Here is a 576716-nt window from a genome sequence, read left to right as displayed (position 1 = left end):
GTCCTTTGAATAGTCCTTCCATTCCTTTTCCATTTTGAATTTCACTTTTGACTGAATTTCCGTTTCTCAGCCTGGTTTTGGATTTGAGGTTTTTTTGATTCAGTCCATTGAAAAGTAATTCAGTGAATTCAGGAGGTTGAACTAGCCTCTTCAGTGACTCATCTTCAAACTACCCTCAAATGTTTGCTGTGGGATGTTATTCTGAGTCATTGTTTTGCCTTCCTACTTGCTTACCAATAGTTATCCTGATTTAACTCTTAATGAAAAATGACATTCTCCCTAGAGGAGAGAAGTCTGATGGGAAATGAGTCAGGCTGGAAAACTTTAGTTATAGATATACTTTTATTCAATTAAATCAACCTATAGTCACTCAATCCAAGATTTTTTTGTTTGCTTTTTGACTTCTAGCTCTTTTTTAATGACCTCGTTATTTAAGAAAACCACGTTTAAAATAGGATCATCTCTTTTTCAGTTCAGTGACTATGGTGGAGAAATCTGTAGGCTATCACACCTATTATTTATACCTACGGCAGAAAAGCCTAACATTTGTTTTGAACTATCAGAACCTGGAGTTTCTCATAACAAAATATTCTTGGCGGTATTGATACTTCTAATGTTACTCATATTCATATCCAATCCTGGGAGTCTACAAAAGTGCTATCCAGATCAGTCCCTTTTACGTCGACCTCCTAAGTGGTTTTGAATGAGAAAAAGGATCTTTTCTATTTCCTAAAATGTATCAAATCCTTACTGTCTAATATCGGCTTAGGGCTATCTTTTATATATACATATATGTACAATTTAGGAACACTGCCTGTCCTTCAATAATGGTGATCTAGATGAGGAAGTCATTTCACTTAAACTTCAGAGCTGCTTTCTTTCGATATAATTGAGTAAAACTTTTTAAGTGTGAGCTGCATAAAACAGAAAAGAAAATTAGTATTTCTTGCATTATTATCTGTTGCTTTTTTGAGCAGATACAGAGCTTTGACTAATTGCACTGTGTACTGAGTACACTTCTGTCTGCTAAGCTCTTTCCCTCACTTATTGAAGTCTTGCTTGTCAGATAAACTAGCATCAAAGCATTCTCTTACGAGAAATTAGGAGATTAAAGCTCTGAATTGAGCCACCACGTACTTTAATGGAATAAGTTCTCAATGAACAGAAAGCTAAATGTAGCTGCTTGATTATATGTCTCTATGTTGTATCTGTGCCGTTGCTTATTTGGAGGTAGTTAGTAGTACAAAAAATGTCTTTGCATATCTCAAGTGTCCTTACAGTTTGTTTCTCAAGTATCTTCACAACTTTCTATGGGTTTACCTCTTCATTTCTGCTGTGACCTACAAATTTATTCAGAGTTGAATTTACACCAAAGGAAGCCCTGATGAAGAAAGAGAAGCAGCAGCAGACATGCACAGAAGGCGGGCTACAATGTGTTTGCTACTTTACAGATGATTTGGCAAAAAAAATCTTAGAAATCTTGAGAGTCACAGCTTAAAGTATAACTTGATTATTTCCCAGAAACTGGAAACAGTCCTTTGAAAACAATTAAAAAACAATTGCCATAATCAACCTGCACAATGGTTGCAGTTTGAGTTGCATTTTTGAGTCCTTTTACATATGAACAAATACATTCTTGTGGGGATAGATTTGACTACCTTCCCCTTGCTTTCCATGGAGCCCATCATTTTGCCAGTCTCTGAGGCACGCTGACAGACCATATATATTTTATATCATTCCTCCAGAATCACCTAGGATGCAGTCAAATCAAACTGATGCCTTCAAAACCAAGCATTGTTTACTCAAAGGTACGCAGCTTCAAAGACAGAAACTTGGGTCTTCCCACCTAAGTTGAAATCCTTCCTTGATTAGAGAAATCTATTTAGTCTAGTTTACTCCATTTTTGGATTGTGAGAGGCAGATTCAACTTCTGATTTGTTAACAGTGTCTCTGAAATCACAGGACAGAGGCTGATATAAGTGCAAGTCCATGAGTTCCCATTGTAAACACAAAGCATCTAGTGGCATTTGTGGCATCGTTTTGAGCTTTGACAGTCCAGAAGGACTCCTTTAGGTGATGCATGAAGGACAGCCTCAGGTGAGTGCTTCAGATATCCAAGAGAGTCTCAGAGGGCACTAGACACCTCAGTTTAGTTGACTGAATTGAGCACCCTATACCTTGTCGGATTATGTCACTGCTGGAGTTCATCAGAGTGTTTCTTTCTGGCCTACATTTGAAAACATCTGTTTTCTGTGTTAGACATCTGTGTTTATAGCATGTCAGTACTGTAAGTGGAACACAACAACAATGTAATTTTTGCGCATTGAGAACTTTTGAAGAGTTAGGTCATTTAAAACAGATACCTTTTTTTTAATGCTGGATGACACTATTGATTGATCTCAGCTTCAGGTACAGCCTCTATTTTAAGCCTTAGAAACATTGAAAACTAAAGTACCATATTATTTATTGTTTAATATGAATCATGGTCTTGAAAAAAACCAGAGACTCTCACATCTGCTCTTCAGAAAATGGAGGACATGACAAAAAAAAAAAAAAGGTGAAAAATGATCCAAAGCCTCACTTAGTAATTTTTATAGTATCCCATTTGTAAGATGGTTCTCTCAAACAAGCATAGCAGGTAGAAACATCTAAGTTTAAGAGATACTGTGGGCCTAAATCTTCAGCTGTTGCTTATGTGAATTACCTCAGCAGAACTTTGAGTCCTCCACAACAATTTTAAAGGATTAATGTCATTTTAAACCATAGATATTTTTTAACAACTTCTCAGTTCTCACTGAGGAGTTGCTGAGATTTTCTTTTACAAAGTGCCATGCTTTTCTTAAGATGAATAAGGAATAACTCTCAGGGAGTTGGAGTGATGACAATTACTGTTGTATGATCAATTTTCAGATAACTCCATCAGACTGCTTCTGTGTATCACTTCATATACCACAGCTCAGAGACAAACAAGCTTTATTTGTAATAGGTTGTCAAGGCTTTTTCCCTTTTTTCATGCAGCGAGAGAATAAAATCACGATGACACAACTGAGAAATATGGATAAACCAAACCAGTAAATTCTTTAAAATATAGGTACATAACCATGTGCAAAACATGCCTTGGAGTTGGTACTGCCTGAAATTATACAAATACAAAACCCATTTTCAAACGAAATTTGATTTAGAATTTTAACATATTTATGTTCAGGAGAATATAGTATTTTGTTCCCACGTATTTTTTACCTAATTACAGTACTTGATCCTTTTATCAACTAGTTTAGCCTGACAAATGATTAAACAAGATTTTAAGTGCCTTATCTCAATTTTGCTTCTCACCAAGAGCAATTTCTAAAAAGGATAACTTTTGGATTTGCAATCAACATGCTGATCCATCACTATCTCTGTTTCAGTTCCACAAATATTTCCTTTTCCTTTAGTTCTGGTTATGTGCAGTGAGCAACAAGCTGTTATCCAGCAACTTGACTATTTGGATGTCTTTCTCTTTCACTACTTGTTGGTGATAGGAATGATGACATTTGTTGGCAAGTTCAAAGGTGGACGGGCATTTCCTGTTAAAGCATTGTAGTAAATAGAGCTGTAGTATACGAATTTTCTGAACTTAAAGTTTGTTAGAAAATAAGAAAAGTAGAAATCTTGCCATTTTATAAAATCACAAGAACTGATGATTGTGTTACTTAGAGATACATCCCCAAAGTAGCAAAAGGTACAACTTAATTTGCAGCTGAGATTTGGCTGCTTCTGAGCTCCTAGTATCTCAGTCTAAAATAAGTGGACAAAAAGCAATACTCAGAAAAAGCACAGCTGTTTCAGATAACAGGTTTCCATAACCACCAATGCTTTACTTCTGAGTTCACTGACTTCAAAGTTTAGAATGCTCAAATAGGAAGGCCTCTGTTGTCTGCACTCCTTCTTTACCAATATCAAGATCAGTGTCTTTTTTAATGTCTCGTAGTTTTCAAATAGTTGTTCCCGCACAATATCTCCTTTGCAGACGATGGATTTCACTTCTCCCCCTTGCTGGGAAAGCAGGAAATTTCTTTCTTCATGACAACTCTGTCCTTAATAGTTTACAACTACACAGGAGAGAGAAAAGGACACGGAAATGAAAGGATTACTCATAGGCAGCCAGAAAGTGTATTTAAGCTCAATGTAAAAGACCCTGGAACTGCACCCAGATGTCTTAATTCCAAGTCCATTTCCTTGACCAAAAGACCGCATTAATCTTCTGACTCATGTTAGCATATCAATTCCAGGAGACCTTTAAGAGGCTGGATGTCCACTACTGCCTAACTACTGTGTGATTTTACAGCCAGGTGAACCTGAAGTCACCTGAGCTCTTTTGAAGCACAAACATTGTAGGCATATTTCTTAAGCTTGCATTAAAATTTGGAAGATTTGAGAGAAATCATGAAAGAAACCCTAATGGTATATAAAACCAGTGTCTTTATTTCCTTGGATTAATGAACAAATAGTTCAAATTAATTTTAACTCTGTAATAATTAATTAAGCTTGCAAATATGAATGAAGGAATACTACTTAATTTCTTAGCAGTTGGATAATTTTGCATGCCTATGCTAGAATATAATTTTCAGATCTTTTCCCACCCGTTTTAATGTAAATAGGACTTTTAGGTGGCAACAGTGGTGAATGTAACTGTCCATTTGAGTTTCACACCATTCCACTGAGAATGTTTCTAATATTTATTCTTCCAAGTGTGCTGTTTAGCTACACTGTGGATTTGTATTTTCATGCCAGTAACAGGAAGCCTTTTCACCTCATTTTAAAAAGAGCTCTTAATTTTCATTGCTGCCAAAGAAATCAACTGACAGGTGGTTAAAGATAAAACCTAATTTCTGGAACTTAATCCTGACAACATGAGGGCTATCTATTATTTCTTAAAATGCTTGAATTGAGGAGCTTTCCACCCTAATGGGAATTTGCTTTGAGTGTTGCATTTCAAAATCTAAGGATAGTGTTAAATTATACCCCTTCATTTGACAGACTTCCTTGATCTTGTTAAATAGCACATTATGTCTTCTCTTTGGCAAACACTTTCTGCTTCACATAATGTAATCAACCTCTACTGTCATGCAAAAGTATCAAAGTATTTTGAACATTTAAAAAGTGGATCAACATGTGTTTCATAAAGTTCCTAACTGCAGAAATTTCAGCATGCAACAGAGGTGCAAATAGCAGCCATCTAAAACTCAGAGGTGTTGGGGTTTAATTCTTCATCATCTACGTTGCACAAACTTGATGTTTACATACATGAAGATTTATTAGTGGCCTCCATAGCTGATGTCATAGACTGACTCTAATGGCTGAAGTTACTTCCTAGGAAAAACAAGAAAACAACTGAGGAGAGAGAGTGGGAGGAAAAAAGTTAAACAGAAAGCTCCTCAATGGCAGTCAGGGAAAGGAAAAGACAGATTACAGAGCTGCAGATAGAAGGCCCTTAGTAGTACCAAAGGCTAAAGGACCTAGGACACTGCAACACACTAGTGTGCTCCAAGGTATAAACAACAAGCTGCCACATTTTATTCACCATATTTATTTATGCACAGCTTTCTCAAAAACCTAAAAATGTTCTTGAGATTCACCTTTGCTCACAATATAAGAATTGCTGACCACCTACCCAGGAACACTGTGGCAATAACCGGTGACATGGAGTACTAGGAAGAAGAGTGACTACGTAATTTCCAGGACACTCTTTAGGAGTTGTTCACTTTCATTCCTGGAAGAGTTTTATAAGGAGTAAGGGAAAGGTGAAATCTGAGGTTAAGATGGCTTTGACAGAGCACAGAGCTGGCAGCTGGTTGTAGGTTGTGTTCCCAGAACTATCCTTATTGCATACTGTATAACAGGTTACTGTAGAGGAAAAATAAAGGTGTTTATGACATAGAGAAGGTAGGTTCCTTGGTTATCCAAGGTTTTACTTCACAGAAATAAGGGAACCTGAACTGTGTTAGGACCCTGTAGGCTCAAGTGGAAGTGCTGCCAAGATAGCCATACTGAAGGGCTGGAGAGACCTTTGAAGGAAGATGCTTGCTTAAAGACAGGTTAGAATGCAGATTATTTTTAAGCCATTTTTTGACTCTGTAAGTCATGAGATGTTGCTTGGAGAGCAAAACCACATAGCCAAAGCAGAAAGAAGTTGAAGCACTAGCTGCATGTCTACAACAATAAAGTTACCACAGGTGGGCTGTGTTCGACCAACGAGCAGTTATTGTCCTGACTAAGCAGAGTATTTAGGTAAAAGCTCAATTTTGTATGAAAAACAAACATATATACATTTTGTATGTAAAAGCATTCACACTGAAATTGAAAGAGTAGAGTGAATTTTCTGTTTGAAGCAAAAAAAAGCACTTAAGAGCTACACTGGATCTGGGCCTGTATAAGCATTTTGATCAGATAGAGCCAGATTGGACAGAAATGTCCTCCTACAAAGACAAGATAATAAAACCTGGGGGGAAAAAGATAGCATTTAAATAGCTTTTTCCTGATTCACCACGTACACAATAATTACAGGGAAAGTCAGCTGCATTAGACTCGCCTAAATCTGTTAACAGTTCACAAGAGGAAACCATAGCATCTGGAGAGGCAGAAATTATACACTTTAAGTAAAATAGAAACAGATAGGAACCAGCAATGAAAACGAAAAGAATGCAAACTCTCTCCTGAGATACTCAGAAGAGTGTGTGTATGAGGTATATGTATGGACATGTGTATGTGAAGCTGCTGCATTTTTACTTTCTTCTGTATGTCTTATCTGTAACTTGTATGTCTGACTTGCCAGAAGCTCATCCTAAACAGCATCTAAACCGACCGGCAGGTGAGCCCAATCGGCTCAGAGTATCAGTCACTGTGATAAGATCCTCACCAGGGATTGCTGCAGCTCCCCTCTGGTCTGCATAGTGCTGTTGCCTTTCCCTGGAAAGCAAAGCACAGGGCAGACTGGTGTAAGTGCGAGGGTACAGCTAAGCAATGTACTGCAGATTCAGAGCCAGAAGCAGGCTTGCATCCCGCATTTTAGAGATGCACAAACAGCAAGGAGAAGATATTAAGCAGAAGAAAAGGATTATTTACAAATAATTATTCTCAAATCTCCAGGGCATAATTTTCAGAGACTCTCTGCTTTGTACTAGCAGTGGTCCCAGGGAATTTGTTGGAATTTTACTTCTGATTTCAGTGAAAGCAAAGTTAGGCTAAAGCTGATTTCTCATAAAATCTGCTCATTGCTATGTCCATGGGTACCTTGACTACATTACTCCCATTTTCAGACGTGCTGCATACTCTGTGTTTCCCTACTTTGCATTGTGGTTAAGGCAGTTACTGCTTTTTCTGGTGACATTTCTCAGGATTTTCACTAATATTTTAACTGCAACGTTCAGTTCCAAAGGCAGGGAATTTTTGTTTTGTTTGAATATGGAAGTCTGACTCTTTCCCATGCCTGAAAGTTTATTATTGATAGGGAAATTTACTATAGCATAATTGTATATTTCATTTCTAATCTAATGTATTTTATTAAGGACTTTTTTCACATTTATAACTCATTGTAAGCAAGAGAACTAAGCAACAAGAAAACAAGAATATTATGAGAGTTCTGTGATCTTCAGAGAGATTATTATTTTTCTTCTCCAACCGTTTGCTGCTTACGTAAGACTATGCAGTGTTTAGGACATGGGGTACATGACCTATCTCCTAGTATGAATTGGTACAGTATCATTAAAAACTGTGTCTTCTAATACTATGCAGTGTTGTTGCCACACTACATTGCCCAAGAAGCCTCCACATACCTGCCCCCATATAAAACTATTTCTAAATGGAAGAATAATTAGCATCACACTAATCTGTTCAGGTCTGTAATTAATCTGACCACGTTAATAATCTTCTCTTTATGTTGTGTATATTAATTACAAATCTTATCATAATGTAAATATATTCAATTTTAGAAAAGTTACCTTTGTTTCATATATGCAGTTTAGGTGGTGATTTATTGCACTTATTTATTCTTGGGGTCTCAATCAATATTTTATTATCTGAAAGGAGGGAAGAGTGCTAGAAGACCATAAGCGATGTCATTCGTGTAGGTATATCTCTGAATATTTCTTCAGTGAGAGAACTGTTGTCAAAGTAGAAAACAGAGATTCCTTCCAGACAAGGAAGTATGCAGAATATATTTGTTGACTGAAGAGTAACCAACTGAAGTGTATCACTTTGTTTAAAAATGGAAGGCAAAATTCTGGTTATCCTAACGAAGAATGTGGCCCTAGAAAAGGGCAGTGGATAGTGCTTAAAATACATAGGACAGCAATAAGAAACTATATGTCTCTAACAATTTATAGCAAGGAATATTAAAACATTCTGTTTAAACTTTAACAGTGCATTTATTAACATTTTTTTTAAAACTGCTCGACAGATTCCCTGATACCAAGGAGTCTTTGGAAGCCCTCAGCACTGTACAAAAGCAGATTAAGCTAAATGTACTGTCTATGAATGCTTCATCTGTGTCTATGTATGTAGAGACAAAAGTAACTACCCAGCCTTACCGTGAAGAATAAAACATGCTGGGTTGCAGCAAGGATCCCAGTTACATAACAAATTGTCTAAAATAGTGCAGAACTGTGGATGCTTATGAGAGAGTATAAAACTGTTTTTTTCTGAAATCCTCTTCCAGATTCAGCAGATTAATGCCTTCTTGAGCTAGAGGTATTTGCATAGTCTCAAATTAAACAGTCGCTAATGAATATAACTTTCATTAATTTGTCTACCCATTTTTAACATATTTCCCGTTTTCTGCTCCTCAATGTTCTTTCACAATCTAATATACATTGTGTAAAAAACTTATTCCCTTCTGGTTTGTTCTAAACCTGTTTTCCTGGTACTTTCATACACTGACAAATTCTTAGATAATGTATACTCTATGTATATTAACATATATAGTCAATTAATAACATTGTGCATTTCACTTTAACAAACTTTTATCATTTTGATTTTTGCTTCAGGTTTTTTAGTTAAATGAGGGAATTTTCTCTTTGAGGATGCAAGGAACAGATTACTTCTTTCTCGTTCACAACGAACATAGTTCTGTTTATTAAATGTCATTGGTTTGACACAGGGGATAGAATTTAGTTTCTCTAGCTCTTTAGGATCCAAATTAGTTCCAAATCTTTATGATCTGTCATTTGATAGAACCATTGCAGAGGTTTCCTCATAAAAAGCGGGAACGATTGCCCAAGCTACATACATTTTTGATCATTTTCAGTCAATTAACCAGCCAGGTGAATGAAGTTTAATTTCATCTTCATTTTTCCAATAACAAAAATCCAGTTTCTTGTTAGATGGTCTATCTTCCCAGTTTTGAATTTCTACAAAACTTCTTGGATAGATTTCTATATTTAACATACATAACCTAACATAATTTGATGATTTGATTTAGTTCCTTATTTTGAATTTAGGGTGGCATCATTTGTAAGCTAATAATAATCAGGTCAATGTTGAACACTGATGCTTGTAGAAGTTATCTTCTATTGATATTTTCATTACTGCTTACAACGCTCACTTCCTCTGAAACTATTAATTATTTTATGTCACATTATGTTGCATGAAACTGAAATACATGCTACAGCTATTCACACACTATAAAACTCTCATATAGCTGCAATCATTGGGGCTTTTGAGGGTAAAACATGCTCCTAAAAATCAACATAGTATTTAAAAGAAATGTATACAGGTACATATTATGTTCCCTGTAGCCATGTCCATGAAAGTATTCAAAACACAGAGCTGAGTTTACATCATTTCTATGAATTTCACATCTATCAGTACTCTGTTAGACTTCCCTAAACTCTCTCAGGGCTAACTGAACAGACACTTGAGGCATCTATGAACATGTCTTCATTTTCTGAGCTCTCATTCAGTCACACCAACAATGAATTACCACATGAAAAGCAAATAAAAAATTATCTTCTTATATTGAAAATTATAACTCTTTCCACCTGAACTGTCAGCTTGGCGCTACTGTTTGAATTGTTATGAAATGATGCCCTGCTTATGGAGTAGGCAGTTGCTGCTGATTCTGTGTGATGACTTTCAGACAACATACTCTGAGCCTTTCCGTAATTTAAGACTGAAAGAAGCACAGTAGTCTATAATTCCTGTGTGCCTGACGGTGATCATTATGTTCAGAAAGGTTTTAATGATACAGCTAACTACGTCACTATTTTGCTTCAAGAGTGCTTTCTTTTACATAAGCTGTCCTTAAAGATTAGAGTATGAACTTTTATTTGTAACAAGGGATCATGGTGAAACTGCCAAGTAAAGAAGCTGAGCTCAAGAGATTTGTTACATTCATTGGAACTTTAAAAAAACAAATAAATGCTGTCAAATTTGTATTGAAGAAAGTTATGTGTCTAATGCTCAGAAAAGTAAGAAAACAAGTTCAAGTTTATTTTATTTTCCTTATGCCAAAGCAGCAATACATTTGAAGATACGATTGTTATTTGATTTGGAGTAACTAAATGCAATGCTTTTAAAAGAGAAAGATTGGAAAGTGTGCCAAAGATACACACAGATGATATTGTTCATTTAAAAAGCACCAGAAAATGTATGCTCAACAGTACAGTTCCAAAGTCTGATTTTTATTAAATAGTTGAAATAATGATAAAAAACTCAGATGAGTACTGTACATTTAGGAGCATAGTAAACAGCTTCAGTCTTCCCATTTCTGAAACTAAATGGGAGTTTTGCCTCCACCTCAGTGGAGGCTTAAAAGAAAACATTTTCTTTTAATGAAAGGAAAAACTTTCTGGAATCATACTTGCTGTAATCACACCGAAGAATTAAGTAGCGATTGAAATCTCTGGTGTTATGTAATAACACATTTCCTCCCACTCCTGAAATCCACATTGAAATTGCAAAACTGGCTCAGGCTACGTTAACTGTGCTTCCTGTATCTCGTGATACAGTTTTGACTGTAGGTGGACTTAAGGTAGTATACAAGGCAGACTTATATACTTTTTGTCCCAGAACCCTCTATGCTGAAGTGTAAGAATAAAGAGTATTCCTTGAAAGGATAGCTTGATGTTATTTTATTTGTTTATTCTTCATTATTCCAGGTGTATGGATCCATTCATTACTTACTGAACCCATTTTGAACATAGAATTGTTCATTCTTTCATAAGCTTTTCTAAATGCTTACCAGTGCATCCAGTGCATTTTTAAAAGATGCTAATGAATTTATCTACACAGTCCTTCTGTGAGGTAACTCCATTTCACACATGGGGAATTATCATAAATAGCTTAAGGCCAAAATTATCCAACATATCCATTCTTCAGGGTACTAATTTGAAACACACAGAGGTAAGTTTTTCAGAATACTGAGTACTTTGATACCATTTGTATGCACTTTACATGTGTACACTGAAAGCAGAGCTCCTTGTTCTTTTCTGCAAAACGAAGCTAAGGTGTGTTCTTCGAGCTATCAAAAAACATGTACTAACAATCTGGTTTAAATGAACTGCCCAGCTTCTCACAAAGGCACCCAGTGGCAGAAGCAAGGACATCTTCCATTCCTCTAGGACATCTCTCTCTTCTCTCTCTCTCTTTTTTTTTTTTTTTTTTTTTTCTTCTTGTTCTCTAAGCTTCTGAATGGGTGCAACAGAGACACTCAGACCACTAACCCCATTATTATTCTTGCCCTACTACTGCTCTGGCCATTAGTTCCTTACTTCTTTTTTGTTCTTCATACTTAATAAGATCAGGATCTTGTGGAAAGGGGTGACCACGCTTAAGAACATGTAATTATGTATTGTATAATAAGTACTTCTGGAATAATTTGTTTGACACACATTCTGTGAGCATGTAGTTTTATGCTTATATATGGGGAGCAAACATTTCTGGAGCTGCCTCTATTCTCAGACTCTCCTTTTTGCCTCCATCTTCTCCAGTCCTTTTGGAATGGTGGAGGAGACCACCATGCTCCTGTGAGTGCTCTCTTCTTGTTCCTCTCCATAGGCGTACCTGAACCCACCTCCTTTTCAGGCTCTTACCTTCCTGGCCCCATTGCTCCTGCATCTCTTCAACCTCTTTTTCCTCATGCTGCTTCTTAGCTCTTCCTTCTGCTGTTCCTCCTGCAATCTCCACACCATACCAGCACCTTTTCCTACTTCCTGTCCTCTGTCAAAATCCTTCCATTGTGTAGCTGTCCAAATCTTCTCCCTTTTCCCTGGCTGACTAAGCTCTTGGCATTCAGCACACCCTGCTCTCCTAAGGGTGATAGCTCTGACCTCAGCATCCTGCTGATCCATGGCACTCCTAAAGCACTTCTGGGAAAAAGAGTATTGATAATTCTCAGGAAGGCGTACTGCAGCCTGGTCAGGTCTTTTTAGTCTGGTCTCTTGTTTTCATACACCTCCTTGACTCCAGCCACCTGTGACCATGTCCTCCTCTTCCCCTCTTGATCACCATCCCTCACACTCTGTATTTGTAAGTGCCAGTTTAACTGGTACAGCCTTCCAGGAATAAATGCACATAGCACATCTCATGGAGGAAGGGGGAGGAGGAGGTGGAGGAGGAGGTGGCATCAGGCACTTAACAAAAGGGAAGAGCATCAAATGCTATCCCTTCAGGGAACCTGGCCATCTTTATCCTTACACATGTTCACCAGCAACTGTCTCTTGCCTTTCAACTTAGTGACTTGACAGGGCTGTCATATCACACTAGCTTCAGCTCTCAACAACTCCTCCCACTTCCCTGGAGCAAACAAATACACTTGGGTTTCCAGCAGTGGTCAGCAGCGGCCTCTGTGAAGCCAAGCAGCCCTGCTTTCCTGCAAACTTTCTGGAATCAGATGCTTCTCACATTCCCACTGTTGCTACCATTTACTGTGTCAACAGCCCAGATATACACTATATTCCCAGTCCAAGATAGTACACACAAAGTAGCTGAGAGTGGATGGGTCACAGCAAGCAGAGGAGAACATTAGTTGCCATCTGCATATTGTAATTTGTTAATGGTTTATCAGTTGGCCAAGTTTGTGAGAACATTAACAAAAATAATAAATTTATTATACTTAATAAAATAAGAAAGCATGACATCTTTCAAAAGAAAAAAAAAATCTCTGCTTTAGGAGTGTTATTAATATAAGGAATCAAAATATTTTCCGTAATCTCTTCCTGGGCAAAGGCTAAAGTATTTTAACTGATATTTCCTCAGCAATTTCTGTCTTTAGTAGGCATAGCATGGAAAATTCCAATCTGAGCGGTATGTTAAGTTTGACAAGATTAAAAGTAATTACAGACTGAGTCTTTTAATGGGAACTAGTAGGCATCCTTAAGTACAGGCTTTACTGCTTACACCACCTGTAACAAGCAATTTTATTGTATAAGCATAAAAAGCAAATCTGTTGCTGATTTGTATCACTAGAACACTTTGAACTTTTCTATTTTTCTAATACATCATGCACGCATATGATTCTATGTAAACCTATTTAAAAACTCTTTAAAGCAACATTTCTTTACTTTAGTATTAGAAACATTTTTTTAATTATGAACTGAATGTTCTTTAATAACAAATGGGGGGAAAAAAACCCAAGAGGAACATGTTCTGTTACTTTATTTGCATGCTTTTTAAAATAAGATCTATTCTTTTGAAATCACGCAAACAGAAACAGATAACTTGATAGTAAGCACTAATAGAGGTATTTCCCACTAATAGTATTTTTAGCTGCACAATGGTTAGAGACATACTATTCAATTATTACAGGATGCAGAGCCACCTCTCATGATGAGAAGAATGTAGGTGAAGTCAGTTTGCTCTCTGCTTTGCACAAGTTTTCTTGCTGTGAAAGGAAGCCATAATCCTACAGGATCAGTATATTGGTTTCAAAAGATGTTGACTACTTCAAGGACAAGGTGAGGATGGCTTTGGTCTAATTACCTGTATGTACATGATAATGTATGAGTACAAGGTTGCAAAATTCTCCCAAATTATAAATTCACATCCTAGCAGGAGTGGCTGAGTGTATCTTTCCCTGAGTTGCCTTGAAGACCTGAGAGGTTGGAATGCATCTTTCTAAGCACTGTGGCCAGGATTCAAAACCATCTCAAACTTCCTCAAATCACTTCCAAAAGAACATGAGATGCTTTCAAGGGAAAGGTTGGCTTGGAGTCACCAGTTTGCTGGCAGATGCTTATCAGCACATGGCTCTCACCACACAGCCACCCCTTATAAATGGTTTGATTTACACTGCTCTTCAACTTCTATTTTCATTTACAAGGTGTAGAAGTTTGATTTGTTTGTATTTGCGATAAATGCATCAGGCATCCACTCATATGAATTCATGTAGTCTGAGTGCAGTCAATCCTTCTTAGATAGTACCTCATTTGGACCAGTACCTATCACAACATGTGGAGGCATAGATTTAACTTTTCAGTTTCACGTGGAATTAATCTTTTCTGTTATTGTGACAAATATGGCTTTTTAATTGAAAATTTCAGTCTCTCTGGCCTTTCATGTTTCACATTTCATAGCTAGAGCTTGTTGGTAGACTTACTAAAACAAGAAGACAGTCTGGAAGAAAAATAGTCAAGGCAGTTTTTCATTTCAGTGAACTGTGAGTTTCACTTCCATGTTCTTGCAGACATGGATTTTTTTTTCTAATTTTTTTGTTAAGGATCTACAGAAGGCACAGTAATTATAGTCTTCAGCTACAAAGTATGTTATTGCAAATATCATGCAAATAATTTTTAAAACTATACTTCACTAAAATTACCCTTTTGCATCTTGGATAATCCTATATTTTTATTTAAAAATTTCATCCATTTAAAGAACTATGAAGCAACTGAACTCTGATCAAATTCTATGATAAGATCCTGTGATAAGAGTAGACTGTGGAACAAAATATAAGTATTTGGTCAGAATGCAAAATTTGACCCAGCCTCTATCTTGTCTCCAGCTCTAGTCACTAACGGACACTTAGGGAAAGAAAAAAAAAGGAAACGCTTACAGAGATTTCTGCTTTGAGGAGCTTCCTGGTCCAAAGAAAGATATGCTGATAGACAAAGGTTTAGAAATGGGGCCAAGGGAATAAGTAGATTCATGATGAATGTATTCACCCATCTCATGTCATGTGGTACATCCAGGCACTGAGCCTGTGCTCATCTCTGCACATTGACAGCTTCAAATATCACCTTTCCTTCCTCAAGATACACAAAAGTAAAAACATCCCAGGAATCAATTTGACATTGATTTGACAATACAAAAACAGAAAGAGAAAGAAAAATTGCGAGGTGATGATATCAAAACCTGCTTGCCAGGCTAATTCCTAGTGTAGCTAGATCTACACTAACAAAATGGGCTATGACGTAGGCACAGGCATTTTTCCAACATCATCTATACTATTTAGTTGTTTATATGCTCCCTGGCACAGCTCTGGACTGTAGCAACCACAAGTAGTTTGAGAAATGGCCCAGCCAAGTCCATGGGACAGCATAGGTCAAGGAGTTGCCCTGTGAAGCAGTGTGGATAAGGCTGCTCTCTCTTCCTCTTCTGTTTATTTGCTTAAGGGCTTTAAGAGTTTTCTTTTTTTTTTTTTTTTTTTTTTCCTTGAGGAGAAGAGCTGTCTTATGCCACCTGCTTCATCTACTTCACTGCACAGGCAGATGCAGGCTGTCAGGCTGGTGTGCTCATGAGGTTTGTGCCTGGCTTTCTCATTGGGGCAAAACAAGAAATGAGGAATCTCCAGGGGCATGGAAGGCGGTGGAGGCCATCAGGCAACCCAACCGCTGGGTACCTCTGGGGTGGGGGCTGCAGCATAGACACAGCCAGCCATCCCCCACCACTGGCAGCCACCTTCAGCTGGAAAAAATGAGACAGGAAGGCTGGGGAAAAGGAAGAGCACAGACTGATGGTGGTAGAAACTGAAGTCTCCGGTTTCAGGGTCAGATAATCCATGTATCTGTACAATATAACTCGACCTACATTTGGCACAGCAGTTCATTAAGCCATCCTTGCTAATGTCACAGACTTCACTCTCTGAAGTGATGTTGCCATGACCACTTCCCTTGATAATTTATTCCACGGTCCAGTTGCTTCTGCTGTTTTTCAAAATGGAACTGTAAATTAGAGAGTGTTAATACACAAAGGCTTGTGCGTGCTTATTCTGGATGGGAAATTTCTAATGGGAGTGGTGTGGCTTTTATGTTTGAGTCAGAGTAAAGGTTCCTACAGTGAAACATGAATTAATTTTTGATAGCTAAGAGCATTTTAGTGAATTCATTTCTGTATGATATATTTAATTATGCATTTTCTTTCTTTGTAAATGACTGACAAGTACATTTGTGGTTATTATCCAGAGCCGTCAGTTGGTTTTATCAATATATTTTTTTTATTTTGAAACAAGAAAATTGGGAGACCTATCTGTGATTTAATAACAGTGTCTGCCTCATTTTAGACATCTCTGGGGACAGCTGCTTCCATGAGATTACTGTTCAATGATATATATTTAAATAGCTTATAGATAATGAAAATCAGCTGGAGAATTAAGTTATAGTGAACTGTGCAACTATGCAGAAAATGTGTGTATGTGTGCGCGTATGCACATGCATGCATATGGTTGCAAATTTTACCTTTTTAATATCTGTCCTCCTCACACACCAGGATTAATCTGGTTGTAAGTAAATAAATATGTAAACTCCATGCTTGAGTTTTGTCCTAGTTCACTAGAATCCTACAATTGAGAGTTACTATTGTGTTCAGACAGATAGACTTTGAAAGACATGGTGGGGAAAACATCCCAAATGCTAATGTCTTTTAGCATTTTGGTGAGGCTGGAAAGAAGAATGACTCTCCTGAGTCACTGAGTCCAGCACCTTGCTCTCAGAGACAGCAAGGCTATATGACCTTTCATAAAACAGTAACAATTTTTGGGGTCATTACTTCCCTTTTAGATGTGTTCCAAAACTGAGTTATTTTCATTTTCTTTTTCTAGTTTCTGGAACAATTTGTTCTTGATTAATTTGTTGCCATTTTTATTTTGTACGAGTCCTGGCTCCTAGCGCAAAGATTTTCTTCTCTATCCCACTGGTTTTGTCCTTATATGTTTTATGCAACGATGATCTCTCCTTTCAACCTGCATTTGATAAAGCAAAGAACTTAAGCTTCTTTTAGTCTCTGTATAGAAAACATTTCATTCTTCTTATCAGCTTAGGAATCTTCTTGTATTCCTATGCAACTCTAAGATCTTTCTTGAACAGAATTATACATAGAATCGAGACCTTGTGAGGGTATAAATCGTCTTGTAATCAGCTAGTACTTCTCTGTTGTATTTCTGCTTAGATCCAGTTAAGTTCCTGACATAAAAAAAATTCTAGTTTTTATTTTCTCAAAATAGGATCTTGCATGCTGTCTTGTTCAATTTCAGCTAAGAAATAAAGAATATGGCTCAAAAAGCATTGAGAACTTTGACTCTCACTGAGATTTACAGTTAAGCAAGACTGTACACACCTGGAATGAATTAGGAACCAATACGTTCATTTTGGGGGGGGGGTGTAAAAATTACATGAGTGTTAATTGCTTGACTGATTTAGCTTTCAATTTCGATTTATGACGAGTTTATGATGGTGAAAACATCCACCTTTGTCTGTTACCTGACAACAGCTGCATGATGAGCAATCTGTCTGTAAACAATCTCTCTTAGTCCATTTACTGTCCTTGTTCCAAACATATCCCTATGAAAGAAGCCCTAGGTAATAAAGAGTACTTATGTTTCATGTTTGTCCCTAAACAAAATGACACAAACATCTGGGAATAGATACAATATGCAGTGCTATTCCAAAGAAATATGTTATTGACACTCCACCTGTTTTCTAATACAAACAATTCTTTCTTCAGAAAGAAACATTTAACCTCGGTACATTTAAGGTTCAAAGGGCAAATCTAAGATTTAACCGTGATGAGCAAAGGGAAAGAGCTGTGCTGCAGTTAATTATATTCTTCCCGACAGCAGCGATCACAGATACAGAACTTGTTGGGAAAATGGAAAGTATGAGTTTCTGCTAAGTCTCAAATAGTAATTCTGCCCTAAGGAGAAATCAGAAGTAAAGTTGCTTTAATTTTTATGTACTTGGTACTCCAATACAAACCATGAAATAAAATCTTACACTGAAGTGTTTCTTTATAGAGCTTTCTTCATCTTGCTACAGTGCTGTTTTTTCTTTTTATAATTGTCATATTATTTCCTCATCACAACTGGAAAAAAAAATCTAATAAAGTGTATTATGCCATATCATTTATTGTCCCCATTGTTACTCATGGTAAGAGTTTTCTACTTAGTCTTAGTTCAAATTTAAAGAGTGGATGGCAAAGAAAGCAGAGTGCTTCAGTTACAGGAATAGGGTCCACGACTTGCATGAGACTACACAACATTGAAGGAAGACCCCCATAGCTTACTACATTAAAGAGAAAGTGAAAAATAGGTGAAGTCTGAAACACCACCGCAGCCTTTGGAAGCAGTTGCTGCACAAAATTTCCTGAAATAATGGCACAAAATTGTATGCTGGAGCTAGGCCTCAGAGAAGCAGAGACCAGTGCAATCTAGTAATCTTTCCAGGCATGGATATACAGAAAGACTCTTCCAAGTTTTCCATTGGGAAACTGATTACATCTTTATTAAAGTCAAAGCAAAATCTCCCACCTCAACTGTAAAGAATGGCAGCAATTTGGGGACAACTTGTGAATTGTTAGATGTTTTCCCATGTAAAAACCTAACTTTATGCTTTATAACTTATTGGTAAAATTTGATGTGATGTAGTTTTTCTAAGAAAATTAATAGGGACTACCTAGAGTAACGGTTAAATGTGTCATTATTAAAATTATTCTGAATTTCCCTCATTTTGCACAACAATAGAGAGTTCTTTCTATCTGAAAGGAATATTTACAACTTTAAGGCTTTTCATCTTTCCATCCTGCCAGATTTTCTATCAGGGGACATCAGCTGAAATTCTCCTAGGAGCCCCTACTTGTCAATGTGAAAAAAACCCAACAGAATGCAATCACACACATCTAATCAAGAAACAGAAATTATTTACATAAACAGTCAAACACAGAAAAGCTCAATTTTCAGATATTTCTAGGGAAGTGGACTAGAGATCCCAGGAATAATCCTCCTCTTCTCCCACCCATTCCCCATGTCATCATCATCTCAAAAAAGCCCCAAACACCTAAGAAAATTTCATATGCATTTGAGAAAATTTTTATAGTCACACCTAAATTGTTTAAGAGGAGTATGCTGGAGTTTCTCATTCATCACACTGGTGAGGCCTTTTTGCAAAAGAAAACAAATTCATCTTATTCTATTTAAAAGCTAGTTTCAAGACAAAGACACCAGAGGAAAATTAATGTTTTTTCACTTTGCAAAAAGGATTGACTAAATAACAAAGATATCTGATAAGACTATTTCATTCAGCTAAGTTAAGATAATTTTAAATGTCCCTTTGAGGGAAAGACCTATATATTTAGATAGAGACTACATGTTTAGATAAAGCTATGCTCTTCACTGAAGTGAATCTAAGATAAAAAATGCATCTTTGGCATTTTTCTGGTTCTTAATCTTCTCATAACAGTGAAACATTTGATAAAGATCCACATTAGTTGCAGAAAAAAGGGCCCTATGAAATGTAGAAAATACAGTCATTAATCAACATTTCTTGATAGTACTGGAAAAGTTGATTTGTTCCTAACATTTCCCTTGAATAAACATTTTCAGCTCTTCACAAAGTTAAATTTCCTGATTTCTGAGTTACCTGTGGCCCTAGTCTTGCTTGTACTCCAAGAAGTCGTCTGCTTGTCTCCTTTTGGCCATAGGGATTTCAAAGTGATGCTGCCACTGCTGCTGCCTGGTAGCCACTGGCTCCCCACAGAACCTCACAGGTGCACCCAAAACTTCTGTTTATCCTATATATACAGAGTATGTTGACCCACTGGTAAGCATTGGGCTCGCAGGCCCCGAATCTCACCTCTGTCATCCCACAAGATGTTTACAACAGGAAAAAAGGTGCTATTCTGGAGAGAATGATAGACTCATGTTTGAGTCGAAAGCTGCATCAAATATTTTCTGGCTTATCCATGGTTAACACCTGAAGAGATGGCAGATGCACCCACAGCAGCAGTGATCTCTATATTCACAAATGCAATAGGCAGTATCAGGCTTTGGGACAAGCGATGAGCAGAGACTACGAAGATACGTAGGGCTGCAGCCTTTTTTTAATGACCATCATGACACTACATGTTGCACAGTGAACAGATGTATTAGAGAAGTACATGGGGCATGAGCAAGCTGAAAGGGCTGTGGGATACATACTCAGCCAAGGAAATCTTCAAATGTTGTGGGATGGGGATGCTGCTGTCTTCTTTAGGAGACTGTTGGCTTTGAGCAATGTGGATATAAAACCCTCTGTCCTACTTGGCCTTGGGATTAGTGTCTCATGGGTTCCTTCCTTCTCCAAAGTGGAAGTGTCCATTTTTACCTCACTTTCTATGCTTCCTCTAAAATCTCTTACTTTGCTTTGGCTCTAATAGTGGTTTGGGGCTGGCAAGTTACTAGGAACCCTGTACGCTTAAAATTTCCATCAGAACGGTCAACCATAACTAAGTTTTCAGCATACAGTACAGCAAAGTGCATGCTCTTTTTACCCTTTTCTGGGATTCTGGCATTTTTCTGATCCTCCCATTTCTACTGCACATTCAGTTTCTACATGTTCAGTCTAAACTGAAGCCACCAAAAGCAAAGATATGTCAGAGGAGCTCAGAGAAGAAGGTCTTATCCTAGTGACCTAAAACAGTACATTCCTTAGTTGTACAGAAGCTGTTGAAAAGACAGTGATTTTATCCCCACATAAGCTTTTTTTAACAAGTTACAGTATTATTTCTGTAATAAGTTGAAGAATCTGAGATACATTAGGTTTGCGTGTGTTTCTCAGGGTCACAAAAAATCTGCCAAACTGGAAATTCCACCTACATTTTCTGAGTCATATCTCAGTGCTTAACAACAAGGTCCTCTTCTCTTGCATCTCGTGGAGATACACTGATGTAGCATCAGTTCGAAATCACAATGAAGGTTGGATTTTTTCTTTTTTTTCTGTTTTACCATTCATTTCTACAGTATACATGGCATTATTTAAGAATAACAGGAGGCACTGACTGGCACCAGTTTATTGGATTTTCCTCCAGAAAGCAACAGAGTAGGTCAACAAGCAGTGACATACTAGAGGACACCAAAAGCACTTCTGCCAGTACAAATCATTCACCCTCTTCTACTTCGCTTCTCATGAATGTCAGTGCAGTAGTTGCTTCCATCCACACTGACATCTGACTTATACAACATTGTTATTCTGCAGAGATTCTTGTAGAAATACACATAAGAAGCACTTGATTGAAACAGTTAAAATATGTGTTTCAGGGAACAGTATGAATTGTTGAAAGTATTTTTATCTCTTCTAAGTTCATGGTGCTTTTCATTGTTTCTTTACAGAAGTATTTCTAAAACACCTTGAAGCAGAAATCTTGTATACTAGTGATGTAATAACCCTTGTAGATGTTGAACTGCAAAACAAGTAAGTTTTAATACTTGTTCAGATAGCTTTGATTTACAGCTCTGGAGGAAGGCCACAGAATTCTGCTGATTTCTACCAGCTGAAAATCATGTCACTGGTCTCAGAGAGAAAGTAGAAATGTTCAAAAGCAAAACTATCCTTCTGGAAATGGATATTTTAACAATGTGTTTCATAGCCACCATTCACATTGAAAAAGCTTGCTTTCGTTCTAAATGAATACAGATGCCACAGTAAAAGCAAACATCAGCAATAGTCAATATGCCATGTAAGAATTCTATGGTTCAAGGTTAAAACAGCATAGTTTTCTTTAGGGATCTTTCAGTCATTACAGTAAAACACTATGAATCAGGTTTTCTAAGAAAAGAACTGGGAAAGGAGCATTACAAATTCAGGGTGGCAAATTTGCTACTGAAACATATTTCTTTTCAGGATGTGGCTGTTCATCTGGTTGTAACAATACCTAATCATTTCTTACAATCTAGTCATAAGTATACACTTATGTATTGCGATTAATTCTTCAATTTTTTATTACTTGTGTTCTGGATGTCTTCTGAGGCTCTGGTTCCAGTAACATTACCACACTGCTTTGTTCTGAGAGCATAGCACACTGCTAGGGAGTCAGATATGGCATTCTCACAAGAAAAAACATCTGTATTTGACAAACATATTTTGTTTATGCGTTCTTTTGCTTTTATATTTTATAGTACCATTGCACTTTTTACAGTTTTTGAGCTACACATATATTTTCTACACCTGTGATAACAAGATTTTTCAGGTCTAACATTTATAGGTGCCTTTATGTTTGCCATGTAGTGCAAAGTCAGTTAAATGTCTGTCATGCTTGACATTCCACCTAAAATTCTTAACACATATTATGTGTTTCAGATAGCTTCATGAAACATAGAGTTGAGAATTATTAGATATTAGAAGAGAAGCCAATAATCTACAATCTCTAACAATTTCCTTTATAAATGTTCCTCTTCATTCCAGTATCAGCATGCACGTTTTTTTAGACTAACCAATAGTAACTAGTTAGTAACTAACTTGTAGTTATTACAACTTATAAAATGTACTTACATACAGATTTGTCTCAGTCAAATTATCAGTTATGAGTGACACAAAGCAGCCAGTTCCTTTTTCTCACTTGCAATCCTCAGAATTCCTGGATTTTTTCTCAAAAAGACTAAACATTTCAGAGTCAGTGTGACTGGGTCCACAAGCAGCATCAGCACGTACTATGAGAACTACAGACTGCAGCTACACCTTCTGAACCAGGGAAATGGGAAACTGAAAGATGTACAAAGGAACTTAAGCCCCATTAGTGGGAAACTTCATATATATATATATTTATATATATAAAGTGCCTATCATCATATTGATAAACATTCTTTGGAACCACTCTGACAGCAGAGGTAAGAACAAGAGTCAGCCTGTCGGTACCTCAGCACTTCTGTTTCCAACCAATTTAAAAAAAAAAAAAAAAAAGCCACAAGACTGTTGCCAGCCTGCCTGGCTGGTGTTTTTCAAGAATAGGACTTAATGATTCATTAACTGAAAGAAAACTTAAGTAATGTCTTTCCTTCCTATATGTATATAAATTTCCACAGAAAATTTCCATTGTAAAATAACTACTAAATTTTATTATTTTAGATTACTAAAGAAACTTCCTCAAATGTGAGCATTTTGTCCCCATATCTTCTAATTTCATTAGCAATTTAATTAAATGGACATAGCTTTCCAGCAGGTTTAATAAGGTATAGTTTGAACCAAAATCCATTTAAGATGTTTACTAACCAGTAACATGTAACACTGACATTGCATCAGGACTTATGTGATGAACTTGCCTTTGACATCCCCACTTATGAAAGGACACTTCTGAACTGCAGACCTTCAAACCTGCCACAAAGAGAAAGTGGGAAAGAGAGTTTAGGTCCTCTGTGCCTTACAGAGAGATATTGTTTAGTTGAGATCTCTTAAATGGCATGTGAAATCTTCACCTGTAATTTTTGAAATTCACGCAGAGAAATATATAAACAAAACAACAGGGGTTTGGAAAAGCAATGATTAGGTAATCTTAGTCATGGGGAAAAATAAGACTGATGAAGTGATGGCCATGCAAAAGCACTAAGTACAGAGCTTAGCAGAACTGTGATAAAGGCGAGTTGCCGAATTTGTGAGGATAACAAATTTAGTGTCCAAGCCGAAAATTAGAAGAGATGCAAACAGTAATGTGTCACGATATTTTCCAGCCTTGGAGTACTGTATTGGGGAAGGTACATGTTGCTCAGCAGCTTTCTGTTTTGGAGCACAGCCCTGCTGTTCAGGTGAATCTCGCAGCTCCTCGAGCACCATCAGGGATTAGAGGCTCACTGGTCTCATCGGATATGGCAATTTGCATTCAGACCTTGCTAGGAAATTTGGTATTGAAAATGGTTCTGCTGTAATGTTAATCCTGCAAAGTGAAGCACTCAGAAGTTGAGGAATATTAACAGTAAGAGTACATTTATTGTCCTAACATTGAGTCATTGTCTCCATGATGATACACTTTGATATTTTTTAATTAGGCAATATGCATTATGATTTCTGCTGGAGTTCTGCCTTAGGTTATCGTATTAAATAGTATCCCAACATATGTGTTTTGAATGGCTGACAGCCACCACTTGCAGTAGTCAATCTAGAACTTATAGTTCACAGTTTCTACTATTTCTGTGCTGCAATCAGCAATTTTATTTCTTAGGAGTAAAGTAATACCAACTGATACTATTAGACCTAATAATTCTCCACAGGTTAAGTATATAAATCAGCAGGAAAACATTGTCTCTTGGAAATACTTCATATTGGTTAATTCCCTGTAGATTTTTACAGACACTCTATTCCATTATCAAAATTAATTGTGTGATTCACTGAGTGCTCGGTTCCAAGAAAATGTTACATCTTCTGTGTATCTGAACAGCTTTGCACTTTAAATATCCCACAACACTTTATGCACGCTGTACATACTCTGTAGGTTAAGTGCTTTCTTCCTTGGTTTGGAGTGCTATAACTTCCAGTTACTTGTCACCCACAATATTTATCAGAGGGAAAAAAATGTCACATTGATTAATTAGTCAATTAAAGAATTTAACATATTTGTTATGTCAGGCATTAATGCCTGTACATCCCTCGTTCTCTCTCAGATTTTTCTTTTTTGAATAAATACTTCAAAAAAATGTTCTGCTGTTGTTAGTGGGAGAGCCGTTATTTTGTTACGACATTGTTTCACCATGTCTACCATTTGAATTAATGGGTATACTTTTAAACTACGGATGCCAGAATATTAACGTTTCTAAGAGGAAATTTAAGACAGTCAGGTGCAAGTAAAATATTTCTTAAAACTCAGTCTGAAAGATTGAGCGGGACCATAAAATGAGAAGAAGGTAACTGTCTTAAATAAGAAAGTGGCAGACACAGCCATGAATATGTCTTCTCAGATAATTTGTAATAATGGTGAATGGAGATGAATGTAAAACAAGTGCCATGATAAGTTATTCTTATTTTCTCCTTATACATAAATGACAAGGTTTATAAACTATGAAAACATAGAGCAGTGTATTAGACTGGAAGCACAACAGCTTCCAGAATACTATAGAGACATACAACAAAAAAACCCTCGTTGTTAATAAATAAACATTAGTTTGAGTACTGACAGCTGCAAAGTAATTAGCTTTTGCAAGGACACTTGCAATGTCTTGGGGATGAGCCTACAAATGGCAGAGCCCTCTGTCCTTTATCAAGTATTTTAGTTTTGCACATGCATTGGGGTTTAATTAAAATTATCTTGAAGTTGTGACAGCTCATAAGAAAAAGAAAAGAAGTAAAGATAACACAGTGCAAATGTACAATGCACAAGGACCTCAGGTTCCAGAACTGAAACATTACTGTAAAACCTACTTTTGGTTTGCTGGACATCATTTGAACACCGTAATGACAGCACACAAATGCAATGAAAAAGAGCTCCCGTTTTTCAAGTTGGGAAGAAACTGTAACCTGCATTTTGCAAAATTTCAATATTTCAGTATTCAGTGTATGAAGAAACAGAGATTGAAAGACTATTTTCTGAAAGAGTTTGCATGCAGCTGACAGCCCCATGCATTTAAAACCAATTGAAAATAATAATATATGAAAAATATTTTAAAGAGTTTAACTGGTATTTTAACACATGAGTTATGACTGAGCGAACACTGCAGTTCTGGCACTCCTGCTGGGCTGAATGCAGACCAGAGAAGGACCATACTGTGCCTACCATCAGCCTGCTATTATTTCTTCAACAAAACCTTCATTCCCTACTGCTGCTAAATACTTACTTCCAAACAAGCATAAAAGGAGCAGGGGGAAAGCCCATTCTTCCCATGAAATTTAAGGCAAAAGCCACTAATGATTGTATTGCTGGCTCAGCCCTCAGATGCATGTATCGCACATATTATGTAGCCAATCTTCTGAATAAAGCAAAAGAGAAAAATTTGCCATTTTATATCCCTTCCCAGCTTTGACGGTGATGACTTGAACAAGTAATTTTTGTACATCCATTTCTCTGTTTATAAAATGGAGATAATGAGGCTTCATTTGTGAAGGACTCAGAGTTATCATTGAAAACCTCTGTCTAAAACTAGGTCTTCTTATTAACTACGTAAGTGGCCGTCAGATGTTCCAGAGGACAATAAATCCCTTTACAGTGTATCTGTTATTGTGCAATGCTTGTGAATAGGGGGGAAAAAAAAAAAAAAAAAAAAAAAGACATTTCATGATTCAAAGGAGTTCTGAGCAAATTCTTGTAAGCTCAGTCTTCTGTCTCAGCTGCGAATGGACTTGGTCTGTCTGTGTGAAAACACTCCACCGCTTGCCTTACATTTCTGTCATACTTGCCATGGCAGAAGAGGGGATGTTGAAGGCATGTCTCTCACCCGGGCAACGCTTGCTAGTTAATTCTCAGCCTCCGCCAGCGATACAAGAGCTGTGGCTGTTTTGCGTGGCTGCATACCTCTGCCAGGCAGATTTGCTGCTTGGAGGGACCGATGACTTGCGTTTGCTTGGAGGGACTAATCAGCTTCGGCTGCTAATTCCTAGTGACTTTAATGAGAGCATGAACATAGGCAATCCTTATCTAAGCAACATTGGCTGGGCTAGCAGAAGAGAAGATTTAGCTACTAGTCATGAAATTATGTCTTCTCTTTAATTTTGTAAGGCAATTTTTTTATGGGTTTGAAGTATTTTTGAAGTATTAACAAAAGACTAGCGTCTTAAAAAGGATTTTTTTCTCTAATTCTGAGGAAGAATAATGTGAAATAAGCTGTGGGAAAAAAAGATATGCAAATTCACAACAAATAGAATATTATATAAATTAAAATAATCTTTTGTCTTATTTTAAAATTTGTATAGATTTTTTTTTTTTTTTTTTTTGCCTATATCTGAATTATATCAGTAAAACTAGTAACACCAGCACTTTTTAAGATCTGAAGCTAACAGCTGCTTTACTTTCTGGGTAACCTTGTATATACATATGCCAGAACTTCTGGTTGGACTTGATGATCTTAAAGGTCTTTTCCAACCAAAATGATTCTATGATTCTATAAGTGGCTATGCAGTGAACTTAACATTGTAGGAGTTGCTTTCATGTTTATATTTCCTGATTTCTAACAATTACCAGTGTAGAATCTTACAGTGGCATCAATAGAAAGATATTGGTTTTGTTGAGGCCCCTTGCAGCTCAATACTTCTATAAATCCAATATCTTGTAATCAGACTTCTGGATCAGCAAAAGCCATTGCTTTCCAAGTATCCACTCTCAGAACGATTTCTTAAAGTACTATTGAACGCATTTCTCTGTGTGTTTGTAAGAGACTTCATAAGAAACTCTCTGTGCCACCACACAGAACAACCTTGTCTTCCTCATCTTTATTTCATAAGAAGTCAGAGACACTGAAAAAAACTTTATTTCTTATTGTCAGAAATTGGAACATGTCTAAGCAAATAGTGTTAATAATTTACTCCATTTTCTTTCCAGATGTTTTTCCAATACACTATTTAACTGTAACAGCAAGGATAGGACTAGTTTTGGCTATCTGTTGCAAGATGGAATGAGGAAAGGAACTGCTGGGTTTCCTGTTGAAGTTCCTGCCCCTGCTAAAAAGAGAAAACCATAGGGGTGCCTGCACCTTGGTTTCTAAAATCATCAAAGTTTATTTAGGCACTAAAAAAATAAACTTCATATATCTCAATGCCTATATTAGTAGGCAACGCAGTACAATGGGAAAAGGTCTGTAAACAGAAGTGACTAAAGCTAAGATTATGCCCACTCCCACCATAGCATTGTGCAGGGGTTATTTCAGTTTAAATTCAGTCCGGATTGAGTGATTCAACCTATTCTTTGGGTTAAGTGTTTCAGCTACTCATGTGATTGGACTCTTTTTTGTAAGGAAAAAATGTTAAGTACATGGTGGAAGATCTTGTGGTGGTACAACCTGCAGGTTGGTTTGGAGCATAATGTCTCCATTAGCACTGAAGCACTTAGAGAGCAGAGCTTCAAATTTAGTTTTCTCTGAAAGAAATCTGTTTCACAAATACCAAAACTGCTCTCAGCAGTGAAACAACACATAGTAAATGGAGACAAGCAGAGGAGTAGCTTCAAAACTATATTTCTGCTCTGAACAAAGTCAATGAAGTAGGCGCAACCATTAGCGCTCTCCAGACCAATTACAGCAAAGAGTTCATTTGGTACAGTGCTTCTGCTATCCCACACAAGTGCAAAGTACACTGCAATTTCCTACCTATACCACTGAAGTTACATCTTTCCTTCAATTTCTTCTGCTTTTAAAACCTTATTGAATTACACATGTTTTACTGAATGTTGTGAATGGTAAAATAAAGGTATTGGTTGCATTTAGATCTCTAGTTTCTGTTAGTTACATCCGTTTAAGGTTTATTAGCATCCAGCTACACTTGATGATATCCACAGTTGTAACTGAAAAAAAAATTGTCTTGGTTTGAAAAGACAGGTGTCTGTGGAGGAAGGCAGGAGCCTCCCTTGAAATGGAGAGTGCAATCCCCTTCCCTCCAAACTATTATAATTTTGAAATTAACGGGCCTTCAGGCAAAGATATGGGGAATAGGAATAACAGTTCTTTACTAATATATATATATATATATAACACAAGGCAGGGAAAAACAAACAACCCACTGGTTTACACTGACAAGAGTCAGGAATACAACCTGACACCCTGTTAGGGTGGCAGTAGCAGTCCGAGAAGATGCTGGCTGCAGTCCTCCTGAAGTGATGGGTGTATTTCTGTGGAAGCAGCAATCGGGTAAAAGAGTCTGGTCTTCCTCCGAAGGTCCAGTGGTCGGCAGGTAGCTCTTGTCCTCTGGAACTCCAGTGGGGGGAAAAGCTCCTCTGGGAATCCAGTGGAAGAAAGGCTGCTAGGGTGTTCCAAAATCTCCGTTTCTATTTGGCATGGACTGCTTGGCTCCTTCCCCCCCCTCCCCGGGCGGAGCATCTCACAATGGGATGGGGAGTCGTGAGGCAGTTCCTTGATGGGCCATTAACAGGAGATAGCCCAGGAGCGAGTTACCGATGGGTCAGGCGATAAGGCATTGTTGTGCCCAGTAACAGGAGATAGTCCAGAGGGGGGAGGCAGGGAGCACCGCCCCACCTGGTCTCAACAGCTCCTGAAGATGGTAATAGAATATATTTTTTTCCTTTTGGCACATTTTACACTGTAACCCAGGACAAAAATATAAACAAATACATTATTAGGAGAAGCATAGAGATATTGCATGCCTTTTAGAGATGGGACTTCCAAGAGTGACAGAGCACACAAATGATAAAAGATATCAGTGTGCTTTCTAGGACTGTATGACCAGTGCTCTTTTCATTTATTGTAGCATAAATCAGCCTCATGAGCTCAACACTCTAAACCAGATGGAAATGAGAAAATCATCTCATCTTCCACATGCAGAAGTTTTAAGGGAATGCAGAGATATCTCTGGACCAGTTGACACAGAAAGATATAAGTGTCTAGTTCTGTCTTAAGTGCCCAACTGGATCTGAGGCATCTGCTCCTGTGGGTAACGTGTGCTCTCTGCAAGTGAAAGCTGGAGGCTAGGAAGGATACTCTTCAGTGTCAAAAACATCACTAGACCCTGCATTTAGCTCTTAGATTTTATAAAATACTTACCCCTTATAAAAGAAATGCTATTTTTAAGCTTCTTGTGTGACCTTTGGTGTAACTTGGCCATTGGAAGTGGGAAGCAGAAATCCTCAAGGATCAGCAGCAAACAGGCTGCCGCCATAGGTTCAGGAGCCACAATTTGGGAACTCGTGTGTGAAAGAATATATTTTGCTGTAACTGATGTCCTTGTTTGTTAGTGCATAGAAAGGTTGCTCATTCCTTATTATTGAGGTATATAATACATTAATAGGGCACATTTGTTGTATTTATTGGCTACATTAACTTTCAGCATTGTGCCAGGAAGTTAGTTGTCTTAAGGGAAAAATATTTGTCCTTACAGATGGTTGGTAGAAATGCAATCAATTACCTAAGGAATTAGGAGTGAATGATTTGAAGAATACTTTTTGTAGGGTATGCAATAGATAAGTTTGTCCCTTGTCAGTGCACTGGGAATTTCTGGAAGTAAATACCTTTTACCTGTGAAATAGTTTAATCAGACTTTTCCTACACATGAACTGACCTTACCTTTTAAGGGTGAATGGGTAGAATACAAAGGTGTTTGTCAGAGAAATTTTAGCAGAAACTCAGGAGAAAGTATTAATCTATTCTTTGTCTCATATTAAAAAATACTTTATTGTTCTGAAGCTACTCTGTGAACACAAATGAATAAGCAACTCCAAACGGTAATTCCTGAAGGAGATGTGTGGAGATAATCCTAAATAAATATTTGCAGATTCTCATGACTAATTAATAAATTGTTGATTTACACTGTCACACATTGTTCAAATCCTGGCAGCAGTTTACAGAATCTTTGAATTAATTTTGGCTTTCATTTGTGTGCTGGTTTTGGCTGGGATAGAATTAATATTCTTCACAGTAGCTGGTATGGGGCTGTGTTTTGGATTTGTGTGGAAATGTGTTGATAGCACAGGGGTTTAAGTTACCACTGAGCAGTGCTTACACGGAAGCCAAGGCCTTTTCTGCCTCTCACGCCAGCGAGCAGGTTGGGGGTGCATGAGAAGTTGGGAGGCGACACAGCTGGGACAGCTGACTCCAACTGACCAAAGGGTATCCCACACCATATGACATCACGCTCAGCATATAAAGCTGGGGGAAGAAGAAGGAAGCGGGGACATTCAGAGTGATGGCATTTGACTTCCCAAGTAACCGTTATGCGTGATGGAGCCCTGCTGTCCTGGAGATGGCTGAACAACCTGCCTGCCGATGGGAAGTGGTGAGTGAATTCCTTGGTTTGCTTTGCTTGTGTGTGCAGCTCTTGCTTTACTTATTAAACTGTCTTTATCTCAACTCATGAGTTTTCTAACTTTTACCCTTCTGATTGTCTCGCACATCCCACCGAGGGGGGGAGTGAGTGAGCAGCTGTGTAGGGCGTAGTTGCCAGCTGGGGTTAAACCATGACAATATGAATGCCTGAATCTTGGTGAGGCTGTCAGATGTTGTCTCCCAACTGATTGGTAGGCAGCGTGTCTTTTAACAGCCAGGCAAAATATCAATTTTCTACATTTTCAACTTTTCAGGCACCCTCAGGAGAAGAGCACAGCTTGTAGAAATTGTGCTGCAATGAGATTTATTGCCAACCAGCACTAACTTACTCAATATAAGTGGGAATAATTGGTCTCTAAAGCGTATGAATATTACATAGAAGATTACCTATTCTGAAAGAACTTTGTGGTCTTTAAGTGCTGGATCAAGCAGCCAAATTTTAAGAAGCACATAATTTCTGTTCCTGTCTATATAACACTTACTTTAGATCCTCTGTGATTATGGAAACGAGATTTCATCTGCAAGCTCTCATTCTATTCGTCACAGCTTCCCTCCTTCACTGAATGCATAGTTACACAAGTATTACTTTTCATAAACATCAGTCTGTTCTTGGTCAAATGCCCTTTTCACTAACAGATTGTCTATGTCCAGAACAGAAATCATAGCTACTTGGTTTTTAAGGGTTTCTGTTTCCACAATATATGAAATAGCAAATGTTAAGGCAAGTATTTTAGGATCATGTCTGTGAAGAATGTGGAATTATTACATCTACTTGCACACCTGGAATTGAAGTATACAGATAATGCCCAAATTTCCAAATAATAGCTGATTATGGATGCTAATTGCAGAAGCCCAAGGCATTATTTTTTTTCAGAGGATTTGGCAGCATGCGATACTTTCCTAGGTTCAAAATAGAGCTCCCACTAATTGCATTTGTTCTCCTGAGAGCATCTGCAAAACAGGTTGGGAGTATCTCCACCTGTTGTATAGAAATTGAGGAAGATGGGAGTTGCTTGCAACTGCAGTAATGTTCACTTTGCCTGTGGAGAGACTTACTCCTATTTCCCCCCAACCCCCAACTCCTTTTTCATCTTTCATTTCTGCTTTCTTGAATTCAGCATCTTCCTTACTTGTTTACATGTAAGAATACTTTACTTTTCTTCTATACTGCCTTACCTGACAGAGGAGATCAGGCTTTCAGTTCTGGTGTTTTGTAGCATAATGCCTCCCAGAGCACAGAAGAAAAATTTGAGGAAAGCTCAAACTCAGTATCTATGCTTCTGGGAAGTCTGGACTTAGGAGAAGTGGAACCGTTAGGCAGCTTGACTGTGAGCAATGCTGAGATTTTTTTTAGGAACTCAAGAATCAACCAAATCTAGGATCTTTTGCAGAAGGACAGTAAAAGCATCTTCTTAAGGCGAGACTTATAAGTTTTGCTGTGCTGAGGTTCAAGTTTGAAAACCAGAAACCCTTCATTTTCAGAGTTATATCCTGATGGAATTAATTTTCTAGAACTTAGAAAAAGTGCAACACTGTGAATGCTTCAGGAAAATAAACCAAATATTAATTTGTGTGGGACAGGAGGGACACTGCTTTGTACCATGTCACAACTGAAGTTGTTATAAACAGCTATCGTCTGCCCTGTGTCTTCTTTAAAATAATCTTGAATTTTCCTTCTTTTGTTTTTTTTCCCCAACCATCTCTTTTCATAGAGTCATAGAATCATCAGGTTGGAAAAGACCTCTAAGATCATCAAGTCCAACTGTCAGCCCAACACCACCCTGCCCACTAAACCGTGTCCCGAAGTGCCTCATCTACACGTTTTTTTTTTTAACACCTCCAGGGATGGTGACTCCACCACTTCCCTGGGCAGCCTGTTCCAAAGTTTGACCACTTTTTCAGCAAAGAAATTTTTCCTAATATCCAATCTAAACCTCCCCTGGCACAACTTGAAGCTATTTCCTCTTGTCCTATCGCTCGTTACTTGGGAGAAGAGACAGATATCCAGTTCACTACAACCTCCTTTCAGGTAGTTGTAGAGAGCGATAAGGTCTGCCCTCAGCCTCCTCTTCTCCAGACTAACCAACCCCAGTTCCCTCAGCTGCTCCTCATAAGACCTGTTCTCCAGACCCTTCACCAGCTTCGTTGCCCTTCTCTGGACTCAGTTCAGCACCTCAATGTCCTTCTTGTAGTGAGGGGCCCAAAACTGCACACAGTGCTCGAGGTGGTTTATTCCTATTAATTTTGCTTTATTCCTAGCTGTTAGCGTCTATTCTAATCATAAATTTACTTCATGATGAAATGTGTCCTGTGTTCAGAAAATGTTTTGGGATGTGAAGATCAGGTAGGTTTTTTTGATATACCTATCTTGTTCCTTTTTAATAAACCAAATTTAACACAAAATACACATTATAGCTCATTTGCTTTAAATATTATTAAATATTATCAGTCTAATCTAACAAACTGGCATAGACACTTAAGATTAAGATAAAGGATTTGCATTAACTGTCCTTGCTGAGGTGAAGAATTCCATAGTGCTAGTATTTCAGGAGTTTGTACCCAGTCTTAACTTTGATCCACTAAATCTCACTTGTTTTGCCAGATGTCCTAAATGGAATCATACATACTACTTGTGAAGACCTGCAAGGTACTTGTATGTAACCAAAATTATTTGACTTAGAGGAGGGTAACTTAACATTGAAGTGGTATAAATATAAGTGAAAGTCCTCAAAAAACTCATCTGCGTGAGCATAAGTCATAGTTGCAGCTCTTAAATAGCTGTTGTTATCAGAGAATTGGAATTTTGAAATAAAAACCATAATGCTTGATGTGCCTTATATATCTTGAACATTTGCTTTATTAAAATGTATCATAAAATAAGAATAATTCATGGTTTATAACACAGTGAGCATCAGAAGCTACATTAAAGTTTTTCGTATTTCTTGCACAGTTTAACCATGTGGGCCATTTTGTGTTATTTGCAGCTTTTGTGTGAGCTGACTGAGTAGGGGCAGAGTGGAAATGGAGATTGGTGAGGAGTAGGCAGGAGAACTGCTTCTCCACAAAAGGATGAGGTCGCATCTATGGGGCGACCGTTCATCCGGTGATGAACCTGTGAGCCAGCCTTTTCCAGAAATCCTTCTGGGACAACATCACCTTCTTGACACGGTGGAAGTTGGATGCTAGCCCTGATTTTCCTCAGGGGTTTCTAACAGAAGTAGCTTTCATATGACATTTGATTTCATTACAGAACCAAAGTTGCTGCGCATAAACCAGTACAGCCTAATAGCCCATTTTCAGCTGCAAAGGGAAGAGGCTCTAAGCCTCTCTTTGATCTTTCTTTTCTTTTTCGCTAGCTTGCTTCTCCATCTCTAGAAAAATGTAGCTATCACCTGCCATGTTTCTTACTACAACAGAAAGAAAAACGGAGTAGGTTCCTTTTCTTCTCTAACAATGCCTCCATAATGACATTTATAAAAGATAAATTTGAAATGAAACACCCCAGCTATTAATAAAGATCTAAATACGTTGCCACATGCAGAACTGTATTGTATAGTATCATTTTTACACTAAATTTGTCTTCAGAAAAGTACTCTTTAATGTTCATATATTTCACAAATACCTTACCCGTAGTAATGATTTCAGCTATTACAGTATAGTGGACACATTGCTTATTATCATGGGAACAAAACATCTTTTGTTCAAAGAAAGTGTATTTTTGTGAAATATTTCGTTGAGGCACACGCTATCTAACATCTTTTTAAATATCAAGTATTGGGAATGAAGCAGCAGTCCAAATTAAAACAAAATGAAACACAAAAAAGATAAACCCAAGCCCCCAAATCCTCAAAATGATGATTTTTCCCTTTAAAGAATATCACAAACCTTACAGCTCATTGAAGGTTAGAAAACCTTCTCTGGATCGCTAATGCCAGAGACAAGAGACAGTAGCTCTTACGTAAGTTTGTCAAGTTAATTGTAAATTGTAATAGCTTTTTGAAATGAGAATACTTCAGTTTGTGGCACTCATCTTATATTCATACAAACTGTATTTGGAGTATAAATATTTAAAACTGGGACTCTACCATTTGGATCCTCTATGGGCAGTGCCAATATCTTCTGTGAGATGATTTATAAGTAGATGAGAGGGACGTACAACAGTGTATTCCCACTTTTGATATCTGGAGGTCAGAGTATGCAACATGTCTTTAAAAAAAACCCAAAGGGATTTCTAATTTTCAAGTTCACCAGATATTTGGATTACAAAAGAAACCTGGAATAAAGATAGTCTAAAGCTGTAAGGGGGACAGGCCAAAGGGGAGGTGTAGCAGTGCTCTGTCAACAAACAGGCAGATCTCAGCCTCCAAGGACATGCTGCTTTGGAAAAACCTAAGTAGAACCTCAAGGTATGGCTTAAGAGGTAGAATTACATGTGTTTCCCAGTGAGGTCTCTAGGCTGGAGACACAGTACACTCTCTCAGTATCCGTATGTCCTTCTATGTATTTTGAATTATTTTCATTTGAGGATCTTAAAATGTGGGCATATTTAGTTACTCCGCGCTATAGTAAAACTTCCGTAAGGTCCTTCTTGTTATTGTGGGCAAATGCCGATATGGCAATTAGTTTAGTTATTTAAATGGGAAATGGTAGCATCCTTCAAAAAGGCAATGGATAAATTCAGAGAATCTAAACATAATTTATTTTGAGTTGTTCTTGTTGATTTTTAATCTTTCCATATAATAATAATAATAATAAAGTTTAAAAAGTTTATTCCCTTTCAGGAGGTCTGGTTTCTTTCCACATAACGTGCCATTACAGATATAGAATTTAAAGGGTGCTGCAGTTTTAATCTTTCCATGTATTAAAAATATAATATTCCTTCCAGGAGGTCTGGACACTTTACTCTTAACATGCCACTGCAGATATGGAATTCAGAGGGGATTGCATTTGCACCTGGTCTGAAGGACCTCCACTTTTCTGATAACATCAAGAAAAGCAAAACTCCTTCTGTATTACTTAGTTATGAGGTATGGGGTCTTTTCTAATATCGAGTGTTTCATTTGGAACACAAAAAGCAATTAAAAGCAGATAGAGATAATTTTTGTCTACATATGTTCTTCTGCCATATTAATAGTTTTGAATCAGAAGTGCCCCATACAACCACAAAACTTCAAACACAAGCTCAGAGAAAGCTTGGAGTCTAAAAGCCTGTGATTTAAGACATGCTTAGTATGACAGACTGCAGCATTCAGCTTCAAGGTAAGTGAATGTGAGTGTTCTGTGTGCTAAAACTGCTTTTCTATGCATGGTTAAAATAATTCTTCATTGCCTATTTTCCATCCACCAGAACTACCAGTTGTAGAAGTATTACCCAACTAAGATTTGCAACACCTCTATGAAGATCCATGACGTTACAGATTAAAGTTTACCTAGAGAAATAGTCTGGTTTCCTCAATTTTTGGACTGGCTCCTGCCTCCTCTGTGCTTAGAAAAATTTTCATCCATCCTCGAACTGAAAAAAAAGGTCAGATCAGAAAATAGAAGAATTGTAGTGAAAGGAAGAAAAGCACCTGCCTCATAATTTGAATTACTTGTTGCAAGAGAATAAAGCTTAATCTGTATCTAGTGCATTTTTAAACACAAAAGTATGCTGAGTCAAATCCAATTATGGCATGACCAATTATTCAGTATTATTAGGTTTTATTAGTCCTGATTATACACTGAATGAAACATCTGTAGCCTAAACAGTAAAATTTACTTGAACAATTCTATTGTTTAAAGAATGTACAACTGTATACAATATAATCAGCTACTTGTAAAGCTTGCAGGAAAAATAGTCAGTGACAATCTTTTCACATTTAACCAACTCCACAGCCTCTTCCCTTTTATATTCAGCATTATTCCTAAAAAGATTGAAAATTGTTCAGTGACTTTTACAATATTTTTTCCAAAGCATCAGAAAATTCTGTATAAATCTGTTACCTCTGCTGGTCAGTTCGGTATGGTTCAATATGTAAACAGAGTGAAGAGCAATCCACACAGCTGAGTGAACCTGGGATAGTCCACTGCCTGTTAAATTTCTTTACAACAGCCCCTATGGTGCTGTTTTGGATTTGTTACTCAAACAGGGTTGATAACACACCAATGTTTTGGCTATTGCTGAACAGCAATAGTGCAGCATCAAAGCCTTTTCTTTTTCCGACTTTGTCGCTGCCCCAGTAAGTAGGCTGAAGGGTGGACAAGAGATTGGAATGGGGGACAGCCAGGACACTTGGCCCAAACTACCAAAGAGATATTCCAATAGCATATAACGTCATAACTCAGCAACAAAAACTGGGGTAGAAGAAGGGGGATTTTGTCTTCCAAGGTGGGTACTGTGCAGAGACTGACTGGGCATCAGTCTGCCCCTGGGAGATGGTGAGTGATTTCCTTTGCTTTGCTTGGGTACTCTTTCCTTTTCTTCACCTATTAAACCACCTTTATCTTGACTAGAGAGTTTTCATACTTTTGGCTTCCTATTCTCTCCCATTCCACTGGGGGAGATGGAGTGAATGAGCAGGTGGGGCGGGGGGGTGTGGGGGGGTGTGCTTGGCTGGCAGCCAGGGTCAACCCGCCACAGCCTAATATGCATTTAGTAAGCCCAAATTTTCTTTACACCTGATCAGAAAGTTCTGTAGCCACAGAGTAGGTTTTTTTTTTTTTTTAACCTACAAAAAAGCTTAAAGTAGGACAAATGCAAAAAAAAAAAAAAAAAGGGAAATCTGAAAGTTAAATAGATTCTTATATTTTAATCAAGATTGTTGTGTTCATCTGTTGGATAAATGAAGGAAAAAGTGAGAGAAACCTACCTAGTGAGCTAGAAGGAGGAAGAAATTGCCAATGTTAGGTCGGAAAATGAATAGATCTGATGGCAGATTAATTAGCTAGTGTGCAAAAATGAGCAGTTGAGTAGTTGCTAAATTAATTGGGTAAACAGAGCAGCTGTAATACCTCTCAGAAGGCATAAGCATCTACACTTTAAAAGTGTTAAGATACAGAACTTCAGTAAATCTCAATACTTGCCCCAATATGCCAAGATCCTTGAAAAGCAACCTTTTCAAAGTAAAAGAAAATGTTTGAGGAATATCTAGAAATAATGGGTTACTTTGTGACAACCTTCTGAAGGAACTTTTGAGTCCAGGCACAGTCCCCATTATATGAACTGACTGCCAGAGCTCTCCCTGGCTCATCCCAGGTCACCAAAGGACCATCCCACTGCAAACACTTGAAAAGGGAACTGGTCAGGAGTAATGTTCCTCCCCAAAACATGTTTACTTCTACTTTATTCAGGAGACAGAACTGTTCATCCAACCAAAATAAATATTTTCCCTTCACTGGAGTTTAATTATACCCGGTATCATCTCTTAGATTTTTTAGACACAACTGGTTTAATCGATGTCTTTCTCAACAAAGGTCATCTCTCCCCATTCTTTCTCCACCCCAATGGGCCTCCTTCCACATCAGGTGTCTCCCTCCATCGAATTTTATATTCTATGTTAAAATTTTCACTTTTTTTTTTTTTTTAATGTTTTACAGTCATGAATCAAATACAGTGGAAAATGATCTTCTTTTCATTTAGATAATAACTGATAATTATTCTATATGTTTCACATACACAGTGCAAAAATCATGGTTAGTAATCTAGTGGTGTAGCTGTTAAAACTATTTTCACAAAGATGTTAGTTTTATGAAGATAACTTCACTATAGAAAGGAGATGGCTGGAGTTCCTTCTCATCAGATCATCTTGCAGTTAGGAATGGAGAAATATTTCCTATTAGCTAGCAGTATTGCTATATCTTACAAAATCTTGCATTTTTTTTATCAAAAGCACAAATATAAACCAGACATTCCAGGATGAGCAAATCCTGTTAATACTACTTCTCCTTTCCCCATAATCCCCTTGCTTCACACTCTATATTCTTGAAGAAGACTGCTTTTAAATCTGGCAGAAAAAGTAATTTCAATGCCATTTTTAGATAAGACTGGTGCAAAAAGAAGTTGCCCCCCACCAGAAGAGGAGAATATATATTGCAAAAGCATCTTTAATAGAAGAAATCTGTTCTGACTTTTTCAAGTACCATCCCAGTGACTAGAAAAAGTTTAGTAATTAAGGCTTACTATGCAAACTCTCTGTTACCTTTAGGAAAGCTGCTGTTACAGCAAAAGTTATAGCTAAGGTATTTTTTTCTTTGGTCTCTATATGGCCTGTACTACCTACTAAGACCAGATCCTTAGTGTACATTGCTTATTTGTTCTGAGAAGTCATACACATTTGCATCTGCTGGGGATCTCAGTTTATTTAATTAAAAAAAAATAATGCAAGCTCATAATATCAATATTAACAAAATCCCGAATTTAAAAAAACACATCGGCTCAGAACTCTGTAAATTGCAACGTAAAGCTATCTTACTAGATGAGGGTTTAAACAACTCAGTCAAGGATAGCTGTTTTTAAACACTTAGGGTCATATATTTCTGCAGAATTTTAGTGCCAACACTGTTATCTTTTGTGGTTTTTTCAAAACAGAAGGAGTGGCAATGTTAATTTGCTGTGCTAAAAAAATAATGTTTTCATCTTTATGAAAGGACAATATGAGTGCCACCATTTGGTAAACAATTTTCCACAGATGCCAGCAGTCCAAAATAAAGCACCCTGTCGATCAGGGGACAGGATTTCTTGCGTAGCGCTGTCAAAGCTAGGAGAACAAGTTCCCAGGGGAACTGAGACTCCCCTGTCTGAGATGCAACAGACTTACTATTTATTTTCTAGGGAAAAATGAAGGCTTCACACACAGGGAAGACTAATGGATTATCTTTTTCACACGGATAGAGTAAGCAGCATCAGACATTTTTATGACATACCTTATTTTTATGAAAACAATATTTAAAAAATCCCTCCCTGCATGTCTCCAGGATGCAACAACACTTCCAAAAGCATAAATTTTAATTAAGATATATAGTTAAAAAGTATTGCAATTTCTGTGTAATGACAGATGAAAAGACTGTGATAAAATTAAAAGATTCTTGCCCCTTCAGTTCTTCCTCCAGGACTTTTGGAAAAAAATTAATGAGAAAGTTTGGGTTTCTTCTAAGAGTTAGGAGATACATATAATTTTAGGAGGCTATTTTTAGATTCTGAGGGTACAATAGCCCAAATTTAAATATCAGTAATAAATTAGCTTTGAAGTACTACAGCAATGTTTTTTGTCTTGTACACTTTCTTTGGAGTATCTAACTCTAATAAAAATTTTAGAATCATTGATTATCTGGAAAAAGGAAGATGAAACACTGACAAACATTAAAGGCCAAGGGAAAAAAATCAGAAATAGGGATTTCTAAGCTCAGTTCTGTTCTTATTAATGTCAGACCTTTTCACGCTGACTTCAAAATACTGTGGAACAACCTCCTTACCAACAAAAGGAATTGAGATTAAAGATTAGATAAAGGATGGTTATTTGAAAGAGAATTGAGATCATTATAACACAAGACTGTGATACAATTTAGAATACTTAAACTTTCAATAAATGAGGAAGATTTGAAGCTTCCAGCAACAAAGAAGGTTATTAAAACTTTTCCAAAGATACGCAATATTAGAAGCATATGTATCCAAGACTCCTACTCAGCTTTGTGTTTTTCACAGAGCAGTGGTTAGCTGAATACCAAAACCAATACAAAATTGCTGCATGATTTTTTTGGGGTTTCTGCTACCTGGACATGGAGCCAGACATTTTTTCTATTACAACAGAGGTTCAAAATTATGCTTTTTTCTTAACCATAAATTTTGAAAATATTTATATGCAGTTTCTTAATTCCTGACTGAACTGGTTAACAAAGAATTTTGATTTAGCTTGGGTAATTTCCTCTACAGCATTTTCAATACTATTTCATCTTTTTATTCAAGTTTTCAATCCATTTCAGCAACTTCTTTACCTGCCCTCTGAGGAAGGTTTTAACAAATTTGTGAGCCAAAGCTCTGTAGTTCTGGGGCTTGACTTAGGTAATGAAACACATTACTCTGTTTTCTTAACATTATTTGATCTTCAGATGAACTTTTACCTTAGAATTTATTTATTTTCTCCCCAAAATATATTTTCTAACAGAGAAATGAAACTGCAACAACAGAATAGTCATCCAAACACTGGATATTTGAGAGAAGTCTTCTACCTGTACCGACTCCTTCTGTCTTCATTGTAATTAATAATAATTTCTATGAAAAGAAGCACAGCTTACATGCCAATGAATATATTCTAAACCATACATAATGCTCTTATAATAATGAGTGGGGAAAACCAATTGTCAAGACTTTAAACAAAAAATAAGCAGAATTGCTTAATTATGGTATCAATCACTCAGAAGCCTAAAAAACATTATTTCCACCTTACATAAAAATTGAGGCTAAACAAAATTGCCCAAACAGCAGACCAGTCCCTAGGCTCTCTCTACACTCATTGGCAATAGTTTGGCTCCAGGAGAAAGCTGTTCAAAGCACAGATGTGATTCAGGCAGTCTGTATTACTAGGGAGTCTAGAGAGACAAGAATTTCATGTCATGGATTAATTTTGATAGTGTGATCGTGTTTGGATATCCTCTCCCAGAGAATTTAAGACATAAAATCCTTTCTTGCTCCTGCGGAAGAAAACAAGAGTTTTTCTGTGACACTGTTGGGAAATAGCAGTGTTTAAAACAGTTGTTAATCCTGATGAGCGACCAAGAGATGAGTGTATTTTACATTGATAAATATATCCTCTAACTATTTTTTTTTATTTCTGAAATGAAGTTCATAGCATGGAGTCTGCAGTCATTCCAGATTTTCAGTCCTTATAATCAATCCAAGCTTCCACCAGAAAGTGTAAAATCTGTTACTTCACGTGTTTTTTGAAAGACTGGCCTCAACACTTTAGATTTTCTCTCTTTTCACCTTCTTGGCATACTGCAGAAAGAATAGATAGACTACCCTGAAGTATTCCTTGTTGTGCACCCTTTCATTAATATCGTTGCAACTGCATATCAATGCAACTGCGTTGATATGAAAACTGCAACAAAATGTAAATTGGCAAAGAGGAGCTCATGCCGCGCTATAAGTTCTTCCCCTGCTGAAGTCATTGGGTGAGTGATGTTGTCTTGTGTTTGAAGGACCAAATAGTTTGTGTTCTGGGCTTTTAGTACATTTCTAGTGATCTATGCCAACAATATAGATTGCATACCTCAACTGTCTGAATTAAAATGAGAAACTAATGCCTTTATATATGATACCTTCTGGATTATTTCTTAGCTTTAAAAATAGCTAGCAACTAAAAATAATGTGGAGAAGAAATAATAATTTTAAAGTACATAAAAGTATTCAACACATTGGAAAACATAATGGGAGATTTATTATTTTTGATTGCCAGTACTATCAATCATTGCCCCTTCAGAAAATTCATATAATCTGCAATTCTTGTATTTTTTATTAATATCAAATTTACATGAGGTTCCCTGGGAGACTGGAAAGCTACTCTGCAAAGGCAATATAAGATATTGAAATTCTTATTCTACCTCAAGCTGACAAGAAAACTCTATTTAGTCTTTATTAACTTATTCCACCACAATTTCAACTATTGTAAAGAATTCTGCAGCTTCTGTTCACTGCTTACTGTTACCAATAAGTGGAATGTTTAGATGCAACTTTAGCAGAATGATGTAACACGCTGAAGGACTCTTTTGCATGATACTTGGAAGAATACAGTTATGATAAGTCTTTATTTTAATACAATTTTTGTGCATCTTAGAGTGAAAACACACATAGATTGAACTTGTATGGAGGCCAGTACTGTTTATCACACCTTACTTGGCAGAATATTAATTTAAACTTGAGCTGACGAATCTTTAGCATGGAAGGACTAGACTTTCTATGCAATATCCGGTTGCCAAGAAACAGGAGTGAAAATAACATAGAGTTTAGATGATGACTAATCTCAGAAAGGTTTCTGGTCCCTACAAAAAAAATCACAATAAGGCAGAATTCTGTCCTATGCCTCCTTGAGTCATCCGAGCAGAATGTGGAGCATGGCCATTTATCTGTAAAGAGGGATAAAGGAGTTGACTGACTTTGTTGGGTTGTAGGGAAGCGAAGAGTAACTAGGTCACTCCCTTCTTCAATACTCTGTATGAAGTGATGCACTAGAAAAGGAAGGATGTTGCTTCTCTAATGCCTGGGAATATGAGGGAAGTTTCTGTAGTCACTCGTACCTTGTCTCCTAACTGGATACAATCTTTTTGTCCACAAACTTGCTGATTTTTTCAATGAGTTTATAGTAAGGATGAGCCACTGAATACCTATGGCTTATTCAATATCACCTGAAGGCTCTGGACAAATATGTAATTTATTTTCTTTGTATGTTAGATTTAGAAATTTGTCTCAAATTGTTTAACTTGAAAATTTACTTTAATATACACTTACTTTGTTATATAAAAGTTATTAATTTATTTCAATAATTCAAGTAAATAAGGCTGGGTAACAGGCTCAGTAGTGAGGGCCAAGTCAATTTTTTTTTCAAGTTTTGTTTAGTTTTGCTCATTAATTACGAGAAGGAAAGGGGGAAGAACTTGAAAGCAGAATGATGTAATCATAATGAACAGGTGAAACAACAAAACAAATCTTTTCCACGGTGTTTTCAGTAATAAGCAATGATTATAATATGTTCTCTGCTGTGGTATTCACATTCTAAGAAACTAGGTTGTTTGACTAAACCTGGGGAGGAACAGTGCAGCTTAGAGAACTACTCAGAAAAGATGTATTCATAGCTGACTGAAGCAGTTCAAGAGGTAACTGCCTGTGCCTTCATTTTATTTCCTCTTATTTCTCATGATTTTGATGTGGTTTGTTTGTCTAGAAATTTGATCTACAATTCTCAAAGATAATTATGATGTAATTTTCAACGCAATTTTTCTGGATGTTTAATGCAGTCAGTGATTCTCAAAAAAGATGAAAAGTTACTGAGCCTGTGTACTACATGATTTAAGCTACGTACTCTTAGCACAATAAAGAAGTATGATTGTCTTTAATACTGTCAATGATACATATGTGTGTGTATGTGTAATAATTGCTTGTAAATTCGTCTGACACATTATCCCTTAAATGTCACTCTGTCCGTGTGCACTGTTCTACTTTGTTCTGTAGTTTCATGGTATGTGAGAGAAGCAAATGTACTTAGTCCTTTAGAGTAAGCAGGTATTATTCCTTTCCCGAACACTAGGTTCTGATTTCAGGACTGATCTTTGTTCTACTGTGTTTCACAAATGTGCTGCTGAGAAGGGTTTTCAATTACATTGAAGAATCAAAACAAAGACCTGAGGGGTAATGTGATTGCAGTTTAAATCACTGAGGCTTGTCCCTTCACATTCTGTTTTTACTAACTACTTCTTTCAGTCATGAAGAAAGATGTGAGCAAAGCCTTTAGCCTATTTCTGAAACAGTCTCTGATTTTACATGTCTTACGGAAAAAAGTTGTTTTAACTTTGCATCTGGATTTGAATGTAAGGCACATAAGCCAATTTCCAACCTGTAAATGCCTGGAAGAGGTTAGTTTGTCCGGATTGAATCATCTCAGCTTTAAGGTTGTCCATGAGAAGGCAAATTCTGACTTTCTCCCACAAGGCTTCTCCTCAGGACACATTCCCAGCTACTCCTGATGATGCTGATTATTTTCTGCCTTTTTAGCACTTACATATGTGCCATTTTTCCTAAGATTCGTTTTCTTGAAATGAAGAAATGAGTTTGATACTCAAATGAGTGCATCTATATCCTCTCATATGGTGTCTCGTGTCTGTACTGATAAGCAGTTTTTCCTGATCCATACCAGAGGATAGTTAGCTGGTCCTAAAACTGTTCCCCCAAGAGCGTTTGGGTAAGGACCAATATTGTATACACTGTGTTGCTGTGTTTTCTGGCTGAAAGCAAAGCAGGAGTTCTGCCACTATACACATGTAAAACTCAGTGGCTGAGGAGCCAAGACACATTTTCTTAAAAGCGTGCAGACATTTGTCAAATCAGGTATTATTTCCATTTGCCGGCCTACTTTTTTAGGTAATAAAAGATCACAGCATAGAAAATGGAATATCTGGAAGGTTGTAAGTGTTCTTTCCACTTTTTTCACTCACAGACATGTTTTGAAGGCGTTTTAGTGGTGTCTTTTAAAGGTATTGAAGACATTACTTGCAAAAAAAGCAAAAGGCTCTTTTTGAGATTCTCCCAGAAGAGATCATCAGTACTTCTACAGGACATTTTTTTTTATACATATATTCTGTAATTTTTTGAAGAGAGAGCTGTAACGACAGATCTCAATCATAGATTCTGAAATACTTATCTGCCTACTGGCTTGTAGGCAGACTTGAAAGCTAAAATGAGCACCACACGTTGCTTCCTTTCATACCATGAAGAATCCAGTCCCTGTACCAGTTCTACAACTTTTGCAGAAGATTGTCTATGGAATTGGGCAGATAATTGCTTGCTACTTTATTTTTTATGAACCAAATGAGAAAACTGATGTAATCTCCCTCACATAGTATTTCCATTTATTTAATTTACTTTTATTTTCTGTTGTTTCTCTTTCTAAACACATAAGGAGCAGACTGTGCAAACAATGACGGTAGAATCTTTCTGTTTATTAATAAACAGAATATTTTGGAGATAAATTGGAATCAGGGAACAGTATCTGGAAGTAACTGATTGAGTGTTACAAGAAACATTCTCATGAAGTATCTTGTGGTCTTGCAGGTAAAATAGCTCAGGAAAAGAGAGAGGCTACACACAGCTTTCTTTTATAGTGATTACGAACAAGAAATGTCTTCTTCCTGGCTCTTTCAAGAATTTTCTGCAACTTGACAGGAGAGTGGAGAAGGATCTGAAAAAAATTACCCTCAGTTCTCTGTCACTTGTTTTGCCTGTTTTCAGTGAAGCAGCCAGCAAAACTGTCTTTGTTAGGATCTTGTTTGTACAGAAAACGGGGCCTGGCTTTCACTGTATATGTTCAGTTTTCTGTGAGGATTTACCCAGTGCTTTCTGAGAGTGGGATGCATGAAATTTCTCTCTTTGCTATGACTGCAGGAAGAGAAAAAGCAGAGATCCTGTCCCTGAAGTGTGGTTCAGATACACAAGAGATAAAGTTTAGCAACTTTTAGATTGAAACTGTCAAAGATGATTGGTGAAACTAAAGAATATTATTTATATATATAATAATATTACCTGTGTCTATCTTCAAATCCTGTGAAACATCATGTTTATATGGACCCAAAGGTTGCTCCAGGTGGAGGCAAGTAACAGTAATGAATGGACCCAAAGCTTGGAAGTGTCCACAGCTGCCATGGAGACAACGGAGTGCTCACTGTGAAAAAGTCTTGCATGAAAGAGAACTTCACTTTGTTGTGGTTCTTTGTATTCTTTTATTTGATGGAATTTTGTGGCATATTCATTAAACTTTTTATATTGTACAAAAAAAAAAAATGCTAATCAAATATTACATTTTATTTCAAAACAATCACATTCTTATACTGAAAATAATGTCACGATTTAGACTTCTTTATTAGTAGTTTGTTTATAATTTCTTTAAATAATTTATTTTTGGTCAGTGTGCCATTGTTTTCAGGAAGTTGCCGCCTTCTTTCCCTCCATCCATTTCAGACATTCACATTTCAGTATAGAGATGCCCTTTCTCTTAAGGAACTACACAGTGACATTAAGGAGGGATTAATTTCATTTAGCTAAAGAAGTGAACTAAGTCAGAATTTATGTTTGAGTTATTTTTCTGCATTTCCTAGAAGTGCCTGTAGTCAATAAGAGCTTCTAGATCACTAACAACTGCTGGTACCAATACAGGCTGGGAGAAGACATGCTAGAGAGCAACCCTGTGGAAAAAGGCTTAGGGTACTAGTGGATGAAAAGCTGCACATGACCCACCAATGCGCAATTGCAGCCCAGAAGACCAATTGCATCCTAGCCTGCATCAAAAGAAGTGTGGCCAGCAGATCAAGAGAGGTGATTCTGCCCCTCTACTCTGCCCTGGTGAGACCTCACCTGGAGTGCTGTGTCCAACTCTGGAGCCTCCAACACAAGAAGGATGTGGAACTGTTGGACCGTGTCCAGAGGAGGGCCACGAAAATGATCAGAAAGCTGGAGAACCTCTCCTATGAAGACAGGCTGAGAGAGTTGGGGCTGTTCAGTCTGGAGAAGAGAAGGTTCCAGGGGGACCTTATAGGAACCTTCCAATACCTGCAAGGTGCCTATAAGAAGGCAGGGGAAGAACTGTTCACAAAGGTTGGTAGTGACTGGATGAGGGGTGATGGTTTTAAGTTAGAAGAGGGTAGATTTAGGTTGGACATAGCAAAAAGTTCTTTAATATGAGGGTGGTGGATCGGTGGAACAAGTTGCCCAGAGAGGTGGTGGAAGCCCATCCCTGGAGACATTCAAGGTTAGAGATGTCCCTGCTTATTGTAGGGGGATTGGACTAGAGGACCTTTAGAGGTCCCTTTCAACTCAATACATTTTATGATACTATTTATCACACCTGCTTTAGATATCGTATAAGTCACACTTTTCAAGTGTCTTTTTTTTTTTTCTTTTCCCTGAATAACTCAACTGCAGTTAAATAAGAAGAATAAATAGGAGGAATCCCTCCATTTACCACCTGAAACACTAGGATTAATTTGGTTTGGTATTATTTTTCCTTTACTTACAAAGTATCTGTCCATCATGTCTCCGTTTTTTCTCTTTATCTTGTTCTTCTTTTCTGGAATGAGCCCTAATTTAAATAATAAGTAAATTTTAATTTCTGATTGTTTTTAGGCAAAACAGTTGTACTGAACTGACCATTTTCTCATTCCTTATTCTTGTAAGAAATATCTTATTTCTCTTGCAAATTAAAAATCCTCAACCAAATGTAATGAGTAATCCAAGTAAGCATTTAAGCACACAAGTAACATATGTACTTTGGAAAGTTATTAGCATCAAAAAGTGGCCTGTGTTTAATGTTTTGCCATAGTTTGGGACCTAGAAGAAAATATTGCTAGATGCAAAATGTCAGTAAAGAATGTAATTGTGTGTTCACTTAAAGAGATATTTAAATACATCTCCTTATTTTTAAAGGTGATTTTTAGTAGAGATGGACTTAAAAATCTATGTGCTTTGCAAAAGTAATCAGATATGACCCGGGAAATATAACAAGAAAAAACATTATGGAAGATGCTAGCTTTCCTAGTTTTAGAAAAACTACATCCTAGTTTTAGGCTGGCATGTTTTCAACAGCATACATTTCATACCCTAAATGATTTGACAATTTGAAAATATTTATTTTAAAAAAATCTCTGTGTGGAAAGAATAAGAAGTGGGAGATACATTTCTATTTGTTCAAGCAAATACCTGTGTTGGAAGGAATTAAATGAATTTTCTGCTTGTAAATGATGAATCTTTATAATGAAATTGCCAAATTGGAAGATGCACGTTGCCAAAACTGACCAAAAGTTAATACTCATGCACTCCTTCCATGGAAAATTAACGCAAATTTACTCATTATAAAATGAGTCCTAACAGAATCCCTTGGAAGTCATAGCTATTTTTACAGTCTTGGGCCTCATCACTATGTGCATTAAAACAATTTTGCAGCACTTAAATTCTATAAATGAATATTTATATTCACTTTATGGCTTATGTATGTGTAGAAAATGATAGGTAGGGCATAAAGAATTACAACCTTTATTGAAAGAGATTTTAATCAGATAAAATCAGAAATTAAAGATTTTTTCATTTTACTTTAGAAAAGAGACCTCTGTGTTTTTATTGTGAGGTAGTTTTCATATTGATAAGATCTTTCCATTACTTTCCGTGTAAGATCGAAGAGAAGACACGTTACTTTGAAAAATAAAACCAGAATATATGCCAAAATGTTTTTCAAAGTGGCAGAGTCTTATTATTGTGCATTGAGGACAGAAGGATAACTTCAGAGTCTGAATTTTATAGCTTTATAGAAATAAAAAGAACCTTTAAAAGAAGTACCACAGGCCATTGTTTGTGGAATTCCTGTCATTATTTAAACATCTACAATAGTCTACACAAGTTCTACTTCTTTTTTTTTTTTCTCTGAAGGCTTGGTACCATATTTGTTACTAGTTCTTTGTTGAAAAGCATGGAGAGATCAGTTTTGCGTGTGTTTGCAATCTGCAGGTTGTGGGGATGGGTGAGGTGCCGATTAGCAATGTTTTACTGTATAGCTATAAATCAGCGCTGGAAGAAGTAGCAAGGCAAGGACATCAAACTAATTTGCAAAAGACAGTAACAATGCAGTTAGGCTAAACTGAATTAAGTTTAGGGTCAGGAATTATGGAGCAGAATAATGCAAACCAAGCTACTAGACCATTCTGCTTCATTTAGTCTCTGATGATAATGAGGTATCACTGAATGATAAATAGATTATACATGGAAATTTGAGCCTGGAAGAAAAGCTCTCATTCTTTTTATAGCAATGAGAGAGACACTCAACATTTTCATGACTCAAATATTTATTTTCACAGAAGACTTTCAGTAGCCCTTTCAATCTCAAATTAAAGGTAAAAATAGTACTTTTTTTTTAAATTTACTGTCACAATGAATTGTTTTCCAGTGCAATAGTTGCTGAAAATAATTTTCCTGCACTCATTCTTACCGTTCCATAGTTATTTCCTGAGTCTTAAAAAATCTATTTTAAATTTAGCCTCGTGAAGAATCATTTCAGTGCAATCACTGGATGTTGTTGAATATCATTTTCCCTCAGTCAGTCTAATTTGTGACCCTTCATAGCTATTTCTCAGTCCTTTCCAATAAATCCAGCCCCCTGGAACTTTTTGTTCCAGTACTAGTCATCCAAAAAGTATTAGAAACATGTCAACCTCAAGAAATTTGCATTGGGAAATACATATATCGTAGGGAAATATACTTCTGACGTACACGTTTTACATAGGTTTCAAAAGCTAAGTGGTAATGCAAGTGTCACGAAAAAAGAAGCAATTGTTACTATATTTTTCAGTTTGTGTTGAGGTCTTTATCTTCCTTCTTACTCCTACACTGATCTATAGTTATACAGCAAAACATCGCTAATCAGGACTTCACTCATCCCTGTACAATGCAGATTGCAAACACATGGAGAAATGATCTCTTCGTGCTTTTCATCAAAGATTTAGCAATGCATAAAGATTTTGTTATTTGGTGCAGGCAAAAAAATACTGAAAATATTTGTATGCAAATTCTGTTCATGAGGGGTTTATTGTTTCTTAATAGATAGTTGGTTTTAAATTTTAATTCCTCTACACAAATAGACAGCCTCCTAGGTGTACCATCCTACAGACAAAGCTGGTAGTTGTGCACACAGTTAAACTAGTTATCATTTCTAACATCCCCTAGGGCTTCAAGTCTCACACTTTCTACAGTCATTATATCTAACAACAATCATAACAACTTTAACAATTCCCTCAGCATATTGTCCCCCACAGGGGACCTATGTTAGGGTTAAAATAGTGTTCTCCATTAATTTTCTGGTGAGAATTATCCATGCTGAACGGTATAAACCACCATGATAGAATATCACAAAGCCTTCCAGCAGAATTTTAATAGCATTTTATTTTGGGAAAAAGAAAGTCTAGGAATCAAGGTAACACCTTTAAACACCTAAAAAACCTCTTGTAAAACTTATCAAATCAAGATCAATAATGAAAAAAAAAATGTTTGAACTAAGGCTACTGGAAACACTTGTTTTGTATTTTATAGTAGCTAGTCATGGGATAAAATATGAGAAAAAGTCAGGCACCTGAGGACAAAACCCAGGATTCATTCATCAAAGGGATGGCCAAATCATGGAATCAAAAAATTGTATTTTCTCTTGAATTATGAGATTTTCCATTACTTTTTTTCCCAGAGGCCCAGTATCAGAGATTCAGGCATTTTCCATATAGCAAGGCTTACACTCGAGGCATTCCCCAGAAAGGTGAAAAAAGCCATTTAAAAGCAAAAAAAAAAAAAAAAAAAAAAAATTCAAATATAACATGTATGCTAAATGGGCCATACATAGGTCAAATGAGGAGGACAAAACCAGATACTGAATAGCTACTTATTTAGCAAATGATGCAAACAACCATCCAAATCAAAATGATGTGGCCTAGTAAAGACTGAGTCATCCCATGTCTGTGCAAAAGAAGAATTAGTTCATGGTAGGAATTAATAACTTAGCATTTTTTTAGTATCTGCATGCTTATCTTTTCCATCTAAACATACTTTTAAAATAGAGGCCTTTATGTAATATTTATGCAGGGAAAAAATGCATAAGTACAGGTATGATCCAACCTCCTAAAAGGTATCCCTTGACTGGGAACTTTTGACCTCACCTGGTGTGTATATTTGAATTATTCCAGCTAACTTGTGCCAGTCTGTCCGCCCTTTACCAGAAGCCCTGACTTCTGCAGGCTGGTGGCCGAGAAGAGACGAGTGGGGCAGGCACCGGGGGCGAAGATGGGCACCCACTGCCGCTATGGTGGTCCCATCCCCCTGTGAGGGTTCAGTGTGGGACCTGGGAACACCCTCTGTTTAAGAGGCAGCCAGATGTTGTGGGAGAGATCCAAATCTCATCCCAACTGTTGATTGCAGCAGTGCAGCCGTGGTTTGGGAGTGTTTCAGCTTCCTCTCCACCCTGCTGAGCATCTGCCAACTTCCCCATCCGTGCTGAACAACCTAAATGGGAGTTTGGGCACCCTTATGTTCCTGCCAGTACCTGTGCACCAGAGACCTAAATTTAGGACAAACTGAATTTCACCCTACTTGCCAGATGCTATAGGCATTTTTCAAAGGCTCAAGTTAAGCACAGCTCCTCCAAAAATGATTTCTCTTGGAGCGAATGGGGACCAAGTTGTTTACTTTTGTTTTCCAGTTGCTCTTTTGTGCCATGGCCTGTACTTAATCCTCTGTGACGTGTGGCCCAGTTTATTGACTACTAATGAGATGGATACACGGTTGAGGATGTAACTGTGATACCTGAATTTCCAGACTGGAGGCTTAAAAGTAGAAACTGTGCCTCGTTTCACTGTCCCTCCTTGCTCCCCTGCAGCAATTCATTTCTACGTTTACACTTACTGGGAAGCGCAGTTATGAAAGTCTTCTCCCTTTAGTGCAGCAGTGCCAGAGTGTAGAATGGTGGCTGCATTGTTAATATTTATTTATATGCACATATGCACACAAACAAATTTTTATTATATTCAGTATTAAGTGGCTGGAGATTAAAGGATAGGAGGTCTGTGACCATTATTCCCATAACTATTACACAGATCAACTGAAATAAATTCTTTCTGTGCACTGTGATTGAGATAAAACTCCGATATGGCATTCCCCTAACCCTACTTGTTACCATGCATCTGCAGGAATTATTACTATCACTACTTACTTTTAAGAATCTGAACATAAATATTCATCAAAATCGAATAATTTTTTTTTTTTTAGATTACGTGGTTTTTGGCAATGAAGGCACTGGGAGTTATTAGTTTTGACATGTTTACTTTGCTCTGAGGCTAAATGTAAAATATAACACATTTACCTGTTTTACGTGTAAGTATTTATTTTGTAATGTTGAGAGAATGGGTTACAACTGTAAAACATAAGTCACAGCAGGAATATGAATTAAATTATACTTATATTGAATTTCATAGTAGTAAAGCCAACAAAAGATAATGGCTTTTTGCAAGGTTTTGGTCGACAATGCTGAAGAAGGCTGCACAATAAAATTTGTTGTTGTAATTATTATAGGGGCCAAGTTACAACGTGGCGTCTCTAGTGGTCACAGCTTGGGACTTACAATTCCCTCTGCACCATGTTAGCAACATTAAATCCTGCATTGGCAATGGTATGTAGACCTTTGTGTTTTTATTACAGCAATGCTTATGAGCCTTTGACCAAGATAAGAAAGGCTAGTTACACTTGGGAACTGTTTAGATAGAAAAAGAAGGAATAATTCTTGCCCCAAAGATGTTCCAATCTTCTCTCCCAGTTCAGAAGGAAGATAGTTTATGTGACTTTCACTACAGCAAGTATTAGCTATCTGAAATAAAGCACTAAAAAGGATAATTAGTACTAATGAAAGTCAATACTAATGCAGTGAAAGGAAATGAGAACCATGCAGGATTGCACGTGTCTTTAAGACAAAGAACTGTTTATAAACATTACAAGAAGGGTAGATAGGAGTCACCCCTTGGTGTCCCGGTGGTGTCTGCTCTGAGTGACTTGAATGTTTCTGAAACACATTAAATTTACTTTGTTTTAAATATGCAACTGTAAAATTGTAAAGTTAGCCCTTTATTCTGTCCTCTACTACATAATGCTTCTTTATTTTAGATTGCTGCAACCACTTAAACGCTGACTGAATAACTGCAGATTTTTCTCAAACTGTTGTCTTCGCATTGTCTCATTAATGACCATTATGCCAACTTGCAGTGTGTCTTTCATGGAATCTGACAGCAGAAATACAGCAACCTGAATTTTTACACTGGAAAAGGTGTTACACCTTGTACATCAGAAAAACACACAAGGATATTGGAAAGTCCTCCTTTCTAAATTTGGTTTCTTGTTAAGGAGTCAGTGGCCGACACATAGTGAAGCCACTACACATACTCAGTCACTCATTAATGTATTCTTCGTCGCTAAGTAAAGGGCCACTGACTTATTCTTTCTGTTCTTAGGGTGTTTTAATAGAGATAAGGTTGGACAATATAACAACTTGAATAAGAGCTGAGAAGAATCTAAACGTTTAAATAGTTAAAGAATTATCAAATCAGTATTTAGAAAGATCAAACAAAATCAGCAATGGTGTTTTTTAGCATAGGTCAGAAGCCTTTTGGGTGGCGAATCTGTTTACATGTTAATTTCTGAAATAAACTTAGAAATTAACCGTCTTTCTTTTTCAGTGAGGCCTGCTTTAACAGCTAGGATTTCACCCCTTGGCTTCACTGCTTGGCTGCACAAGTCCTTGTGCCAGCACAAAGGAGGTGAGAGCACAGTGGCAGAAACAGGCTGTCAGGAGGGCAGAAATGCTTCTTGCAAGTTAATGCTGACTCCAGTGTACGTGGAAATACAGCTTAGAGGAAAGGCTTTGCCCGTCCTCTGCTATTTGCTTAAATTCTGCGGAAGGCTCAAGGACAACCAGGAGCAGTGGCATCCCCTAGACATGCCTCTGGGTGACAAAAGCCTGCGTTGGTCCCGCCACAAGCCGCTTGGCACCTGCTGGCACTGCACATGTCTGCACCTTCAGCCTCTGCTAAAGCAGTTACTCCCCAGAAATCTTTTGCATGAATGTAATATAAATCTTCTAAGTTTAGGTGTTGGTTTGGCAGGTTTGTTTGTTTTGTGGTTGGGGGTTGAGTTTTTTGCTTTGGTTTTACAAGCTGTTTCTGTTTTTATGAAAGGTTACCTTTGCATTTGAAAACAGGTGCTGAACAAGATCTTTTCTGGAAAACATATATATGGACAAGGATTTAAAAAATATGAAATGACATGTCTGTGTATTACTGAAAATGAAGTTATTTAAAAAATTTACAAAACCTATTAACTATAGTATTCTACTACTTTTTCAGACCTTGGAAAGCTTTAGTGACAACTGAATTTAAGTTATTCCACTGTCATAGGAAGGTAAGAATTGCTGGGTGATCTTTGTGAAGATTGTGTTTCAGGAAGGAGCAAATATATTTTGGAGTGATAATAAAAGCGTAGTTCTTTCCAGGGACATGTATCCACTGTTACAATTACTTTAAGCAAAAAATACTGTCAACTGTGTGGAAGCTGACTACTAATATTTCAAACTAAAATTTGTTTTAAAAATATGATTGATGTTTTAAGCCAATGGTACCTTAGGTTTTAAAATGGTACTGCATTCCTTTCTTAATTAAGCAGGTTTACTGGGTTGGTAAGAGAAGCTGATCTAACACTTAGGCTAGCACTTCATGATTAATGGTGCTTCTGTGACTTTCAGAAGTTTTGCAATATACTTGACACAGTAATCATATAGGTAGCTGGAACATTGTAAATTATGTGCTTAGTAATTTATGGGACAACATAAGTAAGAATTGCTTTTGTGAATACAAATCTTCATGGAATAAAATTTGTTTTCCTATTGGGTAGTAGTTCTACAAGAATATAAAATACATTTTGCAGTGCTACATCTAGTGTAATTCTAGTATAAAGTATTTAATAATTTCAAATTTTAGTTTTGTTAAAATGGATAGTTAGAGATAAAGCTGCACCCTGTCATCGGCGGCTGTTCGGAGAGTACAGGATTCAGATCCCTGGTCTGACTGATACAGAATCCTGGCAATGCCAGGTGCCTGACTACTGCTCTGGGCACATCTCCACCATAAACCAGTGTGAAGTAATGACACACCAACCGAGCTGGCACATCCACACGGTGTAATGGAACACCTGGCAAAGGTACTAACTCCAGAGTGAAAACCAGGCAGCCCTCTGCCTTGCTCAGCTGAAGCAGCAGTGAGACACACAGCTAGAAATTTTCAGGCAGTGCTGTAGCCTGTAGGCATACATTCTTACCCCCATTTGATTTGACAAGTATTGTTTTTTTCTTAATAAGTGGATCATCAAAATAATTCAATGAATCTGTGTTTTAAATTGTTTCAGAAGAGTCGCAGATAGCTGTACTCAATAGAACTGACTATAGAGGTAAAACCAAGTAAAGCTAAGACTAATGTCAGCTTCTGCCCTACACTTCCTTTGAACTATTCTGCACCATCTTATCAAATAGTAATGCAAGTAAAAATGATTAATGCAGGAAAGGCACTCAGGCTGCTGAGTTTGGATTTTACTCATTATTAATGTTTTTGGAGGTCCTAGTAATAGAAGAATGTGCTGGTTTTGGCTGGGGTAGAGTTAATTTTCTTCACAGTAGTTGATATAGGGCTAAGTTTTGGATTTGTGCTGGAAACAGTGTGAATAACACAAGGATGATTTCATTATTGCTGAACAGTGCTCACACAGAGTCAAGGCCTTTTCTGCTCCTCACACACACCACCAGCGAGCAGGCTGGGAGTGTATTAGGAGTTGGGAGGGGACACAGCTGGGACAGCTGACCCCAACTGACCAAAGGGTATTCCACACCATATGATGTCGTGCTCAGCATGTAAAGCTGGGGGAGAAGAAGGAAGCAGGGAGACGTTCAGAGTGATGGCGTTTGTCTTCCCAAGTAACCGTTATGCGTGATGGAGCCCTGCTGTCCTAGAGATGGCTGAAGACCTGCCTGCCGATGGGAAATGGTGAATGAATTCCTTGTTTTGATTTGCTTGTGTGCATGATTTTTTCTTTACTTATTAAACTGTCTTTATCTTAACACACGAGTTTTCTCACTTTTACCCTTCCAATTCTCTCCCCCATCCCATCAGGGGGGAATGAGGAAGCGGCTGTGTGGGGCTTAGTTGCCAGCCAGGGTTAAACCATGCCAGTCATCTGGAGATGCAGGGAAGGGTTGGATCAGCACCATATAAGCACTTTTGGTTGGTTGGTTAATCATTCTTTAGAAAAAAAGACAAATTAGAAACAATGAAGACTGTGCCTATGCTTTCAAGAAGACACACACACAGAGTTTGTCTCCTGGAGAAAGATTTTTTTAAAGGGAAGGGGATCCCAAAGGAGATGCATGACCTAATGACTCAGCAGAGAAAGATGGTGAGGAAAAAAACTCACCTTTCTTATATGAACAAGCTGCTCACACGATACTGGATTTGTTTTTGTACTAGAAGAAGCTATGTCATAGTATACAAACTTTGCCTTGGAGGGACCCTACTGACAGTTTACCAGGCAGCTTATTAATATATGGTATATCAGAGTGCTGTTGCAAATGTCTTTTGCACAGCCATTAAGTACAGAGAATGTTATCATGTTTCTGCACTAAAGCTACTGCTGAAGCAAAAGGGCAAAAAAGCTGAATTCTTTCTCTGCTCCATACTAGGCATCCCTGGCATCTTTAGTTCCTTTCAATACATTAAAAAGTTTCATGATAACTTTGTGAATCAAATGCTGTCCCCAGCTGGTTTTGCTCTCCAAGTGTTGTGCCTCCCTGGCAACTCCATGTAAGGAAAGTCTTTGCAGCCTCAAGATTTTGTGGCCTTGGTTTGGACCTTTTTTATGGCCATTTTCTGCTCCACCACCTCTGTGATCTCTAACATCAGCACAGTTAGAGAGGGGAAGATCACTCCCCCATTCCTACCCCTGCTTTCCTGCTCCCCTTCTGTGTCACAGCAGTCGGTGGCACTTTATCATGCTGATCTGTCCCTTCCCTGCATCTCCAGGAGACGATGACAAAACCTTCCAGTGCTCTTAAATTCTGTTTGGGAAAGTGCTATAATTTGCCCCAGACTGGAACCTCAAGGGGGTGATGTAACACAAATATAATTTTAAGTTATACTGTGTATATCTTAAGCCCTTGGTCTTAGCCCTCGTCTCTAAGATGAATTCCATCATTTCTGCACTGCTCACTCAGCTTTTCTTCAGTTCAGTGGTTTGTACATTGGTTCACATGAAGAAATGAACATTTTTACTGCTCAGTTTGATTTTAACCAATGAACTGAGCAGTGAAGAGAAATTACCCATATGCTCTCTGAAAGGTAGGATGCATACACAGTAGACAACTGCCTGTCCAAACTAGATTTCTACCTACATGGCCTTTTTAAAACAAAAATTATCTAAAGTGTTCGTTAATTTTTATGGAAGTTTAGTAATTATTAGTTATATTTATTATTTGGATCACTTTTATTTTAAATAGCTGGTACTATTCTATACCAGTCTGCAGGAATAAATAGCAATTTTTTTTTCCCAAGAAAATACATATCACATTTTAAAATGGTGGTCTCCTTTCACATAAATTAGTTGTAAATACCATATTTTTCAAATAAATGAAAAGATTACACGTTGAACTTGATTTTCTGTTATCATCTGAGACATAAGATGGACTTATTTCTATTCATGAATTAGGAATCCTACTTCAAAATACATAAAGGTTTACCCAAACATTTCTGCCCTCTGTTTTCCACATTTTTTTCAGTTTGTGCGTGAACATTCACTAGTAGATTAGCTACAATAGCACTCAACAAAGGAGCCTAAAGAGAAGAAGACTAAAGAACATTATTCCAGAAGCAAACCAAGTATAATACCAGTTAAAATAGTTAGGCTGTGTATTGAAGTTCTGCAGGCATCTTAATGCATTTCTCTGTCTGTTAGAAAGCTGGTGTGAAAGGCAGCAGTGGCCAGTTTCCTTCTCTGCTCGTTCCATAGGACAGAAATGTGCAAGAAAACTACCACTATGACTTGAAAAGTAATTACTGAAGATAATGTAGCTTACATCTTTGCATGTAAAAAAACTGATTTACCAGCAAATTATAATAAAATGAGATCAGTTCTTTGACTAGAAAAAAACAAAGATTGGTGGGGAGAGCATCAAAATCTGTGGAGGAGTTAAGACTGATTTTTCACTCAGTATGCAAAATATGAAAATTAAAAAAAAAAAGCCATTTATGTAAGATCAATTTATATAAGCACAGTGAGTCACCAATACTTGCACAAATCGGATAGTTTTCTTATATCTTAGTTTCCCCCTGTAATTTATCCTGAAATTAATTAATTAGGATAAAACTTGTTTTGAGCATGTGGATAAAAAAAACCCCACAAACAAATATACAAAACCCTCACACCCCCCCAAACCATAACTTTCCTAAAACTCTACAATGTTTACCATCAGTAATTCAATGAAGATTTTACAATCCTCATTTCCTTACATCCACTGGTATAATGAATCCCACTCACTATAAAAAGGGAAAGGCAGTGCAAAAGCATCAAACCTTAATGCAAACAAACCTCAGAGACCTAGAATTCAAATCCAAGAATATGAATTATCATTTCACTTTGCCATGGCACTCAAAATTATTACAATTACTATTCTTAATTGGAATAATAAAGACATTAATGAGAGTAGAATGGTATTAAATAGACTCTTTGCATACTTTGTTGGCATCAGATTCAAAGTTAAATGTCAAGTGATTGTTTCTTTGTAATCAAAACATTTTATGTATCAAGTAATAACATAAAAGCATAGCTTAAATACTAAAAGTTACAATATTTATGTAAAAGCCAATTTTAAAAGCAAAATATTTGAATAACATTGAAAGCAGTAATCAGCTACGAACTTGGCTTTGGTATTTATCACAAATTTCTTTCCTGATTATTTAAACATATTGTTTATTTTTTTTGGTAGTTACTAAATTCAATTTTCAGACTATTGTATTTGATGCCTGTGGTTTGTAATGTTGTTTCTTCCAATAATCTGAACTGATTCAGTATAGCATTATGGTGTGTCTTTCATTGTAGAATTATTATTTAAAGAAAGATTCTTGAAATTATTCGAAATTGCATTTAAAATATTTATGATGTGGACACAACTCTTTTCAGGCTTTCTATGTAATCATGCCCTTGTTTGAGTTTGCTGCTAGCTCCCTGCATCTGCCACACATGTTGAGAAGAAAACACTCAGTTTTGAAACTGTCTGCTTATCTAAGAGGATGAAGTAATTAAAAGACAACACAATATACTTGCTACACTATAAAATGGAAGAAAAGCTTGTTTACATTTCTGAGAGTACACCATTTACCCATTTTTGGAATTTTCAATTTTCTGTCCTAAACCAGGAGGTGTTTCAAAAGAAGGAACACTTCTGAAAGAATTTTGTTTGTGTATTTTTATTATTCAGTGTAAACAATAAGAAAATAGATAATACTAGTCTTGCTCAAATATTAAGAGCATGTCATAAAGATGGAGCCAAATTCCTATAGAGGAATTTACATAAATAATCATAAAACATACATGGCACATGTAAGATCAATTGAAGTACAAGATAAGCTTTTTTTCATTATTTTTAAAGGCCTTTCTTTCGTCAAAAACCCTAAGCTTCCTCAGCAGGATGAGACATTTCCCAGCCTGTTTTGCTATTGCTGGATAAGATGTAGGCCCAAGACTGCTGTATGTGTGGGATATTCAGCCACATTGGAGGCAAAGGGCGTTCTACCAATGATTTTTCACTAAAACCCAAAATGTTACTGCTTTTGCAGTCTGTACATTGTACGGGTTAATGTAGCACAAGGGGCTGACAGCAACTGTTGCCAGTTTCATACTCAAGATTCACAGGATGGCAACCAGACCACTGATTGCAAGGGTGCTAGAATTTCCTACCAAATATTTCTTCTGGAAAAGCCTTCTTTTTTGTATATCAGAGGATTAATAATTAAAAGTGGTAAGTGGAAAACTAATTTCAGTGTTCAGAAGAAAGTGAAATTACAGAAAAGGATGGTTAAAAGAGCCTCTACCTTGCCATTAGAGCTGGAAATACATTCCAAATAGTTTCAACAGTAATTTAAATTATGCTTTAGGGAAAGGACACTTTAAAAACCTGCAAAAATCTTGTTACACTTTTCTGACATTAAGAAGAAAATAGGCTTAACAAAAGCACAAAAATAATGAAACAAAAAATAATGAAAACATTGATTGTCTTTTGTGTCTGAAAGTTATTAGTGGGAGCAGGGGAATGCAGCCTGCCAGTTACCCTCTGCTTGAGCACAGCCACCCGACAGCCAGTGTCATTTCCCACCCCACGATACCACTCTTGTCGCATTCCGGAGCCCCTGTGCAGCAAAGCAAAGGAAAAACTCTCTATTAAACACACCAAGCACATACAGGGCTTAGCCAGGACTAATATAATTTGCAGTAGGAAATATGAACTCTCCATTGCTTTTGTGTCTTCAATTAACCTTTGTTGATTCTTTGCCTATCCTAGGTCATATGGAAAAAACCTAAAGAATCCCCATACCTGCATCTATCTGTCAGAAATATTGAAATATAATCTAGGAAAAAAAAAGAAAACTGGGGGTGGGGGTGGTGTCAACACTCTTTCCCTTCAGTTAATTTAAATTAAACTTCTCAATAATAATATATTAACAATACCTGCTTTTAATTGACATAATTGACATATTTATTTTATTAACATAAACAGCTTATAAGACATTATTTCTAGTTTCGCAGGAATATATATTGCCCTCGAGTAAAAAGGATTGAAAACTGCAAATGATCAACAGCATCTCCACCTACCTCTTCCTTCCAACATTACTGTTAAGATTAGTATAAAATATTTAGAGAAAATAGATTAGGGAGAATCATATTAGAGAAACTCTTTTGTCCTCCATAGAAGTCACTATTGTCAATAGGGATATTTTAATGGGAAATTTCTGATGAAAGTTTGCTATGGGGAGAATGTCGTACAATGGTTACTTCCTTCAAAGGCTCCTGAAACCTGTAGCTTCCATATTTCACAACATCAGAAGTAGAAGTGCTTTCCCATATTTATTTAATAATTAATCTTTTTACAGAACAGCAAGTCTTTGACATTTAAAAATAATTATTCTATTTTTTTCTTTGAATAGTTGTGAACATATTGTTATGTTCAACGAATTCTGACTTGAAACACTTTGCTCCCACTTGTTGAATCAACTGAAATCTACCTCAATTCTGATGCCTGAGCTCTACTTTTCCAAGAGGTTGCCATACTGGAGCTTGTAGGCTTAAGCAGGTCTGCCCTTGTGTGCTGCAGCAATCTACACAACACAGTGTATGACAAAATCTGGGCATTTCTTAAAAAGAAGCACAGAAACTAGGGCTTCCAAATGTGACATTGGTAGCACGTGCAAACATTAATGTCTACCTGATTAAATTTAAGTGAATATATATCAAAACAATAAATGCTTCATTCCCCTTGGAAAAGTAGACTGAAAATATACAAAATGTTTCTCCAAAATAAAAAGATGTAAGGTATAAGACAGTAGCAAGAATAAAAGCCTTTTCATCAATGGAGAAAATAAATCAACAGATGTTGCTTATTATTGCTGAATCACAATGGATTGTTGATTAGGGTTCTGTTTTCCCTCTCACATTTTTATTTCTTCACATTTTATATCAGTATTCTGCAAGAATGTGACCCCTGCTTAGCTCTGGGAAAGCTGTTACATAGGATTAAAGGTTTGGTATGTCCTTTGGCACAGCCCCTAGCAAAATGTGGTGTGAAAGCTGTACCATCTTAAAAGTAGTTTCACACTCACAAAATTCAATTCCTCTTGCTTCCTTATTGTGTCAGGATCACGACTTCTACTGTCATTAATTATGATGCGTTCCTCAGGTCATCTCTGCCATCCAATACTCTGGGGACACGGAAGATTGACACCATCTATTCCTCACCCTCCCTTTTCTACTACCTACATATTTTGCTTAAAAATGAGTGACTATGCAACATGCAGCTACCATGGCACAGTAAGATACTTGCAGAGGGCCATACAAGATATCTTACTTTTCTTTTTCTGCTTGCATAGGCTTATTGTCTGAACTGCAATATAGACTCTGGAATAATTTTAAAGTCCCATCTAATATTCTTGACTCTCAGCTCTTCTAAAAGAGGCCCTGAAACTCTTGGGGGATTTGCACAACGGTCAGATGTTCTCTGTCCAGAATCTGTGGTTTGAGGATAATGAATATTCACGACTAGCCTTCCTTGCACTTTAGTGAAACAACAGAGAATTAAACTGGCAAGGTTTCCAATTTCTGATGCGCCAAGAGGGCATGATATTTGTCCATATAGTGGCAGTACCAATTTAAAAAAGAAAGAAAATGCGTAAGGATTGAGGTGCTGATCTTTTGGTCACTTGCAATGAAGCCATCCTCTGAATTTGCTGAATGGTTGTCTTCCCACACCCAAGGAGCTAGCATTTCATAACTGTTTTAAAGCCTGATACAGTTATTTCAGGTTATCAAAGTTGTTTCTGAAAAAAAAAAAAAAAAAGACGAAGATGCATTTTCAAGGTTAGAACCTGTCAGCTTTGACAGTCTATGGTTAAAACATAGAGCAACAGGAGAAAATGAATTTCCAACTTTTAGAATGATGGTTGAGACACAGAGCAGAAACAAGCAAGTCTGCATAGAGGCTGATAAGCTTCCTAAATCCTGCAGGGTTTCTTGTTCATCACTATCTTTTTAAAAGGTTCATTTAAGCAAGTAATTTAGGGTTGTGAGCTTTTTTTTTTTTACTCTCTAGATATGCAGTCTGATGAGTTTAAACAGTAGCACAGCACTTCATGTCTTTAGCCACACCAGCTTAATCCCCTCAACTCATAAACACACAAAATTCACCCATTATTGTCTGCTTTTAAAAAAAATATATATTCAGAAAGAGTGACAGGATTCTGTTCTTGTTAACGTCTCTTCATCTTCTCATTGACCCTTACGCTAGTCTTATCTTTCTCCTGACTAAGTCATCTAGGTTGGGAAACATTTTCTTTGTTAATTTGCTCTGTATAGTACTTAGCACACAGGAGCTTTGTTGCTAAATCTGGAATTGACTCTGTGTAAGACTGTACTTACACAGTCCTTGCTAAGTCACATGACCTTGATGGCAGTATCACAAGGCAGGCTGGAGGCTAAACTTGCTGCCTACCCATCTGGCCCTTGGGACTATATGCAGACCACTCTAATATTTTGGGAAGGGAAACAGTGGGTACAGATAGTGCCTACAGTGTCCTCCAAGGCATATTTATCTGCTGCATGACCACACCTGGACTCTGTGCAGCCTCTAGTTACCAGATTTATCTTGTCACTAATAATGTCACGCAGACAAGAGACATCGGAGTTTTCCCTGCAGGAGCCAAGTGCCCTGAGGACATCTGCAGGAAAAGCAACGAATATCTAAGTGACATGAATGCAGGCTGAATTCAGGAGGTTTTTAAGTACTGTAGAGATGCCTCTCAATAGTTGCCAAAAATAGTGGCTCCTAAGGGTGCATTGTCATGTGCAGTGTCAACATTGCTATTGCTCACAAGTCAGATTCCTCTCTTGGATGCTGAACAATCACCACTGCCTAGGCCAATTCGAATGCTGTGGAATTGGGTCAAACCTGGACTGATACATTCCCACAGGAGTGGATGATGACACTTATTATCAGCAATGAAATGAATGAATGAGATTAAGTGAGCACACCCAATATTAGGTGTCTAGGGCACCAGATATCAGAGAAAGATTGTTTTTGCTACATTACATACATTCAGATAGGAGGATGGAGTCCTCATGGACTGTAAGCATGGGTACTTCCTACTTCTTTGTACTTAACATTGCTGAAGTGGCCTTCTCCTGGCATCTCAATCCCTCCTTCCCTCCCTCCCGAAGACTATGCAGTCAGAAGAGTTGTCAGAGATTTTGGTCGTATGATAGAGTAAATGGCATCATATGGCACAGAAGTTCTAGATGTAACTGTCCGGTATCTCTAGAAATCTTCCCTCTTTAATCATAGTAAAAGGTGGAAGTGAGGCAGACAAGGCTATTTGTGCATTTTCTTAGGAGCTGAAGGAAACTCCAAACTCTCAAGCTTACAACAAAGCACACTACTTACAGACAGTGTCTAAACTAACGGTCACCTAGGAAAACTGTAGTGTTAACTAGAAGTTACAACTACCAGTGCTTATTGGTATCTTTTCAAAGTCACATCATATAAAAGTGAATTTGAATCTTACTCCAAGATCATTACCAGTTTATCATAATATGTGGTGGTTTATTAGCAAATAGCTGATCTTCCTGCTACTTTGTATGCTCTGAATTGGGCTTTACTTAGCCAAGTATAGGACTAATTAACTGCCTTATTGTGTGAGCACAATGTAGTTTTTTAGTACTTTTCTAACTATCCTACTAACTGCTTTTTCTAGACCTGGTCTGTACAGAAAGGACAATACATGGTGATGAAATACTGCCTTGGTATTTTTTATGGTGAGATAATATTTAAACTTTAATCAATCATTTTGTCATATATGAAAGAGTAACATCAAGACAAGCCTTTGTTCCTCAAACATTTGAAAATTTTCTGATAGCTCATCTCATGGAAGATCTATCACCTGTCAAACAAAGAGCCATTCTTGATTTAGTAGTGAGGCAGCATTAAGTTTATATACAGAATAAGGCCATGGGCTGAGTATTACTGGTCCAGGCTCTATACAACTATAATCCAAACCTCTGGCAAAATTACTTATACAGGCTGAAGAAAAAGGTGCAAATATTTTCCATTCCAGCTGGGAAAACTATCAACACATGACAACAAATGTGAAATCTTAGAAACTGTCATCCTGAAAAGTCATTGCCTAATGCCATGTTCACTTTTGATGCAGCAAAAATGCATCCCTTTGATCCGCTGTGTAAACATTGTTATCGTAGACTGTTTATTTTAAGTAGTTTATTCTTTGTCAGAAAATACATTTCAGGGGATGCTCATGATCCTTTAGAGGATGTCAAAGCTGTAAGAAAATCTAGGTTGCTAAAATCATATTGCCTTTGAATGCCTACATTAGAAAAGTCCCCACGTGCTATGCCCAGTCCAGTCCATTGTACCAGACTTTTTAAATGTGCTGGGACAAGAAGTGGGAGAGAACAGCGGTCCTAGGGAGGATCTGAGCCACAAGAGCTGCTGTCTTCTGCTGTTGCTCTAGCCCCATAACATGCCGCTTTCCCATCATGACTCTGAGAGCCTGTAGAAGAGGCCCTATTTCACCATAATTAACTACATTTACAAAGTTCTACAAGCATTCTCGAAACAGAGTCCCTGTACTCAGGAAAATTATTATCAGTTCTGGAGTGCAAAGTATTTTGCCTTTGGGTAAAGGGTAAATGGCCATGCATGAACACGAGACTTGAATCAAGTTTTTGATGCTATCAGTCAGAAGATGCTACTGACTTGAAAAAAGCAATCTGGCAGGAAAAGACAGGAGGCATATGGAGCTTAGCCTCTCTGTGTCATGCATAAATCCCAGGGATTAGTGAGAGAGCTAGTCCTTTTTCCCAAAAACATTGGTGTATATATATATATACACACAACAACACCTGTGAATACACGCTACTAATCTGTGTTTCAAATGGGAGTGTTGTTTTAGATAAATAATATTTACATGTATGAAGACAATAAATATTTGTTATATTTTATGCATAAAGTTTCTATTGCCATTTTGTTAGAAACCTCAGGAAATGTTTTTCAATACTGTCCTTTTTCCCTTTTACAAGATGAGCCACCACTGCCAAGTGGAATTACTTGCAGGGACATGCAGTTTGTTTTAAAAATATAATATGTTTAGATTCAGATTTTCCATGAGAAGACCAAACTGTCCTTCATGTAAAACACATTTACTTAGAATAAATCAAAGATCTGTGAATATGATCAAACGGGAACTTGACCACTCCGAATAAAAATGTTTGTAATCTACAGAAGCTAAAAGTAATCAATGAAAAAAAAAAAAAAGCAAATTGACTTACCCAAAATCTATAAAAATATTTTAAATATTCTAAAAAATGACACATGCACAAGAGCTGAAAGAAACCAGAACTCATATTTATTGCCAAATTATATGAAAGCGCACAGACATTCAATTATCAGCTATAAAATCCTATCCTGCTAAGCCTGGGAATGATTCTATAGTACTGACAAGGTTTGTAGGTCCTGACCACTATAGCTATGACTGAATGCAACAGGATTCAGAAGTACTTAGTTACTCGGAAAAATATTTCAAATTTTGTTTACAGAAGAAAAAGTAGTATTTAATTCAACAACAATAGATGAAAATTGCATTTGTATTTTTATCATCAACTGTATTATGCAGGAGATTCTTGGCAAGTCATGAACTCACGTATGCTGCATAATCTCATTAAGTAATTAGTCTTAAAATTCATTTCACTATATCTTTAATTTTGTTCTCATGTGAAACTGAGACAAATCATTTTTCTATGTAAAACCTACATACATAAGGCACAGAATAATAATGCCTTTGGAAGCCAGAAGACAATATATAAAAATTGAACAACATCCACAAGATACCTGCATCTTATAGGACATAGTTGTCTCAAGCAGATATGTCTTTTTTAGATGACAGCTTCTCCAGAACAATCTGATTGAGCTGTTGGCCCAGAGCTTGGATAGATAAGCCTAACTGTCATTCAGACAGTGTTTCATCCCCACTGAGATGCTACACAGCTTCCCAAACTTTCAGTTCCTTCTTTCCTGTGTTCCAAATGTGAGACCAGCAGGTGAAAGAGGCTCCAATTCAGTGGAGGTGGCAAGTCACTGAGAGTCACCCCCTCTCTCTGCGTCCCCATCTTCAGCCCTTATCACAAAGGCTCTTTGAATCAGCTTCATAGCTAATGTACAAAGGAAACAATTGTATTTGCAAAAGTCACCATGCTGTCTCAAGAAAGTTAGTAGTAGACAGGCTACAGTTTTAGGCAGATTTCCTGTTGTCGGTGGGCACAGATTGACATTTTTTATACCTCCTGTAAACACTCACTCCTAGGACTTGTATGCATTCCTGCAAAAGATCAGTACAGGTGGCTCTATCTGTTACTTTAATGCTGTGCTCTTTTCAGGAATTTAAAACATGAATTTTCTGACTTGGTAGTGTCAGAGGGTACTAATGGGAAGGTGATGAGACAGGGATGCTTCCTCAGTGTCTGCTCTCATGATGCATGAGCCCATCAGCTCTTGGCAGGCATGCTCACACGCTGCCGGTGGCACATTCACTGCCTTTGCTGTGATCTTTGCTGGAGCTCCTGCAGACACCCTTATGGCTTGGGCTGCTGTCGTATGCTAGTCCTTTGTGTAGCTGTTGGATGATAGGGTGAAGAAATGTTCAGCTAGCTGTATTTAGCAGTGTCAGGTCTGACAAGCCTTTGGTTTTGGCCCACTACCTGGTTAGCCTTGTATCCCTTTGGCTTCCTCCATGTGTCATGTGGTGATTCAACCCTGTCCTTTTTTTGGCTGTTTTTCTCCACAAATGTGTTCCAACACAGGCTTTCTAGAAAACTATTTTACAGAATGTTGAATTTAAGTACTTTCAATTATTTTGGGGAATACAAAAATGTTACTGGAGAAAATGGAAAACAGTATTTAACAGAAAAATTCATTACAGCAGAGAGAATGAAAAGTAGTGGCTATTCCTGACAAACGCATGTATGGTTAATTATTCAAAGCAATGTATCTGAGGTAAGCAGATGAACAAACTGAGCTTACCTAGCATCATAATTTTAGAAGCACCAAATACTACTTCAGAAGTACATAAATAACACTTCACATTACCCAGAAAGCTTAATATCTTGCCATTTTTTGATTAATATAAAACTGCTGCATTTATTAATCATGAGGTCTGAGCAAGCTCTGCATCAAATTCAAGTAGCTAAAAGCCAAAAGCCATCATAAGACAAATTAGCATGAGTAAATTATGAGTACTACATAGTGAAAGTTTGAAGGAAAAAACCTCACTGTTTAACAGCAAGACGTTTCCCAGATAGTCCAGAATGACCTTACAATACATCTGAACCTAGTAAATAACCTGCCATATGGTTTTAGGTTAAATAATAAATCTCTGGAATCCGTCTGTCAGATTCTCACCCTGTGACACACTTCCCCAGATACTATCTTGGACCCTAGAAAATTTAGGCTAACAAAATTTTCATGGAAATTTTTCTTTCTGACTAATTCTTTCTATTAAAAAAGGCTTAATCAGAAAATTCCTGTTCATTTCTACTTGCAGTAACATATATAAAAATTCAGAATTCAAAGGCAAAAGGAATATGGAGAATAGTACTATGAGAGAAATGCCACTTCTTCTGTGTATTTTTCTTGGGAAATCTATTTTCTTCTGAGAGAAGACAGAATTATTCTGACATGCTGAAGTTTTAAAGTCCAGTTCAATATAATCATATATATATGCATGTGTATACATAAAATTAAAACCTTTTAAATTTATTTTCTTCTCTCAAGTTTGCTTCAAATTGTCATTCTTTCTGTCTGAGAATGTGTGTTGCATAAAGGTCTCAAAACATTATATTGGCAGCAACTTCTTTTTTATTATTTTATTTATTTAGGGATTGTATAGCTATGTATGTGCCCCTGAGATTGAAGGCAATAGCTGGAGTTCACAAGAAATTTTAAAGTCAAAATAATTAGAAGTAGTGCAAGAAGATAGAAAATGAGAAAGGATTTGCTGTTTACATGCAAACAATCATTCTACACTATAAAATTAACTACATATTAATCAACTATTGTGGGAGTACCTTGGCTGTGGGATTTTATTCTGTGTCCTATTATAAAGATTAAATACTGGTAGTATAAAAAGTAGACATTCTATTTTTTCTTTCAAGTCCAACTCATCAAACATTACTAGATGTAGTATTGTCTTAAGCTACAGAGAGAAGGTAATTTGTCCCTGTGGTGAAATGACAGCATTTAGGTTTAGGCTGAAGCAGAATAAAACCAGCAGTTTAGAATGGCAGAGAATAAAAGAGAAACAATGAAGAAACAAGCGATTATACCTAAGAACTTATTTCCTAGAGAGGGGAGAAAGCAGTAATAAAATACCACCTTCCAGGTAGCTTAAAATCACCAGAGGAATGTGGACAGGAAGAAAAAACCAAAACAAGACAGCAAAAGCTGTTTTTACCATTCTGTGCTTCAAAATAAATGACTCATTTTATGATAAGTTTCTTTAATATTTCTGTTTGCTTCACAACATGCAGCTGTTTAATGAGTGATAACTTCCATAATGTTCCTTTCTGCAATATAGTCATCAGCCTGCAACAAAATGCTATGGAAAAGAAAAATAGAGTCACAGAAAGATGAAAAACATACATATTTTGTGAAGGAAGAATAGTAAAAAAATAATCAACGAAGATGTTCACATATAGAAGATATCAGCATGTGTCATGGTGTCCTTTTTATTTCTTCTTTTTTTTTTTTATTACTTCATCTAAATTAGGATTAAACCAAAGGCTAAAAAGCAAATAGACAAACTTAAAATTATCTCACAATCTCTATGAACTGCTGTGATTGTTAAATTCTTGAAATCCATTAGCAAAAAAATGCCAAGTCAGGTTCTCACATATGTAGCCTGGCATGTTTCCATTCACTTTTTGTCTTTGTTCTGGGAACAAAGTGAACAATAATCTACGATGAATCCTCAGGAGATGAGTTGAGTGAGCTTTCATAGTAAATTGCATAATTATTTCATTTCTTCCCATCAAACCCATATATACTTATGTGTATTCTAGTGTTATGAAAGTGCACACAGCTGTTGCAACTAGTTGGAAGGAATTCAGATATCTAAGCAAAGTGCACCTTCCCTTTGTGTGAATTTTCTCTTTTTGCTTGTAGCAGACAAAAGCGTATCTTCAATAAACGTGAATGTGAGTGAATAGCTGAATTTTCTTCCTTTTATTCTGCTCATTCTTCCAGAAATTTTTTCTTTAAGATAAAAAGCTACATGCAAACTCATATTTTGTTAAAATAAAAGACAATTTGGGCAATACATGAGTGGGTAGATTGTAATGTGCAGATAATAAGTATCAAAAAGCAGATAGGGTGGGTATTATTGCTTCTTTTTTCTTTTCCCGGGATAGGATTTATTAAACTTACATTTTCATCTTAAAATGTTCTATTCTGCCAGGGAAAGTCTTTCTAAAAAAATTAGTTTATATGACTACATGGCTATATTTTTTTGTAATTAACCAATCCATCAATTATATTTCAAGCTTCTCAAATTTATTAACAATATTTAACTGTTTGAATAATGCAAAATTTTCTTTCATAAGAAAACATACAAACAGATGGAGGGAAGGATTTAAGAATTATTATTGACCAAAGTCTAGGCTTTTGACTTTTCTGCATTATTCACCTATGATTTTTCATCTCTAATAACAAAGATGCAACATTATTGTGGAGACCAAATATCTTTGCAATTAATCTGCTTTCCTCAGAAATTTAGACTTCATCCATTTTACCCACTGAAGAATGAAACTGAGAAGTGAAGATAGTGCAGTCTGGATCAAAGAAATAATGGGGGAAAAATATTCTGTCTTTCCTGAGGTATCCCTTGAAGTGTGCATGCTCATTGTAAAGCAAGATAAATCAGGAAAAAAAGAGAAAGTAAAAATCTCGCCTCAGGCAGCCTTATGATTTATATAGGTTTTATATACAGCTATATTTTGTTCTGCTCAATGAATGATAAAAAGAGTACAAAGCACTTGGCATTTCAGTTGGTTGTTCTTTGTGTGGTTGTTCCCCACCATTCCCCACTCAAGGGAAAGGAGCAAAGGTTGGACTTCTGGAGGTATAACTCAGGATAAGAGACACTGAAAGGTAATCTGAAGAGAAATTTGAATAGAATTATTCTAAAGAGTGCTCAATACTACTTTTTCTATAAGCAATTCTGGCACAAAGGTGAGGAAGAAATTTTTCTCATTGTACTCAGAGATGTCATGGCCTCTTTGATCATTGTTATGCCAATGCTCAGAAATTGTAAGAAAAATTTAAAACTGACAGCTACACAGTTTAACATACAGTCTTTATTTGACTGGTGGGATTTGAGTATATGAAACCAGACCTTTTTCTTTGAGGATATACGGTCTGATGAGATAAAAAGGAGAACTTTTAAAACATAGAAACCAGGGTGCTGTCATATTCTCTCAGTCCTTGCATTTAGGATGTTAAGAAAAATACCAATTTAGTAAAGCTTGTTATAAAATATAGGCAGCAGGGAAGGACAACACAAGTGATGGAGTCTCATGGTCTGTACTTCAGTGGGTTCACAGTTGTGCCTGTAGCTACACTTGTTTCATTAGTACAGCAGATAGAGCTGGAAAAAGATCTCTAACCTTATCTTTAGATAAGGTTATCTGAAGACCTTAGCTTGCTTGTGCATACCTCCATGTTTTTTTCAAGCTAAAATTATCAAGTTGGAAATATCACGCTAAAATTTAACTTTAGTTCCTGCTATTTATTTTACAGCTAGCTAATGAGGCATTTTGCCCCATCAGCTTTCATCCAGCTCCTTCAAAAAGGGGTGTCTTGGCAAATCTATGTAAAAGGAACAACATGAGATAGGACACACTCTGTTCAGAGAAAAGCTGCAACAGTATAATAACTGGTGTAACTGCTTCTGTTTGGATACCAGTGGAAACTACTATTTATTCTACTTCTAACTAGATAAAAAGACACAGGAAGTCTTTTCCCTTCATGTTTTCTTTTTGACTGCTGAATCTCCCAGTCTTGAAAGCTAGTAGTCCTGCAGGGTTGGATCCAATAAGAACCTTTGCCTACAAGCCTGTTTTCCAGCAACTGAGAACAGTTTGGAGGAAAAAGGGACATAATCCAAGCCAGGAGCATCCTGAAAAGGAGTTGAGTTTATCAGATTTATCCCAATCAAAGTAAGCTTCACAGTGAGCTCCTTATATCCTGGTGGTTACTATTATTCAAAACAAAAAGATACACAGGTACTACTAAAATTCAGAATAATAGCACGAAGGAAAAAAACATCCCTCTGTATCAACACTTAACTTGTAACACTAACAATCGGTAAGGTCACCTTAGAAACTCAGACAGGTAGAAAATGAGCAATAAACTCATTTGTGATAAAACTAAGACACAAAATTATAGACAGAAAGATGACAACAAGTCTGTAATGCTACGTCAAGTCCACTTGCCCCAGCAGTAATACTAGCCATTTTCTGCCAGGACCTGTACAAGGGTTAATCCATCCCCAAAGCTTTTCCAGCTTCACTTGTTGTTGAGCATGTGTCTTCTAAGTGGATCAGCAGGGTTAAGTAGCACAGAATGAGACAGAAGAAAGTATTACTGACAGGCTGGGTTGGTTTTTTTTAAGGATAAATTTATATGAGGTGAGATGTTCTTGAAAAGCAATAGGCTCTTTCTAAAGAAAATAAAAAGAATAATTTATCCATGCACCTTCTTAAGAGAGAACTGGAGAACTGTCCATCATGAGGAACAGGGCAGAACAGAACAGGGTGGAATAGAACAGAAATTGTTGGACAGTTCTCCTGCACTAAGAACCTGAGAAAGGACTACATCAGCAAATTAGCTTGCTTCTTCTCTGATGTTTGAGGGTTGAAATATGTTTAGAGAAATGGAAAGGCTCATACACTGTCTTCTTCAAGCTGTAACTAGGAAGAATAAGAGTCAAGAAATACTGAAAAAAATTTGGTCGCTGACTAGCTTAGAAAAGGGAAGTGTAAAGCTTAATAGTGGTTTGGGCTGATGAAAAGAAAGTAAAGGTAGAATATATATCCTCAGATGATATTTATCTATCTATTCATCCAACCAACCATCCATTCATCCATATATATATGCACCTGCATATATATATAAAATAATGTATGTATATACACACACATACATATATTTGCTACGTGTCCTCAGTTGAAAGAACAAGCTGTTGAGAAGAGGGTCTGTTTGTTGAGGAGGACCTTTTCAGACACTACATTTGTCTTAAATTCCTGTGATGTCCCAACTTTGAACTGAAAATCCCTTCACCTAGTACTACAGAAACATGAGAGGTTCACAGTATTATGACAACTAATTTACACAACTCAGATTTCTGAAAAAAAAAATCATTCTTTAATGCCTATATCTATATGGAAGGAAAGATAAAACAAGGACTGGAAGGTAAGCATGTCCAGGCTTTTGTCCTTGTGAGTTGATTTGTAAAGCCATCTTAAGTTATACCAAGAGTTTCTTATTGTGTGGATGTCCCAGATATTCACACTGTCAGATCACAATGACTTTGACCTACCTAACTTGTAACAAGTGTGCTTGATATATTCAGGTGTCTCCCAGTTTGCAGACCCATGCCTGTGACAGCTCTTTTGTTTTCCTTTAAAAAATGTTGCTACCTCTAAATTGAAATATCAACCACATATATTCGTAGAGCAGCCAGTTTTATGGATGATGAAATAGAGGCAGTTAACGTCTTTATAAGCTAACAAACTAATAAAAGCTTAAACTGACCTTGATTAAAAGATCAGAGTGGCATCAGCATCTAATTATGATGTTAATACTCACATAATTATTTAAAAAAAAAAAAAACAACACCAAACAAAGTCTGGATGCTGCTGAGATAGTGGATGAACCTAGCTTTAAAAAGACCCAAAGGCACAGAAGGTGAACCAGGAGCAGACACAGATTTCCTGGTCTGATCTACTTGTGACTGCTGTGACTGGTGCCAAGAGGCTTGACACACTGGAGATGCTAACAAAGCCCCACAATAAGTACATTCAGAGGCCAAAGATCACTGTTGTGGGTACACAATACCTGCATACCTTGGTGGTGTCATGAAAGACTCTCTAGCGTAAAAAATATCAAGGTGCAGATGAAAAGTTAGTTAAAGGCAGGACAGCTGTATTGGGATCCATTAACAGCAAAGCTTTTATGATCATTACAGGTGTAGTAGAATGTGACAGATCATCCAAGCAAAGCATGCTAAACTGGTGAATCGTGCTTGATTGCAATATGAGCAGCTGTCATGAGTGAGACAGACTGAGCAATGGCCTATGGTGGAACCAGACACTGGGGTTTATTTAAGAACTCAAAAGATTAGAGATTTTACTCTACTTTCTTATTTGACACACTCATTTTCTTCACCTACAGTGACAGGTTCACTGCTTCTCATCAGGTAGATCACTGTTGGTCTGGGAAGGCTGGGCAGAAAGTTGTTTTGGTTTCTGCTGTGCCACTACTCAGTTCCCACTCCTGGGTGTTACAGAACCAAGGTTCCTGAGTATCATCCAGCATTTATCTCCACCCATCTCCCTGATCTCCAGCCTTCTGGAGTCAGGAAGTCTCCTAAGTTCCAGAATCTTCTCTCCAGACAGGACTTTCTTTCCAGACTCCCTCCTTATTTCTGAAACATCTTCTTCCTTCCATGAATATTTCTTTTTTGGTCTTCTTTTCAGCACCCAGATTTCCCTGTTTTCCAGATCTCAATAGTCTGTGTGCAGAACCACAATAGCCAATCAGTATCCTAACTGGTGTTCCTTGCTTGTGTCTCTATATATTGGAGGATTCAGGACATTCCATTTTAGTTGTAGTGTTATCAAAATTTACAACCAGCCCACTCAAAAGTTCAATTTTGGACAATCACCACCCTTCCCCAATTATCTGCCACCTGTTAACACTCACAGTTTAAGATATTTTTTACCTATGACAGCAGATGCAGATGTCATGAGGTCTTTCTTCCCAGTGGAAGCTCGGACATCTGTCTCAGCAGGTCCTTCTAGAGATCTACAGTCCTCCTGTTATTCACTGATGGAGCCCAGATGACCTGTTCATCTTTTCAGGTGTGTTGAATTCATGTGTGCAATTCAGTCTTAGATTAAGACTAAAAATAGAAATCCAGCATGAGCTAGATGTGGCGTTACAGCTGAAGGGGATCAATATGGGTATTTGATACAGTAAATGGAGTATAAAGAAGCATTGAGCTGGCCAGCTATCAGACACCTATTTTGGGTGAGCTGAATTGCTCTCAACAAATACATGCGTTGCCTTAGTTTTTCTAACTGTCTCACTCAGAGCTGCTGGTGAGTGACTTAAAGCTTTTTTATCCATAGCACCACTGTCATGCTTCCTTACTCATACCCTCCAGACTGTTTAGGAGGTAATGATCACAGACATTCATCGTCAGTTCTCACTAATGGAAACTGAATTCTAATTCCTGCTCTAGTCTTAGCATTTCTGTGTATCCCAAGACCTTATCCTCACGACTCTTGCTTTGCTTAAATGTGTTCCTTTCCCTTTCTCAGTTCTTTGCAGCACTTATTCTCACATAGTAAAGGTTGTTTCTCCTAAACTGAACTCTGACACAAAACATTTGTCAAATTGGTATAAGATATGGGCTTTTCACAGTCCAGTCAAAGGAAAGGAGGATGCACAAGATGAATATGCCATCTATCTTGTCACACTTGGAAACTCTGTAACACAGAGCCTCCAAATAACTCCATCTGTGGTGGCTAAATTAGGTGGGAATTGGATATAATAAACGATGTGTGTAGGAAAGCTCAGAAATTCACGATCTCAGAGGCAATGTACTTTTACCGTATTCTTGGATAACAATTACAGAAATCCCCCCAAATAAGTACAGCTATACAGCATAGATCATGAAAGGCCAGTTGTGGTTCTGCCAGTGGTATTGCCCTGATAAGTATCACAGAATCTGTACTACTATGTGCAAAATTGCTGAGGTTTTATTCAAGAAACCCATTCTACCTGTATTGCTTCTGTGCTCCGGGTCTCACCTTGAATTACTAAAAGCAGCTGCACTACCTGTATCATGAGTGTTCAATATCCTACTCATCAGTCTGCAAGTATAAAACCCTATCTCCTTTCTATATCCAAAAGCTGACTATTCAAATCTCTGCTCTAAGACTTTTCCTCTCAACCAAAGTTATCTCCATTTCTTGTCTCTGATTTTTCCTTTCCATCCCTACCAGAAATTTGAACTGTCCTTCAAAGTTGTGTCTCGTGTCATCCATATCCAGATCTGTTCTCATTTCTCAATCTGTTCTTTACATGCTTGCCCTGTATTTTCTTGTAACCCAAACATCATTTATTTGGATCAATTATACAGCATATGTTTTTCAAAAGCCTACCTTATGGACATCACTGCAGTAGGTAAGAGAAGTCAATGCAAGGTATATTCTGGTAGTGTCTGCCACGGAGGCACCCACACAACAAACAGAACAGTCACTCAGAACACCCCTACAGACCTGAGCAAACCACAACTGCAGATGCCAGGCAGAGGCACTCACAAAACAGACAGAGCAACCACTCCAAAACTGGGGATTTATTCCAACTAAAGTTAAATAATACTCTTATAGACAAAAATAAGGATCAGATGTCAGTTTGGAATATATTACTACACAGCTGTCTTAAAAATTCCTAAATGATTCAAACAGGCCTCCTAGGAAAACAGTCCAAAATGTGCACTCATTCACTCACAAAAGAGGGAAAATGTCTCACTCAACAGTATGGTACCCAGAAGTTATGATCACTCACCCAAAAGGGCAAGGGCTCAGTCAAGGATATATCCAGCAGAAATCACTCATCCAAGATGGGGGGGTGAGGGCACTCAACCCAGGGAAGTTTCCTCAGGCAGCATCCCAACCCAAGGGGCAAGTCCCCAGCTGCAGACCCACTGCTCTGAAGAGGATCAACTCCAATCAGCCCTCCAGTGGGACCCCATTTATACCCAAGTTGAGTCTCGCCTGTGGTCATTTCTAGTTAAGTTGGCACCTGCAGGAGTCGGGTGTTTTGTCTCCTGAAAGAGCTGCTCATTATCAGGTCTTTCGTGAGACCTGGTCATTTTCAGGTCCAGGTGGGGGTGGGTGCACCTGCCACAGTGTCTAACGAATAATTTCCTTCTAACAAAATCGACTAAATAATACTACGAGTAAGTGTCAGTTTTGTACCTGATCATTTGGCAGCATCATAGTTGGGATGTTCAATGACATACCTAGATGCAGAACTTTAACATTACAAAGTTAGTCATCTTCAGAATTGAGTAGCAGTGTATTTATGACTTTTCTCTGTATTATAGAAATATTTTTTCTGGGTTTGACTGTGGTGAGAATAATCATTGGTACAGTGTGACAATTTCAAAAAGGATAATAGAATCACACCCTTGAGAAATATAATTAAACTCTGTATTTTTCAGCGGCTGCATCTTTTTGTATATACATAAAGATTATTTACTTACCAAATCAATTGTATTCAAAGGTACATTGTTATCCTTTTCACATGCTCCTGAGTTAATCACTGTTGGATGTATTCTGAAACCTTCATTCAGGCTGACATCCTTAAACTTCAGTGAGATGTCTTTTAAACGAAATCCATACTAAATGACAAAAGCAGACCTTGTTTGTACATATAACAAAGGTCTATTCTAGGCTGTTCTTTAGTTCTATTATTGTCAATACATGCTGGTAGGCATACGCAGAATATGTTTGTAAATGAAGTTGTCTTACAAGTGTCTAATTCTGTAACTATATTTAAAACCACCAGTGTTTCTTCATGCATATATTTAACATTCACTTACTTTATTCATAAATCTCAGTTCTACATACCATAAGACATTTTTTGTCCAGTAAGCTCCCATTTGACATGCAAAAGCTGCATGGTAAGTTGCATGTGAGTGATTTCATATTACAATGGTTTAAGTAGTATTACTTGCTTCATGTACCAGATGTACATTTAATTTGGCTGGTAAACACAGAAGAGGTAAAATCAAATGTGACCAGTATCCAACAGTTCAGTGTACAATGTACAGTGAAAATCTGTCCCTTCAGAGGTTGTTCCCTCTAGAGGTCTGTCCCTCCAGAGACCTAGCTTGGAACTTAAGCACATGTTGCCTAAATATTTAGTGCTGCTTATTTGTGTAAATAAGCAAAGGTACAGCCAAATTTACAGTAGTTAGGGTATGCACAATGTTTCTTATAATACAAAGTTCTTCTGCATCTTGTAGCACGTTCATTGGGAAAGACAGTTCTTAAGATCTGCTAATTAACACAGAGGACCCTGTATCATTACCTCTTGTTCCTGTTCTTGTCTCTATTAATGACACACTTTGTAACCTTAGGGAATCTGTCTCTGTATCTTCTTTCTGTTTTACCTGTCTGTGAAACTACAGAAATACGTTCAATACCTGACTTGTGGTACCACCAGAACATTCATATCCTTCTGAATCCCTGTCTCTAATTACGCAGAGTGCAAAGAACTTCCTAAATAACGTGAAAATAACATAAATTATTGCAGTGAAATGCAATGGTAATGAATGCTTTTTTTTAATGATTGAGTCATCAGACAATGTACTCACCTGGTTAATCTTCTTCTTGGCGCTCACCTGGAAAAGAAATACTAGCTTCCTCACATTGGTTCAGCAAAATATGATTATTTTTTTCTTTTGCTATTTAAGATGCCCTCTGCTCCTATTGATTCATGGGCAATATCTCCAGATACACAGATATATATATATAAACACAAATATATGTTTAAAGCTGAGCCTCATTTGACCAAAGCATGCGAAATGCCTTTTCCTGCCCATGCTCTCAGCTTGTTTTCTGCACAATATTCTAGTAACTACCAAGGATCTGACAGTTGTACCAAAAAGGAGGAAATATTCCTTCTAATAGCATATAAATTATGGATATGTGTGTCAATCACGGTGTATGTTTGCCTTCTGTGTTCATGGGCAATAGCACCAGGCTTAGGCATTCTTTGGGTTTGCCATCCAGTGTCTCATGCATCAGCTGGGAGTGTGCTAGCAGAACTGCTGTGGGATGGTGCAGATTGTCATGAGACAGCAGCACAACAGCAAGTATCTTCTGTACTCCCAGAAATATACCTGCTCTCCTCTTCCCTCCCAAAAGACTGCAGCAGATTTCTTAAATGCGCATAAGAATTTGAAAAGCTATCTTAAACACATGGAAGTAGCATTTTATAGCAGAGGCAGGAATGGGGAATAGGCATCCTATTCCTGGGCTATTTTCTTAATTATTCTACTCTCTTGGGCAACTAGCTGAAGGTACAAATTTGATATATCTGTTCTGAATACTCAAACAGCTCATTACAGGTACAGGTACTTGCTACTGAAATGGATTGGATCCTAGCTGGAGGTGCAAACTACAGTTATGTTTCTTTTTTTCCCATTGCAAACTTTGCAGGTGCAAGTATTTTCTTCCAAAAGAAATTAGATTACATTCTATTTCAATGTGCTTGCAAGCTATGCAAATATTTAAGACTATATTGCCAACCACATTTTTAATAGACCTTTAGATTCCCTCTTTTCATAACAGTGAAATTACCATATCAATGACCAACTCTCCATTATTTTCTTAATGACCTGGATTCTTAATTATATTATTTTTAAAGCCTTATTAACCAAATTTCTCTCCCTTTCCACACTGAGCTATCTAAACTGGATTTTTTTTTTTAATATTAAAATTCTTCAGAATGTTAACCTATAATTTAAACCAGTATTTTCAAGATATTTATAGGGGAGCCTAAGGGGAAGAGAGCAAGTTTTTGTATTTAAACATGTGATAAACACCTTCCTGGTTTTACTGCCGTGTTCTGAAGACTAGCATCCAGAAAGATGGAAAAGATGGAAAAGAAGGAGAGAAAAGTGAAAAAAATGTAGTTTAAAGTCACTTTATCAGAATTAACTTTCAAAAAGCTCAATTATATGTACACAAGTGATGTGTACATATAATGATGTTTCAACGTAAAATTAAGGGTTAAAATATCTAGATGCAGTAAAGATATTCTTCTATTTAAAACAATATAAATAAACTTCCAGAAGCATCAAGCAAAATATTTATACAGTATGATTTTCAGAGAAAGGGAAAATGCCAATGTATTATTCAGGTTGATTAGCAGAGATACAATCAATCTGGCAAATCAGTAGGAGACCTAAGAAAAATTCTGTTCTATTTATAGCAAGGGCTCCAGAGCAAGCTCTGCTCTTTTATATGAAGCAGCAAAATTATAACTGCAGAACAAGCACTTTGTGGATCTATGGCACTTGGCAGGAGATGGAAACTGGTTCAAGGCCAAAGAAATTACACCAAAGGTGCTGCTGTTGGGAGAAAAAAGAAGAAGCAAAAGGTGATGATATAGAAAAACTGTAAAAGCATGGGTAGCTTCTGAAATCTAATTTTACCCAAAGCATAGAGAAGGAATTTCTGATGGAAATGAGGTTAAAATGGACAGGCATAGGACAGGTTTTGGGGCAAAGTGACAGACAACCAAACAGGCATACAGTGTATTTCCAGCAGCAAGCAAACAAAATACTCCTGGGCAAGGTGGCACAATATTTTCCATCAGCAATGAATTGCTGGTATTGTGCATAGAGATGAGGGATGATGATCTATAAAATTCTCTTTTCCAGGTGCTGTTTTGCCTGTAATATCATGCTAATGAAAAGGGTGGCTGTTGGCTAAGCTCAAAGCAAGTCTGAAACTGTAGAGGTCACAGCCTGTATGCATACGGAAAAGGTTATTCCTGATCCCGCTAGACCTTGGAGTTTAAAAGTGGGGCAGAAATAGCACAAAATAGCTAAATGAACAGGCTACCACCTCAAGTTCTGATGTTCTGATATTAAATTTTTTTGAGTGCAGCGAAAGCCACACAGATCTGTCCTCCATCCTTCCCAAATGGGGTTAACAGATTTATTAGTCGAAGTTGGGAACTTAGAAATGCAGCTCAGATATAAGTACACATATTGTTGTTGCAACTGCCCTCTTTGCAGTGAGTCCCAAATACAGAGTGCACAAATTAAAATTGCAAGGGGAAAAGATGCTCTGTTAGCATATCCAATCCAACATTGTGGAACAGAAAAGGTATCAATGCATTAGGTGGTATGAGTATTTAAGAAAGCAACTGTCAGACAACTGTTATTGTAGTGAGGGTTTCTGTGACAGACCAAAAACGTTGCTGATGAGACTCAGGCTAAAAAAAAGTTTTCACTTTTGACGAGAAAATTTTCTTTTACAACTAGTCACAGCTTCTTTTCTAGATTCCTTTCTTGTTTCCTAAGAAACACGTCAAATTCTTAGGAACATGATTTCGTGTATGTGTTCCCTAAGAAGCAAAATAGAATCCTAAATTCCAGTGGACTAAAACCAGAAATAGTTAATTTTTGTCTTCCAGCCCAGAAAAGCATACGGATGATCATATGATGTCTGCTCTCATCAGCCAGCTGAAATATGCACAGAATTTTGCAAACCTAGCTCTCTCAAGCTGTTTCAACTTATCTCATTTTATTTTATGCTATCCTTAGATGGGAAATTTGCATGGTTGTGGCACTAGAAACAAGCAGTACTACAGCTCCGCTAGGAAATTCTAATCCTGACAAATCAGTTTCTATTACTTATATTTTTAATGAAAGTTTAATCAGTCAAATAAAAAAAATGTGGAGACAAATTTACATTGTAATAACATCAGAAAGGTAAATTACTTTCTGCATCAAAATTAAATTAGAAAGTAGATCCCTGACTTGCTCCCACCCAGCAGTAACCTTAACTCCCCAGGTCACAATTTAAAACTCTGGATCAGAATTTTACTGGTTTTAGCTAAGCCTCAAAAGGGAGCCAACGTGTTTTACTCCTCAGGCTTCAAGAAGGAATTGAAAGTCTCAAGCATGTATAACCCCTTTAAAACTACATAGTGCTCTGCCTTAATGGCAGAAAATTTCCCTTTTTTTTTTTTTTTTTTTTTTTTAATCAGTGTTTTTATTTCTTGTCTATTTGAACAGAAGGGAAGTAAGTTTCCTGACCTAAGATATTTACTGCTCTCCCAATGCATGCGAACATTACTAGTATATAAATGACATGGGTGCATGTTAGGTGATTCTGACTGCCAGCTGAGCTCGCGCTATGCAGCTTAGACATGTATTAGTCTGGTACAATCTTGAAACACAATGGAACAAAGTCTGCATGCAAGAAATGAATTTCTGACAGGATTTGTAGCTCTGGTTCAAAAATACCCCTTAGGGTGTGAGTTTCATTTAAAGATCACTTTGAAGTATTGACTTAATAGAACTAAATACATGTCTAAATATATGAATTTGCTTTAAAGGCTTGCTGAATTTATGTCTTCAATGCATAAAAGACTTGAACATCTGGGAAGAAGTTATAAATTGCAAGTGTGTAGTGTGCAAGGAGTGATAAAAGATACTGTGAAGAAGACATGAAGTTGTTTGTGCACTAGTGCAATAAAAAAGCTTACATGATCAATAAGAGGCATAATTTTGCAAGTCATAGATAGCAAATTCTGAATTTGATACGGCACTGCGTGAAGAACCATGTCGCAAATTCAAAGAGAATGATGTAGTCAGCTAACCTGATGATCATGCCACTTGTTTTATGTTAACTGTGATTCATCTCCGTGTCATCTAATGAGATAGAGAACATAAAGCAGGCTCCACCATCGTTGTCCATCCTAGGACGATCTTTGTCAGTCTTCTACACCAAATTGTGTGTTCCTCTGTGTACAATGCATGTCTGTCTGGGAGATTTTCTTGATTTATTTTTAAGAAATGCCTAGATATTTCTAGCTTCCAGAAAAATTTAGAGGAAAAAGTATTTAATATTTTGATGAAAATGGATGCATTTTTAAATGTCCTGCATTAATTACATACTTCTTTCAGCTGTATCTATATTTTTGCATATCTTCAGCTTTTATTGTGTTAGAGTAATTGCACTGGATTTAAGTTCATAGGTTCTTTTTTTTTTTTTTTATGTTATAGATTTTCAATGATCAACTGAAACTGCTTCTTTGGCAATTCAGACATTATTTTTCTTTGGTTATTTTCAAAATCCACGTTACCAGTGAAGAAAAAGAATGGTCTGGTGCCCTGTATCCTTTTGCCTGTTATCGTAATACCTGAGCTGAGTTTGTTTTTTGTAATTAATTATTGGCTCTGCCTGTGCCATTCTGGAAGAAAAAGATTCTCTGCTGGCATGTTTTCCGGTCACTTTTTAAAAGAACGACTTCATGTAATTTCCTCTTAAAGATTTCTTTTTAAAGATTTCTTCTCAAAGATTTCTTTTTACATTTCACTTCTTCAAAGAACACTTTTGTTTAGAAAATCTGTATCTAGAAAATGGTTGTTAAATCAGGCGTTGTCTGTGTTGCATAAATCTCTGCTTTTAATCATCTTGAAATCAAGGGCAATGCAGGCAGATGTAACAGAATAATTTCTCACTGACATGATTTTCTGTTACTATAGACTTGTGCAGTATGACCTTAATCTTAATGTGAAACCTTTTCAAAGCTAATTATTTCTGTTGGTAGACCTTAAACTTCAAGATGTTCCTGAGTGAATTGTTGTATGGAATGCCAAATACTTCGTTAAAATCCAAAAGTTGCATATTAAAGGGGTTTCAGTGGCTTTTTTTTTAATCTGTTGGCCTTTTCGATATCTATGCTTATATGGAAAATCTGGTGACTATGTGACCTTTTAGGTCAAAATCCCAGCTTATTATCTTTAACCAGTTGCCTTCTTTTTACTGGTTAATGTGGTGCTATGGTAAACTGATTATCCCTGAAAGAAATAAAATATCTCACTAACTATTGGAGTAATTTAAATAACTCTTCTTTGATACTTAGTCCATAATGACATTTTTTTTAGAGCTTTTATGAGTCTCATATTTCATTAAAAATATTAAATATTTTAGTGGTGAGTTCATCACCACAAATTCCCCACTGGCTTAGATTTACAAACAGATATCCTTGACTTCAGTGTGTTTCTGCAGGTATCTTTTCTTTGTGGTATGAGAAACTGTTCTATGTAACTGTGAATGTTTAATTTCCATCACAACTTAATAGTTTCTTTGATGTTAATCTGCAAATAGCTCTTGGAAACATTTTATTATACTCTTTCTTCTTTTTATCATCACTGTAGTGAAGTTTTTTTCTTTGTTTATTCTTCACAGACACTATTGGTGTGAACCTGCTACTTAAAAATGGGAATTGATGCAGTATTTCACTATCATTCTTTCAGCATTTTGTTCAGATACTTTGCCATTCTTATCCATGTATTTAATTTTGTTTTCTTCCTAAATCTCCTTTGCATTTTTTCCATTTTGTTTTTTTCTTTTCATATAATTCTGTTTCTTCACCCACACAGTGCACTTTGTCTGATAATCAGCTACTCTTATTGCAGAATCTGTTATATAAATGTGCCAAAAAGATTGTGTCGGTTTAATATTGATCTTTTATGTTGAAACCAGCTTTAATGTGTTCCTCAATTAGACTCAAAATTGTTACTGTAAGTTTGTATATACTAGCTTTTTGCTATCAATTTTCTTGATTTTTCTGGTAGATTTTTTTTGTGATTGATCTTCAGTTTAACCACATACCATTTATGATAATTCAGATTTCAGGTCTTCTGTACCGTAGGGAATGAATGTATATGTCCTTCATAGCTAGACATAAACAGTCTTTTCTTCTTTTTCTAAGGTATTTTGAGGATTTCCAAATTATTTGAGACATCTTTATGTAGGAATACTGGTCTATTAGTTGTGTCCTGATAAGAAACAGAAACTATTGTTTCTTTCACTACTGTGCTGGGAGAGAAAAGGCCACTGAAATTATGCGTTCCTAAGCATATGCCAAAAAGCAAAATACCATTATCTATGGTTCGTAAGTAATTATTGTTTGATTGTAGTAGTCTTTTAGTTTGCACAGGTACATTACTGGAAGTCTTTGGATCTTTTGACTGTTGTTTGATTCATAGCCTATGGTTATGTCTACACTGCTAAGAGCAACATGGGGTTGAGAGACTCCTGTTGGCTTTAAGCAAGGAAGACAGTGGAAGTAGCAGAAGGGTCAGCACTTGCTCTGTCAACTTGCTTAAAAACAGAGCAGAACTGCCAGTGCAGACGTATGACTTTTCAGTAGCTGAAACGGCATGATATTTCTGTATCAGACTACAGCGCACAATAAACACAGCCTTTACCCTGTTTTAGAAGTTTTCTTCTGAGTTCTAATACTGTTTTTCAATCATTATTATATTATTTATTCATTGTTATTTTCATTTGGGTTTAGGGAGTCTTCAAATGTTGATGTTCCTTTATTCCAAGGGCTTCAAAGTTGCATGCATCCAGTATCTTTCTTTCACAGCTTGTCACTATCACAGAAATGCATCTGCACAGACACTTATTCTTTCCCCCCACCCTCTTCCTTTCTACCTACCAGAAATTCAAGCTCTGGTAGGGTCCCCAAGTCTTAATTTCATGAAGTAGTTGGGGACCACAGAAACAGAAAGGCTAAAGAGAACAAGATTTTTTTATTATCTTTAATCTTTCCCTTTTCTCCTCAAAAAGCTCTTTGTGGCTGACAAACAGTGTTTATGATATAAATGACCAAAAAGTTGCCAAGGTAACAGCTAAAGTAGCCTGCACAGAAGCAAAGAACCCAGCAAAAAATCTTTAAATTAGGAAATAACTGAGAGTGCTTTCTGGTAATGCTATAGCCATTCAAGATGCTCACATTTTACTCTTGAAAGGGACTGAATCATACCACTGCTCCATAAAACTGTGATTCTGATCAGGTAATTGACTGAGTGAAGCGCGGTAGAGGCAATGTACATTTCCAGTGAAATTTATAAGCATAAAGAAAGAAGGACTATAGGTATTTTTTTACTTTAAAAAATTATGACTCTTTCATCAGTTTGTTTTGCCTAACTTAAATAATCTTTGAACAGTTAGGCAATTAGAAGTAGATAATTTGAGAAGGTATTCCTCACATGGAATGTCATACATTCAGTGTTTTAAAAACTCATTATTCTGGGAGATTTAAACCTAATAATTTTGAAAAGGCTGTTAGTGCAACAGGAAATATTATGATCATTTATTCAAGACACAATGCCTTGTTATTGCTTATTTTAGTGTTTCATTTAGGAGCTGTTGTCATAGATCAGACATTTACTGTATTGGAAGGAGCATCACCATGGGAGCTAGAGGATCCCAAGCTTCTACTCTCTTTCTGCCTGTTGGTTTCAGCAGTGTGTACTTATATAGCACCTACTTAAATCATAGTAATAATATGAAGATCTATTTTGCAGCAGAAACTGAAGTTGAAGGTCATTTATTGTTAAAGTGTGCTTGAATAAGCGCTTCTCTTAGATGGTCTGTTCTGTGCAGCCTGTAAGATTTTTTTTCACCTCATTCATCTAACCTTCTGTTTCCTTCCTAACAAGCATAGCCAGGGTTTCATTTCTTTTCAGTGCCTGCTTCCCCTCTTGGCTGACAACTGTAGCTATAGCAATCTCCTCTTTCCACCTTTAAAGTCCAAATCTCTCGCCTTCACCTCTGGCACTGACTGGGAACATGGATGAGTGTTGCATTGGTCGGTATCTACCAGGACAATAACTCAGACATGATGTGAACATACAAATAGGTAATTGTCTGCAATGTATCATCATCTCTTGATAGACCTGTGGACAGCAGGATGACCATGAGCCAGCAATGTGCCCTCATGGCCAAGAAGGCCAATGGTATCCTGGGTTGTATTAGAAGGTGTGTGGTCAGTAGGTCAAGAGAGGTTCTCCTCCGTCTCCAATCTGCCCTGGTGAGGCCGCATCTGGAATATTGTGTCCAGTTCTGGGCCCCTCTGTTCAAGAAGGAGAGGGAACTGCTTGAAAGAGTCCAGCGCAGAGCCACAGAGATGACCATCTTATGATGAAAGGCTGAGGGAGCTGGGTCTTTTTGGCTTGGAGAAGAGGAGACTGAGGGGTGACCTCATTAATGTTTATAAATACGTAAAAGGCGAGTGTCAGGAGGATGGAGCTGGGCTCTTCTTGGTGATGGCCAACAACAGGACAAGGGGCAATGGGTGCAAGCTGGAGCACAGGAGGTTCTACATTAACATAAGGAAAAACTGTTTCACTGTGAGGGTGGCAGAGCACTGGAACAGGCTGCCCAGAGAAATTGTGGAGTCTCCTTCTCTGGAGACATTCAAGACTTGCCTGGACATGTTCCTGTGTGATCTGCTCTAGGCGGTCCTGCTCTGCAGGGGGGTTGGACTAGATGATCTTTCAAGGCCCCTTCCAACCCCGAACATTCTGTGATTCTGTGATTCTGTGATTCTGTCACCTGACAACAGGGAAACACTTTGGGAAACACTTCGGGATAGTAGACCTCTAACCTCTTCCCCTTTAGTAAACCCCAGTGTCAATTCAGTCACTTGAGAACTCATACCAAAATTTGACAGAAACAGCCAAATGTAAATAAATCCCAGTTATTCTTAACTTTTAGCTTGATAATACTTATATGCAAGACAACATAATAATTGTACATTAGCATTTGATAAAATACCAGAATTGTTCCCATTTTGTGACTCTTGGATGTCTAAATATAGCTTGTTTTACCTGGGGCAGGAAAGAGGCTTTGTTAGCCAAAGGAATGACTGAAATCAAACATATATGTGTATCCTTAAAACAATGCCAGAGTGGGCAGCAGTAAAAACTGCTGGATGAGAATGTCTTTTAATGGTATGTTTTCTCCCTTTGTACAAATGTGGCAACTGTTTCTCCTAATCTGACTACTCTTCTTTTAATGAAGTGACTAAAACTGTGTATTAAGTCTTACCTTATAGCAGCAAGCATAGCAATTTATGACCATGAAGGTTTGAGGGATCATAACATGTATTTGGTATTGTTGGAGAATACCAAACACCTCAGCCTAAATATTTGCTAGAAACAAATCAGGTCCACTCTTTCACAGTACTTTCTTTGCTTATCAAAGACATATATTTTCCTCCCAACTGCTGCTTCCTGCTATAAACTATTTAAGTTCCTGTTCAATCATTTGCATTCAGTAGAACTGATTTTGATTTAAGTACATATTCAGTTAAAACTTGTAATTAGTATAACAGAGACCAAAAACACTGATCTGAAAGAGATTAAAAGAAATTAGTGAAATGAGAACCTGCAGAGTTCAGTGAGATATGGATGACAACCCAACAGCACGATTTCTTAAGAAAGACCAGAAAAGGTGCAAGTGACATCATCTCAAGCTTGTTTAGCCCTTCTGAATCTGAGCATATTTCATGCATCTCGCATGGCTCGGGAAGAAATCGGTAACAGCTGGCAGTTAAAACGAATTTAAACTGGTAAAGTAACATTAGAGTTGAGATAGATAGTTTATTATTTCTGCCTGAGACCTATTTCCATCATATAATCCCTCCCTTTTTATGCTGGATATCACTGGTACAGTTTCTGCCTGGTGGGGGTGGTTTGCAAACATGGGACTGAAAGAAAGAAGTTACAAACCTAACTGAGAAGTCCTTGAATGTGGACAATAGAAAACCTTATAAGTCACATTCCCACTTGCTTAAAATCTAGCAAGTGGAAAGCATAAAGGCATGTGTCAAAATCAAGGATCTGATTTCAGGACAGACATAAAAAGCTGAATATGTGAAAATATGCTGTCAATTTAAGGAAGTGATGGAAAGATTGGCACAAGTTTGTTGCATGTTAAATCCCACAGCCCCTTTTTGCACTACAGCAAGTGATATTAGGCAACTGTAGAACTGACATAAAAGCTTCAGGGTTCAATCTATCATTCAACATTTTTGTTTGAAACAGAATTGTTCTTTTTTTTTTTCTTAGCTGTGAAAAGCATTGGAAAAGGATCTTTGTGCAGGTTCCTTTTCATCAGTTCCAGACATGAAATGAATGAAACTGCCATTCCTGGTCTTTCATTTGAAAAAGTATCTGGGTGGCTACCTGCTCTATAAGTTTTGCCATAAGATTCAGGTAAAAAACCCCCATGTTCAGTTCTCTTTCACTGAAAGAAAAATGAACTAGTGTGCAGTCTGTCGAGTATTAATGGCTTAATTAACATTTACCTAGTTGCCTTTCCTTGTAAACATTTCCCAGGCACAGTAATAAATTTAAGTACAATTTATTTTTTAAGAAAAATAAGTTGCAATGTTGAATAATAATTACGGAGGAAGTATTTGGAGATATGTTGAGCAGAAAATGAGGGAAGTTCACCTAAATATAGATTAGCATCATAGCTGTCAGAAGCTGAGGCTAATATGACGACAGTATGATATAGGAAGTGTACAGAATAGTGTACTAGCAACAGAAGCTACTCAGCAGTACTAAAGACTTGGTTCACAGCTGCCTTTAAACTTCAAGGCCCAGCTTAACCCACTCCACTAACAATCTGCCCGTCACACTGAAGTTTCCTCAGGTGCAGAAAAGACTCTCCATCACATCTCCAGTAAGATCAGACTCTCTGTACGTGTAATGTAGAATCCTCTGCATCTAGGAAAAATTTTGTATGATGATCCCAGGTGTTCCAAGAAGCTAAGCTGATCATGACCTGTATTTCTACTCATACTTCCCCTTGATTCCTCATCTTTGAGGTCACCTTTTCCACTGTGGTTTATTATTTTGAAGCAAGTCATTGGTCAACATGAAGGAGTCAGTAAAGATCATTGATCCAAGAAAAGAAGATGTGCCAATATCCTCATGTTGTATAAACTTAATTTCATTATCAGAAGTAGAACTTCCAAAAAACTCTCATGTCAAGGTTCCTGCAAAATTAAATTTCAATAGAACAATAGAAATGTGGGCACAATCTCAGCAGTTTATATTATATTATTTGTTTATTTTTAATAATGGACTGCATTCATTACCTAGAAAAAGGGATCCTGATTTAATATTTTGAGGGATGTGAGCTTTGCTGCTAGAATTGTTGCTTCCCTACTGTGAAATTTTTATAGCAATTTATTCTGCTTCAGAATAAAAACAAGGTCATAAACTGCAGTTTCACTGCAACAAATTTGTTAAATGAAACTAATAGAAAAGAAGTACAATTAGCTAAAAGCTTTAAATCAAATTTCAGAACTTGGCAGGCTTCCCATTACCTAAAACCAAGTGCTGAACCGAGAAGAATTCATTACAAAATTTGACAAGGACCTCAGGATGATTGCTAGCACATGGCCGATAAATGATTTGGTATCAATCCCATAGTCTCACAAAGGAAAAGAAGTATACTTACTGCAAATCACTGAAATTAAAATATAAGACACCGCTTTTCTGTAGCTGTGATGCTTTATACTCAAATGTTGTAATAACTCACTGCTTGAGCAACCTCATGGGAATGGAGTGGCAACTGCTGCTGGTATTAATCCCTACTTTCTTTTGCAGGGTCTCCATCTGTAAAGGGTGGCTACGCATAGCTTTTATTATATATATATTTGTGTATGTGTGTGTGTATACACACAAGTATACAGATATATGTGTGGTTTTAATTAAAAAAATATTAAAAGTTGATTAAAGTGTTCTAGTCTAATTAAAACAAATGAAACTGACATTTCCAAAGATGCAAGAGCTAAGGATGGAGAGATTTCTCCAAGTCTCCAGTGAAATAAGTTAATGTGGCATCTAGCATGGACTAGGCTTTTTTGATGGTAGTGTTTACATGTGAGCTGTGGTTAATCCTGTCGAGTATCAGAACATCCAAGTTGTAAGAGCAGAGGAGCAGCATGAGGGCAAACCATCAGCTGACGGCTGTGAGTGCTGCTAGTGCATAGAGCAACTGGTGCTCAGGGCAGGTTGTGAGTGCTCGAGCTGGCAACAGCCTGTGGTTGGGCACTGAGTGAAGCTCTGTTAGTGATGCAGAACTGAGTATTTACTACCTCAGCCTACTGCGGACGGTGTCTGGTGTCGCTCGTGACAGCTGAAGAAAAATGGAGGAGCCCAGGAGAGGTGCAAAAAAACACAGAAGGGAAGGGAAACCAGATGCAAGAAGAGTTGAAGAGTAAAATTTTTTTTAAATTGAAAGTTGATTTGGAGGAAGAGGTGATTGTGTAGTAACATGGAAATGAATGATGAAAGCCTTGAATTCGTTACATGTCATAGTGAGTCAAAGAGGGAACCTGGGATGAATGCGGTGTGGTGAGGGGGGTCAGGTCATCCCAGCAGAGGATCCAACAGGCATGTCCCCTATTCAGAGAGTAACTAGCATGTGGTCCCTTGACTAGTGGTGGTGATAGTGAGAAAAACTCGTGTTTGGAGGGAGATAGATGGGAGATTAGAAATGGAACAGAAAGGGAAAAGAACTGAGGAGCAGGCTGATTTTCCACAATAAGACAAATGTACCTGAGCTATTGGTAAATATGTAGCAAACAGGAGATGGATGTCCTTCCTACCAGCCATATCAATAAACATGATACACAGGTGAGGTGGTTGGAGTGATAAAAGACAAAGCAAGGAAAGAAGTTGGAAAGGCAGCTGGAGATATAATGCTTCATTAATTTAAATTGAACATGTCTGAGAATGCAAGATCACCAGGAAAGACTGTGAGGAAAGAAGGAAATGAAAATAAAACTTAAACAGTAATGGATGTCAGAGTCCTGACTGCACTGATCGGCTCTGCAACCTTGCCTGATCCCCACCCCTTGAAGGTCTGGCTGCTTGTGCTCAGTCAGCTTTGCTATACTGCAGTCATGGACTAGGCTGCAGGAAAAAGAGGTTTGGGGGAGCTGTGCCTGGGGATCTTCCCCCATGTGTTTGGGAACTGCATGCAAGTAGACCCTGGTTTTAGATCCCTGCCTGTCAGGGGCAACCAGAAGGGGCTGCTCTGTACTGGACGGCAAGCTGGGTGCCAAGGGTGCCAGCAGGGCAGTGCCCTCAACGTGACTTGTGCCAGCTCTTCCCAGCAGTCTGCTCTGCTCCTACATGGCTGTGCAACCTCCCAGCTGCCCTCCCACACAGGCAGCCACACAGCCTCTCACAGAAATGTTAGTGTCATCTTCAGTGTCCCTGACCTTAGGGCTAAGACTGAAAAGGATCCAGAAAATGCAGCATTTTCATGTGCAAAAGTGAGGCATATTTCATATGCAAAGACACTTAAATGAGACGCTTTAAATGAAATTAAAATGAAATTAAATCTTTTTTTTTTTTTTTTGGCTTCAATTTCAGCTTTGTTGAAGAAATACCAAATTTTCAGTTTTGAAAACATGGTTGTTTAGCATGTTGTCACGCAGGTAATCAAACATATAACAGTGCCATTCAGACTGGAACTCACAAAAGGGAACCAGAGCAGCAGCATTTGCTTCTGTTCCAATGCCAGCAAACTAAGGAGTAAGTTGACAGAACTAGAATGAAATCTACTTCTAAATTGAGTCAATGTTTCACTAGCTTTTTAAAATGCTTGGTGGGACATTGCAATGCTAAAAAAACAAAATACACAAGAAAGGTAGAATAAATTTCACTGACCATAAAGGAGGCTTTCATATTAAGACTTTAAATCAAGTTAATGAACCCAACACCTCAGTGAGTTGAAGGGTGCTTATAGGTCTCAGCCCTAGGGCTCAGCTTTCTGTCATCCAGGGCCTGGTCTGGTACAACATGGCTCAGGTTTGGCTCTGTTCTACTCAGAAACTCTTGTGAAGGTTAAAGAAAGTACGTGAGCTAAACCATCCAAGATAAAAAGGTGAAAACACAGAGGGTGTTGGAAAACAGAGGCTCCGAAGACAGCAACAAGACTGTGGAGGTGTAGCCCAAGGACCAGGGATCAACTGTGGATAACGCTTTCCTTCTGATTGACGATAGTCTGACCAGGAAAGGCTCTACTGCTACTTCAGTGAAGTTGGGGTGAGCATATTAATGCTTAGCGTAGTAGTTTGCTAGTCTTTGTTTCCTTATTGTATGCAATAGGTAATAAACGATTCCTTACTCTTAATTTGCATATATACCGCTTCTTTCTATCTGGGATAAAAGTCCAATGAAAGTAACCCAGAAAGGTTACATATGAACTTGTGTTTCAGTCCTAACAGTAAGAATATAGTATTGCATCTATATCATCTGTGGCTCAACTGGGAGAGTAACATTGACTGGGGTACGATGAAAGAGATACAGGAGCAGGAAACACAACTGTAACAAGATATTTTAATTACTCTCAGACTAGACAAATGTCATATATGGATGTGAAGCAGAGAATTTTTACATACCAGCAGTGGCTCCTGCAAGAAATAGAGAAGCAGCTGACTAGGGAGCCTGCAGTAGGAAATGCAGCCCTGGACTGGGTTGTGATTAATGCACAGGTTCTGTTTCAAAGAGCTCCAGGCAAAGAGCAGCTCTCTAGCACTGGTCATGTGGATCTGGGAATTGGAAACACCTACAATCATAATAAAGGCCAACAGTCCACTAAATTGGAGGGCTGAGATTCAAAAAAAGGAAACTGGTAAAAATAAGTAAAATTGTTAAAAAGAAAGTTGCCAAAAGGAGCAGTTCAAACAGTTAAATCCTTACAAACAGAAGAAAATGCCTTACTATAAATACAGCAGCAGTACATACCCCTATTAAGGTCTTGAATAAGGAGAGAGGAATCTGATGGCATACCCAAATGAGGAAAAATTTACAAAAAAAAACCCATCAACTTGTAAATTTTGTTAAAGTAGATATAAAAATACAATAAGAACAGGTGAGGAATGAATAGTAAAAGAATCAAAATTAATATTAAATCCTTCTTCAAACCCAGCAGGAGAATAAAATCTTCCAGAGAGTCTGTAGGGCAAACCGGTGATCAGGATGTATAAAAGGAAGGCACAAGGAGGACAAAGCCATTAGGGGGAATCCGAATGGAAAAGTACTGAGCAGCATTCACTGCTGAAGAAAGTGGGAAGGTTCCTGTGAAGCCCTTTCCTTTGCAAGGAAGGGCTCAATAAACACGTTTGCAATTTAAGTGGCTCATGATAAGGCTGTGAAAACTAATAGCACAAGGAACACTACGAAATCTTCAGATCATGCAATATTAACCTAAAAATTTTAAGACCTCTCAAGGAGGAAAGCTAAATTACTAATAGTGTGTTTGGTAAATGAGAGGTGGTGTATAACTCTTAATTGAAACATTTCTTCATACATGAGGAATGAAGGATGGCAAATCAGATGCCATTTTTTAACACCTTTGGGGAAAAGTCACACTATATTCCTTCAGTTCTCCTTCTGCTTTTCTCAGTCTTGGCAAATTAATTTTTAATTTTTCCTCTACATCCTTTCCCAACTACGTCATAATAACGATATACAGTATACAGAATACAAAACTAGTAATGAACAGTATTCTTGTAGGATATTAATTCAAAAATGGTTTTCAATAAACTGTGTCCATTATGATCTTTAATTCAGTTATTGACAAAAGAATTTCCAAGCTCAAAACCAGAAGGTTAAAATACTGTACAACATTCACAGAGTTTAGATATAGAGACAACAACAGTCAAATGTCATACCATCAAAATTAGGAACATAATTTCTTCTTTAATTAATTCAAGTTATGTAGACATGTCAATATTTTGAGTAATTTTAGGAGATATATTTTTAATGTGAAATATATTGTATCCCATACATAGTTTTCTTCCAAGGTACTGGAACAGGAACTACAATTTTCTGGACTAAAGCATTAAATGCTCAACATCAGCTTAATCCACTTTATGAAATGGCAGCAATCAGAAAGTTCTTTTGCCTTTGTGTCCTGGGTTACAGTGTAAAATGTGCCAAAAGGAAAAAAAAAATATTCTATGACCATCTTCAGTAGCTGTTGAGACCAGGTGGGGCGGTGCTCCCTGCCTGCCCGCTCTGGACTATCTCCTGTTACTGGGCACAACAATGCCTTATCGCCTGACCCATCGATAACTCGCTCCTGGGCTATCTCCTGTTAATGGCCCATCAAGGAACTGCCTCACGACTCCCCATCCCATTGTGAGATGCTCCGCCCGGGGGGTGGAGGGGAAGGAGCCAAGCAGTCCATGCCAAATAAAAACGGAGATTTTGAACACCCTAGCAGCCTTTCTTCCACTGGATTCCCAGAGGAGCTTTTCCCCCCACTGGAGTTCCAGAGGACAAGAGCTACCTACCTACCACTGGACCTTCGGAGGAAGACCAGACCCTTTTACAAGATCACTGCTTCCACAGAACTACATCCATCGCTTCAGGAGGACTGCAGCCAGCATCTTCTCGGACTGCTACTGCCACCCTAACAGGGTGTCAGGTTGTATTCCTGACTCTGTCAGTGTAAACCAGTGGGTTGTTTGTTTTTCCCTGCCTTGTGTTATATATATATATATTAGTAAAGAACTGTTATTCCTATTCCCCATATCTTTGCCTGAAGGCCCGTTAATTTTAAAATTATAATAATTTGGAGGGAAGGGGGCTGCACTTTCCATTTCAAGGGAGGCTACTGCCTTCCTCCACAGACACCTGTCTTTTCAAACCAAGACACTTTGTCTTCCTAATTTTTAGCTCTGCATGACATTCATCTTCCCCTGTTCCCCCTGAGCTTTAGTATCAGATCTATTAAAAATGTCTTTGTTTCAAGTGCTTCTGTTTTCCTACTACTCCTAAACATTTCCTTCAGTTCCCTTTTTGTAAATAATTCTACCCTCTTCTCCTGTATTAGATATTACTTGTAAAATATCTGATCATGCTTCAAAAGTTGCAGACTATAGAAGATATAAAGCTTGTGCTGTATGTCTTACTACTACCACAGCAGCCTTCTGCCCACTTAAGCCATGGTACAAAACCACTGTGCAGCAGCCATCAAAGCCAATGACCACCGACATCAGTGGGAATTGAGTTTACCCCACAGGGACTGTTTCTACTCTCAGTGGCTTCTCCACTGAAAAGTCCTCCACTGGTTGAAGCTGGACTTGTGAGCACATAGAGAGGCTTAGCCAGTCTCCAGGTCAGCAAAGTCTTATCATGGACTTTGCTGAAGGATGGTCAAGTCTATGATAGGGTTGCCTGTGCCTCAGGGAGTGTACGGATTGTGGGACTCCTTGATTTTGGAAAACATTGGCTCTAATAGAGTGCAGGAGAAAGTACTTAACCCAATAAGAAATGTGGCAGATAAGAGCAAAAGGAAAAGCTGCTCATCCTTTACATTCAATGGAGGCTTGTTGTCTAAAAAAAAACCAAAAAAGAACAACAACAAAAAACCCCAGAGAGGGTAATTGCTAAAAGCAAAATTTTTAAAGGTCAAATGTGACTGTTCTCAGGCAGGTTTTCATCATATCATTCTGTGGTACAAAAGAGAGCTAATGTTTCTTTTCAGCTCTAAGGCAGTATCACTGATTTCCTCTCTTTCACCCCTCTCCAGCCCTTGCTGGGCAGCTGGTGCACTGAGCATAATCAGGCATTGCCCTGCTGAAGTCAGCTGGCTTTGCCGCTGCTGCCGAGCTGTGTGCTGCAGCCATCCCACATCAGTTCTAACACCACCTTCCCTAGACTGATGCTGCTACTTCTCCACACAGAGCTGATTTCCCCTTACAGTCTCACAAGGACAGCAGAAGGCAGAGGAAAAGAAGAAAGGAGAAAATATTGAAAGGCGGCTGAAGAGGTATTAAAAAAAGACTTCAATGTCAGATTGCTGCACTAATCCAAATATCTGTGAAAGCAGTTCTAATATAGTGTGGGCTTAGGCATTTGTTATTTGTTTTGCTGGATGGGTCTTACTGAATGCAGTTTAATTTTATATAACATCTTTCAGATCTCTAAATGGTTTCTAGAAATAAATAACAGGGAAAAAGCCAAAAAAAATATAAGCATAGAGAAGGAAGAATTTGGGTGGGTGAGTAGGCAGGCAAAGAGGAGACACATTTTTCAGATGAAATTTGAAAATTGAGTTGATGAGGCAGAAATACAGAGAAATGCTTTCTGCAGTATATTTGTATTACACAGAAGAGATATTTATACATAAAAAGAGGTTTTGCAACGTGACACTTATGCTTTCCAGGCAGTCAGTTGCCTGACTGCATTCACATGGGAAGTTAGACCCCTTGGAAGCTGAAAAAAAAAACTATTTAAACTTGCAGGAAGTTTTGCAATTTAATCTGTGCTGCATCATCTCCGCTTTACTTGTACTTCTGTGTTTTGTAATGACATATATCATCACACACCACAGATCTTTGTTTATACTTAGATTTTAATTTTCTCTTGACTACATAATTCCTTCTTCATTGGTTGACCACAAGTTGTTATATCATAAAGCCAAGCAGAAATGCTGTAGAGAAAAAAATCTTGCCTGAAATGATACTAAGGAGCTCTAGTAATAACCGTATATTCAGTGCTATACATTGGCAAAGATTATATGCTAATATTATCCATTTCCAATCACTTCATGCACAGCCAGTCATTTATTCAGGAACTACTTGACAATTTTAAGCTCCTTTATGCAGCGTGTTTTACATCTGGGTAGCTGTGGCTGAATCCCGTATTGAGTTGCTCAAAAACGAGGCCAAGCCTTTCCCTAGATTTATGCTCACTCCTAGTTATTTGAAGGCCTATCAAGTACTGTTAAAAAGCCATGTCTTTAAAACTTCGGTTCTGAGCCCACAGTATTGAACAGGTCTCTGTGTCTTTACTGTGTGAGAAACCTCACATATGTCTGAACTCTGATAAAGTCATAAAATGGGGGCAAGGTACGGTGCTAGGCTGGAGCTGCCATGTGTGCTCTCTTTGAATGTTAAACTGGTAGAAAGCCCATCTATTCATGGCAGGGCAGTGGTACAACTGCTTTTCTGCTCCATTACGCCATGACAACTTGGCCGCCAAGTGGGTGGCAGGTGAGGGCAAACTGCAATATCTCATGTGGAAGGAGAGAGCAGGAGATGGGTACTGTGCTTTGCATCTAGAAGATCTTGATGTAGAACACATATATGAACATGGCAAAGGAGCTGGTGTGGGTATCTCACATGCAGGAAGTGAGACCAGGCAGACTTGTGTCTAAATTTGTTCTGAATATTTCAGGATTTCTCTGATTTTCAGGATTTCACTCTTAAGAGCCTTGAAATATTTTACATTGTCAACTCTTCATTAATACCTTTCTATTGAATCTTGTGTATTTAACTTACGGATGGAGATAATCTTCTACAGTCAGAAGTGGGGCTGCAGCTCACTCAGACATGCAGGAGGAACTTTAAACCTTCTTCTCAGTATTGATGTGCTGACTTCGAATTCTGTGCAGGTTAGCCAACAGGATATTTACTCAGGTCCTGGGTGGGTTTTTCAATTCATGATAAACACTGTAGCAGCATTACTATTTCTGTACCTGGGCTAGCTAGATATAATTATCTCCATTACTACATTTTTTTGTCGATTTGCAATGGAACACCTTCCATGATCCTTCCACTTAGTTTTTCTTCCCTAGCTTTCAAGGCAGTTCGCAAAAAAAAATCTAATGTTGTCACTTCTACTTTATCTGTAAGGAAACTGAGGCCAAGAGCAAATGCATGTAGTCATATGGCAAGTCACTAAGTGAACCAGAAATAGCACCCAGAAATCTTGCTTGCGGTCCAGATCCTGATCTTCTGAACCATACTGCCACCCACACAGAGATTAAGAACTCTACATTTCCCCAGAGATTAAAGGATAGATAATCAATAGTAGCTCTAAAGTTGCATCCCAAATGCTCACCTACCAAGGAAATAAATGAATGGCATGCCCAGGCTGTGTATAGTATGTGTAACTCACAAATTAATTCTCTATTTCAGTATACCAAAAAGGAAGGCAATGAATAAAAAACCCAAATCTTTACCTTTATTGCAGAGAGGCTTAATAAAATCTGAAGCATGAATGCTGTATTTCATATGTAACTGATCATAAAATTCCATAAACAGAATATGTATTACAGAAGAAAATACAGCATTGTATCACAGAATGAAAAATACATGTCCTGAAAAATGTATCTGCCTCTGGTCCAACTTAGCCTCCAGGGTGACATGCCTGAGGTACTATTGCTATCAATGTTCACTTGTAGTTCCAGAAAATAAAAATATGCACTTGAAAAATGAAGCAGATCTGTCTTACAGGATCTTAGTTCAAGTTCAATGTTTTTCCTACAGAATGTCACACACCTCAAGGCATTGCAGGGAGTTGCTCTTTTCAACAATACTTTTGGAAATTTTGATTTTAAAAAAAATCATAGAACTTTAATACTGTTTCTACTTCACATAAATTGTTTCAGAAAATTTAATTGTCATCTAAACACTGCACTTGCACTGAAAGCAATCAACATTTTAAAGCAGCCTTATTCATTTGTTCTTTCAAAAGCATTTCTGTTGACTTTTAATGATTTTAAATGGAAAATAAATATTCTGAAATGTCTTTTTCTTTTTTTTTTTTAATTCAATATATGAAACCAGCCAGGATAGGTAGTATGTTTTCTAGCTTTGGAGTAACAACTTTGGAGGAAGCAACTGTCAACACACTGGATTATTTCCCCATAGAGAGCTTGTTTACACCTGCTCTTGTGGGGGGCAAAAGATGAAAAGAAAAGTATTTCTTTCCCTTGAGGGGATATATGCATCTTGCCAAGCAACCTTCACTGAACAGTATACACGTAAGTGTACAGAGAAGCAGTTCCCATGATGAGCTATTATGATGAATCAAAAGAAACCGCAGAGGCAGTACAATGGCAATTGAAGGTTTTTCAGTGGTGTCTCATATATTTGCACTTCAGAACAGAAACTAAAAACATGAAGTGACGCACAGAAGTGCAGTGAAGTGTCTAAAATATGCACTGACGTTTTAAGAATATGCCCACAGAATATTAAATGAAGGCCCAAGTTAATATTGCTGCTGATTAGAACCAACTTCTGTTCTGCTTTAGAAGCGATGAATGTCTTGAAGTTTTTCAGGCACTGAAACACACACTCCAGTGAAAAGATGATTCTTGCAGAGAGCTAGAGAAACTTTTAAAACATGCCAGAAGTTCAGCTTTGGGAAATGGTGTCTAATTTTTAAAACCATGGTCTAATTTTTAACAGCAGCCTTTCTTATCACCTAATAAACCATTATTAGGGTTTCCAGTCCCACGGTGGACTGGAATGCTGCTGGTGGATGAGTATCTGAAACTTCAAATCCCACTGTGCTAAAGCTGAGATCTTCATATTTAATCCCACCTTTCTTTCCTCCTCTGATTGCTCCTCCCCTGTTCCATTGTCATCTCTACAATCGTAGCAGGAGGCTTTTATTTGTGTTTGATTGCTCTTACCCCTTCCATCTCTCAATCAGTCATCCCTTACAGTACCTTAAGGTCACGTCCCTTTTTCAGTAGCCAGATTTACTCCCATGGTTGAAGTGCATCTCCACTTCTCTTGCTATTTAGATAGTATCCTGGACTCACTGTCTGCTTCTCTGCTAGTAAATTCAAGTAAGCCTGGAAACATTGTTTCCCGCTCAACCAGGACTATTTATAATAGTAATGGAGAGTTCTTTGGTTTGAATTTGGCCCAAACCAGCTAGTGCTCTCCAGAGACATCCTTTGACACAGCTCAGCAGCTGGAATGGACCAGGGACCACCCTCACTAGTCAGTCTGAAAGCTATTCACTAGCGTGGACCCTGTGCTAGTATGTAGCCACTGAGTCTGATCTGTATGTTGATCATAGAACCATTTTGGTTGGAAAAGACCTTTAAGATCATCAGGTCTAACCATTAACATAACACTACCAAGTCCACCACTAAACTATGTCCCTAAGCACCACATCTATATGTCTTTTGAACGCCTCCAGGGATGGTGACTCCACCACCTCACTGGGCAGCCTGTTCCAATGTCCAACCACTCTTTCAGTAAAGAAATTTGTCCTAGTATCCAATCTAAATCTCCTCTGGTGCAGCTTGAGGGCATTACCTCTTGCCTTGTCATTAGTTACTTAGGAAAAGAGACCAACACCGGCCTGACTACAACCTCCTCTCAGGTAGTTGTAGAGAGCAATAAGGTCTCCCCTCAGCCTCCTCTTCTCTAGGCTAAACAATCCCAGTTCCCTCAGGTGCTCCTCATAAGACATGTTTTCCAGACCCCTCACTAGCTTTGTTGCCCTTCTCTGGACCCACTCCAGCACCTCAGTGTCTTTCGTATACTGTAGCACCCAAAATTGGACACAGTACTCAAGGTTTGGTCTCACCAGTTCTGAGTACAGGGACACAATCACTTCCCTACTTGTGCTGGTCACACTGTTTCTGATACAGAAATGATAACAGAAATTGATAACAGAATGGTGCCTTAAACAGTTGTTTCCAGTTATACCATCTGCTTTTTAAAACTAATTTCTTTTTTGTCATATTGCACATCTTTATATAACTTCTTCCATTTCTCACATTCATCTTTGTTTCATTTAATTCTTTTTCTTTCTCTGCTTTCCATTATTTTGCTTACTAGTTCTTTTTTATATCTCTTGCATCACTCTTTTTTTGTCTCTCTCATGTACATTGCCTCCCTTGGCACAATCTTTCATCCCACTCTGTGGCTCTTTGGCCACAAAACAATTTTCTCCTTCTGGGGTGAAAGCAACCTGTTATAAGTAGGAGGAGACCTGGCTAGGAGTACATCTCATGATAGACTCCCTCTTCTCCCCACTCTGTGATAATAAAGGTCTTGTTTGCCTTCTTCCACACCCCCTAACTGCCTTCTGTCTACTCAATTACTGAATTTCCATTTCCTTTAGATCGTTTCCCTTTTATTTGGACTTTTGCCCTTTTATTCATTTCCTTTACTTTAGCCGAACTACTGCAGTAATATAATCTCCTGCTTTACATAGGTTACTTATAATTTTTCTTTCCTCCCTTTCTTCTCCTGTTATTCCAGAGTTGCCACGAACAGGGTCTGGAAACAACTGGATCTGGTCACTACAAGTGGGGCCCTGGAGAAGCTGGAATTTTGACATCTGCTTTGGCTGACAATTCTTTTGTTGCAGCCTGTGCCAGCCTTGGCTGGTACCTCATTTCACCACTGAAAAGCTGGCTGGTAACCGAGCTAACATGAGTGGCACTGAAAAAAACTGAATGCATATCTATGGTTTCAAACCTGCAAGGATTTTCCTATGGTTAAAAAATTTAGAGAGGCTAGAAAGGACTGTTAGATGGTTTATGCAAATCTGGTCTGTGCTTAAGGCTTGTAGACCTTCCAGAAATGCCGCTAAAGAGTGAAAATAACACACTCTGTCACCATAGTACAGACCAATACACTTCTCTCAGCCTATATTGAGCCTAATGCTTATGGTTGGCTACACTATAGAGAGACATCTGAGATGGTTTTTGAAGACATAAAGAGATAAGGAGTTATCACTCCCCCAATAGTTTGCTTCAGTGGTTAATGATTGCTATTGCTCTGATGATTTAAGCTTGATTCAGCTTTCATACCCTGGCTCTTGTGATACTTTCACCTGCCAGATGAAAGAGATTGCTATTATTTATTTATTATATTTATTTATTTATTTTTCAATGTATACATGTATACAGATGACAGAAGATCTTTCAGATATGAATAAAACCCCCCCCAAAATCTCATTAATTGCATTTACTATGATAACGTAATTAAAGCTAATTTTCAGTTGCCTGTCCAGCATAACTCACTCATTAATTATTTCCAGTTACTGACTTCCAGAATGAATATAACCTGGGATATTCTTTTAATGGACAAGGAAAAAAGTTAATTATATTAGTGGATGCACAAAATCTTTTCAGTTTCTAAAGATCAGTATGATTTTGTAGTAATGATAAAAATTATAAGTAATGAAAAAAATAGACTTTTGATAACAAGTATGCAGTGTATTTGCAATGATCAGAAGTCAAAGAGAAAAAGTATATTCTAAAGCACAGATTAAAGCTATTATTGTTCTGCTGTTTTCCAAAAGGTCAGCTGATGCTCCATACAATTTTTCTAAAATATGGCTTATCCATTTCAGTGTATACAGAAATACACATCTAAAAATGAATAAAACTACATTTGAAAAAAAAGAGCGTGTCAGACCTGAAAGGCTAAAATGACTAATTTGCAATCATTTGATGCATTATATGTGGTTTTAGGCTAACCCTACAGGTAGTTCAGGATGTGTTATTTATAACTCTTGGGTATGGAGAGTGATACAAAGGTATTTTGAAAAATAATGGTAAAGCCATTTTAAAGCGTATGCTTTAACTAAAACCTATAGATTTCTAGACACTCCATAAATTCATAATTAACACTGAGATAATTGAAAATACAGAGTTTTATCTGACCAAAATTACCTGGGAATAAATGAAGAAAAAAGGTCCTAGAAGTCTCAAACTATGTAGTCAAAATTAGGAGTCAAAATTAGGGGGTACATCCCCATCTGGAAATGGAAAATGTAAATTCCACCAGCTAGCTCACTAGTCCATTATATATATTAACTGTTATTGTCATTTACTGTTGTGTTCAAAATAGTGTTCAGTAAACAGAAAAAAGTTACATGTTTAACAGCATTAATAAAACAAGACACCAATCAATTCTTTGTCCAGATACCACCACCCAGCTAGTTCTCTGAAAGCAAAGAAATTAGTATGAGTTCATGGGCTTTATTTTTAACAAATTCCACAGGGAGCCAGTACCATACTTACAAAAGCTTAATTTCTCAAGTATGATCTTGTAATATAGATTTAAAATAGTAATGGGGTTAGTGTTATATAAAGGCAACTGCTATCTTAATAAAGCTATATGGACTGGTTTTTATGTCAAGTAATACATTTATGTTTTGTGTTTATGAATATTAGGCAAAGCCAGCCTGTTTTCATCTGTGTAGCTGTATTTTTACCAGTTTAGTCAAATAGATTCAATAATATCATCAATAGATGCTGACAGAAGCTGCAGTCATCTTGCCAAGCAGTACTCAGATGAAACTGAATACAGGCATAAGCAAAACCTTTTGAAGAAAGCAACTGAGTTAAAGCAAAAACATAGCTACGTTTTTTCTGTTCAATCCTACTGCCAAGAGCAAGTGTAAATTTATAAATATATGTCTTTTACAAAGGGTTACTAAATGATTATTTAAATGATTTTTAGATTGCAAAAGTGTTTACTTTTAAGTAGCTTAGAACACTATAGGTTGAAATAGCCTTTTCAGAGATTATTATAGATCTTCGAGGATCAGCCTGTAAAGATCTTTCATTCATTCCACTAATATGTTTCAAGTAATTCAATGCAAATGTTTTCTCAAAAATCAAAGATTCACCTAAGTTTTGTTGTCCGTTTAGAGAATGCTTTCTTGTAGCTACAGTCCGTATGGCCATATCACATCCATAACAGCTTTCGAGTACCTAAATGAAATGACCATGAACAAAATTTCAGACATTGGAACCTCCTCAGGGAGGTTGTGAAGATTTGAACCTTGGACATGCTCAACTTTGGCTGGACAAAGCACTGAGCAACCTGATCTGTCTGGATCTGCTTTGAGGAGAAGGTTGAACTAGATGACCTACACTGATTCCTTCCAGAATTAATTATTCTGTGATTTCAAAAGAATACAAGTACATGCATGGGCTGCATCAAAAGAAGTGTGGCCAGCAGTTGAAGGGAGATGGTTCTTCCCCTCTACTCCACTGTCTTGAGATCCCAGCTGAGTACTGTGTCCAGCTCTGGGGCCCCCAGTGTAGGAAAGACATGGACCTGCTCAAGTGGGTCCGGGACAGGGTCATGAAGATGATCAGGGGCTTGAGAACTTCCCATGTGAGGACAGGCTGAGAGAGTTGGGCTGTTCAGCCTGGAGAAGAGAAGGCTCCAGGAAGACATCACAGCAGCCTTCCGGTGCTTAAAGGGGGCCCACAGGAAGGGTGAGGAAAGACGTTTTATGTGTAGTGACAGGACGAGAGGTAATGGCTTTAAATTGAAAGAGGGTGAATTTAGATTAAATGTAAGGAAGAACATCACCGTGAGGGTAGTGAGGCACTGGCACAGGTTGCCCAGAGAAGCTGTGGCTGCCCCCTCCCTGGCAATGTTCAAGGCCAGGCTGGATGGGGCTTTGAGCAACCTGGTCTAGTGGAAGGTGTTCCTGCCCATGGCAGGGGGTTTGGAACTAGATGAGCTTTAAAGGTCCCTTCCAACCCAAACCATTATATATATGATTTTACGATTCAAAGTAATTGTTTCAAATACAGAGAAACAGTCTCAAAACTACACAGAATATCTATGTATATGCACAAAAGGAATAAAACAGAAACAAAAATTATGCCAACTACATGCCATAGGTAAAATAGCTACTTCATTGTTTCATTCCCACTGAAAATAAATTATTTCAGTTTGTCTAATATTTTATATAATATTAGCTCAATAGAATACAGAAAAGTAGCATCAACATATAAGTTATTAATATTTTGAAAATATGCGGATTTCTGCTTTGAAAATCTGCCACAAAACTGAAAATTAGGGCAGTCTGTAAACTCCATGGCTAATTTAAGGTATTAGAATCTAAACCAAATTCAGCTTAATCGTCTTAAAATGTCGAACAAATAAGCGTATTCTGAACATCTGTCATATCATATCTGAGCCAGATGTATTATAAACTTGCAGCCACTGAGGAATCCTGTAGAGTTTCTCCTCCACTAGTTATACAATACAACCTACACAGACTGAAAGTCTCAAATGTCTATATATGCATGTGTATATATGTGTGTAAACAAACATTTACACTGACAGAAACAAAAGTCTCCTAGAAAAGTTCTGAGCTGGAAAACAAATTGCTTGCAAGCTGTCAGTATTTCATACAGAGCTTGAAGCCATATCCAGGAGGCAAGTTTCTTTTGAGAGACGCAAGTTGTCCACGATTTAAAGCAAGTTATGAAATTACATATATTCACTAAAGACATCATTCAATAGACATCTATCAATAAAAAGCAGTGATAGATTTGTCAATCCGTCAGAGTTGTGTCAGTTGCTTTTCAGTTACACTCATGGAAAGGTGGATAAGCAGCCATACAGACTGCCTACACCTCAGCAGCAAGGCCAAGGCAGAGCCCCATGTTGTCTTGTGTAGTGACACATCACAGATCTCACTGTCAAGGCTGAATCAGATTTATGCCACTTTTCATTTATGCTCTTAGCCCCTGTTTTGGATGGTGGCATGATCCCTTCCTAAATCAAGAGCCCTGGAGTTATAATGCAGCACTGAATGTTTATCCAGTGATGAACAGGTCTTTTACATGTAGTATTGCAGCTCTCTTTGTAACAAATTCCTAAATTATGGCACGTCCCTTAATATGGGATTTGCAAAAGGGACATCGGGAAGGAAGATTACACTGCATCTCCTACCTAATAGGCTGTCTAGCAGAATGAGCCCCAGTTATGACATTCAGAGGATGGAAGTGGAGAGTGGGAGTAAAAAAAGTTTCTTCTTAGTCTTGGTATTTGATCTTAAAGTTATTTTTCCTGTAGTATACTTTCTGTCAAATATATAAACTGGACAAATATATAGCTAAGAGTTGAATGTAGAGATAAATATATCGCTAGTTCAATCTGTCCTAAAAGGAAATTGCAGATTTTTCCTAATTTTCCACAGAATTGGAAGCTAGTCTATAAGTAGCTATGCAAATCTTTAAAGAACATACCAGTACTTGAAGCTCAAGAAATACTCAGATGCTTAAATGTCTAAAATAAAATTACAGAAACCAAGTTCTGTAAAACAGAAACCAAATGCAGTAAATGAATAGTGGGATTTTCTAGACCTTTCACTAAATTTGCCATGTCTATGATTTGCCCTGGAAAAGAGATGTCTTTTTTCTTCACCTTCAGTTTGGTGTCATAATGATTTCCAAAATCAGATTCTTCAGCTCTGTAATGGGGTAAATATGCCACATCCCTAGGGAAACAATGGTAGGATTAAGCTGGTCCTCTACAAAATTATTCAGCTGCCTGGCTTTATTACAGACATCTGCAAAAGAGCACAGCTGGGCTTGCTGAAGGGACTTCAGACTGCTACTAGACTCCTCTAATAGAATAAATATTGCTTAAACGAAGATGTGCACACAAATAAGTAAAAAATGAGGTCTGTCTCTTCTGTACTGCAATCCCACAGTATGAGTGCATCACTAATTGTTATGACCTGATGCAGACAAAAGAGAAAGTGGTGATACATAAAACAGCCAAATGAAGATAGACATCAGTAACAGGCTTGGGACCGATGTTCAGCACCCCAGGCAGGATATCCGTCTCGTTAGTGGGTGGGCAAGGCTTTACTGAAGCCGATATGCTAACTGGGAAATGTGCTGCATTGTCAAAGATTTTTTCCTGTTTAAAACTAAAGGCATTGGGAATCAGTGGATGGATGTCTGTATAGCTGAAAAGGTAAAACTAACACATGTGAAATTGGAAAATTACACTTCTCAAACCAGGCTTGTAGTGGCACAGCAGAGTGTGGAAAAAACCAAAATGGTTGCACGAGATATAGACTGTCTCAGGAAGCTAATTTAATCTTAATATGAGCCATAGACATCTGTCAAGCCAGTAAAATTGGAAACAGGCACAAGCTCTAAAAAATCCAGTGTAGGATGAACAGCTGGCTTACATGACATTGCTCCAAACACACAAAATGAAAAGAAAAAGGTAACCAGATAAATGAAACGGATGGATTAGGAACAAGGAAAATTCTTACTTCCTGACAGCTGAGAAAAACATAGGCTTAAGGCAAACAAGATAAAATGGAAAGTAAAATTCTGTGGGATGCAAGGCATTTCATTAACACCAGTATTATTTCTCCTCCGGTGGAAATATTAAGGCAAGGCTCAGATAAAAGTGCGTGTTTTAAAATGGGTACTATGGTGAGATTCAGAATGGGTCTCTAAAGCCTCCATTAAACAAAACACATACCATATCCTGAAGATTTTTTCGTATAGTCAAGTGAAAAAGCAGACAAAATATTGAATAGTATAGGGCGGCTCAGGAACCAAACCCAAGGAATGTACTAAAAAATCACTAATTTGGAGCTCCACATGTCTAATTTATTGAATTTCCATCCCATGCTGATTAAATTTACTTCCATGCATTCATATGAGCTGAGATTTTCCTATTTTCCTGTCTTTTAGAGAAAATGAAATATTTGGCTCCATGCTTTAAATGGACCACAAACTTTCTTTCATTTCTTTTACATTTTACTTCTAAATAAGTTATGGAGCAGACATACAAACAAGTCCAGATACCAGGACATATTATTAATTAAAAAAGACAATGTTCAATTTCTATTAATTTGCTTCAAAAGGTAAGGCTGGAAACAAAAGCTTATATAACTTATATAAAGCTTAAACCTGTTATTTCAGGGAACATGTAAGTTATGTAGTACATTCTTATTTGTTTTCACTCTGACATTACACCAATGCTTCATTCTTGCACAGGTTTTTGATTTGTTTACCTTGAAGTTGCCTGCTAGTCTTTCAGTCAGGTTTGTCATAAAACCTTTCCTGTTTATTCCAGCTACTTCAGTTCAGCTAATAATCGATATTGTTTTGCCGCATTGCTAAATAGATCTGGCATTTCATAACTTTAAAGTGTTTTATTCTCCACTCTTAACCACCTCCTTTAAGACAGGGTTCTATGTGTAATAATTATATTCATCAACACAAATTCATGTTAGCAGTTTAAGTAGCCATTATAATACTACTGTAAAGCAATATTTCTGTGGGCTGCAGAAGAATGCAATATAAAGCAAGAAGCCCTTCCTTCTATCAATGACTGCTCTTTAAAGATTTTATGACTGCATATTTACTTGGACTTCTGTGCTTGGATGTCACTCTATAGCATTGCTACCTCCTAAAAAAATATACTGGAGACTGCATCTCCTCTAAGAACATTTTTTGGGGGTCTGTAACTCAAAATTTTTTGAAGACAAAACAAAAAATTATACAATATTCCACAGGGGAATATTCTTTGTTAAAAGTAAATTAAAAGTGAAAGTATATCCTAATAATTAATAGTTGAAAGAATATGACAGTTGTAATTATGTGAAATACAGCATTAGAAAACCCCAAGTCTCAAAAGTAAAATTACTCTTAAGTGCACAGTTGCTACTAACTCTGACATGGGTTAACATCATGATGGGGAAAATGTTTCTAAACTCCATTATTTTTTTAAATTCATTTAATCTACTTCGTAACTATCTACAACAGATGTAAATAATTGATTAAAGATGTTATATGTTTTCATTACATGGAAGATTTATGGAACTCAGATGCTTTATCAAGCGTTGATATAACGATTTTCTTCCTTGCATAAATTCTGTCTTTAGATTTGCGTTTTGCCTAGAAATATATTCGTTAATAACTTGTAACAGAATACAGGCAATGAAGGGTGGTACCCAGTGCCAGAACCAGAGGCAATGGGCACAAACTGAAATGCAGGAGGTTCCCTCTGAACATCAGGAAACAACTTTTTACTGTCGGGGTAATGAAGCACTGGCACAGGCTGCCGAGAGTGTTTGTGGAGTCTCCGTCCTTGGAGATATTCAAAAGGTGTCTAAGCATTGTCCTGGGTAACTGATCTTAGGTGGCCTTGCTTGAGCAGGGGGGCTGGACCAGCTGCCCTCCAGAGGTCTTTTTCAACCTCAATCAGTCAGAAAATCTGTGATTCTGTGAAATCACACACAAAACAGCAATACCTTGGATGCATTAAAAAAAAAAAAAAAAAAAAAAAAAAGTACTTTTTTTTTGTAATTCAGTGTTCAATTCTGGTCATTGTAACTCAGAAATAATAATCACTGAAATTAAAAACAGAGGAAAAATAATAACAGTAAGTGAGAAACTCCAGATACAAAGGTAAAAAAGATTCTGCTATTTAATCCAGAGAGAAAAGATATAAGAAGAAAGTGATAAAGGAGCTGTTATTTGTATTTTCATATAGGTCAGAACTGGAGTTCTCAGGCATGTAATTACATGCTGCAGAGGACATTGTTCCCTCAAATATAAATTCAGGTTTAGGACATCTGGTGCAACTGTTGTAGCCTTAAGTGAACTAAACAACTTTAAGCAAATGAGTTGGATAACTAAAAAACCCGTGACTGATATTGCCATAATTACGTACATACATATTTATAGCATGTAGGTATGTATGCATTTTTATACGTATGGTGTGTGTGTATAACACAAACACACAGGGATCCTAGGAAATCTGAGAACCTTCAAGTAAGAAAGTGTACAGGATGAAGAATATAATAAGGTTATCTTGAACCAGACAAAACCATGGCTAAAATACATGTTCAAAGAATGCTAAAATGCACCTCAAAAAAGCATACTCTGATGCATGGTCCTTGGATGAACAGATTATCTGAGAAAACAGAAAGCACAAAGCGAACAAACCATGTAAGAAAACATACATTCATGTATAGTCTTCAGAATGTGTTATCAAGTTAAAGAAAACAGAACATTTCTATGGGAAAAAACTAATCAATGATGTATCAGAATCACATAACTTAAGCTCCTAGGGAATTATCAATGTTGATTGCACATCAACAGGTGAAGCTCTTTCTAGATTGGGTACAAGATAGCAAGAAACCCAGATGAACCTGTGCAGATGCTCCTTTCCTTCATATCACTCTGATATCCTGTACCATACTGCTGCTTATGTAAGTACTGTCTTATGAGCATTAAAAGGAATTGTACTGTAGTGTTGATCTAAAGGGGTGTTGGTTACATTGGATTGTTCTGGTTACCTGCCCTTGCACTGTTAAATCAGGATACAACATATCAAGCAATAAGGATAACCCCAGTATTTTAGCCCGCTGAACTGTAAGGCAGCATCTTTCCGAAGCCTCTATGCTCTTCTTGTGGTACACCAGAATTGCCCATACTACCTGACTGCTGATTAATTTCAATCTTTATTACAGTCTAAAGATATGCAGGGTATCCAAATACTCTACTCAGAGTCAAATGCCATCTTAACATTCAGTCACATAATTACATTTCTTTAACAAAATATGCAAAAACATGATTTTCATATAGGATAATCTATGGAAAAATAGACAACAGCATTTCATCTTCAGAATGAAGATGGACTTAGACTTGACTAAGACTTGGGTGAAAGAGTATATGGGAATTCTGAATGAAATCGTTGTAAGAATACTTAACAGATACTAAACTGCAAAAATCAAACGAGTAAAACAGGTGTGGTATACAATGAAATAAGCAGCAGCTGGAGTGAATTGACAGGAAAACTCCAGCGGAGAAGGTATCTGCTGTCACTATCCACTAGAAAATTTCCTGTAATTCAAACAAATAGAAGTAGAAAACATAATGAGATTAATTTTCTCAAAATCATTCCACCAGCCTTCACAAATAAGGCAGGTCTGTTAAGAGAACTACCTTCAAACAGACATCCTGGAAAAAAAATAATTAAAGATGTATCAAATAAATAAGAATCTAATTCCTGTCTATCATCAGTCATCTAGAGGATGTAAATTTGGTTTTAAATCACAACAAATAAAATTTCATTTACAAACTCACTGTATGGTTCATTGTATATTCTCTGTCTTATTGATACGGAAATTCCACTTGCAAGTTAACAAAGTAAAAGAAAATTTCCTGAGCATCTACAGTATAGATAGCTCTCTTGAGATACACACATTTGAAACTATTGTATAAATGTATTTCTTCATTTAAAGTATACCTGTATGTTTTGACCTTTAACTGATTAATGCTTAAATTTTGAATTAAAAACATAAAGGGCAAAATTATCTCAGGTCAGTACAGTGGACACTGAGAAGAGCAATTTTTTTTAATTTCCACATACCACAATACAACTCAGCCTCACTGTTAAGATCCACTTCTGTTCTCAAAAAGAATGGCACCTTTAACTAAAAAATAGTGAGTAGACTCATAACAGAAATATTGGTAATTCTGACTCCTTGTTTCCCTTCAAAGTTTATTTTTAATATAAGTTTTATAATCTGCTTTATGCAATCAGCTTTAAGCCAGCGAGGTCAAATTTATATACACTTCACCATTGTCACCATTCCCAGTGCTCTGTAGGGACTCATGTCCAGCAGCTCATTAGTGTAAAATGGGCAGGTAGCCCCGGGACCCAAGCCCACATCCCTCTCCTGTTTGGATTGAAGGAGTCATGCTCTTTCACTTCTGGCTTCACAAAGCTTTATTTCCTTTAACGTGGGACTTTCTACAGGGAGACTGAAACCTCCTTACCCTGCCTCTTCTCCTGGTGGTTATGGCATTTCATCAGAAGCGGAAAAATACGGATTCAAATTCCAAACGTACTACTAGTGCATGTTGCCGCAGCCTCTAGAGCACAGTAATTATAGACAAGGAGTGGAAAGAATTAGATGAGCCCATTTGCTAGTCTCTCCCACAGGAGACTCGTATGCTACTCGTATTTGCAGAACTGCAGTTTTGCTCTGACTCCCAGGCTTTATTTACCAGATTAATAGAGCCAGAGAAAAGCTGCAGAAGGGCTCTGGAGATGTAAACGGGGCCATAATGTTGCAGGGGAGGGCGAGATGGAAAGGGCGCAGAAGACCCCCACCAAGAGAAGTGTCCCCCTCCCACCCACCAAAAAGGCAGCCTCCTGCTATGAGACCAGAGGGAACTGAGGAGGGAAGGAAAGGGAGGAAAGCAAGCTCAGCACTCTCCTCCCTCCCACTCCATTAATATCAGGATATTTTTGTGCCCACAGCTGTGTTACTATACTTGCTCTTTCTCGTGTTGAGTCTAGGGAGAGGCACATCTCCTGGGACATGGGAAATTTGCCATGTACAATTTGCAGGGGCATCAAAACCTAAAGTGTTCTGATTTGGAAAACACAAAGATTAAGCTACTCAGTTTTGGAGAAGAAATATGAGTAAAATGTCATATATCTAATTTTTGGTTAAAACCCTCAGATTAGACTTCAGTTCTGAACCTTACTGATTTATATAAATTTATCGTTGCAGTTAAAGAGGAAGGATATCTTCCAATGGCCACCTTCCAATGGCCAACTTTGTGCCTTCCTTATAATTTTTTTCACTACAGATTTCACTCATTTAGAAACTCCATACTATGTTTTAAGTACTATGTCAGTACAGATTTGTATAACAGCACTTGCAGCATTAAGTATAAAAAAAAAAAAACCTGTGAAAAAGCGTATCAGTATACCCTGGTTTTACAGTACCAGGAAGCATAGACCATTGTAAGTTGTGGGTACTTGGTCTGTTGTCCTAAATATGAATTGCCATCATATTGGATACAGATCATATCCTAGTAATTCAAGAATACAGATTATTAGGATGAGAACTAGATTGATAAATATTGTATGTATAATTTGATATTCAAAGGCTCATCCACATATGCAGGTATAAGCACAGGTTATATACTTGTTAATATAAGGAGCACACTCATGGATGTCCTTAGTACACATGCTGATGCTATTAGTTTGGTAAATTAAGGAATTAGTACCTGTGTAAACCTGTCACCAGGCTCCCTTCATAAATATTTGTTGGACTACTTATAGCTTTCCAGCTTTTAAGTTATGCTGTACATCTCATAGTACTTTTCATATAGTTGTCAAGACTGTAGGTACTCAGAGAAATGACTAATATTCAAGAAAATTCCCCACAAAGCTTAACCATTCAAACCACTGATTGAAAGATTTGATACGTGCAGAAAAAAAAGTGGAAAACAGAGTGGAATGAGAATTATATCACATAGTAATGAACACGAATACAAGTGTCCAGATTATGCTCATCTATATATATTCATAGATGTATACATATAAATATGTATGTCTATATGTATGTACATACATGCAGTCTTGGTTTCTGTGAGTTATAAAGTTGACGTACTATTCATGCAAAAATATGTCATTCTAGAGCCTAAATTAATGGTTTTAGTGATTAACGAACTGTTACTATTGAATATTCTTATGTTTAACTATACAGAACCCTTTTAACAGAAAAAAAAATCTGTGGAAGAGGATGAAAACCATTACTACATTGAAACAGACACAGTGTGAAAGGAATTTCTCATTTTCTGTATGATAACATCCTTTGTCTTCTGTCGAACCAACCTTCAGTTCATGCTTGACCCATTTTTGACAGAATTTCGCATCACAGGATATTTAAAATGGCTACAACCCTGAAAGGCATTTTAACTGCAAAATCTGTGTCACAAGATATTTCTAAGTACTATAAGAGAAAATGTATGTAAACAACATGAAGATTAATGTTTTTCATTTATTTACAAGAGTCTAACCCTATAGAATTCAGCATCTTTCTTGTATTTTGATGAACGTTTGGGTTCTGTCAGAGCAGGGAATAGGTTTGCTGCAACAGCTGGGACCATTTTTATCTTGTGCATGTAAACATCCTTGGAAAAGCATAGTGAAGATCAATTCATTGCAGTGAAGTGCTGATGAGAGCTTAAAAACATCTCATTATGCTTTTGTCAAGGTCAATCTTTTGTTACCTTATAGAGAATGCTGAATTTAACATAAGTTTCATGTCAAACTGTGTACTTGTGAATGTATTCCAAACGCCTCCTTTACACAAACGCTTTGGCAAGTGCAAGCAACCTGTCAAACAAAGAACATCACACAGGAACAAGAAGACCTTTCATTTTCTGCGTAGTTGTACTGCATCTGCGTTCTGCTAACCTGTCTTCGGTTCAGCCAGCTTCCCTTTTAAGTTGCTTTCTAAAGCAAACTGTTTCAGTTCCAGGTTTTCTGTTGAGAATGTTTTAAGGTGAGATGTTATTACTTTAAGCTGAAAATTCTGTTTGTTTGGTTGTGTTTTTTTATTAAAACAGGAGCAAGCACTGGAGCGTTTAATCATCTCTATTTACCAACCTTTCAACTTGCATTATCCCTTTCTGAAAGAGAAATAGAGAACATGGACTCCTGATACTAATAAATATTTCACATCACTATTAGCTTGATGTTAACAAAGCTTTTCTTTACTCCATTTCTCTTTTTAACTGGATTAGTCTTGTCTGGGTAACTAAAGTAAAAATGCCTTTGAAGTGTGACTATAATATTGCCTCACATTAGTTAAATATTTTAAATATCATAACGTGACTCAAAAAAATAATCCTGTAATATGCTCACTTCTGTGATCTTTTAATGTGAGAAGCTGATGTGTTTAATCCTTGTGAACCATACTGAGCAATTATTCAAAGCTTTGCTTGTACTTTTTGCAAATCATAAAAATAGAACTCATGTAAACATGGGGCAACTTCTGATTTTGCTTATTAATTGTTCATTATATGAATAAGAAACACTTAAGAAGTAGCCCAGATCCTCCACCCCCAATCTATATTTAAAAGCAAAGAAAAAATTTGCAGTTATAAATTATTTGAAACCATTCTTGCAGACTTGCTTCCCAAACCGAGGTGTGAACTGCCAAGATTTTAAGTCAAATGAATGACTAATCAATCAATTAGCCTTTCTTACGGCTGCCAGTAATATGAAGTAAGTTTTAACATTTAGGTAAACAAGGGTGAAGTAAACACATTGAGGTAAAGGCTGAGGCCAGTAATAAGATATTACTCTGTAAGTTTTCAGTTCGGAAGAAAAAATAGCGAGACTCTTTTTTGCAAATATACTTTGCAATAGTGGCACAAAGTGTATTTCATTTTCATGAAGATGTTTTGAGGATCTTATTTTAAAGTATCAGTTCTAGCTCTTGTAAGAGCCACTGTTTTTTCATGAAGAGTTTAGGATTGTAAATCGTAATTGTCACTAACAAATTGCTCATGAACAGTTTTCCTAAGTCACATCAGTAGGCATTTTAGTAGACGTTGTGATGGCAGCTGAACAAAGACTTTTGGTCAGACACAACCCAGACCTGAAGAGGTGTGTCGGCTATACAAGTTTCTTAGCCTGTCCTGAGCTGCTGCCACTTGATACACCTGCTCATTTAGCAGCCTGTCAACAAATCTGCCTAAAAAGAAAAATCCTGCAACCCCTGGAAGAAAAAAAGACCCCACCTCTGAGCTTTCTGGTGTGAAGTCTAAGATCTCTTAATTTTTGTCCAGTGACTAAAAGAAAACTATAATTAAAAGGATGAAACTAATGGTGTCATCTCTTTTTAGAATTTTTAAAATACATATGATAATGAAACCAAGCAAGAGCTATCCAGTCACTTAAAATGAATGCTGGTAGTATTTTGTATCCATCCTGTGCCTTGATACAAATACTGCAGATGCAGAACAAAATGCAAAATAAATACTAACTATACCTTAATTTCATAACTCTCTGAGTAAGTATTGAACTATGGATGAAATTTTTTCCCATCTCAATTTCATGGACTCCTAAATTCCTTTATAACATGCTAAAATGGGATTCATCTTTGCTAATGATAACAATTTGAAAGCGTAATTATAGTTTTTTAAAAAAACGATGTAACTAAGTTTTCTAGTCTCCTACATAGTCAATGGAGAGGAATAGGCATTTCTGAAGGACAATTCATCCTGTCCTAAGATATGTAAGATATATTGCCCTATGCAGCAATATGTTTTCTGTGTTTTTCTGCATTTTTCTCCTTCACTGCAACATCTTTCTTATTTTTCAAACTATTGGAAAAATAGTTGGAATCACTTTGGGCTCGATGAAGCATGAACATCCTACAACACATTTTGAAATTCTGTTTTAATAATCATATTCATATTATTTGTATTAAATGCAATGAAATTTCAAATAATCTTGGGAGATCCATTGATGGTGGCTTTGAGGTTAGGTGACAGAAGCTTATTCTTGAAATGTTTTCATTTTGCCGTATGCCATAATGTCATACAATATGAAAGCTTCATCACAGTAATGAAGAAGGTCCAATGGAGAATGCATTTAGCTAATCATAATTCAGGAATTTAGTTGCCTGTGGGCACCTGTCGTTAAAGTGGAAGAGTCAGTAATGCAAATAGACTTCGGGTGACAGGAAGACTAGCTAATGTTAAACGACAGAAAATTTACTTTCTTACAGCTCAAAAGTGAGTTCTGAAAATACAGAAATTATGGCAGTAGTAATTTTAAAATATAATTTCTAACATAAGTCCTGTCTCCACAGTACTTTAAACAATACAGCAGAAACCTGGTCAGTGATGTGGATAGATATGTGGGTGCCTATGCCTGTGTGGTTTTACTTCATATTCCTCTTTCAAGACCAGCCATCATTTTTTTTGTGAGTGTTAGACTGCAATTCATGGATCCCATAAATTCTTATTGGGCTATATTTGTCTACACACAAAATAAAACTTTTTCTGTAACTTATGACAAGATCATTAAAAAAATGAAATCTTCCTCCTGACAAACTTTTCTGATGTTACAGTAAAAATGACAGCAGTGATGGGCATTTATTTTAATGCTATACGATTAAACAATCCCAGAAACTGTGACAAAAATGGAAACCGTAACTAGCAGCTTCTGAGATAGCTGTTATTTAATTTTAATGCAGTTAGAGTCCTATGCATGACAAAATTGCCTTACCATGCCTGCAGGAACAGCTGAAGGGACCATTCCAACACAGCTGAAATGAATACTGATGAAAATTATAAAAGTTCTCTTTAAAGATCTGAAGTAATTTACATGTAAGTTCAATAGTCATTGAAAATTTCAGGTAAAGATTTAGCTTTAATTAACACTGGTGAAATAGTCAGGACCTTATTAATATGTCAGGCGAATATTATCTGGAAGGGTAATGCAGCTATCTAGAAGTCATGAGTAGATAAAACCTTATCATAATTAACCAGTTCCAGCCATTTTTTCTTTGTATTAACCCAATAACACTTCAATAAGTAATGACGTAGCTGACAGAGTAATATGGATCTGCATTGCTGGCACAATCTCACTAATACTTTTTAATTTAATTTCTAAAACAACATAGTTATTCATTTTTATCGAGACAGATGCATAGAAATTGTATATGTATATTTTACCTGTATACAATCTGACATGTGATTTTAGTTTAATTATTTATTTCATATCAATAAAGGAAATACTATTGTGAAGAAGGAATCCCACATGGCAAAGAAATCACTAAATACTTGAGGAGTCAGGAAACGATTATTTTTTTTTAGTGACAAAATTGGCAGACGTGTAGTAGGGTTCTTTATTATTCTCAGAATTTCCAGGTAGACCCTGAGTAGCTTCATAGTAAAAGGGCTAGGAAATTAAGGAAGTGTGGAGTTTCACAGTGCCACTGAGAACTGGAAAACCTAAGGACCTGATAGATAAAGTTACCCTTTTAGAACCTCAGCCTCATCCCGTGTAAAAGACTTAAAGACTGAAGGGAATCCTATTGGTATGTTGAAGATAATTGGTCCCCAGAGATAGATATTACAATCCTCTTTCAAAATGGTCCAATTTTCTGATCTTATTGTACTTAAATGAAAAAGCCCTGTTACATTAATTTAACAAAATTACAGACTACTGTGTAAAATCCATCCCCTTGTCTATCTTCAGTCACATAAATTGAGTTCATTTCAGAAGTGTTTTAAGTGCCTGTTTTCGTATAGTTTATTTTATTTGTGGTTTAGAAAATGTTCAGGTAAAATTAAATGTGTTTAAGAGCATCCATTTAATGTCTTTTTCCATGGCTGGAATAATCTTTTTGGTTACAGAGAATTATGTTGCTTTTTGCAATATTATATATCAACACATAAACCAGTTAATTTCCTATTGTAGGGTGCTTCCACATTACACATTTTGTCATATATTTGTTATTTCTGTTTTTAGACATTGTGTAAAATAAACCAATAAGTCTATTAGTAGATGATTGTAAGGTATGCACAGGCACCAACAAGGCTTTAATTTATTGATGAGGAAACATATGCCACGCACACTGGAAGATATATTGCACATTTATTTCTGGAGTGTATACTAATGCATATGTTGTTGACATGAAAACAAACTTTGTATTAATAAAAGGTTTAAAACAATCTTTTAAGTTAACATGTTACTAAGTTTACCATCATTAGCACAAGGAATTACAAATGTATATCTCTCTATATGCTCTTGAGCTTACATCCTGCCTATGATTTACATCACTCCTTCCTAACATTGAAGGCATGCCAAGCTTAAATGCTTGTACACCTTATACATGCATAGGGCATGTATGCACGCATATGTATGTGATACACATGTAAATGAAGTTGTACACCATGGGGTTTTAATATGTACATGTAGCAAATATGTGTAGTATCTTTTAAAGGAAAACTCAAATAAATCCCTGCAGTATCTAAATGTCCTTCATTTTCCAAACTTCGAAATCCCATTAATGGCCTGAAGTTACAGAGTGGGACTACACAGCACTGACAGTGAAGCTGCTAGGAGGCTACCCTAAACTGGACACTGTGTCAGCCGAGGGACCCACATATGTCTGCCACGGGACAGGAAAGTTGTCTTTGAAAACAATTAGCCCTTCTAATTAGGACAGAAAATTAAAAGCTCTCTGTCACACTGTTCTTGTCATCAGCTGCTCTCCATGCTGGTCCCCTACAGCCTTCTAACGGATTTTATGTCCTGTGAAGAGCCTGAGTTCACAGGGGTTTTCCCAGAAAATGTATTTTTTCCTTACATGAATAATTCCAGGAATTCTGATATATGAGATGAATGGGAAAATATATGTAATATTATAATGGAAAGCTGTTTTCAAGTTCTATAAAATATGGATAATTACCTGTTTTATAACTACAGCTTTGTTTTCCAGGAAAATTTCCACATAGGTACAAAGACATCTGCTTTTGAAAATCTCTTCCTAAATTTTCCGTGTCTTAAGCTTCACAACATTTATGCTACAAGATACATATTCAGCTAAAAATATGCCAGAGAAACAGGTATATCTGAATTCAGTGAAATTGTATATGAATTTTATTGACAGAGTAGTAATACTGGTTGTGCTGTAAAACAAGTAAGGAAGCAGACCACTTACTGACAATTTATTTTGTGAGCTTCTGATGGAGTGTGAAGGATGAGCATTTCCAGTCTGATGACAAAACCACTACGTCTGATGCTGAAAAGTAAATAGAATAAAAGAATGTAGGAGTTTCAGTTACAGATATGTAACCAAACAGGCAGATCAAGATTTACTATCCAAGGCATGGGGAAGAGGTAGCATCATCTATTTGCCAACACTTGTGTTTACATCATCCTGCATCTCTTCCAATCCTTACAACACTCTGCCTCCTCATTGTTTTTCAGTGTAACCTACACAGCGAATCTTGCATTGCTTCAACTGTAATTATATACACAAAGAAATACAGTCCTCTCTGCTTTCGTCACAGCTACAATTTCACTTAATATTACAATAACTATCTTTGGCATAGTTTATTGCCTTGTCTGAACCACTATACTAACACATAAAAGCACTATTAAACAACATTCCTAAATATATAAAAGTAAATATAAAGTTTCAGTAGTTAAATCGTACAACATCACTATATTCAGACGAAGGCAAATCTCAGGAATTGTTCTGGATTGGTGCCTGATTTTGAAAGAAGGAGGAGGAAAGGAGGGAGGAGACAGGAATGCTTCTTTGTTCTGCACTAGTTAAAAAAGAAGCCATAACTCTCAGGCACTATGGATGAGTTGTATGGCGCTGCTTGTATCAATACAGCCAAATTTGGGTTTTTTGCCCCGAAATGGGTTAGCTTCCTTCATTCTGTCCACTAGTCTGAGCTATCACCCAAACCATGCCCAGGCTGCTACCAGAAGGGTTAGCAGCAGCCTGGGCAGAGCCACGGTCAGCAGCACTAAACCACACGGGTGACAACAGGACACCATCCATGCCTGTGCCACAGCCCTACCTAGTTCACTAGTATGGAAGTAACTTACTACTATAGAGGGGGCAATATTTACAAAAACTTATACACAAAATTGCTCTTTTTATAATTAAAATAATTTTAAAAATCATGTAGTTTACCCTTGCGTGAAGTTTTTTTTTAGATCAATACAACCTAAATCAAAAGGATTTAAGGCAGATTCATATTGTTTTATTTTGACTATCCAGCCTATGGGCCAGAATTCTGTGCTTAGAATTACGCAGTGTAACTCATTTAAAGTGTCTGGGACAGAGGATTGCATTGATTTAAACTAAGTCTATTTAAAAACAAACCAGCTCAATGACCTTGTGCACAGGTCACCTTAGAATCTTAAATTCCTGTATAAAGGATCAAGCTATTTCTTCATTCTGAGCACACACCAGTTTCCTTACACATCTAAAGAAGTAAGAATGATTGGAATCTTACACATTGCTGTTGCTACACATGCTTTCAGAAATGTGGTACAAGCTGCAGCTGAAAAAAAATGTTACCCTGTCCTCTTCACTGTACACCCGAGGACAAACCAGATTCATCACACATCCTCAAATTTTTTGGTTTATTTTCTTTCCAGGGTGTGGTTCATGTGAATTCATGTCTTTGGGAGTCCCTCAGGCTGCAAGTTATTTTTCATTCTCCTAAGTCTGATGTTTTAGCTCTGTGAGGCTCCGCACACAGTTACGTCCTTGCACAAACTGACCAATGTGACCAGGCAGAATTATCAGGGCAATCACTAGTGAGCCTGGGAAGTCTAAATACAAAATCAATGCAGCCATCAACATAATTTCCTAAACAGAAGAGATTTCAAGAAGGAATAAGAGTTTCATAAACTAAAATTGGTTTATTTCCTATATTGCTTTAATAATTTCTTTAATCATTTAATCTATTGCTTTAATCAAAATTTCTCCTCTTAAATAGCAAGAAAACAACTTTTGTTGAATCACCTACTTAGCAGAAGTGATAACAGGCTAAACAAGCATTGATTATCTTTCCTTAATGATAAATTATTGCATACATGCTAGGTTTTGCAATGCTTTTTCTCTTCTCATTCAGTCCTAATGTTATGAAAGTCTACATCTTTCCAAGCTTAAATGAAAATTGTACTACATATACTGATTTACAGAATGACACAATGATTTACTGAAAAAAATGCCTTGTGTTTTGCTTTTGACATGCATTCCTCCATGTACACTGATTATCCATACTTCTATGGATATTAGAAAACATAGACAGCCATGCTGCAATTTCTGTAGTTCAGGAAAAAAAAGTACTGCCTCTACTCCAGGTGAAATACCTCTGAAGGTGCTCCTGAATCTTTCTCTTCCACATACATGCAGAAACAGTCTCATGTCCCAAGGCTGGGTAGCTAGAGGCAAACTTTTTCAAAGTGCTGCTAGGTATCTACTGGCATTTTCAGATTATTAAGTACCTTTACAAACTCTGTCTTCGTGTGGTAATGGAAGTGAATGACACTTAAGCTCCCCACTCTAGAATTTTTGAAAATTGTAGTCTTGGTATAACCTATGAGGAGTCAGATATCTCCTGTCCATTTCAGATGTTTTCAGATCAGGGCTGCATTTCTTGGCAAAGCTTGATTTTGATGGCAGGTTTGAAGTTCTGATCTCATATTATGGAGTCAGTCTTTGTCCCATAGAAGCTGTCAGATGTTACAGTTGTGCTGTAAATTTCTCATTGTTAAGACTATGTCGTAAGCACTGAATATTCCCTAGTGTCCTGTTACTCTCATGAAAAAAAGTTACTAATACACAAATATATCAGTACTTCTTCAATAAAGTTCTTTCAAGGTGTTACTTTCAATAAGCTTGAGATACACTGTTGCACACTAATCCTTCAAATGTGGATATATATACTGATGCACAAAATTAATAAAATATTGTTAATGGCACTAGATATATTAAATGTAACATATCTAGAATTTAAGGAATAAGACATCAGATAGTCTGATAGTATCTTAATCAGTTTGAAACTTACTCAGGAAGTCTAGTATTTTAGCATGATCAGCAAAGGGAAGAAATCCACAAATTCTGCTGCTCTTTTTATGTTAGACAAGATTATGAAGCTGCACTTGAACCTGGTGAGGAGAGAATGTGGTTATCATCCCCATCTTACAGGCTACCCTGGAGAGCAGTCTGAGTCTCCTGTATCTACAGTGGTCATTTAGGCCATTCCCTATATATTGTGGATGTTTCTTGGAGGGCAGCTTGTCAGGAATACTTGCTCCACAGGTCCTTGTTACATGTCCCCCATGGCCCTGCTGGCATTCACATGGTGTTCAGCTTGACAAGACACTGCTGGGTTGCTGATTCCAGCCAGCATCTTCCATCAGCTGCTCTGTCATTGTGGAGGGTATCAGCCCTTAGTTCACCATTTGCAGACACGCACGACATCCTCACATCGCCGTGGTGAGCAGGGATTGTCTGCAGCTTGCCTGCCATCTCTCCGAGGCTGTGGTGCAGTCGTCCACTGTGGGTTGTTTGATGCCAGCCCCTGGGATCAGACAAAAGCAGAGGTGGTACATAGTGTCAAGAGGACCCCATGAGAGGACCCAGTGCAGTGTTCTGGTCTGCTCCCTGTGGGTAGGCACGGCTCCTGGAGCACTGGAGATCCTAGCAGCCCTCCAGAAGGCATGGCATAGACAAACCTGCTTGGGCCATGATGGCTCAGGTCAGGGTTGAGAGGAAAGAGCCTGCCATAAGATACAGCTTATCTTTTCTGTGGAGGAATATAAATCTGTGTGAAATTAAGCATGCTATCAGACGGGTGACATAAATAATTGCACTACATCAAAAAGGCATTGTATTGTTAGTCAGAAAAATTATTCTGGCTCCTGTGTTTAGACAAGAATGTTTAATCATGAAATGCATTTCTGTGTGGTCGTCCATTACTGATGTCAAAAAAGAATGCCTGAAGAAGTTAAACGATTCCTCCTTATATTTGACGAATTTGGATTACTTAGTTTCTCTACTTAAAAAAATTAAGTATAAATTCATCAGCGTCTATATAAATGTCCTGTATTAATTACCCACTGGTACTACTTTGAAAGCTACTTCTGTTCATAGCGATACACTAAGCAGAGTGTTTTATTTTATGGAATTCTATTCTAAAATCATCTTCATAATATTCTATAAGTCTGTGCTTCAGCTGATTCCTGACTTTGTGATGTTTATGAGTTTCGATCACTTTCAGAACTGTTAATCCACACATTTATCTACATATTAATTTCAAACATTGTGAGGATCCCAAAACAGTTCTTGAAATCTTGACTTGTGGGCTCTGAGATTTTTAAAGAAAAACTTATGTTGACTCCATTGACCAGAGAAATTCTGACTTAGCAGAATTTTCAGGATATATCAGAGCACAAGAAATAAAAATATTTTTATAAACAATTCTTTTTGAAGCTTAATGTACCTTGCACTGTCTTTGAATGAATATGCTTTCCACCAGCTTTACTGTTTGCTTTAGCGTATGACTGCAATACACTAATTATACATGTCAGTATATAGTATATATACAAACTTCTTTACACATCTAGCTTAGAATATTCAGTCACATGCAGATATAAAAAATTTCCATGATTGTCCCCAATAAATATTATGTCTTGTTTGGCCAAAAAGACAGAAAAGCTTTTCAGTGGCATTTTTCTATCTTTCTATTTTTTGTACTAAAATTGCTTGTACGACATCATTTTTTTATACGTACCCTTGTTGTTATCTCATACAATTTCCAAACAAATTTATTTGTGGTTAGGAATAGCATTGCAGTCACCATTTACGAGCCAACAATGTAGATTTCCAAGTCACAAAATTATTTCTTAATGGGTTGCAGAAGCAATACGATACCATAAATTAATCATGAGAAGTTACTTTTGGGAGTAGAACCCAAAGTTTCCTAAATAACTCCATTAGCTGGAGCCAGCAATGTGTCTTTTTAGTATTCAATCAATGCAGACTTCCTTTCATTCTGTTTCCTCTTTTCAGTCAGTGTAATTGATAACCACTACACTTTGTAGTTTGATACATTCCTTCTTTATCTGTTGTGTATTTTGCAGAACCCTTGCAGTTCTTTTAAAGCCCAGAAACAATTAAAAGCAGAAATAACTAAAAGTATGGGTAGTTCTTTGAATATCCACACAAGTTTTGTTAGCATTTCAGACAGGGTAGTCTGAAAATCTTTCTTATCTGTGGTGCTTTCTTCTCCCTTGATTTGCATCTTTACAGTCTCACCTGCACTTGCTCACCCAAGAGGGCTAAACTGCTTCACAGCGTTTGCCATTGTGTTTCTGTAGCTTTCATCTGTAGAAAGTGCCTTGCTCCACAGAGACAGCTTTTTGAAAACCATGCGTCCTTTTACCTAGCAAGATCTGAATTTTATCAATCACCAAATATTACCTTACTCTTCTATGCTTACAATTAAATACACTTCAGCTACCTTTTTCCTTCTTGAACAAGAGAGAATTCTGCCTTTTCCTGTCTCGCAATAGCGAGGTCTCTCACATTGGTGGAGTTTACTGTGGTTGTATATAACATCTCTCTACAGGCAAGGGCATTTATTGCATTTAAAAATAACAAACCAAACAATTTAGGCAAACTATTCTTAAGATTCACCAGATCCTAAGACATGTTCATTAAAATTGTCAGATGGTTACCAGGTGACAGAGCATTTCTGTCTTTCTTGCAGTAGAAAGAACATAGATGTAGATAGGCAACTTGGGCTGGAAACTTAACTTTTAGGTGGCTGAAATTACATGCAGTCCTCTCTCCCTTCAGTTCAAAGATACAAATCCAAAGTGTACTGAAGCTAATACACTTGCGGCTGCAGTGCAGTGCTATGCCGCAGCGGATTAGAAGTGAAAACACCAAGGCAGTCGCTCTGTAAGATTCAGCACAGGCTCAGGAATCCACCTTAACAGGAAATCTTGCAATACTACATACTAAAATGATATTGGATCAAGTGATATTTTATATTTATTGGTTCAGTAGACTTCTGATCTGCCAAAATAGACGCAACCAGAGAACAAGGGTTTGGATGTTTGCTGCTCAGAGTTCAACGTTGTTCTATTAGTACTGCAGACTGCATTTCACACCATCCTAGTCTTGAACAGGTTTTCATTCTATGTAATCTCCTTTTTTTTTTATTCAGAGGTTGACCCTTAGTAATTAACAGTAATTTTCTGCTAACTAGCACAGCAGCTTCATTAACTCAGCTGGAATTAATGCAATTTCTCAGTTACTTAACCTGGACCTTCTCCTGCTAGCACAAAAGTAAAATTAGTTTCATTAACTGGATTTATTATATACTAAAATGAAAGGCAAAGTTTCCTTCATTTTACAATTATGCAAGCATAACAGAAGTCATTTTAAAGAGATTGATATTGAATATCTATCACACAATGGTGCAGTTCTATAGGTAATGGAAAACTGTGGAAAAGTTGAGTTGATTTTCAGGTCCAGCAAGGCCTGCAAGGGAAAATGCATGAGAAATGAAGAAGATGTACAAAGCTATCCATTGCAAGTAATGTACTGATTACATTTAGAAATTAGAATTAGAAATTGGAAATGTTTCAAGTGAGAGTTACTAGTTTAGTTTTCTTGGAAACCAATGCATAAGGAGTAATAGCGCACACGATTAAGACAAGTATCAGAGCAAATTATCCAGTGACTAGGTGAGAGGAAGGAGACACCCATGTCTTAGCCACTATTGTGAATGTTGCAGTCTTCATGGTTCAGACCTATTCACTGCTTGTCACATTCACTGTTTGGTAGCTATTACATTAACCCAGAATTTTCTTTTGTCTTTACATTCTATTTTGGTTCAACTACTGTATTTCTCACTGCCATTCTTGGTATTTTTCAAAGGATTCTAATTATATCCACACACCTCTAAGTATTTCTTTTTTTTTTTTTTTTCTGAATGTTTTTTCTCTCATGCTAAAGTGTTTACACTGTACTCTATTTTAGTATCTATTTCATGCAGGCAGTTCTGATTCTTTCAAATGGTCTGAAGCTGAATCTTCTGATCCTGCTGTCAGCTGGTGTATGTGACCATATTTCCACCGACTTTGATGGGTTATAGCAATTTTTGGCAGCTGACAGCAGCAGCTTTTCTATACTGAAAAATACTGTTGATTTATAAGAGAATCACAAATCCCCAGTGCTTACAAAATTGAGTTACCCATCTGAAACTAATACACTGCTCACTAAAATAGTGTTATTTTTGCAAAACTTTTTGTCTATTCATAAACAAGTAAGGACAAATATAATGGCTGACTAGAAGGTGTAGTTTTCATCTGTTTTTAGTGGTTCAAAGAGCATTTTCAAAGTAAAAATAAATAACTTTTTAGAATGAATTGTTCTGTTTAACTTTTAACAATAGAATGTGATTAGAATTATTGCCTAGCATACTTAATAGCCTGATTTTTGCTTAATCTTCTGCAATGTATAATGATCAGCTGTACTGATAATAGCAGCTTGGTGTATGTAAGATGAGAATCAGGCCTGAAAACATCAGTCTATGAATTTCCTATTCTGAGATCTTCTGTAACCCAGCATATTAAACATCACAAGTCAATTCATGCATCAAATTGGATTGATTTAGTTCACTATAGCTGATCCTTTTTTTTTTTTAAGGAAAATTTTGATAGTCATCTTGTTTATACACAAAAAAAAGACACGTGGTTGGAAAAGAGTATCTAGTTAAAAAAAATGCAGAATGTCAGTAGTATACTATGTCATATTTTCTAGCATGTATTGGATTTGCACGGCAAGGTTTTGTTGGGGGGTGGGGCTACAGGGGTGGCTTCTGTGAGATGCTGCTAGAAGCCTCTCCTGTGTTTGACAGAGCCAGTGCCAGCCAGCCCCAAGACCTGCCACTAGCTGAGGCTGAGCCCATCAGTGATGGTGGTAGCTAGCGCCTCTGGGACAGTGTATGTAAGAAGGGGAAAAACTGCTGCACAGCAGCGGCTGGAGAAAGGAGTGAGAAAATGTGAGAGAAACAGCTCTGCAGACACCAAGTTCAGTGAAGGAGAGGGAGGAGCTGCTCCAGGTGCAGGAGCAGATTCCCCCACAGCTTGTGGTGAAGATCATGGCAAGGCAGGCTGTCCCCCTGCAGCCCATGTAGGTTAACAGTAGAACAAGTTTTTAGCAGGACTTTTGGACCTTCAGGGGACCCATGCTGCAGCAGTCTGTTCCTGAAGGACTGTACCCTGTGGAAGGGACCCACGCTGCAGCAATTAATGAAGAGCTGCAGCCCATTGGAAGGACTCACATTTGGAGAAGTCCATGCAGAACTCTCTTCTGTGGGAGGGACTGTAAGCTGGAGCAGGGGAAGAGTGTGAGGAGGAAGGAGTGGCAGAGACAACGTGTGATGAACTGACCACAAGCCTCATTCCCCATCCCCCTGCGCCACTTGGGGGGAGGAGGTGGAGAATTTGAAAATGTAGTTGAGCCCAGGAAGAAGGGAGGGGTGGGAGGAAGGTGTTTTAAGATTTGGGTTTATTTCTCATCCTACTCTGATTTGATTGGTAATAAATTAAACTGATTTCCCCAAGTCAAGTCTGTTTTGCCCGTGATGGTAATTGGTGAGTGATCTCCCTGGCCTTATCTCGACCCGTAGGCCTTTCATTGCATTTTTCTCCCCTATCCAGTTGAGGAGGGGACTGATAGAGTGGCTTTGGCAGGCACTCTGTGTCCAGCCAAGGTCAACCCATCACAGAGCATTTCTGCTTTGAAAGTATTAATTTTTTATTTCCAAATGATTTTTTTGAATTAAAATAATTTTTACTGAAACTTCTTAAGTCTCAGAATCACAAATAAAGGTTTAGGTAAGACATTTTAATTTCTTTTAACTTTTATTTCACAGAAAAATCCATAGTATGTTTGGGGTTTTTTTGGGCTGGACATCCTGGATCTCTATATTCAAATCCAGTTTATCTATCTGAACTATGCTTATTTTTATAAATTGTGCAGTATATCTGCAAATACCTGAAAGACTTGTTCTCTGAGCTGCTGCCAGTGAAACAACTGTCAGTTGTTTCAGTTTTCATGAACAACAAAGCTTGATAATTCTGGCAAGAGTAACTTGACAATAGGTGGTGTCCTTTCTTCAGTAGACTAGTACTGAACACCTTTCATAATATCGTACTATTTCGCCCTTTCAGGTCTGTGAGACAGCCAACAGCAAGTGATTCCCTGTTTTTCAATCAACATCTACTCACTCTAATAGTACCAGTCACCTCCCAAAGACTCCCTTAGGTGGTAGAGGTCTGTCTTCTATAAAAGTTCATTAAATACTCTGGGCCAAAGCACTTGGTAGCAAACAAGTCAAATTAAGCATGTAAAATACTGCAGCTGAGAAACGTTTAAGGAAACTGCAGGTGTCTGCTTAGCATTTTCCTGAGTATTCCCCCCTTCTGTCTTATGCAGACTGATTTCTGCTCATATGCAACTGGATGGCAAAACTCCATGGCAGAATCAAGTCCACCGTGCTTTATGAAAAATAAACATGGTTTATATTTAGACAGTCCCATAAGTAACAGTCAACAGCATAAAGTAGTATAAGCATGCATGTAAAGCACCAGGGAACCGTAAAGCCTGAACCACAGTTTGCAGGCAGAGCTTCAGTGTGAACACTTAAAACATCACAGTGAAATCCTATTAAAAGAAATTGCTATTTATTGTGACTGACTGCCACCCATAAAAATCTTTACTATGCAGAATAACAGAAGTGTGTTCATCTTTTTATTGCAGGGAGAACACTCTTAACAAGGTAGATAAGCTGCGTTACAGTTCTTGAAAGGTAACGGTAACAATTTATGCTCTTCTTCCTCTGGGAAAGCAACTACTAGGTCAGCTGGTTTCTGTAGTTACAATTGTTAGGTACCGGGGGAATCAAGGCCTGGTAGCAACTGAAGGGATAAAGTGAGGGGAACAGTTTTGCATAGCTGCTTGTTCGGCTGGCCGCTTCTTGCACAGCTAGCTCTTCCAGCACTGGGCTTCGTGCCATCTTGTGCTTTGTCAGCCACTCCTGCAGCAGTGCCTTACCTCCTTACATCCTTCCTGGGTTTCTTGGTCACATCTTGCCTTGCTCCTCTTACTCGCTTTTTTAGCCACTGTGAGGGATGGACTCTTAGGCCACTCCATGCTCCAAAGTTGTTCCAGAGATAGGGTCCTTGCTCCACTGTCTGCTGGCACAAGCCATACTTGTTTCTGTTAGGTGATCCTGCCTGCTGGGTATCCCAGGGCTATTGGTCTGCTTGTGCTCTGCTAGCTGTGCATCACCCCCTCCCTTGTCCTGCCAGCCATTCCTCCCTCCCCTCCCTGCTCCACTACTTCCTGAAACAGAAATTATTTTGATTTCAAAGGATGTGCAAATACTGGTTTTGCCTTTTAAGAAGAATGCCGGTTTGAAAAACAGCCTAAACAGGTGCAACATTTCCCAGTAAGAAGGGCCAAGTCATAGTAAGTGTGCCATTTTGTCTACTGATATATTTTTTTTTTTCTGTGCATGTTCATACCCATTGGGTGCAACTCAGACAGAGCTATGACTTTTAGTCAGTTTTAATTAATTTTCTGTTGGCTAAGCAGTTTAGTTGTTGAGCAGTAAGTAATACAACTACACTAGGGCCTTCAGCCTGAGGAGCACGCTCATTCTTTGCTCTGTTTCCGTTCCAAATATGTGATGCCACACCTTGCTGGTCCAAGTGTGACTACCATCAGGTTTGTGATATCAGAGAATCAAACACTTACTGAGCATGCTGTAAATTTACTCAGTTCCTGAAGGTAGCACACGTTGAGTGATATCTCCATGGCGGTAAGTTCAGTCTCCCAGCAAACTGTTCTGTACCCAAGACATGGTTTTGATGCCTTCTCAAATGACCAATGTGTGTCTCAAACACCACTAACATAACAGTGCCTCTAAGGCAGACAGCAAGCAGCTTACTCATAACTCCACTTGCTCTGCTCAGGTATGGGTAGATATTTGTTTAGAACTGTATGTGTCCAAATCTTCCACCTTTCAACCATCTTCTTCCCTGAGCATGTCCCACTCTTAAGCAGTGGAATATAAGCCCAGTTTTGGCACAAATATAGACTGAAAAAATTCAAAAGGCAGTTGAGATACTGTTTATGTTAACTAGCTATGGTTAAAAAAACCACTTATAATATATATAGCTCATAATCCATCCAGAATCAAAGAGTTATTTTAAGGAAAATCACTAGTCAAATTGGTATTGACCTTTATGATGACAGGTAATGTATTATGGAATTTAACAAACCCATAGTGAAAGTCCATAGTTACAGCCTGGGCGACTGGGTTTCAATAATGAGATAAGTAGGCTATATTCTGTCTAGCTATGAGAGATTTACCAAAGAAAAGAGTAATCTAGATCTTCCTCCTTTTATTCTAATGTAAGCATTGTAAAGAAAGATGCTTAAGAATAATTGAGCTGGCTGCATATTAAGAGAAAAATCTTTGTGGCTAATGAACTGAAACACAATAAATAAAAGTATTTAATAGCATTTTTAGTATAAAAATTCTCACTACATGCATTTGGTTTTGACAGACTATTTTAACTACATAATTTGGTACTGTTAGCAAGGATACAAAGGCTATGTATGTATGTTTTCTATTTCAGCTGTTAAATAAATAGGTCCATCTTTCTTTTGTGTCTCTTTTAAGATAATTAAATGGTAGGAGGCATTTATCTGGCTCTAATGTTCATGGTTATATGCATTATTGCTAATTAATAGCATTAAGTGTCTGAGCAGTAGAATCGCTCCTCTAGTGCAAAGTAAACAGAACTCTAAAATCACTAAATCAGGGAATTGAACACATCCAAACAGAATGAAAATAACAAGCAGAAGCTGTTGTTCTTCTGTTGTGAAGATTTTTTTCTGTAAAACAGATTTTTGAGTACTGGGGTTACAAATTTGGAGGACAATGTTCAAATGTAATCATCTCAGTGGTTTACTTAGCATCGAACATTAGTAGGAGGAAAGCAGTATGGTCTGTATCCAGAGAGATGGATCTGGCTAGAAAGATCCCAGGTGGATTCAGGATAAGGAGCTACCAAAATCAGGTTCCTAGGGCTAAATCAGATGTCAAAATGTAAGGCATTAAGTGAGACCTGTACTCAGCAATGAAAACCAGGAGGAGCCACACCTATTAGTTACAGGTAATGTTCATAGCAATAGACATTTTACAGCAATAATAAAGGGAAAAAATTGAAAAGAGTATTAAGTGCTGTAGAAAACCAACACGTTAAATAGAATATAATTCATTATTGAAAAGCCAATTTTCATTTTATTTTCCCCTCTAGATTTAAAGAATTGTAACAAAACATTCATCTTCAACCTCACCATTTTGAATATTTATATTGATACATACGGATTTTAGCAATTTCTTCAGCTTACATATCCTTAAGTTCACGGTTAATTTTGTGTCTTCTGAGAATAGAAAAATAAAAACTAAAACTCTTAAGACAACTAGGTCTTCCTTCAACTACTTCCACAAGAAGCTTTGTGTTAAATGTTCGTATTGTCTGCAAGAGAGTTCTCAGCAAAACGCCACAAGGATTCCTGGTGCTTTCATTATTAAACTTCAGGAATATTGTCTCAAAGAAATTGATTATGAATGCTGTGGCAGATTATGGATATCAGAGAGCTAGTGATACAAAATCATAGTGCAACAAAAATATTAGAGAAAGTTTAATGTACTTGCTTTGTGAAGTTTCATTGAGAGTGTGGCTTTCAAAATTAATTGGGGGTTCTGAGGTAACGTTGCTGGTCAGATGCACAGACAAAAATGGCTTATTTGAAAATCTAGCTAAAATAACCTAAATCCTTTCTTGCTCTTTCACCCCTTTCTCTAAAATATGTTTTCTACCTGAAGATGCCCAGTTAGGATATTTACCAGATATTATCAGAGCTGTGTACTTCAAGTGGCTCATCAGCTTCTCTCTTTCAAGTCTTCAGTATAACTTTTAAAAGCCAGCCTGTGTATTTTAAGAACCAGTTAATTCAAAAACTGTAAAAAGCTTTAAACCAGACGCCAGAGGTAATCATTAGAACAGTCAGCTCCTTCCAGAGAACGTATGCTTAGCAGCGATGTAACCAAGGCTCTGTCTCTTAAGAACATGTTGATTTTTGATTTCTGGAGCAATATATACTCAAGCTAAGGCATTAGTACCACCTTTTATTTCTTGTTAATTATATATTTATCCATGAGAACCAGTTTCCCACAAAGACTATACAGTTTGGATTGTACCTGTTGCTCAGCAGGAACATTTCTTGTCTCTCATAAAACTCTGCTTAAGAGCACAAAAATTTTCTGTGGCTTTCCCTGTGAACCAGTATCTATCCCACGACAACATCTGGTAAGGAGTATGCTGCGAAGCTATCTTTGTATTTTTCCTCTCAGAGATAAATTTGTCCACTTCTGGGAAATACATCCAACACCTTCACAATCACTGTTACACTTACAATAAACATTTGAAAATGTCATGTTAGTCAACTGGCAGATATTTTGTACAATACCCTGACTAATATAATAGAAATAGAGACAGTACTGAATATAGATTTTCTATTATTTGTGAGTACAGAATTTAGCAGGAACATCTTAGAGCAGACTTCTTAAAAGTTCTAGTCCTGGTAAATGCAACATTAGAAGCTCAAGGCATTAACAACTTGGCAGAAAGTCTTTATTACCTGGAACATGACATTACCTTGTAAAATATGGCAAACCAGATTTAAAAAAACCCAACAAAACAAAATAAAAACATAAAACAACCAAAACCGTAACAAAAACACAGTGGAATTAAACTAATCTGTCTCCTTGTTTTGGTTTTTTTTGGCATATTGAGCAGCCCTCAACACAGTTACAGTAGTGAAAGCCACCCTTTCATCTTCTTTAAAGATAGCTGGTATCACATTCCTTGAATGTTTAGCATAGAATCACTCCTCAGAACATAGTCTCTTTCTCCTGTGCACCAGTTGTGTAAAGCCAGCACCCTCAAGGAAGTTTGTTGTGGTATACACATTTATGGGAGCAAAGAGAATTCTGATTTCAGAGTGCTTGCTATTACAAAACAGATTTGTTTGTAATTGTTTTCATACTTCAAACACTTCTCTCCACATGCTGAGAATTCATTGTAGACAGGAAAATAACAATTAGGTTGGGTTTGGCATTTACAATAAACATTTCAGAATTCTGAAACTTCCAATCATCTACAGAATTATTAAAGTGGTTAAATGAGCTTGCATGAGACATAGGAGAGATAATTGTTTTACTGTAATACCTACTACCTGAATTAATACACTAATGAATGTACATATGCATTGTTTTCAGTGCATCCACTTTCTTTGTGGACATTAAAGGAAGACACAAGCCATGAGGTACAATATTCTCTATAAAATCACATTTTGCATTGTCATTTAACACCTTAGCACCTCATAAAGAGAGGAGTAATGAAAAATAACTGCTAACATTCTAAGCACTATAACCAAAAATGGTCATTAATTTCCTAAATATATGTTCTATATCTAAGCTTATATCTTTAAGACAACACTGAACCCAGTCTTATCTGACTGTAGCCTTGTCATCTCTCAATAGATGTTTAAGGAACAATTAATAGCAGAAGAGCCAGCTCTCTAAAGACTAAACTTCTGTCTGTTAATTAGGGATCCAGTTCTGCTCTCCTATGACACTTCCAATCACAAAGTCCATATGATAGCTGCTAATAAAATATTCTTGACTGAGAGGACTGATTCAACCAAATCAGATCAAAGCTGAAAGAGATCAGTGATTACTTATATCACAGGGTTCTGAAATAATATGGTCTGTGAGGTCTACTAAATTTAACTGGAGCACGAAATGTTAAAGAGAGGGAAGAGCATACTGGATATATTTGAAAACATGAGATGAGGATTTTAATACGAGAGCCACTTTTTCTTTTTAAATCTGAAATGTACATTGTATTGTAAAAGTCATGCACCAGTTAAGAAACTGCTTTAAGTAGGGACTGCAAGTAGTGCTGAAAGGAGAATTTTCTTGGTAGATTGAATGTTAAGACGATAAATTTACAAGTCCCATTGAGTATGAGTCCTGAGTTTCTAAGATTTAGGCAAAGGAAGAAACTTTCAAATGAAAGAAGGTAAATCTAAAGCACTGTGCTTTGCAGAAAGAGCTACAAAATCTTCCTTGAGAAAGATTTCGACCACGGCAAAACATAGTCTTTGCAACATGAACATCTTGTATATGCTACCTGCTAAATCTGAAAAACTAGCAATAAAAAGATAGCAAATCAGTCAAACTAAACATGTAATCCTAATATAACAAGAGTACACCTTGAAAAAGAGACAAGCTCAAATACAAATATAGAGCAAGTACTGATAGAGGTATAGCAAAACAATTTGCAAAGGGAGATATAGGCAAAATCTGGTAGCATAGAAAAGCAAAATCAATTCTAAAAAATCCATTACTATTTATAATTACCAGTTCTAAATAAGAAAGAGTAGAAAAATTCCTTTAAATTCATTTCTGAAGGAACAAAACACTTTTTCCTCTCCAGAATGACTGGAACAAGAAATGGATATTTTTCTACACTGTACACCTTGGTTATTGTCAAACTGAAACATAATGAATGCGAGTTAAAAAAAAGATAAGGCTAAAACCTTGTCATTTTACCTTTTCCACCTCCACTAATAGCAGTAACCCATTTCAAGGCTGCATAAAGCTTAATAATTTAGGACTATCTGTAGCATAGAAACATTCTGTTCATATGCAACTTTACTCCAGCCCTATTCCCTTTCCCATGCTCTGACAGATGGAGCAGATTTGTATGTTTCAATATTGGCTTTAAACTATCAAAACAGAATTGATTTGAAAGCAAGGTCTTTCTGTTAATGGTTCAGTTTTGTCCCCAGCCAGATACAAGAGGTACCTTAGCACACAAGAATAGGACCCTGTCTTCTTGCATACAAAACCACTTAACCCACTATTAAACAGAGCTACATTACCTTTAGGAAGCCCCTGGAAGGAATTCTGCCTCTAGCAGTTATTTCTTCAAGCATTACTATAAACAGCCCTTGCGTGCATGGCATGTTCCTCCCAGTGACAACATGTCTCACTGTCTTATTTGAGTTATTGTGCTAACATATATAACCATTCTATGATATGATTCTACATGTTTGTCAAAATGTGCAGTAAAAGTGTATAGAGCTGTGCTGAACGAGTTTTAAACCAAATACAAAAAAAATGAAACACAGAAATAGTCCTATTTGATCAATCATTTATTCATTGTTTTCCTGGGGTTTCATTAATTTTTAAAATAACATGTTTGTGTTAAAACTGTAATAATCAAGAAATGGTGGCTAAAATTCTAAAACCTCATCACTGGAGAACATTAAGCGCTGAGATACTTCAGCACACTGATAACTCTGTAATTGTGAAGAACCAAAATTAAAAAAATAGGTCCTAATAACCATAGAAAACCCACCAGCAGCAACAGCCAACAATGAAAAATCTAGCAAAAGTATCCTTTCAAGAGTTAAATATTTCCAAGGAATTACTCAAAATGCAAAGGGGAAGAAACAGTGTCAGTATGCAATACCTGTTTGCAGCCAAGGTAAACAGAACGAAAATCCCATTAGATGATCATCCAGCAACTGGTATTGAAGCTACTCACATCCCGCTACTTACAATGAGAAGACTGCGATGTGATCCTTCAGCTGATTAAGGAATGCTTTGCATACAACTTTCTGTGGAAGCTATTACATTTCATTGCACCATATGGCAGTAAGGCAGAGTACAACATATGGAAATCCAGTCAGTCAAAGAGAAACATTAAAGAAGGAATAGTAAGCGTATAGTGGCATTGTGAATACCTGTATGTAAGGAATCATTTTGAGTCGCTTGCTGTCCGTGCCAAGCAGTACACAGGCAGGTTAGCACTGCTCTTAAATTTGATGGATTTTTTGGTACATCTGTCAAGTCCCAGTTTCTTGTGGCACTCAGCTCAGGACATTCATTATCACTGCTCTGAAGATGCTGATGGAAAGTTACTTGATTAGGATATTTTGTCTTCCTTTTCTTCTCTCCCATCTTTTCTCTCTGCTCTCTCCCTCTTCCTCTCCACTGGTAGCAGCTGCCTTTCCTGCACTAGTCTTTTACCCCATCCCTACCTCCACACTCACATGTACACCGAAGACTTGAGGCATTTCAAGCAAACATGTTTTAATGAGTGTCTTATGCATGTGATAATGCCATGTTATACTTCAAAGAATTTCAGCCTTCAACGTGAACTGGTTAGATATTTTGCAGGTCTTCCCTGGTCAAATAAAGTCACTGTTCAAATAAAGTTGAGTTTTATTTCAAAACTACACTTGCAAATATTGAAGACTCCACAAACAAAGACCACTGTTTGAATACCTGTGAATAAGAATTTATTGATGAAAATTACAACATTTTAATTGATACTATAAAGAATGTTTACTAAGGTATTGGATATAACATGTATTTGGATGTTCTTGCAGCTATCCTTATTGACATGGAACTTTATACAGCTGCAAAAACCGAGTTAGCAGACCCCTGTGTAAGGTAAAAGTTCTTTTTCTGTGCAGCAACATTCTCCGTTGAGGGAAATGTAATGAATAAATTTATTATCCATATCATGATAGCCTTGAAAAGCCAAAAGTCCATCCACAGCCAACAAAGCTTCAGTTCCTGCTGAAGGATTTAATCATACTCACTCACATGAAGGATGAAATATGGGGAAATGAAATAACATATAAGCAAAGTGTCAGTAGTGTCAAATGGAATGTATTTTCTCAATTCTCATATTTCTCCAATTCCTTTAAATACCGTTTTAACAAGAAAACAAAGAAAAATAGGGTGAATTAGGAAGGAGAAATTATGCTGAAAAAGATCAAGTTTGATAAATTGAACACAGAAAACTTTAGCATAAAGTTACCAGATGATATATATCCTAATAAATCAAGAAAATGTGCTACTGGACTTATTTTGGTACTGAAAATTGTGCCCCTGATTCATTCAAACATGTAAACATTTGAGCAGCAGAAATCATCCCACGATGTGTGATAAAACAGAGAAACTTAGGTAATAGAAAGAGGATAGGAAGGAGGGAAGGGATTGAGGGAGTGAGGGAGAAGAAATAGGGAGGAATCAGGGAGGAGGAAGAAAGAAAGGATGGGAGGAATTGACAACAGGAGGGGGCGGGGGGGTGGGAACAGAGAGCCAAGTATGGATCATTGGTCCTGATAAATACTCCTTTTGGATTCGACTTCTTCAAAAGCAAAACACATACGTAGGGCAAATCTTGACCAGATTTTTTAGTGATAAAACTACCCATAGATGGCAGAATCCATATTTTTCCCATGTAAGATTTACAGGAACGAAATTTCAAAGCCTATTTCCAAAGGCCAACCTATTCATTTTTGCAGTTTGGAGATTAGCCAGTTCCTAAGACTGAGCACTATATGTAGGGATTACCTCACCCATGTTGACAAGCAGCCAGCACTGTTGGTAAGAAGCCACTTTATGACTGCAAAATATTTTTAAGATGGGGAAGAAGAGTAACTTTAAATCTGAAATAAGCAATCCCTTTTCTATATTGGCGGTACATAAGTACTGTAGTTTAAATTTTGGCCATGACATTTGGGGCTCAAAAGAGAAATTAATTGTTGTTGCCAGGTCCATGTTAAAGAAATCAAGGTAAAAAATACCCAGGATTTATCAACGTTTTCTGTACACTTCTGGTTTTCCATAAGCATTCAAAGACCTGTTTTTCAGGATCAGGGGAAAATATGTACACACAGCAGCTACCAGTATGACTGCCACACGTGTACGTACAGGAAAGCTCATTTTGAATAGAGAAAGCAATGGCACTGATAACAAGAACTTTACCATATCTCAAATTGTGAAATAAGAACTCAGGATTCGTCATGGCTTTTTACTGCCCTCTCTCCAGACTCCTCAACTTTCATTTATGTTAGTGTAAAACTTAGATCAAAAATACTCCAGTTACGTTGACTCAGGCTACAATGACAATTCCCATATCTATAAAAGGGCTTGAGCTTCTGACTGGCAATTATTAAAAAAAAAAAAAAAGTTCATGGAGTATTTGTAGTTGGGGAATGGGAAGAAGTGAGACAGCTACAGCCCAAGAGAATGTTTGTTTGCTCTCAAATCTCTGAGGGTTGCATTAGAGTCTGGAGGTAGCCTCCAAAGAGTGATTGCTCCTGGCTTTCTGAAGCTGGTGTGTCAGCTTTGCCTGGCTGGGTTCTGGCCAACCATCTGTCAACAGAGCTTGCCTTGTTTAGCCTAGCAAAACAAAAGCTGAGAGGGAGTACAGTCATTCTTCATAAACACTTCGGGGATAAACAAGGGAGAGGAATAAGAACTATTGAAACTAAGGGACAATGTTGGCATAAAACCAAACAGAAACAAATTGGCCATGAACAAATTTTGGTTAGAATTTAGAAGGCTTCCTGCAGAAGTTCCAGAACAGCCTTCCTGCAGCTGCAATGGGAGTTAAAAAAACTTCAGGATTTTGAAATTTGTAGTTCACACCGTTTATGAAGAGAATTTTATGATATTGTCTCCAAAACCAAGGTAACATGCAGGGGCTTCCTTCTAGTCTTTTTTCCTTCAATGACATTGGTTACAAACAAAAGCTTATCAAAGAAGTGTAAGCTCTTAAAATAATGATGCCTCCTCTGTACCAAAATATTCACCACTGATTATTACTTCCATTCAGCCTGCCCCAAAAGAGCTGGCTTTGCAAAGCCGTACGGATATTAATTTCGTAAGACCGTTCACTGGATGCATTTCTGAACATACAGCTTTGAACTTTGCATGATCTATTTGTTTTAGCACAAATTCCAGGGAGCAGCTGAAGCAAATTAAAATTACTTTGGCTGCAAGTATGAATTGTGTCAGGTAAGTGTCATTCCAGTTCTCCTTGTACACTTGGTGATGCTGTCACGAGTGACCAAATACCACATTTAATGCAGAACCTGTGGGGCTTTAGAGGAGGTTCCTATGTCATATGACCAAGAAATAATATGCAGCATGATCCAAAACAACGACTATGAGGGACTGGAGGGAAGATGTAACTTCCATTAAATTTCTAGGTAAATAGTAACTCAACTATATGAAACCTTGAGTAACTCAATAGGTAAATTTGTGCTTGGATAAATCTGCAATTAAGGTAGAACTCCAGCACTCTCGTCACACAAGCTAGCTTTGGCAAGGTTGCTTGTAGACTCATATTGCAGAACTGAATGCATCTATTAGTTTTGTGCTGTAGCAGTAGTGTGGCTGTCGTAAAGGTTGCTTCTGCTTCTAGTATTTAACAAGGTTTTGAGATTATTTCAGCTAATTAATACATAAGTAATTTATTTGTGATAAGTTACTGTGATCTTTCATATAGAAATCATCTTCAAGCATGAGCTGCATATGAGAAATTCGTATCTTTTTTATTTACTCAATATGGAGACATGGAAGAGCAGAAGACTTGTAGCTTTCATGACATTAAAAAATATTCTTCATTTGTTTGAACACTGTTTTATACCTATTCTTTGCAATCTCTTGTTCTGATCCTGAAAAGACATTTTCATAGAAAAACCTTGCAGCTGACTAGATTTCTCCTTTTACTTTACTTGCTGTGACAGTCATCCTGTAAAGTTATAGCTCATGTATGCATAACACTATTCTTGAAGGAGACAGCAGACACCTGTTAGATACTGATGTAGACAGCACTGAATGTAAAGAGAAAATGATGGCCAGCATTTCACGGACCAATCTTACCTCTTAATGGAAATCTGTAATAGCTCTTCAAAATTTAAGAATCTCTTCAGCTACCAAATCAGACATACTCTAGAAAGTCTTCATCTGCTTTACTACTACTAACTACTTTTTCAGCTGGCAGGCAAAAGTTACATTGCTGACACCAGTAAGACTCCAGTTAGGACTGCTAGAATAAAAAAGATGAATTAGAGTTTGACCAAAACACTTTTAGATATGAGTAACTCAATCCAGCATGACTGTTCCTCATCACACTTGAGGACATTTGCTGTCGACTTTCATCGGTGAGTCATGAAAATGCTCTAAATAAGCACTGTGGACCTCATAGGAGCTAAAAGAGTTGGGAGCTGGGATCAGTGATGACTTCCTACTTGAACGTAAGTAAACGTATTTACCTACAGGTTTCCCATTTGGAAATACAAGGGAAACAACTTTTTGTTGTGTTCATTAACATGCAGCTATTTGAACTCATTATTAAAATTTTAAATATCAGCTAGAAAACAGGTGCTTAATGGAACTAAAGATGCAGTGTGGAGTCAGTTGAAAACATCTGACATTTCAAAGTGACTGATGAAAAGGTCAAAATAATCTTTAGCACTGTCATGTGAATCCCACTTTTACCTATCTGTGGATCTCACAGACTGTTTTGCTGACAGTCCAAGCTTTGCAGAACATGCTCATTGCTAATGAATACTGATTTTTTTGCTTGCACAGTGATTATAGAAAAAAAAAAAATGCAGACACTGCATAAAGTGTAGTAAAAGGTCTTTACTTTTTGTCCAGAAATTCAGGATTATAAAGTAATCCAGACACAGCAGAGAGAACATGTGACTCTCACTAAAGACGTCTACCATCACCACTGTCAAGGACTTGGGAGGACCGGGGCTCCCTCACCCTGCACACGGCCCAGGACCCCATGTCACCCCCCAGGGCTGTCACCCCCTACCCCAGCAATGCTGCAGTAGGGCCAGTCTCCAGCTCCCCACAGCCCTGCCCAGCCATGGCCCCCACCGAGCTGGGCCCACCTGCAGGCCCATGTCCCAGCCTGACCTCAGCCCATTGCCACCCCCATGGCCTTGCCCAACCATCCCAGCGCCTGGTGTCCTGGCTGGACCTTGAACCCACCCCATCACCATGGTACTCTCTTATGATCTGGGCCCTTGGTTGGGCCTGGCCATGGCCTCTGAGTCTGCCCCACTCCCTCACTTGGCTGTGGGGCTGAGCCCTGGCTTCAAGACCCTGCCCCACCAGCACAGGGACTCCTGGGTTCCCTGCTCCCCATCCCTGCTCTGGATGCACCCTAACAGCCATGTCCTCTCCCAAGCCCAAGCTGTGTAGGAAAATCAAGAAAATTTACTGATTGGCAGCTCTTAGTTTTTAACCCGATGAGATATTTTATATGGTAATTAAATAGTTAAGATAGTTTTCATTCTACATTCAGTTTAATCCATATGTACAAGCTACGTACACACAAGAAACTGGAAGGGACAAATGCCGTTGCTCAGCAACAAGAAACTGGCAAAAGCTCAAATACTCCACATTTGCAGCAGACAATGGCTCTCTGAGCTCAGCAATCAATAGCATTTGATGCAAAGGAAATGCCTGGTTTATCACACTTGCCATCTAATAACACCTCAAGTGTATTTGCGGCTGACATACATAAAAACATATCTGAACTCCAGCTGTTTGAATAATGTATTGAAAATTTCACCCTTTTTTTTGCTTGAAAGCCAGTTCAACAAATGAGTTTGTTATTTGTAGGTATTGAGTGAATAATTTATGGAAACAAATGTCACTCTATAGGTTATTCAAGAGATTCAGTTTAACTATTCACGAGCCAGGCTGTTCAAAGATGACTCAAGTCCATCATAAAAATAAAATCTGAATTATGTCTCCTTCTTTGTTTCAACAACTTCTTCCTCCATGGTTCTTTACGTATCACCTTGTTTCTATGCATACACAAATACCTCCCACATTTTGTTTCTTCTTATACAGCTGTGCTTTTCCTATTTCTCCATTTCCTTCAGGGTTTTTCCTTCAGGTTCTCTCTTGGTCTTCCCATAATTTCTCCTCTCCCCTTAGGGACCACTAATATCTGTTTATAAGCCAAATTTGTGTTAATCCCACACACATATACAGCAAGTTGCTCCTTTAAGGCAGCGAGTTCCTCGCTTGGCACCTGGCAGAGGCAAGCATGGCCCCAAAAGCCACAGCAAAGCTGCAGCTGGGAGCTGATGACCTGCAGGGAGGAGAGCAGGTAGCAGCACCAGCAGAGAGGAGCTATGAAGCTGCCACTGCAGCAATACAGCACAGGAACTGAATTTCCTGCTGTTGAAATACTATGGTGATAAGCACTTCATTACAGAATAAGGTTCATTTCCCTTCATTTTACTAATAAAAACTTAGACATCATCTGCTTAATGCTCATCACCCCGATACCACCACAGTCAATCACAGGAGAGAGAGAGAGGCACTGGTAGAAAGCACACTGTCTATCCCAACTTAGACACCTGTCTTATGGCAGGAGGACTCAGTGTTTGGTGCTACGTGTTTTCTTCACGGGATATAGAAGGATCTGAAACAATTAACTTAGACTAGGTGCCTGAATTTAAGAAATTGAAGGTTGGGTGAGATTAATCCCCTCCAATTTTCAGAACTGAGCCAACAATCCACAGGGTTTAATTATTTTTTCCTTCATATCACATAGTAATTGAACAAGAGCATACATTTTTGAAAAAAATTGAATCTTGAATTCAAAATGTTAATTAGTGATGAATCAGAACTGCAGGTATTGAAAAAGTTATTAGATATGGGGCTAAGGAGTAAATATTTCAGGGATCCTCCTGGAAGCTTACAGTGGTGGAAAATGAGCTTTCATTAAATGTTCCAGTGGTTAAATATAGCTTCCTCATCTGATCTGAGGTATTCTGAGATTGCCGAGACATGTTTATGTTTAAATGTATTGGTATATGTTTAATTTCATTTAACCCCAGAATAGTGGAAAAAGTTACATCAATGAAAGAAACACAGAAGAGCATAAGAAGATTGGCCTTGTGGGGATTGTATTTTAACATTGTGCATAGAATGGTTCTAACAGACACGTTAATGTTTAAAAGTCCCCTTGTTCCTTCTATCTCTAAAAATGTAAGATTTCCAAGCCATTTAACTTTTGGTTATTAAATTATCGATATTAGTGATATTATTATCCCGTCAAAAGAATTGTATGTGGTCATAAATCAAGCACATTTTGGTTTGTGGAAAAACAGACTGCCCAAGGTAAAAGAATATCTTAAAATTGGCTGCCTTCATAAATTGTCTGGAAAATGCAAATTGTATGCAAGTTGTAACCTAAGTTAGCACTTCTCATATCTTCATACTTCCTAAGGTTAAACACAAGTCTGGTTTCCTTGTTTCTATAATGAAAAAAAAACATTCATATGCAAGAATTGGCGAGCTTTTTGTTTCCTTTCACTGAAACAAAACTATATCTGTCTTTAAAAACATAGTTGTTTCCTATATGTGTCTTGAGATTTTGACCCTGTATCACTGAAGGTATAACCTCAAAGAGTCTAGGTCACAAAAAACAGCTATAAAAAGAACCCTTCGAGGTTATTTTTATTTGTTTTCTGGAATGTCCGCCTTTATGGGCTTTTTTGGTTATATTTTCTAGTTTTTATCTGCTTCTATAAAGACAGGATGCTTAATAAAGAAGACACAGAAAAACCGTGCAGCTGAAACTCTTACTTAACTGCTCAAATCCAGGAGATGGTTCTGGAAAACAATGTGATTAAACCAGGAGATTTGGCAAAGGTACGATTTAGGGAAAGCACTCAAACATGTCCTTCAAGTAATCCTGGCTTTAGGTTTCAATGACAGAGTTAAAGTTGAACATGATTTGAATCAGGATGAACAACTCTGAATAAAGTCGAAGTGAAATCAAAGAAGAACCTTACAAAGCAAAATTCTGACTTCTCTGAAAGCAAACAAAACTCTTATTGATATTAATTGATTTTTCTTTTGCACTTGATATATTTTTATCCATTTCTAAACAACCTATCCTTTTTATAAAGAATGAATGGAATGTTTTTATTTTTGCACTGTTGTTCCTGTATTTTATCTGCTACTACCATTTGTATTTTTCTATGAAATACTAGTCTCACAGACTGCTTGAGAATACCTTTTAATGGATTTTTAGTTTATGGAAGCTATTTTTAAGATTCAGAAATTGAAATGCTACATTTTATTGTATTGATTTATCTGTTCTTATCTACTTCATTTTTATGGCAATCATTAATTTAGTACCTGAGCAACTCACAAGTTACAGGCTTTTTCTAACAATATCTTTGTGAACAATAGCAGTGAAATATAACAGTAATATCATCACTTAACACTGCCAAACTAAAGCAGCAAAAAATAAGAATCAGATTCAATAAAAGATTTAGGTATATTAGACAGACATTATGTTACGCTATACACATTATAATGTTATATATACATTATAAGTAATATATACACTATAATACTAATTCTTTGATGTCTGAAAATAATTTTTAAAAAAGTTTTGAATTCAGCACTTTGCTTATAAAGTTGCTGCGACAAGTCAGACACCTGAGATGGCTGGTGCAAACTTGCCAGCATGGTCAGCAGACAGCTCCTCAGACTAACTGGGAGGCAGAAGGCACAGACCCTAGCACAGCAACCAGAAAACAGAGGCGTGCCTTCTGGCTGGAGTTCTCGCAGAAATGCTTCTGCCATAAATTGAAAATCTTTTTAATGAAAAGTGCAATCAGTCACAGGAGTAGAAGGTAGAAATCTTTGACTACTCATTCACATGGGAATGCCCAAACCATCACGGTCCATCATGGTCCTGCTGTCCATTCACTATTAAGAGAAGAATAAACTAATTGCTGCAGAATGCACATCTTCAACAGAAAAGCTAGAGGGTGTTTTCACCCAGCCTCTAAACAAGAATTTAAATGACTTGCACAGAATGTATTTTAGTTTAGATTTTAATTACTCTAACTGGAACAGGAGAATTAGCCCAAGATGTTAGCTATATATCCAGTGCTCTAACCATTAATTTACTGTATGTTGGTATGTTGTAAAAGGTGGGGTTCATCATGACTGATTTTTAAGTACTACTGACTGTATTGGTTTGTAAGGTAGCAAAACCACGTAACATTAAATTAGTTGAAAGAGATGGTCGAAAGAACTGTCACTACGCCTGGACTTCTATTCCTTCTCTTTCTTCTTTCTTTCATTTCTTTGAGCTGTAGATATCTATTTCAGTGGTAGTTTTTAGAATAATTGTAAAGAATCCATGGATAAATCCCAGATCCTTTAAGATTATTAAAATAACAATTGTAATAAACTAGATTTTGCTGATAGTCTTAGTGAGAAGTCTGTGAGAGTTGGGGCTGGTTTGCATTGAAGGAAACAGAATCAGGATGTCCAATATTTTCTTACAAAGTTTCCTGTGACCAACAAAAGAGAATATTTACCGTCAAATCAACAAGAAAAGATAAATTTCAGTTAGGATTTGGGTTGATGCCCAACAAAGATCTGTGCATTTCAGGTGCAAAGTACCTCTGATTTGGCTGCTTCCATGATGTTATAAGATAACTTCTTAATAAAGAAGTTGATCTAGATGATTACCAAAATAAAATGTCTATGTTAAGGAACTGTGGGAGTACCCTGAAGCACAGGAATTTTTTCAGAAGCCAATTGTAGATATAATTAAGACCGTAGCTATATACTGGCTAGACCAATTGACCCAGAGGATTTTGCTGGGCTGATCCCACAAGACGGCTCTTTTAAACAATATACATGCCTGATTTTGTTCAGGCAATTTGTTTTGTAGGAGACAGTGCATTGTTTCTTTTTGGAAGTTTTGTACACTAACCTTGTGGAATCAACAGTTGAGGAAAGTTTTAGTCCTAGAATAACTGTCAGTTAACCTTTAGAAAGAGATTAATTCCCAACGGTGGAAACTCCCATGGATTTGTGGAACAATAATTCCTCCTCATTTGGATCCAATTCTGTTCCTACTGCTTTCATTACTAAATTTTGACTAACTTCACTGGGACTACGATTTGTAATATTCTTCTTTAGGATATTGATTAACAAGCATTAGTATGCTTCAGTTATGTACATAAATATTCAGTTACTCCATATTGTTCCATCCTTTGCTCTGAAGTATTTACAAATAATTATCTGTGTTAAGGAACATTAACAAATCCAAGAGCGATAGGAAAACTATGGGAGGCATCATCAACTTCTTTCATTCAATTTTTCATAACTTTAGTTTCCATGACAACAAAAGAGGCAATTCCGCAAATCCAGCAGCTCATTATTTGAGACAGTTTGCTGTTTTCCCCGGAGAAGTGAGACACTTTTTTTTTCAGTCTCTTGTAAGAAATTCATAATTCGCTGATGAAATATGAAGCAAAAATCATTGAAGTGGTGCCCCTCTTTGGAAATCGTATATTTTGTGAAGAACACTTACTGAGCCTTGTGTTGGTTCTTTCTCCACTCCCAACTCACTGACTTATGTTACTAGTATTTCTTCTATTGGTTTTCTGTGACAAAATCTGACATAATTTGAACTCTTACTAAGAAAGAAACACATGTAAGGTCAGGAAGAAATTGTTTTACACTTTTTTGCCTAAAACACAGCATCCAAAAGAACTCTGAAGTTCCCCAGTCAGTGACTGAAAGTACTGAAAGTTGATCTCAGTCACGTGTGATCTGTCATTATGTTAGGAAATACAACCTTTTAAAAATGCAACTTTTTATTATTAAGCAAGATCCCAAGTTCTGTTATAAATTGTTTTTAAGAGTTGCTTATTCCTATGTGTTACATTTGAGGAATCCACATAAAGGAAAGCAATTGTCTAAAGAAGGTCCAGATAAGGTTTGTTGTAAAAATACAGACAGTAAAACAAGGTTTCTTTGTCCATGACCTTGTTCTTCTACCACTGGAAAAATATCCTCTTAGGAAGGGCGTTATTACAGTGAAGAATATGGCATGCCTTCCATATTTTTCACTTGTTCTCTAAATGTTCCACATGTAGGCAAGGCAAGGGAAAATATAAACCAACGTGAACATTTAAATCATGACATTTAAGCAGAAAATCCTTTAAGAAGCAGCATTTCTTGCTATTATCAGCATTTAAAATGCAATACCATAATACATGAATATCCAATTTCAGGATTTGGTTCCAAACAAATTCTTCCATGGGTTTTAAAAGGTCACATTAGCAGTGATCCTGATGGAATCAGATCTTGTAGAAAATTGTTATATTCTCCACAGTCTTCACATATCATTACTGAACAATCCTTTTTACGGCATGAAGATAGCCTTATTATGGCAACTTTAGAAATGCTGAAAGCCTGACACCATTGTTGAGCAGTAAATGTATTACTTGCAATGTTGCCTGCATTTCCTAGTTTAGAACAAAGCCAGATTAGTTGTACAGAAGTTCAGATCTGTTAAATCTGAATTCATCCACAGCTTGTGTTTCCTGATATTGCATGATGTTCTTGAATCCTGGATGTTTTAGCTAGGTGCCAGAAAAAAAGAAATTGAAAGCTTCACCAAAAGAGAGGAAGTGGCACCGCCAAGTCTTTCAATGACAAAAAAACCCAACACAAAACATTTATTAAAGACAAATGCCTCATGCAAATGACAGGAGAGTCTTAAGCAAAGCTGTGCAGAGGGATGTATGAGGGAACCAACTCTTCCCCTTCTTCAGTAAAAAAAAACCCATGATGTTTCCCTGCAAGCAACCCCAGAGTTCCCAGAGTATCTTCTGATGTGATGAAGGACTCCTAGAGTATATCCAGCTCTTCTTTCTTAGACTATGTTCACTATCAGCCTCATGTGAATGCTCATAAAGAAATCCTCCTACCTGGAGGTGATGCTCCCTGCTGTAGGTGATCTGAATGACCTCTTCTCAGAAAATTCTGCCTACTGTATTAGGGCAAAATGTTGTTTATGAAACCACTACATTAAGAAAAGGCTGATTTAAAAGGGATCCATCTGGAAAGACTTCTGGTCAAAAGATGTAGTTAAAAGTCTGATATACTGCCCTCACTTTATTTTCCCTCCTTCCTGACTGTGATTTGTAGCTTCTGGTTTCCAACCCTCAGCTGCTTCTGATTTTAGCATCCAGACCCCAGTTATGAGTAGGATTGCTCAATAGTAAAGACTGTTTTTTGGCTTGTGATCCACATGCTTACGAGGTTCCATGAACTACTTCTAGGGAACTAACAAAATATGACTCAAAAAAAAACAGGACCATATAATGTTTTGCATCAATCTGTGCGTCTGGGTTTTTTTCCTAAAGTGTTCTATGTCGTCACTGGAAAAATTCATGTAATCCACAACTGGACACAAGAACACCCTCAGACACACGCCCCATAATGCAATGGTATGCATAGTAGTATCATAATAAGTAAAAACTGATGACATTAAAGGATATAAATAACCTAGACTTTTTTTTTTATTTATTTATGCCTCATTTTACACTAGCATGAACTCTACTAGTGAATTTAAATTCATGAAGTAGTAAAACTAGTAACTATGTAAGGATTGAGCTTCCTCTGTAGAAGTCTGCAATTTGGTTTTAGATCTGAGTTTTGTAAATGTTTTATTGACCTAGTGTTTCAATGCAGAAACATGTGTTTATTCAGACTATACACTTGTTAACAGTGCTTTGAAATGACATTTTGGCTTTCTCTCAAGAAAATATTTGGGATGTACAAAGGAAATCTGGAACCATATGACTTCTGCTAAGACTGTACTTCATCGTTTCTGTAAAGGTTACAAGAAAGTTTCATTCTTTTGCCTGTAAAGTGAACTGAGAGCATCAAAACTAGGAGCTGTTGGAATTTACTTTCTTTGTGAAATGCCCTGAAATGCCCTCTGCATGCTACATGAGAGCAGCAGGTTCTACAAAATGCTTTCCTGTATCATTGTCACACCACCAAACAGATTTGCCTTTCAAAGATATGGCCCTGGGTGCACATCTGAGGTGAGGCATGTGTTCCTTGGCACCAGAGGGAAGGTGACTTACGCTTGTTACAGGATGTACTACTCCCTGTGCACTGATACGTGGTATTTCCAAGCAGAGGAAGAAGTCTCTAGCTGCAGCTATTTGAAAAGGGGGGATGTAATGATAAATCAGTGGTTCAACATGAATTGACTGCATTTTTCTTTGAGGTAATAAAATCCTGTGTGTTCTCTATCACAGAGACAACAAGGTCTTGAGGCATTGCATTGGTGTTACTGTCCTCAGACACTAGCAAGAAGAAATAAAATATGTTCGTCTGGAGATCTAGCAAGCTTGCTTTTACAGCTTGAAAATTACTGGAATGTCAAATTAAGGACTATGGTCCACAAGATCTATCAGGTTTTGTGATCAGATCTTTGAACTCTATCATCTCAAGAAATGAAAGACTGGAATGGGGGCAGAAATAGGTTAACAAAAGAAACAGAGGGGAGAAAATTTGGCATGCTGAAAATACAAGGTGAAAATCCAATTCCTTCAATAGATCAAAATTTTACTCCAAGAATCAATTATATAAAATTAAGTAAATACAAGCTGCTTCAATTATGACTAATCATCACACTTAAGTGTATGCCTATTTTTAAATATTAAAGTATCATCTGCATGATTTTACTACTACTGCTGCTGCTGCTGCTACTACTGCTCTGTCTTTACGACAGAAACGTAATTTTCTTTTATCAAAACAAACTTTAACCATATCTGATATTTTCTCATTAGAACAGTTCCAGTGAGTTTAAAAAAAATGGATCAATTTTTGTTACTTTATTTTCTGGAAAATATCAGATTTGCTATATTATGTTAATATATAACGTGATAAACAAGATGTTAATGCCATGGGGCATTGTTACCTAGTATGACTTCTGTGGTTTTGAAATCTGCCCATTGTGAGTAATGGCCTGATCTTATATTGAGATCTGCCACTACAGACTCCTCTGTTGATCCATGGAACTACAAAGGGGAGAGCTGGCAGATCCAGCAGCGGAGGCTGAAGCCAGGGGGGGTACTTTACAGCACTGTTTTTTCAGTCTTTTTTTTTGCAAGGCTCAGGCTGCACACCAGTAAGTTGCAAAGATAAAATTGTAATTGGGATCGACTTCAAATGAGTCAGCTTCATTTCCTAGAGATTTCCCTTCATACCATGTTGAAAAAAGGCAGAGGCCAAGAAAGAAGGCTTTGCTGACTTGAAGAAGAACCAAGAAGAAAGTTGTTCGATCTGGAAAAGATGTATTGTTTTAAGGCTCTCTGCAGAAAATGTCATTAAGCTCTGTGGGAAAGGGCTATTAATAGGAAAAGTAGAAGAAAAGTTGGTGTTCCTTCTCTTTTACCTTGGAAGCCAGTAAAACCCCAAATCAAGAAGCATAATCAAGATATTGATTTGGAATGAACACTGTTCACTCAAGAAAATTGGCCAGCTACCAGAAACATCACATAGGATTATTGTTTTCTTTTTCTGTTCTCCAGGGGCTAACCCTTGTTTGACAGTTACTTTTCCACAGAGGTAGGCTACAAAAAGGTTCAAACTAGTTCTTCATACAATGGTTAGAGTGGAAAAGCAGTATCTTCAGACTTGAACATCAGTTTTCCTGATTTCCAGCAGAACAATTCCAGGCTATGACAAGCTCAGCTGAAGCAATCTTACCTCCAATTTTCAGGTAGTGAAACAATGTAACCACTACAGTGTTAGAAGAAAAGGAAAAGTATCTGAACATTATTGGTATTGAGTAGTGCAACAAAAATAACAACAGCCTTCAAAATAGAAGGACATCAAGGAGACCAGTGGTGTGGCTTTGACTCTACAGTAGTTCCATAGTATCTGTTTTAAAACTTTATTTTACCCCTTTGTGTAAAGAACACGATTACCTCCTTGGAACTGATCATTCATAAAACAGATTAAATACTTTATGGATCCAGGGTAAAATCAGATAATGGAAAGTATGTAACAGTGCTGAGTATGTAACTTTCTCACATTTTAAACACATACACACACATACACATGAATAGTGTCTTTTTAGTCTCTCTCTCTGCAGGTCAAAACAGCAGAGATGTTGAAGACTGTAGAACACATAATGCTACAGAAAAACCTAAAATACCCATTCATTTGGTACACCAGGAAGAAAATGCCATTGCTACCTGCCACTTTTCAATCATTCTGCTATTTAAAATGTTTTGGTAGAACAATCAGAATATAAAATATATGATATCAGATTCGATTGCACCATGAATGGAAGAAGATGTGCATCATGCCAGCTGAACTGTTTCCATAAAGTATTTGTTAAACAATGAAGAATAACATACAACAGAAAAAAAGGAGAGTCACTTATTATTTCCCCCCTGCTCTCCTGCTGCCCACTAGTGGACTGGTTCTGCTGGATGCTGTTCAAAGACAAAAGGAGCATCTACAGCAGGCAGGAGAGAGTGGTGCAAAGCCAGCATCGTTCCTACCTATTGTGTTCACCCCTTAATGTTAGCAGGTGGGTACTATCTTTCAGGAAGGAGTTTACAGAAAGCAGCTGAGATGGTGCCTACCTTACCCCCTCCCCTGTTCAAACTGAGATGACCCTTCAAGTTTCACATGGCAGACGCTACACTGCCAGGCTGGGTGGGCCCTCTTCACGTGCCTCTCTCCAGCTCTGCATGAATTCCTACTTTACTTCCTCAGGCATGGCTCTAGGCTATGGACTACAACCACAAATAAGCATAATTATCCTGGGTGGGTGTCAAAGAAATCACAATCCCTAGAATTCAAATTCAATGGTCTACCAGGACTGTGTTTTCAAAAGCCATCTGGAAGAAAACCTGACATTTAGAAAACGCTCACCGTTATATAAATATTCCCTGTTGTATGTACACTGTTCTTAGAATACTGCTAGAGCTCCAGCAAATAAAATAATCCCTTCAATTATGCTTTTCCCCAGGAATTTTTCCACGGTATGTAAGTAATTGTACCGAGGTGTTTGTCAATCAAATTATGTAAACAAGCTCTTGGGGATGAGTTTACTTGGGAAACATCCATTTACCCATAAAACTCACGAGAAAAGTCAAATTTGTAAGTTGCCACAATTTATGTATGCTATACATTTTGTCTCAGGAGAACAGTCAGGAAAAAATCTGCATAAATGCACAAGGGCATTTTTTTCTTGTGAATTTCTGGATTGGCTTAGTTCATCATAAATTTACAAGATAAAAGTATCAGAAATCATAAACAAGCCATCTAGCTGTTTTACAACCTCACATTATAATAACCTTATATTATTTTGCTAGAATTGAGATCCCTGAACAGGAAGAGTGTGCCAGGGTAGTACTGTATCTTTTGAAGTTTTATAAGCTTACTGCTTCCTCAGTATGTATTTTGCACATAAGAAGTATAATCAAGTCATGATCACTGGAACTAAGCTACAACAAATTATAATTCTGTGATCTAACTCATCATCTGTCAGGATGAAGTATAACACTTAATATTACTGAACTGAACAAAATTATTTCCAAAATAATTATATAAGATTTTAAAAATAATCTTGGTACAAATAACATTGGTTTTAAAATCTTCAGTGGAAAGGCCTCTTTTTTTCCTGCTAGATACTATACATTTAGAGCTCTCCAGGGTGACATAGTGGATTTTAGAAAACAGTAAAAAATGCTCTTGAAAATATTCTTGTACTTCAGGATTGTTAGGTGTTACAAGTATAACAGCTATTACTATTTTTATGTGGAGTATCACTGCCTTTTTTATGATGCTCATTATTTTCAGTAATACTAAATGAGCTGAATTTATGCACATAAATTAGTACTTCTACATTTTCATTTTTATTACATATATACATCACAGAGTTGTACAGATTAATAAAAAAATCCTTTTTATGTTCAAGAGAGCAGAAAAAAAGAAGGATAGTGGAATGAATATCAATAAGAAATTGTAGAAAATCAATAGAGGAAATTAAAGGATAAAAAGGAAGCTCTATAGCTGACAGTAAGGAAAATAAAACTAATTTAAGGTCTATTTAGGACAAAAGGAATCCTATCAATGCTATTTCAGGAACAAACTGATTAAAACAAAATCATAAAGGGCCCAAATTTTCAACGAATATTTCTACTCAGTACCTTGGGAAAAAACAGAATGACATACAAAATGCACATTTCTCATTCAAAAAAATGATTACTGAACAGGTTACTAGATGGGTAAAAAGCTGCTGGATGACGGCCCTCAGACAGTCGTGAGATGCTACCTGGAGTTGGTGATAAGTGGAGCACCACAAGGGTCTGTCCTGGGATCCGTCATGTCTAACACCTTTATTAGTGACCTGGGCACCAACCTGGGGATACCAATCAACACACTCAAAGGCAGGGCTGCAGCTCAGACTGAGGTAGGCTGGAGGAATGCGCAAATAGAAATGCTAGGTGCAAAGACAAACGGGGGTCCTGGACCTGGGCTGGAAGAACCTGATATCACACCATACGATCCACTCCTGGACTTGAATGCAGAGCACTCAACCTGGATGAAAATGCAGCTTCCATCATCCAGATTGACTTCAAGCACCAAGAAATTCCCAGTCTTTTTGTAATTTACACTGGGCTGTGGAAAGCAGCAGCAGAGCAGAATCAGTAATATGATTAATTTAACTCTCCAGAGGAGCGAACACCTGTCCACCTTTCCCTGGGTCAGTGCACAGGCTGAAACCCTCCCTCCATAACGCCATCTGGAGGCGGCCCCCACTCTCCGCAGTGGACAGGGCATCCAAAACCCCACTCTCATGTGACACAGCAGAATAACCTGGGCTCAGACAGCTGTGAAAATGCTGTGAGAAGGTCTGTAAAGAGATAGAAAAGATAAAAGTCTCACCCAGGAGCAGGATTGTTGCAACAGCATCATTAGTATCTTAAAAATGCAAAAGAGAAAACACCAGCATGGAAAGGGTTAAGCTCCTAAATGTAAGAAAGCAGGGAGGGTAGTCAGGCTGGTCTTTTCCGTTGGGAACTAGCTGGGAAGCACTGGGTCAGACTGCCAGCCTCGGCAGGGTTGATGCAGCTGGTGGCAGAGAGCAACTTGAAGCACGGAGGATATGTGGTTGTGTCCAACCCTGCCTGATGCCAGCCTCGCAGCAAAGATTCTTCATACCAGAGGTGGTGGGGTTTTTATTACCCTGCAGTACTTGTGCCTCCATAAACCAGAGCTGACTATGAGGATATTTGTCAAGCCTCTAACTAGGTCTCATTTGACTTTGTTTTTCCTTCCCACACAGTTCCACAGAGAAGACCTCATATGAAGTCGCTTTGAGATGCACCAACAGAGGAACAGTCAATGGCAGATGTCACTAGCATTACAGCTGACAGATAGAAGGCTGGGGCTGAAACTGTGTCCACAGCTCAGGAAGGCAGATTAGACAGAGATTAGCAAATCCCAGCACCTCACAGCACTCCATTAAAAATCCCTATATATGTATGAAACAGCCGTCAATAGACTGCCGCTGGCCCTCCACCCCAAGTTCTGTCTGCGAGGTCACCAGCCCTGTTGAAGCAAATCCTCCAGCCGAACCGCTGCAGGAAGGCGCAGGCACACCCTCTGTGTCATTTCAGGCTGCTCCCCAGGAGCAGAGGCTCACCCAGCTAAGAGCGCTTGAGCTGCTTGTGACATCGGGGCCATCAGAATGTGCAGCCACACCTGGCAGCACCTGTGGGAGAAAAAGCTGAGCCCAGGGAAGCTGTGGACTTGTGGTTAGCTTCTGCTACCGCTCTCAGTTTCTGTTGCAAGAAGGGTTGTTTGTTGATACTATTAGCTGGGCAGCAAGTTCAGATGAGAAATTAAGGGGTTGTGGCCAAGTCTCTTATTTAGCACGGGATGTGTGTATACCCTAGTGGAGAAAAAGGTGTTGTGCAACCTACAATGGCTTGTGGAACAGTTAACCTGGCTCAGCTTCAGTGCCCCTACAAAGAGAAAATGTTGATAAAGTGGCAATTAGCTCTCAGAAGAGCCAAAAAAATATACTCAAGCAGACTCTATACTACAAGACATCAGGTTTTCCTTCCATGTAGGTTAGGAAATGTAAATACATACATAACTGTTACGGTATTGTTTGTGTGAGTGGCACAGCTAGAGCAGGATATGGCCAAAATTGTAACTGGACAGCACAAAATTAAAAATAAGGGATACATTTGAGCAATTCACAGAAGGTTTCCATGGATTCTCTAATGCCAGAAATAATTTCAAATTATAATCATTAGGTTTTATGACAGGTGTGCACGACTTCAAATAACTACACAGGGTTCATTAAACAAGTCTACCAGGTTTTGATCTTAATGTCCCTTCCTTTATTTACATTTATTAATCTGTGAATTGCTGTCTCCTGATGAAATTCAGCTCCATGCCTCCACCCAGTGGCCTTTTCTTAATCAAAACAAAAAGAGCCCCTGAAAAGTGCTTGCACACAGGCAGTAGCAGTGGAATCATGGGTGCTGCAAATTATTTCTTTCCATCTTTTCTGTGGAGTGGCTCAGCTGAAATGTAGACAGGTATTTGATATTGCCTTCTGAAGCTAGATAACCACAAATGTGAGATGTTTAAAAATGTTTTTAAACTATCTTCATAATATGTTTTCTGTTGCTATAGAAACAGTCATTGGGAAACATCCAAATCCAGCTGGCACCAGTGAAAACTTAGATTTCAGAGTGTTGGGGTTTTTTTAAATCTAAAAACCTGAAATTAGTTTCAAGTTTTAAAATAATATAAAACAAATTACAACACTGGCTTTTTGGTAATAAATAACCCTTTGCTTTGTAGTATTTCTTTTCCACACTTAAACTAAGGAAAAAGTATTTTCTACATTTTTTTTCCCAGTTGAGATTATTTAGCTACTTGCAATGGCATCCCTGTTTCAAACTGAAAGAAATATCCTCAATACATACCCTAAAAAAGCTTATAGTAAAATAAGCTCTGTAGATGCAAATTTCTCTGTTAAATTCTGAGTTATTTCATTACATATAGGCACGGGCTTTGTAAGACGGTGCTTCACATGAACCTGTATTCTGAATATTGTTTATATTATGAAACACACAGCCATTACCAGTTCTCCCAACTGCCTATGCCTTCCATCCCTTTTCTCTCTGTCGCGCCCCCAAATTTACTGCGATGTGTCATTTTCTGTTAAAAAATATAGGCTTATGAGGAAGTTCTCTATTAACATACCGAAGAAGAAAACACAGTTTAGGGAAATGCCTTTGTCCTAAGCCAGGGAGAACAACAAGATCTCTTCCTTCATGCTGGATAGAGAAGCAAAAAATACACTTCTCTGATCCCCCATCACTTTAATGACGGCATCTTCCTTACGTTTAATACCAAACCCACTCCAGAATACACGTGTTCTTTCACATACAATAACCTTGCTACTATCTGCAAAGAACTGTTTATAATTTATTAATACTACCATAGAACTGGAACTAAAAGACAATGAAATTAAAGGATAATGAAAAGCCTTTCAGCTTGTAATTAATCTGCAACTGTTAGCAGATGCAAAAGTTTGCAGTCTTCAGTACGAATTAGATCTTGCTGGAGCAGGAATAATACCCCAAACATACTAGATAATAATTCAGACGGTAAATAAGTCATACCCTAATCATCTACTCTGACATTTTTTCTAGCACAGGTCAAAGAATCATTTCTGTATCAAGTTCATAATTTTTAGGAGACTACACCTTTTTGAGAGACATCTAATGCAAACTGCCTGACAGATGCCTCTAGCTGTTTCTGCTTTCGGGTTGTTTCCTGTTCTTGTTGCTTTGTTTTGTGGTGGTCTGGGTTTTTTTTTACAGCTGCCTATGGTCTGAGGTGGCTTCATTTCACACTTGCCAAATGACGTTCCGAGGAAATAAAAAACTATGACAGTCTTAGCCGCACATTATATTTTCAGCTTAGGCTCACTTCTGATTACTTTTTTTCCTTTTCAGTTACAAGGTTTTCATTAAATAGTAAATATTGAAACTTCACCATACCATACTTTTATTTTGTGAAACCAAGTCCAAGGAAGGTGATGACCTATTGTAAAAAAAGTTTACAATATAACCCAAGAATCTTCAGAAAGCTAAAAATATTTAAAAATTGAGGGCGCTACTGTGAAAGTTGTGCCTGTATATTACTTGTGCAAAATACCTCTACTTTTCAAAACCAAGGAAGCTGGAAAACAATCTTCATTTCAGTCATATACAGAGTAGTAAATGTAGGTCCACCTTATAGTTAAAAAAACCTTAGGATTGCATCAGCTGTGAAGGTTGAAGGTATGAGCAACATGCAGAATTTACTTGAAATTTAAAACTTTCATGAAAAATTCTTCCTGCACGCTATTTACTGCCTGTGCCAGCTCACGATTCCCACAGAACTGTGCTTAATTCTGACATCTTCTGACAATGCACTCAAAAATCTGGCGTTCCAGAAAGCTTCCAACACGATACCACTCTTAATGAGCTCCCGCTGCGCCTGCCTACCACCACATAGCTGCTCATTTGCTTTTATGGTGCAATCAGGTGTGATATAATGAGAAGTACTCTGTCAGAAATAAACATAAATCATAAGACTCAGGTTCCAACTTAAGAAAAAAACAACAAACAACGTAAGAGGTCAGAGGATGGATGAGGTAGCCTTTTATTTTCCTTTTCAGTTTCTATTACTTTTTACGATTAACTTCAAGCATGTGCTTAAGCCCCACTGATTTAAGATGAAGCCCATTCCCATGTGCTTGTTCTGGGCAGAGATGGGAAGTGAGTACGTGGGTTGGAAGCTGTCCTGCTCCCACTTATACAGCTCAAAATTTGCCAACTTGCTCTAAGTACGATGCAGAAGTGGAAGGTGTTCCTGTGTATGTGGTAACTGTGTTTTGTCCTCTGTGCACTGCCAATGAAAATATTTGTTAAATACGAAGTGTTTGCCATTCGTGGCATGATTTATTGCTCTTAGTGCAGAGGCAGTTTATCAGTGTACCTCCACGCAGTAACTCCATGCATTAAAGAACAGATTGCCTTCAGAGGAGAATACTGTAAAAAAGGATCGAGGAGCAACAGCTCATATACTTGCAGGTTTGAAAATGGAATTACCACAAAATTATGTACATAATTGGTTTTAAAATAACACTGACAACAGCAATCACTACCACCTAGACAACAAGACACAGTTTTAAAAGCAAAAATTACCATCTTAAGGAATTGCCTGAAAATCAGATGAGTGTTTACAGATACCTATGTGTGGGTATGGATGTGTAATTTATATCGCCTTTCCTTTGCTTTAATCTTGAGCACAGAGCATATGAAATACTGTTTTGTGTTGCAAATCTGCAGTGCAATTCAACATGTTGACACCTATATGACAATTATAAAAATCATACTTTGAATAAGTTGATATTTTACTGTGTATTGGTTTACCAACCAGTAAATGTATTTTATGTATACCAGATTATTTTAAAAGGAACTCTGTCTACCTCATTAAACCCAAATATCATTTTCCATCTAAGGTATCAGTTTTATTTATGCTATCTACAAGGAAAAACAAATAATAAAAAAACCTGAACGAAATAAGTAGCAGAAAAAAATCGTATTTATCAATAGAGATTGTGACACAGCATGAGTTCACGCTTTTCATACCCTATAATTTCTACAGATGGTCCATTATTTGGAGAAACCAAAACAGCATAAAAAAAAAAAGCTTTCACCACATTGTCTTTGGAGAATGAAATGTATGTGCTGTACACAAAAGCAGAAATCATACTATAGTATATTTCTCTGAGATGACAAAAACACACATTAATGATTATGGTGGAATAGAAAATATCATATAATACAGATTTATATCTGAGATGTCCTACCTCCAGCAGATATATGCTCCATGATCCTAAGTGCAGAATGTTGCTTTTTCTTAGCTATCATCAGAAAATAAGATGCAAACTGGAAAAGGACACTGAAGCAAAAGCAACTGCACTTATGAAAAATAAGCTTGGCTTTAATTTATTAACAGATAGGGTTATGAAATATTTGGTGTTAGTAGACTTTTTGTATCCAGTAATGTTGTCTGGTGAAGTTTGATAACCTAATATTTTCACACAACTTTTAAATACCCAGTAGCGTGGATGCAGACTGGAATAGTGTGTTGCCAACCATCAGGGATGCTGAGCAAGCTAGTTTTGTGCCACCAATGTAAACATGCAGTAAAATTTCTAGAAGCTTCAAATGTTCAATATCTGTACAGATCAGCTGTAAAGCTTCCTGCCATAAATCTGATGAGTCTGGGCCAGATCAGACATACTGTGTGTGTGCTGAATGCAGAGTTTGTATGTGCACAGTAAATCCTAAATGCTGAGACCAGATGAACTTCCTGCCAATGAGACAGCCATCTGTGGGGGGCAGCTACTTCCATTCCTCCCTGGAAAATCCTCAACAAAATTACAGCTATCCTGTCATCAGGGAGCAAACTCAAAACTGGGGTAGGTAGGAAACACAGGTTATATCAGCCTGAAGATTGTTTTAATTATAAACATTCAATTGGTGCACGCAGCTTTTGGGGAAAGAATACTGAACAGCACCAGCCTGACTCATCTGCTGGACACTTCTACATACAAAACTACAACCGGTCCTTGAAACTAAGAACAAATTAAAAAATTTATTGTTAAGCATCCAACTTAGGAGTCTATTCTGAAAAAAAAAAAAAAAAAGGTGTATTTTTTTATTTTACCTTATATTTGATCTAACTTAACTGGACAATACAAGAAACTGAACATAAATATTAATATCTGAATAATAAAACATAAAGAACTTATCCTAATCTAGCATTATCTTCCTACTGTACATGTAAGGGTATCCTTACAGCAATCTAAGCCATATGTGTAACTGATTTGAGTTGGCCATTGACCTAAAACATACTATGTATTACAGTACAGTTTTATTTTTTTTTAATGTTAAATCGGAGGAAAATTATTTCTTGTTTTATGCCACCATGCTTTTGACTTGTAGACTAGGATGACATGTCAGTAACTGTGGGACATGTACTTTCCATCTGTTATTGGCAGTTAATGTAATTCCTAGTACTTTATTATACCACATAAGGAACTAAAAGAAAACAAAACAAAACAAAGAAAACCAAAACAATGAAAACCACAGCAGAAAAAAAAAGAAAAAAAAAAAAAAAAACAAGGAAAAAGGGAAAAGAAAGGAAAAAAAAGAAACCTACCTTGTAGAAAATCATTACTGTTTAACTGAAAATAAAAAACAAGCTAGGCACAAAGAGAGAAACTACTGTACAAAGGGAGCTGAGAAACACAGTACCCTGCTGTCCTGTCCTGGCAGCCGTGTGATACATTCAGGACTGTTTCACTGCTCTATTGCTCAGAAAGCTTTTTTCACTCTGTGTCTAAACTTTAACAGAACTGCACTGTGAATCACGGACTTCTAGTTAAGTGTTGTTGATTTATCTTCAGATGAGATCATTTGCCCCTTGATGGTATCCTCACTGACTACAGAAAACCTTAAGAACATTAGAGTTAAAATGTTGTATTTATATTCTTAAAACAGGACGAATAAAGCTACCTTCAGTTTGTCAATAAACATTTCAGGAATTCCCTGACTATTGTTTCTACTTACTACTTTTCCTGTCTCAGAGCACCTTTCACTACATGGCAGGGTCAGCAGATGTAAAACTCTGATCTCTAAAATACACAAACCCAATAAACGCCATTTGTAGCTCCCTTACATGTTGGGTTTTTTCAAGTAACAAACACAGGAATAATGAAAAAACTGCATCAGTGTCATAGGGTAACTCAAGCCCATACTGCACCATACTCTTTTTTCAATATTTCTCTTGTTGAGACCTCCCACAGAGTTAAGCCTTCAATGCACAAGACTACTACACCACAGCCACCCCTGCATGCTGTATGTCTCACCACTCGTACTGTTTACGTGTATGTATGACATAGAAGAAGTAGCATTCGTAGCTCCTGAATGCACATACCTGCATGTATTTCCATAATGCTTTTATTTGTTCACGGCTTCCCAAATTACTAGCGACAGATACTTCAAAGTAAAATCCTGCTGGTAGCAACAGAACCACTACTCTTATCCATACCCATTTTGTAGTTTCTATCAACTTCATCATTGTCTGAAGTCACTTTAGATTAAACAGATCATTCCCTTTCTGTGCACTTCCCAAATAAAGACACGAGCTGCATTATTCATGACACAGGGCACATTTACCACTAAAAATTTCTAGCTACTGCATAGCTCTCAGGAAGAAAAGGGTTTAGTCGCTATGGTCACAATAAATATAAGCACAGGACCTAAATGAAAATGTCAGACTCCAACTACTAATCTCTAGAACTCTCCTTAATCCCCCGACCTATCCAAACATAATTGATAAAAGCAATCATCATGCCAAAAAGTATGTAAAAGAACTGTTTAGCTGTAGCCTGCTGTTATTTTGACCCCAGGTTTCCAGTAACACAAAGTAAAACAAACTAAATCACTTGATAAAATAACTTTTAGCTAGATGAACATACCATTTCTCCTCTTGGTGCTGTCCTTGTAGCAATGCTGTGTATATACGTAACAGATAGGTTATTCCTTCCTTTCTTCTGTTTCAAAATAAAGCATTTCTTAGAGGGACAGCCTCAAAACACAGTTTCAGCTCTCATAACCTGGCAACCTTCAAGGGTCAAAACTAGAGCTATTTGTTTCTTGCTCAGTTCCAAAGAACAGCATTTATGCAGTGAGGAGCACATCAGTGGGGCGTTCAGCCCACTCTGACTCCCCATAAGCAGACCGGTGCAGCACAGCCGTAACCATTTGATCTGCAGATCCTGGATGCCAGCACCAGAGCACCTACAGTGAGCAGAAACCAGGGACCCTCATTAGGGAAATGGTCTTTCTGCTTTTAGCACTTGAGGTTTTGTAATACAAATTGTCTCATGGCAGTTAGAAGACAAATAAAATTCAGCATTTTTGCACATAGATAGTTTAAATCTATGTGCCATTTCTTATCACATTACCTAGTGAGAAAGTGTGGGCTGAATAGGTTAGTAAAATATTAAGCTAGTTCAGCTTATTTTTTATGATGTTTATCTTCTTTTTTTCACCAAGTGGCATCCTCAAATATGGTTTCTCAACAGACATACGTGTTTCCTCAACTGGGTTGATACCAAGATATTAAAAAATAGATAAAAATGTGGGGATAATCTCTCTTTTGGGAAAACTATATAAATAAATCCAGACTTGAAAATAGTGATCCAAATTGCTATTAATTAAAAGCTACGTAGAAGACAACAAAGTTCATGACAAAGCTATGCCCCTCAGGTAGAGCAATCGGCATGTTGTAGGTCCAGTTACACAGTAGCTTTATGAATGGACCAACAATTATTTTACCAAGAGTGCAGACTGAACAGCTTTAGATTTTTTTTTCTTCTTCTTCTTCTTTTTCACATCCCATGAAAGTTTTCTTTAGAGGAAAGTCAGCAAGCTAGCTGCATGGCTCAAAAATCTATGGAAAACTGGTATTTCAGAGCTCTGTCCTGTCCTCACTGATGTAATTAAATGAAGTGTCGTTCCATTTTTCTTACACTCACAACACTTCTGTCCAGTAATCCATATAGAACTGCTTCTAAACTCTTTGACTAAAGATTTAAAAAATTACTTTGTGAGAGCAGAAATAGTCACTAAGATTACAATCAGGTTTTTAACTTCAAATTCTTTACCTAATTCTTAGTTCAAGTGTTATTTATTAGACTGTAAGGAAAAAAAATCCAAAGTCTACTTTGTCCCACATTTCCAAAGCCTTAGCATCTTAACGGATGAAAGTTTTTGTTTTGTTTTCTTTTTCTGATTAGTGGCAAGAAAAAATATTTTGAGATGGGTACGGGGTGAAAAAGTCAAAGCCAGCTTAATGAGATGATCCATTTAAGTTACTGTTATAATTTCCCAAGAAGTTACCTGCAAAAGGAGCAAGGGAAACTTCACATTCTGTTCCTTAGAACCAGGAAGAGAAAATAAATGTATTGTACTTGATGTTTTCTTCCCTCCCTTATTTCTGATTCACAGCTTCACTGATCTATAATGAAAGGAAGAGAGATGTCTGAAGGTGCCTGCATTCACTGACTATCAAACTTAAAAGAATAAAATTTCAAACTGTGCAGCCCTCTCACTTCATCTTACTGAGAAGATGTACTGTGAAGACATAACTGAGATCTGCAGGCTTCCAGGGAATAGAAAACAAACTTCTAGAGAAGCTGGCTGGAAAAGAAAAAGAATGGCAACCAGATTTAGGCTCCTCTTCTTCACATTTCAACACCTTCACTGCATATTCAAAGCAAAGTTTAATAAAAAACAGAGCAAGTTTAATACCCCATTGGACTAACTTCTCGTACGTTTCAAATTAAAAGGCACAGCTGAAAGCAGCAGCTTTTACAGGCAGCCTCCATAAACTCATGTAATTGCTCTTGGACTACTTTCCTAGTGATCACCAGATCAAAAAAAAAAAAGTAATTAGATCTTTATTTCCTTCCTCAAAACATTTCTTCCCTCCATTCTCCACACTTTTCTCCATAAAAGGATGATGGGTCAGTTGTTACAGCGCTACCCTGTAAATGAAAGCAAAGGTTCCATTCCCTTCTCTGCCTGGGCAACCTGGAGCCACCCAGCACCCTCACCGCTGTCTCGCTGCCTTCCCGCGGTACCCAGCTCGTTTAAGAGGCTCGGCAGGGCAGGAGCGGGGCTCAGGAAGCAGCTGAGACACTGGGCTGCACGGGCTCCTCATGATTGCTGTCCTGGGCCGCTGCTTCATGGTCATCAGCAACGGCCAGTGTGAGGAAATTTGGAATTTTAACTTCACAGAATCACAGAATGTTCGGGGTTGGAAGGGACCTCGAAAGATCATCTAGTCCAACCCCCCTGCCAGAGCAGGACCACCTAGAGTAGATCACACAGGAACACGTCCAGGCGAGTCTTGAATGTCTCCACAGAAGGAGAGTCCACAACCTCTCTGGGCAGCCTGTTCCAGTGCTCTGTCATTCTCACACTGAAAAAGTGAGCGTGAACTTGTTCCTTTTAGAACTGTTATATCAAGAATTAATTTCTGATGAAAATAAAAGGCCTCTCGTATGAGAGCCTGTGAGAAGCTGGGCTATGTCATAGGCCCTTTCTAGCTTCAAATCAAAGCTATGGAGAGAAAGCGGTGGAGAGAAATATCAGAAACTACCTCTCCTTGAACCCAGTAACGCTGGGGCTAAGCTCAGGTACCACACTGGTTTCTACATGCTCTGGTTGATCAGGTTATCTGGAGCACTGGGGGAAGAGGGAGGCATTTTCAGGTGCCTCTTCAGGAAAATCAGATAAAGCTGGTCATACCACCTACCATCAAGAATATGGAATAAAAACACTGAAGAGAAGGGCAACAAGTTAGAATGAGGTAAGATTAATGACCTGCTGTGGAACAGATAACTATGAATCCTGAATTTCTCTCAAAACACTAATTTGTAAAGAAAAACACAGAACAATGCAAATAAAAAAAAATGGAGATTTATTTTCAGAGCAGAATTCTGTTGTTTTCCACTAGTCAACAACTGAGACTTCTTGTTGCTAAGGAAGAATGAAAAAAAAAAGGTAATTAACTTACTAGTTCATGTTACCTGATCATACAGAGACACACGCAAACAAAAAAATGGAAGAACTTCAACCATGAATTCACATGGAAAACGTTTCATGCTATTCACAAGTTACACGGAACTGGTGTTTTAAGTCTTTTGCACTACTGATTAAAACCTAATAATTGCAAATAGCTGTAGACTGCATTTTTTAAAATAAAAGCTGACAGCTGAGAATCACAAGAATCAAAACAGATTCTGTGTGCCAAAACTTGCCTTTCCCACTTTCTGGGCACTTTGCAGAGTTCTGCTCTTTAATGTTTCAGCTCAGAGCCATTCAAAATTGGCAATTACAGCAACTGTCAGGGAAAAAAAAACACATAGGGAGAAGTATGAAACAGAGCAAACATGTCAAACTTAAACTCCTTTTCTCTCCTAGAATGCACACACCCATTTCACGAAAAGGTCCCATGTTTTCTGCTGGTGCACTACCTTATGCCTTGTGTTCAGTTTTTCCTAAATGACACCACAGCACAAGGATTCAAAGCCTTGTAAAAAGTATAACATGATGAGGTAGAAAAAGCCTCATAATACTGACACATGAAACATTTTAGCCAAGTCAAACTCCTAAACTATTCCTCATTTTACAGTGCTTGTCATACAATTCAAAACTATTTTTCACATGGATTTTAAATACGGAATTTTTTGAAGTCAACATCAGCTTCTAAATGAGAAAATTTAACACTGTAAATAATTTAATACTGTAAACGTATTGCAAATCTTATGGAGCATGTCCTGAGAAATTTCTTACAAGATATTCCTTACTTTAATATCTAACTAGTCTTTATTATATGCAGAAAAAACCTCAGTATTATTTCTTGGCTGCCAAAGTAAACTGAGATAAAGGCAAAAGTATAATAGTATTCTCCCATATAAACTTAAGAAAAACAGTTAACTCGTTTTATTGCAAACTCATTAGTCTTACTAAGAACGCTTTCATTTTATTAGGCCAAAGATCACTAGTTGCATCTCCAAATCAAGGTTTAAAAGACTTCTTTTTCTAAAGATGTTCCAAAGAACAAAGATGAGAAACTTGATACACTCAGCATACCAAACCCAGCACCTGATCCACCACAGCTAGAAAGTCATACTTAAGTTTACAAACAAAATAAATCACCAAGTACAAATCGCCAAGCACAAAGTGTATGTTAAATCTGCAAGATCCTTATTTTCAAACCACTTTTGGACTTTCGGTAAGTTTTATTCTTTGTGGAGAAAGATAAACAATAACCATCCAGTCATTGTTTATGTTCTTTGTTTTCATGTGCCAAACTCTACCCAGCAGCACACAAAACACACTCATACCCTTGGCACTCACGAGATACCAATTATGTCGTATGTATCATTTTACTCCTCTTAAGTAAATGCAACTTTAGTAGTCACAACTGCAGGAAGTGTTAGAGCTAGAAAACAGATGCTTTATGCTATGTGGATTCATGTTGAGATGGTACTAGGCTACAATGATTTGGAATTCAGGATATTATGTAGCTAATAGAATTTAAGTTTAGAAATACAGACCATTTATTTCCAAGGTACCAGATCTCTCTCACTCTCAGCATAAATACATATTTCAGGATGACTATCCTCCATTATTGGACTGGTAGGATAAATCAAACAAATGACAAAAGTCACATAGAAGCAAAAAGACATTATTTATTAAAGGCAATTTAATAAAAAGTCCATAGGTAACTCAAAACCTGCAGTTAAGATGTAAGCAGAGGTTTATGTATTTTGCTGTATTTTCTGAAGAAGAAACTCCACTTGTAAGTTTAGATTTGGCTGTCCTCTTTTCGTCTTCTTACTCAATATTTTATAAGCTTCCATTTTCTTTTGCTTGTACAACCGTTGAGCTGCTTCTCTTTGTTGTTTTCTTTTTTCTGCTTCCTGAAATTAAATAATAGATACAATTATGAAATAACAACATAGCTTCATAGTTATAGAAGTTATCTGTAAGCAATAAAATTTCTTTTTATAAAGATGGTGGCAATTAGGTATTGTACTGACACTAGAAACACCATTACTCTTAAAAGCTTAATGAGGACACTCTTTCAGCACATCCTGCAATTGAAACACATGACATTGCCTAAAGCTTCAAGACGAGAGCCAAGTTTTCTTCAGTAGAACATCCTAAAATAAGGTTTGTCACTAAAACATGTACTACTTCCTTTCCGCGAAATGAGCTCCTCAACTTTTCTCCTTAAAAGGCAGTGGCAAAAAATTTCCCACTTTCTCCTCGAGTGCAAGAAAGCAGCCCCCGTGTAAACGCCTTGCCAATCCAGATGTGCTAGGATACTGGACACATCTGCATGGGACTTGCAGACAGGATATGGGACGGAGCTGGAAGTTGGGCAGGTTTGTGATACTAGGACAGCACCACACACAGCATTACCTAGGGCAACTTAACCAAGACCAAACTATTAGTGACCTGTTCTCTTCAAAGCAACACAGACTGCTTCTTTACTAAGAGAAAGACAGGAAGAAAAGAAACCTAACCAAATTTTCAACCATACAAACTTTCCATGTTGAGGGGACAGAACGTGTAACCAAAACATTAATGGAGGCACTGACACTATATGGATAATCACCACGATATCATGTTCAGTTTTTATCAAACATCTAACACTCCCTTCTCTAGTGTTGTGATTCTAGTAAGTAATTTGGGCAAACATCCACAACAAGCAAGCTAACTAGCTTGCTTTACTTATATAATGTCCTACCAAAATATGCAAGACACCACCAATCAGACTGAAGGACTGCTTCAATTCATTTAGATGATCTCTTCTCGTAAAGCTTATTCTTTGAAATGCAGTGCCACGCTGACCACAAAGGCAGATGTTTCTGCAGAACACCCAAACAGATGGTAATTTATCAATTATGTTTTTGTTTTGCATGGCACAGATAGCTTCTGTGATGTGCAAAAATTAGTAAGAATGCTCTGTGATGTAGAATATAAAACTAACCAGAAACAAAACCCCCGAAATATTTCTAAATAGAAATCTAAGAGGCTTCAGGGGATAAAAAAAAACCTGCAAAGATAATATCTTGCCATTCAGAATGCTTCACTTATTCTACCGTAACAATGATTAATATAATTCGTTCCTTTTTTTTTTAAGCCAGAGCAGCATCAGCTCTAACTTACCTGTAATTCACTTCCTATCTAATAATTTTACTGCTGTTCAGCACACTGTTGTAAACAACATCCATTTACGCTATCAACCAAACGCTTACTCATAGCAAGAACATTCATCTTACTTAGGTAGCTGTTACTTACGTTCCCATTTTTTCTGACCTCTACTAAATCCTAGCTTTTTTATGCAGTGTGGAGGACAAAAACGCACCTTTACACTTATGTCTTTTCCCAAAATAAGTAACAGCAAATCCAGTGTTTGCTAACACACCTGAGGGTAAAGTATGTAATCATCATACCAGCATTCCACATAAGTGATCGCTGTTACTGTGGCACTTAGCTACTGTTTGTTTTGCCCAAATACCTTGAATAAGACTAAAAATGCTAACACCTCCCCTCAGGCAACTCTTAGGTGCTGCTCAAAGAAAACTCCTCCTTGCTGGGTGTTTGTTTGTCCCTATTTCCTCTAAATAAGCTGGTCATAACATTCATTTCTTGTAGCATGATCTCTATCTAACATTCAAAAAAGATGCTCTCAGCTGAACAACCATGGAATTCACTCAGAATCATACTCCAGTTTTCAATACAAATAAACTGAAGAAATAGTATGTTTTATCCAGATGTATATATTTACGCAATATTTATACAGTAGTTACCAAAATTCAGGTTGCCAGCAGCAAGGTACACAACTTCTACAATGTGTGTCATTTTACGCTGCAATGAACAACGTACTGGGAGAGAACAAAACTAGTTAAATAAGGATGACTCAGATGAATAACTCAACTTAGTTATTCAGCAATGATAATATTAAGATACACCCTGTAAGAATAACTCCTATTAAATTAGAACAAGGGAAAAAAAAAAAAAAAATCACTAAAGATTTTGGCCATGGATACTATCGCATTTAATTGTTTCACTGTTGGTCAATGAACATAAAAAGGTGAAATGAAGACTGCACTGTAAGAAATAGGATGGACATTCCATTTTTCATCACAAGATGACAGTACTGTAATTATTACCCCTTCTACAATACTTAAGAGGTCTAGTATAATCCACTGGGATACACAGATCAAGCTGTAAATTCTTCTTGGTGTACCAACTGACGTAATACAACCCCACTAATGGCAATTGCATGACAACACCAGTAAGAACAAAGAGAATGACAACTATGAACACCTGCACGCTTGGATATTCCTGTCAAATTGAAGAAGACTGAAACACCAATACCTGTGTTCCTCTCCTTCGGCTCTATTTGGGTCCAGATGGAAGGCTCACGGGTAGAATGGTATTAATCTAGTCTTTGTCTACAATCAAGAAAGATCTGTTCAAGATTTACCTCTTTCTTTCTAGCACGCTCAGCCTTTATTTTCTCATACTCTTCTTTTGCCTTCTGATTGGACGTTTTCTTCTTAAACTTTCCTTCAGTCATAGCTGACCTGTAAGAAAAAGCACATGTACTTCAGATACCGACTATCACCAAGCAGACATAACCACAGATCCCACAGCCACTGCAGAATCAGAGCACAGTCTTCCACTCTTCCACCGCTTTTTGCACGTTTCGGGAAGTTAATTAGAAATTTAATTAGAGATTTCAGAAGGCTCATCCTTCCACACTGGATGGACACCTATTTGCACCACTTTTACAAGATACCCAACACCATTACATGCCACATCAAAACAAGCAGCCAGCATCAAAACAGCAAACTAAACTCCTCCCATGCCCAGTGTACTGAAGACTGGGCTGCACAGGACTTTTAGTAGCCCATACACCTTATCTGCTGGATCTTCACAGGGATGATGTTTCATGAAGTTTAAAGAGTGCTGAAAAGAGGATTTTTTTTCCCGTTCATACAAGCCCTTCAGAGCTAGGAAAACTAAATCCACTAGCTCAGAGCTGTATTATCTCTTCCTAGTTCTGGCATATGGATGCAACTGCAGAGGTAAGAGGACAGCCAGCTGTTAGCAGACTGCCTGCCAGAGGAGTCAGGCTGACATGGGAAAGTGAAAAAGCACAGTAGTAACAATGCCTTTCTAAAAGTTTCTTCTTGAAGGAGATGGCATATTATTGTCCTTAATGTTCTGAACTTAGGAACTAAAATGATGTTCCTTCCAAATTTCAATATAAAAAACTGCCCAGACACCTTTCACTGAAGAAAACAGCACAAGAAAACCAGTGCCATTTGTCTGGCATTTACTGTCAGAACTCTACCTGGAGTAGATCTTTCTGGTTATTTCGTTCTGAATTATTTTTTTTTTGACTCACAATAAAGTCATTACATAAACAGGGTGGTAGCAAAGACATTTCACCCTTGAAAAATAAAAGCCTTGCTAGATAATTAACAACTGTTCACAAATAAGTTTTTGATTAGTCTATTACCCACACTACAAAAAGCTGAAAACGAGCCATCATTATCTCGATTTCAGACAGGAAAGACAAGGTATTTGCTCATACTTCCATTTAGAAATACCACTCTCCTCCGGACACACAAAAAAATAATAATAAAAAAAAAAATCTTTGCTTTATTCTCGTCTCCATCTTGTGGCGATACTGTGTAATGACGCCTCATCGTCTCAAGTACAACTAAATTGCAATATACGCTAAACATAGAATTACCTAACCAAGGTCTTCTTTTACATTGCCATAAAACACTGAAGGCTATCTAATAGACTCCAGACATCACACCACCTCACAGATCAGCAGTCACATCTTTGCAGAATTATTAATCGTGGTTTACAATCACAATGACCATAGTTTAAACAAAATTTAAAACTCTTCTGGTTTAAAGAAAAGCATCAGTCCTATTTCAGACATGCCCACAAATTACATACCTAGAGACAAAACTCTACCTTTCTGCCACTGCTGGGCTTAGATCAGACTGCCTTTGCCCAGGAAAGTTTATATGCAGGCACACCTTGGAATTCAAAGGCTGCTGACACTCCATGTACTGAGGACAAAAAGGGCATTATCTCAATCACCGCAGGTGAATGCTGTTTAAAAACATTGCCATGACAGCGTTAGACCTGAGTGACTTTGCTTTTCATTGTACTGACATACCTAACCAAGATTTCAGGGGGAATTACTGTCACACAGGGAAAAAATGGTTTAAGTTGTCTGACATTTGTCAGACCGCAAGTGAGAAACTCCATTTGACTTACCCAGTTACTATAAGTAAATTTAAAACAAAACAAAAACCCAAAAAAACCAAACACTACTGGCAACTATTATGACACCTCTATTATTTTAAAATTATTACTTTGATCAAGAACATTTTTTTCTTTTAAAGTTCATAGTTAAAATCCTCCCCAAACTAGCCATACCACAAAAGGACAACTGCACACCATTATCACTCATTCTGGCACAAAAAAAGTACAGTATGAAGAAGACAACTTACCAAACCGGGAACAGAAAGATAACGCAAAAAAATGTTTCTGAAAAGTGACATTAGTTTCAAAGTACTGAAAATCAATTCAAAGGAAAAATCTGTAGACTCAAAAACACACTACCCGAAAACCAGGCTATTATGGTTGTAGATATGGTAAGAAATTGGCCAAACACTTACTGCTCTCGGGCTGAACCTTGTCCTTAAAGTACCACAGTAACTATCATGTTATTTCTGTGGAATCAAGCCCTAAATATCATCAATTTTGCTTTCTGACTCTGATGCAGACACAACAGAGCTGCATATTTACATTTTCTAACCATTAGGAAAAACACTTAAGACCTAATGGCATCTTTTTAGTAAAGCAAACCACCACACTGAAGTTCACGTAAAGTATAAGTCATGAAATACTTCTTTAACGACGGAAAACAATTACTGCGTTTGAGAGACATATTTTAAAAACTTACTCTACTTCTTTATTAAGTTTTTCTTCTGATAAAACTGAATCACCTGGAGCCCTGCGCCGTTTCTTAAGCATTTCTTCCTCGGCTAGGTACAGATGTTTCAAGTGCTCTGGATAAGTATCGGTAAACTGATTATCCTGTTGCGAATGGACATTTCTTCCCTTTTTCAATAATTTCCTGTATTGTCTTTCGATCTTTTGTTTTCTCCGAAATGCAAATCCTCGTCCTGAAAACATAAGAAAAAGGGAGTTAAATACACCTGCTCTGAAGCAGTACCAAACCATTCAATTGTTGCCAGAACTATTTCAATCCATTTTCTTTCCAAAATAGGAAGAGTCGCTACTTGTGCTAATTTTAATAAGGATCAGTCAAAAATTCAAGTAAAATCACTGTTACGAACCTGTTCTATACTGTAGCATTACAGCTTGTAGAGATTCACTGAAAATTATCGCCTAAACCCTTAAGAGATCATGCCACTGCAAACACACTGCTTAATGCAGACTCAACTTTATACACCTTTGCCAATGCTTTTCAAATCCAGTAAAAAGATACATTCACGTTTCACTTCTCTCCTACTTTTGGCAGCTTCATAAACAACATCAAAATAGATTCCTAAAGACAGTCTCAAGAAGACACTGATAATAGTAATACTGGCTGCTCAAGTAGTCTGCACCTGCAATGCCACAGGAAAAACACAGCCACTAAATCTGTATTAATGTCTTTTCCCACAAACTTTTATTGCTACTACTTTCTTTCAACACCTGTCCAGGAAAACCTTTCCTACAACTGCAAAAGTACGCTACATCACAGAATGATTCAGCCTTCAAGGAAAGGTCAGATAATGGCTGTTTCAGTCTCAATCATTTTATAACCACTTATCAACCTTGAATTAAACACTTTTTTCCTAGTGATGTACAACACTAATATGTTGTTACTGCATCAGCCTTCAGAGGTACCAACTTTTATAATACTCATTACCAAACTAGTTTATAAAGGCAGCTAGCCCAAATTATTCCCAACTTTTCCTTTGATTCTTTCTCCAAAGCTGCTATTTCAGAAAAGTGCAGCAAAAGCCGATGCTCTTTTTTTATCAGTTCATTTCTAAATTTGCACAACTACCTGCCAATAGCCCGAACCTGTTTCCGAATATGCTTTTATTTTAAATACACAGTCTCGCAGAAAATGAAACCCGAGCCCCAAACCAGACCCATCACCACCCGGCCCGACTCTGCAATCCCGAGGTCCGGGGGCTCCCACAGGCCGTCCCCAAGCAGCCTCGCAGCCGCCGGCCCCGAGCCGCCACGGAGCCCCCCTGGCTGATGACGGGCCGCTCGTGTTTAACCGCCCCTCGGGCAGCGGGCGGGGACGGGGCTTCGGCCTCCGCGAAGCATAAGCGCTCCCCAAGGCAGGCAGGTCTGGCCCCAGCTCGGAGCCACGGCGGGAGGCCACGGCCGTCACCAGCCGGGTCGGGCCGGGCCTCCCTCGGCCCCTCTCTCCCACCTCAGGCCCGCCGCGGCCGCCCCACGCCCCGACTCACCTTCCTGGACGCTGCCCATAACGTCGCGCAGCAGGACGGGCCTCCACGGCCGCTTTCGGCGGGGACCGCTGGCCGCGGCGCCCCCATTCTCCGCCGCCGGCCGCCGCCCACCGCGCCCCGCCGCCGCCATCGTTGTCCTGGCGTCGCGCAGCGAGAGAACGTCACCGAGCTGCGCCGCCGCCGCCGCTCGGCGCTCGATTCACCCGCCTCCGCAGCCGACGCCGGCGGGGCGTCCAGCAGCCCCGACGAGCCGAGCGCCGGCCCCAGCCGCGCGGCCCCGCCATGTCGCGGCCTCCCCCCGCGCTGCCGCCCCAGCTGTCGCCGGCGGCGGCGGCGGGGGCGCTGCGGCGCGCGGCGCGGTTCGTGGGGCGCGCGCTGCCGCTGTGCCGCGCGCACGCGGTGGAGTTCTACACGCGCGGGCTGTGGGAGCGGCTGGTGGCGGCGCGCCCCGCCGCCGTGCTGGAGGCGCTGGGCGCCGCCGGGCCGCTGGCGCTGCGGCGCCCCCTGGGGGAGGCCTCCGGTGCCGCCGCGGCGCTGTGGGGTGAGTCGGGGCGGGGGGCGCCGCGGTGGGGGCGCGGTGTTGGCGGGCCACGGTGTTGGCGGGGCGCGGTGCCGGCGGCGGCCCGCGGAGCTGTTGCGGCGGCCTCCTGCCGTGCGTGGGCTGCCGGGGCCGCCTGGGGGCCTCTGGGTGGGACACCCCCCTCCCTCCCAGCCGCCCGTGCTGTGCGGGTGACGGCGGTTTCTCCTCTCCCTCTGAAGCCCTCCTCGCTGACCTCCTGTCTGTGCTTCGAATTATGTCCCTTGCTTTAATAAACCCGGAGAACTTCGCACCACTCTGCTGAGCCGGTTTCTTTTTCCCTACGCCTTCACCCGGTGCCTCCCTGCGGCCCTTGCCGTGGTGTCCCCTCAGCCGGCCCTCGGCTCGGACCCTTCTTGTGGTGTCCCCTCGGCTGGGGGCCTGCGTTCGCACCAGCAGCGCTCGGCTTTCCCAGGGTAACGGGGTGCGTTCGGGACCATCACGGTTCAGATGAAGTGTGGCCGTGGCGGGAGGAATTGCACTTGAGGAGGCTCTCGGTAGTGACGGTCATGATGATAGTCTCGTTTTGTAAGTTTCATCCAGTTCACTTAGAAATGAAGTTGCCCTGGTTTGGCTGGGATAGAATGACAGGCCAGCCATGCTAGGCAGGCTCAAGCCAGCCAGGGCAGCTGACCGGAGCGAGCTACAGGTGTAGCCCACACCATAACGTCATGGTCATCATCAAGGGGGAAGGTTGGCTGAGGAAGGGGAGATCCTATGGGAGTCCTGCTGGGGTTCCTCCTCTGGCTTCTCCCTGCTCCTGAGGACTGCTCTCCTGTTGATTGTGACAGCTGCATATCCATTTGGCTGAGTATAACTTTGTTGGTATTAGTGCAGTTCTATTAAATCTGTTTCACTTCTGCCCACGGGTCTCCTCTCCTTTTCCCAATTCACCTCCCTGGCTGGTGGAGGGTCACTGGGTGACAGAGCAACTGTTACAGTTTAGCCTCGAGTGCAGGCTAAAGGTAGAGCAGTGAAACTTATCACTGTCGGACTCCTTTGCTCTGACTAACTTCTGAAGAGCAGAAGTAAAATGAATCAAAAAAAAAGACCCCTCCACGTGAGTGGATAGATGTAACAGTTAAAAGTCTTCCAAATGTTGAAACTCTGGAAATGTGGAAGGCAGCTGGAAAAGGCTTAAACACCGCTTTCCTATATATCTGTAGCAATGAGTGTCTGGCAAAGGAAAACAGAAAGCAGTTTTATTTCTGACAAGACCTATTTAAGAAGCACTTCATATTTTTAGTAGTTTTCAAGTAACTCAAGAGGGGGCCAGCTATGAAACTGTATTACTGAATTTACTGCAGCCCGAGTAGAAGGGAAACATACCAGTAATACGCTTTCAGGCAGAGCACAGAATGAAGATAAAGCATTTGAAAGGTATGGTATTCGGGGGGACTGAGCCCAAGCAAAGAGATCAGTTTTGAAGCTAAGGTGAAATCTCTGACAGAGCACTTGGCCGAGAAAAACCTCCATCATGCCAAAGCTGATGGAGCATAGATAGCTCATGCGTAGCCTTAGCTCTATTAAATCTGTTTCACTTCTGCCCGTGAAGGCACGTGAGGCAGGGAAGCGGATTGAGCGTCATAGAAGGGTCCGGAGAAAGCAGCATGTGGAGCCGTGTACCTCTCGGCACAGAGGACAAGCTAAGATAATGATTTGGATTTGGAAAGAGGTTGAGGAACTGTGTATTGCTACATCACGTGTAACATTTCTCTCTTGGATCTAAAGACCTTCAAAATATTAACTGTAAGACTCATTTTTAAAGGGTTGAGGTATCTGGGGAAAAAAACACACAGAGTTTATTGGTGCATGAAAAAGACACTGGATTATGAATTAACTTCGAGAGCCAGATGGAAACCAGACAATGGTCCAGTCTGCAAGCAAGAGTGTTGGGAAGCAGCGAGGAGAAACTTTTAGTGTTTTTGACAGATAATGTCAGTCAGAACTGATTCAAAGCAATAGGACATAAAATTACATGTAAACAAACAGAGGCTAGAACAAAACTAGTTATTACATGAAGTCATCAAAAAGAAAGCACTAAAATAAAATTACCCTGATCTGACCTGTTTCTGTGGGAAAGCCCAGGAAATGATTCGGACACTGAAGTGGTGACCTGTAGGATAGAAAGACAATCAGGACAGCAGGGTATTGTTTTGTAGATTTTAAAATCAAAGTCATTTAATGATCTATATTCAAAATGCATGTTACGGGACCTGGTACAGAAATTACTGGAACAAAAGACACAATTTATGACTAAAATGAAGTGTGTTTTTGAAGAGTACGAAGCCTTCATCCTGTGGCTAAAATATAACATCACTTCTTTGGTTTCTGCCGGGATTATTTCCGCTCATTAAAAGAAAGTTGCTCTAATTTTCTAGCCTCCAAATTATAGTATGCTATTTAACATCTGGAAGGTTTTGAGACACCCTCAAAATTTCTCCAGTATCCTGACAAAATTGGAGGCACTGTAGTGGAGCGGGCATGTACTTCCTGATTTGGTGGTTCGTGCCTGACAAGTTTGACTCTGTGGTACCTGTCCATCTAGTCATGTGATGAAAATACATCGCAGCAGATTTTGTGAGTTTCTCAGTGAAGATGCCTGAGAAATTGAAAATGAGTGCGCCGTTAGCCTGTATTAAGGTTAGGATTGAGAAAATTGATATTGTAGCTTATTTGAGTGTATTGGTACAACTTAATAACATTAGAGATCAGAAACCAACCTTTAGAGATCTTGAAACCCAACATAAACAGAAATGACTCTTCCTGATATTCCTCTAAAATATTAACTGTGGTTGTGCTTCAAAATTTTTAAGTACTTCAGTGTTAGTTATTTATTTTTAGCTTGAAATGGGTGCTAAAGGCTCTCGTAGCATTCTAATATCCATAGAACTAACTTTTTTCCAAAGTGTGGCTGTGGGAATAGGTTTGTTTTGCATGCTCAGATGACATTGTGGTCATCTACTCCAAGTACCTTACTCAAAATATGTGTAAAATGATGTTTTGATTTCACATGGTAAAACCTTTGCTTCCTAAGAGTTGGAGAAATTTTACATTTGTACATTCACAATCCCCAAACTATTATGAAAAGTTCTCTAGAATCTGTTCTAATAGGGATCCCAAATTAAATTATAGGAAACATAAGATACATTTCACAAAATTGATCTGAAAATGTGAAGTTGTCAGTTCATACTCGCATAGCTCTGCGAACTGAAAAATAACATTATTGCAGATTGGCACAAAACTGTTATTCTGCGCAATACTTTATGTTGCTGTAGGGATTTTGACAAAGACATATGCTGAATTGTAGTTTTAGAAGCCAGCAAGCAAGAAATTACAATTCTGTTGTGCAGTATTATATGCAAGAAGATAATCAGGTTACAGAACATTACGTTGCATGTTCTGTAAATCGCTTTCAAAGAATATTTTCAGATACTCATCAGATGATATTTCATTATAATGACCATATAAAGGGTGGAGCTCTTGTTTTCGGTTCTACCCTACAGAAAAATTTCAGATCCATTTTTAGATATAGAAAACTGGTTTATATTTTTTGTACATCAAAAAGCTGACATTTGCCATATTGCATCTTGTTTATCACGTCATTGCTGTAAATTGGACACAGGCACAGAAAAATCTGTGTTTAAGTATTTTCATATTTTACTGTAAATTACTGTTTGTACTATATTTTCAATTTTTTGGCATATGTTTCTTTCCTCTGAAGATTTATTTGCAAATGTATGGACTAACTGGTTAAAAGACAGAGAATCACAGAATCATTTAGGTTGGAAAGGACCTTTAAGATCGAGTCCAACCGTTAACCTGCCACTGCCAATTCCACCACTAACCCGCGTCCCTAAGTGCCACATCGACACGTCTTTTAGATACCTCCAGGGATGATGACTCCTTACTGGATTTCATCTTAGAAACATTGTGAGAAAACTAACATTTTTAATATTTATAAATAATAACGTAGTCCAACAGCTGCCATTCTAGAAAGCTAGAAGTCATGCTTCAGATACCTTAATATAGTTGGGTTTTTTCTTTTAGTTGGCAAGCTGGGACAACAATTTAAATTTGGTAGGAAAGTTATTATAGACGATATACTAGTGATCTTGTATGAGATCCTGCTAGTTAAATGCAGTAATACCCATGTTCTGTACCCTCCCAGAATTCAGTTAAGTGAGATTTGTAAAGAGAGTCCATATATTTTATGTCAGATGCTGAAGAAGTGAAAGCAGACAAGTGGTGGGTTTATAAGCTTTTAATGAGTTCTGACAAAGAAGCAGAGAACTCCAAATGTCCATAGTCAGTCTTTAACCTAGGAAAATTAGGAAGTTTCAAGATAACTTGTGTTTGTGTGATAGAGTGGGATCAGCAGGAAGTAAAGTGAAAGGAAGATTGAGTTGCTGAATATTGTGAATTCTAATCTGCAGAATATTTGCTTATGCTGTTGATCTTGGTGAGGTGTTTGAAACTTAGATGGGAAAAACAAGGATAAATTTCTTCAAGGATATAGGTTTAATGATTTTCCGTATCAGTGTCAGGGCAGTGTGGTGTAAGATGGGTTTGTGCATGATTGATGGTAGGGGTTTTTTTGTACTGTAGCAAGTTCGTGCGTGTAATTCACACAATGTTTATTTCCACAGTGATTGTTGGGTGAAGTTGCCAATGAGGTACACAATATGTATTCCTCACACAGGAGAGGAGGTGCTGGTTTTGCTGTGTTTTGGGAGATGGCTGGTGTCGTAGAAGCAAGCTGTTTTAGGCCAATGGCATTCTTGCACGTAGTCATTTGGTAGATGCTAAGGGTACGGCCATCAAGAAGTTGATGTTGATCCAGTTTGAAGAAAGGTGACTGTAGACCTCGCAATAGAAATTGATGAGAGCACCCTAGCTTTCACTCCAGATGCAGCTTCAGTGCAGTATTGATGTAAATAAATAAAAATATTTAACTTGTAGCTTGTGCAGGTGTGTCATCCTTGTGTGCGCATTTGTGCCCATTTTTTGAATTAACTGTCATCTGCTCTGAATGACTTTTCTGAATGGAGACGTATGTGCTGGCCAGGACCTTGCAGGAACTTCCGCTGGGCTGGGATACCATTCTGGGCTGCCATGGTTGGCGAGTCTGATGCCGTGAAACCTTTTCCAGCATCCGTTTCTGTACCATGCATTGGAGGGCTTTGTTAACATTGGCATAGTGAGTTTATTTCCAGTAAAGGAGACTAATGTGCTTAAAGATCCTGCCTGTTGTAATGAAACAAACATGTCTCAAGTATCAAAATAGATCGTGTTTATAAGCAACATATAGGTACCTAATTTGTCAGTAATGTTTGCATTTGTTTCTGCCTTTGGAACTAAAGCAAGTACGTAAATGTAACATTTGTAAGACTTACAGGATATTTCAGGTTGTTTTATATTTTTTCTGTTTGTTTCTACTATACCCCTAGGAAGTTTACATTAAGAATGCTTCTAAGTGGCTTGATGTTACTGAAGGAATGCATGTATTAGTACACTCGGAGTCAACAAAGGCATCTTCTAATGGACTTGTTATGTGAAAATGACAAGGTTTTGTGTGTATTATTCCTGCCATCTTATATGGAGGAAGAATGGCAGTGTTTCATCTTCCACCCTCAAGTATCTGATACTACTGTGATGATAGAAAGCACATTTTTCCCACTAGTGATACAGTTCAGTGTGTTTAAAATCTTAAGGTCAATTAAAAACACCCAATATCTAGCCAGACATTTTGAAAAAATAGTGCTTATAAGCAAAAATACATTTAATAGATATGTAAAATACACGTATGAAAATGAAAATTACAAAAATCAGATTTTATTCAGATGTTTTTCATGCATCTTACATATGTTGAAGAAATACTTTGTAACAGGGTGACATTCCAATGTGTTTTCAGATCTCCTTTATTTTGTATAAAGTTATGAAGAAAAGAAGTGGATTTGGGGGAAAAGGTTTTTTCTTGAGTGATTTTTGGTTTGTTTTGTCATACAAGATTTGCCATTATATTTAAAAATATGTGCTAGTTGATAGAAAGATTGTATGTTTCAGTGTTATGTGCTCCAGTTTTCTAAAATTAAAAAAAAAAAAAGAAACCAACCAAAACCATACTGCTCACTGAGGAAATAAAAGGTGGAGATAAAGCACAGCATAAATGTATATTGGAATGGGCCAGACTAAATACGTACTAAATACTATAGTAATTCAAAGAGGTCATAATATGCATGAAACTAAGTAGAACACCCACTTCTCCTCAAGAAAATTAGATTTCTTCTTCACCTCGCAAACCTGCTGAATGGCTGGCTGGTCAAAATATCCCTCTGCACCTTTTAACTTAATGTCTCATGTCTATCGCTTTCTCAGTAATTGTTGCCATATAATTGCTTGTTGAATCTCTTAAACCTTGTTCTCTTTCTCGACAGATTAGTGATTTCTTCCCACTGTATCAGACCTAAAGATTTCTGTGGGTTTTTCTAATTCAGACTACATTCATTTTGTGAATGTCTGTAATTTTTCTGGAATGCTGTTCATTCCCAGAAAGTCTAAAATAACCTAAATGAGTGAATCTCCCTTAAAAATAAACTGAAATTTTCTTCTTCAGCATTAACTCAAGCTGTGACAGTTTCTTGTAAGAACTCCTAGCGTAACATTTACCAGCAGAAAGCAAAAATACTCTTTGTGTAGATATTCACCTCCTTTTATGGTTGTTGAAACTTTTTTGGGGAAAGGGCAAAAAAAAAAGCACGCGCAATTCTGTGCATTGTCCAAAAGTGTTTGATTATCTTATCCCATTGTATTAGCATCTTCTGTTATTTGCTTGATTTGAAGGTATTGTTGGAAAGGCAATTTATTTTTCTTCAGTCACTTCTAAATGCACACATCTGGTTTCTTGTCTTTCTGTAACATCTCTTACAGAGACATTGGAAAGCAAAATTACCCCTTCTCCCTAAAAGCTTTGCAGTCTTTATTCTGGTTTAGTGTTCTCTTTATTTCTGTTCCCTAGTATCAAGTTACACCCTTATCCCTCATGAAGGTTCACTAACTGAAAGTTACTGGATGTTCAGAAGTTCAAATAAGAAAGTTGTTTATAGAGAGGGGTGGCTTGCTTTTTTGATTTTGTAATAGAGAGGAGTAGAGTAAGAAGCACCATGCAGGCACTGAAATAATATTAATTCTGGTCAGAGCTTAGACGGTATTTATTCTTTCTCAAGTCCAAAGTTTGCTGGACTCATGCCTTTATAGTATAATACCATGAAAATTAACATGTTAACACTGTTGGGACTGTTTTCAATAAATTGTAATATATTTGTGACCTTTAATTGTGGTCATGGTCATGGTCACGCAAGAAAATTAGGAGCATTAGAGATGAGGTCAATAAAACCAGCTGTATCTGTTGTCACGCAGGTGGGTAGGCCAGATTCAGGAAAGCTACCGTGCTAGGTATGTACTTGATCAATATCTACCCATGAGACAAAAGGCAAACCAAGAGATGTTCTAAATCTTTGTAGCAGTTTGTTTGCTGGGCTGGTTAGCTTTTATATACTTTAGAAGAGTTACAAATACTTCAAAATTATGTAGGAAATATATGTAGAATTCACAAATAATTTTAGCTAAAATAAACAATACAAAACAATCTCAGAATTAATGAACGATTCATACCAATACTTTTCACTTCAAAATACATGTACATTTTTGAAACTTAGAACTAAGTAATACCAAACTGAAGCATTTCATCTTCAGGCAAACAAAATATGCATTGGAATCTGACTTTGGCTCACACCTGATGGGTAATAAAAATTAATTTAATTCTCCCAGCAGATTCACCAGTTAAAGCAGCTTGGAAACTATGTGAATATAGTGATTGTAAATCAAAACTTTTCATATATTGAACAGCTGCATTTCTTAATAAATCTAGTAATGTATATTGTCAGATGTGGGTGACTAGGAAATGTATAATGAGCAAGTTTGTAAACAGAAGTGATAATGTTGACTGAATTCTTGTCGATTATTCTAAAGTAGTTCTGCTAAAACAATAGATTTTTTCCACATTTACACTAGTTCAGCTAAGAGCAAAATTTGACCTTAGTTCTGAAGGGAGAATGCAGCTGAAGAAAAATAATGAGTTTTCCCACTTAGGGAAGCAAAATAAATGGTTATTTCTCTCTGATACCAAGTATTTATTGCTTGTAGTTCTCGTGTCAGTACTATTACAGAGATGTTAGGCACTGCTTTCAGAAATCGTTTCTTTTTCTTTTTTGTACAGATGATGACATGCTTTCCAATGTGTTTTGTGAAAACTCTGAGAAGCTCGTCAATGTACACTTGTTTGCCCTGGCTGCTAAGTATTATTCTTTGTCCAGTCTTGGAGTGTGTACCCCCTTAGAAGACGTACTTGAAGCACTGAGAGGAGACAATCAAGGAACAACAGGTATATTTACATTTGTATTTAAATTTTTACTTATTATAGGACCTGCAGAGTTTTCATTTTGGAGGGTGTTTTTTCCCTACATGCTTCTCACTTCAATTTTCATTTGTTTCTAAATAGTTTCTTCATTGCCTTTGTTTAGAAAATGAATTCTCTTGCTAAAATTTGAGCAGAGGAATCACAGCATTAGGTACCTATAGACCCTTTCTGAGATTCAGTTTTAAAGGGGATGAGATAGACAAGCAGGCACATCGTTATTTGAGATATCTTGTTAGTTCCCTTTGTTTTGCTTCTCCCTGAGCAGAAGGAATCATGGTCACTAGTTTTGCTTTTTTTTTTAAAGTCTCACCCTAAATTCTGGCAAGTGTGTTTTCTTGTTACATCTTTTGTTTAAAATTAAATATGTGCTTTGGCATTTAGCTGAATGTGGCCCAGTAAGTGTCTGATGTCTCAAAAAAAAAAAAAAAAAATCATTCTGTATGTTTTGGACCAATACCAATTATGTGTCATAAAACTAGAGTAATTTGTTTTTCTGTAGTTAAAGAAATTGAATTAAACCACTCCAAAGTTGGCATCAAGTTGGACACTGGAGGTCTTATGCCTGATTATTTTTTTTGTATCAGGTGATAAACTGGCATTTATACTTACTTGGCCTGCTGTCATTTTCGCTGCAAATGTGCTCTTCATGGAGTCCTCAGTCTTTATAGATTTGTCACTGTCTTTCAGATTTCTCAGTAGTTATTCAGAGACAGACTAAGCAGCTTTCTGCCTTTGCCTTCTAGTTTCTTTTATCTCTACGATGCATTAAAACTCTGACATTTTTTATCCTAAGTGATAGCACCATTATATATACTGCTGGGCAGTACTCCCGTTTTCTACAGCAATCTCCTCTTTCCACTTTTGCCATTTTCCATGGTCAGCTCCCCAGTTTTTCATTTCCTCAGAAATACTGAAATGCCGTAGCTAAGGTGATCTTAATGGTTTATTGTGCATTGGTCTTACTTTCTGGCTTCTTTCTTTCTGCTCTTCGTTCATCTGAAGCCATTTTTTCTTGCTTGACAACTGTCTGCTGCTTTTCTTCTGTTTGCTTTTATCTCTTTTCATGTTTATTATGCTCTCGTTTTCTGTGTTCTGCTTAATTTTCTGTAATTCTGTAGTTCTACCTTGTTACACTTGTACTTGAGTTCATACCTGGATTAGCTTTCTTAAACAAAACTACAAGGATTCTTTCATCTGCTCGTCATGCAGGATGGAGCATCAGGAATAAGGCAATTGATGAGTATTTTGTTCCTTGTCTTGCAGGAGTGCTGCTCAGTTGGCTTATGGGGCCTGGGTTTGTGATGCAGTAATTCTAGATTTTACTTCATAGAAAAAATAAAACGTGTTCCAAATGTATACAATGGTATTATAATTCAAAACCTTTGTGTTGAATTGGCAGTAAGTATCAGTTAAATTAACTTAATTGAAGTTCCTGGTAATCATTTGGCAGAAGCAAAATACCAGATTATGGATTCATAACGTGCAAGTTGCCAAATGAAAGTTGTGATCTTTTTTAACTTTAAGCTATTTTAGATATTTTGGACCTCATTCTGTATTTTAGAAAATATATTAATTTCCTGACATACTAAAGCTTGCAAGTCAAGAGAAGTGTAGGTCTGAGAAAACTGGCAACTTTACGATGGCCTTGCTCATATTCTGAAAAGTATGCATCAGGATAATTCCATTTACATTTCAGATGTTTTTAATACATTTTCTTGTTTTAAGACAAACATGCTTATGAGCCTATTCCTACAGTTTGCATACTTGCATAGTTCTCTAACTTCACCATCTTAATGTAGACGTATTGCTATCCTTCCTTGGAATAATTGGTGAGCACAAACATTTTGAGCATATTGTGGACACAGCTACTCACAACGGAGTTCTGAGTCTAAAGGGCTTTCTCAATTGCTTGCTAACAAAGGTCACTGTGGTCCTTACTGTTGCTAGCACTGAGCACACACGCTCCAAAAGAGCCTGGCCCAAGGGGAGGAGGCCAGCAGGGAGAATGTCTCTTGTTACAGGGTTCATGTCTGATACAAGAAGTGAGGGTTGCTAGAATATTTGATTAATCGTGCTCTCTACCTTTGCAATGCATTTATGGCCAAGGAAGTAGTCATGCAGTGACTGTTAATGAATCCATCTTTAAATTCCCTGTAATGGAATATCACTTTGCCTCAATGTTTTTTAAGTGTATGGCTATTCCAGTCCCTCAATCTGGCTTATGGAATTAAATCATAGTACTGTAACTTCTGTATAGGTGGTGTTGTCTGGTGTGGACTGTGAATTTGTGTACCAGAAAATCTGGTGTTTCTGGATTTCTGCAGCTAGCCAGGGTGTAAAACCCCTGTGCCCTGCCGTAGGAGATCTTAGGAAGATGTGCATTAGCCCTGGGTAAAACAGTCTGTCCTCACTTTGTTCAGCTTCACAACTAAAGATGTAGCTGTAAATGGCATGATAGTGTTGAGGCAGTTTTTCAAATGGAGAACAGCTACCTGTGCTAGGGGTTCACAATGGAAATAAGCAACATTTCAGTAGCAGCTAAGACTAGTAACATTAAGCTTTCTGGTACTGTAGTATATCCAGGGTATCTCTGTGAAGTATTTGAACCCTGCTTTCTTTTTTCATCACAAAAGGAGATGGATTTCTAAATGTCTTATGGTTTTCGAAATTAGTATTTGTTCTGCTTGCGCCAGTTGTACACATGATAAGGAAATCTGCATGTATAATTATTTGTTTCAAGAGAGTAATTTTGTGATAGCAGAATGAATTTACACAGTTTGTTTAAAATTTGTATACATGTTTTTTTAAGTTTGTGGTTGTCTTTGCAATATAAAACAGTCCTCAAATACAGTTTCTATTAGATTGTAGTACATATGCTTGTTTTTCAAAGTAATGTAAAAAAAAATCACAATTTTGCAGAAAATGGAGCAACAATTAAATTTATTAAAAATCCATCATTTTCTGCAAAAACCGTAATTTTCCTTGAGCTGAAATATAAGCAGAGTTTTCGTTCTGCAAAAATAGGAAGAGAATTCTAAAAATGGTTAAGAAACCTTAGTAGGGAAGATAAATATTTTGTATATGTCGGTATAAGCAAACTGATTTTTCTACCTGGAACTTCAGCTTTTGTAAGCTGGATCTTGTTTCTGGATTTCTTCCTTGTTTGACATACTTAATTTGGCTTAAATACTCTCTGGAATGGTATTTCACACAGCATCACCCAATGCAGTCTTTTGAGTTCATACTATAGCAAAGAGTAAAAGGTGCGGTATGTGGTGATAGTTCAAAGTGACAGTGCTACTTTGGAGAACAGTCAAACAACTTTTATTTCTGTCAAGAAGTTAAATGTCTGTTTCTTCCTGTTCCCATTTTGCTGCTTCTTCTGATGAGCTTATCCAGACACAAAAATGTTCAAATATAAACAAAAAAAGAAACTTTTTAAAAAAAATTCTTTTCTGTCTTTTTTTTCTTTCAGTTGAAATGCTTACAAAGTAAGAGTTTAGGACACCGTGTAGATCTTCACAATTTTAAAGTTAGGGAGAATCTTTAGTGAAATGACAAACTTGTTTCTGCTATCTGTTTCGTTTAAAAGTATTTTAGTCTATTTTTTTCTTTTGTCAGTTCATAGAGTCTATATTAAAGTATTGTCATAACAATATTATAAAAACCCAGATGTTTAAGAAATAGAGAGATCCTGTGGGTATTGAGAAAAATAGAGAAAGCACTAGGTTTCTCATGAGCTCAGTTCAATTCCCCACTCTCTTTTAAAGAAGTAACACTCTTGGCTCTGTTCCCAGCATGATCTGATCAAGGAATGAACATAGTTTTTGCCTAATGATCAGTTTCTGGACAGATGAACACATACTGTGCAAAAAAAGCAGAGAGTGGGAAAGTATATTAACCTGCCTAGTCATGTACAAAAGTCTTGCTTTCTAGGAGCATGCTCATCGGTAATGGTAGTTTCTTCTACCCTCCCTCAGACTTACAAACATTTCCATCAGTTTAACTAGAGCCAAGTGTCCTGTAGTGTTGGTAGCATAGGAGAAATGTGTGGGGTTCTCCTGAGGGAGCAACTTCTGAGCTGCTCCTTTGGTTGGGGGATGTAGAAATTAGCAAGTGGGTGCTTGGTATTCTCCACAAGCAGTAAAGCTGTGATGGAGATTGACTCCATCTCATTAACACGTTCTCCAGCAACACTGAAATGAGTGATTTTTGGACCATGAAGACTGTAGCAGTTCTATAACCCATCCATAGGACAAATAAGAAAAATAAAAGTGCATTTTCCTATGGATTTCCCCAACATTGCTCATAACTTTTACTTGAGATATCTTCCACGTGATATTGTGAGCAAATCTGTAGAATTAACAAGCCATACTGTGTGATTGTTAATTGTCTCTGCCCTTGTATTTCGTACAGATAAAGATAGATGTGATAAATGACAAAAAAATAAATATTTTTTTAATGAAGAGGAAGAAATAGTACAGTTTTATAGTCGTAGCTATTGTCTAGTATCTGGTCAGATATTAGATATAGTACATCTTAAAAAAACTATACTAACAGTACTACATTTTACAGTGTGTTGAATTTTACTAATTCAACTATAATTCAGAAGTTCAGTCCTGTAATAATTTAGTGAGTTTTTAATTAAAAATTACTATCCTTAAAATATAAAAATAGTATACCATATTTTTAGGCTGGTATTTTTTCTGATTGATCACAAATATTTATTGTTATGGGTTTTGCTAATGTGTATTTATTTTCTTAATTTGATAAAGGTATCAAAACTGATGAATTTATGAATAATAAGAAATCACATGAAGTACAGGTGATGTCAGAGCTGGTAGACAACATAGCGAATTATTGTGGTATAAAGCAGGTAAGAAAACATTTCTTACTGTATATTACTGTGTACCTTCCAAATTATTCTCCTCACTGTGTTCAAATACATCATTTTGATATTCTGTCACTGCTGGTCTTATTTTTCCTGTAACTTGTTGTAGCTAAAGAACAGCCTTTAGGGCCAAGCTGAAGGACAATTTTGTTTACAAATGTATCGTTCCAAAGGAGCTGCCTTTCACTGAGTCATAATCATTTTATGAAAAATTTTAAGAAATTAAAATCATCATATAGATGTTGAGCAGCTAAAAATTGTACTGCTTTTTTGCTATGCACAGGTGCTGCCTTGTTTATTAGTATTATATTGCTGGCAGTTAACCATAAGCATCAGTAGGAGAGCAAACTGTCATTCTCCTTTTGTCAGGCACACAAGAGTGCCACATAGAGATCAAAGCAGAAAAACTGAGAAATTTGGAAAGCTCATCTTATTCTGGCACAAGAGATTTAAACTCTTTCCTGTTGTTTAATGCTGTTCACACATGGATTGAGATCTATCAATTAGGAATTTAGTTATGACCTTCTTAGTTTGAAGAATGACCAGATTAAGCAGATTTATATATCAAAGTGTGCACGAAATACATTTGTTATATGTACCTGGACACCTAACTCCATTATCATCCAGCAATTACTCTATGAATTGGCTGTTTCATACATCAGATGCCAAGTTCATCCTTGGATGCTGAAGAATTACAGGATTCCTTTCTCAATAATTTACCCTTTTTTACATGTAAATATGATTGCACAGTGCATTAGATCACTGTAGCACGTGCACTAGATCACTTGTAGATGTTTCCTTATGGATCTGTTGACGAAACACAAGCATCACAACAATACTTGACTGTTTTGAGTAGTATATTTCACATTCTGTTAGACAAAAGTACACCAATACATTTCCTCAGTTTTCATACATGTAATTTTTCTGTAAGTTTTTTCAGTGTTAAACTTTCTGTTAGATTCCAGGTCTTAGACCTTAGTTGTGCTAAGACTAAATTTTTTAGTATCTGAGTAAATTTAGATGGTTTAATTATTTTAGTCTCTATAATGCTAGTAACTGGCTAATATATCTTCATCCTCGCTTTAAACAGCAGATGACTAGTGACTCTGGAATCTGCACATGATTCTTTTCTACATCTGAGCTGCATTTGCTTTCAGTGTGAGGGACTGTAAGTGTAAATGGAGGCTAATTTCTTCCAGCCTCATATTCATTCCCACAAAGATTTGTGAACATACTAAATTTGCTTAAAACCAAAGATTGCTCAAGTATCTGCCCAGATTAGATGCTGAACATATTCCCTCTGAGCTTTTTTTTTCCCCCTAAGTAGAGATGTCTGAGGATAGTTTAACATTAATGTATCAGGTGAGGGTAAGGTGGAAGAGACAGCTGCAGCTGGGCAGACCAAGTTTGTATTACTATGGTCTCTGGTATGTCTTGTCCCCCATATTGTGCCTGGCCTTTGTAACAGGAGAGTTCTAGTTGGCCTGCTTCATACCTGTACCAGGAGGGTTGCTAAAAATTAATGGTGTGGCCAGTTGTGTGCTGGGGATGCAGTACGTGGCATTGCAGTTTAGTGGTAGAGATGTAACTGCAGCATGGTGAGTTGCTGCTGCTTCCACCAGAGACCGAAGGGCAGGCCCCAAAACTTGGATTCAGCTCTGAGTTGCTGAAGCTGATCTTTGATTAGGAAGTTATTTGGCTCAGACTGAGTTTAATTTAGAGAATGTAAATGATGCAGTAATCTTGATAGGTTTGGGTCAGGGCTGTGGCATCCTTGAAAACGGAGATCAAAACTCTGAACCCTGACCATCTGTTTTGTGAGGAACGACTGACGAAAGCGAAGTTTTAGGCAGTCTTCTCCTTACAACTGAGATTACCCAGTAAATAGAAAGCTGCGATTAAGGCCAAATATTACTGGATGAGATGCAATCGATTTGTGAGCATCTGTGACTGCTTACAGTGATGGAAGGCGATCTCTCAAGCAGCTCTTTCAGAGCCAGCCGTGGTGACAAGTGTGAGTGCCCTCAACAGCTGTAAAGTAGATGCACTCTGTAAAGAATAGAAATACAGTAGCAGCAGATTTGGGAAAGTAATTTCTTCTATCATTAGCATGTTTTTTGCATTGCTTACCTTTTGCTTCAAGCAAGTATTAGTTCAAGTGTTGAAGACTCCTGTACTGAAAAAGCTGTAGGAGAACGTAGTCTGCTTGTAATGCAATACTAAATGTTCTCTGTGTTTGCTGGAAGGTGGTGTTTCATATAGCATTCTCATTTAGATTTTAAATAGTTCCTTTGAGATTCAGGAATGAAAGGAAAGGAAAGGAAAACCTGTGTTCAGAGAGTAAAAAAGTAGAGCCACCTTAATGACCTAACCTAAGTCCCCATGTAGCTGGTTACTAATAAAATCTCAAACCAATCATTATTAAATATCTGTCAATATGCTGCAATTTCATCCAGTGATTATGCCTTTTTATCAGGTGGCTTGGAGTATCTTTATACAGAGGATTATTTTCTGTTTTTTTTTTTTTAAATTGTAGTGTTTAATGAAAAATATTATTGCAGTATATCACTGAATATGAAATGCCGACCGCTTTATATTAACTTTTTTCCAGTTTAGTCATGCACTGTAACAAAATTTATTTGTGCAAAGTTACAAATCCCTAATATATGAAAAGAGCTTTCCAGTTACATTAAAAAAATAAAAAAGAAAAGCTGCTTCTCAGTTATTAAAAAGCAACTCCTTTTGCTTTGGTTACCTTTCAACTTAAAAAAAAATATAGGAACTGTAAAGTTTTAGGAGAGTTTTTTCCTTATTGATTTTTTTTCTATCCTTCTTTCAAAACAAAATATATGCGGCATTTAATTTAAAAAAAACTGGAGCTATGAAAACACAACACATGTTTTACAACAGCACGTGTCCTCAGGGTGTTTCTCTCAGATATTACAGATCACTGACGGCTTGAAAAATGCCCTCCATTTCACCTCCATACCCATGATGTATAATGGGTGGTAGAGGATATTGCTCTCTTGTGGTATTTTATAAAGTAGTATAATAAATAGTAAAATGAGAACAAAAGCAAAAATGTTATTACTACTGTAATCACTTCTAGGTTAATGATTTGAATTAAAACATTAAAGCAAAATAACTAAAGGTTGTTTTTTTTTCAGTTGTTTACTGCCTCTTTTAAGCATTATTCCTATTGTACAAATGGAACTTTATTTTATAAGGAAGTTGTGGATTAAACTGAAGAGAATCCATTGGTGATTCTTCTTTGTTTAAATGCACTTTTTTTTTTTTTGTATTTGTGAAAGTTTTCCTTGGAAATTGCAGCATGTGCAGCAAGAGTTGCATTGTGTAATGTAAATATGATATAATTCTGCATTCAGCATCCATTAAATTTGTGATTTGGTGCTGGGAAATGTTGGAATGCTTCTGGAAACAAAGTTCTTGATTGTACGGTGCCAGAAAGTGTGTTTAAACATCGTACCCAACTCACTATGGACAAGACCTTTGGAGGTCATTCTGTCGTGGAAATTTCATTTTAGAAGTTCATGCTTGGCAGATATGCTATGGATTGCTGATTACCTTTCCTTATGTAATCAAGGGAACGTAAAGCAGGGATTAATTTAATGCTGTCTGGTTGTTTAGCACAAGATCATTGCCTGCTTATTTTCAGTCAAATTTTCCTTTCGTTTCAAAACTATTCTCCCAGTGCTAATTTAACAGTATATTACTGTTTTCTTTTTACTTGGAAACTAAAAAAACCTTACCCAAACAGCAGTTTGTTTTCATAGCCACTAGAGGTCACACGTAGGAGCTGGGAATAATTCGGGAGCTGACTCTTCTGTCCAAATGCTGCCTTTCACAGAAATAGTTAAGAGCCTTGTAGAAGTGGAGGTGTGCATATTCTGCATAATAGTAGTATCTGTTACATCAGATAGTGGGTAAAATTATTGCTTGAACATTTTTCTTTCCTTCACTTTTAAATAATCTAGGGGAACATTGGTAATAAATGTGAGAAATAAATGACATTTTCAAAAAGTATGTGTAGAGTATGTCAGCTCTATTTCACTAAATCCACTCTGGTACTGATTTCATTCAAGAAATTTGAGGATTGTGGCATACCTAGATGGCAAATACGCATCAATATCGTATGACAAGTGCAGATGAGAAAGCCACATGCAGCCTGGGTAAACAATTTTTACCTAACAGTCCGTATTGTCTACTGTTTTACATAATCTTTAGTGACTTTGGTTCAAATTTTTCTTTCTAATTCCATGGCTGTACAAATATTTAACTTTCTTAGAATAAGGAATAAGTCTTTCTTTTTCATCTGACTATTGCTGTGCTGTGTTCTTACCTGGTAAAAAACTATGCGGTTGAGTTTAAGATGGATCCATGTAGTGTATGCTGCTAGCTGGACTTAAAAATATTACTGTAAGCTTTCTTATGAACATGTCACAGACCAAGACCAAGACATAGATGTTCTTGAACCAAACACTTTCAGGAGCATCTACAAAGAAGTCATTATATTTAGTCAATATAATTTTTGGTAGATACCTGAAAAGAAGCGGATATTAGAAATTTCTTTCTTTAGAGAAATGTCACTTTGCCTATTCTTGTAAAATACTTTGTTTTATATTTATTACAAATTAAAAAACACATGATATAAAGCTTTGATTATGCTTAAAGGTCTCAGGTTACCCTTGTTTCTGCTACTACTCTGTATAGTGTTTTCCTTCCTGTGTTATATCAGTCACTGAGCTAGCACGTGATGTCAACTGTGATATGAACTAATCTGTCAGCTGGTTATCCTTTCTATTCACTCCTTCCTCCAGAACAGGCAGTGGAAAGTACATGTGACATATGAGCCCCTTTGTTTTATCACAAAAGCATCCCCATGTTAATCAAATCTGTAAGGATCATTTTCATGGAGTGGTAAAGTGGTATAAATAAGCATTCTGACATAAAAGGGGGTATTGATATCACCTGTCTTTAGGTCACATCTGAAGTGATTAAGTTAGGCACTGAAGATATTTATTTCTGTACGCCTAGTGGTAGTAGACCCCTCACTATGGGAGTTAGGTGCTTAAAGCTAAATACTGCGAATGCTTTCTTTGCTAACTGTATATCCTGAGCCAGTTTAGCAAGAGGACGTGGTGTTCGTGGTGGTTTATGGTTATTTTCCTTAGCAGAACGAAGCTCTGTGTCAAAAAAACCTCACTGAAACTCTTTCCCGGAAGAGTCAGGGCACGTGCATTGCGTAAGCATTGCAGTGTCTGTTTTCTGAAGCAAGTCAGTTAAGACTTAATTTTGTGTTGTAAAGTCAGAAGGTGGAGCAAAAGAGCTAAGTGTATTAGGAGGGATGAAACTGATAAGGTAGCTATTAAATCCATGCTTAAATTTTTAGGAATTATTTTGTGTTTGATTGAAGTGTGTCTTGTTGCTCATTAATTAAGCAAATTTTACTTTCTTTTTTTCATCATTATCCAGGTGATTGATATAGGGTCTGGAAAAGGCTACCTGAGTTCATTTTTGTCCATGCAATATAACTTAAAAGTTTATGGAATTGACTCCTCAAACACCAACACTAAAGGTGCTCACGAAAGGAACAGAAAATTGAAGAAACACTGGAGAGCATATCAGAGTCGAGGAACAGCAAACCTCAAAAGCCAGAGGTTGGAAAAGGCAAATGACAGGCCAGTGAAAAGTGAAATTAAATGTAAAGCAATCAATGAAAAGCCCTTAAATAATGACAGCAGTCTTCAAAGTCAGGGCCTAGTGACTGTCCAAGATTTAGTTCCTTCTTGTGATTTCACAGAAATAGCTACATCTGAAACCAGCAAACACAGTGAAGTTGATTTGGTGGCTTGGACAGAATCTGATGAGAGCAAACTTTCTGAAGAGGTTTTTGCTATTCTGAATGTTCTGCCTGGTGATGCTGTGGAAGTTTTTTCTTCATCTCAGTGTAACTGTGGGGAACTCTGTGAAGAGGAAAAGGCGCAAAGAAAAATGGCATCTCTCCAGGCTAAAGCGAGCAAGTCAAGTGAATCAAACCTGTATTTTCCATTGACCTCTTGCATCACTGCGGAAACAGAACTCAGTGACATCGTAACAGATCTGGAGGTTATTTTACTAATTTTGAAGTAAATTATCCATTGTCTTTATATTACCATTTTCATATGTACATAATGTTTGCTGTGTCTATGTAGTAACATCAGTTATCAGTGGTGTAAATGGGTATTCCGGCCCAATAATGGTTTTCAGCAAGTTTGCAGAAGCAGAAGTATGTCCAGCAGCTACAGATTGTTCTTCTATTTATATATATGTGTTGGGATGGTTTTGAATATGTAATGCAGCCTTTAGAATTTATGGGGCAGATAATAACCAGTTGTCAAGGTTAACAGCATACATATTGGCACATTCAGGTATTTTACAATTGTGGTTATTGATAATTATTATGATGTCTAATTACTATGAAAATAGTTATATTTACCAGGTAGATGGATATATTAAGCACTGGAATTTTAAAATTTTCTTGAAATTTCTGATTTTTTAAGTTTTATGGTTTTGTAATTTCAATTAAACTTCGAAGGCATAGGAGAATTTGTTGTGTATAGTACTGAGAGTTTGTGAAGAGCCCTATTTGCAAATAATGATTTTATATTTTGCCTTCTCAGAGTTACTTTAAGTTCGTTTAGTAATATACTATCTGGCGGGGATTGTGTCTACACAAACCAGCCCAAGCTCAGCTGCCCAGAGGCAGCGACACAAGTCTAGAAGCTGTATGGCTGTTTAGTTCCTATGCCTGAGCTAACGTACATTGATTGGGTAGCTACATTCAGTCTTTTATGGAAAGATAAAAACTTATCTGTGTTCAGTAGTAACAACTATTATGTTCAGGGGTGTAATTCATCTCTGATTGAAGAGGTTTGTGCTGATGGCCTTACAACTTGAGCTAACAAATCCTACTGAGTATCTGAGAACGTGTGGAGCAAAGCTCATGTCTGTCTGGAAAAGACATCCTGAGCAGCAGGGTTTGTTGATGAGACATAAACCTTTGCATTTTCACAGTTGGATTTTGTATCCTCTTAGCATGTAATTTGTATGATGTAAAAGATGGAAGAAATCCTATATTACTGCCTTTATTAAAAAAAAAAAAATTAGTCAGAAAAGGTAAAACTTCATTGTGTTAAAAACCAGTAATAACCAAACTGCACATTATGTGTGATGAATGTGTGTAATTAAAAAGCTTCAAAATGTGCAGTCATTTACATGTTTTAGAAGTATGTTGAGAATTTTTCATCCTTTTGAAATATTTTGTACCAGACTTTGCCCTTGGCCGTCTGGATGAGTGTATATAGCCCAGGAGTAATACCGAGGTACCTAATGTTGCTACACTTAAGACAACACTCCAGAAAGTACTTTCGGTTATACCCAGGCAACCTCACTGAAGTCAGTGATGGTCAAAAAGTGTGCCTGACAGACGGACTGCCCTCATATTGTTCAGAAGTTTTGAGCATTGTAATGTGTTTCCTCTGTCTTGTGTGTGGTAGCCATCTTCCACTGGCTTTCTTCTGAAAGAATGTCTCTAATTTTTCCTGTCCTGAGGTTTAAATGCTGCCTTTGCAAGTGCACATCTTCCCTTAGCTTCCAAACTTTAGTCTTGTTCCACCACTTCTGTAATTGCATGTGGAAAAAAGCTTTGTGGAATGCTGAGCTGAAGCTGACTGGTAGGAAAAAAAGTCTTTAAAAACTGAGCTGGGCTGAAACTGAGCTTTTGCCACCTAAAAATTTTGGATCTTAAGACAAGGAGAGGGCAAGCACAGAGAAGCAGCCCAAAGTGGAAGGTGAGAAGGGGGATGGGAAGAATTAAAAAAACAGAGGAAAGGGGAGGTTTTACTGTTTCACGCATATGTATACAATACAGTACAGACGGGTGAGAAAATCAGATATAGAGCAGCAAAAATAGGTGTGCATATAAAGTAAGAATTATTATAGGAAGGTATCACAGTTGAATGTCTCTGGGCTAATTTCTTGTTGTTAGCCTTATTAAAAGGCTGAAATTCAAAGCAACACCGTGTTTATCACATAGATTCCAACTAATAATGCCGGAAGGGAAATATCTTGTGATGAATGGTAACAAGCATTGGGTGGAGAAATAGAGGGAAAAGGGAAATTGAGGAAAAAGGAAAGTAGGAAGTAGAATGGACAGAAGAACAGGGCATCTGAAGCTGAAGTTCTTACTTTGTGCTGTGAAAGAAAATGCCCATTTGTTCCTGAATAGTGGTAGGCACACCGCAAAACTGCGGCAGTACTACAGTTTTGGAAATAAGAAAGCCTGCTCTTCACATTACATCTGTATTTAGGAAATGGGTTTGATTTCAGCAACTTAAAGTAACAGAAATGCCATAGGTAGCTCCAGCCAGATTTACAGCAGTTAATCTGAAGTAAGAAAAGGAAGTAGCAGTGGTAGTAATAACAATAACAGGAAAGCTAGGAAAGACGAGAAAATGGCCCATGTCCAGTTGCCATGTAGGTGTTCCCTTCCATGAAGGTAAACCAGCTGCTATTGATAGTCTTGAATTTCTGCCGGTGAAGGTGGAGTGCAGAGATGCATAGCTCCTTACCTGAACAAAGCAATGAGCAGTCTGTCTCTCCACAGAGGCAATGCAGCATGTTTTCTTAGCACTGAAGAGCTTTTATTATGCACTGAAAAGTTCTAGAACAGAACAGCAGGAGTCCTCATGGAGTTGTGTATTTAAGCCTTACAGCTTGATAACCATTTGCAGCGTGTTTAGGTTTTGGATTTTGTTGTTGTTATTTGTGCTCTTTCATTTGAAGAGGGAGATACTCTATTGTTACTTCTTTTTTTCTTTTTCTTCTTAGGACTGTATGATGGTGGGTCTACATACATGTGGCGATCTTGCTGCAAATACGCTACGAATTTTTACTGCCAAGCCTGAAATCAAAGCAGTTTGCAGTGTAGGCTGCTGCTACCATCTCTTGTCAGAACAGTTTGAAAACGAAGAAGGTAATTCTTCTGCGCTTAACTTGTGGCTGCCAGTTTGCATGTCAAGAATATTGTACCTTTTAATTAATAACCTCCTTGTGTTTGTTCCTTTCCAGTGGCTTGTTTAGTACTGGTTTTAATTACATTATATGGGTCATTCACTCCCGGATGCCCTGTAGCTTTTCTGTTATGCCAATAATCCTAATATTCTTACCGAAATTAGGGACATTAATGCAGAATGTTTTTATGTGGTTATGAATACAGCTGGTTTTATTCCATTACTTCACTTGTAAAATGTGGAGGTTTTTTTAGTCCAATATGTTTTCATCCTTTTGAAATATTTTGTACCAGACTTTGCCCTTGGCTGTCTGCATGCAACATCCATTTATGTTGAGTCGTACATATACAACTATGACCAGAATTAAGTCCTTCTAATGTAAGTTATTACTCAAAAAATGCTGTGCTCTGGGGCATTGCCAATTTAGAACATTATGGAGCAGTACAAAAGTTTTTCTTGGGGAGACAACCTGAAAATTATTTGGGGATTCACACTAGAAGCAAATTTTCTTTCAAATATGTTTTTTTCATTTTTGATAGAAAGTTGGTATCTTTACTTAAAATTCTGCATAATTAAAACCATTAAGTAACTGGCTTTCCAGAGACAAGTGGTATGTAGCCATGCTGTCTAAATGACCATCTGCTGAAGTCCTAGAACCTGATCATCATAACCAAATTTGAGAGAGGAGTGGATTGGAAGGTTTATTTCATCTCTTTCAGGGAACTTCGCGGACAGAAAGGCAGGTGGAACCCAGCTGCTGCTCTTTTACTGTTGGCTGCTCAGACAGCTAAGGCACAGCTCCAAACTGACCATGACACATACTAGCTGTTGCTTGTTTAGTTATATTTTCATGTTATCTTTATCTTACTCTGGAACAATTTTAAGAGTTTTTACAGTTTATTAGCTTCAGTTATATCAGAGTACTTTGGATCACCCCAAAAACAAAGAAAAAGAAAATACAATCAAAATTTCTAAGTTATAGAAATGCAATTAGTAAAAAACCATACAATTCTTTTTAAAACAGAGTTTTTTTAAAAAAAGATGAACTTTTCAGGCTCTTGTCATTAGGTTTGTGTGTCTGAAACATTTGGTTGTTTCTTATTTTTGCAAAGAGGACACACCTTCTGGTTTTAGCTGTAGGATTCCTTTTTCCAGACCAGTGCATAAGGTTTTATTAAATTATTGTTACTCAGACACCAACAAAGGATCAGGTGTGATAACGTATTCTAAGTTCAAATAAACAGAGGTGTGTGCACGCTGGTAAGAGATACTGCAGTTTCATAGCAGTATGGAAATGAAGCCAAATTGAATGTTGGAATTTCTAGCTATTTGATTTTTCTGAGCTTGAATGATAAAAATTATTCTCAAAGAAGAGCCTTTAGGCAGAATAAAAGAAAATGACAGTATTCTTTTTTTTTGGGAAAGGACACATAAGTAGTTCCAATGATGCTCAAAAAAAAATTTTTTTTTTTTTTTCACTCTTACTATCAGGGTGCATATTCTAAAACCTATATTGCTGTTGTATTTCCCTGGAAAAGTCATCTACTATATGGCTTGTTCATTACTGCACGGTAAGAGTGCAAGGAGCAACAATCAGATGGTATGGATCCAACAATCAGATGGTATGGATCCAACAGTTCCCTTGTACAAGAAGTAAACTAATTCCTCTTGCAGCTGTCTGAGGCAAGTGAATTTTGGTACTAGTACCAAAATGGACCAAATGACAGAATCATGATGAAATAACTTAACTTGGAAGTGGCTTCTGGAGGTCATCTGGCCCAGATCACGGTGCAAGGCAGAGCCAACTTAGATCAGGTTGTTAAGGGCCTTGTTGAGTCATGTTTTGAGTATCTCCAAGGGCAGTGATTCAGCAGCCTATTACAATGTTTGCCCTCACCATGAAGCTTTTTTCCCGCATATCTATTCAGAATTTGCAGCTGTCATGCATTATCTATTGTCTTTTCATTGTGTACCTCCAAGAAGAGTCTGGCTTAATCTTTTCTGTTCCCTTTCCTTTAGGTAGTCCAAGACAGCAGTTAGATCCCCCCTTGTCCTTCTCTGCAGCCCTGTAGTCCTCTTGCCACCATTGAACTCATTCCAGTCAGTCTGGTGGGCCAGAGAGCCCAAAGCACTCTAGATGCTCTCACTCTCACAAGTGCTGCAAACAGGGAATAACCACATTCCTTAACCTTCAGGCTTCCCTGTTAAGCTTTAGAGTCCTATTGATTTTCTACCCACCTTAAAGTCCACCTGTCTGAGTCATATCTTTCCAATTTGTCTATAAAGGTACTAAGGAAACCTTGCTGAGAGCCTCATTGAAGTCAAGGACTATGACTATGCCCTCCTTAGTTCAAGGAGCCAGTCACTGCATCACAGAATGCAATAAAGTTTGTTGGTCCCTCGTAAATGACAGCTATTCTCAGTCTCCATGTTCTTTGTGGGCCTGGGCATGATTTCCAGGAAAATTTGCTCCATAAACTTCTGGAGAACTGAGGTTAGACTGAAGATGGGTGTGATGTTTGCCTTTTTCACATCAGGAACTTCCCCTAATGAACGTGACCTTTTGAAGATGATAGTGTGGCCTTCATGTGACACCAGCCAGTTGCCTCAGCTTCTTGTAATGCATCTCATCTGGTCACATGCACTTGTGTATTTCCAGTTTGCTTGTGTGGTCCCTGAGCCAATATGATCCCTATTGTAGGTAGTCCTTCACTTGCACAGGCTGTGTCACCAAGCTCAGGGAAGCTGCTGCCTAATTTAGGCATCAACAAGAGATTGCAAAGACCTATAGAAGCCTCATGTGGAGAGACTAGCTTGAGTATTAACATGCAGACTTAGAGCTAGATTTCTGTGGTGACGGATAGATCTTCCTAAGAAACAGAGAGAATTGGGCAGAATTTCCTGCAACACAGGAAGTCGCTTATCTGTTTGAAGTCAGTCCAGTAAGGGCTTGCCTGCGAGGACACAGTGGGAAGTTCTGTTATAAAAGCATTTTATACTTATTTTATCTTATTAGCTTTGAGGCTTTGAAGTTTTTTTAAAAATGTGTTTTTAAAATATGGCATTGCTCTGTTTTATATTTATATTATTTTTTTGCCCAGTTTAAAAGCTTTTCTATTTTCTTGAGGTGCGCACCCTTAAGGACAAGGTGAAGGCAAGTCCACCTCAAAGCTTTTTCCCCGCAAAGTAGCACATTTTCCATCTTTGCTGCTTCTTTTATGTAAATGCAGATGTTTTTTCTCATGAGCCTAGTTGAAGCAGATGTGCCAGCTCACAGAAAAGCTGCTGTGGACTGTTGGTTGCCGTAACTTGAGATAGCTGGGCTGGGCCATAAGTTGTTTGGCAGTTAAGTTTTATTTAATACCAAGATCAGTCTTGTTTGAGGTCAGTGAAAAATTGCTTTTTCACTTCATATTATCTGGAATTCACTGATATTCATGGGAAGAAATTTTACCTGTTTTGATGCCTGATGTGGTGTTTGTAAGTTTGGGGTGGTGAGTTGACAAAATATCAACAAAATATTACTATGCTATTTTTGGTGGGCTATTGAATCACCTTGGTTATTGCAAGTTTGGTATTTTTGTCTCTGAGGAGCTGACTACAGGGAATAATGCCTTACATTTCTCACATATTCTAAAAATAGTAAAGGTATTGCAAGATTGCCTGGTTCAGGCAATTGCCGTTGGACCCGCTGTGAATACTGTGGGAGCATTTCTGATGAAAGTAGGTGGCAGTAGTCACAGTCTTGAATATTGCAGTCAGTATACAGTGTCCTTCAGTGTGTCTATCAATAAGCTAAGTTCATGTGGACATTTTTGTAATGGGACCACATTTCCCATTACGCTGGGATTGATTTTGAACTGTTAAGATCATGAAAGCTTTTGTTTTGATTTATTGGTAACTACAACAACCAAGAGGTGCTGTAATGTCAGATTTCAATTCAATTAAAAAAAAAAGTTGAAGCCAGTGACTTTTAGTGCTTGTCTTTAGATTTCACTGTTGTTATTAACAGTACCAAATACTAAATTTCAGTTAATAAGGAATATTATGACAGCTCTTGAAAGATGCTGAGTAGTTTTACTTCGACTTTCTCTAAGGAGAATTGACTGTTTATACAGAGATTCTTCTATGGATAAAATGCACTTAACCATTAATATAATTGATTCCTTTGGGGTTTTTTCTTCACTATTGCTGCATTGGATAGTCAATTACAGCAGAGTAGTAAGGATTTTACTATTTATTAGAAACTTTTTACATAAACTTATTTACATAGTGAGCCATTATGGCAGTTTTTCTGGAAAATATCAGTTTGCTAATGATTTTTATGTTAAAACAAACTCTGTGCCTCTGTTCAGGAGCTATTCTTAGGATTTTTGGGAGCTGTTTTATCTTACATTCAGCTAATACATTTCTGGGGCAATGTCCTAGCTGGACTATGATTATCCGTTAACAGATAGTAGCTCCAAATTTAAGATATTTTAAAAAAGACTTGACTTTCTTTAAAAAGGAATTGTTGTGTTTCTGTTTTCTGTTTCTCTTCCTTCCATCCTCTGTACCACCAAGCACATCAGTACTAGTCTAGAAACCAGTGGAATTCTTCAATATGATATTCCTGTGCTTTGAGGAAAATATCATCACTATTGCTAAGGAGCTACTTATTTATAAGTATTTCATAATTTGAAATGACATATTTGTAGTTTCAATGATAGCTGTCTGATAGAAACGCTTTCTGAGGTTAGGTTGAGCATTGCAAATCGTGAGCTCCAGCTTTTGTAAGGCTTTCCAATGTCAGGACACTGCTTTGGGAAGAAGAATATACCTGCTGGACAGAGGAGTTCTAGAGCCGCCCTGGAAGCTGTGGAGAGTAGCTTCTCGATAAGGCACTGTGGAAGAAGTCAGCAAACCTTTCACAGAAGAGTAAAAGCCTTGAACTCTCAAGTTATGTAACTAAACTTTGACTACATTTGTTAAGCTCTAACTTTTAAAAGCTAGTCAACATAATTAAGGAAACCAAAAGAGATGCAAAGGGTAGTCAAAATTCACATACAGAATGTTATCAGATATGTGAAAAACTGAAAAGACTTTGAATAAGGTCGATTCAGCAGACAAAAACTTCAAAGCTGAATTTCTGAAGGATTCCTTACAGAAACATAATGGCTTCATACCACGCTGTTCCGCCAAATACAGAAAGATTAGTCACTGATTTAGAAGTATTAGAGTACAGTTGATTTATGTGTTGCCTAGGTATATTTTCAAAGATATTCCACAGCCAATGTCTTAAAATAGCTATCACTGATACCATGACAACACAGGAAAACACTTCCAAGCAAAAGATCAAAAAGCTTGATTTCCTTTCCAAGGCATCTTTAGATGTTGCTGCACAGGGCACATTTCCATGAATTTGTGACAGAGCTAACTTGTCACTAAAATCCAGATGTTTTTTATCAAAATTGATCCTGAAAAAAGGTATGAAACTTGAAAAAAATATTAACTAGGTAAGTTTTACAGATGTTAAATGACAGCATTACCTATTTAAGTTATTAAAGTATTTTTCTTAAATAAACGTAGCAATAATATATTAAAACCTGAAAGTATCTTACATTTATATTATACATTTATAACTTTTTGTCTGTGTACACAGTAAGAGATTATAATTGAGACAGGCAAAGTTTCTATAATGTGCAGTAACTAAAGCGTACTCTAGGTTTGGGTTTTGAAAATTATTTCAATGAGAACTGATTCTAATTCCTGAAATGGAAGAACATTTTTCTTCCCCCCCTGCTCCCCTGACTCGCAAAATCCTGTCTAGTGATGGGATTTTTAGGAAAAATGCAAACTCAAGGAACTCTGAAGTCTTTGGCCAACGAAGATTTAGTCTTTCCCATGAAGGAAAAAAGGCAGTTTAAGTAGTTCTTCTCCTTTTTTTGTAATCCTAGAAGTAGAATGAGATACTACAATGTCATAGAAGATAGATGCTATGGAAGACCTGAAACAGGTTGGATTCTTTGTGTTTCAGTACTGCCTTGACTGAGTTTGGCAGTGTAAACAAAAACACAAAGTAGGCTGTGAAGCATTTTGATGAGAGTAGTAAAGATTACTTTCCACTGAAAAATCTCGAGGGACAGAAAAATGGCATTTAAATCCATTTAATTACAACTCAGAAAATGCTATCTAGAATTTAATATCATTACTTGGAATTACTTCTTAATCTTAAATAATCTTTACTCAATAATTATTCTGGTTTTGTCCTAGTACAGGAAAGCGCATGCAAGATTTTGGTATCACTGTGTAGTGTGAATCCTCTAGGATTTCAGAATTGCTAAAGATAAATAATTGTTGATTATTATCCATGCTTAACACTTTTGAGTACAGATTTGTTGTAATTTCATTAATATTAATGGAGGAATGAAAAAGTTGAATGGTATAATTTCCGTGTTATTTTTATGATTGAAACACACTATGAAACAAATCATCGATTAGTTTAAGTTGGCATATATCCACTGAGATAGTCCCAACTTTAAAATAAGCGCCAAACTTCCATCATATTCATGATGTTAGATTAGAAACATCTTTAGTAGCTGGGAATTACTTTCTGTCTCCATTACTACAGGTAATGAATATCTGTAATTCTTTGCTTTTCTGTCAAAAGTACGATTCATATGGTGGTAATGAATTAGCTTGCTTTCACACTGTCTGCTACATTGGTAGGCCTGAGAGTATAGTTTCAATGTCTATATTACTTCTATCACATTCTCAGGCCTTTTTTTTTTTTTTTTTTTGACAGATGTGGCATCAGTATATGAAAGAAGACTAATTCATTTTTATATAAAATAATATTCTGATAACAAAGTAGAATGGAGATACAAAATAAACAGCCTGGCTTCAGTATCCATAACAGAGACTTGGAAACCCTGCAATCTGGTAACATCAAAAGTTCCAGAATCTTGTCTTCCATAGAGGCCAATAGCAGGCATATAGAGAAGAGTATAAAATCATCAGGAGTACATAGCAGTACTTCTCCCAGATACTCTTTTTCCTTCCAGCATGTTTTGGCTCATGAACATTTTGGAATAAAGTGGTATATTTGCATTAAATAACCCTTGATGGATATTTATTCCTTGAATCCTTCAGGTTACTTTTGAACATATGTAAACTTTTAGCATCTGTAGCATGCTACAGTAAGGAATCAACGGCATGTTGTGAAGGAGCATTTCCTTTTAATTGTTTTAGGGCTGCTAACTGCATGGAGGTTTTTTAATACCTCTTAATCCTGGGTGTTAAAGCCAGCACACATCTGTCTCTATTTATTTTCTCCATCCCATTCATGATTTTGCAGATTTTTCATTCTCCTTTTATCTGTTTTACAGCTTTAGTTTTTTTGTATTACTTGCTCCTGTTACTAAAATGTTCCTTATGACACTCCAGTTTATCTTCTCTGCACCTTTTTGCATGGTATTACTTGTTATCTGAGGTGACAAAAACAATCCAAACACAGAATTCAAGATTCAAGTGCAGCATGGATTTTTTTACTAGCATAATAGTGTTTTCTGTTTGTTTGGGGTTTTTTCCGTAATAATTCCTCATGTTCTGTTTTTTTTTTTTCATTTTCTTACTGCTAAGCTGATCTTTTCCTCAAACTGTCAGCTCTCAGTTCAAAGCCATTCATTGTATATTTAAAGTTAATATTTTTCCCAATTTGAATCACTTTCATCTATGTTGAATTTTATATGCTATTTCATCATTAATTTTTATTAGAAATGGCTCTAATTTTTATTACCCTTAGGATCATCAGCAAACTTTGTCCTACTCTTCATTAACTTTTTCGGATCAGTTGTGAGTTTGATCAACAATCTGTTCCAGCACAAGTCTCCTTAGGCCTCTGCTGGTGATCTCTGTCCTCTGTGAAAAATGGTATTTTATTTCCATCCTTTGTTTCTGTCAATTATTTACCCACAGGAATACTTTTTATCTTGTTCTGTGCTTTAATAGTTTCTCTAATGGTCTTGTTGAATGCCGTTTGGAAACCCACTCTATCTTTCCTGTCTAAGTGTTACTTGAAGCCTTAAAAAAATTTTCCAGTATGTTTGTGAGATACGACTTTCCTTTAAGAAAGTCACGTTGACTCTTCCCAAGTATGTTATATTTACTTATACATCCAGTGACTCTATTCTTTGAAATACTTTCTCTCCATATAAATGTGAGGCTTCCTTTTTCAAAGCTCCCTGGACCCTCCCTTGGGTTCCTCATAAGCATTAATATTACACTACATGTTTTTCAAATCTCTAGAACCAAAGAGTTTTGTTAAAAGAGTTGCATGCTTTGTTTTGTTGAGCAATCCTTTATAACTTTATCACAATGGTAGTCCTGTAACTACTGTCTATTTGTAAGAAATTCTGTAGACACTTGGATATCTGCAAAAGGGCAGAGATTTGAGATCTAACTTAAAAAAAAATTGAGGTCTATACAAATTATTGTCAAAGAACATACAGAATTATTTTTCACTTTTATAACCATTGAAAGAAAAATGTTTTGTTTGCCTGTGCCAATTACACTGGTGACCTAAGAAAATTATCTGTTAATAACCTTCTTTCTTCTGTTACCGTGCAAAACACAGTTAAATAGCTTGTGCTCTCTCAAGGAGATTCAGAATAATACCCTAACAATTTCATGCTCTGAAATGGAGTCAGAATATTTAGAACATAATAAAAATTACATAGCTAAGAAGAAAAAAGTCACCTTTTTTTATAATGACTATGAGATCAAGTGCAAAACCACTAATTATACAGAGAGCAGAAGAATTACTAAAGCTATAAATCCTTGGTAAGCAAGATTAATCTCCTGTTTGGATGGTAGTATTTATAACATTGTTGAGGCACAATGTTGCTCTGTATTTTCTGCTGGTCTGAATAGGGTAATTCCTTCCCTGACTTCTGTAACAACAGAGTCTGTGCATAGTGACAGCCTTTGTCAAGAGCAAAGAGCTTATGGTATGCGAACTAATGCCCATTTCTCCAGCAGGCATTAAGGACTCTGAATTCTCTGAAAACAAAATATCATGAAAAAGATGAACTACACATGTTCAATATACCACTTATTTCAGTAACATCTGCAGGAATGCAATAATAGTCTTTTGAAAAAATAAAGTGTCAAATAATTGTCTATTTACCTTTTTTGAAACAGAAAAAAATGGATTGTTTCAACATAAAATCTCTTCCATTCTGCATTTTATACCAAACTAGCAAAATAAGCCCACTGTTGTATTTGACAAGGGAGAACAAATAGGAAAGGTCTTTCAAACTGAAATGAGACAGAAAAAACTTTCTTTTGAAAGCAAAGTCCATTTTCAAATACAGAACTTCAGAGAACTTTTTCCCATCTTGAAATATAGTTTCTGCAAAGTAATTTAATATATCTTTCACAGTTTTAGTAGTGATGATTGTTTTTTATAAGTCTTAGGATATCGCCTTTTTACACCTTTGTAGCATGTCAACATAAATATACAATTGTACATGTTCTAATCCTTCAGTCTACAGCTTATAAGTAAGCTACGCCATTTGTAGTATTTGAATGACTTCAGCAGGGTTTCTGTTAAGCATAATATTCTGCACTGAGTATTGCAATTTCAAAGCCTGTTTCTGAGAAAAGTCTATGTACACCATGACCTTTGAGTGTTAATTCCAACTTGGATGTTACAGAGTTTGTCGTGCAGAAGACTTCTGACCATTATAATAATGGATATCCACGCCTACGGTTCTTACATAGGCATATCTCACATTTGTTACAGAGGACCTGTTTCCACTATGACAATACATAAATTTGCCAGCTAGTGAGGACTGGGATGAGAAGAATCAGAATCAGAGAATTGTTTAGGTTGGAAGAGACCTTTAAGATCATCAAGTCCAATGTTAACCTAATCTAACCTAGTGTCTAATCTAAACCTCCCCATGTGCAACTTGAGGCCATTTCCTCTTGTTCTAGCACTTATTACTTGGGGAGAAGAGACCGACCCCCACCTCACTACAACCTCCTTTTAGGTAGTTGTAGAGAGTGATAAGGTCTCCCCTCAGCCTCCTTTTCTTCAGTCTAAACAACCCCAGTTCCCTCAGCCACTCCTCGTAAGCCTTGTGCTCTAGACCTTTCGCCAGCTTTGTTGCCCTAAAATATGGTTCCGCTGATGTTACAGGTTGCATTAAAAGATATATAAGCATAGCTACGTGTTGTGTTGTCTATGCACATATTATACCTCTTTCTCCTACTTTTCAAATGGGATTTGTCTGATTTAGGATATAAATTCTTTCACTTTTTTAAATTTGTGTCACACCTTGCTAACTGAGTGCTATGGGAGATGTTCAGTAGTATGAAAAGGTGGTAATTGGCTTCAGTGGGAGTTTTCTCTAAAATGAAGAGGTAGACCAGTCTAGTGTGTATAACAGCCTTTGCTAATGTTGAAATTCATCTCCCTTTTGTTTGGAGTTTATTAAAAGTAACTGCAGGATATTCCATATAAATTTTATATGTAAGAAAATTGGGAAAAATATTTGATCACAGTATAAAGTGTTTATATATAAATACTCTTCCTTTAGCTTATACATTTTTAGGGCAGTTTATGGATTTTGTATCCTATAATTCCATTTTATTTTTGCACGTTTACCAGTAAAGATGAGATTTTTTTTTCAGGTGATTTAACTTTAAAATTAGGGGTCATTTTCCTTTCCAGTTATACAGTTATAATTAGCACTTTGCAAAAATGTAAATTTTTTAATATTATAGTTACAATTCTGAGTACCAGAATGTAATGAGGTTTTACTAGTAAATAGTTTGGTTTGTGCATTTGGAAAATTACTTCTGTCTCTTGAATCATCGTGTAAGTGGAAATGGCATAGTATTTAACTCACTATATATATGTCCAAATCAAAGACTGTATTTATTTTATATTCACTGAGTGTTTGAGTTGAAGTTTCATGTTTCTGTTGTTGATTTTTAATATGACTAGTGCTAAGTTCCTAGAATTAGGTAATGGGTCTAAAAAAGCAATATTTTAATACAATGTTAGCAAAGAATTTATTTTAATTTCCTGTCAGAGCTACTAACCTTGACTTTTGTGACAGTTCCTGGGTTTGTTGGTAGTACTAGAATGAACTCTCTTTTCTCCTGGGAGACCAGGCTTCTTCTTCACTGAGATACTGAGCCTGAGCTTGTTGACTCCATCCTTACTCTGCTTCTCTAATTTGTCTAGATTGTAAGTCATTCAAGGCCTTCCAAGTAGTATCGAGTCTAGAAGAATGGGAGGTCCCTCCTTACCTTACTGTGGTCCCTACTGAAATGCCAGTACTGGCATAAAACTGTCAGTAACCATTTATTCAACTTTCACTTGGTATTGCCCTTCAAGATTTCCTTCTAGTTTTCAGTAATATGTTTCTATTATTAATCATGTGTTATTGTGTTCAGAGTAATAGATACAAAAATCCTTTTCTCTACAAATAACATTTTAATAAGAAAGTTTTTAAAGAATCTGATTAATTAAAGAAAAAGAAATACCGTGGCCAGCAGAAGTAGGGAAGTGATCATCCCTCTGTGCTTGGCACTGGTGAGGCCGCACCTCAAATGCTGTGTGCCATTTTGGGCCCCTCACTACAAGAAAGACATTGAGGTGCTGGAGCGTGTCCAGAGAAGGGCAACGAAGTTGGTGAAGAGTCTGGAGAACAGGTCTTATGAGGAGCAGCTGAGGGAACTGGGGTTGTTTAGCCTGGAGAAGAGGAGGCTGAGGGGAGAACATATCACTCTCTACAACTACCCAAAAGGAGGTTGTAGCAAGGTGGGTGTCAGTCTCTTCTCCCCAAGTAGTAAGTGATAGAACAAGAGTTGTGCCAGGGTAGGTTTAGATTAGACATTAGGAAAAATTTCTTCACCAAAAGGGTTGTCAAGTGCTGGAACAGGCTGCCTGGGGAAGTGGTTGTGTCACCATCCCTGGATGTATTCACAAGACGTGTAGATGTGGCGCTTAGGGACATGGTTTAGTGGTGGACTTGGCAGTGCTGGGTTAATGGTTGGACTTGATGACCTTGAAGGTCTTTTCCAACCTAAATTGATTTTCTGATTCTATGATGAAACTGAAATTAAAAAAAAATTGAAGAAGGGAAAAGAATTTACATTTGTAATGCCTTTATTGTTCTCAAATGTGCCCTGCTTGCCTTTTTTTTTTTTTTTCCTTTAGTTTTACACTTCTAGGAATGCTGGCTATATTCCTTGGAAGAAGGAAGGCTCTGATTAGACAGAAGGAGATCCTCCCAAGGCTTTTTAGATCAAAGCTTTTTATATGGTTAAAGATGCAATTTGGCCATTTACCATACATTCTTAAAGATATATTGATTTTCTAACAACTTCAAATACTAAAACAGGGATGATGGGACAGAGGATAATTAGAAACAAGGGGAAAGGGAATAATTTAGTCCTGTCTGTTATAGCTTTTTTTAATCTGCCCATCAATATGTCAGGAGCTGCCCAAGCAAGGACTTGATACCTATGGTTGCTATTTCTTGGGTATTGCTCTTTGAATTAAATAGCTGAAGAGCAGATCTTAGTGCCAGCCTTGTAGATTCAGCCACATACAGGTTTTAGGGGCCATGTCATGTTACCCTTATTTACTTGTCTTTGGCGAGAATCCCAAAGCATTGTTGGCCAACAGGTATATGATTAATAGAGATTTTTCAGTGTGCTTGGCAGCCCTTGCACAGTCACCTCACACTGACAACTGTGTCTGATCTTCAGTCAGTTGTGGGTTTTTTTCTGCACGACTGGCACTCCTTTTATTTTTGCCTTGAGTATTCGCTAGCTTCCCAGGAGTGGTTCAGAATGAAGCCTTCACATAGTCTTGCAATTCTTTTATTTTCATCTTTGTTTTTCTTTTTCTTTCATGATCACAGAAAAAGATCATAGACACTGAAGTGCACTGGATGAGAAGTATAAAAATGCAACTGAAGTTAATTAGTAAGTGTCTTAACTCCAGGCTTCTCATGCTTTGAAACTGAGAAAATGAAAAAAAAAAATCAATAAAACCTTTGAAAAACAGCTCCACGAATCAGTTGGAGTTACCATCATAAATAACCTAAATAATACACTGAAGTAGAGAGGCAAATTGGGGAATTACACTTATTAACTGTAGTGGAATTTGGAAATTGGGGGTACTGACTGTGAGGGTGGACAAAGATGAGACACTAAGGCATGAGGAAGAAATCAGCTGAAATAGGTGTCAATATCAAAATAATAGCAAATAAGTAGGTGATGCAACTGTTTTAATATAATACAAAAAACGATAAGAAAATATGAAAAGGAAATTGAAGTTCTCTTAGGAGTACTTCTTCATTAACTGATTACATTGCTACATGCAGTGTTTTACATGGACTGATATTGATCACACTTCCTAAATATAGATGTAGGTGTTTTTATCCAATGCAGTTTTTAAGTGATAAGAAAAAGATATATTTAAAGCATCTATAACTGATAATATTATACTGCAGTGGTAACTCACTAAATGTTATTAGGAACTACTGATAATACTTACACCATTTTGAAATACATTTCAAATTCTTAATATTAACATTTTAATATTATAATTTCAAATTATGAATAAATTTCTGTATTAAAATAAATGGCAAAAAAATGATAGGTGAACTTCAGTACAGAAACTGATTTCAGTCTTAATGATAATTTTTAAAGGAAATTTAAGATACCTGTCACTAAAAACTACCATGTGAGTGGTTTCATGCAGCACTAGCTGTGGGTGTACTGTCATCATAACTGCACTGAATTAGGAATGAAAGAAGCTATGCTTATTTTTCTAGGGAGAATATGCTTTCTTAAATGAAATACAATGTGTAGAGTACACTTCAGCCTGTGCACTAAAAGGATATTTCTGCCTTCTCTTTGCTACATGCCATTTACAGTCTGATGAACTTCATTACTAGAAAATAAATATCTTCTGATGTCGTTATGTGTATACTAGAAAATCTTAAAATGGAACAGAAAGTGCATTTCAAGAAAATGAGAATCTTCTCTTTTGTAGTACTATGCCATTTTTCATAACTTATTTGTGTTACTTTGTTTCTAAAGAGCAGATGAAAACTTTCAAAACAGACATTATAATCATCTATACTGTACCACAAAAGTGAAACAAAACTGTTGTTTGTTTTTTTTTTTTTCCCGTAAATTATCCATTGACCATTGGGATAGGCATTGTTTTGTGATAAAATTTGGATTGTTTCTGCCAGCATGAGTTTAACAAATATCATTCAATATGTTATCTCAATAAAACTATCTCTTCCAGAAGGTGAAGCAGAAAACATAATTAGTTAGTTGTTATATTGGCAACTGCAGTTCAGAACAGTTGGGAACTGCAAGAAAGTAAAAAGATGAGAAGCTTAAATGCAAACACGGTTTTGTGAAATGTTAGCAAAGGAAGATAAAGAAGAAACTGCAAGACCACATGGAACCCTAGTTAAACTTACTTGTCTGCTAACAATAAAACCTGTTGGTCCTGTTGTTTCATAGAAACTAGATAGTGACCTAAAGCTGTGCAAAGTGAATTTTAAATGCTAACACACTAGAAATTGTAATATCTTGCTTAGAGATGAAGAACTATGGAAGGCCTAATATTAAAAATAGTGGAGAGCTTGTTCCATTCTCTTGAACTTCCTTGGAAACCTCTGTGCACATACAGAAGGATTAGCTAGTAAAATCCTTTAATCTTCTACTGCCAGATATTTTTTCTATAACTACCAAAAAAGGAAACATAAATAGAAAACATTCAGTGTTCTATATTTTGGAAATCCTGTTTCCTAGCTACACTTAATTGTTTTGTTAGTTAAACAACTCTTTTAAAAAAATTCTTTGAAACAATGCTGAGCCAGTAAGAGTCTGTGCTGGTTTTGGCAGGGCTAGAGTTACTGTCTTAATGGTTGGGTCTGTGAATAGGATGGTAAGAACAATAAGGTCCTCCTGAAGCTTTTCGCTGTATCCAGACAGAATTAAATCATGATGAGGGAAGTTGTGGTTGATATAATTATAAATATATATTTGTTGTGACTTACGTTTTTTTACTACTCAGTACAATGTGTCCATGTGTACTGCCATTTTTTTCATTTAGAAGTTGAATAGAAAGGGAGAAAATCCTTTACAACGTTCAAAATAGTACAGGTGCTCCAAATGGTATATACAGCTACTATTACAGCAGTATTACAAAAATTACACAAAATGAAAGTCCACTTTCTTTACAAAAGAGCAGTTTCCTGAACATCTTAGAAAAAAGGACTAAATATTAGAGGACAGGAAGTAGCATACAACTTCCAGGACTAAGTTGAGAAATAAGTACTTAATTCTGACAAAATATTAAAAAAAAAAAATAAAAATAGTAGTATTGGTTTCCAGAATTGGAGAGGTAATCTGACATACTTTATAGAAGATTTAGTCTTGTTCAGTTGATGATAAAGTATGAGACTTTACATTTACTTAAATTTAAAATGTTTTACCGATATAGGCCTGAGGCTTTGTATTCCCTTTGGCTAAACAGCACTGAGTGAAAAATTCTATGAATATTTTTCAGTTGTGACTGGCATCTGGATGTATTTGCACTTGTTTCCCAAAGTGTCAATCTCCTCCATAGGATTTCCAGTATGTAATAAACCCAAGACAGCTTCTTCATGTAGTGTATTCTCTTCAAAATGTGTAACATTTCTGCCTGTTAGAGGAGCGTCAGAAATTAGCTGCTGAAGGGTGAGTCATGAGACATCTATGTGATCACAGGAAGAGTTGGTAAATCCATTGAAGGATTGCTTAAAGTATGTGAATAGTTAAAAGGATTCTTCCACCTACGTTTTAAGATCCATGAATGTCCTTTGTTTTTCAAAAGAGGTGAAACAATTGTAGTGGGAAAAGTTGGTGAAAATTTGGGAAGTTCCTATCAAAATCCTTTCCTAGGACAGGAGATGGTATAGCTACCAGAAAAACGTTCTTTACTATCAAAAAAGGATGGTAAGGGCTGGATTAGTTTGTTTAAATATATACATTTAAACAACTCTTCCCTGAAACTATGAATATTACTAAATTCAGTCAGAGGGAAATAATAGGAATTTGTTCCTTGACTAGTGACTGGAATTGTTCTATTCTGTTTTACTGAGCATTATACATTTTTGTGTAATCTACACTTTGTCTTATCCTGCTATGTGTAACTGGATTACTTTGATAAGAATATTTTCTGACTTCTACCAGATGTATCCAATTTATGGGGACAGTTTACAATAACAGCAAGCATCTTCAAGCTACCTTAATCAGTATTTTATCTGTGTAGGTTTCCAAAGAAAAATCCTATTACACAAAGCTGAACTGCAATACAACTTTTCATGTTCAGAGAATCACAGAATGGCTTGGGCTGGAAGGCACCTTAAAGACCATCTAGTTCCAACCCCCCTGCGATGAGCAGGGACACCTTCCACTACACCAGGTTGCTCAAAGCCCCATCCAACCTTGAATACTTCCAGGGAGGGAGCATCCACAATTTTCATGTTGCTTATGATGCTGCTTTAATTCTGACGTGTTTCCTATGTTCTCTTTCTCTGTAAGTGATTCACATTAAAATTATAGTTTGGTTTATAGATTTTGTTCTAGAACATAACAATTACTGGGTTTTTTTGCAATGATTTATTCTAGTGCAAAATTTGCAGCAAATCATTATATTAAACGTGTGATCTAGACTTTTTAAGAGGTTAGCTTAGAGGTAAAGTCATAGCTATTTAACTAATAGATTCTAGGATAATAGCCCAGCATAGCTTCAGTTCAGCTCATCAAATGATTAACTAGAATTCCCCAGTTTGTTAACTTTTCATGGAAGGAACTCTGTCTGATTGGCTCCTCTGCTGGATTATAACATGATTTCTTCATGCGCTGTTGAACACCTGAGCTGTTTGCTGTGAAATCTTCCACAGAATACCCATACTTTGAAGGTTGCTTGAATGTTTTTGGAGACTTACACAGTTTAAAACAGCTGCTGTGTTGTCACATAGAAGGACAATATGGTAATTAGTGAACTATATAATATCAAGTATATCTGAAAATAGTTGCAGGCATTAAAAGAATTTCCAGGGTTTTAAAATGTAGCAGATAAATATATGAACTTTATAGGAATATATTCATCTGACAATTATTTTTTTTAATCAGCAATGTGCTTGACAGTGGATTGGATATGGAAAAATAAATAACACTCAAGGCACTATTATAGATATCTGCTCAACTTTGGATATACACAAAAAAGTCTAAGTTAGATCATTAGTTTCCCTCTCTTTTTTTGAACTTTACAGTTTCAATAATTTTAATGAGGATAGTGCTTTGCCTGATTATCATTTTCAAAGGTGTCATAAATTCTTCAGAATTATGCATGAGTACAGCGCGCTAATATTAAGATTGTGGCTCAGCAGGTAGCAACTTTAACTTGCATGGTTGATTAGTTTGCCTAGAGGACAGGGTGTAAATTAGAAAGGATTACTTGAAAAGATCAATGATTTCATCTTTCCAACTCATTTTGCAAATTCTTATTTTGAAATATTTTAACGTACGTATTCGAAAGACTTATTGGTGTGAATCATACAATAGGAACCATGGCAGTCATTCTTTCCTTTGCAAAAAATACATTTAATAAGCTCTTATGACCATCCCTGTAGTAGAAATACTCAGTTTTATTCCATGTACTCAATAATTAGACTTGAAGTTAATTTATGTTTTATAGCTTGTCATGAGGCACTTACAAATTATTAGTGCATTCCTAGTGCTGAAGCCAGTTGCAGTCTGTTTTGTCAAATTTCATCTTTATATCTAAAGGAATTTTCTTTTTCTTTCTGCTAATTATCCAAAATTAAAGTCCTATTCTTAAATCATGGTCCTCAAACCAGTATACATCCCCTAAGAGGCTATAACATTTCTCAGGGCTAAAAGGAGAGCAAGGTGTGAGGTTGCCTGCGAAAGATTACCTGCTTGCTGTTAGTCTCTAGACATCAGCAGAGACTGGGGACTACTGCTAGAAACCCAAGAGCTTTCTCTGTGAGGAGGGAGGTTGTATCCTTTATAGTTTCCTGTTTCCCTTTTTCTTTGCTTAACTTTCGTGACATGAATTCTACTTACATGTATGTGTCTCAGACTGTTGGTAAATTTGAAGAGTCGTATTTCTGCTGTCCTTTGTTTAACCCCATTACATGTTTTATCTTTAAATACGCTCAAGTCATTTTTCTATGCTAAAAAGCCAGGATCCTAGCCAATTTGTTTGTTTTTTTTCAAAGAAAGTAGTACTTCTTATTCAGCATTCTAAAAAATCAGCTGACAAATGTGCTAATGAAAATTCAAAACATTGTAGAGTTTGTCTACATTTAAAACTGGATATTATGAACATCTATAAAGTATTCCCTGTACTTTAGTTTTCCCACATTTACATTACTGTTAAGCATGACGAATGGTGGTGTTATTCAAAATATAAATGATACTGCAACAAACTGAGCACAGATTGTGATGCAAATGCTTCTCTGTTTTGAAAAAAAAACAGCAAGAGCCTTGCAGCTGCTCTTTTCTGGAAAACAAACATTCTGCCTCACAGCAAAGCGTGGGCCTTGAGAACTAAACAAATACACATTGTCCTGTGTGGTGTTTAAAAGACGTTTATGATAGAAGAAGAACACAGTGAGAAACATACTGAAGTTCTGTTAATTGAACAACTGCCCGACTTACATCTTGTGACCCATGGCATGGCATGGGGTGCCATGAGTAGTGCAAACTTCTCTTGTCACTTGGAACTTTTTTCCAGTGGTTTTTTGTAAAAGGCACACACTTAAAAGTGTTTTGGAAAATATAAAATTATCATAAATTCAGCATAAAACAAACACATTTGTTATGGTGAAATGACATTTTGTTATAACATTAGCATGGGTTTTGGTACTGGACTACTAGAGTTAAGTGTTTCTGCTACCGTTAACTACTGTTCATCTTGCTCAATACATTGTGCATTCTGTAAGTAAGAGAAAAGTAGCTTTGCCTATGTTTTTTTCTCCATTTTGCAGAATGCCCAGAGGAAGTGTGGGGATTTCCCATGTGTCAGTACTTGAAGGACAAGGGCTGGTGCTGTGGTCGCAATGCTAGAATGTCAGCATGCTTGGTATGGTTCACCTTCTTTTCTTTTTCCTACTGAGAGCTTTATCCAGATGTTACAGGATTCATTGTTTTTGGCTTCTAATCCTAAAGCCATGACTTTAATCCAAGACTCCACAGAATAACATCATTAATGTAGTAAGCATGATGAATTATATCTAAAAAAAAATAGTATTGACCTTCCAGCTTTATATATTTTATACTTGCTGAAGGCATGAAAAAATGAGTATTGACAGAAATGTATTTTAAGAGTGGACAGAGAGGCCAAACCTTCGTTGAAACCTAAACACGGTAACCCCTCAGGATAATAGTTCCTGGCCAAGGACTTAGGGGGGAACAAGGTAATTGTAGAAGGACTGCAATCAGTAACTCCCCCAACGCCTTCATGATTCATAATATTGAATGTTCTGACTGTTTATAACCTAAACAAACCTGCCTATTCCAAAAGCTAAGAGAGCTCTAAAATCCATGTGGCTTAAGAGACTGGAAACACCTTTTTAACGTTGCACCAAGAGATGAAGTGCTTTTAAAGACCTAACCTCATCAAGACAGAATGATGAACTGTTGTCTAATTTGAAAAAAACAGATAGGTACTGTTTCAGTTAGAACGCTATTCTTTTCCTCTACTAATTTTTAATTTCTAGCATCAAGATGAATCACATCAGGTGCTGGCTAGCCTCTGCTGCTAGCTCTGTACCTCTGTTACGGAGAACAGTGTAGACTAAAGATTCAGGATAGGCTAATGTATCAAGGTTATGTAAACTTGAACTAACGTGATAATTAAATGCTATCAGGAGAAAGTATAGGAGGACAGTTGTTTAGTAATTGTAAGGTTTAAATGTGTTACTCTTGGCAAGATGCAAGAAAAAATTGTTCATTTTAGAGATGCTGCTGTAAAAGTTATCACAAAAAGCACTTTCTAAAAGGGATTTGCCTTTTCTCTTTTTTTGTTGTCAGTGTCATACAATACCAATTCTTCCTTAGCTGACACATTAGCTATTTCCTTTCCCAGTCCATTTCTTTTGGAAAGAAAAAGTTTGGGCTGTTTTTCAACAATGGTAGGAAGATAAATTTTGTAAGCAAATGACCCCCAAGAGACAGTACTGATCATGCCACATATATGTATATATAGATTAGATTTCACAGAAATCACAGAAACTTGGCAGTTAAAAACTTTTTTTTATTTAAACATTCGCAAAAGGCAAAGAGTTCTCCTGTGTCACTAGATATTTCTGCTGTTACTATGTTTGTAATTCTGTCTATGCATTTTTCATGACTAGGATTTTCCTTGCCTTCTAGGAGGTACAAGGGAGACAGGGCAGTGCAGCTAGGCACCCATCTTCCTAGGAATAATGCCTGGCTAGGAGAAGCTGAGTCTGCTGAGCAGTGACACTCAGCATTTCGTTATTGCATGTCATTCAAATTGATCAAAGTGCCAAGGGCCAAGGGGTGTGGGTGAGAGTTTCAGTTTCAGACCCTTACAATGCTTGTTAGAACCCACATCCATCTTCTAAGCAGCAGCAGATATATGCTGGTGTGAGAGCTGTAGCTTGTACAACAGAAGTCAAACCTGATAGTTGGCCAAAGCCGTGAATGGAGGAACTGCAACTACTTGGACCGTGTTTGGAGAACAGTCTGAAATACAAGATCAGTTCTAAAACAAGGAGAAGGAGAACTGGGTGATTCAGAGACAAGCAGTCTTATTTACTGTAGTGGAGTTTGAGGACTAAAGGTGATGATGCCCCATAAGTGGGGAGGCATTTTTGGTTTGCTCTGTAATTTGTTGTAGTGTCAGATGATTTACTGAGTTTTTGTCCATGTTTCTACTATGACCTTTAATACTCAGTTGAAATTTTTACAGGCACAGTATCTTTTCAACTATGGAAAAATATTCCATGCTTCTAATTATTTGTCATTCTTTGTCACTATCGATCATAAAAATCAAGTACTCCCACACCTACGTCAGAATTTATGGTATGAAGAATCTAGTGAAAGATAATGCACAGTATTTTAAGCTGTAGTCTCTAAAGTTTTTCTTTTATCTAACTTTACATACAGAACTTCAATTTATCTGAATACTAGGGACTAAAATTTTTAAAAGACATTGTACATTGAACTAATATTTACATTAAAATAGTTGAATATGCAAAGTCAATTATTTGTATTTTGGTAGGAACAGACTCAAAAAAAATTCAATTCTTTTTAGCACTTTCACAAAAAGTAATCTTCTGAAATTCTTTTACAATACTAAGAAAAACAAACAAATTTTGCATGCATCTGTTTCCATACAGTTGATTGTCATTGTTTCTCCTATAAACCAAAATAACAGGAGTGAGCTGATTATGAGTCCCTAAAGTTATTCACACTTTAAAGTGTGCAAGCTCGAGTTATGTCACACCATTAATCTTTTAAAATGTCATCTCCTCTGACTTTTATACAATGTGTTTAAAAAATGATCCTGATAAAGAATAAACATATCAGCAATTTAATTCCTTCATTCTTACAGGCTTTGGAGCGAGTTGCAGTTGGCCAAATGGTAAGTAATATTGTTTATTTTAGCCATTCTAAGATAAAATGTGTTTTTCCCTGTTGAACGCTCTTAATCCATGACCTTTTATTGAACTGCCGTGTTTCTGGAATCTAAAATACTAGCGTACACTACATCAAATCCTGATAGATAGCATGTGTCATCATGAAATCACATTTTTATTGCTGTGATTGTACTTAGCAAATCTGTTTTCTTTTGACAATTAAGAGTCTGGGAAAAAAAAAAACAACACGTAGCTTAAAATTTAAGGCATCAAACTGCCCTTCCTATCTTCTTTCACTATCTTTCAGCTAACACATAAATTCAGTACAAATGTCCTTCCGATATCCCTGGTTTGGATCACTATCCCAGTGTTTTATCAACTAATGTAAAAATAGAAATTGTTATGACAAAAGTTTGAACCTGTTAGAAACATCATCATTCTCATTTTTAATCCCTGTATATATTTTCCCTGTTAATTCTTTGAATTATTGTTGTGCAAGTTACCCTTGTGGGGATGGTGGACACCAACCGTGCAAATATTTCAAAGGCAGAGCTGAGACCTCTTCTTCCCATATGTAAGCCCACTGACTCCAGTAGTCTTTTACTGTAAATGCATTTTGCCATGAATTTTTAATTGGTAAGCATTAACTTTTTATGCAAACGGATTTTTCATACACAAAGATAAGACGTTTTCAGTGTATTCTGGTTTTATGAGCATAGTACTTTCTGCATGGTTCAGACTACAGTGTATGATGATTCAGCTAGGGAATTACTTCTTTTGTCTTTAAAACAACTTAGGTAAATTGTTGTATTTAGTTTGCATAGTAGAATTTGGATCATCATCAGTACGTTTTTTCTCTGTTCATTTTCCCTCTGTCAACCATTGAACTTTTACTTCAGAGTTTGTGTTTCTTTTTTTTTCTTGCATTCATGGTTATGTTAGAATCTGACCCAAAAATGTAATTTTAACTGGATGCAAGAACATTAGTAAATTGTCCTCTTAAACCTGTTATGACTGATTGTAAAGAATAGAAGCCAATAAGTAGTTAAGGAAGCCAATACTGGTTTTGTTGCTCTGATCTTAATTTCAATGCCAATTTTAAATCCTTGCTGTTGTAAAATTTTTTGCAGCTGCCTACAGAATCATTGTTTTATCGAGCTGTTCTTCAGGTTATTATAGAAGAAATTTATGGTGTCACCAAAAGGTAGGAAGCTCCGAATTCAGAGAGTATGAACGAACGATCTGATTCTCTTCAACCTGTATTCTGTAGAGAAAGTATTTCTTAAAAGTAGAAGAGTGTAAGAATCAGTTTTATCAGACTGTGTATACATACTGGTATTAAAATGCAGGATAGAATTATTCATCCTAAATCCACATCACAAATGTATTGCCCTTCCTTTACCCATAGCTGAAATAGGTGCTCTTTGGTACTGAATGCCTGAGTAAACTATATCTTCACCAGAGAATTAACTGGGAATTCAGCAAAATGTCAACGCAACCCTGGGCTACCCTGTTATGCAGAGGTACTGGCAGCTTTGATACCACAGAACACAAAAAGACATTTCCATTTGTCCTGAGAAAAACTGCTGAAAGTTCAATGGCCATCATGGCTGTAAAGAGCTACTTACTGCCTATGCCTACACTGGCAAGTACTGTACCCTTGTAGGATGGGGTTTGGAGAGCTGGTGCTGAGGACCTGACGTCTGCAATATACTCTTTTTGTGGAGGCGTAGTTAGATTAGAATTTATCTGATTCTGTGGGATGTATGCCCATTAGCACTTGGAGCTCATCCAGAAGCACACCTTCCAGTTGAGTTTAGTTTGAAAATAACCCATTTTTTGAGCTCTGATTCTATTCCACAATGTGTAAACCAAGGCGTGAGAAGTGGCGAAAACCAGAAAATTCACTTCAGAAGTACACTTCTGATCTAAAATAAGTGCTAATGCAGATTCCCCCAAATCTTTTGCTGAATGTAGAGCCAGACATCTTACACTTCAGAAGGTCAAACTCCTGAAAGAAGAAATGCTTGTTTGTTTTAAAATGATGTAAAATATCACATACAAAATCATGGCTACTAAATTGCAAAGGAAAGAAAAATGTGAGATGATAGTATGTTTCATTTGTTAAAGGAAGTACAATATAGAGGAAGTAATTAAGGTTATACTTTTGAAATAAAAGCTTGGAATGGCTACCTCAGAAAGACTCTGCCCCCTGCCAAGTTTTATTGCTGAGCACAATTTTATGTGGCGTGGAATATCGCTATGGTCCATTCGGGTCAGCTGTCCTGGCCGTATTCCCCCCAACACTTCTTGTGCAACCCCAGCCTACTGCCTGAGGGGCAGAGGGAGAAACGGAGAAGGCCTCAATGCTGTGCAATCTCTGTTTGGCAATAGCCAAAACATTGGTGTGTTACCAGCACTGTCTTAGTCACAGATCCAAAGCACAGCACTAGACGGGCTGCTGTGAAGTTAGCTCCATCCCAGCCAGGCAGTATCTTTCCCCAAGTAGTTTGTGATTAGGAGGCAGATGGCCGTCTTCCAAAGAATGACATAACAGCATAATTATTGACTGATTTTCAGACTGTGTCAGCCCAAATGTGTTTAGGTGCATCTGAATATTAAATGTGACCACAGAAATTATTCTTGATGAGTGGGAGTCCTTGCCAGCTAAACAGCATTAGAGTAAACTGCCACTGAGTGAAGTCTTTCTGCTGACCTCAGTAGATGTTAATTCTGATCTTTAACTGAGGACGAAGGGGGGTTACTAAGAATAAAGAGGCGGAAAAGATTTAAATAATATATTTCTGTTCAGTATTTCACTGGAGGGGGCAAAGTGTATTTCTTCTTAAGTAATTCAGTAGCTGAAAATTCTGTAGCTGAAAATTTAACTCCTATGCTGCACAGCTGGAAGAGGAATTACATTAGCACACGTTCGAGAAAGAGAATTTAGACTACAAAAACTTCATGTTTCATTGTTTCTTCAAGATATTTTAAACACAGAGAAGAGAAGAGAAGAAATATAAGTGGCCTGTTAGGATTCAGTCCTCCTATATGTTGGGGTTTTTTTAAGTTTTCATGCATTATTTTAACATGGTTTATGAAACAACCCACAGTTTTGTCTGGCTTCAAAAGCAGGCCATTGAATTGTAGACAGGAGCGAATTCTGGCATCATTTAGTGGAATAAAAATTGTGAGGATAAGAACACAAGGTAACAAGCAAAAGTGAAATTTTACTCCAATTTGGCATTTACTCAGTCCAGTGGTTGATGGTAAATAAATTACAGCAGCATTATAGTGAATTATAGAAGTGTAGAAGGAAATATCTGTCAGCAGAAATAAGAATTTTGTCATTCATATAGAGAAATAAAAATATTAGGGGAGAAATTAAAAGCAACCTTCAACTAACTCTCCAATTTTTTGGTAAAATAATAACTATACTGTAACCATGGTACAATTGTACAGTTGCTGTGTCTAGAAATTTCTTCAAGTATTAGCTAGCTTGTTTTGTTTTCAGTAGAAGGGGGGGAAGAGAAATTGTTACTAACTTGGCAGTAGTAGCTGTCTAACTGATTTATTTCTCCTGAATTAAGAATTGAATTAAAAATTAAATTAAAAATGTGTAAATTTCTGTTGTTGGATGTATAAAAGCCTGCATCTCAATGCTATATTGCAGTGATCGACATGTTGGAAAAACTTTCTCCAAATCATCCTCCTTCATAGGTTATGTCAGAAAGTCTCTGAAAAAGCTGGAACTGGATGATTCAAAGGTAAGTCACTAAATAGAGATGGCATGAAATTCTTATACCCATGTAAGTTCTTGAAGTCAGTATCGCATTGCAATCACTGAGTTGATTCATTTGTATATTGCTGTATAAATATAAAGCATTCTCATTTTTATTAATAATAATAAAGCCCATCCATACTTTTTTTGTGTATGAAAAAACCAAATCATATCAAAGTTGGGGTTTTTTCATGGTTTTTTTAGAAATAGACTTCCGTGTATAAATTCTTGAAAATACTTTATTTTAAAATTACTTTATTCTAATGGCTTTATATAAAACCAGTCCTTTTTTATATATGGTGCTCATGATCAGAATATTTTTAGGCCTCTCTGGTATTTCTGAAGTTAATCCTGCAAATCTCCTTTGAGGCAAAAAAATGTAATACATACTCTATTTTATACATGCTGTCATTTAGAGGTAAATAGTCTTTTCAGATGCCAAGTGAAGCAGTCATGAAGAATTTCTTGCCTGTGCTGATACTATACATCCCGATAAAAGTAACTCTTGCACCCTTTTAAATTCAGCTGAAATACTATCCTATACAAACTTGTTGGTTTTTCGTCTGCACTTGTTTAAACTGAAAGTGATCCAAAAAAACATGAATAATGAATCACATGGTAAACACTTTGACCCCTTTTTATTTTCATTTTTTCGCAGCAATATTATCTTTATCCCTTTGGACACCTTTTGAAACTGAAAAATGTAACACTATAGCAAGATAGGCAATTCCTTCCATGCACTGTGTTTCCCTTACAATTTAGTTCCCAAAGTATTTCCAATTTATTTTAGCATTTAGACAGTCTCCTTATGTAACCTTTGCAGGTCTTTGAAGGTCTAATTCTTTGTTTTCTTTAAATTAATAAATGTTATGGTTTTTTTAATAACTTTTCTAGATAGAGAAAATGAAGTAAATACAAAATTAAGATTTAAACTTATAAAAACCTTTTGGAGATTTTTTTTTCCTTCAGTCTTAGTACTACAACTGCTAAATTGGTCAACAGATGGCAACATAGCATTAGGCATGGAATATGGCTATGTGAAGATCACAACTATGCTGTGAGAACACGTTGTGGAATGGAGACACTACAGAGTATTAGATTATTAACAAATTTAGTGCAAATCAAAGAAAAAGTGGGAGTGGCAAGTATGTAACACGTAAAGTAAGTGTTGCTGTAGTCTTTGATAAAGCAATGCTTACAATCTGTAGTCAAAATGTCATATCACTTAAAATTTGCCAGGCATATCAAACCATGAACTAGGAGGAAAATGCAAAACCAAATAAGCAACTAAATGCAAATGACATTGGAATCATGCTTACAGCTTTAAGAAAAATACTTATGCCTGAAGTTCACTGTGTTTTAAAAGGATTATATTTAATTCTGTTTGTAAATTGAGTTACCTGTTTGCCTTTCTGTACAAATAGGCACTAAGATCATACATTTACCCCAGCTGAAAGTAAAATGGTGTCTTCCTCAGTGTGTGTACGATCACCCAAAAGCAATAGTGGCTTGTTTGTGCAATACTCTGCTTACTAAATCATCAATAAATTCTGCTGGTAGAAAGTTATACATTCTTTAAAACCAAGAAGCATAGAAACTTTGTGTCAATATGTCTGGTTTTAGACATGCTGCCTTTTGCTAGAAAGGGTCTGGACAAATGCAAGTTGCCCTGAGAGAAAGATGTCTGTCAACACTACTTCGAGCTGCACATGTTTGTGTGGTTGCTTAAGACCTGATTCAAGTAAATGCTCGTTTCTGCTTATATTTCTGCTCATTTTTATGTACAGCTGGCTGCATACTGAAGACAGAAATTTATGCTGATATAAACAATATTATTTTTTATTTCTCCGCTATGTTGAAATCTGCAGCAGCACAAAACCAGTGCTATTTTCATACTGCTGAGAGGAAAGTTGTTACTGCTCCCTCAACAGTGGTTCTGACACGGCAGTTTTCATGTTGGAGTCAGCACTATATCTACACAATATTGGAGAATGTGTTAAATTCCTCTCTTCAGAAAAAAAATACTTACATTGCTAAAAATGCAGTGAAGCCTAAACATTTGCTCTCAAAGAAAACAAAAATCAAAGAGAATTTTATGCAGAATTTGTTTGCTAGCTCTGTTTTTAAAAACGAACAAAAAAGCAGCTGTACTGCATAGACCAAATGTCGACTCTGTCTCCGGCAGTGGGCAAAACCCAATGTCTTGGCAAGAATATAAGGCGAGAGTAAGCACATATGACGGATACTTCCAGAATATTCCAAAATGTGCCTGTCATTTACGAAAAAAAAAGGAGACATTCGTTGTCTTCATGCATAAATTTATTTAGGTGATGTTAAAAAAAAAAATCTAAACCTTAATAACACTGTAATACAACCAGAGAACTATGAGAAAAAATTGTTTGCACATGAGTCTCTGTTTTACATGTACAAAACTGTTTTCTAAAAAAAAAAGGAGTCAGAAAACTGTGAGTCTCAGGTCCTTGACTGTGCTTATCAGAAAATTGAAGAAAGTTTAATCTCTGCATGACAATAAATGTGCTAGGAAGTAAAGGGGTAGCGGCACAGAGTTTTTAGGAGTCGCTGCCAGAGTTTGGTAGCTTGGCATGTATGGTGAAGTCATGGATGTTTTTCATCACTGTGACTGAATCTGGACTATGGGACAAACATCCTTCCAAACTCGTGGCTCCTGATGAGCATCACAGCTGCTTCCTTTATACACGCCACTGCCTCTGTTCCTGATCAAGGGGTAGCCCTGCTGCAATCCAGTCATTTTCCAGTCTGGACAAATATAGAGGCAGGGTAAAGAGTGCAAGTGCATAAAACACCTAACCTGCCTTGATACTTGCTTTTGTAAGTGTATGCCTTTTGTTGAATATAGAACTGACGAAGACTCTTATGGGGTATAAATAACCAAGCGGCAAGTTCATTTTTGCTGTTGCTTTTCAGTAAAGGTAAATTCTTTAATCCTGCCAATTCTTCATGTGAACAAGCCCCTCTGCCTCGTTCCATTGTGAAATAGATGTGAAGATATTTGCTTATTTGAAGTAAGAATCAGACCCTTTATGAAAAGATTGTCAATCAGAAGTGGGAGTGAGACAAAATAGTAAAATAGTTTTGCTATGAAAAAAGTAACACTTATCAATCATCTGGGGCCATTCATTGTTACAAGTTACTGTTCACGGGCTGAAGTTTCCTATTACCTTAGCCAAAATTTCCTCCATTGTGTCTCTTTTCAGTGTGGAAGAGCCTGTAAAGTCCAGATTAAACACTTAGATGCAAATGAGCTATTTTTTTCTGCCTTTTGGTACAGGGCCATTCCTTTCACACATCTCTCCGCCTCAGTAGTAAAACTGGGGCATACACCATGACTACTGAATGTCTGACAAAATATTCCCATTTTGTGAGGGCAGAGAGAGCTCTTTTAGAGTGAGCTTGATGCTTCACAGGTATGGTTCTATTACTTCTAGCTTCAGAAATAATGGAATTGCTTTGTGGGCCATGGATCCCTGCACAGGTCTTCAGTAATTGGTCTGGATACACACCAAGCCAGCATTTTATTCCTGGTTGTCTTCTTTCTCGTAGCTCACTATTCCTATACACTCCATGTTGTATGGGCAGAGCATTCAGTGTTGTGTAGATATGGGAGAAATTCTTTCTATCAGAAAGACAGAAGAAATTCTTTCTATCAGAAGATTTCTTTTCCCTTTTATTCACTGTTTTACCTAATTTAACATGAGTGTGGGACTTTCACTTAAGAGAACGAATTATTCATTCTTTCCCCTAGAGGAGGTGGCCACTCTTACACTTGTTAGCCTTGCTTCTTTCAAACAGCAAGAGCAATTGCTCCTTCCTCTTCAGCAGAACATGTTTCAGCTCTGGTTATAGTCACCTTGCAGATGGATTTAAAATGCAGCCTCCTTGTTTATACATTTGGTTGCTGCTTAAGACAAGAAGTGCTACAAATGGCCTTGTCACAGCAAAAAAGTCCTTGTGTAAGTATTTATGTATTTCTAGAGTCTTTGAAGGAGAAAACCCCAAAACTTTTTTAAATTGCCTGGTGTCCTGTACTTAGTGGGGTAGATTAGCAAAAGGTCTTTCTTAGGGCCTGGCTTTAATGTGATTAAAGGGAGAAAGTGCTTAAAGACTAAAAGGCCTGCATGTGTGCCTGCATGTGGCAGACTTTGTGATCTATGACCCAGCTAGGATCCATTTCTGCTAGTAAGTGAGAGCCTCAGCGGGTGGAGCTCTTTATCAAAGAGAAACTGGCCAGGATTCATGTGAAGTGCAGTCTGGGAATAAGGAGAGAATGCTATTTAATGCCACGTCCGATTGCAGGAAGATATACAGGGCTGGAAACACTTCTAACACATCCGCAAAGTAAAGCTATTAGTCACTTTGATTTCATCTCCTGCTATATTCTATATAGTTGCTGCTATGGGCTAATAGCATATAAGGTAGTTCCTTTGTCTCAGTCAAAATACTTCACAAATCACTTAGCCCTTTCAGATGTAGACATATGCTGGGGAGATAGAACAGCAATTTCAGGGGTAGGGTCACCTTAAGCTTGCACGCATGAAGAAAAGTTTATGCGCCTGTCAGTGAGTGTGTTGCAGATTTACTTGGTTTTCTTTAACCACGCTCCCAAGTCTCCCGTGGCTGGTGTATTTCAGTTTTGAACAGTCTAGTGTCTGCACATAGCCCAAATTTGCTGGTGCTCTTCCCCCAGAAAAAGTCATTTATTTGGCGGGTGCCCCATCTAACAACCTGGGATGAGATCTGCAACAATAAGCAGATGGTTAATGCTCAGTTCCCACCATCCCCATTTGTTCTAACTCTGACCAGACTTCTCAAAAACAGCTGCTGCCCATTTGTCTTTTCCTGATCCTGTGCTTCAGGTAGAGCATCCCAAAGAGATTTACAGCTGTCAGGTCTCAACTGGAAGGTCAGTAAAGGGCACTAGACCCTTCTGTGAGGCATTGTACCCATCACTGTAGCATTTACATTAATAACACAGTAAGAGAAACTCGTGTCCTGTAAAAGCTGATTTATCGTCTTAAGTAATATAAGCAGCTTTGATATTTGATATATTATGTCTATCAATGTTAGACTAAAAATATTTCAAAGCCTTGATGTGGCTAAATTTAGATATAAGACGTATCGTCCTGTATATTTCGCAAAGGTTATATATTTAGAAGTATGTTTAATTCAATAAGCATGTTAGTGCTTTCTTTCTCTACAATGACCAAAACTTTTAGGTTTATTTATAATAATTAATTTTATGTAATTTTGTCTTATTTTTATAAGACTCTCTGAAAATATTACATAATCATTTATAAAGTAATCCTTTTCCTATATTAATTATGCTTGCATTTTTAATATAATTAAATAAATCCAAAGGTATGATACACATTGGGCTTACTAGTTCAGTTTTACTGGAATTCCTAAATTACTACCCTTCGCTACACTGACTTTTATGTTTTTCTAAACGCCAAACTTTAATTTTGAATGGTAAAAATGGTAGGTAATAGTGAAATCAGAATTTGTGTGAAAATACAGGTTTTTTTGCACTAATTGGTTATTTTTTGTCAGACAATTTTTTTCTTATGTCTTTGGACACTTTTTAAATAGTTAGTGTGAAAAGCTGATGTATATTTCATATAGCAGTAGTGATTTTTTAAAACAGTGATAGTTTTTAAGAAAGCGCAAGAGCAAGCGTGTGTGACTTTTTGCTTTCATTTTGGTGACACAAACAGCTACCATAGCATTAGCATACATGTAAAGCCTGTAAATAATTAGCTGAGCTGAGTGATCTCTCAGTGCTATAACTATCAAGTAAAAAATAAAAAGTCAAAGGTCTGAGTTTTTTAAGACAATAGTACAATAACTGATTCTTTGATTTTTTAAAAAAATAAAATAAGGATATGTTAGTTTTTAAAATAACTGGTTTTACACTTGGAGCATAAATATGGGTGTATTACTGGTTTCAGTGATTTGTCACTATTTTAGAACTGCAATTTTAATATATATTTCCTTTTTATAATTGTTCAGATGTCAGAGTGAACATGGATTAAAGAGATGTCTTCTATTATTTTAAGATGAGGCAGTTATTCATGTTAGCTAAATATTTATTTAATATATTGGGCACAGTCCTGAATAAATTTTCCGCAGACAGACATAAATTATGCTGTGGTTGCGTGCATTTATTTATATGATAATAGTGCTCTTTAAGATTAATGCAAAAATAGTTCTAACTTGCTTTGTTCAGATTCCTGTAGCATTAGATGGAAACATTTTAGATAAAGCACTGCAAAGCCAAGAACTTAAAGATGGGACTTTCACAGACTCCTGCTAAGAGTCTCAGATGTCTTGATTCCATAAATTGTAGGCTCATAGAATCATAGAATGTGTTGGGTTGGAAGGGACCTCTAAAGGTCGTCTAGTCCAACCCTCCTACAATCAGCAGGGACATCTCTAACTAGGTCAGGTTGCTCACAGCCCCATCAAGCCTGACCTTGAATGTCTCCAGGGATGAGGCTTCCACTACTGCTCTGAGCAACCTGTTCCAGTGATCCACCACCCTCATATTAAAGAACTTTTTCCTAATGTCCAACCTAAATCTACCCTTTTCTAGCTTAAACCATTACCCCTCATCCTGTCACTACAAACCCTTGTGAACAGTTCTTTCCCTGCCTTCTTATAGGCCCCTTGCAGGTATTGGAAGGTCGCTCTAAGGTCCCTCCGGAGCCTTCTCTTCTCCAGGCTGAACAATCCCAACTGTCTCAACCTGTCCTCATAGGACAGATGTTCCAGCCCTCTGATCATCTTCGCGGCCCTCTTCTGGTCATGCTCCAACAGGTCCACGTCTTTCTTGTGTTGGGGGCTCCAGAGCTGGACACATTACTCCAGGTGGGGTCTCACCAGGGCAGAGTAGAGGGACAGAATCACCTCTTTTGATCTGCTGGCCATGCTTCTTTTGATGCAGCCCAGGATGTGACTGTCCTTCTGCAATTGCGCCCCAGTGGCTCATGTCCAGCTTTTAATCCACTAGTACCCCCAAGTCTTTTTCCACATGCCTGCTCTCTAGCCTGTCTTCACCCAGACTGTATTGATACTGGCAGTTGCCCCGACCCAGGTGCAGGACCCTGCACTTGGCCTTGTTGAACCTCATGAGGTTCACCTAGGCCCACCTCTCCAGCTTGTCCAGGTCCCATCTGGAAAATGCTTTATGAAAATGCAGTGGTGAATGTACATTGCAGATAACTTCATAGTCAGTGGCTGGGAAAATGTTTGGAAACACCTCTTGAGTTTCTTGTGATCCATCCCTAAGATCATATTTTCCCCCTTTCCACATCAAACCAGAAGCCATCTGACAAGCCTTTACAAACTTTGTAGTCCCTCTGAGGAACATGCAAGTGGAAGCCCTGTCCCCCCATGTTGGCTTCAAGTCCAACCTGTGCAATGAGCTGTCCTGGTTTTAGTCCCTAATCATGTTCTACACATGTAATGGTGAGTAGGCGTTGAGGCTATTCCTTCCCATTTCCACATCTGTGCTTCTCGTACAATACCATTTGCAATTTATCATCTATATTTCCTAGTTTGGTACTACACAGCTGTGCTTCAAATGTTCTAATGTTCTTCTGACTCATTGAACACAACTATGTCAAAATCTGTTAAACAGAATGTTTCATGTGTTTTTTCATAATTTTAAATTAAGAGACATTGTGCTCTGTACACATCATTGGCAAGCAGTGTTGTAATTAAATGAGCAGGTGACCCTGGAGCAAGAGAAAAAGCCTCTGTCCTTATGGAGCTTGTCAGAATAAGTTGCATTACAGTATTTAGAATGCTGCACTTTCTTTAAATGAGGTGTTTGAGCAGCTCCATCGTTCCTAAAAAATGCTTAATAAGGTTTCCACAGCCATGTGAGAACACTGTTATGTAATAGACCGATCTTTACTTCTTCCACCTTTAATACAGATGATGTGTTTAAATTTTCGCAGGCAAAAGTAGGTTTTCGTATGAATTTCTGACCTTACTGATTTTGACCAAAGGAGTGTGGCATTCTCTAAACCTATCCCAAAGGATTAGTTGAGTGAAGAATTTCTGAGCTTAAATTCAGTACTGATATGAACTCTTTAACCAAATGAATTTCTTTGACTTCCTAAATTCAAATGGCTTAATATGTTATTCATTCCTCATTTGCAATGTTTCTCTGTTTCTGAAAACTGAGTCTTAAATAGATAATTACTGCTGGCAAATTCATAATTTAAGTTTTAGTATGGTGTGCTATTTGAGATACCAATTGTCTAAACCAGTTTGGTTTTCATATAGATTTCTTGGAAGAATGCTAAGTGCCACTAGGATGTTTTCTGATAACTAGGTGGGTTTTATGATTATTTTATTTTTTCACTTCTGTCAGCTAAATGGCATTGAAAGAAGCAGAGAAGCTAGTTTCATAGAAGTGAAATATTATATATTCACTCTGTATATTATATAGACAACACTGTTGCTACTGTAGAAAGAGTGTGACTGGCACTTTTACTATGACAAAACATTTAAGAGCATCTCCCCCCCTTCTTTGGCATTTGTCAGTGTCTTTTACAACATCATTGCACTGTGTTCTGTTATGAATTTAATAAAATGCCCACTTTGACTTAATATGTTACAACCCTCACCGCTTTAGTCCTCCCAAACTACAGTGCTTATAGGAAGTCATCCTGGGGTGATACTGAAAGACGAAAAGATACATCTCGTGACTGGTGATGCAATAAGATTGTGCCACATGTCCTGTGGGATCTGTACTGTATCTTTCTGAGCTTCTGTAGATCACATAGTACACCCTGTTTCCACGCTTGCCTGAAAATTTGAGTACTGTTGTAATGTGAACCAATGATCAATGTGCTGAATGAGAAAAAAATGCAGCCATTGTTTTGGTCAGTGTTTCCTACAGGACAATTCTTTACAACAATTTATTTCAGTAAGACAGAGAAGAGGGCATTGGGTAAATGGGGAGATGTGCTTCTTTTAGCTTACCATAGAGTGTCACTTGACTTGTTATATCTCTTTAGCAATGACTAGTGGAATATCATAAAATGCAGTTTGCGAATGAAGGGAAGTAAGAGGAAGAATCTTACTGTGTGGCTTCATTTTACTGTTGTTTTAAAAAGTGTTGAAAAACCATGTAGTTAAGACTGGGGCACTGTCGGTAGTGGAATTGTATAATACATTAAGACATGAACTAACCTGAATATGTACAACTATACTGGGAACTAAAAAGGATAATTTTTTGTGGAAATAGGCAAAGAAACGTATTTTTAACCTGAGATTTCTTATAATCTTAATGTCTATGCCACACCAAATTCAGTGTTGATGTCTTTAAATGACAGGCAATGCCTCAAACTGGTTGGTCTTTGCTAAGATTATTTCCAATTTTGATGCTTTTTGTTGTGTACAGCCATTGGGCAAAGATGAAGCAAAAGCCAAAACAACCCTCTCCACTTTCCCATGAATTCTAACACAGCAATTAGCTGAATCTAAACAGTCAAAAAATGAAGACATTAAATTAATTTACACACTTAATGCATTTTAGAATTGCTGAAGGGTTGACTTCTCAACTGTTTTCTTGGACAGAAGGAATTTCAGCTCACAGAGTTCCTGGTTCATTTGTTAGGGAAATGTTGAATGAAGGCTCAGGTATCACTTGTGTTACAGCCTATAAAGTATATGTGCATAATTCTGTTTTCAAGTATAATTGCTTTTCAAATAGACGAAACACTAATCCCAAATATGGTAGCATAACATTTTAGTCTGAGAAGGAATCTTAAGAGATGTAGCTTTTATTTCAATTATATGTAGTTATAAATAATAGAGATTGCATTAATCCAAAATGCATTTTAAACAAAGGCCTAAATAAACTTAAGTTTCTCAGTAATTTCGTTATCTGTTTTACATTATTTTACACTATATTATATTACGTTATTTTTAACTACCTTAGTCATGGGAAAATTGTAAAAAATTGCTGTATGTTATGATCTCCCAAGTGTTTTGAACTGGTCTAAGACACTGCTCCGCTAAAAGGGTTGCCTTACTGCTTTCTTGTACTTGTTCATGGTAATGCTGGTACGAGAAGAGAGGAAACATGGAAATGTGCAATCAGTGCAGGGGAAAGCAGTCCCTTTGAGGCAGCAAAGAGGAATTACATCTGTTTAAACAGACTGTGGAACAACATCCTTAGGCTCTCTCTCTCCTCTGTAGGGCATGTGCAGCGTGACTTTCATTCAGTCAAGATACTCTCAGTTTAGGGAAAGACACAACTCTGAAAAAATGTTCTCTGGAGAAATATTAAGTGTGGTATCACTAATCGTCACACATCTTCTGCCTGAATGTTTTCTTTTCAGCCTGTGCTCAGTCTGCATGTTTGTCAGATTGCAGTCTTAACTTTGGGGTGCTGAGGTCAAGTGGTATCTCGCGTGCTCTCAGGGCTCTGTTGAAAGTCTCCTAGCGTTCACAACAGATGAGTTTGGCCTATGGTATAGTTTTAGTGCCACCTCCAGCATATGGTATAGTTATAACTAGGTCAATGGAAGACCTTGCTGCCCTCTAGTTCCTCTGGGTTTTTTCAGCTATTTCAGCGACCACACCAATCCACAAAGAAATGAGTTTGAGAGAAAGCATGCACCACCATCACAGTGCAAAGAGATGAGGTGTTTTGCTCACAACCTGACAAAGACCAGAAGACATTGTAGCTAAATCAGCGAAGAAATACTGGCTAAAACCTCTCTGTATGTATTTGAAGGTTACTTGAATATCAGTAGCATAAGCTAGATCTTTGAGTGCAGAATCATTATTAAGACAACTGCATGATATATGTATTTGGGTTTTTTTCATGCATTTTCACTCAGGCAATAAGTTCATAGTATCAACATCATAATGTAAGAAGAAAGTTCAGTGCATGTATTTAAAGAATTTATTTTGAATACACAAATGCATGGCAACCCTGCAGTCACATGGACAACTCTATGGCTAAATGGGACTTGCTTTGCATGTGTAAGTACAATTCTGTTCCTGAATGTGCAACCAATAATTTACTCCTGCTTCACCTTGGAAGAATAGCTGAAGATTGTGTTGGGTATCTTTTAAGAACTGAAGCCAGGTGGCAAGCTGTTGCAGTTTCAGACAAAGCCAGTGTTATCTGGGTTTTAGTCTTCTTCCAGTAGATTGACAATGTAGTGAGCTACCAGTTACCCTTTTCAGGCCCTTTTCTATCAGTGCTCTTTGGTGGACGCTTTCTCTCTTTTCCAGCTGGGCTGTTTTATTGAATTGGTTCACTCACCAAACTTTTAACTGAAGCAGAGTTTGGAATAGTACCTAATCTATCCATGACAGCAGGATGAATTTAGTCAGAATGTGTAGTAAGCAAGGAGGGAGTGGAAAAGCGTTTGGGCTCAGTATTCTAGTATGGCAACATCCAAGAGCCATTTTTGATCTGGCTTTATATTTGCCAACCATTTGACAGCTTGTTTTCCTTTAATTTGAGTGCTTCATGTTGAAAAATGGAGAACATAAAGGAAGGAAAAGCAGAAAGGTTTCATGATCATATTTTTGCAAATACAGATCTTTGTATTTAATTCCAAATAGCCTGTAATTTCAAAAATCCATTATACTAAACCCCTTTTAATTCTCAGTTGAAATGAAAAGCTTATAGGGCAGAGGTTAAATAAACTATTTTGTTTATCTCATGAGTGATATATTTTAGTTGGTTTGACTTTTTAGAGGGGAAGAGAAAAAAAAAAACCCTCAGATATTTGCACAGCTTTACTGAAAATAAAATAGCAACAAGACCAAAAAAGTCTGTTAGTTCACATTAGTACTGCCAGATCAGCTACTCAACCTTGCCCCTGTAGTTGGCAAAAAGTACTTTCTAAATTAAAAAAATATGACTGAAAGACTACAAAAGTCTTTCTAACGCATCCCCTTGTTTTAAGGCACTTAGAATTTTGCATCATTCCTGAAAAATATTTGGCAAATCTTCTTAAAGCTTCCTGTGATGGAGAGTGACAATCTCCCCAGTCCTTAATTAACCTCAAAGAGAGAAAGTTTCTTCCAGTTTTTTGGCTGATTTTTTTTTGCTGCAATGCAAGCCAATTAGTTCTTATCCTGTCCACCGTAGACACAGTGAACAAACTGTTCCCTGCTTCTTGATGATAGCCTTGTAAAAGCTGTTATTATGCCCACTCTCAATTTTCTCTAATTTAGCCTGATCAGTTCCAGTTCTCTCAGTCTTTCTTTATGTTTTCTAGATCTCTGATCTCTTTTCTCTCTCAGGGCTTTTTCAAACAGTTCATTTCTTTCTTTGAAATCTAATGCCCAAAAGTGGATGCAGTATTCCAGCTAGAGCTTTGCCACTGCCAAGCAGAGTTGAAGGATTACTTCCTGCACTTTGCAGGCTGCTCTCCCGTACATGTTGCAGAATGGTGATGGCTTTTTTTTTTTTTTTTTTTTGCAGTAGCACAACTGTGACTCTCGCTCAGGTTGTGATCTGCTCTATCTCCCAGGCTGTCATTTGGTGTTCCCCGTCCTGAACAGCTGATTATTTCTGCTTGAGTGTGGTTCCTTCTGCTTTTCTGTACAGCATTTCCAACTTCTTTTCTAAGCAGTACTCCAATTTCTCAAAATTATTTTAAGTTCTAGCAATGCCATCCTGTTGCATATTTGCAGACTTAGTTAATTTGGTTTCTGTTTTATTGTCTGAGTTCTTAATGAAAACATTGTATTTTGTAATAGACCTCCGCTCAGCAGGTCTTTTCACTTGTTCGAAGACTCATTAATTAATAACTACTTCTTGGTTATGGTCATTCAAACAGTTTTCACTCGCTTTATAATACTTTAATCTAAACCTTTCTTAAATTTGCTTATGAAATTGTTGTGTGAAATGGTGTCAAAAATCTTGCTAAAATCAAAATATATGACAACCAGTTGATTTTTGCTGTTGTGAATCCTTTCACCCTCCTTACAAGCAGAGTGACTTGTGGTTTGTTCTTGACAAATTCATGTTGACTGTTATTCAACTGCTTATCTTTCAGTGTTTTTTAATTCTTTTTTTATTCCATTTTTTTTTCCATGCATTGAATTTGGACTGACTGCTCTATAATAAAAGACATGCATCTACTAGCTGTCTGTCATACCATCTTTGAGAACTTCTCAGTGACAATGAGAAATAGTTCTGAGGTCACTTCATTCCCTTCTTGGTTGTCCTGGGGTGAAGTTCATAATACATACCTGAATTGAAAACTTATAATTTGTGGAAATGTTCTCTAGTTTGTTTCCCTGGTTTAGGCTGAGATTTTACTTCTTTGCAACTGAATTAGCCACGTAGTCTCAAATGACTCTTCTAATAAAAGTGTGCAAAAATGTATTAAACGCTTCAGCTTTCCTAGTCTTTGTCATAGAATCATAGAATCATTTAGGTTGGAAAAGACTTTTTTAAGATCGTTAAGTCCAACCAAGCATTAACCCAGCACTGCCAAATCCACCACTAAACCATGTCCCTAAGGACCACCTCTACACGTCTGTCAGTACCGTTACTTTTCTACTAAGTTGTGGACTAGCTCTTTCCATAGCCACAACAGAGTAGCCATATTGCAAACTCCTGCTGCTGAAGAAGTACATCAGGCTATTTCAGCTCTGCTCTTTCCAGCAGCCTCCATCACCAATAACATTGCAAACCTACTTTCCACTCCTTTGACGCGTTCCTGAAGTGGCCAGCTCGACTGTCCTGTTTAGCATGCAGGACTGTGGACAGCAGGAACGTAGAGACATCATGACCTTTAAAGACTGGAACATGTTGTGGTCTGGCTGCCCTGTAGAGAACATGCTTTGTGAAGAGCAGTTATGGTTATAGCTTTAGCTAGCTGCTGAGGTGCCCTGGACACTAAGTGCTGAAAAGGAACGGGTGTTTGGCTTAGTCGAGTTCTTGAGCTGCTTTTGTATCAAATTCAGCCCCAAATCACAGCATTTGTAGTCATAGTGGCAGTGCTGGTGATGTTGTATCAGGTGATCGGGAAGAAGGGAACATGTAGTAGTTCAAAGTAAATAAGGTTTTATTTTAAAGATGGGTAACTTGAGGCACAGAGAAACAAAGTATTATTTCCAGAATCTGATAGTAGGTTTTGTAATGTGAAATATCATCCAGGAGTCCTGACTGAAGCATGTGACTCTCACACCAGAATCCACTCCTCAGCTATTTAAATAAATCTCTTGGGGATAGGGGTGAGGAGGGGATAAGATATGTGCGAAAGGAAATGAGAATGTTATCTCCACTTTACTGTGTAATACTCGTTTAAGAATGGCTAGAGCTTTCTGAATAATGAATGTATCTCAGCATTTCATGTCAGTGCAAAATGCTGTCTGAAGAACAGTTATTGTAAATGAGAACTGAGAGACTGCTATTGGAAAATTATTATAAACCTTAGGAAAGTGCTAATTTCAAAACCAAAACACGGATTTCATTTTGTAGTGTGACTTTCAATTAGGAAAAAAAAATATTTCATTTTAAAGTTCTCTTGAAAAAGTAACTAGAATAACTCTGATATCTTTTGTTTGTTTGTTTTTAATCCCTTGCAGCTCCCAGACAGCTGTATAATGGATTACTATGAAAAATACAAGCACAGAATGAATGAGCTTGAAGCATTTAATATGGTAAAAGTTATAGGATTAATACTATTACCTTGTATATATGTGCTAGTCTAGAACAAAGCCCTGTTAAGTTTTATGTGGAGGTGGACTGTCTTACACTGTGGTATGCAATCTCAAAAACAAAGCAGCTCCCCCTCCCAAACTTTGGAGCATATCCTATTCCAAAACTATATTAGGTGTCAGTAAAATAATAAAGCGAACACATGGAAGATTCTTTTTCAAGAGGGACTATTACCCTGGAAAATGAAATGTCAGTCTCCTTTTAAACCTAGACTGGTCTCCATGCAGTTATTTCATAAAAATTCTTTTTATTAAAATTCATTATTTCCCTCTTAAAAATTGTTCTGCTTCGTATAATATCATTTTCTTGTTGGACAATGTCTCAACACCAACTAAATAACATAGTTTCCTTACTTTATGGCATTCCATGTGGTTTTGATCTTTAATATAATCTGTTTTGAAGATGTCCATCCCACAGGAAAAATTGGCAAGGTGACATTTGTAAAACAGAACCACTAGAAAATGATTGACCTTCCTGGAATTGTTCTGTGGAAGTGTAGCTATTTGGAAGTGTATTGTCTCTCTTTCCCAAGACCACTGTAGTATCTAATCTTTCTTTCAGTTGAAGGTTGTTCTGGCTCCCTGCATAGAAGCTTTGATACTTCTGGATCGTCTTTGCTACCTCAAGGAGCAGGTATTTCTGCATTATATTTTATGATACCTAAAGGCTACATCAGCGAAACGAGACTATTTCAGCCAATTTATTACTATGCAGACCAAAAGTCTCTGTTGCAGAATTATTATTCTCATTATATTTGCAAAAGTATAAGCATTCATTCCATTTAGTATAAACATATGCCCAGCAGATGTTTTTATTTTCAGCAAAGCAGCAACAGTAAAGTTTATGTTCTTTTAATTGTATGGTAATTACTAGTCAATAGACAGTAAAAAATAAATTAATTAAATATGCAAAAAATCTCACTTTATACAACATACTGAGATATTTAATAATTAAAAAGAATATTGGAAATGCTAAACAAACATTGTGATATACATGCTAGAGCTTCCAATGAATATGTTTTAGAACATTTAATTCAAGAAATTTGAATTAAGTCCAAAGTATTTATGATTTCCTTTTACTGTTTCTTAATTAAGATCAATGATGAGAGAGGGTGCACTTTTTCCAACTGTATGGGTCAACTGAGGTACATTTGACTAACATACAGCCTGGATATATTTTACAAGTATAGACCTGGGATATAATAAGCAAATGCTACTACATTTACTCCATAATGATTTATATTACGGTGTTCCTTCTAACACTAATTTTGAGCTTGGCCTGATTAACTCAGAAGCAGCAGTCATACTTTCTCTGCACCAGTAAACATTATAATTTGCTAGGAGGAAATGGTAACATCTTCCAGCTTCTGCTCTGGGCCATGGTCAAAACAAAATTTTAAAGTAAAGTTTAAACCCATTCATGTGAATAGCTCTGGTTTTCCACCATAAACCCTTCATTTTAACAGCTCCATTTTATCCTAAGTAAAAATTCACTTTATTCTCTGCCACAGTGCACTTGGAACAACTGAGTTGTAGTAAATGCATGCTTTTCTTCTAACTGGTATTTTTACAGAGAGGCAGTTTGAAATATTTAAATAGTGATGTATTTTCCCAAATGCCAACCAGTTATAAATCACTTTGAAATCTGTATGATTTCCAATACGGGAGATCAGACTTGTTGCATTTAGCACTAATTTACCTTTTCTAAATGTAATATAGGCATTGATTTCATCTTGTACTGGTTGATTCAGAAAATGTGTTTAGAAAGAAAAAGTAGAAATGATAAAAGACATATGCAACATGAAGACTAGATCCAGCTGGCCTGATTCTTTTGAAAAGTCAGTTAATTAGCTTCAGTAGTAGAATGTGCTGCATAAAATGAGTAGGATTTGAGCCTTAATTTCTTTGCTCTAATTCAACCCAAAAAAAAAGCTTTATTGATGAAGTGGGTGGTAAGCTATCATTTGATAGTGCCAGAAATCATTTAAGGACTTTAAAATACATCCTGGTTTGGGTGTCCTTTTATTCACAACAAATTTTCCATTATTTTCTTTTTAGATAAGTGTCTTTCCTGCTTTGCATTAAGGATAATTTTTTTTTCAATTTATTATTTCAAAATGTGGACCTATTACCATATCTTAGCTTTTAAGTCAAACACATTTTTATGTACTTCAATTATCAATCGTTTTACAGGACAACATTGCCTGGTCTGGACTTGTGAAGTTATTTGATCCCGTGAAATCCCCCAGATGCTATGCAGTTATTGCTCTGAAGAAACAGTCATGTTTTTAAGTGGAATCAAATTGCAGATAAGTTGAAAACTCTGAACTGATACTGCTGTTTCTTCACTTTTATTCTGTTATTTTTAATTGACGACTCGTTGTACTTGTTTGCTTTTCAGCTGCAAAAGTGCAATGCCTCTTTGAATCGTGAGAAATAAATATCTTCTTTATAAATACTATTGCTTTCTTGTGTCAGTTATTAAACAATGTTGAATGCCTGGCTTTTATAATAAAAGTTATGACCTGCATTATGTGATTATTATTTTAAAATAATTTTTGTGTTTCTTTTTTTTAAGGCATTATACGATGTATCAACACCCCATCTTTTGATATTTCTAATCACAAGATCATACCTTCTCAATTTTTACCAGTGGCTGGCATCAGCAGTCTCAGACTAGCCTTGCCTTTTTCTGGATTCAGATGGTGCATAGTATAAACAGGAAAATAACCTGCACTGTAAACAAGAGGTTCATAGACTAAATAGGATCTTTGTACTTCCCTGTTCTCCAGGTGATCAGGACCAGCCTACTTACCAAGCAACCTAGGAGAGCCTAGATGACAGTAACTACCTGCAAAGAACAGTTTTGTATTAACCCCTTCTTCCTTCAGGCATGTTCCTGGTATGCACTTGTTCGCCTGTCGCTCTTGAAAGAAAAAAATATGTGTGCTCTAATCCAGTGGGAGGTTTCCCAGTGCTTAAGAATCAGGTGCCCTGCTGGGGTTCACTCTGTAATCCTTAGATTGTGTCAGAAAGCTGTTATCTGGCCCAAATGTGTTGGGTATAAATACCTTGGTACCCAAGTGAATTGAAACTTGCCAGGCAGTTTCTCCTTGGCTGTATTCCATTCATGAGTGGGAAATTTAGTTGTTGGTGCATTTATCTCAACGGCTTGCCTAATTAAACTTGCAGATTTTCCATCAATTAAAAAAGGTAAAGGTTTTATTCTAAATCCTAGTGCTTTTATTAGAATTTTGCAGCATATAAAACATAATTAACTACCAGTGCACAAAAAAAAAGGACAACAAATAAATAATAAAATACAGTATTAAAGAAAAAAAGGGGAGAATGCAACTTTGGTAGGCGGAAGATAAGAATAATAGAAAATATTTTTATATTAATTGTATAGTGACAGTAATAGTCATGGGAATCAGACTGAGATTCACATGTGAGTAGGAACAAATCTTACTCCATTTCAATCTGCAAAATATAGTGAGAGCTGGTGAACATGGCCATTCAAGAGAAGAGAAGGTGTTTTTCTAACAAGTCACATCTTTCTTGATGTGTTCACTTGGAAGAAATACTTTTTTTTGATGGTGAAAGTTCACTGCTGCCTATTTTAGGACTCACGGCCCTTATTAGCTCCATGGATCCAGTATGAGCTTCTCACATTTCTTTGGTCGCACTACATTCAATCCTTAGAGCTGCTGAACACCTGCAATATCCAAGGGAATTAACAGAAGTTGCAGGTGCTCACAGCATCTTTGGAATAGAGCTAAGAAAAGAAAATGAGGCCTTCCATATATGCCACTTTTTGTTATATTGGGAGTACTGAGGAAAATAACAAGCTGGTAGATTCATTTCCCAGGAGAGGAATCAAAAGAAATAAAATCCTTTCTTAACCTCTAAGAATGTGTAAAGAAAAAAAAAAACAAACAGTAATATCTGATATAAAGAGGCAATCTAAAGTACATGATGTAAAAAGAAAAAAGTTGAACAAAAATCTTAGAAATGCAGGTTTTATTATATTATGTTCTGCTAAGACGTGATGACTAATTATTAGTGAAGTGTTAGACTGTTGTCATCCATCTTGTGTGCTGTTGGAAAAATTTACTTGGGGATGAAATTGCCTTTTCAGTGTTATGAATTGATTCTGCTTTTTCAGACCAAGTACTAAAATATATGATCTCCCAACAAAGAAAATGCAGTTTCTTACTGAAAGCAAGTGCTTCCAAGTACCCTGTTATGGCCCAAAAGTATTCATTTCAGCAAGTCCCACCTGGTTTAATTTGAACACAGTTGAAATTGCATGGGATGTACAGACTATTGCTAATTTTGTGTGATATTTTAATGTGTGTAATGCTATCTAAATTCAGAGTTAAATTCTTATTCCTATCTTAAGAGGACATTTGCAACAGTTTAGAATAACAAGCACATCTCTAGGATTAGCCCAAGTGCTTTTCCACTGATTCAAAAAGGTCTGAATAAATTTGCACGCCTCCCCCCCAGCGACTTCTCAGGCTTTTTCAGTACTTTTCATGCAATTTGTAGTCTATGCAGGCAAAGACAGAGGCGATGTGCTTCTTAGAATAGTAACTATCAAGAGGTTTATATGATGAGTTTGCATTCAGCGAAGTCAGTTGCTGTCTGCTCTCAAAGCTGTTTCGAAGCTTTGGATGCCTGAATACCTGTGAGCTATTGTTTATTTAACAGAAAAATTTCTGACAGTAATCAAGATGAATAAAATTATTTTCCTTCATGGTTATTGCCAGAAGGTCTTCCATAATGTAAACCGTATCTTAAATATGATGAAGTCTTTTGATAGAAAAGAATTTCCATTTTCTTTCAGTGTGACAGAGAACTATCCAACTTGATATGCTCCCTAAGGAACAGTGGATATACCTGCTTTCCCTCAGGTGTTTGTCTCATTCTGTACTGTTGCCTGATTGTATGCATTCTGTAGCAGATTTGGAGTGTTTTATTTATTTTTCTTAGGGCTGACACCTGTCCTTGGATGGAGGAACAAGAGTATATGCAGGGTATGTGTGCAACCTTAATATCCAAGAGTATGTGGTAGCCCTAAGATCTCTAAGCCTACTTTTGTGACAGTAAACTTTAATTCTGCAGCTCTGATTCATGCCTTAGAACATCACACCACAAAAAAAAAAAAAAAAAAAGTGCTGTTTTAGTTTCTGTGATTTTAGTTTCAAGTTTTTTTCTAATGAAATATTAGTGGGTTTTATTACAAATTATCTTCTTCGTTGACATTATTTGTTAATTTACCGTTAAAACAATGACTCTTTGCTTAGAGTTAAAATGCTTTTGCTATGTCATGATGGAGTTAAAATCCTGAGACTCAAAATCTGTATGTCCTGTGGTGGCATAAAATCTGCACAGGGGAAGCATGCTAAATGTATTTGGCTCAGTGGCAGCTCTATGTCTGTTTGATGGTCGGAGTATTCTTCCCCATCAGCACTTATTGGTTCAGATTTATTTTTTTTCCTAAAAACCATCCTAAATTTGTCATTATATTGCCAGAGATCACTGATACTAAGGGCAAGTGGGAAAACAGGACCAGCACCAAGAAAGTCTTCCTTGCTTATGTGTGAAATAGCCAGCTCAGTACTGTGCTTCAGACTTACTGTTCTCTGGGAGGTAGCTGAATACCCAGTCTTTGTTAGCATCTTTAAATCTCTTTATACCATGCCTCTGGTCATTCTTACTGATATGTGTCCTCCTTCTTGCTGATACATGTCCTTGTGCTCTGAAAGGAGAGGAATCCATGCTAGGCTATGAGCCTTGAAGAATTTTCAGTGTCTGTAATCAAATCAGAACTGAAGTATAGTTGCCTAGACATTTAAATTGGCCACCTAACCTTTAGAACTGTGACTTTAACTTCCTTAGTTTCTGAGATCCATTCAAATTTTGCAGTTTCCAAAATTCCCACATTTTCTGCCAGATGGGAACATAGCCTGATTCTCTGAGATCCGGCTGTAGTTGCCTCACCATGTGAAATAACCCACTCAGTTTGGTGGCTCTATATTCTGTATCTCCAGGCAACTGCTGAATAAGTTTGTTTCTTTGAATTTGCTTGTGCATGGTTGTTATCTTTGTCAATGTTGTGTTTCAGAGTACTCTAAGAAAAGGAGTAAAATCCTGCTGAGATTTAGGATCCCTCAGAGAAGTTGCACCACAGTTATGCTTCTCGTTGCTTTCTCGCTTAAAGCCTTGAAATTAATTCCTGATGATCAGACAGATTAATAAGCACCAGACAGCCTGAGAGGCATAGGTTATTAAAAAACACTGTGCACAATGTCTTCTCTTCAGGAGTCTTTTTCGATTCAAGAGCTCTGAGGCATTTTCTTCACAGAAGTTCCAGTACACATTATCATTAAACTCAAGAGTCCAAGGAAATCCACCAACGTAATGAAGATTTTCCTCAAACTGTTAGAGTACACTGTTGTACACCAATCTTCCCAGTATACACCTGCATGCTCCTCAAGGCTGTCTGCAATGTCTGTATCAAACCAGAGAGGAACAGACACTTGTCTCACCATCCCAGTGATGCTGTTCATGAAATCTGCAAGAGAATGACACCCTACTCTGCTTTGTGTTAAAGGGCAACAGAACTCTTGGAATGGGTATGTCCGACATTCAACGATTTCTCCAGATATTTTTATTGAAATCCATTTAACAGATTTCAGCCAGTTCAGTCTGTAAGTTACTTCAGTCAACACTGACTATTAATAGGTCTACAAACTGTTGTCCTGTGGTTTATGTTCCACAGATGGACCCTTCTCATAACAGAGTTTTGTTACTCATCAAAACACTAAATGACTTCAACTAATTGCTGTGAGTGGGAGATACTTCTAGATTTATTTATTCTTTGATTTCACAGTAATTTTAAGTTGTTTTATCCAAGTGGAATCCTAGTATATACCAACTGCGGATTCAAAGGAAATCAGAAAGTGGTTTCTAGATTACCAATGAAATTTAGAAGAAATTGAAATTGTACTGCATAAGTGTGTTTGTAGGTAGGAAAGCACAGTCAGTATATGTACAAGTTACACCATGAAGCACACTGTTGGCCATAATTTGTTAAACTCACAAATACAAAACACATAGGCAAGATCACATGGACATTTGCAGTTACCATAACATGTATTACTATTCTTTATAAACTGTAGGAAGAAATGTAATTATCTTATTCAATGGAAATACAGGAAAGCGTAAACTTTCAGCAAGTAAGCAGGAGACTCAGACTTTAAACTTGCCTAACAATCTAGGAACTATCTGCAAAAGAAAAAAAAAAAATTAAGGCAATAATCTGATATACTGCTCACCCCAGGCAATCAAGCTACATTCTATACAATATGTATCTGTTGTATAATCTGTAGTTTTGGTCTATGATTGCTTTTTTTTTTTTTTTTTAATAGTTTGTCATTAAATTATCTCTTTTCAATCTTTTGCAATTACAGTCACAGTGGCTATGTGTAATAAGGAAGGACTTTCCACTTCATCTTGTCTGTAACACATGGTAACAAGATACAATTACTTAATATCTTTCTTTAAAATTAACAAAGACTGTCCAAAAGTAAAATATCACTTCTAAATTTAACTGTAGTTTATCTATGGATTAAAAAATTTTGCATGTGAAAGCTGTAGAAACTTTTAACTTTTCATTCTCAGTTTTATGTAAGTCTTTATTTGCATCTGGACCAATATGAACTTATTCATGTAGATGAAGATGTTGTCAGGGCAGCTAGTATTGGGTTTCACATGGGATTTATCAAGAAAATCAAGATGCAGTAAATCTACTGAGCCAACAAATCAGATTGTTAGACTGAAGCTCAGATTGCCTTAACACACTGACTGTCAACTCTTTCATGAATCACTGATGAAAAGAGCAAAGCTGTCTGCTTAGTGAATAACTCGGTAGTGTCTGGCACCAAAAGAGAAAATTCCGAATAAGAAGGAGCAGTGATCACCTCTCCTGATTACATAAACTTTCAGAAACAATAATTGAAATGTACAGTTGTAAATCTATGTTGTTTATTACACTTCCTATTATTAGACTAATGAGTAAAGACAGACAGCAGAAGCAGCCATGCTGTTTCTCAACTATAAATCCTAAATTCACTTGTTAGTCTTAGAAAGGCTGAAGTCATCAAGAGGACACGCAGATGTTAAAAAGTGTAGAATGGCTGTACATTACTTGGATAAATGTGCCATTTGCTAACCTTTTTATGTTCTAAGGCATGGGTATCAATTCAAAGAACACAACTCACAAAATACTCAATGGACAGCATAGAAACCGAGTTTTATCAATTTTAAGCTCTTCAATGTTTATTTATGGGCAGACTATTATTAGCTAGCAAGGGTTGTAAGGGCGATTTCAAGCAAAATTGTTGCTATGCTGTTTATGATTTAAAATTTTAAATAAAAGCAAATAAAAAAATGTAAATCCTTACTTGCCTGGAAATTTTAGTTTTACTTTGACAATATGAATAATGGAACAGAGTCATGTAGTGAAAATGCATACCATTAAGATTACCCCTAGACAGATTCTTTATTTAAGTAAAAAATGTCTGGGCAACAAGAGCTTTACAGAATTGCTCATTTGCTTTTTTTAAAAGTCACACTTCTTTTTAAAGTCATACTTCTGTAGTGATGTTGAACTTTTTTTTTTTTTTACTAAACAGAAGTCGATTGAGGTTATTTAGAAAAAGAAGGTATTCTAAGAAAAAAGTTTGAGAAGTGCCACTTTGTTCCTGTGCTTATCCTCAAACAGTATTACAGAAGTGAAAATGTAACAACTGTGTCCAAGAGGTGATTTTTTGGATAACCATTCCGTTTGCACTACTAAATCATGTGAGTCAAGTTTAATGTCATCTGTCTAAAGACCAGTTATTGAAATCATGAGTTATGAGAAAAGATCATTTCCTAAATCAGACATTTAAATAGCATTGAAATTGAAATCATCGCTTTTCTGAATTTATCCATATCCTTTGAATAACTGTAGTTTGCCTATACACAAAAGGACAACTCCATTATTCAAAAGTGTCCATAGATAAAACATTAATAGATATTAATACGAAACAATCTGTTACATACACTTACGTAGTGAAGACCTGGGTCATCTTCATTTGCGTCACCGGCAAATTTCTGTTGATTTCCATGGGAGCAGGCTTGGATACAAAAGCATCTGCTGAAGACAAACAGTGTGGATGATCAAATATCTTTCGTTAAAGACAGTTCCAAATTTACATTTGTGAGGGCAAAGAGATTGTGTACGCTTCCTTTATCTATACATATTGAACAGTATAGAAATTAATGTGAACACGGGTTCTTCCCTGAAATCTTCCTGATGTATAGTAAAAGCAGGTTCAATTTTTTTTTTGTTTATTTTTTTATTTCAGATAGTATGTTTTTGATGCTTTAAAACTCTCAAGATTTTCTTTTCTCCACTCACTGGCCCTTTAACAGTGAGAGCACCCATTACAGTAATACAAAGTTAAATGGCACTTATTGTTCCTAAGAATAACTCAAGTGTCACAGCCTGTACTTCACTGAAGCCAATGGTAAAATTCCCATGAACTCTATTATAACTGTTTTTATGACTGAGCAAAGTAAGCTTATGAGCTTTACTTTAAGTGTAGCCTTAATTCTTCAAAAAGCAACCTTTGTTACAGCACTTTAAACAGAATATCTTCATAGGAAGATTTCACTGTAACCCTATATTTCCCTTCCTTCCCTTCCTCTGTGCAGAAGTTTTATAGAACATTGTAAAACAAAGAATTGAATTTATATAAATGGTATGTTTCCCCAATTAGCCAACTCTATCAGCAATTTGCAGGCAGCGCATCCCTTATTCATGAATTATGTGTTAAAGAAAGTAATGTTAATTAATAACTCCTGCACAGCCCATGCGTTCAACACAGAACCTATAAATGTAGACTGTGAGACACAGATTTTGATTGATTTTTACAATTCTGTTTAAAATGTATTTTCAGAATGGAGTTCTATGGAAAGCATTTTTTAAACATGATTTTATTGAAAATATTTCCCATCAGGACTTGAAAATTATGTAACTGGAGGTAGGATCTCAGTGAAGAATGAAAATAATATTTCAGGTTGTCAGTGGGAATATTTTTTTTTTAATTTTCCTGTTTGTTATGATTTAGCATTTAGCTTTAAGGCAACATAAATTAATTAAGTGTAAAACGTATCACAATTATTCATTCACTTCTAATGTACTACTGAAATATTGCGGTTTCATATGTTGCTAATTTTTTTTTTCCTTGGCAAACTGTACCTAAGTTTCCGGAAGAGCAAATCTAGGAACATTCATGTTTTTACACATTAGTGTTCTACAATTTTATTGAATGAAATAGGAGTGTAGTGGTATGGTAAATAATGTAGTGTTTCTCCACTAAAACAGCTGCCAAAACAAATCTGAACAAATACAAGAGAAGATTACGGTTCAGAAGTAAGCACTTAGTTTCTTTACCAGTTTGTCATCAGAAGTTAATGTCAACTTAATTCACTGCTTTTTAGTCAGCTGTTTGAGACCAGCTTTTGGTTCTGATTCTCTAGCTCAGGAGGGGAAAGACAGATCCTCTTTACATCATGTAAAACTGCAATATTATTACCTCAGGTCCCTGAGGCCACGTAAGCCTGTTAGTATGGTATTACCCCAAATTAATTCTATGCTTTTGCAGCATTGCCAGTTGACTGTGGTGAATTGCTGCCCTGATATGGCTGTGCTCCTGCATATTCCAAGGGAGGAGCAGGAGTATTCTCTGAGCATCAAGTCCGAGTTATTGAGGCAGGAGCATGTTCTACAGGAATAAAGAAGGAAGAGCTGCATTATTTCTGTTCTCCCACCGATTGCTTGTGTTGTCTTCAAGCACTTTGGGCTAAGAGTTTTCTCTGTCTAAGGGTAGCAATGAACTGCTAGCACAATGCATGCGGCTGATGAGCAGGACAAACATGGCTCCTGTAGAGCTGTTTCATGTAATTAGTGTCTCAGACATGCTGCCACCAAATGCTGGGTAATTCTAGTTGTGGAAGTCAGCCTGATTGGTACCTGACATGTCCAGTCATTGCAGCGAGTAGCCTTAATGCAGTGGAGTGTTCAGTCATTTGGGGAACTGTTCCCATCTTCCACTATGAACTTCTCCTCAGCTCATGTTCAGGATGGTTTGGTTTTTGTGCATCTCAGCTCCAGGAAAGTTTTGGCATGCACTTGTTAAGCACTGAAAGTTGAGCACCTCACATACTCACCTGCCAATATAATTTTTTCTGTATTTTCTATATATACATGCAGGTGATTGGGTACAGCTGGTGAGAGAATAGTTAAACACTGGTAGACAGAAACACAAATACACCGTAATCAAAAAATATGGTAATCTAAAGGCTCCTTGACTTACTCAAATACCTTAAATTACAGCACTTCTCAGATCTGAGTATCAGATCTCTTTTCCATCCCTAAAACTAAACCAAAGTCTTACATCAGAAAACAATTCTGTTCTTGGAACAAATGGGTGGGATTTAGACTGAATACACATGCTTTGGTGTATCCATTGGAAAATATGAGTCTTAAGAACCCTTACTCCAGTTTTCATTTTGGAGATTTTTTCTCATTAATTCTCCTCTTCTTGCTTCCTTCATATTTCTTCTACTTACTCTTCTTATGGAAGGCTGTAGAAGGGTATGATCACTACCATATATCAGCAGTGACAACTAGAGCTCAGAAAGCAAAATACAATGACAGTTCCTAGAAAGGCACATGTATCAGTTATCAAAACTAAAGTATGTGCATGGAGCTTTTCTAAGAGCTAAATTAAAATATTGTCTAAAATCTGCTAAGTTTTCACTGCAAAGAAAGGATGATTTTTCATTTTCTCTAATCATCTTCGTTCCCAAGAATTTGTTGCAGGACTTACTTTGCCTTCTAGAAATGACAGTATGCTTTGCAATACCGCGGGGCATACTATTCCAGATTGTTCTGAGCAGGTTTTGTATTGAACTAGAGTGCTTCCCTTGAACAGCAATTTCACAGGCTTGCCGTTGAACAATGCAATCCATATTATCGTTCCCAGATTGCCCAGAGGACATTATTAAAAGGAACCAAAAAATAAATACATAAACCAAATTTCTGTTCAGTCAGGTAAGTATTATTATGTATGATAAATCATAAACATCCCCCTTTGTTGGTAGAAAAGCACCTTGGACATACACTATCTGCATCATCACTACATTTGCATTCTGACAGTCCTCTTCAAAATTAAATGTTCTTTAAAGTGCTTTTTCCAAAATTGACCTTCACTCTTAAAACATCTCCTCAGGGAAACTGTCCTTTTGTACTAGAAATGTCATTTTTTTCTTTAGTGTTTAACTTTCTTGGACTTTTCACCTGTTCTTTTCGGTTTATTTTCTTCAGTTGTGTGATAATGGAGTGTTGGAGAGCAGTACCATTTTCCAGTTGAAGTAGAAGTTTGCAACATGTACTTTCGAGTAATCTAAACAAGCTTTCATACAGAAAAGGAATCTGAAATTTGTTTTGTAGATGCCGAGAACATCTGTGCCTATGACGAACCGTTTTAGACTTACAAAGGTCTAATGCCAATATACACAGTCACTTCCTTCAGTTCGTATGGCTTATGAAAACAGAACAATGATGTGCTCAGCAACATGAATTCCAGTGGTCCGCTTTCCCAAAAAACAATGCAAATTATTATAGACAGGCAGTTTTATGTAAGACACAACTTATCAATGAAAACCTGACATCCCTAATGTTTGTTGTGAAAGTTAGCTACAGACTTATTAATATTTTACAGTGCTTTGTTCTTTTTGCATCTAATCAATGTATCTTCTGTTGAAAGTGATCTTAGAAATGTTTACATTCAGTTCCTGAAAAATTCTGTATTTATCTGTGGTCTTAAAATGACAGGTTTTTTTAACCTCTGCAATTTGTTACTAATAAGATGCCCTAAAATGTGCACAGGTAATAAATTACTTCCCGTAACAAAACAAGCATGCTTCCATAAACACTAGCAGAAGAATATTACAAAGTGTTCCTATTTTTTGGACTGAATGTCCTCTTTCTTTGTAAAAAGAATATTTTTCATTGAGTGTGTATGTGCTACGTAGAAGAACAAAAAAATGTTGTGACATTAATGGATTAATTTAACGTTTTACTTGGTTTATGTGAATTCTGCTCCTAGGTGTAAAATACATTAACTACTTATATCTAATTTAAACCTTATTTAAAGAGCTAAAAATCAGCCTGCAAGATGCCTACCTGATTGTCTCATTGCTTGCTGCTGAATTCCCCCTAACGTAAATTGTACTAACAGTTCATATTTATCTCTCGTATTTGTTGTATTGAAATATATATTAATTTCTTCAGGGAATAACTGTTGGCCTGCAGATGGTTCACAAATGGTATGGAATGTTATATTATGGAATAGTTATATTTTCCACTGCTTTGTTTTCTGACTGGATAATTTCTGCAGCAAAGCAAGATCTGTTTCTGCAGCCATTGGTTCATCTGCTCAGCCTCACTACTCTAGTCCTGTTTAGGTCATGAGACACTTGATTGGAGTAAAAGTAAGTGAGGAATATCTTAGAGGTTTGTGAGCTAGAACAGCAAGAATGCTAAATTGAAGGGAGGGGATTAATGATGGAATATGAATTTTGAACTATATTTCTGGCAACTATTAGAGCATCTGATCAAAATTAGCAGTTCTAACTACTCATTTAATAAAGATCATTTAGGAAGTATTTATGGAGCATGTACACAAAATAAGCACAAACAAAGCCAAAGAAATACGTTTTAAAAATCAAATCGATAGTTGAAGTAAACATTTCTGAAACATATTTACCCCAGACCTCTCTGCAAGATAAATTTAGCATGCATAATATACACATTTAATATTTGTATTCATATCATGATCAAATTAATGTGCCATGAACCAATAACAGAGAGGCTAGGAAGGAAATTCAGGCATTTGATGCCAGAAAGAACATTGCATGACATGCAGACTGAACATTCAGAGCAAGCACATGAAAAATAGCAAAATATATAGTGAATTGGAGATACCACAGGATGTTTTGGAAACACAGCAACGGCAACAATGGAAAATTTTTAGACTTTGTTTAGCTAGAACAGAAAACAAAAGCGAGACTAATTTAATTAATTAATGAAAAAAAGATGTTGACCATTTGGAACATAGCAAATATAAACCAAAATAATTGAACAGAATGGAAAGGAGAATTGTTTCCAGTTAGGGTATCTATTTTTACACATTGTATGCTCAACACACACAAAGTTTTATAAATAATTATCTCTAATGGGAAAACTCTAAGCCAACTCAGTGGGCGTTAAAGATGTGAGGCAACATGTTTGACTCAAATCTGCTTGAATACAACTATTTGATTTACAAAAATTACTGTGCTTGTACTGTCATGGTGTATAAATACATACCTTGCAGCATGGTGCTTTGAATAGCATTCTGTCATTGATTCTGCTGTGTCTGGTTGTATATTTCATGGGTTTTACAAATATGTCAGGATTTGATAAAAGTTGCAATTTAGGCAAAGTCATAGTAATTTCCATTAAGTTTTCTCATGTTTCTCTATTTTAATTTTCAATTTCATTTTTTCATTTCTGGAAAAGAAAGTCACCTTGTCTTTTTGCATTGTTTTAGTAAATATTCCCACTGCTCTCTACTGAATATGAGATGAGGTAATACTGCCAGACAAGGAGTATCTTCTCAATTTCAATCCATCATATCAATCATTAACATGAATCTAAAAGTCATTACATTGTAACCCCAGGAGCCTTTCTCTTCCCGTTTCCCATCCTCTTATGCAAGCATATTTTAATGCTGGAAGACTCACGGAAGAAGCAGTGTTGAAAACCCTTGTTGGGTTTCCTTAGAATGTATTTTCGCTCTGCTCTTTTTCCTAATAACTCCTGTGATTCCTATCCTCTCTGTCAGGCATTCAGAAGTCAACTATTTTTAATAGTGAGAACAAAAGAATTGCACTTGAGCAAAAGAATTTGTTTGTTTATTTTAATGTATCTTCTGCTTTCTGAACTGCATGATTCAGCTCAGTCACTGTTTAAGTAGGGTAACACTTGTTAAAAAGATAGAAGAGATTCTCTTGTAACTACTTGACTCCAAGTACTGGCATTTCGAGGAAAACTGCCAAATGTGATTTCAAAGGGCTGCACCTTAATGCAGAAAATCCTGGCAAAGGAAGAAAGGGATGGAGTTCACAAGGTCTATGGCTCTATCTTCTCCTGCGCTAAACAATTTCCATGCACCATGAAAGTCATCTTGACTTTCCTGATGTATGAAGTGTTGCGTGTTAGCAAGTTGTAGACAAGAATATTCGTGGTAATATTTTATAACCACTTCTACCAAGGATGCATGAAGGATACACGTTAGTTTCAAAGTTTTGACCAGTTACAAAGATTTTTGGAATTTTTTGGGAAACAGAGATAAGTGGTTGAATTCCTCAGTTCAGGTTCTTCCTGTAGCTAGGTAACTACTGAAAGGAGATTTTTCTGAACCTTATAAAAGACACTCATCTCATGTAGTTCTGTGTGCGTACTTTTCTTCAAGAATTTGTTCGAGCTTTCTTGAAACATTTTTAGGTTTTCTTTTGTTAGTATCAAAATTAATCACCAGCCAAATAATTAGCATTCCTACCTGTATTCCTATCAGTCCAGGATTTCCTGTACAGCCTATGCAAAAGGAAAAAGTGAATTGATGAGGAGGTAGTTCTCTGTGTGACATATAAACTCCTGGAAAGTGGAAAAAATAAGGAATTTTCCTGATCTTAATACCTTTTATAAGGCATGTAGCAAGGACACTAGTGCATTTTCTGTTACAAACAAGTATCAGCAATCCAGTCAAGTTCTCATACATTTTTCCCAGGAAGTTAAATTAAGGATTTTTTTTATATATACAAATGCTCCTTTTATTGTAGTAATAAGTAGAAAAAAATAGAAAATCAACTCCTTGGCACAATATCTTTTTCACCATACAAAACAAATTTTGAATGTCAGAGTATCAAGCCTTCAGGGTATCAACTTTTAAAGTCACCAACCCACATTACTAAAGAATGTTACAGTTATCTTAAAAGTAAAATCCTTACATCTGCCAAGAAACGAAGCTTAGATTCTGTCTGTTAGATTTCCCCTCTTTCAGACTTCACATTTGTGCCTATCTATGTGTAACCATGTGTGGTATTAGTTTATATTTTTAAAATCCTACCTGGACTTTAACAGTCTTACTGGAAAAGTAAACTGAATTCAAAGTGTTGAACTAGAGGTTGCTCTTGGTCCACTGGAATTTGTTCAGCTATGGTGTCAGGTTGCATGGAGCCCTCTGTTAACCTTGTGGCTTACTCCAGTTCAAAGCACTGTCTGCACTGTAGCTTCCCGAAAATGGAAGTGCTTGACAGAGGCTTATTGTACAAGCTCAGTATGGATTGTTTTCCCTTCAAGAAAACTTAGGTTATGTTCTACCACAGTAATTGCAGAGCGATGATGGCTTCACCTTGCCAGGTTTCTGGCAACTTTTCAGTCTTCTAAGCTTGCAGACCTCGGAAATCCATTTAGGTCCCAACAGAATATAAATTTTAGCATTTGCACATGGATTTATTTCACAACTGAAAGTTTCCTGTTCAAAATCCACAAATTCTCTCCCCCAAATCCAGGCAGAATACCTGTGAAGTTTCAGAGAAAATCTGCAGAGCTCTCTGAGAGTAAGGAAGGGAGATGTTACAAGACCATCTAAGTGAGGATGGAAAGAATGATTTTTATAGTGATGCATGTAGTGGATTAGTCATCATCATAGATAATCAGGTTTTTTTCTGTCCTACCTCCAGGCCTCCGTGAGGCCAATTTGGCTTCAAAGGCACAGAGTTCCACACCTCCCTTCCTGTATTTTGTAAGATTGTCTTCCAGCCCTGTTCACAGTAACTCATGGGATACAGCCTTTCAAAGAATACAGTAATGAACACAAAGCCAGTGGGATGAGTGCTCACTTCACCCTATTCCAGTTCATCTGTTCCACCCATTCTCTGCTTCCCACTTGCCACTTTCCCACCACACCTGAGACTTCCACCCCTTCATTCTTGTCCCCCACCAAATGCGTTACCTACACATCAAAGGGCACTCAGGCTCCGCTGCATTAGGATGCTGTTATGCAAAAATGACGGCACTGAAGGTGATACGTTGGCACAGCCAACACAACTCTGGGGAAGCTTGATATCCAATCTGGCAGGTGACCTTCACCCACTGGAAACAAATGGGCTAAATGACACCTTGAGAACCTTCCCAGACCCATATTTTTATGTCTTTGTCCCAGTGTGTCGTCCAAAAGTTTTACTGCTGTTGTCAAAATTGGAAGCAGCAATTTCCACAATGGCAGGTTTCAAATTTTCCCAGTCCCCCAATCAATCACTGAAGACTTTCACAAATTATGAAATAAAGTTAGTACTGGAATTCATAGTGACATAAAGAACATGCTCATAGGTGTTTCCTTCCTAAGCATATTAAAATACATTTCCACACCTGTTTTGTAAATGAGAGAATGGAGAAAAATGTAGTACACTGTGCTCTGCAGAAGAGACAAAGAAGAAATAAGCGCTCTCCTCCTATATGTCAGCTTGCTCACTTTGAGGACAATTGCATTCACCTTTTAATGACACGATCTCTGAAGTAAAATGTTCTTCAATTAACCTGCAACCTTCTCCCTGTCTACAACAGCGACTTCATAGATTAAAGCTACAGTATAAGTTAAAGGCATACCTCACAGGGAAGAGTAAATCGATAATATTTAAAGATGATTTTAATTATTTGGGTTTGAGAGTCAATTTAAATATATACTGATATTCATTAAATGTATATTTAAATTGGCATTCAGACCCAAACCTTATTGTGACGATGTGATTCTGAACTCTGAAACACGCAGGCAAGCAAAAAAATTGACAGACTACTGAGAAACACAGTAGAGAATAAAAAAAAAATTTACAAGGTTTGAATTTTCTATCAAGAGGTCTTATATCATTGTCTATGGACAAAAATACAGTTACACATCTTCACCTTTGACCATGGCTCCTTTGTGTAACTCACCTAAACTAGTGGGGAGTTACACACTTCAGATACCCTTGCAAATGCCACAGGGAATTCATTGTGTTCTGCTGAGGCTCACACTGCGTGGTGCAGTTAGCTTACAACTCGGGTGCTGAGGTCATGGTCTGACTACACATTAAAGTCAGGTTTAGAGACTATAGTGCAAGATCAAAAATCCTGCAGTGTAAAGACAGCATTAACACCATATTGCGTGCTCTTAATTTTACAAAGCAGTGGTTGCATGCCCACACCTGATCTGGATGAAAAGTATATTAAAGGGTGATGTGGAAATGCATCGATCAAGTGTTAATGAGCAGGGCATTACAGCCTAAAGCAGACATTTGATTCTGATGATTCCTGATTGATGCAGCATACCAGGAAAGAAGCAAACTAAAAAAAATGCTTGAATGAGAAATAGAATTATTTTAAAATATCTGAAATCATAGAGAGATGTGGAGTATTTTGAGCAGAACTTGACTATCTTCACAAACACTGGGACAGAGAAGTCAGGCTCTGAAACTCTTTCACAGACATGGAGGCATACTCTGCTCCACGTTATGTGAAATGAGAGAGGTGTTCTTAATCACAGAACGAAAAAAGAAGATTCAAAACTTTCTGACTTACAGAGGGCTGAAACACCTCAAATCTTGGAGGCTAAGTTTCTGTACAGCAAATCATGTTTGAAATCCAAATTAGAAGACAGTAATTAATAGGAGATCCAGTTTCAACTTTTTAAAAATTTACTTAGATTTTTACTTTGACAGAGCATGCAAAGCCATCATCCAGTCTGGGCTGAGTGGCATGAAGGGGTGAACACTATTTTGACACAGAAGAGGCAGAAGAAGATGAATTACTGCAATAAGGGAGAAAGAAAGCATGTGGAGAATAAAATCAGCATACATGAAACAATTCCATGCATTGCAATGAACAACAAAATGCCTGGCCTTCAGAAGAAACTGTGAGTAATTACATCACTTTCTAAGAGTTTACTGGTGCCAGGAGAGTCTGAAGAAAGAAGGAACAGGAATTTTTTGGACATCAGTGCAACAGAACATGAATTAACCACCAGTCCAAAAGTAAATGAAACATTTATTCGTTTTAAGTTGGACACAGGTGCACCAGCCTGTGTGCTGCCAGAAACCGTGATATTATCACTGAAAGAAAAGCCAGTTAGTAGAAGGTAATTGGTTAGATTCAGGGTTTTATAGGTGTCATCCTTCCCCTATTAAGAAAGGAAGAAAACTAAGTATGTAGGTAAAAATAACCAGAAGATTCACAATTTCTGGGAAAAAAAAAAAAAAAATCTTCTCAAGAAGGTGTATTGTTGAGAGAAACAAAATATTGAGGAAGAGTTTAAGAATGCTTTCCAGGAGTTAATGTACTTCTGGAAGGAGTACATGCCAGGCCTGTCAGAACTGACAGTTCACACCTCCAGCAAAGTTCTCCTCACTGTTAGGGATCCACACAAGACATCTTGGCCTGCAGAAATATAGCAAGCAAGACCAGAAGCTTCATATTGTTCCAGACAGTTCCAAAGATACAGATCTAAACTCCCCCTGATTTAAACTGAGCATAAGGAACAGAAGCAAGGAATGAACGCGGTAAAGCACACAGGCAGCCCCTCACAAGGTCTAGCAAGGCACATCAGTCTCCTGTACCTCCCAGAGGTGTATGTGGATCAGAGGAGCAATCTGTGCCCACTCAGCCACTCAAAGCCACAGCCTGAGGGTTCAGCTATGCCACACTACCCAATGGCCAAATGGAATTCTGATCTCTACAGCAGCAGAGATTAAAAGTGTGGTGTTTGAGGTGGCTATGTAAGAGGCACGTCTGAATAATGAGTTAGAAAAACTGTTAAAGATCCCAGCCTAAGGTGCTGTGAGACCAAGGGCAAAAACCACTCAATTGCCCAAAGAGGCTTGAGAGAAGATCATTGCTTCATGTGTATGAGAGGGTAAACTTACAACAGGCAACAGCTGTTGTCACGGGACACGTCCACATGATTTCTCATACTATGTCTGTTTATTGTTTCTTCTAATGAAAAGGAAGAGCTCAGGCCTGGGGAGAAGGTTTGCAAAGACCACAAAGCTAACTTCTGCCATGAAAGAAACAGTCTCATCAATCCTTTCCTATTTGGAATGGTCCATGGCCCTGTCTCAGAGTCCTGAGGGCACCAGGGTCCTCCTGGTTCTGACCCCTCCTCAGAGCTGCCCCCACCCTGCCCGTGGCCCAAGACTCCACATTACCCCCCGGGGCTGTCACCTCCTGCCCCAGCGATGCCGCACCAGGTCTGGTCTCCAGCTCCCCACAGCCCTGCCCAGCCATGGGCCCCTCCGAGCCGGGCCCACCCGTGAGCTCACGTCCCAGTTTCAGCCCTGTCCCCAGGGCAGCGCCCGATGCCCACCAGCTGCCCTGCTCCTGGCTGGGGGGGTGGGATGGGGCCTGGCACCCTGAATAGCACCTGAAACCATGACAGCTGGCACAGCCCAACAGTGCTCCCGGGCTGCTTCATTAAGAGCTTAGCCTGAACCTTTGTCCTCTTACTGCTGCCTGTTAATACAAACACGGTCTCAAGTCTAGTTGCACTCTGCTGATAGCTTACAGATAGGCTGGGCAATAATTTGAAATTTTCTGCTGCATTAACATGATTTTCAGTTGTTGATTTTCAGTTTATGTTCAACTGAGGAAGAAGAGAGGGTAGGAATTAAAACTTCAGTTAACTCTTTTATAACCAGAGCCATAGCCTCTGGGCACGGGGACTTGGTTCATGGCTTGCTGCTTGGCTCAAAATGGGGCAGGAATGAAAGAGCTCTCTCTCAGACTCCTCTGCAAAATCAGAAAAGGACTTGCTGATTAATGGATCTCTGTGAGAAACTGAACTGCATTAGCTGGTACCAGAGCAGCTGGAGTTCCCTCTCCCAAGAGGCAATCCTGTTGGTGTCACATCTGAATTTTAGGGACTGAAATTTTGTCTTGTAGGCAAATTTAGGAGGTGTGGGTGCCTAAGCAGTACCTGAGAAAAGTAAGGGAAGCCTGAATATGCACAGTGAACCATCTACAGCTCTCCAGTGCGAAAACTCCACAGACAGGATTTACTTTCCTTATTCTTTCTTATTCTTTATTCGTGCTTACCCCTTATGCATTCTGGATACACCACACAAAATAGGTCTACGTTTTTTCTTGAAGAAAATTAGCAAGGGCTACTGCTGCTTTTTAAAATGCAAATAGCAGATGATATAATCATGTAATAATTTAGGCTGGAAGGGAGGCCTGCCCCCAAAGCAGGGCTAACGCCAAAGTCAGATAAAATCTAAGAAGACGCAGTAGTCTCCCTATATAATGTGAGTGAGTGGCCAGAATGCTTGAGTTCTGCAGGAGGTGGCAGGAATTCAGTCTAACTTTCCTCACATCTGTGGGGCTGCGACAACCACCAAACAAACGCAAAAGGAGAAGAGCAGAGAGACAATCAAACACTTCTTTCTCTTGGCCATGTTCTGAAGGGGTTTCCTGCTTCACCCATGTGCTGTGTGGAGTACAGGCATTTCAGATATACTCTGAGTACGCCTCCCAGACCAGTGCCAAAGCCCAGGGCAGGGACTCCAAATCCCATCCCTCTAATCCTAATTTAGATCTAGCACCAGGCACAGGCAACGCTGCTCAGCCCTGCCAATATGAAATACATGTGCACATGCCAAGAATAAGAGCTACAGCTATCTATGGAAAGTCTGTATTGAAAACAAGAGTGCCTACAAAGCTTAAGCAAGTCCAAAGTCTGTTAGCAGCTGTGTGGAGATTTACAGGAATATATTTTTGTCTATTGGCACTTATGTGTGACCTAAATTTCACTTGAATTGGTGGCCTTCTTTGGTGCTTGCAGTGCTGCATTGTTATTGCATGTAAGAGCAGAGCCCTGTGTTTGTGCAGATTTGTCTTTTCAAGCCATTAGCAACACTTGAATGCTGCACTTGCCCTTCCAAATTCTGTTTTCAAAATATAATTTACAGAATATCTTTCTGACCTAATACGTGCTGAATCACTTCTGTGAATTACTACGAATAAAGACTGTAGTTTTTCTTATAATTGTCAAATTGCTTGAGGAGGATATTCTCCACTTCTCTTAATTATTTAATCATTGCAAAAAAATTATATCACTCTTTATTGGAAAACCAGTAGTTAAATTCTTTTAAATTGCTTGTGCAATGGAATTGTATATTACTTTCTACACCTCTAGCACCTGATTTGTGTGCCCAGAAAACATGCTTCATTAGCCCCTTTCACAAGCTAAGTGTCTGCTGCTCCAAATGTAATGCAAATCACTTTTTAATGGTCACATTGACTAGATAGGAAATGCTTTTGTTGGAGCTATGACTTGTAGTTAATTAAGCCAATTAGCATGTGATATAAGCACTTCTGGAAAGATAAAGCCCAAGAATAGCTCTCAAGGGATGGTGGAAGACTTTCATGCAGATAGAAATGTTACAGAAGGGAAGGGGAATGAAGAAAAAGGGAGTTTAAAAATAATTTCTAAATGTATTCACTACTTTTTCTAGTTTACAGCAGTCTCAGCTGAACTTCTGTGAGAAACATGTTTATGGAGGGGAGAATCTCCTTACTATGTCGTTGTGTAAGAAGATAAAACTGAACTTTTTACTCAGCAGAGAAGACTGGCAATAACATTTCTACTGAGATACTGCTTATATCATTAAATTATCTGATTTATCTGTTGCACTTTTGACTTCCTTCCAAGAGAAGATTTTTGACTGCTTGACACCAGAAGAGACCGCAACACATTCCTTGTAGGCTGGGTCTCACAGTCTCGCTGTGAGGGCAAGGACTGTCCTTTCAGCAAAGTAAAAACCAAAGAGATTCATGAGCCTTTAAAATGGAAATGTATCACATTCCTTCTAGCACTGTTTCTCAAAGAAATGGGTAACACCGAGACATTTTATAATTTAACCATGTGCTACCCTGGAACTGTGCAGTGTACATAAAGTCTCGGGAAGAAGTTGTTTCAGTCTTTCAGAAACTCTTCTAAATTGGCTCCATCCATGCTTCAAACAAGCATGTAGTGACTGAGAGGTATAAGTTACGGTACATTCGTTTCTGTGTGCATGATACATGGCTTTCATTTGCTGGGAATTTCTCAATGCTTTTGAGAAACCTGACATTGCTTAAAGTAAAATAACCAGTCTTTTACAGTCAGTCCTAATACATTTTGAACTTTATATTTTGCCACTTGCTTCTTCTGTTATATTCTGGAATGAAATATTATTCTTAAACAAAACCAATCATCTCATTCTCTCAGATAAATTAGAACTTGTTTAGAATACTAACCTGTTTAATTGCTATTGATAGTCTACTGGTTTTCCTCCTAAGTAAATTAATAAGAGGAAAAGTGTCAAATCATCCAGTAGGATTTTGAGCAAAGGAAATGAGATTTTATGTCTACATTGCACTCATGCTTACACTGGAAATTTGCTCATTTCAGTTACAAACTTCAGGCTAGAAAATTGCTGCCCAACCAGTATTCCCCCCATGGAATTTTGTTGCATCCTTCCTCTTTTTGAATACCCTTTCTCCCTCCCAACCTCAATATACACATTACAGTTTAGCTTAGTTAATCATAAGCTTGCAATCGGCTTTATGAAGACAGGAGGTGATGCTCCCTGACAGCTGCAAGATTTCACACAGATACAAATGCTTTCTTGCGTGACAGACATCTTTTGCAAGAGGAAACCTTGGATGATTCTAGTTCTTCAGTCTTCATCTCAAAAAGAAATAGGTTCTGCTGTGGTTCTTTCATATATGCAAAGATGCCTTGCAAAGGGATTTCTTGGCTCATTTATCACACCATGCTCCACAGCAGTTCCACAGTTACTTCTTTATATAAGGATACTAGAATGGCCATGATCTTTTGATCCATAATCTTATAGTACTCAGTAGCAATGGCTAAAAGAGTTGCTGTTCCTTACCCTTGATTTGGATTTAGGAAAGGGGTGTTCCTATTTCCCTGGCTATAAATAAAGATTTTTTTAAATAGAAATATATCCTATCAAAGGGGTTATAGTGAAGATGTAAGGTGGTCTTGAAAAGACTCACGAGTTTTAATCCCCTGAAACTCCTATATATTTATTATGCAACAGTTAATTTTCTTTCCTTATTGAATAATCTTTCATATCATTCAGTTCTGCAAAGAGATAGTCTTGACTTACAGTTACTTGATTGAAAACAGAGGTGACTCGCTGCATTACTGAATTGTGACCAATATTTGGTAATTCACAGCTGGTGTATCAAACCTTGCCTATACACACAGTTAAATTGGATTTAACTTTAACACAAGTTAAATTCAGTAGCTGACAAGGTTCCATCCATCAGTGTGATTTATTGATGTTCAAATATACTTTCTATTACCAAGTCATCTACTAGATAAAGTCTTTTCATTTTTAGAAAGTCTACAAAACACTGAGCTGAACTTCCGTTCTTCACTAAAGGATCACACAGTGCAAATGAGTTTGGAAATTCTTCTCATGGTGCAATGCTGGTTGCAAACAAGGATGCTAAGAAATATTATACTTATAGCTGTTCTATTACCTATTGACAATGCTACTGTACAAGAAAAGATGTTTGAGAATACTGATGTGCTGCATGAAATGACATTAAGGAAAAAAATCTCTTTATTTTAGTATCAGCTTCAATTAGAAACAGACTTATATGATGAAGGAGAACGTCTGGAAAAAATATTTCAACCTGCTGAGTGGGAAATTAAATTCGGCACAATGTAAACATCACCAGCAAAATAGCTCACAATATTCAAAACTACTAACTTTTTATACTAACACTATTGCATATCCACACTTGAATTTTTGCAGCAACCTATGCCAGCTACTGCCATAGTGCAGCAGCTGCACATCCAGATGAGATATGCTGTAGGATTTGTGTTGGGCAGCAGTGGGGAGCAGATGTGGGCTATCCCTATTGAATCCGTGCTGCTGTTTTCCTCCCTCCCCTCTCTGACCCTGCATTGCTCCAAGAGGCTGAGCAAGAAGGGGCTCATGCAGGTGACAAAGATCATCAGCCAGACAGAAGAGGTTCAAGGATGATGTGAGTGATGACGTGTATTTACCTGCGGGAATGGGGTGCTCTGACAGCTCAGCACACTCAGCACCTGCTGTTTTAGAGAGTTTGCAAACTAAATTGGATGGCTCTTCTGCACAGCAGACCTTGCATAAACAAATGCGTGCCATTAAATTGTTGGCTCTCTTTCGCTATTGACTGGCTTTAGAGACTAAAGGTTGAATTAAACAAATGTTTTATTCCACCGTGGCTTACACCACTATGATATCTTTACTTCCAGATGTCTGTGTTTTCTAAAGCTTCCTATTTGCCATTAATCTTTCTTTTACAGGCTTTCTGGAAGTGGGGGTTTGAGTCAATCTAAAATGTGGACACAGTAGGATAATTGGAGCTGTTTGACTGTTCATAACATGTAGTTATATCAAGCGAAGAATCTATATTTTGAATGTAGCAACACTTAAGGACCAGAAAAAGATGTAATCTTCCACTCAAGCCTACCTATCTTATCTACGCAGAGGCTGAGATGGACTGTTTTCATGCTGACTGAGAAATCTGAATGTGACAATTTCTCAGATTACTGTTTAGGAATATGACAGATGAAATTTTTAATGGTGTTTTTCAGCACACTGGCAACAGCCCTCATCCCAGAAGAGGATGCTTCAGATACCAATTAAACTCAATAAAGAATTGTCCTTCTAAAGAAACTGGAGAGACTACTGGATGTGCTGACTGCAGAATCACATACTAGACCACAATAACACAATGCACAGTTCGGTTTAAAAAAACCCCCCAACAACCAAACAATCACCGGAAGACTGCTTTTTATCTCATGGACAACGTTTGCAGTAAAACTCTAAATTGCTCATGGAAGCCTTTTGGTGCATCGCAGACTATATTTCATTCTACACAGGCAAGTGATAAAAACTGTTTCACTCTTCTGTAATCCTGTGCCTTCTTCTATCAGTATTTTATAACTATACATTTCAGTTTCCATGAAACCTGAATTTGTGAGTTCTGTCTCACTTCTGAGAGTGGAAAGATCGCCAGCTGAGTGGCTGACCTTTAATTATCCACTCACTCCACATTAGCAACTGAACTGCTAAAAGTCGATAGACAAATTAGAGCTGCTTTTGAACTGCTGGGTGACCTACATATAAAGAATTCCATATAGGTTAGGAACCTGAGACCTACAGCTCACTCAGGACCAGTTTAACTTCTCATTATGAAACTTGGGTGTTGCACGAATATTGAATTCTTTGTTTTCAATTATAGTCCAGAAAAGAAAATTGGGAAGTAGTAAGTTGGAGGAAAAGAATTATCAAAATGATTTATGCTTTCACTTGCAAATAGTGCAGAGGAACAAAGTGACCAGAAGGTGGGAAAGTGTGTTGAAGCCACTGAGCAAGATGCTGCTCTGCTGTTCTGGACAGGTAGCTTTAGATAACTCATCAGCAGATGAGATGTTCGGGTATATGTATGCACACCTGTGTTTGGGGAGGATATTATATAGCTGACAAAACTTTCTAAGAGGTTTAGCTGGGAACCAGACGCCCAGAAAGATACTGCGGTCAGGTCACAGGTGTTTGTTTTCTTACTCTCTATTAGAAGTGTTCATCACCGAACACACCTCACATCGTGAAAAGTGATACCACCCTTCCTAGCTATTGTTAACTAATTGGTTTAGATTAGATTTCTACCTCGAGGAACTTTACATTTAGATAAGCACTTAGTTTAACTGCAAGTACAAATTTAAACTTGTGTGACCTCTGACAAAATGGTAGGTGTTAATTTTAAATGGTGAATTGAATTTGCAATTTTGAGTTAATTTAAGACAAACCAAAACAAGTAGTGGGAAGCTGAAATAATAGACTTCGCATGGGTTACAAGTGATCGTTAAAGGAAGGATGCTTGAGTGTGTGACTTTTTTCACATGACAAGCACTGCCACGTCATCTAACTCAGCTGGGTTAATTGAAACAAAGAAATGCCATATAGAAGAATTTTAACTAAAAAGATGGGGTTTTGCATGTACTGACAAACCCAGATGCTATCTATTTTTATTTTTTTTAAGAGGAGTGAAGTCTGTGAAAGGGATTCACAGACTAAACTTTTATTTCTGTTTTCTGGCAAGGTAGAAGGATTTGGCTGTGGGCTGAGACACACTCTGCTTCCATTTCTGTTCCTCTAGAATCATATGATATACATTATAGTTTTTTAAGGCCGGACTCTGGACTGTGAAATCATCTCTGGAGAAGATCACAAGGGAAAGTTTCTCTTTTTGTATACATGCATATATCCCAAACAAAGGAGTGCAAATGTCTTGCTAACACTCTACCACTGGTATACAGATGTTACAAATCATGTTTATGTTCATGAATATTCATTGCCTAAACAGTAGCAGACATAAGAAAGTCTGAATGGGACGCTTAACAGGAACAATCTTGCTATAAATTTTTTAATTATTATTTTAAAAGTGATTTTATTTTAAAAGTGACTTAAAATTCTCTTTAAGAAAATCTCTTTGTTGAGTTTAACTATGAACACTTGTATTTTGGTTTTTTTTTTTTTTTATTGGGGTTTTTTCCTGATTAAAGTGCAGTCTTTTCACCAAAAATAACTGCAGTGTCTTAGAGCAGTGCTTTTGCACTAACTTGTACAATGTTTCATGGAAGGCCCTGAAGAACTTCGACTTGTATTCTGAAAGACAAAGGCAATGACAATCATACATAATTTTGCTTAGTATGCTGGTTAAACTACCTATTCTCTAGTAGTGACACTGTAGGTTTGTAGTAGTTTGACTAAAACAAGGGGTTTTTGATCAGTTTTCATTTTCAGTTGTTGTGATGTGAGCAGTTGCTTGTCCATTATACATCTGTACCAGTGCAGCGTGCGTTTTCTCCCCCTGTACCTCTCGCAATGTGATACACACTGCGTGTCCCAAATCTGTGGGTGGAAAGAAGTGCTGCAAAAACACTCCTTTCTTTCACTAAAGCCTCCTTACAGGTTCTTTAAAGGAAATATTTCCTTATCTCTCCTCCACTGTGAACATTTTCTTTATAAGAAAATGAAACAAAACAAAACAAGCCCACAAGCAAACTCTTGACAACTACGTACCTTGAAATTTTGTCTTTATGGGCTCTCAACCCTAGGTCGCTCAGTTGTGCCATAGCGCACACAGCATGAGCAGGCTATGCCATAGCACACACAGGGCCAGGGCTCCTGGGCCAGTCTTTTTCATGAACCATGGTGCAGCCTGGAATTACCTGTGGGATGCAGCTTTGTCCCAGACACTCTTTATTAGCTCTTTAGAGATGCTGCCCATTTGAAATATCCTTTGGGGTCTTACAAGAATCTTGAGGTGCCCTTGTTGTAATCCTTGAGTATTATTTTATACTGGATGAAAAGGGCTTGGAGGTAAAGCACATATGAAAGACTAACCTGCAACCAAGTTGTGGAAACATTCATGCACCTCAAGCTCTTAGCCAGGCTGAGAGTTTCAGGATTTAGAAATGTTCTTGTTTTTTTTCACCTTCTTTCCCTGACTTCCTTGATTTTCTGTTTTGTCACTTAAAAAGGAGAAAGGAATAGGTAGAGGAAGAAAGGTGGCAAATGTTAAAGCTAGGAATTTAAAGGTAACATCAATTCTTCACAATGTTTTGATCTGAACCAAATTTTACTCAATTGTTTTTATTCCTGGGACTCTACCAACACCAAATGACATTGTCCAGGCCTTGCATGACATAAAATGTGCCTGGAAGAGATACATGTAAGATGTTTTTAATCTTGAATCTATCAAGGGGTCCTAGACAAATGTCAGAGTCCCAGCTACTGAATCTGGCTCAACATTGGGTGGTGTCATACCTTCTGGGAAAGGATATAAATAACTTTACTGACTGGACAAGAAAAAAGAAAGGTGGCCTGGGAAAAGTCTTTTATTCCAGGAAGAGAGTGAAAATGGTAGCACTGTTTCTATTGACTAGGGTACCCCCATCTTCTAATACAGCTGTCATTTCAGGTTTAAAAAAAAAGACAGTCTGAGAGTTGCAACAAAACATATGTGAGTGCAAGTCATGGATCTGGAAAGCATCACTTCACTTTGTGTCAGATTTTGTAGCAGTCCTTGGTGTCCTAATTCTGTACTGATACAGTTTTCTTTCCATGGTAATGTTGTGAAATGAGAGTAAGGGTTGTATGGAGGATTTGCAGGTTGCTGTTAAGGTGTTGATAGCATTTTGCGCAGAGAAAATACTTTGTGGCATACTTCTATATCTTACTGCACGCTAAATCGTGACATTTATAATTTAGAAATTAATAATAAATGCAAATTTTTTGCATAAAATGGAATGACAGATAGTATATTTTAATTAATATGCACAACGTTCATCCTGGTAAACCATAGATGCAGCCAAACATCTGGAGTTACAATAAATAGCATTTCAGCTGAAATTATACAGCACCATTATAAATCTGAGAGACACACACCCTTTGATATACACTCATTTTTTCTAGACTCAAGTCGCATATTGTGCAGCTGGTTATCTGAGCCTGTCCCAAAGCAGTCCAGGCTAGCATTGAAGAAAAAGCATTCTGTCTCTGTCTCCACAATGGAAAATATATTTATTGTGGTGCTGTGCTTTTGTTGAGACTCCTAAGACTATAGCACTGCACAAGCAGCAGAGGTCACCACGCACCAAGCTCCACCAGCCTCCAACGCTTCAGCTAGGAGTTGGGCTGGGCATCAATTCCCGCAACGTTGGCTCAAATTGATCTAAAGCTCTAAGAGTTCTAGACAGCAAACAGCCGCATATGGTGGAAGGCACATTGTAAGTGCTGCAGCAATAACTGACTTCAGGAAAAAGAATACAAACATTAAAGTAATTGTAATTAATAATCATTTCAAGATGCTTGCCATAAATCTGAAACTTTTTTGAAAACCACCCTGCTTAACTAATCATCCCATACCAGTCCCTGTAATTTGTCTGGTGCCTCTGAAAGAAATCATAAAATGACTGATCCATGCCCTTTAAAACTCATTAATAATAAAGTGAAACCCAAACGTGTTCATTTTAGCTCCGAAGTAAAGCTCAAGCTCCATGCTGAGCACAATCACAAATAATGTATGAACTATGTTCACCAGCACATATGCTCGCAAAGTTTAAAACTTAGGACTTCTCCTATTGTATTTTAACTTATGAACAGCGTGCAACTTCCTGCTGATACCATGAAGTACTCAGCTGGATATCAGTTTGGATATTTCCATAGATAGTCTGTAGAAGAAATGTTCTCAGGCTAAGGACAACAGTAGCCACAGGACTTTAATATATCTACAAATTATAGGGAAAATGTGTGCCTTCATACCTTCCATTGTAAATTGTGCTTTGATGCTGTCACATCCATAACAATGACAAAGGCGTGTAGGTTTATTTATAAAATTAATCTTGAGCTCGTCTGAAGTCAATTGACTTAACAGAACTGCAATTTCAAACTTACTCTTTGCATGGATGATGCGTTTGTATTAAACCTTTATTATTCTCATTTCAGAGTCATTATTTCAACACTAGAACATTTTTTGTACATGGTACCATGTAAATGGACTAAAACACATACTCAACAGTTTTGTGTAACTTTGAGAAAGTTTGAGCACAGAAAGAATTTTTCCCTTAAAATTAGGTAAAATGAGTTTGGCAATTTTAAGAAACAGTGAGTAGAATAGGAAGGTTAAATCGTTGTAGCTGCGCTTTATTTCCCTTATGTTATGTAATAATTCCCAATTTTGATACTATGCCAGTTGTTAAGGTATAATGTCCAATATACTGTTTTCATTATGTTTTGTTTGGGGTGGGGGAATTCAATAATTTAGATGCAATAGCCGTGAAAATGTTAACACTATATTATCCAAGTGGTATGTTGCCTAAAAATACTGAAATGAAGCATTTTGTATGTAATCTCTTCTAATTCTTTTGATTGAGAAGGCTTCTCTATTTGACTTTTAAATAAGCATAAGATGAAAGAAGATCTAGCTTTAAACTGAAGTCAAGGTGTGGCTTCCTCTCATAAAGATGAGGAAATTGCAAGTACAGCTGAAATTCTGTCCTTAGGTTATGTTTTGACACGGGTGCAGAACCACAGCAGTCAGGCTGAAGAAGAGGGAGTGACCAAGCACGCGTCAGTGAGTAGCCTTGAGGGAGCGGTTACAGACACAAAGATTAACTTTGAGATTTGTAGCCACAGCTAATTTACGGAAGGTTTTTTTTTTAAAAAAAGGTTTGTATGTGATGTGTTTTAACAAAGACAGAGACTGCTTCATGTCTATGTTGTGGCTGAGAGCAGAAGGATGCCAAACCTAATGGCTGGTAACAAGTTTGCTTCCAGCCTCTCTGAACTCCTGTCTCCAGTGCTTTTTTGTTTGGCCATTGCAGTAACCCCAGGTTGCACGCTGCTAAACATTCCTTTAAATGAAGGTAAAGCTTGGTTCAGAGCAAAATCTGTTAACAATCTCTCCTAAGAAAGAAAGGGGGGGCAACACTTCTGTTTTTCCACTAAAAATCTCTGATTGGATACCTGTGGTATGCATGTGGGATCTCCACATAGAGGTTTTCTTCTTTAAGTAATAGGTTGTCCTCCATACTCATTTGCTGACAGGGTTGACAGGAGGAGGCATGGTTCCTAGATGGGGATTAAAGAAAGATAGGACAGGCTAAAGGAGGAGTGAATTGGATGGGGCTTAGGGAAATGGCAAGCATCCATTCTAGCCACAATTGCTTTAGGGTTCTGGTATTATTATTTCTGCTCTGCCTCTTCGGGCTTTTATTAGGGTCAGGCAGAGCCAGAGGAAATCCCATACAGTGCAGGTACAATACAGCAACTTTGCCAACAAGCCAGAAGGCTCGTCTGAGGCCAAAGCAAGCAGGAATAGACAAAGTCAGCTGCTTAAGAATTTGAACAAATTAATAGTGCAGTGCCCTTTTTTGGACAGAGGAAAACTTGGGCCCTCCAGTGGGACAGCATGCATCTCTACAAAGATGTCCTCACCAAGTTGTCTTCTTCTAGAATTCTTTTCTGGGGATTGTAGCACAGAAGGGGATGATGTGGTCCAGCTGTTGTAAAACGCAATTAAAAAGAATAATGACAATTAATCTAATGGGTCAAATGCAGTGGAATGCCTTGGAAATTAAATTACTCTTTCTGGTAAGATTAGTATTTTAAAAGATTATAGAACTCATTTCTAAAGACATCTAAAATCAGTCTAAATAATTTAATGGAGAAATATGTCCATTCTGTTAAAAGTGTGTGTTAATTCTTATGACAGTTCTTGTAGCTCCTTAAAATTTCCTATAGTTTCACCCTTTCTCCCCAAACCAGACAATATTAATGCATTCTGCCTTCGCTTACTATATACTCCCTCTAGCCTGTATATATACATTATAATATTTGCAGGCAGAACATTCTATTTAACTAGCAAACTAAAGTTTCACAGCTCGCCAAGAAAATGAAAGAGTTTTGAGTAGCAGAGATTAAAAACAAGAAGAAATCCCAGCACTGTAAATTGTAAAACTTTACACCTTACAGCTGCCAGCTGTAATCCACAAGGAGACAGTGTTCTTAGGCTCCTAGGAACACAGACTGGGCTATTTTTTGCAAATACTCTTCTTATTCCTTCAGAAAGGGAAGAAAAGGGAAGACAGAACTCCCAAACCCCAAAAGAACCTCTTACATATAGAATACAAAACATTGATGAGGAGTTATTTTGTCCTTGAGTGTGGAAGGATTGTGGTGATTTGATAAGATCTGTTAAGATTACATTTTGCTTGTTATTACAGTTCAAATATAACAGCTGAAATGTTACACAGGCTAAGTCAGACTAAGCCTGAGAGGATTTTCACAATGTAGCATTTACATAAGATAAGGACATAGTGGTTTCTGATTCTTTTTAACTGGAATACCTTCATCTTAATATTATCACGTTATCATTATCTTAAACCAGCTTTTTTCTGTAAGATTAAATGTATTTGTTTTAAAGACATAACAAAGCTTATTTTAATAACCCAGTTTCTTAGTAATTTTAATAAATTAGCATCAGACAGACACTGCAGTGCAGTTAAGACTCCTGAAGTTACAGCTAACTTGCAGAAGTGAAGCAATGCGTTCAGTGCTGAGGGATGCTAAGCAGCACGTTGCCATGCTGAGACCTTCATAAAGGACAACTATGTCCTTTTCTGAGTAAGGCCCAACAGCTGCCTCTTTTTTCCTCTAACAAGAGAAGAAACAATGGAAAACTACTTTGGGCAGGTCCAGGAGAGCATGAATTTAAGAAGTATGGGAAGGGAAAGAAAGGAAAGACATAGGACCGATTACAGCTCTGTGCACGTTTGTCATGTGTTTGGCTGCCTGGATATTTGTGATGAGAGAGAGAAAAAGGGAAGAAAGACGCAGTCAAAGGTCAAATCTGAAGATGTAATAGCTCAAGTGCAGAGCTCTGAGGAAAAACTGGAAGATGGGAGAGAAAAAAACTTTTGAGCAAACCTGGGTGAGAGCATGTTCCTTGCTACTGGCTACTGTTCATAAAAAATATCTGGATCCATCATCAGTTTGTTTTCCTGGCGAAAATATCCCAGAGAAGCTTCTATATGATCTAGCTACTCAAGGCAAGCAGAATAACAGTGTGAACATAGTCTTGTAACACTTACAGTTCATTAGACCTTGGACAAAGATCTGCATTCTTGACAACACTAAATATGTGCATTAGACAGGAAAGGGGCTTATTCATCTATGTGTTCACTTGTTTCAAAACAGTGTCTATTTATTCACCTATTTCTTGATTGTGTCTTTTAATTGCACCTTTGCTGTCAACTAATTTTGATTTTGTTGGAGATTCCTTCCATGTCCAATTCTATGGGACATATTTAGGTCATCTCTCTAGTCCTATATAGATGAATAGAATCACAAAGATAATCATGTATGTTTGCTATGTTTGTCCTAAGTTTGCATGCACTACAGTGCTCCCCTCTTTCATGCTTACTCTCTTTTCAGTTGGTACTAAAAAAGCCTTCTGCAAAATGAAATAGAAAACAAATCCCTTGTATTAAGGAAGAACTCCATGAAGTCCCTGGACTTAGGCTACTTTAACTGAGATTCACAAAGGTAGGTTTAGTGCTAGGCAAGCCTGTGAATAGAATTAGAAGAGAGATGCTTCCTTAAACCACACTTAAAAATTTATCATCTCTTCATCTGTGATTTTCAACATGACTTCCACTTTATGACATTTTCTTCTAGTTAGGAAAGAAAGGCAAGAGTCATATGGAAGTCTACTCTTACTCTGTGGTTCTTTGGTCTGAAGCAAGCCACAGGAAAACAGAAGTAATAAACACAAGTGAAATTGGTGTCTGGAAATTAGGCTTGTGTTAAGCTGCAGTTACTTGGTTTGACCCACAGATAAGCACATGAAATGTAAGATCCAAAGGACATTTGTCTAGGTAGTTCTGGAGTTTCCTTTCTGGTCTGAAATGCTATGAACCCAAGTCCCTTCACAGCACTTTGGCGACAGGTCATTAGAAAGAGCAGACCTCTTCACTGGGCACAAAAGGTGCCTTTTCCCTTTTAGCAGCCCATATGGTACGGCTGAAAAAAGGTGACTCCACCTGGCTGTCCATAGGGCCAGTATTTGGTAAAAGATGTTTTCCTTGTAGATAGTGTACAAAACCTGCCAGAAACGTTCTAATGCTGGAATACAATACCTTCCAGAAGACAATTTTTTATTCTAATTTCCCATCTGTATCACTTGAAGAGAAGGTACACTGCATTTAGTGTGAGCCCTAAAAAGCATGAGCCAAAGTATCATTTGAATCCCATGTCAAAGCCAGCTACTCAGTGAGGAAGTATCTCCTGGCAATAGTAAAAAGAAATCTAATAGAGACCCAGATTTCAAAAGACTTCAGGATAGTTATGCTTTTCACATTTTAATCTTTTCTGACACAACTGAACCACCCTCCCTGCCATCACATTTCATCATTGAGTTTCATGGCAGGAAAACTGCGTACAGAAGAGCTCTTATCCTCTAGCTGAAATCAGGGATAAAGGGGCTTAAGTCGGAATCTCTTAGACTATAAGTATTTTTCTACTTAGATATTGAGGAAAGCTCCAGAGAATGCATTCACTTTGAAATCATTTTGATAAGGAGCTATATGTGTTTTATAGAAAGCATTTTTAACAAGTTAACTAGATTTGTGAGGGTTTGGGAAAATATGCTTTTCTTAAAGTTTGCCAGGCTTACTAGTTCAGCAAGAGCTCTTGAACATGTTGATTTAATAAGTGACCACTCCTACTCAGCACAGTAAAAAATAAAGTCATTATTTCTCCATTTATCTTTTGTCTCTCAAATGCAAAATTCTATCCAAGTTTAAATTATTAATTAATTTGTTGTTGTTGTTGTTGTTGTTATTATTATTATTATTATTACTCTTGCTTGTTGTGACTATTATTTACACTGGCTACATAGAGAACTTATACACTATTGAGGTTTATGGTGTGGAAAAATGCTGCCAATTGAGATACTCACAGTACTTTGAGTGATGAAGAGATAGAAGAAAAGAGGTGTGAGATACAAGCATGGTCAAAGGAAAGGAGATTGATACGCTCTTTCTGATTTATGTAGTTGACACGATTTAAGCGGGTTTTTTTTACAGGTTTTGAATAGTTTTCAAATACAACCTTACTAAAAATATTTCCAGTTTTTCAGTAACTATGTTCTGTTTCATTTGCTTGATCCCCCAAACTGGTATCATATGGCTACATTTTGGAAGTGACCCTGGTATCAATTTTTCATCTTTTCAGTAAAAGCATATAAAAATTATTATATATATATATACATTCTGAAGAAGTTCAGTGTGATACACCAAAAAGACAGGTGACTGTGGAAAGAAGAGCTGCACAGCTCTGTTTAATAATCTTTTATTAGGGTTTCCAGTATGTGAATATCTCTTGTTTTATTAAAATGAAGCATGTTGTCATGTTAATTTCTTTTAACTTTTCATTGTTAAGGTTTCTTCATTAGGTTTTCTGGGGTCAGGTGTTTCCTTTCTTCCTACAATTTTTGTAAGTCACAAGATAAATTTGCAGGTTACCACAACATCCTGCTTGAGTTCTGGACGTGAATAAGGTCCTAGTTCACTCATTTTCTTCACTTTTGCAATCTGGGCATGGGTAGTTCATGAGTAGTCAGCACAACTCTTTGAAAAATTTCTTCTTTCTTTAACTTTTTTTCCTTCTGTTCTCAATACTGTAGTTATCTAACACTGTCAGCTTTATAACCATTTTGAGCATGGATGCCTCTTCCTCCTTTCTATTTCATCATGTATCATTTCCAAATGCTTTGGAAGCACTCAGTAAAGCTGCACAATATCCCTTTTATGAAGACTTATTACATGCAGGTTCTTGAGCTGCACATGTTTTCTATGGGTGCTTGAGTGCTTTATTACATCTCCATCTCTTCCTTTTTCCTCCTTTAGTTCACCTGTGGCCCAGGCTGTCTTATTTGACACATTTTTGTTGGGCCTCATTACACCGACATTTGTATTTTTATGGATGTTTTCCTTTGATGTTGACTGTGAGGTGAGTAGGTTTCCTAATGAAATGTACATCAAAGAGTTTGTTCACTCTTTCACGGATGTTCTTTGGAGATAGATAAGGGAGAGACGTCTTGAAAATTAAACTTAAATTACTCATGAAAAGGCTTAAGCTGCAGACTACTCATCTCAGTAAAACTTCTGGCCAACGCAAAAGGCCAGCTGGAAGAGAGAGCCAGGATCAGCCCATGTGAATGGGAAGATGGAAGGGGTTAGTCAGGCCCTTCCACAGCCAAGAGCTTTAGCGGGAGATTTGCGCACCCACTGTCATCACTCTTCCCTCTCCCCACCTCCTCCAGCTATCCCACCTTTTTCCTCGGGCTCTTTCCAGCCACTGCCACTTTTTTCTTGAGTGGCAGAAGCCAGCAAGCCTTAGCCATGTTTGCCCCTTCTGATTGTCCTCGTTCTGCCTTGGCCCATGCACCACCACCTCTGTGGAGCACTGCCTCCCTTCACAGCTCACCCTTTGCTTCAAGCTGCCACTTTCTTCAGTTTCCCCTTCCTCCCGTTCTGTTTGCTCTGCGCTTTGCGCTTTGTTTTCACCAAAGATTTTATTCTCATTGACACAAACTCTTCTTTACGTTTCCCCTGGCAAAATGAAGTATTCACTGTGTGAATAAAAAATGAATACCTGAATGCATGTACATGAGATACAGTAAGAGGAGAAAAAGACAAGTAAAGAACAAGGAAAGCTAGAACAAGGCATGACAGAAGCAAAAATACCCCCTAAATCCCTTTTCTGACTTCACTAAGCTAGTGTGCAGGAAGGCAGCAGACACTTGAAATAAGTCAAACTGGGAAGCAATAGGAGAAAAACCTCAATACGAGGGGAAAAATTCAGCAGCGCATTGTCACAGGCTGGTGTATAATACTACATGGAGGACTGAATCAGTAATTTATGTTGAGGGAACATAAATTTAAAGGAATATTATTAAGAGCACATGAATATGGGAAAAGGGAACATGATAAGTGCATTATTCACCTGGAAGAATAATGCCTTTAATCTTTTGCTATTCGACTCTGACCTAGTATGTAACACATGACAGAAAAATTATTTGTCTGAGAATATTTCTACATGGAGTTTCGATAGCATTTTTGCAAGGATGTAAATATTATACCTGAAATATAAGTTTCAAAGGAAACTGAAGAAATGTGCAGGTGATTTAGATCCACTGTCTGTACTTTATAGATAATTGTATTGATTACTTGATTGCAAGTGACATGCCTGGTAATTTTCTTATGTTAAACTGTAAGTGCTTCATAAATCTGGGGAATGTCATTCTCCCAAAATCATAGACTGTGAGACTTGCTAAAAATTTGTAAAAGTTGCTTTTTTGAGGATCTGCATCAAGTACTAAAAAATCAGTTGTATTGTACATTGCAGCAAATAACTTCAATGAGAAATTATGATTTAGAGGTGAATACTGTTATTTTTACATGTGGAAATTAAAGCTCTTCCATTTTAAATCTGCTTAAAGTGGGCAGTTCACAGTATCGTACCCTATAACAAGCTGGACAGTTTGACTGTGTTTGTGGAGAACCTCTCAAACAGTGTGTAAAAGCCTTGAACACAGAGGTCCAAATCTTGGGCCATGTTGACAATTGTGGGCTGTTCCTTTTCCCAAAAGTTGCCCCAATAGTGTTAACTACTGGTCTTGATTAAGTTATGCAACTGCTCCTGTCTGTACTGCTCTCCTTTGGATCATATCTGAGCTAGAGGCACTTCATCGGTCTCCTTTCACGTGGATATTGATAGCCTTTAGGAGACAGAGCTGTTGCTGAGAAAGGGGACCAAGCTGACACAGGCTGAGCTATGGTTTTGAAACAAAGCGGTTTTGTTGCTTCAGGGTACTGATATGTGATAAAAGCACCTTAGCAATCATGCATTTGTAGTGACAGTAGCATCAGAATGAAGAAAGAAATGACATATAATGGAAATCTCAGGTCATAATGCTGATCTAGCCTAACACCTGTAAGGGAATATCCTCCTGTGAAATGCCGGTGGCCCACAAATATAAAATGCTTAAATCAAAATACAGGCTTCAGATAATGGCTGAAATAGATCCCCAGAGGATCCCCTTTCCTAGAACCAACTCTGAATGTGATGGCCTGTAAAAGGGAGGAAAGAAATACAGACCAGTTTTACAATGCTAGTTTTGAGCTGAACGTTACCAATGGATGTGACTGCTGTGGACCTACTGTTGTTTTAGGAGAATCCAGCGCTAAACAATGCTAGCTATGGCACAAGTGAATCTTATAAAACACGTTTTACTATTAAAGGCCTGAACACAAAGGTGAAGTAATTCCAGCTGTCCTGCTGGACCACATGAAAGTGATATGCAAGAGCTAACTAAGATATTCATACCAGGTGCAAGTGACAGATGCAACCAGCATGATGACAGATCAAGAGCCCTTGTAAATCTCATCAGGAGGGTCCATTTATTAAGAGCTTCAGCACCTCCAGCTGTTTCACGTCAGCAGATCTGACTGAGTTGCTGTGTTAATAGACCATATAAAGTTCCAGTGATTATTTTACTCAGTCTTTATTCTAAATTTTTTGTTGTCAGGCTGATGAGCTACAGGAAAGATAGTTGAAAAGTTCCTTGACATAGACCTGATTTCCACCCCCATTTTTGTTTCCATTTGGCTGTATTCAGACATTTCCTCAGGCAAGCCTCTTTCAAATGAGGAGCAGAACACAGTACAGGTGTTTCAAACAATAGCAGGAAAGGAAAGTGTATGTGGGACTGCATTTGTGACCATACGTCCCTTTCCACATGCAATAGTGATCCTGGAGAGCAAGGAGATTAACTTAGATAAGCTGCATGAATCATCCTTTTTTGACTTGTGGAGAGGAGTCTGCGACATTAATTCACATCTTCTCCAGTGAAGTTATACTACAGTCTGTGGCAGCCACGGGCTACATTAGTTGCTAAGTGTGACTCCGCAGTCACTTTCTCATAGTCTCTGGAGAATAGGTTTCTTCCGACCTGGGCCTGACCTAGATATCCACTCCTGTGTCACAGCAGGCAAGAAATGATAAATGCATGATAATCCTAGCAAAATTTAGTAAAGCAACTGAGCTAGTATGAAGTGCACAGCTGGGCTAAAAAATTGGTTTCTCAAGTTATATTCATGTTATTGGTATATCCATTATCTGATTATTACACATGACGCCATTTATATATAATGAAACAAATGTGCTTTGTTCTCAGTGTTCAAGCCTGTCCTGTGTTCTCAGTTAAAACCCTTAGTTATGTGAGTAACCATGAAGCAACAACGGCTGACACTGCTCTGGACAACGCAGGCTGACCTGACATGGATGGCACAACTTGATGCTCTGACTCCACACTGCAGGAACAGCCATGGCTGGGTTGTGCCAGCTGCAGACCACCACATTTCCCCAGGCACAGGCCTGGCATGGTATGTCTCTAGGACTACAGAAAGCAGCTTCAAGGGCCCAGTGAGAATGCTATGGCAAAGAAACAGGAAATGAGCTTCAGAGGCAGGTGGGATAGTCCCGTTGGTCCCCCTAAAAATCAGTCCTTCAGCTACACTGAAGTACCTCCACTGACTGTTGAAAAAAAAAGGTTGAAAAACTAGGTTGCATCTCTAATGAATGTAAATTAGTATTCTTGTTTATTTGGAGGTTTTGAACAAAGGAGAATAAAAGCGATCATGTTATTTTATATACATAAGGCTGTAACATGCGAAGAAATAATAAAGGAAAGCAACTGAGATGCAAAACTGGTCCATTATGCTAATTTTATTCTAAACTCCGCTGACTCTGGTGGTTCTTGACTAAGGATTTGTTTGGAAGATGGTGATGCTTCCCCCTTAATGCTACTTGAGTCCGAGATATTTAATTTAAAATTACCTTGCCTACCTCAACATTACATTGCAGTCTCACCTGTGATGCCAGTGTAGATGGATACATATCAGATCTCCAAAATTCACTCTCAGTTATGGTTTGACAAGAAACTATTATAAGAGGATCCACAGTGAAAGAACTGTCTTAAAAATTTCTTTTTTTCATTTCTATTTTTCCTGCACAAAGGGCAGTCTTGTATTTTCAGTCTGCATAGCCTCAGGCAATTCAGGCAGTATAAAATAATACTATTCTATTGAGAAAAGAGTTACAGTGAGAGGTATTGGAGAGATCTGTAACCTCAGAGAGCATCAGAAAGTCAGTGCTTCACAGAGGCATGGGCAAGGACATTTTCCACTAGACCAGGTTGCTCAAAGCCTCATCCAACCTGGACTTGAACACTGCCAGGGAGGGGGCAGCCACAGCTTCTCTGGGCCACCTGGTCCAATGCCTCACCACCCTCACAGTAAAGAACTTCCTCCTAATGTCTAATCTAAATCTCCCCTCTTTCAGTTTGAAACTGTTACCACTTGTCCTATCATTACACTGCCTGATAAAGAGTCCCTCTCCACCTTTCCTGTAGGCCCCCTTTAAGTACTGGAAGGCTGCTAGAAGGTCGCCTCAGAGCCTTCTCATCTCCAGGCTGAACAACCCGAGCTCTCTCAGCCTGTCCTCATAGGGGAGGTGCTCCAGCTCCCTATGTGCCCTCCTCACTGCCCTGAGGATCTTGAACTCCACCATTTCATGGTCACTGCAGCCAAGGCTGCCCTTGACTTTCACATTCCTCACCAGCCCCTCCTTGTTGCTGAGAACAAGGTCCAGCATAGCACCTCTCCTTGTTGGCTCCTCTACCACTTGGAGAAGGAAGTTATCATTGATGCATTCCAGAACATCCTGGATTGCTTGTGCCCTTCTTTGTTGTGCCTCCAACAGATATCGAGGTGGTTGAAGCCTCCCATGAGGACCAGGGCTTGTGAACGTGAGACTGTTCCTATCTGTCTATACAGGGCCTCATCCTCTCAGTCATCTTGGTCAGGCGGCCTGCAGCAGACCCTCACTGTAAAGTCTCCTGTCCCTGCCCGCCCTTTAATCCTGACCCATAAGCTCTCTGTCAGCTCCTCATCCATCCCCAGGCAGAGCTCCATGCACTCCAGCTGGCCATTGACATAGAGGGTGACACCCCCTTCTCATCTCCCTTTCCTGTCCTTCCTAAAGAGACTGTGTTCTTCCTTCCCAACACTCCAGCCATAGAAGCCACCCCACCAGGTCTCTGTGATGCCACTAAGATCACAGCCCTGCAGGCCTGCACATGTCTAACTCCTGTTGTTTATTCCCCATGCTACCTGCATTTGCATAGACATTTGAGTTGGGTCCCTGATGAAGCTGACTTACTGGCTGAAATTCCTTTGTGCTGCCCTTCAGATCAGATGTGCTGACCTGAGATCACTCTCCAGGCCCTGGGCAACTATTGCTGGCACTGGCATCAAAGGGGTAGGAGCAGGATGGACCGGGTTCTCCTCCTCCAGCAACTTTAGTTGAAAGTAGGAAACCGTATTATTATTATTCACTGACTACCTGTCGAGGCTACTCAGGAAGGAGACAGGCCCAGAATCATATCTGTGCTGAAACATCAGAACTTGAAAATGGATTTAAGCGTATCAAGACCCGTTACCTGCATGTTTTCTAGCTTTATTAGTAACTGTAGCCCTGCTTCTGCTCCAGCTTAAAGTCTTTTTGCTCCTGGGGGACTTCTGTCCTCCTTCATTTTCAGTGACTTTAACAACTTTGGCTGTGGAGAAGAGGAGGTCAGGTGTCCAACTGCACTGCTGTTAAGCACTGACTTTGGCCAGCCAGGGACATGATCAGCAGGAAACCAACTGTTTACTGAAAGCCTAATAGGGATTTGGGGAGCGTGCCTTCAGGCTTACTGCTAAGGGGTCTTGGTTCTGCCATCAAAACTGGCTCAAAACCAGCTCGGATAAAAAAACAGTATTTGACCACTTGTGACCATTGTAGACCCTGTGGATTAGTGGGGAGTTGTTTCAGCCAGTTTTGCTCTAGAAGGGTAGATAGCTTTGTATAGCTTTCTTCCAGATGACTCGCAGCTCTTTGCTCTTTCTGTACCTGGCAGATACGCCTTAACCTTGATACATCTTTAAGACTTTGCTTTTTTATTTCTTACAACTAGACTCTAGGGCACACCATAAGATTGCAGAGGATTATCCTATTTTTTTTTCCATTTGTCTTTTCTTCCTTGTCCCCAAAGCCCTCTGATTAGCATTTTGAATGTATTCCTTTATATCCCTTAGTTTGCACATTACTAGCTTTAGGCTGCATTTCTCACTTACAGTCTTCTGAAATCACACCAATAACACCTTATGCATTATACCATGAAACATAAATGAATAACACTCTCATTTGATTGACAACTGTCTTGGTTAGCATCATATAAAAGCTTAATCTGGCAATAAAATACTTCTGATTAATTCATTGTCCCTACCCCTGATACCCACCATTAGTTTTATAGGGATTTCTACTGTGGAGTCTTCATCGAGGACCTCTTTATGCAGACTCAGGTGTCTTGCAGTGATTAGGAAGTAGTCTAATTTTTACACAGTCACAGACTCTCTTTCTGTGAGCTCCTGAGGTGGATTCACCTTCTGCACAATCATTTGTATTTATTGGATGCAAAAGATCTGCCTAGTAATTACCTGTAGATGGTCTCTGACCCATCAGATCATTGTCCTTCTCCAGCTGCAGCAAACAGGGATTTTCTTCCTTTATCATCACCTACAGCCATTCTCTGTCAGGGCTACCAGATTCATCCCCTTTCCCAGCTCTTCAAGAATCCCACTGGAAGAACCAGCAACACTCTTCTCTTACCAGCTAGGATTGTCAGTATAGGAATACCTAGTAAGGTTTTTAATTTATGGTAGAATTTTTTTAAAGCATGTTTTTTGAACAGTCTCTGATCAAACTGCCATAGGGCTCCTGGTCTCCAAAACTCTAGTTCGTCTTTGACTGCCCTTGCTATTGCCAAGTTTGAGTGGCTGCAGTGGCAAGGCAGAAGTGATGTGCTGAGGCAGCGGCTCTCACACTTTCAGTCCGTAATGCAACCCTCAACACCGATAGCAGTCCTGTGCTCTGCCCTGAGCTCCAACAGGACTTAGACCTGTAGATGTCCATCCCCAGGCTCCAGGACAGACTCTCATACCTGTCCACCTGCTTACTTCCCTCACAGGCCTATCCTGATGGGCTTCTTCCTTTTCTCTTAGTCCATAGGAAGGTTGTTGCCATGAGAGGACGGTGCACAGAGGATAGCATCTTCTGTGAGAAGCTGACAAAGCTTCCTTCAGCTAAGGACAAGGTCCTGACAAGGAGCTGCCTGAAACAGACAGGGAGGGTCCTTACTGAATATACAAATGCCCTGAAATGTCAGTTCCCATCATTGCTCCATGCCAAAGCCAGAAGGGTCCTTTTTCTCCACCCTCCATTACAGGGCCCAGGAGCCCAACACCCTGATTGAACAGACTGTTTCTCACTGTCCAGATATTCGCCCACTCCTGGGCAGGGACATAGGAAAATGTTTCGTGCAGCAGGAACTTTAGCCGTTCCTGCACATTCCTGAAAGCTTGTAATGAGGCTGAGACTCATTAAAACACACCCAGCTTTCACACCATGGGAGCTGAAATGAGGGCATAAAATGCCAGAGCAGTTTTACTGTGAATGAGGACAGTACACCAAGCCTGGTCTGGAAAACCATGTCCCACAATCATTCTGGCACTACAACAATTAAGTCTGATGAAACCCCACTTGGCTGCACACTCCAGAGAGAGAGAAGCACAACATAGGCCATAAGCAGGCAGTAGTACACCAACAAGCTAGCCTGGCTTATGCACAAAGCTCGAGGTTTCTTTCTTCTCCCCCTTCCATCAATCCCCACCACCAGCTTCATCAGACAAGCTACTAAAGTCTACAGACCATTCACTGGGATTCAAGTTCATGCCCCCTCTCATCAGAGTCGGATCACTCTCCTTTTCTTGTTTAGTCAACATGTGCAGAGATTAGCACAGATATCAAATGTTTCATTCAGATGCTGCTTCCTGGATGAACGTATTCCGAATAGGGATGTCAATTCACATGTCTTGTCCAGAGGAAGGACCAAGGGAAGCGGATAAGCAGACTAGGAGGTCCAAAGAGTCTACAAATGTAGACTTGCGTTATTTATTTATTCTCCGCTCAGAGTCTGCTCCACATGGGATCCCCTCTTAGGCCTGCTCTGGACCTATCTGTGTGCCTCACACAGAGGACCATGAAGAAGGACAGAAAATACCAGGTTCTGCAGTGAGGAAGAGCATTAAGAACTTTCACTGTGGCACACAGGCCCTCTTTGTGATGGAGGTGCCAGTTGGTGTAACTGTATATTTCGCTGAGGATGATCAGGTTTTCCTGTCATAAGAGGCTGATCAACTAAAACTCTGAAAATCTTTGCAATCATATTTTCTGTCCTTCCTACAGTGCCTGCAATCCCTCCTCCAAATGCTGATGGGGTACTCCTCAGCTGTCTTCTCGTCTCCCTAGATTCTCACTGTCCTGTACCTACAGACTGTAAGTGAGCAGCCATACATACTGCACTGTTCAACTGAGGGGTTGTGTGGAAGGGGTAAGTGTGGAAGTATTCATTGCCTGCAAATCTCAAGCTGAAGCCCTAGATTTTGAAGGTTACATTTTAGAGGGTGTGCAGCCCTCATTACTGAATTTTCATTCCTGCCCTGGAGGACACAGTGGACTAAAGTCACTTACTAAGTCTTTTTTTGTTTCCAAACAAATCCTAGTGCTTTAAGCACACTTTTTATTTGCCATATTACTTTAAACAGTAAGACAAAAGGGGCTGTCTTTAAGTTCCCTGTATATCTTTCAGCATTTTGCCTAGCCCAAGCAGGAATGCTAGCGTTTATATTCTCTGTATTTCACAGAGTACTCTGTGGCCAGAGGGTCTATGTATTATTGTTATTTTTGGTCCAGCTTTCAGGGTCTGCATATTGCCAAGAGCTTTTTTTGTAAGGAGATAGTAAAAAACTTTGCATTTGACAACATGTTAGTGTCTCTTGACTCAGTGCACTTTTGGAAAGTCCTCCCTTCTGGTATTCACAGTATATCATCCTCCACCACAAGGCAATTTAAAATAAGATATCCCCAGTCCTGCCAGCTTTGTCTAAACAAAGCCTGTGAGTTGAGAATGAGCTCAGTATACGTATGACGTGTACTGGCATAGACATGCCACTGGGAGGGGAGCAGTTAGGGTAATTTGGGATATCCTAGGACACTTTGGAGAGAACTGTGGATCTTTCCCTGTCCTCTAGCTGGCCTTCCTTCAGGCATCTTTCTTCCTTCTCTATTCGTTTCAATAATGCACCCTCAGACCATCAGCCTTCACAGACCCTGAATAAAACACTAAAACAAAATACCCGGACAGCAAGGTTTCCTATTCCTGCTGCTGCCACAGAGAAATGGGTTGAAGAGGCAGAAGCAGAAATTGATTCTCCATGAGGTGGTGGTTTGAGCTGCACCTGCCTCTGGAACAGCCAATCCTGCCCTCTAGCGAAGGTGTGATAGGGGTTCTGATGCAGTAGAGAGCTGCCTTTTCTGTTTATACCCAAAGCTGGCTCTGAACCTGATAAGGAAAAATGTGACATTCTCACATCTTTAGAATGGCTGCACATACATTACACAATTAGAATCTGTATTTATTGAAGATGAGTCAGTTAATGTGAACAAAGTCTACGTGAGAATACACATCTTGGAAAAAACACAGACCCTGTTTGAAAAGGCACCTAAATGAATAAAAGAGGAACAAAAAATTCTTACATAATATAGATTAAATGACTTTTAAATATCATTAACTTTTTACTTCTTATACAATAATTTAGAAGCATTCAAGTGCCTAATTCCCTTTAATATCACAGACTATGACACACACAAATATCTCTGCAATTTGTGCATAAGTTCTCAAATTTATATTAGCTCTGAAAACAGAGCTTCGGATTGTGGTTTTGTTGTTGCGAACTTTTATTCACAGACTGCCTGTCTTTACCAAAAATTTGTCCACCAGTTGTTAGCTTTTTTATGTTTAAGCATTTTGATTAGTTTTGTTTATCCTCAGTGTAACTAATCTCACAGATGGATTATTAGGCTTGGAGAATTTGTTTACATTTATAAATCTTTTCTCTCATAGCTGAAACATTTTTTGAGGGAGAAGAAAGTTTCTGCTGAAAAACTCCCTTTCTTTATACAAAATGTACTTCTGTTTAGTTAGGAGGAGGCTATACGCCCTGGTTAGGCTGGCATGAATGAGTGTATGGCTGCACATACATTACACAATGTACTTTTTTGGGTAATTTTCTTAATTTCCCCCAGTCTCTACTTCTTTTATACCCACAAACTTTAATAAGCTGAAAGAGAAATCCTGTGAAGGCTGGAACTTTCAAACCAAAAATGCAGTGCTTGAAAGGAAACAGAATGATCTCATCCATCCCTAATTTTTAGTGCCTTTTCTATGCCTAGTAGACAGCTTTACTTTTATAAAACTTGAGTCCTTGTCAGCCTTGAAAATATACTTATTGACTTTAAGTCACTTGTGTTTACTTTAAGCAATTGCCTCTTGTGTATGTCCACACACAATAACTTTCCAAACAAAATGTCAAGTATTTTTTATGTTGATCAAGAGATCTAATTTCAATGCCAAGCTATTCTCCAATTGCACACAAGCAAAGGAAAAGTTTTTCAATGTACTGTGTACGGATTTGCACTCTGATACATCTGACATTAGAATAATGCACACTGGGCTTGATCCAACAGAGAGTGGCTTTTGTGACTGTTGATCCTGGATATTTCAAGGGCCCCCCAGGCTCTAGTCAAAAAGTCTACTTTTGATTCTGATGGGAGAAAAATGCTTCCTTCTATGGCAGCAAACTGCCAAATTATGCATCCCATGCTGGCTCTTTCCTGACTGGCACTGCATAATAGTTGTGGTAAAGATTTTAGTCTTTATCTCTAAAGCCAATTTGGCATGAAAGATTGATAAGCAGATGACTCAAAACCAAATGTAGTATTTCATAAGAGAACATATACAGGAAGAGCTCCTGAGTGTTTTCTCCTTTTGCACAGTAAATGAACTAACTGGACAAATGCATTGTTAGGTATCTGTTAAAGGGCTTTTGTTTTCCCATAAATAACCCCTGCAAGTTTTAAAAATGAAATCAGCCATCACAAGCAGGCTTTTGGAAATGTCACCACAGCTGAATGCGATCAGCATGCTCAAGAAATCATTTGTCATGATTCAATCAATGGGCCAGAGCAAAAATCTAAAGAAAGACTGCAGTAGAATAAACCAGCTTCAGGTTCCACGGATACAATCAATTCAAAACATGATTAGTCCAGCAACAATTAACGTACTTATACTGCCTTGCGTATTAAAGAAAAAAATAATTACTGAATTGAGAAGAATATTGTATTTATCAAAATCAGCAGAGCATAGCTGCAGCCAGAGACGTAGGCAGCAACAGGAAATTGCTGGACTACCTCTCTAGATACCTTCCAGTGCTGTGGATCCAATGCTGGAATAGGTCCCTGATTCATTGAAGTACTTAAGCATGTGTTTCATTCCCAGTGAGTTCAAAGAGACTTAATCTTGTTCTTAAAGTAAGCATATGCTTCAATGTTTAGCTGAATGAGGGCCTACTACCTTGATCCCATTTTTATTGGAAACATCCACTGACTTCCATGACTGCAGAATTAGACTCTTAAATAGGGCTTGCAGAACTGTGGAACTGGGCCTTTGTCATTCACCTATTTCACTCTAAGCATCTTTCCTGAGTAGGGGATGTCCATCAGCAATACATATTTATCATCAGCAATCCATATTTATACATATTTATCCACCCTTGGGATAAAGGATCAAGGAATATCCTTACTAGAAATCTTCTCAGCTGATTAGGAGGATAGAGCCTGACTTAGCAGAGTACTTGAGCATGACTCCACAAGCTGGATATTAAAATGAGGTTGGTGTTGGTCTGGGAATGCTCTGAATAAAAAACATGGTTCCCAGTTACTCCCAGTCTGTTCTCCCACATGCCAGATACAGCTACCAGAACACAATTAGGTGGAACAAGGTCACAAGGCTCATGAGGTCACAGAGCAAGAGAGGCTCTGGCATTTTGCAAAGATTCAGATGAAAGGCCACACTGCAGGGGTGAGCGAGGTGGAAGCAGTTGTGAAAGTGTCACGCACAGCACGCGAGATTTGACAGGTCTATGAGTAGCCCCATTAAAGTCAATGAGAACGAAACACACACTTTGCTCTGCAGAGATGGGATTACTCATGCGCCTAAAATTAAACATGTGGTTAAGTGCTTTGCTGAATCAGGGCCAGAGAGATGGAAAATGAGTACTGCCAGTACTGATTCTCCTCCATCCTCTTTTCCACACAGCTGCCTGCTGACGCCTGCTGACTTTTTTGTAAATAAGTACTGTAGCTATAGTAGTTTATTAATTACTAAAAGAAACTGGGCCTTATCCAAAGTACTGGCCTCACAGAGGTCCTACTGAGACAAAACTTCCATTAACACCAACTTAAGATTTGACTTCATGATCATAAAAATGGGATTCTATAACACAAGAATAGAGTCATTCCTAATACAATGGGTGGAGATGAGGTTTCCTATGGCAGAACCAAACTGGTGCAAAAGTATAGCTGGCTGACAAGTCCAAAGGAAAGGTAAATTTTCTGTTGGGAAACATGCAGTAGAGAGCTTCTTCCGTGCTTTTCTTTTGTGTGCACTTAATCAGTTAACACTCAAATCTCTCAGCAGGAACTGGCTTTCATTTTAGCATAAGTAACTCTTACAATATCTGAGAAAATTACATATGTTTGTGCACAGCAGATTTATTATTAACACACTTGTTCATTTAACAGGTCTGGTAATAATCATTAATTTAATTCATCACACAAAAGATTTGTGGTCACATCAAATTATTTCTTTGATTTTAAACCCAAAAATGTAAGCTAGAGTATGGAATCTCTGTTTGAATCAGGGAAAATGTCATATGTGTGTGTTTGACATAAAAGACTGTTCATATGACAAGCATATGGAATTTATGTTACATAAATTTGGTAAATCACCATATACTTATATTTTCTTATCACTTTCAGAACGATATTACAAGAGCTGCATTCAACCGTTTTTAGAATAGGCTGTATTTCCTCTGTCCATGTAAGCATCCCATGAGAAAATAGTTGAGATAAAGTATATCATATAAGAATATAAATGGTACTACAGATATTATAGCTTAATAAACTGTGTGTTTTATTTTTGTGTAAATTATAAAGCTATAGATTTTCCGATAAACACTGATGATAGGGCTTTGATGCGCATTTTATTACCTTTGGAAATGTGGGCATGTGATCTTTCTAATTGAAATAAGCAGTGCAATATGGGCAAGATCTAGACTTTTAGAAAGTGTTGTCTTCCCCTCTCACAGTGCAACTAAGTTCAAAATATTTTAATACCGCATAGTGTGTGATTTGTTCTGTTAGGTTAAATCACTATTAGAGTTACGACTGAGGAATTCCGAGAATTTTTGTACAAGTCTTTTAACTTATCTGCTTCTCCACTTATCAGTCTATAATATAAATAGTGTATTAGTAATAACTGCCTTTGACCCAATGCAGTAAAATAGTGTTAGAATTATAAAAAGCTTGAAGATATTAGATGAAAAGTGATACATAAGCACAAATTATTATATCTAATATATATTAACTATATAGTAGACAATATAATAATAATCACCATCATCATCATCGTCATCATCATCATCCTGGGGAAACATCATGTCTTCCATTACTGCCAGTAGGTCTGTGTGTACAGGAAGACATACTCCAGCTACTTGTTTTTTAATAGAGAAAGTGAGTAGCCAGGCTGTACACTTACCAGTAAGCTTTTGCTAGATACGGACTAACCCCATGAAATACAGAACTGGACACATACTTCTGCTATGCTCCAGACATCCATAAAGCCTTTACAACCATACTTCAATGTTCAAATCCTTCTTTCTTGGTTCTTGCCTTGATAATCGTCATGGAAAGAGCAACCCTAGATAGTTGGTCCGTGTTGGTTTTTTTATGGCCCTTTCCAAAAAAAAAGGAGAGCCCAGATCTCACAATGTCCACATCTTGCAAGAACCATTTTTATTTAGCTTTTGTGCCCTGTCCTGGTTTCGGCTGGGACAAAGTTAAATTTTTTCCTAGTAGCTGGTACAGTGCTGTGTTTTGGATTTAGTATGAGAATAATGTTGACAACACACTGATGTTTTAGTTAAGTAGTGCTTATCCTAAGTAAGTCAAGGATTTTTCAGCTTCTCATGCCCTGATAGCAAGAAGGCTGGAGGGGCACAAAAAGTTGGGAGGGGACACAGCCAGGACAGCTGACCCCAACTGGCCAAACAGATATTCTATACCATATGACATCACGCCCAGTATATAAAGTGGGGGGAGTTGGCTGAGAGGGGCAGATCACTGTTCAGGGACTGGCTGAGCATCGGTCGGCAAGTGGTGAGCAATTGCATTGTACATCACTTGTTTTGTATGTTCTAATATAATAATGTTTTGTATTTTTTTTTTCCCCTTTCTGTCCTATTAAGCTGTCTTTATCTCAACCAACCAGGTCTAGGTTTTTTTTTCAATTCTCTCCTGCATCTCACTGCGGGGGGGGGAGTGAGCGAGCGGCTGTGTGGTTCTTAGTGGCCAGCTGGGGTTAAACCACAGCATGCCCATACTTACACTTACCCAGCTGAAGTCCAAACATTGAGAGAAACAGACCTGTATTAAACTTCTTGCCTCTAACTGATAGCTGAACAACTCGGTGTCTAAAACTCAAAGGGAGTGCTGTTTATCAGACTTCCATGTGGAAGAGCAGACCTGGGAGCTGGTGTTTGCTTTTGGCTGTCAAAAAATCACCCTAAGCTGAGCTCCAGCAAAATGCATTTAAAAAAATACACATTTTTTTCTGCATTACTGTTTATGAGGGAATGAAGAGTGTTCAGGGAATTCAATCCAGGAAAGATGAGAGATGCTTTTTTGTGAGTATGTGTGACTAAATTAATATTAAAGTGACTATAACTTTCACATGACCAGCACACTCTGGAAGATAGTGATATTTGGATGAATCAGCTAAAAGGCCTGGAAGGAGATAAAAGGGAACACTGCTGTACCGTGTTGAGCACCAAGGGATGCCCAGGCATATCCTAGTGGAAGCACTGACCTGTGACAGTTTACATCTAGCACTGGAGTATGTAATTTTTATCTGCCTACATCATCATCATCTTCTCCCCCACTTCCCCTAACCATTTTACGGTGCTGGTGTGATGACCTGAGAACAGTTCATAGAGTCATGGAATCATAGAATAGTTTGGGTTGGAAGGGACCTTACAGACTATCTAGTTCCAACCCCCCCTGCCGTGGGTAGGGACACCTTCCACTAGATCAGGTTGCTCAAAACCCCATCCATCTTGGCCTTGAACAGTCCAGGAAGGGGGCAGCCACAGCTCCTCTGGGAAACCTGTTCCAGTGTTACACCACCCTCACAGTGAAGCATTTCTTCCTAATATCTAACCTAAATCTACCCTCTTTCAGTCTGAAACCACTACCCCTCATCCTGTCCCTCCCCACCTTTCCCATAGGCTTCCTTTAAGTACTGGAAGGCTGCTAGAAGGTCTCCCCGGAGTCTTCTCTTCTCCAGGCTGAACAATCCCAACTCTCTCAGCTTGTCCTCATAGGGGAGGTGCTCCAGCCCTGTGACCATCTTCGTGGCCCTCCTCTGGACTTGCTCCAACAGACTCATGTCTTTCTTATGCTGGGAGCCCCAGAGCTGAATGTAGTACTCCAGGTGGGGTCTCACCAGAGCAGAGGGAGAGCATCACCTCCCTTGACCTGCTGGCCATGCTTCTTTTGATGTAGCCCAGGATGAAATTGGCTTTCTAGGCTGCAAGCGCACATTGCTGGCTCATATTCAGTCTTTCATCCACCAAGACCTCCAAGTCCTTCTCTGCAGGGCTGCTCTCGATCTGCTCGTCACCTAGCCTGTATCTGTGCTTGGGATTGCCCTGATCCAGATGCAGGACCTTGCACTTGGCCTTGTTGAACCTCATGAGGTTTGCACAGAACCACATCTCCAGCCTGTCAAGGTCCCTCTAGATGGCCTCCCTTCCCTCCAGCATGTCGACCGCATCACACAGCTTGGTGTCACCAGCAGACTTGCTGAGGATGCACTCAATCCCACTGTCCATGTCACCAAGAAAGATGTTAAATAGCACCAGTCCCAATACCGACCCCTGGGGAATGCCACTCATCACTGGTCTCCACTCGGACAGCAAGCCATTGACTGTGACCCTTTCAGCCAATTCCTGATCCACTGAATGGTCCATCCGTGAAATCCTTGTCTCTCCAGTTTAGAAACAAGGTTGTTATGTGGGACAGCATCAAATACTTTGCACATGTGATGGTGTAGCTGGAGCACTTTTTGCCAGTGAAGACTGAGGTAAAAAAGTCTTTCAAGCCTTGGCTTTCCTAATTAGATCCCTGGCCACCCAGTCACATTCTCTGTATTCCTCCCAGGCTACCTGTCCTTCCTTCCACCCTCTGTAGGATTCTTTTTTTTGTTTGAGTTTGTCCAGGAGTTTCTTCTTCATCTACACAGGCCTCCTGGAATTTTTGCTGGACTTCCTCTTTGTTGAGATGCATTGCTCTTGAGCTTGGAGGAGGTTATTCTTGGATCACCTTTCTTGGGCCCCCCTTACCTCCATGGTACTCTGCTAAGCAGTTCCCTGAACAGGCCAAAGCCTGCTCTGCTGAAGTCCAAGCCAGCAAGCTTGCTGTGCACATTTCTCGCTTCCCTGAGGATCTTGAACTCCACCATTTCATGGTCACTGCAGCCAAGGCTGCCCTTGACTTTCACATTCCTCACCAGCCCCTCCTTGTTGCTGAGAACAAGGTCCAGCATAGCACCTCTCCTTGGCTCCTCTACCACTTGGAGAAAGAAGTTATCATCGATGCATTCCAGAACATCCTGGATTGCTTGTGCCCTTCTTTGTTGTGCCTCCAACAGAAATTGGGGTGGTTGAAGCCTCCTATGAGGACCAGGGCTTGTGAACGTGAGACTGTTCCTATCTGTCTATATAGGGCCTCATCCTCTTCGTCATCTTGGTCAGGCGGCCTGCAGCAGACCCTCACTGTAAAGTCTCCTGTCCCTACCCGCCCTTTAATCCTGACCCATGAGCTCTCTGTCAGCTCCTCATCCATCCCCAGGCAGAACTCCATGCACTCCAGCTGGCCATTGACATAGAGGGTGACACCCCCTCCTCATCTCCCCTGTCTGTCCTTCCTGAAGTGACTGTGTCCTTCCATTCCAACACTCCAGCCATAGAAGCCACCCCACCAGGTCTCTGTGATGCCACTAAGATCACAGCCCTGCAGGCCTGCACATGTCTTTAACTCCTGTTTTTTATTCCCCATGCTACGTGTGTTTGCATAGAGGCATTTAAGTTGGGTCCCTGATGAAGCTGACTTACTGGCTGGAATTCCTTTGTGCTGCCCTTCAGGTGCTCTCCTGCTGACCTGAGATCCCTCTCCAGGCCCTGGTCATCTATTGCTGTCAAGGATGTTTCAAATTGGGTAGCACAGGACCAGCATGCAGTGTGAGGTGAAGTGTCACAGAAGGCGAAAATCTAATGTACAGAGGCCAGGAGTGACAATCCTGCATGATTTATCCATCCCACCAGGGAAGACTGGAGGCTAGAGTACCTCTGCCTATAGTTCTTAGAGCAGTTTCAAGAAGATAAGGACCCTCTGTCTAACATAGCTAAAGAAACCATTTAGCCTGCAGGTCAGACAGGACATGTCAATTAAGAATGACTGAGTTTCACTGGACTGTCTGAGCCTAAGGGTATTCTCTGAACTACGCTGGAAAGTAACCACAGGTCATATGGCCCTCCTTGGGAAAACTGCCCGTGGAACAGTGAGTTTAATTTTGGCCTGAAAAATGAATTTCTGACAGTTTGGATTGCTATGTCACAGAGACAGACAGTCTAGTCTGTGCCTGTGGCACTCTCAGCCTACCCAGTAGCAGGTGCGGAGCTGAGGGGTCACAAAGCTGGATTCAAGTAATAGAAATAAAGATAGTTTCGTGACTGGCCATTTTAGCTTGCTGATGAAGCGAGAAGCAGGAAGCATGAGGTAAGAAGCACAACAATGCCTGGGGGGATGATTTGTTACGGTTTAGGATCATATGAGAAGACTTGAAAGAATGTCAACAAAATCTGGGTGTGGTAAAAGTGCATTCTAGCAGAAGGTCTTAAAACAGGCAACAAAACAATAGCAAGAGTTCATGTGGTCTAGACCAATGGCCGAATATAGGAAACCACAATGTCTGCTGGCTGGAGCAGAAGCTGGCAGAGAAGAAGTGCCTGAGAGTGGGAACTCGCAGTGATGGCCAAGCGATGTCCAGGAGGGACCCAGACGTTTCCTTACATAGCACCAGGAATTGTGTGGGCGACCCTGGCTCTGTGTGCTCAAGGATGGATTGGGGAAGATGCCAGCAGTGAAAGCAACATCTCTGGGGGAGTGTATTGAGAAGGGAAAAGCAGAGTGGCAGCAGGGAAAGTCAGAGCTAGATACAGATATCCATTCTGCAGCTCCCATCACACAAAATGGTCTGTAAGATCAGTTGGGGACTGAAAACAGCTTGTCCTGCAAATGACCTTATGAAGGAGAGAGCTGGCTAAGGGCTGTCTGTCAGTTAAGGAAAACAGGAGTCCTTGGGATTATGACAGAAAGTTACTGGACTCTGTAGATATTTACCTCTGGAGCACCTTCACCCAATGATGAAGAGGAAAATCTGAGGGTCACACTGGCCATAAGTCGGAGTGGTCCAACAGCACACAAATTCATGTGAGCCTGATGACCCAGCACCTGAGGAAAGAGCAACCCTTCCTGAGACATGCACAGACTGGAGGAGTCTAAAAGCTGCATAGGGCTGAATGGCAGTAATCACTAGGTGGACCAGCCCAAGATAAACTTACAGCACATATGAGCATTGAATGCTTTTTTGGTATATTGCAGAATTGAGGAAAACATGAAATATGTAACCTTTGTTGTACAAGTCTTAGGTAATCCCGCTGTTCCCAGTATATGCGGTATATGCAGTTAATCTAATGGTATAACTTCTAGTTATCTTCTCTGAGCAGGCTGACTGGCTGGAAGGCTGCAGTGTGGGATCTGTCGGATCACCCCTACAGAAAAACACTGCCTTTTTTGATTGCCGCTAGCAACTTAGTCTTGCCTGAAACCATGTGCACCAGAAGCATTCGGTATTTTGCCAAACCAAAAAGGAACGGGTGTTATACCCAAAGTGCTTGGAAGAATTTATTTCTCTTTGTGTTTCACACATACCTCTACAATGTACCCAGAGTGCCGTGGAGGTGAAAGCAAAATCTGTACGTGTGTCAGAGAGGAGACTGACACTGAAAAGTGGTGGAAGCTGGCTGAATTTGGCTGAAAACACAGGGTGGAAATGAAGACAGGCACTAGTACCAAGTCCTGTGCCAGCCAGCAGTGATAAGGAAGGAGTGACCACCAAGAGGCAGCGTTTTCCTAATAGTTTTGTCATGTCATTTCTAAGAACTGCTATCCTACCATCTCTACATCACCATTCAGATATCTGAAAGTAAAGTGGCAGTTGTGAAAATGACCCTGAGAGCCTGTAGGTGCCAGTCAACATGGGAGTGCTCAGTACTATCCTCTTCTCTAGGGTTAGGACATAGAGGAGAGATCATGGAGTCTGAAGAAGATGCGTAAAGTGCCCTGACTGTGGAGTTGAGCAAAGTAGAGTACCATTGATCAATATTTTATACTTAAATGTGATGAAGTGTAAAAGTGTGATTAATGGGGCAATTAAATTCCCTTGCTTCCAGCAGAGACTTGAACCTGGATTTTGGTGGTTTTTTTTCAGTACCATAATGTTTAGCTAGTTTAAAGGTACTCCTTAATTTCATTTTGAGCTTTTATCCCAATTTTACAGAGGTACAGTGAAAAATTATGTCACATCGTCAGCAAAAACTATTAGATTATGATCCTTTAATCACCCATATTGAGCATTAAGGCCCTGATTCAGCAATGCATTTAAGTGTGTGCTGAATTTTAATTATGTGCAAAGACCATTGTTATTCAGAAAGGTGTTTAGGCGTGTGCTTCTATGTTTTGCTGAACTGAAGCTTGAGAGCAATAAGAAGGCATCTGGCACTTACCTAAGAGCAATCAAGGGTGAGTCATAGTAGTGAAACTGAAGCTGTGGCCACAAAGAGTTATTATATAGAGCAGTCTCCAGACCCTGTACTTTAATAATCAGGGAAGGGAAAGATCTGCTTATCCCAGTATTCAGACTCCTGAAACGTCTTTTTTGCAGGTTAAAACCGCATTATTTTACCACGGTCCTTTCAATTCTTGTCAATCGAGGATGATGAATATGGGAATGCTTTTTTTCATTGCACTTTCCACTGGACAGATAATCCCCAGCACGCGATGGTGACTGTTGAACAAACTCCTGCTGTAAAACCAATTGAAAGGCTCCCACTGATTCTAAGGAAAGCTGCTTCAGGCCCTGGGTGAGTCACTGCACGGGCAGCTCAGGTCTCAGCACTTCTTGTCTTGCCTCTGCAACAGATCAAGGTCTCCCAGACAGTGACTAACAAATGCTTAGATCGGAGAATCACTTCCCGACCCTAAAGTCTCCTGACAGCAGGCTGCTGCCTCTTTCTAGCTGTTTCTTTCTTTCTAGACGTTTCAGCCATCAGTGCAAGCTACCCCAGGTACCTCCAGGATGGCAGAACTGTCTCTAAAATCACCTGGCACGGCTTCAGGGGTGGACTTTGTTCTAGTAAGCACTGTACCTGGATGCGAGGCACTACTGCTCTCTGTTTGCCTTCGCCATGATGCTAAGGAAAGAATTTAACTCCCTGGCAACTCAGAATAATAAACTCCTCAACTGATTATCAGCTGTTTTACTTGCAGTGCCCAGGACTGTTTAACTCTTACTATGACTGATGAAAAAACATAATGGAAAATTGATTTTTCTTCTGCTTTATAGGGGGAAAATCAATGCAGATTAAGAACAGGATAAACAGTGAAAGAGAAGAAATACAACTGCAAATTTCACTGGACCCAAACCCAAAACAAAGATTATATATTCTAAACTACAGGAACACACACTTTCTGAAGCCTCTGCACTGGTAAAATAATCTCAAAAAAACTTGAAACAGATTGAAAATAGATGGGGTGTCTTTAAGTGAAAAGAGATTGTTATCCTCTGCACCTGCTAACAAACACTGTCCCTTTTTGTTATGAAATGTCTTTAACTTAAAATACCATCTGAAAGTAAACTCCTTCATCAATTCATCATGAATTCTTCAAAGGCCTTTTGGAAGTCTCTCTAAACCATTGGCTTTATTGTGGCTTTATTTAGGATTTGAGGAGTGAGAATGCTGCAATCAGAAAGAAAGAAAGAAAGACAGACAGAGGAAATGATTACCTTTCAATCTCTGTGATTTAGAAAGAATAACATGCTTCTTTCCTGATCTGTTGTATTATATACTTACAGAATAAGATTTGACAATGTGGCATTGAATTGTAACTCTCTACTGAAGTGATATCATCCTGCATTGTATACCAGGGACTTCTGGACCTGGGACTTTTGTGCCCTTCTTCGAATGCCATCCTCTCACTCCTTTTGGATTAATCACTGTGTGCTCCTCTCTGTACCTTTCCAGTGGAACTGATTAATGCACAGGGTAGGCAGCCATGCCCTCACCTCTGTGTAGCCACTTCTCTTCATTTAGAGTAAAGGTTAGTTTTGACAGCAATACTAACACTTTTTTATATTACTATTTTTCTGTGCTATTTTTAAGTTCCTCAAACTCTTTCAAACAAACCTAGCTAAGTTTTTCTCCTTTCTGAAGTTGTGCAGCCGCACCTATTTATTCCTCATGTAAAGGAGGAAAAGGCTGTTGCTGCACTGCAGTGCTCTGGGCATTTAAGATACTTTGAAAAGTACAGCAGCAAGTAGCTACTTTTTCTGGTGGTGGTGACTGCATATCTGTTTGTAGATGAACAGCTGAGCTTGCTGTTCAACTTTGTAGGCCTTCTCAAACACTTCACCACTTCACCTCATAAGGAAAGTAGGCTGGAGAAAATGCTAGGCATTAGTTGTGCAAAGATCTTCCTGTCTCCATTTTGACAACAGGATTAAGAAAACATGATTTCTGATAGCTACACAGCAAATTAGGGACGTTTGACATCTGTTTCTGTAATTCTGAGCTCCCTAAATGCTCTCAAGACCATCCAGAAGCACAAGGTTCTATGATAGCAACACCAGAAGAAGCATCCCAAGATGAATATAACTGGGAAATTGGGTACTGGGTATAATGGGTACTGGCCCCATCCACAGCTGCCTGCAGCTGGAGGACCTTGACCTCAGTATCTCAGGAAGCCCACTCCAGCCCCATGCTCCCTTTTTTTTCCATCACATCCTCTGCTATGTGTGTGTTTTTGTCTACTTACTGCCAAACTTTGAACATCAGAAAACTTACAAACTCAAACTAAACCATTTGGCTCAAAAAGATGCAATAAAAGTGATCACTGGAGAATATGAATCAGATAAATGTGCCCCTGTGACAAGCGTTTATTTTTTTAACTGAAAAACAATTTCTTATTCCATAAGTTTTGCCACTGAAGGTTTGCTTTTAGAATGCACGTTATAGAGACTATCAGAAATTTTCTCTGAAGCCAAGTACAAATATATGCAAAAATGAGGCATTTCTCTTTTTTTGTGTATCTAGCATTACAGCAGTTTGCCCATAGAGTGTATGGCACAGATGGAAAGAGATACATTTACAGACATCCTGTGTGAGACACTCAGCCAGCCTGATTGCTATGTCTTTGTACCAAAGCAATGCTGACTTAAGTGAACTAAGGAGTTGACCCCGTGTTCACAAAACCAGGCTCATGACTCAGTTCCCTTTTGCTGGTAAAGGTCTTGGGTTGCTATCAACATTTTTGGAAGTTTGTTTGGTAGCTCTTTTGCCTGGCTGGTGCTGCTCTGTAGCCCTGCAGCAGTGCTCATCTGGCAGCATTCATGAGTAACTTTTGTCAGGACTATTTCAAAGTTAAAGAGAAATTTTTATTTAAGGAAGGTTGGGATTGCAAATAAAGAATTTTTTTCTTATCTGATTTCAGCTGTGACCAGTGGAAAAAGAAAGTACTTTGTGGGTTGTTTGTGGGTTCTTCGTAGACATAGAGGATTGTGTCACAGGAACGTTTCAGCCAACTACCATCTGCTGCTGCTAATGGAACCTGTCCAAATCGGCCCAAATTAGGAGACCAAATCGGATGAAGAATGAAGAATTTGAAGTCATTTAAACATGCAAAATGGCATTCTAAAATAGGTGGTTTTCTCCAAAGCCCCCCGCCAAAATATGCCGCAATATACAACAGTGCAGTGTTCAGGGTGTGTCCAGGGAAAGAGGGGTAACTCCAAGGTAATGGAAAAGGCAGTTTCCTAGAAACAGCTGGGATATGCCCTATGCTTTGGATGGGTCTATATGTTGTGGGCGCTGGGAATGGGGTGGAGAGCCAGGAATCACTCGGGGATATGTATTTCAGCAATGGACAATGAGAAACACTAGGCCAGAACAGGGGTATTAATAACACGAGACAACAAAGCAGACATGGGAACCCACCCCTTGCAAACAGCACTTCGCATGTGCATGTGATTAATAGCTGTGGTGAAGGGTTAGTGAATAACAGCCTGATGCCAAATGGATATCAATGGGATCAAACCATGCGTTTGGCAGATATAGGAAGGAGTATTCATTGTTGTACACAGAATAAAGGAGAGTGCGCAGCAACTCCCTGAACCCCTGGTAGAGCTCTGGCACTCGGACAAGAATCTAGCTGTAACCCTGTACAACAAGGACCACGCATGTACACATGTGCACACAATTACATGGCATGAACGTAACAAGAGAAAATTGAATATAAAATATTACAGAAAGCCAATAATTCTGGTTTATATCTTTCTTTCTCCTTGAGGCAGAAACGAAACTGGCTATTTTAAAATCTGGGATCTATTTACATAGCCAAATATAATGCTCTTTCTTGTGCAAAATAGGGTAGAAGGAATTTTAAATGTCAACATTCCCTAGACCTGTTTATCTCTTTTCATGCTTCCCTCTGCATTAAGTATCAAGGAATAGACATTAGATGATAGAAACTGTGACAGTTCTGCTGAAGCTATGACAAGTTATACCAGCTGCAAATATGATCCAAAATCTCTGACAATGTACCTATGTTAGAAAATATGGTTTTAACCACGTGGTAGCTAGCATATGGGAAAATCCTTTTGTTGACAGAGCAGGTCGCATCTTTCCCTTGTTGGCAGACTGAGGAAATCAAATGAAAGTTTTAACACAGAAAATCAGTATTTTCCATGAGATGTATTCAGTAGGATATGTTTGTTTTCTAAAAATTCCTAATGGAAATGGAAAGTACAACATTCTTTTTACCAACTTTATCCACAAATTATAACGAAAACCAATCTCAAATCCTAAATTCTCCTAAAGATCACCAGAGACTGATCAAAGTCCAAGATTGCTGTTACCAGTGCACAAAGACCTTGGTATAAATGGGCCACTTTGGTGACGGTAAAGTTTACGGGAGCTAGAGCTAGGTATATTTTCCCAAGCAAACAAAGTAAGCAAACATTGCTAGGAAAAAAATAAGGAAAGATTAAATAAACTAGAATGCTGCTACTTGTCAAAACACATGAAATTCTCTCCCCTGGGCCAATGTACACGGGAGAAAAAAGTGCCTGAGCAGGGTCTCCAAAGAATTTTATTTTGGGGATGTACACTGGAGATTATAACATTCACTTCGTTGCATCCTATGGCACACACCAATGTAACTGGAATCCAGCATGTATATGTAATGGCCTGTAGCCAACCAATTGACTCACTGATCACAGAAAGTATACAGTTCTGTATCTATCTCTTTGTGTGACACGGCAGGGGAGAAATCTGGGTCACCTGCATATCCTGAGTCACTGCAGTCAGTCAAAAGCTGTGAATGCTCCACTAAACTGATTAAACTTCTGCTACAAACCTTGTGTACAAGAACAGTTTATACTTTGTATTTTTCCATATTTGCCAATAAGTAATTGCTTTAGCTCTAAATCAAAGTAGCAGTGTCTTTAATCCACCAAAAAAAGTTGTAATGTCTTTAATCCACTAAAAATTAAATCTAATGTGACTTTATTGCTGGCATGTGTTAATTATATTTTAAAGTACGGAGACAGAGGCCATCTGAGATTTCCATTGAGGATTTCATGTATACAGAGAAGATATGTCTCAAACTAAGCAAGCAGAGGAGAAGAAACAATTTAGTTCCTGCTAATTTAGTTGCTGTTTCTGCTTTATTGTTCATTAAGAACCTAGAACTCCTTGACTATCCTCTCTGGACTTGTCTACATTACAGTACAAAATGTCATTTGGTTCCAACATTATTATGAAAAATCAAACTGACTCTGTTTAAAGGGATTCAAAATATTCCTTATAATAATTTTCCCTTGTTTATTCAGCTCTTGAGAATTGTGCTTGTGCTGGTGTTAGATGTGTTTTGGTAATGTTGACACGTTCTCTCTAAAATAAGAGTAATCATGGTTTTCCTGGCTTTACTTCACGCTTCTACAGCAGGAAGCCAAGATTGTACTGAAGTAAAGAAGTAAATTAGGTTATTCTGTAGAAAATCTGCAGGGATTGAGGTGGAAATTACACTTGCATCTTTGGCTGGTTTTGCTCTGCTGTGGGACGAAGGTCTGACGTTGCTGCCATAGAGACATATCATTTTTTGTCCAATTTGCACAGCCTATATCCCAGGTTGTACATTTGAAGGACAAATGAAGTAGAAGTAGACAGATCCAGACTAAAATTAAACTGTCTTTCAACATCTGCATCACAGGGGAAATGTCAGTACCCTGAAAAGTAGAGGACTGATGGACAGCATGATGACTCACTTCTTTCTATGGGAAGGAAGATGACAAGAAACAGATTTTCAGCCGTTGATGAAGCTTTTCCATCTACTGGGCCATACATCTGCCAAGAAATGATGAGAGGCAGGATATGATATACAACTCGTACTCCCTTTCCTCCACCTGCACAAAATCCAGGCTGTGTGCCACAGACTTCTTGGTGATGTTGCAGGCATCCATCTGTCAAGTAGGACTTTTCTCAGAATTAACGTCTTAGGCCAAATTAATCCCTGGGATAATTCCATTGTGTTTTGTCTAAGGAAATATCAATTACTGTGAACGGAAGGATGATCTCATGATGAAAGCAAATGAATGACTGGGAATCATGGCTGGGATCTCAGATCTTCTGCTATAGAGTTCCCATATGATCTGGATAAACCGACACAAATGCCAGTTGCCTCAACTTCCACCTGTGTAAAATAAGGTTAATTCTAATTTACTTCCAGAGCCATCTTTTAAAGATGTGTATTTCTTTGAGCTGTTTTGATAAAAGGAACTTAAAAAAAAAAAAAAAAAAAGAAAACTGGTATATTGCTATTTTTATAAACTATGAAAAAAACAAACAGTAAAGAGGCTCATGTTCTGGGAGATGACAAGTTGACATCACTGCAATTAGTAAGTTTACACTGTCAACTTACTCTGAACAAGAAGGATTAAAAACTCTTTTTGATCTCACTTTGAGCTATCTCAAAGGACAAGGGAGATAAATACATAAAGCAGACTAGGATTAGTCTAGAATGGAGTAACATTAAGAAAATCATCCTTGAAACTTCAGAAGAGACTAAAAACTACCTTTTGCTGTGCCATTACTCTTTCACTTCAAGCAGTAATGAGCGTACCACCAGAAATCAGTAAATGAGTCATCAGGATACTGCAGCAAATTAATTGACAATTGGTACAGTATGGAAAACTGGAGCATCCTTCCGAGACGTGAGATGCATCATTGTTTCCTGCTGCACATGAGTGAAGACAACAGAAATAGTCAGTTTAGCAGATATTCCTACATGGGAAGGCTGAGGCATCTGAAGATGGAATTGGCAGAGGACAGCAAGTCTAGTATGAAGACACCTGGATTACTGGGTTTTTCCACTAAATATTCGGAGTTTTTTAATCACAGAAGAGCAGAACCTAATCTGACCATTTTCTTCTTGACTATAACAGGACATCGAACGAAAAACTTTACAAAAATGGTGGAAATATACGTGAGTTCTCATTCAAGGATTTAGCTGCAAGGAACTACCCCTTTTTCCTTACAATTTTTATTAGTGAACACATTTTGGAGGTCAGTGACTATACAAATTAGTTTGTTTTCATAAAAACAATAATTTAAGAGGGAGCTTCCTTAGCCCTCATTACAAATGCTTTATAATTTAACGCTTTCTACCAGAGCTGTCAGGGTTCACAGTATGCCCTTTTCTTCCTGATTTGGAGTAGTCATTTGATTCCAGCTTGCCTGAATGCTACATGAATGTCCTAATTGCCAGTGTAGAAGTAATTACTCTTGCATTCCATAAATAAATGAATATTATATTAAAATGGAATAGTTCAGATGGGAAGTGTCTTGTCGCAGACTGTCTGATGTTGGTGCAGCAACTTCAGAGTTATGATATTACAGCTTGAATCCAGCCTCCAGATTAGGCAGATACCTTCCGTGTGTCTCCTGTGTCCTTGGTTCAGCCTCCGGTTGAAAAAGGATCATCTGCATGTTGTTTTGCACATGTTTGTCCTGTCTCAGGTCTCATCTCAGGCCTCACAGGCATTGAGAGGCAAGAGAAGGCTTGTTTGCTAACTATGATATAGCTTCAGGATATGATAAAGCTTTGAGTGACACGACACTGTGGTTTTTTAGGTGGTTCTGAAAACATCAGGTGACAATCTAGATGCACAGGGAATTTAACTGGGTAGAATTAGGTACTTTGAAACTTTAGGTTGTCTGGTGTCAGCTGAATACAAAAAGCACACTGGCACCTACATCTAAGGCATAAAAGAATTTTATGAAGAATGAGATATCCAAGTCCCTTCACAGATTTATGTTTTACTCCTAACATTTTCCATAAAATGAGTTACTATTTTTAATCACAGCCATTTGGAGTAATCATCTTCCTTGAGATATGCTCACCTGTGAGTTACAGAAATGCTCTTCTGTGTTTTGTGCATAGAAGAAACTTCCCTATAACTATCTTTTTTCTTCCTAGAGAGAGTCTGCATAATTGGACTAGGTCAAGCTAAAAATGCATTGGTTCTCCCTCTCTCTCTCCCCCGCCTCTCTCCAGCTCTGCAGCAATACTCTAGCTCCACTGACTGATCTAAAGTAGGAACTGGTGCCTCCTCGAAATGTGCTTCCTTAGGAAGCGTGTTCAGTTAAAATCTCTTCCAAGTACTGACGCAGGTCCTGCATGTGCTTGGTTTTTCTGCATATGCTTACTTTTCACTGTCTTATTTCAGGCAGATTTCCATAAGCTTTTACTGTTTCGCAGTTGCAACTTATTTTTACTTTGGTTGTCATTGCTGTTGTTATTATCATAGCACTAGCAAAAGAAAAAAAAAAAAGCAATTTCTTAGAGGAAGCAGAAATACTGGTCTCTTTAAGAATTAATATGATCCTGTCAGCGTGACAGGAAAACAACAGCTTAGATCCTAGTCACGAAATCAAACAACTTTACCCCTATGAATCAGTGAGTAATTCTGAAAGAGGCACTTAGCTAAAACATTCTTCTTCACCCCACTTTCTCCGCTTTTGATAAAGTAAGGTCACTTGTTCATGTATGTGTTCAAGTAACTTGATTTCCTTCCTTAGATAACACCAGCTTATGCTTGACTGCTAACAACAGCAACTGTGTGGGTGTTTCGAAAAGCACCAAAGTTTACATTTCTGAGGCTCATTAAGTCACATCTTTGGATGTAATTTAGGTTGTTCAAAATTATGCAAAATATGTTATGGCATTTTTTGATGGTATCTGAGCATAAGAACTGGCAAAAAATGAATAGATCCCACTCGATTAATCCTATACTGACATTTAATATCCAGTTACCTCATTCTAATAAAAAATCCCAGCAGCTTTCAGGGGGGTCAGCCTTTCTCTTCTCAGATGCTTTGAGGAAGTTGGCACAAATATTTTCTACAAGCTCCAGCAAATGTACCCAGTGTATAGAAATTGAAGTGTCTAATCCAATCTGTTGAGGGATCTGCACCACATGCATCACCCTGACATTTAAGGTCTCATAGCCAGTGACCGGTTAACCAAATCTGTCACTGTGACAGACATGTATTTCTACATGCTGTGCCACAACTTAATCTTTCAGGCACAGTTTAGGTGATGTATATTGTAGCACAGTGACTCAGAGTCTATAATGTCTTTAATGAAGAAATTTACAGAATGGTATTAGAACAAATCACTTTTGATGGCCATATTTGCAATAAAGTGTGAATTTGTCTACCAAGCTGTTAGACTGCATAACGCCAGCTATCTTTACAATTATTGTTATTATTACATGTTGTTACAACCCTCCACCTCTTCCCTTTTCCCTGATACCAGAGTCTGTGACAATGACTTTCTGGAAGTGAAGGTTATTTTGGAAATGGCTGCTTAGTGACACATCTGAACTTCTAAATTACCTCTTTTGATACCTTGTGATTACTGTACATCACACTGTAAATCTGCTATGAGTCAGAATGTTATCTGACATCTCCAGATGACATAGTAAAATATAACGTTGTTCATAACTCCAGTGCCTGTATTACTTTTAACCAACGTGGAAGAGAAGGAATTCCCCCATCACACTCTGATTTCTGCTCTCTGGATTTCTTCTGCGGGATTTGCTTAACAATTACAATAATTTTTACGTTGAACTTGTCTCCAGCCTTCTGCACTGGCTCTTTCCACTTGCTGCCCCCAGCTTGGCCTGGCATGTGGGGTCCTGGAGCTGCCAGGTGGGGTGGTACGTGCACACATTGCCACCTATTGCTTTCTACAAAGCAGGTTTTGTACAAAGCAGGTTTTCTCCATCAGAGAAAGCTGTTGCCGTCGGGAGGACGCTTATCCTTTGTTTATACGGAGAAACGTTTCTGCAGGATGCAGACTTTGTAGACTCTGGTGAGTGTGGCTAAATGCACTTGGACAGTCTGGTAGATCTCCGATGCTACCTCCAGACACCCTGGAGCACTGGGGACGTCCAGCGGAGAAGGCACTCTCCATGCAGCCCACACATTTCATCCCACCCTTTCTTGACATTCAGTTTTATTACCCAGCATCAGACTTTGTTAAACTTCGTCCCTGGAGGATTTGTTCTGTTTCTAAAGCCTTTCTGCCAGCCGTCATCTACCTCAGCCAATAGTCCTGCCTCTGAAGAAAAAAAATCCATATGCTTTTGATGGAGAGCAAGAGACTTTTGCCACCATGACTCAGCAGCAATTATACTGCTTTTTATGCGGAGTTTATTAGGATGTTCCAGAGAAGGAGCTGTGCAAACCTAGTGCGTAAGCTCAGCAATCCCGCTGCAGCAAGAAGGACTCAGTCATGATGATTGGGATCTTGGCAGTAGGTCCAGAAACACATTGAGAATCGGCATTTGAAAGTAAGGATTGCAGTTCTTCTGACAAAGCATACCAACTCTTTAAAATCTAGGTTACTGTGTTCTGTGCTTCAGGCTGAAAAGTTTAATGCCAGATCAGTGTGATCCGCTAATGGCTTCAATAAGGCCCTCAAAGCTTTAATATTCCGAACAAAATGCGCCCTCCCCCCATGTCTGCAATTACTGCCACTGATGGTGATAACACACCCCCTGAACCTAAGTAAAAGCAGCTGAGATGTTTGTGACACTTGGGGCAGACTTTGCAGGAGCACTTTAAGCATTGCTTGAAAGAAGTCTTAATGCACTTAATATATTTTGAGGTTGCAAAGAACAGCATTAAATAATCACATAGGGGAGAAAGAAAACTTGTTAAAAGCCCCCCAGTTTATTAGGCACAGCTTGATGCACAGCTTCCCATTCTTCTGGGACAGAATGATGTGCTGCTTGATGGAAATAATGAGGAAACAGCTATATAAAGGGCTGGCTCGCAGAAAAAGGAGGCAACGTTTTAAAAACTCTCTGAAAAAAGGAAACAATCAGCTTGATGGCCTCAAATCCTTTCCTTAACTTCATGCCTCTACATCCCGTGACTTATGGGAGACGGATTCAGCGCATTATGTCCCACAGCTATGTCCACCTCCCCCCTTGCATGCAGCACCCCTGTTGCGGGGCTGCCCTGAGGGAACCCCATTTTGCAGCGCTCCTTCCCTTGGGGTGTGCTTGTTTCCACCCCCCCACCCCCCGCCATCTGCCAAGTTTCAGTGGTTTACGTTGGTTTTGCTTCACTGGAAGATGAGCGAAGAGCTCCCCGGGGATGTCCACGCTGGCAGCGAGGGGAACACCAGGCTCAGGGCAAGTGAGAGCGTGGAGCCCCCTGCTCCGGCATCCCACCCGCAACGGGACGGGCCCTCCCGTCCCTACCGCAAGTTTCCATCTCACCTACGCTGGGGGGGGGGGGGTGGAAACGGGAGCAGGAAAAGAACGAAAAGAAAGATGGGAAAGGGAAGAAAAGGGGAACAGAGAGAAGGGGATGAGAAAAATAAAGAAAGAGAAAGAAATTAAAAACAAAAAGAAACCAAATAGGAAAAAAAAACCGACAGAAGGAAAGAAAGAAGTCAGAAAGCGAAAAAGAAAGGAAAACGGAGAAAGGAAAAAACGGAAAAGGGGGCAGAAAAAACCCGTCGAAAAAGAGGCTTGCGCCAAACTAGCGGCAGCAGCGGGGCGAGCCCCGCCCAGCGCACGGGCCGGCCAGCCCGCGCCGCGGCCGCGGCCGGTGCGGACGACGATGCCGGTGCCGGTGCCGCCGCAGCGCCGCCCGGGGCGCGAGGCGGGGCGGGGCGGGGCGGGCGCCGAGGGGCGGGCGCGGGGCGGGCCCGCACGCAGGCGCGGTGGGAGCCCGGGGCGCCCCACGCGGGCGCTCCCAGAGCCTCGGCGGCGGCGCCCGGCTCGGCTGCGAGGGGGGCGCGGGCCGGGGCCGGGGCCGGGGCCAGGCGCGAGCTGGAGTCGCGGTAGCGCCGAGGCAAGAGGGCGGCAGTCGTCGCGTTCCGCTCCGCTCTGCCCCGCCCCGCTCTCTCCGCCGCTCGCTCCGCTCCCCGCCCCGCTGCCATGGGGTAGGGGGCGGCGGAGGCGCGGGGGGACGCCGTTAGGCTGCGGCCGCCGGCGGAGCGTGGAGCGGCGCCCCGCGGCGGGGCTGGCGCGGGAGGCCAGGCAGGGGGGGGCTGCCCCGGTGCGAGCGCGGCGGCGGCAGGCGGAGAGATGATCGCGGAGTTGTTGAGCAGCGCCCTGGGGCTCGCCCTGTACCTCAACACCCTGGGCGCCGACTTCTGCTACGATGACAGGTAGGGCGGGGAGCGGCAGGGGCGTGCGGGCAGGGGGGGGTGCCCACCTGCCGGGAGCGGGGCCGCGGACGCCCCCCCCCCCCCCCATCGGGGTACCCGGGGCGGGCGCCGGAGGGTCCCGGCGGCTCCTCAGCTCCGGGTGGCTGCGGCGGTGTCCGCCGCTCCCGGGGCTTTGACAGCTGCCTCTCGGGCTCGGTCCGCTCCGGCCCGTCCTAGCGGGAAGGGACCCGCCGCTTTAACTTCGCGGGTCCAGGTCTGACCCCACATGCGCGGTGTCACCGGGCGGCGGGGTGCCCGGCCGCCTTCCGTCCCCCCCGCTCCGCCGGGACCCAGCCCCGCGCGGGAACTTGCCGGACGCTGTCGGGCTCCTCCGGGCGGTCGCGGGGACCGGAGCCCCGCCGCCGGGGAGGGCACAGCCGCCGCCGGGCCGGGCTGGGCTCCCTACCTGCTCCTCTCCGGAGCCTACCTGCCTTCAGAATCCGCTGAAAAGCGCTCTTAGCGGTCGGGGAAAATTCCAATTTGTTCCTTTTCCGGTGACTTAAATCTGATCGCAATTAAAACAGATGCATAATTAAAATGTATTAAGGAGAACAGCACGCCTGGCTAAACTTATTAACCGTCCTGGGGTGTTTCACGCTCCATTGGAATTAAACCATCCAAAAAGTGAGCAGGGATTGGCTTTGACAGCTTTTCATCAGTCTCTCTCCGCTGTGGCGAGCGGCCGTCTGCCCCGGGCGCGGGCGGGCAGCTGCCGGCGGCGCGGCTCTCCCTGCCCGGGCGGTGCCGCTCGGAGCCTCCCCAGTGGCCGCCGGCGGCCGGGGGGGAGAGGAAGAGGAGAGGAAGAGGAGGGGAGGGGGTGTGCGCACGGTGCCTCTAGGGCTGCGAGCGGTGGGTCGCCGCTTCGCGGCTGGGGTTGGCGGTGCCCGCCGACTCTCCGGGCAGCCGTCGGGCAGGGTTAGTGCCCTGGAGCTTTTTGTGCCGGAGCAGGAACGCGAGGGAGCGCGGTGAGAGGGGCTGAGGGATGCGCCTGAGCAGGGAAACGTTGCTGGATGAGCTGAACTTCCCGGCGCGCTGGTAGGATGAGAAAGGGTCAGTTACGGATTTGGTGAGGCATTTGCCTTGGGAAATAACCTCCGTGTCCTGGAGTCAATTAGTTACTAAACTTGGAATTTCCCTCCCTTACTCCGTATTACGGTGCACCTGCCCTCTTTAAGGATCTGTCACCGCTTCCAGAATAAACCCCCCTCTTTTCAAGGTTTGCTACTATTAAACCCATTACACTGAAAGTGAATGCCAAGTGTTAGTCCTGGTCCAGGTCTCTGGCTGGGAACCCTGTCAGCCGCAGAATGTGGCGATTCAGGCTTCAGTCCTTCAGGTCATTCACATGCGCTTGTGAATGCAATTGAGTGTTTTGAGGTTTCTGTGAGCCTTCCAGTTATCTACAATGATTTTTCTTAAACCTGTTTTAACGTTTCAAAACTTCATTCACCAGCAGTAAAAGAAGCGAATCTATTCTTTTTCTAAAATGCAAGGTCTGAGGTAGATCCATAGAAAGTAGTGCATATTCTGACACACTGACACTATTTTAAACCTGTGTGTTATAGTTAAGAACTGCATGAGTTGTGGAATATTTACATAACCCTAAGTAGCATATGTTGCAATATTTAGGCAAAACTGGGTTGTTTAAGGACGTGCTTGTAAGCCCGTCCTGCAGACCAGTTCAAATTGCCTTTTATGCCTAGCCAATTTGAAGTACTACCTAGTGTTTTTGATGTGGAGGTCAAGGTTACTCTTGATCTTGCCTGAGTGTGCTTTAATGCAGTTAGAAAATACTGATATTTGAGTGTCATCTCAGAAAGAGTGGAGAATAGCGGAGAAGATAATCACACGCTGTCTTTGCTGGTACTAATCCCAGACTATTTAAAAGGTGTTCTAAAATACTGCTTTGTTTATGTGTTTACCTCCTAACTAAATAAAGTACTTTTCATCATTGTAGCTAAGATTTAGGTGTTCACTAGAGTGTTCTGAAAGCCAGTTAATGGTATTTCTGTACGCAAGGTCATCTAATTAGGATGTTTTTCCAACTGCAGCACTGGAAGGGGCAAGGCAGAAGTGGCTGTTGTGTGCTAGTAATTGTTGAACTAGAAAGGGTTGTCTATTCAGAGAGGCAGGCTCTCAGACCCACAGCATTCTTTTAACTGTAATCACAGAATCTCGCTGCCCCACAGGAGCTGGCTTGAAACATAACACTAGAAAAGGAGGTCGATGCTGGAGCTGCAGGACATAGCCCTCCATGTGGGAGATGGATCAAGCTACTAAGTTTAAGTGAATCAAGATTATGCATTTAAGCTGGGAACCTGCAATGTTTTGTTTCAGGAGGGCAGCATATTGCCGTAGCTTTTTCTGCTTTCTTTGCCGTAATACTGAAATTACATCAGACTGTTCTTTTTTTAATATAGTGATCAAGCTTACTATATAAAGGGTGTCTGTAATTGCTTTCTGTATTTTTTTATGTAGGTTGGGTAAGATTAAGTGGCATTGTAAAAACTTCTTATAGCAAAATCAATTTCCCAATGGTAAAACTTAGTATTTTAGCAGCAGCGCGGCACCAAACCAAAGACTGTATGGACAGTGATATAAAGAATTTGCTTGTAATCTGGGCTTTATGACTCCATATCAAAAGATTCAAGATTTTATTTCCCACCCTTTACTCAGTTAAACTGAAATTGAATGAATTTAAAGTCTGAGGAAGTTGAGTAAGCAAATGTATACATTCTTACTTTTCATGTTAGTCTGCCTAACTTACTGTTTCTTTCAGGCTAGACAGATATGTGGCACATGCATAATCAGTGCAAACATGTGATCTTTTTGATCAATTGACTTATTGATTACTTTGAATGAAAGTGACAGCCTCTAAACCCGAGAGCCAGTGTAAAGAAGAAACACTGCTTTATTTTTTTTTTTCTGTAGACCTAGAAAACACGAGCTTTTGCCACCCTGTTCCCTGCTACTGTAATTCTTACAGACAGCTGTGATGTTTCCTAGTTACAGGTGTAGATTATTGAGGGGAAATTCTCCTCCCCAACTCAAAACCTCCTTGTTCATATAGGAACAAATACATGTATTTTTCATCTCTTTTTTGCTTATTTGTTTTATTTGAAGCTGGATTGTATGTGGAAACTCAAAAGAGATGAATGCATAGAGAGGGGGGGGGAATATTTAGATGTTAGCCTAATGCCACAGTGAGCTCACATTGCTTGTTAATAAAGGTTTATTTATTGCTGAGCAGAGTCATCTTGGAACTGATAACAAGGGGTAGGGAGAAATGCAATTTCCATTCCTGCAGATGTGTTGAAGATCTTGCTTGTTGCACTGTGTTAAATCCAGCTTCTTGCCAGATTAAGGGGGGCTAATCTCTGCACATGCAGTTTGTGTTTCATGCTAATATCTACTGGTATTACAGGAGGGTAACCCATTGCTGTAATTAGGCTTACACATTCATGTAATTATTTTTCCCTGCCATTGAAGCTCCCCAAAAGCAGGCAATTTGGCCTTTAGGTGCCTTGCATTGAAGTTGTAGTCTTTCATGTGACCTGTGCTAAATAAGACGGGTCACTGTCAGTTTATAGCTGGGGTGTGGAAGATTTAGTGCTCTGCGTATCTGAGGTCATGGATTGCTACAGCAAACATGTCAAAAGCAACTCATCCATTGAGATGCTCCTTTCTTCTCCCAAATGTCAGAAGAAAGGCATATTTTAAGAGAGTGTTAGTAGGAATCTTTAACCTTGACTGATGTATTTTCTCTGTGGCACACTGACAATATTGGTTCCCTGGAAAATACGTGCAGGTTTATCTGTCCCCATGTAGGACTCTTCTGTGAGATTTGGTAGCACTAACTTCTTCTAGCATTTTTATTTAGCAGGCCTGAACGGGGAAGCTTTGCCGATGGTAGAAAATATCCAACAGCCTTGTTTTAAAGTCACAGGGCAATGCTGCGTTGAAGAAATCCTGATAAATGTCTCCACCCTGTAGTGTCAGACTTGCATCATTTAAAAAATAGGCCGAGCCCATACACGTTCGACAGTACCTCTGTTGGGTCTGCCACATGAGATTTAATCTAGCAAGTGACCCAAATACGTGCACTAGAAGAACAAGTATAAGTACACTGGGGAAAACTGCTTGCCATCTGTCTCTCCTTGTTGTGTGTGTTTATTTGTTTATTAATTTACAATGATGATTTTTATGGCCCCTTCTTGTCATCTACTCTCAATTTTTCAGCTTCTAGTGCACCTCTCCAGTAGCTTTCAGTAGATCCAGTTTGCACGTGGCTGCAATCTTCTGAATTCCAGTGGTGAGGCTGGTGGTGGGGAAAAATGAGGAGATGGGGACTTTTAAGCTTTCTCTGTAGTGTTTTTGCTTTGTCCCTCCTGTTGCATCTTCTATGTACTGATTCCAAATTATGATAAAGATAGTTTGTCTGTGAAACAGATTTTAATCCAGAGAAGATGCCCAAGTAACGGAGTCTGTATAGTTTTCAGGTACTGTAGTTGAGTATCAAACAAGCGAACCAGTAACTGATTATCTAATGTGGTGAACCTGTCATGATAATATTCTATTAATATGATACCAGTTCCATTTTTCAATGCTGAACAACAGATGTAAAAAGTGTTTCTGCATAAAAAGTTATGTTGAATGAAGCACTTTGAACAAAATGTGAAATCTTAGTTTCATCAAAATAGTGGAGTGGTTTTTTTTTCAGTGGAGATGCTGCAGTGTAGAGATTTTTGGAAGCAAAAAAGAAATTACGTCCCCGCAGGCTTTACTTTTAAGATTCTTGTTGAATATATAACACTAACATAAACCATGTCACTTTTGGTAGCTGCTTCAGAGAATAAATTCATGACTGTTAGCAGACGGAGACTCTCCCTGAGTTACCGATGGGATGCGCTTCGTCTGCAGGAAGTTCTTCCAGCGCACAATGGAGTTACAAATTCAAATGATCCACTTTCTCTAGCATCTCCCATATGTGTTCCAGCTGCACTTCTGAATCCTTTAAGTTTGCCAGAGTGAAAGTTGCACAAAAGGCTCAGAAGTCTCTCATCTCAATTTGTTAACCATCTGATAGCTGCAAGAGTGCTGAATTAGAGCTCCTTTGCTTCCCTCATCTGGAAGTTTGCCCTTCCCTCGTTGTTGGCTGCTAGGCTTTTTTTTTTTTTTTTCTTTTTCCTGTGAAGTTGACTGAAGTAGACTTTGCTATTTGTTTATGGAATTTCTTTCTGTAGCTGAAATATTTGATGCTGAAGCTGTAGATGCAAGCCTGCTGGCAACCTGTGGTGAAAGTTGCTCCAGATATACAGTTGGAGAAACAGACTAAATCTGAAGACAGAGTTGCTTATTCTTACTGTTACTTATGTAAAAGTGAATCTGTTCTTTGGACCGATGTTTTAGGCTGGATTTTTTTTCATTTTTATTTCTAAATATTTTATAGTCTTTACACAGCTTTTGGGTTAAAGCTTTTGAAAAAGAAATGGTTTTAAACTGTTTCCCTCAATGCTTGCTTTTTTTTTTTTTTTTTTTTTTGATCTCTAATTTTTGTCCAAAATGGTTGTTTGAAAGATGGAAGCGTTTTATCTGGAGACCTGAACCTTATGCCGGAAGTTCTTTGTTCTCTGACATACAGGCCTTAAGGTTTTTAGATTAATTTTGGAATTTCTCTTGATTGTGGAAGCCTATTGTTTGCCTTTGAGGCTTGGCAACTTTCGAACTCCCTGTGCTTTCCCGCTTGGCATGACTGATCATATAAACTCTCCTTATCTTCCTTTAAAGTGGGAGCTTATTCTGTGGGCAGGTTATTTAAGTCAGGATGGCGGTAGGATTTCATTTCACTTCTTCTAGATCAGGTTCTTAGGTCTTATTCCTACAGTCTCAGGATAGTTCTCTAAACTTGAGATATTTGTGTTATTGTTTGCACAGGCGGTCCCTCCCCAGTGAGAGGGTGTAAATGCTGTAATTTCTTTCCCAGTTTCACCTTCTGTAAAACTCCATACTAAACCATTTTTCCTCAAAGGCCAGCCTGTTGCTGAATGAAACTCAAAGAGCCAGAGGAAATTGGTTTTTGGAATTGCACCCTAAGTATTACTTAACATGTCGACTCTACTGCTCAGTTTGCTACTTCAGAACAGTTGAAATATCTTGTGGACCTGTGAATGGCTGGTAACGGGCATCTCCAAAGGCAGCGGTGTGCACTTTGGCTCTGTCTTCAGAGGATGCCTCAGCCTAGCAGAGGGTTGCTGTTGTTCGTATCTGACAGGTTATTGTGAAGCAAAGAAACATGGTGGATCACTGGCACAGCAGCTAAGGATCAAGTAATCTGTCAATCTGTATTTCACTTCAAGGAAGAAAAAAAAACAGTAAATCAGGCCGTTTGAAGCTGATGGAAGTTGTCCACTCAGCCTCCGTAACCAGGGATGGCTAGTTGATGTGCTCCCGTGCCTTGCCACCCTAGCCATTCCTGGCCTTGTTAAGCTTCCAGAGGGAGAAAAAGTAAAAGTGGCTTCCTTGAATACTAATCCTTGTGTTCCCTGGGACACTGTGAATTACTTTGTTAGCCTTTGTTGTCCTGTTGGCTTCATGAAGAGATTTTTCAATAATAGTGGGAGGTTTCAGCTGGAGGTAAATAATGGTCATTTACTGTCTTCATATGCCTTCTTTCCTTCATCTCTTCACCTTTTTATTGCTGTTTGTTTTATTGGAAATACTGTGCTTTCAGCATAACCTGGTTTGTCTTTTATATCTTAATTATTCTGATTTTTTTTCCCATTATTTTATTCAAATGGCCCATATTCATGCTTCAAAAGCTGTTAAAAATCAGGGTAACAGCTAAAAACAGCTGGTACATATATATATATATACCATCACTATCGTCAACAGAATAGCAGATTTTTGTTGTATGCCTAAAACTTGAGATCAAGTCTTTTTTGGCATCTGTCTTCCAGCAGAAAGCTGGACAGGCTTCCCGTTAGCCTGCCACAAAGGCTTTTTAATTTATTTGTGGGGGTCATTGTTGACTGCCTCGGAGCACTTCCTTCTCTCCAGGAGTTAAGCATATTGGCCTCAGCAGTGCTCCTGGTCCCAGCTGGCCCAGGAAGCCAGAGACAGGTAATTGAACAAGGGTTTTCCACATGATCGTACAAACCATTACTGCTAGATGACTGGACTGGTCTGTGGCATCCCCTATTATTCACCAACCTGTCAGCAGGCCCAAAAAACCCCCACCCTCATCTCTGACCTGTGGTTCAAGGGAGGACAGGTTTTTCTGAATTTAGCATCCTGTTTCCAAGATGGGTTTTTCTGAACTTAGCATTACTCTAGGCTGTTTTGCTAATGAGAGGATTGTATTATTTTAATTCCTACGTGTTTTAGATGGCTAGTCCAGTATTAGTTCAGAGGAACAACACTGCAATTGGTAGCAGAACTATCGCTGTAAAGTCTCTGCCAGTACCTGGATGCTATTTTTATGCAGCTTGGTAGTTTGCGCACTTAAATCCCAATAAAGGATTTGAACTCTTGAAACAGGGTCATGATTCAGTGACCAAAATTGTCATGGAAACAAACCCGCTCAGCAGTAGCCTAGACTGTTCCTAGATCTATGCTCTGTCTTTCCTTCCCACCTCGGTGGCTTTTTACATATAACAATTAATAACTGGTGCTGGGCCCAGAAACCAGGCTCCAGTGTGCCACTTACTCCTCATCACTGCAGAATGACCTGCATCCTGTGCTTAGGGGACCCTTCTGGTAGGAAAGCAGTCTTTGAACCCTCTCAAATACCTAAATAAAAGATAGATACACTGCAAGCGTTTGTCTGCAGTCCCAACTTAGAGATAGCATTTCATTTCTGTACATAGTGTTTCCATTTGCTTGGCTACCTACTCTGCTAAATGCGACTTCAGTTTTTAATTGCTTTTCTGAGAATTTTCTCTCCCTCTGATACAAGGGAATGTTGCTTGGAGTAGGATGGCTCTCTGTGAATCGGATACTTTTCTTTAGGAGGCAGTGCCTGGCTGATAAGTGTGTAGGCTCCCAGACATCATGGTGCATCGTGAGTGCCTTTGCAGCATTTAGCCTCCAACTTCTATGCAGGAATATTTCTCAGTTGGTGCTGTTTAAAATAGCTCTTAGGTTTTGCTCAGTAGCTATTGAAGCTGGTAATTGTTATTTACTTTGGTATTAAAAACCCCAGCACATATGATTTCCAGTGTCTGAGTAAAGCACTAAGAAATACTCTTCCACTGAAAATAGTCTCCTTAAGTTGATGTTTGCCGTTGTTTTAAGGTGACATAATTACTTACTGGGGAGAAAAAAGCCAAGGCACTGGATATTGTCCATTATAAAGATCTTTAAGAATTAACACTGGCACCAGGAAAATAAACTTGTCTGTATGTAGGGGTCAGCCACACTCCTTATTGTGGAGTATATCACAGCTAAAAACAAGCCCCCAAATCCACCCAAACAATGCTAAACTGCTTTTATCAGAGCCCCTTGATATGGCTTCATCCAGATTCTATCAGGAGATAAAAGACTTCACGAGGAGACAAGGACCTGTGTTTAAAAAAAAAAAAACAACCCCAAACAAAACGGTGTGCTGAAGTTGCCTCTAGAAGGTAGGCAGAGGTCGTCTGCCCCATCATCATGTAAACTCTGAATATTCAGTGTGTGGCTGTTCTGGACCCACGTGTCTCACAGTGATTCCTGTGCCTGCCTTCCAGCCTGGGGTGCTTCCCTGAGGTGTGTTTTAGCCCTCTCAGACTTCAAGCTGCTGTAAGTGAGGATGTGAGTTGTCCAATTGAAGTTCTTTATATGTTTATGTCTATACATTTGATAGGCTTTTACTAGTCACTTTGAAATGAAAGATGCGGTTTGCTGGATTATAAAGTAATAGGTTAACATCTTGGAGGCAGCATGGGGAGAACTAGAACTCCTAATCCAGAATAATTTTATTTTCTGCAAATGGCTAATTTGTTCCAGGTCTCTAACATGAAACCTTGAAGTGGGAGTTCATCCCGAAAATCAGCCACTTCTGGGACTTTGACTTTGGTGTCTTTGAGACGTCTGTGTGTGTGGTTTGATTGCGTCATTTTCAGTGTGTTTTCAATGGTGCGGCTTTGAGAAGGCACAGAAAGATCTTGCTGCTCAATGTGCAAAGCAGCATATTAAGTGCTACATTTAAAAATCTGCTTTTTAAAGCACACGATGCCTGTACCTTTACAGGCTGTGCCATTTCTCTTCTTCGGGCTGATCCTGTTGGTGCTTTCAGCTTTTATGTGATATTGTAGCACTAGGTAACATAGGAATGTTCTCAGTTTCATTTTGCAGCCTGACAGCGTTTCTGGGTTGGGATCAGTTATATTTGGCTGGCTCCTTTGTTTGAGTGGACTTGTATTGGGCGACTTCGAGAGGGGGATTAGGTCCAGTCGGAAATTCAGATGAGATGCCTGCAGTCGTCTCTGGCCATGAGATTAGCTTTCCTAACCCCGAATAACACTGGGGATTTTTCTTACTGAAGTGGAAGGAGCCCACACTGCCTTGGGTGGGACTCTGTGGGTGGAAGAATCCACTTGTAGCTGTTGTTCTGTAGGTTATGAGCCTTCTGCTACATACTTTTTTTCATGCTTGGTATGCTTTTTTTAAAATAGATTTTTTCCTTTCAAATAAAAATATATTTGAAAGAACACTGTGCCTTGTCATATCCTCTCATTTCCAACATTTATGTGAAGATGAAGGTGCTGCCTGCCTTCTCTTGTATACTTGATACTGTGTTTATTTGATTTGACTGCTTAGTGTGGCAACAGTGTTGATTGTTTTTATTATTTCAATAAGATGATGAAAAAATTAGGCTCGGAATTGAGAACAAGGTTTTATGAAGCCTTGTTTTCTGTGTTACACCAGTCTTCTAGATACCACTAAAATAAGAAAAATATTTGTCTTGGATTAAGCATCTGTATTGACCTGGTTGGTGCTAGAATTTCAACAACAGTGAATTATCTTGGGCAACTCTCTGAAATAATTTTTGAAGTTTGGTTTGTGAGTCTCTAGCAAGGTCGCTCTTGTTCTGCCGTCCTTTCTTTGGCCTTCAATGCCTCCTCCCAACAACCATGCCAAAAAGAAACACTGTACAGTTCCTGGGAAGATACTTCTAGGTATGGTATGCATCTATCTGTGTATTTCCTTGCTGCAAAATCTTGAATTATAACAAGAATTTCCTTGTAATAAATTCCATGAAGATTCAGTGGTATGTGCTTCGTTTTCTTCAAAGAATTTCAGTTGTACCTAAGGAAACTTCTAAAGGTTCTCTTGTGCTTTTTTTTTTTTCTTTCTTTCCAGGAGGAAAAGGAGGGTTGGTCTTGCAAATTTAACACTAGTTGCAGAAGAAAGGTTTCCCTTTTTTAATTAATTATTTGTAAATAAACTTCTGATCTCTTACATTTTTATAATTAAAGCAGAAGAAAACTTAGGCTTTTTAAAAGCACTTTGATCTGAATTAAGGTTCCAGTGCAAAAACAATTTAAATGCTGCATGGCTGTATAAATAAAGCTTGTTGAAAGAAAAAGTACTAAGACAATGATGAGAAAATTTAATCAAATAAAATAGCATTTTTGTGCATAGCAGCTTTCATTTTGTAACACAAACAGTTTTTTATAGCATTTCTAACACCAGCATACTCGAATAAATTTTCTATTTGTGTGAAAAGACATAGCTGTATGTTCTAATCCGTTTCACAGTACGTTACTCATCTCCTGTATGTAAATCACTTGGCTTGTTAAAAATGTTACTGTTTCTCTTTAATAAACATCATGCTTCTGGAGAGTTCTCAAGATACGTGTTTTTTACAAGACAAAAGACTTAAGTATGTGGAGAGGCCACAAAGAAAATCGTTCCTCGTCCTTGGGCTCATGCTAAAAAAGCAAAACACAGGCTGGATCACCCCGGAGTACTCTCTGCGCTGCTGTTTGCTGCCAGGCACATCCGTGCTCTTCCTGGACGTTGAAATGACTGCTGAAAGCAGCTCTGCACCAGCGCTGCGTAGCCTCAGCTGGCATTATGGAGACAATTGTGGTGCTGTGGCTTTTGGAGCATCGCTGGCAGGTGGAGCCGGAGATGAAAGCCTTCTCCACCTGAAACGGGCCTGGGGCTGTGTGCCTGGATGTGCCCCAAGCTACTGTGCAAGTCGTTACATCTCATCTGTTTCTGCTTCCTCTCCCCGTATTCCTGCTCTTGATGTGATGGCAAGCTCTTGGCAGCCAAAACTGCATCTTTAGTAGGTCTCTTGCACTGCTTGTTCAGTGTGGCTCGAGCCTTGGTAAAGGCACCTGGCTGTTTTAAAATGATGGCTTGAGCTCAAAGAAGGGAAGTTGAATGGCAGTTGCTTTATATACTTTCCTCTTTCTATAGAATTTCTAAATGTCTAGATGCTGTTTAGCCAGAGCAGGTTGGCTGTGATTTCTCTTGAGTGGGAATGTTCTTGTTTTTAATAAATAATGTCTCACTAATTCTGCTTAGATTAAAGTTGAGTGAGCAGGTTTGTATGCATTCACAGCAGAACCCTGAATTACCCTGTTTTATGATGGACGTAGGTACTTGGAGCTTCATGCCTGGCTGATACAGGGTTAAAAGCAAAAGGAAGGAGTGAATGTCTGAGAAGCAGGAGGCTAGTTGGTCCTCTGGATATTAAAAGACTGCTTCTAAGTACTTGACAAAGAAAATAATGTAAGGATATTAATTAAAAAGTTGATGTTTATAAGCAAACAAAACTGATCTGCTGAGGTACAGTAAACCTGTGAGAGATTTTGCAGGAAGCTCTTCTTCTCTATGGGACGATTGGATTTTTTGCTCATTTTTCTTTAAGTGTTCCAATTTCAATCACTGTGTGTAATCCTTTCCAAAACCAATTAAAGGCCACCTCCATTAGGAGCTGGGAAGGTGTCTGGTGAGATGAGGAAAGGATCCCACAAAGAAGAAAGGCCTTAAGGAATACTGGCTTTCATCTGGTTGTGTGCTGCATATCTAATCTGCTAGCTTCTAATTCCAATAAGTGTCTTTTGAAAAATGATAAAAAATAGTGACTCTATAAGAATACTTGTAGTGTTTTGTCCATCTGACGCGAAGATGTGTCCTCAACCTGCTGTAATTCTGAGCTGTTGACTTTATGCGTATGGAAATCATCTAGTTTTGCAGGAAAAGAAGTTTGCTGCTTTTTACGCAGCTCTAGATCTCGGTGCTCCTTGGGGATACTGTTGGAGAAGGAGTCTTGTCTAAGCAGGAAAATTGGGTAGTACAGGTCTGCAGGTACCATGGTGATGAGTATGTTATACATATCTTGAAAGGCTCTGATGCAGTAGCTTGAAGCAAGGTACCACCCTGTTATGCACAGTTTCCAGAAATCGCATGCTGTGTGTGATATTTAAATCTACCAACTTGGCTCTGTGCTTGGCTTGTTCGGAACATCTTGCAGACTAAAATTTGTGAATTTTGTTGAGGCTCCCTGTATTGTATCTAGCTTATTATAGGCAAGGAGTTTCAGTTTATGTTTGCACTCATTGTTAATGATATGAAAAAGTGTATGAGCTTATTTTACAGTGAAAAAGTTTAAAACTCAGTTTCTTACGACTGGCTCTTAACCTTATGGTACTGTTTTCTGAATAAGTAAAATTACTCTGAAGCATGAAAATAAAGGATTAAGACACAGGTAAATGTAAGTACGGAAAAGATTACAGGATTCCAGAATAAAGAGTATTTTATTAATGCCTATGCCTCATTCTTTCAGTAAATATTTAAGGAAAAATCTAAATGATGTGAATGAGAATTTTTGGTAATGGGTGGGATCAAAATCAGTTTTGAAATTTCTTTTCCTTCTAGTCTAGTGTAATTTAAACATTTTTGCTTAAATGTATAAATTGCACTGGATCTTAGCGTGGGCAAGGGTGTAGGGACATCTGTTCATTGGGTAGCACAGTGGGAGTGATGGCTGAATGTTTTTGCTTGAACAAGGACACTAAGAGCGTTTTATTTTGCATACCTCTTTCAAGATAAGAAATTGTGGGGAAACATCTTGTGCGTAGAGTATGAAAACGCGCAGCATTATATGTTATATGCTGCTACACCTGGCTGAAAAAATAGTAGTGAGTGGAGAGTATTTGTTTTCCATCTTCACTTTTTGTGGACTGAAATCCTATATAAAATGCTCGAGGTAGCAGAGCACAGTCCTGTTGAGGAAGACTAGATACTGTGATAATCCTTAGCATGAACCTGAAATCATACCAGTTAGTTCTTTGCCAAGAGTAAGTGAGCACACTTGTAGAATAAGCTACTCAAGCAAGACTGCTTATCATGCTGTATTTTGTATTGTAAAATGCAAAAGAACCCTGTTCATAACAGGACGGTTGCATTTAATGTGCATATTTAATTGCACATATAATCACAGTCATAATTTTTCATCTTATCTATGCTTGCAATGATATCTTATGTCTGCACCAGCAATGCAGGTCATGGAGGGAGTGAAGGGATGGACCCTGCAATCAATGAATCTTCCAACAGAGTGATTAAATTGGTATGAAATTATGCCCTCAGGAATTTCTAAGCTCATAACTATAGTAAGCAGTATGGTAATCAGAAAAAGCAAGTTGTTTTTTTTTATATTCAGAGAGTCTATTTATTTAGTCATTGTTCTGAATTTCAGCAGGAACTCTTGTACAGCAGGAACTTCTATGGTTTTACTTTCTGCAGCAAAGGATTTCTGTTGGCTTTGCAATTTCTGTGTTTCCTTTTTTTTTTTTTTTTTCCTGCTGAAGGTTAGAAGTTAGGCATTTGGGTCACCTTACAGTGTCCATGCTAAATAAAACTAAATGAGGAAGCAAGTGCAGAGGTTATATTTCAGCTATTGCTTCAGGAACTGTCTAAACCTTGATTTAATTGAATTCAATTTAATTTGGTTGAATATTGCTGCTATTGTAATTAAAGAAAGAAAACTGCAGCTTACTAATCTGTTTTTCTGTATATCTCTTGTACCTGCCTGAAATTTATGCTCTTTTGAAGTACAAATGAACAAGCAAACTCTCCAGCTAAGCAAAGTCAGTGTTTGTGCCTAGATGATTATGCATTAACTATTTCATGCTTATTGAAATGGAAAAAATGAGCAGATTGGAGAGGATGAATATCCAAAAAGGAGGAAAAATATGACCTAATAATCTGCTTTAGTGGTGATCTCTTCATTGTGTCCTAACTTAGTTAAGGTCAATATAAACCCGAATAATTTTGTAGGTCCTGCGTGCCAGTAAGAGATAAGATGGCAACGTATGCCTTGGCTTTGCTGCTAAGACTTCAGTTCTACAAACACCTGGACACATGTTCAGCTTTTTAGATGTAAATAGTCCCATTAGATGATATCTGGGTCCAACTGGAGTCAATGGTAAAACCTGTGGCAATTTAAATAAGGCTAGAATTTAATGAATGAGTTCAGTGAGACTACTTGTACACATAAAGTTAAACACATGGCTAAGTGTTTGTAGGATAGAGGGCCTGCAAGGATACAAGAATAAGACCCTTGCGATGCAGTTTGAAGTCTGACCTGTCTTGCTGTTGCATGATGGAGAGCTACAGTGAGGAAGTAAGTGAACCTTTTGGGCATAAACAAACACAGAGTATATAAAACATCATAAATAAGTACAATTCATAAAACGCTTGGTTGGTCCTAAATAATGAAGCAGTGAAAATGTTTATGGGCTCTGCTTGTTCTTGTAATATATTTTTATTTTACATTTTTTGGCAGAAATGCATGTAAGGAATTAGTATCATTATTATGTTTCATTATTCAGAATAACTTAGTAGCGGGAGACGCTTTCTTTTGGAAGTGGGAGGTAAAATAGAAGTTAGGGGCCAGCTCCCCTGCCCCCCCAGTCTTGCTCAGTCGTAGGAGTCATGCAATATTTGATAATTGTGTCAACTGTTGTAATCATCACGTATATTAGCTACTTAATTTCGTATCACACTTAGTAAAGAAACACTGTGGGTATTATCATAAATGTGATGGTTCTCACCATCTGAGGCTCTCCCCTCCAGATGTTTCAACTATTTGCAGATTTGATTTGGAGCTGCAACTGCAGCAAAACAACTGTCACATACACTAACAGATCTCTGTCTTTCTCTTTGTGCAAAACATCTTTGCAGAGCCTAGTTTCACGTTTCTTGGTGAGAAATAGTATTTGAATGACTGCCCCCTTAATCCTCTGAGATTTAGATAAGTGCAATTTTCCAGGTTTTTGAGGGAGTCCTAATTTACATTTCATAACACACACACACAACCAAGTAATTAGCATGGAGTCTTATGGCAGCCTAACAATCCTTTGTGCCTATGGAAACAGTTACACAATAGTGCATGTGCAAATAATGTTATCAAGTGCCCTTTGTGCATGCTCACCCGTTTTACCTGGAGCATACTAAAAAGCTGCAGCCTAATTCTCATTTAAACTCAACCTGCTCTATTGTACAATGAACTTGCATAAAGAGAGAAACATTGAGGTCTTAAGAAAATAATTGCTACTATTCATTCTTTTAAATTACTTCATTTTGGCATGCTGTTGAGGCTATTTTTTCCTCTGTGCGTAGCTTTAAGTGCCAGTGATGGGACGAACATGACTTCCCTGGTGAGGTTAGATTCAAGCTCCAAACTTTCCTTTGGTCTTTGCTCGCTTTCCTTTTGGGTGGGTGCAGAACCTTGTTTCTTCTCTAGGTTGGAGACTAACATTGCCTGTGTGGTTGGAGAATGGAGAACATATCAGCTTCATTATCCTGCTGATTGTACAGTCCAGTTGTGGGGAATAGTCAGGGAAGACCTGGTGTAGTGGGCGTGTAGGAAAAAAACAGTAAAGCTGCAAGGTAGTAGGAGTTTCAGCTCTGCTACAAAGCTCTTCAGCTGTTGTGTGCACGGATGTCTGGGGCAAACACCTCCTCGCTTCCCACTATTTGTTGTTTTTAAGGTTTAAGGGGTTTTTGTTTTGGTCTGATATGATGCTGAGGCAGTTCCATTCACTTCAGTTACATTATCCCACTGGCTAGGGAATGGTACCTTGGGGTGCTTTCAGGACCACTTGAGATTTTCTGCCCCAAGGAGCTTCAGACTGAAAGATATGGGAAAAGCAATGCATGGAAAAGAGGCAGTGTGTGCAAAGTGGTCCTGTGTGTTAGAGACTGTGTTGTGTTTGCTGGTACAAGCGCCATCTGAAAGTTATGGTGACAATGATGGAAGGTCTGGAGAAAGGACAAGCAAAGGCAAGACAGAAGACGTAACAGAGAAGGGTGAAATGAGATATAGCCCTCGGTGGCTCTTAGGCGTGTGGGATGCAGAAGACTTAAACCCAGTACACAAACTGGGAGAAAAATTGCTCTCAGTGTGTAAATGCTGCTACTGCATTTGTGGGAAGAGACATTAGCCATAGACTTTGGCAGTCTCACCTGCTTCTGTTGTAGCAAGCCAGGCTGGGTCAGACTGCTTAAGCCAAGGATGCTTGCCTCACTGAAACAAACCTGAGATTGATTGCACCGTTGGCACTGCCAACAGGTCTGAAAGCGGTAACTTCTAGTAGTGTAAGTGGGGATAAGCAATCGGTGCTGGTAATCTGGTCAGAGGGTACCAGAGAAGCCTGTCCAGAGACCGCTCTGTAGATCTCACTCCTGACTTCCACGAGTATTCAGCTTGCTCTTCTAACCTGTTCTCTCTCTGTCTCCCTGGGTGGTTTTCTCCTCTCATGTTTCCTACAGTGGAAAGCTAATAAGACATATACAGAAAACAGACACTGGAACCAAAGTAGGAAAAATGAGCAATGGCTTAGCTAATAGAGTTAGGCCCATTCAAGGAGAAAGACATGATGTGGGCAAAAAAAAGATATAAATTGTTTGGGAAAGGAAAATGGATAAAACAATGTGACTGAAGACAGAGTCTTAGCTGTTGCTGTGCAAAAAAACCTGGATTGCTGCAGAAGCTACAGTTTTGTGGCTGCCTTGTTTGGCTATTCCTCACACTAAGTCCTAGTTTGGGACAGACAGCGATGATGCGAAGCACTGCTGCTTTGAGTCGGTCCTTGCCAAGGCTGCTGTGTGGCTAATGAAGCACTAGATTTTAACCTAGTCTTGGCAATAGCAGTTTGGATGTAAGGCCAAGCTGAACTATCAGCAGAGACAATACTATTTTTAGGGCTATGTATATGAAGAAATAGTTGATGATGTAAAGCTATAGAAACTCTTGGAAAGTGTCACTGTGCCTTGTACTTTGACTGCTTTACTCTGAAGGAGTTTTTGAACCCTTCTCAACATGAGAATTGACTGAGTTTCAAACATAGCATTGCACAGCATGTGGCATTCATTTATTACCCCATTATTAGACTAAATGTTATGAATTAAACAAGTATTCTTTTCCCTGTGTTTGCTTAGGTTATTGTTCTGGAAGACAAACATACATCTTTAATTCCAGGTAATTAGGCATTTCTCTTTCTTTTTGGACTTCTATCCTACCATGTCTTACCTTAAAGGACAAAGGAAAACTTAATTTTTTCATTAAAGAAGAAATTATTTGTAAAGACACATTATACTTCCAGGCTTCCAAGACTTGTGGTCTGAAACTGAAAATGTAGCCACAACTAATGTGCTCTGAGACCAGTTCAATGTGGAGTTTTACTCAAATGTTTGGTGGATGCTCTCAAGAATGTTGAATGAAGCTTTAAAAGATTTCCTCCATTTCCCTACATATTGCCTGACTTTTCGTGCTGGCACAAGCTTGGTAGAAATGCATTATGTAATGAGACTGCGATCAAGTTATCGTGAAAACCAGAATAGTGATAGTCCTCCCCATCCCTACCTGCTGGTTCATATATCTCCCTCTCTCATTCTAAAACAGGAAGAAAATACTCTGAGATTTTCATGTTAGTGGTTTTTTTTTGTTTGTGTTTTTTTTTAATACACCGTTTTCTTCAGAGGAATGCTTTAGAAGTGCTAATGGCTATGGCCTGTGTTCACCTTTAGCTGATATGGCATTTCTTATAAGTCCATATTCTGTGCATGGTGAGACTGGGCTACGTGTGTAGTGACAGAACTAGTCTGCAAATGGTGTGGGAGCAGTCTGCTCGCACGGGTGAGCTAGAGACAACTGCAGAGAAAGTTGCCTTGTGCCTTGGAAGTACTGCTCTCACCACAGGTATCTGTCAAGGTGATGCTACGAAGCCTATTCAAGTGGTGGGTATATAATGGCAATATACAGAAGGCAATAATAAGACCTATTATATGTGAAAGCAAAAAAAAAAATACATGGCGAGCATGCAGGAATGCTGATAGTTCTCATAGCATGATTTCATCGCTTGCTTTGGTTAACTGTCTTAAGTCCATGTGGCAATGATATTGTTTTCAAGGGGACTTAATTGGAGTTTTGGAGACCCTGCAAATATGAGGGACAACTGCAATCTCTGTCCAAACTAATAGAGGACTAAAATTAGGAAATTGTACAGGGTAAGGGCTGACATATGTGCAGCGTATACTCGTCAGTTTTTCTGAGGTCTAAATGTGGTTACAGAGTCTGAGCTGAAACATCACTGTATTTTTGCCTAAATGTTAAACCGAGTTACTTTGATTTAGATATTTCTGGCATATGCTAGAGTTGTGGCTCTGTCTTCAGGGCAGACGTAGCCAGAAAGCTTGAGATGGAGACCAGCACCAGTCTTATCTGCAATATGGGTGGTTCAAAAGTATAAGCTATATCTTTTCTAATTTATTATCATAACATGAGTTTTGAAGCAGTTAGATCTTTCTAGAGTTGGGTCCTTGCTATCTGAGAGACTATACAAATAGAAACTGTCCCGTTCCTAAAGTGCTTGTTGTTCAGGCCCTTATTCTGGAACAAAACACCCCACCCAAAACTAACATACTTCATATCTGCCCCTGCCCATTTCTTATTTTACTTGGTAGGATTGGTTATATAAACCTAAACATGGGTATGGCTGTCTTACTACATTTTTTTTAAGAAAAAATATCTTAGAGATTTTGCTCATGTTTTATTTCTGATTACTTCATGCTGTGGATATTGATGAGGTAATGGAAATCTGTATCTGGAATGCTGGTGTGGGGAAAACAAATTATATGCAATGTTTTTCATCAACTGTAATTAAAGGAATGACTATTACAATCAAAATTAATTGTGTTTAATAAAGGATTGCTGTCTTTTTTTTTTCTTTTTGTAATGTATCCAAATCACACACTCATAAATTTCCTTTTGTGTTTCAGTAAGTTGTTGGAAAATTGTATTTTGCTTCTTCAGTGTACCCATCTCTAGGAGAAAAGGGGATTCAGTACTTTCTGAAGATAGTTAAATTTCTTAAATCACTGAACCAAAATGCAATGGTTAAAGTTAATGAATATTTACTTTGGTTTTGAGCTTGGAATGATCAGCAGTGCCACAAGCTAATCTGTGGATTTGCCTGAGGTGGTGTTGTGAGCCTTCAGAGGGATATATTTGAAGTTGTGCTCATCTGTTGATTTTACTGAATAACATTTGCGCTTTTAACAAAGATGTGCCTATAGCCTTAGCTAGGTAGATAATTTTATGCATATTTTTGAAGTGGTATTTTACAAAGTCTTTTCCCTTTTAATTGCTTTAACATTGCTTTCTTCTGTGTGTTGGTTTTTTTCCCTCTTTTTTATCTTCCAGTCCCTAATCATCTAGTATTAGGAAAACTGTTGTTTTCACTATCAAACAAAACCCAAACCCTACCAGAAAAAAAGATGTTGGGAACAAAAGCAGTTTCATATCGTCATAGACCATGAACTGTGAAAGTAATGCAAGCTCAACTAATCTTCTTGCATGTCAATATTAAATTTGTTCTGTCTCCTGGGTTTTTTTTTTGTTGCTGTTTGCTTTGTCTGTATCCACTTGTTCATTTCTACTTCACCCTTAGATTGCACTTCCTGTGGGCTGAGGACAAACCTTCTTGGAGCTTCTACAGTGTCCTGCAGGAAGGTGTCATCTGATGGGTTGGATTCTTTAATTGTTGTTACTTTGTTCTCTGAACCTGGTCTTTTGTTGATTCTTATAATTCATGTAACCTGCTGCCTCTCGCTTATGTAAATATTTGGTAAGGATGAGTGTCAGGATTTTACGGTGGTGAATCATAGAATGCATTGGGCTGGAAGGGACCCCCAAAGGTCATCTAGTCTGACCCCCAAAGGTCATCTAGTCCAACCCCCCTGCAGTGAGCAGGGACATCTTTAGCTAGATCAGGTTGTCCAGAGCCCCGTCAAGCCTGATCTTTAATGTCTCCAGGGATAGGGCCTCCACCACTTCTCTGAGCAAACTGTTCCAGTGCTTTACCACCCTTATGGTAAAGAACTTCTTCCTAATATCCAATCTAAATCTACCCATTTCTAGTTTAAAACCATTGCCCCTCATCCTGTCTCTACATGCCCTTGTAAACAGTCCCTGCTCAGCTTTCCTGTAAGCCCCCCTCAGGTACTGGAAGGCCTCTATAAGGTCTCCCTGGAGCCTTCTCCAGGCTGAACCCAAACTCTTTCAGCCTGTCATCATAGGGCAGGTGCTCCAGCCCCCTGATCATTTTCGTGGCCCTCCTCTGGACTCACTCCAGCAGGTCCGTGTCCTTCTTGTATTGAGGACTCCAGAGCTGGACTCAGCATTCCAGGCAGGGCCTCACCAGAGCAGAGTAGAAGGGCAGAATCCCCTTTCTTGACCTGATGGTCACGTTTCTCTTGATACAGCCCAGGATGTGTTTTGCCTTCTGGGCTGCCAGTGCACATTGTTGGCTCATATCCAGCTTTTCATCTACCAGTACCCGCAAGTCCTCCTCGGCCCAGGAAGAACTCTAAGAGAGAATAAAATAGAAAAATAATAGGAAACAATGGCGATTTATGTAAAATACACGCTACTCGTGAATTTTGCTCATGAGCTGCATTACACCCTCCAGGACACTTTTGCCATCAGGCAAATTTGTGAGTCTTCCCCTTGTCAGGGGTCAAGGCCACTGTTAGATCTGGAGCATCGCCACATCAGTCCCAAGGATACGCTGGTTTTCCAAGACTGGTTGCTGCGGGACAGGCACGATGGCCTTGCTCAAGGCCCCTGGCTTTTCCACCCCTGCCTGCTTTGCTCATATAATCCTGCAGCAGCTGTCAGAGTTTCCCTTTGATTCCTCTGGTTTCAGCAAAGCTGCAGGGGCACTAGAAACCTGTCCCTGACCCCTGCTGAGCTGATAGAGATAAGAGCAGTATCATCCCCAATGAAACCTATGTGCCATTGCTCTATTTCAACTCAGTGAAGGCTCGGGATTTGTTTTCCAAGGATGAGCAGTAGGCGCTCCTCCCCCCATCGCTGGTCCCAGTGATGCCAGCTGCATGTACCCTGTCCCCAGTGCCTCCGCGGGTGGGGTGTGGATTAGTGATGTGCTGTCAGCAGTTCCCTGTGATTGCATTCCTGCTTGGGAGAGCTGGAAGGAGAAAGCGGGTGTTTGTAGGTCGGATTCTGCTCACATTTGATTGGGACCTGCTGTCTGTGGTGGTATGATCTACTGCAAAATGTGTCATCAGTGGATGTCTGGGAGGGAGCTGGGGACTAGTCAGCAATAAGATCAAAAATACTGAGCTGCCAAGTTGGTGCTGTGTTGTGTGGGGCTGTTTGCCAGGCTCAGTGGAACAAACGTCCCTTATTTTTGATGATGTCGCACTGTCCCTGATATAAACATGTCTCTTAAAAGTTTTCCTGTTACTATTTATAGCTTCAGTATGGATTTGTGAACTCTCTGTGCCTTGAAAGGGTGCTTTCCAGCTGGTTCAGTTCTCTTCCTACAAAACACTGGCAATGAACTGATTTGGGAACAGCTTAATGTATAATCTGCAATGTGAGGATGCTGGCAGTGAGGAGGGTAGGGGTTATTTCAGGTGATTAAATCATTCCCTAAATACTGATAGACACTGTGAACATAGACTGCTCAGATTAACTGCCTCCACTTTATGAACATACGTGGTTATCTGTTAAAATGATTTGTTTTCCTACAGGTAAAAAATTAATCTTCTAATTCTAAATTGATCTGGGTTAACTTTTACTAGCACAGTCTACTTTCTCTTTTTATTTTGACATCACGTTCAACTTTGTTAGGTAGATCCAATAGTTTTAGCATTTGAAGCTGGTATGTGAGACCTTTTAAAGTGTATAGCTGGTTTGCCTTCCATGTCACTCTGTTTAATAACAGTTTTTAATGCCTAGAAATGTAAAGGGATGACACAAAGGTTGTCCCTTATTATTTCAACATACAAACACTCTCCTTTGAGGAGCTGAACTTTCCAGTAACCCTCCCACCCTACAGCCCCTCTAGCCTGTTAACATGCAATATTAATCCCTGTGTAACTGCTGAAGGGTATGCGTAGAAGACTTACAAATGTATTTCCACAAAGACTTCTGATGTCATGAGATTGAAAATGTACATTCCTACCTTGGTTTTTGCCGTTATCAAAATGTTAAGCTCGTGGCTTTGTTACTGGGTGGTATAAGCTTCGCTTTGACCCTTCTGCGAGGTGTCAGTAGTTCTTTCTGAAAACGTTTTGAGCTCTGAAGTCACTTAGTCTCGAGGCGTTTCTCTTCATCCTGATGCTGGTGGTGCTGATCTGACAAGCTGCAGGTGAAGGCAGCAGCCAGAGGGTCCCCGATGGCAATGTGGCTGGGGACCTCGGGCAGCCTCGTTCCCTTCTGGCTGCCTGAGAGCTAATCCAAAGCCCAGGCGTGGGCGTGGGAACCTGCTCAGAGGCGCCGAGAATGCTGATGCACCCTGTAAGAGTTAGTACGTAAGTGCTCTTTGCACAAAGTGTTATGAATACCATCGTATCAGTGTTTAAAAAGCAGAGTGAAACAGAGGCCTTGGTGATTGTTCGCTCCTTTGTGTGCCTTGTGGCTTCCTCATAAAAAAAGCCTTAATGTGTCTGTTCTTTTCCCTTCTTTTAAAGCAGTCCGAAATGTGGATTTATGTATTGGAAAGGGGAGTCCATCTTTTATCCCTTTTCTTTTTCATCCCCAAAAAGTAGTAGGAAGGAAGGAAATACAAATACAGTGTTTGAATTCATTTTTTGCTGTTTTCGAAAAGGGATTTTCTGAGCTATTGATTGTAGTTTGTGCTTTGAAAAATGACGTTGTGTGTGTAATTTCTAGCGTGCCAGAGAGTGACTGTGGGAGTGCTGGATGGGGACTAAAATCAAATCATCATTTGACCATTCTTTACTCAGCCTAGTCAAGCTTTACTCTGCTGTGCCAGTGGCTCTCTGCAGGTCTTCCAGATTTACAGACCCTAATCTAGGGCAATTTTCAGGAGTTCCAGTTTGTGGTATTCCTTAAAAAAAAAAAAAAAAAAAAAAAAAAAAAAGGGTCTTTTGCCCAATGTTAAACTTTTCTATTCCTGTATATTCCTCTTGTTTGAAAAGATTTTAGCTTCAGTAAAAAGCATTTTCTCAAAAGCTTTACTTTCTGGTTCCAGTCTGATATTCCATAGTTTTTGATGTTTGGTTGTGGGTTTTTTGTTTTGTTTTGTGGGTTTTGTTGTTTGTTTCTTTTTCCCCCTGATGTGGGTGTTGAGTTTATCCATTTTTTCAATTGTGTTGCATTGTGTATTTCTACCTTCCTCAGATTTTTCTCCTTTACTGTGGAAAACCTAACTGGTAATTACCTCTTTTCTATGATAATTTTGAGAACGACCCTGGAACAAATGACACAAATGATACAAAAGTGCTGTTGGTCAGGCAGCTTTGCCTGGGTCTTTGCATTGATGTGGCTGGGCACTGCTGGCTGTAATGGAGGCAACTCTACTGGCAAATGCTTCAAGGGCAATATATATTTATTTTTTTTCCTCTTCTCCAAGTATTTTCTAGTTTTGATATTTACTCAGATATTTCTTCTTTGTAGTGGTTTTAATTTTGGATTGTTGAGAAATATCACTACAATGCAACGCCTGAAGAGATCTGCTTAGTTTTTAAAGTGTTTTTGTTGGTAGTTGGCTATATATTTGCAAGATCAGCCTTTGCAGAGTGCCTCCATTTATTTAGTTAGTTATTTGTTTTACCTACCAAGACAACAGGCTAAGCACACTGTCAGCTTTAAACCAGTGCCGGTCAAATGCACAGGTGGAGAAAACCTCTTGTGTGCCTGTGCTTCAAGGTGGATGTTCCTCTGGTACAGATGTGTGTAAGCAGAGGTCACACTTGCATTTGCTTAGTTTGAGCTTTGTTTCAAATTCTGCCTCTGTTTAAGGACTTTCTCGCTAACTCTGGGGTGTTTATCTCTTAAATAGGTGTGTGGAAGAACGAGGAAGTGAACTACTGTTTTCAGAGTAATGTTGTACTTTTAACTGGGTGGTGTTGTAAGCAATCAAATGCTGTATGATCTATTTGGTCTTTCAAATCCCTTCTAGAAGAGGTATTCAGCAGATGTATTGTAACTAGACTCTATTGGAAAAGGTTACAGTGTGGAGAGGAATGTCCACTCTGTACTTTAAATCTCTTTGCATTAAAACTTTCCTTTGTTGCCAAGGAAATAAAGCAATGATTTGGCTGACAGTTTGCTAACTATTCGTATTCCCAGAACAAGGCTAACCTTGTTAAACTGTTAAGGATGGTATAAAATTCAAGGACTTGTATTAAAGTTTTTCATGGGACTAAACCAGACATTTACCCCTCCAAACCCCTTTCTCAAGGGGAGAGAGTAAAGGACTCCTATTTTATGGATTTTGGTAATTGTAGCAAGTAATTAGTCTCTCTCTCCCCCTCTGATGATGTAAAGAGCTCCACAGACTCTCTAAGCTGGGCTGCCTCTACTGAGGATTAAGCGTGTTGGGGTTCTCCCTGCCACATTTCCTGATGCTACATTTTACTGCTCCTTTGGTGTTGTAGGGCTTTGCTGGGAGGAGGAGGAGCTGTTACCTGTGCCCCATTCATAACCATCTTGTTCCTACTTTATCTCTTTTGTAGTGAGAGGTGTTATTTTCATCACTACTTTTTTTTTTTTTTTCCTTTGGTCCATGTACTTAGGAAATAAGATACAGAGACTATCGTTGCTCTCTCTTGCAGTTATAGGACTTAGAGTTTTCCTGCATGCGCTGGGAAGGAGAAGGAAGCAAACTGGTATCTGCACTCATGGTAGATGATGTTAATTCAAATATTGGTCACTTTTCCTCCCTCTTCTAATTCAGAACATCAGTGTAAGACTCAGGAGTGAGCAATCTCCAGTGAGACCATGATGCTGCATTTTCATCTTCTTCCCTCAGCTGTTTCCAAGAAAGAGAGACATAAAGTGATATTTTTCCTTACATCACCAAGTTGGCAAACTTGATGATGGCCATTTTGCTGAATAAAGAGGAAATCCAAGTGTAGGCAGTCTGAATTCTAGTTTTTTTCCTGCTATTCTTGTTCTTGGTGCCTGTTTGGGCAGGTGGTCCTCAGTGGTATCGAATACCAGGAGCCTTTGAGATTAAAGAAAACATTCAAATGTATTAAACTGACTCAACAGAGCATGTTACCTGTGGCTGTGCAAGGCAAGAGAGAACCTTTCTTTCATTAAGACTGATGCTAAGCTGCACCTCAACACTGCTTTTGAAGCTCTCAGCAACTGCACTGTCCTGCTGTGTAGCCCATTTCTGATTTAAAAACTTGAGTCTGAATGACATAGCAGTACTATGAGCAAGATTTATTTTTCCTAACTTTGTTGTCTTAAAATATTTAGGTTAATCAAAGGTAGTTATGGGGGCAGGAACATTGCTCAGAGGGAACAAAGATGGGCAGCTCCTGCAGGCTCAGTGAATTTCCGTACAAGAGAGATTTCTCCCCTTCTCTATCTCTGTTCATAATGGTTAGGTATTTTAAATCAAATGTCTAAAATAGGTACTTCTACATGTATGATAGGATGCTCTCCTTGAGCATACTTGTTGTTAATAACCTTTGGAAATAATCATCTTATGATAAGGAGTGGATACTGACTTCTTAGTTTACATGACCAAGATATCAAAGATGACCAAATAGTGTTGCTAAAATATGCAGAATTTATCATGTTAACCTTTGTTTTTAAAAAATCTTCCGTTGCCTGTGATATTTCATTAGAAGACTATCATGTAGAAAGATAAGGTAGAGAGTCTAGCATTGTTGCTGATCTGCTGTATATACAAATCCCAGTCTTTTTTAACCAGGATTAGTAGAAAAAATATCATTACAAAAATCAGTGGCACATCTTTTATCCTCCTTCCCATCCCCCATTTTTCACGTTTAAAAAATCCCCAACAAAAGAATGAAAAAACGCTGTGCTATTAACTCTGAGCTGGAGTTTCAGCTGATGTAAGTTAATATATAGCTAGTAAACAGAGTTAGGGTGACTCACAGCGAAGAAAGATGTTCCTTATTTCAGCTTTCAGACGCAGGAGGAAGGCAGACTGATTTTTAAAAACAGCTACAATTACGGCAAATTAGAGAAATGAAAATATTCCGGAGAAACATGCAGAATTCATGGGGTTGTCTTGTCCTAGGCATGCAGGAAGAGAGAGAAATGATGCAAGTGATGTGGTTAAATTAGGTCATGGCATGAGCTTCGGTTGAGATTGCTAGTAAATAATTTGCACAGTGGAGGAGAGCTTCCTTCCTTAATTGTTTCCACCTGGTAGCAGGCTATTGTCAGACCTGGGACCTCTCTGCCCCTTCGAGCAGCACTTGGAATGGGAAGTATACAGCGCATTGCGAGTGAGTAGTGTTTGGATAATAGCTAATTGTCTGGCTTTGTTTTACAAAGCTGTTTGGAAATGTGATAGAGCAGCATTCTCCTTTAGGAACACATGCTTTCCCACTGCGGTCTCACTTGGGAGACTGTTGGGTTTTTGTTTTTGTGTCGCTGCTTCTGCTACTACAAGAACTGTGGTATGATTTCAAAGATCGGTATAAAAATGTGGAGTGTTACATCAACGTGTTAAAGCACTGTGGCTTCTTTGTTTTAGAAAAATGCACCCAAAAGTTGTTTCGGAGTGTGCTGCCTTAACAGAAGACAAATGAAGTAGAGTCTACTTTCTCATACTCCTAATTTAGCTACTAGGAAGGAAAAGAATACATTAATTTTATGCATTTGCCTTGCCTAACATAAAAAAAAAAGAAAGGAGAGGGCATGCGTGTGAAGTGTTATCACTACCCTATCTTGAAAAAAATCATAATGAATTCTAATGCTAGCACTCATTCTTTGGAAGTTGTCTCATGTAATGTAGCTTGTGGAATTGCTCACAAATTCAGTCCAGTTTTAGTAGCTGAAGGCTAGAATGTGAAAGTCCCTCCTTCTGTAATGTATGCCTCTTAAAAGTGTACTTGATTTCTGCCTTCAAAGTCTGGAGGACTTAGAAGAACTGAAATGGCATAAGCTTTCATCAGGAATCAAGTGAAGTATGGTGTTTCAAGGCAAGCCTATAGGATTACTGCAGACTGCCAGATTACATCTATTGTAGTTTCACAGTCTCATTTAATTTCTTTGAAATAATGGTACTGCAGCCTAATGAATAGTTTGTTTTATTTGTTGGTGGGCGTGGGAATAAAAAATTCGAAATTAAATTACAGCGATTAAAAACATACCAGCACCGAGACTTTTGACTCTCTAGACATATTGATAAATGCAATCGCGTCAGTTACTGACAGCCCATTGCTTTAGTTGGACAGATAGGTTTGTCACGATCGAACGTGCGCATTTCCTTGTACGCCTACCGTCCCTGACATGAAGCAGGAGGCAGACAAATGCGTGCTGCTGGGAAGCATCATCTGCCTGGGCTCCCCTGGCTCCCAGGAGCTGCTTGGTATTGGTTGTGGAATATTAAGCAGGGGTGAATCTGCCTCAGTATGTTGGAATGAGATTGCATATTTCATTAGAGCCTAATTTGTTTTTCATGGGGAAATACCAGAGGCTTTGGCAATTACCATACTTGTAAGATTGGGAGAGAGATGCTGGGATGAAATGTAGCAAACAAGACTGTCAGTGCTCACTTAGTACCTCCTTTATGAATCATCTTGAACTGAATTTGCATGATTGTAGTGGACGCAGAAAACCTTTTGCAACAATTATCCAGTGATACCACTATATAATCAGCCGAAGATAATGCGTCCGCATCTTCCTCTGCCTCCCTGGGGGGATTCTGAGAGAACCTGGTGCTGCCCCAGAGAAGATACATGAAGGATCAGTGGGTAGGAAGGAGGAGGGATGCCAGCCTTTTGACAGAAGGATAGGATTCTAGTTTTTCAGATTTGATCCTGCATTTCTTGAAATCAGCAAGGTTTAAGGACCAAAGTCTTGCAAGGTGCCTAAGTCCCTCATATGGGAACCTGGATTGAAAGGGCTTCATGCATCTCGGGTTCATGATCTAATCTAGGAATTGAATTTAGCCTGTGTAACTTGTATGCTAAATTTTGAAATGCTTGCCAGATGAAAAAAAAAAAAAAAAAGGAAATTGGAGAGTAAGTAGTGCCAAGTAAGCTCTAAAGTTTCAGTACATTTCCCTTTATTTCAGGTAGTGGAGTAGGAAGTTGAGTCTTGAGCTATTACGAAAAAGGAACTTCTGCCTTACAGTTAATATTGTTGGAAAAGTTATGGATTCGTAAATGAGAGTTCAAGACTGACAGGAAAAAAAAAGCGCCTTAAATCTGAAATAGCAGTACAGGCGTTTTTGGTGGGGTAGGGTGGCAAAGTGTGTGGGGAGCTCTGCGGGACAATGTAATTTCTGTTCCCAGCCTATGGAAGGGGTTAGCAGCTGCTTATTGCCCTTAACAGTTTGGTTTTGATTCACAGGGTTCCCATCTTAAGAGTTTCAGTTGTATACTTGTATCTCATTGGGCTTGGCTTTCTCCATGCAGTGTAAGAAGCCTGGCATATCTCTTCCACCACGGCGGCAGAAATCAAATTGCATCAGAACAATCAGACATTGTGAAGTGAGTTGTTATTGAAGTCTCTGCCTGAGACACAGCTGTTTCTCAAGCATATGTTATCACAACAGCTACAAGCCTCAGTAATGCTGCATGGGAAAGAAAGAATTATCGCTGAATTACTATTCTAAAGAGCAGTAAAATCTAAGTGAATACCCATCTTCAAAGAAGCTGAAGTACAGCTTGGCTTGCACTTACTGCCTTTTAGGTGTATTCGTTTTTGGTTTGTTTTTTTTTTTCATTCTGCGACGTAGATGGCCTGAGGGAAAAAAACTATTAAATATGCAGAGACCACTTTCAAAGATGATGTTACTGGGCTAGATAGTCTGTTCTATGCAGATGCGATTCCAGTATGCTGTTGCGCGTGTTTGTGCACGTGCATATATAAAACTGACTTCAGAAGTTTAATGCAGTTCTTAGTACACACTTGCTGTTGTAATCACTTGATTTGATGGTTGGTATCAAAGCTGGAAGTAGCTTTGTCAGTGTGCTCTTAATGTTAACTAAAACACTCCTAGTGGCTTTTTTTTTTTAACAATTCAAAGATAATTTAATAATTTTTAAAGGTATCATCATTGCTATTTAAAAGGTGTTGGCTGAGCTAAAAGATAAGGGAAACATTAAAAATGCTTTGGAAACATGCATTTAAGCCCTCTCTAAAATGTTTCATGTTAAGCAATGATAACCTTCACCTGCAGTACATCAGTTTCCTGAATTTCAATAGCCTTTGATTTGATCCCACCAGGAACAACTGAGACCCGCTAGCAGCAGAGCGATCTTTTCAAATGCGTTGCTATGCTGTGCATGCATTTCTGTATTGTGATACTATTGCCTCCAGTAATTTTTCTAAAACCATACTTCCATATCTAATATTCTTGGTTAGTAATTTAACCAATCTCCTCTATAAATGTGATCTTTTTGTTTCCACTTCATTGCTGTTGTGTGTAGCTGTGCAACTGCATGGCCTACTTAATTCTATGGTTTGTGGACAATCTATCTTCAAAGGATTTGGGAATCCCTCTACCAATTAGATAACATCTATTTTGCCATTACTCTCATATAATTGTGTATGATAACATAGCACTGAGACTCCTAAAGCAATTTGATTATTCAGTCAGATAAGAAGTCTTACCATAAATCCTCATTGACAGTGGAATGGAAACAGGGTGTTTTTAGCAACTGAGGTGGATGTGCAAGTGCTCCAGCATTCTCTGAGAGTGCTACAAAATGGTTTTCTATAAGAGAATTGTTATAGGGTACCATATGGCTGTATGATCTTTTTTTTTTTTTTTTTTTTTTTTTTTTTTTCTGGGGGAAAAAAGAAGATTTCTTGGAAAGATGGTGGCCTTCTATATTCTTAGGTAAGCCCATTGTTATCCTCTCTGGAGAGCAAAGATATAATGAAGAAATTAGTTTTGTGACGAAGCCTCTGCCTTTACGCTGTGGGAAGGCAAGGTGAGGATGTGTGCTGCAGAAGAGATGGGGATGGGCAAAGTCCTTTAAGTGTTTGTGTTTTGTAGTGAAGGAAAAGAAAGGTTGCAGTGTATAGTATGAGGAGTGCGCTTGACCTTAATGATACTCATGTTGTTACAGAGTGGGACAAAGATACCCTTTTTGATGTAAGCATCTTTCTTTTGAGCCTTTAAGTTTCACAGCTGGTGAGGAGGAAGCTGCATGTGGCTGCTTAATTAATTAGCAGAGAATGTAATTGTGACTTGTATCCTTGATTTATGATTGAGCGCTAACAGTGAGTGACAGCCTGAAGAATGCTCTTACAACATAGCCTGTCTCAAACTTCAAGGCTGGGCTTCAGCTCTTGTTTAGCGTCTGTGTTAGGTGTGTTGGGCGGATGCCCAGCTTGTCAGAAATGTCAGTGACTCTGCTTTCTGCATCTTCATTGAAGGAAACCAACCTAGAGATCAGGATGCCAGCATGGATTTCTGGCTTCTGCTCCTGCCTTGCCTTTGCTTTTGGTGACTGAAGGCATCCTTGATTACAGCTGCAATCTGTGCTCTCTGCTGTCAGAAGAGGCATACTTGGGTAGCAGGGAAGGTAGCAGCCTGATTCCTACTTGCTGCCTCCTGGAGGTGAGGTGAGACAGAAGAGAATCAATTAGGAGACAAAAAGCACTTTTCCAAATAAACTGAGTAGCTAAAACTCCCAGAAGTATGAAACTATTTGCAGGCCATGATAAGACTTTCAACATTTGCATAGGTACATTAACATGTTTACACGTGTTGATGTAAATCAAAGGCATTTCTTGCCTCGCAGTGGAGAGAGGCTGTTTTTAAATATTCTGTGAAATTTTTGTTTAATATTTGATAGTGAAAGATTTTTTTTAGAGCATATAATTGAGTTGGATTCAAGGAGAAACAAGTTAAAAGTGATTTCCATCTGTGTTTCTTGTTCCACATAAATCCCCAATTTTCTATGCTCTCTTGAGTACTCTTAGCACTTTAGAGGTAAAACCTTTATTTTACCTGACATCAGAACTGCTTTCTCAGTGAAAGCAGTTTCTAGTATTAAAGAATAATTCGTTTTTCAGTAAGAATATTGCTTAATTGAAAATCCTGTCTGTAAATACTAATTCATACTTCCAGGTGACCTCCAGGTATGCTTCTAATCTTATTGTCAGTATAAAAGAGTGCTTAAAGACCAGAGACAAAGAGAGCATTTGCAGAGGGACCATCTTCCCAGCTTAGTTACCTGAGATAATTTCATCTGTATCACTTAAGACTCAGTGTCCTTGGTCCACAATAGTAGCATTTTCTTCCAATTTTGTTTTGCAAGACCGTTAATTGATGCATTCATGCTTTGTGAAACACTAGGCATAGATCTGTGCATATTATGGTTTTATAGGCTTCTGCTATTTTGACAGTATTGTCACCACCAGTAATGTAAGATGGATTTGAAATCGCATGTGTACTGTGCCAGTGGGTAGTGCATCCAATTTGAATATGAGGAGCCAATACATTTTTATTCTGAACTCGAGGAAAGTACAGCCTTTTCTGAAAGAAGACCTCATCTCCTAGAATGCTGATTACCTTTAAAATATCTTGAAGAGCTGCATGAACGCAGCTTAATAATTATGCAGATTTAATCAGAAAAAAATGTGTTAAACTCCTTGATACAGGAAGCCTTGCATAGTTCTTGAGCGAAGAGATTTATATCACGCTGTCCATCAAGCTAGGCTTCTGTGGATTGTTCTGAGCAGCAAGCACAGGGATCAGTTTTGGAAATGGATAGTTGCACAATTGCTTCAAAGGTAGCTTGCAAATGAAGTGGTTAAGTTTTAAGTTAAGGAAGGTTTATGTTCTTAAAGGAATCTTAGAATTGCTAAACTCTGATATTCAGGGATAACTCCTTGAAAATGGTTGAAAAGTTAGCCCTTATCAGCATTTTGCATTTTGTGTTAGTAGGCAAGCTAAATCCTTGCTAGTGTATCCCATTGCCACTGTTAAATGTGAAAGTATTGGCAACTGCTTCGCTAGGAATTAGTTGGTATGGTGTAGTGTCTCAGTCATCCTCTGGAAATTGTGCTTACTGAGTACAATAATGTTCCTGATGAGGAGAAATAACATGCTATCAGGAAATAACTGAAGAAAAGTGTATAGTATGCCATAAACAAATTGTAGGGGGAGGCAAATTCTTGTCAAGAAATTTAGGAATGTTTCCATTTAAGACTGTAAAGGTCCAAACAGCCTTTTTTTTTTTTTTTTTCCCTCCAAGAAACACTTCTCAAAAATTGTTAAATGTTTTGTCCCATTTTGTAAAGTAAAGACTGTTGCTGTTGACTGTCAACTGGTGAATGTAAGATCTCTCCTCTTGTGGGTATAGTACTTAAGATACTGTGTACTCTACATGTTAGTCACAGTTAGAAGTTCCTATCAAGGAATCCAGCAAATGAGCTGATAAGGCTGTGCTTAAAAATGTACAAAAATGATTGTAGACTCATTTATCTGACTGCTCCGGTACATGCTGCATTAAAGTACATAATGAATAACTGCATCATGGTTCATGCAGGGTTTAACATTCTTAGGTTAAGCTTTTATCAAAGGCATTAAAAGAATGAATAGCTATCGTATGTATAAATCATATGGATAAGCAGAAAGTAAAACAGAAGTGAAGTATGCTGCACCCCTTAGTGGCTAATCTGCAAAGGATAACAACATACTTCCCCTGGAGGAATATATAGCTACCCTTCAGTACGCATAGGTCCTGTGCTGAATCTTCAAGCTTCAAATCCTGTTTGTTTAGTTGTAACATCTTATTTATTGTCCAAATTTGGAATTATTATATGAGAATAATGTGGAGTTTTCTCTGGTAATGGCCAGTGCATAAAAATAGTTAGGAAGAGTATAGTACAGTGCTATCTCTATATTGATTCCTCACCCCCCTGTCCTTTATTTTTTTTTCTTCTGATTTTCTAGTGGGTAAGAAAAGATTTGATTAACTTGTCTGGAGTATGCTTGGAACACAATCAATCAAGACACTTCTTTGGTAAAGTTTGGAAATAAGAGAAAGCACGTTAACTGGTATTCCAAGATATACTGAGAACAATGAAGAGAAGTAGCGGTAGTAATGTATTTTATTCTCCTTCACTTTGGATTAGGGAGTTATGACCTTTATTTTTGATTGGTGACCTTTCAGCTGCGCTTCATGTTTTGGTCATCAAGTTTAATCAAGATCTAGATTTTGGTTTTGATTTCTATGTTATTGTACTGTGTCACTCCTTAAATCTCTTGAAAGTATTAAGTTACTACAAGGGTAGAGTGATTTATTGGTTAATGGTATTTCTTGACATTGCTAGGTGGTCCCTACCACTATGCATGAGTGTAAAACCAAACCAAAACAAAACAAAGGTTGTATTTGTCTGTGAAGTCTGTAAGAGAATCTGTAAATTAGTTCTCAGAAGCAGGTATCTTCTGCTAGCTGTTATGTTGAATGTGTCTTCAGGAGAATCACCCAGAAATCAGTCTGCTTGGTAGGGAACCAGGCTGTTTGATTCTGAGGTTTTCTTTCACTTTAGAATTTGCTTAGTTTCTTTCTCCCTTTGACTTGTGTGAAATAGTCCAACCTAGGATTAGCTCTGAAGCAGGCTGTGAAGTCTTTCTGTTTTCCTAGACTTTAGGAAGAGATGGTTATGTTGACTTTACTCTCCTTAACCTCTGTTCTCATCCATGGTCAGTGTGTATTCTGTGGGTTTCTGGCAAGCAGCACACCTTATGGAAGATTATTTATTTACCCAGTAACCTTCATGAAACACTGAGGCTCTGGCTGTGTATAAATATATATATATATATATATATATATGTATCCCTGCACTTTATCCTACCTGAGGCAATGACTGAAAATTGCCAGGGAAAAAAAAGATTTTACTACTCACTGAATCTGGTTTTGATGATAATAGAAAGCGAATTATATTGAAGCAAAAAGAATGTAGAACTTTAAACTGTCAAATGAAATTAAAAATTAATCAAGAAGAGTGGTATTCTTCCTCCGTTCTCCTTCTGCCTCTGATTTGAAGATCTAAGCATTAGCATGATATGAGGCTGTGGGTTATGTGAAGACTTAAACCATTTCCACTCATACCATCATTTTTTCCTGTTTCAGTTAAACAAGAGAAATGAGCACTGATCAAGTCTCTAATACTCCCTCTGTAATCAGGTTCTGTATTTAAATTATTGCAAAATTGGTTAAGAGGCGTATGTCACTGCAGTGGTATTTTGATAATATGGAGGTGCTTACAATCTGATTAATGCATGCTGCATTTTTCTTCTCTCCCACTGGGAATAAAAGTCTGGGGCTAATAAAATGTTTCCTGACCTTGAATAGGTGAGTAGAGTATTTTCTTTCTTGATAAAGATGTAAGTGCTGATTTTTGCTGATTTTGTTGCAATAAAATTTGGGAGGCATAGTAAACAATACAGTTTGTGAGAAAATATGCATAATAAATTTGACCCTATCTACCCTTTTTTTTTCTTTAGAATTGTCATCTATTTGTTGCAGTAATTGCCCATGAAGGAGTAAGTTTAAAAGAAAACCACAACCTTTTTCCTTTCTACAATATGTAGCTAAGGAAATAAAAAGCTAGTTTTGGTTTAAAGGAGTCATCTATTCAAAATTTGTACTTAAAACAGTGAATTAAAAATACTTGGGATAACTATAATCTTTTTTGTGTATACAACACCTGGGAATTCTACTTTGCAGCTTCTTAATACAGGTAGTAAATAAAAAGCAGAAGGTAATTGAACATGTCTGGCTCTAAGAGTTTGCTAAAAATGTGTCTAAAAAATTTATGAAACTACTTTCCCCTCCCCCCCTTCATTCTATTCTCCCAAATGCTTTTTAATTTAGTGGCACTTCCAGCTCTTTCGGGCTGTTTTCAGTTAAAGTGCTTTCTTTTGGAGCTTGCAATGACAATATAATGGGGGTCTGCCTACAACTGAAGTTGAATTAGGAAGTGTTGATTCACTTAGAGAGTCAGGAGAAATGCCCAGCTGAAAGCATTTGAGCTAGTAGATTTTTAGCTTTTCATAACAATTGAAGGGGGGGGGGAAGTCATGGCATGTTCTTCCCTCCTGATTATGCAGCTCAGATTCCTTAATAAGAAAGGCTATCCTGGTGTAGCTAAGGTCCCCTCCTGAAGCAGCAGTCTTCTCGGCTGCAGGTGGGCACGGATGGGGATGGATGGAGATGCAGATGCAACTCGAGCTGGGGAGCTGTTTGCCAGACACTCTGTTTCCCCCTGCCCCCTTCACTGGCATCCGCTTCTTTGAAGAGCTGGCTCCAGATTTTGTCAGGAGTACCATTTGGCCTCCATTCAAATCTGATCAAATAAGATGAGAGAGAAATTTATATCTTTGCTATACCAGACATTCTCTTGCACATACTTGTTTTTAGTGGTTGGCACACCATATTTGTCAGGAAACTGTCTTTAAAATGGTATTTGCACTGAGCGCTTGGCATCTTCTAGCACAGCATAACTTGAGCCTTCCCTAGTGGTGTTTGAACTCCTACACGGAAGGTGGGGGCATCTTCTGTGTCTTGTGAAACAGTAGGTCCTTCCCAGCCCTAAACAAGGGATTAGTGCTGTAGTCACTGTTTAAACACATCAAAAATATTAGTTAGCACAGCCTTACGGCAATCCTGGAAGTGAGTGGGTGGTGGTCACTGGAGGGTGAGACTTGAAAGGTATCTGGTTTTGTTCTGACGTGTAGGAGATGATGGCTTGTGGCCACCTCAGCGATGTTTACTGTCTGTGGGTTAAGGAGGGCAGGATGAGAGGAGGAGCTCCGGAAGGAGCCCTTTGTTCCCAGAGCCCTGTGACATTTAAGGTTATGGAGAGCACATCTTACACCGGAGATGATAACTAAGCAGGAACTATGACTTTTTTGTTGCTATATTGTTTTGTAAGGTTGGTGGAGGAAGAGCGGAGGACACTAGTAAAAGGTGTTTTCTTCCTAGGGAGGATGTTTTTCCTGTCAGAACCTGTGACAACATACAGCAGGAGGGAAACAGGCTGAAGAGCTTGCACGAGGCCTGTTTCTCAAGTAGAAAGAGCAGATTTGTAGGTTCCAGTGTAGTTACACTAATATGCAATTATCACCTGGGGCTGGTATCTCCTAAAATGGTGTGAATCCATCTTGACCTCTCCTTGTTCCCAGCTATCAGCAGTTTGGCTGTCAGCTTCAGTCTATACGTAATTGTAACTGTCTTGGTTCCTCCTTCCAGAGTGGGTGGGAGATGCAGACGTGGCTATAGCAGTGTCCTGCTCATGTTTAAATAAGAAGTTGAGTTTCTGACAAGGAAGGGCAGCATTTACCAAGAAGTTTGGAAAGATTTTGCTAAATGTCAAGCTCCCGTGCGTGGAAAGTGGAGGGGGGGATTATAGAATTTGTCATGGGTGATGCGAACCTGCACTTCTGACTCGTTTTGCTAGGGTGGAGGGTCAAAGGTGGAGGGTCAAAGGCTATTTCTGGATGCACTTTGGGGGCTTTGAAGAGGTGACATTATGAGTTGATAAGTATTGCCCATGTAAAGGTTACAAGGGTCAATCATGTGACATAAGACTAGGTGAATAAAATATGCTATTTTATGTAATTACGTTATGCCTGGTCCACTCCTGCTCTGCTCATTGAGAAACCTTTGGTGGTGGTCTTGCAGCCTGTTCAGATAAGAAAAACCAAACCTTTCCCTGCTTTTTCATGGTCTGACACAGTTCATCTCATTTTTAGCTTGCTATTATCATACAAAAAAAAAAAAAAAAAAAGCTAGTTCGTGTACTTAATGATACATCTTAGGAAACAAATTTGTAATTGTTATTCAGGTCATCATTTGTGGCTCTGAAGTTCTAACGTGTTTTGTATTAGAAAACATTTTAATAGTATGGCACTCTTTCAAAACAGACATGTTTATTTTTGGTTTGTGCTTTTCAAAGGCAGTTTTGAGTAGATTGGTAGTTCTTGAAAGTCATGCCCTTAATTTGACTGAGAGCAATCCATACTCACCTGTTGCCTATCTTTCTATCATATCATGTCTTTGGAATAAATGGCGTTGGGATGGAAGTCGCTCTCTACAGATATGCTGTTTCTTGTAAAGTCCTCTGAAGTGGTTAAGTGGTTTAAAACATTGTGTTGAGAAGGAGATCATTTTTCTCATAAATACAAAAAGTAGAAGTAGCAGGTTTTTTCTTTGTAATGTTCACAGAACAGTATCAAGAATCTGATATGTGTTTAAAACACAAACATGCAGAAGAACAAAAATATAAAAGAAGGCGTTGATGGGCTTTTTTCCCCTCTTCATTCTTATACTAGCAGTCAGAAACAGGGCTCTCAGCCTTATCTTAGAAGGATTTACACCTGATAGGAAACCGGAGTGCATTTTGAAGGACAGAAGTACATTGTTGTCTTTGGAATAGTTACTAAGCCTGGTAGCAGCATGTCTGTTCACAGGGGATAATGCCTCCAGGCTTTAGGCAAAGCAGTGTGGAGGATGTGAGAATAACTGGCCCTCGGAGACAGCAGAGAAAGCTGGAGCCTGTCAGATAGGCTTCAGCATCCCAAGGCGTTTGATCCACGGTGAAATCCAGCAGAAATAATGGTACTTTGTAACTCAGGTAACAAGAATTTAGGATGCACTGTTGCTGCTCATTTCTTTCCTGAAGTGGTCTGTTGACATTTATGTTGTTTCTCTTGTGTGCAGATGTGACTCTCTGGGACTATGTGGAAGGCTGGTAGTAAGATATAAATGTGTACTGTTTACTGTATCTTTGACTCCGACATCTTACATGTTTCTTATTTAACCCTTTTGAACTATTTTTAATGGGAATTTTTCTTGTGAAAGATGTATTTAACTTCAGAAATTCAGCTGTGCAATTGCATTAGCCTTATTAATGTTTGTGCAGTTGTAATGTAACGTGAATTACCAGTAATGAGATTTGCAGCTCTGGGCTGCAGATTTTAGTCCTGCAGTATCACTTGGAAATAAAGCTACCTAAAATGATTAGAAAAATCATTTATATATTCATCAGGCCATTTATATAAGCATCAGGCCAGAGCCAAGATTCCCATCCTGTGGATGAGTGCCCTATTCCACAGGCACACGGCTCTCAGACAGCTATCCCAGCTCTTTTCCCTCCTTTTCTTCCTCTCCTCTGACTCTGCATGTTTAGTATGTTTTGGCAGTAGTTTCAATAGGAAAGACTCTCTCCCCTGCTGACCTTCGAAGCTGGTAGTTAAAATGCTTTGCTGAAAGGTAGGAGATCGTGTTTCAAAATTGGAAACAAAGGGGGTTGGAGTCCGGATGTGATCTGGGAAGGGAGCACCGGCAGCCCTGCGGCACCGCATCCTCCCTCCATCCTCCCTCGGCACCGCATCCTCCCTCGTGTCCTACCTTGCATGTCTCAGCCTCCATGTGCTAGGCAGCCACTGGGGTTCTCTGAAAGGATTACTTTTTGCAAGAAGTGAAGGAGTGAGATGCAGTGTTTTGTTTAGCCCCCAATTTACATTTATGAAAAATGTGAAGGAGGAATCCAGTATATGCTGACCTTGAGTAAAGTTGGAGGGGGGAAAAATAATCTGTTCTTTGTTTTCAATGTGGCTCCGCCATTGAACTTGTGGTATGATAGGGCCTCCATCTCATCCTTTCAGCAAACTTGGGCTCATTTGAAATAATAGGTATTTAAGTTGTTGATAGCAATCATACACTTGTAATTCTCTTAGTCTTCTGATATCTTGAAGTCCCTTGCACTTCAGGGGGAAACAAGAAACAGGTCAGGTAAATATTTTGACATAAAATGACTAACAAAGACCTTTTACTGAGAAAGCATTCTTCCCTATTCAGGGGTCTGTGCAACGTGGTTCCACTTCCACCCTCTATTTCACATAATCTTGTGTGTTTGCATGTGTTGGTTTTCCTGTTTCTTCCTCTTCAACTCTAAAGAAGTCAAAGTGACATTTAATTGATTTATCTGTACAGGGTCTCCTGTGCAGGTAACACATTAGTCCCAGTAGGCATGACAACTAACACTTAAAATACATTCTTTCATACATAAATGACATTAATATGAGAGTAATATTAATTATTAAAGTCTTTCTGAAACACTGTTTTGAAATTGGTTTGAACCCACAGTCAGTTCAGACAACTATGCTGAGAAACTCTATGGTTTGATACATGGCTTTGAACTAGTAACTATACACAGTCTTCAAAAATAGCTGTGCTATTATTTCCTTAAAAGCAAACCAAAAATCTCATCCTAACCTACACAGAGAGAAAGAGACGTTGTAGCAACACAAGTCAAATAAAGGAGAGTATAAGACTGTTTATGCTTTCATGGTAGCATCAGTTCAGAGTTGCATAAAAGTGAGAGTATGTGGGAGTGTCCAGATATGGGTATATTTGAGATGGAAAAGGTCACCTTTCTGCATTTGAATGTGTAGGGATGCTGAGTATATTTAAACATGGAGTCTCTAGTTAGCCAGTGATAGAAGGTCTGATTCTGACATTGAGTTTTACTGCTGTAAATTAAGTTGATTTTGTGGTGTGGCAGGGTTGAATCTGCGCTTGTGTTAGTGAGGGAAACTTCTGGCTCAGGATTTGCTTTTTAATGCCAAAATTTAGCCTCCAGGGGAAAAGCTTCTGTCGTTCTGTAAGTCCCCAGATGCTATTTTCTGGAAGAGGGTAATATACAGATGCAAGAGATCTGTTCTTGGAGTACCAGCTGCAAAAGGTTGCATGTCAAAAAATATGTTATGGATATCAAGCGTGTAAAGAAAAGCAGAGGCAAGCATGCTGTTGACTGCATGTTTTGCTAGAAGATATTAAACTGAAGCACTTTCAAGGCTAAGAAGGACTATCTGAGTAAAATCATAATAAAGTCACAGAATCACAGAATGGTAGGGGTTGGAAGGGCCCTCTGGAGATCATCCAGTCCAATCCCCCTGCTAAAGTAGGTTCATCCAGAGCAGGTTGCACAAGACTGCATCCAGGTGTGTTTTGAATATCTCCAGGGAAGGAGATGCCACAACCTTCCTGGTTTCACATAAATTCACAGTGAGGCCAGAAAGGAATATTTGGATGTCCTGTGATCTGAAGTATATTAGACAATATTATCTTTCACTCAATTATCCCTTTTGTAATACATTAAATTACTGGACAAAAAATACAATGTAGGTTTATGCAATACTGCTGCTTGAGTACTTTGCCATTTTTTTTTCATTTTTTATTTTTAAACAAGTCTTGCACTTTGTGCATCTGTGGCTCCTAGAAAGCTGAAGACGTATTCACTACCTTATCTAATGCATAATTTCTGCCGTTATGATCATTCCCACCCACCTCGCATTTTGTCTTTGTTCCTATAGAGTGTAAAAGAGGTGAGTTGCTTTCTTGAAAATTTTTCTGTTAAAAATCTAGTCTCAGGGTTTTGTATGAGCTCTGCATCCCTGCTAAGGAATACTGGTGGTTAGGGGGGTGTCTTGACAGGACGTGAAGTGAGTTCAGGAGGTGGGTTGTGCTTATGAGGGCTCTCTGTGCCATTCTTTCTTCCTGAGGAAGGTCAATTTTTGTTTTAGATTTTTTTTCAGAGAGAATGACCAGCTTGTGCCATGGGAAAAGTTGAAGAGCCAAACTGTCATTTGTCCACTTCTCTAGAAGGGCTTTTCAGTGTTCACTTCATTAGTTTCCTCAGGGAAGAGGGAGCAGGGGAGTTAGATTGCCTTATAAGTACAGCAAGTTTCTATTTAGTTGATGTTAGAGTTGCAATATCTATAGCACAAGTAATTAATTAACAATAATAGTTGAAGCCAAGCAATACAATTAGAGAGCAAAATTTCACAATCTGTTTCTATAGGGGAGAATTAGTACATCAGGTAACAAACCAATCACACACTGCATCAGGTTATTAAAGGCACTAATGATAATTGCACTTTATTTATGGCTAAAGCATAAATCCAATCAGAAGTCTGGTTTCTATGGAAGAGTGGGGACTCTCAAAGCAACACTTGTGTGTAGTTTTGTTGCCTCTGCATCTGTGCAGTGTCTTGGTGTCCTAGGAGTTTCTGGCTTCAAACTATTTCCAGGCTTCTGTGATGATGCAAAATGCAATAATCCTACTGAACCTTGAGATGGGAAAATGCAGTATTTTATTGGAATTTACTACTTAATTTTTTTTCTTTAAAATACAGCAGTAGACTGGGAAGCTTAGTGGCCTTCGCCAACACTGTTCTGAAGGCTCCTTCAAGGTTGGCTATAGAGAATAGTGTATGTGACCTCCTTCCTTGGTCCCTGTCAGCTTTTGCTCCTGGAGGGTGGAGCAGTGAGGGTATGCCTGGGGGCATCCCCTTGTGCCCTGGGCACTCAGGGTATGTGGGCTTTGTGGACCTGCAGGATGTGTCCTGGCTGTGTCAGGGCACCTGGTGGGTGAGTCTGTTCAGGAGACCTCCAGTGAGCTTCCTCACTAGGGTGTTTCTTGGGAATAAGGGTAAGAGGAGACTTTGAAGGACTGGAAAGTAGTTGTGTGTTGAACTACACAAATTGGTGGAGGAAATCAAATGTCGATGCTACCAGCTGAACTGATTTCTATCTTTTTTTTTTTTTAGAACAGAGTTTTAAGATCAGTACGTCTTTTTAGAAGATGAAGGGAATCTCTTGGTGATGAGATTCAGTGTTGCTGGATAAGCAGGCACTGCAGTGGGGTGGTTTTTTTCCTTGTCTTTATGAGTAAACTATGTTTCTCTGTGGTTGCTGACTAGCCTTCACTTTTAATCACACAGGAATAAGGGCACATCAAATACTATGCAATAAAAAGGGAAAACAAAATACAAGAACTAATGTTGAAGACATGATATATACAAAGGAGGGACCTTCCTATACTGTTTTACCGTATAATTCTGTGTAGAGCTTTTTATTACAAGATACATGTTTAGTTCTTGACAATGCAGGTTGTCAAAGACACTCAGCTGATATTGCCTCTTTTCTCTCTGTTCTGAAACAAGAGTCTGTCAAAATCACTTGTAATCTTAGGTGAGAACTAGAATATCTATTTTAGCGGGGCTTTCAGCCAGAAGCAGCCACGGAGCAGAATCAGTGCTTGATACTTCATGTTTTATGGGAAAAAAAAAAAAAAAAGAGAAATACTGAATGAGAGAATACAGATCTTTCAAAATGTGGAAGATGGCATTTGCAACTGTCACGTAGTCCAGCATCTTATCCTTCCAAATGTCCAAAATCATTTACATCTAAGGGATAGAAATGTTAGGTTTTGTACAATGAGCAATACCAAAAATTGGCTAGAAACATTGGTTGTCAGAAGACATGGTAAATCTTTTTTGTCTGAGTTACTGAATAAATGTTGCTGCAGCACCATACTCAACACTTAGATTTTACTGATAATGCTTAGAATCTAAGTTTTATTGTGGATAAACGTGTTTGTTGTGATGTGCTGAAATTCCAGAAAATCACTGGCGTGTTGCATTGTTTCTATCAAACCCCAAGTTAGTCCACTGGTACATACTGATGTGATTTGCAGATGAGTAAAGAGACTGCTTTATTATCTTGCCAGATACTAATTTTCTGCAAAACTGGCAGAAATGCTTTCTGACACTTGCTAAAAAGCATCTTTAAAGGATTTTTCCACTTCTCCTTTTCATCCTCTTTCTCTCCTGGGACAGTACCCTAAATGATGATCTTGACTCCTCATTGATGATGATAAATTCATAATTTTTGTAATGAATCCCATCATCCTGAGCTCAACCATTGGCAAAATGCTGCTCTACAACACCTAAATGCTATTCTTGTGATGTCATGCAATACTGTCTTGTTTTATTTAATCTCATGGGGATTGTTTTTTGAGTAAGCAGATGGCTTAGTCTTCTCTAAGAGTCCATAGGGAGATGCCTTGCCAGAAATATTTTGTCTCATGACATTTAAGTTTGCTGTGATTTGAGGGTTAGTAAAAGTATATTCAGCTTTTTTGTGGTGTTCGTCCGAAGGGTTTCCTTGCTGATCCATAGACTCATGAATGGAGACCACAATTCTGTTGCCAGGTGCCTTGCAGACAGGAGGCTGGTTCCACGGGTGCCTTTGCTCAGACTGGTCAGGCAGTCTCTTCGAAAGCTTAATCCTCTTATCTGTTCTGAGGATGTGGATATATCTAGTGCAGCTAGTGTGAACTGAAGAAAAATAGCACAAAAAGACAACCTGTATAAACCACATTTTCATTCTTTTTTTTTTTTTTTTTTCATGCGATGGATTAATCTAAATAGAATGAATCTAAGATGTTATTTTTTTTTATTGCCCAAGTCATTACTTTAAAAAATCAGGAAATATTAACTGTAAAGAATGTTTCATTCTTTTTGACCTGTAACCATTCTGATGTAGTGGATAGTGACTAAGTATATAACTATTTCATATGAAATTTAACTTTCTATTAAATGTAGTTGTTCTTCCAATGCTTGCTTATGTACAGTCTTAATTTTCTTTTTTTTTTTTTTTTTTTACAAAGCAGCGAATGACATTTCTAATTGCAAACTTTTTCCTAAATTTTTTTCCAGCTTATCTTTTATCAGGCTACCTTTGGTTACATGTTGTTGTATGGCAGTATCTTGGATATTATTGTATTGTGTTCTTGAGACAATGAAGGCTGACCACGTACTGTTCTGTATTAGCAAAAGCGCAGCCAGAAGGTCAAGGGGAGCAATGGCTTCCCTCTAGTCAGCACCTGGGAGCTTGCATCTGGGGAATTGTGTCCAGTTTGTGTCTTCCCAGTGCAAGAGAAGGATTTATGAAGAAAAGCAAGTCCAGCGGAGGAATACTGGGATGGGGCAGAGGCATAAGTGCAGGGGACGTTTGAGGAAGCTGGGTTTGCACAGCTTGAAGATGAGAGGGCTGAGTGGGATCTGATTGCTGACTTCTGTTATCTAAAGGAGGGCATTTAGGGGAGATGGATCTTCTTGGAGGTTTGTAGTGAAAACGGAAGTCAACATTCACATGTTGTAGCAGGGAAATTCTGATTAGGCAAAAGGTTAAAAAATAGCCACAGTGTGAGTGGTTAAGCACTGGAAGAGGTTTCCCAGGTTTCTCTGTTCTTGGAGCCTTTACTAACTAGACTGATCAAGGTATGGAGCACACTAATCTTTCTTTGAAATTAGCCCTGGCTGGTGCAGGGGCTTGGACAACATGACCTCCACAGGTCTCTTCTAACCTAGACTACTTGAGGATTTGATGAATAACCATGTGAATGATGGAATTTTTTTTTTTTTTTTGAGTTCCAGTTGCCTTGCATATATAACTAAGAAAAAATACATTGGTAAGAAGTTTCTCCCTAGAGACTACTTACCAAAGGAGGTATTTGTAGTGAAGGGACTAGATCTAATTGATTTTGCTTACCCATGTCCCTCCAGATTTGTTCATGGAACTAGAAAAGCTCACACTTTCATTTTACTGATGGACTGGAAAATAAGCTCTCCTGTTTCTGCAACTCCCTGTGGGTTCATCAGTTTTGAATAAATTAGTAAGAGAATGGAGCTATTTGCATGAACCAAGATAAAAAAATAAAGATATATGTAGCCTTGCTGTATTCACAGAAATTGCTATAGCTGTTAAAGCTGGTTTATCTCTTTAACGAACTACATGTGCTTAGACAGACAAACATATTATGTGGGTTTTTTAAGAGCTCACTATAAAGTTTGCACTCTTACATCACCATACAGAGAATGTTGTTCTTGGGAGTGTTAGTACATTTCTGCATGCATAAAAATTCGTCTGTCTTGGTCTTCTTTGCCAGGCAGACCAGGTGCATTATGTACCTAGAATGGAAGTGTAAAGAATATGTATAAAGAATAAAAAGGGTGAAAAGGACTCTTTAGAGGAAAAGGAGTTTAAAAAGACAGGAATTTTGTTCTGAAAATTTCTAGCAGCTAGTATAGTTAGGCCTTTAAATTATTTAACTTGGGCTGTGTTGCTGGATTTTTATTACTATATTTTCCCTCTGTTTGTTTAGCTCTTTGCTTTTGGATTGAATGTTTGCTGAGCTGGAGGGAAAGTTTTAAACAGGTGCTATGAGCGAAGTTGCCTGAGCAAAGTTGTGCCTCAGCAACACAGCCATTTTGTTTTTCAGTTGACTGTGAGCTAAGTGTAGGGAAACAGAACTGGGATTTGTCCTTGGACAGCATTTGTTCAGCAGGACATCACCTTTCAAAATTGATAGAGCTGAACATCAGCTCAAATTAACTGTTTGTATTTGGGTTTGTTTTCATCTCTCCTGAATCTTGCCTTTTCACAGTGTCTCCCTGGCAGGGCTACAGAATGTTAAGGAAAGAAATGGGACTTTGTTTGGGGTGTGTGGAGGGGAGTGAGGGATGGGATAGGAGGAAAAGAAATTCCCCTGAAATATTTTAGTATTGTCTCCGTTCCCCAATTATTTTCCCTTTTGTCTCTTGCCAACTCTATTGATCTCTCTGACTGACCCAAACCAAGGCTTATGTCCTTTCATTTCCATCTTCTACCTTCTTCCTACTTCTCCTGGGTCTGAATCACTCTCTTTCTCTGAAATGCTAATCAGAGACTATGTATATAGCTCAAACTATATACTACGGCTCCAAACATCCTTTCCTCATTACATGTAGTTTCCACAGGTGGTGAAGTTAGGAGGCATGTATGGTGAGAAATAGTTCCTCAGAAACGAAGATTCGTTGGTTTCCATTTCTTCCTTATTCCATTTGCACCTTGTGTGCTTCAGGGACCGAATCGGGGCGGGGGGGTGGGGTGGGGGTGGGGGGATGGGCTGGGCTGGTGCAAACAACACTCCTCACTGTGCTGGTTTCTTACATGGACTATGGGATGGGTCTTTAAAAGGGTCAGTGTGTACCTAGCAATGTAATAGTGATGGAATCGCTCCTTTCTGTCTTGACATGGATAGAGAACACTGGGCAATATTGTAAAGCCCTATCTTGTTCCTTTATAGTCAGGCTATTGCCATACATACTCTTCAGCTGCTGTACTGGGGAAAAATAAACCCAAACCAAAACCTCAAACAAACAAACAGACCACGCCAATCCCTCTAGAAATCCCAGACAAAAAGCCCAACACCAAAGCTCTGAGTAGTCATACTGTGAGTGTCCTGAGTGTCCCCAGTCTGTTGAGAACAGTGGATAGGAAGACGGGTTCGACTATATATTGATGTGTGTGGTCACACTCCTCCTAGCTATGCACGTATATTGCAGACTGTTTCACAGCACGTTTTGCCCTCTGGTCCTGCTCAATGATTCGTTCAACGCTGTTGGTCATAAATGCTCTTTACTGTTACAAGGTAAAGTTTAACAGTGGATGAAGCGTCTTAAGGAGAGGACAGGCAAGCTATTTCACCCAGCACTGCTTTAGTAAGATCTTACATAGCATTTTTTTGTCCCGGACAATCTGTCCTTTCCATTTCCTCTTAATAGAATTAGGAATGGAGTTCTGTTTTGTTTTATTTGCTTTTGAAATATATTCATGGTACTATTTTTTTTTTCTCGTGGAGAAAAATAAACTGCGTTTCCAGGGACAGATCAGACCACAAGCTTAGAAGCAATGCAATTTAGGTTATAAAGCATATAACTGATTTAATGCATTAGTAATAGCAGCATTTTTCTGGTATATAGCTTCACAACAAAGTGGGAATCATCACAACTACAATTACATATTTCAGATGCTTCAATGTACGTCTTTTACAAGTGAAATCAAGCCGATGCTATTCTGTAGCAAGAAATGGGTTAGGCAGAAGCAAGGTATGTATTATTGTCCTTTGAAGGTGTCTGTGGGGTATGAAGTTCACTGGCCTTGATTCTGGCTTTAGGGGTCAGCAGCGGTGGCAGGCACGGCTTTGGTGCCATGAGATTTGTCTCTAGCTCCCCCATTAGTCTCTTTCTGTGTGCAGTGGTGATGGGGGTGGGGGATGATGTTATAGCTGAAGGTCAACTGCAAAAGATGCAATCTGCTGGAAATGTTAGCTTATTCGAAATGCATTTTTATCCCATAATGGGTAAAATGATGGCACCAGATGCACAGTTGTGGTTTTCAGATGATTTGTATTGATCATTTTTTCTGGTCTCCTATTTTACTGACTAATAAGTACTGCTGAGCTTTTGTCCTAAGCTGATGATAACATATAAGGATTGTCAATAGCTTTCATTATTTTGAATTTGCATATTAGCACACACACATACCATAATTACCCTATTCTTTATGGCTGTTTGATGCATGTACAAGGGGAGAGGAAATGAAAAATACTGATTTTTTTTTTAATCTGTAAAATAGTCTTGATGCCGTAGCATATAGTCATTAGAAAGGGCTATAGATAGCAGTTTTAGACACTTAACATTTTTTTTTCCTTTGTTGTAACATGTGACCTTTTCATCTCTTTGATCCCTTAAGCTGTGGACTGCGTAACCTTGGATTAGTAGAAACAAGAAATGCTGTGCATCATTTAATGACATATTTCTTCTGGCAACATCAAAGAAGGTTAGATAAGATCTGTTGTAGGAAATCTTTTGCATAGTCTACAGGAGTGAAGGCTGTAGCCAAGGATACTGTGACTTCCTTTTGCAAAGAAGGCTAAAACTGAAATGGACTACCATGCTGGTTTATCTTAAAAAGCTTAGGGAAACTTTGAACATAATTGAAATAATGTTGACAGTGCAAGAGCAGATCTTCTTAAGTGAAACTTCCTTTCCTATATGCTGACATTGGAAATAGTGGTAAGAAGTTAATGAGTGTTGATGTGACTTGTAGCTAATTTTAAATTATTGAGAAGCTGCTGTTTAGGTCACTTGTTTTTGATACTGTGGTGTTGAAAGTTCTCCTCAAGTGAAGGTGGTGAACAGTATTTTTGTCTTTCATCTGAAAGTGAAATAGAGGTAATACTACTTTTCAATATGTGTGCTGCTGTTTAGCCCTGAGGTTAAATAGGTTTCATTATATTCTGTAATATGAATGGGTGGCAAATCTGGCTTCATTCCAGCCTCATCTTTAAAATGGGAATAATGTTTTTATGGTTCAGAGGCAGTGCGAAACTGGCAAAGTAAGTTCAAAGATATAGTCAGCGAGTCTTCTTTAACCATACATGGTGCTCTTCAGCTTTAAATAAAATTACATCCTCTGTTGAAAGCTTGGAAACAACTACATTTTCTGCTGTAACCTTGCAGAACAGGAATGTGTAGGCATTGTGCAGAAATGTTTGGGATGTAATGAATATTTAAAAATACTCTGTACAGGGGGAGAAAGGCCAGTCAGTTTTTATGTAGAATTTCCAAAGTGCTTGTAGTTGGTTGGAGTTGTGTGCAGGTAGAGGGTAGAGCACAGGCAACAGCTGGCTTTGATGTCAGGCTGCATCTTCTGTCCTCTCTGTCCAGCTCTTTCCTCCTACCCCCGGCAGAGGGGAAAGCAACACTCACATTGAGCAGGCGTCCCAAGGCTTCGTGCAGCATGACAACCTGCCCCACAATGAAATGCTTCTCCTTTGGCATTTTACATCAGTTGTTTGTTGGCTGATATCATTGGGTGCGACAAACCTATGGTGATGTTCACATTTAATTGATGGCTTTAGGAAACCTGTGCAGAAGTGCATTTTTCAGCTATAGCATGTTGTGAATGACGTTCAAGGAGATGTTCAGTTGCCTCACTTAAAAGTAGGCTTGATGAAATACAACGGAAATACCAAGGTAATAAAGTACTTAATATTGGCCAGTGGAATTGAAGATTTTTGTATTTTCTGTGATTATAACTGGATGTAACAGGTATTTTCTTTCTCTTATGAAAGAATGTGTAGTGAGTGTAATGAGTAGCAATGAGATGACGCTATGAATGTTAAACTTCCTGTGCATAAAGTTGTTTGACAGGTGGCCTGACCTGAATCAGCGTTTTCCTTTAATCTCTCAAAGTGCACTAAAGCGATTCTGCTCTGCTCCAGCCACGTCCCATGCCCAATGACTAAATCTCTTATCAGAGGTCAGTGTTTGCATCTATTACGAGGAAAAATAACCAGTGTGGGAAGGAAGTGAGTTTCCTATAGCTGGGCCCTTAGGATAGGAAAAGACTGGAATAGCTTTTAGAGGACAGAGGTATCCTTCAGGATGTAGAAGAGGGAAAAAAAAATGACTTAGAAAAATTCAGTCCTGCAGCCTAAAATTTTTGTAATAAATATTTCCCGAGGTAAAGTAGGCAGATTAACACTTAAAGAATTCAGTTTGAAACTGCTTTTGCAAAGCTCCTCATGGGAGAGGTGGGGACGGACTGCTATTTCTGCTCTGGCATTTTAGCAAGTGCAAATCTTTACCTTTGGCATTTCTTATCTCTATTCTTAGTTTAAACCTAAATAACAAACTCACATGCACGTGCTGAAGTGTTGGTTGCATATGACAACTAGTGTGTAAAAGTGCCTACAGTAACAAAGGATTTAAAATAAATAATGTATTTTGTACTTTTTCTTGGCATTAGAACTCCTGTTACCTCAGAGCAATACCTGTTCGTCTCTGTTCGTTGTGGATGAAAATGCTTCTGATTCTTTGCAATTCATTTCTGAAGTGGAAGCTGTCAGTAGCCAAAATGCAATCCAGATATCTGTGGTGTGAGATCAGAATTTTTAACAAAGTTTTTTGTGTACTTCAGGGAACTTTGGCCTTTCTCAGACTTCAATGTCAAACTGTATTCTGAAGTTCCTTTAGAGTCCAGTATACACTATTTAGTAAGTTTCTGTAGAAGCTAATCACATTATGAAGTACTTGTGATCACTTAAGACATTTGGCTTCTTGGTTGTAAACATAAATGTTATTCTTAATCTCCAAGCTAGATCACTAGGAAGAACAAATCAAAATACAGTTATTAAGTCTCTCTTAATACTTAAAACATCTTTCCACTGATAGTGGTTGAAATGGTGGAAATGGCTGCAGTGGTTGCAAGTCAGCGGTAGTTCTTTAGAGCAAGTTCTTAATCTGTTTAGGCTGGTCAAGGAACTTACAGCTGCTCAATGAATCTCACTTCAGTATTTTGATTTCGTACAGAATGGAATGAAAAATATTTCATTAAAATACATATACCAGGAAAGCAATTCAAGATGGCTAATAAGAACCAATCTCTGAAAAGATTTCTGTAAACAGAGAAGAGAAACCAAAGACTTAAGAGTGGGTTTCTTGGGTGTTTGTGAGATCATTTAGACAAGTTTTGTCTAATGAAAAATATCTCTACCACTTCCTAGTTCACTAAGTTTGTACCTCTGCGACACTTCACATGATGTGAACAGAACAAAACTTTTGGTATAAAGTCTCTTTATAAAAAAAAAAAATATTTTTTAGAGTGAATAAGCTTTTTATTTTTCCACTTCTCTTTTTCAGTTTAAGTTCTCTGTGTAACACTGAAAGCCTTTCCTCCTTCAAATTAGCACAGAACCACAATTTGATCATTTCCTTTCTGAGCTTTTACTGTTTGTTTAAACAGATTTTTTTTTTTTTTTTTTTTAAAAGGCAAATACAGCTCTTTGCAGCTGATGACTCGAACTGGTATGTTTAGCGGGAGTTTAGCTGCTGGAGAGCTTTTCTGGTTGTTAGTGAGTTGCTGTAGAAGAACTGCCTGAAGCACTTGCGGTTCTTGCTTGATTTGGTTGGTGGGACTTACTGGTTTCAAGTTTCTTTGTCATGTACTCTTGTAACCTTAACGTGAGTTCTGTGACAACAAGAACTGTAAAAAATAGCTGTTGTGCTGCTAATCCAGAGAGTATAGAGACACTTTGGGTGGTTGGGACTGAATCAATCAAGCAGTTTTAGAGAGTGGTCAGGGTCTTTGGTTTTGTGAATGTCTACCCTTATTACCCTCATAAAGCTGAAGGAGTGGGATGCAGGCTATGGATATTTGCAGTATTCTGTGGCTATGTTTAAGTATGTGGTCACTGTAAGAGTAGGCAGAAATGCCTGCTTACCTTCTTGTTTCGCTGGTCTAATCAGAGCTGCCCCTTCACTGATCTTCAGCTGCTGTGGCTGATGTTTCTCATCGTGGAGGATGCCTGCTCAGAGCTAGTTTAGGAACTTCGCTTTGAAGTGTGATATAGAAGTATTTGCCTTAGAAAGTGTGGCCCTCTGAAGGGTAGCACTTAGAGGATGACAGGATGAAGCCTGGGAATCATGCTATATTCCTCTTAAACATGATATCATAGTCTGAGTACAGAAACATTCTTCAGTGACTGAGATGAAAACAAGCATAGGAAACATTTAATTCTTCTAAAAATGCATTGTAGCAAAACTCTTAAACTCTTCTGTAATTCACTTCATTTTGGAGATTTGCAAAGTGATAACAAACAGGACCAAAGGACTGTTATAAATCATAGTGATGGAATAGCTTGTTACCACTTACTGTGCAGTTTGCTGACAGGGCTGGGTAAGATGCCATTCAACTATTAAGCATAATTTTCAATGTCAGCAGTGTTACTGAAGGCTTTTTGACCATTTTGCTGTCCTATACAGTCTGCCACATAATTTATATCTCAGTCTTTGGACACCAGGAACATTGAAAATATAATAAAAATAGTGTAAGGTTTCTGAGTAGCACTCTAAAAAATGAAGTTCTAAAATAAGTTCATGTTTTTAATTCTTGATTAAGAAAATGCGCTTAAATTCATCCCATGATTATTATTATTTTTAAAATTTTTTTCCCCGTGGCCATGAGTTAAGTAGCTGGCTGCTGTCAGGTTTCCTTCTTGCTTTGTGACTTGATTGGATGGATCAATGCATAACGACAGAACTTGGCGAGTACCTTCAGAGTGCTTTAGTTAACAGCTTTAACTTTTTTACTTAACAGTAGCTTTTAGTCTATAGCTGGTTTATGCCGTGAGGTTCTAATGAGGCTTGGAAACACTCCGATTCAATACAAACTGGACAACAAATTCTCCAAAAGAGGAATAAGCAGAGCTGAGTAAAGCCTGCGGAGTCCAGAGCAGCTGAGTCTTACAAGCTGAGCTATTCAATTTGCAGTTGCAGTGAAATGATCTCCACCATTCATGGCTGTTTTTTCTTGCTGGAAATGTTGGGCTGGAGTCATGTTTACTACAACAGTGTGTGGTACGTGGCTGGTCTAGAGGGATTCATCTGCTTCGCATACCAGTACGCAACCACAAACCATATGCTCCTAGCTGTTCAGTACATCTCTTACGGGTTTTGGGAGTTGGAAAGGAATTGTTAGCCTCGAAAAATGAGACGGAGGTGGGGGGAAATGTCTGCAATGGTCTGTTTCATCAGGGGGTTTTGCTTAGTAAGCATACATACCATGTTAAATAAGTATATGGAAAAATAGGTACCTATAAATCTCAATGGCTCTCTGCCAGTCTAACTTGGGGGAGAAGTTTATCATGACTCAGCTGTGGTGATTTGATAAGATATTTAGTGTTTGAGCAGGGCACATCAATCTGAAAATTTAATGTAAGTAGAAACATTAAGGCATCCCCTCTATAATTGTGATAGATCGGTGATGTTTCAGAAGAAGGTGAAGTATACCCCTTCCCCATTAATCTTCCTGGGCTGTTAATAAGAGCAATAGTGGAGCATGTAAGGTTGCCACCTTTCTTTAATGCCTTGTAGTAGTTTTCATTGCCTTTAAATTCTGATTTGCCCCTTCTCTAATTCTCCCCTCTCTTGTGTGCTGCCTGCTTGGGGCTTGTATTGCTGTGTATACCTGAAAATCCTCCTCTGTTCCCATTACTAAACCAATTAATAAGTCCAGGACAGATGAGCTGCACTTTTCTTTTCTGTGTAGCTTAGGAGAGGCAAAAAGGGCTCCATATAGCAAGAGGTACCTTTTAGAGGAGGTGCTCTGACCTTCCACTAGTATGTTCCTTAGTCTTCCTGGTGATTGGTAGAGTAGCTTGGCCTGTGTGGAAGAGGTGAAAGTAGATGCAACTTTACCAATTAAAATATTTTTTAATGTGAGCTGTAGTTCATAGGTGCAGTAAGGCTTAAATATATGGTTGTATTCTTAAATTGGCACCAGTTTCTTTACTATGTTAATTTTATTCAGCACATGGTACGTGCTCCATTGTGCACACGAATCTGAAAAAATGGTACTCTGATAAGCATTGGGGTATCTCCATATTTTGAGATTTTTAAAAAAGTAGTTTGGAGACAGACTTGTACCTCAAGGTCAGCTGTCAGACAAAGCAAATGGTAAAAATGAAGCATTGACAGATGGCAGAAAAGTGAAAAGTTTGTCTTCATAGCACCAGGTTATCGTCTGCCTTGTGATGAATGAAACTACTGTCACTGAATTATATGAGTGTTGCACCTTACTGTTCCTGACCTAAACTCTTCCTGGCATATGATAATTTTGCAGATTTGCTCTCAGCATGGACAGAAGGAAGAGTGATTAGAGGCTTCTTTTTTTTTTTTTTTTTCCTCTTTTACATTGGAATGCAGAGGCCTAGTAGTGTACATAATTTGATAAAATGAGATAGAAGTGGAACAAAAAGAGAGTTCTTGTACTCCATCTGCCTGTTACTGTTACAAAACCAGAATGTTTAACACTTTTTTTTGGTTGTTTTTTTGTTCCTTTATCAAATGCTCACAGTGTGCACTGTAAGTTACCCAGGGCTAAGACTGAATAATCTTTGTGCTTGTGTGGGAATATCTGTTTTTGGTTTTTGACTTCCAACTCCTGCGTAAAATGTAATGCTATTGTGATTATCGGGCTGCGTCGCCACAGTCACTGATACACGTCAAGATTTGTAAACAACTCTGTCAGATAAATCCAGGAAAAAAAAAAACCTGAGTGGAATAACTGCAGAAAACAAATACTAGAGGTGTTTAATGTTGCCATCTGATATCCATAGCAAGCTAAGCCTACTGGGTCTTGGTATTCTGTAGATCAGCGATAAAAATAAGCATTTGACCAAAAGCTGACAAGGGAAGGCAGTAGCCTGTGTGAATGCTGGTCAGTACTACTCTGTGGGCTAGCGGTTTTAAAACAAACTAACCTTGAAAATAGTTCTTAAAAGGGATGGCAAGCAGAATGAAAGGTTGGAGAGATGAGCTTAAAGTTCATTAAAACAGTAAAATACTTGGAGGCCTCAAATTGCATTTAATGGGTGATAAAATCACAGCTTAAGTTTGAAATTTCAAAGAACTGAAAGCACACTCAAGCGCATCGTACCTAGTATATGTAACCAGGTGCCGATAGCTGTTGTCTGCTGAGTTATAAATTTGTAACTCTTCTGGAAGCAGTCACTGTTTTTTAGTGTGATTTCTAGAAGTTGGGAAGGAATGTGTTTCTGCATTGTCTCAACTGAGAGAAACGATGAAAGCTGGGGGATTGCCGGAGTTGGGTAGCTGAAGAAGGGCTGTGCAGGCTTTGGCTGAATCTGGGATTCTGCGAGATAATAGCACAACGGGCTGTAAAAATGACCGTTTCCAGCTGTGTGTGTTATAAATTAATCTTTTATATTGCCAGATACTTAATCAGAATAAGCGGGGTACGCAGAAACTTTTTTTGAAGGTGCTTGAACACTAAAACATTCCAGAATATGTGTTGAACTTCACTATATTGAAGCTTGGCGAGTCTTAGGCAGTTTTGAAAATCTGCCTTACTAAAAAGCAACTGTTATGAATGCAGATTTTACTAATCAGCTGCATTTTGTTGGTAAAATATATATTTGGTATTTAATTAGGTAAGCAATGTGGTAGATTTAGACACTTCCCAGTTAAAACCTCTTGTAGTGTACCAGAGGATAAGTACACAAAGCATCGCTCTGTAATTGAAGGCTGTCTCTGCTACTCAGACAATCAGTTCCTATCTTACAGATCCTCCCATTTTCCCCTCAACTTGCTGTCTTAGTTTAAGATTTTTTAATTGCAGGCGCACACATAGATTTTGCCTAGTGTATATTTTGTCTTCTGAAATTTGGGAATGTACGTTTTTATTTACCTCAGGATACTAAAGGATAATTTTATGCCAGAGGTGACATACGCTATATAAAAGAATTGCCATTCCTGTAAAATGGCATTGTTATTTTGTTTTCCCAGTAAGGTGATGGTGATTTGGTTACCCATTGAGGTAATTTTCTTCCTGAATAACGGACTTCCTTAGTAGAAACTACGCAAGAATTTCTGACTTCCTAATTCAGTAACTTTTCATTTTTATATGCTCAAGTAAACAGATTAACAGCTAATTTCAATGCTTAAAAAAATGAAAGGCCCTATCTCTGATTTCTAGAGGTCACATAATCTGTTTAATCTTCTCCTAAAATGTAGGTAACCACAATATGCTTCCTGATGGACTGAAGGCTGCTCTTCCTCCAGATCACGCTAGTAGACTTCACTATGACTTCTTATAGCAAGTTCCTGCAGTTACATACCTGTAGTATTTTTGGTTTTTTTAATGCCAAAAGCAAATCGTTGATTCTTACAGTGCTTAACTTCTTGAAAGTTTCTGGTTTGCTATCATATAATATATTCTAATAATGTTTTGAACTAATCAAAGTCTGAGCTTTCTGCAGTTCCTCTTCATTTTGCATGATTTGCACAAACAGCTTTGCTAAGTAATTACTTGAAAAAATTGTGTATACTAATTCTTCCTGAAAATATTGAATGGAATATTAATTGGATTGTTTCACTTTGCTGCATGACTTGAATCACATGCGTTGAGCTTTTTTGAGTATAAGCAGGTTTCCTTTGTGTTTAGCAGCTTGCTCACAGTTTGTGTGAATTGCTGTAGCTTTTGGAGACTGCAAGAATATTTGCCTATAGGGTTTCAAATGAAATTAGTTTTCTACAGCTGTTGGCCTGCTGATGCCAAGAGTCCACAGATTAAACTGTTCCTTTCTGTTGTAAAGAAAGATCCTCAATCATGCTTGTAACCCGCTACCCCTGCTCCTCCCAACTGTGCACCCCCTTGATAATGGCCGTATCTGAGAATGAAAGCAAAATCTGTTAAATGAAAAATATGAAAATATGATTTTCTTCAAGTCAGAATTTGTCTAAAGTTGATGTTGAATGTACAGGTCTTGTTCCCATCAGCTGTCTATATTAAATCGTAGCAGTTTTAGCTTTGTGTTTAGGACGGGAAAAAATAGTTCTGTCAAAACAATATCAGCATTTATGAAGCAAATATCCGATAAGCAGGTGCTGGACTTTTGAGCCTTAAACCTAGTTTGGTCAGCTTCTGATGTGCATTGTGTAAACAGAGTCTCAACAGGATTTTAGGATCTTGGAGTAAGAGGCTGGGAAATTATTCATTCTTCTTGCCGACACTGCTGGAGCATGCATGCATGCACGCACAGGTGTCTTAACATGTGCGGTTCAAGCACAACCTTTCCAAACCTTACAAGCCTTTATACTCCTCTTTTTCAAATGACATGTGCAAATTAGGACAGAATAATTAAAATGCACGTACACATGCATGGGTGCACATACCTTTGCTATTCCCTGTGTGTACTTTTACAAAGACTTTTTGGCAACTAAAACCTACGTAGTATTTGGGCCAATTTTAATTTTATTGCTGCACCCAGGTATACAAACCTCCCTTGTTAGCAGCTGGATGGCTAAGAGAGGGGGTGCTAAATTTATGTGTTGCAAAAGACTCAAGTTGTCTAGTTTCTAATTGCTGCTTCTTTCTCTCTTTCTGTGGATTATTTTAATACTCTTCATGTAGCAAGTGGGGAAAGCAGCATTACTTAATACAGCTCACCCGCGCTAATGAAGTTGGCAACCAAAGAATTTGCATGCTATAATGAGGTGCTTGTGTACAGTAGGTTTTAAAAAAAGAGTATATAACGAATTGTAATGGAAAAAAGGTATGGTGGGAACAGATAGGCTGCACACTCATTACACTGTAAAGACTGCAGAACGTTTTCGCTCTGAGGATGGTACAGTTTCTTCAAAAATTTTAAATTTGCTTTTTTGTAATCTCATTCAAACAGAGAAAAAGAGTTCTAATTTCTTTGCTGCTTGTCATGTGACTAAATACCAATCTGAATTGTATGCTACTTTATTACAACAGATTAAACTCTTATGTAAGTCCAAGAAACAGGTTAAATGACTATTGATTTTATGAATTACATTAAATATAAGGAAAAAAGGGTTAAACTTTGAATTTGCTTCAGGGAAAAATATCTTACGGGGTTCAGAGTTGATGTTAAAGTATTATAAACACAGGAAGCAAGCAAGTTCCAGACGAAGATCACTCCAGCAGAGGTAGCTTATTCCAGGTTTAAGCTTGTTGCAGTAATGACCTGGAGTGCGTCCCAACTGCTATTCATTATAAATCTGAATAATTATGTTATGATAATAGGATGAAATGAAGAGTGATATCGTATTGTCTGTCTCAGCAGAGCATGGGTTCAAGTCCAAAGATTTTAAGTCTTCGTTATGTGCACTCTGCAGAGAGGGGTGAGCACTGAATGGGCTTTGAGAGGGGTGTTCTCCAGGCAAGGCTGAGCCAGGCTGCCTGAAACACTCTTGAACACTCATATTGGTACCTACTTGTGGCTTGAGTTTTGAGTAAAGCAGAGAGAGGAGTTTCAGTGTTTTGTCAATATTTCTAGACTGAGTGGTAACCTTTTACCTTTGTTTTTGTTGGTTAAAAAAAAACGAAACAAAAGGGCAGGTGCCACTGGGAATTGTGACTTGGCTGTATTCACCAGGTCACATTTTTTTCTCTTCATTGGTCTGTAAATTCCTCAGATCAACCTTGTTAGAGCTCATGAGGTCAGACCTTGTCAGACCTTGAAGAGGAGATAAGTGTTAGAAACACTGGTAATGTCTGGAATAGGAGAAGTTTATGGCAATGATTTTAGTGGTAGAGGAAATAAAAGCCTCATGTGGATGATGCTGAATTCCCTACAAGTTGTCACAGTCTCTCTTGTTTAGAGAAATAAATGCAATTTATGCTGATAGTTAAATTTCAAAGCATATTTCATGTTACAGGGATGTCTTTTGATCTATATACAGAGTATCTGAAACTTTGAATGCAAATGTTACAGACCTCACTGTTACTAAATTAATAAGAAGGAATGAACATAAAAGCAATTAGCATCTTTGTGTCCCCAGTCTAAATTCAGCTATCCAGAGGAACTGCTTTGCATAAACAGTATGAATCAAAACTACTTCCTGTGTGCAGAAGAGCTCTTAGTTAAATCAAAAGACCTAACGCTGAACATACTGGTATAGACGATTTTACTCTCTTTGAGGATAATGTAATGAAATATAAGCAGCTGCAAATACATTTAGGACTTAGTGAAAGAAAATAAAATTCTTACTTGCCTACTTGCAAAAAAATAATGAAAAACCCAACAAAAAAACGAACCCCAAAACTTCTTATGCCTTACCTTGATATAACCTCTTTTTCAGGATATCTTGGGAATTCTGGATATCTTGGGATATGCTTTGTAATCTGGTCATGCAAGCGTTTTTCATCTTACAGCTTTATTGTGGACCTAGTCTACCTGGATACATGAGAAACTTGACAGTTAATTCTCCTTCTCAGGGTTGCAGTCAGTCTATCAGACTTCGTTGTGATCACAGTCATCTAGTCTGAATGGAATTTTCAAGGACAAAGAATTGAAACTATTTACTGTCTCCCTAGAGACCTCCCGTACAGCGAAGCTAATTTTGCTTATTCAAAATCAGGCCTCATGAATTCAAAGCAAATACTATGATTTCAAAAGTGGATGCTAAATTGTCCAGAAGAAAAACTTGAGTGAAACTCCAGACTGTGTTCAGTCTGTCTTTGGGCCATAAGATGCAAAATAGGAGTTCAGGAAAAGCAGGGTGAAGTGTGAGCAGTCATAAGGTCAAGTTTGTTAAATAAGTTAATTACGTTCTGTTTAAGGATGTGCTTTTGTAAGACAATTTCTTTAAGAAAGGAGTGTGTTGAGAAAGCTGTACCAACTGCAAGCAAAACCTCACGTGTCGTTTAAAGAAGTAGAGAAGAGCATTTCCTTGCAGGTGAGGTGGAGGTAGAGCAGAGTCGTGTTGCCTTTCTGAGGAAAATCCCTCACCACTCAACAAGTTGTCCATCACAACTCTTAGTCCTGGAACTCTGGAAAAAATGAACTGTACGTTTTATTCCATTAAGTGGCTGAGTGGGACTAATACAGTATTTATACTGTGGAAAGGAAAGGCTGTACTGAACTTCTGGAAATAACTCCTCCAGTATGATACTCTGTGGTCACAGGCGCTAATCTTGTCATATTGGAGTAAATGTATAATCATGCATAATAAAGCAAGACAACTTAGGGCCGAGATGAAGACATAGCGCTACCTAATAGTCTTTTTGTAGCTATCAGTATATAAATTGCTTCGTTAATATATATAAAATACTTCAGAAATAGAAAGGGATTTTACAGTACTGTGTTAATTGCCCAGTTAATAAAATTCCCAACTAAAAGTCCAGCTGTAGCTTAACTTGAGTTCTAGGAAGCAGTGAAATCTTTCAGCTTCTCCAACCATGTAAAGTTCCAACAAACTTTGTATTTCTAATAAAATATACAAAAAATCCCTTTTTTAATTTAGAAGTGCTTTTGGTATGTTTAGTTTTTTTTTTTTTCACTTGTGATGGATTTGATTTATTCATGCAATGTATTTATTGCATGAATGCCTATAGAAACACATAGTAATTTCAGACATACTTTGTTCTTAGTAACTGGTTGGGTGATATAGGCAGAACTGCATAATATTTAACAAGCTATTGGAGAGGCTTCAATGTGTTGCAAGGCATGTTTGCAGCGTGATGTGCTGTGAACTGCTGCACGTGGGGATTGTGTGTGCGTGCCAGCAGCGGAGCTGTCTCATTTGCTAGGGTACTTGAAGAGTAAGGATAAATCATATGTGAAGTAGAAACCATTCAAGGTAATGTTACACATCATAATCATCAGTATCCCTCATCTCTTGCCTTATTTATGTGCTTTTGCTGCATCTTCCCCTCCCAAAATAACAGATAACCTTGGTGTCCAACGGAGTGCCAGTGCCTTAACGTTTGTCATCCGTGTGATTCATACTGGTGGGTCTTGTACGCTGCTGGCTTTTGCAGAAATGTTTGGTGGTTTTGTGGTGTACAACGTGTTGTTTTATAGTGCCTGAGCAGTGGCCAACAGATTTGTTTCAACTTTTTAACCAGAGCCTGATTCAAAGGAATTACCCCAGAGAACAAGTCCTGACACCTTGCATCGGTGCTGTTACTGCGATAGACATCAAGAACAGATCCAGGCAGCTCTGCAGCTTCAGAGTTAATAATTGTTGCTTTTTATGCAGCACTGCTATTGGTATAGATGCATTCTTGTTCCTCATGCCTGCTGAGTGGCAGAAAGGTGAGTACTAACTACTTACCTAAGATTAGAGGAAACATTTTCAAGAAAAGCACTCAAAACGTGATTCACCTCCAGCTTGTTTGCCTCGCACAATTTTGAGTGCTCTTCATTAGCTGAATGTTGTGTGCTATTTTTCCTGTGTAGACCTCTAGGGAAAATTTAACTAAGAGAAACATGTTAATACAAATTAATTACTTTTCTTTTCCCCCCTGGATGACATGCCGTCTGCCAATTGCACTGGGGTATTAAATATTTCTAAATTCTAATTCTTGATTTTTTTTTTTAATTTTTTTTTTCTTTAGCAGTGGAAGTGCTTTTCAGGCTGTTCTCAAAAGAAGTGGAGCCCCTGCGTTCTCTTTAGAGTAGCTTATACTGTGGTGGCTTTAACTTTCGATCAACTGATAGCTTGTTCTTGCTTTTTTGCTCCACCTCTGGCACTTCAGTACTTGCAAGTTTGACAGTGTTTGGCGGGACTTCACATGCATATTAGTTCTGTGTGGTCAATAGTCTTTTAGCTGTGTTAAGTTACCTACAATATTGCCAGCTGTCACGGTATCACTGGACATGTTCCTTGCTGTCTTTTGCTTGCTTGCTTGCTTGCTCTCCCTAGCTCAGGTGATGTACAATGTAAGAATTTGCTTGGAAAATATGAACCAATCTCCAAAGTTTATTAATAAATCCATATTCCAGAAATGAAATATCTGTAGTCTTATGTGTCTGTCTCATGTTGTACCTCTGAAGACATTTATCATTTGGTTTTGATAGTTACTAGATCTTACTTGGTCAGTGATGTCACGAGCAACTAATGTTCTCATTTTTTTTTCTGTCAGAAGCGGCATTCTGCGGAATGTGAGCTAAGGAAAATTGATGCTAACATAGTAAAAATCTTTGTAGGGACTTTTTTTTGGTGTCTGAATGGTTACTGGTTTTTCTACTGTATTTGGTTTATCTACAGAAATTGATTCTAAGTATAAAAAGCAACATATAACTGAAGCTATATATAGCACTGCTATTGGTATTGTGTGGATCTCCCAGAAAGCTAAAAAACCTTCTTCTTTTTGTAATATACCTATTAAAATGTACCTTGGTAGTGTCAACATTTCCTACTGATCTGCCATTGCAATAGCCAGCACCAGCCCTGTCCTGCCCGTTTGACGAAAGGCTTGAGTTTGAGCGAGGATGAGCGTCATTCCTGAAGTCTCTTGCTTTTGGGAGATGTTCTCATCCAGGCTCATCCAGGCCACAGCAGATGGTGTTATGATAACCACCTTGAAGATTCATGGTGCTGAAGAAGGGCGTTGTGTCTGTTCTTTGTTCTGTTAAACTGACAGCTCAAAACTGAGGTACCTGGGGAGACCCAAGAAGTAGGAAGAAAGGGGAATCTTTTATCTGGTCATGAGGATGCTGAGCAACAGTCTCCCTGGTATGCCTTGGCATCGGAGACTCCAAGTAAAATTTTTGTATTTTGATAATTCCTCCTCGAAGTGAAACAGAATTTCTTTTTCTCAAGAGCCTCAACAAGAGTTTTGCCTCATGCATTTATTTTCTCTTTAAAACCAACTGAAATTGTTGAAGAACTGAAGCGCCTAAGACAGTGCTTATGTTGGAACTGCTCGGTAGCTTAAAGTAGAAAGCGTTGTGGGATCAGGATTGAAAAGCAGAGGGGTAATGTGTATTTCCCCTCGTGTGGGCAAAAATAGGGGATGCAACTTTTTCTGTGAAACACCAGTCTCTTCTTGGGCGGACAGATACGAAAAACCGACAGCTGTTGGAGTGCCTGCTTCTTCCCCTAGTGATTATCTGAGAAACAAATCTTTAATATCCATATCCGTATGCGACTCTGGGACTAGACTGTAATCTTTTCTCTGACATATAGGGGCTTTATTATTATTGTTTTATTTAATGGCTTTTGTTCTCTTTGAAGTGTAGATTTTTTTTGACTTTTGATGATGTGTGGTTTAGGTTCTTGTACGCTTACTGGCTAGAAGCTGTTTGGGTAGTTTAAAAAACAAGTGTGAGAAGAGGGAAGTCCTTTCTGCTCCCTCCAGTTTGGATCCTCTCTGGTTTCTGGAGAGGTGCAGAGAAGAAGGAAAAGAAATATTCTTGTTGTTATTGTTTTTGACATTGAACAGCTGTCTATTAAGTTATTATTTATTTATTCTTATGTGTGCAGTCTGGTGTGACATGCAAGTGAGATGGAGTTCATGGGATTCATCCTGTTCCTTCAGGGATATTTGTCCGTATCAGCGAAATCACAGAAACTTCACACACTGTGACTGCATTGGCAACCTGTCTTCCACAGAGGCTCAGTGCTGGAACCGATGGGTAATCATAGATCAGAAGTGAGGCATATTGGCAAAGCTCTCTCATGCTTACACAGCACCTGCCTTTACTGTGCCTTCATGTGTCTCGGGCCCTTAGCCACAATAGCAGTATAGGAATCAAATTCGCACTCTACTCAGCATGAGGGAGGAAAGAATTGAGTAATTATTACATAGTGCTTGTAAATTCAGCTGGTAAATTTAAATAAATACATAAATCAGTAGAGCACCTCCACTGCTGACTTCCAGACTTAAATTTGTAAGACCTAACATGCAGTGTGAGTGCCCTGATGAAGATGCTGTGAAGATAGCTTAAAAAGCACAGTCAAGCAAATACTCTGATTAAGTTTCTAAATGGCACTTAGGAATGCATTTCCTCCTTACCTTTATATGTCAACATACTAATGAAATAGTGTTGTAGAGGGCAGTTCAGATACCTATTACAGTATTTGACGACTTCTCTGAAAAACAGGCTACCCTTGCAGTAAGTGGTCATTTGGATTGTTGTATTTAGCAACCAGGGCTGCGCTTCAGAAGGACTTACGTGATATTGGCTGTGAGCAGACTGGCAGGTGAGGGGTGAAGAAGTGCTACGATCAATATTCTGATATTCAACTTGCTTGTGTAAAGCAGGCTTCTATCCAGATTCATGAAGTCTTTTGGAAGAGAAGTCTTAAACTTGTGAAGGGTTTTTTATGTCATTGCAAAAATTAAGCCTGTTTTTCCTTTTTAGAGAATCTTGCTAAAGGCTGTCTTCACTCCACTTTGCAGCTTCATTCAGTCACATTCTGGTTTTGCTCTTTTAAAGGTTTGGTTTCACTGCAGTATAACTTTCAGCATCTGTAAGAACTCTCTGTGGATCACTGAACAATAGGGGGGAACGAAACCATTGCCAGCTCTGTATGAACTGAAGCCTGTACTTTAAAATCTTCTGGGCCTTAATGCATCCATCTAACTTCGAGGTCCTGATTGATCAGTGCTGGGAATAGCATCAAATTCCAGCTGGTTATGGTGTGCCAGGTCACGATTAAACTGTCTCGTTTGGGAAGGGGGAAGGAAAAGGAGATGAATAAATCCCTATTTTGCAATTCCTTCAAAAGGCAGGAATCCTCTAATTCTACAGGTGTGGAATAATTTTGGCCACTTGTTCCTTAGTGCCTCAGAGCTTTTCTACATTGAAGTCAGCAAGGAATGGCCTTATGGGATCAAGCTGTTGTTAGAGAAGTTGGGGTATGGCACTATCTATGATTTTTGTGTGTGAAAACCAAAATACTCAAAGCTAGTTTAGCAAAATTCTAAACTCTTGTCCAAGGTGTGCCCTTGCAAACTGTGCTGTGATATTGCAAATAAATTTTTGTATGTAGCTCAGCAGAAAGATTGCTTTTGTTTCCTGTGATTAGATAGGAATCCCTTTGTTAGAGAAAAGTACCGTCCTAAATGAATCTGTCTCAAATAAATGAATTGCATTAAGGTCTTGAGTATGGTGTCTCAAAAATGCTTTTTTTTCTAAAATACTGAAGCTTGGAGTTATTAGATACGTTAAATGCAGGTGCTGTATAGTGAAATTGTAGCTCAGCATAAAATAAGGCATCTGTTTGAATTTCTCCAAATGCATAAAACTTCTAAGGGTGGAACTGCAGATCAGAATTTAAATGTACTGTAATGTTTTGGTATGGAGATGTGGTGTAAGTGACTGAATTTACCAACAAAAGTAGAGCAAGTTCGTAGGTTTCTAAATTACGCTTAAAGACAGTCACTTCTCGTGTCAACAGGAAAAGGTATTATAAAGAAAATGATGAAAAATTGTTTTTCTTTATATTGATAGGCTTATTTCTATATTATAAATTCAATTATAAAATCTATGGTTTTCCTTTTCAATCATATCCCAAACTGCTGTTTTGAAACGTGCTGATGAATTGCTAAAACCAGAGTGGATATTCTGCTGTTATAATGTATGTTCCTTAGTTTCTTTGGTTGGAATTTTTAACTCAACTTGCTACATTCTTATCATAGATAATGTTACAATTAATTGCCACCTCCGTTCTTTGTCTTTTCTCCCACATCAACTTTGCTTAACTCACCAGTCTAAAGATTCATGAAAATAAATCTCTTCTGAATATTCAGAATAATTAGTCTTTTGACTTTAATGGTAGACCTTGAGAAAGGGCCTTGGATGGACTTTCCCTGAAGTGTAAATTCTCCTTCATCCTTTACAGCAGAATAGGATGATGTTGCACAAAAGCAACCAGAAAAACACATCTTTTTGCCCCGTTACATTCAAAACTGCTTCTTAAGGAGAAGATATTAAAACCGTATTGCGTTTAGAAAAACAACTTTGTTTTTCAAGACAGAAAAATGTGCTCCTGAATCTTAAGTTAGTGACGTTTGTATTTTTTTTCTTAATTCTTATCTATGACTGAAATGAGGACTGAATGCATGTTTAACGTATTATACATATGGCATGTATTAGGCATGTATATATATATAAAATACTGTGAGAGTAAGTTGGGTTTTTTCTCCTTCTTGGGAGGAAATTTCCTGAAAGATTCAATACACTGTATTGCTAATTACTCTTAGACTTAGCATGAGGCATTTCTTAAATTCTTAACTTGAACCAATAGGAAAGTAGATCTGCATTTAAATGTTACAATCTCTAGAGTAGTCATTGTAGTTAAGTTAAAATAAGTAATATATGAAATATGCCAGTTAATAAACAGTTAATGTACAGGTGTTATTTTAGAAGAGGCCCTATTACATTGTTCTGTTTGGCAAGGTTATTCCCTTTCCAATTCATCTATCTGTAAACAACACTCAAATATGAAAGCACTGATTTATTTTAACATGCTGAACTGCTGTTCCTGACCTACATTATTCTGGAACATCTGTTGCCCTAAATTTTTAGGTTTTGAAGTAGTCTAAAGCCTACAATATTTAGTCAGCTCTTGTATTGACTTTTTCTGAAATTCCTCTTTGATGTTCGTTTTGCTTGAATGATGACTTCAGATTTGACTCTTAAAACCAAATCTTTCTTTTATTGTGCCAAGGTTTGAGTCCATTTCCTGCCTTCCCTTGTGAATTCAGAGTTTTAGAATTATCTCAGTGTTTTGGCCTGTTCCTCTTGGTCACTCAGCGCTGACTCTGTTCATTTGTTTCCTTCTACTATCTTTGCAACAGTGACCACCTGTTTACTCTTACTAGTGCTCTCATTATTATATTTTCAGGGGTCTCCTCCTTTAGTCACTTGGGTATTTTGAAAAATGTACTGAGCGATAATTCCTGAAGCCTCCAAAAATATTTTTTAAATATTTAATCTAAAGTCATGTTTTCCCATTTGTTTGTAAATCTGTGGTTTACAGGATTAGCAAGGCAATGTATACCTCCTTAAATAAAATAATTACACAATGGTTTGCTATTTAGTCATTGCATTTCAGCAGAGTTCCTTAACCTATTAGGAAGATTTGAATCCTGGGAAGGGTTTTCTTTCTCCAGTTAACACATGGATGATAATTTTTATTCTGGTATGTTTTATAGTAATCAATATAAAACACCAAATATGATGGGACACATAATCCCTTTTGGATGTCATTTGGTTTCCCATCCTTTTTTTTTTTCTTTTCTGCCCTGCATTCCTCTGCCCTTCACTGGTCCAGCTTTCCCCTTGGTCTCCTACTGCCTCAGCTCCCTTCTCCTCCACTATGTGTAAACCTGGGGTTTGCCCTCTGAATCGCCCCAGCATACACTCATTTCACATTGCCATTTCCTGCCTGTGCTATGCATTATATTGAGGTTTGGCCTGTTGGGCTCGGAATATTTTGACTTGATGCCAAGGAAGCCATGAGAAGCGACAGTCTCGCTGGCTGCTGACAGCTTGTTCCTGAGTGAAGCAGCTGCAGGTAGATTTGGTTCTCTGATGAGAGCAACTCTTTTTTTCTCTTCTTTCCACTGGGAAATTTGACCTTTTTGAAAAGGGACAAACATCTCGCCAAAGTTCAAGGAAGATCTGAAGTTTATCTAACACCTTGATTGTAACAGCTAGGCAAAACCAGACAGTGATGTTTACCCCACTCTTTGATAAAACTCGAAAAGGAAAAAGAAATCCATCAACAACAGAGCTCCAGTATATGTTAACATCTGAGCTAGTGTAAAGCCAGTGGGGGAAAATAGGCATTCTGGGCATGACTCACTTAAAGCCAATGTTGAAAATATTCAGATAAGTGCTTAGTTCTCAGAGGTAGACAACTAAGTTTGCAGAGTGTTATCTCACAGGAGAATCCCTTCAGGGATGTGGAACATTGACTCTGGAGCAACAATCAATAGTAATTTTGGTTTTGAGAAATAAGCCTTCTGATCTATAATTACTGACTTTTGGTTTAGTTGTTTTTTTAATAAAAAAAAAGCATCAATCCTTCTAATAAAATAAATCAGAGTGACTGAATAGGTACAATTGGTTCTCTTCCAGAAATATTTCTGTATATTTTCTGTCCTTTATATGATGGGAAGTGTGAAATTTTGTGAGGGAATGTTTGTGCTTTCTTAATGCTTGGCTAATTGGGCCCTTATATACAACATAAACATTTTTGGCTGCAAGTGATGTGGACTTGGCCTCTGTTTATTTGTGTTTATTCAGAAAATTGTAACTGCTAATTAGTGATCATGTCACACTGACAACAGAGCCATTTAATTTTGTTCTCCGCCTTTGGAAGAGGGAGGGAGTGAGAAGGAGGAGGAGGGTTTAGAGATTTTAGCATAGCTTATTGTCAGCACAGATGAGAAGCTTTGCTGCCCTGTAGCTTGTGTATTGTCCCATAGAGTTTTGGTAGCTTGACCCGCTCTTCAGTCTGTTGACCCTTGTCTTTCTGCTCAAGCTTGTGCCTGTGTGATGCTAATTAGAGAGCTGTTCTCAGCCGTGTCCTCCTGAAAAGCAGGATCTTGTCCAAAGACCACATTGGTGGTCCCAAACAGTGATGCAACGCATTTTCCCAGTTGCCCGAACTGCCTGCACTCTGAGCATTTACCATACGAGATGCATTATGTAGTTATTAAGCGATGAGGTTAAGATACCAAGTGCTCAAACGCTGTAGTGTTGGCATGCTCTCCGACTAGCTAGGTAACACATTCATAAAGGCGTATGCTGGTGTCCTGCCTATCTGTGGTCAAATTCTGGTTTCATTCTTTTAAATGTAGCTGTTGATTCAAATCATTGAGAACACTAGATAAAAGACTATTATGTTGGGGATTCAAATAGTGCAAGACTTTGTGTGCTGGGCTGCCTTTGCATTCTTCCTAAAAGTAGTACAGAGGAACTAATATGCATTTGGTGTCAGGGCCTCACAGAGTAACTTGAATATTTTTCAGCAGGTGAATGAATAGGGCCAAAACCAATGTATAAATTACCCTCAAATTATCTGTTCCTATTCTTTCTTTGTTGTGGAGGACTTAGTTAAAACTAAGAAACGTGCCAGTAATATTCTGGTTTCTGAATAGTTACTATGACGTTATGTTGCACCCATCCACTAGACTATGCTGTAGATATATTATCAAATAATTGGGTAGAAAATGGACTTGCCCAAGTTCATCCCAGTAAGATACAAATATATCCTGGGATGGCTAGGATGGCTTGGAAAGCATATGAACTAAAACTTCCATTTATAGTTTTCGGGCTTTTTCGTTGTGTCATGGTTTCGTGATAATTTGGTGAAGGTCGATGATGGTGTTGTTCAGAAATTTCAGATGCTTCCCCCCCGCCCCCCCCCCCGTGTTTTTTTTTGCGGGGTTTTTTTTGGGTTTTTATTGTTCATGGTCAATATTAGGAATGATGTGATAAAGTTTGCTTATTAGGCCATTAGAAATTGAGAACCATTTTTAAAATCCAAGTTTCTTTTCAGTTAGGAAAGGCACAAAAATTAGTTTCTGTTCTCAGAAATTAATTTCTTGAAGAATCTATTAAGTATTGCAACACATGAATAATTCCAGAATACCTACACTCAAAACCAGCTGAAATGGAATTTTATATGCATATTTACAGATGTGTAAACTTTACTCAGTCAAGGAAACACAGTCTTCTTGAAGTTACAATGTTTTGTAACAATGTACAAATGTACAATGAAGTTACAATTACTACTTGAAATGTTACAAGTTTTACTTCCAGAAATTTTTGTTAGAGACCTCAGTGCTTTTTTGAGTCAAGTTTGTGCGCACAGAGGACTGTGCACAGTCCCTTTTTAATTGGGAGCTGTGGGCCTTATTATTTGGAACTGATTAGACAATGTTAAAAGATCCAGTCAGCTAAGATGGAAAACTTACTTTCTTGCTGAATATTTTTAAAAATTGCAAATAGCGACCTAGAATGCAGCAGGCTTAAGAATGATTATTATTGTGTTAAAAGTTTGTGAGTATGTTTGAATATTTAGAGCAGTACTACAGTAAGTAGATTGTCGATGGAGCAGAAAAAAAAAACATCTCCTGGTCTTGAGTCATCTTGTTTGTTCATCAGATTGAAAAATTACTACGTAGAAGAAAAATTGTAGGAATAAAAGCTTTTTAGCGCAGGTATCTGTGGTTTGTAATGTAGGAACGTGGATTTCGTGTGTGTGCATTTTGTTTCCAGTATCTTTGCTGTGAGTGATTACTGCTGAGCTTTTTGTGATCCTTTCACAGCCCCAAATTGCTCTTAAACAGGAAACTTTGTCCGATTGTTTTTAAAAAAGAGTGCTTTGGCTGATGTTTTTGGCATGTACCTTGTCTGTGACTATAGTTATATCTTATTATTAAGTGAACAAGAGGAAAAACTAATACAGAAAAATGTCATGACACATAGGGTCTCTTCAGGTGTTTTTAATCACAGCGCTGCTTTCCTCTTCCTAAAGCAAATGGAGCTTTTCACCCCTTTATCACTCTCTGGTTTACAGATATCTTCCTGAATGTTACTTTGCTTCCAAACAGCTTCATTTTTACTCTTATTAAAGAAAAAAGCAGAACTAGACTCCTCTCCGCTAGCACCCGTGACTCTCTGAACTTGACTTTGCTTTCTATTACCTGAACATTTTTGTAAAACATAAAATACTTTTTAATGTTGATTTCAAAACTAGTATGCTGATGCTATTTGATGTAAGGGCTAGCTTAATAGTTCATTTAAAAAATTTTATGTTCTACTTACGCGGGAAATGCACTCAAATATTTTTCCTCTAAAAGTGAACAAAACTATGTGAAGACTGGTATGAAAATCTCTGGTTTTATGAGCTACGTATAAAGTTAGACTACCTAGAGGTTGTTTAAAAACCCTGGAACCTGAGTACTGATAGCCTTTGTAATTTTATTTTGTTTTACTGCAACAGTGGATGTTATTCTTATTTATGCTGCTAATGTTTTGTAGTCTTACTAAACTATTAGAGTCAATATCCTCCAAGAGTTAATTCCACCTACTCCGCTTTCTTGCTTCTACTATGAAAACTCTTTTTTTTTTTTTTTCCCCTTCTAAATTAGAGACCTCTCTTCCCCCACTAGTTTTGTGTAAGAGCATTGTTTCATTATTCCTGCTGCATTCTGAATGTTTTATTTATTTATGTATTTCTCCAGTGGAGTGTGGGGTTAGAAAAGGTCGTTAAATAATTGGGCATTTTCCATCCCCTTTTTCTCACAGTAAATCAGGTCTTAATGCTCAATTACTCTGCAGCTATTCAGGCTATTGCAGAGTAGGTATAAACCACTACATTCTAATTTGGCAGTATTTTAGAGTTTCTCTCTTGGCTTTTCTCCTGACACTTCGGCTATTGGTATAAATGGCTGCATGATGCAAGGCAAAGAAGAGTCAAACTCGAGGTGTAGCAAAACATTTTCTTTAATACTAAATTTCCAGTTGTGCATCTTTTGCTACTGTGCCTGTGTCTTCAAGTTGTCATTTGCGCTACTTTGTATGGCTGTATTTAAAATTATGAATAAATCTTTTAAGTTAAGGAGAGTAAGTTCTGTGATGGTAATTATCAGCAACATTTGGCTTTTAAGATTTCCCATGTTGATGCTGATTTTTCATATTATAGCACTTAAAAAATAGAAAAGCTATTGTATGTGGCGGTTTATTGTTTTTTAATGCTAGCTCATACAAATTCTAAGCCCCAAGCTGTCATTTCTTTAATAATTTTTCCAGCATTCTTTGATCATAACCTTTTTTCTCCCTGATAAAAATGAGTGAATGGTCATACTAGATCAAATTGATTATCCATCTACCTTACTATTTTGTTCACAGGAGTAAATAGCAGGTGAGTAGAAGTGTGTATGAGAGCAGAAGGAAACACGGTGATACTTCCCTGGAACCTTAATATCAAAAATCTGCATTTTAGATCTGCACTGGATACCTATTAGAGCATGTGTTAGAAACAGTAAAGCAAAAACCTCACTTTGTATTTCACGTCCTACATACCATCGAATGTTTACACATCTCTGTCCTGTGGGGTTTTTTGTCGCCTTTTTTTCCAGTTTGAAGGATCTCAATCTGTTTAGCTGTTCCTTGTGTGGAATATGTCCATCTTTTTCCTATCTGTGTGATTTCTAGTTCCCTTTTTAAGAAAAGGAAAACAAAACCGAGCGTGGGGCCTCAAAATAACTAAGTAAGTAATTGGATGCACTCATAATATATACCATGAAATAAAGATTTTTTTTTTTGAAAAAATATCCTTATATTCTACTTGATCATTTAAATAAAATAACATTAAAACTCAGGTTTAAGAATATCTGAACTCCTGAGATTTGTTTCTTTGTGGGCAAATAGCTAGGTCAAAGTCCATTACTTTCTATGTAGGTACACTCAGGATATGTTCTGCTTGATTATAAACATTATAAACCAGCAAACTTTGTCATTTCATTTTCACTGCTACTCCCTTCTTCGCCTACTCTAGTTTTTCAATAATTTATTAATATGAGGAACAGCAGAAGTGCTTTCTGGATCTTTCTAAAGACCTTACAATGGGTGTTAAGGATGTATTCTCAGCCTTTTGTAAGGGTTATGTGTTTGTTCTAGCTGACATGTTTTAAATGAAAATACCATTTTCAGTTCCATCCTTACATTTCAGCATTGAGCTCTTAAGCTTTTTGTCAAAACCAGTGAAAGGAAATTCACCATCTTTTTCGAAGAAATCACCAAAGTTGAATCTGTTAGGACAAAACCAAACCTTTTATTTACTTAGTAGCACTATTATACATGTATTTTGCTATTTTAATCTTTCTTCTATTGCATTTAGCACTGTTTGAAAGTAGTAGAATTTTTTGTTGAATTTTTATATCATAATTTTCACCAACGTAAATGTTTACTCCCACCTTATACAAATTAACATGAGAAGGCGCGCCATCTTACTTGCACCAGACATGGTAGTGAACAGATTTTTGAGAGATAAACTGTAAGCCTAGGATGTACAGGCAGTTTGTCCTCCGTGAAGGTACATGTGGTTTATTTAAATATGCAGGAAGATTTACCTCCGACTTAGTTTTGCTAGGCTGCTTGGGAACTTCTCACAGAGCTGTTTCATCTCGGCTAACCTACATAATTTCCTGCCATCAGCATTTTTTCCGTCTCCTCTAGGTCATTAATAAATACATGGAACAGTGTAAGTCTCAGCATAGCTCCCCAGGGCATGCCGCTGTTAACTTCTTTCTATGCTGAGAGTTGGCCATTTATTAATAGTCCTTTGCTTCCTACCTGTTGGCCAGCTTTCAGGCCATGACAGGACTTTACTACTCACTCTGAGGTTACCAAGTTGTGTTTTGTTTTTGGTGTGTTTTTGTTTTTTGTTTTTTGTTTTTTTTAAAAAAAAACAGCCTGTGATGTAGGACATGTAACCTACATTCAGTGCTTCTTCCTTATCCACTGTTTTCTTAACTCTCCCAGAGTTCTAACAGCAGAGAAAGGCAGTATTTCACTTGTAAGGGCTGTACTACTTTTCATCCCTGTAATGCTCATCAAAATGCTTTATATCTCCATGTAGATTCAACCTCATGGTCCTCAACATCCAGTTATTTTTCACTTTTAAGTATGCTACAGCTTACCCTTCAATAAAAGAGGGTAAGCAGAAAATCATAATTCAAGTTTATGGTGTGTGGTAATGAATGATGCAGCTAGATGTTTTCCAGTGAATGTGTAGCAGTGGTGTCCCTTTATTCTGATGCCTACTAGCAAAGAAAGTGAAATTATATCTACATAGGTTAAGGGATTATTCAGTTACCTTTTTTGTAAAGCATATACCTTTGGTTATTTGAAAAAAGACTGAAATTGCACCCTGAAGGTAATTTATGAGATTTTATTCTTACAGAATAAAAAAGCCGCCTCCTTCCTATATATCAGAAGTAATTCAGCATATTAGAAACTGTAAAACAGTTTATTTTTTAATTTGGTATTATTACAGTGTTTCTTTTATGTTGTATTTATCTTCTATGGTATCATCCATTTGGCATCCAGTTTACCTTCTCTGCTTTTCAATTCTTTCAACAGTTAATGCAGTTGCTATTTTTTATTTTGGGTTCGTTGCCCCTTTTCACACTTGCTCCTGATCTCTCAAATGTGAGAGCTAAGCAGGCTTCATTAGTTTTAGCTGAGTTGCTTTTTGTTTAGCAGCAAGCATAGATGTAGTAGGTTCTGTAGCTGGTGTGTAGAAAAGCAAAGCTTGGTTTATCTGTCTAAAACATTTCAGGGCGTTATCACTGTCACTTTAAATTCAAAGCCGTCAAAATTCTGTCTTCAGTGTATTCTAATTTAATGTAAACTTCACTTAAAAAAAATTTACAATGACATCTGCCACATGGGTACTTCAGAGATCATGGGCAAAAGCTCTGCTAGCACAGGATTTGTGTGTATGCATAGAGTAGGTGTTGCCATATGCAAAGCCCTTACTGGTTTAATATTTAGAAATTTGGATTATTTTGGGGCAGGCCATGGGTGTTACACACTTTGTTATCTCAACTTATATTATTCATATTATCAACTTTTCAAAGTAAGAAAAAATTAATGTGGATGAAGGGAAGATTAGTTGCAACAAGATCATGTGCTGGTGTACTTGAATATATCCTTGTGTTTTAGTATTTAAGTGCATTGTTGCACTAATTACATGGGTATATATGGGGATATAAGTGTGTGGATCACTCAAAGCTTGCTTTTATTTAGAAAAAGCAAAAGAAATATGATTCCTTCCTGAAGAGTGTGTGTGTGTGAAAAATAGTTTGAAAAAGGGGGTGTCTAGTTCTATTAATAACCTGATAATAAATTTCAGTGTCAGAAGGCTGCTGGGAAGCTGGAGACCTTGTCTTTTGGCTTCATTTGTTTAATTCTTTTATAGAGTGTTTCTCTGGGAAATACTTAGGTAATACCATCTATTTAGAGTGTTGGAGGTAACAAAGTAAGCAATCCATAGCAGACTGCTTCAACTGATAATGAGTGTTGCTGCTTTTCGTCTTGATCTGCTACTTGAGCAGTGAGATGGGCAGAGATACATAGCTGGTCTTTTATACAAGAACTAGTGTCTTAAAGCTTGAGCTGTTCTTTGTCACCCTCCCTTGCCTCCTCCCAGGTGAGGTACCATGTTCCAGGTGAAAACATCCAACCTTCTTGCTAATTAAGAAGCAAATAGAGAGGTGGTGGGTCTTCTGTCACTTGTGCTTGCTCTGGAGTTGTGAGGGGTTCCAGTGGAGAGCAGGCTTCATTATGTAGCTTCTAGTGTGATCACACAGGAAAGAAAGACTTTGTGCTGAAGAGTTTTATCCAAACAGACAAAGGGATAGATTAGCACAAACTGAATTCCTTCCCTTTTTTAATTTTCTGGAACGTAATGCTGTTCTTCAGCATTCGGAGATGACAGACTACTATCTTCATCCTGTGAGGGCAAGTCAGGAGGGAAGTCACCTTGTAGGAGAGCTGGCGCTTGAGGGGGTCATTCAGTTAGGTACATGTGAATGGAAGATGTGAATGTTAGGTGGAAGCATTGATGCTCTCAAATGCTCCTTCAGAATACCCAAGAGGTAAGCTAGAGGAAGATGGTGAGAGATTTTCTTCCCCGTTGTGGTGGGAGCCTAACAGTAGGGTTGAGAATCCTTGTGGGCCTGCGAATGCTGAGTTGCAACACGTGAATGATCAGCCTGGGTCACCATGTCTTTCTGGACAGGCACGTTCGCACTGCTTAAGACCTGAAAGTGATTTTAGCTCTTGTTCTTCCTTCATCACAGTTACAAACAAATCGATTTATCTCACTTTCTTCCTTTATTTAAGACTTTGTTCATGGTTCCTGCTCTTTTCCCTCCTTCACCTTTTGTGACCTCATGGTAGCAAGGAAAGGTGGCCATGCAGGTCTTTCCAATGGTCTGGGCAGTTCTTGTTGAGGGAAGATAATTGGGCATATGTGGCTCCAAGTAAGTGACGACTTATCTTGAGTTGGGGAGGTATATGTGTGTGTTGGGATCTGGCACAGTGCTTCATTTGTTCAGCTGTTCAAAGCTTCCAGTGCAGGCATGCTTTCTGCAAAGCCTTTGTCTACTGCTCCCAACTTCTGTTGCTGTAAAATTTGCTTCATATTTCTGTTTCTGCTGAAAGTTCTCAATAGGATATGCTCATTCACACCTAAATCATCCCATTTTTTCTGGCCAAAAAGTAATTTTGCATTCTGATAATAAAAATTTAAAAAGCACATAGTCCTGTGGGTCATTTGTTAGAGGATGACATCTTATAGGTCAGGGCAGGAAAAGAGCTGCTGCTATATTGATTTGAAATGCCGCGGAGTATTTCTTGAAGGCTGGAAGTCATTACTTTTACAGACCTGTTATGTCTTATGTGCTCAGCATAAGCTTACTCTTTTGGCCCTCACTATATGCTCTCCTGCTGTGGTCCAAATGTTTCATACACTGGCTACACAGCCTTGCTTCCGCCTCCTATCAAGCACAGCTGATTCACAGATCTGTGACCTTTCACTGATCTGCTGGTGTGTAGTCCAGAAATGTGGGAGGGACAGAGGAGCTCTGTTACGCTTTGGAAAATGTGTTATAAGAAACAGATTCTCAGTACCAGCTTTATAAAATAGGCATTCCCTTTCACAGGGTCTAATTTGCCTTTGGCAGAACAGCCTCACAACTCTCTGCATGGGTTGTGTTGTGAACCCATGCATAAGTGCATGTTTGTCGTGTGAATAGATGCTTTTTTCCCTAGATACTGCTTCCGTGGAATGATGTGTTGGATTTTTATGCAGACTTCTAAGAACTGGGGACATTTGCTTTTGTATAAAATCATTTGGGTAAAAGTCCTTTAGAGCTAATCTAGGAAGGAAGTGAACAGAGATGTCTTTGCTTATTCAGAAAATACTGAGCTGCAACTTGTTTCATAGCCTGAATAGAGAGATAGGGAATAAACTTCAGAGAAAGTTTAAGAAAACAAAGCAGGAGTTTTCAGAAGAGTTACAAGCATAATTCAAGCTAATTAGTGTAAAAAATAGTGAGAAATTAAGAGAGCTGGTACTGACGCTTACAAATGCAATCATTAGGATAGCTGGTTATCTTCATGCACTCTGTATTGCTTTCAGTAGATTTAATTTTGATGACTGAAAAGCCTTTGCATTCCTCCACCTGCTGCTTACACGCAGTCTTTGAACATCATGAAAAATGCAGGCATCTTGTTTCATACTTAAAAGTATTTCTATGTGCTCTCTAACTTAGGCTACCTTAAAAATGTTAGTGACGTGGTAATCACAGACTGCATGTTACTTCAAGTAAGCAATGAAACATGAACATTTCAGATAGTTGGTATGGAAAGGTGCAAATAAGATTTGTTTTTCTAACAATAAAGGTGACATTTTGTTCTTATAAGTAATGCACAATCCAATATTTACAAATAAGGTGTATATTTGTGAATAAAGAACTTTTCTGTATGTACAGAGCTTGTGTATACACAGGCAGGCACTGCACATACTTGCTCAGTAGCAACCACTTCCAAACTTCTATTAAGTAAACCATAGTTTAAAGAAATAACATACTGATGATGTTTTGTTATTGTATTGGTCATAATCGTAAGCGCAGAGCAGCAACTCTTGTGTTACATAGGGTATTTTTAAAGCCTATAACCTACTTCATGTGTTACGAGGACACAACGAGTCTTTGAAAGGAGAATTTGGCATGAAATGTGATTGTTTGCAAAGCTAACTGATTCATTGCTGATCTTTCATTTTTCATACTGCTAGTCTATTCAGATAAATCCAGGCCTTTCTGAAGCTAATTCATTGTCAAAATCCCATTTCCATCAGTGGAGCAAGATCCAGATATGCACTTTCACTTAAATCTTAAAAGCTCTTTTACATATCTTTTCAGTTTTTCTGCCCTGAGAGGTTGTTCAATGATAGTAACACCTAATATTTTTCTTCCAGGACTATTATGTTTGCTTAGGTAGTAAGTAGAATTTTATTCCCCTCAACCCACAGCAGTAGAAAGAAAACTCTCAAATGGGATCCTCCATGGTGATGAGTGCCTTCAGCACAGAGCTCAAGTGGAGGCCCAAACACAGAGATGCTATTTTTCTTTTCAACTGGAAAAAAATGTATAATGTCTTAGCGATATTACTTGTACACTTCCCACTAGTGATGTAATCCCTCTCCATTCCATCAAACCAATGTCTTCCAAAGAAAATATATAAAGGAAAAAGGGAGGAGGTAGGACTGTTTATAATTATTTTCATTTGTCAAGCAGGTTAGTGCTTGTTCTGCCTTTGTTTTACTTCTTGTGCTTGAAGCAGTGTTCTCCATTAACAGTGTGTGTGTACCCACATCACTATAGCATTTGAAGTCCTCACCGTCTTTGTAATATTCATCCTTACAGCAAGGTAAATATTTTTTTTTTAATTGCTCTTCTACAGACAGGGAATTATGGGTCAAGAAGTTTTTTAAGGTTATATTCCTGAAGGATTTCTCTATGTATTTTGATTATTTCAGTAGGCGTTAAAATTCCAGTAGGCGTTAAAATTCCAGTAATCTGAGTTATGTGACACCACCAAGGCTAGAGTGGCATCCCATTCGCCTGAGGTGAGCGTGGCAAACAGTCCTGATGGGTACCAATCCTCTCAGCTGTGTTTCATCAGACCACAGAGACTGGAGAAAGCCAGCTCCAGTAGCTCCTCCAACTTGTGAGGCTTCTGTTGGTTTTTGAGACGTGGAGGCATAATTTCCTGCTTTTCCAGATGGTTCAGTCTGACCCGGAGCTGCAGCAATCAGCTGATGTTAAGAGACAACCTTATAACCGATCTCCCTAACGAAATGTACAGCACTCATTATTTAAGCAGTGGACTGGCAACAAATTAAATAGTTGTACCATTCATCACAGAACCTTAATTAATAAAATCTGACTCAAAAGTGAGCAAGTCTGCTCCTAGGCATATCATTGTGATTAGATATTTGAAAGAATCGTAACTTTTTTTGTACGTTGTTGTTATTGTTATAATTATTAGATTTTTGGTCCCGGGATTTCATTCTTGCTTTCAAGAATCCCGAAAGTCCAAAAACTTAGAGAGGAAGGAAGGAATACTGTACTGTTGTGTGGTAAAGTATTGCCCACGTTGTTCTTTCTGTTTACAACTCATAGGGGTTTTATTTATCCCCTCTGGTTGCTTGCTGCTTTATTCCATGCCTGATGATATTTTTAAAAGGAGGCTGAGGGTGAAGTAAGCATTGACTGAGAATGCATAAACTGCTTCAGTAAAAGGGTCTGAAGCTTTTTGACTTGTCTCTTTGGGGCAGGGCTTTGAAAAAGCCTGGGGCAGATACACTAAACTATTGCTGCTGTCACAATAGTAGCATTACTCAATCAACTTTAATTAAAATATTTACATTAAAATGCAAGATCTCCTTAGAGATTTTTAAAATACGATTTTTTTTAAAAGACATTGTGAAGTGAACTTATTTTTAGCTTAATAACATAAAAAAAAAGCTTTAACAGTGAACAGCTAGCTTTTTAGGTTCAAATATCTTCAATTTTTCAAGTATTTTACTTTTTTTTTTAATTCTATGCGTGTGGAATGACAGTGGAAAGCAATCAAGTAATGTAGTATTGTGGGGAGTATTCTAGCTTTGGTATTCTAGGAGTATTGTAATTGCCATTAGAGTACAGTAATCACTCTTGGTTCTCAAATTGCTTAGATTAGCAATATACTTCAGTCATCCTTTTTTTTAAGGGAAATTTTACTCTGAAAATGAATCTGGCTATATTCAGTGCGGTTACTTGCCATTTTTGGCCCTCTATCCTGGCTGTAGTTAACAGTGTTCCTTTTGACAGCCTATGATTTGGATATAAATGTGAGAAGACCCTGGAGACTTGCAGGTGCCAGCAAAATGGGACCTATCAGAAGTAGCAGACTTACTTGGACTGTAGAAATCAGGTGCATAAATAACGTTGCTGTTGGGAGCAGGTAGCGGTGTGCATGGTTTGTCTGAGTAGTGGTGGCAGGACTCCAGTGTGTATTCAGATGTCTTTTTAGGTATGGGCCCCTAAACCAACATCTGACTGACCGCTATTGCTTCTTACGAATATAAAACTCACTGGTGGTGAAAGTTGCTACTAGAGTCTTAAGAACAGAAATGATGTTCTGAAATGAAGTCATGACTCTTATAATGTTACTGTTGAGGCCAAGCATCTGGAACTAGAGATTTGAGTGAAATGTGAATGCCAGGAACCCTTTTCTTGTGCATGTTGCATCAAGCTTTGATGTTGCTGTAGCAGTACCAGACATTTGAACTCTGAAGTGTATCAACTTTTGCAGAGTGTAAAAGGGCCTATTTGTGTAGCCTGGAAGCGGTAGCAAAGAGAATTCTGCTGATTTCTTACTGATCTTATGAATGTGTATACAATGTATGATTTTTCTTTTTTTAACACTGATTTGAAAATGCGAACTGTTTAGTGTAGCTTCAGACCAGCTTGCTCAATGAAGCTCATTATTACACATCTGTGAGAGGTTTAAATTTAGGTATGTTTCTGTGCAGACTACCCGTATGTTTACTGATCTCTCTGCAGGAAATACAGTGGCAAAGATCAGCAATACTTCTGTCTTTTGTATACATATATAGAACAAAAGAAATATTTTCAGGCCTTTTTTGTTACACAATTATTAGTATGAATCTTCCCCTTGTTCCTTGTTGCTCCAGCAAAGTAGTTACATTCAGGTTATCTGTTCTTAAGCAAGTTCACCTGGTTTTAGTAGACCCTGTAACGTTAATGCAGACTATTTAATATTGGAATGGAATAAACTGTCCTGCTAGATGGATAAAAAAAAACGCCTTGTGTAAATAGTGCAGAGTGGAGTGTTGGTTTTTAACCTGTCTCTGTTGAGAAGCATGGCCAGGTGGACGGCCATTGACAAGGAGATGGGACAGTGTACATAACACCCAGCATTGGTCCATTGGCCAGAACCATTTCTTCTGTTGAAGAATTGGCAGTGCTGTCCAAAAGTGATGTTCTTTAACTGTACCATTTAATGCAAGGTTGATAAACTTAATTCTGTTCTTGATTTGACTATGGATAAAGGAATCTGCTTTTCACGTTGGTAATGGTTACGTAGGTTGCGTATACCAGGGTAGGTGCAACACCATGTGTGCTTTTTCCGGGTGGCTTTTCATACTTTAGAGCCTAGAAATTTTTACAGTGCAGTATAAAAACAAAACATCATATTGTACAGAGACTGGGAGTAGGGAGGAAGGAGAAGGTACCAAGGAGCTGTTACAGGAACTGCTTTTTCTACTTTTTGGGTAATGAAGATGCTAGCTTTTCCTTTGTTACTCAGCTAATAATTGTTGACCTTTGCAACATGGTTCAAAGTTCACAGTAGTTAAAGCAATCTCATTGCCCTCTATGGCTTTTTGGGTCATGGCAGCAGAAAAGGCACTCAGACTCCCTGCCCTTTCGTTTGAGAGCTGTGATTTCATGTGGGCTTCCTGTTCCTATGAGATGATTACTCTGAGTTGACTTAATTCAAAGTCGATCACAGAAACCAGTTGAGTCTGTCCGTGCTTTTAGTGTGCTATTCAGTGCCTATTAAGTGTTTGACAGGCTTTTTATAGACGGTCTGTGAACATTAAAAGTATAAAATGCTTACATTCAGTATGGTGAATGGGGATTTAGCTAAACTACTCTTATTAACATTAACTGAATGCCTTCAGTATTTACATAGTATTTTACACCTTTGAAGTGCTGTGCTAACATTAATTAATTTTCAAAACACCCCTGTACTGTAGGTGAGAAACTTGGTGGCTAAATACCCATCAGCAGTGCTGAGAATGTCCCCACAAGGGTATAAAAAAGTGACTGAACAAGTACGTTCTAAATTAAAAACCAGTTTAATTTAGTCTAACCTAATTCGCTAGCTCTAACTTTTGTTCACGCAGAACAGTAGATGACTGTGCTTGCTCTTAAGACTCCTGGCCCTCCGGAGCATAATGGGACAGTAGTACAAAAAAATCCAGTTCCATGATTCTTTGCTTCCCCCCCCAAATTATGTTGACTGGTTTTTGCACAAATGTATTTAATGGATTTGTGGTTCCTAGAGAGGGACATTGGAAGGTGTGAAGTTTATACATGTGTTAAAAAAGCATAAAACAACAATGTACTTGATGATAGACCTGTTGATGTAATTGGAGAGAAAGAGAGGGGGCCATATTCACAACAGCTCAGAGTCAGATTTAAAAGTTTTCTGATCTATATTTAGAAGTAAGATCAGAAGTTGCCATGAAGAAATTCTTAGCCAGGCTATTAAAAGCTGGCGTCATCCAAAAGGGCAGATTATTTGAAATTTTGATTACTTGCTTAATAGAGTGATTAAGTTCCTAAAAGTCAATGCTGCATCATAAATCAACACTTGGTGAGAGAGGGCAGCACCTCTGTCACACACTCCAACTATGAACAAGGGAAAACCATTGTTCTCCTGTAAACTGATATAATTGCTAGCTTATAATAGCATCTGTTAAATACCAACCAACCCTTACCCCACCTTCAGTTGCCCATACACTACTAGCACAAAGTAGGGTAAAACAAATCAATGAAGAAAATTTTTTAAATTTCTGTTTGTTTTAGTTGTACTAAAATGTCTTTGGTTTTTTGCCATTAAGGAAAATATGGGGGGAAAAAAATCCTCTGGTTTAGAGGCAGAAAGGAAAAACTAGGTCCAACATTTAGTTTTAACTAGTCAGGCGCTTACTTTTCTTAAACTAAACTCTTTCTAAAATGAAAAAAAGTTATACCTGGTAACTCTCTTCGGAGCAAGGTGATAATAGCAGTGAGTATCAAAGGGAGTTACATACTGGTATTTTTTGTTTAGCTTTATTTCTGACTTGTTGGTCTGAGGAGGTCACTGTGTAATTTATTGGGGAAAGGTTTTCCGACGCATCATTTCTTTTCCTTCCGAGCTTGTCTGTGACTCTCGCAGCCGCTTCCTCCTCTGTTTCTAAAGGTGCACAGGAAAGCTATGAAGTGTAGCATCGTTTTGTTGACTAAAAGGAAGTTTAAGCATAGTTATTTATGAATGGTTTTGCAAGGGAGGAAAATGGCGTAAAGGCATCTTCCCCCACTTTACTTAATTTTGCCCATTTTAAGAGCAAGCATTGGCTTCATGAGAGCCATCAGAACCTAAGGGCTTATGCAGAATGGCTAAATTGAGAAATGGTGCTCAGGGAAAGAAATATGTGCATCTGTGGCTGCATGCATGTGTGTGGCTTTTCTTTTAGACCAGCTAATTTCACTCGGTGGGGTAATCAAAGCTGAAAAAGGGAGGTGGAAACTTTTAAAAGAAAGTAAGCCATTTGAAAAAACAAAAAAACCAACACAAACAAATCCAAAACATTTATTGGATGGAGTTGATGTTTCTGACAGGGACTGTCACATATTTGGACAACTTAATGGGTTTGTATTTACATTTCATGGGGAAGTAATTGTATTAATTACTGTGTGATTTCTTTTTTTTTTTTTTCCCCCAATATGGTTTAGTAATCCTACATTCTTAAAAGGAGATGGGAGAACACAGAAGCCAAGAGGAAAAAAAAGCTGGAGGAGGGGGAAATGTCTTCTAATCTGTTGTAGAGCTGGAGAAATGTTAGGAGGTTTGGCTACTTAGAGCAGAACAAATCTGAAATCTTACAGCAGCAAAATACTTGAGGCTCTGAAACTGTAATTCTCAAAATTACAGTGCTGAAAGCCAGTTTGTGCCATTATGGTATTGAATGTTGTGCATGAAAGCATCACTTATAATAGAAAAATGTTGCTGAATGTTAGATTCCTGCTGCTGCTGTAATTATCTTCCTTTAGATTGTCTTTGTTTGGCTAGATGACTCTTACAAAAAGAAAATCGACCAATAAAGCATCATTTATATAAAACAAATTCTTTACAGGAATTTTTGTCTTGGAATGCCAAGTGGTAACATTATCCCGTGACCTAAAGGTTTTTCAGAAACCTAATCAGTTGGACTTTTTCTCTTGAACACTAGTTTCTAGTGGCTGTTAAGTATTGCACCTTTCCCTAGAAATAAGAACTAGTATATTGGTCAATATTTTAGCTGTTTGGATTAAAAAAAAAAAAATCCCCAACAGATGCTTTAAAGTTATTTTTCTGTAAGACAAGATCTCTTTTACTCTTAGAAAGAAGTTGACAGATTAGACAGTGTTAATGGCAAAACAAGGAGATGTGAGTTTGCATCATAACATGCCCTTGGCAGTGAAGATTGAAGTTCAAAAGATTATTTCTGTCATTGACCATAACCACACTTCCAAAAGGGCTAAGTGGCTGCTTGAAAAATAAACCATGTTACTTTATCGAGGGTATTGAAAGGTGATATTCTCTGTCTTTATGATTTTAGCTATTATGTCAGTTTTACTACTGCTAGTCCTGCAGAACAGGTACAGTCATGGGAGACTGAACTGGTTCATACATCACCTAGAGAATTGCTAATGAAGTTCCAGCTGCCAAATTCTGCTGCAAATTAAAAGTATAGCACGATTTCACCTTGTTTATGTGGCTATTTAATATTCTGCTTTGCCTTTTATTTTCTAATGACTCTGCTTGCTGCTCTGCGGCGTTACTCTTTTTTTATGTTTGGCTCAAGATGGTTGTCCTGTACATTAATTTTGACTGTTACTGTTTTGGGCACAGTAGATGTACTCCTATGCATGTCTTGTTGAGATCTGTAGTGTTTAGCACTGCATTATATAAAATGCCATTGCAGTTGGAATTAGAACACCAAACTTTTGCTCCTAAGTCATGGCAATATAAACTTCAAAGGGGGACAACTTGATTTGCAGATCTCTGGTTGATTTTGTGGCGCTGACAGTTGGAGAGTGGTAACTTTTTTTGTTTGAGCACATTTAACCTGGATTAGAAGACTGTAAACCTAGAACTAAACAGTCATTTTCACATTTGCTTTTCCAAGAGGAAGCACACTTTCATTTCTGGTTAAATGACACATAATTAAACAACTGTGACAGATAAAGAAATATATCTATCCCAAATTATGAATTTCTCTGTTTTATGAATAGGACCTATGATTGCAGCCATCAGTGTGGATTCGAACTTCCATTTCGTAGCAGAAAACAGGCCATGCCTGAGGACCTAAAAAAGGGACATAAAGGGAGTTGTCATCGATAGGTAGCTGGACATTTGTAGAACATGGATTGCTTGAGGCACTCGTTTGTTTTTACCTAATTTCTGTCCCTGTTGGGTTCCAGCATGGGAAATCCTAACAGAAGGATGAGAACAATGAAAGGTACGTTAGATTGCTTTTAAAGAGAGGTGCTGTCGTAACACAGGTGTTCTAGGGCTGGAATGCAGCAGCTCCGTGAGAGAAATAGCGGCAGACCGAAACTGTCTTCCCTGAATTGTAATTCTAGGTAACAACCTCATAGTCCCTTTCCATCTCGTCTTTCTTTTCCTTCCCCTACCAAATTAATTATCAGTTTGGTGAAAGGAATGGATGAAGTTTGAGTGATTCAGGAGTAGTTCTGAGATCAGGGATGGGATTTCACACTTCAAGGAAGAGGGTGGCAACTAGGCAGTGGTTGCATTCTGCCTCGGTCCAGTCCAATGGGAACATGTAAAATTCATTGCACTTGTGCTGTTCTCTGAAATTAAGACTTTCCTGTAGAGAATCTAGAAAGTCTGTAACAATAATCTCCTCCTACTTTCCCTCCCTGGCCTCAGCTGCTAAAATGAGTACCAAAGTGGTGGTAGGTAGCTCTTTGTTCAGAGGAGGTAAAAGCACCTGGTTTTAGGAAATCAGTTGATATACAATAAGGATTTCACTTCTATATGAGAAGCTTCTTAATATAAGAGCTAAGTAATAATAATAACCTCTGACTTCTTTATCTCTGCAATATAGAGCTTTGCACCGTCGTCTTCACTGTAAATCCATACCTGTAAAGATAGTTCAAGTGTTATTACTAATAAGTGCATTGTTCTTTCTGAGTTGTTGCAGCTTCTCTACTGAAATATTTCTGGCTATATTCAAAGGGTTTTTTTTTATATTAATGCTAAGTAGGCAAGCCACTGAAATGCCCATGAAATATGTACAAAAAATACTTGTACAACATTACATTTAGAGAGATTTCTTTCTGTATTTTTGAGAGTTTCAGAATTGCTGGGGGGACATGCCAATATTTGAATACTCTGTTTATTTTTCCTATAAAATCACTCTTCTAAAGCCGAAGAGTAATTTATGTTTATATCAAGACCAATGACCAACTTTGTCTTCTTTGCAATCATGGATGTTTAGGAGTATATACTTAGACCTGGTCCAAACGGCAGGGATGAAAAGGTCCATTTGTATAGGAGTTTGTACATCACACCAATTAAGTTCTTCATCTCCCACAATTGAAAAAAAATAAAATCCATGCTTATAATTTCCTGGTAGAATAAAACCCCAGAAACTTAAAACTAAAAAGCCTAATTATAATTAATTGAAAAGGTTTTCTGCAGAAGCTAGTGGCAGTGATTTGCATAAATTCTCATTAAGGTGAATAATATATTTTCCTCAAGATCTATTAAACAAGCTTTAATCAGTTGAGCCTGAAAAGCATCACCATGAAACTTCAGTTTAAAAGTAATTACACAGCATCTAAAATAAGTTGTGAAAAATTAGAAAAACTTATCCAAGAGACATCAGCATCCTTCAGACAGTAAGAAGCCATGTAATAAATACCTAGAGGAAGGGTGGTTTGTTGTTCCTGGCTTTAAGTTAATTCCACAAAGACAAAACATGCCTGGTGGGAAGGAAGCCTTGTGTCGCCAGCACAGTGGGGTATCGTACCGGAGTGAGGTATCTGCAAACTAGTTTTTGTGCTAATTTCAAGAAGGGAATACGATGAACTGGCAGGTATGCTACAAGCTGCACTACCTACCACCTCTGCCATATGTAGTGGATACCCTACTGCAGGTTGGGGATTTTTTCTTTTTTTTAAACAGGTAAGCCGAGCCGGCCATTAAAACATTCATTTGGCTATGCAACTGAAACATTTTTGTGTATTTCAATCCACTTTTACTTTTCAGGATTAATTCAGATTCAGTCTTTCAAATTACAGGTTCTAACTGGTTGGATGTGTTGCCTTTACCCTGTGTTTAGTGAACAACTTTCCTTTCTAAGTTAGTCCATTTGGTGATACGAGCTGTGTGAAATTAAGTTTAGAGCAGGCGTTATCTTCTTTTAGCAATCTTTTGGGTGCCAGGAAAGGTGGAGTGGCAGAACTCAGAGTTTTCTGCTTTTCTTGGCAATGCTTTCCTCTCTTTATTTAGGTCCATAAAGAAATGAGCACTTAAAAAAAAAAATTAGTCCACAAATAAATAATAATTCTGCTTTTTAAATTTATTTTTATTGTTGCTGAGAGGTGCACTGGATGCCTTCCTTAGTATTTAGTGAGCAGTCATGCTTTGTACCCTTTTCTGTTGCAGGAGCCAAACTTAAATTAAGCTTTAGATGTTAACACTGAATCAGCTTGCTAAAGCAGAAGTTCCTAAATTGCAGTGTACGTATATACATACTTGTATAATTTATGACTGTTCAAAGTGGTAGTTGGCCAGGATGGAACTGGTACTGCTTCAATTGGTACATGCCAACCTTTACTGTGGTACCTAGTCGAAGAAAAAATCGTCCAAATTTGGTCCTTGTTGTGTTCAATGTTTACAGTCTAAAATAAAGAGGTGGGGCCATGTATTCCAGGATGTACCAGGATGACTACTATTAGGAAGTTCTAAAAACTTTGCTCTCTTTATCTGTGTTATTTAACACTTGCTTTCTTTGAGAGAGACCTTTTATGGTAAAAAGCAGTACCACCGGCAAGAAAATAGAGCAGTAAGTATAGCTTTTGTTTTGCTAGCAAGTTTGACTCATATTTTCCGCTGATTGTCATTAGGCATAGTATTTTTTCCTTGTGAATTTGTCTTATTTGAGAAAGCTCAGCTGTACAGGTAGAACTAGGATGCACCGATGTTTTCTTGTATTACAGAAACCTCCCTTGATTTAAAAAAAAAAAAAAAAAGTTTGAAGCTACTGAATGAAAATATAATTCATGATTACTTTTGCGGCTCTGGAGCGCAGATTGAGAAACTGATTGTTTGTTTATTTAGTAGCAGGCTGTCCTTAAGACTACTGGCAAGTGCCAGTTATTTTTGAATGTTCAAATCAGAATTTGTTTCTTACGTCCCCACATCATTGTGGTATTCCTGATTATATGAGTTAGCTGTTACAGCTTCTTTCTGTGACCCTGGAAAAGAAAGGGAAAAAGAGGTTCTTTTATTTATTTATTTCAAAAAATATTTTACTGTATGGTGGCCTGAAGTATTTTCTTTGTTTTCTGATAGTTGTCACCATTATTTCTTGGTTTATTATATTGGACAGTTTGTGTTTTAGTGTATATTTCTTTTGGCTTTGTAACAGCAATTAGGTTCTTTATCTTATGGTAATTAAACTGTATCTAAGATGTTGCATGACTCATCTGTAGAGGAAAATACACATTAAAATATCTCGAGAAAAACTCTGTTTTGATGGTTTTTCACTGGTACTTCAATTTTTGATGTTTTTACATCTTGTTTAAAGACCTAGTATCCCAAGGCTGACTGCTGTATGCTAAGATTTGGCTGAACAGTTCCTTTAAATATTATGGGAGGTCTATAAGTGATGGGTGGCCCAAAACCCAAAGTCACCATTCTATTCAAATAAACACACAAAGAAAGTATGTGCAAGACCTTTAACTCTTACAGGAGCTTGGCTGTGCGCCATGCTTCTGACCTAATGCAGTGGCTGGTTTCAGGGTTGCCTGGGGCCACAACCACAAATAAGCATATATATCTCTGAGGTCATTGAATCCAATTTTATTATTTTATAGCTATTGGAAATAAGTCACCTGGCTTGATTTACACATGAAATTGCAGAATATGGGCCCACAGAAATTACCTTTAATTTAAACTTTCATCTATTTTTTTGGCCTGTAATATTAAAATAACAGCAACTTGCGTCTCTAGAAATACTGTTTTATCTTCCTCAGTAGTTGATGGTTAAGCATTTGCTGTAAGTTTGGGATTCAGATTGGATGCCTTCATGTGAAATGACACTCATACTCATCAGCACTGCTGCAGTTCCCAGTTAGATTCAAGCCATTTTCCAGGGGTGGGACTTCCAACTCTCAGCGAGTTTGAAAATGCAGTGGTGAGTTTTTGGGTTTCCTGTGGGCTCCCAGTGCCTCTCATGAGCCAGGAGCTGCCTCTGTTCCACACTAATTTCTACAAGCTTTTATCCTACAAGCCTGGATTTGAGAAGGAACTAGAGGAGGTGATGAAGTTGAATTGAATGAGGTACGTATGGCTGATTACATACATCATCTGGGTAAATTTTTCTAAATCAGTTGGATAGCAATATCTTAGCATTGTAGTATTTCTTCAGATTTCATTAAAGGAACATGACAGCCTACACTGAAATCTTCATACGCCTTCGCTGCATCTTAGTGGATGGGATGTGTGGGTTGGATAGCTGTATTACTTATTTGTTTTGTGTCATAATTCATTTTTCAGTGTCTTTCTGTGTACATGTTAGGAACCTCGGAAATATACAATGCATACACAGCACTGTATTATTCCAAACAACTAATTTCCTGTGGTGAGAAATAAGTCTTGAATTCCTGATTACTTTGTAGCAAGTTCAATATAGAACCCTAGAAAAAGAAGCAAGTCTCCGAGAGCAGGAGCTGCTTATTCCTTATGTTACTCTAGGTTGGTTTTATTATGCAGGAATAAATACATCCTGCTGTTTTATATGGTCTGGCAAACTATAATTTTCTTCCTTAAACTTTCAGTGGCTTGTAATGCCATGGGAGACAGCAAAGAGGAGCCTGATTCTGAAGAAGTAACCTTCCCCAGCTTTGTAGGTAATAGGTATGCACTGTAGTTTATGTGAAGATTCAAATGAACTGTTGCTCTTTGGGGGGGGGGGGAAGAGCATCACAATACTCTTTCTTAAATGATATATATAAACCACATGTAGATTCCTAGTAGAAAACAGACTTTGTTCAAGCTCAAGCATATGAAGTTGAAGCTTCTTCTCTCCAATGTGAAATTCTGTATTTCTTCCATCTTTGCATGAGCAGCTGAGATACTTGAAGAGCATACATTTGCTTTGTCAACAATTGCAATAACACAGTACTCACTGTTTTTTTGAAGTCTAAAAGTGCTTGCTGACCTTGCCAAGCAGTCTATTCTCTAGTTGATTTGGGTCACCTTCATTGCACTTTGTTGCATGTGTTTCCCTTAATCTAGCCATGATTTTTTTTTTTTCCCCCATGTCTGAAGTTTCTCCGTATTGTGATCTCAGCCAGTCCTCCTTTGAATAGAGAAGGCAAAATTTTCACTGTCCATTAGCAATGCTGGAATTTTGAAAGACTTCTTACAATTTCTGTCTTAATAAAATACACATGAATTGTTTCCCCACAAACTGTTTCTGTATTTGATGTAGACTACTGAAAGAAGCAAACTGTTCATTTTTTTTAAAGCTTTTGTAAAGCTTTGTATTCGATCAGCTTTCCTCTATAGGTCTCTTGAGGCAGAACTTACATCTGTTGTTGTCTAAAGGCCAGAGTTATGAAATACCATAACCTTTTGTGGCACTCGGGTTTCTCACCTACCAGGAAAAATGCAGTCTTCTGTTGTGCTGCTGTCAAGGATGGTTGGACTTAAATATTACAGTAGGGAGGTTAAGCCTAGCAGTTAAATATTGTTTTGATCTTCCAGTAAATAGTCAGATGTTCATTTTTTAGAACGATACTTCTTAGGAAAATAAAAGCTGCTTAAAAAAAAAAATAAATAAAATGGCATGTAAATCATTGGTGAAGAAAAGTGCAAGTGGTTGGCTAGCATAGAATTGGAGAGACTTGAAAATCTGGCACTGTTTCAGTACAAGGCTGGCTGCTTTTTGTAGTTCAGCTTGACTTAGCTGTAATGGTATCGTCAGGAAGGTTGATCAGGTATGTGATTCTGGTAATGGCTTCAGTTTACCTGAATTGCTGTTTGAGATGTTTTTTACTTACTGCCTGCATCCCAACAGCTGCTCTAAACCATAAAGGAATGGTTTCTGGCTGTTTTGTTTTTATGCTTGGAAGTCTAAAAGGTCTACTGTAAGGCTATAAAAGCTTATGCCAATTGCAGTTGATCATAAAACCCTACCGGTTGCAGTAACATAAATTGGAGGTTATTCCAATACTAATGTGGATTAACGCTAATGTAGCAGAAATCAGAATTTGATCCTGTGTGTTCTGATAACATAATTCAGCTAATTTGTCATTTCCTGGCTTTTCAGCTCAGTCTTTGACAGCATCCAGTAAAATCCTCGAGAGTATGCTTGGTGTGGTCTTGCATATAAGGGCAACTATAAAGCCTATATTTTCTTTTACAGAATAACTGTGATTAGTCCTTGTGATGTCACTCCCAAACTGTTGCCTGCTAACTGGGTGCTCTTAACTAAGGAATTAAGAGAAAATAAAATTTATTTTAAACACTGCTGTGGTTTCAATTTCTAGTGTTTCACAATTACTATGGCACGCCACAAAACTTGGTTTACTCTAGTGGGTCCCTGCATCTGGATAAGCTGTTCAGGCACAAAGATGAAACAAATCAGTAAAACTAATTTCAGCCTTTTTCAGTAGGATCAACACCTTCCAAATGGGTGGGTGCCAGTCTGCTCTATTAAAGTGCGTTTTTGAAGGGTATCCCAAAGTGCTCCTGTAAAGGAGCTGGAGAGCTGGAAAGAGCATAGTTCATTCATCCAGGACTATGCTGAACAGTCACTCTATTCACTTGAAGTCGTTATACATCTTAGCGGGACCAAATATTGTTTTTAATAATTTGGATTGCTTTACTTTTTAGTAGAATTTAGTTTTCATAAAAATTGATTTTGACATAAGTCTGTAACAAGGGCCATATTTTTTTTTAGCAGAAAAAAAAATAATTTACAAAAATGTTTCCAGGAATTTGTCTGACATATCCTCAGGCCTTGCCATAGACAAAGTCCAATTCCATCTGTCACAAATGCTTTCTATCCCCCCTTTCTATAGATTTTAGTCCCTCTTCATATTCTGTAGGAATTTTGCTTAATAGGAATCTGAGAAGAAGTACTGTGCTATTTTCTAATTTGGAATCCTCTGAGAAGGTACTTCAAATGTTTTGGTTGATTCACTGATGAGTAAATATCACAGAGAAATGTAAGCCTTGCGTTTTATCTCAAGTATATGTTAACATTTCTTGCTGCTTTTCCCATGAAGTTAAGCTTGCTTTGTTTTGTGTGTTTCCTCAGACTATTTTACTGAAATGGCAGTACATCATCGTTGGTTCATGACTGTGTAGCTGGACTTTGGAGCTGACTCAGAATAAATTAGTTGGTTTTAATCCTCAGGGAAGATTCCCTTGCTCTCCTAATATTATTTAGTATCTGACTCCAAATAGGGCTATGACCACAATCACCTGTGACTGCCTATCAGAGAAGTTGGTAAACTGGACTAGGAACACAGTAATGATTTTGGAGACCAGGGGTATCTGGTTGGTTCCTTAGACCAGACTGATTTCAGGAAAGAAAGATTTTAAGCATTGTGTTTTCACTTACAGCTTTATTTGGAAGTTGCTGTCTAAAAGTGGTACCTTTTGTAGTGTGTTAAGTTAATGTGTATGTTGGCAATCTTTCATGTACATAAGGGGGCAGTTACAGTAAAAATGGGCAATACTACAAGAAAAAGATACCCAAGAGTTTTAGTTTCTTGCCATACAAGATAGACTTTTAAGACCTCAGCATAAATATTTGTAAGATACCAAAATACACGTAATGTAAATGGGAAATGCTTATTCTGTACAATATTATTGAAAAAGAAAAACCACCCCACAAATCCGATAGCATGATATCCTTTGGATAGGAAAAGTGATGAGGGGTGTACCATTGGTATGTGTCAGAACATTAGTTTTATGCATTTATGCATTTTATCGTGGGGTGTGGGGCTGAAGGGAGGGAAAAGGAGGCTCTTTGGAGACACGAGAATTTTCGGTGGGCACAAATTCCACAGCTGATAGTTTGTAGTGTGCCAGGGTCTGGGCTTGGCAGTTCTGTGGAGAATGAAAGCCAGAGTGGGTCTGGCTGCTTGCGAATCACTTGATTCTTACAGTGAAAAACATGAACATGACCAATGATAGCTGGATCTGGGATTGGTTTTATTTCCCTCTTCCCCAATAAGGACATTTCTTCAGTATGAGTTCTAAAGGTTAAATTGACCTCTGAGGATATGCATACACCAAATTGTTTTCACTAAATAGATTTTGAATAACACCTTTCAGTTAAACCAGTAAAACTTTAAGTTTAGACCAGACCTTGGTTAATGAAGGGTTTTTTTATGCTTAAATAAAAGGCTTGAAGAAAGGAACTTACACAACTTGATGCTTTTCTTTATCCTCCCCCCCCCAAGAAATGTAAAAAGGAGAGTGTCTGTATGTTACGTTGTGGTTCAGTAATTTCTCCTCATTATTTCTATATTTGTATGTGTACGTGTTCCTGGGTATACTCTTCAATGCTTCACTAAAAATAAAAGTCAGAGTGCTGCCTAAAAATTCTTTCAGGCTTTAAATATGGAGTGCACAAGAGGCATGGTTTTGGGCATAATTATGTACAATCTCCTTGAACTTTCTGAAAATCCTGTGTCAAAAAATAGACTGAACAGAAAAAAAAGGGTAATTTTTCAAAAATTAAATTACTGAACTTTTTTTCTCAGTATAGTTTGCCACGTACTGAAAAGGAGAGAGAAATGTATAGTCATGGGACTGATCGATGTATGACTGAAACTCTATTCTGTAGTGGTACAGTATGTGTGCCTCCATTTTCAGATAATGGTTTTAAAATGTGTGTGTCTTGGAAAGGCTTTACATATATTCAGAAGGTGGCTTGTCAAAAAAAGTAGTTTAATATCCATGCTATTAATCTGGTTAGGAAACTCAACATGTCTCCTCTAACTACTGTATTTTTAAGCCTTAATACTTCTGTCCTTGTACTGTTGTGAGTTGCTGTATGGTGAAATGGCAAAAATTATTTATGTTTTATTTTTTCAAAGGAAAGTGGGGAAGAGAAATAGTATAGTGCTGTATTCTACTGCAGAACAGTAAATCTAATAAGGCCTGCTGGGCCCACTTTTATCATCTAAAATAGATTTGAAAAGAGCAGCAGAGGTTCCAACTATGAATTCTGACCACGCTTCAGAAGCTGGTATTACATATATATACATCTATATCTATATATCTATAAAATAAACAAATTTTGAGTTATTGCTAGTCAGTAATTTGGCACTGAAGAATATTTTAAAGAATAACTTTGAACGTGTATTTGAAAGAATATGTTATCGGGTAGATATGAAGTATCTTGAAGTCTTAGAGGAACAGAATTAGCAATTTCATGTTGTATGGTGTAGTTGGGAAAGAAGCTATCTTACGAAACAGCTGTGAGAATAGCAGAAAGCATTTTCTGGTTTAGGCATTAAAGTATTTTTTTCAATAAATGTTTCTTCACAAACCTACTGTACATGCTGTGGTGAAGAAACACAGGGACGTGACAGAAAGACAGGAGCCCTTCTTCTCCCTCTGTTTTAATCTGCTCCCTCCAGAGAGGAAACTGATGGTATCCCATTGTTCAGCATCAGAAAATATTAATTATTTCTCTCACTTCCCTCCAGCATGCATTTTTTACCTGTGCATGAATAATCAAATAGTACAATGCCAGGCAGTTGGTATTAATTATGGTTTCAAATTTCACATAGTCCGTCTTCTAATATTTGTTATGTCAGGCTAAAGCTTAAACTGAGAGGCAGTGAGGTGCACTTAAGGTTAATATTAAGGCCAGATTCTTTCAGCATATGGGGACACACTTAGAAATGAAAAGGCTTATACTATGGAGAAAGATAGAGTTCAAAGCCTTTATAGTTAGCATTTGAGATATTTATGTTCTGGGTGGAAAAGATTTTTCAGGCCATCTCAACCTTCTTGTAACCAAAATGTTTTGAACCTTTAGTTACTTAAAGCCTTCAAAGCCATTTTAGTCAATAAGAAAATCAATACATGCAGCACATTCAGTGTAGTTACGGCAATGCCCAATAGCATTCAGTGTTACATCTAACTACAGCCACTGCTTCCTGCTTCCGAATAACACCGTGCGTCTTCAGTAACAGATGTATAAAGTCTAGAGGTCTGCAGCTGATGGGCTGTTGGATCATAGCCTACTGGTGGATGATGTCAAACCACAGCTGATAGAGTCATTCATGGTAATAAACAAGGAACACGTTACCTTGCTTAGACGTCTGTTTTCCCATTGCATTCCGCAAATTTATGTTGCTTATTTCAAAAGATCAATTCCTTTAAAAGACATTGTGCAGCTTAGAAAATCTCAGAAAGTCTGTATGTCTTTACACTGTGGTACAAGACCATAACCTTTCTCTGTGATTTTGTTGTTTGTTTTCTACAGGGTTTTTTTGTTTGTTTCTCTGTGTCTTCATTTTTGGCAGCAGTCGCAGTCATGTGAGGGTATAGTTATGGTTGTCTTACTCATCCATCTTTCCACTCTGCTTGTATCTAATTCAGGGAAGTCCCACCCAGGAAAATTTTATGACTAAAACACTACTTACAGTCCTGTTATTCGTAGTTTATTCTGGTGTGAAACGGAAGTTGACTATGAAATTACTGCTATAGGACAGTAATAGTCCAAAATCTATAAATAATATTGTCTATTGTCTTTCCTGAGGCCCTGCACTAACTACATGTTCAGTTAATAGCTTTCACTAGCAGTTACATAGGATAGGAATATTATATTAAAAATATATATTGTCTTTAACGTTTGAACTCTGAGTTTGATGCATTCAGGTACTTCTACACAGTTAGAAAAGGGACATACCTTGGCAGAAATTAACTAGGCACTAGTTTACTAGAACTTTATTTCCCTTTTGTGATGTTGGGTTTTCCTTTAATTAATTTAAAATATGATTTGAAACTAGGTGTGTTCTTCAATCTGTTTGGTACATACAGTCCTATTCTCAGAGCCTAGCCAGCAACTCAGGGCCCTATATATCACTTAGCTAGCTGTTACCCAGTATTTCCCATCTGAAAACAGCTGAGTTATTAGCTGTTCTTTAGAGATTCACCTAAGAAAATTTGCTTTTGAGAGAAACCAAAAGCTGCAACTTGAAACCCAGAGGATGCACAGAATTTGGTCTCCTGCAGGTGTCCCTAGTTGATACACAATATAGAGATCTTTTTTTGAGAAGTGGCATGGATAAAGCTTTATTGCCTGCTGGATTTGTAGATAAATTCCACTTTCACAACTATTGCGAAGGAATGACCTTAATATAGAGCATGTAAGACATAAATGCCACCAGAAATCTACCAGAATGGCAACTAGTTTCCTTGAGTCTGTAATTAAACATTTAAATGAATGTGTTTTCATGTACTTATGCTTATTACTTTCTTGAGAGATCTCTACATACTAGATAGCGTTTTCTGATTTTTCTTTATCCTATCGATACAGACTGCATGTATATTGTATGTATGACAATTGTCCAAAGTATGATAAGCTCTACTTGCCTGCTTTCTGACCACACACCTGCCTAACAAATAGCTTGTAAGTAGTTTGGAGGGTTGATTCAGCTGCTGTATGTATTGGGGATATGAAGCTGTTTGTACTCCACAGATGCTGGCTGTGTTTTCAGGCTTGTTGTCTACACAAGTAACATATAATCTTGAAAGCATCCTTGGGACAACTCGTTAAGATCCACTGTAAAAATACTCTAGGGTGCTTTCCCATTGCTATTTATGAAATAGGAGTAAATGAATAATAGTCAACAATGATCTTGAGGAAAACCAAGGAAGAACCTCCAAGCAGAGACTTGCCAGTCCATCACTGCCTATCTACTTTGTGTGAGAGGGCTGGTCAATGGCTTCCTGTGTGCACGTTTGGGAGTTCTCCTTTTTCTTTAAAATATGTTCTCTATTTCAAATGCTGATGTTCATTTTCAGCATATGGGGACCATTAGCAATAGTGAAGCTGGACATAAGGCTTAACGCGTTAAATCACTTTAGAATGTCGCATCTGTTTTTTTGCCCTGGTGTTAACACCTGGATCAGTTTAGCACTAGCACAGACATTTAGGACATATATAGCTGTTAATTTTAAAAACATCTGGGATTTTTTTGTGTGTTTATGCATCTATATGTGCATGTGTGAACTGCTGGATCTACAGCATTTTTGAGTTTGATCAAAAAATCTTACTAAATTGCTCTCAAAGTGTGTAGCAACCTAGGCAAATAAGTGGTTTATGGCAGGAGGCAGAAGGATTCTTTCAAGTGGATTAGAAATTGTGATTTTTGCCTTTACAGCTTTTGTCTTTCTTCAGACTTCTATTTCTGAAGAATTGATAGCTGACTCTGATTCCTTCCCCCACCCCCCGCCCTGCTTCTCAAACCCATCCATTTGTTGTACACTGAATAAGATATCCCGCTCTCCTGGGATGCGTGAAATGGGCAGGCATTAAAAATTGAAGAAAGCAAGTTCCCTGACTGAGTCCGCAACCCTTATCTGAGGCTGCTTGAAAGTAAAAATGCCGATTGTGTTGGAGCTTTGAAAAATGACTTTCCCTGGTGACCCGCTGCCTTTTAGCGAGAGCAGAGTTTACAGCTCTCTTTGAGTGATGAGTGCAGTCGGAGAGTTTCTCTTGTTATGCCCATTAGCAAGATTGGACTAATCTGCGGGACGTAACCTGAAGGTAAACTGTGAGTGAAGGAGAAGACAAGGCTAATAAGGCGTTTTGTAGTTTCCTTTATCCCAGAGTCTTTCCCAGAGCCAGCAATTAATATTATTTTCTATCTGTGGAGAGCCCCGGTGGCTGCCAGCGCGGGAGGCTTTACAAAGGATGTGTCAGCACTACCTGCCAGCCTGTGAAGAGGGACTGCTTTCAAAATTGCCGTTGAAATTGGCAACTAAGCATCCATACTGCAGCAGAGTTAACGGCTAGTTAATTTAGTAATTAAAGAAAACCAGGGCCTTGCCCCAGCCAGGAGCAGGGCACCGGGGCAGCCCCAGCCCCGGGGCATCGGGCACCTCCCCGGGGCAGAGGCCAGGCCGGGACATGGGCCCGTGGGTGGGCCTGGCTCAGCAGGGCTCATGGCCGGGCAGGGCAGGGCTGTGGGGAGCTGGAGACCGGCTGTGGTGTCACTGGGGCAGGGGCTGATGGCCCCGGGGGGCTGACATGGTGTCCTGGGCCTTAGACAGGGTGCGGGAGCCTCGGGAGGGAGGTCAGGGCTGTCAAGGCTTATTAGTGCCCTTGGGGCCCTGACATGAGCAATTTAGTACTATTTATTTTTGTTCTTTTATTAGATACAGAGCTTGTATTTCTCTCCCCTTCACAGAGATAAACATTTCATTTTGTGTTTTTCTTGCCAGTGCTGTTGGACAGCCAGGCTGGCGATGCAGATGGGCATGGCCCCGGCTGGTTGTGCGTGGGCTGTTTCTGGCTGACCTGTAGTGGTGTTGTCCAGGGTGTTGTCCTTAGTGCTACTGAGACCTTGTTCACTTTTACTTTTGAGGGCAAAATGACACAGAGCTGCCTGGCTCCAGTATCTCAGATGCTCATATTCCTGCGTGCCGTTGCACAGTCAAATCTAATGTTGGCTGAGTGTGTTTTTCCTTACATTTTATAACGTGAAACAGAGTAGTTGTTGAATGTTAACAAGCAACCTATGTGAGACATGCTTCTTTGCTGTAGGACATCTAGCTTTGCTCTTGTATTAGACTTTTCTAATATCCCCAAGCATTAGCTAGACTTTTTTCTTTTACTTTCAAACATTTAGCAAAAAAGTAACCATATGGAAAGAACTTTATTTAAAATTTTGACTCATAGAGAATACAACATTTGACCTGACTGAACCACCGAGTAAGCTGGGACTGGCAGCTTCTGTGTTTTTCATGATAACTGGCAGGTACTAGAATCTGTTGCCTTTACACACTTAAGAAACTAGGAGTATTTCAGAACTGCCTGCTGAAATCTGTACCCAGATACAGGGTGATCAATACCCTATCTTGAAGGCTTCCTTTTGGTTTTTTGTTGTGGTGGGTTTGGGGTTTGTTTATGGGTGTTTTTTGTTTGTTGGTTTGTTTTTTTTAAAAAAATTTTTAATATGAACAGGACTGAACGAGAAAGGATCAGGGTTGCATCAAATTTGTTGCTAAGGCTGTAAATAAAATTTGGCTGTATTAATGCCTTCAGAATGCACAATAGGTTTCTTTATGATTTGGAGAAAAGCAGTTTACTTTTGGTGGGGAATAGTCCAACATGAGTATGTGCTGCATGAAAATGATCAGCTTAGAGGGAGAGGGCTGTTCTCTTAACAAGTGTAGCAGCATAGTGTGGAGTTGTTTTATACATGTGTACTCATAGCTGCAGTTCTGTTTGTTTTGTTGGTGGTTTTTTTTTAAGTGGTTGCACTTAAAATGGCCACATTTGCAAAAGATACAATAAAAGCTACCGTTTCCTGGGAACAACCTGTGCACCATCTAGGCTCTTTATAGCAGAGTGCTCTGCCTCGGGGGAGGGCAGTTGCGCTGGCAGTATTATTGCCACTTATTTTCTTAGTTTTCCTCCAAGAAAAAGCACTTTTGCAGTTCAGTGTTTCAACTCTAAATCCTGACATCCGATAGCCATTCTTAGCGCTTGGGAGTCTGTAGTCTAATGTGTTATGTTTTTTGCAGAGAAAGGATTCTTTCTAGCTTAACACCTGCTTTATTCTTGTCGAATTCCTAGTTTTTTGATAGTGGTTTTGAGAGTCATACTACAAACTGAAATCACAAACAGAGGAATTAGATTTCAGGAAAGGACTACATGGAAGGACAAGATAAATAATGTGAAAACAAAGATCTTGTTTTCTTCCAATGTTCTTTTGTGACTGGACTAAAATGAGAAAAATGTGTGTGGGGTTGGGAAAACAAATACCAGCAACCTGATCCACTGCATAAGCAGAAGTCAAAATGAAAATTTTCAAGTATTCTAGAAAGCATCATCAGATCTTTAAAGGATTTGAGCGGACCTCTCCATAACCTCTGTATGCTCAGAGACAAAAGGACATGCCGAGAGGAAGCATGTCTGAAAGCATTACAGCAATGTGCTCTGGACAATGGAAATGCTGAGCTGCATGGTATTTGGAGTATTTGCATGAAGATTCTGTGGCATGGTATATCAATGTTTGAGCATTTTTCTTTACAGAACAAGACAACATTCCTGAAAGTAATACCATTTAAAAAAAAAAAAAAAAAGGGATTTGTATACACATTCCAAGGGAATGGAGAGTGTGAGGGGAGCCTTGGAGTATGAATTAGAGTGGTGCATTGCAAACACAGTCCTGGGTTTCACACCTTTTTTTTTTTTTTTTCCTTCCTCATCTGAATTGAAAATTGTTAATTATGGGAAGATATTTATTGGAAAGTCAGAAAAAGGGAATGAGTCAAGAATTAGATATAAATCATCTCTCTTGTTTAATATTTTTAATAGAAGAGTCTTGAATTGTCTGGATTCTTAATTACCCTGGTAAAATAAATGCTAAATGAGTTAAGCTCAGTAGTTACAAAAATGCATCTTTAAAGAATTGCTTAAATACAACTTCAGTTATGAAGGCAAGTAACTAATTAAATTCTAGTCATCTTTTCTGCTAAGCAGGTCTCATACCTTCTCCCACAGCATAAATTTTAAATGCAAATGATTTGATTTGTACAAACATTATAGGGGACAGATTTTTACAGTACTGAATTAGACATGGAGACTGCTAATGGCTGGCACCAGTCCTTGCCGGGGTGTTGGAAACATAAATGCTGAAACCTGCAGCATTTTTTTTTCCAATCAAGCTGACAGACTTGAATACATAAACTAATACAGACTAAAAATATTTTTTTCCTCCATTGTAAATATAAGAAATTTAAAGAGAAGGTATATTTTCATCTGCAAAATATTCTGCTGTCTGCCTCCAGCAAGGTGTTTGCAGAAAATATTGTCAGTCAAAATATGTACGAGAGGGTTGTGGGAGTGCCCTGTACAGCACCAGAGATTTGCATGCTCCTACCAGCTTCTGTATTTATTATTTGCCCATGTCAGTGAGATTCATTCCAACACCTAAATTAAAATTTTAGTATAAAAGGCCAGTTGCATTTTTAGTTCGGAATTACTAGAGGATCTGGTTTTTTCAACAATAATGTTTGTAATTTTGTCATATTTCTTTTGCTTTTTAATTATAACTCATCAAATCTTAACTGATTACTCCTGGGTTAAACTCAGAAGAATGTCACTGAAGGGTGTTTTAATTTAATGGAAGCAGCGTAACATCTGTTTCTAATGTTTTAAAAGCCAATTTATATGGAAATTTTGCTTTAGTGGGAAGTCAATAGATACATAGTTTTCTAACACCTCCTGTAAAAATTCAAAGCTTGAATTAAAGCAGCACCAAAGCAGTGCCATTCTTTCTTGTGGTAGCAGAGTAATTGCATTTTCACAGCCTTTCGTTTGTACCCTTTTCCTTCTGTTGAAATTAAGTTTTTATTTGTCTTTTGTAGTCGAGCTATCAAGACAAACCAGGACCTTCTGCCTGAGACGCCCTGGACCCATATCTTCTACAATGACTTCTGGGGGACACTGCTCACTCACAGTGGGAGCCACAAGTCCTACAGACCTCTCTGCACGCTGTCCTTCCGCATTAACCATGCTGTTGGAGGGATGGACCCATGGGGCTACCACCTTGTAAACGTCCTATTACATGCTGCAGTCACAGGCCTTTTCACAAACTTCTCCAGGATCCTGTTTGGAGATGGGTACTGGACCCTGATAGCAGGCCTGCTGTTTGCATCTCATCCGATCCACACGGAGGCTGTAGCGGGGATTGTAGGGAGGGCAGACATTGGAGCCTGCCTCTTCTTTCTGCTTTCCCTGATGTGTTACGTGAAGCACTGCTCTACCAGAGGCTCCTCACCGAGTACTTGGGGCTGGATCTTGGGAGCGGGGCTGTGTGCGGGGTGCAGCATGCTGTGGAAGGAGCAAGGAGTGACTGTTCTGGCCATTTCAGCGGTGTATGATATCTTTGTATTTCATCGACTGAAAATGCATCAGATCATTCCTGCTTTATACAAGGTGAGTCTCCTTTCCCATAAGCTGTTAGTAAAGCACCAGTCACTATTAAACAGGTGCTAAATGAGTTTTCAAGTACACAATAATTCTTAGTAGTTTAGTTAACTCCCAAAAATAAGCACAGATGTCTAATGCTGAAAGAACATTTAAAGCAGTTTAGTATGGGGTTTTTACATTTTGTTTAAACAATGTGATATTATCCATTGCTATTACTTGACACTGGGGATGTATTTTTTTCAATTACTTTCCTCCCTTTCAGCAGCTCCCTCCTCATTCTGTTTACCATTGCGCACTGGATATCTGGCTGCCTTTTGCAAAGAATTCATTCATGCTCTTATCCTCTTGCATCTTGCAAACTCAGCTTAGTTTGGTGGGGCGTGCAAGTGCGGCAGCTGATATCATCTACAGGCTCCCTGAGGCAAAAGGTAGAGCTCTTATTGTTCTAGTTTAACAGAGATGCATAGAAACTGGGTGCATGCCTTTGGCATGTATTTTTTTCTCCCCCTAGTAGGAGCTATGACTCAAATGTATTATTGCCTTAACAAAATAAATATTTCTCATTTTTTAACTTCTTGCCGGAGAACAAGCAGGTAAAGTAAGCAAGCAAACAAACAAGCCCACCAAACCCCCCTAATTCCCCTCTCACAAAACTGCATGTATTTTAGCGGCACCCAGAAACCCCAGTTGAAATCAAAACTCATTTACATCAGTTGCTGGACAAACGAGTAAGCTGAGTATATGTAGTTTTATTTTCAGTGAAATGGCTTGCTTTCAGAAAAATACTGAATTAATGAAAGGAAAATGTTTCATAGGGATATGTGTTGTCACGTTTTTCAGTGAGACATAACCAAGAAAAGCAATAAAACAAAAGGTGGCTTTGCAATCTATCTCAAAAACTGTGATTTAAAAATTTTGATTTCTCACTCAAATGAATTGAAAAGAAATTGTAGGTTTTCATAAAGAAGTGATGATTTCTGCTTGTATAATATGGCTGTAGTATATAAGGAAAATATCAGAGTCAAAGAAACAAGTAGTCTCTGGTAGTTCCCTCTTAAACTTCTCTGACTTAGTTACCATGCTCTTTTCTGACAAAACTGAAAAGGAAATAACTTTTTTAAATAATTTTTTTTTTTACTCGTGTATATTGGATAAGACCCATATTTGAGTGTCAGTAGCCAAGTAGTGTATGTTACATTGTGCACCTAACGCTGAGCGAAACAAACAGTAAACTAATTGAGGCTTTTAAAAAAAGTGCATCTGTGACAGCAAGCTTTATTCTGAAAGATACAGGATGAGATTTTGTGCTTTAAGAAATGTGCTTCGTATCTCAGTTGTTAGCCTACCCTATAGAATTAAACAGTGGTAAAAACATTCATATGGCACATATGAAATACCAAACACTTTGTGCATGACTTCACAACAAATCTAAACTAGTATTTCTCACAGCCTCTCCTCAGTGCATCCTGCAATGGCCAAAATACAGTCATAGAGCTAGGAAGATTTTTATTACAGAACACTCATTGCTCAAAAACCAAAACCTTTGCAGACATTTCTGATGAACTTTTCATGGAAAAGCTTTTTCTCCCCTTTTTCCCCCTTCCCTGCTACAAGGCCAGAGTAAAATTGGTCCAGATGAGACTTAAGTGACCCAGGTGAAATCCAAGGTTCCACGTCTTAACTCTTTGAACATAAGGCCTCTCTTAAGTGTGGAGCTCTACATTTGGACACCTGGCTTGCGCAGGTATTTTTTCACCCGGCATCAGAGTTGTCTTGGACAGCAAACTAGTGTTACTGCCTCTTTTTTTTTTCTCCATCTGTAACAACAGAAATAATAATTCTGTGCTTTGTAGATTACAAACCCTTATGGAGATTGGATTTTAGCTGGATAGGAATTTTATGAGGTGAACAAAAATATGAATGTTTTGCATAATCTGCCAGAAACGCGTTTCCTTATTCACTAATTTACTAGGCTACCTTTTCCTTGTACATCTGTTCAGGCTGAGCACTGCTGACCAAGTTTTAGCTCTATAATAGGACAGCCTCTGTTAATTCATTTACAGTGATGGGAGCTTCAGTTAAAAAAATATCTTCAGTAAGTCTTCTTTTTTACTTAAGTTTTAAAAAAATAATTCACAAATTACAGAAATTTTTGTAAGAATATATCATCCTGTGGGACTTGGGATGCCAGGAATATTTTCATTGACCTAGCCTGTTATGAGAAGTGTTCGTTTTGAGTACTTGCCTGTGTACTCTTTTTTTTACTTCAACCTTGCATGGCCTCTACCTTTAGAGTAGCTTCCTGTTCCCAAAGACTCCATGGAAAGTAAAGGAATGAAATTCAAGCCTTTTGTAAGAATAATCACTGTAAATTCAAAATAAATAAAGACAGGTTTATCAAAAAGGAACAAAGTTACCACCTTGAAAGCAAATTAAAGAAAATGCTTCAGTCTTCTGAAGAGCTTCACACTGTATGATAAAAACATTTTAGGATAATAAAAACATTATGGTTTACCTAAAAAAGATACTGAAAATAATTACTTTAGTGCATTGTCGTCTTTTCAGTCAGTGTTTTCTGAGGCACTTTCTCACTGTGTTTATATTTCGTTTGGTCTTTGAGCTTTACCCTTTCACATAAAATACTTTTTAGAGGATGTTCAAGTTAGTGAGACTTTCTCTGGCCTGCTCCATCCGAAGACTGGGAATCAGTTTTGGAGGGTGCTCTTCAGTTGATATCAATGGATAATATGAGACTGGCCAATGCATTTGGAGAAATTTGGATTTTGATTGGAACATGTCTGACCAATGTTTGACAAGTCCTGACCACGAAGGCAAGTTAGATGCTGTCATGTTGATTTAAAATTACTTTTTAGATTTATTTTGAAATAATTTCAAGATGATTACACTGTAAGACTGGCATATTAAAGTGATAACCTGTCTCTTCTGAAATCATTAGTAAGAACAGAGCTGAGTTTTCTTACTAAAAGCTTTGGGTTTAGTTTGATTCTGTGTGTTTATGCATACAGTGATGAACAAGCAGGTGGTTTTTTGTTTTGCTTTGTTTTTTAAGTTTTGTATTTAAAATAATCAAAACTCCAAAGTATGTAGTCAATAGATTAATTTTTGCATTATGTGGAATTAAAGCACAGACTCAAACAAAAATGAATAAAACTTCCAGCTCTGCATCTCTTTGGGATCATTTGGGTGTTGCCCTTTTCTTGCTGCTGCCTTGGCCTTAAATAAAATGAGTCCCTAGTAAGAACTGACAAATTCTTTCTTCGTACAACAAACTGTAAAATCTCCTTAAGCAAACAAAATCAACTTTTGGATTAAGTTTTGTTGTTGTTTTTTTTTTTTTTCTTTAATGTTGTTGCAAACAGTTTTTCATGCTTGAAAAGACATTCCTGCATTGCAAATGGCGTGAGACCAAAGCAGCCATCTACAGATTTGTCCTGTGTTACCCAACTGGCTTGAGCGTTTCAAAACGGGAGTACAGTTTAAACCGAAACAAAAACCCTCGCACCAAACCTACCAAACAGAACCCTGTCTTGTCAGAGGACTCTTTATTAGAATGTCTGGGCAACTTGAAATAATCGTGTCCGTTTACCTGTTTTGGAATTTGTGCTTTGTGTTTTCCCAGTATAAATAATGGGGGAAGGCAATGGCAGGAGAAAAGGGAAAAAAAGACATCAAAAAGGTCAGTCTAAGAAAAAGTTATAGTCTGTTGTAGTGCATTGGAGGTGAAACGTGCAAAATGGAGACAAGAAAGAAAGGAAAATAATTTTAAGAGATGGTTAGCTCAAATCTGTACTAAATAAGTAAGCAGTAACAATATGAAACTGAATGCCTTGTAGAAAGGAGCTACCTAATCTTGAGCTAAATCCTGTCCAGCAGAGCTGACACAACTGTTCTCTAGCCTGTGCTCCAAACTGGAATCGAGAGGAAATGTGGGTAAAAAATAACCCTTAACACCCCCACCCCCTGCCAAATATCCCAGATATATCTTTGGGTTATTTTAAACCTGAATCAATTCAGTTATATCCAGTCCTCATCATTGCTCTACAAACAGCTGTACTGGCAATTACTGAGAGGAAAGCTGAGGTGTAGGGGCAGAAACAAGGAACGGAGAGTGAGGGATTTGGGGGAGTTGGTGGTTAAGGACCTGGGCTGGCTTGCTGCCAGACTATGGATTTCAGCTTCTATATTCTTTTTCAGAATATACCACTGGGGAAACTGAGACACAATTAATTATGTTTAAAAAATAGTAAAACCACTGACCTTCATCAAGATGGTCAGCAAAGGATGAGCTCGTAAAAGCAGCTTTAAAAATGCTCCAGCAGATGGTAGGAGACGGCATTGGGGTGAGAAGCCTGTTATTTTCCATTTTGTTTTTATCTTTGGGCTGAGTGTCCAATAAATACAAAATGGTGGCTACTACGCCAGACCAGTAGCTGTTTACTGGGCTCACATCTATTATCATGTGAGTCCTGATTTGTCACATCAAGTACATGACAGCATCCCAGGGTGATTTGAGTAGACTGGCAGGGCTTCTGAACAAGGCAGCTGCAGAACAGGACCACCAGCAGAGCAGATGAATATTACCCCTTATTTAGAAGCTATTCTTAATGTGCTTTAAAAATGTGTATCATAGCTACTTATTAAACTATCCAGCTCTTTCCCCTGTCATCTGCATATTGGTTATTCAGTAGAACTTGGCTGCTGATTTTTTTCCTTTTGCCAAGTTCTGTATTCCCGTCTGCCTGTGATGCTTTCACTCTGGCTGGCAAAGTTGTCAGTCTGGACCCCATTTCATTTGGTTAGCCCTATTTTATTCTGTCTGACTGGCTGACAAGAATATATGTGCTGTCTTTAAGTCAGCAGATTTTGATGGAAGTGTATTTACTGGGGACTAAATGAGTTGTCTGAAATGAGAGCAATTAAAAAAGAAAGTGGTGCTCTACTGGTGCAAAGCATTCCTTATGGCTGAAAGTTAGGCCTTTGTTCGATTTTTTTTCAGCATTTTAGACCTTGAGTCATTTCCAGTGTACGTTGCATGGCAGGTATGCAGATTGATTGAGTTGTCATGTATCGTAGGTATCGGATGATTGTACCTGTCAGCAACTAGACTTGAGCAAGTTAACCCCCCAAAAGTGTAGGGGTGGGAGGGGGGAACCTGAATACGGGAGAGAGCTGTGATCAAGTTCGTAATTGTAGCAAATATGCAAATTCAGAGGCCTAATTTTTTTTGTACTTGCAATCTCCAGCTCGAGAGCAGAACCATTAATCAACATTGCAGTACACAGTCTTCTGTCCAATTAGTAGTACAAAGCTAATATAAACCCCTTTATTACTTTTTTTTTTTTGTAAGTGGGAATGGAGCTGGACAACATTAGCACTTAAAAAGATGGGGCAAATGCATTTAAAACTCATTTTTAATATAATGGTAATGATAAAGTATTTATTGCTCTGTGTTTTACGTGTATAAACTGCTTTACAGAAATAACTAAACCAGATGTATGTTCTACTAATGTTCCACTGGTATAGTACAGTAACATTTTACCAGATCAACATTTTGTTAGTACAGGAGGTTTGTTATACTAAAATGAGGAAACCTCTCTTTTTCCCATCACTTATTTGATTAAAATCTCCCTCCGGGAGGTCTGTCTCACATGTGGAATTAGTTATTGGTATCTATAGCTTAATGTGAACCACAAATTGGATTGCAGGATGCATTATCTAACCTTCTGTGCCATTATAACAGTATTGGTTTTGTAAAAAGCAATTTTATTGGAAGCCTATATTTTATTTAAGGTAATGATGTAAACCTGGGGCCTCCGTGGATGACATGGTCAACCACCAAACTAAGTTTTATGAAACACTACTTTCTTTTATGGTCTTGAAACAGCCTTAGTTGTGGGTGATATGTATGATTCCTGCTCAAAATAGCACCTGCTGGGTATTAGATAAAGCTACTGATTTTTGAGAATACTCTAAACTTGAAATAAGCCACTTTCTGTATTACTCTTTGAAGTCGCTGCTTTTAGAATTGTCGTGCTTTGGAAGGCAATTTCAAAATAAAATGCTGCTCTTGATTTAAATTTGCAGTTTTATCGTTCTCTTCCGAGGAGCTCTAAAGCCTTAGGAATGCACTAGTCAGTTCTTGCTAGTTTTTCACCTCTTCTCCATCTACAAATTGCGCTGTTTTGCAGCAGTATTTTATCACTATTTAAAATCTAGCTTGATGGTTTATTTTCTGCTTATTTTCTACAGTGTAAGGAATTTTATTATGCTTGAACTTACTCACAGGCCTGGATATTTTGGCAGATCTGATCAGTAAGCTATTATTTTATGTTATTTCTCTCAAACACCTGTGTGGGTATGGTCAAGCTTTACTGTTTAGACTGTTAGGGCAGCAGCTGCTTTCTCACAGGACAGTCTTCTTCATCCTTGTAGTCAGATATTTAGTAAACGTACTTTTCCTTGAGACTACTTTGTTCCCGGTTAGAAATAATAAATAACTTACAGCTTCAAAACATGACCTGACTAATTTCAGGTTCATTTTGTCTAACAAGAGCTGCATATTCAGGTATGCTAAGCTGTTAAACATTGCATTTGTGTGCTGCGTAACCTTTTGCATTTCAAGAGCTGAGGAAAAGATGGGGAGCTCCAGCTGGGGCCCAGTTAGTTCCCTGGCTATGATCTTTCGTTCTGTGGTGGTCAGCTGGGGGTTAATTTTTCTGGCAGCTTTAAGTCTGTACAAAATTGTGGAAATGCTGAGACGAATGTGCCTGCACATACATTGCTCATATTTGCGGGTGAGCCAGCCTGGTGCTTTTCTCTTCACTCTGCTGGATGGCAGCAGCATGAGGCCTGTGTGGTCTTGACCATCACTCCTCCTCCCCCCAGAAGATATTTCCTAGACAAAAGAAGCTTTTTGCAATTTACTCCTTTCTTGACAATTTCAAGTAGCTAACACTGCTGTTTCCTGTAGTTCCCACAGCTGCTTGCTGTTTTTCCTTTTGATCCTGAAATAAGAAAAGCAAGATTGGCCTCCTCTATCTCTCTTCTCAGAGATACTGATCTCCTGTAGGTCCCTGTGATGGCAGTGGAGTGGTACTGAATTGGACATCAATATGTATAAATAGCTTTTGTTTCCTGAAAATATTTTCGTGGCATGATTTAAATCACTGAAACAGATCACATATGACAGAAATACAGCGTCCTAAGGCAAATTTAACAAATGTGGTTTTTAAAAATGAGGAATCATACGCTATCTTACTGAAGTCGCTGGCTTAAAATGGGTTATATTTTAATATTAGATCTGTAGTGTCTTTATTGGAGTTGCTACTAAAATCTGCGTTACTTTTGTCTGCCTGCTTAAAGTCTACAATAATATTTTGGAGCCTATATTTGAGAATGCCTCTCTGAAAAGATGGAAAAGGCAAAGGCCTCTTTAATAAACAAGTAAGTAAATTTAAAAAAGAGAAGCCTTTTCCTATTTACAGAGACTGCGAAGAAATGAAGAACCTTCCCTTTAACAGAGAGGATAGTTTGCTAGAGAAAGGTTGTCACTGTCTTCAGTCTTGCGTAAGATTTATACTGCACGGTAGCACACAAAGTATGCTGTGGTCTTCCATTCTCCTCCCTGGCTTAAAAGGGATTCTTTGAGGCACAGGGTGAAAAAGATTCCGGGGACTTTGCACAGTTGGTCTTAGCACTTATTTTTCATTCTGAGGTTACATGCCAATTAGTAACATCAAGAAGAGCATGAATTTTTCATGGTGGTGTTTAATTACAGGACATTGGTGGGCTTGCTACTTGCCAGTTTACAAAACCTGTGCAAACAATATCAAGCTGACAGTGTTACTTTCCTAACTTTTAATGTTTTAAAAACATTTAATGAATCAACTGAAAGCACCAAACTTGCCATAGAGTATAACAACAGTTTCAGAACGTGAGGAATATTTGCAGGTGTTGTTTTTTCTTTCTCTTAGTGATTAGCTCCCTAATTGAAGAAGCTTTGTAAAACTGTGTTTTTCTAAGAGCTGGCAATGTTCCTGTTTAAAATATCAGTATTAAAGAGCAGATAAATTTCATGCTTTTTGGAAGGGATGGTCAACATATTAAGTATTTTATGCTGAGATAAGGGGACTTGGGTACCTGTGAACTTTGAGGGATAAAAAATATATGCAGCTTTGGCCCATCTTCAATTTTCTGTTTGTTCACAAGCTGGAAAGTTGTGTCCCTTTCCTCTCTAGTTCTGCTTCTCCCATGAGTCAGTTGTCTGGGTACTGGCCACAAAATGGGAAAAAAAAAAACCCTGCAATGCTCGAGTTAAGTGGTGTCTTAATGACTTAAATATCTCCTGGTGTAATTCCTTTCATGTAGATTTGCTTCAGGAGTTACGCCTTTCTGCTTAAACCTGTTTTGGTGTCTTGGTTAAAATGCATTTGTTCATGATTGTGTAATCAAGTATGTATCCCTGGTGTTTGTTAAATGCCAGACAGAAAGTTTGCCCCTGCGCCTTGCATACAAATGTTCCATCATGAATACTTTACACTAGCCTCCTAGTGTCATGTTTAGGCACCTAGATGTCCTGATGTGATGAATGCTGAATCCTTGTAGCTCCTAGTGGGCTTTACTAAATGGACTCATTGCACTTGGTTGGTCACACCTAAATAGCAAGCTAGACTGTCTGCTCCCAGCAGTTGGGGCCTGGGCTAATAGTGCCAGAAGAGAAAAAACCCATGAGTATGTCCCTGGTCAGAATCAAATAGATTAGGGAGCAGGTGCGCTTTCTGGATGCTCTGAGTTCTTACTCCCAGCAGTGTGTTACAGCACGTTCGGGAAAGAGAACACTGCTGAGGGTATGTGAAGATCAGGCTCCTGATTTTTTGAAGCATCTTAACTGTGGTCACCTAAGCTTCAGAATTGTAGTGCCTGGAAGGCATTGCCTGAGTCTATCTGATAGAACAGTGTTCTCGAAGACAGTTGTCTTGCTAGAGTCCTACTCAAGAGAGAGCCATTCCTGGTACGTGAGCATGAGCTCTGCTTCCAGACCTGGAAGAACATGTGTTGAAGGAGCAGGAATATACGCAAACCCTCAGCCACGAGGGAGACTTTTCTCTTGGTATTTGGTTAAATTTTGATTTTCCTGGCTTATGCTCATTTTTATTTAAGTTGTAATGATTTAATGATTATGTGCACACTTTTTCCAGGGTGAGTGATTCTAAACATTAAGACAGTCACAATATTAAAAAGGGGGAAAATACAAGTGTATGAGATTTACAGTGGAAACAGCCAGTTGTGACAGAAGGCAGCAAACATTTTCTGGCATATTTACTGGAGGAACTGAATGATATTTTGTACATATGCCTGTATTTCTTTTTCCAGCTGCAATGTAGATTAGGTATGGAGAGGGAAGGAAGCTAGGCTTGCAATCCTGTAGCTGACTTTATGGGTCAGTTGTTAGGAGGTAAATTTCTAGCCTCACTAACCTTGAATGTCTCTTAGAAAAGAGAATCATCCCTTGATACTGTGGATAGTCCACATTGGGAGGAGGGGGAAAACAAAATATTTTTTGTTTCTAAGTTTCTAGGAAACTAATTGAAAATGCACATGAGGAAATTATGTTAAAATTATCCAAAAGTTTTTGGGGAAGGGAGAGAGAATTTGTGTACCTGGCTTTTAGGTGCCTTGAGAACATAGGTACCTTTTTATGATCAGAGTGGTAGGACTTTCAGACGCATACACAGATTATTTCTAGGGCTGTAGATCTGATTGGGCTGTGCAAAAATCAGAGCTTCTGTGACATTTAATCACCAAAATCTCATTTTTCTCCTTGACAATAAAATATGGAAATAAATTCCCATAGCAACAAAGTCTTTAAAGTGAGCGTAGGAGCATATTGAGTTAATAAAGGCAATGAGGGAGCAGGGGAAAAGAGAGGGTAGAATTGTATTGAGTCTCTGTAAATTCTTTCTCTCCCAGAAAACAGGGCTTTGGGGGGTTATGGATAAATTTTTTGCATGTTTTAGTCTGCATGTTTTAAAAGTATCTTGGGCAACTTGTACTGCTGTAGAGTACAGTGAAGCTTGCATCAACAGCAGTGTTTATTTAGTAGGGATTGTGAGATTACAGTCTATTTTTAAAATATACATTTATTGTAGTTCTATCTCTTTCTTGGAAACTTTTCTCCTTAAAAGACATTATGAAAAGTGGCAAATCACCACCACAAAGTAGCTCTCATGAGTTTTAAAATAGAAGCAATGCCAATTTTTTTAACTTTAATTCTTGCTTCTTTGGACTACTTTATATATAGCATTTTTGACTTCTTGTAATTTGAAATCTGTGGAAAGTCAGCATTAGCAATTTTATAGGGTGATTTTTTTTGTTGTTGCTTTTCTTTTTTTGTTCAAACCATTATATATTTCTGCCTCTTCTGACCTGAGCTATTAACCAAGAACTTGACGTTTTGTGGGTAATTCTAGCTGAGAATATTGACTTAAAAATACGTAGTTCCATGATTATGCAATCCTGTTTATTTACAAAGAAAATCCCAAGTATAATTTCTTCCAGAACAAGAATTATCAAGCTATGTATCTTTATCCCACTTCTAAATTCCTTTCAGCTAGCATTGCAGAACTCCCTCTTGCACCTTATTGATGGGGAAGTATACCCAAAAATATACATGCATAGTGTATATTTTTACCTTGCTTCCTGATTCACATACAGAAGTATTTCTTATGAAAAAAACCACTCATAAACTGTATTTTGTCATCCCACCCCCCAAGCTAAACAAAAAACCCCACAGCAACACAAACAAACAAAAAAACCCAAATAAAAAACACATCCCAAACAAAAACAAAACTAAAAAAGCACCCTTAAAACCAGGAAAAAACCCACCCCATCTTCTGTCCATGCAACTTTTTTTCTGTTAGCGTTGTCTTTCCCTGGAAGAGAAAATCAATTATTTCAATCAAGTTCTGTAAAAGATCTCAGTGGTAAGAAACTCTTATGTCAAGTTAGATCTGTACCGTAGTGAGTGATCATCGTATAGTGTGAAAGTATCCAAGGTAGCTAATGTGAGGGACCTTGGTACAGACTGCAAAAATGGATCTAAAGGCAAGATAAGTAGATGGATTCCTTGGCTGCCTGATACTAAGTTGGTATTAGTGCACAAAGTTTGAAGCTGGCCAGGCAGATTCATATACACCGTGCATATTTTGACCTGAGGGTTTATGAGTGCTGTTTTTATCAGGACACCTTGCAGTCAGAATAACTTAGCGCTTTCATCATCTCAGGCCTTCCAAAATCAGAAGGAATTGTTAATAATCAGGAGGTGAATGTTAACTTTGGAAAGTTTTCATTTGCTTTATACTTTGCAAATCTATAGAGTAAATATTTTCAGGATTTTGTCTGTAATCCTGAACTTTAAAAAGGAGGAAGAAAAATTCCTTACATGATGAAAATTGTTCTTACTTCATGTTAGCGTACTGTAAGACGAAACTGTGAGCTGGCGGCAGTTGTGGCAGATTACTTGATCTTTACACAGTCCCACTTTTTACCTGCAATTACAATTTAGGTATTCCATGTAACCCAAATTAAAAAAAAAAAAAAAGAAAAAAAAAGAAAAAAAAAAAAGGCACAGTCCATCTGTGTTCATATTTTAATTATTGTTTTGGTAGCTCTGTGTTGGTGTATTTTGAAGATGTGTAGTTTCTAAACACAACTTAAAAAAAGCATACCTCTCTTATCCATCAGTTTTCAGTCTGGAAAATTGTTTTCATTCCATCGTAGACCATGATATATATAATACTGTATTAGTTCTAGATCCTTGGAAATAACCATTTCTGCCTCGGCGCTGCCCTGCTCATGATATGGTGTGTTGTCAGCAATCTGTGATTGCACAGTAGCGAAAAGGTTGATGTGTCCTTGTGCTCTCAGGTTGGTCTCCAAGGCTCTGCAGTACCCAGATGGCTCCTCTGTGCTCTGATAATCTGATAACCCCTGCCATCATGAGGTGAAATAATGACGATACAGGTGTCAGTATAGCTTCTTCCCTAATGTCTGCATTGTTCATATTTGTGACTGCAAATCTACATCCAGTACAGAAGTGATATAGTCGTGTAATAGCTACATGACAGAGATCTCTTTCTCAGTTATAGCCTGATTTTCTACTAGATATAAATTCAGTCTGAAATGATAACCTTATTCTGAAGGTTAGTAGGTTTATTAATGAAGACAGTGCTCTTTGACATAGTCCTTAATGCTCAGTGTTTTTAGCTTCAGCTCTATACCAATCCTAATTAAACCTTCCCCCCCTGCCCCCCCTCTATATTTGAATGAAAGAGTTTTAGTGCCTGCTTAAGTCTCACTCCTTGGACTGTCTGCCTAAAGTGTAAGGAGGAAAAGGAGAAATGAGTAGTGATGTCAAAAACTGGAGAATTGATTGAAAAGCTGAGTGTACGATACAGAAGCCAAAATTTGGAAGTCTATACAGGCTAACTATTCCTGTATTAATCGACAGAGTTGCTCTTATCAGCCAGAGGATGCAGTGTCTTTATTCTTTATTGTAGGCAGTGTTTATATGTATTCTTAGAAGTTTTGGCAGACTAATGAAAAGTGAAATTTTATAAAATCTTATTTTATATGTGACCTTGCATTCTGTGGCACTAGGTGGTTAGCACCCAACATACTGCCTCACTGGGGTAATAAATTAATCTTTTAATACAGTTATTTATTTTACTTGTACTGTAGCAGACAGCTTCAAACTCTGTCTGTCAGATGGTCTGCTTTGCTGTTTCATCCTCTGTGCTTGGTGGACAGTATTTTGATTAAATGTTACGTATACTGTGATATGCAAACAATTTTAAATACTCAGATTTGTTTTTAAAAAAGATATTTAAAAAACCCCAAACATACATGTTTATAAACTCACTGCAGACTACTTATTGTTTTTGTGAGTCCCCAAACCATGCTGCTGAGCATCAACAGACTCCATCCAAGCCAGTCAACATGAATGACTGCAGCAAAATGGCTCAGAAATTTTCTCACTGCTTTTTAAAATAATGCATATTTGCATCTTGAATCATAACATAGCTTATGGTTTTGTTGAATCCTTCCAGGAAACTCAATTTTCTGTGCATTAAAAGAAATAAGTAAATTGTTTCCATTTTTATTTTCACCTGTTGATAATGTCAGTGACTATGGAAGTTTAAGTACATCATGTTTTCTTTACATAGGGTTTTTTTTTGGTAATCTGATATATTCTGCCATTAGCTGGTTGGTACAGGCTGCTGAAATACAGAGATTACTCATGAAAGCTTAATTAAATTTAAATATTCAGTTAACATTATCAGAACTTCAGCAGTTCTGCATGGGAATGTTATATCCTTATTCTGTGTGCTGTCCTTAAGAGTGAGGCCATATGTTGTTAACATGGGACTATTGACTTTTTCTGGGTGCAGTATCCTGTGCAAATCTTTCTCAACCCTGAAGCAGGGTTTCATGTTCAAAAGTAGTTGTTTTTTTTTTCCTTGAGGTATTTGATGATCTCATAGAAGGTGCCTTTACGATATCCTTAAGCCATCGTGGGTGCAGCTTTACTTGTATATGGGAAATAGTGATGTTCTTCTCGGCTATGAAAATAGCTTGAAATCTAGTTCTGATGTGACTAATGTGAAACTTTTTTTTTAATGAACAAACTTATTTGCAAGATCATACAAATTCTTAATCAAGATTTGCTTCACAAATTTTACTTTGGTCGCTATTTGACCATGTTTTCTTGGTGTGTAGGCCACAGATGACTGGACCTGAAGAGGGAATATCTAGAGATACTTCCCCAAAATGGGAGGCTGGTTAAACAAGTTCTAAACTGTCAAAGCATTGGTAAAAAAGCTCTTTGTTTTCTGACAAGATAATGCGTAGTTTTCAAAGTCTGTCTGCAACAAAGTTCTCTTGATATTTTTCAAGTTATTGGAGAAAGCAGAAAAGGGAAAGATGACTGTGTTTTGGGTAGCTTTTCTTTATCATGCAGAGAGAAAAATCTTTCATTTGTTGGAAACTATTGTGTCCTTTAGATGGTAAAATATTTAGCACTGGGTAACACAGGTATATAAATCCTAAATGTTTACCCATAGCTGCTTCAAATTGGAAATGTTAATGCAGCTATGGCTGCCACTGAAATCTGGTTAATCAGTTAAACACAGTGTTTGGGACCCCATTGGACACTAAGGACTTGCCATCTGAAGGTAGCAGCAGCAATGGACTTCAAAGGATTATTGTTCTACTGAAAGATTTCTCCAAGTGTGGGATTGTTGTACAAATGCCTTAATCTAGGAGTTTAGGTTTGGTTTTTAAGGTTTATCCCCATCTCTAAAAAGCTGTGATATTTTTCAGAGCATGCACAAAATATTATTTGGATCAATATCGCATAGAAATGCTTGATGCAAAGTCAAACTTCCTGTTGCTGAATCACAGTTAATCTGTTTTAGCCTATTTGAACTGACTGTCAGGGACGTCCAGGTTTGATATGTTGCAGAGAAGAATACAAGATTGTCACAGGGCTGCTTAAATATGACAGTTGTGGGTAAGTGATTGGAAATACCAGGATCACGAGACATGATTTTGTGCCCAAGTAGCGTTTTTGTCATGAAGTTAACAAACATTTTTAATAACAAACAACATCACTTTTGTGAAAGGGAAATAAAAGAATACATGGAGAGATAAGTCTTTCAGAAAAAAAACGAAGGGCAGTGAAAACCAGAATGGTTTCATGGTTGCCAATGAGAGTGAAGTGAGAGAGATTGTTATCAACAGAGCAAGGGAAGAACCTCATTAAGGACAATGAGGAGGGGGTGAAAAAAACAAAAATCCCAAAAACCCAACCAACCAAACAGAAACCACCAAAAACCCAAACCCCACACAAAACCGGGATACAGACTTTGTATCTGTAAAATAATTTCCTAAGGAAAACAATCCAGTTTGAGCAGCTGGGAAACAAGGAAGAACATACCTGAATTTGATCCTTTTTTTTTGTTTATAAAGATGGTAAAGTAAAACAAGATGATGAAGATAATAGAATGTAATAAGAGAATTATGAATTCATAATGTCATTGAATCTTGAGTTCATAATTTAAATTACAGCTCAGGCTTTAATGTTTTAGTTTCCCACTCAGTAGAAGTCGTAGTGTACGGAGAGGAATGTGTGTGCATTTGTGTTTTGTTATGCATTGATTTAGTAGGTAGTTCATACAATGTGCTAGTAGTAAACTTCTGAAGGGATGGTGGTTCATTTTAGAAATTCTGAGTTTTTAAATGTAAATGATTCAATTAAAAATACACAAATTCTTTCCAGTAGTTTCAAAAGTTTGTCTGAATTTCAAATCCTGCTTCTTGTTTATTTCTTACCCATCTCAATTTCGCTTTAAAAATAATTCATACTGGTTTTGTTAAGACTGTTACCACATGGATGAAAATCTGGGTAGCTAGCAGACAAACCAGAGGGATAAAAGACTTTGTCACAAATAACTGGGATGTTAGAGGCTTATATGTGGGTCTGTACTATTCTATGTCTTTGTATTTGTAAGTATTTTATGTAAGAGTCCCTTAAAATGCACTAAGGAAATTTGTAGAGGATTTTGAAATTAAAGGACTCGAGTATACCACATGTGAAAGGAGATAACACAAATGACAGCTCTCAAGCTAACAGAGGTGATCTTCTGAGGTCATTTGAAACATTTCCAGATGACTAAGAAATGTCTATTTTATGTATGTCTGTACGTCGTCCTTGTATTACAACAGAAGAGCTGAAAAGGGTCTTCTTTTTTCTTTTTTTTTCTTTTTTTCTTTTTTTTTTTTTTTGGTTTTGGCCTGCTAAACTTAATGCCTGTGCCTCTTTGCACCTTGCGCATCTGCTGCGATTTTTATGTTGCCAAGCATTTCTTTAATAGGTGCTCTGTTGTGCTCAAGTATACATTTGGAACTGGAAGGAGGGTCCTGAACTTAATGATGTGAAATTTCAAAGTGGTTTTAAGAGATTAGAGCAAATTTGCTTGTAAGAAACGATAATCTAAAACTAATGATCACAGATGTTCACTCAGGTAAAAGAAATCATTACCATACGTAAAGTTAGGATACAGCTTTGCCCTTCCTATCTTTCACATAACCATTTCAAAGTATTGCTAACTTATGCTATTAACGATTACTTCAGAAGAGTGCTATTGGGATTGAATTAGAGAGGATTTGGAGTCCTGTAATTCATGAGGATATATGTAACCAATTAGGAACTACTACCAAAAATGGATTAGAAATGCGGATATGAAAATTTGTTGGGAAAAGTACTAGTTATTGCAGTGGATTTGTTTGGAAAAAGGCCAGCTGTGTAAAGAAATTGTGGGGGGTGGTGTTACAAAATATAAACCAGATGTTAGGAGAGGAATAATCCGAAGACGCTAATTGTGAACGAGTGTCCTACCGTATCTTCCTAGAGATGATAAGGATCAGTGAATTCAACCTGAATGTCTGTGTGCTGTGGTAGGAGAGCAACCATTGTTGAAATGTCCAACCAATGTCTGTGGGCTGTGTCATTGTGCCATAACGCAAGAATGAAGTTATTTCTTGCTATATAACATTTTAATATCTGAAAGTCAAAACTTTTTCAGAATTTTCTCCATGTGAGATGATTATGGGTAAAAAAAGTTAGAAACGAGACAAGAGCACCAGAAAGTCAGGGGCTAGATGCTTTGATTTTTTTTTTTTTTTTTTTTTTATTTTTAATAAGGGAGGGCAGGAAAGAAAGTATGCAACTTCAGCATAATGACGACTGAGAGTTGGCAATTTATAAATAATGGAATAATAAAAATATAGTGCTTGAAGGGACTTTTTTCATGTCCTCTAGCAAAGACTGGACCTGTCTTATATCAGATTATGGGAATATTCCTTCAAGTTAAAGATGGAAGCCTATTATATTGTATGAACAGAGCCAGATTGGAATAATCAGAAGGAAAAAGGTAGATAAATTATGAAAGTGGAATGTGTTGTTAATTCATAGTGAATTATGTGTTATCTTAAGATCTTATCTTTACCTTTATGCTTTGTCAGAAGAAACACATCCTATAAAAATGTAAATCTTAACAAGAGAGAGGAGAAGATACAAGTTGGCTGTATAAGCTCATTGGCAAGACAGGTGCATTGAGCCTTTGCCATGACCGCACAACAGATCAGGCCAAGACCTGAACAAGACTTATTTTTAACTAGTTTCTCCAAAATAGCCATTTGCTTTAGAAGAGCAATCTCATACACACCAAATCTAGACACAATTCATTTGTAGATACCAAGACAGTAAATTTGCCTTAGAAAGCTTTCTTTTAAGTAAAAAGAGAAGCAATTGCTCTCATGTTAGCTCTGTCCTGTCCCAAGGACACAACTGTTTATTGTTGTTTTAGTGTGATCAATGATAACCTAAAGATGAAAATTTCAAAGTTGTATCTAAATATATAATCTTCAATATTCCATCAAGAAAATGAAGTAGCAAAAAACTGCTGAACCTGAAAGACCTGCTTATTGCCATGCATCTTTATCAACTATGTTGAAGAGATACTTTACCAGTGAGATTGAGTAGTATGCGTGTGTCTCTCTATGTCTAGTAGAAGTTTTTATGATGAAGGAGGATTTTAAAATTCATTTGACCAATCTTACTTTTTGTTGTCAACTATTGTTTTGATAAATGTTAAACAGCAGCTGATTAGAAAGCCTAGACATCTGAGTGACAGCAGATTTTTTGAGTTCATGGGATAAGCTGAAGAGCTTTTAGCATATTTTAACATTTTATTGTGTATCTCTGGAAAATACCAACCTCTCAGAAGGTTGTGCTGTCATGTCTCTCCCCTGTCAAGAAAATAGTCATAAAAAGATGTGTGTGAAGCACCAGGGGGTCCTCACTTCCTCCACCCATCAAACCTAAAAGGGAAAATATCATTCTTCCAAATTAGTGAATGTTGTGATACATTTTTACAGAAATCTGAAGTTCCTTGCCTTCTGTTCTGTGAACTACTTTATGTATGATGCCACTTGTCAGTCTGAAGGTAACATCACTAATGAAGGTTGATCAGTTAGTATATTTATAATGGAGTCTTCAGACCCCAGGGTGCTTCTCAATTATTAAGCAAGAGTAAAGCTTGTTGAGATCTGCATCACTGAGATGGCTTAGGAAAAAAGCCAGTGGGAAAAGATAAGTCTGAAGCTGTCAGTCTTAGCGTTTAATCCGTAACTGCACAGATGACTGCTAGTAGCACATTCCAGGCATGAACCAGGGAAATACAATCTCATCAGCCTGGCACTGTAGGGGGTACCAGGGTATCTGTCACGACCGGGGAATAAGGGGCTGCAGGAACCAAGGAGTGGACTGGTTCAGCAGCATTGTCCTTTGTGCAGAGGGAGAACGGGACAACACATTTTGGAGCTTGCCTAACCCAAATCAGAAGCAAAGACCTGATGCCAAGTACTGGGAGTAGATTGTCTGTTATGAATCAGAGAAATAGAAATATATTAAAACCCATGTCTGCCAATTACAGGTGATCAGCACAGTAGGTTTTGCTTCTGTGTATATTCTTTTTCCAATTCTTCAAGTTCTATCTCATACTTAGGAGGGAATTTAGTTTCATAACTCTTCCTGATAATACTTGAACCTCAGCATTTTTAGCCATATCAGTGTTAACTTCTCCCCACCCCTTCAACAAAATAACATTGTTGATACTTTCCTCCTGGTGTCCTCCTAAAGTGGTGTCAGCAAGCAGATGCTACTTCCAAACTTATTTCTAGAATTTATAACCCAGCTATAAAAATTGTCTAGGTCAAAATTTTGCGCAGAGCATAAAGTATGATTCTTTGGAAAGTGACAAAAACGCAGGTTTGGTATTCTTAAATTATAGATACAAAATTAGCAAGTTGAGGCTCACAAAAGATTTTTAGTGATTTAACAATCTTTGTATGGTGTTGTATCAGAAACTAGTAGTGGTGTTTTAGTGTAGGCTTATTTTAAAAGACACACAGCTTACATTACCATTCTTTGTATTTCTGTCCACCTTACTCATTTAGTGTCCATCAGTCATGGAGACGGGAATTTGACAGAGGAACAATGTTCTCAAAGATGCAGCACTTACAAGCTCCATTAAAGTTGGACTCAGAATAGCGAAGACATATCAAGTTGCCCTATGAGAAAAATAACTCAGGAGCACCTTGTTAGACACCAAAAACCCAAGTAGCAGTAACGTGTTCTGAGTTTGGGAAAATTGCATCGTATCAGGCATGAAGAGTCTGGTTGTGGAGTGTGCATTCAGTGGAAAGCAGGCTTCATTAGTGCTAATGCAAGCTAATTGTGTGTAGTTGGCTTAAAGTATTTTTTTTGGTCCTTTCTTTCTCGCTTTTCCAGAAATAGATGAGCTTTTAACTTTTATATAATATTGGTATGTATTCCCGCTCCCCAGGTTCTGTTAGGCAGATGTAGGAAGGTATTCTGTAGGAACATCTGAATTCAAAAGAAAATTTTCTTTCGATCCTCATCACTTCCATAGGAGCTGTTCTTACGTAGCATAGTATCAGCTGATACGAAAACCCTTCCTCATTCAAAATATTCAGAAACAAATAATGGAATAGGATTTTTCAGAAGGTGTGTTTTCAGCCCGATTTTTTTTTTTTTTTTAAGACAATGCTGGAAAAAGATTACTACCAAACTAGTCCTGTCCGTGTAGACCTGCGTCCACTGCAACCCATATCATGTTATTTTCTCTTGTCATTTTGCTTTCCCTTGCTTTTGCAGTGGGAATTCTGAAACAATACTCTGTGTATAGTTTTTAGGAGAGTTTGGATGGTGTGCATGTACAAAAAAGGAATTTTAATACAGTATGAACAGAAATGCTCATCAATTAGCTGAAAGATTCCCCAGTTTGGGGCCAAAGTTTTAAATATTTACAGTAGCTCTTCAAAATGTTCGTTAGATCTTCTAATATTTAACAACTGTTATCAAGGAGTGATTCTTCATCTTTTGTTTGATGCTGAATTACTTAGTCTTTTGTATTTACCTGTCTGCTTAAAAATGTAACAAAGAAGGTAAGGCAATTGTAATTTTCCCTCTTTTACATCCCTCCATAATATTTAAGATACAACATTCTCTTTGGCTACTTGATCAAAGTTCTCAATCCCTTATAGGTTTTCTAAAGCTACTTTAGAGCTTTCAAACTATATTTATTTAATTTTTTGCTTTAAAAATAAAATCAATGATTGTAGTTGCAGAAAATTATTCTTGAAAATCATCTGCAATTCTTTAATATTTAAAAATAATAAAAGTAGTTAATTTGTTGACTTCCCTCGATAGCTACAGAAAGTTGTGTCTCACCTAGGAGATATGACTAGGAAAGGACGAGATAATGCAGTGGTTGTTTCCCACCTGTACAGGCTGCCTTGCTGGCCTGCAGATTTATGGCCTCACGTGAGTCATGTGTGCCCGTGATGCCAGATGCGTGATCTGTTAGGAGCTTGCAATGAACGTTTCACACTTGCTTAACAAAAGATTTCTATAAAATAGTGTGACTGTTGGCCACCTGAGACAAGGCCAAAATCTGAGGAGGTGCCCAGAGTGATAGGTCAGATTCCACGGGTTTATCCAGCGCCTCCCCTGCTGCTTCCCTCCTCCTGCTCTCTGCACAAGCGCTACACCTGATGAAGTGCCACCCAGCATTTCTCAGCAGGGTCATGAGTGCTGAAAGCCTGTCAGGAGATGATTGACAACCTGATGGAAGTGCCTCAGCTGGACTATGATGGCCAAACCAGACAGAAATCCCACTAGACATATTTACTAGGAATTAATACAATTACTCTAATCCATTGGACAAGTTGTCTAATCTCATAGGTTTGCATAGCAGAGAAGAAGGTGTCTGTAAGATTATCAGCATTGTCAGCATAATTAACACACACAATGATTTACAGTCATTGTGGAAAAACTGTGTGGGGTCAGGAGATTGCTTTCTAAACAATTTCTGAGAATTATTTGTTAATCTTTTTTAGGCTTTCACACAGGCCCTTGTTTAGCATGCACAAACATGTATACCATTGCTTTAAGTTATTCAAGACAGTATTTTTCTGATAGCAGACTGTTAGGATAAATTTTTGGAAGGTAGAAACTTTTTGTGCAAGCTATTTCTAGTTGCCCGAAAGGCTGTACAAAGTAATATCTGAGACGGACATGAAAAAGTAAGAAAAACTGAGCTAATTCCTAAAATAGGCTTTACGTTCCCAAAGATGTACATGTTATGCATTTCAGGCTTATATTCCTGTTTGAACTTCCATTTCCAGTGTAAAGCACTGTATGAGTTGTCAATGAGCATTGCTCCATGACCAAGCACAATGTGTACATCTCTGTCTAGGTATAAAGGTGGGCCCATCGCTGTCCCAGAGATCTTGGTTTCTAAGAACAGCTGACTGGTCATGGAGGAGAGAGGTGCTGCCTTACAAAGTACAACTGTTGTAGACATTCAGTAACTTCCAGTGTTTGCGTATCAAACACATTAACTGTACCCAGTTTGCTCTTTGTGTTCTTCACTGTCCGGTTTCTTCTAGGTGCAGTGGAAGAGCGTGGTGGGAATTTGAGATCAGTTATACGTTTGGGTGAATGACTGGAACTGCTGTCGTTTTTCAGTTGCTCACATCCTCTAATATCTGCTTTTTTTATGGGTGAGACTGTTGAAAAGGCATGTGATTATGTGTGTGGAAAGCAGCAGTTAGGCATTTTCAATAATACTTTTTATTTATCAGCCTGTTTACAGTTCAGACACACAGACCAGTGAAGGCTTAGGGGAAGTTTTTGCCTTTGGATAACATGAAGATTATTACCCAACCAAAAATACTTCCAAGTAGAGATCTTCATTCTTCATTTGTTTATCCACCTCAAAAGCTAAGCTTGGATTTCTCAAAGCTGTTTTAACCCTCTTTAGACTCTGCTGGAAACTTTCAAGCTTATCCCTAAGCAGTTAATGTTAATGAAACAAGGTAGTTAATTCACAAAAGGAGATCAGTTTGTGTAAGCTGGTGGTTACTGTCAGTTGGAAACTATCATGTTCGTTTGAAGAACAGTTGATTTATTCAGCCAAATAAATTTACCATTGTAATGGTAAAAACAAACAAACAAAAAACCCAAAATGAAACGAAACAACTCACCCAAACACCCCTAACTATGAAAAATTATGCAGTCTCCTTATGTGTTGTGAAGATTGTCTATATCTATATCTAGTTGAAGATGTCCCTGCTTACTGCAGGGAGGGGTTGTACTAGATGACCTTTAAAGATCCCTTCCAGCCGAAACTATTCTATGATTCTGTAAGTCTAGCAGGATGAGAGACTGCTTAAATAGTTATTTTAGCAGCACATCCAGCTGAGTCCCTGCCAGGTCATTGTATGATTGTGTTCTCTCTGCCTTCGATATCTGAATTTCTTCCCCAGTCTGAACAAGGAGAGTCTATCAAAAATGTCACTTCTCTAAACACCTCATCTTTAGTCCACTTACTGGCTCATGTTTCATCAGGTTCACTCCAGGCAGTGTTGTTTCACTGTCACACAGGTGCCTTGTAAAGCTCCTTCTGCCTTGTCTTTCTTACTACTGCCTTGTCCTGCTTGTCCTGCTCTTCCCTTACACCCTACCGATCTTTAACCAAAAGAGGTGTCCCAGATGGCTGCCAAAGAGGGAGTTCTCAGGTGGGACAGCTGGTGGGAAGGGTGAGGAGAGAAGAGGGGTCTGCATCCCACTGAGAGTCGAGGTGGGCAGGGGAGGAAAAGCTATGAGAGAGTGAGGGGGAATGCAGAATTTGCTGGAACAAGCTTTTAGCTGCTGCTTCTGCTCGACTGGAGCAAACACAACATGTCTCAGGAGCAAGTTCCTGTACTGTGTCTTAATCCCACTCCTGTTTTGATCAGTGATGTTTCTTATTCTTCAGAATACCCTTCCTGAAATGTTTTGCAATGCCCTTTTAGAGACCTGACTCTTAAACTATTGGTAAAAAGTTTTACCAGGTATGTGAAGTGGAATGAATTAAATGTTAGCCAAAAAAAAGAAAATAGGGACAAAGGGATTAAATAGTGAAAGATTATGTTACAGGAGAAGTGAAGAGTAACTTTATTACAGAATTATCTGGTAGCTACATTAGGCCTTGGTACAATGTTCCACAACCTTCTACTTCATGCTTTTGCAACTTCTTGTGTGGTTGGTTTGTTTTTTGTTTTTCCACTGGACTAGCTGAGTTTTGGGATTGCTGTATTTTTGAGCTAAGAGTATTCATTTTACGTGCTTTCACAATCTGAAATCCAAAATGCAGTCACTGTGTAGAGGAAAACAAGCATGGTTTTGGTTATGTATTTATTCTTTTGTGAGATTTTCAATGGCATGACTTAGCAGGTATATGCTGGCTATTCAGGTAGTTCTAAACAGGTTTGAATGGTACACTTTCAAGCCAGGAAGACTTAAAGCTGGGCCATTATGATTCAATTATGTTTTTTTGGGGATCTAAAATCACATTGCTGAGTCAAAATAAACCATTTTTCCTCCCATCTATTTTGGGCTGGAGGGAGAAGTGTTAGACTATAAAATTATTTTTTTAATCTGGAGAATTTTGATTAAAGTTCAATAAGAGCTTGCACATTTTTACTTAGTGTTAACATAGTCACAATGACATGGTCAGGACTGCAAATGTCTTTTGTTATCTGGAAACTCATTCTATGGAGGAAGCAAAGTGAAGTTTCAGAGAATTTAAAGTGTAGTGTTCCACTCTTCAAAATATGTTCTTCACTTGCTCTTACAAATTTCTTTTCTTTAGAAATCAATACTCTTTCCATTTATTAAACCAAGCTGAAATAGCCTTCCTTTTTTGCACTTCCTTTTTTTTCTTTTGTCTCTCAACCCTTCCATTAATGTATGGCACAAAAGAATTGAACAGAATGACACCTAATATGTTTATACTTGAAAGAACAGTATTTAAAGTACTCAGTCATGTGGATCTGTCCAGATCAAGAACTCAGTCACAGCAGAAAGGGTTTTGGGGTTACGTTTTTAACATTCCTCACATAAATATATCAAAGCTCAAGTATTTCAAGAGCAACCCGAGTTTTTTATGCTTCAACACACTGATGGATATGAAGCTAAAACAATGTGCCACTTCTCCATTTGTTTTTTATTGAAGAAAGGATATTTGCAGGAAAAAAAAAAAACAACTGTGTAGTCATGCAAGTTACCTTGAGCGTTAGCTAGATGGCACTGAAACACGCTTGTCCTGCTATATTCCAGTAACTTGTTTGGAACACAGTCTTTGTTAAATGAAATTTCAGGAATAAAGTATCTCTTAGCTGCTTCTTTTCCTTTTCTAACCATATGTATATATCTGTAACTCTTCATCTGCATGTAGTTTTCTTTAAAGCATGCTCCCAATTTCACAAGCCTTGTCATATTGACTAATTATGTTGTCACTGAAAGACAATATGAGATAAACAACGATGGAATTTTTGCAAACCATATTACACTTTTGGATATTTATTTCTTTTCAGAATTTGAAAATCAGATTTTTACATACAAAAGGATACCCTTTTCTTTCTTACTGATCTGTAAAATGACCTTTTCCAGGCTACAGGTATATAAAGACAGCATGCTTAAAATTAATGATATTTTGAAATACAAATTCTGCATGAATTGCAATTGTGGGATAAAAGAGAAAAATTGGTTTCTAAGAAGTTAGGAAATGGTCCAGGAATACTAGCTGCATCATCAGAAAAAGTTAGATAGTCCCCCACAGGGGGTCCACAGCTGTCTAGCTTTGTAAATGGTTTACAAGACAGGTGAATTGGCATGAAATACTGCTTTTGGATAACTTCAAGGTAAAAATGAACAAATTGCAGCATTCAAAAAGCAAAGCTCAAGTACTTTTTCCTCATTTGTGTTTCTTTCCAGGAAAGACCTTTGTTCCTGCAAAATACTTAGACATTCTGCATTTTTCTGTACCCGTCCACAGTGACTTAAAGAACCTTAATGCCCATTTCTGCTGTCTCACCACCTACCTCCTTGTCAAGGTGCCATTGTTGTAACTGTTACATTTTTAGAACTAACCCACTTATATGCTAAACCACTTGTAAACATTTACTTAAAGATCTTTCTAGTTGTACTTTTTTTTTTGTCAAGTTAGATTCTACACAGACAATTTGGTTATCAGGTTCCTGTCCTCGAAGGAAATTATTAAAAATAATTGAATCTAGAGGGGAAGTGACAGGTCATGAGCAAATGTAGTTAACATCTTACTCACGTTGCAGCCCTGGCCTGGAGGAAACCCCTCCAGGAATGTACCCTAGCTTAGATCCCAGGTAAAGACAGCTCAGCTTTCTGGGCTCTCTTTTTAAGCTCTTCTCTACCCAGTATGGAGCCAAATTTCCTCCTAGGTTGGTTTTGCTCCTGACCATAGAGAAAGGATGAATTTTTGCTGTTAGTTCCAAAATGCTGTTTGTTGGTTGGTCTTTTGCATTTGGAAAATCAAAGTTAATGCGAAGAGAAGTTGCCCTTTTATTCAATACGGTTTCTTTCTGTCAGAATCAGTGGCATTTTTTAGAGCAAAGGCAAACCTCTATATGCAAAGAATAATTTATTGACAGTACTTTCAAGAAGGCACCTCATACAGTTCCAATTGGTGTTACCAGTTTTCTCAGCATTTTAAACCTTACGTCTTAGGCTGGTGAGGTCATCTCAGACAGGTGTCCTGCCTGGACCTTTTCCTTAAAGAGAGTACACCAAGAATCTTTAAAACTTTTTATAGGGTTTTTTGGGTGTTTTTTGTTTTGTTTGTTTTGGTTTGGTTTTAATACAAATGTTAAAATAAAGCAGAATCTCATAAAAGAGAGACAAAACAGATTTCTTGGGTGATGTATACTCAAATAGCCATGTTTGAAAGCAGGTTTTGTCCTTGCCTACTTTTGTCCTTGCAAGGGCAAGGCCTCTTATTTTTCCCTTGTTTAGATGGATTTTTGTGGTCTCCTGTAGGTGTCTAGAGAAGTCTGCCTGTTGTTTCTGAGACCTGGTTCCCTACCTTTCTCAAGCCTCCTGTTCTCATCCTCATCGCTCATTGCTTCCCACAGCTTCCCCTGTTGTCCCGTGCACTGCAGCAGCATTTCTCATTTTGGTGCTCTCTGAGAGGGTGCTCCCTCCTCCTTCCCAATGTCCTGCTTGAACCAGTGCATAGCTGCCTGGTAAGACAAGCAGTCGGCCCAGTTCTCTTCTGACAAGCCACAGCCTTTTAGCAAAACATACACATACTGTAAACTGTGAGCAACGAATTATACACTTGTAACATCTGTACCAGTGAGAATCTCAGCTTTAATGGAAAAAAAAAACCCCAAACCAATATACATAGTCCTCATGGTTTTGGCTAGTTCTTAAGAATGTAAACCTTTTTAATCTGGGATTTCAGAAAGCAAATAACAAAAATTAAAATGAAGTAAGTTTTCTAGCCTTCCAGTTATTTCTATGATAAGATTAAAAATCTGACTGTGGGTTTGACAGGAGTGAGGTCAGCCCCAGCTGTTAACGTTCTTGTCTGAGGGAGGTCTGTTGCAGGCAGTAGGACATGTTCTTCATAATTTAACTGTTGGTTTAAACCCCAATTCATTTATACTTGCAGTATGTGGAAAGTATGTAAACCTTTCACACAAGCACTTGGGCCAAGAGGCAAAGGAGGAGGTAGGGGCACAGTTGATTCTAGACTATCACATTTGCTCAGTCCGAAAGGTGGGTGTTTAGGTCCTGTTCGTCTGTCGCCTACTGTTGAACAGAGTTCCTAGACACCGTCTTTAAGCATCTGCTTTTAGGCATACACTGACAAGTTTATGTGCAGAGCGCTTATAAAGCCTATCCAGGTCTCTCTATACCACCCATCTTTACTTCTGTGCTGTCAGGACTTCAGAGTGCTTCATCCTGCTTGTGCTCTAACTAGTGTTGCCATGTGCATTGTGAGCTCTGAGCGATGAGTATGTGCTCAAAGAGAAACTAAATTAAATACTTCTTCAGTGAAATGCCAGAGCTCAGGTCTTCTCCAAAGCAAAGGACTCAAGTCGTGCTTACTGATGCTCATTGTTGTCGGCTGGGAACTTAATTATTGCATTGCCTCCAGAATCGATCAACTTTCAGAAAAGAAAATGACAGCCTTAGGAAGAGAACATCTGTATAGTCTGGGGTCTATCACAGATAACAAATACAGATAGAAATGTGGAAATTCTAGTTTTCTCTTGAAGAGGAGGACATTTCCATGATTCTGGAAAGTCACTGAGCAAAAGGAAGGAAAATACATTGTCTTTTATAATGCATTACAATACAATACATTTTAGGCGTAAACCTAAAAAAAAGGTCCAACTACCTAATTCTTCCATTTGTGAAATCGAGACTGCAGTTAAGGTTTCTAAGGAACTTAGTGACTAGCCTAGATATAACTTCACCCAGAGTGCTGCCTTCTGTGGAGACCATGCTTCAAGGCATTTCACTTTCAAGCATTTAAGATGTTGATGCTTTGACGCTGGTAGGTGATTAAAAACAGAGTGTCTATGGAGTTTTCAGCATTATTATGTTTGCATTATTATCATTTTCATAATATTAATAATTTTAAATATCGGAAATATTAATCTCAGAAATCACCTCAGACAAACAACCAGCAATAGTGAAGCGGTTTGAATCAGAGAAGTAAAAATACGACTACAGGGTAGTCTTTACAGTTTAGTTCTTATTTATATGTGAATTGTGGAAGATGTATTTTTTAATAATGGGAAAAATGTTAAGGCCTCTTCAGAGGGACTCCTGAAAAATTTAGCCGTTGTCATTTCTGTCCCTGCATGTATTTAGGCTGATGATTTTTATGCTCTTGTGCAGATAAGAAGGAATTTTAATGAAACATGGAGGTATGTAATTTAAAAATGTTAGCCTTTTCAGTCAGATTTTTCATCACTGAAATGAATATTTCTAGCCCGACAAATCCATGATGTGTGAGTACTCCTAGTCTTTAAAGGTTATCCTCATTTTTTCTCTAAGCAAGGGTCAAGAAATGTATTTGCTGCATTGATTGGCAAAGTTGAAAAGTGTGTAAATGAACTTCTGACTTTTCTGCAGCCTAGTTGTCTTGAAAATCAATTGAGCGTGGTCAGTTCCTTTCTGTGACATTTCAGGTTGCATAATGCTAAAAAATCCTGAGTAGCATGCCATGCTGATTCCTCTTGAGTCACAATTCTATGCAGAAAAGGAAGTTTGGAATTAATTATATGGAAATTAGTCATGTCCTCATTAGGCAAATGGAGAAAAAAGAACAGAATATAAACCCTTGACATGCCAAAGGGTGTAGATGGCACAGTGTCTGCCACACCCAAACAGGGAGGTATACATAAATATACATATGTGTGTGTGTGTGTGTGTGTATGTATATGTACAATTGGCTAGGAGCCTTAGTGTTTTAGTACAAATTGTAGTAGTCCTCTTGAAGACTTAATTTTCTCTTTTACCCTTAGATCTCCTGTAATCTTCTCAAGAACCACTTTTTTGGTGACTACGCAGATTTACAGCTTAGTAGGTGGAGAGGAGCTGACTGTGGAGCTGGCAGTGGGAAGATCTTCCCGTGTTAGGTGCTACGCTTACTTCTGTTGTACCCAGCCAGGGTAGGCAGAGTTTGGGTCTATTTTAAAATACTGAGACCTAGCCAAACTGCAATTACTGGCAACTACTCTGATAGCAGGTATTTGCAAGTTCAAAGACAAGGAGAATGGAGAAAACAGAAGGAAGAGGTTCTCAAACCAAGAAGGTAGTCTTTCTGGTTTTCTTCCCATGTTCAAATTTATTTCAGTTTCTTTTCCTTTACTTTGTGATTTATATTGAATAGCTCTACTGTTGAAGACTTTTGTGCACAGTTCTGCTCCACCCTCCTTTTTTTTTTTTTTAAGTTCATGCCATTCTGTTTGGGAAAGGAAAGTATAAAAACTGGAATATCTTCTTATTTCAACCCATTACACTTCTCCTTTATGTCTGTTTCTTCACACTTTCCTTCTCTTAGTTTATGATCTTTGTTTTTCTTTTAAATTATTGATTTCCATCACTTGTGAGATTTGCTTCCATTCCCATTATATTTATAGCTTTTTACCCTATATCTTCCCCTCAGTAAAGCAAAAACAATTGTCTGAAATTTCCCCATTCAACATTATTTTAAAGGAAAGTGAATTCTGGGATTATTTTGGCCATTCCTATGTGAGGCAAGAATTTGATAGAAGTGCTGTGTATTAAGAGAGCAAATTCCTGGTGTCTTTCAGTTGTATTGTGCTAAAAGCCTCATTTCAGCTTTGCACACTTTAGCTGAAAGCTGCAACAATGGAGAGACTCCTTTTCGCAGCTAAAATTACCTTCACTTCTCTAGGCTTTTTTCTTCCTTAATAGCAAAGAGTGGTAGTATAATTCTCATTGTGATGGTTAAAAAATTATAACAAACAGTATTGGAAGAGGGTAATATCTTTTCTCAGACTAGCTGTCCATTTTTGGCCTATTTTTTCCAGTTATAACATGTAAGTTTTTCTAACTAAGCTGATTGCTGTAATAAAAGATGCTATCTCCATTCATGCCTCGCCTCGCTCATATGTAAGAACAATACGTCTTTTTTTTCTTAGGGAGATTCTGGTAAATAAGGTAACTGGTCATGGTTCAAAACTGATTAATTATTTCAAATAAATTTCTTTGTGGTAGGGTAGTAGCTGAAATTGTCAGCTAAAGGCTACAACCCCAGTTTAGCTGGACGTCTTCCATATCTGTCTACCTGAGTGTTTAAATAATAAAATTCTGGAAGAGTAAGTGTTAGACAATATTGGAGGGGATGCCATCCCAAGGGACCTGGACAAGCTTGAGAAGTGGGCCTGTGCAAGCCTCATGGCGTTCAACAGGGCCAAGTGCAAGGTCCTGCACCTGGGTTGGGGCAACCCCTGGTATCAATACAGGCTGGGGGATGAATGGGTTGAGAGCAGCCCTGCCAAGAAGGACTTGGGGGTGCAGGTGGATGAAAAGCTGGACATGAGCTGACAATGTGCACTCATAGCCCAGAAGGCCAAGTGTATCCTTGGCTGCACCAAAAGAAGTGTGGCCAGCAGGTCAAGGGAGTTGATTCTCCCCCTCTGCTCTGCTCTTATGAGATCCTACCTGAAGTACTGTGTCCAGTTCTCGAGCCCTCAACGCAGGAAAGACATGGACCTGTTGGACTGAGTCCAGAGGAAGGCCACAAAAATAATCAGAGGGATGGAACACTTCTCCAGTGAGGAAAGGCTGAGAAGGTTGGGGTTGTTCAGCCTGGAAAAGAGAAGGCTCCAGGGAGACCTTATTGCAGCTTTTCAGTATATAAAAGGGGCTTATAAGGAAGATGAGGACAGACTTTTTAGCAGGACCTGTTGTGATAGGGCAAGGAGAAATGGTTTAAACTAAAAGAGAGTAGATTTAGAATAGATATAAGGAAGAATTTTTTTTATGAGAGTGGTGAAACACTGGAACAGTCTGCCCAGAGAGGCGGTAGAATACCTCATCCCTAGAAACATTCAAGGTCAGGTTGGACGAGGCTCTGAGCAACCTGGTCTAGTTGAAGATGTCCCTGTTGGACTAGATGGCCCTTAAAGGTCCCTTCCAATCCAGGCTGTTCTGTGATTCTATGAATATTATACTTGGGCTTCCCAGGATGCAGTATTGGGTCATGTTAGATTTTACAAGATGGTAGGCATGAAGGTGGACACCACTATTTCCAAAGGCACCATTGCATTTCAGTGTGATATTTGAATCAAACAGTAAAAGGAGTTAAGGGTGAAGAAGGATGAAAAAAAAGTAATTGAAAGCTGTTACTTGGGTTGGCTATACATGCAGCAGAAGCATGTTAGACAAAAATTTCCAGATTGCATAGTAAAAGAGGTCACTACTGTCTGTAGTGCTTAATTATTTGTATAATTGACACTTAGGAGGAAGCAGAACCTTCTTGTGCACCATAGAAAAACGTCATTACAAACTCCTGCTACTTTTATGTATATAACATCTGAATTTAGAGGCGGTAGGGAAGGATTAGAGCAAAAGGCAAAAGGAGGCAGAAGGTAGTTAAGCAATCTGTTTAATATAATTCAGCGTATCTGTGTCAGAACTGGTGACAGAAGCATCATCTTGATCTGGTACCAGGTGCATTTTGTCATAGTACTTGTAGCAAAACTTTGGAAGATCTTCCACTTTTTGGAGTGATTTGAGGATAGCTATTCCATCCATGAGGGAGAGATGGAGAAAGTTTCAGAGTCTTAAGGTGCTTTTGACAGGAGAATGATGAGCTGATGATGGATCTGTGGGTTGGGCAGATGGCTTGAAGCACAGACAAAACACTAGCAGTGAAGTTAATCTTACTATCTGAAGATTATCCAGGAGCTGAAGATGTGCATACTTCCAAGAGACAAGGAAATAAGTCACACAACTTTTTTCAAGACTCAGGAGTTTGGACCTTTACTAGCATGACATCTGGGTAACTTATGTACTCATGTTGAAAAGAAGCAGCCTGACGTTCTTAAGACTGCCAGGTGGGAGGGAATTTTGAGGCCAAGTAATCCTTCTTTATGCATGATCGCTTAAGGTCTTCTTGTTTTAACGTATGTGTCTTTTTTTTAGTAGAATTTTAGTTTTTTTCAAGACTTAGAAAAATGAAATTTTACTACTTCAGGTACAATAGTTGTAATTTCTCTCGTGTAACTATTACCGTTACAAGTCTCAGTTTGCTGAGGAAGGAGGGATGTGAGTGTGTTTTGCTACAATGCACGGCAGATGTGCGGCTGTCCTAGTGATATTCTTGGAAGTCACAGTTTGATAGGCATCTTTGGTAGCAGTCATGGCTTAATGAAGTCGCACAGCTTCCTTCAGCTTTCCATCCCCATATGCCATTCCCTCAGTTGGGCTGAAACAATGTCACTTTGTGCAAGGAACTGATCATCCTGAAAACAATAGAAAATAAATAAATAAATAAATCCTAAAGCATCATTGCTGTCTAAATTCTCACTCTGAAGAAGCCACAGTCTAAATTTACTAGTTAGAAAACAAATGTCATTTGAGTCAGTTATGCCTGCATTTTTATTTTAAGAGTTCTAGTATGCTCTGTTCCAGTGTCTTCTCCCCGCCTTCCACTGCCATCCTTCATTAGCAAGCACAATAATGTAATCTGAAAGCCAGGTGATTAATTTCTAGCGTGCAAAGCCCTTATGTCCCCATCTCATGCATGAAGACTATGGCATATGGGTTAATGAAATTTATTTATTTTAAAATTATTGTTGGGGGCTAGATGGCTTTGGTCTGGACTTGTATTAAGGGGAGGACTCAGGTTTGTGTGTAATTGAATTTGGGTCGTCAGCATGCTTAGCACTCCCCTGAAGAGAGTGCTGTAAGGAGGCAGGTAGCTGCCACAGGCTTCTGATGAATTTCTTGAGGAAAGTTACCTCTGCTCTTTTGTTGTTACTTCGCCAGACAGTGTCTTGCTTCAGGGCATGATTGTTTCTTGTTTGCACTGTGGAGTGCCTGACCTTAGGCAACTTGGTTTAGTTCACTAAACCTGCTAACTTTTTTATACTGAATTATGTCTATCTGTTAATCTCTACAAATCTGTGTTTTACATTTGAAAGCGCTTATTAAAAACAAGCCAAAAACTCAAAATAGGAACAGCTTTAAGGATTTTTATTTTGATGGTTTTACTGTAGCAGAAACATTCAGTCGTGTGGGTGTCTACATAATGTAACACATCCTCTTCCAAATCCTGTCTTTTTTGAATTCTTGAAGAAATCCCACACTCATTAAATAGCTTTCTATTATGATAACTTGGAGAGAGAACTGCTGTACTTTGACCTTCCCACTGAGTGAAGTCTCATTATAAATCATCTCTTTATGGCTCCAAAATGATGCGCTTCCAAACTTTGCTCATTAATGAGACCAGAATGAATTTCATAATGGCTGGCTGTTTGCACTGGAGCCATACTGAGGAAAGACTGTTGCATTTACTTCCTCAGTGACCAAAACACGTTTGCAATGCATTGGACCTACAAAGCAGGAATTAATGCAGAAGGCTCTGTGTGTGTGTGTGCGTGTGTGTGTATGGATGAGTTTGTGCAGGAAAAATGATTTCCATTTGTACAGTTTTTATATCTTCCTCTGTTTTGTCCAAAAAGCTGAGAAACTTATTAAAACAAATGTTTTGATAATGGTACTGATGTATTTAACAAAAAATAAATGTCTTGGTTTCTTCTAAAAGAATATATAATTTTTCATTCCCTTCAGAGAAGCTGAATTGTTTTACAGCTAAACTGATTGACCACAGATCATTACTGAGCGAGAAATATTAAAGATCTCATTTTAAGCTAAAGAAGGTAACTGTGTCGAGATTCAAGTAAGTTTAATGTAATCAGTTAAGGGGCTTCAGCGTATCTCTTGCAGTACCAGTCATTGACCTCTTTTATGTACTTCACCCCCTGATAGTCTGGTTGAGTAGTATCTTGGTATTGGTTCGCAGGAGATTGCTGCCTGCCTCATTTCTTCACATTACCTTAATGGGGAGTAATGACATCCCATGACGTGAGGTAAGTTTTGTCATCCATATTGTGCTTCACCATTTTTCAGCTCTCTTTATTTGGATTATTAAGGATTTGGTTTTGCATTACAGAGGTCAGTAGTTGCTTTACCTTTAACTCTTTTTGTCTCTGATTCAGACCCTAGTAGTGCAGTTCGCCTTTTTAAAAGGGCTGTCCTTAAATATCCTTTTAAATACTCCTTAAAAAGATATCTTGACTAAGGGTAGGAAAAATTAACACTATTTTTTTAAAAAAATATTTTCTTCATATTTCATGTGTATGGAAACAAGGTAGAGGACATCCTATTCAATGTATTCTGTTATTTTTATCAAACGTACTTTTGAGGAATTTTTCTATTGAAGTGTGTGCAGTTTTTATTATTCAATATTCTTATATTTGTGCATTTCTCTTCCTGTGATATCTTTGCAACACTCTTTGCTATCATTGGGTAGTGATTACTTATGTAGCTAGCCAGTGCTATTTGCTGCAAAAAGTTTAATTTGTTCTCTTTATTAATTTTGTAATAGTTACTCATTCCCGTTTCTATTTAGTGTATTCAATATGGAATGAATAAAAAAACCTTCACCAGTAATTAACATAGGACATAGCAAGCTCTCTCTTCTTCAAATTAGTCTTTGAGCATAACCATTCCTATAAGAGACTGACTTGATCTAATGAAAAAGGAAAAAATGAAATTGTTATTAAAATGTTAATTTTCTCCATCTTGCTTCTCTGAGATCACAGTACTTAATGATCAGGTCTTACAAAGGTCGTTCATTTAATTTCTTTTATAAGGTGGGTTTTTTTTTTCCCCTCCAGTGTGTTATTCTTCAAACATCCAAGCATATATTTCTCAAATTTTATTGCTAGTGCTTCATAACTACTTGGTTAGCTACATGGGAGGCAAGACTAGGTTAGATGACAAAGGAGGCATGTTTCAGGCTATTTGTTTTGACTAGGAGTATGAGAGGAGTTCCTGTCAGTATACCTGGAAACCAAGCTTTTCATCAGTGCTGGTGACCTACTGTTTGTTAGCATTCTCTTTGAATTACCTTTTGTCTACTGTTGGCAGTGACTTTGAATCTTGAAGGTATGTAGTTCTTACTGTAAGTCACTTTTCTGAAGGCTTTCTAAGACTGACAGTCATTGCTGTGTTGCCTTTTACTTCTGTCCTTTGTGGTTCCCACTGTTTGAAACATGGTGCTAGTGTAGCATAGAATAAGTAGAAATTATACAGAGATTGCATCCAGACCATAGGAGACATCCTATGGCTGTTACTTAGGATAAACACTGCATCTGAAATAAATGACAAGTAAGTGACTGATACTGTGAAATTTATTCCTGCCTCTGAAGGTACTGACTTAAAGTATAACAGTAGTGCTACTTATGAGTTTCTTTTGGCCATGCTCTTGTACACCTCATAAATAAATGTATTTTGTTGGTGTAGTTGGAGGGTGTAGAAGGCGGGTGGGATTTTTTTTTTTTTTTGATAATTCTTTTAGTCATAACATAGCTTGTATTCAGTTTCCCACACAAGTAGGTTCTGAGTCACTTAAGAACATTTTTTCCCTATCTTGCTGAATCAGTAGATCTGAGAATAAAATACCTGCACCAAAACCAGCTTTAAATGTTATTTTTTTCAAGTGAAATAAATGTCTGTTTGTATGATCTTAAATTAATTTCCCTTGATAATATACAGCACCTTCTGAGCTGATAGGCAGGTTCTGTATTTCATATGGAGTTTCAATGTTAACTGTGTTTCTCTTTGAAAATGTTGTAGGTCTTTACGGTTTACTTTACTAGAGGAATTACAATTAAGTGTTCAAATTTGTAATATATTTGTTACGAATATAGTTTCAAGATAATTTTGCTGCTTGTTCTTTTGCTATATTTTAAAGGTACAAATAAAACAAAGAAAACACCTCAATTTTTTGTTGGCAAAGGGAAAAACAAAAAAAGTCATGCATGATGCCGCTTGCTATCCATTGTAGAAACTGACTTTTGTAGTTCAGTGGGCTTCCAGATGAAGGATTTCTATTACACCTTGTGTAATTCTATCAACTAGGTTGTTCTATCAAAACTAGAGCCAGCTTGCTATTTGTCCCACATACAGAGACTGATTATTGATGACTTCCTTCTACTGGGTTGTTAAAGTTGCTCGGTCATTGCCAGAGGCTTAATCCGGGATTAAATGACATTTTTGCTCATAAAATCCATTTCTATTTGCATTAGTCAGTTAAAAAGTATGTGTCTATTTACATTCTTATAGTGTGTGTTTTTTCTGCCACTGTCTGTGAAACCAACTCTTAGGCTTTAATTTTCCTTTATTGCCATCTTATTAGTGTAGAAAACATGCGAAATGTACCGTAATAATTTTTGCTGATAGGTTTATAGGTAGGATTGCAGCACGTGCTCTTAAGAGCCATTTTATACTTCACTTCTTTTTTTCTTAAGCATACTTGTATGTTGCATGGAAGAGCAGAACAAACTTCCTTTAGAAGAAAAAATGCATATCTGTCCATTCACATGAGCAGGGCTTTAGTAAGTTGCCAATGCTTCATACAGGATGAGTAGTTCAAAAGCATTGTCAGGTCAGATTTATTTAGTACAGTGTAGGAGATACAAATGACATGGTGGTCCTCAGCCTTGCGTATTCATTTTCAGCTGTGTTTCTTGCTCGAGAGGACAGCCCAGCTGTACAGCAGGTACAGCCTTTGCCTTCCCAGTAGGACTGGGGCAAAGCTTTCTTTCTTCCTGGGGCTCTGCAGGCCTGCTCATCAAGTTGCTGCAGCATAGCACTGAGCCGTGCTGCCCACCCGAGCTGTGCCACTCATCTGTGGTACTGTCCCGCTTCCTTGCAGTCCATACGTAGATGTGAACTGGTGCTGTTTTACACAGCTGGAATTTTCCCTTGATTCTATTTGAACTTATATGAGTTGCTCTGTCACATTGCTCTATCCAGTTCCTTCATTTATTTCTGAAAGTTGTTTGCTGGAATCAGACACTTTTAGGATTTACTAGTATTGAGAAGAGTGGAAGGATTGCTTCACGTGTCTTGAAGGGTGTGCTTTCAGCTGTAGTCTCAGTACAGTGTTCGCCTTTTTAGCAGTGGTTTAAAACAGTTGCTTGTGATCTGTGATAATTCCTGATGCTTCTCTGAAGATGAGCCAACTATTTGTTCCATGTCTCACACTTGTGTATCTTTAACCAGTTGGAGTTCCCGCTACCTTACTTTCTTTTTTGAACATTTACTTTTCTGAACATTTCTCTGGTGTTTTGAATTCCAGTTCTGCCTTCCAACATACCTGCTTGTTCAGTGAGCTCTCAGTGTTTTGGCTAGTGCAGAAAGTGCAGCACCCTTCCTTCACTGCAAAACCTCTCGAATGCTTGTTAAATGAAATGCAGGTTTAAATGTTGGAGCACCTGTCTACCTGTGTGGTGGTAACAATAGTGCTGGACAACATCCCTGTGTAGTCTGACAGTTCAGGAATGTCTTTTGGTCCCAGTGGGCTTCTAATGCCCTGTGCTAAGTACTTGCTGCTGCAGATAGATGGATTAACCTTGGGCATATACCCATAGTGTCACCATTGTCACGCTGCGTTTGGTTGTGTAGACTTATCCTCAGAGAGAACCTTCTCTCTTGCGCTGTTCACGCGCACAGATATATCAAACTAATGTAGTCTCTTCTGCTCTTCTACTACCTCTGGTCATTCATGCAATTTCTGCTCTTAATGTGATTTATATTTTCCCCGTAGTCCTTATAACTATTTTTTTCAGCTGAGAGGTTAGAGTTGGTGGAGTTTTTTTGCTTGTTTTGGTTTGGTTTTAATTTAAAGATTCATATTAAGGAATTAAAGGTTTTAGAGGAAGACTTTGGGCAAATTTAAATGCCAGTATTTAAAACAATTTAAATTTTAGTAAGGCAAGTCAACAGCAGTAAGGACTGCTTAGCTTGAGCTACTTGCGAATTACAATAAAAATATGTACACATAATCTTCAGCTGTTTTATGAATGCACTGACTTCCTTGTTGAGGAATAATTGTGTGGGTTTATAACACTAGAAGTAAATGTCACTAAATATGTACAGTTGGTCACAATATTGATTAGCTATAAACAGAGTTCCAACTCAGAGGAAAAACAGACCTTCAGGCCAGCTGTTGTATCACCAGTGTAAATGAGTGAATCTGCGAGCAGGAACAAACTGGGCAGGTGGAGAGGGAGCGATAAAGGCCACTTCCAGCTCAGTACTATGACCCAGCAAGCGTTGTGGCAAATAGCTTTGTCCCTGGTGGGGATATGTTTTGAATTCTAGTTCAGCTGAAACTTGACTGAGCTGTGATCCAGGAGCCTCTACCTACCGTGGAAACAAGATACTGTCAGTCTAGTGGTTTGGCAGCATTTTACTGCTTTGGGAAGCCCCAGTTCTAAAGCCAACAAACTTTCAGGGAGCTGTAAGTTGGAAAAGAAACTCCTGTGAGTAATGTGTGGTGACTTATCCACTTTCTTTTCAGCATTTCCTGAGTTCTAAAAATAACATTTTGTGTGTGGTTAGCCTCAGTGATTTTGATATCTGGACTGTGTTGACCATGTGCTGTATTTAATGCTGCTTTGTGAAATGGACAAGGTGAGGTTAAAAGAACAGTGTCTTTCGAAAATGCTTTGGATACTGCTTAGGTGATGACTGAGCTTTGGCAGGGGCTGCCCAATCAAGAAATCTGCTGCATTGCCTTATTTAAGAGCAGTATAATAGAGTGAGGAATTAGGGTTTAATGCAAGGGAAATGTGCAATGTGGGTGGGTCATGCAGATGGATTTTGGTAGGGAGACGAAAAAGGTTTCTACAGTCACAAACACTAAAATTGCAGTGGTGGTACTTGACTGTTAGCAGGCAGGGGAGATGTTAAATCTGATCTAAATCAGTGCTCATTTTTTCCCCAGATGAAAATGACTGCTCATGAAAGGTTAGAGGATTTATGGGGGTGTCAAAACATATGGCAGATGGGCTGGATTAGGAGTCATGAGTATAGTAATCCAAATCCTTTCTGCCAAGCATTACAGAGGATCTCTTCCTGCTGCTGGGCTACACTAAATGTACACAGTCAGAGGAGTGCAGGCTGTCAGGAGGCTCAGAGGAAGAGTTGCTAGTGAAAGTGCTTGTCTGAGCAGAGTTCATTTTGAGAGCACTTTCTTTGCAGGCAAAAGTCTACTGGAGAACTGATTATATTATTTAATTTTAATAAATTGCTGCAACCAGTTGGGTTTTTTTTTTCTTTGGTTTGCTATATTAGTACAGAGGGATAAAAGCTGTGCAAAAGTCATGAACGTTGAGAGCTCCTTCCTTAGTTAACTAGTATTTTACAGCATAATAAATTGATACACTGGTGTGGAAAACCACATACTCTGATAGCTCTGAGCTCCACAAATGAATGCTTAGATACTTCATTTGACACCGGTGTAAAATGTTTAAAAAAAAATAATAAAAATGTTTCATTAAAGCATGAAACACAACACTGCATATAGATAAGTTGTGTTCTTTGTAGAACCAAGAAGTGTGAGAATCCGGAACTTACAGATCTTAAATTTAAGCTTAAAAGGGAAGCTGCATATAGTTACTCCAGAATGAGGATGGATTATCTCCAAGGTACAACAGATTGTTTGCATTTCTAGGGCTAGGAGCAAGAGGCAAACTTTTTCATTATTACTGTTTTATGATGTATGAAGACGACCTGAAAGTTTTTAGCAGGTTTTGCTATTATCCACAAGGAATGGCATATCTGCTCTAGCATAGTTTTGCCAAAGAACTTTGTAACGTGAACTTTTTCAGCCTTTAATTGAAAAGTGCAATCATCAGGCCTTCAGGAAAGGGAGATTTTTCTTCCAGTTGTTAAGCACTAACAAAATAACAAAGCAGTCTAAGCAATCATCTGTTAATCAAGTTTCACTTGCTTAGTATTTGGTATTTCTTAATCTTTCAAGTGGTATATAGCCTTCCAGCAAAGACCTGCTCTGGATTTCTAATTAAAACAAACAAACGAATGAAGAGAAGAACCCCATCTTCCACTTCCCAGCCTCTTTCTGTCTAAGCAGCCTCCTCTTAAGAGACTCTAGAAGGGTGTATAAAAAGAGCAAAAAAGGTCGCATTTAACATTTGAGAGTTGCTTGAATGCATGTTTGAAGGAAACAAGTTTGAAAATAATTGAGCCAGAGGGGTGGGCAGAAAAATTTTCATGTAGCAAAATATTACAGGAATGAAAGAACAAGTTGAACCAAAGACATAAGGTTTTATTATGAGGGCACACATGCAAATCCATGAAATCTAAATAATAAGATTATTATATTTTTATTCCAAATGCAAACTTAGTTGGGAGTTTCAGTGATAACCAGTTTACACAGCTTTAGAGCATTAAAAACAGTTAAATAGTCCTGGCAGGCAGGGATGAAACAGTATCTGAGATAAGTTGCGAAATATTATCCAGTTTACAAATAAAAGTAGGTTGTTACAGAGGCTTTCCAGGAAATATGTTCATCATGAAGTGTAGATGTGGGTTTTGATTGATTTATTACCAAAAAAATTGTTGATTTTTCCAGGATACAGAAATACACAAAAGCAAATAAATCAAACTGGAATTAATATGGCAAATGAAATATGTGGACTCAGCCTTTACTTCACATATAAAAAGTTGCCAGCGTTTTTTAGGTGGTTCTGATAAAAGTACATAAATGCTTTCAGTATAAATTTGTTTGTTGCCTACTAATGCCTCCATTGAATTCTTTCATGTTCTCTCAAAATTGAGTGAGTTAATCTAACTGCCATTAAATATTTTAAACTTCACAAGAAGAAACTCTACAGAAATGTGAAAAGGAATTAATTTCTTCATGATACAAGCAGATAAATTATGATGACTAGACCATGTCTTGTTACTGAAACATCAGTAACCTGATGGTAGAAAACTATTAATAATTGACCTAAAATGAAGCAGCACAATCAGTATTTCATTATATCAAGGGGAGAGTCCCCCCACAAAGAAGAAAAATGAGCTGTTTGAAAGAAATGAGATGAAACATTCCAGGGAGAGGTCCTGCTTCTGAATAACTGAGGAAAAATTGAATAACTATCCTAGGAATGTGTAGTGTGAGATGGAAAAAACGGATCTAATAAAATGAAAATTATTGACAAATAATTCTTTGTTATAATGGGGGGAAAGATTGTCAAAGGGCTTACGCTGTATCTGGAGCTATTTGGCAAATAGTTTTTCTTGCCTTACAAAAGGCATCTGAGAAATTGAAATATAAAAATACACATATTTTAGCTTTTGCAGATTCTTCTGCAAAGAGAGGGTAATCCAAAACAGCTTTCATTTCAGGTGTCCATGTAATTGAGAGCAGATCTTAAGCTCATCAGTCCTAGAAATAGGTGAGAATATCTTGCTTCCTGATTCTTGTTTAGGCAGAAATGGTATCTGAAGCGTTTGAATAAGTAAGTGCTTTCGGATGCGGCAGGGGGGAACCCAACAAGCAGCTCCAGCTGGCAAATGTTGAATTATTCCATAAATAAGTGGAGGTTCTTCAAGTTGCTAGCATGATGACATGGGTAGGTGGAGGCAGCTGCATGCTTCACATATTATTTAGGTGGGTATGAAGATGTAAAAGGTTTTAGAGCACTTACTTAATATGGTATGCTTGAAGAAATTAATCCAATGTATTGTTTGACTGTGAGCTGCAAAATGAAGTGGGGCTTTCAGTAGTAGGCAGATCTGAAGGTTCCAAATGATCACTGTAGTCAATAGGTAGGAGATGGAAGACCTAAACGTGAGATCTGTGCCTGTTTCCCTCTCTTGCCTTCTTGGAAAGTTTATTTAATTCTCAGGTGAAATACATTAGGAGAGACTTCCGTTAGGGGAAACGGAACTGGAACATTCTTTAAACTTTAAATGTAGTTAGGGCAGAGTGGTGTTTGGTCACAGCTGGGAGCAAAGCAAGGATTTGGGAAGTTATGTAGGAACCATTGTAAGATTCCATAAATTCCTTTAACATAAAGGGTTTTCAAAGGGTCGTACAACTAAATGTTAAGCAAGGACTGACAGCCCTAAGATCTGTAAGAGCTTGACTCTGATACAGGCTTGATACAGTTTAAATGAAAGAGCTTGTTCTTTTAGTCTGTGGTCAACAGCATACCCCAACTTTTTGTGATCCGAATGCCAGAAACAGAGATCTATAGTGCTTGTTTCCATTACCAAAAAAAAAAAAAAAAAAAAAAAAAAAAAAAAAAAAAAATTGGATATTTCTTAGTTCCTTTTGTTTGTAATTTACAGAATTAAACACCTGGTGTTGATTCATGCTGCTGATTTTTTTTTGTGTGTTTTTTTTTTTTTCCAGAGAAAGAATTTGACCCTCTTCTTCAGTATCGGTTTATTGACCTCCTGGGGGACTGCGCTGCTGGGTGTCCGGTTATATTGGATGGGCAACAAGCCCCCAAGTTTTTCTAATTCTGACAATCCAGCAGCTGACTCTGACAGCTTTCTCACGCGTACGCTGACCTTCTTTTACCTGCCAACTAAGAACCTCTGGCTGTTGCTGTGCCCAGATACCCTCAGCTTCGACTGGTCTATGGATGCTGTGCCTCTTCTGAAAGCAGTCAGTGACTGGAGGAATCTACACACTGTGGCCTTCTATGCTGGACTCCTCCTCCTTGCCTACTTTAGTTTGAAGGGCTGCAGCAATGAGAAAGAATGCAATGGGAAAACTGTAATGAATGGCAAGCAGAATGCTAATGGGCACAGCTGCCACTCAGAGGTGGAGTACAAGTCACTGGAGGTGAAATCAAGCTTTGCATCAAAAGAAGAGAATGGTATTAAAAAGCATGAAATGCAGAAACTGCAGCTTCCTTCAACTGAGAACATTGTCATTCTGTCTCTGTCTTTGTTAATAGTCCCCTTTGTTCCTGCCACAAACCTATTTTTCTATGTTGGCTTTGTAATAGCAGAGCGTGTGCTGTATGTTCCTAGTATGGGCTTCTGCCTGCTGGTTACAGTAGGTGTCAGGGCCCTTTATGTCAAAGCCCAAAAGCGCTTTCTGAAGAACTTGGTTTTTTGTTCCACTGCTGCATTAATTGTTTTCTATGGACTCAAGACTGTTGTCAGGAATGGGGACTGGCAGAATGAGGAGATGCTGTACAGGTCAGGGATAAAAGTAAACCCTGCTAAAGGTAATTTTTGCTCTTTATGGTGAATGCTTTATTTTTTTCTATCTCTCTTTGCCTTTGAATTGAATGATTTTATCAGCTATATCCAAAGAGGATACCTTAGGAAATGGTTTTTTAAGTTGCAGTAGTATGTACATAGGTAAAAAGTGAGGAAAAGCAGGAATGTGTTTTGATTAGGTGTTACAGGTTTGGCATTAACATGGAGAAAATGAGATCCTAAGGTAAGAGGATACTTTCTTTTTCATTGATCTTATTTCTGTATTTTGGAATTAAAGATGCGTTATTAGTGTTACAGACCCCACCCTGGTAATTTTCCATTTGGAGTCTGGTATCTATCATGCTAATGAAGGTATTTTGTGTATTCACTGAATGTTCTGTTCTTTATGACTAGAAAATACAAGAAATAGTAAAGGACAGCATCAGGGAGGTGCTGGGTTTTTTATTTCACCTGATACAAATAACGTCAATACTACATAATAAAAATGAGGAAATGAGGTCATATTATTCAGCCTAGGAAATGACTGTAGTTCCTCCTGCATACAAGTACTGTGAAGAGTTATTGTCAAATACTACTTATGCCTTCCTGTTAATGTATAAATGTCAGCTATTAGTAACATTGCCCAGCTACTTCTCTCAATAGTTGTGTCTATGCCATAATGAAATGTGACTACAGCTAGTGTAAACACATCCAAACAGGCAGTAAACTGGCTAGTTTAGGGATCAGTAACAATGTTTAGCTGTGGCTCTGTGGTTTCAGCATATAGGGCAGATCCATCTGGGGTCCTGAACTCCGTGCTGCCTGGCTGTACTGCTTGTGGAACAAGTTTATATAAGAATGGCCAAAATACTACTTCTGAGTGCAATGTAGGCATTGGCTAAGCCTTTGTTATTCACAATTCATCAGAAGTGAGGAGGGATCACTTGTTTGCTCTACCTGTCTGTGAAAGAAAAATCAGACACTGCTTGAACATACTGTGCTTGAGTTTTTCCAGTTCTCTGCTCAGAAGCTCATTACATGATGCAAAGGCATCTGCTGACAGAGGTGTGCTTCCTGGTTAGACAGTTATATCATGCTGTAGTCTAAAGCAGTGATATTAAGAGGCAAATGCAGGTGTTACTGTGAGCTGATAGGGAGTGAAAAAGTAGATTTGGCAGATAAGGTGCCTTGCAAAGCAGCATTATGGTAGGTTGTCAATCGTCAGTGTGATTTTGTAACTCTTATTCATGTAGTTTGTTGCCCTAGGTAAAATTATTAAACTTGTGGCTGCAGTAAGTGACTTTTTGTTGACTCTGAAGAAGCACATCCCATTTCGTTTATGTTTTTTTCAAAACTAGTGCAGCAGGGCAAGAAATGAAGAGAAGAAACTGAACAGCGAGACAGCGCACCAGAGTGATTAAATGATGCTGTGAGACTTCCCAGTTTAGTGCCGATGTAAAGCTTGCATTAAAACACTGACATTCTGTGGAAAGAAAAGAATGTGTGTGCACTTGATTACATATTTAATGTATGTTCCATTTTCATCCTTGGTGGAGATCCCCAGTTATCATAGACTGTATTAATAGTTGTCTGCTTGCTTTGAGCCAATGTTTGTGATTTAAAAAAAAAAAAAAAAAAAAAAAAATCTAGTTTTTGTCCAATAGTAGGATCAGCTGCAGTGTTGTCTGGAAATTAGACTACTGGGTATTACTCTCCCAGGAGAAAAGGCAAGCTATTTTCCTCATACACATCTCAGTGTATATGATTGTCTGCTTTCTTGCCATATAAGCTGACATTAAGTTTCTTGTGAGATACGCAAAAGCGAAGACAGCATGTCAGTGTGGTGATATAGACATGACTGAGCTGACAGTAAATCCCCTTGAAATATCCTGTTAAACTTCTGCTGAATATTTACTAGCCCACACACATTGTAACAAGGCTGGGTATCAGAAACTCCCAGCTAAAGTGACCTGTCACCCAACTCTATTCATTATTGTGAATACTTCCTAGATTATCCCTGGCTTTGACGATGCTAATTTTATTTCCTATTTCTCATACAATCAGGCAAGCCTGACTGGACTAGACTGACTGCCAATCCCACCAAAGTGTTAGGAGATCAACAATTCAAACTACTCTTCAGTAACTAAATGAGGTTGATGTAGGAAAAACAATTTATTTTTGTTGGCCTCGTTTTTTTCAGGTTTATGAATGCTAGTGATAAATAGGCTATTCAGGCAGTGAGACAATGGACTGCTCAGTCAAACAGTAGAGTGGAGAAGTGTTTTCCTTCCTTTTAGGCTGCTAAGAAGAGGCTGCCACTCCTCATTTCTCTGTTTTCTTCAACTCACAGTCATTTCTCCTCGTGAGTATTTTCTTACTTCTGATCATTCTTGAGCAGTGGGATCATTTTCCCTGAAGTTTCTGCTTTTCTTCTCTTCTCCTGCAAAGAGCTTCTAAACAGGAGCTTCTTCTGTCCTAGGCTAAAAAACAAAGAGAGATCCCTACAAAAGTGCCCCGTGTGGGAACCAATAAAGAAGTAGAAATCTGTGAAGACCAGCTTTGCTAAATCAAGGAGCTGAGTGTTTTGTTCCAGATCCATCTGTATTCTGGCCTAGCAGGATGAAAGCCACTCTGTGGCTGGATGCTGTGCGACAACATTGAGCTGATATGCTGTACTAATAAGGTCATTTGAGAGGCAAGCTATTAGCTCAGGTGCATTTGTGTACTAATGTGGCTGAACTGCTTCAGAAATTGAGTTGTCTCACATGGTCATGGTTTATAATCAGGTCCTCTGCATTGTAGTACGTGTAAGGATATAATCTCCTTTGCTGCTGTGGGACTTCCAGGCAAACTTGTTCAGTGGCTTCTCCATATTCAATCCTCTGAAGAAGTGGGCAATAAGCACCTCACCAGCATGTTCTTCCGGCCCCCTCACAGGTACCTTGCAGGCAGTGCAGGCAGAGTAGTGGTGTTCTGCCTCGGGTGAGAAAGCCCCTAACCCCGCAGGCAGCCACAGCCTGCCTGCAGTTTACATTTCTCCAGGCTGTTCTTGTCAATCACTGACAATGTAGGAAAAATACTCAAAAGCATAGTGCATGGCATATCTCTGAAAAAAAAAAAACAAAACCAAAATACACCACGGGAGGTTCAAGTGAGTATAAGGTGGTGATGCCACTTCTGAACCACTGTGCACATGCCGGCTTTCCTGGCTGCCTCACTGTGCGGCAGGCAGCTGCCGGCCCTGGCTGATGGGGTTGTAATGAGGACTTGGGATGCCTTAGATGCATCTGTTACTGGGCTTGTTCTTCTGCTGTTTTGGTTATAACTAGTATTTCAAATATCTTACGGTGATCTAAGCATTGCCTCGTTACAATTTGCCAGCACTTGAGGGAAAAGTAGGCAAGATTGATTAATGTAGTTTATGGATCCTGAAGTGGCTGTGTACATGTTTTGACACTAGGGAGGGAAAGGTGCAAGTGTTTCTCTGTGCTGCCTTCAACTTAATGGGCAGCCCAACTGATATAAAACAGCTTACATTATTTGAGTGCTCTTTTGTAGTGAAAGAAGCCTCTCAAAATGTAAAAACAAACAGAAAAATTAAGAATGTGTGGTGGCTGTCACTTCTTTTTCACTTAGACTGAGAGTCATTCTGTGGTGATGATTACCTCCTGTTTAATGTAAAATTATAATGATACACAAAATAATTGTTCTCATTACATCTTATTATCTCTAGTTTTCCCTGTAGTACCAAAAGCAGGCTTCAAAAAGTATAATCTTTTCCCTCCAGGCTATTTTGTACCTTGCAGTCCACATCATAATGATCTTTCATGTTCAGATGTATTTGCTGTGCTATTATAGACACAGATTAAAGAAGTAGAAGGTAACAGAGAGAGGCTTAGACTGTTAGACTGTTGCAGAGGTGCTGGTTGCTTGACCATATTTACTGATGAAATTTTAGCCTCTTGGTGTTTGCCATAACATTTCTAAGTACTCCTTGAAGATCCTTCCTGGAAGTAGTTGACCTGCTACACCAAGTGGCTGCTTAACTTTAACTGTGCATTCAAGTCTTGCTGAATTCATGTATGCGACTACTCCTTCTGCAGTGGAATGTACAGCAAGGAACGGATACTAGACTGCTTCCAAAAGCAGTATTACCAGATTATTGTGGTGCTATACCTGGTCTGATAAGCCCTGCCTCACCCTTGGCACTGATTTAGGTTGGCATTACAGCTTTTGGCTTCAGAACCAGTTTTGTGTGTTGCACTGATATTTGTCCTTGTTCCATCATGTATTAGTATTAACGAAATGTCATACCTTCGCATCTTGGGCAGGTCAGTGGGACTTCAATGTGTGCTTCAGTTTTTTCCTGAATCAGTTCTGCAGGGGGAAAAAAAAAATTGTTTAATATCTATTACGTGAAGACAAAGTTGGGGTGATGGGGTTGAGATTTTCAGTTCAAATAAACTACTGTTGGAGTCAAATTCCTTAGACGTTCCTGATAGGTGATTGACACAAAGACTGGAAAAAAAAAATATTTCTTGTGAAATCATTCAGATCATCTATGGTTTAGTATTACCTCTTATAGCCTTACTTTGAGTTAAAAGTCCTGTTCTTAGCATCTTGCTTCTTACATCAATTACCCTGTTGTTCTCAGTGGGTGTCAATAAATCCAAGATGTGATGTTGACAGAGAATATAGAAGTTGTTGCCTATGAATATAGAGAGCCACTTTCCTTCTATCTTTCCTCTCCTTCCTACTCCCAGTTCTTCTGAGTGTGAATCATTCAATTTTGCTTAATGTTTTCAGAAGATATTCTCATACTGTAATACTCTTCTAGACTACAGTGTTCCTTTTCCTTGTCCTACTTTTCTTTTTTTGTGGGTTTGTTTGTTTTTTTTTTTCCTTTGCAACAGGCTTGTGAGATCTTCCTGCCTCATTCTACTACATTTGTGCCTGGAGGAGATTTAAAGAACTTCCTTTGCTTTTTTTTTTTTTTTTTTTTTTGGCATCTTTGGCATAGCATTCAGCCTTGATCAGTTTTACTCCCTGGAAATTCACACTTTTTTTTTTTTACTTTTTTTTTTTTTTTTTTCCTTTATTTCTTCTTTTCTTTCCCTCCCCCTTATCATCAGTTTAGCGTAGGATTGGTAAGGGCTGCTTCTGTGTGCATGTGTGGATGTCGAGATACGAATATGAAGTTCAGATTGTGAAGCCTCTTAGTTGAAAAACTATGCATGGAGCAGCTGTATGCTCATCTGAGCACTCATAAAAAAGTAGCAATTGCATCTTTATTTCATTTATAGTTTTAATATCATTTTATGACATTAGTTTACCATTTAGTTTGCTAATACGATCTGCTAAATAAAATTGAAGGAATTCTTAAGGCTGACTTCAGAATTTAGCTTTTTTATTCTCATCTGTGTAGCACAATACTTGCTTTTTGAGCTAAACTGCAAAAAATATATACTCTGTTTTCAATATTTTTTAAAACATCAAATTTCATTTTTTTTATCCATATTGAATACTTTGTAGTGTTAATTTCTTCTGTATTTTACTGTTACTAATGGAGCAAGCAAATGTATTTGCTATATGAACTGGTTTAAGTGTTAGTGTAGGGGGAAAAGGAAAATAATGTGAATTAGTTTTGTTCCATTTACATAAATCTGTTTTTGTTAAAAGGGCACCCAAATCTGTTCTCACTCAAGAGTTGCTCCTCTGATTTAAAAAAAAAAAAAAAAAATCCATGCCTGTCACTGTAGAGACTGTAGGCTTTAGTTCTGTGCACTTGGATAGAAGTAAATACTAGAAGCTGTTTCCATCTGATTTGACAGCTTGCTGCTGTTACCCTTATCTACTCTTAAAAAATGATTTCGTGCTAACAGTAGCTGACAGTAAGAGGTCCCGTCTTCAGCAGACAATGAAAATACCAACTAATAGTGCAGTACGGAAAAGAAGTTATAATACCTTGTAGCAAACTAAGTAAAGAAGCCGTATTTCCCTCAAACAAAAAGGATGCAATAAACCAGTATTTTCCGTTATTATTAATTTTTTTGTATCACTAGTGATGACTGGAAACAAAAGGAGATGAAATGTTTTAGTTATGACATTCTCCAAATGTGCTTATTATTAGAACTTAGCTTATGCTGACAAGAAGCTGGGTTCTCTTGAAATATCTTTAGAGCTTTGGTTTCAATAGCTATTGCTCTGGCACACAGCTTGCTGCTGACCACGCTTTTTTATGCCTCCTAGATAGAGTAGTGTGTATTTTAACAAACACCATGTTGGGCATTTAAAAATACTCTGAGCATTTGGGATTGCATTTCAGTATTTTGGTGCATATATTCTTTTTTTATACACAACTTGGCAGTAAAACACCAACTCATCTTTTGGCCAATAGCCCAAAATATCACTGTGCACAGTAATTATTTCCTTTGGTTCTTTTCACTTCAATAATGATAAAATTACTGTAAAAGAGGTAAAGGTCCAACTCAAATAACATTGCAGTGAATGGAAAATGCTAGTTTTAAAAACAAGGCTTAAGAGAGAAAGTAAATTCAGTGCACAGACTGCCATAAATCAGCAGATTTTAAAAGTATAAAAACTGCTAATAAATATGCGTGAAAGTTTTGCATATTATCACTGTTACAAAATATCAGTGATATGAGCATAGCATCTGGAATTAGGTATTCGTGAGTTTGTTTTAATTTTGCTAATGAGCTCTTCTTTAACCTTTGAACAGGCCACTTTAATCTCAATTTTTCCCTTTGGAATGGGACTCGTACTGCCTATTTTCATTAGACATTGGATGATTTTATTTTTTTTTAATTTTGGTGATTTTTTATTATATTAAAACCTCTCCACATTTATGACAGTATAATACCCCTACTTAGCTAGTTCCTAAATAAATATCAGGATACATAGTCATAACAGTCATTCTTGGCATACTTTTTAGTCAACTCTTTTAGAAATAATTGTCAGAGAAACATAGCACCAACTAATTGTCAATTTTCCCAACACCTTCACCAGAACTTTCCGGTTCTTAATCTTTTGACTAAATGTTGCAAGGATATTTTCCTTAACGTCTATTATTATTTTCAACTTTGATAAGAAACTTAGGTTTGGCTATTTCTTTAAGAAGAAGTTGCTGTGAAGTTAGTATATGTTCTGTCAGTGTTGTAGAATGTTTCACACCACTAATAACTCTTATAACTGCTACTGTATGGGGAAAAGCACCCAATAATGAAATGATCTTATATAATTAAAAAATTAAAAGTTTATAATTACGTATTAAAAACATAGTTAGTATAGTTATTATAGTTAGTATAGTAAATTATATAGCTGTATAAGTCTGATATTGCCATATATAAATTATGTAGGATATACCATGGTAAATTTGGTGTCTTTGTTCCTAAGAAAGATGGCAGAATTTGAAGAATAAATGTTGTAGAGGATGCTTCAGAGCTCTTGAAATAAATAGGAATTACTTTTTCTATCTGCCACCTGTAACACCTTTAAAAGAGGAAGCTCAACTAGTAAGTGAACTGCATAGAATTGTTCCAAAGTTCAATAAAAAGTCTACTCTCTGAAAATAGTGTAAGGCTCTAAATAGGTGGTACTGCTGCTCTGGATGATTAGAAAGTGTAGTAGGAATGGCCATTAGTAAATTGTTTGAGAAACAGCCATAGTTATCTAGAGCATTTGAGCATGCCATAGGCAGCCCAGCCTCACCGAAACCGTCTGGTTATGCTAAATATGTTGGAGAGCTGAAGGAGAGTGTTTTACACTTCAGTTCAAAGTCTGAGTTTATTCTCCAGTGACAGTGTGCTCTCTTTCAGTTCTTCAGTAGTGTTGTAATTTCCTCTGAAACCCAAGTCACTGTGAGGTATCTGCTTCTCCTTCAGCAAGATACCAGAAAGACCAATATTCTTCCTTTATGTATATAGAGAACTGAAAACAGGGATACTAACTTTCCCCCCTTCAGTGCAGTCCAACAGCATCTCTAATCTGTAATTCTTGAATAGCAGGGGGATAGGAAGAGGATCTGTTACTAACTACTAGCTAGACTTTTTTTTTCCCCCTTTGCATATACTGAGAATTTAAAGAAATAAACAATTTTGAGACATGGATTCTGTTACCCTATTTTGAGACATGGACTCATCAGACTGTTATTTCTTCTCTCATCTTCCCTGAGGTGCTCTGTAAAATCATTCAACGAACTCATCTGTGCTAAAAACTACAGTGCAAAAAAAAACCTGTTCAAGGAGGAATTAGCTTTGGCAAGTTTTTGTTTGTTTGTTTGTTTTTAGCCTATCAAGTGAAGTGGATTATGTTTGGTATTTTCTTTGCCAGAAGATGATAGATTTTATTTTCCAGTTTGATTAAAAATCAGGCCTTTGGTCCATATTCATGGGTTCTATGGAATTAGCCTCATTATTTTGGATGGAAGGAGTTGCTATTAATTAGAGGAAAATAAGGTTATCCAGATTGATTCTCAAGTTGGGCAGCTTGTTTAAATGCACTAGGTAGTCATCCAACTGTTTCATTATTTTACCTTTTTTTCAAAATATGTCATCTCTGAAAATTTTTTCTCTACATACTGATTTTCGCCATGAGTTACATGTCTTCGTTTTTCTATCTGTAATGGATTTCATACCAGTACACCCTGAGGTCCCATTACATAAATCTGGTAGAGAAACTAACCTTTAATGTGGACAGGACAGTAATTTACACACATGCCTCTTTATACATCTTCTGGCAGTGTAAAATCCCAGTGTAGATAGATAAATACAAAATATTTCATTAAGATTTCCAATACCCTTCCTTTGTAACAGGGAGTTTTATTAACACTCAAGCTTGGACTGTCGTCATTGCCAGCCCTCACAACACGCTAAAATTGAATGATGGCTGATGCAATTACAATATGTGCAAAAGACTTGCACATAGTTTTGTTTTGAATTACAGAAAAGATCACAAAATAGAGGGACTGACTACTCGATGTCTTTTCCTTCTCTTTGCTTGGGTACTCTATGACAGTGAACTTTCCTTTCAGTTCTTAGAACACAGAAGATGTTTGGAACATGAACTGTAAAAGATGCTAGTTAATCATTTTAGTGTCTTCAGTTTCACTGTTTGCAAAAGATGGAGAAAGTAATTTTATGACCCACCTTCTTCCTTGCCACCTATATTTCCAGACCAGTGTGGATATATGTATTGGCTGGCAGAGATTCACAGGCTCTGTCTTGCCTTAATATGTGATTTAAAACAAAACAAATGAAACCATACAACTTAAAGTGACATGAAAAGCCTGTTTCCTGGGTATGCTCTAATTTGCCTTCTCCAAGTCTGACATATGTTGTTTGAGCACTCTGACAATTCTCTTGCGTTGACAAACCCTAGCGCTGATTTCCCTCTGCCTGTGGCTCCTCTGGCACATTTCCAGGACACTATCCTCCCTGTTCCACTTTCCTGGAAAGGACCCAACATGATCTATCTACTGTTAGCTTTGTGGACCAGGGCTGTCATTTCGGTCGGTTAAGTACACCCTTGGATTTCTGCTGGCTTACAGTTCACTGCTCAGGATATGAGTGATGATTTTGAAATACATCATAGATAATTTTCTGTAGAACCATGCCTGCTGTTTAAAAAGTTACATAATTTGACAGATTTAGTACATGGTCACCGCCTTGCCTGAGGCAGTTTGGTGCTCTGAAGAGTTCCTCAGGGTTAATCCTGAGGTGTCTGGGGTGCCCAAAGTTCTTCTCTTCTTCCACTTGTATTTTTCTGCTCCTTTGGCTTCCTCTCACTTTCTTGCATGATTTGAGTCCATGACCTCTACAATATAAAATTCCTTATATTATGCAAGTTTTGGGTCAGCACTGTTCACTGCTTTGTTCCTGACCCTTGTGAACTTTCATGATATGGGAACTTTATGGCAGTAAAGGCTTACAGTGCAGGCATAGCTCATGAAGCTGTACAAAGAAAGGTGTGATTGGGCTCTGCTGTGAACAGGACAGTGACTAGATTAGATATTAAAGGTACTATGATCTGCCTTTTCTCCTTTTTTTTTTTTTTCCTAAACTGGATCATTTTATTCATCTAATTTATACCATAGCCTTTCCAAAAATCATTTTTAGCGTGAGGGACAGGGTGGCAGACCTGAATGGCCTGGAGGGTGCTAAGTGTAGGAATTTCTTTAAATGGTATTTCCACCAGAGCTGCTGTGTCATGAAACACTGCCCTGAAGTAACCCCCGTCAGTTATCTGCTCTGACAAAGGGATTTCCATTGAAATAAAATATAAAATATGCTTATTAGTCTTTCATTGTTACCTTTCTGTCAGATGAAAAGCTGTTTCCTGATGTGTTGGGGTGTGCCAGCACAGCACTGTTGTTGACAGTTTTATTGTCAAGAAGGTCGTGATCTTGCAATAGTTTTAGCTTAATCAGAATATCTTCGTCAGAGTTGCAAATGTTAAACACAACTGAGTTGTACAAAGACTGGGAAATGGGAGGACATATCCAGTAAAATGTGTGTCTTGCTGTTGTGTTTCTTTGTTTATTTATAAAGAACACCTACAAAATTGCAGTGAGGTTGGGATTTCTGGTTTGAGTCTCTTTAGAGGTTCTGCAGTATGAGCACTGGCTTTATGGGCCGAATCTGGTTTACAGGACAGCTTGTTCTGGAATACTGTCTTTCTCTTGTGGGAGAAGTGGAAGGACTGTCCATGTAGCACACTGGCTGCACTGAGATAGCTCTGGGGAGGTGTGAGATGGTACCTTCATCTGAGAGATCATAGAAGGGTAGGGGTTGGAAGGGACCTCTGGAGATCATCTAGTCCAACCTCCCTACTAAAACAGGTTCACCTAGAGCAGGTCGCATAGGATCACATCCAGTCGGGTGGTTGGGAGCCACTCATCCAGATGAGTGGCTGGGAAGTATGTTTCTTCCTGAACTTTGTTGACTAATACTGAGTGAGTGCTGTGCTGTTAAGAGTTTCTGTAATGTTACGCTGGAAATATTTTAGATTGTTAATACATCACTAAAACCAGTAAGGAAGTGTTATTTATCCTGTGGCACCTCAAATAAAGGTACTGGCGAAAATTTCTTCATACAGCAGTCTGTCGCATGTAGTGAATCGGGGTGTCTAGAAGAAGTGGGAGTATGTGAGTACACCTATCATTTTTCTTTGATGGCTTGCTTTGTTCTGTGTGCTCACTAAAGACTCTGTTAATGTGATATTTACTATTCAATCAGATTGTGGAGCCCTCACACACCTGAGATTAGGTTCATTAAAGCTAAATGGATTACCCAAATCTGCAAGTATGTCCTAGGCAGAATGAGGAGTCCATACTCCAGACTACACAGAGTAAATGGTGAAGCCTAAGAACGCTCTACCAGCTGCTCAGTCTCATATCTCAGGTTCATTGAGCTGACAAAGCCACTGTGCTATCCTTTGAGGAGGAAAAGTTAATTTTCTGTAACATAGTAAGTGAAGCGGGTGTATTAGGCAGTGATGCTGACCAGAGTAGAGAGCGTCATGCATTCATACCCATTTGCATCAGGGTTTTAAAACTAAGAAACAAAACTGAAGCTCTACCTGCCAAAAGTCAGTTGGTTCAGTACCCGTGCTGACGTGGTGTTGGATAGCTTTCAGAGCTCTGCATAGTTTTCAATTATGTTATTCTTTCACCTGCTGTCATTCCAAAAGCCCTGGAGTTGATCAACAAATGAAGTGTTGAACAAACTATATAAATAACACTCTTAAAAAGAGGAATAATATATAAAAGTTAGGAGGTGGTAAATCCTCTAATACAGTCTGTCTCAACATTACCACATACCCACTGATATAAAAAAATCAATGTGTAAAGTAGATTAAACTCATAAATTATCGGTGCATAGAAACCATTTATCCCTTTAGGAAACAAGAAACAGGGCACTTCTGCTGTTGACTTAGCAAAATGAGGTAACTTGATCAAAATGTGTCTATTAACAAGCAAAGTTTTTAGAGGAAAATTATTGCAAATCATACGGATGAAGTTACGACATATTTTGGGAAAAAAAAAAATCATTATTTCTTTGAAATAATAGAAAAAATAGAAGTACCTTGTACAAACCATAATGCAGAACTTATACCAAGCCTGTTCCACCTTCAAAGTAGTAACCTTTAGCATTTACATGAACTTTTCTGTTCTCAAACCACTTAACAAACATTATGTAATTGATATTATGAATATCTTTGTGAGAGATAGTGGGTCTGTATTGTAGAAAAACTATTTTAAATGTTGAGCTCTTTTCATTGCCTTTTTCTTAGTGTGCAACTGAGCTTTCAGAATTTTTATTGGTGAAACCTGTTGTGCCTCTGTTCGTGAAACTCTTTCCACCTTTAGAACAAAGTGATTGCCTGATGAAATGTGAATGCTAAAGGCTGGAGTACCACTGTGCTTCATCAAGTAGTACCCTTGAAAGGAAAAAGCCGTAAGCTGCTGATGAAGCTGACCTTTCGACAAGGAGGAAAAGGTGGTGTTCTTTATAGCTATGGTTATAACCTTTCAAATGTGAATGATACAACTACTATTGTGCTCTTTCTTCATGCGTTACCCAACAAAGGTTATTTGGATATTGAAAACTTTTTGACCTCTGTGCAAATCTCAGCCTCTTTTTTTTTTTTTTTTTTTCCCAATAGGATGCATTTTGCATTTACAAACATTGATCTTTATGTTTCAGCATGTTTCTCATGAAGTACACCATGCTCAGAAGTCCTCAAAAGACTCAAAGGAATGTCAGATTTTACAGCTTTTTTTTTATTATTATTATTTTTCTTTAATCAGATGCAAGCTTTGTCTGCTCCCAAATGTGTTTTAAGAAACATGACCCTTTAACAGAAGATAAGAAAAAAATGCATGCACAATTATCAATGTTCCCACAATGTTTAAACTGTAAGAAACCTAGTTTTCTTGGCTGTCATTTTGTGAGAATACTAAGTATACGGAGAAATGTTCCTTACATCTCTCTTCTGTATTGCAAGAACACTTCCTCTTCCTCCTTTACTTCATTCCTCCAGAGATTATCATACATTTATGTTCCATTAGTGTCTACTACTACAAGTGCATTGTTATAGTAGGGACTGTGCAAACCCACAGTGAGATACAATCCTTGGCAGAAAATTCTTGCAGTTAATGGACTGCATCTTAACAAATGTCAAGAACATAAATACAAAGTCATCAGGAGGTGAAGCCTCTTGAACAACAGATCTGGGAACAGAATATACCTTTTTTAATTCCCAGTTTTGCATCTGTAATTTGAGCAGGAGCTGAATCTAATAACAGGAATCTATCTGTTTTAAAGGTATAAACTTGAAGAACATAAGAAAAAGATATTTTTATTCCTATGCAAGCCACCTACTACATTAAATGTATTTTTATTGAGGCATCCTCTGCTGTCAGCTTTGTTTCACAAAATTCTCTAATTTTTGAAAAATCTGTAACCTGAGCAGTGGTCCAATGCTCTATGCAGGGTAGTACGTGTCTTTCTGCTGTGGAGCTTTGGATAGGTGGTAAAACAAACAATTTGGTTCATAAAATATCTGATCTAGAAATATTCAGTGTAGGTACTAAGAGCGAGTAGAAGAACATGCTTAGTGAAAGTTCCGAGAATATTCAATATTCTGTTTGCTTCCCTTTACTGTAGAGCTGAGAGATTCACCACATGCTACTGCACTTGACTCTGCGTACATTGTGGTGAGATTGCCACAGGGTGAGGTGGCAATGTGAATGCTTGTAATTCATGACACTCATACTGATAGCTGTGGAGTACTAATTTATAGTGCAGAATGGAAAAGTGTTAAGAACAGATGGTAAAAAGGAAAAAAAAAAAAAAGTGTCCTAAACTAGAAACCTGGGTTGTCGTGCTCCAGGAATTCACTCCACATAACAGTTAACAGGAAAAGAGAAGAGATCATATTTTTTTGGGTTTGGCTTTGCTTTATGCTCCAGACTTTTAGAAGCTAATTTAGTGTTCATCAAACTTTATGGTGACGGCACCATATCAACTGGCACTCTTTAATAGACGCAGTGTGATCAAGGCCAAAGGCATCTTTGCCATGCGATTTTTATCATTTTATCAGAAGCATAACCTGGAAAGTAGTAAATAGTTTTCCATAAAGTTATCTTAGTTCTTTCAGATTTGACTCCTTTATACCAGTGACTCCTTAAGTAACCAATTTCAGGAAAAAAAAACCCGCTAAAAATAAATCATACTGCGATGTAAATTCTTGGAAAACGTCACAACATTTCAAAGCGGGGAGTGTAATTAGTACCATTTGCTGCTTATAATGTTTTAAATTTTGTCATACTGTTCTAACCTGTTTCCCTCTGATTTTCATACTCAACAAGTTTGTAATGAAAGACAACATAGAACTTTGCACCAACTGTAATGCAAATTTCAAATATTGATGCTGTGACCAAGAGGAGATTGTTAGTGTGCTGTACTGAAGAATTGATTTATATGAAATGTGCATATCTTACTTCTAATTGGCTTGTGAGCCTTGGAAGAGAAGAGAAGCAAATGGAATATCCTTTTGGACAGTAATGGAAACAGAAGAAAGTGTTTAAGAAAAGTAAAATTAGAATTCTCGCCCTTCAGTTATCATCCAAATAAGTGTCTTAGCAATGATAATGGCTAGGAATTTCAACAGGTTTTGAGAAGGATGCTTCTTTGGACTTTACAGCATCTGTTGGGCCCACATGCTTAATCATCTTTGATGAACGTAGGAATCTAATGTCTGCAAAGTAAACAGGGGAGCAGAAGTAGCTTTTTCATGAAGTTCGGAGTATTGATGGTTTAGCTGTAAAATAGTATGGGAATATGGAGGAGGGGCACTGATCAGTGTGGCATGTTTTGATACCCATCATTATTTTCACAAAGTAAAAGTAGAAGCACCTCTAAAGTGTTGGTAACTGTGTTGGTAATCACCATAGTTCTCTTTCCACTCCATTTCTGGAGACAATGATACCTCCCTCCTCCCATTCCTTTATTTGGAGGGAGAGGAAATTAAAAATACTCTTCAAAAGCCTGTCATGTAAAAGCCTATTTTATTCAATGAACAAAATGACCTTTAGGAGTTAGACACAAAAATTCTTTCTCTTATCATCTTTTAATGTAGTTTGGAATTGTGGAATATTTTTCAAAATTGCACTTCTTTGGTCTTTAAGGGTGTTTCCATAAGTTAAAGTGGGTTGATTATTACGTTCTTGGTCATACTTGCTCCGCTTTCTTGTCCTTCGCCATATGTGGCAGGTAGGCTTTCTTTCCAAAAGGGAAAACAGAGTTCAGTACTACTCAGAATTAATAAAAAAAGACAAATGCTGTTTCTCTACTGAAGTTCAAAGTTAAAGGAATTTTTAAACATTTATTTCTACTTTGAAGTAGGACTGATTTCTTTTTTTAAAGTTGCTTCTCCTGTCCCCTTCTGTAATGGTATACAAATACTTACATTGCTAAAGAAGTTGTTACAGCTCTGAAATGGGTTATTTGTTCAAATATCAGGTTCAGATTTTCTGCTCTGCTAGTGGTTTTTTTACAATCAACAATACAGTTTCTGAACTCCCACTGTATCAAAATTGTTATGTTAGTGTCTCTTGTCATAAATTTTGCCCAGGAGCATCTTTTTCACAGCTGTTACATGAAGGCATAAATGCAATTGTGATAATAAGAGAACAACAGACCTCTTGCAAAACTTCCAAAGAACAGGTATCATTGGAATAAAAAAAAAAAAAGTAAAGCGTTTTTTTTTCTGGACCAGCATCTCTTCACCCTAGAGATGATAACTGTTATGCATTCACTTCTTTTTCATAGAGATGCGTCAGGAGACAGGCAGAAGGATTGCAAAGAGAGGGAATGCAACCTGAAACTGCTGTTACTAATTTCACAAGCTAGAGAATGCACAAATATCTGCAAAGCTCCATAGAATTTTTCTTGGCTTGATGTGCATTTTTCTGTGAACTTCCTAGTTTGGAACTGCTGACAAGTTGATTACAAATGACTTGGCTGTTCCCTAAATACTTCAGTCTTTGTTCAAGTAATTTATTTTACACAAGTAGTAATCTAGTTGACAGTCTTTGACGCATTCATTAATTAGTGTTTTAAGTTTATTTTGTGAATAAATCTGATAGTTTAAGGTGAGAACAGTATTACAAAACTTCAGTAATTTGTTGATGTGAATTGTGAATGTTGTGTATCTATTTTTTTTAACTTTGAGTCCTGTGTTTTATTTTGTCAGTTTTGAAATATGTTTGCTCCTAGTAAGGTTTACGGAAGTTACCCCCTGGCATAACATACTGGGAAAGACAGCATTTTCCTAATCTTTGCTATATTATTTTTAAAAGTTCACTATGTTGTATTTCAGCGATTTAATAGGGGGGTTTAGTTGAATTTTTTTCCTCTCCATGTTTCAGCAGAGGCATTTTGACAACAGATATGTTAATGGTTGTGAGTTTCCAAATAGATTTTATTATTATCTTATTTTTCACGGATTATGTAGGGGTTACAGGTAGGAAGGAGAATCCTCCTTTAATGCTTTGGGTTATCTCATTAATGGTTTGGTTTGGTTGGTTTTTTTTAATCCTCAGTTTCCATGAGATAGTTGAGAAATTAATCATGTTAAATTTGAAGCTGAAATTTGTCATGTTCGTTTTCATTTTGAAAGTGGTTAAATGCCTGAGAACTTGACCTACTGTCACTGCAAGATGCTGTTATTTTCATCTTCAAAATTTAATAGAGATCTAGTTTGATATGGCTAAAATGATAACACTTAAACACTTCTTTATTTTCCTGCTGAATGCAATGTATTTTTTCCTGCTATTTGTTTTAAAAAACAGCGGCAACAAAACCCCTTTAAAATGTTCCTTTTCCTGCAGAGAAATGTAACTAGCATAGGAATTCTCAAACGTTGGGAGATTTTTCAGTTTATAATTGGCTTAGGATACAAGATGATGAAATGGGTTTGGTTTTTAATATGTGCATTTGCATTGAATATCGTCTGTGGAAAAGTAAGCAATGAGGTAAAGTTTGAATGGATTGACTGTTTTCTAGGTGTGTGAGATATGTGAATGTTACCTTTGTTCCCATGCAGTGGTGGAGTATCATTTGTAAAAGACCTGGGACTGTTTTGGTCTTATTGTTGGTGCACAGGAAATTAAGCACCAGGCCAAAAGTAAATATTACAACGCTGTTTCATTCACAGCTTGCTTTTTCTCTTGGGCCGAGTCAGGTCTCCAGTAGCAGAAAAATTGAACTTGTAATTAAAGATTAAATTGTGGTGTGTATCTATGTACTTTAGCATCTTCTGAATATTAAATGTTCCCTTTTGTGATTTCAGGTATTATAGATTAAAACTATGTGGAATAAAAATCCACATTTTAAATTCCAGAATTACTGACCTAGTTTCTTTTTCTTTTGGGAATATTAATTTTTAATTTCTCACTATGTACAGATGGAGAATAGTTGAGTGCTGAAATTTAGTTAACAGTCATAGGGTATGTTTTTAATAGGGATGTGTCTTCATTCAGGTATAATTTTGTTTCTGTTTCTGAGTGTGCACATAGTTGAACCAATGTTGTTACAGTTTTGCAGGAGAAATTTGTCTTGAGACGCGGATTGAGAAATTGGATGCCAGAGATGTAGTTAATAACTGAAATTCTTTTTTTTTTTTTTTTTTTTTCCTATGGTTAGTTGGACTACTTAAAACAAAAAAGGAGTGAAGTTCCTTGAGTAGCTGGTGTAGCCTCTCTTCCATGTAGACCATCCTCTTTTTCTCTCCCTCATATACCAACAACCAAGAGGATGTGGTTGCTGCAGATAATAGCTCTTTATAACTTCTAGGGCTATGATATGATCTCTACAAATACGCATTTATTCTACGAAATGTTCCATGTAGCTTCCTCTCTAGCCAGAACTAGGTCATTCATTTCACTGATTCTGTATTTAAATAGATGTGAAGATTTATACCAAGCTTTTATAGTTTGGGGAAGTAAAAAGACCTTGGTTTTAATGTTTCTTTTAATTATAAATTTTAAGAATAGTATTTTACGTTTGCCATTTTCTGCTACTATCACTTCTAGTATATCACATCAAGTTAAATCAATCATTCACAGTTTTACAAGTTTAGACAAATGTCTAAATGGAATACATTTCAAATAAAATAATGCAGATTAAATATTGATTGATATTAATAACTTGACACAGACTATTTTGCAGAATGTAAAATAAAGTATTGCCTTACAATTATATTAACTCATATAAATAATAGAGCATACAGCGTGAAATGAAGTGTAGAGGAGAAACTATTACATTTAACAGTGTTAATAGGGTTTTTCCAGTCTAACAGATGAAAAGATGAACTGAATAATTCTTCTATAGATCCATTCATTTATTGAGCTTCAAAGTGGTTGGGAGCAAGTAACTACGTAGCAGGAAATTGTTCTCAGTAGTCCAGATGGTCATTTGATGTAATGCTCTGTTATGGGAGATCAGAGTGAAAACAAAAGTAGCTACAGATTATATGGAACATTCAGCTAGGGTACTGCAGAAGCAACATCAGAGTGTGTTTTCACAAATAAGTTTTTAAAAAGTAACAAATCTGTGTTTTTCTTACAAGTGTTAATGGTTACAAGCTGGCTAGTTACCTTAATTCCTGCTTCCGGAAAGTTTCCTACCTATGAAAAAGAATAGTAGCAGTAATGCGGAAATAAATCCAGAGGTCTGCATATATACTATCAAAGAATGTAAAAATGGAGTGAATCTGAGGATACTTTTAGTAGCTTTATTTCATTAAACCAGAGAATGGTGGACATTTTTGTGACTTTTGTCAATTTAGTGATAAATATTTGAATGTTTTCTCATCTTACGAAATACTAGTCTAAAATGAAATGACTCACAGAAGTGATAGCTTCTTTCCTCATGGAAATATTTCTCTTTTTTTCTTTACAAAATATATTGTTCACAGTTCGATGACATTATTTTTGTGAATCCTAAAAGTGTTCCATCTTTTTTTTTTTTTTTCCAGCAATGAGTAGTTTATTCTGCTCAGAGGAAAATGCTGTGTTTGCTGCTGTTTCCATCCCTGTGGCAGGATGCTTCTGCAGCAAACCACAGCACCTTGAAAGCAATGCACTTTCTAAGGAGAAAACACTTACCTGGATTAATTATCAACCTATTTAGCAGTCTTATGTTAAAACTACATTGAAAGTTTTCAGTACTCGACATTGATACAAATTCCTGTAGAAAAAGGGCTTGAGTAACTGAAGCAGCAGTTTAACTGCTACTTGAACTAATGTTTATGGTTCGTGCATCTGAAGACAAGAATAGTTTGCCATATATTGTGTGTTTGGTGGAAAGGACATGCATCATCTTTCCGTTATTCTTGCTCATAAAAAAAATACTTGTGAAAGTAGAACTGGTTTATGAAATGACTTTGATGTATTTATAAGCGTAATGTGTTTTTTTCATGTATACGCATAGACTATAATTACAATGCCAGTTAAATTAGCTGCATAATTGTGAATAACATGGGCCGTGTTTTCTATAAAACGTTAATTCCAGTTTCTTGTGTAAGTACAGTTTTTGTGCTACTCAACAAAACAGCAAAGGGAACACATGTGGAGCCTTAAATATTTTTTTACCTCAAGTCCTTTATAGATGAGATATAAAAGCACATTGTATAACATAAGAAATTTTATGGAAAGGAACCACATGTTTTCCAAGTAGAAAAAACGCGTTTTAGTGATCTGTGTAGTATGTTTATATCCATATGGCATACTTTTCTTAATCCTGGTTACTTACCTAACCATTCTTTTGATTCCTGCATCATTCATTAATTTTCATACTTCAGTGGGAGCTGTACCTAATCTAGGAAAATTTCTTGCTGTTTAGAGTAGATAGGCTTAAAAAAAAGCTGAAACTGTGAAGATGGCCCAGTTCCACATTTTACTCTGGGGACTTTTATTTAGAGGTGACGTAAAATAAAACGGTCCTTTCCCTTTGCTATAGTAGTTTCTAAAGCATAGAGCCATATTTTGTTTTTAGAGATCCTTTTCCCACCCAAAAGCTGTCTGTATGCAGAACATATGCAAATCACTGCTACAAAATGTGAGTCTCACAGTAAGATGCAGAGATCTGAAGAACTGGGGGGAAAAAACCAACCAACCTCCCCTCTCCTTCCATAAAAATAGTTTCTTTGTGGGGTTTGTCTCCCTGAGGAACTTCCTGATACTCGGATACTCTGTCACGTGTAATTGGATTGCAGCTCTTTCTGAATACTGTTTTCTCCTCTTGACAGCATGGGGTAACCTTGGAAATGTTCTCAAGAGCCAGAGCAAGATTTCTGAAGCTGAAAGCGCCTATAGAAATGCCTTGTACTACCGCAGCAACATGGCTGATATGCTTTATAATTTGTAAGTATGCGTGGCTTTCCCCGGGTTGGATTGTCTGTGAAACCTAATGTGAATGGAGCTATTGATTTCCTTGTTGGAAATGGAGATGATGTTAGCTGTTGCTTTGTAATAGTCATTTCATTAATTGTGCTGCTTAAACTATGGTGTGGACAAGACCTTCTCTTAGTCAACATTATCATGTATTCACGTTTTGGGTATGGAGAAGGTAAACTTAAAAATCTGTTTGCTTTAAAAGAAGGAAAGAAACCCACACTGAACAAAGTACAGATGATGAGCTGGCAACAGTAGCACTCCATCTGTTTCTGAGTCGGCTAAAATATAGAGGCGTTATTTAGACTTCTTTTTTAAGTCTGAATAACACTTAGTGGGGGGAGTGAATGTAAGCGCTTCTTAGCATAAGCCAATACACCTCAGCTAGCTCGAGAGGTCTGAAATGTTAAAATAGCAAATAACTTTTCTCCTGACTTGAGAGCAGCATAGGTTCAAGAAAGTTTAATTACTACAATCCTGTTGTAGGTGGGTAAGAGAATAAATACGATGAGCATCAAAATAATTACAGAGCGGGGAAGAAGATTTCCCAACTCATTAACGTACCAAATCATGAACGCAGAAGCTAGCGTCGTGCTTAGCTTCTCACTGCGGTGTGGTTGTGCCATGTGTCCCAGTGGGCAGGGGGGTGATTCTCTGGGTGTCCTGGCTGGGTGTTTCTCCTGCTCTATACTGAGCACTGCTTGTCGTGCCAGCACTTGCCCTTCCTTCGCCTCCTACCATCACCCACCCAGCCCGAGCCCTCAGAGCGGGGCTGTGCTGCGGGACAGGCTCCTCACCTTCAATAGCCATATGCCACTGGTTCATGGTGCGTGAAGAGAACAAAATCCATGTGACTGCCGTTTATTAGGTAGTAGTCTGAAAATAATGTCCTGTGTGCGTTAGAAAATTATGTACGTGAGAGAAACAACATGTGCAAAAACTAAATGCAAGCAGTAAGCCTCTTTAAGTAATTAAATAAACAAATAATGTTCTGTCTGTAAGTCCTGTTTAAAATGGTCGTCTGTAATATCTGAAAATGAAGTTTACCATAATAGACTTTTTCTTCCTTTTTCCTTGTTTAATCAGGAGTAAGTTGTCCATTTCATTAATTTACCTTACAATTAAACATACTGGAATCCCAAAACAATGTAATGGTAGAATTTCTATTCCAAATTCAAATTCATATCTCAAAATATGTTTATTTTTAATAATCATACAATTACACATATACACATATGCACATAATTTTTTTTGTCTCTGTTAGGCAGTGGAGAGTGTGAAAAGGATATTTTAAAGAAGAAACTTCTTCTGCTGGCATTTAAAAAAATAACTTCCCACCCAGCAGAAGATTGTAGGAAAAAAATGACAAGATTGATGCTCCTAAATTGCTCATATGCCATTCATTTTAGGGATGAAAATTATAAGTATTAAAATTTTTTGTATGCCTATACAGTACTTTTATCTCCTAATCACTCACTGCAAAACTGAAGTTAATACCAGAATAAGAAGAGGGAAAGGGGTTGGGCAATAAAGACACGTACATAAAAGAAATCAGATTTCAGTAGTTTTGCTGTTCTCAAAACAAGCTGATAATCTTCCAGCTTTCCATTGATATACAAAATATATGCCTACAAACCTTTATTTCCGCTGAATAGAAAATTTCTTGGAATTTCTCTGAATTTGTGTAACAGGAGTTTAGCTGAAATACGGGTTGGAATATATAGAGCACAAAGTTATGTCACATATACCTGTGAAAGTAAAGGAAGATTATTCAGAGGGAAGTCTCTTCCCTGTAGTATGTGTATATGTATGCATATACAAAAAAGGATCTCTAATTCTTAACCTTTCTACTACTGTCTTGAACGCAATAGAATCTGCTTCCCTTTTTTGTCCCTTCTCCCTTTTTTGTCCCTTCTCCCTTTTTTGTCCCTTCTCCCTTTTTTGTCCCTTCTCCCTTTTTTGTCCCTTCTCCCCTTTTCCTTTCTTTTCTATGCCTCAAAAAAAAATTAGTTACTCAATAAAAATTGAAAAATCTTACATAATTTTGGGGGGTTTTTGTAGTCTGTGTTAGGTACTTCCATATCTATCATGAAAACTGGGTGGTGAGTGGAGTGGGCTTTGATATTACGAGACCATAAACAAATCGATTATTTTAGTCATAAACTCTGAAGAACTCCTTTGAAAGTTCAGCCCATCCTTGGCATGTGGTTCTGTGGGGGCCTTTTACAGAAAACACTGTAATGGAAAAATGCACCTTATATGTGCTTACAAGAGGCCAGTTAGATTTGCTGCTTCTGCTTCTTAGTGTGTACTTTTGAAACTGAAACAGTCACTTAGTAGAATTTTAATAAAAAAAAACATCCTCACAGTAATTTCTAATTGCTGTCTTTTGGGCATAATATATACAAAGTATATTGTAGTCTCACATGCTCTTTATTGTTCCTTAGCACTTATGCCTCAGTATTTGATACAAATTAATTGGCACATGCAGCCCAGTGTTCACACACAGCAATAACGAATCTAAGTGCTATCTGATTGAGGAAAAAATTATTAAGGATTAACTCACAATTTTTAATGGGCAACTATCAAAGAGAGAAATTACATAAACAGAAGCGTTTGATGATCTCTTTTTCCTTTTTCAAGAAACTAAAGTGTGCGATTGGCTTAGCAGTTGGCTATTAATGCATTAAAATATACAGAATTCAACAGATAGATGAATGATTTCAGTGATATATTTTTATTTTCTGACATACCTCATGGCTCTGAGTTGCAGCTGCTTTTGCCGTTTCGGACAATTTAAACTGCATTAATTTAGATTATATAATTACATCCTCTCCATTTGCAGGTTTGTCTGATTCTGGACATGTCATTTCCCATACTGTTCAAGTGTGTCAATTCTGTAACTTTCAATAAATTCCTAAACTTTCAGAGACCAGCAAAACTTTTATTATTATTTTTATTTACAAAAAAACAAAAGAGGGGAAAAAAAAGAAAAAAAAAGTTCTTGCTAACATTAATATTGGGTTGGTGGTTCATCACTACTTTAGATATGTGTTTAAGTGGATTGCTTTTGTTGACATTTTCTCAGGTCCAAATAAGTGTAAGTGAAACTCATGCATACCTTATATCTCAGCTTATATCTATCCTTTCTTGGAGATAGAATCTGTGGCCTGGAATTTATAAAACCTGAGCTCAGGCTAAGGGCTTGAATTCTTGTTTGGAAGCTTGTTTTCTGAAACTCTCAAGAAAAACTCAGAGGGTAAATTCCTGGCAACTCTGAAAGCATTTGACATTTTCATAGCAATTTAAGTGTAGAAAGGATTTCAGTTGTTTTATACTGTAAATGGAGAGTGTATTACAATATGACTTCAATGAAGTAGTTTGTACTTCAAAAATACATATGAAGTGGCCTCCTATAAACAGCTTCTCTGACATCTTGGGACTGCACTGCAGGTAATTTTTATAAATAAATCTCAAAGCCAACTTCTGAAAGCTATGTAGCGCTGCTGATTTCAGCTAGATTTCATAGGGTAGTAAATCAGCATAAACTGAGATTTTTCTATGTTTTTTTTTTTTTTTTTTTTTTTGAAACTGAGAAGTCCATGTGTTTTGATACTGTGAAGTACCAAGGACAGAGCTGTAGTAAACCAATTTTTTGTTATTCCAAACTAGGCAATGTTCAGCAGATTAAAAACAAACTATTTTTAGTTTGTTTTGACATGTCGGTATTTGTTGCCTTATGGTTGTTACCTAAAGCTCATGAGGTTTTTTGTATTGCTTCAAATTGCTTCTAATTAATGCCCGAAGTAAAATTGCGTATCAGTCAAAAGCCAGTTTTGCGTACGTTATTTCACTTGTATTTAGGTCTAGCTGTGCTTAGAGTATTCTTTTGTTATCTGTACTAGTAATCTCATTTCCTTGAGTTTCTCGGCAAATTTTAAGGATGTTTGCAATCTTACATATTGAATCTTCCTTTAAAATTAGGCTAATTTCTTTAAATGTTTTATTTTTGGGGTATACAATGCCTTTTAAAGGATAAATTTCTACCAAACAGCCATCCCCTTGCTTGTCTTCTGAAATACCTCATTTTGCCTTTAGTGATACAGGGCTGTGTGTACAAGTTTATTATTCAAATAATTTGATTTCTTTTGATATTTCAAAGTATGAATTTCCATAAACTTTAATTTGGCAAACTTAGAGTATTATATTAATAAAAGTGGACTTTTTTTAGATTTCTGTTAGGTAAAGTCTTTAACAGTAGCTGAAATTTTAATTCTGTAAAGTCTGGATTTGCAGAAGTGTTTTATATGCAAAGTTTAACTCCACATCATTGGGTAAAAATCAGTACAAGCAAAGGTGTTCCTTGTCTGTTGTTGTTAGCTTATATAGCATCTGAAACTGTGTTCCCTCTGCATCTGCCTTTTAAGGATGCTGCCATAAAAATCTCCTTTGCTGAGCTATCAGAGACGAAAAGCATTAAAAGCAGGCTAACCTACAAATGTTATGTTGAACTGTGTTTGAACCTGCCCCAGACAAAGTTGCTGCAGCACTTCACGTAGTAGGAAATGAGTCAAGGTTATGATTCCTCTTCCTTGATAGCCCAGAAGTTTTTATAATGCAGGATGTTGAGTTAAAAAGCAAAGAGGATGTGTCGTCTCTGTCTAAGTACTTGATTATTTTTTTCTCAGCTGTGAATGCAAACTTGTTAGAAACCTGTTTGGAATTAATCTCTGCTTTGCCAGCTAGTTCTTCCTCTGTCAAAGGGAGCAGCTGAAATTTGTTTCTTACTGTAACCAAAGCTGTCTTGATGAAATCTTGCTGTATTGTGAGACCGGCTCTTGAGGTAGCACCCAAAGGTCACTTAGCTGACAGTGTGTCAGTGTGTCCTGCAGTGCAGAACTCTGCTTGGGGACTCTTTGTAGGGCCAGATATTTTTGTAAGTAAGATATTTTTGTAAGACTGAGCTGAAATGCATTCAGTGACCTAGCTTTTCAATTATGTGTCTCAATATTTGAAATTGTGGTGGCTCGTAGTCCTTACATAAACTTTCTCCAGTTTATAAAATCAGGAAAATAGTTGTTGGACTCTGCCATTCAGTTTCATAAAAGGCCACTCTTATAGGAAATTCTGTCCAGCTCTCAACCTACATTGACCACTGGGGCACGTGAGGGGGGAACAGGAATCTTGTTAGAGGACTGCTGGCACAGCACACCACTGCCCAGAGTCCAGAGGAGGAAGAAAGACAGGAGCAGTACTATTCCTTGCCCCTATGGCAGCTCTCCCTCTGTCAAAGAAACAGGGCTTGTGAGAATTGAAACCGTGCTGAAATGGTAGCAATCCCAGCTGAACTGCCCCAATAACATCGAAAAGAACAGCACTGTATCTGCCAACCAATTTGCTTGCATTTGGAAAGTTCTTCCCTAGAACTAGGAGAACATGACAGAGTTTTGACTGCGCTATCTGAAAGATTAGAGGTTGTTTTGGGGGCGATTGTTTTATTTGATTTTTTAAATTTTTTTTTTTACTAATGGTGTTATGGACGACTGTGCTTACTGACTTCAGCAAAGGGAATGGTCATTTGGTGTAAATGCCTAGTGGGTATGTTTGGATTCTTATTGATTAAAAAAGTACGATTTATGTTTCATTTACATATTTGCTAACAGGATGTTATTGGAAAGCATTAAACATTTTGCCTGTTTGTACTGTTCCTTAATGATTGGCTTTCTTGTTAATGAAACCTATTTGTAGACTCTTACAAAAGGTTAGCACTCAATTGTTTGAGTAGCTAAATGGATTACTTAGGGAAAAAAAAAAAAAACAACAAACAAATAAAAAAGCCTTAATTAAAGACCAAACTTAATGGTTTCATGTACTGGGCTGCTGTATCATCCATACCTGTCTTTCTACCCTCTAGTTTTGCAAATGACAGTGAAAAAGTTGCCTTAGGCAAAGCACATCCTCTCTTGCTGCATGGCTGGAGACACATCTGTGTGGGGAATAAAAGAGAATTTTCTTCCATTTCCTTCTTTGTTTGCCAGCCTAGCATTTAGGTTAATATAGTTCTTTGTAGATAATCCCACCTGAAGTCAACGAGATGAATGTAGCTTGAGGCATGGATGAACTGCAGCCATGGCAAAATAATAGCTAGCAGGCCCTGTATTAGCTGTTATCAACCAGTAAACAAAATTGATTAAACTATTTCCATATTGTACCTGGCTTGAAAATTTTATAAATATTTCGCTAACCTACATGTTTACCTTGATAACGGTTACGGTTCCTGTGTATTCTACTTGGTCGGTTTATGTCAGCTTTAGTCACTGAGGAGTTTGATTTGTATGTAGAGCAGCTGGCTTTAATAGGACTACAACTGGAAGAAATTAATACGTAACTTGAGAAAAACTGTAGGCTGCCTACTGCCTGTTTATATTTTGTGACTGCTTTCTGGTCCCCCAAAATAGTTTTATGCCATTAGTATTCAGAGACTTGAGGTCAAAACCAAGGCAGAGAAGGAAGACAGGAAGATTTTTCAAGTTGTTGGTCAAGCAAGATAGGTAAACATTGACAGCTTAAAGAATTCAGGATGGTTTCAAAGAACATCTTGGGGGAAAATGTCTTCCTGCACATATTTAAATGAGAAATTCTGTCTATAGAAGTGATGTGCATAATTTCTAGATAGCCAGAACTTGCTTCTCATTTTTTTTCTTTTGTTTATTTTTCTTCTCATTAGACAAACAGGATTCTGAGAGACTTCTGAAGTTACTGGGTGAAGTCTGCTATGCTTGCAAGCAGTCAGCATGTATCTTCCATTTCACAAAAGATTCACACTCCACTGTAAAATTAGCTTGAAGCAATGCAAGCAAAAAAAAATCCTGTTGTAAGGTTGTTCCAGAATCTTGCTACTGTGATAATTAGATATTGTCTCCTGATTAATCCTAAATTAATTCATGGAAAATATGTAACAGTTTACTTAGTGTCCTATGGTTTAAATAGCTTTTTCTGTCCAAGTAATTTTGCCTTCGTGTGTTTCTAGAGAGAAACTTTATTCTTCCACAGTAGCTGTCTTACTAGACTAAAGAAGTGACTGACTTCTTCCCCACTCTCCCTCCATCTGATAGACTTCACATTTTCCCAGTTATGTCAGTAAACTTTCTTTGAACAGAAGTTGCATGTTTCAACTTAACAATGTAATTTATCTGCCTTATGACTGGGAGGTAGACAGAGAAAAAAAAAGTTTTGGAACTGCAAACTTGAAGCAACTGCTCCTGGTTTTGGGGAGCATTTTGGGGTTATGCTTTTTATTTATTTAACTTGGTATTCTTAGCAACTGTAGAAAGCTTATTAAAAAGTGCCAGAATACTTTAAACTCTTCGTCCAAGTTTATCACTTAAACTTATCCTTCTGCATCAAGCATCCTTATTTCAAGGACGTGCTTTCGTTTTCATCCTTGCATAAGGAAGAAGGAAGGCTTCGTGTCTCTATAACCATAAAAGATAGGTACATACTCAACACAGCAGTTGCTCAGCTCCACCTCTCGATTACGTTCAATGCTTTGCACTGTGCACTGTCGCTGCTTTTGTATTCTTTCTGTCCGCTCCTTCTCCCCTCTGCCAGCAATCTCCAAAGAGCAGTTACCATGTCAAAGGGTAAACAAAGAAGGGGAAAGACCTGTCAAGGACAGATGCACTCCTGGCAACAGGAGGAACTTCCTTATGTAGCCATCTGTCTCGGCCACCACTGGGAGAGGTGAGCTACTGGAGACTGGCGATGCTCGCAAGGTGTGACCTCCAGCTGAGCAACGTTCTTCTTCTGCATCTAGAAATCGGTCATTCAGACCAAACTTCCCCGCCCCACCCCCACCCCTCCCGCATTTACCATAGACAAAGGAAGTGGCAGTCCCTGAACTTTTTAAGGATGTCTTCAATGTAATAAAGCATAGTAATGAGCATGACAAACAAACTTTGCACTGTTTGATTGTGCAATTAGATGAATTCACTAAACAAATTGGGAAGTTTTGACTAAACATTTAGTATTTTTCTCCCCACAAAAAAAGATGGATATATGCATGCATCAAACCTTTTTTATAAAGAGTTTGCCATTTTTTACAGAGCATTAATCTGTTATCACACCTTTCCAGGCAAGTGGAAAGGAACTAATTTTTTTCTAGAAGTTTTGAGACACAGTAGACGAGGAAGCACAGACTCTACCTGCCATTGCCAGTTTCTGACTTCAGCCCTACCAGTCAGCTGGAGGATAACGGGCTCTCAAAGGAAGGAAGGAAGGAATTGGTATGGTCAAAATGGGGCTGAGCAAACAAATGTTAAGAACTTCAAAGAGGTCATGGACCTTCATTGTTAGCAGGCTGCAGGTCTCACTTCATCTGCTTCTGTCAATGCTCCTCTGTTCTGTAGCGAGTCAGCTCATTTCTTGCAGGCTTAGCTTACTATGGTAATTATGCACCTATTACTTCCCAGCTTGTGACACCACAACTTCTTTCAGTTCAACTGTGATCAGTTTGCTTAAAGGGTGTTTTGCAATTCTGCAGTTGAATTGGCATAGAAAAGTTTTATTTCAAATTTTACCCTTTATATATCTTTATAAAGACACTTCAGTTTTATTTTTAGTGATTTTAAAGTAATTTTGAGTACCTTTGAAAATTCTCTAGCTAGAAGATAGTAAATGCTAAAGCATGTGAAAATAAGACATACGAGGCATATTGAACTTTGCTCTCATGGCTTGGCCTCCATTCTGAAGTGAAAGGGACTCCAAAGTCAACTCCAATGAAAAAGGAAGTGTTTCTGTGGCAAACGACCCATACTTCACCAATTTCTGAAGGAGAAGGGAAGAATATATAATTAAACTACCAGTTGAAGAGTTGTTGTTCAACCTCTCAGCTTATCTGGAAAGAACTTCAAGTGCTGAACCGGACCCTTTTTTGTAGTATTTGCTCTAATGACCTCTTTGCAATCATGCAGTGAAGGACACTCTCCCTTCAAATATTCCTCACTTGAGTCTATCTCTTTACTTCATGTTCATCTTGACGACAGTGAATAATTTTCAGAGGCAGCCCCGGGGCTTGCTGCCTGAACACAGTGTTGCCAGCAAAACCCTGCTGACTCTACTGATCAGGTCCACTGGTTGAGCAGTGTGATATTAAGGCTGAACTGTCCTGTTCTTCCGAACCTCAGGACTGCCTCTCGGATTTAATGCCTAGCTGAAAATCAGCATGATTTTTGTCTTGGAAATGGCTTAGATACTGTGAAATGCAGCAATGGAAAGAAAAATATAGGACCTGTGGACTTGCAGATTTTCTTAAACTGATTTTGAAATAAACAGTAGTTTGTTGTTTGATCCTGAGGCTGATTTTGTATTTTACTCAAAAGGTAAATATTTATAAGAAGGTGGTGATGTTTTACTTGTAGAAACTGGAGACAGAAGCAAATATTGAACTATTGCTCATTTATATTCCTTCTGTGTGGCGAAAGAGACAGTAGACCTGTGGAACTAACAGTGAGCAATAATGTAGTTAGAGACAGGAATTGTAATACAAATGCTCTAAAAAGAGAAGTAGGACATTTCACAGGCAGTATTAATTTTGGCAGTAACTAAATTTGAACTGTTTGGGTTTAGTTTTAGTTACAATTTGTGAGTAGATAGAGGTTGCTGAGCATATTTGTATGCCTAAATTTTATTTGAGCTTAGAGCTAGAGGGGATCTGATTTTTTCATCTTGGAAGTGAAATATAACTGCTCTTTAAACTCTTCTAATATTCACTGTAATTTCAGGAATGTTTATGCAATGTTCATAATCATAACTTTTTATCTATTTAAATAACTATTTATGGCTTCATAGGTGAACATCCAAGCCAGTTATCTCTCAGAAGCATACTCCCCTAAGTGTTAATTTTATTCAAGTAAAAATATTATTTTTTCATTTTCCTTTAAGCCTTTTCCTGACTTTTTTTAATCTAAAACTAGAACTAGAAACTTATAAATCTAGTTATTTTTGTACTGTCAGAAGCCACAAGGAAAACCAGAGATCAGTCAGGACCAATTTCACAAGAAGAGGCAATTTCATGCCTTGTAAAGGTTTTTTGATTATTTTTTTTCTACTTTTTGTCTACCAAACCTCATAAGAAATAGAAATAAAACACTAAATATTTGCTGCAATTCAGCACTCAATCTTGCATCTGACCAGCTTGGGATTTTTATATATATAAATGTGTGCATGAGAGAGAGATAATACCTGTTAGTGGAACAACTTTTAAAAGAAAAAGATTTGCTGGAAGAGGAGTAGAAAAAAAACCCAGCACCTTGAAGTATCAAATAATTAATCAAGAGTGACAGTACTAAAGCATGTAGTGAACACAGAAGATTAATTTGGTAATAATTACAAATAAAAGTTCTTTTAATCCAAAAAGCACAAATGTCAAATACTTACCGAAGTAATTTATTTTGTTCAAGTTGACCAGTTACTGTGTTACTTCTCTTAATATGTGATTTTTTTTATTCCAGAACTAAAATAAGAATGGAATTTCTTTCATAAATTTGTCCCAGAATTGTGTGTAAGAATGTTTTTGTTCTTTTAAAAAGTAAGCAGCAACTTAAATGTCAGACCATGTGACTCATTTATTTTTATGTTACTTCTACTGCTATCAATGGAAAACTGGATCAAAATACCATAATAATAATAATTTTCCTTGGAGTAATTACAGTCCATAAAAATTTTTAGAGTAAACAAAATTCAGGTTCTAGAAAAGTTAGGCAATTGTACCTCTTGCCACCTGCAAGGCACTTGACAGTAGTTACCAACCTTGGTGCCGTGCTGAAAAGTATCCTGAATGTTATTCCCTCATTGCTCACATTACTGCATGTACCAACTAAATGTGAGTTCTGTTAATATTAAAAGTGATTTACTACCTGATCTGAAGTTAGTTGAGAGCTAAATAGATACAATAACCCTCCCACCTGAAAGAAATAACTGCATTTATTTTTTCCTGGATATTTTGAGGTATATGGAGAGGGACATTTTAAGTCCTTGTGATTTTAATATATTTGCATATGCTTTTTTCAGTCTTCTAAACTTTGGGAAAACTAATGCTTTGAGCCTTCCTCTGAGCATACAATTATGAATTCATGTCAGTGATGTCCAGGCCACTTATTTCTCAGAAATCTGTGGGTGGCTGGTGTAAATTGTAATTCGTAAGGATGCTTGTCTTAAAAGTTTTAATTAAAGCCCATGGATTGTGAAGCTAACTAAGAACTGGAAGTACTCGGTTTCATTTTTGACACCTCTTCAGTTTTTAAATTTGTTCAGAGCCGAAAGAAGACAGGAAAAAACTGAACTGATATAGGTGCTTAGCTGTACAGTGAATAATCTAGTGAAATTGCTCAACAGGGGGACTGGTTAAGGTAATACATGTAAGTGTTAGGTGGTTAACTTTATTGTGCATTTGTAAAAGATCTGCTTATTTCAAGTCAAGAAAAGACTACAGGCTAAACATGAATGCTTACACATACCTCCACCATACTGCATCTGCTTTAAAAGTCTTATAGTCTGCCATTTTCTCAAATGAGTAGATGAATCTCCTGGTTTCCAAGAAAGCCAAAACTATTGCATTTAACATCTGTTTTATTAAAGCCATATGGATGCACCTGATGTCGATGGATTAATCCTGTTTTCACACAAAATAATTTTCCCACTGAATTGTTAGTAACATGCAGAGTTGTTACATCTCTAAAACACCAGTCAAAATATTTGTCTGTGTTACCTTAGTTTTGTTTTCAATATTTATTTTGAAGTTACTCTTTGCAGTAACCCTGCTCTCTCTTGTCTTTTTCTTTTTGTTTTTCTTTTTTTTTTTTTTTTTTTGTTCTTATGCAGAGGATTACTACTTCAGGAAAACAGCAGGTTTTCAGAGGCATTGCATTACTATAAACTGGCAATTGGTAGCAGACCCACACTAGCTTGTAAGTATTTCAGCCAGACAAGCTTGCATAATATTGACCATAGTTTTTTAAGGAAATCTTCCTACTCTTTAATAACACTTTTTTTTTTTTTTTTTCCAGAAGTTTTTTATTTGGAAAGCAAAAGATTAAATTATGCACTTTTCAGTTAAAAGCAAGTGTTTATTAGTCAACAACTACATTTAATGTGGTGCAGGGAAGAAGCAGATAATGAGTTAACACTGGGCAGCACTGCTAGAACCTAAAAGGCTTCTGATCTGGGGCGGTAAGCCATAGATGCTACTGCTCAAATTTTCAGGCTCCTGTTTTCTGTTTCTTACAGCCAGTCCCTGATTTTTATGGTATGTGGTGTGAGTGAACAATACAAATATTTTTGAAGTCCTTTAATTTTTCCTTTCTTGCCTGGGGGACATGGGAAAGAATTCCCAAATAAAAAAAATAGGACGTTGCCAGTGATCAGTTCCAAAATTAAGTGGGTACTTTTTAAGATTGTTGACTTTTTCCAGCTTCAGTATGAGATCTTCCATGTATGTATAAATATATGTATATATTTTTGTGACATTCCAAACAATGACACTATGTGCTTGATACAGTCAGAAGAGGAACAAAATGAAGCACTCTGACTAACCAGTGTTTCCTTCCCTCCTTCCTCAGTTTTTATAGCCACTTTGTCCTTTCCTTGTCTCTGAACTTTTACCTCTTATATGTTCTTCTTTACACCAGTGATTGATCTATATGTTACAAAAGCCAAATTAGATAACCAGAACATCTCTTTCAGATATTACTTTGAAGTAAAAGAAAGATTAGATAAACATAGTGGAACCCCATTAAAAGATAACATTGTTTCCTGCTTCACAGCTGCCTATTTAAATACTGGTATCATCCTGATGAACCAAGGGAAGACAGAGGAAGCCAGGAGGACATTCCTGAAGTGTTCGGAGATCCCTGATGAAAATTTGAAAGACCCTCATGCTCATAAAAGCTCTGTTACTAGCTGTCTTTATAACTTAGGAAAACTTTATCATGAACAAGGACACTATGAGGTAAGACTCCAGATTTGTGTACAATATCATGATAAAACATTCATACATAAATAATACGTATTGCTGCCATCCAGACTTGCAAAATACATCACAGGTACAAACTGATTGAATTTCACCAAATCAAGATTAGCGTTCTCTGAAGAGAATACTTATTCTCTACAGCCACAGGTGTGATGATACTAGTTAGCAGTGTGATGTTCTGATGTCAGGGTCATCAGAGCAATGGTTACATCTGATACGTGTTAATTAATTCTTTTTGCCTTTGTCCCCATGGCTGGATGCAAAGGATATAGCCTGATAACAGACCAGCTAACCTAAAGAGTCCTGGCTTTTTTACTTCAAAATAGAGTAAGTCTGTCTTTAGTTGAAAAAAATGCAATTGTGTTTGCTTTTGAGTCTCCAAAAATAAGACCTAGTTGGAACGATGCAAAACTTCAGTGATTAAAAACATCCCACTATCTGCTATTTTCAGGTAACTTGACCTAAGTGGTAAAGTGGGGTGGATTTTTTTAATGTACCAAATATGCTGCATCCCATCTCAATTATATGTGGAAATGTGACTGTTGTGATTCCTCTCCATTCTCCCTGATGAATTTGCTAAAACTGGACATTCACTTGCGTTTTGACCTTTAGCAGTATTTGAAAGTAAGTCATTGTCTCTTTGTATTGCCAGGCATACTTCAGAACAGGAGTTACACATGGTTTTGATCTATATAACTCTTCCTGACCGCGACAGTTACCTCAGCTGTTTAAGATTAGGCATGCACAAGCTCTATGGATTCTCTGTCATCTGTCAGCCGAATCCAGCTCTGTCAAATGGCAGTTCCTAATAGGTTAAAACACAGACACAGACAGCTAATACATCCATAAAGATAAGAGAACAGCAGCGTGTTGTCTGCATGGCTGATAGAGTATGGAGTTGGAGTGCAATGCCTGGGAGGTGCAAGGGATTTTAAGAATACAAACCATCAGACTTCTGCCTGGTGGTCACTGCAGTCTGACCCAGCCTTGATTTGATCCTACACTTAGATTATTTTTTTTTTTGAAGCATATTTCAGCCTTCACAAGCTGCGACTATTTGACGGGAAGATGTAGAAAATGATGCCAGGCTAACAGACTGACCAGTAAGCATCCTAAGTGCTGAATGAATCACAAATGTGTGATAAGTAATTCAAGGCACAGACATTTGCAAAGGGAATCCATTTGTGGCATTCTTAACGCTATAGCCCGTCTCATTCTTTCTGTGGAGCACTTATGTTGTGAGGATCATGTTTTGTTATTACTTTACAGTAGACAATGATTTCTTTATTTTTAGGTTACTTACTGTAGCTTAGTCTTCAGAAAGTCCTTTGTCTGCAGTTATATATATATCTGACAGCCTATAGAATTTCATGTATGTTTATAAACTCATGAGTCATTTGTGGGGCTTAAAAAAGTGTTCCTTTTATTTCCACCTGGACAAAGAGTTACAATATTGGAACTAATTTGATCTCTTGTCAATGAGCTTCACTGACTTTGGTAAAACTTTTGTAAATCAGAAGCCTGAACTTCCTGTGATATTTATGATGCTGATGTGTTTTCTCTGTGCACCTTTCATTTGGGGAAGGAAGTTAATTTAGTTTTGCTTTATATGCGAAAGACTGCTTTTGAAATTGGTGCTTTACTAATGATTTGTCCCATCTGTGTATTGTTTCTTTTCAGGATGCCCTTATGGTTTACAAAGAAGCAATACAGAAAATGCCAAGACAGTTTGCACCACAGAGCTTATACAACATGATGGGTAAGCATGTTGTTAGTACTTCAGAAAGATACTTGACGAGTCAGGCAGGGTGAAACAAAAGAGCTCAGCCGGGCAACTGGCGCTCAAATGAATTAGCTAATAAAAACAAAAATAATTGCCTTCAGTAGATACGAGCTAAACCAGGTTCAAAGCTTAAATGCTAGTAACTGCAATGCTGGATAAGGCACAATAAATGGTGAGACTGTTAGATACTGGATATCTTAAGAGTGTCCATGCAGCACTCGTACGTTTAGAATGCATGGTGTTTTTCTCTGCCTCCAGAATCTCTCACCCACTATCTTGGAGACCTCGTGCAATTCTGACAGGTTTTTTTAATCTCTCATTCAGTCATCTTTTAAACTAAGAAGAAATTGTATTTACTGCGTAGAAAATGGAGTGAGACTGATTATAAAATAAAATTTAGTGTGAGTGTTGGATGTTAAATTCCCTTGTAAACCAACAAGGTGTCCAAACAGGCCCACAGAGACAGTTGGATTTTTCTTTTGCAGGTTGTGCCAAAAACTTATTTTCCAGCTGGTGTACTGTTAGTTAGACATCTACAGTGAGAGAATTTTTCTTCCAGGATGAGCCTATCTGTCCTTCAAAATTTTAACAGAGTCCCTTGAGTACTGCAAGAAATGTTAATTTACCTGAGGTGTTTTTTTGTTTCTGAACTTGCCTCAGCTCCTCATGTATTCATCACATCTTTATACAGGATATATTAAACAGATAAAAGAAGATAATATGAATTATTGTTTATAGTATTCAAATCTGTAAACAAGAGGGCAGGTTCTTCATTGTTCCAGAGGTGCTTTTAGGTGGAATTCTTTCTGAAAGGGCATGTGTTTCTGTTAAGCAGCATTGGTGTCTGGCTCAGTAGACTGTGAGCTCCTGTCTGGGACAGAAAAGGCTGTAAGATGCCTTTAAAGTACTTTGAAGTAGAGCAATTAAAAATCTATGTAGAAACATTTAGGATCAACAAGAAGCATGTGATATTTTGTGGCTTTTTTTCCCACTCCCAATGCCTAAAATACAAGAGAATGTATTGATTCATACCAATTGGTTTGACACAGTTGTTGAAAGGACGCATCACTCACTCCTCTCTACTTATTTAGGAGAGGCCTCTTGGCTCCTTACAAGTACTTGGGCATAAGAAAAAAATATTCTAAAATTGTAGTTGTAACTGATGCTACGTGTTTGCAAATCTCTGTAAATGCTAAATTGGGTAATTGTCACAGTGACAAACTATCTAATGTCAATAATAGTATAACACTTTCTTAACAGTTCATACAGTTCAATAGAAGTATTTCTCCCTGAATTCTGACCTTTGTCAGATTAATGCAAGTGGCTAAAATCCCTAAAACGCACAATTTGATTATTGCATGTACTTTAGTTCATAGTGAGTCTTAGTTTTATTTATCAGCATTTGCTAATAAATTTGGTGGGGATATCAACAGTCACCGCTCAGTGAATTCAGCCTTTGCTTACTGTCTGTGTCCTATAGTGACTGTTGGAAGTGCTGCAGTGCTCCAGCAAACCCTCCAGAGTTTGAGTACCCTCTTTAGTGCAGATATGTATTTCATAATTCTGATAAAAGTGCTCCTCAGAAGTACAGAAATTGGATAAAGTAAACCAATGCTGTTTCTAGCATGATGGTTGTTCCATCACAAAGCAAGCCTGTGCCACCCTTTTTCTTTTCCAATGAATAGCTGCTCCCTTTAGAACCACTATGACCTGTAAGATTCTTTAGGTTTTTACTTTTTTGCCCATTGGTTACTTTTTTAGGTTCAGGAGGCCTTTCTCAGCTTCCTTTATAAGCACGGTCCATGACGTCCAAGTTCACTCTGTTCCTGGGATTTGCATTTATTAACTCACAAAGAGATAGTGAACAAAAAGACCAGCTCAGTCCTTTGCCCAGGCTTGGCTGCTGCTACGCATCCTGCCTCCACTGCTTAGCCCATACTCTGGCTTCTGTTTCCTTTAGGCAGCCGGCGGCACTTCGGATGCCATAGCGGCATAACAAGTTAGGGTCAACTAAGATTACCTTAGCCCCTTTCAGCCTATTGCAAAGAGCAACAGGCTATTACGGAGATCTGTAAAGTACAACTTACCATTAGTGTAGCATATATTTGTATTTTGGTTGCTGTTGTGGTGGCAGCTGTTGCAGGGAAACCAGAACTTGCTTCACACTGGTTGCTGAGGTGTAGCTTGTTGGCTATGCTGCAAAGGCAACCCAAGAAGCTACATAAAGAACTGGGTAGTGACTTGAATTGAACACAGTGCAGCTGTATTAACAGCAGGACTCAGACTGATTTGTTTAAAGCTGTCCTGGATGCGTCTGCATTAGCATACATGACTGCAGTTAGTTAGGTTAGTCTCTCCTACCTGCACTAGTGTAAATGTTCAATGATAAGACAGAACTAGGTAGCTATGCTCACTTTATGGTATGGAAAGAAAAAGACACCTCTGGGGAGTAATTAAGCCCATCTGGTTTAGACACCTATTGTAGATGATACAAATAATCCCCTGCAAGCATACTTCTCCTGTAAAAGGAGCGGAGATGACTAGCTTAGACGTGCTAGCTCAAGTTGGGGGAGATAAATCCTAAACACCTATTCAGTCATCTCTTTGCATCGAGTGTGACAGGAGAGCAAGGCAAGCGCATCCATTATCAGGAGTGCATCCGCTCTGCAGCCCACACTGTGTCACTGGGAACCAGAAGGCCGACTGGATTGTTTATTTCTGTTTTGATGTTCAAGATAAAATTATAAACATGTTCACTGTAACACTTTCTTTGGTAAACAGCATTGCATAAACTTGTCTGCCTACTTCTGGCCTTTAAAAGGGAGACTAGAGGAACTGAAATAGGCCAGTCCTGTGTCATGCGCTTGGAACTGCATGAAGCCGACTGAGCTGTCCCACTCACCGTGTGCTTGTTGCTGGGGAGGAAGGGGGAGAAACTTGGCAGTGCTCCCCATCTGCTCGGGAAGGAAAGGTCCTTCTTTGTCTCTCTACCTGTGCAAAAAGCCTTCACAGTTTATCATAAAATCCAAGAACAGGTACACTTGAGGATTATATGCTGCAGTTGTGATTAATGTATTCTGAGTCTCTGGCAGTTGCTCTGCTTGATTCAGTGGCACACATATTGCCACTTGTTGGCATGTGATGTAAGAAAACAGTGCTTCCTCTAGTTTTTGATAATTATTCAATCACGTTGTTGAAAATTTTCTGGAGGCTTTTTTCCCCTGTATGGTGTACATGGCATACTCAAAAGAGAATAAACAGGTCTTTTTAAACAGAATTAGGGTTTGAACGCCAGCATTCTGAGTGTGGTAGTATTAACACTCCAGCAGCGTTAAGCCTTTACACCACCTGCTTTCCCTGTTTGTGTTACACTTCTTTTCCTGTGCTTGCTTCTATTGGCCTTTCACTCTGACAGGCCCAGTGACTCATTCCTCCAGTGTGCCAGTCTGCCCGGCTGACTCTCATCCTTTAAAACTCTAAGTAACTTATCTCTTAAAGAAAGAAGAAGTATTAGGCCTCAAGAAGAAAGCCATCCGTTTGACTTTGCATTTTATTCATGGTACAAAAGGCAGGGCCAGAAGACTAGCGTCAGATGTTCTAAGTTTGTGCATATGAAAAGTTGCAGGGTAGATTTTGGTCTCCTGTTGCTGTGATTTATTTTGCCAGGTGTGCAACAACTCAGCTAAGGAAACCATATGTTTCTCTGGCTTTGTACCAAGAAGTAAAACCTTTTTTTTTTTTTTTCCTAAAAGAACCCAAACCAGCCAAAAATTAAAACTCTAAAACTAGAATCAAAATAATTATTCAATAAGCTGTATAGGGTTGGCTTGCTATTTATTTTCTCTATGTCACATTTCTTTGATGTAAATTAAAAAGTACATGCTAAGGTTACACAGATTAATTTGCTTGGCATGGCAACATGCACTACAAAGGCCTGAGTCCAGCTCAGCTGCATTAAATAGGTAATATATTTTGTTTAAAGTTTCAATTAAAACCTGGGGTCAAACGATAAAATGATCCCTGTGGGATCTTGAACACTTGAATGCCAATATTAGGATTGCTTAAGGATCAGCCTCTGCTCTAGATGTCTTTTGCGTTCCTTGAAATCTGATATTGTACAGTTGATTGTATTACATTGCTTTTAAAACCACACTAGCCCACCTGCTACAGTAATTCATACTTCTGCCAGTTAAGTGGTGTGAGGTGGACCATGGAGGCTTTATTTTAATGCTGAACAGTAACAAGGAAGATGTTGGGGTGGCATTGTTCAGTTTTAGATTGGCAAGATATGGTCATAAAGACAAACGTCTTGATCACACTTCATCTGCTCTTGCCAACTGACATCACAATGTCTTTTCTCAAATGTGTTTAATGGAAAGCCTTACAAACATTTTTGATGAGAAATTCAAGGTACAAAAGAAGTTAACAATGCAGGAGTGAATACAGTTAATGATGCACAGATTAGAGTTTAGATTTCTCCTTGCTAATCTGCTACATTGCACATGGACAGAAGACAAATCATACACAAGTGGCAGCCAGGTACAGAACAGGAAAGGGGAGCCAGATTTTACATCTGGTGCAGAGGTTTGCATCATAAATACAAAGGCTTAGCATGCAGAGAGACTTTCTGTGTTGATGATTATAACATAACTATTGCTTTATTTGATTATGCTTTTGGGTGGATGTGGCTGTTTGTACAAACCTGTTAATATTGTTAAGGCTCCTATCCCATTTGCCCCTTGCTCCCATTAAATGCTTTTTTATTGAATTACTTTTAAATATTGTTTAGAACTCCAAGAAACACTTTTGCTGGTATAGTTTTACAGTGCATGCTGTGCAAGACTTACTTTTTAAGAGCCAAAGATGGTTAAGCTGTGAAATACATACCCCACATCATAACTTAGGCAGAGCATGGTACCTGCACTTCTCTGAGCTCCAGTCATCAGTGTGCTTCCTATGCATCACATGAAGCTTTACTGGTAATTTCTTACTAAATGTACATTGAAAACTTTCTTCTTTTAAAACTAGATTGTTTGGAAAAAAGGATTTTTTTTTCTTTCATAGCTGTGTTTTATTATATGTTCTAGGGAAAAAACGATGGAGTCCACTCCAATAGTGATGGGAGTAAAAGGCCGTGCTTCCTTCTCTCCCCCTCCCTGCTCTCATCCTGCTACTTTAACTCTTCCCCCTCTGAAACTTTTATGGTAGTTTATATCTGCTGTCCAAAGCTGAGTATAAATCTCTGGGCTGATTGCAATGTCTCCTGTTTTTTCACTTTGTTTTGTTTGAGGGATTCAAGCTGGGTTTGAAGGTTACAGCAGCGGATTGCTGAGGGGGTAGTGGACCCAGTGTTTGAAACCAGGGTTTTTTTTTTCCCAGCTTCTCAGGTTTTCTTAGTTTTACTTCTTTGGACTGTTGATATATGATTTCATGTGAAATGCTTGAGTTTTCTTAGTCTATATTCTGAAAAAGCTAAGAGTCTAAGCCTGAAATGCATTTGTATTTTAAACATATGGGGGTTTATATGAAAATAAGCATTATTGTAACATTTGTAGACCAAAAATATGGTCCGATACTGAAACTGGACTACAGGGATCTCTATTAGGCATGATTCTAATGGAAAGTGCTTCTATTAAGAGTGTGTTAAAGAAACCTATACTGTCATAAAGTCTATGTTTTACTGACAAAAAAATAATCTTTTAATGTGTGTAAATAAAGTAAAGGCAAGAAAATAGTACAATCACTTGTTCAATTATGAATTCTCAGTTTGTAGCCTTATGATTTACTGCTGGTTGCACATCTGTTGGAAAATGAAAATGAAATTATCCATCTCAGGTGAGCTCAATGCCTCTATTTGTGTCAATATACCTCTTTCACTGGAAGTCTTTGTACAACAGGAAACAGCTGTGCAAAGTCCATGCTGTTCCACATTGCAACTGATTTTATTTTGCCGTTCATCTATATCTGTTTTCCATTTTAGGTATTTTCCTTCAAAAGTAGCTTGGTGATCTAATTAAATCAGATCAAAGGCTTTGCTGTGGCTAATTGAGGCCTATAAGAATCTGCTCAACCAAAGTAAATGTGGATTGACTCCCATCCATCAAAAACCCTTTTAAAATACAATACATTCCTTGAAATCTTTGAGGAGATTGTTCTGTAAAAGTAAAAAACCAAACAGAATATGATTAGTCTGTGCAGAACTTGATGCTCATTAAGTTCACATGCTTCGGCTGTTTCAGAGAAGATGTGCTTACACTGCATATTTATTACCAAGACTGTTAATCTCTTGCAGTGTATCTTAAACATCAGTATAGTATAACATCAAAATATGCTTCTAGATTTATTATGTAATTGTATGCACTGGTACCTAAAGGAAGAAAGAAGGAAGTTATATATCTAGGGAGGTGCATTTATGATAAATGCATCTGCAGCCTTGATTTGCACAAGGAGGCTGCACGGTTGCATTGACACAAACCCCTTGTGGTACTGTGGTACAGATGGATGCAGACCTGCCTGTGCATCATTTTCTAAGGCAACCTGTTTATGTTCCCAATTCAAAGAAGTGATGGAAAAATAAAATTTAGATCCTGTCTGAATGTATATACTAGAGATTTTCCTTTTCAAAGTGCATCTTCATCTTCCTTTTTGTTTTGACTTCTGCTTTTGTCAGTGCCAAAATCTATATTTTCTGTGTTACATTTTTAGCATCCAGCAATTTGAGTGGCAGATAATTAACATATGCAAGGATGATGCAAGACAGATTTGCCCTGCATTGTCTCATTTACAGAGACCATTTTTCAGTTGTCTTTTCAGCAATATCTTTTGGGGTCCTAAGAGCAGGACCACAGGAGGGACATATGTTCTTAATCTGAAAGTATGGATACAGGGCACTTACAGAGGCACCACAGTGCTATTACGCATATAGTTCCTTTGTACTTGCTCATAGATAAGTCCAACATGCTCCTGCAGGGAGATCGCCTTTCTTGATGTGACAACATGCATCTGAAACAGAATAAATCTGAAATAAGCAGCTGGTAGGTTAATCTAGAACCATATAACATACGTTCATGTAAATGGTACCTAATTTTGCTTTTTAACAATGAGTAATATGTATTAGAAAATCTTAGCTGCCTTTTTTTTTTCTTTTTTTTTTTTTAGGATTTGTATTAAGCTCAAATTCCACTTCACTGAGTATAAAGTTAGTCTTTCAGGGGAAATTGCTAGCAAGCTGACCCTTTGTTGGTATTACTATTTAATATAAATATTTAATGCTTAATGTGATTGTTACTGTTCTTTAGTTATACTTAATTAATTTGTCCTGGGATCATTTTAGTAGGGGTGTTTTTGTTGTTCTTTTAGTTTGTTGGGGTTTTTTGTTTGTTTGTTTATTTTGAAAGTTTATTTTTCAGTCCAAAGGATTCTGGGGAAATATTAGGAAATACTGCTTTGGGGAATAGTAGTCTGCAACTGATCTATCTCTATGGCAAAGAAAATCCACTTGAGTACCAGCATTTTAGTTAGAGTGGTGTAAGTCTAGTTAAAAGTTAGCCCATTTCTTATTCATTTGTCATAAAGTATTAATAGAGGTGTTAATGAACTATGTATACACTCCTTTAAATGTGCCCTTGTGGCCAAGAAGGCCAGTGGCATCCTGGGGTGCGTTAAGAAGAGTATGGCCAGCAGGTCGAGGGAGGTTCTCCTCTCCCTCTACTCTGCCCTGGTGAGGCTGCATCTGAAGTGCTGTCCAGTTCTGGGGCTCCCAGTTCAAGAGAGACAGGAACTACTGGAGAGAGTCCAGCAGAGGGCTACTAAGATGATTAGGGGACTGAAGCATCTCTCTTATGAGGAAAGGCTGAGACACCTGGGGCTCTTTAGCCTGGAGAAGAGAAGACTGAGAGGGGACCTTATCAACACTTATAAATATCTAAAGGGTGGATGTCAAGAGGATGAGGCCAGGCTCTTTTCAGTGGTGCTCAGTGACAGGACAAGGGGCAATGGGCACAAACTGGAGCACAGGAAGTTCTGCCTCAACATGAGGCAAAACTTGTTTACCCTGAGGGTGACAGAGCACTGGAACAGGCTGCCCAGGGAGGTTGTGGAGTCTCCTTCTCTGGAGATATTCAAAACCTGCCTGGATGCAGTCCTGTGTGACCTCTGGGTGAATCTGCTTCAGCATGGGGGTTGGACTAGAGCATCTCCAGATCTGAAGAACCCCTACCGTTCTGTGATTTTGTGTTTCAGTTGCATATTAATGTGTTTTCTTGTACTACATTAGTAAATGAGAGTTAGAATTAAATAATCTATGCTCCTCCTTTTGGAATAGGCTAAAAAATGGGTGCATAAGTAACAGAAAATATTCTCTGAACTGTTCAAAATTAAAAGACTGATTTGTCTCCTTTTACTCTAGTTAGCTGTTGAATTTCTTGCCACCACTCCTTGTACAGCCAATGCTGCACGTGGCTGCACATTAGTATGGATTAGGGAACTGAAATGAGTGCCAATTTATATCTTAAGGTTTCCACTGCCATGATTTTCTTTCTCTGTTCTTAACTTTAATAGAAAAATAGAATGCAACTCTTTTGAACCTTACAGATCAGACAAGTTTCATTAATAAATTTTATGTGTGTGTGACCTTTTAGATTTTTAACATGAGTTTTGAAAGATTGTAGAAATTAAGTAATTGTAGAAGTAAATATAATAAATACAGGTACCACTAGTTTGGATATTTTCTGCCAGTGGACATTGTTATTTTCCTAATGACTAAATCAATCACATTACAAGTTTATAAAAATGTACGATCGTAAATGACAAATAGTGGTTTTCTTATTTTAGACTCAGACATACAAATGCGCCCTGAATGACAGAATTCAATCCATACATGTTTTTTCGGTCATTTTGTTGAAAAACTATCTTAAGGTGGAATAGCTTGTGTTAGTATCAGTTTAATACATAAAATCACTTGATTAAATTAACTCTTTGATTATCAGTTGCTTGATTTTATTCCAGTCTTTGAGTATGGCAGTGGCACAGTCTTTGTCAGTTTTCAACTTACTTTGATTTCTTTTTAGATAGGAGTGACGTTGTAAATCATTTAGCAGATGTAGTAATGCCTGTTCTAATTGCTTATAATATAGCAAGTCTTCATGATATGTGCTTATGGGCAGAAAACAGACTCTTCAGAAGAAAAATGTTCAGCTGTGGAGAATCCCCCATAAAGTCTTCAGGGAATAAAATTCCTTTCTCTACAGTTTGACATTTAGATTGACATATTGTAACTTTGTTTCTAGACGTACCACTCAGAAACACCCTCAAAGTTTTAAGGATGTTAGCTCGTAAAGTAGTTGAGCTCTTAAAACCTATTAAGAATTGAATTTGCCAGTACTCTGAAGATGTTAATCTCTTCTTATAGCAGAATCCATCATGGAAAATAGATGAGAACCTTCGATCTTTTTGATATTTGCCAGTTCATTCAGCATATTCTACCAGCAGATAACAATTCCATCTCTTATGGCTGCTTACATCACTTTTTAAAGGAACTCGTTGTTAATTGCTTGAAACTTTGCCAACCTGTAACAGGTTGGGCTGGAATTTTCTACTTAAAGAAAAGGGCAATATGGATTCCTCATTTCCTGTATGCTAAATGAAGCAGGGGCCTGTGGGATAACTAGTGTGCAATCAAATAATTAAACAGTCTGCCATAAACGTACATCTAGGGAGAGGAGTTGAAGGGAGCATATAGCTTGACTTCTGACTTCTTCCGTCCTTTCAACACTTAACTTCATGACTTAGTTTTGTGTATAACAGGGTATAATCTTATTGTCACTTTTTTGTGAGCGCTGACAAAGTGAAAAGAATGTATGTGATGTTGATATCCCTGAATTTGATCATGCATTTTGGGAGACATTCATGTTCTTTTTGGGTTTCTTTCCTGTTTGGATTTTTTTTTTTTAATTTGGCTTGGGGTTTTTTGAATATTTTTTTTTTTTTAGTTTGGCCCTAGCCAGCGATACAATGGCTTGAGTACTACTGGGACTGAAACATCAACTGCTTCTGTCTATGTAATCAGATATCCAAGACCAGTGCATGAGTACAGAACTCTATGTAGATCCTTAAATTAAAAATCATAGTCTGCTAGATTTACAGGCTTGCAACCCTTTTTGGAAAAGCTCTATTTGCTCATAAAAATCATGTTGGCTTCCCTTAGCCTTGGCTCAGTGTGACTTCTGGCTCTGCATCACACTCATTTTATCTGTAGGCTGTGGTTTAGTCATTTTGCATGCACTACTACACCCTAACTCCTGAAACTCAAACTTATGTGCCACATTTTGCCTGGGATCCCTATCTTCTGGTGACAAAGATAGCAAAAAAAAAAAATAAATCTAACTGAACCTAATCCAATTTTCTTTCAAGAAAATCCTCCATAGCCCCTGTATATACTCAAGATAAAGTAGCTCCCATGGTAACAATTCCGTCTGGTTTACTTCTTTGAGCATGTAGGTGGCACCTTTTTTCTGAGTTTTGAGGGTGTGGCAGTGGCTTCAAACTTCAATAAAGAAAATTGTTCCTTTCTTCTTTCCCTGATGCCCTAACAGCTATTAATTTCCATGTAATGCAGAACTGGGGGCAGTGACTGACCTGGAGACAGCCTTAGCCAACCTCTGTTTGGGTCATCTGTAGTCCTCTCTTGATCCTCCAGTGTTGGCACTGGATAAACTGTGACTTCATAGTTTTAGGAAAAAAATTAGCTATCTATTTGGAATGAATCAGCTGGTGACATGATGAAATCCTGACTGTCCTGTAGGCATTTTCAGTCTGTCATTGGCTTGTGCGAGGGCACATGCACATTTATATGCAAAGCCCTCATGAAAGAGCTGTGTAATTGCACAGTATTAATCTGAAAGATGCTGTTCACCATTGCATACTTGCTTGATATTGCTCATTTCCAGCCTTTGAGAAATTTTGTTGTTTACTTCTCGAAGAAGGAGCCTGTCTTTCTCTGTATGCTTAATTCTTTCTCAGAAACTTCAAGACTACAATTACCTGTACCGCAGTATATGGCTTTCTGACATCCCATTCATCTGTTGTTCTTCAACATTGCCTGCCTTGGCCTCTCACAGTAAAGGATTTCACTTTGAAAATTGTCCGGTTTTGGTCATTTCGTACACGACTTCTTAAGACAAACAATTTTAAAATTATGGATGCTATATTATCATTTAAACTAATTGTGGCAGGTACCTTAATTTAACTACATTCAGAGATTAAATTTTTTAATATCTTGCCCCTCCCTTCAATGCAGTTTCAGGACTGTTTTCTTAACCTTCCCTAGTTTTTTTAAAAAATCTAGGTTCTTGGTGTATTATGATTAAATGCAAACAATTTATGTATTCTCACTGCCATTCCATGCTGTGCAATGTAGACTGGTGGAGGAGAAGTAACTTTTCTACAGTAGATGAGATAAAATTTCTGTTACTTTCAGACTTTTGACTGTAACTTAGCAGCTGGAGCTCTCTCTTGCAATGCTGTTCCAATGAGACTTTAATCTCAACCATGCTCTTTCAGCCCTAATAAGGCCATAAGTCAATCTCCTCACTCAAGTGTCTGTAAGGCTTTTTTTTAGTGTGTGTGCGTCATTGCAGGTGTTCAAAGCACTTCACCCTTTCAAGATCTTTGCCTCTTTAATACATAGTAAATTATAAATGAGATAATAAGTTATGGAGGCCTTGAGAAATTGTGGGCGTTCTCACTAGCATTTGTTTCCCCCTGTAGGAGAAGCCTATATGAGAATGAGCCGGCTGCCAGAAGCAGAGCGCTGGTACGTGGAGTCACTGCGATCCAAGAGCGACCACATCCCAGCCCATCTCACCTATGGAAAACTGCTGGCTCTGACGGTGAGTTAATCAGCAGCTCTTGGGAGCTGATTCCAGGACCTTTGAGTAGATGAGGTAAAGGGATGGGGAGACTTTGTCCTGAAAATTGCTTATTGCCCTATTTGTCAATCTATTTCAGTCATACCTTCTAATTAAGGATTTTGACAGAGTTGGTTTTTTGTGAAATATTGCATCCTTTCCTGAAATATTGCCACCTCTGTGCCAGAAAAAAAGCAGTTACAGTATCATAGGAACTTTATAACAGATAGTAAGAAGTTATAAGTAGTTTAGATCACAAGTAGATACAAAAAGATATTCAGTCCTTGACCCAGGGTTATTGTAGCAGCCTATGGCAGAGCTAAAGGTGTCTCCTAACTGTGAATTACATCTTATGCTTTAATTTACGCTTCTTTAGGAGTATCTCTTGGAGCATGTGAAAAGAACTACTTGACTATTAAGAGCTAGTTCTAAAAAAGTCAGATAAGTTGGGCTTTTTCATTACTTCAGAATTTGCTTTGCCTTTTCAGTATAGATGAGTTTGTAGCTCCAGCCAAACCAGACCCATATGGTCTTTATAGAGAGTGCCAGTCCCTCTTTGGTTTTCACACATTTTAAAGATGAAAATGGTTTTCTATTTTATTCACTAAAATAATTCTGGTTTAAACCTGCCTTTCACTTTCCATTCTCGTTCCCATTTTTCTGACCTTATCCTCTTCCCTGTTTATCTTTTCTACATTTGCTTTTGTTGTTCTCCCCAACGGTTTCATATTTCCTTTCTGTGCTCTGTTGGTACACCTTTGTGTGGCTCTTCAATCCTTGTGCCTCAGTCTGAATATCTTCCTCAGCTTTTCACCTGGCTTTGAGCTTATACTCTAACCTTGCTCATGCCCTGTCTTCAAACAGAAAATGTTCTTGGACACAGGGTAGAGATCCAGTGAAGAAAAATAATTTATAATACATTTTGGCAGATCCATTGCTGCTAAAAGTATCTGAATTTGGAAAAGAGGGGGAAATTAGAACAGAAGTTTTCTGTATGAGTGACAAGTGACGACATAGTTAGAAAGAATTAAAAATTGTTCAGTGTTATCATGAAATGTCAAATACAGAGTTCGATTAAAAACTACCTGGATGAGAATTTTTAGCTTGTAAAGGAAGTCAAGATGGTAGTGTTTATATCCCCACTGCCTGTCAGTTTCAGGCCCTGAAAAAGCAGGTTTTTGCTACAATTTCCAGTTAGTTGTGGTTAAAATTTCTGGGATATTGACAAATATGCCCTCACTGATAGCCTTCCTCTGGGACAGAACTGCAAGTAGGTTATACAGCATAATTTCCTAATTTACCTTGCTTTTCTGGCAGATATCTTCATATTTTGCGCCTAAGAATAATAGGAGAAAGTCAGCTTTATTGTTTTCTTCTTAGCAGATCTTTGACACAAAAGTTCTAATTTATTAGAATTGCTGTGGGAAAAGAAAAAGTTTTCTCAATTAAAATCCAAGGTGGTTTTTTTGTTTTCTTTTGTTCTTCTTTTCTATTCCTCACACACATCCCTACCCCAGTACTCCTCTGGTTAATTTTTCACATTTTCTGAACTGCTGATTGTATAAAATAAGAGATCTGCTAGGGAAAGTCTTGCTGTTGTTCTGGGAAACAAGGTCTCACAATTTTCTTCAAGATAACAAAATCCCCACATCCCATAACTCTGTACAAACATTGTGAGGCACTAGAAAGAAATTTTTAATTTTGTCCCCTCATTATGAAAGTTCAGGTATAGGATTAAACACTAGTGGCATACCCCAACTTTGGGAAAGAAGTAGTGAAAAACATATGTTGAGTCCTTATAGTAGAATTGAACTGTTTACTTTACTTTTCTCCAGGGATATAAATGCAAGATACCTATGGGGTGGATTGTGCCTTGAGGACCTGAACTATTTTTGTGGAAGAATGTGTCTCATTAGCAAAAGAGACAGGAGTTGTATACAACTTTGTACACTGAATACTGCAGAGTGATAGGCAATAAAATACTCTGCCTAACCTTTCTCAATGCACACTTGCTTACCTGTGCTTGTTCTGTGCCATAATTGTAGTCTGTTCTCATGACATTTGTTTGTTATAATCTCTTGGTACTTCTTGCTTTTATTACTCTTGCTTCTTCTTATATTCATGGCAATACGTAGAGATAGGGTTTGCGTCCATTCTATTAACAGCGGCATAAGCTGAAAAGATGGTGCTGATGTCCTGTTGGCTTGTAGTGACATAGGACTTCATAAACACATAACAAGACAACATGTTGATGACAAAGTAGTTAGAGATGGCAGAAAATTTTTCAGGTGGTTATTTCATTCACGAAAAAAAAAGATTCATTTATCTTTGATCTATTGAAATTTGGCATTTATTTAATTTAATTCTTTCAGCTGCAAAGTCTGATAAGACATTCAACAGGAAAATGGATGATGAGGAGATTTGGCAGTAGAATATGGATTTTTGTCTCCATATCGGTCACTTATCCTCAATCAGTTTTGCAGCCTACCATCTGCTCAGTGATTCACCTTAAATGAATTTTGTCTGGTTTCTAGTATACTGAACTGTACTAGTTTTAGTTCCCATCACAAATACATGTTTGCTGTAACTGATGTGTTTCCTGGAAGTCTGCATAGACTTCCTTGGGATTCAATAGTATTAGTATATATAGTATGCTCCCTTTGGCGTAGTTGTTTCAGCCCATACCTAACTTGAGGTGATTTATGTTTCTGTTAAACTTTGCCACCTAGGCTCATGATCATTTTCTCATAGCGTGTATATTTAGGAGACAAAAAAGCCTACTTCCGTTAGTTTTCAAATGTTAGAGGAGAGACCTTTTAAAGGCTTCTTTCCCCTCATCTGTTGGAACCAAACCTTCAGACTTTCTGCAGTCTTGTTTCTGAATATAAGTGCTTAGACAAAACTATTGATAAACACTTCTCTGTATCTCTTTTCCAGGAGAGAAATGTGAGATGGATGATGAATTGAAGGATGGAAGTGGGTGCTAGTATAGATAGAAAGTTTTTCTCTGTCAGTAAAATTGGAGGATGAGAGAGGAGAGGAGGAAGGTTTCAGATAAGTTCCTAAGGTCCAGCCAAAGGCAATTCTAGTATAAAACCCCTAGCAATAAAGTCAAACCTATAAGTTCACAAATTCAGCTACAGTTTGCTTCCTGACATAAATTCCAATGAAGTGGCTTGATTTTAACCCCAGCTTTTCTGCCTCCTCAAGTGTGTTGCCAGTATTAATGCTTACTAAAAGCAGCATGACATAGAATCATAGAATCATTTAGGTTGGAAAAGTCCTGTAAGATCATCGAGTACAACTGTAGACTTGACACTGCCAAGTCCATTGCTAAACCATGTCCCTAAATGCCCATCTGCACATCTTTTAAATACCTCCAGGGGTGATGACTCCACCACTTCCCCTGCACAGCCTGTTCCAACACTTGACAACCCTTTCAGTGAAGAGATTTTTCCTAATATCCAATCTAAACCTCTCCTGGCACAACTTGAGGCCATTTCTTCTCATCCTATTGCTTGTTACTTGGGAGAAGAGACCGACACCCACCTCACTACAACTTCCTTTCAGGTAGTTGTAGAAAATTATAAGGTCTCCCCTCAGCCTCCTCCAGACTAAACAACCCCAGTTCCCTCAGCTGCTTCTCATAAGACCTATTCTCTAGACCCTTCACCAGCTTCGTTGCCCTTCTCTGGACACACTCCAGCACCTCAATGTCTGTCTTGTAGTGAGGGGCCCAGATCTGAAGACAGCATTCGAGGTGCGGCCTCACCAGTGCCAAGCACAGGGGCACGATCACCTCCCTACTCCTGCTGGCCACACTAGTTCTGATACAGGGCAGGGTGCTGTTGGCCTTGGCCGCCTGGGCACACTGCTGACTCACGTTCAGCCGGCTGTCAACCAGCACCCCCAGGTCCTTTTCCACTGGGCAACTTTCCAGCCACCCATCCCCAAGCCTGTAGCGCTGCTTGGGGTTGTGGCCCAAGTGCAGGACCTGGCACTTGGCCTTGTTAAACCTCACAGCATTGGCCTTGGCCCATCGATCCAGCCTGTCCAGATCCTTCTGCAGAGCCTTCCTACCCTTGAGCAGATCAACACTCCTGCCAGGCTTGGTGTTGTCTGCAAACTTACTGGGGGTGTACTTGGTCCTCTTGTCCAGATCATTTGTAAAGATACTAAACATAACTGGCCCCAATACTGAGCACTCTGGAACACCACTTGTGACTGGCTGCCAACTGGATTGAACTCTACTCACCACAAGCTCCATTTAACTGCAGTTCTACAGCACACTTAACATAAAGGCACTGTATACTAGATGAGTTTATTAGCTTAGCAATGAAAAATATGTTTGGTTGATTTTTTGGGTTTTGGTTGTTTTTTGATTTTGTTTGGGGTTTTTTTGTGGGGGTTTTTTGTTGTTTTTTTTTTTATTTCCAACTTGAACAATAACCTGCATGAGCAATCTGATCTAAATAAAATGTAACAGGTCTCTTACAACATGAATTGTTCTATGATTCTATATACCTTTCTTTACTTTCATGCTGGAGCTAGTTCCAGTTTACTGAAATGCAGTGTTTGAATCAAAGTCAAGGTACAGACATGTATTTAATATTAATGTCTATTATCTTCTCATAATGAGAAGAGATTTTAAAGGAGGATTATCTTCTACCAGAATGGGTTACCTTTTGCAAGGTCATGAGTGTCATGTAAAATTGTAAAGAAGGTAAATCACAATTCACTTACTGTGATGAATTGAAATGATTATAATCATGCTGTGAGTGACAGATACTAATTCTTATCATCATCTCAGGTTGATTTTACCAGTTTCCCATTTGCACATAGCTAATGTCACTACTATTCCAAAGGGCAATTTAAATTTTAAACTTGCGTTTTGTGAGGTGAAACGAACATTATTAAGCAAAAACAATTTACGCTATTTGATTTTACTTGTGCTAATTCTTTTGGTTTTGCATGTAGAATAGAATACTGTTTCAGTTGGAAGGGACCTACAACAATCATCTAGTCCCACTGTGTGACCAATTCAGGGCTGACCAACAGTTAAAGCGTGTTGTTAAGGGCATTGTCCAAATGCCTCTTAAACACTGACAGGCTTGGGGCATCGACCATCTCTCTAGAAAGCCTGTTCCAGTGTTTGACCACCCTCTCGGTAAATAAATGCTTCCTAATGTCCAGTCTAAACCTCTGCTGGTGCAGCTTTGGCCCATTCCCACGTATCCTACAGCTGGATACCAGGGAGAAGAGATCAGCACTTCCCTCTCTGCTTCCCCTCCCCAGAAAGCTGTAGAGAGCAATGAGGTCACCCCTCAGCCTCCTTTTCTCCAAACTAGACAAGCCCAAAGTCCTGAGCAGCTCCTCATAAGACGTGCCTTCCATTCCTATCACCAGCTTTGTTCACTTGCTCTTGATGCATTCGAATACCTTAACATCCGTCTTAAATTGTGGAGCCCAGAACTGCACACAGTGTTCAAGGTGAGGCTGCACCAACAGTGAATAAAATCTGCTCAATAAAAGCACATGCAATTTGTAAATTATTTCATTTATAAGTTTCCATATATTTCAGAAAAAAGTCTTCAAAAGACAGCACGGTGTTTTGTTATTTCTGTGCATCATTGTCTTCCGAGATGAACATCACTGACAACCTTTGAGGGTCTTAATAAGTTGTTTGGGTTTTTACTTCTAGAAGTGTTTTAATAAACAGTTAAAAATGTATTTATTCAACGACAGAAGAATTCCTGAGAAAGGATTTTATTTTTTCTGAGTTTCGAAGTATGGGAAAATTGAGAATATGGAGTGTTACAAGCCCTATCTCTGACAGGTGATTAGACTTTTTGTGATTCTTCAAAGCCTACACAAATTTTTTCATGTGTGTATCTGGGATTATGGAAAGATGCAAAACCAAAGTAACCCAATAAAGTAAAAAATTAAATAAAAGTACAGATAAAACAAGCTACCCTTCTTTACCCCTGAAAACTTGCTGGTGATAAACTCTTATCCATCAATAATAATTCTAAATTCTAAACTTGACATTTCTGTACAAAATCATTCTCGGTGAAATTTACTTCCTGAATAACTGTAAAGGTACATACATAAAACTCAGAATATGGTGTTCATCTGGTCATGACTGTAATTTACATTGATACAAAACAAACCAATCAAACAAAAAACAAACCAGAGATAGTTGTTAATTTGTCATTGATTCTTTAAATACATAAGTGGCATAGTTCTAATTTGCATGTAATAAAATCTTTGGAGTAAAAAATTACTTATTAATACTAAAGCAATTCTCTCTGTTTTTACTTCAATGCAAATATTTGTCTTGAGGCTTGTTAGCTCTTTTGGGATACGAGAAATGCCAGTTGGACATGGTCATGCTGCTGTATATGCAGAAAAAACAGACCAACTTAAAGGCTCCAAAGGAATAGCTAATGAATTTACGGTCTTCTTACCTAATATCATAAGTCAAAGTATTTCATAACCCCTATATTGGATAATGTTATATGTTCATATCTAAAAATTACAGCTCACTAGGCGACAATTTTCCTGAAAATATATTAGAACAGCGTAATTTAGTGGTTGAAAAGCATGATTAGTATCTCAGCTAGTAGAATAATTGGAAAATAGCTAGTTGTCTGGAGCTTAAGTTTGTGCGCTTTTTTTATTATTTATTTTTCAGAAACAGCATGTAGCTGTTTAGGACTGCAGTGCTTTAGCATTATGTGCTTTCATATCTTTAAGTTGTTAAGCTGCATAAATTACTTGAGAAATTTATTTGTAATAAATGTTAATTGACCTATCCAATCTCATGGAAGCAGAGGAATTTGGTACCATAGCATCTGAGCTTCATCCTTTGCCTGGGTAATTTATTTCTAGATCACAAATAAAAGCATAATTTTTGTAAAGGGCTTTAAAATTGCAAGGCTCCCAGTTCTAAGATAAAAATGAGTCTGTCAAAAATGACAGTACCAGGTGAGGCCTTGAGCATATGCTGTAATTCATTTCCCATTTTCTGAGCAGACCTTCTAGCATAAAAAGGGTTGGTTATCATGCTAAAAAAAAAAATCATTTATAAGTAAGACTTTTAATTTTTTTTTTCTCCTCTCTCTTTATTTTTTTTAAAGAGAAGACTAAGAACCCTTCTCTCCTAATGGCTGGCCTCTCTGCCATCAGGCAGTGGATGGTTGTTAGACTAGCACTCAAGCCTAAGAAGCTTTATTTCAATTACAGATAAATTTGGTTTGAAGTTTTGTTTTATCTGTTTTGAGTGAACTTGATCCCACAAACCACTCCTCGTAGCTTGCAGTAGTGCCTATAATTGCTAAAGTACTTGGGAACAGCCCCATATTGTAACATTTAGCGTGTTGCATCTAGGAATTACAGGCTTTGCTATACTACTTTGGAAAAAATTGCACAGTGTTTTCTTGCATTTTACACGGCACCACACAGTGCTGCTAATCTCCTATTTTTTACTGGCTTGGAAAATCACCCAAAGTGCTGTAAGAAAAATTTACTTTGCCTTGTAAAAATTCTGTGTTACAGCTCCAAACCATATTAAATTCAGTAATAATCACCCTAGAAGATTCCCTGAAATCTAAAATATTTTATTTTTAAATGTTTTCTCCAAAGGGGGCTGGGGAGAAAGCAGACATAGACGTGATAGAGACTGGCAGTATTTTGGATTTAAATAAAAGAAATGGGATTGTGACATTCAAGTATCAACACCGAAGTTAAATACTTTTTTTAAGTTTTGAAATACTCCCTCCTCAGTGGGTGGCCATATTTTTGCCTGCAGTTGTTTGTTGCTTATGTTCCTGACAAACAGAAGGCCAGAGAGGTATCCCGCAGTTTTTGGTTAGTTGTGAAATTACTCAGAGTGCCATTAGCAAATACCCTACTGTAGTCAGTAATTGGTGCAGCCCTATTTATTTATATAAATAAATGACAGCATAGAAATAAATGAAAGGTAGGACGAACAGAAAGAAACAGGACAGCAGGGGAAAACAGTAATATAGTGCAATAATGAATAGACTAATTCAACATTTACTATTTCTGTAATTACTTGCTACTGATGTTCCATCACAGAAAGGAAATTTGCATTTCTGTTAGACAACGCTGTCATATTGTCATTTTTTTTATGTCACTGGTTGATTGCTGCTTTTTTTCTGCCTCTAGATTTACACAAATTGCAAGAAAAAGGGGATGAGGTAAAACAGTCATGATGTCAAAAGAATAGTCACTGGTTTTAAGACACAGCAGTTGAAATGCTATATGTTAAATTTAGGTATGATTTTATAGAACACTTCATCTCTTCTTTTAGTAATCAATTCCTTTAAAACAAACAAAAATATTTTCAGTAATCCTTTTGGAAATGATAAATTAAATGCCTACACATACAGAAATCTTTAATTTATGAAAAAACATTTTCGAACAGGTCAATTTAATTAGATCAGCAAAGCTGTTAGATATTTCATTTTGGGAGGCTAAATGCCTTGGCTGTTAGTACTACTTCTAGGACGAAATTTTAATGAAAATTGGGTGATTCAGTTAAACTCCCATCATAACAATGTATAAATGACGTTGAATCCTTGAGAAGGCCCTCCCTAAGAAATGGAGTTTTAAGCCAAGCAATAGCCACTGCTACTTTTCTGTCACGTATTCAGTTTATCTTTGGAGTGTGACACAGACACTACAATTTTTCTTGCCACTTGAAATCCCTTGAGGCTTAAAACTGATCCAAGCACAAAGTTTGGATTTAGTTCTGAAATTTGCAAAATGTCAGAAGCTGTTTTTGGTTTTGTTTCCAGTTTATAAGCAATTCTTTTCTAGGGGATGGGAGGGGTGGGTTTCCCTCTTCAGTGTGGTAAATCATGTTTATTGACTTCAGAACCGTGAGCCTTATCTTCTAAGGTTTGGTTATCTGGTGTATCTGGAGCATTGACACCTCCAGGCTGCATGTCAGGATTTCCGAACTACAGAAATTTCAATAGCTGACATCTATTGGGCTTGTATTTCTTGTGTTGTTGGCCGCATGCCATAAGTATTGCATCCACAGATATACTTTTCAGTCCCCTTAGGACATATATTTGGCTGCATGCCAATTGTAACAATTAATTGTAAAACAGAGTATTTTTCATTTAAAAATAATGTATCCATCTAAGTAGTTGGTAATGGCTCTGGAACAGGTATTTAGGAACATAACCCCTCACTAACCTCCTTTAGGGATCTCATCTTCTGTATCTGATTTCTAACGTCCTGTAGACGGGAAAAGGGGAGCCCTAAACTTCTCGCTTTACTCAACATAAGTTTAAATCTTGTTATAGAAAAAATCACTGACCCAGGATGAACTGCTTTCATGAAAGAAAAAGATCCTTTTGTTTTGCTACATAGTCGAATATAGCCACCAGTCACCTGTAATTACTCTGAGTGTAGTAATTTTGTCAGTAATCACAGAAAAATGCATGATATTGGCCAAATTTGGCTTAGAAGAATTTCATAAGACTCAGTGAAAACAGTATGTGGAGGTAGTGAATTTATATTCTACTGACGGGCCAGTGAAATATGAGTAGGTATTAATACACTACTTTATCAGAAAATATAAAATGTGGCTTAAGACTGAATGGAAAAGAAAGTGCCTAACATGGAAATTTACTTAACATTTCATTACATATTCTTGATAGAAAATAATCTAAAGTTTAGTGACCAAGGTGAACATTTCAATATGGGTCTAGTCAGTAAATAAATCACAAGGTGGGGAATGAAATCTGTTCTTCAAAAGTTTGCTTAAGTCTGTAAACAATCTTTCTTGGTTTTTAACAGTGATGTAACAAGGTAAATTCCTTTTAGACTTCAAGTTGCTGAGAAAGAAAGATTAAAAAATGGGTGTATGTTTAAACAAACAAACAAACAACAAAGTAACAACAACGAAAAACCTTGAAGAAAAAAAAAATCCTATGCCTGTATTTCTTTCCTGTGTCATTTTGACCGCTTTAATAAAACAAGAATGCTTCTTGTGATATGAGACCTATAAAACAAGAAAATGAATGTCAAATAGCTCTAACATATTATTGCTTAAGCGTATACATACTGCTTTGCTTGAAGAAAATACCACCTCAGTAGGCTCTGAATCATGCCCCAAGCCAGTGAAGTTATGGGCTGTGCTTTAGATCCTTGAATCTATGCATAAGCAGTGGTGTCACATTTAAAATTTCTTAAGTTTCAGTGGATTCCCACCAAAGTCAATGGTCGATGTTTAAATCTCATCTCTCTCATTATCATGCTATTAATTATCCCTGTAGATGTAGACTCAAGAACCCAGTTTATGTTATTACTCTAAAATAACCTTGGCTCATAGAAGAATTACACTGATTTCAGTATAATCTCAGTCAAGCTAGGTAGGTGGATTTTTCGTCAAGAAGAATTCACCTGTGGTTGAAAGAGGACTAATGTGATATATTTAGATGGAAGCAAACCACTTAAGGTACAAATGGAGGATTAAACTAAAACAAAATGTTGCATTTTATTCATCCTACCAAGGCTTATTTCTTAAAGTAATTTACCGGATTACACAAGCAGTATGCATAGACTCTCCTGCATCTGAGAACCCTGGTCCAGTGAAATGACTGGGAAGGAGAGCATCAGTCATGACTTCAGGGCCACGGGTATGCAAATGCATCATATTTGACAATAATGAAAAATTGCCTTAGATTTATTATAAAGTAAATTACTATATGGTAAATCATCGTGAATTAGTCGATACAGATCTATACCCTACTTTCCTCCAAAACAATCCAATTCTTGATCCCATACACTGGGATTAATGTGTTACCCCAAAGAGAAATAATATTCTTTTGTTCTTGAAGTTATTAGAGAGATGAAACTTGAGAGAATCAGTACTAGTAACAGTACTGTTTCTCACCTTGGTCATCTGAGGATGTGAGAGAGGAAGACTTTGTTGGAAAAGATGGCATTTTTCACAAGCCCACTGATATTAGTTGGGCAAAGAAGGGCTTTCTGTGACTGTAAACTCCTCCCCCACCAAGACTATCTGTTTTTCTAACAAAAGATATAGTGCTTCTCATTACAAATCACTTCTCATTACAAACCTTGCCTCTTGTGTATGTGTGTTTTCTGGGCCAAATTTTAACCTTTAGAAGTGATTGCTTCTCTGCCATGTTCAATTGTTTGGATTTTTTTTTATGATAAACATGAGATGAGGAGGCGAGATTTACCTCTTTGCTGCACCAGAAGTATAAAAACTGAGATAGATTTTGGAGCTTTGATGTGAACAATGCGAGTCCCATGTATTTCAGTGGGACTAGCATTTCACGTACAAATTATGGTACAAGATATTCACATTGTAATTCAGAGTGAAGAAGGAGGAGTTGTAGAAATAACAGTAAAATGAGGGGAGAAGAATCCATCCATTTAGCCACTTAAATACTAGATATTGAAGTATTTCTTGCATATGTCAGTGACCTCATTGTAAGATATAACTCTAGTTACTGTTTCTTTAGTCCAGCTAACTAAATACTTCCAGACTTTATCACCAATTTACTCAGTTATACACCATTTAAACTGTGTTTTGCTTGTCCTGTAACAACTTTGGTGAGGCAAAAGGAAGTGGTTATGAAAGATATGCAGGTCTGCAATAATTTAAATGTGCAATGAAGTCACCATTTCAGTTCAGACTTTTTAGTATCCTTGCATAGCCTCTCTGTGACTTCAAAATGTCCTAGAGAGGAAGAAGGAAATAGGTAAAATATTTTTTTTCTGTATTCAGTGTCCACAGTTTAATCAGTCTTCCATTGAGATCTTTTCTTAATTACTTTTATTGAAAATGTGAATGCTTGCCAAACAAAACTGAGCAGATGCAGGGAATGACAGTCAACTGGATTTGTGACACAAATTGAGTTCCTTATGCAATCACATTATTTATTATCAGTTAAAGCGGGTAAAACTATATTGAAGAGTGAAGTCTCTGTTCTACTGGTTAAACCCTTGCACGCTTCGAAGAATGATGAATATTTACAAAATACAATATTCATTTAAATTCAGAGACCACCTATTTTGTTGAACCACCTTACTGGTTGCCACTGGGTGATCATAGTTTCCACAAGAGGGTTATTCGGAGCTGCTCAGCTGTATTAATCTTTTCTAATTTTACTAGCATCTTGAGGTCCTTGGAACTCCAGCAGCCTGAAGTACAACAGCTGCCTCAACATGAATTTGACACAGTTTGCCAGCAGAGTGAGGAAAAATATTGGGTTGGAAATAAAAATGGTAGTTTTGTCCTCTGTTTTTTAATATTTTAAGGATAAATACAGGGTCTTCTACTAATGTATCAACTGCCCTTAGGTAGCTCTCTTTTGTTTGTTGTGATGATTGTAACAGTCTTTCGTAGGAAAGCCCAGTTAAGCAATATGCCTGACCATATTAGCAAGGTTGGATCCCTTGTCCTGGTCTCTAGGAAAGAAGCAACCGACCAAAAAAAACAACCCCTTGGCAGTCAACTTATACAAAGAACTGTTCTTAAAAATAAAGCTCCTGAAATTGTATTTAAACAATTAACTGTTTGGCTTCCAAAACTGCATGCAACGAGCCGTTCTGATTTGAAGTCTGCATGATTTGTGGAGAGTGGGGTATTCCTGAAAGCCAGGACAACTGGTGTGATAGGTTATAAGAGCCATGTGTCAGTTACCTTCACTTTTTTCCTTTTAAATTCACTGTTGTTGCTGGAAGGTTGTAATCATAGGTAATTCATCTTTATTTAGGCACAGGGCGAAGGGGAAAAGATGTTTTTCAACAAACTGCTGAAAGTTTGTTCTCATTATAGGCAGGCTTTAGAGTAAGATCCAGGTCCAATAAGACAAATATCAGCACAGTCTTCCAAGTCAGTTATTAAAGTGTCTTCATTATGGGTTTGGGTTTTTTTTTTTCCCAGCAATGAGATTGCCATTCATTGTTTTATGATACTGTCTCATTGGTCTCTGCACTGAAAAGCCATAAATATGCCAGTGCATCTGTGCAGAGGATCTCCGTTAGGGCTTGGGCCAGGACCACCCACTCATTTCTCCTGAGCAAACCAGTAGCTGTAAGATAGCACCTTTTCATTAGCTACTGACCTGGACTGGATGTGAACTGGTGACAAACAGGTGAAAGGTATTTTGTATTGCATTATTAATCCTTAGAGCCGTCAAGTCCTTCTATTAAAAACTTATGAATAACATTTTTGTCTTTCAAATAGGTCCGCTATCATGCAGTTGTACTTACATTTTTTGCTTTGTAAAATTGCCAAAGCATGTGGTTATGCATATACAATGGCACACCCTGCTGCTAGAAACTGGGAGGTTTCCAGGGGCTCTCAATGCCTGCGTTTCAATGGGTCAATACGCATAAGAGTGAACATGCACACAAAATGCCTTCCTGCCCCAAATGATTATTTTTCAGCTGTTTAAACAATTATTTGGATTTTCTTTAAAAGTTAGAATTTTATTCCCTTGTGCCATGTGTTTTACTTAACGCTGAAAATATACAGTGGGAAGGGACAATGACAGGGTTTGCCGTCTTAATCTGACTAGACAGTATGTACAGTCTGTTGTGGTAGTTAAGGGGTATATTGGGTAGTTGAAAAAAAATGGATAAATGCTAAATTTTTGTTGTGAAATAGCTTGAGTCTGTCAAGTGATTGGATTTTATATCATTTGACACAAAAATACTGTATATTAAATCTGTGCTGAGGTATTGACATTTTAGCAGCAGACAGATGGCACCAAAGAGGACATTTTAGATGGTGTGATGCAAGGTTCCTCAGAATGTCATTCCGCAAGAAAGTGCTTTTATTTTTTTATTTACATTTTTGACAAATGTGGATATATGACAGTGTTGGCCAACATGAACAAATGGAACTGTGCTGTCTCAGGTGATATAATGCAAGATTTTTCTCCCCTTTATCTGTGAATGAGTATTTGAGCCTGTGAATAACACAGTCATTCCTCTGATGCTATGTATGCTGGCACCTGTCATCATTACATACTCCGGGTCTCCTGACTGGCCTGAACTTGAGTGCAATATGTCATTTAGAAAGTGCCAAAAAGAGTACAGCAGTCATGTATTTTTGGCGATCCCAGTAAATGAAAATTAATCACGTCTGACAAATGTTTGTGGACTTACAGTCATAGTTCTGTAGGCAGAAGCTATGTATTTTGAGACTGTATTCTGTGAACTGTCCCTTTATGTTTTTGAAATAGACACTGAGACAGAGTGCAACCAGATAAAACTAATGATGTTAGTCTGTTAAAAAAAGCAATGATGAAAAATCTGTAGATGTTAATTCTGTCAGTATTAGTGATACATATGCTTGGTGCCTGTCATTTTGAAGCCTCAAGGCTGGACTTACATATGTCATGGTAACTTTTGCCAGATTAGGAGTGCCAACATTGGAGTTAAATGTGCAAAATGTTGTGTTTAATTATTCGCTCCCCCCCTTATGTTAATTTGAATAATTAATTTATACAGACCCAAATTTACATTCGGTTTTCAGTTGGGGATTATTTTCTTCTTCATTTTTTGTTCTCAACTATGGTTGTATGCTATTTAAAAAAAAAAAAAAAGAAACTATTTAGTCTATAGACGTGTCTTTACTGCACTAGTAGATGAGGAAAAATCAGTCTGGGCTACATAGAATCATAGAATGGTTTGGGTTGGAAGGGACCTTACAGACAATCTAGTTCCAACCCCCTCTGCCATGGGCAGGGACACCTTCCACTAGACCAAGTTTCTCAAAGCCCCATCTAACCTGGACTTGAACACTGCCAGGGAGGGGGCAGCCACAGCTTCTCTGGGCAACCTGTGCCAGTGCCTCACCACCCTCACAGTAAAGAACTTCCTTACCTATAATCTAGATCTACCCTCTTTCAGTTAAAGCACTTACCCCTCGTCCTGTCACTACATGGCCTTGTAAAAGTTCTTCCCCATCTTTCCTGTAGGGCCTCTTTAGGTACTGGAAGGCCACTGTAAGGTCTCCCCAGAACCTTCTCTTCTCCAGGCTGAACAAACACACCTTTCTCAGCCTGTCCTCACAGGGAAGGTGCACTATCCCCCTGATGGTCTTCGTGGCCCTCCTCTGGACTTGCTCTAACAGGTCCGTGTCTTTCTTGTGCTGGGGGTCCCAGAGCTGAATGCAGCACTCCAGGTGGGGTCTCATGAGAGCAGAGTAGAGGGGGAGAATCACCTCCCTTGACCTGCTGGCCACGCTTCTTTTGATGCAGAGATATGGTTTTTTGTTTGGGGGCGTGTGTTTGTTTGTTTTTTAAAAAACAGGCATGAGAGGCAGTGTGGTATAAGAGTATAGGCTATCGTGTAGTTGCACCATTTGATTGACAGGAGCCTTGTGCCGTGTGCATATGGTTTTAAGGTATATGTGTTTGCCAAAGAAAGTTCACTAAATAATAAGGCTAAACTCTTGAATGAACGTTCATTTTGTGAAACTGGAATATTGTAAAAGATAAGCCTTCTTGTATCTCTGCCAGGATGATCTCTTGGAAATATGGCCTTTATGTTGTTTTTGATGGAACCTGGTCTTGATATAGTTCTTGGTGTGCTGCACGACTTCTTTCTCTATTTTATTGTCTCTAAGGCCCTTGAGGGAAATACTGAGAATCTGGAGCAGCTGTAATCGTGAACAGACCTCGTTATTATTCCTGATTTAACTTGTGGGATAGTGCAGGATGTATGCAGTGTCTGTTTCCAGACCACAAAACTTGAGAAAGCCTATATGCTTATATCTGTGAAATAACACTCAAGGCAACCTTGTGAGGTGCAGACCACAATGCCTTTCTTCCACAGTGGTTAAGCTTAACTGTTCTTTATTCTGGAGGCCTTCTATTTCATAACGCAAACCGCAGCAACTAATTTCATGGGGATAGGGATAAACAGGTCACAGGTATCTTCTTGAGTAGTTGATGGTGACTTGTGTTTGAGTATGAGACTAGGCTAATCCAATATCACTGGTTTCTTCAAGAAAAGAGCAATGACCACTAATGGATCTGCTGTGGTGCTTGTGTACTGTAATGCAACTTAAGTGGCTTGGTGATTTCAGTGACAAGATAATCTGTGGTTTAGAACATGTCTGTTCTTTTTACCATCATTTCTGTTGTGGTTTTTTTTTTTTTTTATTTTGTCATATGGCCATTGTCTTTAAAAATTACTTTTTCTGTTTCAGTTATGTTTTATGGTTAACAGAATTGATTTCTGATGAAATCTTACTTCCCACATTAAAATCAGAAATATTTTCTATTTTTTTACTTCCCACATTAAAATCCAAAATATTTTCTATTTATATACCTTCATTTGTGTTGACTTTACTGTTTGCTGTGTATATAGAGTTATTTAGGACACAAGGAAATGGAATGAAGCTGCACAAGAGGAGTTCATAGTGGACATTAGGAAAAGGTTCTTCACTGAGAGGGTGGTATGTCACTGGAATGGACTCCCCAGGGAGCTTGGTCGTGGCACCAAGCCTGTCAGAGTTCAAGGAGTGTCTGGATGATGCTCTTAGTCATATGGTTTAGTTTTAGGTAGTCCTGCAAGAAGCAGAGAGTTGGACTCGGTGATCCGTATGGGTCCCTTCCAACTTGAGATATTCTGTGATTCTATTATTTCATAGAACCAAAACGTGGTTTTCCCTTTCCCCCCTCACTCCCCCTTTTTAGATCATGACTAAAGCTCCCTCCTACCTTCCCTTCTGATTTCACCTTGGGTTTGTGTATTGCTTGTCCTGATGCCTGTCCAGAAAAGTAGCATGGAGCTTGATGTTCACCCAAAGCCCTTTACAGTATTTTTAGCAATACATTTCTACTACTTCCTTACTTCTTGGACACTGACAATGTTGGACATGTTTCTTCCTCAGTCTGGAGATCTGCAGCATATAGTAGCTGACCACAAAACTCACTGTAACACTTAAACATTCATATTTACTTAAGTTAAGACTATTGATAATAGTAGTTGTTTTTCTCTAGTGCATGGAATTTGGAAATTGCAACTGTACATGATCGCTCCATGGTGACACACTGTTAAAATAATTTTCTCCCACCCCTGTTTTTTTTTTTAAGGGACGCAAGAGTGAGGCAGAAAAGTACTTCGTGAAGGCTATTCAGCTGGATCCTACCAAAGGAAACTGCTACATGCATTATGGTATGTTTCAGATAGATAGGGTTTCCACACATATTCCAGGCTTGCTGTTAATCTCTCTGAGTGATTAAGGATTTGAAAAGTGCTACTGGCAAAATATCTTCTTTAAACGGAAAGAAACTAATCTACCATGTATAACTTCATCTCCATTTCAATTTGTTAATCACTGCAGAGGGAGAGGTGAAGATTTTTATATTTTGCATAGCTTTCCTCTTGTGAGAGGAATTTCAGTGTTCCTGCCTCTCTGGGAAAGAAAAAAGGTGACTACTGCCATATGTCAAAGTTTCATGGCCTGGAATATTATTATTAACAGTTTTGGCTTAACTTTGGTGGCTGCTGGTGGGTGGGCAGTTAGAAGTTATACTTTAGTGTGCGTGAGTTCTATATATTGAAGGGTCTGCTCTTTTTTTTGAAGACTTACGAGCCTTACATCTACCCCCTTCCCAGCATCTTCATGGCTTGAAATGGATAAGTATTATAAAAGGTTTTGACAACTTGGCTATATCTTTCTGATAGTAAGCCCCACATGTGCATAAAGCACACAGTTAATTTGAAGGTATCTTTATAACTTTGCATTGTTTTTGCTAGATATGCAAAAAATATTTCCAGATGTGATTAGTCCCAAGGAACCAAAAATATTTAACTTCATGGACTAATTCTTACTGTATTTTAAAGCTGATAATAGACAAATCTAAAAATGCAAGCTATGTAGTCCCAATTGGAAAATATAGAAAGCAGTAATAAATTTCATCTTAGCTAAGGAAGAAGGTAGGGAACCACAAGCATGCTATATATATCTTTGTATATTGTTTTAATTTCCTTTTCTGATTCTAACTGGTAAATGTAAAATAAATAAAAATGAGTGGTCAAAAGGGAAAATTAATCTCACATGATAACCATGGTTTTACTTTGTGTGGTATCTTTGTCTGAATTGTTCACACGTTTTATTTCTTTTTGGTCCTATGCAGTGTAAAATTCTGTATCTTAGACTCCCAGAATCGACGCATACATTGTTGCTTAGGACTTGTCATGGTATTTAAATGACTGTAGCCCAGTGTTGCATTATTTTGCATTGTGGATCATTGCAGTTAGTGGCCTTGTCCTCTAATTATTCCTATACAGGTAAATCTGATAGGAGTATCTATGCACATAAGCTCCATTTTTTCAGCTGAATATAAGTATAGTTGATATCTCAAGATAATGGGGAAAAGTTGCAGCAGATTGTTTCTTGAAATCCTACTCAAGCCCCTTACAGCCTTTGTTATTAAGAAATCTGTCCTTAGCTATTAGGAAATCTTACTTGCATACAAATTCAAAGATAGGTCTTAGCAATCCATCTTGGCAATTGAAGTTATGATTGTGTATATTTTATTATAGGTCTAGACTTTCTTCTTTTTCTTTCTCATTACTTCATCAGCTTGCCTGTCTTATCCTGCAGTATTCCCTCTATGTCATTTTCAAGTGCCCTGTAAGCTAAAAGCCAAGTTATTCAACTCATCACTCATCTCTGATGTTTTGCCTTCTTCATTACCAGACTACAATATTGAAATAGTGTGTTATTTCTTAAGATTATTCTCTAAAAACTTTAGTAGATTTTTCCTTTATTGTGTTACAGCTTCAAAAACTGGTTTCTGTGTCCTTGCGCAGGGGTCATTATTGCAACATAAGTGTGATTCTGCTCAGCAGATTAGGAGTGAGGAGACACATTTAGTCAATGTTTGGAATACCAGCATAGTAAAATGTGATGCTGAAGGGCTGTAAACACAAGAAGGTTCTCTATACCAGTCACTAGGTCTCTGTTATACACAGAGCACTCTACTGAATGCAGCTGAAATCTTTTCTTTTACTTGTATAACTTCTGATCACCTCACCAAATTCAGTGATGTTACTCTATGTTTATATCAAAGTAACTATGAGAAAGATATGCTTTATTTCTGCTTGGCTTATGTTTCTATGTAGTACAAGTGATCTCAAAACCTTGTCAATTCGAGCACAGGACTTTTTAAAATTTGAAATAAATTATCCCTGCTTTTCTTTTCTTTCCCTTTCCTTTTTTTTTTTTTTTTTTTTTCCCTCTTCCTTTCCCTTTTCCCTTCTGTCTGTTTCTTGTATTGATCAAGATTCTGTAATGTATGTTACCAGGGTCATTCCAAATATTACACAGGAATCCCTAGTGAACACTTTAAGCTTTATCTCTGCATCTCATTTATTTGTTTCAGCACTTCATGATAGGTACAGTCTATATTCTATATGCCAAGTGTTAGAAGGAAACACATCCATGTTTTTTGCATGCAAATCTTAGAGATTACTTTTTTTCTCAGCATGCACGTGTTGGAACAGAGAATAAAATAGTTGGCATCAGCCCTGAAAAACCCACATACCTCATGGAACAGCCAAATGAAAATAGTGGTCAGTTGGGACACAACAGTGTGTGGATGGAGTAGCAGGAATAAGTGGACTGAAGATTTTCTTCCAAGTGCATATGGATCCACACATTTACAATTTGGGCCCCCAGGATGTGCAGATATTTTTTGATTTCTAACCTTTTGGACTTTTTTTGGAGCTATCAGAAAAAAACTGTCAATATACTGTATCTTTTAAGAGGCTTACATTTGTATTGTAATATGCTTTAATTCAAGCCTTAAGCCAAAGCTATTCTTAGATACGATTTGGTGCAGGAGTGAGCTCATTTGATCACATTGGAGAGAGGTGAACAGTTTCATGGTTTCTCCTTGGATAATACAGCCACCGCACATTTCTCTGATCAAGCTCGTGTTATAATTGGTTTTGTGTAGGTAATTTGCTGGCTTTGGATTTCAGTGGATTTAGGTTTAAAGCAGTATTTCTCAAACTCGTTATGCTTGGAGATGTCTGAAGGGAGAACTAGTGGAAAAGCTAAAGAAATATAAGTCCCTGTATACTGCTGACTTGATGCCACTTTTTGGACATAAGGGAAAGTGGTTTTTACTCTAGTGACCAGAAAGGGTGGCAGTCCTCTCTCAGGCTGAAGGCAGGCAGCTGCTCACTTGCCCACATTGTCCCTTCCTTTTCTGCTTATTTTCCCCTTTTTTCCTTCTTTTTCCTTTCTTGTATGCTGGTTACCTGAACATCTGAACTTTATGCCAAACCGTTGTCTTACTAATATGTGACTATTGATGGATGATCTGATACAACCTACTCGGGTAGATAGTACGCTACCAGAAACACCTAACAGATGAAAGGGAGAAAATGTATATGAATCAGAAGAAGAAAAAATGTCAGAGGAAAGAGTGCAGAAGCACCAGCACAATTTTTAATTTTATTTTTTTAGTTCTCTGGCAATGAAAATATTATTTTTTGTACAACCCATGAGTTTTTAAATGAAAACACTGGAGGACATTATTTCAGATACTAGATTTGGATGCTCCTGTAAAATTTGAGGCTTTTAATTGGATATTTTTAATACATATTTTTTAAAGAAGACTTAAAATAAACAGTTTTGACTGTTCGAACTTAATAAATGCTTGTCTATTTTATAATTTCCATCTTTGTTTTCTCTGGGAAAGTTTTCTGCAAGATGTCTTACCCACATCTACTCAGGATGCTGACTCTCATGCATCCGACTTTACTTTGAACATTTAACTCAATATGCCATTTTGGAACCTACAGGACCTTGGTGACTTCTATCATCAACGAGTTGATGACATGATTGAAATGGTCTCCAGTGACCATAGGGGGCACTCTTTCTAACCTAGTTGCCTTGATTAAATGCCTATGGTCAGGTGGGATGAATGGAAGTGTCAATCTGAGAAACCACAGAGAGATGCCTATGAACTAATCAAGTCTAAAGGAATTTTCGTGTAAATATTTTAAGAATATGTTGGCATCTAAAGAGTCAGTATGTCAAGTTTGTTAACAAATGTGACAAACATGGGAATGTTCAGCCAGGTCAGACCAGTGCCATTGTGGCCCAGAGATTATTTAGGTTGTTGGATAGAGTATTGACCACCCACAAAGGAAGTAAAGAACTCCTATTTCTGTCTGCACTTAGCCTATCTCAGGAGAAGTTGAAGAAACATTCTGTATAAAATTTGTCAGTGCACAGAGATGAGATGAATTTCAAACAGTGAAATACTTAAGCGCTTGTCTGTTTGAAAAGAAACAAAAATAAATTCTTCAGTATTTTTTCATTGAGATGGCTAGTAGGTTGAAGTGTAGCAAGGAGTTTGAAGTTGTTGAAGGCTTTCTGTACTAGCTTTCACTTAAACAAAGAAAAAGCCCCATAAATCTACAGGGAAATTTAAGTCATGCAAACATTTTACTTCCAAAAGTGTCTTATTTCTTTTATAATTTGCTGTTTGAAAGAAAAAGAACAAAAAACAAACAAACAAACAAATATCACTAAAGCAGTTTTCATTTTAATTGTTTGCTAAAACCAGATTTTGCTACCATGCCTCTCAAAGTGCACATAGTGGCCTCTCTCCAGCATAATGAACATGGAGTGGGGGAAAAAAGAGGAGTGAAGTTTCAAGATGAAAGTGTGTACAGAGGTCCCTCCTCCCTTACATCTGTAGTGGCTTAATTGGAGTGGGGAAGTCCAGAACCCTACAGGATGTTCAAATTAACTCTGTTTTATTAATTACCATTGAGACCTCCTTTTAAAATAGTTTCTTTTGAATAATATATTGTTTCTAATAACTCTAAATTGTGTAATGATTCCTTTTTCATTATAAAAATGGATTATTCTCATTAGATTAATTATGCATTCACTTAATTAGGCAATCCACATTGATCATCTGCCTTTTTCACTACATTCCTAGTTACAGATGTAAAACAAAACTAAAAACACACTTTCAAATTAGGTAAAACTGAAGCATATCAGCTATACTCTCAGTGAAGGAAGAAAAGATTAACATGTTGCCAAACATTTATTTTTTTTACATTATCTTTCATTTTTGAATTTGTGATAATTTAGGAGTTGTTTTTATAGATTTTCTCGTATTATCTGTATTTTTTACAAAATCTAACTTAAGTGCTGTTTTTATTTTTTCACTTTCATCCTAAATTTTTCTAATTGTTTCAGCACAGGACTTTTAGCCCTTTTTGATGATTAAATTTTCACCTGAGTCTGTGAGCACTTTTTATCTTACCAATCTGAAGTCCTAGCCTGAAAATGGATTGGAACTGCTGTGATTTAAGCTTCAAAATAAATTTCTTTGAAATATGGTAGCAGTGGATTTTCAAGCACCATTTTTTCAGTTGTTAAGTTATACACTTACATGTGTGTTAGCCAGTGTGACAATTAACTTATGTTTACAGATGTGCATTCAGTTTTCTTCTCAGAATGATGTATTTAGAATATTTCTGTGTAGTCACATTGTTCACGGTGCTGGAGCTTTTTGTCTTTGTTCTTCATTGCCTGAAGAGCAGCCTTATTTTTCTCCCATATATTTGAGGAAAAGATCTTGTGAAGAAAAAAGTGTAATAATGAAAAATGAAATGTCAAAGTTGTATTGATAATAAAGAAAAATATCAGCCATGACCTAGCAATGAAGGTCTTACTCATTTCTTCAAGAGTTTTATACTAATGGAAGAAATGTCACCCTAGTCCATAGGAAGGTCAGTTTTTATCTTTGTCAGTGAAATGAATAAAGCTTGCTTCACAATCCATAATTCCAGTGAATGAATTGTCCATTTCTGACAGGTTATCTAAATGCAGCATAGGTCAAATGATAAATAAAATGGAGAGCATGGATCTGCACCGTTGGGAACACCAGATGCTATGTGGTGATTATGTATGGAGAAGTTAAATTCCTTGATGAGATGGGGTCAAAGCCAACCAGATGTAGTATGTCCATCACTAAGTGACTTTGCCAGCTTTTCCAATATGCATTCATGAACCTTTCAGCAAATGAAAGGATTTTTGCCATTTTAAATCTTTTGGAAGTCCTAACATTAAGTATACAATGATTTTGTAGGGAAACTATAAAACAAGTTTATGATACTCAAATAACACATGTTCATAGAACATACGCACTTTTTGGAGGAAGGTTCTCTCTATCTTGAGCATGCAGTGACATCAAAATAAGATCCTGACTTTGGACTATGGCTCATACCTCCACCTACAGTATCAATGAACATAATTCCGGGAAAGACAGGATTCCTAGACCTAAAGCAGGAAGAGAGATGTAACTGACTCACAGAAAGACTTCATTAAACTTCTGACCTTTCTGCTCCCAGAACTCTCTCCTATAAGTTACATTTAAGAAAATCTTCAGCTGCTAACACAGACACTATTTCTTACTTCCAAACTGAAACTAAACAAGAATGTACCAGAAACTGAGCTATTCAGAAGAATATACCAATTTAAAATCTTGTTTGCAGTTTTCTTGGCAGCTGTGAATGATGGGTCTACAAAGGCATATGTACATAAATTGCCAAGTCCTTTTTGTTGCTCTCTAGGCTGTTGCTATCACACAACATTAAAAGAAGGTTATTACAAACCGCTATAACTATTTATTCCAAACTCCCTTTAGAACCAATCACTTAAGTGGAATGCAGTGGAGTATTTCCAAACAAGCTAGGTCACTGACCCTAAATGCTGTAGAATTTCTATGTTTCTGTCTCTTCCCTTGAGTTTATCCTTAAAGCTGATCATTCTGACATCCCAAATACATGGTTGATTCTGCTTCCTCAGCACAATATACTAGACCGCTTGAGAGATGTGGTGTAGAAATTGCAGATCAGAGAGAGGCCTAGAAATGCGTCTTTATTTCTTTCATGTTACCATAATTTGGGGTTTCTGCAGGAACTGGAAAAGCCTGTGGCATGAACAACCCCAGAGACTTCTTTGTTAATGGTCATATGTTTTGACCTATGAGTGCCGTCTCATTGTGAGGATTTTTGAAGAGATAGCATGGAGCTGCTACAAAAGTATGACTGGATAGTTCTTTCCTATCCAAATTTCACTTTCCCAAACCTTATACATCACCATGTGTCTGGGGAATGACATAGGGTCCAGAGTCTTCTGTAGTACTTGTAAAACGTGAGGTGCTCTGTATTACATGTTTTCATCATTAATCTTTTGGTTTAGTGAGAGCTTCCAGTGATCCAGTTGTGGTCACAAGTTCAGTCATCAAGTCCCAAAGGCTTGCAATTTAGTTTTTTCTCTCTTATCTCTCGTCATGCTCTGGATGACATCCAACAGTGTATTTAGCGCAACTGCAACAGGTAAGTTTTTCAGACAAAGAAAAAGGCTAATAAAAAAGATTTTTCCAAGTCAATGTATATTGATGGTGCAACACCCACTGGCTTATGTAGTCTTTCTATATATTTTATTTGCATGGAATAGTCTTCCCCATGGCAACCAATTGAAGGGATAAACTCCCCAAAAGCCCTTCCAGCAAGAAAGCCAGAGAACAGCTTTAGATAAAGGTGGAATGGGATATAAGGAGCAGCAAAACAAACTGGAATGCTGCTACCATCTAGATGATGCTGATATTGCTTCCCCTGTCACATCCTACACATTCAGCAAGAAATCTAAACAGGCCTGGAAAGCAGGATCTTTAAGCAAACATTCCTTTGCTCTGGGAACTGCTCATTCACAGCCAATGAATCTGTTTTGAAATTCTTAAAGGAAACAGTTACATTAGGTCATGTCTGTTGACTTGGCATCTTGCAACATTGATCCATCACCTGAAAAGCTTTGGAAATCAACTGGAAGACAAGGTCTATCCTCTCATTTCTTCCACAGAATGCTATTGGAATTTTCCATTCAGAAATCTGTGGTTGCATCTACTCTTTTGCTTTGCATTTCCACAGCAGAGTTGAAGTTGATGGTGACTTTAGTGGTGGTTCTGCCTGTGCCAGCGAGAATGGAGTTCAGGTCTCAAGAATACAATCTTGTAGCCTTATTGTGTGCTTCAAAGACAAGACACAATGCATTCTGGTATCTGTCAAAACTTGAAGTGCTTTGAAAGCACCAACAAATACTCGGCTTCAAATTCTCAATGTTAAATGTGTTGAAAGGACTTCTAGTGAAGTTTATTATAAACAGATTTTACAGTTGAGTCTATGGTCTTGATGTAGCCACTTTGCATGTTAATATAGTTGTTTAAGTTGCTGCCATGAAAGGAGAAAACTCATTTGAAGAGGATAAGATACAGAAGACTTGGTGACAAATGTATAGTAAAAGAAGCAAATGCTAACTATTCCCTATTATGGTGGGATTAGAAGTTCTTTTCCTTCTTATTCAGAAAGTAGTTTATTCAGTTTTGCTTGGATTACTAAAAATATCAGGACACAAGTGTAAGTCATTGAAGTTTGAGTAAGTGCAGAACCAACAGCTTTCTGAGAACATTCAAAATGGTTCTTTTCAAAAGCAGCAGTAGCAAGATGAGCTGTTTCAGAAACTTACTCTGTTCTGGTACAAAGTACCTTTGAATGTTTGCCAGTGAGCAAAACAGAGAACATTTCAATTAAAGAAAGATTGGTGCAATTTGCACTTCTATCTAGTAAAATAAAAGCTCGTAGTGCTTGTAGGGAATAGTTGAGCCCGTTCTAGAGGAAGGCACTAATGCCTTTGTGCTCTGAACTTAAAAGATTGTTACACATAGGCATATCCCACCCAATTAATATCTTTCATATTACAATAAAGCAGCAGAACTACCGATTCAGATACATGGTTTTTAAACTGGTGTCGGTGCATGTCTTAAAAAATGCATTACAAATGTTCGTGATCATTTAGGAGAAACCATTATATAGGATAGAGAGCTGTATGCTTTCATCTCTGCAGATAAATTGTTAAAAATTTTGACAGAAGCTGAAAATAAGTTGTTTTTTTCAACTCCTAGGAACTGGAAATTTTTATTGTTGTTTAATTTACATATATACTTTTATCTTACTTTTCAGTAGATTGCATATATTGCTTCAAAATTTTTTAGTCAAATATAGACTCAAAAACACTGTTGATGATTTGCCAGAAAAATTAAGTGTTAACAAGGCTGTAGATGCAGAATTCATCAGCTTTTGTGCTATTTCTTGTGCTTAAATATCTTAGTTTAGAGAAAAATTGCTAAGAGGATAGTGAAGTATTGAGGCATTTCTCTGCTGTCAAAGGTCTTTAAAAACTCTTGGTTACACGTTTACACTCAGCTTTTTGCCATCTAGCAAGAAAGGTGGAAAAATCTCTTTTAAAAAGTAACATTGTTCCAGGCAAAGAACAGTTGTTGAAGGTCACACCTGAACCTGGACTGTGGATTTCCCCCTCCCATTTTAGAAGAATAGTAATGAAAAATATGTTTTCCTTGAAGAAAGCAAATCTGGGATTCGTAGCCTGTAGAAAGCTGTTTTCTCAAAAGTTGGTTCTGGTTCCAAAAAACAATCAGGCTACCATAATTTATGTTGTTGGCAAGAGTTGGAGTTGTGACACCTGCAATAAGAAAGCCATGTATGTGATACTGGGCAGTGTCTCATAAATCATGCAGTTTGCCAGCTACCTGTCAGAGGAGAAAATCCTGCATGTAAATTTAGACCCACACAAGTGGTTCCCGGATCCAGGGGCTTGTGGATCACACTTCCTGATCCACCTTCAACACCTTGCCAATATTCTGCCCTGCTGGTGCTTTTCTCTTGGGAAAACACATCTTGATGGCTTTGACAGGAAAAGTTCAGAAGTCTGCTTTTTAATGAAGAAAGTGCAGCAGTAAACGGCCAATCCGGTTCATTCTTGTGTGAATTTAGTATATTGTATTAAAAGGAATGGCGGCTACTGTTTTCAAAATGGGATATCTCTACTTAGGTGCTTTAAATTAAAAGTAGATGCATGAATGTCAGTCTGCCTTTCAGGAGGACTTGGCAAATCAGTTCTCAACTGAAAGTTTCCACCTTGTACTGTGTTGGGCTGGCATAGAGTTAGCTTTCTTCATAGCAGCCTGGATGATGCTGTGTTTTGGATTTGTGACTAAAATAGCCTTGATAACACACCAGTGTTTTGGCTGTTGCTGAATGGTGCTTGAACAGTGTCAAGGCCTTCTCTTTTTCCCACTCTGGCCCCTCAGCAAGTAGGCTGGGGATGGGCAAATGATTGGGAGGGGACACAGCTTGAACAGATGACCGGAGGGATATGCCAGACCATATAAGACCATGTAAAAACTGGGGTAGAGGAAGAAGAGGGGTTTTGACTTCTAAGGTGGCCTTTGGAGACCGGCTAGGCATCAGTCTACATGTGAGAAGTGGTGAGCAATTTCGTTCACTTCACTTGTTTTTTGGTGTTGTGTTTTTTTTTTTTTTCTTATCATAGAATCATAGAATAGTTTGGGTTGGAAGGGACCTTTAACAGTCATCTAGTCCAACCCCCCTTCAGTGAGCAGGAGCATCTTTATCTAGGTCAGGTTGCTCAGAGCCTTGTCCAACCTGAGCTTGAATGTTTCCAGGGATGGGGCTTCTACCACCTCTTTGGATAGTCTGTTCCAGTGTTTCACCACCTTCATTGTAAAAAATTTCTTCCTTATATCTAGTCTAAATCTACCCTCTTTTAGTTTAAAACCATTACCCCTTGTCCTATTGCAACAGGCCCTGCTGAAAAGATTTTGGTTTTCCCCTCGTCAATTAAACTGTCTTGACCCACAAGTTTTCTTGCTTTTATTCTTCCTATTTTCTCCCTTCACCCTGTTGGGGTGGGGGTCAGTGAGCAGCTGCATGAGTGCTTGGATGCTGCCAGGGAACAGCCCACCACACACCTGTACACTCAGGTATTGACTTTTCCACTAGATTGAGAAGGTAGCAGTTGATTATATTTATAGCCCATCCAATTAAGGAAATGCTTAATCAGCAGTCTCTGTTTAAATCAGCTCTACTCAAGCAATGGGTAAGGCAGTTACGGGATATTCCCCTCTCCTATTTGCAGTCAGTGTTCTGTAAGGGTTTGGGTGTAAAGGATGCTACAGTCAGTTTCAGGAGGGTGCTATGTATCATCTGCTGCCTACCCACTCAGCATGAGTTATTGCCACTGTTATTACCACTTCAAGTACAGGGGAGAGACTTGTTCATGTTAATGCACAGTCCTAGAATTTTCTTTTCTGAAGAACTGAAAGTTTTACTCATACATGGCTGGTGTCACACAGTACTTAACAATTGTTTTTAGTTAACTTTGTTAATCCTGTTATAAAGGTAATCCTTTAATATGTTATATAAAATAATAATCCTATTATAGAGACACTTTTTAGAGACCTAGTAGTAAATGGAGAGCAAATTCTGGTTTTAACAATTTAAAAAATTAGTTCAGAGTTGTTGCTGGTATTTTTGATGTGTCCATGTAGACTAATGCAATGTATGCAGCCAAAGTCCTAGAAAAACAATTAATAAAAACAAGCTTTTAATGAAAGCATCTAGCAGTGTACTTTTCAGTAAATATATATATAATGTTGCCCTGTTCTAAATACGACTTCTTGTAGAAATCTAAAGTGTGTATGAATTTCATATGATCTTCAGTATTTGTTGATCTTATGGACCTCTTAAAGAGCTAAGAATTAACCTAGTGTGTTGTTTAAGACCACTAGTAATCTATTAGTGAGGTTTTGAAATGGTTTTCAATAATGTTGTATTTTTAGATTCATGTCTGAGTTTGTTGTGCTATATATAAGGCATACCCTGATGTGGTACTCAAAAGAAAAAAAGAAAAAAAAAAGAAAAAAAACCCCGAACTTATAGCTTTTGTCAATGCTATTTTTTTTCATTCATAAGACACCCATTAATGGCTCAAGCGATGGTTTCCAATTCTGAGAAGAAACTAATTTTTTGTGATCCAAACTGTTCTCAGACTAGGTTTTCTTTTCATGTTTTTATTTATTTATTTACTTATTGTTCTGTGTGAGAAAGCTTTTTTGGAAATCATCTGTTTCTGGACACAATGAATACAAAGCATGGTCATGCGTGAAAGAATGGCACATGCTAGAGCGCGGGTGTAACTAAAGCAAGTAAACCTTATGCTATGAATGCAGAAAGGCATCTGAATGTTTTTACAAGATTTTTGCAGATCTGAATAACTAAGATAGAGGTGACTGTCTAAGTAAATAGTCTTCCATCTCTTGCTAAGTTGAAATGTATCCACAGAGAAAGCAAAAAGCTAGGAAATCTGTCTTTCATCACTTTTTGTATTGAGATAATACCTTTTGTGAATGTGTTCATCATCCCAAAGCATCACTGGATTCACTATGCCCCTACAGACCTTGCTAGCACTGGTTAAGTGGATTTTCTGCATAAGCATATAGCAAGCACGTAAGTAATAGGGAATGTATGAGGAAAGGAGACAAGAAAAAAAAGAAAATCCCTTGCCATGAAAGGAAATCATTTGCTCATGGCATATTGTTCCTGAAAAGACATGTGGCCAGTGATGGCCTGGTGGACTTTTGGTTGAGTGATTTTACTTTACGAAGATAAAAAAGGAAGGATGGGATGCTGGAATGTATAATCACCATAATTTAAGATAGATTTTCCAAATACAAAGTTAATGTAGACACAGAGTCTAGACAGCTGAAACTCTTTGAAAACTGCTTGATCCAAAAATAACACATTTTACAAATTAGGTGTGAAAAAGCCATTAGAATGAGCAGAAATAAAGTGGTTTGTGTACCTTCCAAAATGTACTTTTTCCCTCTTCTTCAAAGGAAAAATAATTTTTCTAGAGTTCTACTAGTTGTTTTGTTTTGAAACTACTGTACTTTAGTTAAAGTTTGGTTAATGCTAAATTATTCACTCTTTTCAGTTTTAACTTGGCTTACTGATTATAATAATGTCATTTGTAAAAATTCAGTTGCTTGATTTTAGCCATCTTCTATTTTTTTACGTGAAAGGTAAGTATCATGTATGAAACTTGTCGAAAGCTTCCTGTTGTGATTCTCTTAGTGTTACTGAAATACATGATAAAATACCAGTTCATCAATGTATACTCATATATAATCATTTCAAAACAATGTATCATTTATAATTCTAAAGCTGAAGAAATATGTTTGCAAATATATATATAAATAATATTTTATGTTATTTTGATATATGCTTTTAAACCAGAAATATATTTCATTTGTAGATGCTATTTTATTTTATTTGATTCTGTTTGAGGAATTGAAGAATAGTGTATAGGCAGAAGAGCAAGTGCTTAAATGGCAGGCTTCTTGGGGATTTGGAGTACTGTTTCCTGATGGCTGAGTTTTACTGTATCATTCTCACTATTCATAAATATGTTCTGCAAATAGTGCAGTTAGTTATTACCTGTCATATTTATTGCATTTTTTCTATATATACTACATTTTAAAGATATTGAAATACAGAGCAGATCAACAAGTAATAAACATTGAAACTGAGGCATTTGATTTTATTTTTTTCCCTTTTGTAATTACTTTTCTGAACTATATTTTCTGAAGTATTACCCATCAGTTGTTTTCTGTGGGCTCACATTCACGCACTCCATTGCAGGTCAGTTCCTCCTAGAAGAATCCCGCCTGATAGAAGCAGCTGAGATGGCAAAAAAAGCAGCTGAACTTGATAATACAGAATTTGATGTTGTTTTCAATGCAGCCCATATGCTCAGGTTAGTGCTTTTAAATCTGCCTTAATTTTCCTCCCTCCTTTTGGAGGAAAAAAGTCTTTACTGCCTTTGCTTACACAGGGTTATTTTTAAAGCCCAGCAACTCTTTTGAATAATTCAGTATTGCTAATAAGATAAAAAGAATTGGAGTGAAACTGGATTTAGCACTTTCTAATTTTCTATGTGTTATCTCATAATTTCTTACCTTTAAAACTTCTGTGGTTCAGAAGCAGGTAATCCTTTTTGCTTGCATATAAGAACAAGTGTTTCTTCCATGAAGAACCTTCTGCAGGAGTTCCTTTCACCTGATTTTTAAAAATTTAGGACACATAGCAACTGAAAATAATAGACCATATTTCTGATCTGGATGTAGGTCCAGAATATTGGAAATATCACATTTTATGTTAGTATCAATAGAGAACACTATGATAATTAGAAAGCTAAATATTCCCAGGCTAATGACTTTGAGACCCATAGGAGCATTTATTGATATTATCAGAATCTGTAATTTAAAATGTAGTGTTATATTTAATTCTGTTTTCCTCTCCGAATAGAATCAAGTTTTAGCCTTCTTTTTTTTTCCTTTTAAAGCTGTCAGACCTGGATATTCAGTAACATTAAGCTTCTGCCTGAACATTATCATTAAACTCACATTACTGTAATAGGTATCCTCCATGGTTATTTCTAGGGTAACTATCTAATTATTGTCTATTGTCCACTTAACAGCTATGAGGATACTTAATTTCATTTAGTTTCTATCTATGCTTAGAAAATGCATGAAGAAGGAATAAAAAATACGCTTCATTAACACAAAACAGTTCTTGAGATAATTTCTCAAGATATCTCACTTGGCTGTTTGTACTTTTAACATTTAGAATACAAAATGGAAGGAAAAGAAAATGGTATTAGAGAGAAGGTAGAATCAGCTTCAGGCAAGTGACCTGTGTTTCAGAATGAAGGTTTCTATACCAAGATTTTGAAATAAGCCCCAAAACACTCTTTGAGAAATAACTCTCACTGTTTGTAGATTAGAAAGGAAACCAAGACAAATGGTTCACTGGTAAACAACAGTTTGACTTGCCACAGGAGAGGAGCTATGTTAAGGATCCTACCCTTTCCCCTGATTATTTTCTCAACGATGTCTCTCAAGATAGAGTTCAGTAATTTGAAACATTTAGATTGATGAAACAAATTCACAGACAAAAGCATAGCAAGTTAGGCATGAGAGCTGAATCCACAAGGGTATAGAGTGTGTCAGACTCCTGATTTCAGCAAGTGTGTTGTAGAAAGTGGTTTAACGGTGTGATTGTGGGTATTTTAAATGTGGTGGCGTAGATCAATACTATTTTAGGAATAATAAATTAATAAATCTCTTACTTTCTCTGTGAGCACTGAGTGATGTATCCCAGGTCTTGAAGAATGTCTTTACATAGGGATATGAGTATTTTTGTACTCTCAGAGTAAGAGCTATGCTGCTGTGCTGTACATCACCCATGGTTACCCTACTTGAGCTGGTTGGGAGTGAGCACTTTTTGGGAGGTTTCGACCAGCATTGAGCTCAGTGATTCTAAACTGCATTCTTTATTTTAGGTGTTGAATCCGAGAAAACTCACTAACAACTCAGTGTTATTAAGCATGTATTCTTTATTGCGGTGCCGGGCAGCACGGGGGATACCTCCTTCCATACATGAGTGCCCAAGCTTTAGGATTCTTGCCTTATATTTACAGCTTTCATGTTTATTCATTACATTTCTAAGAAAAGGTTGAGTCATTCTGATTATTTCCAGGAATTTATTAACATAAGTTCCTCCCACAGTCCCACCTCAGTCCGCCCAAGTTACCCCCCCGTCGGGGGTCCTTGGTGGTCATTTCGGTTGAAGGTCCAAGTCTTCCTCAAGGTTGAACTTTTGAACTTGTCCTGTGGCGCATGCCCTATACCATCATGGGTCTTTTCCGCTTTACACAACCAGCTCTTGCTTGCTGCCCTCCCTATCTCTCCTGCTTAGTCTTTTGTGTTCCTTGAGCCCCACAGTCTGATTGGAGGGTTCCACCTGCTGTTCTTCACTTGGTAGATTCTGCTTCATTCTTATCTTTAAAGTATTAGTTAGTCGGCAATGGATCTATGCATAAGGGTTGGTACAAATCAGCCTTCCTCCCTGTCTCTAAAGGCTGGTCAGCAGTTCTTTTCTAAAAGCTAGTTTTCTAAAATTTAGTTTTCTAAAGGCTAGTTAGCCATTCTTTATTACAGTGTAAGCAAAAAACCAAAACCTTTAAAAAAAAAAAAGAAAAAAAAATAGAGAGAAAACGCACCAAACCAAAACCCTGAAAAACAAATCCAAAAAAGCCTGGTGGTTAAGTTTAGCTAGAATCCAACTGTGCTGCTTTAGAATAGCAGTTGGTCTAATTTTTCACTTAAATACTCAGCTTTCTTTGTGGGAGATCATAATGTCTTCCTAATATGCTCTGGGAGTCTAAAGTGGTCTGGACTATTTAGCAAGAGTCAGGGTGGCAAAATTAAATTCAGTGCTGCCAAGTATTTGCTTAAGCCCACATCTGTTATGATCTGACTGATTTTTGCTAAAAGGTTATAATTCTGTTGTCTGCCTTTGTTCACTGCTTTACTTAGCAATTTATTCAATATATTGCTTATGTAATATCTGCTGGACAAGGAGAATGTATATTCATACATTAGGACAGAACAGCTAAAAATCCACCATGAGTCTGTGGGACTTGAGAAGAAGATGATTTTCAGGATATTTGGAATGATGGAGGGCTGAGGTGCTTCCCAGAGAAAAGCAGATACCAAGATCCAAAGAAGGAAGGAAAGAAGGGAGTACTCAGACTGGCATAGAGTGACACAGCTAGAAAATGCGGATGCTAAAGACAGTCATAAATGAAAGGCTGAAATTATTAAATGTAGTAGTTTCATGTAGGTGACCAACTGCTCTTTAGGTACTATAGAGAACTATAAAAACTGACAGCTAAGTAGGACTTTTTAATGGACTGCACAGCTGTGAAGTAGAAAATACATTATAGAAGTTCACAGGGCATGGAAGTGAATTGACTCTTGTGAGAGAGAAGGGATAAATTTTAAAGATGTGTTGTGGACTGAGAGACAGAAATTGATATTAATGTGGATGATGCAAGATTTCCCAAGTGACTGTGAGGTAATAACAGCAACTTAGATTTTTGTGTAAATTCTAATGGGTTTTTTTCAGATCAATTGTTCTACTCAGTGATGGACTGTTGAATTAGAAAGGAATCATCTTTCCCTCCTGTCATATTCCTGTTTCCACCATTAGCCCAAGGAGTGTCACAAGATGCAGAAATATGCAGACATTTCTTCAGAATTGCAGACAAATTCTTTCGAATTTGGGTTACAGCTGCTTTGGATGGAGAACAATCACAACATTCCCTCCAAGTCCAATTTATTTTTCTACTTTAGTGCTAAAAGATTTTACTTTTTTAAAATCCCTTTACTCTCGGAGAAAAAATGTTTAAATTAAAATGCAACCTAAATAACAATTAACAAGTTTTGAAAATTTTGAACTGAAATGCTGTGGGTTAGGGTTTTTTTTTCTTAAATTTGCAACAGAATTGTTAGCTGTGTCCAAATGCAGTAGCTGTATTTATAGATAGCCTGTTCTCAATTTAGAAGTCACAAGAAAGACTTCTGCTCCGTCAGGTGTTCCAACACTGTTCACTTACTCTCTTTGTGACTAAATCTGAAGTTGAAGTCAAGAAAAAAACCCTGAGTTAGTTCTGTTCACACTATTGAGAGACCTCCCTGTTCCTAATTACACAAACATAGTTATTAATTTTTTGCCTAGATGACTTCTGTAGGATCCTGATAATGCAATGCCAGATGAATCAAGTCATCTGTAATAGGGGTGAGATGTGGGATGAATATAATTAATTTCTTTGCAACAGTCTGGTAACTTTTAACTTGCATGGTACTTGCCTGTAAAATTTGTTTTCTGAACAAATTTGTTTTCCAGACAGCTTCATTCAAGGGTCATGTTTGCATGTAGCTGTTTGAGTGGTTCTTCTTAAAACCGTAACGGGTCATGTGTTTTTCTTTTGTAGTATTTGCTGTGCTCTTGCTTATATCAGTTTGAAGCCTTTCAGCAAAGCTAGATACATTTTAATGGAATGTAATGAAGCATTTATTTGTAATGCCATATGGTGGCTGTAGCTTCAGTGACTGTCATGTATTAACAGTGCTAAGTTTCACTTTGTAGTTGTGTACTGAGGTGATCTGCCAAGTGATAGGTTTCCTGTGATCTAGGGGAATGTTACTTTTAGAATGAGGAGTGGCAGTGTGGTGACACCGCCTTACTAATTAGAAACAGGAAGAGAGCTTCATGTCTCCAAAGGAAAACAAGCACAGGAAGAAGAAATTTGCTTAGAAGCACATTTTGTAGGAGGTTTGGTTTTTTTTTTCACTCATCTGTAAGTGGGTTGATCTGGGAAACACATATTACGTGAAATTATAGCACATTTATTGGCTATTTGAAAAATAAGTCTAAATTAGAGCAATACTACATGACATGGTCTTTGTTTTTCAGTGAATTTCTGTGAGTATTTTGGCTCTCAAAGTACACTGACTGAACATGGAGAGTAGCTGCTGGCACAGTCTCATAGGCACAAGTTCACCCTATGCTATTGTCTAAACAGATTTTAATCATTCTTTAAGTACTGTCCATGTGCTTAAATATATATATATGTATGTTTGTATGTATGTATGCCTAAGCGTATGATCTATGTAAATTTTGTAGCTATAAGTCTATGTATATTCTGTAAACAAAAAATGTGGATGAAGGGTTACATGTATGGAATCTGATTATGATTTTGTAGTGATGCAAAAAGGTCCATTAAGAATGCGAAAGATCACCTTTCAGTATTTTAAAATAAGAATCTCTTTGAAGAAAAATTCTTTATAGCTGGACTGACATCCATGATTTCACTTTAAAAAAAGTAAGCAACAGTCTGGAAGCCTTATACCAAGCAATAGGCAGGTTAAAAATAACCCTTTCCCATTCCTATGTTTATATGTCTAAATCAGTCAGCATTGGTGGCGTTTGACTCTTAAAGCAGAATTTCTTCTAGTGTTCGACAATAAGATTCAAAATGAATTCAAGCTGAATATAAACTGGGTGTTCAGAGAACCTAAGAGTGAGTGTGGTCAAGCAAGTTTATGAGGTGTCACTGACAGTCAGCTGGAACAAAATACAGGGAACTGGTAGGTCTGGAGGCTCAGGTTAAGAGATATGAGAGAATAAAAAGAGGAGACATTCTTGTCCCTCAAAATAAGATTGAATGCTACGTGTTAATGGGAGAAATTGGATGTGTTTGCAAGGTCAGTCCTCATGGAAAGACATAGGGTAGAGGTTGAAATATAGCTCGTAACTATGAAAAGGGCTCTGTCTTACAAACTTCCCTTTGCTTCCTTTCCTTCCTTTCTGTTTTATTATCAACATTTTATCTAATGTTTTACTCTAATGTGAATTACGTTTCCTTTAGTAGTGTCCTTCCATTGGTTGACATTGATCCAGAGCCTTTACTGCTCAGTGGCATAGTGTTACTGCAATTTCCTACCTCTGTGCCTTTAATTTTTTTCAAGGGAAAGCCACTCCAGGGCTTAATGTAATGAATTTCTAGTGTAGATTCTCAGTGAAAATGGGAACCAGAATTCTGCTGTATCTTAACTAAAGGAACTGTTGCTGAATGCCCCAGAAATGGAACTGGCATTTTCCTGACCAGATTAGTGTGGTGCGCATTGATTTCTATAAACCATTTTTAATGGAGAACTATAAATTCAAACAGATTTCAACTTAGGAATTAATGATCCATGTTTCAAAGTGTACACATGGGAGGAAAACAAGCCATATATTTCCACTGGACTAAAAGGGGACAGGATTTTAATTTGTTCCATGTTCACATGCCAACAACACTTTTTGGAGGTGAAGTGTACCGTCTGTGTCTGCCTCCTGGGTGAGGCACCCTGTTTATCATACAGAATTTCACCATGTTCAGAAATGCTTTGTTTCCTGACAGTTTTGTGCAAACAGGAAAAAAAAAAAAAAGCAAGCTCTGTGACATGTTTCATTTTACATGCCTTGTGGTAAATCCTAAAATTCAGAAGTATGAGATTCTTTTTTTTCAGTTGTTTCAAGTGCTACTAACACCCAGCAGGAGTGATTCAGAAGCAGGTTAAATGAATATTTTTAGACATTCAATCGTTTCTAACCACTGCAACCACTGAGTCAATGATACATGTGCAAAGTAATTTAAAACAGTTAACAAGTATAAACCAGGTTCTACTTGGCAAATTGTTAGTCAGGAAGCGGTTTCAGCTTGCGCATGAATTATGTGAGAAGCTTCAAAGGGATTATCTTTCCTCCCTTTCTCCTCCCAAGACCAATAACTGTCAAAATGTGTTGATTGGGATTAATTGCCTATCATGTATTATGTGGCTAATGTTTGAAATTTGGGTGGATGGGAACATAAAATTAGAACGCAGTTTGATCACTGAATAACAAAGTGTGTAAAGGCTTATGTAATGAACAAGGTAAAATCTCCAGCTACAAGTGCTCAGCTGAATGATATTCTTTGAACTAGCAACTGTTCTCAGAAGCAGGAGGAAAAGGGAAACAAAAACCAGCCAGCCCTAAGCAGCGTTATCTTTGTTTTCTAATTTTTCCATTTTGTGTCACAGAAATGCGTCTGTAACCACATAACAAACACAAATATGCTGAAGACCTCCTGACCTAACTCTTCTATGAAGGGACCTAACACTTCATAGGAAAAAAGCAACTAACTTTGGCAGAAGATATATAGCCTGCCTGATAGTCCTGCTTGGTTGTTCTTACATATTTATCATCTTCCTCATGACATGTATGTGATCAATGGATATTCATAGAGCCAGTAGCCAAAATGAATGAATAGTTGGAGGGAAATTAAGAAAGTGGAGACAAAAGGAGAAGAGATAAAAAAGGCCTGTTGAGACAAAAGTGTGTTTGGATTTCTTTGGCAACAATATTGCATTTTCATTTGAAGGTGTTAAACTGAAACTCAGGAGAAGAAGTAAAATTAAACTGCTAGGAGAATGTAGAATGCCATCTCTATTAGTAAGAAAAGGAGGTGAGCTGATACTGCTTCACATTCCCAGAAACTCCTCTTGTTGCCCTGGGGTATGAAATCTAAGTTTAAATCCCCTCTTAGACTGATGTGAATAAATGTTGAAATCATAACTCTCTTTTCTGAATGAATTCCCTGAATCATAGAAACCTATTTTTGAGAAATCATTGTATTTTATGAATATTTTTTTTTCCTGGAAGGATAGTGTTCTTGGGGAGGCACAAAGGAAGGAACTGAATTATTGTATAATATACAGCATTACAAGTTACTGTTAAAGTATGGCTAATTAGAAAACACAAGCCAGATTTGCCTCTGGTGAAGACTGGTACATCTGGTTTTGCCTCAGATGGGTGTTTGGCCTTCTGCATTTCTCTCCAGTGTGTACTAATATAATTTCAGAACTAAAAAGAAAATATGGTAAGCCAAGAGGATTTGTGATAATGGACATTCTGAACTATAAAAAAAAATCATATTTGCACATGCTTTGTGCATAGTTTGTTAGGGTAGTAAGCTTAAACAGTGGGGAGTAGTTGCAGTATTTTGTTTCTAGCCGTGCTTCTTTAGGTATGGTTTCTTTTTTAACCCAAGGAAAATGAGATGTAACTATATGGTTTTCTTCTGTCCTGATAGACAAGCCAGTCTCAATGAAGAAGCTGAGAGGTATTACGAAATGGCAGCAGGATTGAGACCTAATGTAAGTGCTTTCTTAATGATGTCCATTACTTAAGTTGAACATGCTACAGTGCTGAATCCTTTGTGTCAAGGAGAAACTTCTTGCTGAAGCATTTGATCTCTTGGTCTGTATTATTTATATTCTTTTAATGGTTAATTATTGGATAGTCAGATGAAGCTGTTAATTTGTCAAAGCAGTCACTATACTTTCAAGTTACCTCAGTGAAGTGTTCTAGCAACAAGTCTTACTTGGCTAACATACTTGGAAAAGATGTCCAGATTTACATTTATTTATCTGCCTTTCAATTTGTTAAGTTTGGAAAGCTCTTCTAGTTTCATCTATTTTCACTAGTAAAAGAGAATGAAAGACTCTTCTGTGATCCACTGTTTAAGGCATTTTAAATAATACGTTTATGACTTTTCCTCTGTCATGAACGTCTGGAAAACGTTGTTGTTCAACAAATTGATGGTGATTTTACCTCAGAGTACCTCTGAGGTTGTTGTATATTCGCAAAGAAATTCTTATTCCTTGAAGCAGAAATACGTAGTAGTATGTGACAGACCTTTTTTAAAAAGAAAAGCTCATTTCCAATTTTACTGCATCAGGAACTAAAAAAAAAAAAAATTTCTTTTTACCATTTTTTACTCAATCTTATATTTCCTTTCAATTACCTTCACATTTTGGGGAAAAAAAATCGTGAATATAAATGGGGCAGAATTTATTTTAAATACCTAATACTTTGTCTATGCAATAAATCAAATCTAGAACACATTCCTGTCACAGAAGTCTATAGTGTCAAAAAAAAAAAAAAAAAAAAAAAAAAAAAGAAAAAATCCAAATTGAAAAAAGAAAATAAATACAGGCTTAAAACAGAAGAGTTTTCAGATCTAAGAATCAAAAGCAACACCAGCTAAGCTCAAAACAAGCTAACAAAATATAATTCAGAAAAACCCAAATAACTTATTCATATGAAATTAATGCACTTTCACAACATCTCTTAAAAAAAACCTTTCCAAGATCTGTGTATTTCTTTAATTCATACTTTGTGATAACAATTTAGATTTTGTGTTTCCTTATGCTTTTAGATGCAAGACTTTCTGTTTTTTTCTGAGTGGATACTTTAATGTTGAAAGAATTCCCTCAGTTGGTACAAAGTTGGTATAGTTCCTCTTTTCTGTGGTTCATTGCACTCAAAATGTTTCTCAGAAACTCAAATTATTTATTCATATATAACCCTATATGAATATGATTATATGTGTGAGGTTTCTCAGAGAGCTTTGGAAGTAATTGAGGTCTTCTAGCTCATGGCAGTGGAACTGTAAAAATTAGGTATTTCTAGGTATTGCTGACAAACTTTACATGTTAAGACCAAAGTATCCTTTTTTTTCAGGATAAGATAATCAGAACAGTTTATTGTAGCAACTTTCTTCTAACTTAGATTAAAGTTAAAATCTAATACATACTGCTGTTCAGCTTTCTTTAAGAGATGATTTCACTTTTATGTTCAAGATTATAAAGTTTAACTTTCTCGCTAAGCATAGTATGCATATGGTTTATGGCTTTAAAAAAAATATTTTAATGATGCAGAGTGGGAAAGTTGTATCCTTTTTCACTGCCAGCATCAACTGTCCTACCACTGTACAAGGGCAATCTCTCAAGAATTAAAATAAAAACAGAAGTAGTCATACATACCTTTTTTTCTTATTATCAACTCTCAAATTTACCATAAGAGTTTCAGAGTGGGAGGAAAAGAAGCTGCTCAAGGAGTTTTTCTAGGCAATGAGCAGTGTAATGCAGACATGGTAAGACAGGAGCTCCCAGTCTTTCCAAAGGAGTATGGAATACAAATTAGTGAAATCCTGTGTACTTCATAGCTACATCTGTACTGGTAAATTACATGTGTCCAGGACTATTCTCAAATGTTGATCCAACTGATGTCTCAAAGTATGTCCAGGCACTGTCTGGGAGACTGCAGTGGCCCAGTCCAGAGCTATGTAGGAACCCCACTCACAGCTTGAAAATGCCCACGGATTACTTTATTATTTTGGATATAACTTGTGTATCCTCTCACTGTCTTATGAATATGAAGGATCAGCAAAATCATGTGAGTCAAGGAGCTAAAGAAGTATCCTTAAGCCAAATATAGTGCTGAAGGATTTTCATTTTATGTTTTTGTATCCATCACTAATGACCTAGAAACATTTCTTTGTAGAAAACTCAAAATACTACATGTATGAATGTGATGTAATGTACAGATGCATGCATATATCCAGTTCCATATACATACCCATATCTATATGTATGTTTGTGTGCACCTGTTTAACGTTAGTTGCTAAGAGGTCTGTTCCCAAATTCCCTCTCAGTGAGAATACTGTGGCAGTGCTGAAGTCTCATTCTGTGCAGTGGATCAGCCTTGTTCCTAGAACAATTAACTGCTAAAAGCATCTGTTTAACAAGAACCTTCCCCCTTCTGGTGCTTGAGACAGTACCTGTTGACATTAGTGAATTATGGATCAGCATCCCAAGTAAACTGGCTCTCTGCTGATTTTTCAGCAAGATTTTTTTTTTTCTCCTGTGGTTCCTCAATCACTCTTCCAGATCCCAAGTTGAAGATGCATTTCGCTGTTACCAACTCCCTTCTTATTCACTGTACCAAGATAACTAATTTATCAGTTATTCTTTATAATTAGACCCATGTCTGGCTCCTGAGAGATTTTCAGTTAGTGCAGCGTGAACCAAAACACAGATTGCAGCTCTCTTGCATCCATTTCTTTACAAATATTACATACTGTGTAATATCTGTAATACCACTACTGTAAAATACCATCCTTAGCAGCAGTAAGAAATGTTAGTAATACTACAAACTCAGTCTTTTACTGATTGTTAGTGAATTTATATACTCATTGAGCTTTCAAACCACAATTCTGTTCTCAGCTTTCTTGCTTTGTTTTCCCTTTGCATCCTTTTTTTTTGGTTTCTCAGCCATTTCTGTTGCTTTTGGAAGGAAGCAATACCTCATACACAATACTTTCTCACCTGCACCCCTGCGTATAAGCCCTTTGGATCCAGAGGCTGCTCTGCTGAGCTTTTCTACACCCAAGTCCAGTTTAAACAGCCATCTGTGTTACAATATTCAGAGCTACTTAGTTGGCTATTTCAGTGTTTGTTGCAGACAGCAGTCTTCACTCGTGCATTTGTCTCCTAAGCAAGCCTTTTATTTCAGTCTCTCATGATTGGGGCACAACAGTGAGCAACCAATATGCCTTCATGTCTGAGTCACTTTCTCATTCAACTAATCCATTTTTATAAAAGTTGTGACTAAGGAAGATAAAAACATCCCCAGAAAAACATAATTCAGTTCCAGGAGAAATATAACTTCTGTGAAACATACAAGCCATTGTTTTTGAGAAAGCAAACATAGGAAGATTTTATTTTTGTAGTATTGAAGGTGATTTATTCATCATTGAACTAATTCTGAGAGGAAATATTGAAAATACCTTTTTTTTCTCTGTGAAAAGATTTATTACAATGAATAAAGTATTTGCAAAAAATTATACCCACTAAAGGAAAAACTGAATACAGCACAGCTGTGTTAAAATGTTTATCCACAGCTTGAACATCATCTTTGCTTGTGGATACACCTTCATTCTGCAGAGAGTAAAAGAATTAAAACACTTTGGTACAATAGCAGCACCAGCTGAAATGCAGCTTGGGTGCAAGGAAAAAAAACAGTCTGGCTAGTATTATTATTCCAGATTTAGACCTAACTGTTCTCTTAATAGTGTTCATGATTGGCCATATTTGCAGTAGGTATTTATCCTCTATGAAAGTAATTTTCAGTCAAATTTCAGAAGAACACTATTTTCTGTAGAATATAGTGCTGCTGTGGAGATGGGAATCATTTGTCTTAAACTTCACTGAAGAAGCAAGCATTTTCAAGATTATATCTATTTATTTCCAAATAGGCTTCACAGAGTTGACTTTCCCCTGGAGAGCCAAGGGAAAGAGAGGAATCCCAGGAAGCAGTTTGGAGAAGGAATCTGCTTTATTTGCTATGAATCATTTCTTACAGGACTCCTCCTTCAACCCTATAGGTAACCTACAGAGATTAGCTTCCCTAGCCCCTGGATCTTTTTGAATACTTTCCAAAAAAATGCATTCCCACATTGCGTGTTTACCGTGATCAAAACAAAATCCTTCTAGAGCCTCCTTAGTGAGAAGCTCGTATGTGTTTGTTCTCACTGTATTGGCTTGCATGTGTGTTAATCACACGCGTCTAATTTTAACAAATTCGTTTGCATGAAGAAATGAAAGTAAGTTTCTTGGACAGCAAGACATTTATTCAGTAATTATTCTGAGTGGGAGTATTGCTGGGGAAAATCTGTATTCAGAGATGATTTCTAGGTGCCCTACATCTTGTAATGTTCACAAACCAGGAAATTGTTTAAACAAGTTGTTAGGCACTCTAAAATGTGAGCTTTAAGTTCACTTTGTTGTGGAAAAATCAGCCATCCAGAAACTCTTTAAATTGGCGTTCTTTACAAGAATGTGAGATACTGACTTAAGCTTCAGCTTTTATTCTACTTTTAAGACATCATTTGTGTAATAAACTGCATTTCTAATTTTTTAAGTCTGAACTTGAAGCAGCCAATTTTTAAAAAGCTGCTCTAGAACCCCCACATATGGCCAATGGCTCTTGAGAAGAAAGGGCACTTTGAAGTGTAACCTCAAGAGTATTAAATGAAAGAGAGCTCACCAGACTCTTAAGACTTTGAGCCACCACCTTGAGCTGATTGGCTTAGAAGCATTCCTGAGGGAGGTGCCATGACCTGCAAGTCACTACTGTCCCAACCACATATTAGTGCTGCTTGCAATCTGGAGCTCATGACAGCTTTAAGCCCCATGTCATCGGCACATTGTCAGAAACAGCTGTTTCCACTCTACCACTTCAAAAGGGCTTGATTAAATGTCTTACTGTAACAACATATATAAAGACACACACATAGAATGAGGGGGAAAGGAGAAATGTACCTATAAGCAAAATAAATAAAATTTTCACTAGATGGTTTAATCATGATGTGGGGGACTAAACCATTTCTTGACTTGAAGGGTTTATGTAATCAGTTAACACAATATCATATTAAAAAGCAGTTTCTACAAGTGCTTCTTTTATGTTTTTTTTTCTCCAATGCTGGAATACAGATTTCATGTCAAAAGCTCCAGGCTTGCAATAAGCTCTACCTCACGCTGTCTAACAGTTGAAAGAAGAATTCTGGAGATTTCCAGATAATTGACTGTATTTTTAAAGCCACCATATAGATAACGTGCTTTCAGTGCTCCTTATGGAAAGTGTTCGTAATATATTAATTTTATTCATGGCAAGACCTCTAAAAATGAACATACTTCCAATAGTATATACATCTTTAAAAAATTAACTTGATCTTGGATTTTGTCTTGAAACATATGTAACCAAGATCTGCTTTATTATGTGTTTTATCCTTAGGTGATTCCGTTCCAAATTTCCCTGTTTGATGTTCTCCTGAATGTTCAGTAACTCACTCGTGTAGCTTTACCAGGCTGGGAGTAATTGTGAGGAAGACGGCTTTAATGTGTTTTGCCAGCTTTGCTAAGGGCGTGTCCTGTTATTGCCAGGGAGAATTTTCATAAAGCTTTTAAGAGATCTTGCTATGTTCGCTCTGCTGATGATGGCAGTAATGAATGGGTTAACAGCGGTTCTTAAATTATCTGCAGCTGATCCTCAATTGACAAAAAAGCTGCCACTGTTCCACACTTCACTGGATCCAATGTCATCCTCACACTGCTCCTGGGATACTGCAGATCCCCCACCAGTGTTGAATCTATTGCTGCTGCAGCTCTCTTGAGCAGGTCTATCTAGTCCCTGTTATCCAAATCCAACTGGAGTGTCTTGCCATTCTACTCCTTATTTCAGGAGCATAGTACAGGTAAAGCTGACATAGTCCTCTAGAGAAATGGTACATATATGATTTTCACACCATGTATTATTTCCAGTAAAGCATGACACTTCTCCAGTTGAGAATCCTTGTTTTAAAATGTTCTTCTGTCTGTTTACTTGTTTATTCAAAGTAATGAACACATGGCATTCTTTTATCTCTATGTATTGGTACCATGGAGTGACCACAGAGCTGTGTTTTCAGGTAGTTAGCATCCAGTGGATTCACTTGTTTAGTTGTCTTCCATTACTTGCATCTGCCCTTAGAGAAAACAGAAAAATGGTCCTTGTGGGACAGGTGGATCTTCTGCTGGTTGCCTGCCTGCCCTCCGAGCTGCTCCCAGCTTCTCCTGCCCTGTGTCAGGGCTGCACAGCTTCCCACTACCAGCGCCAGCTGCTGCTAAGCCTCGCATTGTTTAAGGCTTCCTCTCAAGTATGCCAAACTTTCCGCCTCAATGATATGAATGGCTGTGGATTCCTTCCAGCCTAGCAGCACTCTTGGCCTCCTGAAAATGCCTTCTTTCTTCTCTCCTGGTGAAGGTGTGAAGAATCAGAAAACTTCCCAGGGTCCAGTTCTTCCTCTCTTCCTGCTGTGTTGCTTCCTAAAGACTGAACCGATTGTTAATAAGGCATGCAGGACTTCTAGGGACTAAAACCGGAACTGTGGCTTCCTAATGAGAAGATAGGCATGGCTGATGTGAGCTGTATTTCCAGATGGAATACTTTTGATAGTTTAACTTTAGACAGATACAGCGGTAGGAGGCTTAAGCATGGATCAGCTCTGCTGGGAGAGGAGACAGTGGAACAGAGAAAAGAGGACACCACGCTCATCTCAAAAGGACGAGAGAGCACTTTGTTGGTTACTGTAAATTGGGTAGACTTTCCCTGTTGACAGGCAATAAAGACTGAGATTTGATGTCAGAATAGCTGTGACATTTTTCAGCCTGCCTAGCGGAAAGCTGACCTAGCCTAAAGGTTGTGCAGAACAGAGTAATTCAAGAAAATTAGTATTAACTGAATGCAAGTTGCCCTTCATTTCAGGTAGAAAGGCTCTTCAGTGTTTGCACAGAAATAGCAACGCTTCTCCATGTAAAGAGTTTATCCATGCATGAACTCTCCCCACCCCTTCTGAGCTGGAAAGCTTTTTAAATCTAATTTGGGCCCCCAGCTCAATTTTCTTTTGTTGTCGTTGTTGCTTCACCCTTTCCAGGTCCTTATACTCACTTCATCCTCCTTCTCTGGGGCTAAGTGCAAGGCAGATATGTCATCTCTGACCATCTATGTGGGGAAAACTGTGTTCATTCTTTTGAACAAACAGTTATCTTTCTGTATTTGCAATTATATTTGTTCATGGTCATCCTAAATATTTTAAAGACACATTTAGGTTTTTTGTCATGTCAATTTCGAGAGAGGCTGTGGTTCTGAATCTTAAAGTATTCCTACTTCAGCAGAGATTAGTGCTTCCCACCTTAAAAAAAAACAACTTGACAAAACAGACAAAAACCCCCATATAGCATTTCCTATCCCTATGATCTCCATCAGGGGACAAAGAAAGAACAGAGGCTGTTGGAATGGGGATATTTACCTGTAATACTGAAGCACGATATCAGGATGAGTTGTACAATTTGAAAACCAATTTACTGAGCTGTGGAAAACACTGAATTTCCTTTGGGAAATACATGAGAATATTTTATATCTTTACCTGGAAAACTCTGTGTGTGTTTTTTCACGCACTGTAGCAGCTCTGTGAAAGCAAAGATTGAACGTGCTTTTGGGTGATTATGGAATACTTAAATCTGGGTCTCAATATTGTGATCCATCTTTGTGCAAGATGCACGAGAGAAAGCATGGAAATCATGTCATTACAGTTCTCAGCTTCAGTTTTGTGAGAGTTAGATTATGGGGAGTTCATTTGTACTCTTCTGATTATACAAACAGTTAAATATGCAAGTATCTGGGATCGATTGTCTCAGTGTAATTTGTGAGCTTCAGAATTGAATTAAAATGCCTTCAAGTTGCTGTTTATTTCCCATTTAGAATGATGTGTTGTACATTGATATCCTAATCAATACATAATTATTTTGTCTGTGCAAGTTTTAAATGGCTGAAATGAAAATATATTTGAGTTCCTTCTGCTTACATAGATATTGCATTGCAGTAACACCACTGACTTGGTTAAAGTTGCTTCTGTTTCTCCTGCATGTGAGAGGTAAATTGGGCTCTAGTTATGATTTCCTCAAGTGAAATTATGCAAGCAGCTATGAACTCTTCTTTCAAACAGTAAGCTGCATACCCAGAAACACTCAGCAAAGTAAGCCAGCCAGAACCTTGTTGTCATGGTATTTTGGAGTGATTTTTGTTTAATTTTTAGCTATGAAAATGTTTACGACTTTCCCATAAATACTAATCCTTCTACAGTCCAGTTATTGGCATAATGTATTTTCTGAGTCATTTATCTTTGTGAACTGTAAAATATATAGACATGCTTTTCCTTAATGGGGGGAACAAATATTGGAAACAGGCAACCACATACTAACTCTTTTTTTAATTTAATTAACCTTTAGAACTTCATTAAATCGGTAATTTTGTGCTTAACATAATTTGAAAGAAAGAAACTCTCTGATAGTTCATGCGCTATTTGCTTAGGACATAGGTCATATAAGTTTTTCAGTATGTCTGGTGGCAATCCCTTGTGCAAGTTGGAGCTGCTAATAAAGTCTTTTCTTCACAAAGAAAATACCCCGGAGTATTTTGTTTTATGCACCCATTTTCCATTATAGGCTCTGTCGCCGACAGTGTTCAAAATGTTTATGTGACTGAATCTCCAAAAAGTAAAAGACCATGTTTTCACAAAAATCATGCAAGTATATTATTAGTTCAGTGATGTTTCCTAAGAAATTAATTACCCCAGTATAGAAGTATAGGTTCTGTTTTCTCTCCAGGTACCTACCTAAATAGAGAACACTGTTCTTGTGATCCCATCAGATGATTGTAATCCTCAATGGACAGGTCATAAATTCTCCAAAGAGAAGAAATTCTCATACCAATAATACTTGAACTATTTTGTTTCAAGACCTTGATTCAGAAATTTTGTAGGACTGCGCCTCAGTTAACTTAAATGGAAGTGTCCTCACATTTATTTTTCTGTTTTTATATGTATTCATTATGCAAATCTGAAGCCTTTGTGCGATTTATAGATATAGTCAGTCCACCATCAAAATTATTTGAAGAGAAAAGGATGTGAGGTCAGCTAGGCCCGTCTCTAAGAGCGCAGATTTGTTTCATCTAGCATTTTGGTGTTTTTCATCCACATCTTGGCAGACAGGATACTTTTTTTTTCTGTGGTTATTTTCAGTATGAAAATAACTGTGCCACAGTTGTGCTTGTACTCAACTATGATGTGCATTTACTGAATAATTAAAACAATAGGTTTGGAAACTAATTAATGGGAAGTTACAGCCTAGATTTGTACTACTGAGTTAAATTAAAGGAATCATTATGCTTTGAGATGATGGGAGGCAGTAGTTCGTAAAGATGCAGTCTCTTTCCTGAAATTGTTGAAGCAAAGATGACGTATCACGGATAGACCTATGCACTTGATTCTGATTCACAGTCTGATAGTAATATGGCAGGGGGTACTATGTTGCCTGCACCAGTTCCTGGAGAGAGCAAGATTGGCTTTGCCTTGTAAATGTAGCCCTCGGTGTCAATCAAAAATAAAGTGCTATGAAATATAGAACTCACAGCAGTAGATTAGCATTTCGGAAATCAAACCATCTGTTTGAACTCAATTAAAGGAGAATCCAGCCAGGTTTTTCCTAATAGAGTATTCTAGTGCTGATTCTGGAAACAATGCAATGAATTTATTATGCAATTAGAACTGATAAGGAAGTGTTTTTAATGCTCATTAAATAAACCCAGCAACAGTACATTCTCAGTAAGATGTTTTGCAATAAATAATTTCCTAATTTTCTTCCTAATCTATAGTTCTGATGTATTTCTTATTCTAGGAATGGTTTCTAGTTGTGGGTTGGCTTATCCTATTAGATTTTTCCCACAAGTTCATGAGAACTTACGTCTTTGTTTCACAAAATGGTTTTGATGCAACTAGTGTTCTCCCTTACCCTCCCACACCTCCGGGTGTATCCAGGGGATTGTATAGAGGAAAAATGCCCTACAATAAGGTTGATTTTGGTGTGAGATCTGCCTGAGAAGATCTGTATGTTTGCAGACTGCTAGGAAGGGGATGGGTGGAGGTGTCTGGCTGAAGTAATTTTCTTGGAATTTGTCTTTAAGAGTAACTTCAGTACGAGTTTGAATGTATTTTTCCCTAAGAAAGTTACATGTCTTCCATATAATGAACAGCTCTATTACTAAGCTGAGGCAGTTTTACTAATTCTTCAGGTGCTCCAGTAAAGATTGTCTTCCTGTAACAGTAAGTAACTTTAATCTGACATTATGGCTTGTAACAGTGCCAGTTGCCTTAGCATCTGGCTGCCTCAAACTCATTGAAAACAATTACAGCGTGAAAGAAAATAAAAATCTTTTCCAATATAGCAAACAGTAAAAATGAAAATCCACAATAAAACCCTAAATTAAATTCTGTATGAAGGTTTGCTGTATGTCTTTTAGATTCCATGGGGTAAATGATTGATGTATTTATGGTGGAGTTATTTGGTGCAGTTTTATTGTAACTCAGTAGGTCTACTTCATTTCCTCACATTCTAACTGCATTTAAATACACTTAAAATTATCAGACTTATTTTTTATCATTTTTGAAGATCAATACATGATTATTAATTATTTGAAAAATTCTGTTCTGATAGCTGCATTGATGGAGTTTTTTGCTGATTAGTTCACAAAGTGGATGTTTTACTCGTAATAGAGGAAGAAAATGCTTTCTTCAGAGATTATGGAAATTGCACAGGAGGCAAACCTTTCGATTTGGGGGGAAAAATGAGTCACAACCCTGTAAAAGCCTAGCAAGCAATCAGTGCCCAGTGGTCTTCCTATTAGCAACCAAAAGACCAAATTTTAGAAACAACAGCCTTAAAATCTTTAAGATATACAAATCAAAATTAAATCCTTACACTTACCTGGAAGTTAATAATTTTAATATGTACTGTAGATTTAATTGCTAAATACCATATAGAGAACACCTGCAGGTTACTGGCTGCCAAAAAGTAAGACATGAATTCTTATGAATTACACGGAGCACTGTAATTCAGCATTTTTCAAAGGACCAATAGTATGTGTCTCTTTTCTCAGCTGCTGTGGGTAAAATCAAAATCAAGACAGAGTTTGGACATAACCTTTTCGCACTCCACAACAAGCATGGCAGTGATAGTAGCCGTATGAAAAAGGACAAAGGGGGGGAAAAAAGATTGGTATGCAAATACTTTAAGGATTTCCACGCAGAAATTTCAGAAAAGGAAATATTTATGAACAAGATTTTTTGAAGCATTTTCAGTTGTGTCTACTCTGTAATGAAAATACAGTTCCTTGAATGATACATCAGCTCAAGAGATTTGTTACTTATTTACAAAGTTATGGAGTTAGTTTTTATTTGCAAAATTGCCTTGGTAACATTTCCACATGCTGTAGTTACGTTTTTTGACCAATTTGAAAATACCTTCAGACACTATTGATACACAGTGTTATTATGGAAATTGTATCACTTCATGTGATACACATCAATTGTACTTTGCTGCCAGTGAAATTATTGCCAATAGAGGAATAATGATTGATTCTGTTGTCTAGGGAAAGTTAGCCAAAAGAAAGTGTGTCAGTGGAGGGGTGGAATGAAAGCTAAAATTCATCCTAAAACATCCCAATGCCTCATAATCTCCTAGTGTTTTCTTTTTCCTTGTTTCTGTAATGCTCTAATATCACGCTTTTTCTGTGGGTGGTCTTAACAGTGCTTGTGCATGGTATAAATCTTGAACAAATTAGCAAGATTCTCATTCTTTGTGCTCAAAGCAAGTATGTCAAGTTGCATAATGATTTACACAATATGCCTGAAAGCTATACCTTACAACTGCAAATACCTAAATAGTTTTGGAAAACATAGAGCAATATCAATATTAATCTCATTCTCAAGCGTTTAATTCAGCTGACTACACTTGTCAGCCAAAATTGCAAAGCTTTGTTTGACACTTAACATTCTTCTGAGCATCTTGGGTCAAATACTGGAAATCTTGTGATTTTAAGATTCCCTTAATTAGAAATTCACTAAACTGTCAAGGCCAGAAATGAACACTTCTTCATTCTGAAATTTCAGTGGTTAGCTATTCTACTCAAAAATGGAAGCTCTAATGCAGTACTTCATAAGCCTGTGATGAGCATCTTGAAAAACTATGCAGCCTTCTCTGGATACTGATGTACTTGATCAGTATCTGGGCAAAAACAGATGGATGATGCATTCATTCTCAGCAGACATTTTTATTTTCCAATGACATTTTATTTGATTGAAAGAAATGAACTTTTTTAATGCTAGTAGTATATACTGTGAGTATAATTGTAATCAAAATCTCAGATGATCTGTAAATTAGAATTTTCTCTGAAGATTAACCAGTTTTGATTGTGTTAATGTGGAAAGCAATTCCAGTCAGCCCTGCATGTGTGCCTCTGGGTGAAGTAGAGTATATTAATTTTTCTTTTAACACTTTACATTTCTTTTAAATTAAAAGCGGGTTTTATCTTTAGGCAGTAACACAAAGCCATTTGTTTTTCTGGTTTCCAAGGTGTTGTGGTTTAACCCCAGCCGGCAACTAAGCACCATGCAGCCACTCGCTTGCTTGCTCACTCGCTCCTTCCCCCACCGTGGTAGGATGGGGAGGAGAGTCAGAGAAACAGTAAAACTTGTGGGCTAAGATAACAGTTTAATAACTGAAATAAATTATAATGTTAATAATAATAATACTTGTAATGAAAAGGAAGAGAACAACAATAGAGAGAAATAAAATCCAAGAAAGTCAAGTGATGCACAATGCAATAGCTCACCACCCGCTGACCAATGCCCAGCCAGTCCCCGAGCAGTGATCCACCCCTCCCGGCCAATTCCCCCCAGTTTATATACTGAGCATGACATCTCATGGTATGGAATATCCCTTTGGCTGGTTCGTCTCAGCTGTCCTGGCCATGCTCCCTCCCAGCTTCTTGTGCACCTCCTCACTTGCAGGGCATGGGAAACTGAAAAGTCATTGACTGAGGATAAGCACTGCTTAACAACATCTAAAACATCAGTGTGTTATCAACATTATTCTGATTCTAAATCCAAAACACAGCACTGTACCAGCCGCTAGTAAGAAAATTAGCTTGTTCTCAGCTGAAACTACGGCACAAGGTTTAGAAAGAAAGCACATGCAAAAATACATTTATTCACAGATTGAATTGAATTTTAAAAAAACTCTTTCTTAATAGGACAAAATTCTGTTACTGAAAGATTCTAAGCAATTTCTATTTGTCTGTATGGTAGTACAGATGACATTTCTGTTCAGCAAGTTTCTCACTTGCTGGGAGTACAGACTTCCTAATTAGCATGTAGTGTACTTGTGTTAGATAAGGTAAAGAAGTTGTTAAATGTTTTATACCATAATTGTAGCTATGTATTAAAATTATAAAATTGCAGACGTCAGAGCACAGTTGGATTTCTATAAACAAAAATTAAGTCATTTGAAGGGTTTTTTTAAATTAAATCCTAAAGTGGTAGGAAAATTGGATAAGATTATCATACCCTATATTGATGACAACATTTGAGCTGGAAAGCTAAGAAGTTTAATTAGAAACACTTTGAGGCCTGGAAAATATTTTGTTGGGTTTTTTTTAATGTAACCATATTATTAAATACTCATAACGTATGTTCCTGTTTAGCTTTTATTATGGTAATACAAGTATGTTATCTAAAAATGTCCATCATGGTTTCTATATAAACTGAGAGTGATTACTAGGAGGTTTTTAAAGCATAAATCAGAGCAATTGATGCATGGTCATTGGGGAAAAATTATAGATATACAGAAACTACAAATGTAAGTACATTTTTTGTGGGACTTTTTCAGCTGTTGTTACAACTGGTAAAGGCTGCAGATCGTAACACATGCTTTTGTTAACTTGCTGATATATAAAACAGTATACTCTGGATTTGTATAAAGGCCAATGGTAGACAGCTTTCAGCAGCAAGATGTAACATATATCTATATATGCTTGTTTGGTTTTGGATAACTATGTTTTTAAAAATCCGAGTAGTCTCTGAAGGTTAAGATGAAAAAGATGTTGAGGAAAATAATCTCCACTGGCTGGAGGACATTGATGCTAAAATGTCCCCTATTGATGTGATAATTTGAGAAACAAAGTAGACTGCTTGATGCTTCCTTCCCATGCCAAGTCTAGAACTCTTCCCTGACTCACAGCTGTGCGTTTCCATAATGATGCTGATGTCTAAATCGACAAGCAAACTGAATAATTTCATGGTATGCTTGTGGATGAAACCTCCCACATCTGACACCCATAAATATAAAAGAATGGTAAAAAATCCTTCCTTCACTTTTTAATTTCTGGGTTTAAATGTACATATGCTGTAGTTTGCAATTTTAGACAGGATAGTCTTCAGCATTTGAAAGCACACAAGATTAGATGCACACAAATAATTACCATGTATAGTTGCCTTTCACCAAACTGGTTAAAGTGTGATCTGCTTTGAATGTCCAGATAAGAGTGTCTAAATGTAAAATCATAAAAAAATAAAATAAAAATTAAATGTACATGACCTAACATTTCTGTAGTGTCTTCAGTTGTTAAGGTGAGCAGGTATTAACAGGTGCTGGTTTTCTGCCTTATTGACTTGATATATTAGTTTGATACATATTATCCTAACCTGAGACTATTACATAAATAGTATTCAACAGAAAATATTTTTTTCCTGTCTACTTTATTTATGTTTTCTTTTTTGAAGTACTTTTTTTTTTTTTTTTTCTCCAGAAGGGTGTTTATCTTCCCTGGAGATTTTTTTAGTTTGTTGAACAAAATATGAATAGAGCACTAAATGAAGTCTCTTTCTGTTTAATGACATGTTGGTAAGTAATAACTAAGGTTGTTCTCTATCAGCTTTAACAACATAGTACTCTTAAAGATGATGACTGAATCCACAGATCCTGTCCCCTCTAGAGCCTAGGCTTGTTCTTAGTTAGATTTATATAGCTATGTATGTTAGTCAGTCTTAAGGTAATTAGACTGGGATGCAGGGTCCCTTTGCAGCAGAGATATTTAGGTCTGACTAATGCAATCGTGGAAACTGTGCTCTTCTCAGTGTTTATTCAAATTAGTACTTGCAGGGAGAATGTTTTTCTCTCCATTTCCCCTCTTTGCTATTTAAACTTAAAGCTGTTGTCGACACAAAAGCATACTTACCGAAATTGTTCATGAGCAGGCTTGCAATTTAAATAATGTACTTAACTGTCATAGAGGAAAAGTTGCAGAGCAGTCTTCCATTTTAAGAGTTTGCACAGATGCTGATTCTTTTGTTTTCCACAAAACTGAATGCTTTGCTGTCTGGGCTGATGACACAGGAAATCCCTCGCAGCTCTGAATTTTATGCTTTTTTATTCTCTCTGATCCATAATATTTTGTCATACATCCTGTCATCTTGTTCCAGAATGCTTTTTGCACCAAGTTATCTGTTCCTAGACAATTTACTCTTGTCATCTTAGCCAGCTTACTGGAGAACAGTGTCTTAGTTGTGATTCATGTGCTGTTTCGAGCAAAGCACCAGACATAGTGTATTCAAACTGCAATTCTTAAGAAGCCTTATAGCATAGAGAACCAGGTAGAAACATGAGTCTCTGGAAGGAATAACTGGTGCTTGGCTTATCTGGCAACATAGGCCGCTCCTATGAAGAGGTCTGCTTCCATGTGTCACTGCTGAATTTACAGGATTGGCAATGTATTGCATTGGAGAGTAAGATCCAGTTGGCAGCAACCATTTTGCTGCGTGTCCCTCCCCACCTCTTCTTCTACCTTCTCCACCCACCCCCATCCTTTAAAGCAGTATGCTTACATCTTGAGGCAACTCCTAGGTCATGGTTTTACTCAAAAGGTGTGAGGTCTGCCAGAAGCAAGTGCCACCACTGAAATGTTTCTGTTGTCCACAGTTATCTCTAGCAATAAAAAAGGAGCTGTTGACATTTTGATTGCTTCAGAAAATACTATTCTGTGCTACAGCAATAACACAAGTAATAAAAGTTCAAGTGAAAATTCTTGCCATCACTGTAGGAGGATAAAAAAATCATGACAGCACATTATCCCATGGTCACTGATAAGATGAAGCGGTCCACCATGCTTCGCTCCCGCGCTTAGTGAGCTGTTCTACAACTAATACTCTGCTGCTTCACTACTCAGTCATTGTACCTCTTATGTTTCTTCGGTTATCAAAGAGAAATATCTGAATTCTTCACCCATATTTAACCAGAAGTCCTGGAATGAAATATTTACATGTGAATGATATTTTGTGTTCCTCCTTTAAGTATGGACTTTACTCAGCTGGAACTTTTAAAGAACAAGTGTCCTTAATTGCACTATTTTAAAGCAAAACACTCAGACTCTGTGTTTCTGATGGGTTGACCATGCTGATTATTCATTAAATAGTCCTGGGGTTGTTTTGAAACATCTACAAGATCACTCACTTCAGTAATTCATTAAGAGCAAGACAAATATTGGAAACGTCTTTTCAGTGACCTTTCAAAATGGCTAAGTGAGAAGTAGCTTGCATTTGTGATTCTACTGGATTAAAGATTGGCATGATTTTCTTTGTAAGTACCCCAGCAGCAACAAAATGCACTTTCGTCTCAGAATCTGCTGCTGTGGCCTCTGTGGTGTTGAGCAGAGAAGGTCATCTGTAAGCAGAGCTTTGAGGAAAACAATTTCAGATTTGATTGTTTGGTTTTGGGCTGTTGTTTGTTCATACTTGTCTGCCATGTAAGAGGTGTTTTTGAGCTAGGTTAAGTGTTTGTGTATTTGTTTCTCTCTCCATAACTTCTTAGGCATATATAGGTGTAAACTTGTTGTCTTCTGTTTGGGACTGTTCTGATGTGGCATTTGCTATGTGTGGAGCCAGAGATGATGAACGAGGAATCAGTTTATCTTCTGTGTTAGTAAGATTCATTCTGTTTGTGGATCCGATACTGTACTTGGTTACATTAGTGTAATCCCAAAATACTACTCGGAATTGTTTTGAATTATTTGGAGATTCCGTAGTTCTCTAATTTTAGAGAGGACTTTAATTTACGGTAACATTTTTGCATGCTCCAAGGCTTTTCTTTTATTTTGGTAGTATAGAGAAAGTTTGAAAGAATTATCATCAATGTAAACCAAAAGCACCTCAGGCAACTAAATGCATGCCTTTCACTATTTTGTTATTCATTAACTACTCTGTTATTCCTCTCCCCTCCTCCCCACGAGCACCTCCCCCCACTCTCCACCAAAAAACACTAGGGAAATAAACACACCACCATAAAAATGCTAATAAAGGGAATAATTCCCAATAGACCATAAAAGATAGCATTTATAACCCCGATAGAAATGCCAGTCAGCTTTTTTTTGATGTAAAGCATCTGTCTGCAAAAGGAAATGAAGGCAGGCCTGTTTCTCCTTTCAAGTCTCTGAAGTAGTAGGTGGTGTCATTTGTTATACAGTGCTACAAGTCCCATGTTATTGCACTGGTAGCTGCCGACTGCCTTTGTTAACGTACTGAAAAGTTTTATCAGCTGTCTTTAATAACAGATAATATATGGTGAAGAAAAACTGTAGCAAATGTCTCTTGCTCTCTTGTCCTCAGACCATCATTTATAGCTGTCAGAGAGCAATGACACTGATATATAATCTTGCACTCACCCAAAATTCTTGCAACTGTTACAATAAACCATGGCTGATACCCTATGAAGTTAGGGAGCAGTCTTTCTGAAATCCTGTGCACTTCCTCGTCTGAAACATGAAGGAGATGGAATGAACTTCAAGCACTACCTGAAACGAGTTACCAGTTCATACTTGCTATAGATACATTTGTTTAGAGCATTAATGGCCTAAAATTTATTGGGTCTCCATGCAGTCAGGAATGGTGTGTAGAAGTCGGAAACTTTCAAGTTCAGTTAAAAGGCATGCAGTTTGTTCTTTTTCTAGATGTTTTTGTTGCTTGCTCTAGTGAAACAGTATACCGAATTAAAGACATGATGGAAGAGTTTTCTTAGCTAGGCAGACCCCGCCTGGAGTACTGCGTCCAACTCTGGAGCCCTCAATACAGGAAGGGCATGGACCTGTTGGAGCAGGTCCAGAGGAGGGCCACAAAAATGATCAGGGGGCTGGAGCACCTCCCCTACAAGGACAGACTGAGAGAGTTGGGGCTGTTCAGCCTGGAAAAGAAAAGGCTCCAGGGAGACCTTATAGCGGCCTTCCAGTGCCTGAGGGGGACTACAGGAAAGCTGGAGAGGGACTTTTTACAAGGGCACATAGTGATAGGATGAGGGGCAATGGTTTTAAACTAGAAATAGGTAGATTTAGATTGGATATTAGGAAGAAGTTCTTTACCGTAAGGGTGGTAAAGCACTGGAACAGTTTGCCCAGAGAGGTGGTGGAGGCCCTATCCCTGGAGACATTAAAGATCAGGCTTGACGGGGCTCTGGGCAACCTGATCTAGCTAAAGATGTCCCTGCTCACTGCAGGGGGGTTGGACTAGATGACCTTTGGGGGACCCTTCCAGCCCAATGCATTCTATGATTCTATGATATCTATGATGTTCTTTAGAGTACTTGATTAGTGCCATACACATACCATATTTTCAGGGCCATGTGAAGGAAATGGAGAGGAATTCTGGAAGCCACATGAGACAACTGTATACTTGCCACACAGTAAGTTTGTGGACGCTGTAGAATTAGCCCTGAGCACATTTTAACATGTGTCTTACTTAATATGAGTTTTTCTAGATTTAAGATTTTTATTCTTTGTGAGCTTTGCCTAGATGCAAACATATGCACATAGTTATATTTCAAGTGAGAAGACAGTTCTGTGTCAATAACTGTGCTCTTGAAAAAAGCTGTTTGATTCATAAACTCTCATTAGACAAATAAGGAGCACAATTAGTGGGAACTGACCATCCTACTCATGATTTGAGAAAATTCTCTCAATCAGTCTTGTCTAAAAATAGATGAATAAATAAGGCATGTGGCTATTTAGACAGCCATCCATATACAGTGGAGCTGTTTTTCAATAATTCTTCACTTACATCACTTCAGTTAGCACCCAGAACATCTGTAATTAAGGAGTGTATTATTCCATCATAAAATAGTATGCAAGACTGACACTGGAAAGGTGGAGCTCTGATAACGTGGCTGCCAATATGGGTTGTCCATAGCAAAGATTACATTTCAGGGACTTAGTTTTCCTTCTCTGTACAGCATATGACTGAAGAGGAAATTTTGGATTTAACTGGGAAAACTTTATAAAATCCATCTGGGGTTTTTTGTTTGTTTGTTTTGATTTTTAGTAGAAGAAAGTAACTGACTTAGGGGTGGTGGAAATAATCTGTCAGTGTAAAACAAGAAAAATTGAATCTAAAAATAACATCTTCAGATTCCAGTGCATTAGCATTATGGTGTTTACAATAGCGAGGACTGAACTCATTTTGTTTTGCTTAATTTTGAAACTCTGGAAGCCAGTTGTTCTGAAAATATGATGTGTTGCAGTTCATTATGAATTTTTGTGATGCGTGTGCATATTTTATTGGCCTTCTACCTACCATATTTTCCTGAAGTTACACCCCCATAGAGCAGTCTGAAGCTGGGTTTCCATGTGGCTGCACATTTTGAGTATTGCATTTTGATCAGATCATTGGTGAGTGGTGTCATGAAACATTTATCCTCTGAGGCAAAACTATGTGACTTCAAAAGTGAGTGTTCATGAAGCTCATTTAAAATGGTAGTGACCTGAGGGGGAGAGCCATAGTGAACTTTGCGTAGTATTTTTTCCCCTTTTTCTTTGAAATGCAAGGTACTGGTTTGACAAATGCAAAGTTTACTGTGCTCTCAGTAGCATGATGATAACTTAGGTGCTTGCAAATAAGGTGGGTTAGAATGTTCTCTTCAGATTCATAAATCTGCTTTTCTGCCCTTGTAATGTTTGTTAACTCAGTGACCAGGCGTGTTTAATTATCATGAACAACCTATTATTTCATAATGGAATGTTCTAAAGATGAAAAAATAAAAAAAAAAAGAAACATTTTGTCTTAGCTAAAGATGGAAAAATTTTAGTAACATAAGATTTTTAATGGATTTGTTATGAAATTTTCACATCTTTGTTATTAAAATAGCATGTGTTTCCACCGTTGTTAATTTTATTCAATCGTTCCTTAAGAAATAATTGCCACAGCCTGAATCTAAATGGATATCCTAGGACCCCTGAACTTCCTTAGAATCTGAGAACAGTTTGTATTTTCTACTAGTTGTAATTAAGACAAAGAGAAAAAAGGGATGCGTTCCAGTGTGTTAACTATTCCCGATGATTATAAACTCTTTATTGGCAATGGGTTGTATTAAAATTAAATTCCTGTCTTTAATCCACTCTTGGATTACTTTAATTTTCTCTTGGAAACTGTGCTATGCCGATGTTACCACATGTAAAGCTTTATGAGTTCTGTGTTTTCTCATTAAGAGAAAAGTCTATGTCTGTAGACACCAGAGCTTGCCCTGTTTAAAGCACAAAGTATACAGCAGCTGTTCAGAAACTTTGTCTTGTTATCTCTATTTGCTTAAATTGCTTCCATGAAAAGTCTGTAAACATAAGGGAATAATTTGTTTAAGTGGAAGAAGATTGTCTGAACAGAAACACTGAAACTATTGCTAATATTTCTCCTTCCCTTATTTTTTGTACCAGTATCCAGCTGCCCTAATGAATCTTGGAGCCATTCTCCATCTGAATGGTAAACTGAAAGAGGCTGAAGAAAACTACCTCCTTGCTCTTCAACTTAAACCTGATGATGTCATCACTCAGTCCAATCTTCGCAAATTGTGGAATATCATGGAGAAACAAGGTTTGAAGACATCCAAAACATGATGATGAAAACTCTGAACTTTTTTTCTTGAATTGATTAAAACCACAAACTAGAACTTCCACACAGTTGTCTGATCAGAGAACTCATTGGACTTGACTGCAAGGATCAGAGGTCTTAATTGCTGCTAGGAGAAGCTATTCTGCTTTTTTGACATAAGTTTTTTTGCTAGATAAATAGAAAAAGGGAGACTTTGAGATATTCATGAAGGACTTGTTGGCCCACAAAAACAATTAGAACTGTAGCACTTGAGAGAAGGTATTTTGGCATATTTGATAAATTATTGCGAATCCCATATTGCTTACTTTTGCGTGGGTACTTGAAATGTATACTGTCATAGAAATAGTAAGGGAAAATTGTACAGTATACACTAAGCCATATGGGAGTAAAAGTGGTAATAGTAGGTTAAAGTGTTTTGCTGATACTGTAACTCATTAAAATGTATACTAAATCCAGTGTGTTTGCAGTTTGTCTTAATGCTGCTGTATCTCACTTTAGGACCACTTACTTACCAATTTCACAGCTCATATGGCAAATTTTTTTCAGACCTGTCACTTGTGATTAGATGACAGCATTCAAAATTTTTTGCTGAGAATATGCATATTGTTTCAGCTTGTTAAGTTTTAATGCAGTTTTCTTGAGATACACAGTTAAATGGCTGTGGGCTAGACATAATGAGCAAGGAACTGCCCATATTCTACGTCAGATGTGTTTGGAGAGGTAAAAAAAAAAAAAGGTCCAGAGGTGTAGTTTAGCAAGATTGATGTTTGCCCTGGTACCAAATGAGTGTGGTCAGACTGTAATCTTAAGAAAAAAAAATAGTGTAGTATTATAGAACAATGTGTTTGATTGCTGTCGAATAAGACCAACTTTAAACTGGACTCTGCATTCAGTATTTTTGCAATAACTCGGCCAAGTGAGATTTGAAAATATTAGTGCTTGGATATGCTACAAATGAGACTTCATGAGCAACTTGGAGAAGAGAGAATGTTATATATTGATGAGGCTAGCAAATAACTGAAGGGACTGGATTAGATCATGCTTACAACAGTGCAGATCAAGAGAAATCTGTAAAGGTTGTTACCAGTTATTTTCACAGTGGTGGTGTTTTAAAAAATATTACCTATTCAGATTCTAACCAAATACTAGTATTTTGTTTGTATTCTGACATGTGTGCTAGCAGCAGTGCTGTCAAATATCTAAATATGCTTTTGATGAGGTTCAATTTATTTCTGTTTCAGAATTATTTGGCCTAGTTACTGTTTTAGTCTTCAGTTTTTAAATGTAAAAATAATTTATTTTAAATTGCAGTGTATTGAAGCTTTAGTCAGTTTTTTCCAGGCCATTTGTTAACTGCTTTCTTTCTTTGAAATAAGTATTATTACTTGTAAGAAAATTTACTCTTTCATTTAATGACCTGTTGGTATCTGCTTCAGTGTTCTTTTCATAATGGTAGATATGTTAAAGTGGTAGAGCACCTTGAACTGAAGCTTCTTCAGGATTTTCTGTTAAAAACTCTTTATTACGGAGAAAGGGTTTGGGTTGGGTTTTTTTGCTTTTTAACTGTTGAGCACCATTCCAACAAACCTGTAGAGAAGAATACTTTGCTGTATTTATTTATTTATTATTTGACTGCAGCAACGTTACCTGCCATTAACACAACAGTCTGTAAGTGTTGCTATTTCTTTTGTTGGTTTTCCTTGCATTTTTTGTGGTTAGTGTGTGGACCTACCGGGAAAAGGGACACTTGAGTTATACTCTACCTTCTTGGTCATTGTCCCCTTACACTTGCGTTTTAAATCTGTATTGAAATAGATTGGGGAGTAGCTGTTTCAAAGTCAGTATAGTAAAAAATTGTAGTGGTGTGTGTTTCCTTCTCTTTCGTCTTGCTCACTAAAATACCCTAAGTTACTAAGTTTACAACTGGCCTGCCAGAAGGGCCAGAGGGGCAAGATTCTTGGGTTTTGTGGAGTGCATCATGTTTTTCTGAAATAACGTTATGGCTGGAAAAGAAAAATTGAAGGGTCAAAAGTTGAATTTATTCTTTGTCATTGAAACCAGTGTTAGAATGCAATGGTAGCTTGAACTTATTCTCTTGCTTTACTGACTTTCTGGAAAAAGTATAGAAATAAATTAGATAGTAACTATAACTGAACTCAGTATAAAACTGTGGTATCCTGCAGCTTTATTTGCTCAACAGCCATCAAACTTTGATGGCTTCTTGGTCTTAACCATTCACTATGTTATTTGTCTCCTTCAACTTGTACTCATTCTTGTTTAGTAATTTTTATTCATTGCACAAACAGGGGAAAGGGGGAGCACTCCTGTGATATGCTTGCATTGGTAACTGGTTTTGTTGTTTCTTTAAAAAAAAAAAAAGAAAAGAAAGAAAAAAGGACTAGCATAAATTTAACAAGAATGTCCCTGAATACATTTTTTTTAATATAGCTCTGGGCTTGATAACTTTCTTCTTTTGGGATAAATTTAAACATGTTTAAAATATGTCTCTCTGCTCAGGGATTTATGGTGGATTATTGCAGACAGTGCTAAAAAAATAAAAGAGCACAAGACAAGTTTACTAAATTAAAATTTTATTTTTTGAAAAACTGTTATTTGTATAAATTATCAGATTTGTAGGCTTTCCTTTTTGTAGAAATAATTGTTTATGTGCCAGATAAGAGAATTTCAATTTTGTTTTCAATAATAAAGCATTGATAACTAATACACTGTGCATTTCTTTATCTGTTACTGTAACAACACTTTTTTAAAAAATTATTCTAATTTAATGAGTTATATTGGCTGTTTTACATGTAGGAGGACTATGTAGCATAAGTAGAGTACAACCTGTCACAGCTGGATTTCTTCTATACTCTATTGCAATTATACTTCAGCTGATATTTTCAAAAAGGTTCTCTGGAAGAATTTTTTAATATTTCTACTCACTAAATCTAGCCAAAGGGGTATGGGAACTTATATATTTGTTTGTTGTTTCTAAACTCAATCGGAAAAAAAAGCTGATGAATATTTATAGACTATTTTTATATTGACATACAAATATGATGTCAGTAAAAATGTTTCTGAAATGTATAGTTGGCTACAAAAGCTGGAAAGAAGACTTTGCTCACATGCACGGTCTTTTTAGCATCTGAGATCACCTTTCTCACGTGCTGCAGTGTCACATGATCAGTTCCAAGTCTGCTGCCTTCCTGTGCAGGAGATGTTATGAAGTGACATGATTCTTTGACCTTTTGGGTTTCTCTTAATCTTCTACGGCCGGAGCCTTCTTAGCTCAGTGGAACTAACACTAATATTCTCATACCTTCCTAGTTCTGTTGCCTTGAGGTCCTATGCATTGATTTGCTTTCCAGTTGAAACATGTTGATAGGCATGAGCAGAGCACTAGAGAGGCTTTAGGTCCCTGACTTCCAAATTCAACTGTCATGCCTTATTTTTATCAAAGATCCCGTGGTCATTCCTTGCCTAAGTAGGTTTTGATGAAATGGCAGATGATGAATGTGGAGTATGCAAAGAATAATCTCATCTGTGTCACTCCTTTCTCCTGGAAATAGAGTCTAAACATGTCCTGAACTCTGGCTCTGTCATCTTATCCCTAAAACCTTCTCTGTGAGATCCTGTTCTGTCTGCCTTGTGTTGTGCTTTCGATGTTTCTGTTCTTCCAGCCGTCACACTTTTTTGGGCAGCAGTTACCCGATACATCTCCATTTCTGATGGAGGCACGTGGCAGCTCTGTGGTGGCTTTTTAGTCCTGCCGTCTTATACAGCCCATCTGAACTTGCTGTCTGTAGCTGGCACAGGTGGCTGTATTACTTCTGGGATTTGACCTACTATAAAGGTGAGGCACTAAATTATTCTGTGTAAATATACCAGCTCATTTGAATCTGGCCTGGGGCCTCTGTTGTAGACATTCCATAGCAGCTTTGCCTGGCAGGGATGGATGCAGGTAGCGGGAGAGAGACTTTGCCTCCAGTCCAAGTGTGAGAACAGTCACAGAATTACTATGTTTATTTTGCTGCATGCCTAAGGGTTGCAAAGGAGAGATTTTAGTGAGAGAATCTGGAGATTTAGAAATAAATTGTGGGAAATGTAAACAGAATCCCATATAGCCACTTACCTTTTTGAAACTTCTATTTCTGGGCCTTTGAAATAAAGTAGAGACCCCACTCAGATGTTACATACACTTCTCGGTGGGACTAACCCTACAGTCTGAAAAGTCCCTGCTTTGCTTCACATAAATATTGAACGTTTATTCTGTTTGAGATTCAGGAGTGCGACACTGGAAGAATGTGTTTAGAGGAATAGAATACATCCAATGTTATGCAAGGGGTGAGGAGGGAGGTGTCAGGAGATGCAGACATTTTTGTGGAAATGAGTAAGAATTTTAGAGGGACGCTGTTCCAACATCAAAGAAGGAACTCCAAGATCAAGTTATGCTAGCATCAACTGTAGGAAAGCGTATGTGCCAGTAAATTCAAAGAAACAAACAAACCCCAAAGCAATACAGACCTGAAAAAAGTTCCAAGTTCTTTTGGTATAGTAATGAATCAAAACCAAACATTACCAACCAGAAATGCTGACCTCAGAAAATGATATATTAGAGTTCAGAACATAACAATATATTCCCCATGAAAGACTAATGCATGCCTCAAGTTATGCCACTTGATTAGAAAACCTTTATCGTTGCATTTGTGTTCAAATTTCAAATTGATGTTTCTCCCTTCCCCATATAGCCTTTATTTTATCATATTTACCCTGTCGTTGTGCACTGGCTCTTTGGTGGTGCCACAGTTCCAGCCACACAGCTTTGAATGTTACATGTGAGGAAGCATTTCAGAAGGGCAGAAACATCAGAGTGGACCTTCTAGAAAGGCGTAAAAATGAATCGTGCATGCTTGCTGTATACTCATTTATTTTGAGCATAATTTCAGTGACAAAGCTTAATTACGTTTACTTACTGAAATTATTGATCTTACAGGTATTTCTGTGCAAGGATAGAAGATTAAATTTTTGTTTATGTTTACAAATTTGTGCCAGTTTGTGTGCATTTGAGCACAAATTTGTGTTTTATAGAACCTTAAGATTTGCTTTTGAAGAAACAGGTGTGGAAACCATGTGCAGTGAGAACAGTTGTGGGTATTTTTTTTATTTGATAGAACTTGTGCATAAGCCTATCTTTCCTTGCATCACCAGTCCCTTAGCTGCTGACATTCGATTTTGACATGGATATTTTGGTTCTTCTGAAACTCTGAACCTGATTGTATGAAGCAGTGTTCCTGCAGAATTTGAATAGTTTAAGCCACAAGTTCTGTTTTGTGCTAAGCAGAAATGGAGCTTGTATTTGATGGCTAAATTTGACTTAAGTTTTGATTTCAGGAATGATTTAACCCAGGTGAACAGATTTTTCAACCCAATAACCATGATTTGCTGTACCAAGTAATCCCAGAAAGTAGAGATTATTTTAAAGGTTTGTTTTGTTGTTGTTTTTTTTTCTCTAGATTATTTTTTTCCTGTCAGCAAAACATTTTTTGTCCTTTTCTGGAGAAATATATTTTATTTTGTCTCTAATTTTCTTAAAAACAGATGTTCTTGTATACCGAGTATTTTTCTTTAGTACAATGAGAAATTAAATTTACATAGAATTGATTTATTTATTTTGTCACGTTTATTGCAGCTACAACCATAAGTTTCACTGCAGTACTTGAGTGTATAATACAGTGTATTGTTCCTTATATTAAATCAATTCCCTCTTCTGGTTTCTACCAAATATGCAAAGCCAATTATTACAACAAAGAGTCACTTTTGCACACCCGCAGTTTCTGGAATCCAGCATTGTTCTTCCTATTGTGGCACTGAATATTTTTGTATGACAACATGAAGACATAGGATGCTAGAACTTGTGTCTTATTCCTGCTGTAGAATAGGATCTTTCCTGTCTTCTCAACCACCATCATTTCATAGCATTTTTTATCCTTTGCTGCTCCTTAATGAAAGGAAGTCTTTAACAATGGATTTATTTTTTAAAAAATAAACATACTATTAATAACAACAGATCTCTATGAATGGCACTTACGCCTTAAAATTCATGGCTAGAGCATGGTGGCTCTGTCATTAAAAAAAAATCTATCGTTTTAATTACTGTTACTCCCTCTGAAATGCAGGTTCTTTATGAAGTTTCAGTGACAAATAATCTTTTATCTTTGCAACTGTAAATCTGTTTGTGTTTCTGGATTTATTTATTTATTTTAATGGAATAATTCTGATTGTTCTCATTAGTTGAAAGTCTTTACGATATTCTTGCTTAGAATAATTATTTCCCCTTTCTGTTCTCCTTTGTTAGTTTTATGAATGATTCAGAGACTAGCAGAGGAACTGCTTTCCCTGAAGCTAAAGGCAGAGAACAGTTTTGGGTGTGAACTGAGATTCTACATCAGTTTTGTGCCTTAAGCCAAAGATGATAAAAAGAAATAAAACCTGTTTTGGTTTTTTTGGGTTTTTTTTGCAAAGACTGTGAGCTGTGGACCATTTAGATCTACACTAAGTCTGTCATTTATATAAGTTTTAAGGCTCTATGGAAAAATTCAGGAATTGAAAATCTCATCCATGTTTTCTAACTGTGTATCAGCTTGTCTAATAAGAGAGCGCCTGTCCATCTGGATCTCTTCCGCCTTTGCTGCCTACTGCTGTTCAGTCTAAGAAGCACAGATGGGTCAAACAAAGATGTATCACAGCAGATTCTACAGATGCATCAAACTTTTCTGCCTGCAATGTTACGACCAAAAAACCACCAAACATTTGCTTGCTGATTTTCAAAAATCAGAAGTTTAAAACCCCAAATGAAACGACTTAAATGAAAAGCTGAAAATGGTATAAAATATTCTAAGTCCCTTGCAAGTGCTGTTTGCAAGCTTCTCGTGAGGTTATGACTGACTTACAATTGGCTTCAACATTCTAAAAATAACTTGAGAGTAAGTTGACAGGTGTTGCACTTCATCATGCCAAAGACATGCTTTATACACATGCGTACACATGTATGTCCCATTGGCACCATCACAGCTGTTTTGATAATCTTCCTTGTCAGTGCTGCACATACTTACCCTGATTTTGAATAAATTATTTCCTATAAGTTATTCAGATTGATATGAAAACATTGCTCCTTTTGGCATGGGAAGAAGGAAACAGGATTCAGGATTTTTGTGGTCTCTCAGTAGCAATATATAAATGTCAATTAGAGGTGACCACATAAAAATAGATTTTTGTTTAACTCGGTAAATCTCATGATTTTGAAAAGAGAAGGAATCCTAGTCTGTGCAAATAGGGTTGTTAATATTTAGTTACAGATTAGTTTTACTTAAATGGTTTTTATATTGATTACTGTAATAGTATTTGTTAAAGTTCTATCATGTATTGCTGTTACTTACCTTGTTTTTTCATCATAATTTCAGCTATAGTTCATTTTTTAATATACTGTTTATGAACTAAGTTATATTTGAAATATATTTTTAAATTTAATAGAGAAATGACTAATAAAAGATGTCATCAAACGTATCATCTTTTTAATATTTCTTGTATTCTGAGGGAAATTTAGGAATAAGGACAAGGAAGAAGAAATCTTGCGGTTTTGTTTAGTTACTTTTTAGCTTTGTTCCCATATAAACATATAATTAGCTGTACAAAGCCCACAGTGATCCACATAAAACTGATGCATGCACCTGGGCCCAGGTAACTCCAAGTGAAGCTATCGAAACATAGCTCACAATTCCCTGGAAGAGGCATGAAAGTGTAAAGCAGGATCTCCACGCTAAACTTATACCAACTGCAGCTTGTCAGGACATTTACCATAATTTGCTAATCCTGAAATGAGTGAGCCCATCTGAGTCTCAAGATCAAGTCTACTTCTGAAAGTAATGCATAAGCTAAATGAAGGTCATACCTGGAACACCTAGAATAGAGAATCATAGGATCATAGAATCATTCAGGTTCGGAAAGACCTTTAAGATCATCGAGTCCAACTATTAATCTAACATTGCCGAGTCCACCGCTAAACCATGTCCCTAAGCACCACAATATATTGATGTATATAAGCACCACCAATATAATACACTGTCTCAAAAAGAAGTACTGGCAGGAATTACATCAGAAAGTTTTCTTTTTTCTGCACTTTTTGACCTGTTTCAGCCTTTTGGCATACAGAGTGTGAAGATAACCTTCTAATGGCAGTGGGTTCTCCGATTGCCTTGGCTGATAACTTGTTGCATGTGTGTGAAAATTTGGTCTTTCAGATGCAAGGTATACTTGGAAAGGGTACACAGGGACTGCAAAAGCATGATTTCTACTGTAAATACCTTTAGAATCCAGACAAGTGTTCATTCACGAGAGAGAGAAGCTGAGCTGGGAGAAGCAGGCTGGATAGTTCCCCAGTGAATGGTCAGTGAGACTGAAGGGAGAAGCAAATGCAAATTGGCAACCATGCATGGATTTCATATTTAAGAAATATAATATTAAAAAGACCTCCTGTCTTGATTATGTGAAGATTTTCCTTTGCAGAGGTGGAATGTCAGTGACCTCATAAGGCCTGAGGGACACAAAATGCAAAATTATAGCAAAACTGGACCAAAGCATCCTGAAAGCATTTATAAAGAAAGTGTGCAAATTTAATAGGTCCCTTGTTTTGTATCAAGTATTATTACCTTGCAAAACTCTGTAGTAGATCAGACATTTATCTTAACCTACTCTTCTCATTTACTAGAGGGTTCAAAGACTTGTTTCCATTTTGCCTTCAAAATTAAAAAGTAGCTATAACAACTCACTAACAGCTAAACAAAAAACAGAGAGGGTGATCTCCATTTCAGTCCTAGCACTAAGGGCCAAACTAAAATATTTCTGAAAGCAAGTCTGTGAAATTTGATGTGAGAACAGAACCCATTTTAATCCAAGTTCTGATGAGAAATTGATTTAACTAGCAAAAATGTCATGATGCAGAAAAGTAGACTTTTAAAACTGAATTCAACATCAACTGCAGAAAAGAAGGCATTCAATAGCAAAACAAGGGAAAGAGCAGCCTTTTAATAAAGTATACAGGATTTTTTTTTTTTTTTAACATGATTTCTGAGGACAAGTCTTCAGGGGAAAAAAAGGCAGACAGACAATGTGGGAAGCTGCATTGCAACTGATTGCTTTGTCATTTTTTATTTCTTATTGTAAAAATACCAACTGATATTTGGGGTCTCAGAAATTTGGGATGAATGGGACTATATTATGACATTTTCTGGCAAATCCCAAATTGTCATACCCATCTTGATTGTTTCCTACTTAGAATCTCTGGAAAAAAACAAGATGAAGAAATCATCTCTCGGACTTCCTAACCCTAGTGTTCCCATCACCTCACTCCTACCTTTGGCTTTTGTCCCTGCTTGCCCTGCTATAGCCCTTGTAGACAGCACTGTCCTGAGCACAGGGATTTGTTTCTTCTAGTTGGCTGTAAAGTACTCTAATGGGACTGTATAAATAAAAGTAATTCATTTTTCTGCCTCATTCAGGAAACTATAAGTAAGAATAACAGAGTATGCAAATTAACTTTTATATAAATTACTTATTTGCAGCATTAATAGATTTTTAATATGCACCTCTTAAATGACAAGAAAAGGCAGTAATACTTTACGTAAAACATAAAATTTCCTCAAACATTTCGGATCAGAGTGACTCAGAAAGCTGTAGAAATGATAGATTGACTTATACTGAATAAGCAGCATCACTTGGTGTTGGATTTCTACTTTTAATTCAATATTGGGAATGATGTAGCCATACTCTGTACCTCTTAAAAGGAATCGTACAGGTTCCAGCCATCTATTAAATTAAATATAGATGGTTGCTATGAACATGTAGAGCAGACCTGCTACAAGGGGGATGATAACTCTGTGCATATAGCTAAGCCCTGGGAGCTGACTTGATTCACAAAGTTGGATACCAAATTAGATGAGTTGAAGGGTTTATTTTTTTTTAGTGCAGTCTCACTCGCTGCAAAGTCCAGTGGCAATGATCCACTCTGATCCTTCTATATTAGGTGCAAAGTATCCTGTGTCTGAAGTACTGAAATGCTGGAAAAGGTCCACGAAGTTATGTCTTTTAAATAAATGCTTTAATATGTTGGTACTTTTCTGGCAGTCATTTCCCCTGCCAGCCATTTCTGTCTTAGTGGTACTTTGAAAACCAGAGCAGGGCAATAAATCAGACTCTCTTGAAGAGAGGAGTTTTGATTACTAACAAAATCCAAATAGAACATGACACAGCACTGTATCTGACAAACCTGGAAAAAATAAACAAATACTATTTCATACAGGAAACTTCTAAAGGGTCCTTCTGCTTGAGGGCCTGTTCCCAACCAACAGGTCTTGTTGCCTTACAGTTTTTGCTGCTTTTCAAATAAAGTGTCCCTATTTTTCACCTGCTTAGCTTGTTAGGAAGAAATCCTGTCCCAATTGAAGATGATAACAGTTTTGTCATTGACTTGAGTGGCTAAAATTTCACTGTAGAAAGCTGTTTGGGACAAGGACTTGTTTACATTTATATGTTGATTGCTCTGATGATTTTTCTGATCTCCTAGCACAATAAATATTCTTACACATACTCTCTTTAGGAACATGAGAAACCCCTCAAGTACATTATATTTGTCTGTTAGACCCTACTGCCTCGTTCAGACAATGTGAAGCTGCATTATTAAGAGCATCAAGACAGAAGCTGCTTTAAAGCACCAGTGCTGGAGCAGAGCAAATGCTGGTCGCTAACAGTTAGTTGTTGTTTTACCACACAAGGTTACATTATCAAATTATAACAGGGATGCTTTGCAAAAGGAATTTTTTTCTTGTATGTATGTTTAGGAAAATATAATTTAGCAAAAGATAGATTCCTTCCAAATGCCTGGAGACCTTCTGTTATTATGGCAACTAGAGAATCCAACTGAGAACTAATTCATGTTTCAGTTTATCAAGTGCACAATTATAATTATTTCAGTGCTGTACTGAATAAATGCTAAAGCGTGATAAGAAGGTGATCTCTCTGTCATTCCCATGTGTAACCCCTCCTCCCAAACTGCCAAAAGCATTATTTCTGGTTGTTTTCAGTATGACCTCTCTTATGATGGACTTCAACTGCACTTCACAGTCCACTGAGCAATGTTGCTTGAAAAATTGATTAAAAGCTGTAATTATTGTAGCAGGAACATAATCATGATTGATAGGACAAAGCCAAGTATTCAAGAAGGGGAGGAATCTCAGCCTAAAATTTGGGTTTGCTCTAGCAAAATATAATTGAAATAAAAAGCTGTAGTTTCTGAAAGTTAGGTGAGTTTTTTACTGGTGTTTTAAACACAAAAAGGGAGAAAAAAAAATAGTCAGCATCCCTAACGAATCCCAAACCTTTTGAAATTGTGTGGGTTTATGTTACCTTAATTTCATATTAAAAAGAGCAAATTCTAGTTGGTATAAACTGAATAATCTGATTCTACATATGCTGTATCATAAGGATGACAGTAAAATGTATGCTTTATTTTTGTTACTGTTTTTCTTTTCCAAAGTCCAGTTATATTAACTCTTGTATGTTAATAAATAGTTTTCTCTGTCATAGACTTAATGAACAGTTTTTTCCTCTGAAATGCTAATACTTTTATGGCTTACATGATGTTAATTTTTAATGAAAAAATGTTACCTCAATTTATTTACCAAAGAAAATCCAAAAATAACTTCGGTAATGGATGTCTTTTTTTGTCCTAATTTATTTTTTTTTCCTGTGATTGAATCCTCACGGTTACGTTCCTCTCTGCCTTCAATGTCACAGCTGGAATTTATTGCATGCTCACTTAATTTTTCTGAAGCATCATACCCCTCCCTGATTTTTCTAACAGCCTCGCCTCCCTCCTCTTGAATAGGTTCAGGGTTGTTTGCTAGGCACTTTTTACCACAGTGCTAACCATTCAATTTTACAGGCTAAGGCAAGGTAAACAATGTGTCAGCTCAGTTGAAAGATTGAGGAATTACTAAAGCATGAAACTTGCTTTTTTAAAATTTGTGAGTCGTGTTGATTATTAGGTAGGGTTTTTTTCAAATAGAAAATGCAAGTTTTAACATTGCTTACACATTGACGAATGTATCTACCTTTTCAAAGAAGTGTTGGAAGGGTTAATCATTGTTTTTCGTGTAGATTACCTCTCAGCTTCTCAGGTCCCATAGCTTTTCCTTCCTTCAGTGCAGGCCTGTGCAATGGCAGGAGTAGGCTTTTATGGAGCTTAAAGCATCAGGGCTTAACATTCTTGTGGCAGTATAAAAGATTTAAGCATGTATACCTGAAATGTAAAACCTTCCCAGTCCAAATCTCAAACCTATTAACAATGACAGCACTTTTGATTACAAACTTGCATGCTAGACTTAGAATGGACATTTTGGTACTCACAGAAAATCTTATCTTTCAGGACCGCCTTACAGAGAAAATATCTGGATTTTTTTTTGCGCTTCCTCTTAAAAAAAAACCACAAACACACAACCAACAAAACCCCACGAACTTTGCAGTTAATAGCAGGGTCCAAATGTGCCTTCAAACCATTGTGGTTGTTACAGGATATTTATCAGCTGGAGCTCAGTCACTGTCAGTAGCCACTGCAAATATGGGCTAATTCAATTTAATTAAGCAAGAATGCAAGAAGCTTAATTTAAGGCTAGTCACATCAAATGACGTTTTTTCATGGTAGTTTACTCTATGTCAGCTGGCCTACAGTAACTCGTGTAATATTAACCACACTGAAAGCAAGAATCTACTTTTTGATGAAGTACAAGTTAACATGGGTAAAAGTGATACAACCTGACCAAAGACTGACCTAGAATTATGTCTGAGAGGGGTACCAAACCAAATTTTTGTCTAAGCCACTTATGTAATTGTACCAGATGATGTGTTTCATGCTTACAGTGCACAAATGATGACAATTATTCCATCTGAGAAGCCAGAACGATTGGATCTATTGATAGGCCCTTTATGGTCCTTAATGTAATTGATTGCAGTGCTCACTCCAGAATATGTAATATCTAATCCTTTAAAAAACATAATATTTTGGGGAGAAACACTAAAAATACTTTTGCATAAAGCAGAGAGCTGGGGAAACCAAATTTTAATATAAACTTCCCAATTTTAGATGAACTTAATGAAATCCAATGAGACCAAATATGACGTCTAGAAGTTAGGTTGGTAAAGGCAAGAGGTAGCAGGACACTAACCGAAATATACAGACAGTTTGAAACTGGTCAAAGAAGAGCTAGTGATGCCTAGTGCAATCCGTCATTAGTAGGAGGAACAGGATGCATCAAGGACAGAGAATGTCTCGTGAGAATATGTTAAAGAAACATAAGGAAAATTACTCCTCTACCATATCTGTTTTTCAGCTCGGTGCTGTAATAAGGATTAGATGCATAAGCTTTTCAAAAGCTACCTATTACAGGAAAGAATAACCCCCACACTCATTGTGTCCTATTAAAATACCCACATATTATGCTTTCATAACTGGAAAAACATAAGGCCCCACTACAAGCTCAGACACGTTGCTGTAATTCCAAAGAAATTCCACCAAAGCAAAGGAGTTGTATAAGCACATGTGAAAAAAAGAATCGAACACTACGATTACAGAGTTTTTCTTGTTATTTATCATGTAATTTATTCTTCACTGAAAAAAATACTTATGAAGAGCAATGACTAATTCTTTGTTACGGCAAGCTTGAAAAGGAAAGCATGCTGAAGAATGACTATTAGTAAACAAGCTATGGTTTTATTTCTAAATTAGACCTTCACAAAAAACATAAAAAGTTAACGGCATCTGTTCTTCACTACAGATGAATAGGTCATGACAAGCACATGCCAAATTATCTGAATAGCTACCAGCTCTGTGGTTGCTAATCCTTGTTTCATAGTTCCCACGTAGAGATGAAAAGGGAAATTAGTAGCTATAATTACCTTCTTTCAGTGGATTAGAGACATTAATTTAGTAGTCACTGCATCTTACAACATTCAGTTTGCAAAAGAGCGTTCCTGTTTTCCTTATGTTTGGGCTTAAGATAGTTTTGGCTGGAGCTGGACATTCAGACTACAGAGCTGGAGTGCTCACTATCTTTGGTACTAACTAAATGCATTCTGAAAGCTGGAGCTTTATGGCAAAGGTGAGTCTGTCAAAATTGACCTTAAGGGAAACTGCTTATTACAAAGTGAGAGCAGATCTGATTTCATCCACAAGTCTACTCCTTTTGTGTAGTTTAATGATACCTGACTTCAACTCTCTGTAAACAAACATAGCAGCACACAGTTCAGAGGAGTAACACTGGATTTAACTCTTTTTTAAAGTTGGTTGTACTTAGGACTTTCCACATAATCAATTCAGATTAAGGGTAATGCATGAATGTGATTTCTGAACTGAGAATGGATTATTCTTTTTCTCCTTACAGGATTGTGTCTCAGTGACAGCTCTAGCACTGACACTTAACAGCCTTGCTTCTGTCACCAGCTTGGAGGACATCAAGGAGGCCATTTTCAATAATAACAGAGCTGAGATGAAGCACTGCTGTCCCCTCCCCATGACAAAGCATGCAACATCTCAGTGTTGTCTAATACAGACAGGACTTGTTTTCAAAAGAGTTAAATATTCTAGATTTTTCCTGATCCCAGTTGTCCAAAATGGTCTAGGTGGTCTTTGGCACACATGAGATACTGACGCTTCATTTTTTAATGTATAATTTAGTCTTTAACATTACTGAGAAATTTTGTCACGATTTCTGTTTAGTGTATTATTAAACTGTTCTTGCTCACTTGATAGATCTTTTTCCAAGTGCTCTTGACTGATTGAATTATCCAATTGGTTGAGAGGCAATCCATTTCTAAGATACTACATTTTGAAAATATTCTCAATTTAAAATTGCTCAATAAATATGTTTCTTTAGGAAGCTTATGTTCTTTTTATTACTTTAAAGTACCAAGATTACTAATCATTATGCTGTTCCATTTCATTGAATTTAATTGATTTCAAACATTTGAGAAAACAATTTGCTCTCACTACTACTTCAGAAGTCCCTAACAGCAGACTCTAAATCATGATTTTGACAGAGAAGATTTTATTTTCTTTGTGGTTAACCTGTCTTTGAGCTTCCACATTTAACAGTTTGATTATATCTTTCATTGTTGCTACATTGTTTTTAAAGTGATAGACAAAGTTGAAAGAATTGCATTTCCCCAGAGCAAGTGAGCTTAACTAAACAAAGACTATAAATGCTGACAGAAATGGAAACAGCGGTTAAGAAAGAACAGTACGAACTAGCTGGTTTTGGGAAGAATTTGCTGAAAATACAAGGATATAGATCAAGTTTGCCTTCTCTTTTAGTGACATGAGGTTTACGCAATGTCTCTATGTCTGTCTATCTCACTCCTACAAACCTGTGATCTTTTTTGGCCAAATTCTGTATGTGTCACTGAGAGCGGCATACATATAGCGGTCCTGTTAGCAGCCTGAAAATAGGCAGATGGATACAGGAAAAAACCTGTTACTGTACGTTCCCCCATCCTCCCCCTCCCCCAGTCCTTTTTGTAGAGAAATGTTTAAAGAAAATCCATACTGGAGAGTGAGAACCTCAATGTGGGAAAACAGGAGCTTGCACGTTTTTAGACATCAGGGGATCTGACCATTAGGCACAACACATAGGAAACCAGGCCTCATTAGTTCTGCAGTCCACAGGACTGTTTTTCTAATGTAAAGAGGCTCAGCTGTGCAAGCAATTTTTTTTTTTTCTGAGACCTTCAGTCTGGCTGCATAGTTTTGGGGTATATGGCATCAGGTATTTTGGACCTGATTTCCGGCAATGAAGGAAAATTCCACTGAGTTAAATTGTTGTGCATTTGATATTTCTAGAACTCCCATTCATTGTATGACAAGCTGGGAAATACTGGCAATCCGTTCATGAAGTGTGTGTTCCATAGATTTCAATGTCACATTAGAAGCGCCGATGTAAAGAGAGATTTAAAACACCACTCACTATTTTATTAATACTAGTGTATTCCTTAATACCTTTTCCTGAGGCTATCAGAGTATTTTAATGTCCCATCACTCCTACAACATACAGAAGGGTCATAGAGTGATGATTTTCCCATGGCAGAAATGCCTTTGAAGCAAAACAAAACAGTATTTAACACTTCAGAGCAATTCTCAAAGGCAGTTTACGATAGTCAGTGAGAAACAGTACTAAACCAAATTGCATCTGCCAGAGGAATGTAGGCCAGAAAGATGCAATTATCTGGCTAGAAATTTCAAAAGATAGTGAGGTTAGCACCCTATTCTTGTACTGAAGAGCTACAAAGTTTTTTAGGAACCACAGCTGAGAAGACCTTCTGTTTTATTTCTTCTTGGAACAAGGGAGTCCCTGTGAAGTTTACTGATTGCTAGCGATATGTTTGAGGTGCTGTGCAGTATTTGCTTGCTCAGTATTATCCACTTCCTATTGTAATACAGGATTCCTGCAGATCAAAGGAAGTCATGAGATCAGTGCAAAGTACTATAAAAAAAAATCTTCCAATAAATGAAACTGTATTTTGAAGCTGACATCAAGGAACAAAATGTTGAAAGAAGTGAACTAGGAACTGGCCACCCAGTAGTACAGTATCTTGACATTGTATCTTTAATCTTAAAGTATCCCAAACTATTTAAAATCATAACAAACAGGGATCTCCTTATTTTTTGCAGCTGCTTGGGAGGTGCAAAAGTATAGAAGCAGGAGGAGCACGCATACTTCCTATTTAATACTATGTTTATTAGGTCTAGCTTTAAGCGCTGGCAATACTACTCTGTTATCTGTGATTTTTTTTTATACGACTTTGTTCACAATAGTATTGAGTGTCTTCCAGTAGTTCATAAACTGCAGGCTGAAAAGCTGACCTGTAGTTCATTTTTATTTTTTCCCAAGGGAGAAGAAAGTACAAATGTACGTGAATGACTTAGATTTATAATTAAAGTCTGCTTTATATTTATTGTTCTAATAGTTTTTTAAAATACTATTATTAACAACGATATGCTGTTGTGTGCTTATGCTGGACATCTTTGGCACAAAAAGATGTGAAAAAAGAACTTTTACTCAGGGTGGAAGCCAGTGAGGGCTCTGGACCTTAGCTCATAAGCAAGTCTATTAAAGAGTTTCAGACCAGCCTGTGGAAAAATGGTATCTATTGGCTGGGCAAGATTAATCCTTGCTTTCAAGTGCCCTGTTGTGCCAGAAGAGCAAAGCTGTATACCATGATTTTTATCAAGGGATTTATGTAAACACTTTATATGCTAGCTATAGCGAGCTGAAAACTTGTGAATATTGGCTGCTTTGACCTGAAACTTGACTCTGTCCACTGAAAAGAAAGTAGAAAGCCAAGGACAACTTTGATATGCTTTTGCTACTCTATAGTTCTTAGGAGTTGATACATGTTTAGTTTAGTGTTAGTAAACATTTCCATAAGGGATGATGATTCAACAACAGAAGAACAAAGGAACATTATGTTGCTGTTCAGATGTGGTGCGATAGCGGCATGTGGTAATGAGCCTTTTTGATAAAATAAAGATCACTGACTTTTCCTGCAGTTTGGGAACTGGACAAAATGCACTGCTTTTATTAGGTAGTGTGTCTCAATCATGGGTCTCATTTGTGATATACTTAGCTCTGACTACTGCTTCCAGATCAAACCTGAGCTATGATGGTCTGTGTATATGGTGAGTTAAAAAGTGTAGTTAATTTCATTTGTAAGTGAAATTTAGTAAGACGAGCAGGTCTTTAGAAAAGCTAATACTGAGTCTTTATCAGTCACTGGTGTTTTTTTGCTTGTGTGCACACTATGTACTCAAATAAGCATTCAGCTTATGGTCTGATTGCTTAACAGAACCTTTCCAACAAGAAAAGAGATGGAAGCTCTGCTGACCGCCAGCACTTAGCTTTTGGGGCCTTAGGAGAGCATGCATAAATACTTTTAATGGCTTTAGTGTGTTTTCATTGGGGAGCATCAAAACCAGCCTAAGCAGGATGAGTCAGAGAAAGCAGCCGAGGCTTTGTCTGCACAGACGGGTGCAGACAGACATGTGTTTGATCTGCTTGCACACTGAGCTGTCTGAATGGAAGCCAGCTCTGGCCTGGAAGTCATAAAGACATGTTAATACATTGCTGTGCTGGAGCTCATAAGCCTTACCAGTGCTAGGGCTACTATTGTTTCAATAACCTCTCTATAACTGTTTTTTTAATGAAGTTACTCCCATGGTTTGTTCCAACTACTATATAAAATACTTTATTTTAACAGGACTGCAAATCACTGATTCTCAAAGAGAGAAAGCATTAAATGTTTTATATGCTGCTGGACCTGCAA

The 576716-nt window shown here is 37.9% G+C and overlaps 3 protein-coding genes across 3 annotated transcripts; 2 read left to right on the top strand and 1 right to left on the bottom strand.

Annotated features, from left to right (window-relative positions):
- Positions 1-167353: 167353 nt before the first annotated feature.
- CCDC59 (coiled-coil domain containing 59) lies at positions 167354-174358 on the bottom strand. The gene is made up of 4 exons (XM_086471348.1): positions 174229-174358; positions 172695-172917; positions 170184-170283; positions 167354-167604 (listed from the first exon to the last, which is right to left on the bottom strand). Exons 1-4 carry the CDS (start codon positions 174356-174358, stop codon positions 167443-167445), a joined length of 615 nt encoding a protein of 204 aa, XP_086327474.1. The 3' UTR covers positions 167354-167442.
- A 152-nt stretch (positions 174359-174510) lies between these two features.
- Positions 174511-239808, top strand: METTL25 (methyltransferase like 25). Its single transcript, XM_086471337.1, has 12 exons — positions 174511-174769; positions 183084-183248; positions 188060-188160; positions 193669-194301; positions 197065-197209; positions 216338-216432; positions 218932-218961; positions 220087-220160; positions 222630-222723; positions 237360-237434; positions 238054-238125; positions 239685-239808. The coding sequence occupies exons 1-12, from the start codon at positions 174511-174513 to the stop codon at positions 239781-239783; spliced, it is 1842 nt and encodes a 613-aa protein (XP_086327463.1). The 3' UTR covers positions 239784-239808.
- Positions 239809-306723: 66915 nt separating this feature from the next.
- On the top strand, positions 306724-558298 carry TMTC2 (transmembrane O-mannosyltransferase targeting cadherins 2). Its single transcript, XM_086471326.1, has 12 exons — positions 306724-306806; positions 408064-408634; positions 450661-451489; positions 471795-471909; positions 483820-483905; positions 484761-484945; positions 486647-486725; positions 498516-498637; positions 515782-515863; positions 529310-529424; positions 537192-537255; positions 558119-558298. The coding sequence occupies exons 1-12, from the start codon at positions 306724-306726 to the stop codon at positions 558296-558298; spliced, it is 2511 nt and encodes an 836-aa protein (XP_086327452.1).
- The last annotated feature ends 18418 nt before the right edge of the window (positions 558299-576716 follow it).

This window comes from Leptosomus discolor, chromosome 1, assembly GCF_034619465.1.
Source record: "Leptosomus discolor isolate bLepDis1 chromosome 1, bLepDis1.hap2, whole genome shotgun sequence".
NCBI lineage: Eukaryota > Metazoa > Chordata > Aves > Leptosomiformes > Leptosomidae > Leptosomus > Leptosomus discolor.
The sequence above is the reverse complement of the archived record's forward strand: the minus strand, read 5'-3'. Positions and strand labels throughout refer to the sequence as shown.

Bases quoted from the DNA above. Each gene is read 5' to 3' on its own strand.
- CCDC59 (XM_086471348.1), bottom strand. From the start codon at position 174,358: ATGGCGGCGGCGGGGCGCGGTGGGCGGCGGCCGGCGGCGGAGAATGGG. The intron at 170,284-172,694 runs GTAAGTTTTTAA...TTTTTCTTACAG, and splicing joins AAACTTAATAAAGAAGTAGA to GTCAGCTATGACTGAAGGAA. The intron at 167,605-170,183 runs GTAAATCTTGAA...ATTTAATTTCAG, and splicing joins AGCGTGCTAGAAAGAAAGAG to GAAGCAGAAAAAAGAAAACA.
- METTL25 (XM_086471337.1), top strand. From the start codon at position 174,511: ATGTCGCGGCCTCCCCCCGCGCTGCCGCCCCAGCTGTCGCCGGCGGCG. The intron at 174,770-183,083 runs GTGAGTCGGGGC...TTTTTTGTACAG, and splicing joins TGCCGCCGCGGCGCTGTGGG to ATGATGACATGCTTTCCAAT. The intron at 218,962-220,086 runs GTAAGTAATATT...AATTTTTTGCAG, and splicing joins GAGTTGCAGTTGGCCAAATG to CTGCCTACAGAATCATTGTT.
- TMTC2 (XM_086471326.1), top strand. From the start codon at position 306,724: ATGATCGCGGAGTTGTTGAGCAGCGCCCTGGGGCTCGCCCTGTACCTC. The intron at 483,906-484,760 runs GTAAGTATTTCA...CCTGCTTCACAG, and splicing joins TAGCAGACCCACACTAGCTT to CTGCCTATTTAAATACTGGT. The intron at 515,864-529,309 runs GTATGTTTCAGA...ACTCCATTGCAG, and splicing joins AAACTGCTACATGCATTATG to GTCAGTTCCTCCTAGAAGAA.